At 43.5% G+C, this 406,641-nt stretch overlaps 3 protein-coding genes, 1 long non-coding RNA gene and 1 pseudogene across 10 annotated transcripts in view; 2 read left to right on the forward strand and 3 right to left on the reverse strand.

Annotated features, from left to right (window-relative positions):
* Positions 1-2,133, forward strand: part of JKAMP (JNK1/MAPK8 associated membrane protein) — a 27,702-nt gene extending 25,569 nt beyond the window's left edge. For both annotated transcript variants that reach the window (XM_056545817.1, XM_056545818.1), the window contains one exon: positions 1,529-2,133. In XM_056545817.1, the coding sequence (XP_056401792.1) occupies positions 1,529-1,747 (219 nt within the window). In that variant the 3' untranslated portion in view covers positions 1,748-2,133. The remainder of the gene's footprint in view (positions 1-1,528) is intronic.
* Positions 2,134-2,791: 658 nt separating this feature from the next.
* Positions 2,792-82,570, reverse strand: LOC130295512 (titin homolog). 3 transcript variants are annotated; one of them, XR_008848861.1, is made up of 21 exons: positions 81,882-82,079; positions 75,312-75,397; positions 73,493-73,604; positions 72,179-72,314; positions 63,818-64,046; positions 61,837-61,959; positions 56,179-56,288; positions 55,432-55,513; positions 47,274-47,410; positions 46,243-46,353; positions 43,082-43,153; positions 42,830-42,965; positions 40,603-40,734; positions 40,174-40,312; positions 38,098-38,177; positions 30,429-30,581; positions 19,765-19,867; positions 18,953-18,996; positions 17,767-17,914; positions 4,673-4,739; positions 2,792-3,427 (listed from the first exon to the last, which is right to left on the reverse strand). XR_008848861.1 is itself a non-coding variant. In XM_056546347.1 (20 exons), exons 2-20 carry the CDS (start codon positions 75,339-75,341, stop codon positions 3,399-3,401), a joined length of 2,106 nt encoding a protein of 701 aa, XP_056402322.1. In that variant the 5' UTR covers positions 75,342-75,397; positions 82,522-82,570; the 3' UTR covers positions 2,792-3,398. The 3 variants fall into 3 exon arrangements, 2 of the variants coding, with proteins under 2 accessions (XP_056402322.1, XP_056402321.1); XM_056546347.1 differs by lacking the exons at positions 4,673-4,739; positions 81,882-82,079 and adding an exon at positions 82,522-82,570; XM_056546346.1 differs by lacking the exon at positions 4,673-4,739.
* Positions 82,571-88,211: 5,641 nt separating this feature from the next.
* Positions 88,212-338,305, reverse strand: RTN1 (reticulon 1). Of its 3 annotated transcripts, none has more exons than XM_056545300.1 (9): positions 337,986-338,305; positions 211,759-212,496; positions 195,916-196,689; positions 94,701-94,908; positions 93,245-93,383; positions 92,168-92,237; positions 90,950-90,996; positions 90,816-90,874; positions 88,212-89,215 (listed from the first exon to the last, which is right to left on the reverse strand). In XM_056545300.1, exons 1-9 carry the CDS (start codon positions 338,167-338,169, stop codon positions 89,176-89,178), a joined length of 2,259 nt encoding a protein of 752 aa, XP_056401275.1. In that variant the 5' UTR covers positions 338,170-338,305; the 3' UTR covers positions 88,212-89,175. The 3 variants fall into 3 exon arrangements, with proteins under 3 accessions (XP_056401275.1, XP_056401276.1, XP_056401277.1); XM_056545301.1 differs by lacking the exon at positions 337,986-338,305 and adding an exon at positions 307,279-307,421; XM_056545302.1 differs by lacking the exons at positions 195,916-196,689; positions 211,759-212,496; positions 337,986-338,305 and adding an exon at positions 110,132-110,344.
* LOC130296068 (U2 spliceosomal RNA) lies at positions 104,608-104,771 on the reverse strand (annotated as a pseudogene).
* On the forward strand, positions 156,217-221,872 carry LOC130295055 (uncharacterized). 2 transcript variants are annotated; one of them, XR_008848688.1, is made up of 4 exons: positions 156,217-156,396; positions 157,271-157,381; positions 183,055-183,121; positions 221,798-221,872. It is a non-coding gene; the product is annotated as an uncharacterized LOC130295055 (long non-coding RNA). The 2 variants fall into 2 exon arrangements; XR_008848689.1 differs by lacking the exons at positions 183,055-183,121; positions 221,798-221,872 and adding an exon at positions 161,103-161,297.
* Positions 338,306-406,641: the final 68,336 nt, after the last annotated feature.

Genomic DNA, 406,641 nt, shown 5'->3' on the forward strand with positions numbered 1-406,641 from the left:
GAATGAATAAGAAGCAAGTGAGGTTGTGTTTGTGATAATAAAGAACAGCAATCTGATAATCTGTATTGAAAGAATTTAGATTTTTTTTTATTTATTAATAATTTCATTGAATATAGGTTCTCTAAAATTTCTTATTGGTTCTAAAAAAATAATAATAATAATACATTTGCTTCTCTATTATGTTTACATACATAAAAGCTTCAGAAGCCTAGCGAGTAAAAAAAATTAAAATAAAGGATAGCATTTCTAAATGTCAATCTGGGTGAGGAAATTAATCAGATGGCCACATGGTACATACATAGAAAGCCCATTATACTTGTTCTACCATTTAGAAAAATTATAGCAAAATATTATGCATAATACCCCTTTAAAATTGTGCAGTGTTACACAGTGGCTGGCAAAAACATATGCTGCATCGTAATATCTGGGTGTAAATCTAGTCACTAACATTTTTATATACCGTACCTTGTTTTAGAATGTATAACAATAGCAACAACCTGTTTGTGTTTTTTTTTTATTACTTGAAAACTCTGTTAGAAAACTGCAGAAAAGAACTGTCCCTTTAGTCGTACAGGCTCACGTACCAGAAATGCTATGTGAGGCTGTACACCAGTAAAAAAAAAAAAAAAAAAAAATTCTGCATCATTTCCACACTAAAATCAGTAGCTAAAAATACCCAGAAGATATTTTTCTCTGTGGATTTAGGTGAAGGTTATGCACATGAAAAGAAAGAATCAATATGTTAATAATCTGTTCTGCACCAAAATCTGCTACACTGCAGGTATTTTTGTGGATTCTGACTTCCTAGTTAAGTCAATGGGGAAAATCTGCAATAAATCTGCTGCAGTTTCACAACCAAAACTGAAAGGTTGCGGATTCTAAATAAATCCGCACTGCAGGTCAATTTCTGTATAAATTGTGTGTGTTTTTTTCTATAATGTGGTTGAGATAACATTGCTCCTACTGTAAATGCTGCATATTTTCCACGTAGAAATTTTGTGCAGAAATTCCTCAGCAAATTATCTTCATGTGGCCCCGCCCAACCCTAAAAGCAAACATCCTGAGTTTTAGGCATGCACAATCCAACTCCAGCATTGGGCGATGCAAGCCATGCTGGGTGGTACAATTGCCAAAGCAGCCATACAACATCCAGAAAGTTCCATGCACTAGCCCTATTAATTAGGTTCATATGGCTACCTTGGCAACTATAACAACCAGCATAGCCTGTGTCCCCCCACACTAGGGCTCAAGACCTGAATCACGTAATCCTATAGCAAAGCAGGCTGTAGCATGACAACTTGTGTCTGATGTGTCAAACAGTAGTCTGTATTCTGTGGAAGGACCTAATAATTGAATTTTCTACTTCTGCTTGTAAAAGGTATTAATTCTAATAGGTATATTAGGGACTTGTTATACTGTATATGATCATCCTAATCCTAAAATACTTATATACTAAGCACCAACTATATTTTAGTTCCTTGCTATAGTAGTTTGATATCCTGATTTTATTTATTTATTTTCTTTATAGACTTTTAAGGATCTCCTTGTGAGGAAGAAACGTCTGGTTGTTCTCTTTAGTCACTGGTTAATTCATGCCTACGGGATAATCTCCATTTCTAGAATGGATAAACTAGAACGAGACTTGCCTCTCCTTGCACTGGTTCCGGGGCCTACACTCTTTTACTTGCTTACTGCTAAATTTACAGACCCATCAAGGATACGTCTGGAAGAAGGTAGTGGACATTAACCTGGGTGTAAACATGGCTAAATAAACTGAACTCAGATACCATGAAGCTGGATGACTGAGATGCATCAGCATTCCTGGATATATGTGCAAAGGCACCAAAGGCAATACAATGGAGACAGCCATTATGTTGGAACACAATGACTTCCCAAGCAGCCAATGAAAATTCATTTTACCTGTTGCCTTCACAGGATTGGAGCATTTAATTTGCAAATCAGCATTCACCCGATGCATAGGGTTTCTATGCCTTGAAGGGCCGCACTCTCATTAAAGGGCTTCCCCTTTGTTTATACTGTTTTTTTGTTATTATGTTTGTGTGTTATGTGTGTATAAGTATGTGTTTTTTTATGTGTGTTGTGATTATATATACAGTATATGTATTTTCTTACCTTTTGTGAAGATCCGGAAGCTGGCCCCTTTTTCTTCCAGTAGCTTGCTGTGTACCTCGGCCTCCGCCATGTTGTGTTCGGTAAGTGGGATGTCGGGGGTTGTGTTCTTGCTTCTATCCTTCCTATCTTCTGACATCTGAGGCAAATCTTTTCTTCCTGTTTCTTCCGTGGCTCAGCGACAAATCTGCGGCCTCTTCCGGCGCATGCGCAGTTTTTTTTTTTTTTTTTAAACCAATAAAGTTATTTTTTGTCTAATTGACAAACTGTCTGCGCGTGGGCGAGTACGCAAGTGCTGCGCTAACAGCGTAGCGTACGTTAGGTCTACGCTAATAGCGTAGCTTCGCGCAGACAGTTTGTCAATTAGACAAAAAAAACTTTATTGGTATAAAAAAAATAACTACCTGCGCATGCGCCAGAAGAGGCCGCAGATTTGTCGCTGAGCCACAGAAGAAACAGGAAGAAAAGATTCGCCTCGGACGTCAGAAGATAGGAAGGACAGAAGCAAGAACACACACCCCGACATCCCACTTACCGGACACAACATGGCGGAGGCCGAGGTGCACTGCAAGCCACTGGTAGAAAAAGGGGCCAGCTTCCGGATCTTCACAAAAGGTAAGAAAATACATATATACATAGTCACAACACACATAAAAAACCACATACTTATACACACATAACTCACAAACATAATAACAAAAAACAGTATAAACAAGGGAGAACCCCTTTAATATAACTGGCTATTTCTGATAAGTAACCAGCAAACATTATTAAAGCCTTTGTCTTCACCATGAAGCTTTATTCCTATAGATTACAAAACCTTCCATCATTGAATGAACCTGCACCCTGATATCACAATCTTGCTATAGCACCTAAAGTATTAGGGGACAAGGTACTGCCTGGTAGAGCATGCTGGAACTTCACAGTGAACTAGAACACTACAGGATTCACCAGTCTGCTTAGTAAAGTTTAGAAGTCTAATAAATGTCTGCAGAGCTTTGACCTAAGAGCAACGCATTGAAAATAACCTCATAACACACAGCCTTCCTCAGGAGTTATGGGCAGAGGCTGATTCTCTTACTGTGTCTTCTGATCCTTTGTAAATTGATTCTATTTATTTTTGAATTCTGTTTTGTGGTTATATATGAAGGTAAGTAAATGGAATTTTATTTGTTTCTTTTATACATTGATTTCTGTAATATACTATTTTGTTTGATGTTCCGAAAGAAAAATATCCTGCTTTAAGGAGTGGATGTACTGCTTCCAGGTCATTTGGAAGGAATTCTTGGCTTTTTTCCTGAAATTATAAGAGAATACATTTTATTTAAAACAATAAAATATTAAAGCAACTGAAACATTGTGTGTGCATTATATAATGAGTATAGTTAATAATTTGTCTCAGGGAGTACAGTGTGTTCTAGAGAGGTGGTCTTCTCAAAGAATACATAATGAGGGACTGAAAACGGTTACATAAGCACTGGAGCGGAGTGGGATTTTTATTTTGTAATGGAAAGCCCACAGCCTATTACGGTAGCCACAATGTGGATTAGAATTGTAGAAATCCGGTCCTCAAAAATGTTTAAAAATCTGCAGAAAATCCATGAATTAATTTATCTGCGGTGCGTATCGTAAAGCCAAAGCATGCCAATTTATGGTGCAGACACACTGCAATTTCCCTATTGACTTCAATGGGGTCTGCGCTCCCCATTCAAACTCGCAGCCTTTTTGCAATAATATCCGCCCATGTGAACTAGCCCTTAGGGTATGTTCCCACATGTGTATTCAGCTGCAGATTATCTGCTGGTAAATCAGTGATAAAATAAGCAGCAGAAAATCTGCTGCAAAATAGGCATGTGTGGACAGAATGTACCCTAATTATTTTAATTAAAAAAACTAAGGTAGGTAAAGAAAAAAAAACTACGCCCTGTGCCCGCTCCCCTTCTATGACGCAGGCTCAGGAGCTGACCTCGCGTCATAGCCCCGGGACCTGTGTCTAATTCCAGATATCACTGAGTTGATGCCCGGCATTAACCCCTTAACTTTGATTGCGGTGTCTAAATTAAATAAATAATTCCCGGCAGCTTACCGGAGCTGATCGGGTCCACCGTGGTGAAACTGCAGTGTCCCGATCAGCTGAGGGAACAGCGGGAGGGCCCTTACCTGCCTCCTCGACGTTCGTTTGGTGCTCTGATGCTCCAGGAAGCCTCAGCAGCCTAGAGCAATAGAGCACCGATAACACTGATCAACAATGGCATAGCACTGAACAGTGTATGCAATCCAAGGATTGAATGTAATAGTCCCCTATGGACTAAAAAAAATGGTGTAAAAAGTAAAAAATAAATAAAAAGTTAATGTGAATTAACCCCTTCCCTAATAAAAGTTTGAATCACCCCCTTTTCCCAATAAAAATGATGTAAACAAAAGCAAAACGTAATATCGCCAAGTGTGTAAATGTCCAAACTATAAAAATATAACGTTAATCAAACTGCACGGTCAATGGCATATGTGTAAAAAATTGCATATTTTTGGTAGTTTTGTATACCTTTAAAAAATGTATCGATAAAAACTACAGATCACACCACAGAAAATGAGCCCTCATATAGATAGCCCTGTATACGGAAAAATAAAAAAGTTATAGGAATCACAAGATGACAATTTTAAATGTACTAATTTTTAACAGAAGTAAAACAAAATCGCACATATATCAGCTGGGTATTATTTTAATCATATAGATCTACAGAATTAAGATAAGGTTTCATTTTACCGGAAAGTTCACTGAGTAGAAAGGGAAACTGCTAAAAATTACAAAATGACATGTGTTTTTTTTTTCTTCGATTTTGTCCCACAAATAAAAATGTATTTTTTTTTGTTTCGCCGTAGATTTTGTGGTGAAATTACTGATGTCATTACAAAGTAAAATTGGTGGCGCGTAAAACAAGCCCTCATATAGGTCTGCTGGTGGAAAACTGAAAGCGTTACGAAAAATGGAAAAACCCAGGGGTTAAGGTCATGTTCACATCTACCCAACAGAGGCTAAAAGTGTTACAGCACCTGAACAGAGGCCAAAGTATGTTGGGGGTTTACGTTTATTGGGTGCACTATTCTGTACACCAAATAAATGTCAACCACCAACATACAGCACCTAAATAGAGGCCAAAGTAACACTATTTTAGCCTCTGTTGGGTAATAGGGCTCTATGGGCATGTTGTTTTTATTAGGGATGTAAGAAAAAATCGATTCTCGCGATAATCGCGATTTATTCATTTGCAGATACTGAATCGATTCAAAATATTTTTGAATCAATTCTTTTAGGGATGTGGAATTTGTATCTCCTGACGCCCGGCACAGCATTTCCTGGGCATCAGGAGATAAAAGTTCCACATTTGTGGAGCCGGGCAGGCCGGATCTGACACGGTGGCGCTCTGGGTGTATGGAGCGGGCTCCGACTCGTGCCCGCTCCGTACTATGCGACCCCCGGCTGATTTCAGTAGCCGGGGGCCGCCGCTAATAGCCAGCATGCGGTGATCGCCGCGGCTGGCTATTAAAGGAGTATCCAGTGCGCACTTTTCTCATGTTATCCCGTCCGGGCTGCAAAAATTAAAAAAAACGCACTTTATCTTACCTGCCAACGAGCCCGCGGAGCTCCGGTACAGGTGTTGGGTCCCCGGGCTGTATTCTTCTTACTTCCTGTTAGCCCGGCACGTCACACGGAGCTTCAGCCTATCACCGGCCACAGTGATGTCCCGCCTCTGCTGGTGATAGGCTGAAGCTCCGTGTAACGTGCCGGGCTAACAAGAAGTAAGAAGAATACAGCCCGGGGACCCAACACCTGTACCGGAGCTCCGCGGGCTCGTTGGCAGGTAAGAGAAAGTGCGTTTTTTTTTACATTTTGCAGCCCGGACGGGATAAAATGAGAAAAGTGCGCACCGGAGTACTAGATCGCCGCTGTCAAAGCTGACAGCGGTGTCTATTGGGATCTATGGATGCTCCCAGGTGGGCGATGTATCGGGATATATCGCGATGTATCGTCACCTAGACGGTATCACGATATATCGGGATATATCGAATCGCCACACTGGTATCGCGAATCGAATCGCCAAATTCTTGACGATTCACACCCCTAGTTTTTATACACTGGAAGCTTTCTTGCACACTGTAAACCTACACTACAAATATATGTGAAAGAGGCCTAAGGCTATGTTCACAAGCCAGAATTTCTGCATGATTTTATAGCCAATACACTTCAATGGGATTCCGCTGTCCCATTCACACAGCAGAATTTCATGCAAAATTCTGTGCAGAAATTCTGCCGTGTGAGCATAGCCTTAAGCTATACTATAAAATGTATTAGCAGTCATAGATGACATGTTATAGATGACATTTTCTAATATTTGGTACATGAGTTTACCATCACACATATTTTCAGCATGTAAGGCGTAACAATGGCCCTAGGTTAGAGTGGAGTTTAGTTTTCATTGTGGGTTTATTTTCCCGACCGTTTTTTCCATGTTATTTACTAATGTTGCGCTTCTCCCTAATGTTTTGCTTCTTTTTTATTTTATTTCATTTATTTATTTTTTTACACCTGCTCTGAGCTGTCGGGTTTTCCAGAGCTCAAATCCACCTAATTTAATGTGAAAACATTAGTAAATATATATATATTTTTAAATGTCAGCAATATGCCCCTTTTCCCCCGGCAACCACTCCCCTGAGTTACCGTATTTATCGGCGTATAACACGCACTTTTTAGGCTAAATTTTTTAGCCTAAAGTCTATGTGCGTGTTATACCCCGATACACCCCCAGGAAAGGCAGGGGGAGAGAGGCCGTCGCTGACCGCTTCTCTCCCCCTGCCTTTCCTGGGGTCTAGAGCGCTGCTGCCAGCCCTTCTCTCCCCCTGGCTATCGGCGCCGCTGCCCGTTCTGTCCCCCTGACTATCGGTGCCGGCACCGATAGCCAGGGGGAGAGAAGCGGCGCCGACAGCCAGGGGGACAGAAAGGGCAGCGGCACCCATTGCCGGCACCGCTGCCCCGTTGCCTCCCCTCATCCCCGGTGGCATAATTACCTGGGTCGGCTCCGCCCTGCTGCAGGCCTCCGGCGCGCATCCCCGGCGTCGTTGCTATGCGCTGCACGGCGCGGTGCATGACGTCAGTGCGCCGCGCCGTGCATAGCAACGACGCAGGGGACGCGCGCCGGAGGCCTGCAGCAGTGCGGACCCTACCCAGGTAATTATGCCACCGGGGATGGGGGGAGGCAGCGGCGCCGGCAATGGGTGCCGCTGCCCTTTCTCTCCCCCTGGCTGTCGGCGCCGCTTCTCTCCCCCTGGCTATCGGCGCCGGCACCGATACTCAGGGGGAAAGAACGGGCAGTGGCGCCGATAGCCAGGGGGAGAGAAGGGCCGGCAGCAGCGCTCTAGACCCCAGGAAAGGCAGGGGGAGAGAAGCGGGCAGCGACGGCCTCTCTCCCCCTGCCTTTCCTGGGGGTGTATCGGGGTATACACGCGCACACACGCACCCTCATTTTACCATGGATATTTGGGTAAAAAACTTTTTTTACCCAAATATCCTTAGTAAAATGAGGGTGCGTGTTATAGGCCGGTGCGTGGTATACCCCGATAAATACGGTAAGTGTAGAGTTAGCAGGGTTTTTTTTTTTTTTCACAAATTCTGGTGCACGGCACAAGCGACACAAAACCTATGAAAAGCCTTAATAAATGAGGCCCAATCTGTATGTGTGGATTTAGTATTGTAATGTTCTATTATGTTCATAAAGGTAAAACCATCAATATAATGACTACTTATTTTTGCTAAAATATTATAAAATCTTTCTTAAATAGTCACATATTTACCATGTAGGGCAGGGATACTCAACTGGCGGACCGTGGTCGCCAGTTATGCGAACCACCTGCCGCTCTCCCCTCATTCATTTGTATAGGTGTCTTAAGCCGCGGCTGGAGCGAGGGAACACTGTGCTCCTTGCCCGGCACTTTTCCTGTGATGCAGGCGGCGCGATTAGCACTTCCTGCATCATCTGCTCTGGCCAGGCCTGACTAGAAGAGGCCAGAGCAGCGGAGCAGCACGGGACCTGGGGCGGGGAGAGCCTACGCTGTCATGTGAGCAGTCATTCCCCCACCTGTAACTCTCCAGTTGTTACAGAACTCTCCAGTTGTAATTTGCAGCAGCTGAAGAGTCACAGACACAGTTTATGTGGTGGCACAGTGATTTCATTTATTCTGGGAGCGCAGTGACTTCATTTATTCTGTGGGCGCAGTGACTTCGTTTATTCTGGGGGCACAGTGACTTCATTTATACTGGGGGCGCAGTGACTTCATTTATTCTGGGGGCGCAGTGACTTCATTTATTCTGGGGGCGCAGTGACTTCATTTATTCTGGGGGCGCAGTGACTTCATTTATACTGGGGGCGCAGTGACTTCATTTATTCTGGGGGCACAGTGACTTCATTTATTCTGGGGGCGCAGTGACTTCATTTATTCTGGGGGCGCAGTGACTTCATTTATTCTGGGGGTGCAGTGACTTCATTTATTCTGGGGGCGCAGTGACTTCATTTATTCTGGGGGCGCAGTGACTTCATTTATTGTGGGGGCGCAGTGACTTTATTATGAGGGAGCAGTGACATAATTTATTCTGAGGGTGCAGTGACTTCATATATTCTGGGGGGCACAGTGACTTCATTTATTCTGGGGGCACAGTGACTTCATTTATTCTGGGGGCACAGTGACTTTATTATGAGGGCGCATTGACAATTTATTCTGGGGGGGCACGGTTGCATCATTTATTCTGGGGGGGCACGGTTGCATCATTCATTGTTTTATGGTACAATTAGTCGGTACATGGCACAGTGTTTGTTAAAATTATATTTGGGGCATATTGTGTGGCAGTAATATACCTGGAGCACAGCATGTGGCTTTAATATATTAGGGGCATAGCATGTGGCAGCACTATACCAGGAGCATAGCGTGTGGCAGTAATATATTTAGGGGCACAGCGTGTGGCATTATATATTCGGGGGCACAGCATGCTGCAGTAATATATTCGGGGGCACACCGTGCTTCAGTAATATATTCAGGGGTACAGCATGTGGCAGTATTATATTCAGGGGTACAGTGTGCTGCAGTAATATATTCAGGGGCATAGCGTGCTTCAGTAATATATACAGGGGTACAGCGTGCAGCAGTATTATATTCAGGGGCACAGCGTGCGGCAGTATTATATTCAGGGGCACAGCGTGCGGCAGTATTATATTCAGGGGTACAGCGTGCGGCAGTATTATATTCAGGGGCACAGCGTGCGGCAGTATTATATTCAAGGGTACAGCGTGCGGCAGTATTATATTCAGGGGCACAGCGTGCGGCAGTATTATATTCAGGGGCACAGCGTGCGGCAGTATTATATTCAGGGGCATAAGGAGGAGATTTATCAAACCCTGTGCAGAGGCGGAGTTGCCCATAGCAACCAATCAAATTGCTTCTTACATTTTGCAGATGCCTTGTTAAGAATGAAAGAGGCAATCTGATTGGTTGCTATGGGCAACTTTTCCTCTAGACAGGTTTCAATAAATATCCTCCATAGTCTCTGGCAGTATTCAGAAAATACAGGTAACTGTAGATTTACATTCTCCAGACTTCAGTCGTTTTACCTATTTCCTTCATGTCATTGCGACCACTAGGTGTGAACCAGGCCTCAGTGCTTTGCTCGGACCTTTACCAGTGGCAGACCACGATAAGCGGACCCTCACTAAGAATAGTTGAGTACCCCTGATGTAGGGCATGCCTACAACTTTGGGTATGTAAAAGTTGTAAATATATCCATCCCCTAATTAGAACCGCCCAATATTAGCTAAAGTGAAGAACACAATAAAAGTGAATCTGTCTGCTCATACAGATTGGTGACGGGACAACAATATCAAACATACATGTGTTAGTGTTGATGGGTTTGCCGCAAATTATAAAACTATAGATAGTGAGGAGGCACAGAAGGAAGCACAATCAGATATCCTGCAGCAACTACAGGCAGCCAAGGCACAGGTCTTTGGCATATATTAATCATGCGCTACAGGATGTTCAATATCCAGAAAAATATAGTAGCAGTCTTTTAATCCCAAAAAAGCAGAAAATGGAGATGCACCCACCAATCTTCATGCAGAAAAACACTTTATTTTATATGTAGATAAAATAGCTAAGCTACGGTTTAAACACTGCTCCCATCAGCGTGGTAGCGTCTGAATCCATCCATGCACGCAGGGCTGTGGAGTCGGTAGATAAATGTTCAGACTCTGCAGTTTTTTGTACTTTCGACTCTGACTCCTCTGTATTAATATGTGAATGTATTTTATACATTCCTTGAAGGAAAGAAAGGTAACATACATGTCATTACCACAGGACTACTGGCTGGGAAGCCAACAGTCTACTGTATTGTGTGCTGATCTGCTGCTGAAGATAGGGCAGTGGGAGGATCCAGGAAGGGGCATTTATTTGAAAACATGATTTCCCTGATAGAATCCCATAGTCATGTTTAATGTTTAAAGGGGTACTCCGCCCCTAGACATCTTATCCCCTATCCAAAGGATAGGTGATAAGATGTCAGATTGCTGGGGTCCTGCTGCGGCACCGCGCTATCATTACTGCACAGAGCGAGTTCGCTCTGTGCGTAATGATGGGCGGTACAGGGGACAGAGCATTGTGACGTAATGGCTCAGCCCTTCGTGACATAACGATGCTCTGGCCTCTGTATTGCCCGTCATTACGCGCAGAGCGAACTCGCTCTGTGCAGTAATAGTGCGGTGCCGCAGCGGCGATCCCGGGGGTCCCCAGCAGTGGGACCCCCGCGATCTGACATCTTATCCCCTATCCTTTGGATAGGGGATAAGATGTCTAGGGGCGGAGTACCCCTTTAAGCTAACAATCGAGTTTACAAGTTTTTATAGCCTTAGCTGAATGGCAGCAGTTTTTCCAATGGTTTACAGCTTCAGTCTTGAACTATTGACCCTCCATTCCCTTCACTTATACAAGTGTCTCTAGTCCTGCAAAAAACATTGTCAGTGAGAGGCTAGGTTACCCATGGGTTCCCTGTAACAGCAGAACACAACACTATGGAAAGTGTAAGTATTGCCGCTCCTAATTGTGCGTTGCGTGCCATATAGTGAAGCACTTGAAAAGCATGCTTCTTCACGGTCACTTAACGTGTTCGTTTTGCGGTTACATGAGGCACTGCATGCATTGGTCTTTATAACTTTTTGTGAATTGGGACTAGGGATCGACCGATTATCGGTTTGGCCGATATTATCGGCCAATAATCGCGATTTTGGACATTATTGGTATCAGCAATTACCTTGCCGATAATGCCCCGCCCCCCGCCTCCCCCCATCCCCGGTGTTAAAATTACCTGTTCCCGGGGGTCCACGATCCTTCTGGCTCCTGCGCTGTTGCTGTGCGCTGCGTAATTACGAGTGACGTCCCCAACACGACGTCACTGTCAGTACGCACAGTGACAGCGCAGGACGCCGACGGAGCCAGAAGGATCGCGGACCCCCGGGAACAGGTAATTATAACACCGGGGATGGGGGAGGCGATGGGGCAGCAGTGGCGGTGGTATGTGGGCAGAGGCTGGGGGGAGGCAATGGGGCAGCGGTATGTTGGCAGAGGATGGAGGGGGAGGCGATGGGGCAACTGTGGTGGTTAGACTCAGGACAGGCAGAAGCAGAGAAGCGGGCAGCGGCGGCGGTCTCTGGCACCGCAAAAGCCACTGTAGTTCATTAATTTAAAGCGCCCGCTTTAAATTATTGATCTGCAACGGCTTCTGCCCCACCGGGGGGTTGAAATAGCCGATAACTTATACCGAAGTGTCAAGGAGGGGAGCAGAGTTGCTTAAAGGGGTTATCCAGGAGTAGAAACAAAAGAGCTTATTTCTTCCAAAAACAGCACCACTCTTGTCCTCCGGTTGTGTGAGGTATTACAACTTGGCTCCATTTACCTCCATTGAACAGAGCTGCAATACCACACACAACCTAAAGACAGAGGTAGTGCTGTTTTTGGAAGAAACTAGCTGTATGTTTCTATCCTAATTAACCCCATTTAGTGGCTCAGTATCACATGGGATATGGAGGCTGGGCATTGGCCCTATCGGATGGTGTCTACAACTTGTATCATAAATTAAACTAACAGATATACTTTAAAGACTAAGCTTATCCCTGGAGGATTCAATAAGACCAAATATTATACTCAGGGTTTATCCGTTTTTGCACTTTCGTTTTTTCCTCCTCACCTTTTAAAAATTATAACCCTTTCAATTTTGCACCTACAGACACATATGATGGCTTTTTTTTGCGCCACCAATTCTACTTTGTAATGACATCAGTCATTTTACCCAAAAATCTACAGCGAAACAAAAAAAAAAAATCATTGTGTGACAAAATTGAAAAGAAAATAAAATTTTGTAAATTTTGGGGGCTTGCATTTCTACGCAGTGCATTTTTCGGTAAAAAGGACACCTTCTTTATTCTGTAGGTCCATACAATTAAAATAATACCCTACTTATATGGGTTTGATTTTGTCGTACTTCTGGAAAAAAATCATAACTACATGCCGGAAAATTTATACGTTTAAAAATTTAATCTTCTGACCCCTATAACTTTTTTATTTTTCCACATACCGGGATTATCTCAGGTTTTTATTGGTACCATTTTTGTTTTTGATCTGACTTTTAGATAGCTTTTTATTAATTTTGTTATGGTATAAAAAGTGACCAAAAATACGCTATTTTGGACTTTGGGATTTTTTTTTTTACGTGTACGCCATTGACCGTGCGGTTTAATTAACGATATATTTTTATAGTTTGGATATTTAACGCACGCGGCGATACCACATATGTTTATATTTATTTACACAGTTTATTTTTTTAAATGGGAAAAGGGGGGTGATTCAAACTTTTATTAGGAAAGGGGTTAAATCATCTTTATTAACTTTTTTTTTTGCAATGTTATAGCCCCCATAGGGACTATAACATGCAGTACATTGATTGCAGACACTGATCAATGCTTTGCCATAGCATTGCATTGATCAGTGTATTCGGCAGTCGATTGCTTGAGCCTGGATCTCAGGCTTGGAGCATTCAATCGCTGATCACACGCCGAAGAGGAAGGTAGGGCCCCTCCTCGTGTGTCCTCAGCGTTGGTCCCGATCAGCTGAGCTGCCGGGATGTATTGTTTTCCATTTTAGATGCAGCAATCAACTTTGATCGCCGCGTCTAAAGGGTTAATTCCGGACATTCTGGGACTGACCCGATATGACGCGGAAGCGGGATATATCACGGGCGCAGAGCGTACAGGTACGCCCTCCATCCCCATGAGGTTAAAGGGGTACTCCAGTGGGATTTTTTTTTTATCAACTGGTGTGAGAAAGTTAAACAGATTTGTAAATTACTTCTATTAAAAAATCTTAATCCTATCAGTACTTATCAGCTGCTGGATGCTACAGAGGATGTTGAGTTCTTTTTTTCTGTCTGACCACAGACCTCTCTGCTGACACCTCTGTACGTGTCAGGAACTGTCCGGAGCAGGAGAGGTATGGTATGGGGATTTGCTGCTACTCTGGACAGTTCCTAACATGGACAGAGGTGTCAGCAGAGAGAACTGTTGTCAGACAGAAAAGAAGAACTCAAGATCCTCTGTAGCATACAGCAGCTGATAAGTACTGGAATGATTAAGATTTTTTTAATAGAAGTAATTTACAAATCTGTTTAACTTTCTGGAGCCAGTTGATCTGAAAAATAAAATAGTTTTCCACCGGAGTGCCCCTTTAATGACACAAAACGTAAATGTACCTCCTGGTACTTAACGCACCAGGACATACATTTAAGTCCTGTACGTGCACAGAAGGTCCCGGCTGCTATCAGCAGCCAGGGACTCGCCGGTAATTGCAGACATCAGCGATTGCGCTGATGTGCGCTATTAACCCCTCAGATGCCATGATCAATCCATAATGGCGGACGAGGTCCCCTCACCTGCCTCCGTCTGTCTCCAGGGGTCTTCTGATCTGGTCTGAGATCGAGCAGAACAGAGCAAAAGATCGCCGATAATACTGATCAGTGCAATGCCCTATGCATAGCACTGAACAGTATTAGCAATCAAATGATTGCTATAAATAGTAAAAAAAAATAAAAATTTGAAAAATCCCCTCCCCCAATAAAAATTTAAATCATCCCATTTAACCCCCAGAAAGTGTTTAAAAAAAAATTAATTAATAGACATATTTGGTATTGCCATGTGCGTAAATGTCCGAACTATCAAAATATAATGTTATTGATCCCATACGTAAACGTTAAAAAAAAAAATTTAAATACACAATTGCTGCTTTTTTTGTCACATAATATTCGAAAAATAATTATTAAAAGTTTCATGTATGCAAATGTGGTATCAATAAAAAGTACAGATCACAGCGCAAAAAATGAGCCCTCATATCGCCGCTTATATGGAAAAATGAAAAAGTTATAGGTCGTCAAAATAGAGGGATTTTAAACGCAGTAATTTGGTTAAAAAGTTTGAGATTTTTTTTAAGTGGTACAATAATAGAGAAGTATGTTATCATGGGTATCATTTTAATCGTATTGTACAGTGTGAAAAAGAAACCTTCCAAAATTACCGTATATACTCGAGTATAGGCCGAGTTTTTCAGCACGATTTTTCGTGCTGAAAACACCCCCCTCGGCTTATACTCGAGTGAACTCCCCCACCCCCAGTGGTCTTCAACCTGCGGACCTCCAGAGGTTTCAAAACTACAACTCCCAGCAAGCCCGGGCAGCCATCGGCTGTCCGGGCTTGCTGGGAGTTGTAGTTTTGAAACCTCCGGAGGTCCGCAGGTTGAAGACCACTGCGGCCTTCAACATCATCCAGCCCCCTCTCACCCCCTTTAGTTCTGAGTACTCACCTCCGCTCGGCGCTGGTCCGGTCCTGCAGGGCTGTCCGGTAAGGAGGTGGTCCGGTGAGGAGGTGGTCCGGGCTGCTATCTTCACCGGGGAGGCCTCTTCTAAGCGCTTCGGGCCCGGCCTCAGAATAGTCACGTTGCCTTGACAACGACGCAGATACGTCGTTGTCAAGGCAACGGCTCTATTCCGGGCCGGAAGCGCGGAGAAGAGGCGCCCCCGGTGAAGATAGCAGCCCGGACCACCTCCTCACCGGACCACCTCCTCACCGGACAGCCCTGCAGGACCGGACCAGCGCCGAGCGGAGGTGAGTACTCAGAACTAAAGGGGGTGAGAGGGGGCTGGATGATGTTGAAGGCCGCAGTGGTCTTCAACCTGCGGACCTCCGGAGGTTTCAAAACTACAACTCCCAGCAAGCCCGGACAGCCGATGGCTGCCCGGGCTTGCTGGGAGTTGTAGTTTTGAAACCTCTGGAGGTCCGCATGTTGAAGGCCGCAGTGGTCTTCAACCTGCGGACCTCCGGAGGTTTCAAAACTACAACTCCCAGCAAGCCCGGACAGCCGATGGCTGCCCGGGCTTCCTGGGAGTTGTAGTTTTGAAACCTCTGGAGGTCCGCATGTTGAAGGCCGCAGTGGTCTTCAACCTGCGGACCTCCGGAGGTTTCAAAACTACAACTCCCAGCAAGCCCGGACAGCCGATGGCTGCCCGGGCTTGCTGGGAGTTGTAGTTTTGAAACCTCTGGAGGTCCGCAGGTTGAAGACCACTGAGGGCGAATGATGAGAAGAGGATGATGAAGGGGGGGGGTGTGGGGATGATGAAGGGGGGTGGGGATGATGAAGGGGGGGTGTGTGGGATGATGACAAGGGGATGATGAAGGGGGGATGTGTGGGATGATGACAAGGGGATGATGAAGGGGGGATGTGTGGGATGATAAGGGGATGTGTGGGATGATGACAAGGGGATGATGAAGGGGGGATGTGTGGGATAAGGGGATGTGTGGGATGATGACAAGGGGATGATGAAGGGGGGATGTGTGGGATAAGGGGATGTGTGGGATGATGACAAGGGGATGATGAAGGGGGGATGTGTGGGATGATGACAAGGGGATGATGAAGGGGGATGTGTGGGATGATAAGGGGATGTGTGGGATGATGACAAGGGGATGATGAAGGGGGGATGTGTGGGATGATAAGGGGATGTGTGGGATGATGACAAGGGGATGATGAAGGGGGGATGTGTGGGATGATGACAAGGGGATGATGAGGATGTTAATGACGGGTCTGGATGATGACAGGGGGGGATGAGGTATTTCCCACCCTAGGCTTATACTCGAGTCAATAACTTTTCCTGGGATTTTGGGTTGAAATTAGGGGTCTCGGCTTATACTCGGGTCGGCTTATACTCGAGTATATACGGTAGCAAAATTGCTATTTTCTTTTGAATTTCCCCACACAAATAGTTATTTTGCCATACATGGTCCGCCATTTTATGGTAAAATGAGTGATGTTATTACAAAGGACAACTGGTCGCGCAAAAAACAAGCCCTCATACTCGTCTGTGGATGGAAATATAAAAGTTATGATTTTTAGAAGGTTAGGAGGAAAAAACAAAATTGCTAAAATAAAATTGGCTGCATCCTTAAAGGGGTACTCCGCTGCCCTGTGTCGGAAGCTCTGCTCCCCAGCGTCTGGAAGTTTATTGTTCCGGACGCTGTTTGCGGGCTTCCGTGTTCAGGGCTGCCCCTCGTGACATCACGCCCGCCCCCTCAACGAAAGTCTATGGGAAGGCCATCACGTCCCCTTCCCATAGACTTTCGCTGAGGGGGGGGGCGTGATGTCACGAGGGGCGGCCCTGAACACGGAAGCCCGCACACAGCGTCCGGAACAATAAACTTCAGGACGCTGGGGAGCGGAGCTTCTGACACAGGGCAGCGGAGTACCTCTTTAAAGCGTACCCGTCAGATCCAACGGAATTTTCTTTTTTAATATATCACTCAGTACCTAATCCTGACCATGTACATCTAATTTTTATGTGTCTAGCACCTTTATTTATTTTCTTATTACACTTTTAATTTAGCTCCCTAGTCTGAATTCCTTTCAAAGGGAGGGGGCGTGGCCTCACAATGCAGGTCTCCGCCCCCTCCCTCAGTATGCTGTCTGCTCACATCTCCCCTAGCATTAGCAAAACTACAACTCCCAGCTTGTCCTCACTGACAGTAGCGGGACACAAGCGGACAGTGGGAGGATTTTTCCTCCAGTTGTGAGCCATGCACTCACAGCTGTCAATCAAGGAAGTGTGTCCATGACGTAGGTGATGACACATGGACACAGCAGGACTAGTGTGTGTCCAAGCAGACAGGGGGGTAGTTGTTTGACTGGCTTTTTCAGTACGAAATACTGAACATTTTCTAATGAAAGCAACTGCGAAACCTATTGGTTATACATGCTTTACAACATATCAAGTTTTTGTATTTGACAGTGCCCGTTTAATTTATATTTTGCCCTGAAATGTGTACATGGCAACAGTTTTTCTCAGTAATTCAGTGGTAAGGCCATGGTATACGTCAGCATATCTTTATGACACACTGACAACGTATATCACTGACTTACTGGGAAACAATATAGCCTTATAAATTACTAACTGGTTTATTCTGCTGAGTGTAGGTAACAAACACTGCCATCCAGAATCCTAACGTTTTGTACCTGCTTTGCACTCTAAAATAGAAGAGAGTCCAATATACTTCTCATGTAGTACATTATTCAGGTGTCCGACCTTCTCCTCTCTCTTGCTAATCTTTTTTAAAAGCTCAACAATTGAATCCAGGATCTCATGGTCTCTCTCAGAAAAGTCCTGTAATGAAAGTAAAATTATTAACTATTCATCTGTATATGAACTAACGTAATTTAAAGTAGGTTTAACCCTTACATGGCCAGAGGTTTGTGAATGACCACAGTAAGCAATCCCTAGCAAACATATAAAGGAAGATTTGTCAAAACCTGTCCAGAGGAAAAGTTGCCCATAGCAACCAATCAGCTTGCTTCTTTAATTTTTTAAACAAGGCCCTTTCAAAAATGAAAGCAGCGATCTGATTGGTTGCTATGGGCAAATGGGCAAGTTTTCCTCTGGACAGGTTTTGATAAATCTCCCCCATAGTGACTGGCAGTGTTCTTGTATGACAGTAGGAGCTGTCAATCACACTGTATGGGTGGAAGAAACAGGACTATAAAAGTGGCCAATTCAGTCTAATTTTGCAAGACTGGTCAACCATCTAATGTGTATGATAGCAGATGTCAAGAATAGAAGAGTTAGACGGGTTGGATTTCCATATGCTCAATCCTTTGTTCTTTATAGAGATAACCTCCTGCAGAGGTGTCTGGCAGTGGCTTATTATCTTTTAACCTGTACTAACCTGTCTGTACAGTCAGGTAGTGCAGGTGACACTGATCCTTCTAATTCCCCTGTTTATGCAGCTTACACTGCATGCAGTTCACTGAGGAGGAAACACTCCCTTACTTTCCCTCACATCTCATGTAAGAACTTCCTCCCTCACTGATAACTGGCTGTGCTGTACACTGAGGCTCTATGACACGCCACTGGCTTACACATCTACTTTATACAAATTTATTTTGCAAATGACAGTGCCCATTTCATTGTTTTGTCTCTTAACAAGACACACAGAGATGATAGGTGATAAATATTAGATCTGCACACTTTTAATCACTAGGACCCCCATGATCACTAGAAGTCAATAACTTATAACACATATATAAATTGAAGTTTCCTATAAACCTACAAATTTTAATTAAAGCAATGCAAATGTGTCTGTAATATTTATTTAGTAACATATTATTGCAATTAACATTTAGTATATAGAAATTAAATACTTACATTACAAACAAAGTTGTCTTGGTCCCAACCTTCATGCAGATGCTCTGAAACAATAAACACATTCAGACAGGCTTACTTATTTCCTCTTTTTCCTACTATTTGTTACACTGGATGTTTCCTGATCTTAAAGGGGTACTCTGGTGGAATTTTTTTTTATTTTTTTAAATGAACTGGTGCCAGAAAGTTTAACAGATTTGTAAATTACTTCTATTAAAAAATCTTAATCCTCTCAGTACTTTTTAGCAGCTGTTTGCTACAGAGGAAAATCTTTATTTTTTTAATTTCTTTTTTTGTGTTGTCCACAGTGCTCTCTGCTGACACCTGATGCCCGTATCAGGAACTGTCCAGAGCAGGAGAAAATCCCCATTGCAAACCTATGCTACTCTGGACAGTTCCTGACATGGACAGAGGTGTCAGCAGAGAGCACTGTGGACAACACAAAAAAGAAATTCAAAAAGTAAAGAATTTCCTCTGTAGCATACAGCTGCTAAAAAGTACTAAAAGGGTTAAGATTTTTTTTTTTTATAGAAGTAATTTACAAATCTGTTTAACAGTTCATTAAAAAAAAAAAGTTTTCCACCGGAGTACCCCTTTAAACACAATGTAACATTGCAGACATTTTTCTTATTTATAAAGCGAAGGATTTATGTTTTTACAGTTTCCATCCTTTTCTAAAAAATTTCTAAGAAAAGGTAAAAAAATTTCTTGCAGGTGCATTCATTGATATACTTTTATTTAGTCCATAATAAATTATGTGTGTGTTTGCAAAAAGATTACATACCTGCTATGTAAACACATTCCTTTGCACTTACCAATGAGAGATGCTTGATCTTTCTCTACATGACTTGTAGCTGATATATGTAGTTGCGATTCGTTTATGATGGTACTGATGTCTTCTTTATATTGTGCATTTTGCTGTAAAAAAATCATCAAAACAATTACTAACATGCTGAATGTTATACAGAGAACACAGTGGTTACATATGAAAAGATGCAAGAGGGCACCTCTTTGAGTAGTAAAACCCTCTTTATGAAGATCATCAAAAAAATGTATTAAAAATGTTCTTTTATCACGGTGGTCATCTCAAAGAAAATCTAAGATAAAAAGCAGGAGTGCTCCATAGTGGGAATGGAGAAGCAGAAGTTTTGCATTATGACCCTTCTGAAAAACTATTGTCCCTGCTGCACCTGTCATAACATTTAGGAGAGCACAGAATGTATGAGGATTATTGGCCCCTAGTAGGCTCAGAAATACGGCAGAGAAAATGAGTGACAAGATAAAAACAAGCCCTTTCTCATTGCTCTTCATTGGGGGACACCTATACTGATGGGTATATGCTCTTGCCACTAAGGGGTGCTGACACTAGGAAAAAAAGTCAGCTCCTCCCTGGCAGGATATACCCACCCACTGGAAGTGAGGGAATCAGTTTTAGCTACTGTCAGTAGGAGGCAAGACACAGGTCTGAGAGCTCCCCAGACCGGGTCTTTTTTTAAAATTATTTTCTAGTAAGGGCTGTTTAGTTAGTTTTTTTTTCTCCTTTTTGTTTCCCTTTTTCAGGTGGGGTTCAGGAGCATAGCGCTACCTGTTTCTCCATATGCGACAAAGGGGCACAGACATAGAGTATGTACTGTTAACCCCTTCTCGCCAACGGCCAGCGCTTGGAGGTTGTACCCTGGGTCCGGGTCCCCCACTGCCCTTGCTCGCCCTGCTATCTTAGCCTGGTATGATGCAGCATGGCCATAAGCTGGTTGAAGATGCCAGGGTGAGTATAAGAAGATGAAGTCCGTGGGTGAGTATGTTTAACAGCCTCCCAGCCCCCTCCCCCTCTTCTGTACCCAGCTAGGTTTTCTCTCCTGGCTGTCCGGGGGTCCCTTCTCCTTATAGTGCCAGCTCCTCAGCCACCATTACATGTGGCTGTGCTGGAACAGACCCCTCGTGGCCTCCGGGTCACGCTACCAGCGGCGCCATGCCAGCAACCCCCCCCCCCCCCCCCCCTTTTTTCAGCTTTTTTCCCTTTCTCTTCTGCCATGATGTCAATTCCCCCCTCTTTTCTTTTCTATTCTACCATGAGGTAAATCCTCATGTTTATTGGAGGATTTAGTCTGGGGATATCTCTGTCATTTTGTATTGGGGCTCTCGGGTGTGGGGGCTCTGTGGGCTGTGCGGCAGCTCATTCTCTTGCCGCACAGCAGTATGTTAGTTCTATAGACAACCGACTCTGTGCTTCTGCCGGCCACCCTTATAGCTGCCGCAGCTTCCCCGCACTTTCTTCAGTGCCTCACACAATTTTTTGCTCCGCCCCTCTTCCTCACCTTGAGGCGCCCGGACTGCGGGACCTGCCTGTCGGCTCCGGCATCTCCCAGCAGCTCCCTGCTCTATGGTGACTGTGCATGGGTGACTCTGGGTCAGTGCGCAGCACACTGCTTCGTGGACTCTGCTTTATTTTAAAAAAAATAATAAAATGTGTAGTTCTCAGCCCAGATTCTTATCCCCCTCTTGTGGTCATTCAGTAGATTGCAGCCTCTGCTTTCTGGTCCTTTGTGTGCTCCCCCTTGTGGCGGCAGTTAACTATTACAGCCCTTTGTTGTAATGTCTGTTTTTTAGCTGTTTTGATCTTGCTGGTTTTCCTGTCGGAGGCCATATATTAAATGTTATTTTTGGGGGCCACTTTACCATTTGCTTCCGCCACCCTGTTGGATGACTCCCACAGGTCTTTGAAGGTCTGCCACATCTGTGGCTAGTGTGCTGGACCCCCACTTCTAGTACGAGGTATTCGAGCACGTGTCCCTATGTGGACATAGACTGGACCCAATACCACAGACCGCCGCCAGTCACTCATCTCAGGGCTGCCGCATCCATGACTGGATTTCCGGCTCCCCACTGCTAACGAGTGGCGTCCGAAGGAGTGACCCGGTGTGTACAATGGATCTTGTGCAGGGCGACGGGTATACTATCCATGGCTCCTACACCTCCTCGCCCTTCCATATCCGACAAAGGGGCACAGTGTTTTTTCATCTGGGCTATTGTCCCCTTATCACCACCGGCCAGTACCTGGGGGTGTATTCTATCAATGAGCCAGACTGTTGTTTGCACAATTTCCGCCGCCACTGGTCTCCCATCAGGGGCTGCCGGGTGATTGGCTGGAGTTCCTGCTCCCCTTTTATAGTGTGAGAGTCAGAAGAGTGTCCCTACAGGTACAAGGGACCCTGTGCCAGTAAGCCAGACAGTGGTCTTCTTGTTCTTCTACACCTCTGGGTCGCCCTTCTGGAGTTACAGTACTACACTGCTAAGGCGCCTCCCTGACTCCCAGGGTGACGGGGATTCTAGTCATTTCTGTGCACCTTTGCCCTGCTCCAGTGTCCAGGATTCCGATCGCTCTGGGGAAACACATTGGCTCCTCAATATGTTCTCGTAGAGTTCCTGGGGGCTATGACCACCCAGTAGTTTGTCCCTTTGCTGTAAGGCAGCATTTCCCTGCACCTACAGTACCTGGTGCACTTTGGCAATCCCCCTTCCATGGTAGTATGGGGATCAGGGGCTTGACATGGTCAGTGCCTCAGTTTCATCTCGGCCACCATGGCTGGGCGCTTTCTACTGCCGAGATGGAGCCATCTCTCTCTCTTCCCACTATATAGGTGGGGTATCTGACTGGCCCTTGTTTTTCGCTGAGAGCATTCCGAAGGGCTTTTCGTTTCCCGGGTGTTTCGCCTCCCGGGTGTTCACGGCGGGCTCCTGGATAGGGGTTTTTGGGTCTGCAGATGTTCAGATCATCGATCTCCTGCACCAGGCCTCTCTAGAGCAGATTTCAGTCTTTCTTTTTTTCCGGTGGTTTTTTGTCTCCACCTTCTGTGTTCGTCTTCTGCTCAGGCGTACACTGCTCTCCCTGGCTTTTTTCCGCCATGTTCTCTTGTCGTGCCCTTTTCCATTCTTGTTTTCCAGTCAGGCTGGTCCTCTGTCTGCTTCTTTGTTCCTTCGAGTTGGTTTCTTACCCCCTTCCGGGATGGTTCCGGACAGTTTAGCTTTTTGGTCGACCTTTCTTGTCTCTCTTTCAGGACCGTGGGTTTAGAGTCTCTGCGAAGGACGGTCCCTTCCTTGGCGTCCTAGTCAATCTCCATGACCAGGGGATCTTCTGGGAGCTCTGTTTCTTGGCCTCGGTTGTCTCTGGTCTGGGGACGAGTGGGTTCAGTCTTGGGACTGATTCCCTTTCGCTGGGACAGGATTAAGGGACTGCTTTGGTACGTCCCATCAGTATAAGTGTTCCCCAATGAAGAGCGACCGAGAAAAGCAGATTTTTTTGTACTCACCGTAAAATCTCTTTCTCGTAGCCTTCATTGGGGGGACACCGCACCCACCCATTTCTTCATTTTTTGTCAGGATATTCTTTTCCGGTTATTGTTTTTTTTTGTCCATGATTCTTTCTGGGGTCCTTCGGACATATTTCTTTGTTGGCTTCTCCTACTGCTTTGTTACAAAAGTAATTCCCTCACTTCCAGTGGGCGGGTATATCCTGCCAGGTAGGAGCCGAACTTTTTCCTAGTGTCAGCGCCTCCTAGTGGCAAGAGCATCAGTATAGGTGTCCCCCAACAGTATAGGTGTCCACCAATGAAGGCTACGAGAAAGAGATTTTATGGTGAGTACAAAAAAATCTGCTTTTTTGTTGTAAAAAGCCAATGTGTCTATGCTGTCACATAATATGAGATGAGGTAATTTTTTTAATTTCCTTTCAAACACAAGAAAGGTTTGAAATTAAAAGTATGGTAGCACCACGCCTAATAGAACACATGGCTACTGTCCATAATAATGATGTGTCAACACAAAAATTTGCTGGAATTGAACGTATTGGATCTGGAGATAGGGGGTTAGATCGAGATACATATCTCCTGAGAAGAGAAAAACTTTGGATTAGTCGACTTGACGCGTTGAGGCCATTGGGCGTCAACAATCGTAACGATCTTTCCCCCTACCTGTAGACCCAGGTTTTGAGCAGGATTACTCTTTTTGGTGTAATATATTATGCTATTTTAACTGTCACTACTATTTTTGCATAAGTACACACCCCTCTTGCACGTTATGTATAAGAGACATAGAGCACCTGTGCTAGACAGAGAACAGAAGAAGCACTGCTTACCTACCTGTGGATCTGTGCCCCAAGAGCTTGGTGGGTGTCCAGCTTTAGCAGTAATATATATTTTTTCCATATATGCTCTTTATCTTGTATTATATGTATTGTATTTTTGTACCGGCAAATTGATGGTTAATAAACTACCTATTTTATAATTTTTTTATTCGTTTTTATTGAACAGTGAAAAAAAAAATAACAAGAAAACCATACATCGTAACTTACAATGTGACAAGTTCCCACACAGGGGAGTAGCAATAGAACATGAAATAGCGCATCAACCAGCCAAGGCCGGGACCACAAAACAGAACAGTATCCCACACTGTCATGGGTACGTACATGCAGTAAGCCTGAATCTGCAGCAAAAAGAAACACCAAGGAATAAAGCCGGGGGGGGGGGGGGGGGGGAGGAGATAAAAATGAAATCAAAGAAACTATGAATAAAGCGGACACACTGCAACCAAGGAAGAGACACATAGGAACAAGGTCACGAACTAAGAAGGAGATTTATCAAGCTATGTAGTAGATTTTTTTTGCATAAAAAAGTTGCACGTACTTGCGCACGTGCGACTTTCCTATACATGTTGCGACTTTTTGATTTTTCCCAACGCACATTTCTGAAATCTTCTCACGTAGTAAATTATTTTTTTTGTACTTTGCAGTGGTCATATATTTATCAAATGCGAAAGTCGCTATTTATGAAGAAAAAAAGTTGCATATGTATTCCAGGTCCAACCTGGCTTACAGAAAGTGCATATGTCCGCCGAAAATGAAATTAATACCCACTTTAACACTCCCCGCTGCGCTACCTATATATATTGCCCCCCCCTGCTACGCTACCTATACATATTGTCCCCAGCAGTGCTTATATGTGTCGCCCCCAGCGAACGCATACATATGTCCCTTGCATCGGTAAAGTATACTTTCAGCAGCGTATCATGCTGCTGGCCGGGGAAGGGGGCCGGGCAACTTACACTAAATAAATGGAGCTGACGAAGAGAGGATTCCCCTCTAGAAATGTGTTGACCTGCACCTGTGTAACTTATATTGCTCTTGTTACCACTGTACATTGAGAAATAAAAAGTTTACACAGCATCTCTGCCGAAATCGCCTGTTTAATCCCGGAGAAGTGCCACACACAAGTTGGTTTTTGGGTCTGGCCCTCTGCCCACTATCAGCCATTTAGCTGTGTGGGCATCAAGCAATGCTACTGATAATAAAGGGTTGATAAAGAACGTCAGCTATTAACATAAGGGAAAACTTTTCTGCTTTAAAGAATGCTTTTGTAAGCGGGTTTCCCGGTTTTTGCTTATGTGTGATTTATTTATCAAGGTCATACATAACCAAATGTAAGTTAAAAAAAAATGTCACATAAAAGCCATACGTGTGAAAAGAATGATAAATCTCCTTCTATATGTTTTAAGATGGAAACTGTGCCAAGATATATCTCTGTTAGCACGGTAAGTTGAGACTGAGTATTGGGTAGCCGTAGAAGCACACCAGATGCCCCAAACCTTCTCAAATTTCCCAGGGCACTTCCTATGTTTGATCACTAATTGTTCAAAGGGTACTACAGTGTTTACCAAGCGCTTCCATGTGGACAGAGTCGGCGGTCTCGGGTCCATCCATCTCAAGGCTATAGCCTTCCGAGCCATGAACAGAGTCTCACTCAGCAGAACCCTAGTGTGGCCAGACCTCTTCATCAAGCAACCCAAGGAGACAGGGGAGTGGCTCCAATGGCACTGGTCTACATAGCAGGGAGGTTAAAAAGGCAACCACATCTTCCCAGAATGAATGCACATGCGAACAGCCCCATATGAGGTGCCAAAAGTCGGCCCTTGGGGCATTACACCTGACATGTGTCAACTGGGAGTCTACCCATGCGATATAGTCAGACAGGGGTAAGGTAACAACCATGTATAATGAATAATTGCGTGATTTTATTGTTAGCAGCTGGGGATACAGTGGTATGAGAAGATTGCGCTTCCTGCCAAGCTTCCTCTGTGAGAGTCGGGATGTGACTCTTCCAGAATGCCTCAGCAGCTATGGGTACCATAGAGTGTTTAGTCACGATAATGTGTGTGTATATAAAGGCAGATATCAATCCCCTAGGACCCTGGAAACGTAGAACACCAATTAAGGGGTAATTAGAGATCTGAGTATCCGGATCTGGAAATTGAGAGGACAGAGCGTGGCGCAACTGCAAGTATTTGTAAAAAGCAGTACTAGGTAGTTCAAACGTCTCCTGCATCTGGGCAAAAGATCAGACAACGTTATCAGACTATATATGTCCTAATTCGATCACTCCATGCTCCTTCCAGAAAGAAGGGTCCAAGTCATCTGTGATATGAGATAGGTGGACAGCATCCCATAAAGATAAGTCGGCCATAATATCAGTGAATGCATGTATCAGCCTAACAGCCCTCCAGACCTGTAAAGCGAGTCAGTGCAGTGGAAGAAGATGTCTCCCACAAGTAGAGGGCGCCTCCAGCCAAGCCCGTAAATTAGTTGAATATAATGGGCAAGATGGTTCTCCGAGTTAGGAAGTGGCTTCAACATGACCCAAGTTCTAAGCAGTATGAGCTGCCCTGCCAAATAATAAACATGAAAATCCGGGAGAGCATAGCCTGCTTGATTCTTCAGTCTTTGCAGTGTCGCCAATTTAAGCTTAGCCCTAAAGTTCCCCCATATAAATGCTGGCAAAAGGGAATGTAAGGACTTAAAAAATGATGTGGGAACAGGAGTAGCAGCATGCTCCAGTATATAAAGGTACTTTGGTAGCGCCCGACACTGACAAAGGAAGGGCACCCCATATATGAAACTTATCTTTGACTAAAGCAAGAAGTCAGAGAGCATTAAGAGTGGAATCTTTAGTCATACCTCTATGTATCATTATGCCAAGATATTTGAACTGTTCGACCACCTTGAGGCCGAAAAAAGGAAGCAGGCCACCCAGACATCCGAAAAGGAAGGAAAGAGGACTTGGTCCAATTTATTCGGAGTCCAGAAAAAGACCCGAAGCTATCAATCACTGAGATCACTCGAGGCAAGAAGGAACGTGGCTCATTCTCGCAGTTGCCAAAATATGGAGAAAAACAGAAAAGGGATACATATTTTATAGTACCTGGTTCCTGCAGTATGTTTTACAGCCACCAGGGCCCTTTTCTGTTACTTACATAAGCGGTGCGGTTCATCACGTTATTGCATGGGAATTAAAGTTACCTAAAACAGCAAAACGCTGACTCAGTATACAACTCCTACACATCCCAGGTCAGTGAGCATTCACAATGCCTGTAATAGGATACTGACATGCCGCCTGGATGTCTGAATCCTATTCTACGCTCCTGCAGTGGCTGGACACTGGGTACAGGATGCCTGGGATGGCGGGTAGTTCGCACACCGGCATCCATCTAATGTAGCCAGCCCACTTTCGGGGAAACCCCCAGTCCGCCCGCTCATGCGTCATGAGGGGGCAGAGCCAGGTCACGCGTCATATGATGCTCCTTCATGACGTGAATGGCCAGTGGGCAGGTACTAATAATATAGTAAGAGCTAGTCTCTATGTTCAGTATTTGTGGTTGCTGTAATCAGTGTCGGCAGTCCGCAGCGAGGAGTGGATCACTACACGGCCTATATACAACAGTAACATCCACTCCTCGCTGCGGACTGCCGACACTGATTACCTGATCGCTGATGTGTAGGAGTTGTATACTGAGTCAGCGTTTTGCTGTTTTAGTTAACTTTAATTCCCATGCAATAACGTGATGAACCGCACTGCTTATGTAAGTAACAGAAAAGGGCCCGGGTGGCTGTAAATCGTACTGCAGGAACCAGATACTATGTATCCCTTTTCTGTTTTTCTCCACAGGTTGGCAACTGCGGGAATGAACCTGTCATCTTGCATGTGGTATTGTCTGTAATGGCTGATCACTAACCCACATATTTAACATACTGTATACTTTTGTTATGGATATTGTTGGCATACTGCTCACTGAATATTATCATTTATATCAATGTGCATTTGGTTCCCCTGAGGACAGAAACATACATTGGGAATGGCACCTCGGGGTCCCCAAAATCATTGTGTGATCTAATGAATACCTACAATTGGTTTGGTATCCTATCTACTGGGTCAAAAAGCTGCAGCCAAAATGGGTGTACTTTCCACCGCCTAGTCATAGATGCAGAGGTCACAGCCGTTGTCAGAAGTAATGGGGAGTGGTCAGAGATTGCTCGGGTCTGATAGGAGATCTCGGACACCGCAGAGTGCAGAGTGCAGAGCCGTATGAGAGATCTATTCTAGACAGGGAATTACGACCTAGGGAGTAACATGAATAAACTTGTGAAATTGGGTACCTGCCAAAACACTCCCAACTGCCAAAAACATAAAGTACTGAGGGGATCATCAGTAATAAAACATAAGCTCAGCAACCATGTCATACATTACCAACAGACCAGGTAAGTTGTAATGCACAGGAACAGGCTGAAACAGAAGGGTAATGAAGGCAGACTACCGTAGGAAGACCATCAGCCGACCTAGAAGGTCATAATAAGGAAACAGGAGCAATGTTTGCAGGTGAGTATTCCAAGCAGTAGAATATGAGCATCAATACTCAAGTTCCTAAGCATGGGGAAGCTCTTGTCTGCGACTCCAGTCGTCTACTTCTGAAGGGTGGTTGAAGAAAATGGCACAGTCTCCATCAATCACACGCAAGTGTGCAGGGAAGGCCATGGAATATGAGATTTGCAGGTCCCGAAATCTCACCTACACAGCTGTGAATGTCGCCCTGCATTTTTTAAATTCAGCTGAAAAATCCGGGAAAAACGACACCTTTGCGTTGTCATAAGTGATTTCTCTGAGTTGCCGTGCCTGGCAGAGGATGAGGTCCCGATCGTTGCAATTCAGGATGCGTGCCAGCAAAGGTCTCGGTGGGGCACCCAGTGGCGGGGCCAGAGCCAGCACCAGGTGAGCCCTCTCCACCGTAAACGCCACAGAGAAAGGCGCATTAGGGACAGTTCACAGAACCACTTTTCCACAAACATGGCCAGCGTCTGGCCCTCAGCTCTTTCAAGCAGGCCTTTATGCGAACGTTGTTTTGCCGCAGTCTATTTACCAGGTCGTCGTTTTTCTGGCGACATAGCAATAATTGCGATTCCAATGACGAGACCGCATTCGGTATAGGGGAGACCGTATCCTCCAACGTTGACATGCGATCCTCTGCCTGAACAAGTCTCCCCCTGACAGTCTGCAGATCCTGCCTCAGCAGTCCCACATCAATCTTAACTTCCTACAGCTTCCCGGTGAGAAGGGTCTGACAAGAAGTAATCACCTGTAGCAATTGAGCCGTGATCTGTTTTAAGGTAGGTTCAGGGTCTGCATCCTGAGCATCTGCTGGGGGAGAGAGGCCCACTGCTTCATCCTCCATCTTCCGTTCCTGGCGCACAGCACCGCTGGCACCATCTTGTGCAGGAGCTCTAGTGAAGCCTTGAAGCCTTTCCACAGCTGATCGGTCCTGTTGCTTCTCCCCATGAGGTAGGTAAGAAGTATCGGGCAGTTTAGAGGTCAGGATACTGGTCAGGGTGATTAAAATCACAGGTTCAGAGCGGGAGCTACTGCTGCATGCGACCGCTCAGTCCACTGTCCAAGCCACGCCCCCATGAACTACCTATTTAAATGGTGTCCATGCTATCACCTGTTATGCCTGACGAAGCGGCCTACAAGCTGGAACACCCGTTGCATGCTGGTCCATTAAAGATTTCTTTGTTCATCTAACCTGCTCGATTCCTTACAGCACCATCACTCTGCCTTATCTTCTCTGAAGCTGTTCACATTTGTATCTCAAAGAAAATGGTTGCTATACATAATGTATAGTGGACTAAAAATTTGTCGCATGAAATCTGGCCTGGGTAAAGGTGTGGTCTTTTAAAAGAGGTTTCACTGTACATGATGGGGAAGATTTATCAAAACCTGTCCAGAGGAAAAGTTGCTGAGCTTCCCATAGCAACTAATCAGAATGCTTCATTAATTTTTCAGAGGCCTTTTCAACACTGAAAGAAGCGATCTGATTGATTGCTATTGACAACTCAGGTTTTGATAAATGTCCCCTGATATGCTCAGCAGCTATTCTGTCCCTCTTTGAAGTTTATTATGCAGCTCTGCTGTTCTGTTGGGCTGTTGTGTATAAGCACAGGTCCAACACAAGATGGATAATTTTTTTTAATATCAGAGCAAGGATAGGTTGAATATAATCTACACAAAATAAGATCAGTGAAAGGTAATTACCATACAAATTTGGTGGAAGTGAGACAGAAAAGTGGGGGATCCTGGAACTCCTCTTACCTACCACTACCACTCACCAATTTCAGCCTGCAGTTCTCCATGATGACAAGTTCAAGCCTTCTGTTTGTTTCATACATTTCTTTGTCTGTTAGCTTTAAAGTTGCAAGATCAGTCTGAAGCTTGTCAAAAGCTGATTTTCTAATCGCTTTTAAAGAAGCATTGTTCATGTCCTGATGAAGTAATTTTAAAGATAACCTGTTAGTTTTCATGATATGTGACTTTTTTTTTTTTTTTAAATCAGATCGTTTTTATTAAACAATTTTTATCCTGCTTCACAGGTCGAGAAAAAAACACAACACAAACAAAAAAGATATTGGAGAAACCTCAAGCAAGCAGCCTAGTTCCAGAATATCAAACCTTAAACCATCAGGAAGCCAGAGGCTGCTGAACACAGGAGCTGTGTAATATACATTCTTGTAATCACATATCCGCAGTGTTGAGGCATCATAAAATAAAATTAAAAAATAATGTATACATAAAAAATAAAAAAAATAAACTGTAAACCACAACAAACATTTGTGTGCAGCGACACACAAGGGTAAGGGTAAATCAGATACAGCAAGAATTCTATCTACAAGATATACCAAAGGTTATACAGAATTGAGATGCCCTGGGGAGACACCTAGTCATCAAAAAGAAAAGGAGATAAACACAAAAAAGGGGGAAGCAGAAAAGTCCAGCCGATGAAGGAGCAAGGAGGAAGGGAGGTAGGAAAGACCTAGCATCAAATGGGGACAAAGGAGAGGTACAAGAGTGAAACATCAAAATACATAGAAACTCTTTCCCATCCCACAAGTAGTGATATAACTAAGTAGAGCCAGCAGAAAAGAAGGCATGCATAGGACCCCTGCTCAAATTAAGCCAGTGCATTACGTTTCAAATACACCCCTCTCTCCAACCTGATAATGGCATTCATCCTAATTATAAATTCCTGTATCGTCAGAGGAGCCACATGGGTCCAGTGCGAAGCAATGCCAGGTATAGAATGCGCTGGATGCCAAGGACAGCACCGCCGTCCTCCTGATTTCCATCCAAATAATCCAGCACACACGATACAGGCGTCAGTGGGATAGTAATGGAAAATACCCTTTGAATCAGGGCCACAATCTCACGACAGAACTCCCCCAATTCCCTACAACCCCAAAACATGTGTAGTAAGTCAGCATCGTCCATTGAACATCTGGGGCACGTAGAGTCGAAGTGCCATCCAATTTTATACAAAAATGCCGGTGTACGATACACCCTATGGATAAGATACAATTGAGATAAACGGTTAGGTTCACTAAGCGAAAGCAAAGGCACAGTCTCCAGAATGTCCGTCCACTGATCATAAGTAAGGGGTCCCACCTCCACTACCCATTTGTCCCTCACTACGATGGGGAATGCTGCCAAGTGTTTATCTAACAAGGTACGATAAGACAACGAAATGGCCCCCCGCTGACCACCCACCCCGCCTATATCTTCAAGGAGACTATGGGTAGAGACAGTTAGAGGCGTCACTGCACGTTGTCTATCCAAGGCATGTCGTAGCTGAAGGTATTGATAAAAGGACCTATGAGGGAGGTCAAATTTCATCTGCAGGTCCAAAAAGGAAAGAACAACACCATCAACCACAACATCAGACAAGGTACGTATGCCGGCAGCCAACCACGGAGAGAACCCCTCAAGAGGAAAGGTCTCTGTGAGCTGGGGATTTTGCCATAGGGGAGTAAAGGGAGTAAAACCCGACACCTGAAGAAGGGACTTAACTATCCCACACCCGTACCATCAGGGAGAGCGTGGGAAGGGAGTAAACAGGACTGGCCCGAGGGCCCAACTCAAGAGCACTCAGCGGAGGGGATTGTCCAGAGATCCACTCCACCAGTATGATATGTGACTTTTAGTTAACACCTATATTCACCATAAAAAATATTCTGGAGCAGATTATCTTAGAACTCTGGGTTGGGGAATGTGAGAATAAATTGACACCTGGGTGTCACACAATGTGTGTGTGTGTGTGTCAGGAGAGCCGCCATGTCTTTTTTTTAAAATAAAATCACTAAAGGGGTACTCTGGTGGAAAAAAAAAAAATTCTAATCAACTGGTGGCAGAAAGTTATAAAAATCTTAACCCTTCCAGTAATAATAAGCTGCTCTCTGCTGACACCTCTGACCGTGTCAGGATCTGTCCAGATCAAGAGAGGTTTGCCATGGGGATTTGCTTCTAGCCTGGACAGTTCCTGGCACGGACAGACCAGTTCCTGACACTGGAGTACCCCTTTAAACATTACAAAACATAAACCCAAAATGTTTCCCACTACAGTAAAACATTTCACCTTCAATAGAGAATAATGCAGAATTAATGGAACTGCCTGCATCTACAAGACTTCAGCATCTTAGTGACAAAAATACAGCAGTATTAAAGGGGTACTCAGTACCTGGACATGTTATTCCCTATCCAAAGGATAGAGGATAAGGAGATTTTTATGCTTACCGTAAAATCTCTTTCTCGAAAGATCCATTGGGGGACACAGACCATGGGTATATGCTGCTGTCTCTAGGAGGCTTGATACTATGGCAACAAGAAAAGTCGGCTCCTCCCAGCAGGGTATACCCGCCCACAGGCACCTGAGGTAATCAGTTTTAGTCCCAGAGCAATAGGAGAAGACCGACAGGTCAAAAGAAAGACCATAAACTGTCCGAGAACCAGAAGAAAAAGGTAACTGAACACACCCTCGGACAGATAACTGAAATAGGAACACCAGAAAAAGGGTGGGAGCTGTGTCCCCAAATGTTTTACAGTAAGCCTAAAAATCTCCTTTTCTCTATTGGCTCCATTGGGGGACACAGACCATGGGACGTACCAAAGTCGTCCCTTGGGTGGGTAAGGAAATCAGTCAGGTGGACAGCTGAACCACCGCCGTCTGCAACGCCTTACGGCCCAGAGGAGCATCAGCTGATGCAAAGGTATGAATCTGGTAGGATCTTGTGAAAGTGTGCAAAGACGACCACGTGGACTCTTTACAGAACTGCGAGGCCGAAGCCACGTAGCGGAGTGCCCAGGATGCCCCGAAAAACGGGTGGAATGAGCCAAAACCCTGAAGGGTGGGATCTTCCCCTTGCAGCGGTAAAAAAGGAGCTGGAGCGCGCCCCGAATTGCCTTTGCTAGAGAGGGGAACCGGAGGGTCCAGGAAAGAAAAAAGGCAATCCCATGGAAGGGAAGCAAATTCGATCCTGTATCCGTTGACTACCACATCCCTGACCCAGGTATGGTCCAGGCATCCCAGAAGAGTAAGAGGCGACCAACCACCCGAAAAAGGTCGGCGGGTGGGGGCGATCCTTCAGACCGAGGAAAGCCTACGGGTGCCTGATGGGGCCGCAAAACGGCTGGAACGGATAGCCGACCTCCGGGAGGACAGGTCCAGAAGGAAGGAGCCCTCTTCCCGAGTTGTTATCCTTTGTTGGTACCAAAGGTCCGCAGAACCGGAAGGAGGACTTACGACGGAAAGCGGTTCTGTGAACCTTATCCAGAGGTAATAAAGAACTCTTTTACACCCATCACCTCACTTCCTGAAGGCAGCGTCCACATTCCAGGCTTTAAGCCACATGGAGGGACGGTGGCTACCAGGTAGCTTGTGGCAAAGGCAGCACAGTGGCTGCGCATGGAAGCAGAACACAGAAAATCTCCAGCTGCGGAGCAGAGGAATCTTGAAGACTACCCTACAGACTACAGAGATGGGAGACCATACTGAAAGGGCCCTTGACACCCAGGCCTAAGCAAAAGCAGGAAGAACCTGCTGTCTCAAAGGCAAAGTTTGCCAAAGTCTCCACCTTCATGTCCGCTGGATACTTGAAGGCAGCTGCATCAGCCAACGGCCGGGTAGGCGCCTTAGAGAGGCGGGAGACCGGCAGATCCACAGTTGGAGAGGAGGTCCACCAAGCAATGAGGTCCTTGGCGAAGGGATACCGCACTTGAACCTTCTTCGCTTCCTGAAACTTCTTATCAGGGTGCCTCCAGGTGGATACAAGCAGGGCGTAAAATTCAGCGTGAGAGCTGAAAGTCTTGGGTGCCGGTCGGGCACGAAGAAAGGAGACTTCTGGAGCCACGTCCGAAGTTCCTGGGTCCTTTAGATGGAAGGTGTCTCTTATGGCCGAAACCAATGAGTACACCACATCAGGCATATCCGTGCGGTCCTCTGAGTCAGAGGCCGAATCAGAAACCTCATCCACAAGTTCTCCAGGTGAATGGGAACGAGTGAGGTGGCCCTGGAAGAGAGGGAGACGGACTTGGTACGCGGGTCTTGAGAGCCATAGCGGCGACCATGGGAGCGTCCTCTAGGGGAGCGACGCTTGCTACAGGTCGGAGTAACGGTGCGATGCCTGCGAGGGGAGCGCCCGTGCCTGTCAGAAGACTCGGGGAATGAGTCAGATGAAACACCCCTATGATGCTGCGAGAGTGTCAGTATAAGGGGAGAGCGGGTCCCTCCGGAGGGCCGGTGTAGGAGGATCTCTCCAAGGCAGTCACCCCAGAATGGGAGACCTGAGCCAAGTCAGATATAGACTGGGAGAGGGAGGAACCCCAGGTTGAAGGGGTGGCCGAACCCACCGGGTCTAAAGAGCAACCGGGGTAGAAATAGCAGGGGGGGGGGGGGGGGCAGTGGTGCAGGCAGAACAAGTGGGTTCAGCAGAACCAGACATTTTTGAGTTACAGCCTTACAAGTGTAATAGATAACTAAGGAGCTAGTTATCTGTGTGGAGGGAGGAACAGTACTGGGCACGGACTATAGCCAAAACTGAACAGTCACACCCAAGCTGTGTCCCTAAGGCAGCTGTGATTAGCATGTTGCAATGCCCATGAGAACTGCTGAGGAGATGAGAAAACCTCTGAACCAATGGCCAGAGGGGGCTGTGATAAACGCAAGGGCTCTGTGATTGGCCCTGTAATAACCCTATATGCTGATTGGGGCTTAGTTCGTGCCCTTATGCAGGCTTTGGCAGCCTGGGTGGGCGGAGCCAAAGCGCACCGGGCCAACAAAGTAAAATACAGCCCGGCCCGGGCGAGACACTGTCGGCAGCCGCGCTGCTGAAATGAAAGTAAGAACGGGCGCCGAGCGCACGCAAGCAAAGACAAGCGCCGTTGCTGCCTTCTGTAGCCGTGGTAAAAAGGCAAACACCACACACACACATGAATACTGTGAAACACCACACACTGCTCAGCTCCAGATATAATAAAAGTCCCCCCATAAAGGAAAGGAGGGAAATCCCTCCTGGCCAGCCCCAACAGTCCCCATATAGAAGAGTGGGCCAAAAACTGGGGGTCTCCAGATGTTGAAAGTCCACACCTAAAGAAAAAAGGGGGGATATTCACCTTAGTCAGAAGAACTTACATCATGAAGTCTTCCTATGAAGTCTTCAGCCAGCTTTTGTCACCTGCATCATGCCGGGCTGCCATGTACGAGCGAGGTGAGCAGGGAGGTAGGGGGACCCGGACCCATGAGGTACAACCCCAGGCGCTGACCGTTGGCGAGAGGGGGTTGACAGTACATCCACTATGCCTGTGCCCCCTCAATCGCAAATGGGGAAACAGTGAACGCTATGTTCCTGAGTCCCCACTTGAAAACAGGAAAGAAAAAGGAATAAAAAAACGAACACTTCCCTAACCTAGGAAAATAAAAAATATGAGACCTGGTCTGGGGAGAATTCCAGACCAGTGTCTACCTCCTTAAACGGGTACTCCGGTGAAAACCTTTTTTCTTTTAAATCAACTGGTGCCAAAAAGTTAAAACAGATTTGTAAATTACTTCTATTAAAAAATCTTAATCCTTCCTGTACTTATTAGCTGCTGAATACTACAGAGGAAATTCTTTTCTTTTTGGAATTCTCTCTGATGACATCATGAGCACAGTGCTCTTTGCTGACGTCATTATAATAATAATAACTCTTTGTTTATTGTTGTCCTTAGTGGGATTTGAACCCAAGGCCCCAGCACTGCAAGGCAGCAGTGCTAACCATGCTGCCCTTAGCATACATCTGCTATGCACGGTTGCTAAAATGGACAGAGATGTCAGCAGAGAGCACTGTGCTCGTGATGTCATCAGTGTTCCAAAAAGAAAGGAATTTCCTCTCTAGCATTCAGCAGCTAATAAGTACTGGAAGGATTAAGATTTTTTAATAGAAGTAATTAACAAATATGTTTAACTTTCTGGCACCAGTTGATTTAAAAGAAAAAAGGTTTTCACCGGAGTACCCCTTTAAGACACTAAGCTAAAACTGATTACCTCAGGTGGTTGTGGGCGGGTATACCCTGCTGGGAGGAGCAGACTTTTCTTGTTGCCATAGTGTCAGGCCTCCTAGAGACAGCAGCATATACCCATGGTCTGTGTCCACCAATGGAGCCGATAGAGAAAAGATGTCTACTCGTGGGGGGGGGTTTGTCTGTGGTTGCTCGTCATGCCACCTCCCATATCACAACCACAGCTGACTGAACAAATAGAATAGAGGTGGTCGGCACTTCGGTTCCTCACCCGGTGCACGAAGAAAAAGAATATGCAGTTGAAGAAGTCTCGGCACTCGGGATTTCTTTTCAAGGTTTATTCAAGTACTTCCAGCGTACTGCTGCACGCGCCTCGGCTCACACCTGAGCCTTTCAAACAGCTAGTGAAATCTCCGGACATGACATCATTTAAATCATACAAAGGTAGGCGTAACATAGATATGTAAATTTCAGGAAAATATAACATAGATATCACCTCTATTATTAACAAAGCAATATTCGCAAGGCTAGCGAGTATATAGCTAAATAAAGAGTAACAATATATAATTTGAACAGAGCATACTTCTGACAGTGTTCACATTCAAGCGTTTTTTTGCTGTGTCTGTGAGAAAGAGATAAAAAAAAAGAGATAAAAAAAAAAAAAAAAAACCACAGCTGACTGAACCCAGCATGCCGGAGTGCCACCCGGAGATCGCAAGGGTTCCCAGCAGCCGAACCTCCCGTGATCAAACATCTTATCCCCTATTCTTTGGATAGAGGATAAGACGTGCAGGGGTGGAGTACCCCTTTATCTGTAATGCATTGAGAACTGTAGTGCAGGTGATCTGGAAATCCACAGCGAATCCACAGCAAAAACAAAAACGTGTTAAATTTGTACTGAGCTCTAAACTCACTGCAGGTTTCACCCTTACTACACTGAAAGTGGAAAATTCCATGGTGAAAATTTGTAGCATTTTCACATGAAGAGCATGCTACGGATTTCCTTGTTTTGTAATGTACAACACTCCTGGCAAAACTGATATACTGGCCCTCATTTACTAAGTTAAAACCCACTAGTTTTTGTCGGGTTTTTCCAAGTTATTTTGGTGCACAGTGTATGATACTGTACAACAGAAAAATCCAACTTACCAGACATTGTGAAAAGCCATAAAAGGGGGTTGGGGGGGGGGGGGGGGGGATCTGTCGCAAAGGGAGTGTGGCTTGGGTGTGGTTTCACAACCCAACCTATTTACTATTGAGTTCACTGAAAATCCTGTGAATAAATGGCTGGAAATTTACACCTAGAAAAAGCTGGTCAGAAAATGTTCCCAACTTGTAAATCTGTGATCCCCATAGTTAATAGGGTGGAATCCTACAAGTCTGAAACAATATTTCACACTAGTAAAAACCCTTACTCATACTATATGAGGCTAAACTATGTGGTTCCTATCTTACCTTTGTCTTTACACTGTCTTCAATATCCTTTGCAATTCTGTTGATGGATCCCTCCAAAGATTTTTGCTTGCTTTTCATGGCTGTATTTTAAAAGATGTTTTTATGATTCAGTAAATAATAATTGTTGATGTATGTTTAGATGTAGTACAATAATAATTGTAGATGGAAGTTTAGATGTAGAATGTAAGTCAGTTTTCCCATAGTAAGCAGCACAGCTTGTGTGGAAATACTTTGTCCTGTGAGCTGATAGAACAGGTGGAAATTTTAATAGACACCTAAACACAATATAAGGTGTCCCAAACTCCACCTCCTTTGTGTATTTTAAAGGAAATCTGTATTAACATGTAGTACAGACTTCTAGTGCGGGTGATACTGATGACAATTATACTTACTGTTCCCGCTTTGTGCCTCCGTAATTCACCTGCTTGGTGCATGGGGGGCCCTTCCCAAGCTCCCCTTGCATTGTGTTTTCTCGCCGGCAATCCCTAGAATAACACATACTAACCTGTGCGAAAGCCTCCACTCTGCAGAGGCTCAGGACAGGTGAGCAGGCATTACTTTATGGATTGCCAGCTGGATGTCACCATGCACGGGGAGCTTGTGAACGCCCTTCATGCACCAAGCAGGTCATTTGCATGTACGGAAGAATCTGGATTGAAGATGAGTAAGTATCATTGTCATCAGTGTCACCCGCACTACATGCCTGTAACAACATGTGGGTAATACTGATGACAGATATCTTTTAATCTTTATTAGCAGACTGATAAAGAACATTATAAGGAGGGAGACACGTGCTCCTGACTGGACACCATCCCTCAGCAGCAACTATGGAGATGTACCAAGTAAATCACAATGCAGTCTCTTCTGTAGATCTCTCACAAAGTTTTATACTGACTAATAAATAACATAAGAAGTGTCCAAGAGGCCACACACACTAGCTGCACTGGCACAAGGAGCACCCATCAACTCTAATGAACAAGGCTTTAGACCTACAGAGCTATACTGATCTGTGGAACAAAATGTATACATTTTTATCCAAATTAGAAAGTTAGGGGCACAGGTATTGCACCACATTGAAGAAAAGGCCACTGAGAATTTTCTTCAGATCTGCTATAAACAGGAGATAATGCTCAATTGCCCTCTTGTAGAGGTTTGGCTAATAGCCAAAATGAGGACAACAGAATATTTGATCTTCATGGAACTGAAATCACATCCACTAGCAGACTGCCTTTTCTATATAGGAAACACCTACTGATGGTTCACAACTTTATCTTCTCCCTAGAGAATGGGATACGTCAATTCCTGAAAGTTGGAAGACATATCCATTGTTGGAAAAATTGTAGCTCTGAGTAGTCTATTGTCATATCAAAGGAAAACATGGACTATGTGCTACCTACAGCTGTGCAAGGGCCCAGTACATATGAGGCCCACTACTATCTTAACGGTAACCTAATATATAGAAGAAATTTACTCTTATGGACTGACCCTATTGGTTTTTACTTTAAAAAACTTTTGACATGTCGTAGGGAGTTCACCATTATTTTCTATTAGTGGTACCAGCCAGTTGAAAACAGAGACAATAGCTGACTGCAGATTCAGATGTCTGCCCACAAGTTGCTATATCTAGAAACCCTGCTAAAACACAAGGCATAGAAATGCATAGTGGAGAAACATAGTCCAAAAGCAAGATGGTTGCCAGAAGTGGCTAAATATGTTTGAATTACATAATATATATATATATATGTATATATGAATAATCTAAGAGTCCTGCGAGCACAGCAGAATAGAAGCATAATTTCTGTTAACAATAAAACAACGAAGATTACAATCTTAGCAGAAGCATTTGTGGATTTGCAAGCACCTGCTAACATAAATGCAATAATAGTAATTATGGCATGGTGAGTAATCCTGTGTAAACCATGTTAGAAAGCAGTAAGACCTGCAAAAGGTCAGTCTGGTCAACACCTGTTCTATCAGCTCCCAGGGCAGAAAATGTACCCATATGTTGTGCTGCTGGGGGACACAAGTACATGTGTTCTCCTAACAGTCCACATATGTCCTGGTCTTCTTTCTTACCACTAGATTTCTTTTTCAGGTCTTCATAGTTGGTGTGCTCCTTGTTGTATGTGTCCTCTGCTGCATTCATGATGGGAATTTTCATGGCCAGTTTCTCTTGTTCATTTTCTAGACTTGAAATTGAATTCTTTATTTTCTCCTAGAAATAACACTTCCATTTAGAAAAATAACACTTCCATTTAGAAGAATATTGATATCATAGAAATGGTCACCAACCTGTGACTCTCCATCTGTTGCAAAACTACAATGCCAAGCTACAACCTACATGCTTGCCTGCAGCTATCAGAATATGATAGAAGCTTTTCAGCAGATAGAGGGCTACAAGTTGGAGACGACTGCACTTCTTTTATTTTCTGTACCAAAATAAGTACAGATACAATCTGATTTGTTGTTGGTTGGTGTATGCAAGTTTTATACATTTCATCTTACCTCCAGATTTTTTATTTGATCCTTAAGATTTTGTACTTGACTAGAATATTCTCTGCTTGCTTTAGCATGTTCTTCATTTATGCTGCAGATCTCGTTGCCCCATTTCTCAATGTCTCTCTGGAGATGGCTGCCCTAGAAACAAAAGACTATTATATTTATGCATCTTTATCCATTATATATCTGTGAAACTTTGAATTTGCCATATGCAGTGAAACGTCTTTGAGCCAATCACCCAACTGTGCGCAAGAAAGTGGTATTGTAATGGGGTGATCCTCTCAAAAAGATAATGCGTGTGAAAGTGTCTAATGGATTTAGCAAGCATATACAGTGTATTAATATACACAAATCATGATAAAAAAGCCAACAAATTATGTCTTTTTATCATGTCTTCTTTGTCCCCAGTTTCTGATTCATGATTCCCAGCAAGGCTCTATCTGTCTCATCTCTGTGTGCTGGGAGTCTTGGCCTAGGCCAAAATACATCATGTGAAAGGAAAACAGCAACAGCATCACAGCAAGGTAAGGTTTACAACATATAAGCAGTTCTGGTCCAGACAGGGAAGGGGAGAGGAGATTACAGCAAGGAAGGGGTTACCTCACAAAAGTTCCTTGGTGTTTCTGTTACCAGAGATGGACTGAATCTCTCAACAGGAATTGAGTTGGAAATTCAGTGGTAGTGAGAGACCTAGTGGCTGAAACTTTTGACACATTTTTGGGGGTAAAAAAGCAATCTATTTTCTTATAGGGAGAGATCTATCAACCAAGGCCAGTGGGGCTGGGAGAAGCAGCTGGTTCCCAGCTGCTGTTATAACAATAATTACTTTGAAATGCCCTAGGGTTTCAGAGTAAATCATACGTCGCAGGAATAAGAGAGCCTGTTCCATCAGTTTCAGGCAGCATGTTTCAGGAAGCAGTTAAAGGGGTTATCCAGGAAAAAACTTTTTTTTATAAATATCAACTGGCTCCAGAAAGTTAAACAGATTTTTAAATTACTTCTATTAAAAAATCTTAATCCTTTCAGTACTTATGAGCTTCTGAAGTTAAGGTTGTTCTTTTCTGTCTAAGTGCTCTCTGATGACACATGTCTCGGGAAATGCCCAGTTTAGAAGCAAATCCTGAATAGCGAACCTCTTCTAAACTGGGCGTTTCCCGAGACACATGTCATCAGAGAGCACTTAGACAGAAAAGAACAACCTTAAAGGGTAGCTCCCACCATCCCTTTTTTTTCCCTCTCTGTCCCTGCCTATTTCCCATCTATCCCTAACCTCCTCCCTGCCTAATTTTTTTTTACTATATAAAAAATGCAGTTTTGTCTGCCTGGTAGCGTGCTCACTACCGGGCAGACTTCCCCAGCAGGCACCACGTCACTGATGCCTGCTGGAGGGGACTTCCGCCCTTAGTTCATCTACACAGGGTGCCTCCAGCTGTTTTACCACTACAACTCCCAGCTTGCCCTGACATCTATTGGCTGTCAGGGCATGCTGGGAGTTGTAGTGGGGAAAACTGGAGGCACCCTGTGTTAAAAACAATACATGGCCGCGGCGCAACCCGAACCCCGCTACCCCTCCCCTGAAACCCGCTACCCAAACATCCCCCCCCCCCCCCCCAGACATACCAGGACAGTGGGGCGACGGACAGCAGTGACGGGATGCTGGGAGCCGGGGCCGGCGTGCAAGGCCAGGGAGCAGGGGAGCCAATGCGCGCTTCTTCTGTTCTCAGCGCTCGCTCCCGCCTGTTTGATTGACAGGCGGGAGCGAGCACCGCAGTGAATGAATTCCGACTCATTGCCAGGCTTCAATGAGTCGAAATTCACTAGTGACGTCACTGCCGAATGCATTCGGCCACTAGGAGGGTGACCCCTAGTGGCCGAACTTAAAAGTGATTTTAAACTGTTTTAAAATCACTTTTTTTTATTAAAGTATATTAGAGATATGTTGTAGTACTTAAGTACAAGTAATTTACAAATCTGTTTAACTTTCTGGAGCCAGTTGATATATATATATATATATAAAAAAATTTTTTTTTCCTGGAATACCCCTTTAAAAACATTCATGTAATGGATAAAACCATCATAATCAAGCAGTTCATTACTGTACATGATGATGGACCATGGTTTCTAGTTACTTGCCCGTTTAGCCATATGTGTTATATTCTGAGTATAAGAACAATGCTATTTGCATAGTTGCAGTGACTAAATCGGACTATATGACTATTGGGTTTAGCCTCACCTCCTTTGTTAGAAAACCTTTCTTATCTTCTCCATTTTTAATTCTTTTCTTCATTTCATTTATAAATGCTTCCTCTGACAGTTTCCAAAGCTCCATGTCATTGGTCATTTCATCTTTTTTAATCTGGATACTCAATCTGTGTTAAAAAAAAATCTAGAATGAGGCACATGATTAAAATACTGAAAAAATCCCTAAAATAATAAAGAAAAGTGACTGAAGATCTCAAGAACATATTACTAAGAATCTGCAAACCTTTTTTGATGTTCTATTGCCAGATTCTCCTTGAATTCATCCACGTGAATGGCAAGCTGTTCTGAGGTCATTCTGTGCAAAAGAGTAATACGTGTCATTTGTTAAGGTTAGAATAAGGGTTCATTCATAACATAACTTCCTGTTTGTGCCACATTAGTATATGTGAGGGGGGGAAACTATTAAAGATGGGTAGTGACTATGGCAGCCATTTTGAAGTCGGCCATTTTGAATCCAACTTTTGTTTTTTCAATAGGAAGAGGGTCATGTGACACATCAAACTTATTGGGAATTTCACAAGAAAAACAATGATGTGCTTGGTTTTAATGTAACTTTATTCTTTCATGAGTTATTTACAAGTTTCTGACTACTTATAAAATGTGTTCAATGTGCTGCCCATTGTGTTGGATTGTCAATGCAAAACTCTTCTCCCACTCTTCACACACTGATAGCAACACCGCAGGAGAAATGCTAGCACAGGCTTCCAGTATCCATAGTTTCAGGTGCTGCACATCTCGTATCATCACAGCATAGACAATAGCCTTCAGATGACCCCAAAGATAAAAGTCTAAGGGGGTCAGATCGGGAGACCTTGGGGGCCATTCAAGTGGCCCACGACAACCAATCCACTTTCCAGGAAACTGTTCATCTAGGAATGCTCGGACCTGACACCCATAATGTGGTGGTGCACCATCTTGCTGGAAAAACTCAGGGAACGTGCCAGCTTCAGTGCATAAAGAGGGAAACACATCATCATGTAGGCCACTGGATATGCGAAATTGCTACATGATGATGTGTTTCCCTCTTTATGCACTGAAGCTGGCACGTTCCCTGAGTTTTTCCTTCAAGATGGTGCACCACCACATTATGGGTGTCAGGTCCGAGCCTTCCTAGATGAACAGTTTCCTGGAAAGTGGATTGGTCGTCGTGGGACAGTTGAATGGCCCCCAAGGTCTCCCGATCTGACCCCCTTAGACTTTTATCTTTGGGGTCATCTGAAGGCAATTGTCTATGCTGTGAAGATTCGAGATGTGCAGCAACTGAAACTACGGATACTGGAAGCCTGTGCTAGCATTTCTCCTGCGGTGTTGCTATCAGTGTGTGAAGAGTGGGAGAAGAGGGTTGCATTGACAATCCAACACAATGGGCAGCACATTGAACACATTTTATAAGTAGTCAGAAACTTGTAAATAACTCATGAAAGAAAAAAGTTACCGTATATACTCGAGTATAAGCCGAGTTTTTCAGCACGATTTTTCGTGCTGAAAACACCCCCCTCGGCTTATACTCGAGTGAACTCCCCCACCCGCAGTGGTCTTCAACCTGCGGACTTCCAGAGGTTTCAAAACTACAACTCCCAGCAAGCCAGGGCAGCCATCGGCTGTCCGGGCTTGCTGGGAGTTGTAGTTTTGAAACCTCCGGAGGTCCGCAGGTTGAAGACCACTGCGGCCTTCAACATCATCCAGCCCCCTCTCACCCCCTTTAGTTCTGAGTACTCACCTCCGCTCGGCGCTGGTCCGGTCCTGCAGGGCTGTCCGGTAAGGAGGTGGTCCGGTGAGGAGGTGGTCCGGGCTGCTATCTTCACCGGGGAGGCCTCTTCTAAGCGCTTCGGGCCCGGCCTCAGAATAGTCACGTTGCCTTGACAACGACGCAGATGCGTCGTTGTTAAGGCAACGGCTCTATTCCGGGCCGGAAGCGCGGAGAAGAGGCGCCCCCGGTGAAGATAGCAGCCCGGACCACCTCCTCACCGCACCACCTCCTTACCGGACAGCCCTGCAGGACCGGACCAGCGCCGAGCGGAGGTGAGTACTCAGAACTAAAGGGGGTGAGAGGGGGCTGGATGATGTTGAAGGCCGCAGTGGTCTTCAACCTGCGGACCTCCGGAGGTTTCAAAACTACAACTCCCAGCAAGCCCGGACAGCCGATGGCTGCCCGGGCTTGCTGGGAGTTGTAGTTTTGAAACCTCTGGAGGTCCGCATGTTGAAGGCCGCAGTGGTCTTCAACCTGCGGACCTCCGGAGGTTTCAAAACTACAACTCCCAGCAAGCCCGGACAGCCGATGGCTGCCCGGGCTTGCTGGGAGTTGTAGTTTTGAAACCTCTGGAGGTCCGCAGGTTGAAGACCACTGAGGGCGAATGATGAGAAGAGGATGATGAAGGGGGGGGGTGTGGGGATGATGAAGGGGGGTGGGGATGATGAAGGGGGGGGTGTGGGATGATTACAAGGGGATGATGAAGGGGGGATGTGTGGGATGTGTGGGATGATGACAAGGGGATGATGAAGGGGGGATGTGTGGGATGATGAAGGGGGGATGTGTGGGATGATGACAAGGGGATGATGAAGGGGGGATGTGTGGGATGATAAGGGGATGTGTGGGATGATGACAAGGGGATGATGAAGGGGGGATGTGTGGGATAAGGGGATGTGTGGGATGATGACAAGGGGATGATGAAGGGGGGATGTGTGGGATGATGACAAGGGGATGTGTGGGATGATGACAAGGGGATGATGAAGGGGGGATGTGTGGGATGATAAGGGGATGTATGGGATGATGACAAGGGGATGATGAAGGGGGGATGTGTGGGATGATGACAAGGGGATGATGAGGATGTTAATGACGGGTCTGGATGATGACAGGGGGGGATGAGGTATTTCCCACCCTAGGCTTATACTCGAGTCAATAACTTTTCCTGGGATTTTGGGTTGAAATTAGGGGTCTCGGCTTATACTCGGGTCGGCTTATACTAGAGTATATACGGTACGTTAAAACCAAGCACATCATTGTTTTTCTTGTGAAATTCCCAATAAGTTTGATGTGTCACATGACCCTCTTCCTATTGAAAAAACAAAAGTTGGATTCAAAATGTCCGACTTCAAAATGGCCGCCATGGTCACCACCCATCTTGAAAAGTTTCCCCCCTCACATATACTAATGTGCTACAAACAGGAAGTTAATATCACCAACCATTCCCATTTTATTAAGGTGTATCCATATAAATGGCCCATCCTGTATATGTATATATATATATATATATATATATATATATGACAGCAAAGACCTGTGGATATGTTTGTTGCATGCATTGGGAGCTTCCTGGCACATAATAGATACTGCAAACACAGTGTTTGTAGCTAAATGCAGATGTAATGTTAATAGTAATGTACCTCATACTTTCCAAAAGCTTTTCAGTGTCGTGCTCCATTTCTTTGAGCTCCATCTTCAACTTTCCTAAAAGTTCCTGTTTTTCGTCAAGGGCAGATCTTGAAAGCTCAAGTCTAAAAATAATATAACATAACACACATAGTATGTCTTACCTATACCTTTTAATATCATTTTTACACTCTATATAAATGTCTAATTATTTATGGAGATTCCCCATTATAGTTATTTATTATAATATGTCTTACCTATACCTTTTAATATCATTTTTACACTCTATATAAATGTCTAATTATTTATGGAGTTTCCCCATTATAGTTATTTATTATAATATGTCTTACCTATACCTTTTAATATCATTTTTACACTCTATATACTTTTCTAATTACTTATGGAGTTTCCCCATTATAGTTATTTATTAGGCAACCTTTAATAAGCTCTGACAGTCCCATGACTTTTTAAGATTTGAAGCCAACAACGTCTTAAAAATTTATAATGTAGCTGTTTCTAAAAGTTTTGTAAAATTATCATTATGCATTAGCAAATCCCTTCAAAACTGCTGTATCAGAGCTTTGAGAGAATCAATTTTGGAATAACATGCGTCTGGCTGAACTGCAGCTGGAGGTGACAACCAGCCGGTCATCCATCCAGTGTTTTTTCTGCTTTTATATTGATTTGCGTAAATACAATTCACTTTGTTTCTGTGCAGTTTTGACTGCTATGTCATTGCCATTTCATGATAACATATTGTAAAAAAAAAACTCCTCTGCATGAGTGGAGAACATTCAGGTGGAAGACCTAAAACGAAATGTTAACTCAAAATCTACTACTACCTCAGAGGAATTTATAAAATAATTGTAAAATGTCACATTTTATTATATGTATTATGGACATAATTCCTTAGGGCTTATACACATGGTCATACTACGGATCCATGTGATAGTGTCTATGGCCAGTGACAGGCCCATAATATAACACCAGGTGGTTCTTGGTATTAAACACATAGATGTGTGGTATGAAACAAATACAATCATACTGTTTAGTCATGTCTCTCTTTATCGCATGCTGCCTGTCTTCCTCCTCGGTTGCTGTCTGGTATTTCTGCTTCAAATCTTTATACTTCTTTGTCAGAGACTCATGTAATATTTCAGCTGTGTTCATTTGCAAATCTATCTAGAAGTAAAAAGAAAATAAATATTTAAATTATAAAACCGAATGTAAAGATAAGATTATTTCTTATGCGCAATAAGAGTGGTGTGTATATAAAAAAAACATCATATGTAATGTATAAGACGCAAGAAGGTTTATACTGCCTGAGATGTGTCAGTGCATAGAATGCAGCTTGTTGTAATATGTTTGTAATACATCTACTAATCATGTACAGCTAATAGTCGGGAGAAGAGGGTCAACTCTTGACAAGACACGTAAAGCTTCTGTTCACATATGTCATCCTACCAGCATATTTTTCCATACAGGTGGATTTCAGTTGGCACAGATGTAAATACATGAACAGATAATACTCCAAGCAAAAAAAAAAAAATTGAAATAAGGAGATTTTTTAACACTTACCGTAAAATCTCTTTCTCGAAGGATTCATTGGGGGACACAGACCGTGGGTGTATCTTGCTGTCTCTAGGAGGTGTGACACTATGGTAATAAAAAAAGTCAGCTCCTCCCAGCAGGATATACCCGCCTTCAGGCTCTGAGCTAGTAAGTTTAAGTTCTAGAGCAATAGGAGGAGACCAATAGGTCAAGGAAAACCCCAAAACTGTCCAAGAAGCAGAAGGAAAAACATAACTGAACACACCCTCGGACAGAGAACCAACGGGAAACAAACCCAAACAAAGGGCGGGAGCTGTGTCCCCCAATGGATCCTTCGAGAAAGAGATTTTACGGTAAGTGTTAAAAAATCTCGGCTCCATTGGGGGACACAGACCGTGGGACGTACCAAAGCCGTTCCTTGGGTGGGCAGATAAGTAATCAGGCAGACGGCCGATCCACTGCCGCCTGCAACACTTTACGCCCCAGACTAGCATCAGCCGATGCGAAAGTATGAACTCGGTAGAACCTCGAGAAAGTGTGTAAAGACGACCACGTAGCCACCTTGCAAATCTGCGAGGCCGAGGCTCTATTCTGGAGAGCCCAGGATGCCCCGACAGAACGAGTGGAATGAGCCACAACCCTGAAAGGAGGAATCTTCCCCTTGCAGCGATAGGCTTCCGAAATGGCGGACCTAATCCACCTAGAAATGGTGGCCTTGGAAGTAGGTTGTCCCTTGCGACGACCTTCCGTAAGGACAAAAAAGGAATCACACTGACGAAACAAAGAAGTGATGGAGAGATAAGCCCGAACAGCCCGGACGTAGTCCAGCATGTGTAGTAAGCGCTCCCTAGGATGAGAGGGAGTAGGACAAAAGGACGGGAGGACAATGTCCTCATTGAGATGAAAGGCCGAGACCACCTTGGGCAAAAAGGAAGGATCTGGCCGGAAACTACCTTGTCCTGATGGATCACCAGAAACGGAGAACGGCAGGAAAGAGCTGCCAATTCAGACACCCTCCGGATGGAGGTGATAGCTACAAGGAACGCCACTTTCCAAGAAAGGAGGCGGAGAGACACCTCTCTAAGGGGTTCAAAGGGTGCACCCTGGAGGGCACTCAGAACCAAATTTAAGTCCCAAGGGGGAGAAGGAGACCAATAAGGAGGAACAGCGTGAGCCACTCCTTGCAGGAAAGTTTGGACAAGAGAATTAGAAGCCAGGGGCCGCTGGAAAAGAACAGTAAGGGCCGAAACCTGACCTTTAAGGGAACTGAGAGACAATCCCAGTTCCAGCCCTGACTGTAAAAAGGAGAGAAGACGGGGAACTGAGAAGGTCACCGGGGAGAAGTCCTGAGCTTCACACCAACTAAAATAAAACCGCCAAGTACGGTGGTAAATTCTTGCGGTGGAGGGCTTACCAGCCTTGAGCATGGTGTGAATGACTTGTGAGGAGAACCCGCGGGCCCTCCAAACCGCGGTCTCAACCGCCACCCTGTCAAATGCAGCGACTGTAAATTGGGGTGGCAAAGAGGACCCTGAGAGAGTAGATCCGGGCGGAGCAGAAGGCGCAGAGGAACGTCGTCCAGGAGCCTGACTACGTCGGCGTACCACGACCTTCAGGGCCAATCTGGAGCTACCAGAATGGCAGGAACGACCTCTGCCTTGAGCTTCCTCAGCACCCTGGGAAGGAGCGGAAGAGGAGGGAACAGATAAGGCAGGGCGAACCCCGTCCAAGGAATCCCGTCAGGAAGGCCTGAGGGTCCCGGGACTTGGACACAAACGGAAGAATTTTCCAATTGTGCCGGGACGCGAAGAGGTCCCCGTCCGGAACGCCCTAGAGGTCGCAGAGACCACTAGCCGGGGTCGGTAGAGGACCGACTGAGGAAGTCCGCTTCCCAGTTGAGCACTCCCAGAAAGTGGATTGCCGAGATGGCCGGAACCTGGCTCTCCACCCAGGAAAGAATTTTGGTCACCTCGGCCATGGCTGCCGAGGTGCGGGTGCCGCCCTGTCGATTTATGTACGCCACGGCCGTGGCGTTGTCTGACTGAACGCAGACAGGACGGGACTGAAGACAGGGCTCCCAATGAAGAAGACAAAGAAGAATCGCCCTTAATTCCAATATGTTTATCGGAAGAAGGGTCTCCTGGGGAGACCAGAGACCCTGAACCGTCCAATCCCTGAACATGCGGCCCCAGCCTGACAGGCTGGCATCTGTAGTAACCACTTGCCAATGAAGGGGAAGGAAGGACCGCCCCTGGATAAGAAGGGGTGAGCGGAGCCACCAGAGCAGAGACTGACGGACCCTGGGAGGTAGAATAATCTGACGACCGAGGGACAGGGGCGACCTGTTCCATTGAGAGACAATCACCAGCTGGAGAGGGCGGAATGGAACAGAGCAAAGGGCACGTCCTCCAAAGCTGCCACCATCCGACCCAGGACATCCATACAAGTGCGGATGGAGACTGATACCTGAGTCCGCAGGGAGCGGACCCCCTCCCGGAGCGCCAGACGTTTATCCGGCGGAAGATAAATTCGGGCAGAGGCCGTGTCGAATCGAAACTCCAGAAAGGTTAGAGACTGGGTAGGCTGGAGGACCAACTTTTCCAGATTGACCAGCCAGCCGAAACGAGTCAGAGTGTGGAGAATGACGTCCAGATTCTCCCGAGTCTGGGCTCTGGTTGGAGCCTTGATGAGAAGGTCGTCCAGATAGGGTATCATCGAGATGCCTCTAGACCGTAACAGGCCCATCACTGGCGCAAGGACCTTCGTAAAGACCCGAGGAGCTGTGGCTAGACCGAAGGGGAGAGCTACAAATTGAAAGTGCCCCTCCGGAACCACAAAGCGGAGGTACCGATGATGGCCCGGAAATATTGGCACATGGAGGTAGGCATCCTTGATGTCCACTGAGGAAAGGAACTCCCCCTGTTCCAGGGACGCCACCACCGAGCGGAGAGATTCCATCCGGAAGTGGCGGATGAGAAGATGACGGTTGAGACGCTTGAGGTCTAGGATTGGTCGAACAGAACCGTCCTTCTTGGGGACCACAAAGAGATTTGAATAGAAACACCGAAAAAGTTCCTCTAGGGGGACGGGAACAATCACCCCCTGGAGAAGCAGGGACTGGAGAGCCTCACGAAATTGCTTCACCAGGGGAGGAGACCGGGGGGCCCGGGATCGAAAAAAGCGATCCCTCTGGAGGGAGGCAAATTCGATTCGGTAACCGTTGGACACCACGTCTCTGACCCAAGAGTCCTGAATGTGTGAGGTCCAGATGTCTCGGAAACACAAAAGACGACCTCCCACCCGCAAAGAAACCGCGGGTGGAGGTCTTACTTCATGCAGAAGTGGGTTTGCGGTTGCCCGATTTGGGCGCAAAATGGCCAGAGCGGTTGGAGTCCGTTGGAGACGGGCGAGCCCGGAATAAGGGAGCCTTTTTGTCCCTCGAGGGCGCCTGGCCTGACCCTTTGTTGGAGCCAGCGGCCCGAAGGACCGAAAGGAAAAAGACTTCCTTTGGGAAGTAGGGCGAGCCTTATTTTGAGGTAACAAGGAACTCTCACCTCCCGTTGCCTCGGAGATAATTTCAATTCGGCGTTTGCCAAAAAGATGGCCACCCGGAAAGGGAAGCTCAGTGAGAGACCTTTTTGGAAGCGGCATCCGCATTTCAAGCTTTAAGCCACAGAGCGGCGGAGGGCTGCTAGGTGACCCACAGCAAAGGCAGAACAACGGGCTGCCTGCATGGAAGCTGCGCACAGAAAGTCCCCGGCCTTAGCGCAACGGAGAGCCAGAGCAGATAGATCCTCTGGAGGGGATCCCGCTAAAATATCCTGATGGAGCTGTCAACACCACTCCGACAGGGCCTTGGACACCCATGTCGAGGTGAAGATGGGAAGAAGAGAAGAGCCAGCTGCTTCAGTAGCGAACTTTGCTAAAGAATCTACCTTTTTGTCCACGGGATCCTTGAAGGCAGCGGCATCTTCCAGAGGCAGTGTAGTCGCCTTTGAGATCTGGGAGATTGGTGGGTCCACAGAGGGAGGGGAAGCCACCTTAGCAACAAAGTCCTTGTCAAATGGATAACGTTCTTGAATTGTCTTGACTCCCAGGAATCTCTTGTCCGGATGCTTCCATGCGGATTCCAGAATGTCGTTAAAGTCAGCGTGAGAGCTGAACCTTTGAGGTGCTGGCTTAGTACGATGAAAGGATACTCCCGGATTGACATCCGAAGATCCTGGGTCCTCCAAGTGAAAGGTGTCTCTTATGGCTGTCACCAATGAGTTCACCATAGCAATTGAGTCCGAGCGGTCCTCTGGGTCAGATGCCGGTTCGGAAGCCTCGACCACTAGTTCACCGGGGGAATGTGAAAGAGTAGAGGCGATCCAGACCGGGTACATGGCTCTGGCGTGGCAGAGCGGCTACTCCAAGAACGTCCTCTGGAGGAGTGACGTTTGTGGCCAGATGATAGGGGGGGACGGGACCCGCGAGGGGAACGCCCACGTCTATCCGAAGACTCAATGGAAGAGTCAGACGAGGCACCCCTAGCACACTTGTGAGAGCGTGAAGTATGAGGAGACGAAGAGCGGGCCCTCTCAGAGGTCCTGCGCAGGGATGACCCCTTCAAAGCGGACACCATTTCGCGGGAGGCATCAGCCACCGAACGGGAGACTTGGGTCAAGTCAGCCATATACTGGGTCAGGGAAGAAACCCAGGCTGGAGAAGCGGCAGAACCCACCGGGACCGAAGGGGCATCAGGGGGCACCAGAGAGTCTGGGGGAGCAGAGGAGCAGGCAGAGCAAGCGGGCTCGGCGGAGCCAGGCATCTTGGTATTGCAGTGCATACAGGCATAGTAAGTCACTGAATTCCCAGGTTTCTGTTTTGAGGGATGAACAGCCCTGGGTGCGGACATAATGGGGTACAAAAAAGAGAAGACAGGCACTTTCTCACTCAGAAAGAGTGTCCCCCGTCAGCTGCAGAGAGGAGACTTGCTCCGTGCAGCCAGCTAGACTGAAAAGGCCAGCCAATAGGGAGGAAGTGGTGTGCCTGAAACAAGGCATGTAGTAACTGACCCCTACACACAGAAAATCACGCCCACAGTGCTGATTGGGTGCTGCTTCGCGCCCCCAAGAGCTCCCCCGCCGAGTGGGCGGAGCTACAGTCGCCGAGGAAGAACTGTCATGGCGCCCGCTCCTTGTCCCGAGCGCACCACCTAGCTGTATATGCGCTCGGGGAAACGGAGCGGGCGGCCAGAGCGCAGGCAGAGGCTGCCGGCGAAGTGAAAGTAAAAAGAAAGCCGGCGCTGAATCACCCGGCTCATAACAGTGCCGCGGCTGCAGCCACGTATAAGGCGCTGTAGAATGTGACATAAGCCGGCGCTGAGAGCGCTCGAGCCGAAAAGCGCCGCGGCTGACAGCCGCATATAAGGAGCTGAGTAGTGGCTAAAACACACACAAACACGATAAAGGATTTCATAACACATGCCTTATAAAAACATGCCCCCTTAGTGTAATTGCTCCCCCAGTATAGTGCAGCCCCTGTAAAACAAGCCCCAAAAAATGAGGGTGGGCCAAAACAGGGGGTCTCCAGAGGTTGCAAGGCTGTACCTGTGGAAAAAGTACTTACCTCAGTCAGAAGAACTTACATAATGAAGTCTTCAGTGAAGTCTTCAGTCAGCTTATGGTCCCTGCATCACGCCTGGCTGCTATGCGCGAGTGAGGCGAGCAGAGACATAGGGGGACCCGGACCCATGAGGTACCACCCAGGTGCTGACCGTTGGCGAGAAGGGGTTAACAGCGCATATACGCAATGTCTGTGCCCCCTTACTCGCAATGGCGAAACAGTGAACCGCAGTTCCTGAGTCCCCACCTGAAAACAGAAAGAAAAGGGAATTTAAAAAAACTAACACGTCCCTATACTAGGAAAATAAAAAACAGAAGACCTGGTCTGGGCAATGCAGACCAGTCCACCTCCTTCAGACACTAAGCTTAAACTGACTAGCTCAGAGCCTGAAGGCGGGTATATCCTGCTGGGAGGAGCTGACTTTTTTTATTACCATAGTGTCACACCTCCTAGAGACAGCAAGATACACCCACGGTCTGTGTCCCCAATGGAGCCGATAGAGAAATGTGAACTTTTATGCATTTGTATCGCCTGACAGGCATATTAAGGAAGCAAATTTATTAGTATCTGTACTCCATAAACCAACATCCAAATTTTTTAGATCTATTTTGTGTCATTGAAATAGAAAATTCATACAAATGAAAAAAGAAGTTCTTGAAGACCTGTACTGCTATATAATAAAAATCAATAAGATAAAAGCTTTCTATAAGAACACAATGTAATATTCTGTCTATAAAGTGGAAATGTCACTGCAATTCAGGTTCCAGTTGTTACGCCGAGCGCTCCGGGTCCCTGCTCCTCCCCGGAGCGCTCGCGGCGTCTCTCTCTCTGCAGCGCCCCGGTCAGACCCGCTGACCGGGAGCGCTGCACTGACCGGCGGGGATGCGATTCGCATAGCGGGACGCGCCCGCTCGCGAATCGCATCCCAACTCACTTACCCGTCCCGGTCCCCGGCTGTCATGTTCTGGCACGCGCGGCTCCGCTCTCTAGGGCGCGCGCGCGCCAGCTCTCTATGATTTAAAGGGCCAGTGCACCAATGATTGGTGCCTGGCCCAATCAGCCTAATTAGCTTCCACCTGATCCCTGTTCATATTACCTCACTTCCCCTGCACTTCTTGTTGCCTTGTGCCAGTGAAAGCGTTTAGTGTTGTCCAAAGCCTGTGTTCCAGATCTCCTGCTATCCTCATTGACTACGAACCTTGCCGCCTGCCCCGACCTTCTGCTACGTCTGACCTTGCCTCTGCCTAGTCCTTCTGTCCCACGCCTTCTCAGCAGTCAGCGAGGTTGAGCCGTTGCCGGTGGATACGACCTGGTTGCTACCGCCGCAGCAAGACCATCCCGCTTTGCGGCGGGCTCTGGTGAAAAGCAGTAGCAACCCTAGAACCGGTCCACCGACACGGTCCACGCCAATGCCTCGCTGACACAGAGGATCCACATCCAGCCTGCCGAATCGTAACACCAGTTTTGCCTTGTAAAATATTAATCAGTGACATTTCATAAAGCTAATTTCTTTATCTATCATTATCTTAAAGCTAGACCCAACCTGGACTATTGCCAAGCCATAAGAAGTCACCAGGGACCCTTTAAGAGGTTTGTGCAATGAAAGGTCAGTCTTTTGCGGGCTCATTATAATAAAAGATCTTTGACATGTAAGCGACTACTTAAAATAGGGATCCTATGGGACAATATATATATAAAGGGATCCTATGGGACTATATATAAAGACAAATAAATAAAAGGAAAATACACAACACAATATACAGCTACAGCTCCCTGTTCTACTGTAAGTTTCAACACTATTCATGGCATAAGGATGTGAATACAGCTAAAAGTGAGTACCCCCTCCTCTGGAATCCAGGCTACTGAGCCGAAAGTCCAGTGCCCCAGATTCCCATGGGTAATCTCCTTGAGGAAGGGGGTTTATGTACAACTATAAATGGTTTAATATTTTAAGATATTGATGAAGGTGATGGTGGTCTAGTCAGGATAATGAAGAAAAAAATAATAAAAATAATAATTGCAATAATAATTTTGAAGCTTTTTACCTTTGATATTTCATCCTTTGAAGAGTTGCTTTGTTTATAAAAATTCTCTCTCTCATTTATCATGTGCAGCTCGAGAATGTCTCTAAGAAGTTTTAAAAGAGAACTGGTAAACTCAAGACATGGCAAACCTTGAAGTTTCTGTCACAGATTTTTTATATTTATGTTGATATGTGAGTTTGCTTTGCTCAGCAGGCTTTTACATGCCTATATGAAAGATTATACCATGCTATAATATGAAATGGGCAATAGTTCATTAGAATGCACTCCTTATTTTATACTGTGCACTGCTATATTGTCTGTAAAGATTGAGGAAACCATGAGTATTTCAAATATAAAATACATTTAGTATGCTGGTCAATTTTTGGCAAAGTGTTCTCATTTCGTCTTTCTCACTACAGACGATAAAATGTTTTATGCAAGGAATCAAGTACAGTATTCTCCCACCAGTTGATTGCCACATTGTCACTGTTGTGTTAAAGTGTCCCTGTCAACTGTTTTGATCAGTCTGGGTCTGCGTGTTTAGATCCTAACGATCATTAGAACAAGTGGGAGAAAGAATAGAGCTGTGCGCTTCCCTTCCCGGCTTACGATCTCTGTCCAGGTGCACCAGACTGGCTCTATAGACTTAGAATGGGGCCCATCTAATGCGAATGGACGGAGATCACAGTCAGCCAGGGACATGTCAAAAGTGTTGTTCAATGACAGGGACACTTTAAAGCCAATGTGCTCTTTTAACATACAACTCACATTTTGTTTGAGGTATCCATTGACTGTTTCATTTGTACGTCTAGTTTATTTGTCAGTCTTCCATGTGAAGCTTGCAAAAGTAAAATTTTGCCCCTTATAGAAGATATGTTCTGAAAAAAAAAAGAAGAAACAACTGGTACAATATTCCCTGTAATTGATCACATACAATGTCTACAAAACTTCTGTGGTTGCCAGATTCATCCCTTAACCTTTTGGGGACGGAGGGCGTACTTAAGGACGGAGGGCGTACCTAAAGGATAGAAGCGAGGTGGCAGGATGCCACCTCCTCCTATCCCCTGCCATTGGTCGCTCAGGACTGACTGACCAATGGCAGTTGGGGGCAGGGGGGGATAAAATCAATTTCCCCAGCTCTGCCCACCGAACGAAGTCCGTCAGAGCGGGGGTAATTACCGAAGCAGCAGCGGTACGGACATCGATCAGCGGCAGCAGAGACATCATGCAGCGCCAGCTGCAGGAGCAGTGCGAACGGAAAATAGCCTTCTTAATGTTGCAAAACTACAACTCCCAGCATGCCCACACAGCCAAAGGCTGTCTGGGCATGCTGGGAGTTGTAGTTTTGCAACATCTGGAGGGCCACAGTTTGGAGACCACTGTGTAGTGGTCTCCAAACTGTGGTCCTCCAGATGTTACAAAACTACAACTTTCAGCATGCACTGACTCTACAGGCATGCTGGGAGTTGTAGTTCTGCAACATCTGAAGGGCCAGATATTGCAGAACTACACTACCCAGCATCCCTGATTGTCTGGGCATGCTGGGAGTTGTAGTTTTGCAACATCTGAGGTGGCACAGTTTGGAGACCACTATATGGTGGTCTCCAAGCTGTAGCCCTCCAGATGTTGCAAAGCTACAATTCTCCCGCCCGTGTGAATGTACTCTAAAAACACTACACTAACACAAAATAAAAAAGTAAAACGCTACATACATACCCTTACACACCTTACATACCCCCCCCCCCCCCCAATAAAAATGAAAATCGTCTCATACGGCAGTGTTTCCAAAACTGAGCCTCCAGCTGCTGCAAAACAACAACTCCCAGTATTGCCAGACGGCTATTGACTGTCCTGGCATATTGGGAGTTTTGCAACAGCTGGAGGCACCCTGCTTGGGAAACACTGCCGTCCGGGTCCGCCCCTATTGCATGGCGCTCTCTCAATTCGGAGCCCTGTCGTATTTCAAGAAAACAGTTTAGGGCCACATATGGGGTATTTCCGTACTCAGGAGAAATTGCATTACAAATTTTGGGGGGATTTTTCTCCTTTTTCCCCTTATGAAAAGGAAAAGTTAGGGGCAATACCAGTATGTTAGTGTCAAAAAATAAAAACATTTACACTAACATGCTGGTGTTGCCCCATACTTTTAATTTTCACAAGAGGTAAAAGGAGAAAAAGACCCCCAAAATTTGTAATGCAATTTCTCCTGAGTATGGAAATACCCCATATGTGGACGTAAAATGCTCTGCAGGTGCACAACAGGGATCAGGAGCGAGAGCGTCATGTACATTTGAGGCCTAAATTGGTGATTTGCACAGGGGTCACCGGCATCACCGGCAGAGCATTTTATGTCCACATATGGGGTATTTCCGTACGCAGGAAAAATTGCATTACAAATTTTGGGGGTCTTTTTCTCCTTTTACCTCTTGTAAAAATTAAAAGTATGGGGCAACACCAGCATGTTAGTGTAAATTTTTTTTAATTTTCTTACACTAACATACTGGTGTAGCCCCCAACTTTTCCTTTTCCTTTTCATAAGGGCAAAATTTGTAACGCAATTTCTCCTGAGTACGGAAATGGCTGATTTGTCCCCATTTTGGAAACTACACCCCTTAAGGAATGTAACAAGGGGTATAGTGAGCCTTAACACCCCACAGGTCTTTGACAAATTTTCGTTAAAGTTGGACGTAAAAATAAAAAATTTGTGTTTTTTCCCCCCTGAAATGCTGGTGTTACCCATTTTCACAAGGGGTAATAGGAAAAAAGACCCCCAAAATTTGTAACACCATGTCTTCTGAGTATATAAATACCCCATAAGTGGACATAAAGTGCTCTGCTGGCAAACTACAATGCTCAGAAGAGAAGGAGCGTCATTGGCCTTTTGGAGAGAGAATTAGACCGGAATTGAAGGCCATGTGCGTTTACAAAGCCCCCATGGTGCCAGAACAGTGGACCCCCCACATGTGACCCCATTTTGGAAACTACACCCCGCATGTAATGTAATAAGGGGTACAGTGAGCATTTACACCCTACAGGTGTCTGATAGATTTTTTGAACAGTCGTACGTAAAAATTAAAAAAATTTAAACTTTCATTTGCACAGCCCACTGTTCCAAAGATTTGTCAAACGCCAGTAGGGTGTAAATGCTCACTGCACCCCTTATTAAATTCTGTGAGGGGTGTAGTTTCCAAAATATGGTCACATGTGGGGGCGGTCCACTGTTCTGGCACCATGGGGGCTTTGGAAACACACATGGCCCCCGACTTCAATTCCAACCAAATTCTCTCTCCAAAAGCCATTTGGCGCTCCTTCTCTTCTGAGCATTGTAGTTCGCACGCAGAGCACTTTATATCCACATATGAGGTATTTCCATACTCATGAAAGAAAGCCCCAAAAAATTTGTAACACCATTTCTTCTATTACCCCTTGTGAAAATGAAAAATTTGGGGTAACACCAGCATTTTATTGAATTTTTTTTTTTTTTTTATATATTTTCAAGTCCCACTTTAACGAAAGTTCGTCAATCACCTGTGGGGTGTAAAGGCTCACTTTACCCAATGTTAGGTTCCTTGAGGGGTGTAGTTTCCAAAATAGTGTGTCATGTGGGAGTTTTTTACTGTCCTGGCATCATGGGTCTTCCTAAATGCGACATGCCCCCAAAAACCATTTCAGCAAAATTCGCTCTCCAAAAGCCCAATGTCGCTCCTTCCCTTCTGAGCCCTCTACCGTGTTTCTCCAAAAATAGGACCGGGTCTTATATAAATTTTAGCCCCAAAAAACACACTAGGGCTAATTTTCAGGGTAGGGCTTATTTATTTATGGTACATTGAACAACATGGCGGTTCCACGGTATTTACCCCCCCCCCCCCCCATTATCATCATGTGATATGCGCGAGCTGCGCATATCACATGATGATAAGGGGGGGGTGTAAATGCACCCCAACGTCCCTAACCCCCCCACCCCTGCCAGTTTATCAGCCCAGCGCTGCACCCCATAATCCCCACATCGGGGTACTGATCATTTGTCACCCGCGAGCGCAGCTTCTCTCCCCCCCTGCCAAATAATTATTAGCCGCTGCGCTGTATCTATTCCTGTGCCCGGGCTGCAAATATTAAAAAGCAATCTTTAACTTACCTTCGTCCTCCGTTCCCCCGTTGCTAAGGCACCGGCCTCATGGTCCCTCCACTGTTCTGGCTGCTTCCTGGTGTTGTGACATCTCAGAGCCTTCAGCCTATCACCGGCCGCAGCGATGTCCCACCTCGGCCGATGATAGGCTGAGCCGACTGTCATGTAAGAAGCCGGCCGGCAAGCGAGAACAGCGGAGGACAGCGAGGCCGGTTCCTTAGCAACGGGGGACGAAGGTAAGTTAAAGATTGCTTTTTAATATTTGCAGCCCGGGCATTGTCTAGGTCAGTGGTCTTCAACCTGCGGACCTCCAGATGTTGCAAATATTTGCAACATCTGGAGGTCCACAGGTTGGAGACCACTGGTCTAGATCTTATTATCGGGGTAGGGCTTATATTGCAGTCCACCCCGATAATCCGGCTAGGGCCTATTTTCGGGTAGGTACTATTTTTGGGGAAACACAGAGCACTTTACATCCACCTATGAGGTATTTCCTTTCTCGAGAGAAATGGGGTTACAAATTTTGGGGGCATTTTCTCCTATTACTCCTTGTGAAAATGAAAAGTTTGGGGTAATACCAGCATTTTAGTGTTAAAAATCAAATTTTTCGTTTTCACGTCTCATTTTAACGAAAGTTTGTCAATCACCTGTGGGGTATAAAGACTCAATTTACCCCTTGTTACTTTCATTGAGGGGTGTAGTTTCCAAAATAGTGTGCTATGTGTTTATTTTTACTGTTCAGGCATCATGGGGGTTCCTAAATGCAACATGTCCCCCAAAAACCATTTCAGCAAAATTCGCTCTCCAAAATGTTATTGTCACTCCTTCCCTTCTGAGCACTCTACTGCACCCACAGAGCACTTTACATCCACATATGAAGTATTTCCTTACTCAAGAGAAAATGAATTACAAGTTTTTGGGGGCCTTTTTAACTTTTACCCCTTGTAAAAATGAAAAAACTGGGGCTACAATAACATGTTAGTGTAAAAAATTGATATTTAGATTTTTCTGCTCCATTTTGCTGCTATTCCTGTGAAACACCTAAAGGGTTAACAAACTCTTTGAATGTCATTTTGAATGCTTTGAGGGGTTCGGTTTTTATAATGGGGCCATTATAGGGGATTTCCAACATAAAGACCCTCATTAGAGATGAGCGAACTTACAGTAAATTCGATTTGTCACAAACTTCTCGGCTCGGCAGTTGATGTCTTTTCCTGCATAAATAAGTTCAGCTTTCAGGTGCTCCGGTGGGCTGGAAAAGGTGGATACAGTCCTAGGAGACTCTTTCCTAGTAATGTATCCACCTTTTCCAGCCCACCGGAGCACCTGAAGGCTGAACTAATTTACGCAGGATAAGTCATCAACTGCCGAGCCGAGAAGTTCGTGACGAATTGAATTTACTGTAAGTTTGCTCATCTCTAACCCTCATATTCACTTCAAAACTTAACTGGTCCCTGAAAAATTCAGATTTTGAAATTTTCGGGAAAAATTGAAAAATTGCTGCTATACTTTGAAGCCCTCTGATGTCTTCAAAAAGTAAAAACATGTTAACTTTATGATACCAACATAAAGTTAACATATTGTATATATGAATCAATGTGTAATTTATTTGACATGTCCTTTTTCCTTACAAACAGAGTGCTTCAAAGTAAAAAAAAATGCATAATTTTCTATTTTTTCCAGAAATTTTGGAATTTTTCACCAAGAAATGATGCAAGTATCGACGAAAATTTACCACTAACATAAAGTAGAATATGTCACAAAAAGACAATCTCAGAATCAAATTTATAAGTAAAAGCATTCCAGAATTATTAATGCTTAAAGTGACAGTGGTCAGATTTGAAAATGCTCCCGTCCTTAGGGTCATAATGGGCTCCTTCCCCAAGGGGTTAATCATTGACTGTGCAGTGCTAAAGACAGAAAAAGAACAGCTCTCACAACTTCACAGGACAACCAGAAAACCAATACTATTTCCTTAAATTATATGTTTTATTAATGACATGAGGCCACTGCTGCTGCATTTAAATATGCAGTACCACATGTTGCTGCTGATCCACTAGGAAAATTTCTGTTAGGCCTTACACAACATGGGAACTACTATGGGGATGATAAGTCACAAATCATTTTAATTTGGAAACAAAGGTAAGCAAACACTTAATATGCAACACAGATTTTAAGGAATAACATGCTGGGTCTCACTGCTGTTTAAAACTGAGAAGTGGACCAGCCCAATGTATCTGACGGTCCAAAGTAGATTTTAGATATTATGCTTGTATCCCTATCTGTTTTTCACATCTTACCTCCTTCTCCATGGTTATTTTCTCTTCCACATCAAACAGCACTGACCTCCTCTGACTGAGATATACTTTCTTTTCTGCATTTCTGGCATTTTGTATTTCAGTTTTTCTTTGTGTTTCTGCAATCTAGACAACCAAAAATAACCATATATTATATACCAGGTATTTATGCTTATTTTACTCACATTTTGTTCACTAGGGTTTTTTTACGTGCCTTCACAGCATATATTTTAGGCTATGTTCACATCTTTGCTATAAAATTCAGTCAGGATTAATTTTATCACTGTTAAACAGCTTAGAATACAGCACTATTCTTACCAAAGGAAGCACTAAAAAGTGCATAGACATATTTTATTACAACTCAATGTGGTCATTGAGTTGCCATTTAGATTAACACAATATTGGAATTTTCTTAGGAATCCTTGTTATAGCAAATCTAAGTAGCTAGCTGTTTATTATAGATGCCTATAACAGTTTGCATGGACAAACCACCATGAAAAAGCTATAGTGCTGTAGCTAGATATCAAGACTTTATAGTATTCTAAACATCCCTGACCTAATTTACAGTTTTACTTCCAAGAAAAAAGTTTGGGGCTTGCACACTTTCTTATTAACCTCTTCCCGCAAAATTAGGTACATGTATGTGGCGATTAAGGCTGACTTGCCGCATCACCATGTACATATACTTGATGTGTGGCATGTACCGCCGGGCACTGAGACAGTTTAGTGAGCTTAGCTGTGCAGCACAATCCTGAAGCTGGCCAGAGACCAATCGCAGTGGTCCCCAGCAATCGCTCCTATTGGTCCATTAGTACTGACAGACCAATAGGAGTGACACTTGTGGGGTCTCCTCCCCCCCTCTTCATTGCTTCGGACAGTGAAGCAATCGGAGGAGAGAAGAGGCTTTGCCAGGGAAGGTCAGTTGCGCTCCAATCGTGAGTTTACTCTATAGATGCTGTCATCGGTGTGACATCAGCGTCTATTAGGGTTACACAAGGAGGGAGCTCCCTCTGTTCCTAGTTAGCGCTCTGCAAAGTGATAGCAGAGTGCCGATGATTGTCAGGCCTCCGTTGTCACAGGTACGGAAGCCGATCAGCCTCTACCTAAGGTTTAGTCTGATCTGCTATTCTATGCCTGTCAGTGTATCACTGGCAGCCATGGGCATAATATAGTGGAGTACAGATGTGTACTCCACTGTATTATGTGTATGATCAGTAATAGAAAGAGTCATGTGTAAAAAAAATAGCAAAATACAATAAAAATGTTTACATTTATATATATATATATATATATATATATATATTGTAAGTATATTACACACCCAAAAATAGTCCCACTGCAAAGGTCCCAGCCACCTAAAACGAGTCCGCACACAATTGCATCGGTGAAAAAATAAAAAGTTACGGCTCTCAGAATAAGGCCCCTTACAAACTTTTTTTTTTTTTTTAAACAAAAATTGTTTTTATGGTATCAATGTAATAAAATATAAAAATATAAGAATACTGACTGTATTTCAAGCTGAAACAGAAAATAATATGGGTACACTAAGAGTACAGCCACATATGGCATATGTGCTGCAAATTTTTACATGGAATTTTAAGTGAGGAAAACCCAAAGCATTTACAGTACCAGCAATGCAGATGAGATTTCAAGGAATATCATTCACATGGTGCTGAATAAATTAAAAATGTCCACATTAAAATTGATTTGCAGTGTGTACCATATGTTAAATTAGTATGTGAAATTTTAAAAGGGAAAGTCAAAACCAGCAATAAATTGTCAGTGTTGAGGATTTTCCTTCACACAACTTCAAATTTTTGGTACATTGATATATATATATTTTTACTTTGCGTCATCCCAAAATCCACACAATTTGCTGTAGATTTTCCACTGTGAGACTTGGTGCTTAAAATATATATAAAGCTAGTTTTAATAATCTACAAAAAGTTGACCAAAAAAAGTTACATCTTATGAATATGTGTACCTCAGCCATTAATTTTTCTTTCTCCTCAATGAACTGCTGTCTTTCTATTGCTAAATCCTCTTCTAGGTCTTCAGTTCGGTTCTGATATTCAATTACGGCTTCTTCGGCTTCTTTACGTTTGTTGTGGGTCTCGTTCACAAGAATGCTTTGATAGGCTTTGCCTGCCATCTGCTGGTTTAGTAAATCAACAGCTTCTTGATGTTTGTCCCATAACATTTCTCCCTGTTGACTACCAAAAATTAAAGTCATCATATACAGACACAGCAAAAGTTTGGTACCTTTCTGTTAAAGACAGAACAAACCCACAATGCTCACTGAAATATCTTAAAACTGACAAAGGTAATAGACAAAAATGTACTGAAAATTAACTGATAAAAATCAGACATTACTTTTGAAACATGGTTCAACAGAATCCTTTTAAAAAACAAAATAGTAGAAATGTTCTGGCCAAAAATGATGGTCCTTGAACTAAATATTTTGTTGCACAACCTTTTGAGGCAGTTATTGCTATAAAGAAATTTTTACAACTCTCAATGAGACTTCTGCACTTGTTTACAGGCATCTTGGCCCACTTCTCAAAAGATACTGCTCCAGTGGTCTCATCTGTGAAGGTGTCTTCCACAGATGTTCAATAGGATTCAGATCAGGGTTCATAAAAGCCAATTCAGAATAGTCCAATGTTTTGCTATTAGCCATTATTGTGTGTTTTTAGCTGTGTGTTTTCGGTCATTATCCTGTTGAAGGACATGTTACCTGCTACTGAGACCAAGCATCCTGACACTGGGTAGCACTGCTTACTGAGTAAGCTGTCAATAATTGAGTATGACTTCCCACCGGACTCCTAACGCCAGAGAAAGCAGGCATTGATATTTTCAGTTACTAGGTATACATATTGTATTTATGGTAAATACAGAGACCACTCGCTGGGGTTGGCCGAGGAGCGACTGAGAAAGTCCGCCTCCCAACTTTTCACTCTTGGTATGTGAATCGCTGAGATGGAGGAAACTCTGAGCTCTGCCCAGAGAAGAATCTTAGAGACCTCGGCCATCGCTGCTGAGCTGGCGATTGATATACGCCACAGCTGTGAAGTTGAACAATTGGACACAAACAGGAGAGTCCTGGAGAAGGTGCTCCCAATGGCACAGGCAAAGATAGATTGCCCAGAGTTCCAGGGTGTTGATCGAGAGAAGGGCTTCTAGGGAGGACCAAAGGCCCTGGACTGTCCGGTCCCTGAAGACTCCTCCCCATCCACTGAGGCTGGCATCCGTTGTGATGACTTGCCAGTGGAGGGGCAGAAAGGATTGCCCTTGATGCAGAAGAGGGGACCGAAGCCACCACAGGAGGGACTGGCGAGTCCTGGGAGGAAGGATGAGCCTGCGATCGAGGGATAGCGGAGACTTGTCCCACCAAGACAGGAGAGAAATTTGAAGAGGTCAATAGTGAAACTGGGCAAAAGGAACAGCTTCCATGCCACCACCATCTGACCCAGGACCTCCATGCAGAACCGAATGGGGACTGGAACAGGGCGTCGGAGAATCCGAACTCCTCATAATAGAGCAAGATGTTTGTCCGGTGGAAGCCAAATCCGGACGGACGCAGTGTCGAACTGGAGTCCCAGGAAGATTAGAGACTAGGTGGGAGTCAGGTTGGACTTGTCCTGATTGATCACCCAGCCGAAACGGGACAAGGTCTGAAGAGTGAGACGGAGACTCTCTTGATTCTGGGCCTTTGTTGGAGCCTTGACCAAGAGGTCGTCCAGGTAGGGAATCACTGATACACGCGGTGCACGCAGGAGGGCAATCACTGCCTCCAGGACCTTGGTGAAGACCCTCGGAGCAGTGGCCAGTCCAAAAGGAGGGGCCACAAACTGAAAATGGCCCTCTGGAACTGCAAAGTGAAGATATCACTGATGTGCTGGAAAAATGGGGATGTGGAGGTAGGCATCTCGGATGTCCACCAAGGAAAGAAACTCCCCTTGATCCATGGATGCCACTACAGAATGGAGAGACTCCATACGGAAATGACTGAGGAATAGGTGGCGGTTGAGGCGCTTCAGATCCAAGATAGGGCAGACGGAACCCCTTCTCTTGGGGACCACAAACAGGTTGGAATAGAAACCGGAAAAATGCTCCTTTGGAGGAACTTTGAACCATCACTCCCTGAGCGAGAAGGGTCAGAAGTGCACCCCAAAAGGCCCCTGCCAAAGAAGGGGAATGGGGGGGTCGGGAAAGAAAAAAGCGAGAAGCAAACTCGATTCAATAGCCGTTGGAAAAGACATGTCGGACCCAGGAGTCCTGCACATGGGCAGACCAAACGTCCCAGAAGAGTGACAAACGCCCTCCCACCCGAGAAGAATCTTCGAGTGGGGGCGTCCCTTCAGGCAGAGGGAGGTTTACCGGTGTCTGATTTGGCCGTGAAACAGCCGGAACGGTTACCCGATTTCCAGGAAGGACGGGCCTTGAAAGAAAGAGCCTTCTTGTCCTGTGAGGGTGTCGGTCTGGTCGCCCTACTGGAGCCATAGGACCGAAAAGACCAAAAGGAGGTCGATTTCCATCTGGAGACAGTACTGCTAGACTTATTCTGTGGTAATAAGGAACACTTACTTACAGTCGCCTCTGAGATAATCTCATCCAGGCGTTTTCCAAACAGCCGAGACCCAGTAAAGGGAAGCTCCGTGAGAGACTTGGAAGCGGCATCAGCGTTCCAGGCTTTGAGCCACATGGAAAGACGAAGTGCCACCAGACTACCTGTGGCAAAAGCCATACAACGGGCCGACTGCATAGAAGCAGAGCACAAATAGTCTCCAGCATTGGAGAGTTGAAGTGCCAGATCCGCCATATCCTCTGCAGGGACCCCTGATAGAATACCCTGGCGGAATTGAGAAGCCCAGACAGAAAGGGCTTTTGACACCCAAGCAGAAGCAAAGGCAGAGAGTAAAGAGGAACCTGCTGCTTCAAAGGCAAATTTTGACAGGTTTTCAATCCTCTTGTCTGCCGGATCCTTAAAGGAAGCTACATCTGCCAAAGGCAGAGTAGTCGCTTTTGACATGCAGGATACAGGAGGATCCACGGTTGGTGGAGATGTTCATCTTGCAATGAGGTCCTGGGCAAAAGGAAATTGTGCCTGAACCTTCTTAGTCCCTTGAAAACTCTAGTCTGGATGCTTCCAGGCTGTTTCCAGTAAGGTGTCAAACTCAGCATGAGAGCTGAAAACCTTAGGCGAGGGACGGGAGCGGTGAAAGGAAACTTCTGGAGCTGTGTCCGAAGTTCCTGGGTCCTCTTGGTGAAAGGTGTCCCTAATGGCCGAGACCAAGTTGTCTACCATGTCGAAAGTGCCGGTTCGGTCCTCTGAGTCAGAGGCAGATCCTGAAGCTTCATCTTCCAGTTCCCCAGGAGAGTGGGAGCGGGTGGAGGCAGCCTTGAAAGAACGCGAAACGGACCTGGTACAGAGATCTGGAGACCTAGAATGGCGACCAGGAGAAGGGCCCTTAGAAGAGTTTTGGGATGCCTGGGAAGAGGGGCGATACCTATGAGGAGAGCGCCTATTCCTGCTTTCAGACTCTGGAGACGAGCCAGAGGACAAATCCCTAGGGCGCTTGTGAGAGCGCCTAAGATAAGGAAAAGGCGAGCGAGCCTTCCTGGAGGGCTGGTGTAAGGCAGACTTCTCCAATGGAGTCACCACGGAACTGGAGACCTGCGCCAAGTCAGAAATAGACTGGTAGAGGGAAGACATCCACTCCGGAGGGAGAGCAGAGCCCACAGGTTCTAGTGGAATGTCCTGGAAACATATACCAGGAGGGCCGGGGGGGGGGGGGGGGGGGGCGCAGTGGTGCAGGCAGGACAAATAGGTTCAGCTGAACCACAAGGCATTTTAATTTTGCAGCCTATGCAGGCATAATAGGTGACCAGGGCCCCAGGTAACTGTCTGGAGGGGGGGGGGGGGGCAGTTCTGGGTTCGGACATAGTGCAAGCAAAATAAAATTAAGCAGTCTCACCCCAGTGTCTGTGCCCCTCAGGAATAGAAGAAGCAGGCTGTGTGAGGGAATACCAGTCCTCAGCAGAGAGAGAGAGACAGGAGGGGGAGGAGGGCTAGTCCAATAGGAAGGAGGGGGCCAGACCAGTACCAGTCAGGCTCCCATTGGCTAAAAATCGACCCCTGCAGCGAGCGCACCTCGCTGATAGGCAGATAAGCTGGCCCTGAATATGCACGCAGAAACGCCATAGGCCGGAATCCCCGCTGGCTAAAAGTGGGCGGGGCTAAGCTCCGTGAAGCGAAGTGCCCTGAGCTCCAAAAAACTAAGGAGAGTGAGGCCAGGAGAAGGAGAACCATCAGCAGCACGCGAAACAGAGCTGCCGACAGGGTATAGAAAGCCTGGCGCTCCGGTCGCATCACATCAGATGTGGCCGAAGCAAAAATGCCAGTGCATGCTCACCAGGCAATGCTGAATACATACTGTGTAAAATGTCTATAAAAACAGTCTTGCACCACTGAATCGTCCCCAAAATTCAGAATAGCAGAGCAGAGGCTATCCATACAAAGAATAAAAAGGAGAAAAGGTAAGTCCGGCACTGCAATCCACAGATATAGTCTATGGGAGACTGGAGCAAGGTAATGACACCGGGGTGGCTATTCGGGGGTGCAATCCAGTGAGGAGCAACACAGCAAACAATCTTCAGAGTAAAGAAATAAGATGCACTCACCCAAGCCTATGTCGTTCGGCAAACTTTATTCTTAGTACATAAAAGGCACAGCGGGTAGATACCGGAGGAGCAACCTCGTAGCAAAGGCTGCGAGGTTGCTCCTCCTGTATCTACCCACTGTGCCTTTTATGTACTAAGAATAATGTTTGCCGAACGACATAGGCTTGGGTGAGTGCATCTTATTTCTTTACTCTGAAGATTGTTTAAGGAATAAAAAGGAGTGGTCTCCAAATAGGGGGGCTACAGAGGTTGAGAATCCTGAGAAACCTCAAAGAAAAGGGAAAAAATACTCACCTTTGTCCTTAGAAAACTTACCTAATGAAGTCTTCAGTCAGCTATTAAACCCCTGCATAATGCTGGGCTGAGACAGCGAGATGAGCAGGGAGGTAGGGGGACCCGGACCTAGAGGTACAACGGCGCTGACCGGTGGCGAGAAGGGGTTGACAGTACATGACTTGATGTCTGTGCCCCTTTTACGCAAATGGGGAAACAGTAAACGCTATGTGCCTGAGACCCCACTTGAAAAAAGAGAAACAAAAGGGAGAGAAAATTCTAACTATACATCCCTAATCTCAAAAACAAGAAAAAAACAAGCAACCAGGTCTGGAGCTCCAGACCTGTGTCTGCCTCCACAGACACTAAGCTAAAACTGATTAGATCAGGTGCCTGTAGGTGGGTATATCCTGCTGGGAGGGGCTAACTTTTCTTGTTGCCTAGTGTCAAGCCTCCTTGTGACAGCAGCATATACCCATGGTCTGTGTCCCCCCAATGGAGCTGATTGGGAAAAACATTTAAAAAAAAACATTGCCTTGGCAATAATATATACAAGTAGTTGATGGTTCAATCAAAAGAAAAATGCATATTTTTTAGAACACTACTTATATTTTAGTTTACTACTTATTTTTATTGATCTGCTGTTAGCTGCTGATATGGTAAACACTGAAAAGACCCAGCAGTTGTTTCTTAGACAGAACGGATTACCAAGTGCATACAAATACATAGTACTATAGCCATTATGTGGAAAATCTATTAATATATAAGGGTTATATACACTGCTCAAAAAATAAAGGGAACACTAAGATAACACATCCTAGATCTGAATGAATGAACTAATCATATGAAATACTTTCGTCTTTACATAGTTGAATGTGCTGACAACAAAATCACACAAAAATTATCAATGGAAATCAAATTTATCAACCCATGGAGGTCTGGATATGGAGTCACACTCAAAATCAAAGTGGAAAACCACACTACAGGCTGATCCAACTTTGATGTAATGTCCTTAAAACAAGTAAAAAATGGGGCTCAGTAGTGTGTGTGGCCTCCACGTGCCCGTATGACCTCCCAACAACGCCTGGGCATGATCCTGATGAGTCTGTGGTGCAACATGGCGTTGGTGGATGGAGCGAGACATGATGTCCCAGATGTGTTCAATCTGATTCAGGTCTGGGGAACGGGTGGGCCAGTCCATAGCATCAATGCCTTCCTCTTGCAGGAACTTCTGACACACTCCAGCCACATGAGGTCTAGCATTGTCTTGCATTAGGAGGAACCCATGGCCAACCACACCAGCATATGGTCTCACAAGGGGTCTGAGGATCTCATCTTTGGTACCTAATGGCAGTCAGGCTACCTCTGGCAAGCACATGAAGGGCCTTGCGGCCCCCAAAGAAATGCCACCCCATACCATTACTGACCCACCGCCAAACCGATCATGCTGGAGGATGTTGCAGGCAGCAAAACGTTCTCCACCGCGTCTACAGATTCTGTCACGTCTGTCCCATGTGCTCAGTGTGAACCTGCTTTAATCTGTGAAGAGCACAGGGCGCCAGTGGCGAATTTGCCAAACTTGGTGTTCTCTGGCAAATGCCAAACGTCCTGTACGGTGTTGGGCTGTAAGCACAACCCCCACCTGTGGACGTCGGGACCTCATACCACCCTCATTGAGTCTGTTTCTGACTGTTTGAGTGGACACATGCACATTTGTGGCTTGTTGGAGGTCATTTTGCAGGGCTCTGGCAGTGCTCCTCCTTGCACAAAGGCGTAGGTAGCTGTCCTGCTGCCGGGTTGTTGCCATCCTACGGCCTCCTCCACGTCTCCTGATGTACTGGCCTGCCTCCTGGTAGCGTCTCCATGCTCTGGACACTACGCTGACAGACACAGCAAACTTTCTTGCCACAACTCACATTGATGTGCCATCTTGGATGAGCCACTTGTGTGGGTTATAGACTCCGCCTTATGCTACCACTAGAGTGAAAGCACCGCCAGCATTCAAAAGTGACCAAAACATCAGCCAGGAAGCATAGGAACTGAGAAGTGGTCTGTGGTCACACCTGAAGAACCACTCCTTTATTGGGAGCGTCTTGCTAATTGCCTATAATTTCCACCTGCTGTCTGTTTTATTTGCACAACAGCATGTGAAATTGATTGTCAATCAGTGTTGCTTCCTGAGTGGACAGTGTGATTTCACAGAAGTGTGATTGACTTGGAGTTACATTGTGTTGTTTAAGTGTTCCCTTTATTTTTTTTTAGCAGTGATTTATTATTGCATATTTTTATGTTGCGGACATATGAAAGTATTCTGTACATACAGTTGAAACCAGAAGTTTACATACACTATATAAAAAGACACATATGCCTGTTTTTCTCACTATCTGACATGAAATCAGAATAAACCTTACTCGTTTTAGGTCAATTAGGATTAGCAAAATTATTTATATTTGCCAAATGCCAGAATAATGAGAGAGAAAAAATTTTAAGGCATTTTTATTAATTTCTACAAAGTCAAATGTTTACATACACTAGGATTACTATGCCTGTAAACAATTTGGGACAGCCCATATGATGTCATGTATTTGAAATGATATGATAGTTAATTAGAGACACACCTGTGGATGTATTTTAATGCACACCAGAAACACACTGCTTCTGTGCGTAACATAATGGGAAAGTCTAAAGAAATCAGCCAAGATATCATGAAGAGAATGGCTTAAAAATTCTCTCTCTCTCATTATTCTGGCATTTGGCAAATATAAATATTTTGGTAATCCTAATTGACCTAAAACAGGTAAGGTTTATTCTGATTTAAAGGAGATGTCCGGTGCAGACTTTTTCTATTTCATCCTGCCCGGGTGGCAAAAAAAGAGAAAACAAACTTTCACTTACCTTCCTACGTTCCCCCGGAGCTCTGCAACAGCTGATCGTTCGGCCGGGCTGTTTACTTCCTACTTCCATTAGCCCGGTACGTCACACGGCGCTTCAGCCTATCACCAGCCAAGGCGGGACATCGCGGCCGGTGATAGGCTGAAGTGCTGTGTGACATACTGGGCTAAGGGAAGTAGGAAGGAGACAGCCCGGCCGAACGATCAGCTGTTGCGAAGCTCCGGGGGAACGTAGGAAGGTAAGTGGAAGTTTGTTTTGTCTTTTTTTGCAGCCTGGGCAGGACGGAATAGAAAAAGTCTGCACTGGAGAACTCCTTTAATGTCAAATAGTGAGAAAAACATGCATAAGTGTATTTTTATATAGTGTATGCAAACTGCTGGTTTTAACTATACTTTACTGATAAAGCAGGTATATTTTATACCACTAAGACAGCGTCAATGACTCTTCATAGCCACTTACCTAAGCTATACAAAGAGTTCAAAGTCATTCAATTTACCTCATATATTCATTCATCTCTTCAAGTTCTTTTTGCTTTCTTTCAGTTTTTTCCAGCTGCTCCCTGATCTGTTTCAGTTCATTCTCTAAGTGAAGTCTCTCTGCAGCAATGGACTCACGAGCGCTTCTAACTGCATCTAGTAATAGTAAACCCATTCCCCTGTCACTCATCACACAATCACATATTAATGTGTTTCTGGTAAATACTGTATATCTTAGATTACACTGATCAGCCAGAACATTAAAACCACTGACAGGTGATGTGAATAACATAGATCACATGTGACAATAGTGGCTGTAAAGGGGAGAGATCAGGCATCCAGTACAGTCAGTTCTTAAAGTTGATCTGGTAGAAGTAGACTTAACGGGCCAGCGTAAGAATTAGTGCATGTCCAAAATGGCAGATCTTGTGTAGTGTTCCCAGTACAATAAGTGTAGCAAAAAAGGACAACTAGTGAGTCAGTAACAAGGTTATGGGTGTCCATGCCCATCAGGCATCTTGAGGGGGGCATATGCCTTCCCTGGCCAGTCCCCTAGCGTGTAGTTATGGCTGTGGGGATACCTCAAGATGCCCCAGTCCGAAAGGAGAACAAAAAGAAATGTGAATGACTCCGATCAGAGAAGATGTCGCTTGTTAGTCACTGGATGTAACTGTTATCACTTATACAGTCTGCAGCGCCTGTATACAGCTGGTATCTACCATTATATGGTCACTGTATGGTTGTCATGTGGCAGTGTATACCGGTATTATTGGTACTATTGGTCTTGGTATACTGGATTCACTTTCCAAACTACATTAGAAAAAGGCTTTTATTCTGTGTTGCAAAATGTTGTTCCCAAGCGCCTTAAGAGCTAAGGGCTGGAATGCCTGTTCACTCCCCCTTCTATCCCTGTCCAGCTTGATTGACAGTCAGCTGGAAGACAAACCCTGTTTCCAACCCTCGCACCTGTGAAAAACTTGTATGCCCAGAACAGGAACCAGATTTGAAAGCAGAGTTCAGCTTCCAGCTTACTGTCAGTGAAACAGGGAAGGGATGGGAGGAGGAGAAAAGATGCATTCCCGCCCTCAGCACTTCAGGGGCTTGAGAACTCCCCTTTGACATTTGGCACCAAAGGATAAGAGCATTTTTGTAACTTTTTGAAGCATAGACAGTTTATGAAATATACCATGTTGCCCTAACAGCTATAAAACAGTGTCAGCAGTTTGGAACAGGAATTGGCAGCTGACTGGTTTCCTTCAAAGTTAGGTGACTCCATGATACTGGTTCCTGATGTATGTAAAATCAATTAATAGATTGCAACTACTGGAAGTTACCTTCAATCTCTCTTGTGATGATTCTTGGCAGATGCACAGTTCGGTATCGTAATTTGCTGTTTTCTATAGTTGCCACTTCCAGAAGCTCCCGTGTATTCCTTCTTATGTCTTCCTAATTGGTGTAGAGAATAAAATTGCTCGCACATACCACATAAAAGGAAACTGCTCTATAGCTCTAGGGACTTGAATGTAATATATTGAAAGCACTTTTTTCTCATCCAGAAAGCATAAGCAACTTAATATAGGCCTTCCTTTTTCAATATGGCGGCCGCAATGTCGGAGTACACTGCGCATGCACGCGGCAACTCGCTCATCAATGTGTGGCTGTTCATAGCAACGGATTGCTGCTGCGACCAGGACACAGGGGGGGGAACAGCATACAACAGGGTCGGGTCACCAGTGGATCCGCAGAGTAATATACGCTGGGAATCCGTTACGTGTGACCCTACCCTTAAGGGGTATTTTAAGATTTTCTTCAGCCTTTGAGTCCATGATGCCAAGTTATAATACTGTGTAATATGCTTCTATTACCTTTGTGCACAGGACCCACATCCGGGAGTGCTGTAGTGCAAGTCTTTCTATTTTACTGTTGTCTCAACTATTCCCAGCATTCCATGTGACCAAAGACTATATGTCTGGGGCGCATGTCTATGCTGCAGGGAGTGGGTGGACAGAATTATTTAGTACTTAAAGTGGTACTGCGCCCCTAGACATCTTATCCCCTATCCAAAGGATAGGGGATAATATGTCTGATTGCGGGGGTCCCAGCGGCCCCGCAATCAGACATCTTATCCCCTATCCTTTGGATAGGGGATAAGATGTCTAGGGGCGGAGTACCACTTTATGTACTAAACTACTAACCCCCGCGATCTCTCCTGCAGCACCCTGTGTCATCTGCTGCATGGAGCAAACTTTGCTCCGTGCCTGATGACTGGCGATACAGAGGCCGGAGTATCATGATGTCATGCCCCCCCTTGTGACGTCACAGCCTGCCCCCTTAATGCAAGTCTATGGGAGGGTGCGTGGCGACCGTCTCGCCCACTCCCATAGACTTGTATTGAGGGGGCAGGCTGTGACATCACGAGGGGCCTGGGCCATGTCATCACAATACTCCGGCCCCTGTATCGCCAGTCATCAGGCACAAAGTGAAGTTTGCTTCATGAAGCAAATGACACAGGGTGCTGCAGGAGAGATCGCAGGGGTTCCCAGCGGCGATTAGACATCTTATCCCCAATCCTTTGGATAGGGGATAAGCTGTCTAGGGGCAGAGTACCCCTTTAATCCCTTCTACCCTGCTATCCACCCATCCACTGCAGCCTAGCAACACCCCCTGGAGACCATGTGACTTATAACATATAGTCTCTGGCAACATGGAATGCTGTAAAAGGTCAGAGACAACAGTAAAATAAAAAGACTTGCACTCCAGCACTTCCAGGTGAGAGTTCTATGCATGGAGGTAATAGAAGCATATTACACAGTATTATAACTTGGCATCATGCGCTCAAAGGCTGAAGAAATAAAGTCTTGGAATAGCCCTAGATTTGTCATCTAACAGTCCAGAATTTCTAAAACCCTAATGTTATTATTTGATGTAAAGCAGTCTACCATACGGGTTATTAAACTTTTCAATTCTAAGGTAGTTTTGTGATCTGTAATTTTTCATATTCCATTGCATCAGGTCCCGTTAACTCGAGATTATAGAATTTTTCTGTACATTCTACTACTGTTCATTTGAAGTGATTTACAAATATTAGATTTTCTGTTATACAGTACATGTCTTTAAATACTGTATATACACCATGTACTTGCCCATTCTTACCAGTTCCTTAACAGCATCTGCCACTGACATCAAGTGGTATGAAATGTCTTCGTCAAATCCTGGGTCTTTATCTTTTACGTGTTTCTCTAGATAAAACAAGCAGAATCTGAAACATTCAATCATGGTGGATTTGCTATAGATTTTCCTTTTACTACAAAGTGCTGTACATGGCTGGGCAATGGGGTTTTATAAAATCTCATTCAGGCTAGCTTTTAACCTGTTCTGTAATTGTTTTATTTTATTTTTTTTTATTTTTTTTTTAACGCCCAAAAATGCCACGACCAGATGTTAACTGAAAGTTAAAGGGGTACTCAGGGGAACTAAACCCATAACTAATAATTTCCCTCTCACTAACCTATTTAATTGTCTAAATATCATTCATTAGCTATATAAAGAGGTTTCTCCACTTTCAGGTGTCACTTACATGCAGTGAGTGAGAAAAATACGTAATCCAGCCATCCACCGTGTCTTGCTCCAAGTCTCTTTCTGAAAGAAGCCCCCACCTTCCTGGAAGACACAGACCATGTGGTCTTTGCCCTGCTCTGATAAGTCATGCTTCCTTTACCTGGAAGATGTGTGCAGCCTCAGCCAATCAGACACTGAATTTCTCTGCTCACAGAGCAGGAGCATGGAGGCTGCTCTCAGAGAGGGAGCTGGAGGACAGTGAGAACAGAACTGCAATGGCTGCTGGGAAATGTAGTATCCATGTTGAAGTGCAGGGAAGAATATCAAGCAGCCAGAGAAGACAAAAAGTTAGTGTGGTGGCTTTGCAGTTCTTTTTTAAATGTACTTCCCTGGAGTACCCCTTTAATAAGGATTTATGAAACACCAAATCCACCTGGTGTTTTTTTCTTTGGTGTTTTTATTTTTGGGCTCAGAGGCAGTTTTCCAAAATCACAGCAAGTGGTTTCCTATAATATTAGATATGGAATTATAATTTATGACTGTTCACACTGCTTAGCTGGTGCACACACAAGAATCGATTTGTACCCATGTGGTTAGTATGGGGCCCCATGTGGCTTTAATTAGGTTTTACCTATAGGCTGGAGGGGACTTCACAGGGAGGAGGAAACCAGATCAGGGGAGGCTCCCATAACCCCCTTTCTTGCACAGGGTAGTCAGGTCGATGAACAATCATTGGCCTCTTTTTACCTCAAATGGGAGAATGTGATGTACAGCCAACACACAGAGAGAATCCCATGGTAACAATTGTTATAGGGCCAGGATTATCTTCAATAGTTTCATTATAGTTCCTAATTTCCTTTTTTTAAAGGAGATATCCAGTGCTCAAAAACGTATCACTTATCCTAAGGATAGGGGATAAGTTTTAGATCACCGGGGGGTCCGACCGCTGGGGCCCCCCGCAATCTCCTGTACGGGACCTTCGGCAATCTCCGGCTCTGCCATAGCGATGTATTGAGGGGGCATGTCGGGCACCGCTTTGTGCGGTGGTCGACACCCGCTATCTGGCCAGCGAGCCGGGGCATCGTACAGCAGATCGCGGGGGGCCCCAGCGGTCGGACCCACCTGCAATCTGAAACTTATCCCCTATCCTTAGGATAGGGAATAAGTTTTTCAGCACTGGATATCTCCTTTTAATATATTTATTAATGACCTTGTAGAGGGGTTGAATAGTAAAGTAGCAATCTTTGCAGATGATACTAAACTCTATAAAGCGGTAAACACAATAGAGGACAGTGCACTGTTACAAATGGATCTGGATAGGTTGGAGGTTTAGGCTGGGAAATGGCAGATGAGGTTCAACACTGATAAATGTAAGGTAATGCACATGGGGAGGAAAAATCCGGGCTGGGATTATGTATTAAATGGGAGCACACTTGGGACAACTGACGTGGAAAAGGACTTGGCAGTCTTAGTTAATAGTAAATTTAGCTGTAGTGACTAGTGTCGGGCAGCTGCTGCCAAGGCAAATAAAATCATGGGGTGCATCAATAGGGGCATAGATGCCCACGACAAGGAAATAATTTTACCGCTGTACAAATCACTAGTCAGACCACACATTGAATACTGTGTACAGTACTGGGCACCAGTGTACAAGAAAGATACAGTGGAGCTGGAGAGGGTTCAAAGACGGGCAACCAGAGTAATACGGGGAATGGGAGGACTACAGTACCCAGAAAGATTATCAGAATTAGGGTTATTTAGTTTAGAAAAAAGAAGGCTTAGGGGAGACCTAATAACTATGTATAAATATATCAGGGGACCGTACAGAGATCTCTCCAATGATCTATTTATACCCAGGACTGTATCTATAACAAGGGGGATCCTCTACGTTTAGAGGAAAGAAGGTTTCTACACCAGCACAGACGGGGGTTCTTTACTGTAAGAGCAGTGAGACTGCGGAATTCTCTACCAGAGCAGGTGGTCATGGTTAACTCGATAAAATAATTGAAAAGGGGTCTGGATGCATTTTTGGAGAATGATAACATTTCATGTTATGAATTCTAGATCTATAGGGACAGAAGGTTGATCCAGGGATTTATTCTGGCGATTTTGTGCCTCTATGCGCAGTTTCTCTCAGTGCTCACCATGTGTGTCTTTTGCTATTGGTCTACGTGGGGGGGGGGGGATGTTTAGCTTGAGCTATTGTGATGGCAACATCAGTGACCTACAGGCTATGGTGCTGAGTACAGTGAGAAACATTGGCACTGTGCAGGGGCAGGTTAGCAGGAAAACTGCAGCATTGACATCACATCTGCTCCTTGTGTCACAGTCTCACACCCGGTGGTCTCCAGGTCTCCATTCCAAGTCTGCTTGTAGCCAGCTGCCACTGCCAGTAATTGTAAAGTAGCTAAGTAGCCAGACCTGCAGGTATACTAAGGGGGAAATTTATCAAAAACTGTCCAGAGGAAAAGTTGACCCATAGCAACCAATCAGATGGCTTCTTTCATTTTTAGAGACCTTTTCAAAAATGTATGAAGCGATCTGATTGGTTGCTATGGGCAACTCAGTAACTTTTCCTCTGGACAGGATTTGATAAATCTCCCCCTAAGTGTTAGACTCAGTATCATACTGTTCCAATGATAAATTATATGGAGCATTAATTGGTGTTAACATAAAAACAGATTAGAAATAGCAACAATCAAATCAGGTAATGTCAGCTTGCTTCTTCTATTAACCTCTTAAGAACACAGCCGATTTTGGCCTTAAAGGGGTACTCCGATGAAAACCTTTTTTCTTTTAAATCAACTGGCTCCGGAAAGTTAAACAGATTTGTAAATTACTTCTATTAAAAAATCTTAATCCTTCCTGTACTTATTAGCTGCTGAATACTACAGAGGAAATTCTTTTCTTTTTGGAATGCTCTCTGATGACATCACGAGCACAGTGCTCTCTGCTGACATTATTATAATAATAAGTCTTTATTTATTTATAGTTGTCCTTAGTGGGATTTGAACCCAAGGCCCCAGGACTGCAAGGCAGCAGTGCTAACGGCTGAGCCACCATGCTGCCCTTAGCATACATCTGCTATGCCCAGTTGCTAAAATGGACAAAGATGTCAGCAGAGAGCACTGTGCTCGTGATGTCATCAGTGTTCCAAAAAGAAAGGAATTTCCTCTGCAGCATTTAGCAGCTAATAAGTACTGGAAGGATTAAGATTTTTTTAATAGAAGTAATTTACAAATATGTTTAACTTTCTGGCACCAGTTGATATAAAAGAAAAAAGGTTTTCACCGGAATACCCCTTTAACCCCTTAAGGACTCAGCCAATTTTGGCCTTAAGGACTCAGACAATTTAATCATAACTCTTTTATATTTTCATCCACAGACTAGTGTGAGGGCTTGTTTTTTGCGTGACCAGTTGTCCTTTGTAATGACATAACTCATTATATAATAAAATGTATGGCGCAACCAAAAAACACTATTTTTGTGGGGAAATTAAAAAGAAAAACGCAATTTTGCTAATTTGGACACCCTCATTCTGCTGTGGGACTCATTAGTGTCCCAGGAGGTATGGGACCCCTCGAGGTGGGATTTTCAAAGGCAGATTTTTTTTTAAAGAAGTATATTAGAAAAATTATTGTTTTGCCAAGATATACAAAGATACACGGATATATAGAGATACAACATATAAAAAGTTTTTATTTCTGACAGTGTCCATTTAAGAACCATACTGTAACTCTTTTATTTTTCCATCCACAGACCCATAAGAGCACTTGTTTTTTGTGTGACCAATTGTACATTGTAATAACATCTTTCACCATAAAAAGTAAGGCCCAAGGAAAAAAAATTTTGTGGCGGAAATTTACAACTCTATAGCTGACACTCTGTATTAGACCACTCTATAGCAGGCACTCTGTATGGGGCACTCTATAGCTGACATGCTGTACGGGGGCACTCTATAGCTGACAGTCTGTTTGGTGCACTCTATAGCTGACACTGTATAGGGAACTTTGTAGGATGCACTTTATAGCTGACACTATATATGGGGCAACTTTATTGTTGGCACTTATATATAGGGCACTTTATAGCAGGCACTGTGTATGAGGTGCTCTGTGGCTAGCACTTTGTATAGGGGGCTATATAGCTGTCACTATGTATAGGTGCTCTATAGCTGAAACTGTTTATGGGGGCACTCTATAGCTGGCACTGTGTATGTGGGTGCTCTGTAGAAGGGCACTCCATAGCCGGCACTGTGTATGAGCACACTATATCTGACACTGTGTATGAGGCACTTTTGTAGCTGACATTGTGTATGAGGGGGGCTCTATTTCTGGAACTGTGTATGAGAGCACTCTGTGGGGGGCAATCTGTGTTTGGGAGCGCTCTATAATTGACACTGTGTAGGGGGCACTCTATAGCTGGGATTGTGTAGGAGGCCCTCTATAGCTGGGACTGTGTAGGGGGCACTCTATAGCTGGGACTGTGTAGGGGGCACTCTATCGCTGGGACTGTGTAGGAGGCACTCTATAGCTGGGGCTGTGTAGGAGGCACTCTATAGCTGGGGCTGTGTAGGGGGCACTCTATAGCTGGGGCTGTGTAGGAGGCACTCTATAGCTGGGGCTGTGTAGGGGGCACTCTATAGCTGGGACTGTGTAGGGGGCACTCTATAGGTGGGACTGTGTAGGGGGCACTCTATAGCTGGGACTGTGTAGGGGGCACTCTATAGCTGGGACTGTGTAGGGGGCACTCTATAGCTGGGACTGTGTAGGAGGCACTCTATAGCTGGGACTGTGTAGGAGGCACTCTATAGCTGGGACTGTGTAGGAGGCACTCTATAGCTGGGACTGTGTAGGAGGCACTATATAGCTGGGACTGTGTAGGAGGTACTCTATAGCTGGGACTGTGTAGGAGGCACTCTATAGCTGGGACTGTGTAGGAGGCACTCTATAGCTGGGACTGTGTAGGAGGTACTCTATAGCTGGGACTGTGTAGGAGGCACTCTATAGCTGGGACTGTGTTAGAGGCATTTTATATCTGGCACTGTGTAGGGGGGTACTCTATAGCTGGCACTGTGTAGGGGGCACTCTATAGCTGGCACTGTGTAGGAGGCACTCTATAGCTGAGACTGTGTAGGAGGCACTCTATAGCTGGGACTGTGTAGGAGGCACTCTATAGCTAGGACTGTGTAGGAGGCACTCTATAGCTAGGACTGTGTAGGGGGCACTCTATAGCTGGGGCTGTGTAGGGGCACTCTATAGCTGGGACTGTGTAGGAGGCACTCTATAGCTGGGACTGTGTAGGAGGCACTCTATAGCTGGGACTGTGTAGGGGGCACTCTATAGCTGGGACTATGTAGGAGGCACTCTATAGCTGGGACTGTGTAGGAGTCACTCTACAGCTGGGACTGTGTTAGAGGCATTTTATATCTGGCACTGTGTAGGGGGGGAACTCTATAGCTGGGACTGTGTAGGAGGCACTCTATAGCTGGGACTGTGTAGGAGGCACTCTATAGCTGGGACTGTGCAGGAGGCACTCTATAGCTGGGACTGTGTAGGAGGCACTCTATAGCTGGGACTGTGGAGGAGGCACTCTATAGCTGGGACTGTGGAGGAGGCACTCTATAGCTGGCACTGTGTAGGGGGCACTCTATAGCTGGGACTGTGTAGGAGGCACTCTATAGCTGGCACTGTGTAGGAGGCACTCTATAGCTGGCACTGTGTAGGAGGCACTCTATAGCTGGCACTGTGTAGGAGGCACTCTATAGCTGGCACTGTGTAGGAGGCACTCTATAGCTGGCACTGTGTAGGAGGCACTCTATAGCTGGCACTGTGTAGGAGGCACTCTATAGCTGGCACTGTGTAGGGGGGTACTCTATAGCTGGCACTGTGTAGGAGGCACTCTATGGCTGGCACTGTGTAGGAGGCACTCTATAGCTGGGACTGTGTAGGAGGCACTCTATAGCTGGTACATTCAGGCAGTGTCTAGGCGGGCAGCCCCTCTGTATACCGCACTATACATGACTATATCAGGTGCCGGCAGTATACCTCCTCCTGACTCTCCTCCCGTACAGCCTCCAGGGACGTGCAGTCTGAGTTGGACGCTTTACCTCACCGGTAAATCAGTGCGCGTCCCTCAGCTGGCAGACGACTACCTCCCGGCACTTACCCACTTCCATGAAGTGATTCAAGACCACTGACACCGCCTTGCAGTCCGGCACTGACAGAACCGACATCATCCTATGTCCTCCGGGCGCCCAAAAATCAGGGCCTACTACCTCGCAAGCATACAGGGTTACTATGGAAACCAGACGCCTCCATAAACATACACCCCTGCTGGAAGGCAGTGGAGCTATCTGGCAGCAAGTAATGTGAATAGAAGTAGACAGTACCAATTATTTTTAAGGGGTGAAGCACGCCTTCCCTTACATTTTTTTTTTTTAATCAATAATTTAGTTGGACAAATATGTCTAAATTGCTTCCAAACTAATCCTATGAATAATGCAAGATTGCCCCCTAAACACTGCTATACTTTGCTGGACTGGCATAGAGAAGATGCTCACAACTTGGTCACATGGTTAATCTAGACCAGTGTTTGCTAACTAAGGTGCATCCAGCTGTTGCAAAAGTACAACTCCCAGCATGCCCGGACAGCCAAATGCTGTCCGGGCATGCTGGAAGTTGTAGTTTTGCAACAGCTGGAGGCACCCTGGTTGGGAAACACTGATGTAGCCTATGATGGGAGTGCTGGCACTTGTACTTTCACATTCATTGTGCTTGTAGGTTATGAGGGGACTTTTAGTACATACAATAGCTCGTTGTTCCAGTGTGTATTTATTCTTTCATGTTCCCAGCTGCTTCTGCTGCATTCACTTATACTGCCCTGGCATCATATCCTTAGGTTACCACCTTCAACACTGCATAGTTGCAAATTTGCCAGGACTGGCCTGGATTTTTAAAGAAACCCTGGCAAACCTCACATAGTGGGCAGGGACGGTTTTAGGCTTAGCGTGGCCCTGGGCAAAATCAAAAGAGGGGCCCCAATAGTCGTAATAGTGCACTAACCAGATTTGCATATTTTTATTTACTTTTATATACCATAAAAAATAAAAAGCAATTGAAAAGTCCCATCAAAACAAAAGTGGTACCGATAAAAACTACAAATCACAGTACAAAAAAATGACCCTCATACATCCCCATATACAGAAAAATAAAAGAGTTATAGGGATCAGAATAGTACAATTTTATATTTTTGTGTAGTTCCCCTCACACTAGGTTGGCAGTATAGTTTCCCCACATTAGGTTGGTAGTCTAGTTCCCCCACATTAGGTTGGTAGTCTAGTCCCCCCACATTAGGTTGGTAGTATAGTTCCCCCCACATTAGGTTGGCAGTATAGTTCCCCCACATTAGGTTGGTAGTATAGTTTCCCCACATTAGGTGCAGTATAGTTCCCACACATTAGGTTGGCAGTATAGTTTCCCCACATTAGGTAGGCAGTATAGTTCCCCCACATTAGGTTGGCAGTATAGTTCCCCCCACATTAGGTTGTAGTTCCCCCACATTAGGTAGACAGTATAGTTTCCCCACATTAGGTGCAGTATAGTTCCCACACATTAGGTTGGCAGTATAGTTTCCCCACATTAGGTAGGCAGTATAGTTCCCCCACATTAGGTTGGCAGTATAGTTCCCCCCACATTAGGTTGGCAGTATAGTTCCCCCCACATTAGGTTGTAGTTCCCCCACATTAGGTTGTAGTTCCCCCACATTAGGTTGTAGTTCCCCCACATTAGGTTGGCAGTATAGTTCCCCCACATTAGGTTGTAGTTCACACACATTAGGTTGGCAGTATAGTTCACACACATTAGGTCCCCCTCTCCCCCTGCTTTTTCTATTTTTCATATTTCCTTACCTGGCCGCACTCGGCAGGCTCAGGTAATGCAGCGGGTCTTGTGGGCTGTGTGGATAATATGATGAGTGACGTCTCCTGGGGCTCCTCTGCGCGGTGTCAAGGACGTCACTCATCATTTCCTGCAGCCGGACTGCTTAACTTAAGCAGCCGGCACTGCAGGAAATGAGGAGTGACGTCCATGATGCCGTGCAGAGGAGCCCCAGGAGACGTCACTCATCATATTATCCACACAGCCCAGAAGACCCGCCACATTACCTGAGCCTGCCGAGTGCGGCCAGGTAAGGAAATATGAAAAATAGAAAAAGCAGGAGAAGTGTCCGGGCCCGCAGGACCCACCGCTGGTAACTGTTTTAAAGTGGCCGCGGCCGGGCTGCTGATGTTTAACAAGAAGTCGGCACTACGGCCACTTTAAAAGCAGCCGTCAGGGGGCCCCCTGGGGGATGGGGGCCCTAGGCAATTGCCTGGTTTGCCCCGCCCTAACACTGGCCCTGATAGTGGGATCAAAAAGGTTCTTACCTGTTCACCCGAATCGGTTGTTGAAATGGCATACTGTACAAAGAACAAGAAAGAAGAGGAATCCCCAACCTGGTTCCCCTGAATTTGATTGTAACCACATCCTTAGGACACGCTTAGGGCCCATGCACACTAAGGCTAAGTTCGCACTACGGAATTTCCAGCCGGAATTCCGTTTTCAAATTCTGCTCAGATGTTCTGGTGCAGCAATGAGTCCACACTACAGCAGCAATGAGTCCACACCTCCCCCAGCCAAAAGAATGATCTGGGTCAGGAAGGCAGACCTGAGAAGGAGACCCCTGGATGACTGCCGGAGGTAGGTGAAGGGACCTCCGTCCGCCATCTTAATTGATCAGATCCGATCAGTCATTACAATTGCCGCAGATTCCGTAATCTGTATTGATCTCGGCATCTGAGGGGTCAATGGCAGACATCAGCGATTGCTGATGTCCACCATTACCGATGGGTCCCTGGCTGCTGATAGCAGCTGGGACCTGCCGTACATGATGCGAGCATCGCTCTGGGCATTAAGTACCAGGACAACAGGACATACATTTATGTCGAAAGTCATTAAGGGGTTAAAAATCTTAATCCTTCCAGTACATATCAGCTGCTGTATGCCTCTGGAAGTTGTTTAGTTATTTCCACTTTGACCACAGTGCTCTCTGCTGACACCTCTGTCTGTATCAGGAACTGTCTAGAGCAGGAGCAAATCCGCATAGCAAACCTCTCCTGCTCCGGACAGTTCCTGACATGGGCAGAGGTGTCAGCAGAGAGCACTGTGGGTCACAATGGAAAGAACTACACAACTTCCTCTGTAGTATACAGCAGCTGATAATTACTGGAAGTACTAAGATTTTAAATAGAAGTAATTGACAAATCTGTTTAATTTTCTGACACCAGAGTACCCCTTTAATACAGTCTACAAAACAGTATTGACACATTTGTTCAGTAAAATTGTTTGGTGACTGAGTAAAATAAGGTAATATGACAAAATACTGATATTACATCTGCATTCCACTGATTTTTAATGATGAACATCTAAACAACCCACAGTGTGGTTCATTTTATATGGAAGGCAAAAAAAAAAAAAAAAAACTTTAGCCGTTCCGCAGTTTTAATTAACAAATGCATCCCAAGGCTTGTACAGAGTCACTATCCTGAGGGGGAGAAGACATCATTGTGTAGGTACCAGAAAAACATTATAATTGCATTTGTTTTGCCTAAGCTACAGCATTAATAATGTATTGCAATCCTCCCATAACCTTACATGAGGTCGGTATTTGGGGAACATTTGGGACTGTAATAAAGCCCTTTTGCAACTATGTATTATTGATTGCAGACATCATGGATAGTTAGGGTTAATAGTTTGCATGTGAATAGAAGCACAGCAGCATATATGAGGACATCTTTACAATGGTGCAGTCGTTTGCACAGATAATGCAAACATTTTTAGAGCTTAACCCCTTAAGGACCCGGGCTTTTTTCGTTTTTTCATTTTCAATTTTTCCTCCTTAACTTAAAAAAATCATAACTCTTAAAAATTTTCACCTAAAATTCTATATGATGGCTTATTTTTTGTGTCACTAATTCTACTTTGTAATGACATTAGTCATTTTACCAAAAAATGTACGGTGAAACGGGAAAAAAAAAATCAATGTGCGACAAAATTGATGAAAAAACACCATTTTGTAAGTTTTGGGGGCTTCCGTTTTTACGCAGTACATTTTTTCGGCAAAAATGACACCTTATTTTTATTCTGTAGGTCCTTACAGTTAAAATGATACCCTAGCTGTTTGGGTTTAATTTTGTATCACTTCCGAAAAAAATCATGAATACAAGCAGGAAAATTTATACATTTAAAATGGTCATTTTCTGACCCCTATAACTTTTTTATTTTTCTGTGTTCAGGGCGCTATGAGGGCTCATATTTTGCGCCGTGATCTTATGTTTTTAGCGGTACCATTTTTGTTCTGATTAGACTTTTTGATCACTTTTTTTTCTTTTTGTGGTATAAAAAGTTATCAAAAATGCGCTATTTTGGACTTTGGAATTTTTTTGCGCGTACGCCATTGAACGTGCGGTTTAAAAAGCAGTATATTTTTATAATTCCGACATTTCCGCACGCGGCGATACCACATGTGTTTATTTTTATTGATTTACATTGATTTAAGCTAACATTTACATTTTAGCTTAACTTCTCTTCTACAAGCTATGGGGGAAATTTATCAATACCTGTAGAGAGGAAAAGCCGCCCAGTTGCCCATAGCAACCAATCAGATCGCTTCTTTCATTTTTAACAAGGCCTCTGCAAAATGAAAGAAGTAATCTGATTGGTTGCTATGGGCAACTCAGCAACTTTTTCTCTGGACAGGTTTTGATAAATCTTCCCCTATGTGTTTTCACATATTCTGGAGGTTGATGTCTTATGCTAATTTATGTAAATACTTTTTGTTCTAGTCATACATGCATCAGCTTAGAAGATTCTTCAGGAGAGGAGAGATAAGGGCTGGAGCATGAGCCTGACAGGCTGAGACCGCAGCATTCACCACAAGGAGGCAAAACATTCTGAAATTTGTTTTCATAAAGACTTATGGAGAAAGCCTTAGATTTTGGTGCAGATATTGATGAACATTGGACATTTTTTTTCTCCTGAAAGTAGTTCAGTAAATAGATGAACCATAATGATGAAGAGAGAGATGAAAGTAGCAGCACTTACCACACTGATAAAATTATGACAGAGCAGAGTCTCAGACCATAATTCAATTTCTCCTGTTTAAAAAAATATGTTTTTTTTTTACATTCCACATTGGTCACTAGGAGAAGGAAACTGCACAGTTTTTGACATGGTTTATTCCCATGCACACATACCCTAAGGCTATGTTCACGCACGTCAGAATTTCCGACATGTCCATTCTTTCTGCAGACTCCACACGGAAATGCTTTGCCGTCTAAGGAGACAGTGCATTTACGATCGGTTTGCAGAATGTTTGCATGGAGATTTTCCATGCGCACATTCTGGCATCTGAGCATAGACTAAGGCTATGTTCACATAAAAATGAAGGCTGTAAAATTAATGTGTGTATGAACAAATGTGCTTATAAAAACACAAACACACATTTTTTCATTTGTTATATGGTTGTTATGGGGGGAAAGAATGCCCCCCCCCCCCCCCCCAATTAAAAAAAAAGCGGGACCATGGCTTGAAAAGTCAATAAGAATGGGGACACTGTTAGATAACACACAATTCTTTCTCTATTCCGTGCACTAATAGCAAATACTAATACAATTATAGCAATAGCCACTTCATAAGATCAGTCCTGTGATCCCGCAGAGTCTTTTCCAGTCAATGTGGCATATACGCTGTGGATCTGTGTATGGAAGAAAGGCAGAATTCTGTCCTGTGTGGCCTTACATTTATGTATTTTGTCAAAAAATATGGCTCATTCTGGCATTTAATTTACCTTTTTCCCCCCATGGTATAAGATGTTTCTCTTCTTGTATGCTCAGCGCCCATTGATGTGTAATACCAAACTGGTCTTAAAGGAGTACTTTAGTGCAGAGTATTCCTGCTCCATCCTGCCCGGGCTGCAAAATAAATGAAAATGAACCATCACTCACCTCCCTGGGTTCCCACGGAGTGCCACTACAGCTGATCGGTCCTCCGGTCCATCTCCTTCATACTTCCGGGAGTAACGAAGCGTCACATGGCGCTCAGCCTATCGCCGGCCGAGGCAGAAGATCGCGGCGGCCAGCGATAGGCTGAGCGCCATATGACGCTTCGTTACACCCAGAAGTATGAAGGAGATTGACCGGAGGACAGATCAGCTGTAGTGGCGCTCCGCGGGAACCCAGGGAGGTGGGTGATGGTTCATTTTCATTTATTTTGCAGCCCGGGCAGGACGGAGCAGGAATACTCTGCACTAGAGTACTCCTTTAAAAAAGAAATCTAGATATATAAATCTGATAGATATGAAATAGATAGATAGTACTAAGATTTGTGCTGGCAGCCCAATGAAACATAACACATCAGAATCCATTTACACAGTGAGATGGCAAATGTAAAACACAAAACCTTGGCAAGAATCAAATTTTATTCCCATTTGTAATGAATTATTTTGGTTAGGAAACCAGCACATTACAGTGAATATACAGTGAATATGTTTTCTGCGCCATTAATAATTGTTGTCACCATCACTAGGTTATTTCATCTGTTCGGACTGGTATGATGTGTTTTGGCAAAGTTTTACAAGCTCAACAAAAAAAGAACCTTATACATTTAGTGACATTTTATTTATGCATTCAGTGTCAAGTACATAATAAGTGCAAATATTCAGAGTCCATGAGTCCGCTAGAAACTACAGAGAATGGATTACAAATTGTAATAAACCGAACAAGCTGGACCTGTCTACCGTACATGTAAATCTGTTATCCCAATCCCTTACAACAGGAGTACTGCAAGTTGAATTCATACAAAAAAACGGAGAGAAGTACCGCACACTGATTTCACTTGTGCTGGAAAACACGAAACATTAGTCTACAGTTCTACGTATATATATATATTTATATAATTGAAATAACTCCAACCAGCGAGCCCAGAGACAATGAAGCAAGTCTGTTCTATTGCATCAATGCCCTAAGCATGAAGCCCTAGCCGCACGTCACATTAAGTTATAGAAGCGCTGCCGAGAATAGCAGAAAAAACACTAAAAAAATTATAATAAATAAGAAATGAAAAAAATATTTTACTTAGGCTTCCAACATCATGCACTTTTAAGCAACACAAAAAATAAACACATCTAGTACACTTTTTGTATCTCTTCACTATACTTTAGTGCTTGACACGGCTGATTGCAAGTATTCTAATAGCATAGAAGCAGGGTCAGGGCTGCTCCTAGATCTGTTTTTTTGGATGTTTTGATACACACAGAGTGTTGGAAAGAGAATGGTGCAATAAATCTGTAAGTAAAGTGTAGAACACAGCTGCTTCCACGTTAGACTCCACAATTTACCAAGAATTGACTGGATAAGATATAATATTTATTCCTTCTGCTTTGCACCAGGAATTTTAGCTTGAATTCTGAAAAAAAAAAAAAAAATAGTAAAAATACATTTTTAATTTGTTAAATCATATATACACAATAGACAAGTCTTACCAATGCTACCACTGGCATGCTTTAATCCTTTACCACCACCTAAGGGAGCCTTCTTGGCTAGAAAGCAGCACCTAGAGCAGAAGTACCCAACCTGTGGCTTTCCAGCATGGTAGGAGATGTGTTTTCACAAAAGTTGGAGAGCCACAGACTGGAGACCACTGAACTAGAAAAGTCACATGACTCAAGTAAAAAAAAAAAATACAATTAGGTCCTTTAGCATTTTGCATGTTCTTGCTCAGTGCTGATGAGTGGCAGTGAGGAGAACTCACTTTGGGGAGAGGTGCCCCCATATATTCATTTAGCATAATTGCCACACTTTAATTTGGCATCCAGAGGCATTGAAACCCCAATGCAAAATTTGTAACAGGGTTCCCTTCCTACCATGTGCCACTCGTGATACTGGTGACTTTGTATTCAGAAGAGGAGCCTTTGAACCACCTAAAGCCATAGAGCCAAAAAGTGACTGCTATCTCTGTAATCTCACTAGCTACACCAGGAAGTATCTGGGGGAAAGTAAAGGGGGGAGACTTTCGTTCCTTATTCATAGTGTTCGAACACCTTACATATGATAACATTTTAAGTCATATTTGGGGAAAATAGTAGATGCCAGGGGAGACAACAGTGTCCCAACATGCATGATCCCTTTGTTTTTGGGGAGATAAGCAGCCACAGCGGTTTTCTCCTCTCCCTATTTGAAGTACATGAATACTTTATTCTTATGTGTATGTGGTGTTTGGGAGACATAGCTGTACCATGTATGGTCAATCTGTATTAAAGGGGTACTCCGCTGGAAAAAAATTTTTTTTAACCAACTGGTGCCAGAAAGTTCAACAGATTTGTAAATTACTTCTATTTAAAAATCTTAATCCTTCCAGTGCTTATCAGATGCTGTATGCTCCACAGGAAGTTCTTTTCTTTTTGAATTTCCTTTCTGGCTGACCACAGTGCTCTCTGCTGACACCTCTGTTTATGTCTGGAGCAGTCCAGAGTAGGAGCAAATCCCCATAGCAAACCTCTCCTGCTCTGGACAGTTCCTGACATGGACAGAGATGTCAGCAGAGAGCACTGTGGTCAGACAGAAAGGAAATCCAAAAAGAAATGAACTTCCTGTGGAGCATACAGCAGCTGATAAGTAATGAAAGGATTAAGATTTTTAAATAGAAGTAATTTACAAATCTGTTTAACTTTCTGGCACCAGTTGATTTAAAAAAAATGTTTTCTAGGGGAGTCCCTCTTTTAAGTATAATTCAATCTGTATAGTATAAACAATCTGTATGAAGTATATGAATGGTTGCAGAATGCAACCTGTAAACTATAATAGTTACTGTTAAAAGGCAGACTTAGTCTTAATTCATTTTGGTGCACATTAGTGTATATGCGTGGAAACTCTCCACATATATATATATATATATATATATATATATATATACACACACCAATGTGCTCATTGACTATAATGGATAAACTTATGCCAAAATATTGTCCCTTTGCTTAAAAGAAAATAGGAATAGTAAATCTACTTACTTTGCCACAATTGTGTTCATATTTGTCCTTACCAGCCCCAAATACTGGTCAATTTGTGCCTAAAAGCGGAAAATTTCTTGTTAATATTTAGTTATAGATGCAACCTGATGCTGTCAACTCATAACAATTCTTACCTGGTACTTGTCATATACGGCAGGCAGAGAGAACATTGACACCACGGCTAAACAATAAAAAGAAAACATCAGTATAATGACTAAACATGGAAACAATATTAACCTCTTAACCACCAGTGTTCCAGTCCTAAATCACTTTTTAATGATTTTGTAAACATGGTGGTTTAATGGCCTGTTTTTATTTGTTGGGCTACCAATATAGATTTTGATGTAGGTGCTGCCTTTGGGACCAACACATATCTCAAAAATAGATATCCTGCTGACTGGTAAAACAGTCGCCAGTCACTGCATCCAGGCAGAGAATAAATAGAGAGGGGGTTATATGGGTGGTTCTATTCAGTAAACAAACAATAAATATCTAAAGTGGGAATACTTCTTTAAAAGAAATGTGTTGCAATACTAGACACAGCAACTAAACTGCTTGTTCCAAAGGTGCCAAAACAGCATGCAACTTTCTAAGATACTTGTATTATGCCATGTTCACATGTCGGAATGTCTGCATGGAAAATCTCAGTGTGGACATTCCTCAAACTGCGGGCACCGGCATAACATGCCGTCGCTAGGCCCGCACAGGAATGGGCCGTTTCATAGACAGATATGCATTCTGTGTGGTGTCCGCTGAAAGAATGAACAGGTTAATTTCTGCTGACACGGAAAACAGAATTTCTGTGCTGGAAACATCTGGAATGGAAATTCCACCGTGTGCACAGCTCAGCAAAATTCTGTTGAATTCATCGGGACTCTGCTGCTCCGGAATCTCTGTGCCGAATTCCAATGCGGAATTTGACACAGAAATTCTGACGTGTGACCATGACCTTAGGGTCTGATGGTATCTGGATCAAGCACAGTTTCTGGTGGTTCTTTGATGGACCCGTTTTAATACATTGAAATTGATTCCATTTATTTGGGATCCATCTGGTTTCTGGGCTTATCTATCTTTTTACTTTTTATACTGGGTAGAAAAGTGTTTCGTTCTGAACAATCCTGTGTACATAAATATGGAAACTTGACTGACTAGAGGTATTCTCCATCTGAACGATAACACTGAATGTAACAAGGACGTCAATGTTTTCCATAGAAAGGAGAATAAAATAGAAAAAATCCAAAATGTTCTTACATGATATTTCGTGCTATCAATATGCATAGATGCATTGACTTCCGAGAGAGATTTTAGAAAAATAAAATACTATGAAGTGTTATTGCAATCATTTAACTTACCCATGATGAGGAGTGTAAGTCCATTAAACAGAGCTCCGACATATGTCAGCAGCCACATTAGTACAGCAAACTGGAAGGGAAAAAAAACAAAGACATTATCAGACTGAATCCATGGTACACACTCTGGGACTCAGACTTTTATATATTCAGTATGAGTTTTCCTTCTAGTATGATCCCTATCCTACTCTTCTTGATTGGAGGATGGGTAATACATTGTCGCTCACATAATACTGTCTGTGAAGATATGGATGACATCTAAGGCATTGCAGATGGGTCTCCTGTTCTCCTAGGGCAACAAAAGGCTGGGATGGGCCCAATTCTTCATATGATCTGTTGCTAAGAGATGAGAGATTTTTGGGATGGCCAGCTCTAGGAAGAGTCCTGGTTGTTCCAAATTCCTTATTTTAATTCTTATCCCTATTCAACCACTGCAGCCCCCCATGATCCACTGCACAGAGCTCCAGCTCTTCTTGTGCACGAAGAAAGTTGGAGTGTCATGCAGGAGATCGCGGGGGGTCTCAGCAGTCATGCCTAGCAGCTCTTGTAGTAGCTCTGCTTGATAGCTGGGGACAAAGACAAATAGGAAGCCATGCTAGGGACAAGGAATGAGACATGGAGCCATGCTGGGGACAAGGAATAAGGTAGGAAGCCTTGCAGGGGATCAGGAATGAGATAGGGAGCCATGCTGGGGAGTAAGAACAAGACGGGAAAACATGCTTTGGACTAGGAATAAGATGGTAAGCCATGACGGAGACCAGGAATAAGAGGGTAGCCATGCTGTAGACTAGGAATTAGATTATTATTTGTGACAATTTCTCTAGACATTTTAACCAGCATTCTTTTTTCCGTTGAAAGGACCACTCTCATAAAAGACAACATTTTTGGGAAAATGTGGGTGTTCAGCTTAGAGAAGTTTCCCTATATTTTATAACACTTAGTCAACTTCATCTTCTAACCACTGAGGACAACCATTGTCATGCCCTGGGTTATGCCATCAATGCATAGGTTATATATTCACCATTAATCCAGTCTTGATAACTAGAACAGAAAATGATAGATAAGTTATATTACTCCTACCTTCAATGAATCCACAAGGTCCTGTACTAGGAAGAGTCTCCTGAGCTCTCTGACTATGCTGTTTGTGTACGCTTGAAGGCAGTCTGTGTACTTCTGGATCTGTTCTTGGGAAAGGGAAATCTCAATATCCAAATAGTTTCTGCAAAATACCAAATACTGTCTTTATTAGCATAGAAACCATAACTCTTCAAGATGTTAAATATAGGCGTTAGCGTAAAGTATCAACACAAAAATACACGCACAGTTGTGGCCATATTAATAGATACACACATTGGGCCACATTTACTTCATTTTTGAACGAAACCTACACATTTACTAATGGTTCCACATAAAATTTGGTTGATTCAAGCTCTGGAAAACCCGACAGCTCAGAGCATGAGTAAAAAGAGAACATTTTTGGGAAAATGGCCAATTACAAGATGCAATGTTAAATACCATGAACAAAATACCTGTTGGAAACAAAAACCCACAAAGAAAACTCCATTCCACTCTTAGTAAATGAAGCCCAATATCGGTGTATCAAAAATAGAATGTGGGCATTATTGTAATTTTTCAGTGACAATAATGTCTGTCTGTGCCAGGTATTGCAGCTTTACTTTAGTCATGTGAATGGAGTAAAGCTGCAATACCAGATACATTGAATAGACAACATGGGAGCTGAAAATGAAAGAGACTCCCATCTCACACAACCCATGTATAATAGACAAATGGAAAGATTTCATTTACCGTATGGTGATATTCTTGTCATAGTTCCTCTGACTCCCCACCAGGCACACACTTGGTGTGGGAGCCTTTTTTTAAAGCTAAACTTTGGTCCCTTTTGGTATTTATTAACACTATCATACCTATATCCACGCGGGACAGGAGGACTTCCCTTCATCTATTAAAGTAGATACTGTCTCTGAAAGCTTCTCTTAAGGCCCCCAAAAGTTGTCCAAGCCTGCTGATCTTGGCTGGATGTTTATAGTGGGAGCCCAACTTTTCGCTGACAATTCATGTTTAGGAATAGAAGATTTGGGCACGTTATATTTCAAAACTGAGAAAAGTCCCTAGAGGAGTCTGGCCAGGTTCTACCATAGATTACAGCAGACCATTGAGTGTCCCAATTACAGCTTATCATTTTGAAGACCCAGGGAGAATAGTGGGAGAAAAAATACAGCTAGCACTGTCTTTTTCTCCCTCTACTCCAGCTGAAAAACAGTGGCGCACGACGGGCCCCTTTGACTATAATGGGGTTCATAGGGACCCGCTGTTGCCCTTTACGCCCCCGTCAAAATGATAGTCGTTAAACTCCCCCCAAAAAAGAGAGAATTTGATGGCCGTTCTTGATGGGGTGCAACGGCATATTTATTCAATAATAGAAAACATTCTTGTACATAGTCTTGTTCACTTCTGTGTGCATTCACAATTGGAAATATCTTTTGGCTTGGCAGGTTGGTAAAAAAAAAACACTTACTTGAATGGATGTCCTTCATCAGTTTTCTGTACAGCTTGTAAAACTGATTTGTAGATTCTGAAGCTGATGGTGGCTGAGAGGGCAGCAAGGGCTAGGTAGGCAATTACACTGACCACACTGAATTGGGTCAGTGAGAAAAGCATCAAAAGGACACTTCCAAAGACAATCGCAGTCTGCTTCACATCTCGCCAGTATAATAAATCTATAGCTGTAAAAGAAAAGCAAAAAATCTGATTAATGATACAAAACACCCGGATTACAATTTAGCAGACATGTAGCAGTAGATCAGTATTTATGCATCCTGCTCTAATACTCATATATATAGACATATTTCACATATAGACTTAAATAAAGAAACAGACAGCGCTCTGTAGTGTGAAACCATTGTTAAACGGAGTTAGGGTAGTGGAAGTGGTGCTTACCACACAGAGTTACACTCCGCCAAGTGTAACAATGGAGAGAGGTACTGAAATAAGGTGCCTGCAGCCGCTCCACGTCCAAATAGATATAAGCAAATAGGTAACCTACAACATGTCGATTGGATTCAAAGGTGCTGGACACACAAATGCAGGGATCTCAAGTTAATTCACCCATGATGCAACGCGTTTCACAGGAAGACTGCTTCATCAGGCATGCCTGATGAAGCAGTCTTTCTGTGAAACGCATTGCATCATGGGTGAATTAACTTGAAATCCCTGCATTCATATTTAACGTATAGTTAGTCATCCTATGATATCATTAAGTAACCAGGCCTTAACAAACAAATGTGCACAACATGAATGGAAAAATCATGAACAATGCCAGCTACCTTAAATCAATTCTCCGATGGAATTTTACCACTGGGAATTAGGCGCACAAATAAAATAGGTAAAAATTTGGCAGCAGTGGTATGTTTACAAGAGTTTTTGAACCTAGACCTAACATTTATTCTTTCTTTCTGTCTCACCTACTATATGGAACATATCTAAAATCTTCTTAGGTTCTTTTCATTCTATGTCAGCTTAATGCATGTTTAATATTGATATACAAAAGGCAAGTGCTGATTACTATGCCACGGAAACTTATTTAAGCTGCCAAGATTCTCCAGAACCTTGTCTGAGTACCACCACCATAGCATGCCTTTTCCATAGAGATACATGGAGGGGGCGTGTTGGCCTGTTGCGGCCGACACACCTCCTGCATGGGCGAGCCACTCAGTGCAGGAGATTGCGGGGGGGGGGGGGGGGGGGTCCAGCATTCGGACCCGCCGTGATGAGACACTTCTCCCCTTTCCTGCGGATAAGGGATAAGTTGTTTTTGCCACATATTTTCTTTTAACAGCCGCACCGATCTTTACCAGTTAAGCATTATAAACAAAAAATAAAGGGGGTAATGAGCTTGGTCACATACCTGTTTATGGTACGTTGATCAGACCAATATTATAATTGGCATATGGGGCCCTGTTGCAAATCCAGGTCTTCTTCACAGCGCTATTTGGTGCTCTCTCCTGCTTTTGCACATAAAGGTGAAGGGAGCACTGCACACAGAGCAGAAGCAGAAGGAGACAATGCCACACAGCACTGTGAAGAAGATCCGGGGACAACAGGCAGACCCAGGGACCAGGTAGACTTGGGGACCGCAGAGTGCAGTGGACCAGGCAGACTAGGGACCGCACAGTGCAGTGGACCAGGCAGACCTGTGCTGTGAACGAAGAAAGACAGGAAGCCCCACAGCGTTAGCAGCGGAGAACAACTGTGCCCATATGGTATGATGCCGAGTCAGTAGGGGTTATTGAATGGGAGTGTTCCAACAGCTGCTCTGTGTACATGTATATGGTCTCAGTACAGGCCAAGCATGTGTGCTACAGTTCCATTCACTAGGGAGAAAACTAATATTTGTTTTCTCAATCTTGGAGGCCCTATTGGTCAGACCCACACCAATCAGTTAGTTATGCCCTATCCTGTTCATAGGGGATAACTTTTAATCTTGTGATCGCATTTGGCTCTCTCCACTTCATAGGAAGGATTAGACAGGGAGCACTAACAATAAGTGTCCTCTTAGACATGGCCAGTTGTAATGTTAGAAGCCAAATTGAAGTATATTCCATTTGGAAAAAATATTACGTATTATTAATAAAGAGCAGTGATCAATGAAGAAATAAAGGTGCATGCTATATAGGTTAATATGGATACATTTGCATATTTTCTTTCTAGCTCTTTGGTAATTGACTGAATGCATTAATAACAAAAAGAAACAAGGACAATGTCTGAGTAGCTGCTATGGTTGACCACAAATCTGCATATTGCCAGTAAATGGTTTTTATTGAGTTGAAGATGAAAATCTATTCAGGCACATACAAGTCTTATGTTTAAAAGGCAATTTTTCAAAGGCAAATCTGTTTTCCTGTAGGGAGAAAATGTATTTCTTATATGTAGGCGTTTTGTACCACAGACGATTTTCCTACTTTTACATACTGTAATATTCATGCAGAGATCATACACCTTGTATTTAGCGACTTTATATAGTGATCTGAAAATCCTTACAGCCCATATTATCTTAAAGGAGTACTGCAGCCTTAGACAACTTATCCCCTGTCTGCAGTGTCTGATCGCGGGGGGGGTTTGAATGCTGGGACCCCCCGCAACCTTCCGTACAGGGATTTAGCTAAAATATTTTAAAATGTATGACTAGACCTCATACATCTCAAAATATTTTGAAATGTTGAGACTTGTCTGTGTAGCACACTATACATTATCAGGCTGCCGGACTGTCGGACAAAGGGAGAGCGTGACTGACAGAGCTGGAGGGTGAAGTGACATCTTATGAGAGCAGGGAGAAAGGTTTCTCTTTAGTGCTCAGTGCTTGTGTCAGGCAAATTGACAGAGCAGGATGGGGAACAGGAAAACCAACTGAGCGTGCATTACCCAGACTTCTCAGGCATGCTGTGGGACATAATCAAGTAAAACAACATTCATAACAAGGCAGGCACATAGGCTACAGGTAGGGGAATAACTTGTGAACATGGCAATAGGAAACATTGAAAGGATTGTATAATATTGTTGTCTCAGCAAGCACTATATAATACATATATTACAATCGGTGAGACAACCCCCGTTGGAAAATGTACAAATGGCTGAAAACTTATGAATGTTTTCTTAGTTTTGTTTTCCTCTTTATGAATTAGCATGGAAAGTTATTAAAAAAAAAAGCCAAACAGAAAATGACCATAAATTGAATAGGTAGTAAGTACTCCCATGCAGGCCCTGGTGTTTGAGAGAACTTAAAGGGGTACTCCACCCCTAGAAATCTTATCCCCTATCCAAAGGATAGGGGATAAGATGTCAGATTGCCAGGGTCCCGCTGCTGGGGACCCCTGGGATCGCTGCTGCAGCACCCCGCTATCATTACTGCGCAGAGCGAGATCGCTCTGCACGTAATGACGGGCAATACAGGGGCCGGAGCATCGTTATGTCACGGCTCCACCCCTCGTGACGTCACGGCCCGCCCCCGTCAATATAAGTCTATGGGAGGGGGCGTGGCAGTAGTCGACTTGCATTAAGGGGACGGGCCGTGATGTCATGAAGGGCGGAGCCATGACGTCACGCTGCTCCGGCCCCTGTATCGCTCGTCATTACGCACAGAGCGAACTCGCTCTATGCAGTAATGATTGCAGGGTGCCGCATCGGTGATCCCCGGGGTCCCCAGCAGCGGGACCGCGGCGATCTAACATCTTATCCCCTACCCCTTTAAAGACTCCTCTACAACATAGGAAGACAGCAGTGCTAAAAAAAAAATGGCATCTGGTAGGTGGGTGGCCTGTTTCAGATTTTGCATTGCAGCTCAAGTTCTGACTGTGGCCCCCAAAAATGGCATTACTACAGCTCAGTTTCTATAAGGTGACAGCTATAAATTCTAGCTTTTTCCCTTTGGAGCGCTTTAATGCTGTAAAGCAGAGTAACATCAAAACCCGATACAATGTCCAAATTCTTATTTATGGGTGGTCCACTGATATATTCTTGTACGTCTTCATCACTTTGCCATAACCTGTAAATTATAGTTCAACTGTTTGGAAAATGCATACATACAAATTATATACTTATTTAGGAGTGATTGACCCTCTACATTTTTTACAGATTGACTTGCACAATTTACAAAAGTTGAACCTATTCCATTTTTGCCATATTAAATGATGTTTGAGATCATTGCCAATTCTTTCTGTTATTAACCGCTCTATATTATAGTTAAACTCAATTATATTACAGATTTCTTCCATTGATGGTAAAATAACGCTTTTCCATTGTTTGACTATCTGTGATCTCGACACCACTGGGACATGAGAGGTTAATGATCTCTCCAGAACCAGAATTGGTTTCATATTTAAATATAACAGAGCCATTGCTGATGACCATTTAAAAGAATAGTCAAATATCTTTGTTTAAATTTTATAAGCTGTTAGCCAAATATATAGAGCACCGTTCCTCTTTCCTTTCAGCATCTCTAACAAGTGGGGTCAACAGAGGGAAAGCATGTCCCTCAGTTTGGGGTGAAATTATGTGAAATGGCCCACACATTTATGCCATTAACTGTTACAGGAGTAACTTTCTGCCATTGGTTCTTATAGAGACCAGTCCAAAGGTATGTCCATGAATTAAATCATTTACATAAGATAATTTCCATTGAGAGCCACTATTTAAATAATAAATCTCTGATCCACCAAGATGGACATTGGTCTGTAATAGATGCCAAGTAGTTAGTGGAGATACATTCACACCACAGCCCTCCTCCATCTCTAAAAAGGTATAAAATGCTAAAGAATAATCTTGGCTGCTTGTTTGACCAGATGAAAGACTAGTGTTGCTCACGAATATTCGCAATTCGAATATTATTCGCGAATATCGCATATTCGCGAATTCGCGAATTTCGCGAATATAGCGCTATATATTCGTAATTACGAATATTCTTTTTTTTTTTTTTTTTTTTCACAGTACACATCACAGTGATCATCCCTCTCTGCTTCCAGCTTGTGTGGTGTAAAGAAGGCTCTAATACTACTGTGTGAGACTGGCGCGCGAAAATTCGCATATGCGAAAATTAGCATATGCGAAAATTAGCACATGCAAATTTTCATATATGCGAATTTTCGCGTATGTTAATTTTGTATATGCTAATATGCACATATGATAGTTTTCGCATGCGCGAATGTTCGCATATGCGAAAATAAAACGGGAATATAACGAATATGCGAATATTCGCGAATATATGACGAATATTCGTCCATATATTCGCGAATATTCGCGAATTCTAATATGGCCTATGCCGCTCAACACTATGAAAGACATTGATATTGACAACTTTGAATTGTCCGCAATTGTGTACTAGGTATATTTATTAATCATATTAAATATGTAATTGGATCATGTGTCCAAATAAAATGATACAAAGTTGGTAGAATTAACTTGATATTGGTAACTTCCAGGTTCAAAATTATTGATTATGATGCATTTATTTTATACTGTGAACCACCGTTGGAATAGAAGTCTGGTGCTCTTAGCACCAAGACTAAAGTTTTTTTTTTTAAATAAAGTTATTAAACGGCCAAAATGCATTAAAACAACATATCTCTGGTCCTTGGCCAATTCCCTATTTAAGCTTCAGTCAGCCCCCCCTAGTCAGCCCCCCCTGGCCTTTTGAAGCAGATGTCACATGACTGCTGGTGTCAATCAGCAACCTTAACGCTCACATGCTATACTCCTGGCATCATAGCCTCCACACACATTGATGATGCCAGGAGTATGACACAGTGATGACAGGTCTGTCAGGCTCTGTTCCACTAGCACCATTTTAGCATTGCTCTGCTTCAGTGAATAGAGCAGAAAAAAAAAATACAATGCAGTTGTGATGTGAACAAATCCTACATGGTTGACTTTCAATTTTGTTTTGTTTTAAAAACAATACTCCCAGTTTGTTAATCTAAAAAAAAAAAAAAACAACATTTGATTGTTTTACATTATATAGATATAATTTGTACAGAATGTTGAGTACATTTGTAAACACATTGCATTACTTGTTTTGCACTTCTCAGAAAATACAACCTATATAATAGTTCTGTTTGTTGTTAGAAACAATTGGAAACGTTGTAAAAATACCTCTATAGGGCCTAGTATAAAGACTATATTTCACGTAATGTAAATCACCAAAGGAGGATCTGTGCAGGCACTGAAGAAGTAGAGAATTCTGGGTGATTGTGGCTCTGAAGTCTGCAGAATAGGAAATGCATTCCTTGATTATACTAGAAGTTGTGACTTGAGATCCAAACTAAATGTAGTTACTTGAGTTACTTTTTTACAGAAATGGTAATATGGTGTTCAAAAGTAGGCACCAGCCTTAAGAAAAAAAAAACTAAGCAAAAAAAAAAAAAAAAGACCCCAAAACAATATTTATCCCTTATGCACTGCTGGGACACCCACCAATCACCAGAAAGGGTGACCCTGATCTCCCATTCATTCCTAGTCAAAAACAAGCATTGAGGCTGGGAGAAGTCTTAATGTTACACTGTGCTCAGCTGTTTCCTTCAGTGCCATAAATTTTAAATGGAGTGGCAAAGAGCGTGCTTGACTGCGGTTCCATTCACATTCCTCCAAGCCACAGTGGTCTCCTCCATTCTGGCGATTGGTTGTGGATCTCAAGGGTCAAGCCCCTGCCAGTCTAGCATTTACTAGCTATCCAGCTAATAGGTGATAAATAGCTGTGGCTGGAATACCCCTTTTAAATAGCTGTTTCTGTCTTCTCATGTTTTCCTAAAAGTCATCAATAAGTAAAAAAAATAATAATTGATAATTCAATCCTTTAAAATGTTTCAGCTTTCAAAAAGAGAGATCTCTTGTGAACAAGCAGCAAGCTGGCCATTGTGACATGATACATTTGTAAATAATTTTCCATATTGCTTACAGTAAAAAATAACCTCCAGATAAACATGATAGAAAAATGTTTACACAATAAAATCAAAAGAGCTACCAGAAAAATCCCCAAAATTTAAAAAAGTGGTACATTACACTTAGGAACCCCATGTAATCACTTCTTTTTCTACACACCCATAGCAGACACATGGCTGACATCCTTCCTGTTAACCAGTTTGGTGAATAAAAAAAGTAGTTTTTTTATTTTTTGCACGTATACACCAGAAACATTATTTCTTCTGTTTCATATATATAATGCTTACAAGGAAATGTGCACAAGTTACCATGTTGTAACTGTGTATAATTTATCAGTAATATGGAAGTATGTCCGAGCCCTAAAGCTGCCTTATCAGCCTCACATATTCATGTACACCCACTGTTAGCAATAGTTGATAGCTGGAATCACACAAAGTTTTTGATGCAGTTTTTGAGCCAAATTCAGAAGTGAATTCCGCAGGAGGGAGGAATGTAAGTCTCCTATTTCTACTGAATCCACCTTTGGCTTTGGTTAACAAAAACGGAATAAAAGTCTGCACCACAAACTGCCACGAAAACTGCATGTGTGATTCCAGCCGAAAAGATTTGTCTATTGCTTCCACCTTTACTGAGAAAGCGGTGGATTACCATGGTACAGAATAAAACAAACATTACCATGGTAATTCTGGTCTAATTTCCTTTGAAACAGACAGCTTTCTTACTAAAGACTCAATGGTTTCCTTATGCTTTTAAGCTTATAAAAAATATTTCTCTAGAAAGTATATTGCCGACTAAAGAATGGGAGGTTAAAGGGGTTCTCCACTGCCCTGCCTTCCGGAGCTCCGCTCGCAGCGTCCGGAAGTTTATTACTCCGAACGCTGTGTGCGGGCTTCCGTGTTCGAGGCCGCCCCCTCGTGACGTCACGCCCGCCCCCTCAACGAAAGTCTATGGGAAGGGGGCGCAACAGCGGTTGCGCCCCCTTCCCATAGACTTTCGTTGAGAGGGCGGGGGGTGACGTCAAGAGGGGGTGGGCGTGATGTCACGAGGGGGTGGGCGTGATGTCACAAGGGGGCGGGTGTGATGTCACGAGGGGCAGCCTCGAACACGGAAGCCCGCACACAGCGTTTGGAGTAATAAACTTCCGGACGCTGCGAGCAGAGCTCCGGAAGGCAGGGCAGTGGAGAACCCCTTTACACACTCTAAAAGCTGTGATGTCTTAAACTGGCCAGACAATGTCATATAGAATTAGTGCTCTAACTTGGTATTTTTAGAGGTGACACAGTTATCGGCGACAGGAAATGTAGCACTCTCTGGTGTACCTATAGGTGTTTATAAGCACGATCCATATGTGAAGTACACACATCAAGTTGGGTTGGGATTGGGTTTTCTGATGTTATGATAAATTCCTAGAGTATGCCAAAACTTTACGATCTTTGGGGGATCTGACCCCTGGGGCCCTCACCAATCCTAAGAATAAAAGGGGCTGCAAATTAGTGTAGCTCTCTGAACCATGGTGGTGCCCTGGCCACAGTTCAGAAAACCGTCACCATGTCAATTCACTTCAATGTGACTGCTTTGTAATGGTAAGTTAGTGAAGGAGATGCTGTGCTACACCAGCATAATGTCCCTTAGATTCTGTAATAGTGGGGCTCTCACAGGTTGGACCATCATTAATCATAAAGTGATGACATCGGTTACTAATACGTCAGCTCCTTAGAAGATGAGAAACCCCTTTAAAGGGGAGCAGCTACTACCTGGAGGACTCCGTATTACATTGATTATTTTAATGGACAGCATGTAATAATTAATTTGCTCAGTGGTTTCCACATTAATTACGATAGATTGTTCAGCGTCCCAGCACAAGGATACCTTAGGATCAGCTTATTTTTAGGAGACCCGGAATTGACCACAGCAGACAACCATTTTAATACAAACAAAATACTGAAATGAGCTTTTAACTTTTGAAAGTAAAAGGAGTCTGGAACTAACTCCACAACCACTGTCATTTGGCACATTGAAGGGGCTGTGGTGCTCCTGCAAGAAAAGTACCTAAGCCCATTGGTCCCCACTATTAAAATCATGGATTTTTTACACTTACATGCATTCTTATTCCGACTATTACTAAGGAATACCCTGTCAGCAGAAAAACTGGTGCAAATGAGCAGATGGCTAGATAGGACTATTCGTCATAATTTTGGGCATAACTATTCTATCTGCATAGTCCTTTAAATGGCTGAGATGTAAGAGTCTTTTTTGTTGTGTAAATAAAGCTTAAGTTCCCAGAAGGCATTTTTTTTAAGAGCCGAGGAACGTGCTTTCAAATCACCCAAAGTGCAAGAAAAAGTGCAAACGTGTTACACAAAAAAAAGTGCACAAAGGATGCGGTCTATCGCAAGCCCTTCTCCTATAGGAGAGAGGCCCCCCAACAAATCTTACCCTTCGCCTCCAGACGAAAAGGTACCTGTGAGGTTCCAGGTTCGATGTCCCTTTTCACCAAAGCTACTAAGAGACCACAAATGCTCCCTGCATCCCCCTTGGCGTTAGCCAAGGTATCTGCCCACAGAGCCGATAACAGTTGGTACCCTGCCCATGCAGGAGTACCCGGGGTTTTTGCAGGGAGGTGTGGAACCTAATGGCCACACACACCTCCCCTAGACCGCTAGGAGGGATGCCCAGAAGGGCTACTGCAGCCTAACAATCCTGCGGACACATAACACGCAAAAAGTGAAACAGTAAAAAAAAGGAAATAAATAAGTGAATGTGTGCAGATATACTGCCCTGACATCCAGCCAGATCTATAAAAATTTCTCTGATCCTAGCCAGAAGGCCAAGAATCAAGAGGTGAGTGCCACAAGGTGAAGAGTTCATGGTGCCAGTGCATCCACTCAGTGCGCCAATACTCCCAGTGAGTTTCAGCACCTCGGGGTCAACACTCCCCAAGGCACTAAAGTACCTCAGCTCTAGACCCTCTCAGCCTCATGGCAAGACCCTGAGGAAACAGGTCACATATGGGCAGCCGTCAAGCTGATTCCTCAGAACCAGCCCCGGAATGCCCTGGTACACCTGTCCCCTCCATGCAGCACCCATCCGGCTGGTCACCGGCTGAAACTGATAAGAACAGATACTACACTTGATCTTAGCCAAAAGGCTGAGAAGTTCCCAGGGGGCATTCCCCATCACAGCAGGAGCCCAGGTACATTCTGTCCTTGTCCTCTCTATCAATGGCCCACGGCCCTCTTGCCTCTGCCTATTTGACTTGCAGCCACTAGAAATGGAATATATGGACTGGACTTACCTGGGCTCTTGTTGTGCTGGGGAACACTCCCTGGGCACTTGCTCTTTAGTTGCATAATAACAAAAATATATCTTAAAGTGTACCCATCATCTCCCTCAAATAATAAAAAAAAAAAATGTTGTGTTACTCAGTACCTCACCCTGATCATGTGCATCTAAGTGTTATGTGTTTAGTCCTTATATTTCTAATAAAAACAGCTTACATCAGTTGCTGTCTGAATTCTCATCTTCTCAAAGGCAGGGGCATATCCCTCTATTGCCCTCACTCTACACGACTAAACTTCCGCCCTCACTGTGTGTCACTGAGTCTCAGGAGGGAGCCTGGCAGTCAGCCAGTCACTGCAGGCCACTCTGTAACACTTTCCTCTCTGGATCTCCTCATACTCTGATCCTCTTACATATTGCACAGCTGGCTGGGATTTATAGTCCCCTACACACAATATCTTATGCAATATGAAAGAGGAGCAGAGGATAATTATATATCTCATCTGCTCCTCTTACATATTGCATAATGGGACTACAAATCCCAACCAGTCGTGCAGTGACTCTGACTGGGATAGCGGTATATATATATATATATATATATATATATATATATATATATATATATAATATATATATATTATCCCCTTATCCTCTTACATATTGCATGACTGGCTGGCATTTGTAGTCCCCTACACACACAATATCTTATGCAATATGAAAGAGGAGCAGAGCATAATATATATAATGCTCTGTTCCTCTTACATATTGCATAATAAGGCTACAAATCACAGCCAGTCATGTACTCTGACTGGGATAGAGCTATAGCCCTAGACAGTACCTGTGACGGACGAGCAGCTGCAGCACGGCCCCCGGTGTGAGGTGGAAATTTGTGCCCCATGCAGACTTGCGTCCGCTCCTCCCCTTAGCTCTCCGAAGATTTCCGAAGCTAGAGCTGAGTGGAGGGCAGAGCAAAGGCAGAGCAGGGGGAGAGAGGAGGTACACATCCCACTCATCTCCCCTCCCCCTGCTCTGCCTTTGGAGGACGCAGGTCTGCATGGGAGAAAGAACACAAAGCAGGGGAGAAAGGACATACACGGCTCCTCATCTCCTTTCTCTTTAAGACTAGAATAGACTATGGGAATAAAATAGATATGCCTATTATCCTGAAAAGAAGGCCTAACTAACCATGAGCTTTTTACACCTTCGTGTTGCTACTGACAAGCCAGCCTTATGAGGATTTTAGTGATTTTATTAGGATAAGAAAAAAAAATTCAGGTTTGAACTTGACAAAAAAAAACATGCAAACCTTATCCCACCCCCCCCCTGAAAATGATATATCTTTCTCCTTTCATCTTTCTGCAGAATCCACTCAGAAATGCATTGCCATCTAGTGCATTTCCAGTCGGTCCTAGCACCCCTTGCACCCCAATGTTCTGCCAGCACCCTCTGACTGCGGAATGTCCGCCTGGAAATTTTCTAGGCATGTAAACATAACCTTATAAGTTTTGGGCCCCTGGTAAATCTAACATGGACATTAAAATGGACCGACCTTAGGAGAGATACATGCCTCTTGTATTTTAAATAACAACAGGAAGAGAAATATGGTGGCTAGAACATAGCCATACTGTGAATATTACTGGAGTTTATGCAGGTATTGTTTATAAAAGGTAAAGAAATGCACAACTTTTTATAGGATCTCCATTTTCTTAAATATAGTACACAATAGATTACTTCTTTTCGGGCAGTAATGAGTGGTGTTATTTGCAGGTGGTGACGGTACTCAGCCTTGTTAGTGAAGGGGGGGAATGATATCACATGGTATGACCTAGCTAATTTGTTACAATGTGAAAGCCTATATAATCAGATGTCACCTTTATGGGTGTGCTCCCACATTCAGGTTTTTAATTGCATTTACTGAATGTAAAGCAAGGAACGGCTGTAAAAATCAAAGTCTGAGTGTTTCCTTTACATGTGTCCTATTATAATCAGCTCCTGGCTTTATATTTAATAACTGTAACTAAAAACCTAAATGTGTGAACAAACCCTAAAAAGCAAGCCTCTAATATAGGATTCTGTTACATCAGTTACATCAACTGCTGTAAGTCTGAAGAAATCATTTGTCAACAAAAATGGATGTAACTTTGTGCAATGTTGTATATTATGAAGGTATGTACAGTACTCCATTTTTATTGACTTCTTTAATTATTCATGAAAGGCTGACTAATATATGTACTTTGCAATTTTATGTATTTTTCTAAAGAAATAAAGAATAATGTCACAAGTAGCGCTGCAGCCAGATGTGCTGGCTGCGAGCGCGCTCCGGCCCCATCCTCCCATGCTGCTTCTGCCTCCGTTCGCATCGCGGAACACGCCCGCATGCGAACGCCAGGCTCTCACTCTCCTCTCCGCATCTCTGTCCCCCTCCATTGTTTCCTGCTGCCAGCATGTGCGCCCTCGACGGCTTCCTCCGATTTAAAGGGCCAGCGCACCATTGATTGGTGCTTGTCTGGTCCTGTGTCTATTTAACCCCACACTTCCTTCCTGTCCTTGCTGGATGTTTGTGCTCACTAGCCACAGAGAAACCGTTCCAGTTGTGTGTTGGGGGAGTCCTAGGGGGGGGGGGGGGGTACTGTCACAAGTAGTGCTGCAGCCAGATGTGCTGGCTGCGAGCGCGCTCTTGCCCCATCCTTCCGTGCTGCTTCTGCCGCCATTCGCATCGCGAGACACGCCCGCATGCGAACGCCGGGCTCTCACTTTCCTATCCACATCTCTGTCCCCTCCACTGTTCCCTGTTGCCGGCACGTGCGCCCCGCCTCCTAGGGCGCACGGGCACTGGCTTCCTCAGATTTAAAGGGCCAGCGCACCATTGATTGGTGCTTGTCTGGTCCTGTGTCTATTTAAACCCACACTTATTTAACTTGCTCACTAGCCCTAGAGAAAGTGTTCCAGTTGTGTGTTGGCTAACAGTGTTCCTGACCTCTTGCTCTGTGACCTGATCTTGCTCCTGTGCTGCCTGCCCTCTGACCTCCTAGCTTTGTTCCTGACCACGCTCCTGTGCCACCTGCCCTGACCTTTTGCCTGTCCAGACTACGAGTTTGCCTCATCTTACCTGTGCCACGTAACACCTCAGCAGCCTGTGTGGACGAGTCGTATCAGGGGTAGTGACCTGGGTGCCGCCCGCCGCAGCAAGTCCATCCTGCTTTGCGGTGGGCTCTGGTGAAAACCAGCGGCACCTTAGACTCTGCTCCCCGGTTCAGCCCATGCCATCATCCACACAGGTTCAGCGGATTCACTGCTCCACTGCCGTTACAAATAATAAAAAATGACATAACTGGTAGTATCAGGCATTAGTAGTTGTCAATATGTGTTGTTTCCCCAGGAAATCCAGTGAAACCTCCTTGAGAAGACCACTCAAAATTGCATTGAAATTACACTTAAAATCCAAATTTGATGGTTGTAGTCTTCTCAAAGATGGCCAGGTGGCATAATGTATGGTAATAATGAGACCAAAAGCACATGCTGCTAGAACAAGGCCTAGATCTTTTGGCCCCAGATACACAAATGACTATAGTCAATTCTACTTCTTCATCGCAATGTACAAGCATTATAGGCACTGTGTATAATCATATGTAAAGGGCTGTCTCAAGATTAAAAATTATTAACTATCTACAGGTAGATTATATTCAAAGGGAATCTGTCAGCTGTATATTTAAATGGTATCTGTCAGCTGTATATAATGCTCAGCGCTCAAGTGTCAAGGAGGCGTTGACAAGCCACCCACTATACATGATCGTGAAACAACACAACTGTGAATATCATTACATGTACATGATGTGCATAATGACTCGATTTACCTGGTAAAATATTGTAAACTATATTACAGATTTGTATTTTAATCTGATTTAATAGAAGAAGATAATTTATTACAGATCATTTATATTTTATGTGGAAAAAGATGTGTTATAAGTCATGTGAATGCTATAAAGGCCCCAGTAGCGAAACTAGGTGTGGAGCACTAGTACATTCTAGAAAAGCAGAGGCTGAGTAATAAAAAAAAAAAAAAAATGGGTAGATACTCAAAAGTCAATGCAAATCATAATCAATATGGAAGGTAAAAAAAAATACAAATGTATACCACTACACCTTGCTTCTATAAATAGCTCACGGGGCCTTCCTGGCTAGAATTTTGCCTCGGGTTAGGCCTCTGCAGCATGTAAAGGGTAAATCTGCTTTATCACTACAGAACGGGGATGGGAATGAGTTTTGTAACCATGGTTACCAAAGACTTGTAACCTCCATTCCAAGCGGAAAAACACTATTTAGAATATTCTCAATTAAACTGTGTCTCTATTTTTTTTCCAATGTATACATACATAATGCTTGAATCTTTTAACAACCTATTTGACTCAGAAAATAACATTATTCTATTCATATACACGGGGTTAATACACAATTCTTGGTAGTCAATGATACATTCATTGGCAGCCAAGCTGCCAGCAGAGCTGGGCACTGATTCTCCAGGACAACAAAGGAGGCAGGCAAGACGTGAGTCTAAAAAAAAAATATGGCTGAATGGCAGACACAGATGGGGAATCTTCCCAAGCCACACCCAGATCTAATATTTAGAACTATATAAAATGTAATTCCCCATGTAAAATATTAATAGAATTCTCACCCGGCAGAGAACAGACCCATGTGTTATATCATTGTAATAGATTATTTTTCTCACTATTCTCATATGAGCACAGAATTACAATATCACACAATGCTATGCTATCTTTATATTTACCGTCACTACATCTATAGTCAGGGCTAAAACAGGTTTTCTTTGTGTAGCTGGCAGACTCGGATATTACAATGGGCGTGCCCCCCTCCCCAGAAGGGAGTCCCTTTAATATAAGCCTAGGCCATTGTTTCTACAAAAACATAAGGTTCAAAGCCTAGTATTTTCTAGACTGCTGCTAACATGACACTGAATGCATGCATCCATGCAATGAATGAATCCAGGAAGACAGATGTAGGACACATGATCAAAATCTATTCTGCCGACATGCTATAATAAAATGCATCATATTGTTAAAATGCATTAGAAATGACTGACTGGTTACAAAATCTTATCATGGATAAGGTAAGAGGGAAAAGATAAGAGATGAAGGCAACAAAATGGATGAGTATCTGGCTCAGACATGAGAGTGTGTCATTGTTTGTGCCATGCACGACTGATGATTCTGTCATCCTTACCCTGGCATTTCCAGTTGCTCCAAAAGCATTCCATCCTGGTGGAATCGGCGCTGGCCTGCATTGCTGTGGGGCTCGGAAGGATCACTAGGGCGTTCTTCAGAGGCACAGTATTGTCGCTACAGCATTCCAAAGCATGAAGAGGTGAGGGTATCAGAGTTGCTTACATGCACTAGCTACAGACTGATGCTCTAAGCAGAATGGAGAGAAGGGGGAGGGCAGACTGTAGACGCTGCAGTCTTCACTGCAGCAAATCAGCATGGTGATGTGATTGCCTTGGGGATGTATCATTAGAAAAGGGATGCACAGTTGCCTTTGAACTGAAAAGCATTTGCTCATAAGCTTTATGGCATCAAAAATCCATCATAGGCAGAGGTTTTACATCACGGATGGCACAAAATATACGTTCTGTCCAGTTATACAAATGATACTGATATGCTGTACAGCTGTAACAGCCCTGATGTAAAAGCTCTTTGTTTGCCATTTCCACCTCAATGGCCCTTAATTACTAAGAGTGGAGTTTAGGTTTCTTTGTGGGTTTTAATTCCCTACAATTTATTTTCCATGGTATTTACTAAGGTTTCCCTACATTTTCCACATTCCCTACACTTTGCTTTTTTTACACATGCTCTGATCTGCCTGGTTTTCCGCAGCTCAAATCCACCACATTTTATCTGGAAACCTTAGTAAATATGTTGTGTTTTTGTGAAAATGTCGGGACCACACCCCCTTTAACCGGAAGCCACACCCCTTTTTCGGGTTTTCTTAGCAAAATGGAGAGTTAGTCGGGGTTTTTTCAATTCTGGTGCAAATTCTGGCGCAGATTCTGGCGCAATGCGACAGAATCTGGCGCACAACCCGACAAAACATGTTGGGTTTGCAATAGTAAATGAGGACCAATGTGTTATTTTAGATCACTGAATCTTTTCTGTTCTCATCCAGTTATAAAAATATAACATTTCCTCTATCATTAGCTGTTTCTATTTTGATATCACTACTTGAAATGCTGTCATTATATCCTGTTATCTTTAAAAGAACACATTTGTACATTTATAATATTTCTGTCAACATTATGAGATAACAGAAATGATTTGTATCTTTTTAAAAGTTTATTTTTTTAACACATTGTCAAACAAGGATGTCTCAATAGTTCGATCTGGGGGGGTCCAACAGCAAGAACCCTCATTGCTTTTGAAAATAAATCCTGAGAACAAGTCTGAAGATCCTCAGCCACTCCAGCTGGAAAGGCCAGATGCAACAACCTGGATCAGTTGCACCCAACATCCAATAAGGAGCCCCATAGACTGAAACAAAACACATTGATAGACTCATGGACAAGCCGGCATAGTTTCTGGCTGTCATGTTTGCATTAGATCGAAAAACGCTAAATAATTTTTTTTTTATCCTATGCAACCCTACTGTATGCAACTATGGTAGATTGCTGGATATATGTAAACCTGCCAATAGAGAGGTGGCAGTGTAGATGGTTAGACTGATTCTCCAGAGTATCCCCCAGAGTAGCCCATGAGGGGACCTATCCTCAGGAAATAAAGGATAGCTGAACTTCAGTAACCTAGGACAACCACTATACAATATGTGAAGAAGTCTGCTCCCTGCCTGTTTATCTGTGTATACTGGAGCTATGGCGTGTACATACAGCTGATCAGTGGGGGTGCTGGGTGTGAGGACCTCACCAATCTGATATTGTTGACCTACATTCGCTGCAGTCCTACAGCAGAATTTGCAGCAGATAAATCCACTGTGTCTGGGCTTTAAAAAAGAACACCAGTAAATAAGTACCAGGGTAGGGAATAAGTGTCAGATCATGGGGAGGAGGGCTCTCCCTGTGCATCGGTCGACCTCTGCTCCGTGCATGGATTACTGTCGACCATGGCATGAAGCGGTGGTAGACACAGCCCCTCCATGTATCTCTATGTGAGAGCTGAAGATACACGACTGTTTCTTTGGCTCTCCCATATAGATAGGGTGCTGGGCAGGAGATCACCGGGGGCCCAACGGTCAGACCCGAATCTGCCCACTCCAACACCCCCCCATCCGCCCTCAAACACATATCCGCTATTCAAAGGATAGGGGATAAGATGTCTGATCACGGGGGTCCCTCCGCTGGGGACCCCTGCAATCTGTCATTCAGCACACACAGAGTTGTGACGTTACGATACTCTGGCCCCGTGCTCATCACGCTGCACACTCAGAGCCTTCAGCGTTGCAGAGAGCTCGCAAAGGGGGGTGCTGAATGACAGATTGCGGGGGTCCCCAGCGGCGGGACCCCCGTGATCAGACATCTTAACCCCTATCCTTTGGATAGGGGATTAGATGTATTAGGAGCAGAGTACCCCTTAATCTCTCCCACTGTGAAATACAGAAAAAAAATAAACATCTACTTACCTTCAGAGCTCCTGAGATACCTTGGGTGTCCTGCTGCAGTCCCCTCACAGCGATCATTTTTCTGAGCTGCAGCGTGACTGTTATCTATAGCACAAAGCACCCAAGCCCAATGTGTCATCTCAGCGAATCACTGGCCTAGGTGAGACATCACTGCGACCAGTGATTTGCCGAGCTGCAGTATGACACATTATACCCAGGTGCTTCCATAGACGACAGTTGCGCTGCAGCTCAGGAAATTGATCGCTGCGGGGATCGGAGCAGGACACCAGAGGCACCATGGGAGCGCTGGAGGTAAGTAGAGGTTCTTTTTTTTTTTTTACCCCACATAATGCCCATTGTAATTGTTCTATTCATATGAATGGGACTTGAAAAATATGAGTTTTCCACCAAAACAACTTCATTCTGATGAATGGAACTGAATTTTATCTGATTATCCCTTTATAAGCTTCTTGCAGACTCCCTTAAATAACTTAGACAATTTCATATTCTTTTGTGAATGGAATTCAAACATCCATGAAATCTGACGATGATCCTCTAAAAACTATGAGGAACTACACTGCTCAAAAAACTAAAGGGAACACTAAGATAACACATCCTAGATCTAAATGAATGAACTAATCATATGAAATACTTTTATCTTTACATAGTTGAATGTGCTGACAACAAAATCAAACAAAAATTATCAATGGAAATCTAATTTATTAACCCATGGAGGTTTGGATATGGAGTCACACTCAAAATCAAAGTGGAAAACCACACTACAGGCTGATCCAACTTTAAGTAATGTCCTTAAAACAAGTCAAAATGAGGCTCAGTAGTGTGTGTGTGGCCTCCACGTGCCCCTATGACCTCCCTACAATGCCTGGGCATGCTCCTGATGAGGTGGCGGATAGTCTCCTGAGGGATGCCCTACCAGACCTGGACTAGAGCATCCGCCAACTCCTGGACAGTCTGTGGTGCAAAGTGGCATTGGTGGATGGAGCGAGACATGATGTCCCAGATGTGCTCAATCAGATTCAGGTCTGGGGAACGGGGGGGGGGGGGGGGGCTAGGGGCCAGTCCATAGCATCAATGCCTTCCTCTTGCAGGAACTGCTGACACACTGAAGCCATATGAGGTCTAGCATTGTCTTGCATTAGGAGGAACCCAGGGCCAACCGCACCAGTATATGGTCTCAGAAGGTCTCTGAGGGTCTCTTCTCGGGACCTAATGGCAGTCAGGCTACCTCTGGCAAGCACATGGAGGGCTGTGCGGCCCCCCCCAAAGAAATGCCCCCCCCCCCCCACACCATTACTGACCCACCAACAAACCGGTCATGCTGGAGGATGTTGAAGGCAGCAGAACGTTCTCCATGGCGTCTCCAGACTCTGTCACATGTGCTCAGTGTGAACCTGCTTTCATCTGTGAAGAGCACAGGGCGCCAGTGGCGAATTTACCAATCTTGGTGTTCTCTGGCAAATGCCAAACCTGCCCAGTGTTGGGCTGTAAGCACAACCCCCACCTGTGGATGTCGGGCCCTCATACTACCCCCATGGAGTCTGTTTCTGACCGTTTGAGTGGACACATGCACATTTGTGGCCTGCTGGAGGTGATTTTGTGGGGCTCTGGCAGTGCTCCTCCTTGCACAAAACACGTAGGTTGCGGTTCTGCTGCTGGGTTGTTGCCCTCCTACAGCCTCCTCCATGTCTCCTGGTAGCACCTCCATGCTCTGGACACTACGCTGACAGATGCAGCAAACCTACTTGCCACAGCTTGCATTGATGTGCCATCCTAGATGAGCTGCACTACCTGAGCCACTTGTGTGGGTTATAGACTCTGTCTCATGCTACCACTAGAGTGAAAGCACCACCAGCATTCAAAACTGACCAAAACATCAGCCAGGAAGCATAGGAACTGATCAGTGGTCTGTGGTCACCACCTGCAGAACCACTCCTTTATTGCGGGTGCCTTGCTAATTGCCTATAATTTCCACCTGTTGTCTGTTCCATTTGCACAACAGCATGTGAAATTGATTGTCAATCAGTGTTGCTTCCTGAGTGGACAGTGTGATTTCACAGAAGTGTGATTGACTTGGATTACATTGTGTTGTTTAAGTATTCCCTTTATTTATTTTTGAGCAGTGTACAATGCTATAGTGTTAAATGTGAATGGACATTGACCACCAACAATATTGTCATGCACTGTCTGCTGTACGCTAGCTTAATTTGTCCTGTCTGCCGTGCTGTGACTGTGGCTTTGTTCTGTCTGTTCAGTTCAGCTCACCTGTCTTTGTCTGCCTGTATTGTGATATTTTCTTCCCTGCGTTGTTCTATTTCTGTAAAGACCTAGAGGCACCCAAAAAACTGATAAGCATATCAAGCTAAGAGGGCAAAGAGGGTGCTAAAGGTGAAGAGCAATCAGAGTCCTGAAATAGCGTCATGGGTGAGTAAGTTGATATTTATGCATGTGTCCAGCTATATACCTAAACATGACATGTACTGTATGGGGAACCTATTGCTAATACTTATTTCCTATTGATTTCCATCAACTTGTCCTTTTTCGCTCTTCTCCTAATGGACCAGAGCAATGATCAATGACTAGAGCTTAGCTGACTGTCTGATGGGAATCAGAGGGAGACTGAGACACAATTCACGTCTTCTTAGAATTTAACATTCTATACTTCCCCCAATGCTTTATACTGCAGGTCTGCTTGCTATGATTGGCATATATATATATATATATATATATATATATATATATATATATATATAAACACAAGGCTGAAAGTCATACACATAACATAGCTATCAGACGACATTTCACATACACATTACCGCTCGGCTCATCTAATCGCGCTTGTGTTCTGAACGTGGTAACGGGAGAAATTTGGTTCCAGACACCTTTACCAGAGTGCAAAAGAATCAGACAGCTTGATCTCTTCCAACATGCTTGATCTATTCATTTTTTGTCGGGAACAGTCAGTTGGCCACCATACAAATTGATCGGTCTGCCTGCCCTACCAAAATTGGCAGGGTCGGCTGACATATCTAATGTGTATGGTCAGCTTAACACAAACTCACAAAAAAGTCTGCGTATGAACTAATAATTCCATCTACTGCAATAATAATTAATGACAAAAAGAAGGTTACTGTTACTAATAGTATATATTAAAGGGGTACTTTTTTTTTTTTACATCTGATAAGGTTATATGAGGTATATAACTAGGATATGTTTTATAATTTTATAATATAATTTATGATCATTAGGGGTCTAAAGGAATTGTGAGAATGAAGGGGCCACAGTGTTGGTGTAAAGCTGTGTCCGCTGCTGAGTTTTTTACCCACACAACAGCGCTCCCAGCCGCCAAGCCTTAGGGCCCACGCACAATATGGATATTCTGCTTGGTATCAAGTGGAATAGGCTTGCTGCAGAATCTTATTGACTGTATTGCTCAGTACACACTACGGAAGTTCCATAATGTTACATCCGACGCAGATGCGGATTCTACCGAAAGAATGAACATGTCCATATTATGGGCGGAAAAACCCATTAGTCGAGGGAGCTCTAAATTGCAGGTGTTGATTTCTGAAGCAAATTCAATAAGAAATTATTCCCGGCGTGGATCCACTGATGGAATTCAGCCAGGGAATTCCCCGCTGAATTTCCGTAGTGTGCATGGGCCCTTAAAGTGTACCTAAACTTTGAGAAACTTCGGACATCTCATAGAAACATGTCAGAAGTGACCAGTGGGGGTTTGGCTGCTAAGATCGATCTCTAGAATGAAGGGACAGAAACACTTACTGGTGTACGGCCGTAGTGAAAGTCTCATAGATGGCGAGCATTCTACTTCATTCTACTGATTGGTGGGGGTCTCAGCAGCCAGACCCTCACTGATCACAACTTCTGTTGTGTCTCTTGTGAAACTTGTGAAACTTGTGTAGGTACACTATAAGATACAGCCCATGGACACGAGTGGCTGTTTATTGGAATACAAAAGCAGACATTTTTTTTTAATCAAATCTAACCCACCCCCAATATTGCTTCTAATGTAGTTGTATAAAGCTGTCAATACTAGCCATTAAGCGTAACGCTTGAACCATGTATTTCAGCGATTGTTCGCGTTTCTGTCCTGGCGTAATAGCCTTGTAATATGCTCAGTAAGTGAGAGCAGGTTGGGCAACCTAGTAGGCCAAAACATGTTAGGCTTCTTCCGTAAATATCCCACACCCCTGTCCATGGATTGTGTCTGGATAGGAGATACATTTCATACATTTTAGATCGCGGGGGGTCCCAGCGGTCAGACCCCCCCCCCCCCCCCCCCGCACGATCTAAAATTTATCCTCCTATCCAGCAGATAGGGAATAAGTTTTTCTCTATGAGACTTTTCCTTTAATACTAGACCCCTGTATTGGCTTTCCTCGGGAGCAGTGCATCACAACCCCCACTCAAAGATTGGACCGCGCCCCCTCCATATACCTCAAATTGAGAGACGAAGATAGTTGAATGACCCTCCCCATAGAGATATATGGAGGGAAGCGTGGCAGCCCACTTTGGGGGGGGGTGATGTCGTGACAAGCTGATCCCAGGGAGAGCCGGGGCCCATATAGGAGATCGCAGGGGGCCCCCCAGCAATCTAAAAGTTATCCTGCGGATAGGGGATATGTTTTTCACTATGAGATATCTCCTTTAAGCTCTCAGCCCTCTGCAGTCAGGGCATGATGAGAGTTGTAGTTTTGAAACAGCTGGAGAGCCAGGATATGGAGAACTTTACATGGTTTATACATTTATGAAGTTGTATTTGGTCATGTATATTTGTAATGAGACTTTTTTATATTTCTTAATCTCTGCATTATATATTATTGACTCGTGAACCTCTTTTCTATGTCTCCTGATAAACAAATATTTAGGATTCAGTAACACAGAGTTAGACATTGTCCCAGAATGCCGCACGTCTGACCTCATAGAAGAGATCAATCATGACTCATTTCTGCATGAGAGAATTTGTCAGTCCTGATCCTTTTACTAGAGAAAATAGCACATAGGGTGGCTGCTAGAATATAAATTCTTGTTAGAAGAGTAGAATCTAGTGCAGGACCATGGAGAAGGCAATATATTTGAATAGGGGCATGGCTGAGGGTCTGTTCAATTTCCTTCTTACTAGACATTTAATGTATGTGCCAGAATAGCTGCCGATGCAGGTGACTGTATCCATAGGCCACCATGCACAGTGTTTGATCCAAAAGCGTGTCCTTTTGGCATTAACTGGGCTGCTATGTGTAAGTATAACTTTCTGAATAGGAAATTATAGTATGGTAGGGGATGAGTGTCTTATTGGAAGGGGTCCAACTGTTGGGACCCTATCATTCATAAGAATGGAGGTCTTGTGTCCCCCTAGATTGAATACAGCAGTGGTTGAACATGCATGCTGCCATTCCATTTGAAAATATGGTTTGATAGGTAAGACCTGTAATCAGTTATCTTCGCATTAAATGAGCGGAAGCATGCATGCCTGTCTTCCATCCTTTTTAACTTGGGAGGGGGAGGGGCGGGGGCATGAGACCCTTGTTCTTGTGATCATGGGGATAGTAGTTGGATCCCTGCCTATCAGACTTTCTTCCTCTTTCCTGCAGATAGGGGATGGGTCTATTTAATGGGTGAACCCCTTTAATGTAATGACATTTCCATTAGCTCTATATTACTGTACGGGTCAGTCACTTATGACTACAGTTTGAGACTATCCAGAGGCAACAATAAAACGCTAGACCTGGGAACTCAAGTAACACAGCACTAAATTGAGATTTCAGGTGTGGTGTGGTTACATCTGTAAGTACAATCATAGTAGCTTTTTAAAAGCAGCAGCATCAACATCTAGAACAACGGGAAAAAAAAACTCTCTACAAGAAAGAGGGGCCACAGGCCCCTTAATGCTCCATGGTCCTTAAGAATCTACTACTACTGCCCCCACTATTGTTATGCCCCTGGATTATTTCCAGCAACTACAGTTCCTAGGATGAGAGCTGGGGGCCCATGTATCCACAGAGAGTATACGTCTATGTGAGTATAACAATAATTAAGTGTCTCTGAAAGCGACATAATAACAAAGTTAATGAAATGGATATTCTCTTATTCCTAGAGCACACATTGTTTACTGTAAGCTGGTTTGCTGTCTTTAGCCACAAGTATTAATATAAATTGCAGTCTATTTCTGAACAATATTCTGCGCTATGAACGGCTCTTTCAGAATAAGTAACTTTGTACAGGGTCAATTTTCAGTTAAACAAGTAGATTAGAAAAGCTACTGAGTCATATTCCCATGGGAAGGACTGAATGCATATTGCCAGTCAGATACAACCTGATGATCCTATGTATATGAGGACATTTACAAGCCTTGGTGACTACTGCTTAGAATTATATCACCACTCAATGAGGGTTATTTATCAATAATGGTCTTGGCTAGATCATTTTTCTTGTTTGTCTAGATGCGTTTTTTATTGGCAAAGCTGCTCCAAATGTATCATATTGTCGCAGTGACCATGATAAATTTCACACAGATCTGCACCAAGATCATTTTCTACCACCACTTTCAGATCATGTCTACCCTGCTTCTAAAGAGCTTGTTGGTCTGTGTGTTAGACTTTATTTGTTTTAGTTTTAATTGTAAGGCAAAATATTGTCTACAAGAAGGTCTACAAAGAGAGTCTCTCATTTGAATGGTGGCTTACCTTGCTGCAGGCCAGAAAAAAAAAAAAAAAACCTTTATTGTTCTAGTTGAACATCTATTTTTTTTTTTTTTTTTTAACCTTTCACTTTTTTTTATTTTGTTAACCTCTTCATGACCCAGCAAATTTTGATTTCTGGCTCATGTTTTTTTCCTCCTTACATTCTAAGACCCATAACTTGAACTTGGAGAGTGGAACTTTCCAACTATTCACTTTTTAAAAAATTTTTTTTTATCATATAACGTATTACAAAGCCAGAAAAAAATTCTATGCAGGGCAAAATTGAAAAAAATATATGGAATTGCACAAAGGATAGGGGATAAGATGCCTGATCTCGGGGGTCCCTTTAAAAAATATATCTGATTGTTTCTTATGGACAACTGCTTTACTTTTCCTTTGCACTTTTTTTTATTTTTTAACTTTTTACGTCTTTAAATGTTCTTATTCTCTACCTTATCTCTCTCTCTCTCTTTCACTCTGGCTGAGTTTTTTTTTTCTTTTTGGCAAACAGACAGGAGTAGTAATCTTTCTGTCAAACATTTATGGCATGTCTTATGGATATGCTACAAGTGTCAAGATTGGAGTACCTTTTAAGGGCAGAGTCACACAGGGTGTATCCGCAGTGTATTTCACACTGCAGATGCGCTGGGGGTAGCTCTGTGTGTCCACTTGTAGCGGCGGATTTCCTGCAGTAGAAATCCGCTGCTACGAGGAGACATGCAGAGCTTCCCAGCTGAAGCCAGGAGCTCAGCGCATCCGCAGCATAAAAAAGGCTGCGGATGCGCCCCGTGTGTCCCTGCCCTAAAGCAGAATTTTGTTAAACAAAAATAAGTTTAACATTAGTTGTTGTCTAGTTTAAAATTTAACCCCTTAAGGACACATGACGTATTGGAACGTCATGTGTCCGCTCCCAATCTATAGCGCTTCATAGCGGGTAGGGCCCAGCCTCTAACAACGGCCGGGACCCGTGGCTAATAGCGCGCGGCATTGATCGCGGTGCCGCCCGCTATTAACCCTTTAGACGCGGCGTTCAAAGTTGAACGCCGCGCCTAAAGTGAAAGTATGCCGGTTAGCTCAGGGAGCTGTTCGGGATAGCCGTGGTGAAATCGCGGCATCCCGAACAGATTACAGGACAGCCGGAGGATCCCTACCTGCCTCCGATCGCCGAATGACTGCTCAGTGCCTGAGATCCAGGCATGAGCAGTCAAGCGGCAGAATCATCGATCACTGGTTTCCTATGAGAAACCAGTGATCAATGTGTGCAGTGTTATAGGTCCTTATGGGAGCTAACATTGCAAAAAAAAAAAAGTGAAAAAAAAAAGTGAATAAAGATCATTTAACACTTCCCCTATTAAAAGTTTCAATCACCCCCCTTTTCCCCCCAAAAAAATCACAGTGTAAATAAAAATAAACATATATGGTATCACCGCGTGTGGAAATGTCCGAATTATAAAAAAATATATCGTTAATTAAACTGCACGGTCAATGGCGTACGTGCGAAAAAATTCAAAAATCCAAAATAGTGCATTTTTGGTCACTTTTTATATCATGAAAATATATTTTATATCGATCAATAAGTCCTATCAATGCAAAAATTGTACCGTTAAAAACTTCAGATCAGGGCGCAAAAAATTAGCCCCCATACCGCCCCATACGCGGAAAAATAAAAAAGTTATAGGGGTCAGAAAATTACAATTTTAAACGGATTAATTTTCCTGCATGAAGTTATGATTTTTTCCAGAAGTACGACAAAATCAAACCTATATAAGTAGGGTATCATTTTAATCGTATGAACCTACAGAATAAAGATAAGGTGTAATTTTTACCGAAATATGTACTACGTAGAAACGGAAGCCCCCAAAATGACAAAACTGCGGGTTTTTTTTTCAATTTTGTCTCACAATGATTTTTTTTCCCGTTTCACCGTAGATTTTTGGGCAAAATGACTGACGTCATTACAAAGTAGAATTGGTGGCGCAAAAAATAAGCCATCATATGGATTTTTAGGTGCAAAATTTTAAGAGAGTTATGATTTTTAAAAGGCAAGGAGCAAAAAACGAAAATGCAAAAATGGAAAAAACCCCGGTCCTTAAGGGGTTAAACTATAAAGTCATACAATTTTAAGGTTTCATTTTTCTATTTTATAAAGGGAAGGCATTATGCTGGATAAATGGATATGCCATCACTTTATGATCTGTGAGGGTCTGATGTCTGGGACCTCCAGCGATCCTCCAAATTAAATGAGGCTAGTTTATTGACGTCTTCCCTTCATCGTTTTTCTTTTGCATAGTGACCCCCTAGCCAATATTTAGGGAATTGCAGTGTGGTCCACTTAACTGAATGGGGCCTACTGCAGTTCCTTGCACAACTGGGTGGATGGGAGCGATGCTGTGCAAAGAAAACTTAGAAAGGGATGCATTTCTAAGCCAGCAGTTGGGCCCCTACTAATCATAAAGTGAAGGCATGTCAAAGCAATATGACATCACTTTATAAGATGGAAAAACCCATCTCTTTCTTTTATCCTTTTCTTCAGATGGGCTATCTTCATTTTGGAGGACATTCTGCTTTGACTGATAATCCTTAGTCGTGTTTCAAGGGGTTGAGCATTGACTTATAGAGAAGCTACCTCCAATAGGCTGTACAAGAGGGCTAGCTTTTTTTTTTCCTTCTGAAGGAAAGCTACTTCACATCCTAACCTTTTTGGAAGGTGACAGTATGGGTATGTTCAAGAGGAATTTCCTTGAGTAATTCTGCTAGATTTTTCAGCTTGAAATTATTCAGCAATTGATTTTCCATTCACTTCAATGTATTTTGCGCTTCTTAGTTCACACTGAGTAAGTTCTGCTCGCTGAATTCCGATGCTGAATTCAGTTCCGCTTGAAGAAAGAACATGTTCATTCTTCAAGTGGAATCCGCAAGCAGAATTCAATAGAAATCAATGGTAAAAAAAAAATTTAAATCCGCCCAACATCGTTTTCAAGCGGAATTCAGAAAAGTAGAATTAAATAGCTTCCTCCTTCATTCCTCTTCATTTCAGCGTGGAAATTCAGCTAAAATTCTGCTTGAATTCCGCTCAAATTCCGCTTGATGGATAAAATGACAGAAGGCAAAAATTTCCTGACCAAAATTATTCCTTGTGAATTCCTCAGTGTGAACATAGCCTATGACTGTTCTAGCTTCTCTAACCCCCACTGTTCATTTGTTCACCACAAGACCCTGGGTCTGTCAGAACAGCATGTATTGCATGGACAGGTAAGAACCACCATGGAAGAAGGGAACCCCATTTCCACATCTATTCTGTCCTTATACCCTAACAGGCCTGTTTGTTTTTGTTTTTTTAATAGAAACAAGCAGAACTGTCAATGTAATTCTGTTCTACAAAATTAGGCCCTAACTAAAGGTCCCTAAACACATTACAGAAAAGTCACATATTTGGGAGGACCGATCATTTGTCTACTGTGTATGGTGGCCTTCTGACCCTCCTTATAGCAGTGAAGATAAGGATCAAGCATGCTGGAATTTGTTAACCTTAATGATAAGCTGCTGCCAGATGCCTCTGACTGTGGCTCTCTCTTCTCTCTGCATTGAAAACTTATGCCAAGCATGCTGTTCATGTTTATAGGCTATTGAAGTCCAGGAAGTGAGGGCTGGACTAGCATTACTCTGTGCTCACTCCTGTCCTATCAGACTGCAGCATGAAGAGAGAAAGCAGGGGGTTACAGAGCAGACTGCAGTGATTGGATAAAGACACTGTACACAGCAAACTCTGGGAGGAAGTGAGTGCACGGTGAGGGAGAACAGGCCCAGTGCCTGCCATACCCCTTCTTGAGCATTGGATGTCAGAATGAGTGAGCAGCAGAACAGAGGGATTTGGGATCCAAATACAGAAGCTAGACACATAAAAAGTGCTGAACATATAAAAGTATTATTTTTTTCTGTGATATGACAGGTACGCTTTAATTATCAGTACAAGATAAGTAATACAGTGTATTTATGCTTTGTATATCAAATGTATCACTATACAACCTGCTTTTAGGTTTTGGGACAGAAGGATCCAAACTTGGTAAATATATTCATTAAGCTATTAATGTATTTTGTACAGCAGACTGTACTGAAATATATATTATTAATACTGACGGAAGTTTGTACCCAAAAGAAGTGGAGTTGTAATTACTGGAATTTCAGCTGCTGAAATGCATTCATGCCCTATCCTCCTCATTTAAGGGAAAAATGTATTATTGAGCAGGCAAAACTTCAAAAGGCTGAATGTCACATTGAAACTACTCGAGAGATGGCAGTTTTTTCAAAGATTCCAGACATAAAAGAAAGACTGCAATTAAACTGATATAGCTAGACTGTGTTTTCCTGAGGATGAGCTATGCTATGTTGAAAGCTAGTGCTAGAAATGCCTATGGAAATTATAAAGATTGTCTGAGTGTATAATAAAGTGTCTGCAGCAAATGTTATAAAATAAAAATCACTTCTCTTAACATATTAGGAGATAGAGATAAATATAGTGAGATAGAGTGCATGTAAAATGTATTTTGAACCTCTAGGGTTCTAATGAGGAACTCGGATAACTAAATATCTAGTACCTGTGTGAATTTAAATGGTCACTGTAATTTCAACAAACTTTGCATAAATCAATAGTATAAGCAAAAATAAGAAACAAAGAATATAGTTATATCAGAGAAAAATACTTATTTCTGCTTTATCAATCTAAATGTATTATTCAGAGAGAAAACACCTCTCTGATGGTTCAGGTTACAGCTGCCTATAAAAGTCTATAGAGGGAAAAGGGGTGGGAGTAGCTGAAGAGAGCCAGAAGGAAACAAAGTACGTATTAGATCAATCAGCTGGCAGCAGCAACAGGCATCGCTGGAGCCAAATACCCCTTTGGACTGCCATACAATTGGGTGAGAGGTACACAGTTCCACATTCCCTCCACAGGTCTGCTGAACAAGGAGTACATACATACAAGACTTTTTATTTCCCAATGGAGTAGAATCCTCCTCCACAACAGTAACTTTATGCACTGTTGGGGACTGTGAGATGTCTGCATTAAAGGAGTACTCCAGGATGTAAAAATTGTGTTTCAGACTGCCAGTTAAGATAAAAATAAATTAAAAGGGATACATACCTGCCGCCTCTGGTTACCCACTCTGACCTCTGCCACGATCCTTTTCCTGGCTGCCGATGGTCGGTGAGTCATACTGGATTCAGCCAAGTCCCGCCTCAGCCGGCGATAGGTTGAGTGGCATTTTCGGCCCCGCCACTGGTCTTCTTCCTGGTGCCGGGACCGAAAACGTCACACTGCCGCTGAGCTGCAGCTGGTGATTGGCTGAGTGCAGTATAACTCCTCGACCAACGGCAACCAGGAAGAGGATCGCGACAGAGGCCATAGAGCGAATTATATGAGGCACCAGGCGAGCGGTGACAGGTATGTATCCCTTTTTTTTTTTTTATTGCCGGCAGTCTGAAACACAATTTTTTACATCCCGGAGTACTCCTTTAAGGATAAAACCAAGTCATTTAAGATTTACATCTGCTGCTTTTCTTTCAGTTTGATATCATGCATATCTGGATATCATGCACTATATACAGTATCTCATATTGGGGAGTACACCCATCGTATTTTTGCAAATACTTTTATTATATATCTGATCATGAAGAAATTATAGATATGTACTATGTAAAATAGTGGGTGCACAGCCTGTATTTAATGTTGTTTCCCCTCTAAAAAAGAAATCAACAACACACCATTATGTCATCATGTCGAAAACTTGGCAACAAAGTGTCAATATTTTGTGTGGCCACCATTATTTCCCAGTACTGCCCTAACCCTCTTGGGCATGAAGTTCACCAGAACTTTTCAGGTTGCCACTGGAGTCCTCTCTCTGCTCTAGAACAACATTATGGAGCTGGTGGATGTTACAGAACTTGTGCTCCGCCTCCTTCCATTTGATGCTCAATTGGGTTCAGGTCTGGAGATACGCTTGACTAGTCCATTACCTTTTCCCCCAGCTTCTTTAGCAAGACAGTGGTCATCTTGGAGGTGTGTTTGGGGTTACTATCAAGTTGGAATACTGTCCTGAGGCTCAGTCTCCAAAGGGAGGGGATCATGCTCTGCTTTTTTTTCCAAATCATTTGGTGTCAGTGAACTAAACAGATTTGTATATTAGTAGATACAAAGAAAATCTTGACCCGATTCTTGATTGTGGGTACTTCATTGATGCATATCCATAAGAATGAAATCTTTAAAGGCGTATTCCGGGTAAAAACATCTTATCTCCTATCGAAAGAATAGGAGATAAGATGTCTGATGGTGGGGGGGCCCGCCGCTGGGACCCCCCCCCCCCGCAATCTCCCTGCAGCAGCCCGCATTCTATGCATAGCTGCATCTGAAGTTTCGGAAACCTCCAGGCTTCCAAGACAGGGACGTGACGTCACGCCACGCCCCATCCATTCATATCTATGGTAGGGGGCATTGCGGCGGAATGGATGGAGGGGGCGTGGTGTCACGTCCTCATCTCGGAAGCCCGGCCCTCGCAATCAGACATCTTATCCCCTATCCTTTCGATAGTGGATAAGATGTTTTTGCCCAGAATACCCCTTTAAAAGTACATGGGGAGGGGAGGCATTGGCGTGCACCGGGTGACGGAGTCCGTTTCATGCACAGAGGCGTGTCAGCAGGCCCATTGTTGATGTCAGTCTGCAGGTATTCCGGCTTTAAATATATGATCAGGTATGTACAAAACAGACAATCAAGACAGGTACAAAAAAAAAAAAAAAAAACACATAAACCACCCAAAGCACACATATTAAAAACAAAACACCAAGTGTGAAACTGAAGAAATGCAAGTATTCTAGAAAAAGATGTTAAGCTCATTCCACTCATCGAATCCTAGTGGACCCGTCGCATTGGTGTGTATGATCTACCATGCTTCTCTTTGCATTAATTTCAGGTGCCCGTCTCCACCAACTTTCATTGGCGGCACCCTTTCTACACCCACAAACTTAATATTCTTAATATTGCTGCTGTGGACATCCACTACTAAATTTAGTAGCTCCTGTCATGGTTTTGATATACCTCATGTGCTCTCTGATTCGTTCAAAAAGTCTCTTCTTTGTCTTGCCTACGTAAAAAAGCCCACACGGGCAAACCAAACAGTAGACAACGAAGTCAGTTTTACAGGTAATCAGTTCATTCACTGAAATAGAATTATTCCCCAATTTAAAATGCTTCATGTCCAAATTATGAGAACAAAAAGAACAATTATTACATTTATAGTTAGTGGTATATTCTTTTTTCTTTTCTAGCCTCTTCTTTTCTAGTTTTTTAATTTGGCTGCCTACAGTACCATTTCTTCTACGTAATAACTGGCTTACGTAGGGCTATATCTCTAACATCTGGGCTGTTTTCCAACATACACCAGAATTTCCATATTGCGTTCTTCACTATAGTATTCATAGAGGAATTCTGGAAAGCAAAAATTTATCTTTTCGCATCCTTCTTTTTCTTGTTTTTATGTTTCAAAAGTTGGGCTCTATTCACACTTTCACTTCTACTAAAGGGTTCATTGATTGTTTTTTCCGGGTAACCCTGTTCTAAAAAACGCTGTTTCAAATCATCAGCCTGCTGGAAGAACCGGTTATGATTGTTATTAATTCTTTTTTACCTAATAAACTGACTGTAGGGTATGCTAGTTTTAACATGATGCGAATGGGAGCTGTTAAAATGGAGAAGGCCATTTTTAGATATGTTTTTTCTCAATCCTGTTGTGATTAATTGATTTTGTGAAACTATCATTTCTACATCCAGGAACTCTAATCTGTCTCCTCCAAAATGTGTGTGAAGGTCATGTTAGATCTATTTTGAGAATTTAAATAGGAAACATTTTCAAAATCTTTTTCAGAACCCCCCAAACTATAAAAATATAATCAATAAATCTTAAAAATAATTTAATGAATGGAGCATAAATGTTACTGGTGGAAAAAATTTAATCCTGCTCCAGTACAGACAAAAACAGGTTTGCAATGGTGCAAGAGATGGGCATGCCCATAGCAGTGCCCTGTTTTTGTCTGTAAAATCTAAATGCATTGTTCTCCAAAATAAATCTAAGACTATCACTCACAAAAACAATGAAATCCTGAGATTTTTCTGCACTCCACAGACATTTACGGATTGCCTCTATACCCACATCATGAGGGATGCAGGTATAGAGGCTCTCCACATCTATAGATGCCAATTGAAATCCTTCTTGCCAACAAAATCCATTTAGAATATTAATAAGTTCCACAGTATCCTTCAAAAAAGAGGGTATTATGGTTAATAAGAGGGAAAGTAACTAATCTAAGTAACTGGAGAGGGCTTCAGTCATTGAGCTAGTCCCAGCCACTATAGGGCGGCCCGGGGGCTGGCTCAGTGATTTATGAACCTTGGGCAATATGTACCAGTATGGGTATTGTGGATGGTCAATGAAAAGTTTAGCAGCTGTCGATTCTGATATGACACCTCGATTTGTGTAACTTCTCAAAAGACAGCGTAATTTATTTTGTATTTTGAGTGTGGGATTAGCAATTAAGGGTTCATATACAATGATATTGGTTGGTGACCTCGGCATTGTGTATTCTACGATACCAAATCACCACTGCACCTCCTTTATCGGCTTTTGATACCTTAATCTCTGGGTGGTTAGCTGACCAAGTAAGAGCTTTTCTCTTTCTCAGAGATGTTGGGGTGTGCTTGTGGATAAACAAGGGCTTTTGTTTCTTGAAGAACTGATTGATGAAAAAGATCAATAGCACTCCCTATAGGGAATGGGGGGACAGAATTTGGATTTCTTTCCACCCATAAATGGTTCACTAATACACTCATCTTGATTAGTATTCTGCTCAACATCAGAAAATTTGTTTGCCAATAACTCTGTAATCTCCAATTCATACTCAGAAAACCCCTTAACTGCAGAAAAACCCAGCGGGTTAATTCTACATGGTTTATCACCCAAATAATTTTGCAAGGTTAATTTTATGAACTGCCTTAAACAGAACTATCTCGAAAGTCTCTCGACCAAAAGATTCAGTGAGTCCAAAATACAGTCCCTTGTTTAGAATGGCTATGCAGGAATCTAAAAGTTCCACATCAGTAAGGTTGATGACTAATGTAGTAGGTTCTGATCGTTCCAGGTGACTGATTTCCCCTTATTTGCTCTCATCCATGGGTTGTTTTTTTTTCATTTTGCTTTCTACCTCCTCTCCTAGTGTTCCACCTAAAGGGGCTGGTTTAACTCCTGCATGATCGGCTGTAGGTATGTTGCCATCATTAGACCCTTCCAATGTACTGGAATCAGATTCCGTGGTTAAGAAGTCTGACTGCATTTTTTATGTTTGGAATTAGATGTTTTAGAGTGCCCAGATCTATTAAAGGGGTACTCCACCCCTAGCATCTTATCCCCTATCCAAAGGATAGGGGATAAGATGTCAGATCGCGGGGGTCTTGCCGCTGGGGACCCCCCGCGATCTCCGCTGCAGCCCCCGCTGTCATTACTGCACAGAGCAAACTCATTCTGTGCGTAATGACTGGCGATACAGGAGCCAGAGCGTCATGACGTCACGGATCCGCCCCCTCATGATATCACAGCCCGCCCCCTCAATAAAAGTCTATGGGAAGGGGCGTGCCACGCCCCTTCCCATAGACTTGTATTGTGGGGGCGGGCCATGACGTCACAAGGGGGAGGAGCATATACATCACGATGCTCCGGTCCCTGTATCGCCGGTCATTACGCACAGAGCGAGTTTGCTCTGTGCAGTAATGATAGCGGGGTGCTGTAGCGGAAGGTCCCGCAATCTGACATCTTATCCCCTGGATGGGGATAAGATGCTAGGGGCAGAGTATTTCTTATTCCACGTGAACACCATATCTTGTTCGAAATCACGCTTGTTTCTAATATATTTATCTTTCTTTGTTTATTTTGCAAGAACATAGAAAATTGGGATTCAGAAAGACAAATTTCATGTTGGAATACTGTCCTGCGGCTCAGATCATGCTCTGCTTTTTTTTTTTTTCAAATCATCTGGTGTCAGAAAGCTAAACAGATTTGTAAATTACTTCTATTTAAAAATCTTAATTCTTCCAGTACTTATCAGCTGCTGTATACTACAGAGGAAGCTGAACAGTGCTCTCTGCTGACACCTCTGTCCATATCAGGAACTGTCTGGAGCAGGAGAGGTTTGCCATGGGGATTTGCTCCTACTCTGGACAGTTCCTGACACAGACAGAGGTGTCAGCAGAAAACACAATGGTCAGACTGAAAAGAACAACTCAACTTCCTCTGTAGTATACAGCACAGGGGTGTGGAAATTTAATAAAAAATTACTTGTCCAAGGGACTAAACAGAGCACAATCTACTTGTCCCTCGTGACAATCCACTTGTCCTGGTACACAAAATAATTTTAACCAAAATAGTCTGTAAATAAGGCCTTTATTAGTTTATTTAATTTTTGCACTTTCGTTTTTTCCTCCTCTCCCTATAATAGCCATAAGGGCTTGTTTTTTTTTACGGGACCAATTGTACGTTTTAATGACACCTTTTATTTTTCTATAACATATGCTCCGAAACAAAGAAAACATTATTTGTGAGGCGATATTGCAAATTTGGGGGGTTTATTTTTTACGCCATTCACCTAGTGGTCTGACTTACATGGTATTTTGATACTTTAGGTCACCCTGATTACAGCAATACCAAATTTGTTTTGTTTCCGTCATGTTTTACTAATTAAAAATTCAAAACTTTAAAAAAATGTTTACTTAAATTGCCATTTTCTGACACCTATAATATTTTTATTTTTCCGCATACTGGGCTGTATTTTTTGTGCCATAATCAGCTGATTTTATCTGTACAATTTTGCTATTGATCAGACTTTTTGATCGCTTTTTACTTTATTTTTTCTGGATATGATGTTATAAAAGACTCAATTCTGTGTTTTTTTTTTTTTTTTATGCTAATGCCAATGACCTAACAGGATATATAATGTAATGTTATATTTTTTAGTTGGGACAATTACGCACGTGCCAATACCAAATATCTTTATTTTCATTATGTTTATATGTTTTTGCATGGAAGGGGGGGGGGGGGGGGGTGATGTGAATTTATAATATGGAAGGGGTTAATGTGTGTTTCTTGAACTTTTATTAAACTTTTTTTTCTTCACTTTATTAGTCCCTTAGGGGACTTTTAGGAGGAATCATTGGCTTCCTCATACAGATCAATGTAGTTCTATTGAACTCCATGGATCTGTATGATCTTTGCTCATTTCATTGAGCCTACTCTAGGCAGGTTCAATCAAATACAGATCCACAGAAGCCAGAGAAGGAGAGGTAAGCCCTCTGGCTACTTCCACAGTGGATCGAGGTATTTTTCTCTTCAGTAAACTGTTTGTGGCAACACTCATATCTATTTTCTAAAGACAACCTCTGGATATGATGATGAGCATATGCACTCAACTTCTTTGGTCAACCATAGTGAGGCCTGCTCTAAGTGGAACCTGTCCTATGAAACCACTGTATGGTCCTATATAGTACAAAACATCTGCAGTGCCGAAGGTTGCCTATGCCAGGTCTCGGCCATCTCATGTTGAGTAACATTTCCTTTTTTCTTTAGATCCTCAGTTCTTTGCCATGAGGTGCCACGTTGAACTTCCAGTAACCAGTATTAGAGAGTGTGAGAGCGATAACACCAAATGTAAGACACCTGCTCCCCTTTCACACCTGAGATCTTGTAATGTCACATGATACAGGGAAAAATGATTAACTGGGCCCAATTTGGACATTTTCGCCGACGATTGTACTCACTTTTAATGCCATGGTTCAGACAGTAATGGCTGCACCCTGTAGAAAGCTTTAAAATAAATACATAAAAAAACAAGGATGCAGAGACATTAAATGCAAAATTTATCAAAACCTATGCAGAGGAAGAGTGGAGTAGTTGCCTATATTGCTAGTTTTATTTTTCAGAGGTCTTTTTAGAAATTTAAAAAAGCGATCTGATTGGTTGATATGGGCAACTGCTCCACTCTTCCTCTACGCAGATTTTGATAAATTTCCTCTTATGATTTTCCAAAAGATACAATGACCAGGAACACGGTAGAAGATGCCACAGAAAAAAAATATTATACGCCTGCTAAATCTTCATAGCATGTTTCCTTGAAGCCCTAGATTCTGGATTCCCAGCTTTTGCCACTATGAATTATTACACAGTAATAATGCACTTGCATATATCTGCCCTATTTCTTGTCTTATTGATCTGAGGCCTACGTCACACTGAGGATTGAGCCACATTGCCTATTAACAAAAGCAAATACCTGCCACCTTCATGCTCCTTTTTCTATGCAGTTTTAAAGTGCCAATGCTAAATTATCCACTACACACATAACAGCCAGATTCTGTACAATGGAATTTCTTTCATTGGGATTAATGGAAACATGGTGAAAAGTCTCCTCTGCATCAATTCTGCTCCATTAACTAGAAATGCTATGTTCGTTCAGGCTGCAAATTAATTTTAAAAGTATACATGTTGTTTACTCAGATCAAGGTGATACTACCTCTGTGTCTATGAGAGAACAGCTTACTGTATTTGTCTCACATCTTTATTATAAATAATTCCAAGCCCTGAGAGCACTTGGGTTTTGTAAAGATTTACTTCAGCCTACTATGCTACGATTACCTTTACAAGTTCCCCTCCTTCAAGCATCATAAGCTTGACGGGTAGTAAAATGATTTCAGTATGGCGTGGGTTAAGAGTGATAAGAGCACCCATATCAATTGCTACAGCTATGATACACTTGAATTTATTTGCCTGCCTTTACTTAAATTTAAATTAAATTGGTATTATTAAAGAAGTATCTAAATAAGGTATGACCTATATGCTGGCTAGGTGATAACTGCTAGATTGGTAGAAGTCCAACCACCAGCACCTAATCCGATTGCCAGAATCGGGGGTACCGTGTCACTAGTTTAAATGGAGTGTTGGTCAAATATGTAGGCTGCTACTTCCTTCAAAGTCTATGGGACTGAAGTAGACAGTGCTCAGCTATCTTTGTAAGTCCCATAGTCCTTGAATGAAGTGGCAGCACACTTGCTTTATCACAGCTCCATTTAAACTAGAGACACAGGACCCCCTTTCTGGCAATTGGTGGTGGGGAGGGGGTGGGCAGCACTCTGACCCTCACTGAACTAGCAATTAATACCTATTAAGGTATGGTAATAACTGAGATTATGATATAGAGTTCTTGAGACTTAAAACATGTATTGTGTCTGCTGTCCATGTCCATGGTTTAAGATTTAAACGGCTTCAAAAAACAGGTTTTCCATATTTCACTGTACTGGATTGGACTTGTTGCAGTCACATCTGAGGATTCCAGTCCGTGCACCTAAAGCATGCACAGGTGAGCTGAGCGCTCAAATTTCTTCATTCAGATTTTTTGCATGTTTTCTGTTAATTTTTTTCAATGTAGTTTTACTCTTTTTGCTTCTTGGAAACCATCCCCAAGTAGGCTAGTTGAAACAACACTTATTAAAGTATTATTTTTATTATAATTATGCAGCCGATGGGTTAATCCATTCATATCCACGGCAGGTGGGCACACAAATATATCCTAAAGCTCTTCATAGATACACCTGAAAAGAAGAACAGATCCACCAGCAGCACCCGAATAACAATTTCTCAGCTGCACATTGTACAAATGAACAATAAAATACATAGATATATAATAAAACAATGCTAGATTTTTCATTTGCAAACACTACATGCTAGGTGGATCATGGTGTGTTAAAAGCACAAAGCTAAATTTCCCAAATGGTTTGCAGTGTTGAGAGGCTTCACTAGAATATGAAGTAATACAGAGACTGTACAGTTACCATTGATTGTCTCTGAGAAGCTCTTACAGATGTATACTGCTGCCTTGTGGCCAAGTCCTGAATCCGTTCCTGTTGTCTGGGATATTGATGCCTTCACATAGACTCATATTACTATAGTTCTTAAGCATACATAGAAAGTAATTTATTTATTTTTTAGCAAGAAATAGTGTATTGCATGTATAAAGTACAGAAAATGCAATGACGAAGGTCAGTGACAAAGTGGGATACACAAAAGTGGAATCTTCTAGAACGAATGCCTCATTTTTCACATGTACTGTACATAGCTTAAAAGGTTAATCCATCTGGGACATTTATGGTATATCCACATGATGGCCCTCATTTACTAAGAAAATCGGGTTGTAAGTCTATGTTGCTTTCTTACCCGACTGCTTTTTTCCCCTGGTATTTATTATTATGTCGCATCCTGTTTGTCGCACGTGGGTTTTGTTGGTTTTTGTTTCCAACTCCTCTGAGCTGTCGGGAAAAAATCCACAACAATACAACAAATTCGGGTTGGAAACCTTTATAAATACGTGGGAAAGCTCAGAAATGTCGGGTTACGCCCCTTTTTCGGGTTTGGGAGAATCCACATCGGGTCCGTCGGGAAAAAATGTTGCATGGTGTCGCAGACTGGCGCACGATGTCTGCGACATGGCGCAGACAAAGATGCGACAAAAAAACCCGACAAAAGAGGTCGGGTTTAGAATAGTAAATGAGGGCCGATATGCCATAAATGTATGAGGGATGTGGGCCCCATTTCTCTATGGGAGTAAGGTAACCAGGCCAGAAGGGGTTGTGGAGGCCCTCAATCTTGAGGTTCAGGGCCCTAGAGGTGGGACCTAGATCTATCATACATTTATGGTATACACTAGGGATATGCCATAAATGTCCCCAATTGAAATACCACACCATGTTCTCCATGTTTGGGTTGCTCCCATTTACAGTTTAATGACGTGATGTTTTTAAACTCTTGATTTAGTGGGAAAACTGGTGAAAAAAAGACATATGTCCATCAAGTTCAGCCAAATAGGTAAAGGGAAGAGGTATGGGTGGCTAAATGGGAGGGGATGCTATATTTATGCATATGCTTTAATGTTATTTTGTTCTAGAAATGTATCTAACTCTGTTTTGAAGCCATCAACTGTTCCTGCTGTGACCAGTTTCTGAGGTAGACTGTTCCATAAATTCACAGTTCTTATGGTAAAGAAGGGTTGTCGCCCCTGGAGACTAAACCTATTTTTATCCAGATAGAGGGAGTGCCCTCTTGTCTTTTGAGGGGAGTTTTGTACGGGCCATTTATATAGTTGAATGTCTCTTCTCAAGACTAGACAAATGTAATTCTTTTAATTTTTCCTCACAGCTAAGATGGTTCATGCCCCAAGGGGTTAAAAGGAGTACTCCGGTGGAACACTTTTTTTTTTTTTTTTTTTTAACCCCTTAAGGACCAAGGACATACAGATACGTCCTTGGTCCTGCTCCCGTGATTTAACGCGGGGTTACACGGTAACCCCGCATCATATCACGACGGGCCCGGCGTCATAGTGAAGCCGGGACCCACCGCTAATAGCGCGCAGCACCGATCGCGGCGCCGCGCGCTATTAACCCTTTAGCCGCACGCTCAGAGCTGAGCCACGCGGCTAAAAATGAAAGTAAAAAGTGGCGGTTAACTCAATGGGCTGTTCGGGATAGCCGCAGCGAAATCGCGGCATCCCGAACAGCTGACAGGACAGCGGGAGGGCCCCTTCCTGCCTCCTCGCTGTCCGATCGCCGAATGACTGCTCAGTGCCTGAGATCCAGGCATGAGCAGTCAAGCGGCAGAATCATTGATCACTGGTTTACTATGAGAAACCAGTGATCAATGTGAAAGATCAGTGTGTGCAGTGTTATAGCCCCCTATGGGAGCTATAACATTGCAAAAAAAAAGTGGAAAAAAAAAAGTGAATGAATATCATTTAACCCCTCCCCTATTAAAAGTTAGAATCACCCCCCCTTTTCCCATAAAAAAACACAGTGTAAATAAAAATAAACATATATGGTATCACCGCATGCGGAAATGTCCGATTATAAAAATATATCGTTAATTAAACCGCTCGGTCAATGGCGTACGCGCAAAAAAATTCCAAAGTCCAAAATAGTGCATTTTTGCTCACTTTTTATATCATTTAAAAATGAATAAACAGCTATCAATGCAAAAATGGTACCGTTAAAAACTTCAGATCACGGCACAAAATATGAGCCCTCATACCGCCCCATACACGGAAAAATAAAAAAGTTATAGGGGTCAGAAGAAGATGACAATTTTAAACGTATTAATTTTCCTGCATGTAGTTATGATTTTTTCCAGAAGTATGACAAAATCAAACCTATATAAGTAGGGTATCATTTTAACCGTATGGACCTACAGAATAAATAACAGGTGTCATTTTTACCGAAAAAAGCCCCCAAAAGTTACAAAATGGCGTTTTTTTTTTCAATTTTGTCGCACAATGATATTTTTTTCCGTTTCACCGTAGATTTTTGGGCAAAATGACTGACGTCATTACAAAGTAGAATTGGTGGCGCAAAAAATAAGCAATTATATGGATTTTTAGGTGCAAAATTGAAAGAGTTATGATTTTTTAAATGCAAGGAGCAAAAAACGAAAATGCAAAAATGGAAAAACCCCTGGTCCTTAAGGGGTTAAATCAACTGGTGCCAGAAAGATAAACAGATTTGTAAATTACTTCTATTAAAAATTCTTAAAACTTCCAGTACTTTTTAACGGCTGTATACTTCAGAGGAAATTCTTTTCGTATTTAATTTCTTTCACGACCACAGTGCTCTCTGCTGACACCTCTGTCCATTTTAGGAACTGTCCAGAGCAGCATATGTTTGCAATGGGGATTTTCTCCTGCTCTGGACAGTTCCTTACATGGACAGAGGTGTCAGCAGAGAGCACTATGGTTGTGACAGAAAAGAAATCCAAAAAGAAAAGAATTTCCTCTGTAGTATACATCCGCTAATAAAATTCCTGCGCTGCCAGCTGCTTCCTACTTATAGTAGCACTGATCTCACCATGTACAGGGTGCCAGAGGGTGACATGAGTGTGACTGCAACAATCACACTCCTATAACTCTCAGGCAGGTTGTAGATTTTTATATGCTGGGCTGGCACTGCATTTTTCCTCCTCTTGCCCTTCACCACTGCGGATGACCATGCCCCTGTTACCTCTTCAAAAAAGAATCTCAAAAAACAATGAGGGGATTTAACAGGACACCAGGTTTTGAACAAACCTCATTTTGAACAATAAAGTTCAACTTTTCTCCTGTTTATTTTACTTATGCCATGTTTTAAAAAGAAAAAAAGAACATTCAAATCTCCCCCTCACCCCATGTCCCAATGAATTTACTATTATTTATGTCAAAATTTACACATACCAGATATCTACTACAACTTGTAATTACCCTTTAGCTTTTTATACATTTTCTCCAGTGCACTTTCCGTTTTGACTAGCCTATGAAATGCTTCTCATAATAAACTCCACTAGTACTATGGATACAGTCTCTTCCCATATACTGTATAATAGAATGCTAAAATGCATTAGAATATACATTAGGGGTGGTTCACTATTACCAATGATGTGTGCTGTGCAGCATAGCATAGCGATCAGTGAGCAGCATGAGCAGCCCTGCAGTTCCCAACACTGACACTGATGGCAGCAGAGAGCGCTGTGTTGGCTTTTGCTGCTGCAAGTCAACATCTAAATTAAAATGAAACAAAAAGTTGTTTTTTTTTAAAGTTAAATTACAAAGGTATAACTTTATTAAAACAATTATTTAAAAAAAAATACTCTCTGGAATACCCCTTTAATATCAAAACTGTTTCTCTTTAAAAAGTTTGTTTTGTTGCTTTGTTTTCAAGAAAAAAAAATGTTTGTTTGTTTTTTTTTTTCTCCACTCCATTTCAATCTCAGTTTTGTGACATACAGTCGTAGCCGTAAATGTTGGCACCCCTGAAATTTCTCAAGAAAAATAAGATTGTTTCAAGCATATGATGCTCCTTTAAACTCATTTGGGGCAAATAACAGGTGTGGGCAATATAAAAAAAATCACACCTGAAAGCAGATAAAAAGGAAAGAAGTTCCCTTAGTCTTTGCATTGTGTGTCTGTGTGTTCCACACTAAGCATGGACAACAGAAAGAGGAAAATAGAACTGTCTGAGGACTTGAGAACCAAAATTGTGGAAAAATATCAACAATCTCAAGGTTACAAGTCCATCTCCAGAGATCTAAATTTGCCTTTGTCCACAGTGAGCAACATTATCAAGAAGTTTTCAACCCATGGCACTGTAGCTAATCTCCCGGGTGTGGATGGAAGAGTAAAATTGATGAAAGGTGTCAACACCGGATAGTCCGGATGGTGGATAAGCAGCCGCAAATAAGTTCCAAAGATATTCAAGCTGTCCTGCAGGCTCAGGGAGCATCAATGTCAGTGCAAACTTTCCGTCAACATTTCAATGAAATGAAACGCTATGGCAGGAGACCCAGTAGGACCCCACTGCTGACACAAAGACATAAAAAACACAAGACTACATTTTGCCAAAATGAAATTGAGTAAGCAAAAATCCTTCTGGGAAAACATCTTGTGGACAGATGAGACCAACATTTTTGGTAAAGCACATCATTCTACTGTTTACCGAAAACAGAATGAGGCCTACAAAGAAAAGAACACAGTACCTAAAGTGAAATATGGTGGAGGTTCAATGATGTTTTGGGGTTGTTTTGCTGCCTCTGGCACTGGGTACCTTGAATGTGTGCAAGGCATCATGAAATCTGAGGATTACCAACGGATTTTGGGTCGCACTGTACAGAAATTTTCACCAATCTAGCCTGCTCATTTATGCACAGTATTGCATATAATAGATTGTAAAATAGGGTGTTTGATGCCCTGGGTGTTTCAGTCCCCCTGGACCCCTTGGTATAGCTTCTCCACCTTTCTCATCCTACTCTATCTAAGAAGCCTTTTAGGCTCTTTATGCACATGGTTATGGCCGCCAAGACCCTAATTGCTAAGTGTTGTAAGAGAACTTTTCCTCCCTATGAGACTGACCTGTTAACCAGTATTCGTGAAATCCGCTCCCTGGAATTCCTTAAAGCCTCTTTAAATAACTCTGTCCCCTCTTTCCTCTCTGTCTGGGAACCATGGGATCGCTTTTCTGACCGGCAACCACCTTGACCCCTTTTCCTTATCCTTTTACCCTCCTCTCTTCTCTTTCCTCTTCCCAAATGGTCTTGTGATTATTTGTCTGTCTTTGTGGTCCCCCTTAAGTTTCTCCTCCTCCTCCCTCCCCAGAGAAGAGTGGGAACTTATAGAATAGCCTCAGGTGTAACACATAATTATGGGCCTACTGGCCCTTTAACCCCTTAAGGACCAAGGACGTACTGGTACGTCCTTGGTCCTGCTCCCCTGATATAACGCCGGGTTACACGGTAACCCCGCATCATATCGCGGCGGGCCCAGCATCATAGTGAAGCCGGGACCCGCCGCTAATAGCGCGCAGTGCCGATCGCGGCGCCGCGCGCTATTAACCCTTTAGCCACGCACTCAGAGCTGAGCCGCGCGGCTAAAACCGAAAGTGAAAGCTGCCGGTTAACTCAGTGGGCTGTTCGGGATAACCGCGGCGATATCGCGGCATCCCGAACAGCTTACAGGACAGCGGGAGGGCCCCTACCTGCCTCCTCGCTGTCCGATCGCCGAATGACTGCTCAGTGCCTGAGATCCAGGCATGAGCAGTCAAGCGGCAGAATCATCGATCACTGGTTTCCTATTTTTTCCTATGAGAAACCAGAGATCAATGATGAAGATCAGTGTGTGCAGTGTTATAGGTCCCTATGGGACCTATAACACTGCAAAAAAAAGTAAAAAAAAAAAGTGAATGAATATCATTTAACCCCTCCCCTATTAAAAGTTTGAATCACCCCCCTTTTCCCATAAAAAAAACACAGTGTAAATAAATATAAAAATAAACATATGTGGTATCACCGCGTGCGGAAATGTCCAAATTATAAAAATATATAATTAATTAAACCACTCGGTCAATGGCGTGCGCGCAAAAAAATTCCAAAGTTCAAAATAGTGCATTTTTGGTCACTTTTTATAAAATAAGTCCTATCAATGCAAAAATGGTACCGTTAAAAACTTCAGATCACGGCGCAAAAAATGAGCCCTCATACCGCCCTATACACGGAAAAATTAAAAAGTTATAGGGGTCAGAAGATGACAATTTTAAACGTATTCATTTTCCTGCATGTAGTTATGATTTTTTCCAGAAGTACGACAAAATCAAACCTATATAAGTAGGGTATCATTTTAATCATATGGACCTACAGAATAAAGATAAGGTGTCATTTTTACCGAAAAATGTACTACGTAGAAACGGAAGCCCCCAAAAGTTACCAAACGGCGTTTTTTTTTCAATTTTGTCGCACAATGATTTTTTTTTTCCGTTTCACCGTAGATTTTTGGGCAAAATGACTGACGTCATTACATACTAGAATTGGTGGTGCAAAAAATAAGCCATCATATGGATTTTTAGGTGCAAAATTGAAAGAGTTATGATTTTTTAAAGGCAAGGAGCAAAAAACGAAAATTCAAAAACGGAAAAAACCCCGGTCCTTAAGGGGTTAAATTTCAGAGCTCCAGTGTGCGCGCCCTAAGAGACAAGGACATGCATGCCGCAGCTGAGAAGCAGAGGAGGAGGTGGCAGTAGAGGAGCATGGTAAGTGACGGGCTGGGATTCGCATGCGGTCTCATCCCGCAATGCGAATCCCAGTCTCGATGGCAGCAGGGGCGAGAGGGACAATGTGCTCGCGGAGCGCAAGGTGTTACAGCACCCCCCCTTTGGTCTCCCCCTCCTATTGCGGTTCAGTCCAGGATATTGTCCTGAGGCTCCCAAGACCTCTCCTCCAGACCGACTCCTTCCGTATCCACAAGAAAAAAGCATTTTCCTCTGATAAACTTGGAGTCCAAGATTTCTTTAACAACAAAAACATCAGAGGTACCAGAGATGGGAGTGGGCGAGATGTCCTTTTAAGAAAAGCGGTTGTAAATGGCTGGTTTCAAGAGGGAAACATGGAAGGAATTCGGGATACAGAGAGAGGAGGGCAGATGGAGAGAATAGGCCACGGAATTTAAGCGTTTCTTGATTTTATAAAGACCCAGATAGCGAGGACCCAGTTTATAACTGGGTACCTTAAAGTGGATATACTTGGATGATAACCAGACTTTGTCACCAGGAGAGAATTCGGGAGGAGAACGCCTTTTCTTGTCCGCTTGAGACTTCATACGAGACGTGGCAAGAAAAAGGGAGTGACGAGTCTTCTGCCAGATGGTGGAGAAATTTTGCACTTGCTCATCAACCATAGGAACTCCAGAGGAAGAAGACAAGAGAAGAGGAGCCCAAGCATGAATTCCATAAACCACAATGAAAGGTGACAGGTCCCAGGGCATTCGGAATCTCTATGATTGTACGAAAACTCTGCCCAGGGAAGTAAATCGACCCAGTCGTCTTAACTAGCAGAAATTAAATGGCGAAGATAGTCTCCTAAGACCTGGTTCACCCTTTCGACCCGTCCATTGGATTGTGGGTGATAAGATGAGGAAAAATCCAACTTAACTTGAAGACGAGAGCAGAGGGCCCACCAGAACTTAAAGACAAATAGGACTCCACGGTGGGGTACAATATGTAAAGGCAATCCGTGTAAGCGGAAGATGTGACATAAGAAAAGCTTAGCAAGCTGCAGTGCAGATGGAAGTCCAGTCAGTGGCACAAAATGAGCCATTTAAGAGAATCTGTCCACTACAACCCAGATGATCGTATTGCCGCCAGAAGAAGGAAGGTCAGTAATAAAGTCCATAGCAATATCGGTCCAGGGAAGCTCTGGAACTGGCAAAGGCTGTAGAAGACCCGCAGTTTTGGAGCGTCAGCTCGTAAATTCTTCTCTGCTGGATGGAAGTGAATGAAGAAATCAAATCTAGAGAAGAACAGAGACCAACAGGTCTGCCGAGGGTTGAGACGATGGGCAGTCTGTAGATAGAGCAAGTTCTTGTGGTCAGAATAAATAGTAACCGGATGTACAGAACCCTCCAAGAGATGACGCCATTCTTCCAAAGCCTGCTTAATTGCCAAGAGCTCGCGATCTCCAATGGTATAATTTTTCTCCGCAGAAGATAAGGTCTTAGAGAAAAAACGCAGGTTACAGTTCTTCCTTTAGAAGACTTTTGCGTTAAAACTGCACCATCTCCATCTCACACCCCCTGAGGAAGCACTTTAGAAGCGAAACGATCGTTGGGGTTGGTAGGTATGGTCTGGCATTCTTGATTAGGCATTGGGCTCTGTTTTCTTCCAATTGACTTATGTTTGTCATAGCCTTATATCGAGGTTCCCTTGCATTCATAACCCGTAGTGCCACCTATTTATGTTATTTTTCTGCTTTATGACTTATACCTACCCTTCCATGGTGATTCAGTGCCCTTTTTATGTATTCTGCACCTTTCTATGTATATTTTTAACTTTTTGTATTTAATAAAGTATATGAATTTATAATGATTTCATGTTTTTGTGTGCACTGTTTGGTACACATTTTCGGCGTTACCATCTCCAACTGAAGAAGCATCCACCTCCAAAATAAATGGCTTGCCTGGATCGGGTCTAGATAAAGCCGGAGCTGAAGCAAAGGCAGACTTTAACTGTTTGAAAGCTTCTTCAGCCTCTGGAGTCCAAACCTTAGAATTGGAAGTCTTCTTGGTTAGAGAGACAATTGGGGCTACCAAGGTGGAGTAGTGAGGAATAAATTGCAGATAATAATCGGCAAAGCCTAGAAAGCGCTGAATAGCTTGCAAGCCTGAAGGTCGTGGCAAGTCCAGTACAGCGAATAACTTGTTTGGGTCCATTTGAAGACCTTGACTGGTAACGATATAAGCCACCCTAGGTGCGAGAGTTTCCCTGAGGACGCAGAGGACAATCTTTAAGTAAATGAACTGCTCTGGTGCAGTAGATGCAAAGATTCTCAGCACGTCGGCGATTTCTTTCCTGCAGAGTCAAGCGAGACTGATCCTCCTGCATAGCCTCCACTGCGGAAGGCAACGTAGAAGGTTGTGGTGGTTGCTGGAAGACTGGTGCCAGGCGAGGGAAGCACCAAGGTCGTTCAGACTCCCTTTCTTGAAGTAGTTCCTCACGTCGTTCAGAGAAACTGATATCAATCCGAGAGGCCAACTGTATGAGTTCATTCAGGGCAGATGGCAATTCCCGGGCAGCAAGCAAATCCTTAATGTGGCTAGAAAGTCCCCTCTTGAAAGTGGCGCAAAGAGCTTTGTTATTCCAAGACAACTCTGATGCCAGGGTACGAAAACGGATGGCATATTCGCCCACAGAGGAATTGCCCTGAGAAAGACTCAGCCAGGCCACTTCAGCGGAAGAGGCTCGTGCAGGTTCTTCAAAGACAGTTAGAAATTCAGTCAGGAAAGCCTGGTTACCCAGGCCAGGGCCCTTCCAGTTAAGAGACTGACGACAAAGGCCACCTTCGCACGTCCTGTAGGGAACTGTTCCGCCATGAGTTCTATGTGCATGGCGAACTGTGTCACAAAACCACGGCAAGACTTAGGATCCCCTCATACTTCTCAGAAAGAGACAAACGAAGCTTGGATGCCGTGGCGACTGCAGGAGCGAGAGGCAAGACTGGAGCTGGAAGAGGCTGTGGCTGCTGCGGTTGTTTGGCAGAAAGCATATGCTGCATCATGGCGGACAATTGGTTTAACTGTTGCGCCTGCTGGGCCAAGTGCTCGACCATCACACAGGTAGGTAGGCAAAGACGTGGTACAGAAGGATGAGGCAGAGGCGAAGTCGGACTTAGCAGAAGGTCAAGACAGGCGGCAAAGATGCGTAGTCAAATAACATAGCAGAAGGGTCAATATACACGGGCAAGGCAACAGACAGTAAGGTACACTTAATCTCAGGCTAGAGGCACTGAAGATCTGGCAGGGAAGAGTGGGAGATGCAGAAATTTATAGAATAGCCTCAGGTGTAACACATAGTTATGGGTGTACTGGCCCTTCAAATTTCAGAGCTCTGGTGCGCGTGCGCCCTAGGAGATGGGGACATGTGTGCCGGAGCTGAGAAGCAGAGAAGGAGGTAGCAGAGGAGCGTGGTAAGCGACGGGCTGGGATTCGCATGCGGGCGTGTCCTGCAATGGGAATCCCAGTCCCGCCAGCAGCGGTCCACATACGGTATTCCACAAAATGATTTTTATAAATACCTCAGACTGAGGCACTTTGTTGCTTCCCTTAAGTGGCCTGCAAATGAGATTAAAACACCATAAGAGATTCATTTCTACAATGACAAATCGTTTAGGAGGGGCATAACTGTAGGATATACTCAGATACTGGACATTGGGAGGCCAGGGCGATACTCCTTCCAAACCAGGTGGGAGGAGGACTTGGCTCAGGAGTTTATGGATGAGCAATGGGAATTTGCCTTTTCGCTGCCCAAAAGATTTTCTAGATGCGCTAATCATTTTGAGGCGTCTCGTAAATTGTTATATAGATGGTATTATACCCCTATTAGGCTAGCTAAAATATACCCTGGTGCCCCCTCTGCCTGCTGGCGCTGCGGTGCCCCTGTGGGATCCTTATTACATATTTGGTGGGAGTGTCCGGTTATACAGCCCCTATGGTCTACAGTTAAGAGTTTTCAGGATACTCTGTGTATGGTTCTATACACCTGGGATCCGGGGGTGGCTTTATTGTCCTTACAGATGGAAATGCTTCCTTATAATGTGATTGTTATAACATTTCATGTTCTCACTGTGACACGTACCTCTATCGCACAACTTTTGAAGACTGCTGAGGTTCTGGATTTTTCTGTTATTAAAAATAAGGTGCGGTATAATCTCACCCTTGAACGATTAATTGCTCAGCATTTGGGACTGTCTAAAACGCGTATTGATCAGTGGAATACCTGGATTGATGCTCTTTAGGATTTTCTTACTATTGCTTTATCTCTTTACATATGTGCCTTACACTGAAATGCTGTGCCTATGGACTTTCCATGCTAGACATACCTTGTTGTTTACCCTATTGTTTTTGTACTTTGCTTTACTTTACTGTATACTTGCCTCCTGGTTGGAGTATGCATGTTGTTGTCTATATTGAAATTTAAATAAAGTTAAAAAAAATGCAAATCACCAGGGCAAATTCTGTACAGGCATTAAAGTGTTACTGTAATTTAAAACAAAATTAAAATATTAAGGAGACAAGTAAAAAAGTTTGATCGGTTGGGATCTGGTTGTTAAGATCCCATTGATCACCAGGACAAACAGGGAGAAGAGCTGAGCTTCTTGCTGCAGGAGACAGCTTCCATAGACTTTCTATAAAAATCTTCTGCAGTAAGGAAATGGTGGGGAGAGAAAACGCTCAGCTCAGCATCCAATAACACATTAAACCAGAAAGAAATACTGGAGCATTCTCGCTCTTATAGGTGTTGTCTCACTGTTAAATATCATAGTCATTGCCATTTACAGATGTAGCCAAAGTTAACATTATCCCTAGTGCGTTACTGTCACACCTGGGAACGTTAAAACGGCAAGGGAACGCTTCAAATGCTGTACTAAACCATTTCAACAGCAGGTGGCAGCACTGGTTCATGTACATTGGCCCTGATTTACTAAGAGTGCTGGGTTTTTATAAGTGTTCAATGTTGTTTAAGACTTGCATGTTTTCACTCTATTTACTACAGTGAGTCACAGGTCAGGAAAGTTCTGACCAGGTCAGTTTTACAATAGTAAAATAGGGCCATTTTGTACAATATGCAGAAAGGAGGAAGAGAGCATTTAAGCTTTCCCAGCCCTCTCTGCCAGTATACAGCACCCAGCAGTGGAGGCCGCCTGGTGTAATACTGTATGCTGTAATGTAATGTTTAATATACTGTTATTTGGCCTCTGCCAAAGGGATCCATGGGAGACCTGGCCAGTGGAGTCTTTGGAGCCATGTCCAGGCGCTTGTTGATTGCTTGCTAAGTGGTGCTCTGAGTGCCCAGTCGAGGCAGACCGGTTCAGCCCACTCCTGGTGTTGCCTTGGTTTCCATACTCACTCACCTAGCCTGTGTACTTAGAGCACCACTCAGCAGGTACCCTCACACCCCACCAGATGGCATGCTGTTTAAAAATAATCTAGTGAAGAGTTATGACAATAAATGATATAGTCTGAGGATACCTGGTGTAAAGAGTGTATAGCAGTGTACATGTCACCTACTGAGCACCTGCTTAGTCACCCTCCCAAGGTCTCTGCATAGTGATACAATTTACTGCAGAGGAAGTGATAGAAATCTCTTTTTGTCTTGCTTGTCTGGGAAGGAGCAGAAACTCTTCTCCAGCATGGCAGTATAGCTGAGAATAGGGAAGTGTAAAAGGGACTATACTGTTATCCATGCGGGCAGTTAGGGCTCGTTCACACAAGCAAATTTTGCTGCATATGTTAGTGCAGATTTTGTTGCGGATATTCAGCTGCTTATTTTATACAGCTTTTTTCTGCTGCTTATTTTTTGCTGGTAAGTCAGTGATAAAATAAGCAGCAGAAAATAAGCAGCAGAAAATAAAAAGCAGCAGATCAGCTGCCAAAAATCTGCACAAATATCTGCTTGTGTGAAGGAGCCCTTATATGATGAATCTGTAATTCCTGTAGAAGTGTTGGCAATGCTATGCAGTTTCTGTAAGTCCCATGGTATAACAGTGTACCTTACTGTATGTTCTGTCCTCCCTATGTGTGAGGGTACATAGATTGACAGGCAGTTTAAACCTGATTTCCTTCAATGCATTGACAAAGCAGCAACGTCCAACTTCAACTTTTATTGCAAGGAAATACGTGCATGTGTGTGGTAAAACTGTAGAACAGAAAAAAAGGATAAACTTACTAATGTACACTGACATGTGGCAATGCATATAAGACATTACTGTACATAGCAATGCAAATACAAGAAATGTGCACAACATGTAAGTTAAACAAGACATAGGTACAGGATGATGACAATGATAAGCATCCATAAGAGTATACACAGATATATACTAAGCAGCATACTATCCTATCTGCATGAGAAGCATGGTCCTTAGCTGCTAACTATAGACTGTAATAACAGAGCAACATGAAAATACATCACTATGCATAAAGATACAAAATACAACATCAGGTAATAATGTACACACCAGCTATGCGACCATAAACTAGAATGAAGAAAGATTTATTAGCCGTGTGTCACCTCTAGCTGAGCTTGCTGTAAAATGAGAGAGATGAAAGAAGATGGCTGCTATACTAGCTGATGATGTCACCAGAGTTCATAGGTGCAAGCTATGGTGGCTGAACTGGGACACACGTGTTCAAAGATAGATGTAAATGGCCACTAGATGGTGCTGGTACAACTTAAATTACACATTATGAATACAATCATGTGAATTACAAGGCACAAGATAATGTTGAAGGCATGACACTGTGCTATGCTGTTTCCACGATTCCCATATAGTTCTGAGGAAGTTATATAAAGTGTACAACAGCCGTTTTGGTTTTCTAATCATGGCCACATCTGCCTCTCACATCCATATAGTACAGGGTCTTAAAAGCGGGACCAAGAGGTGGACCTGTACCTGGACCTGTAGACATTTATGGCATATCCACAGGATGTCTGAGATGGGCATGTCCATTTAAGCTTTCTGCATTTTGAATGCAGATCTTGAGTATAATATGAGATGTACTGCTAAATCACTACAAGATAGGTAATGTAATGTACAGTCATGGCCGCAAATGTTGGCACCCCTGGAAAAATAACCATCAATAAGCTTCTTACACCTCTCAGCCGGAATGTTGGACCACTCTTGCTTTGTAAACTGCTCCAGGTCTCTCTTATTGGAAGGTCGCATTTTCCCAACAGCAATTTTAAGATCTCTCCACAGGTGTTCAATGGGATTTATATCTGGACTCATTGCTGGCCACTTCAGAACTCTCCAGTGCTTTGTTGCCATCCATTTCTGGGTGCTTTTTGACGTATGTTTGGGGTCATTGTCCTGCTGGAAGAACCAAGATCTCGGACGCAAACCTAGCTTTCTGACACACAGCTGTACAGTGTGACCCAAAATCCGTTGGTAATCCTCAGATTTCATGATGCCTTGCACACATTCAAGGCACCCAGTGCCAGAGGCTGCAAAAAAATAAATAAATAAACATCATTGAACTTCCACCATATATTTCACTGTAGGTACTGTGTTCTTTTCTTTGTAGGTCTTATTCCGTTTTCAGTAAACGGTGGAATGATGTGCTTTACCAAAAAGCTTTAGCTTGGTCTCATCTGTCCACAAGAAGTTTTCCCAGAAGGACTTTGGCTTACTCAAGTTCATTTTAGCAAAATGTAGTCTTGCTTTTTTTATGTCTGTGTCAGCAGTGGGGTCCTCCTGGGTCTCCTTCCATAGCATTTTATTTCATTTAAATGTCGACGGATAGTTTACGCTGACACTGATGCTCCCTGAGCCTGCAGGACAGCTTGAATATCTTTGGAACTTGTTTGGGGCTGCTTATCTACCATCCAGACTATCCTGCGTTGACACCTTTCATCAATTTTTCTCTTCCGTTCACGCCCAACTTCTTCATAATGTTGCGCACTGTGGACAAAGGCAAATCTAGATCTCTGGAGATGGACTTGTAACCTTGAAATTGTTGATATTTTCCACAATTTTGGTTCTCAAGTTCTCAGACAGTTCTCTTCTCTTTCTGTTGTCCATGCTTAGTGTGGCACACACAGACACACAATGCAAAGACTAAGTGAACTTCTCTTGTTTTTATCTGCTTTCAGGTGTGCTTTTTATATTGTCTACACCTGTTACTTGCCCCAGGTGAGTTTTAAGGAGCATCACATGCTTGAAATAATCTTAGTTTTCCACAATTTTGAAAGGGTGCCAATAATTTTGTCCAGCCCATTTTTGGAGTTTAGTGTGACATTAAGTCCACTTTGCTTTTTTTCCTCCCTCTTTTGGTTTAGTTCTAATACACACAAAGGGAATAAACATGTGTATAGCAAAACATGTGTTACTGCAATCCTTTTCAGGGGTGCCAACATTTACCGCCATGACTGTACATATATATTTGTTAACAAGATTAGCTATTCTTTACAGAAACATAGAGCAATGGTTAATAAATATAATCTTTAATTTAACTGGAGTGTTCTGCCAGCTCACAGCTTCTGCATTACCTTAATTAATTTGCATCCTCCATTTGTACTTATGTGATGCAGCTATCAGATGCACAGTTTTATTATGCCACGTTCTAATGTTTGGCTAGCACATACATATTTTGTGCAAAAACATAAGGACAGAGGGAAGGATTATTTTTAGCATTCGAGATCCAGGGCAAAGCAAAATTATTGATTTAGAGCAGGAGGAGACTGTCTCCATGGAAACAGAGGCATTTATCCGGCCTGAGGGAGAATTCCTACTAAGACGACTTTCTTATTAACACTTGCAGAGCTCTACCAAAGCAATAGGTTTGTTATCTTCTATATGGATATAGCACACAGTGACGCAGGGCACCATCAGATTGGAACAATTTAATGTACTGTGCAAATCTTCAAGGTAAAGCTCCCGATCAGAATCTAAAAAGTGGCAGCTAAAGGCTCAGGAAGAAAATAATCTATGGGTGGTGTGGAAACCCTGAATGCTTATAACCATTAACCATTGCTATCGCAAATATTTAGGGTAAATCCACTTTCTATAACTTCTGAGTGGCGTAATTGGCAAGCACCAATAAATACACGGCACAATTCTAAAATTGAACCTTTGCCTCAGGTGTGGCCTCCTCCTGTGCCTAATTTACTACAATTTACACCCACAAGCCGGTGTAAATTGTAATAGAAATATCTATGCCATCTTGTAACTGGCATATATTGCTGAGGCTGCAAAAAATCTGGTGCAGGTGAGACGGGTGGATACTTACTTAACTGCTGCATGAATACACCAGTCTTACTAAATTTCCCATAGTCAAGAAATGCACTACCTTTCTTAACAGGGTTGAAAAATATGGGGGACATTTATCATTGTTGTCTTTGGAAAGTGTGTTTTAAAATCTTTTTTTTTGCTTTGGTTTTGGTCTCCTCTGCAACTTTTCTGCAGTTGCGACTTTTTGTGAGAATTTTTAAGAGTGTTCTCCAAAGGTAGTTTTGTAAGTCATGTCTGACTAGGCTTAGGTTTGCGACTTTCTGGAGGGGCTTGCGACTTCTTTTAATGCCTATGTGCGATATTCCCACTCCATAAATTCGTGATCACTGCAAGTGAAAACTGAAAAGTTGCTTAAAATAAAAAATGCTTAGGTGCATGTGCAACATCTTGTGTGCCAAGTGGAAGAAAAAAAATAAAGGTCTAAATGCAATGAAAAATCGCCCCTATAAAGAAGTGATCTCCAACCTGTGGCTTGCCAGCTGTTGCAAACAGTCTGAGCTGTCAGGGCATGCTGGGTGTTGTAGTTTTGCAACCACTGGTGACCCACTGGTTTCAGGCATAGAGTAATAGAGCATCTCTATCCATACCCTATTATACTTACAGGATAGCTTTAAAATAGAGATCAGCACATTATAAAAAAAAAAATATAGCTTTAAATATGCATTAAAGGGATACTCCAGCACTAATTAATCTTATCCCCTATCCAAAGGATAGGGGATAAGATGTATGATCGCGGGGGGCCCGCCACTGGGGACCCCCCCAATCTGTCATTACGCACCCACTTTGTGAGCTCTCCGCTGCGCTGGAGGCTCCGAGTGTGTAGTGCTCCATCCCCTCAATGCAAGTCTATGGGAGGGGCCGTCACACCTCCTTCCATAGACTTGCATTGAGGGGGCGGGGCATGACATAACACGGGACGTAGTCATGATATCCCAATAATCTGGCCCCATGGTCGTCACGCTACACACTGGGAGCCTCCAGCGCCACACAAAGGTGGCAAATTGCGGGGGTCCCCAGCGTTGTGGCCCCAGCGATCATACATCTTATCCCCTATCCTTTGGATAGGGGATAAGATGTATTAGGGTCGGAGTACCCCGACACATCATGTATCAAACAGAACAGCAAAAAAGTAATAAAATAAGTGTGAGAGCTGATGTGACCAACATCTGGCAGGCATATTTAGTCTTGCACAGGGCCGTTTGAAGGAATTTGGGGGCCCCAAGCAAAATGGACATGGAGGTCCCCCCCCCCCACCTTTGATGTTCACGCACGTCACGCTCTAGGGCCGGCCCTTGAATTCTGGGAGCGCAACGTGAGTGAACGTCGATACGACGCATATTAGGTGCAGCAGTGTTCCCCCCACATTAGGTGCAGCAGAGTCCCCCCCACATTAGGTGCAGCAGAGTTCCCCCCACATTAGGTAGGCAGTGTTCCCCCCACATTAGGTGCGGCATAGTTCCCCCCACATTAGGTGCCTCAGAGTTACCCCCACATTAGGTGCGGCATAGTTCTCCCCACATTAGGTGCGGCATAGTTCTCCCCACATTAGGTTGGCAGTGTTCCCCCCCACATTAGGTGCAGCATAGTTCTCCCCACGTTAGGTGCAGCAGTGTTCCCTACCCATACCCCATGCCCAGACCCCCCAGGGCCATTTATTTGGTGGGGGTCTGACTGCTGAGACCCCCACCAATCACCTCGGTTGCAGTGGTTCTCCAACTGTTTGAAAGCTAAAACTCCCATCATGTCTGAAGAGCCTCTTGCAATGGGAGTTGTAGTTTTGTAACAGCTGGAGAGACACAGATTGGACACAGTTTTACCCATCATCACTGCAGAAATTACAAGTGACTACAGCTCTGATGGGACAGTCAGGAGAATACACAATGATATTAGTGACCTGAGTGACTTCTTCTGACTTGAGTGATATCTTCTCTGTTATCTTTTCTTCTTCATCAGGTCCAGAGACCAGGTCTTCCTCCAGCTCCATCGTCTCTGCAGAGTCTGACATCCAGACATCATTGGCTCCTCACGTAGTCAGCAGATCCTCATCCTCTGCATGAAGACAGTAATCATTATAACCCTGCAAGAAAGTGTACCCTATGTAAAATACTGCCCCACACTGTACTCTGAATATAATCCTGCCACACACTGTACCCACTGAATATAATACTGCCCCACACTGTAACCTAAATATAATACTGCCCCACACTGTACCCACTAAATATAATACTGCTATTCATTGTACCCACTAAATATAATACTGCCCCACACTGTACCCTAAATAAAATACTGCCCCACACTATACCCTGAATATAATACTGCCATACACTGTACCCTGAATAAAATATTGCTATACACTGTACCCACTAAATATAATACTGCCCACACTGTACCCTGAATATAATACTGCTATACACTGTGCCCACTAAATATAATACAGCCATACACTGTACCCACTAAATATAGTACTGCCCCACACTGTACCCTAAATATAATACTGCCACACACTGTACCCTGAATATAATACTGCCACACACTGTATCCACTGAATATAATACTGCCACACACTTTAACCTGAATACTGCCCCATGCTGTACCCACTAAATATAATCCTGCCACACACTGTACCCACTAAATATAATACTGCCACACACTGTACCCACTAAATATAATACTGCCACTCACTGTACCCCTGAATACTGCCCCACACTGTATCCACTGAATATAATACTGCCACACACTGTAACCTGAATATAATACTGCCACACACTGTATCCACTGAATATAATCCTGCCACACATGCATACAAATCATATATACATATACACCCCCTCTTATCTTCTGTGTCCTCATCACCCCCATAACCCCCGACCAAACCTCTCCTCATCACTACTATAACCAGGGGGGTTATGGGGGGGGGGCACCTCTCATCACCCCCATAACACCCCCCACTGCACCTCTCATCACCCCCATAACACCCCCCACTGCACCTCTCATCACCCCCATAACACCCCCCCTGCACCTCTCATCACCCCATAACACCCCCCATAACATTCCCCATAACACCCCTGCACCTCTTATCACCCCCATAACACCCCCCTGCACCTCTCATCACCCCCATAATACCCCCCCCCCAGCACCTCTCATCACCCCCATAACCCCCCTGCACCTCTCATCATCCCCATAACACCCCCCCATAACATTCCCCATAACACCCCTGCACCTCTCATCACCCCCATAACACCCCCCTGCACCTCTTATCCCCATAACATCCCCCCTACACCTCTCATCACCCCCATAACACCCCCCTGCACCTCTCATCACCCCCATAACACCCCCCTGCACCTCTCATCACCCCCATAACACCCCCCTGCACCTCTCATCACCCCTATAACACCCCCTGTACCTCTCATCACCCCATAACGCCCCCCTGCACCTCTCATCACCCCATAACACCCTCCCTGCACCTCTCATCACCCCCATAACACCCCCTTGCACCTCTCATCACCCCCATAACACCCCCATAACATTCTCCATAACACCCCTGCACCTCTCATCACCCCCATAAGACCCCCCATAACATTCTCCATTACACCCCTGCACCTCTTATCACCCCCATAACACCCCTGCACCTCTCATGACCCCCATAACCCCCCCCCCCCACACACACACACACACACACCTCTCATCACCATTGTAGTCCCCTGACCACCATACAATAACCCCCCCCCCCCCCCTGGGCCCCCCCACGTCAATTTACTTACCCTGCCAGGGATTGTTGCAGTGGCGTGAGTCTGCTGCTGCTCCTGTCACTGCACGTGGAGGATGCTGGAGGTACGTGTCGGGACGTAAGCAGGGACAGGTCAGGTGATTAGAGTGGACGTGCGTGCCTACGCGGGGCACGTGACGTCTCTACTCCCATCAGCCCCTGACCTGTCCGGCTCTGCTTTGTTTCTTAAGGGGCACGCGCCCTACAAAAAGGTAACTTAATTGAAATGTGCGGGCCCCCCGAAGTGCCCCGTCGCTACAGGACGGGCAAGCACCGGCTCTGCTCGGGGCCCCCAAGCCAGCTGGGGGCCTCAAGCAATTGCTTGGTTTGTCGGTCCGGTAGCGACGGGCCTGGTCTTGCATACTGTATACTGTGGTGCAGGGCAGATGTTGTTACCCTAGGGGCAGATGGCATTAAACCCTTGTATTCGTGATGCCAGGGTGTGGTTTAGCGTATAACCACCCGAAGGTATACAGCTAGATCCTAGGCAAGGCACGGGGGAAATAAAGACTCCGACGCCAAATTACGGACAACGATAGCTTTACTGAGGGTAGACAGTTGGTAAACTCTATACAGTTCAGCCCGGGTCCAAGGAGGTGACCAGTGATGCAGAGACCTTAAGGGCTTGCTGGGACTTGTAGTAGGACTGGACAATTGAATGCAGACCACGCTGACTTGACAGATGACAGGGAAGGACTAGACTCATAAAGCTGTGACTTTAGCTTACTTGACTTGATGGTGGCTGCAGGACTGGACTTTGAGGTCTCCGACACCCTGGACACACACACTAGGCAAGACTGCACTGGACCTCAGCTTAGCAGAAGAACAGAGCTCCTAGAGAGAGAAGCTAGCTCCACCCAGGGCTTATATGGGGGAGACTAGCAGGGAGCCCAAAGGTCACTTTTGGGATTACCTGGTCACTTGTACCTCCTAGCTAACAATCACATGACATACCACATGGTATAACTCTTAACACTTTACATGGTAAATATTTACAATGGGGAAACAAGTGCAGGGGGCCTTGTGAACACTGAAGGCGGCTGCCCGACAGGACAGCAGGAGCACAGGGTATCACCTCCCGCACTGGGCAACCACATGTACATGACACCTCATTGATCGTACTATAGATCCTGAATAGCTTTCATTTTATCCTTATTCATTGTTTGGATCAATTGCTCCCACTAGTGTGACCATATACACTAACAAATACCCATAGCAAGCGCAGCTTAAAATATAAGAGAAGTTTGAGAAATGAAATCTGAATGGAGATCAGTTGCAATGGGCAAGAAATACAATGTTTCTGCCCCAGTGTGTTTATAGTTGCTATGGGCCACAAAAACTGTGTTTCTCGCCAGAGTGTTTATTACCCAAGGTTGGTTGGTTGCTATTGACAACAAAGAGTTTTTCTTTCAGACAGTTTTCACAAACCGTCACGCCCCCTCCCATAGGCTTGCATAGTGGGGGCGGCGGGGGGGGGGGGGGGGGGCTGTTGGGTGACGTCACAGTACTCCGGTCCCGTGGTCACCACCAGGCTGTTTGCGAGCTGGCACCGTGGCCTGCAGCTCAGACAGGTGGGTGGCGAATACAAGATTGCAGGGTTCCCCAGTGGCGGGACCCCCGCGGTGAGACATCTTATTTCCTATAATTTGGCTAGGGGATAAGATGGCTCAGGGCCGGAGTACCCCTTACATTTATTAAAAGATTGCATATGTTGCCCATAGCAACCAATAAGAACTCAAGAGAAGTTTAAGACATAAGATCTGAGTTCTGATTAGTTCCTGTGGACAACCGTTCAAAATTTTCTCTCCTTTAGTTTGTATATGGTCTGAATGTGTAATATGAAACCAATGTCTTAAAGTACAGAAACAGCACAGCTTACTGTACGATCTGTTTATACAACATTCAGTAACCTATATGGAAGTTACCTAAACCGCATAAAACAGCCCCTTCAGCTTCTTGACCATCTATGGCTACCAGTGCCGGCTCTAGGCCCAAAATGAATTTGTTTTTCACAGAATGCACATAAAATATTTTTTCAAGCTGTTAATTTTGTCTGTGCAGAATTCCTTTTGAGTCACAAAACCTATCGAGTACAAAAAGTCATTTTGTCGTTCAAAATACAATTTTTATGTGTGGTGTCCTGATGCGGAACACACCTGTCTTCCTGACCTGTCAGGTGGATGTCACCTAGCTTGTCTACTCCGGGCCCACTACTCAGGTTTATATGTGTTATGTATTGTACTGTAATATGTATTGTCAAATGCACCTTTATGCTCTTTGTGTTCTTAAGTGTTAACTCTGTGCAAGGATGCTTAGGAAATCACATGACTGCTTTTATGCTTAGGAAATCACATGACTGCTTCAGCTAATCAGGGCTTCTGCCCTGCTCCCCTAAGTCTGTTTAGATGGGGAGGAGCTAGTTAGTTGTGTAGAGGAGAGGAGAGTGAGTGGAGGTAACCTTCATACCTCTGCTGTGGACCTGTACCTCACCACATGAGAACAGGCCTAAGGAAGCCAGTTGCTACACTAATCTGTTCCAGAGCAACAACACCCTTCACAGGATCCCACCGACCAGGTCGTCCTGCAAGTCAGAAACAAGTCCGCAGTGGGGAGAAGAGCCAAATGAGCCCACAGACCCCATTCACAAAAGAGGATGATAGCAGGAGAAAGAAAGCTTCAGGCAACTCCAGTCCATAAGGCTAAGTCCACCCTGGCGGTAAGCCCCGATACAGAATTCCTGAGTAAAAAGCCAGTGTTTGTTAGCTCCTCAGTTAATTCAAGCTACAAAGCGCAGTCTAAAATATAATTCAGCAAGCAAGAAGCTAGTCTGTAAGGACTTCAAGTCTCATAGTGCCTAGAAGCAACTGGGATCCCTAAAGCATTCTCCAGCGAATTTTGCACTAAACTGTTCCTGTTTACTCTACGACTTCCTGACTAAAATTGAAGTAGTTTCCGTGACTCTGCACCTGTACTATCATTGGAGTGTGGAGGTTAACACTACCCTGGCATTACAAAGTCCATTACGGTCACTAGACCCTGTCATTCACTACTCACACCTCCTCCCCAGTTAGCCTCCACATACCGTATGTCACAAAAATTGATTGTCACACAGAATTAATTTTGTCACACTAAATTTATTTTGTCAGCTGTAGCGTTGCTATGGGTGGGGGGCTGGCCGCACCAGGTGACACCCCCCAAGTGGGGTGACACCATCAAGTGGGAAGTAATCCCACGATGGTGTCACCCTGCTAAGCAAGCAAGTGTACTGGCTCTGGGAACACAGAGGCAGTACACTAGAGCTCCTGCTCCTCTATTCACTCACATGCTGCAGACACTTCTGGCTTGCAGCTTTGAGCCAAAGGGTCACGATCCCCGGAAGATGATGTGACATTATCGCGCCTGCCAGAGATCCCGTCCCTGCAGCTCACACGCTGCAAGCCAGAAGCAAGGGAGAGACCTGCTTGTGGAAACGTGGATTAGGTGAGTAATTATAGGTAATTTTTTTTTTCTTTTACTATGTTTGGGGCACTATGGGGGCATTATGCAGAGGGAATTATATCTGAGAGGCACATTACAGGGGCATTAAAACTGAGGGGCACATTACAGGGGGCATTATATCTGAGGGGCACATTACAGGGGGCATTATATCTGAGGGGGACATTAAGGGGAGCATTATATCTGAGGGGCACATTACAGGGGGCATTATATCTGAGGGGCAAAGGACAGGGCGCATTTAATGTAAGGGGCACAAAACAGGGGATATTTGTTCATGGCACAGAACAGGGGGCATTATAAGTAAGGGGCACATGATGGGGCAATATATGAGAGGGGCACATGGCAGGGATATTATAAGTGAGGGGCACATGACAGGGGCATTATAAGTGAGGGGCACATCACAGGGGGCATTATATAAGAGGGGCACATATGATGGGGCATTATATATGAGGGATACAGGACAGGGGGCATTACATGTGGCACATGACGGGGGAATTATGTGTGAGGGGCACGGGGGAATTATGTGTGGGGGGGACGAGAGCATTAGTATTATATATGGGGGCACAGGACAGAGGGAATTATGTGGGGGGAACAGGATGGGGCATAATTATTATGTGTGGACACAGGACAGGGGGCATTATTATTATGTCGGGGCACAGGACAGGGAATTAATATGATGAGGGCACAGGACAGTTTACAGTGTGTGGTAGTATTATATTCAGATGGTACAGTGTATGCCAGTATTATATTTAGAGTGTACATTGTGTGGTATTATATTCAGAGTGCACTGTGTGGTAGTATTTTATTCAGAGAGCACAGTGTGTTGCAGGGTTATAATAATTATTGCTTTCATATAAAGGATCAGAATGCGCTGACATAGTGAGGAGCCAATGCCATTCGGGCATCACGTTCTGCAGAGAGATTTTGCTGGATGAAGTCCTGGCGGTATGTACCATCTGAATTAGATAAGGTAAGACTATAGAGAAGATATCACCTGTAGTCACTGATATCATTGTGTATGCTGCCTGACTGGCCCATTAGAGCTGTAGTCACTTGTAAGTTCTGCAGTCATGATGGGGGCTCCTGTCGCTGCTACCTAAAAGGGGGCTCCTGCCGCTGCTACCTAAATGGGGCTCTTACTGCTATCTAAAGGAGGCTGCTGCTACCTGCTGCATGGGGGGGGCTGCAACTATATACAGGGGGCTACTATCAACAGGGGAACCTACCTACTGGGAGTAAGTCCAATTTATAGGGGCTGCTAGTGCCTACAGGGAGCACTACTTACGGGTGGCACCTACCTACTTGGGGCACTTGTGTAATGGGGGAAACAATGTGAAGGGACCTGTCTACCTACTTGAGCGACCTAACTACCTAATGGTGGGGGCTACCTATTCTTCCCCCAATCTACTTATTATCTACCCACTCTACTATGTAGGACACCCAGGGGGTTATTATTACTGTTTGGAGCGCTATAGGTGCTGGAAAAGTATGCAACCTAAAATGTTTGTCTGATGGGTTCTGTGGAGACGGGTTGTGCCTGGAAGAAATTGTCATCACGGTCTGAGCCGGATGGAGAAGAAAAAGGAAAGTTAACGACTCACCGGATGTAACTGTATGCAATCACTTATATGGTCTGCAGAGACTGTGTAGAGCAGAGGTCACTAATGTCTGTGTACAGTGGTTTATTCAGTATCACTAAGGGAGTATCATCCCGTTACTATGTGGGGGTAATGTGTAGTCATGGTGTGGTACAATAATTTATCCATTTTATAGTGGTGTTTTTGGTGATACTGGTGATGTTACTTATGCGCTCCGGCGCATAAGTAACATCATCATGCACTGGAGCACAGACCAGGGGAGAAGACCAGAAGAAAGGACAAGCTGCTGCTGACTACAGTAGTTAGGTGAGTGTGTGTATGTATATATATATATATATATATATATATATATATATATATATATATATATATATAAAACATTTTATTTTATTTTTTTCTATTTTCAAGAGGGGCTCCATTATTACTACCACTGCTACTGGGGGCTGCTACTGCTACCTAAAGGGGGCTGCTGCTGCTACCTAAATGGAGCTCCTGTTGCTGCTACCTAAAATGGGGCTCCTGCCACTGCTACTACTACCTAAAGGGGGCTTCTGATACTACTATACATTGGGGGTGGGCTGCAACTATATACAGGGGGCTACTATCAACTGAGGAACCTACCTACTGGGAGTAAGTCCTATTTATAGGGGGCTGCTAGTGCCTGCTGTGAGTACTACTTACAGGCGGCACCTACCTACTTGGGGCACCTGTGTAATGGGGAAACAATGTAAAGGGACCTGTCTACCTACTTGAGCGAGCTAACTACCTAATGGCGGGGGCTACCTATTCTTCCCCCAACCCACTTATCTACCCACTCTACTATGTAGGACACCCAGGGGGGTTGTTATTACTGTTGTAGCACTATAAGTGCTGGAAAAGTATATAGCCTAAAATGTTTGTCTGACAGGTTCTGTGGAGACGGGTTGTGCCTGGAAGAAATTGTCATCACGGTCTGAGCCGGATGGAGAAGAAAAAGGAAAGTTAACGACTCACCGGATGTAACTGTATGCAATCACTTATATGGTCTGCAGAGACTGTGTAGAGCAGAGGTCACTAATGTCTGTGTACAGTGGTTTATTCAGTATCACTAAGGGAGTATCATCCCGTTACTATGTGGGGGTAATGTGTAGTCATGGTGTGGTACAATAATTTATCCATTGTATAGTGGAGTGCAGTCATGATGGGGGCTCCTGTCGCTGCTACCTAAAAGGGGGCTCCTGCCGCTGCTACCTAAATGGGGCTCTTACTGCTATCTAAAGGAGGCTGCTGCTACCTGCTGCATGGGGGGGGGGCTGCAACTATATACAGGGGGCTACTATCAACAGGGGAACCTACCTACTGGGAGTAAGTCCAATTTATAGGGGCTGCTAGTGCCTACAGGGAGCACTACTTACGGGTGGCACCTACCTACTTCGGGCACTTGTGTAATGGGGGAAACAATGTGAAGGGACCTGTCTACCTACTTGAGCGACCTAACTACCTAATGGTGGGGGCTACCTATTCTTCCCCCAATCTACTTATTATCTACCCACTCTACTATGTAGGACACCCAGGGGGTTATTATTACTGTTTGGAGCGCTATAGGTGCTGGAAAAGTATGCAACCTAAAATGTTTGTCTGATGGGTTCTGTGGAGACGGGTTGTGCCTGGAAGAAATTGTCATCACGGTCTGAGCCGGATGGAGAAGAAAAAGGAAAGTTAACGACTCACCGGATGTAACTGTATGCAATCACTTATATAGTCTGCAGAGACTGTGTAGAGCAGAGGTCACTAATGTCTGTGTACAGTGGTTTATTCAGTATCACTAAGGGAGTATCATCCCGTTACTATGTGGGGGTAATGTGTAGTCATGGTGTGGTACAATAATTTATCCATTGTATAGTGGAGTGCAGTCATGATGGGGGCTCCTGTCGCTGCTACCTAAAAGGGGGCTCCTGCCGCTGCTACCTAAATGGGGCTCTTACTGCTATCTAAAGGAGGCTGCTGCTACCTGCTGCATGGGGGGGGGGGCTGCAACTATATACAGGGGGCTACTATCAACAGGGGAACCTACCTACTGGGAGTAAGTCCAATTTATAGGGGCTGCTAGTGCCTACAGGGAGCACTACTTACGGGTGGCACCTACCTACTTGGGGCACTTGTGTAATGGGGGAAACAATGTGAAGGGACCTGTCTACCTACTTGAGCGACCTAACTACCTAATGGTGGGGCCTACCTATTCTTCCCCCAATCTACTTATTATCTACCCACTCTACTATGTAGGACACCCAGGGGGTTATTATTACTGTTTGGAGCGCTATAGGTGCTGGAAAAGTATGCAACCTAAAATGTTTGTCTGATGGGTTCTGTGGAGACGGGTTGTGCCTGGAAGAAATTGTCATCACTGTCTGAGCCGGATGGAGAAGAAAAAATAAAGTGAACGACCAGAGAAGACGTCACCGGATGTAATCACTTATATGGTCTGCAGAACCTGTGTAGAGCCGAGGTCACTAATGTCCGTGTACAGTGGTTTATTCAGTATCACTATGGGAGTATCATCCCGTTACTATGTGGGGGTAATGTGTAGTCATGGTGTGGTACAATAATTTACCCCTTGTACAGTGGTGTTGTTGGTGATACTGGACTGTATATAGAGGTTTTATTCAGTATCAGAATGGCAGTATTATCCTGTCACTATATGGATAATGGTAGTGGTCATGATGCGGTGCAATTATTTGTCCCTTGAATAGTATTGTTATTGGTCTCCGCATAGTGGTTTTATATAATAACAGTATGATGGTACAGTATTAGCAGGAGTAATATGTCGTCCTGGTGTAGAGATATTTTTTTCTGTTTTTAAACCCCAACCTGTGACAAAACCATGCAAGCGCCACTGGTGACCGGCTATGAATACACTGTATACACAGCCATTCTCTTAAATTCGCAGGCTGGGGGCCTCATGGTTGAGTTTTGCCTTAGGCCTCACAAAGTCTATAGCTGTCTCTGCAGCCAAGTCAAACCAGTCTCAAGTCAAGTCAGTCTAAAGTCAAGTCTTAGGTTGTGGTCTAAAGTCTCAAGTGCCTAATCTAATACTGCAAGTGCATTGTTTTACAGGCCAGAAACGACCTCTGAGCCCAGCATGTACTACTAGGGGTAGAGAACCCATTTACTCAGGAGGACTGCAAGTCAAACAATTCCCAAGTCTATATTTTTCACATTGTTCAAGGACTGTGACAGTGACATACTACCAGCTATCACTACCAAATCTCCATCAAGCGTGATATTCCCAGTCTGTTTTAACATCACAGTTTTTTGTTATATTGGATCTGCAACTTTAGTAAAGAACAAGCTGTTATCCATAAATCCTGGCTTTTGAGGTATTTATTCCCAGGTCTTTAATATGAATAGCTGCTTTATTTGAACTAGTGGTAAGAAGAACTTTCAGTTAACTACAGGGTTGTCACCAGAGTGACCAGATACTATAACCCTCATCATCAGTCACACATAATAACTACAACCCTACTTCTGGCACCACGAACCTAACAACCTGCAAGCCAAGTGTCCAATTCTGTTTCACAGCATTTATGCGAGACTCCCGCTCACAACATTTACATTATAAATCCATCTTGGTCATGTGACACAGAGCCGCACTTCTCATGGCTCATTCACAAGTTCCTAAACACTCAGACCCAACTGATGGACATTTCAAAAGTTCCAGGACATGCTTCTAGAAAATTACCAAAGTTTTTTTTTTTTTTAGAATGACAGGTACACATTAAATTATACCTAACACCAGAATTACTTATATGGCTGTATTATCCTAAGCCCCTCTACTGCATGGTCATAGCAGGCAGATCCCTTATGCTAAGGGCCCCCAGCTCTGTGCTTCTCTGTCTCTATGACATATCAAAAAAACATATGACCGCGCCCATTGAGGGTAAGGTCACACATGCCGTATTTTGTTGCGTATTTGATGCTGCGTATTTCCCTACCCATTTAAATGAATAAGTATTAAAATCAGCTACAGAAAATACACAGCAAAATATGCAGCAAAATATGACATGTGATCCTATCCTGAAACTGGTGAATATAGCCATTTAATTTTTTAGCTGCCAAGTTTTTAGACAACTTGAGTGACCCCTAACTAATACACTGCTCAAAAAAATTAAGGGAACACTAAGATAACACATCCTAGATCTGAATGAATGAACTAATCGTATGAAATACTTTCGTCTTTACATACGGTAGTTAAATGTGCTGACAACAAAATCACACAAAAATTATCAATGGGAATCAAATTTATCAACCCATGGAGGTCTAGATATGGAGTCACACTCAAACTAAAAGTGGAAAACCACACTACAGGCTGATCCAACTTGAAAGTAATGTCCTTAAAAAAAGTCAAAATGAGACTCAGTAATGTGTGTGGCCTCCACGTGCCCTTATGACATCCTTACAATGCCTGGGCATGCTCCTGATGAGGTGGCGGATGGTTTCCTGAGGGATGTCCTCCCAGACCTAAATTAAGCATCCGCCATCTACTGGACAGTCTGTAGTGCAATGTGGCATTGGTGGATGGAGCGAGACATGATATCCCAGATATGCTCAATTGGATTCGGGTCAGGGGAACGGACAGGCCAGTCCATAGCATCAATGCCTTCCTCTTGCAGGAACTGCTGACACACTCCAGCCACATGAGGTCTAGCATTGTCTTGCATTAGGAGGAACCCAGGGCCAACCGCACCAGCATATGGTCTCACAACAAGGAGTCTGAAGATCTCATCTCGGTACCTAATGGCAGTCACGCAACTTCTGGCAAGCACATGGAGGGCTTGTGCGGCCGCCCAAAGAAATGCCACCCCACATCATTACTGACCCACTGCCAAACCGGTCATGCTGGAGGACGTTGCAGGCAGCAGAGCGTTCTTCACGGCATCTCCGGACTGTCACATCTGCTCAGTGTGAACCTGCTTTCATTTGTAAAGAGCACAGGGCGCCAATGGTGAATTTGCCAATGGTGTTCTCTGGCAAATACCAAATGTCCTGTACGGTGTTGGGCTGTAAGCACAACCCCCACCTGTGGATGTCGGGCTCTCATGCCACCCTCATGGAGTCTGTTTCTGACTGTTTGAGTGGACACATGCACATTTGTGGCCTGCTGGAGGTCATTTTGCAGGGCTCTGGCAGTGCTCCTCCTGCTCCTCCTTGCACAAAGGCGTAGGTAGCAGTCCTGCTGCTGGGTTGTTGCCCTCCTACGGCCTTCTCCACGTCTCCTGATGTACTGGCCTGTTTCCCGGTAGCATCTCCATGCTCTGGACACTTCGCTGACAGACACAGCAAACCTTCTTGCTACAGCTCACATTGATCTGCCATCCTGGATGAGCTGCACTACCTGAGCCACTTGTGTGGGTTGTAGACTCCGTCTCATGCTACCACTAGAGTGAAAGCACCGCCAGCATTCAAAAGGGACCAAAACATCAGCCAGGAAGCATAGGAACTGAGAAGTGGTCTGTGGTCACCACGTGCAGAACCACTCCTTTATTGGGGGTGTCTTGCCTATATTTCCAACTGTTGTCTGTTTCCTCAACAGCATGTGAAATTGATTGTCAATCAGTGTAGCTTCCTGAGTAGACAGTGTAATTACACAGAAGTGTCATTGACTTGGAGTTACATTGTGTTGTTTAAGTGTTCCCTTTATTTTTTTGAGCAGTGTATATATATATATATATATATATATATATATATATATATATATATATATATATATTTATGACAGTTTTGACTTAAAGTGGTACTCTGCCCCTAGACATGTTATCCCCTATCCTTTGGGAAACATGTCTGATCGGGTCCTCCAGACCAGCGCTGTGGCTTTCATGAACATGGAAGTCTGGGGCTTCTGTGTTCCTGACGTCACACCACACACCCTCTATTCATGTCTATGGGAGGGGGCGTGACGACTGTGCACTGTTTTTTTTTTAAATATTTTTTTTATTTGATATATTGTAAAGCATAGAAGTAAAGAATGTCTGGTCTTGTTCAAAATTTGGTTCATTTCTTAGCTTTAGGAGTGAGAAAATAGTGACATAGTGCAGGTTTCCAGCTTACACCTACTGTATTACAATAATGCATGTAAGTGTTAAACACTCTGCAAAAGATGTTTCCTCTGAAAATTAAATATTCCTAGATCTTCTGTGTTTATTCCTCCATCAATTACTGTGCCGTCAGATTCAGTAATATAAAATTACAGTTGTATTATTACCATTTGCCACTAGAGGGTGATAGTAATTTAGATTTATCACACCATTCCACTACAAGCATTGTGCTGAATAAGAAAAGTAATACTGCATAATAGGTCTTACAAATTACCTTCTCAATGATAGAATAAGCAAAAAGACTATTACAGAGAATATTTCCCCAGTGTCTCACAATGCTGCCTATTATAAAAAATTGCCACAATTGACAACATGTGCAAAGAAACCCTGCATAGTGAAGTCGGAGTATTTTACATGTATTTCTATTTATTATGCCATACAAAGTAACACCGAAGAGCAATTAAAGGGATTTTACAAAACTAGCATGAAACAATGTTTCAATAGCTGTGCTCACCCATAAACTTGCTGGCATTCCAACACCGCCATGGCTCCGGCTTCTCCCACTAGAGGTGCTGCAATGGTGGTGTCCAAAAACACTGTGCACATGATGCTGCAGCCAATCCCTAGTCTCACCATCACATGCAGTACATACAAGAGGAGACCGCTGAGGTCAGTCATATGCACAATATAAGGAATGTCATCATACTGGAGCAGCAGGGATCCTGGACCAGCAGCAAGTTCTTGGGTGAGTACAGTTTATATGCCCTTCGCAATCTGTTCCAAAATTTTGGAAATTGTCAGAAAGCCCCTTTAACTGTGTACATGCCTACATCACATGCATCCTATAATGGAGGAAACACCAGGGCTTTCAGTAAAAACTAAAGGGGGAGGGAGTTGGGACAGTGTTCACTACAAGCTATATGCCCTGGAAATGATCAAGTAAAATAATTCCACACCCTACAGACAGGTAGATCTGTTATTGGACTCATTAGTATCACTCTAGTATCATCATTTGTTTCTTTGTAATGAGTATGAGGGTGCCTGCAGGTCACACTCAGTACCATCTGGGCTCAGCACTATTGTTTAAAACCTCCTACTCTGCCCCCCTCGACATGTTTTGCTACCAAAGTAGCTTTATCAAGAGGCGGACCGCCACCTCTTGATAAAGCTACTTAGGTACTGAAACATATCGAGGGGGTCAGAGTAGGAGGTTTTAAACAATAGTGCTGAGCCCAGATGGTACTGAGTGTGACCTGCAATGATGACAGGGAGCCTGTCTGCTTCAATGGGTGGAAAGAGCAATCTGCAAGGAATGCAACAGCTGGAGGCACTCTGATTGAAAACCACAAGTCTGCAGCTCATTTATGTTTCAGTGGGTGGGGTAGCTAATGTGTGGGAAGGAGGAAAATGGTATCATGGGATTTGTAGGCAAACAAGAAAACAGGAAATACAAGTTCACAGAAAGCTAGACACATTGTTATGGTAATCTCACAGCATAGCCATTTAGCCCCAAGACCAAGCGCAGATCCTTCCTAAGCATGTCCATTGCTGTCCTCCAGGTATGTACTAAAATCACCTTATGCTGGATAACCCCTTTAAATCAGGATGCTGATATTACTACTTAAAGGAAGATGCTGCTAATAATACCAAAAGGGGGCTGCTGCTATTACTACCTACACGAGGCTACTGCTAAAAGTACCTAAAAGGAGGCTGCTGCAAATAGTACCTCTAGGGGGCTACTGCTAATAATGCCTAAAGGGGGCTGCTGATATTACTAGCTAAAGGGGGCTGCAACTAATAATACTTAAAGGGGGCTACTGCTATTACTACCTAAAGGGGTCTGCTGCTACTACTACTTAAAGGGGGCTGATACTACTACCTAAAAGGGGCTACTGCTACTACTACCTACTCTTCCTCAACCCACTTATCTACCCATCCTATTATTACTGTTTGAACACTATAGATGCTGGAAAAGTGCAGAGCATAAAATGTTTGTCTGGCAAGTTTTGTGGAGACAAGTTGTGAAAGGAAGAACTCGTCATGACGGTCTGTGCTTGATGGAGAAGAAAAAGGAATGTCAGGGCCCAGGCATTGAGCTGTGTAAGAGGCCCTAAAATTTCTGGCAGCCCTGCAGACATCTGTGAAAGAGGGATGTCTCTATTCCTTGCAATGCATGCTATGATAGTACCGTAACATTCTTTATTTGAGATGTTTAAGTTGGCGTAGACTATATCTGTATTTGCATAAAGTAGAATATACTTACATGATAATTTATTCCAGCATACTTAAAATTTGTTGTAGAACAGCATTAATCCCAACAGGACACAGGATGCACATTTACACCCCCTGGCTGCCCTGGTTCACCAGGAAGTACAGATATGTCCCGAGTCCCATCCGAACTATGAAGTGAGCGCAGGAGCTGATGCCCTCCATTAACCCTTTACATGCCCTGATCAATACTGAATACGGCATCTGAAGTATTACATGGGGCTTTGAGGGACTCATCAGTCCACTTGCTGCGAAATCGCAATCATGTTCTAGTCACCTACTCCAGGGCCGCTCCTCTTTCTCCACCATAAGGGTACATTCACACGCGCGTATTTTTTAGCGGGTTTTCCGCTGCGTATCTGAAAGTGGGTGGGCTCTTCTCGGCTGTCCGCAGCAGATTTTCCGCAGCAGAATTTACGTTGCGGAAAATCCGCCACAGTCCCTACTGACTTCAATGGGGCTTGCGGCGGATTTTCCGCAGTGTACATTCCGCTGCGGAAAATCGGCTGCGGACAGCCGAGAAGAGCCCACCCACTTTCAAATACGCAGCGGAAAACCCGCTAAAAAATCTGCGCGTGTGAACATACCCTAAAAGTAGATTGGGGATATCACTAATCAAGTGCTTTGCCTATGCATAGTACTAACCAGTAGTAGCAATCAAAAGAATAAGCCCCTGCCAAATAAAAGATTAAATCACCCCATTTTCTCATTTTACAAATAAAAAAAATGAAAGAGAAACCTAAATCCAAAATTGCAGATTTTTGGTCATATCACATCCCAGAAAATAAAAAAAAAAAAAAGACTAAAAAGTGATCAAAAAGTCACACACAGAACACAAAAAATGAGCCCTCATATATCCTTGTATATGGAATAATAAAGTTATAGGGGGTTAGAATAGGGCAATTTTAAAAAAGTTTGCCTTTTCTTAAAACCAGCACAATAATAAAAAGAGACCCATGGTAACATGCTTTTCTATTCATAATGACCCACAGAATAAAGATAACATAATTTACCGTAAAGTGCACTGCAGTAAATGGAAAACACCCCAAAAGTTGCTAAATTGCAGTTTTCTTTTCAATTTTTTGGGTTGTGCTGTACATTTTATGGTAAAATGAAAGATCTAATACAAATGTTCAGTGTCAGTTATGGCTTTTCAAAAAGGGGAGAAAGGGAAAAAAAACGCAAAAATAAAAATTGATTGTGTCCTTAAAGAGATGATACTTAAAATTACATAAAAAACTTATCCCTTATGCAAGGTATAGGTAATGTTTTTTTTTATTGATTCTGCAATAGTATTCCTCCTTGTATACTGGTATTATTGGTAATATTGGTCTCAGTATACAGGATTTGATCAGTGACATGATGGTAATATGTATAGTAATACTATTCCTCCTTGTATAATGTTATTATTGTCAGTATACTGATGTTATTTGGTAGTTGTACGAGTTATTTACAGGTATACAGTTTTATAATGTTTTGTAAAGGGGAGGACCTAATAATATACCCACAACCCTCCACCTACGGGGGCACCAAAAGAATTCCTGCCTAGGGTGCAAAATAGTCTAGCACCGGCCCTGCTTTGTACAATTCCTTTTATTTAAAAGCCATAAGCTGATCAAAGGGTATCTTACTTCCATGAGTCAGCTGGGTCAACCTGAAAACAAGTGTTCAATTTCTCTGCAGCGCCACCAAAGTTAAAATAACGAAGTACACTTTTCCACTAAAATTAATGGGTGGTCAGGGTGGTTCCTCCAGAGTAGGAATTATGTAGGTAGCAAAGGTAACCGCAAAGCATGGGTTACGTACATACTCCGGTTCACCTATTCAAAAGGAAATTTGTTTGTAGATTAGATTTGTACATTGAACCCTCAAGGACTAAGGGTGTACAGGTATAACCTTGCGTCCTGGTACTTAACCTCTTAAGGACGCAGGGCGTACCGGTACGCCCTGTGCCCGGTCATGGTATATAACGCCGTGACCCCGCGTCATATCGGGTCGATCAAGGTGGCTAATGATAGCCAGTACCCTGGGCTAACAGCCAGTACCCTTTAGAAGCGGCGATCAACTTTGAAAGTTGAAGCTTCCCGGCAGCTTAGTCAGGCTGATCAGGACCATCGCGATAAAATTGCGATGTCCCGATCAGCTGGGATGCAAGCGGAGGTCCCCTTACCTGCCTCCGCCGCGTCCAATCGGCAATTGATTGTTCCAAGCCTGAGATCCAGGCTTGAGCAATCGACCGCCTATAACACTGATCAATGCAAAGCTATGGCTTTGCAGGGATCAGTGTAAAAGATCAGTGTGTTCAGTGTTATACCCCCCTATGGGAGCGATAACACTGCAAAAAAAAAAAAGGGAAAAAAAAGTTAAGGTAATTTAACCCCTTCCCTAATAAAAGTTTGAATCACCCCCCCCCCCCCCTTTTCCCATAAAAAAGACAAAACAGTGTAAATAAAAATAAACATGTGTGGTATCGCCGCATGCGGAAATGTATGAATTATAAAAATATATTGTTAATTACACTGCACGGTCAATGGCATACATGCAAAAAAATTCCAAAGTCCAAAATAGTGTATTTTTGGTCACTTTTTATATCATGAAAAAATGAATAAAAAGCGATCAAAGTCCGATCAATACAAAAATGGTACCGATTAAATCTTCAGATCAAGGTGCAAAAAATGAGCTCTCCTACCGGCCCGTACGCAGACAAATAAAGACAGGAGATGATAATTTTTAAAGTATACATTTTCCTGCATGTAGTTATGATTTTTTTCCAGAAGTATATCAAAATCAAACCTATATAAGTAGGGTATCATTTTAACTGTATTAACTTACAGAATAAAGATAAGGTGTGATTATTACCGAAAAATGCACTGCGTAGAAACGGAAGCCCCCAAAAGTTACAAAATTGAATTTTTTCTTCAATTTTGTTGCACAATTGATTTTTTTCCGTTTCGCCGTGGATTTTTTGGTAAAATGACTAATGTCACTGCAAAGTAGAATTAGTGGCGCAAAAAATAAGCCAACATATGGAATTTTAGGTGCAAAATTGAAAGTGTTATGATTTTTAGAAGGTGATGAGGAAAAAAACGAAAATGCAAAAAACGGAAAAACCCTGCGTCCTAAAGGGGTTAAAAGGATACTCTGGTGTAAAAAATTTTTTTTTTAAATAAACTGGTGCCAGAAAGTTAAACAGAGTTGTAGATTACTTCTATTAAAAAAATCTTAATCCTTCCAGTAGTTATCAGCTGCTGTATGTATCACAGGACGATCTTTTCTTTTTGAATTTCTTCTGTTTGACCACAGTGGACATTTCCTGATACGGACAGCGGTGTCAGCAGAGAGCACTGTGGTCAAGCAGAAAAGAAATTCAAAAAAGAAAAGAACTTCCTCTGTAGTATACAGCAGCTGAGAAGAACTGGAAGGATTAAGATTTTTAAGTAAGATTTTTTTGGAAGTAATTTACAAATCTCTTTAACTTTCTGGCACCAGCTGATTAAAGGGAACCAATCATCAGATTTGACCCTATACATAACGCTTGGCAAAGCATCTTATAGTGTAAAATCTTTATCCTCACCATCCCCGGGGAACGCTCCTGCCCACAGGGATGCTGAGGATATGAACTTATAAACTAGTCACAGCTGCGCCCGTAAGTAGTCCCCTGGGCGGGGAGCTCCTCTCACCTAGTCCTGTTCTTCAGCCAGCAGCAACTCACCCTCCGCTTGATTGACAGGCCGTGTCATCGCTCTGCTCCATCTGTTCAGTGAGCAGAGTGATGACACAGCCCATCAATCAAGCGGATGGGACGTCGCTGCCGGCCGAAGAACGGGACCAAGTGAGGGGAGCTCCCGCCCAGGGGACTACTTACGGGCGCGGCGCTGACTAGTTTATAAGTTCATATCCTCACCATCACTGGGGGCAGGAGAGTCCCCCAGGGATGGTGAGGATAAAGATTTTACCCTATATAACACTTTGCCAAGCATTATATTGAGTCCTTAAGGGGTTATGGCTTGGTCCTTAAGGGGTTAAGGTAGACATTTTGTGTAATTCTCACCCGATGTTAAACATGTCTACACCTTATGCATTTGTTAAAATTGCTATTCTGCATTTATTTTAGAACTACAGAAGTCAATTCAGCATTCTATTAAATCAATGCTGTTTTTTTCCAGCTTGTGTTTACAGTGAACCCACACATTGCACCCTAATTTACAGATCATAATGCCAAGGCAGTCCCCTGCAGCCTACTCACGAGCATGGTGAAATCTGTTCAGCGTCTCGCCTGCTTCCACATGATACCAAAACAATTTACATTTATTCAAGTGTAATTAGATGCTTGTGATTTTCCAAGCAGCTCATGCTGAGCCTAGGATAAACACAGCGTATTGCTTGAAATTACACAAATGTAACAAAATCTATCTTGTCTCACCGTGTTCATACTGTATGGTTTACTTCTGTTATCCAGTCTGGACTAACCTCAAATATGCAAAGATTATGCTAAGATTATGCTAAAATTATTCTCAATGGTAGCTGTCAGATCTAAAGAAAGGAAGTAATCTTTTATTTGAAATGATAATTACAGAATGGCTATAGAAGTAGGAGAGACAAAAACAGCGCCATTCCTGTACTGTGGCTTTGTATGGTATTGCCAGCTGCAATACCAGGCACAGTTCAAGAACAAGAATGGTGAAGTTTCTGGGAAAAAAACAGACCTGTTTTTAAATCCCAATTTCCATTGATGATGTAGCAACAGATTTTTTTCTGTACTAAAAACCTGAACAATAAGTGTTAATAATATAGTTCATAAGGTTGAAAAAATACCATCAAGTAGTCCATCAAGTTCAACCTATAACCCTAATGAGTCCCTACTTAGTTGATATAGATCTAGAATCCATAACCAGTAATGTTATTATTCTCCAAAAATGCATCCAGACCCCTTTTAAATTCTTTTACAGCGTTCACCATGACCACCTCTTCTGGCAGAGAATTCCACAGTCTCGCTGCTCTTACAGTAAAGAATCCCTGTCTGTGCTGGTGTAGAAACCTTCTTTCCTCTAGATGTAGAGGATGCCCCCTTGTTATAGATACAGTCCTGGGTATAAATAGATCATGGAAGAGATCTCTGTACTGTCCCTGATATATTTATACATAGTTATTAGGTCTCCCCTAAGCCTTCTTTTTTCTAAACTAAATAACCCTAATTCTGATAATCTTTCTGGGTACTGTAGTCCTCCCATTCCCCGTATTACTCTGGTTGCCCGTCTTTGAACCCTCTCCAGCTCCACTATATCTTCCTTGTACACTGGTGCCCAGTACTGTACACAGTATTCTATGTGTGGTCTGACTAGTGATTTGTACAGCGGTAGAATTATTTCCTTGTAGTGGGCATTATGCCCCTAATGATGCACCCCATGATTTTATTTGCCTTGGCAGCAGCTGCCCGACACTGGTCACTAAAGCTAAATTTACTATTTACTAAGACTCCCAAGTCCTTTTCCACGTCAGTCGTCCCAAGTGTTATCCCATTTAATACATAATCCTGACCTTACATTTATCAGTGTTAAACCTCATCTGCCACTTCCCAGCCCAAACCTCCAACCTATCCAGATCCATTTGTAACTGTGCACTGTCCTCTACCATGTTTACCGCTTTACAGAGTTTAGTATTATCTGGAAAGATTGCTACTTTACTATTCAACCCCTCTACAAGGTCATTCATAAATTTATTAACCCCTTAAGGACCAATGCAAATAAACCTGTACACCCCTGAAAGACCAGGCCTGTTTTTTCAAATCGGGGATGTCTGTATTTATTAGAGAATAACTCTGGTAACGTTTTGCCAATCACGATAATTCTGACATTGTTTTTTTTTGTCACAAGTTGTCCTTCATGTACATAGTAAAAGTAAGCCGATATCATTTGTAGTTTTTTTTTACAATGCAAAAAATCATGAAATTTTTACAAAAAATACGATTTTTTGCTATTTTAACACTAATTGGTTGCATATATTTATACATACTGACCAAATAGTTTATGAAACTTATACTTTCAGATGTCTACTTTATTTTGACGTCATTTTTTAGTTTTTAATTAACATTTTAAATTAGGTAGAAGTCTAACAATTTAACTTGAAATTTAGAAAATTTAGAAAATTTGAAAAGTACATCTTTTTTTATGTGCTATGCAAGGTTTGCAGAAATTAAAAGGTAGTAGAACATAGGAACACCCCCCCCCCCCAAATGACCCCATTTTAAAAACTAGACCCCTCAAGGTATTCGCTAGGGGGTACAGTGAGTATTTTAACACCATAGTTTTTTAACAGGAATTATTACAAAGTCCGTGTTAAAAATTCGAAAATTGCAATTTTTCACAAATGCATCATTTGGGAGGCATATTTTTTGTACATCACTTCTGATATTGAAAGAAATGCACCCTATATTTTATTTAGCTGCTTGTCCCATGTTCGGAAATACCCCCGCTTTGGCCATATATGGTTCCTTGGCCGCGTGGTAGGACTCAGAAGGAGAGGAGCGCCATTTGGCTTTCAGGGCAGAACAGTACCCCCACCCCCACAAGTGACCCCATTTATATACCGCACCCCTACAAGTTATTGGCTGGACCAGGGACCTCTCTGATTGGTCCTTGGTCGGCTGGCAGTATAACGCGTCTGTCTGTGACAGTTAAGGCTCCTGATGGATATATCCGCCATGTTGTGGGAATAAGCACCCGCTCATGGTGAATATATCCATTACTGCTGCGGCTGGGTAGCTCAGTGTGTCCGCTCATGACTGCTGGCGGGAAATCCGCCGCTATGAGTGGACGCACAAAGCTACCCAGCCGCAGCAGCGAGCTCATTACCGTGACTGCTGCATAATGTGTAGGATCACGTGGCGGACATCCGCAGCATATTACATGCTGTGGATGTCCGCCAATGCAATCCTACACATTATGCATTTTTTTTATTAGATTAATTTAATAAATGTATTTTTAATATATATATTTTTTTTTACACTTTTATTACATTTTTATTTATTTTTACACTTTTATTTATTTATTTATTTTTACACTTTTTAATGCTTTGGAATACTTAGTATTCCAAAGCATTGCAGTTATATGCTGCCTGCCAGTTTTCACTAGCAGGCAGCATATTTCACTAGCAGGCAATACCCAGGGCAGACCTGGGGGTCTTTGTAGGACCCCCGGCTGCCCAGGTATGCAGCAGCACCCCGCGATGCTCCGGGGTGCTGCAGGAGAGACAGAGGGAGCCCCCTCCCTCTGTCAGAACTCCTTACAGTGCGCGGTCACTTCTGACCGCGGCTGTAGGGGTTAAACTGTCAGGAGTGAAGTGAACTTCACTCCCGGCAGTGCGGCCACACACAGCACCCCGCAATCGCGATGCGGGGTGCTGCAGAGGAGACAGAGGGAGCCCCCTCCCTCTGTCAGAAATCCTTACAGAGCGCGGTCACTTCTGACCGCGGCTGTAAGGGTTAAACTGTCGGGAGTGAAGTGAACTTCACTCCCGGCAGTGTGGCAGGCCCCGGCCAGCCGCGTATTACATGCAGCACCCCGCGATCGCAATGCGGGGTGCTGCAGAGGAGACAGAGGGAGCTCCCTCCCTCTGTCATAACACTTACAGCCCGCGGTCACTTCCGACCGCGGCTGTAAGGGTTAAAACTGCCGGTCCTGGCAGTGCAGCAGGGTCCCGGCTGTGTGATACAGCAGAGTCCCTGTCGCGATCTCGTGGGTGCACTGGGCAGCACCCACGAGAATAATGGACGAGTATAGACGTCCAGGTGCGGGAATGCCCGCCAACCTGGACGTGTATACTCGTCCATGGTCGTTATCGGGTTAAATAGAACAGGACCCAATACTGACCCCTGTGGTACCCCACTAGTAACACCCAATCAGAATAAGTACTGCGGTTTTAGGTCCGGTCCAAAACCGCATACGGGTCAAAACTGAGCTGACCGGAGTCACCGTTTGACTCCGGTCGGCTCAATAAAGTAAATGGAGTCATGGGCTGATCCGGCTGGGATACAGGAGCGCCCGGTTTGCCCCTCCCCCAGCCGGATCCGGCGCCCGTATGTAGCATCCTTTAGAAAACCCTCAAACAATTTACATACAACCGAGGTTAAACTAACAGGCCTATAATTCCCGGGTCACCTTTTGACCTCTTTTTAAATATTGGTTTTCTTTTATTTCTGACCCTTTTATTACAGTGGGAATTTAAGATATTTTTAAGTCTCCCATTTAATGTCAGTATTCTTGTTTTTGAGGAGATTATCCCAATTTATATAGTTAAGGGCTTCTCTGAGTTGATCAAACTTTGCCTTCCTAAAGTTCATTGTTTTTGCGGCCCCTCGAGAGATTCCCTTATTGAAGAACAAGCTATAATGTATTATATTATGATCACTATTTCCTAGGTGTCCTTCTTCTTGCACTTTAGTTACTCTGTCAGGTCTGTTGGTTAATATTAAGTCTAGTAGGGCGCCCCCTCTGGTTGGGCCCTGCACCATTTAGGACAGATAATTTTCTTTAGTTATAGTCAGAAACATGTTTCCTTTATGAGATTCACAGGTCTCAGTCTCCCAGTTTATATCAGGATAGTTACAGTCCCCCATTATTATCACATCATTCTGATTTGCTGCCTTGTTTATTTGCCTCAGTAATTGATCTTCCGGCTCTTCCATTATGTTTGGTGGCTCATAGCAAACCCCTATCAGAATTATTTTATTTTCATCTCCATATATTTATACCCATAATGCCTCCACATTATCATTTCCCTATATTACCTTGGAGGTCTTTGCCTTAAGCTTTTAAGGACACTCCACCTAACTCTTAGTTTGTCATTGGTGCCAATATGTACCATGACTGCTGGGTCCACTCCATCCCCACCCAGCAACCTGTCAACCCGATCTGCGATGTGCTGAACTTGAGCGCCAGGAAGACAATACACTGTTCGGCGATCCCGGTCTTTGTGACAGATCGCCCTGTCTGTCCCCCTAATAATTGAGTCCCCCACTACCAGTACCTGTCTGGCCTGCCCTGTACTCCTCCCTCCTTACTGGAGCAGACACCCCCCTGGCGGTCAGAGGCAGAGTCCTGCTGCTTTACTGCTAGCTCTGAAATGGCATCCACCCTCATCTGCCAACCAGGCAAACTTGGAGTGTGCCAGTTCAGGACTAGCCTCCCTGACACTTTTCCCTCTACCCCGTTCTAACTGTAACCCAGCTAACTGTCTGACTGTCCTACACCTCCGTCCCACTATCCTCCCCCACTTCTACCCCAGAGAGTACTTGCTCAGTGAGCAGGAGACTCCTCTCCAAGTTGTCAATGTGTCTCAGTGTTGCCAGTTGCTCCTCTAGATCCAGGATCTGGGCTTCCAAATGAACAACTCGCACACATCTCGCCCAACAATAAGCACCCTCAAACTTCTGTTCAAGGATTGCATACAATGTGCAAGTTATAAGTAAAGTAATAACCATATTATATAGGTTGTAGTTTCCACACTACTACAAAGCCAGGTTAACCAAAGGTGGAGCTTCACTTAAAAGAGATTGTGTCATTTAAAAAAATAATTTATTGTTTAACCCCTTAACGACCCAGGATTTTTCCGTTTTTGCATTTTAGTTTTTTCCTCATCCCCTTCTAAAAATCATAACGCTTTAAATTTTGCACCTACAGACCCATATGAGGGCTTATTTTTTGCGCAACCAATTGTACCTTATAATGACATCAATCATTTCACCACAAAATTTATGGTGAAACCAGAAAAAAAATATTTGAGGGGCAAAATTAAAAACACGCCATTTTGTAAATTTTGGGGGCTTCCGATTCTATGCAGTGCACTTTCCGGAAAAAATTACACCATATCTTTATTCTGTAGGTCCATACAATTACAAGGATACACAATTTATACATAGGTTTTATTTTATTTTACTACTTAAAAAAAATTATAACTACATGCACCCAAATTTGTACGTGTACAATTGTCATCTTCTGACCCCTATAACTTTTTTATTTTTCCATATACAGGGATGTATAAGGGTTAATTTTTTGCGACATGATCTGAAATTTTTACCAGTACCATTTTTGTTTTGATGTGACTTTTTGATCGCTTTCCATAATTTTTTAAAGTTACCACAAATACGCAGTTTTGGACATTGGAATTTTTTTTAACGTGAACGCCATTGACCGTGTGGTTTAATTAACATTATATTTTAATATTTCGGACATTTACGCACACGGTGATATCACATATGTTTATTTTTATTTCCATTTTTATTTTATTTTTTATGGGAAAAGGGGGGGGGGGTGAATGAAACTTATTAGGGAAGGGGTTAAATCCCTTTTATTAACAATTCTTTTACACTTTTTTTTTTTGCAATGTTATAGCCCCCATAGGGGACTATAACATGCAATACCTTGATTGCAGACACTGATCAATGCTATGCCATAGCATAGCATTGATCAGTGTTAATGGTGCTCTGCTGCTCCAGCCTGGATCTCGGACATTGAGCAGCACAGCGATGATCAGACGGCAGGAAGCAAGGTAAGAAGCCTCTCGCTGTCCTCTCAGCTGTTCGGGATGCCGGGATTTCACCGCAGCGGTCCCAAAAAGCCCACTAAGCTAACCGGCATCAGTTTTCACCCATTTTAGACGCTGCGATCAAAGGGTTAATCAGCCCGATAGGCGATGTCCGGTATTAGCCACGGGTCCTGGTTGCTGACAGCAACCGGGACCTGCCGGGTATGAAGCATGCTCAGCCCCTGAGCGTGCTTCACATATCGACAGCCGGTGCAGGACGTAAATATACGTCCTGTGTCATTAAGGGGTTAAAGGGAATCTGTCATCAGTATCACCAGCACTGACCTGTTGGTACTGGCTTGTAGTGTGGCTGGCACTTATGAAAATGATACCTCCCAATCTTTGTTCCGTGCCTCTGTTCTTCAGTAATCCTTATTCTCTGGTATATGCTAATGTAGATGCTTGGTGCAGGGCATTTCCAAGCCCCAGGTGCAAGGTTATGTGCAGTCGGCATCTTCATAGTAACACCCTTTTCCCCCGTGATGAACCTCCTCTGCTGCAAAATGGAGCTCCACTCTGCATCTAGACCCCTCTTCTCCACATGCGCAATAGCCGCGGCTACAGGTGTTGTGATGCAGAGTGGAGCTCCATTCAGTATAAACTGGGGCATTCATTTATGTAATAAAACTGCAACAATAGTTAGTGACCCTATAATGATAAAGGAAACCACAAGTTACTGCATTGCACCATGTACATATTACTACTATTGTTGATGTTATTATTGCTGTGCATATCTCTCTGAATTAGATTAGGTTTCGGTTTGGTCAAGTCATACAATTTATTTCACTAAAAACATTATAAAATGAGTAACAAACTTTGCTGGTCCTCTGATTTGCTAGAAAACATACACATCCTGGAAGTGAGCCACATGATTTTGTCAGCATGATAAAAATAAAGCCATTATCCTCAATCATGTCTAGCATGGGCGATGTATAGTTATACATGCAGACATTCATTCACTACAGCTAGCCAGAATGATACTTAACAGACTGGGCAATTATCACTTTATTTAAAAAAAAACTATCTGGGTAGTTCATGGACTCAGCATTTTAAGTTCATATGGGCAACCCTTAAAGGGGGTACTCTGCCCCTAAACATCTTATCCCCTATCCAAAGGATAGGGGATAAGATGTCTGATCGCATGGGTCTCACCGGCTGCGGCATCACAGATATCCGGTGTACGGAGTGAACTTCGCTCCATGCCAGATGACTGGCGAGGCAGAGAGGAGGCTTGTGACATCAAGGCCACGCCCTACTTGTGACGTCACAGCCAAGCCCCCTCAATGCAAGTCTATAGGAGGGGGCATGACGGCCGTCACGCCCCCTTCCAGAGACTTGCATTGAGTGGGTTTGGCCGTGACGTCACAAGCCTCCAGTGCTGCACCCAACGCTTTAAACGAACGCCGGGTGCTGGGAGATCGCCGGGATCCCCGGCGGCAGAATCCTCGTGATCAGACATCTTATCCTCTATCCTTTGGATAGGGGATAAGATGTCATGGGGCGGAGTACCCCTTTAAGCTTCCAATTATTTTTTGGGTAGTGCCCTGTTTTGGAACCAAATATCAATGTGCTTTCCAATACAGCGCATTTTATGCCTATGTGAATGCATTCTTATAGGCAAGGGTATGTTCACACGTATGGGATCTGCTGCATATTTTTGCTGCCTATTAACTTCAATAGGTTGTAAAATTAGCTGCAGAAAATATGCAGCGAAAATATGCAGCAGATCCTGTATGTGGGAACATACCCTAAGGGTATGTTTCCATGGAAGAAAATACATTTCACAGCAGCAGATTTAATTAATTTCAATGGGATTCTGATTCTGGTGTCTGTATTATGGTGGGGTCTGATTCTGGGGTCTGTATTATGGTGGGGTCTGATTCTGGGGTCTATACTATGGTGGGGTCTGATTCTGGGGTCTATATTATGGTGGGGACTGATTCTGGGGTCTATATTATGGTGAGGAATAATTCTGGGGTCTGTATTATGGTGGGTGGTGATTGGGGTCTGTATTATGGTGAGGACTGATTCTGGGGTCTGTATTATGAAGGGCGGTTATACTGGGGTCTGATTCTGGAGTCTGTATTATGGTGGGGTCTGATTCTGGGGTCTGTATTATGGCAGGTGGTGATTCTAGGGTCTGTATTATGGTGGGTGGTGATTCTGGGGTCTGTATTATGGTGGGGTCTGATTCTGGGGTCTGTATTATGGTGGGTGGTGATTCTGGGGTCTGTATTATGGTGGGGACTGATTCTGGGGTCTGTATTGTGGTGGGTGGTGATTCTGGGGTCTGTATTATGGTGGGTGGTGATTTTGGGGTCTGTATTATGGTGGGTGGTAATTCTGGGGTCTGTATTATGGTGAGTGGTGATTCTGGGGTCTGTATTATGGTGGGTGGTGATTCTGGGGTCTATATTATGGTGGAGTCTGATTCTGGGGTCTGTATTATGGTGGGTGGTGATTCTGGGGTCTGTATTATGGCGGATGGTGATTCTGGGGTCTGTATTACGGTGGGGTCTGATTCTGGGGTCGTCATGGTGGTCTGAGCCAGATGGAGAACAGAAGGAAAGAGGACGCCTCCGACCATAAAAGATGTGAATTGTGAGTCAGTTAATGTAACTGTATGTAGATTATTGCGCAACTCGTCTGGGGTCTGATCCTGGGGTCTGTATTATGTAAAGGGGGGAGGGGGGAGAGAGTCTGTATTGTAGTGGGGTCTGATTCTGGGGTCTGTATTATAGTGGGTGGTGATTCTGGAGTCTGTATTATGGTGGGGTCTGATTCTGGGGTCTGTATTATGGTGGGTGGTGATTCTGGGGTCCTGTATCATGGTGGGGGCTGATTCTGGGGGTCTGTATTGTGGTAGGTGGTGATTCTGGGGTATGTATTATGTTGGGTGGAGATTCTGGGGTCTGTATTACGGTGGAGTCTGATTCTGGGGTCTGTATTATGGTGGGTGGTGATTCTGGGGTCTGTATTATGGTGGGTGGTGATTCTGGGGTCTGTATTATGGCTGGTGGTGATTCTGGGGTCTGTATTATGGTGGGGACTGATTCTGGGGTCTGTATTATGGCTGGTGGTGATTCTGGGGTCTGTATTGTGGTGGGTGGTGATTCTGGGGTCTGTATTATGGTGGGTGGTGATTCTGGGGTCTGTATTATGGTGGGGACTGATTCTGGGGTCTGTATTGTGGTGGGTGGTGATTCTGGGGTCTGTATTATGGCTGGTGGTGATTCTGGGGTCTGTATAATGGCTGGTGGTGATTCTGGGGTCTGTATTATGGTGGAGTCTGATTCTGGGGTCTGTATTATGGTGGGGACTGATTCTGGGGTCTGTATTATGGTGGATGGTGATTCTGGGGTCTGTATTAAGGTGGGTGGTGATTCTGGGGTCTGTATTATGGTGGGTGGTGATTCTGGGGTCTGTATTATGGTGGACACTTTCTCAAATTCCCATTCAGGCTTGCACCTTCCTGGGACTAAGTTCCCAAAACTCGGGAACCCTACAAAATAACATTTAACTTTTATTTTCCTTATTAAAAATAATAAATTGGTGAGAAATCAAAATCAAAATGCTGCTGTTAAAATTGTACACACAACCCCCCCCCCCCCCTGACGTTTCGCCGGCTGTTACCGGCTTCATGAAGGGTCGAGGTGCTAATGGCATCCCTTGCCTCCGATTTCGTTTCGTAATGGTCATTTGATTCTCACTCACCAGGATAATCCCCAAGTGGTCAGATAAATAATTGTACATTTATTTAGCCAATAACATACTTACCTGTACATAGGTAATTTTGATTTCTCACCAATTTATAATTTTTAATAAGATAAATAAAAGTAACATTTTATTTTGTAGGGTTCCCGAGTTTTGGGAATTTTGTCCCAGGAAGGTGCAAGCCTGAATGGGAATTTGAGATAGTGTTATAAATCCCTGGGAGACACCTTATGGGTAACTTGGATCTGTATTATGGTGGAGTCTGGAGGGGTCTGATTCTGGGGTCTGTATTATGGCTGGTGGTTATTCTGGGGTCTGCATTATGGTTGGTGGTTATTCTGGGGTCTGTATTATGGTGGGTGGTGATTCTGGGGTCGGTATTATGGAGGGGTCTGATTCTGGGGTGGGTATATGGTGGGGTCTGATTCTGGGGTCTGTATTATGGTGGGTGGTGATTCTGGGGTCTGTATAATGGCGGGTGGTGATTCTTGGGTCTGTATTATGGCGGGTGGTGATTCTGGGGTCTGTATTAGGGTGGTTCTGATTCTGGGGTCTGTATTGCGGTGAGGACTGATTCCGGGGTCTGTATTATGGTAGGGTCTGATTCCGGGGTCTGTATTATGGTAGGGTCTGATTCTGGGGTCTGTATTATGGTGGGGTCTGATTCTGGAGTCTGTATTATGGTGGGGTCTGATTCTGGAGTCTGTATTATGGTGGGGTCTGATTCTGGAGTCTGTATTATGGTGGGGTCTGATTCTGGAGTCTGTATTATGGTGGGGTCTGATTCTGGAGTCTGTATTATGGTGGGGTCTGATTCTGGAGTCTGTATTATGGTGGGGTCTGATTCTGGGGTCTTTATTATGGTGGTGTCTTTATTATGGTGGGTGGTGATTCTGGGGTCTGTATTATGGTGGGTGGTGATTCTGGGGTCTGTATTATGGTGGGGTCTGATTCTGGGGTCTGTATTGTGGTGGAGTCTGATTCTGGGGTCTGTATTATGGTGGGGGGTGATTCTGGGGTCTGTATTGTGGTGGTGATTCTGGGGTCTGTTTTGTGGTGGTGGTGATTCTGGAGTCTGTATTGTGGTGGTGGTGATTCTGGAGTCTGTATTGTGGTGTGTGGTGATTCTGGGGTCTGCATTACGGTGGGTGGTGATTCTGGGGTCTGTGTTATGGTGGGTGGTGATTCTGGGGTCTGTATTATGGTGGGGTCTGATTCTGGGGTCTGTATTATGGTGGAGTATGATATTATGGTGGAGTCTGATATGGTTGTTCTCACTGTAAGGTCCTTGCAACAAGAACAAAATATATGGACTATTCTGGAAAAAACCTACCCTGTGACAAGCCCCACCCCAAAAGCCCCACCCACAGCAAGCCACACCCACAATAAGCGACTTCGGGAAAAAATTTGGGCACAGCACTAGCAAAAGGTTACCTACCCCTGCCCTAGGGTAATGTGTTCGTGATTCCAGGGCGTGGTTTAGCCTTAACTACCCGAAGGTATACCGCTGGATCCTGGGCTAGGCACAGGGGCAATGAAGACACCGATGCCAAGTTACGGACAACAGTAGCTTTACTGAGGGTAGACAGTTGTTACAGTCTATGCAGTACAGCCAGGGCCCCAGGAGGTGACCAGTGACACAGAGACATTGCAGGTTTGCTGGGACTTGTAGCAGACAGGAGAATTTAGTGCAGGCCACGCTGGATAGACAGACTTGACTTGACTGACAGGACTGTGACTTTAGCTTATTTTGCACTAGACTTGTGGCTGCAAGACTTTGACTTGAGTTTTCAGGACTTGACTTAAGGCTTCCAATGTTCTGGACACACAAACTAAGACAACTTGACTGCACTGGACCTCAGGAACAAGAGCAGAGCTCCAAGAGAGAGCAGAGCTCAAGGGAGAGTGAGGCATAGGAACCCGTAGGTCACCTTTGGGGTCAGCTGGTCACCAGTACCTCCTGGGTAACAATCACATGGTGCATTTTTTAAAGTCACAACACACAAAAAAATGCATAACATATTTACATGGGGGAAAACAACTTCAGGGGGCCCTGGTGACACTGAGCGACACTGCCTGACAGGGCAGGAGAGTACAGGGAAACACCATCTCATACTGGGCTACCACACATAGCCTAAGGGTGGTTTTCTGTAAAAATTAATTTGCAGTTTCTGATGCAGATTTTAAAACCAAAGCCAGAAAAGGAAGAGGCAATATAAAGGCTGAATATGCGTTTAAAGGAATGCTCCTTCCTGATAATTGGTCCTGATTATTGTGTATCTACGGCTTGTGTAAAAGGGCCTTAAAGTGAACGAGTAACTTAGATTTTCACTTAGATACTGAAACATGTTTTGTTTTCCTAATCGGTTTCTATTTTCTAATTGCATTTTTCTTTTTTCTTTTTGTTTTAGTACAATATTATGGGAGCAGCCATCTTGCCTTAGTTATTTAGAAGAGCATTTAGTGATATGCTTTACGGTAAGCCCCGTGGATATAGACTCAATGGCCAGCATTTATCATTGTAGGTGTAAGTGAAGCATTTTTCTGCACCTTTCTTTTGTGTGCTGGTAATGTGTAGGAACACCAAATTTATTAAATGGTCACAGAGCATTTGATACATTTTGTGCAGGTACACATTTTCTGAAATTTCTCTCTTCACATACACCAAAAAGCTAAGCTAAGTCTGGGCTGATGTAGTTTTAGAGACTTTTCATTGGCTTTGCGCCTTTTATGGGTCTTTTCACAAAAAGGCGCAGTTCGTAAAACCCTTCCATATCATGTGTATTGCCAAAATCAGTGGATTGCAACACAAAATCAGCAGAAATGTGTAAACCAAAAGGCGCAAAAATGGCGCAAATAAACCCTGCTTGCGCCTTTTTTGCGCCTTTTGTAGACACAAAAAACTGTCTAAAGACCATGATAAATGTGAGCCAATGAACTTCAATGGCCCAATTTGTTGTATATATCGTGGGTCGGCATAGCTGTACCAGTTGCCATGCTGAACTTAGTTCAGGTGGCTGAACTCTTACAAGGTTTGCTGGACAATTAAATGTATGCCTAGGAGTGCTGAGGCCTAGATTTATGTATTTTCTGTGTTTATATATGTTACATGCAGAGTGTTAAAGGTTAGCATTTGCCTTTCTAAAAGTCTAACGGATGTTCAAATGCAATATGTCACCTCTTAGGGTATTAGGGGAAAATAACAGCCTGTTCATCAGCACTAAACTCAAATAACATTATAGTGTGGGTGAACCTGAGTAAAATTATGTATAACTTACAAAAATTGGTCCAGCCCTTCTGAATTACAGACTTGCTAGTATGCAAACATGTCCATTTGCGTAATGGATGCAGGATCTGGCTGCATATGCATAAATCTTCACTTTCACATCCTAATAATGTCAGAGCCTGCGGCCCACGTGAACGCTCTGCTAGAACAGCAGACCGCAGGCACAGCTTCCTCCTCATAGCTCCTTACGGCCTTGTGACATGGATGTGGATGCTATGCCCACATTAGCCCTCTGCTATTCTAGATTTATTCAAATGCAGAAAATGGGAGGGCAAATGGGAGCAAGGAGGAAGGAGGCAGGGAAGCTTGAAAAGCTGTCTCCCACCTCCATTACGCATGGGGCATATTTGCATACTTGGAACAAAGCCTGTAACTCAGAAACAGCTAGACTGATTTTTGTAAGCAATAGATTATTTTACTCAGGTTTACTCGCACTATAACCCAGTGTATTGGGTTTAGTGCTGATGCACCGGCTGTCAGTTTCTCTTTAATGCTAAAAGTGATCCTGTTCCACCCCTTTCTCTAGAATAGCAGGTGCTTAAAGGGGTACTCCAGCCCTGAGACATCTTATCCCCTATCCAAAGGATAGGGGATAAGATGTCTCACCGCGGGGGTCCCGCCATGATGTCACGACTCTGCCCCCGAGTGACGTCACCCCCCGCTCCCGCTATGCAAGTCTATGAGAGGGGGCTTGATGGCCGTCACTCCCCCTCCCATAGACTTGCATAGCGGGGGCGAGGGGTGACGTCACACGGGGCGGAGTCGTGACATCACGATACTCAGGCCCCGTGATCACCACCCAGCTGTTTGTGAGCTGGCACCGCGGCGTGCAGCTCAAACAGGTGGGTGGCGAATACAAGATTGCGGGGGTCCCCAGCGGCGAGACATTTTATCCCCTATCCTTTGGATAGGGGATAAGATGTCTCAGGGCCGGAGTACCCCTTTAACGCAGATTCTTATTAGTCAGTGTGGGTTGTGGCTAAACCAGAGGATAGTGTGCATTCTTTCTAAGAGCAGAGGAACATGCTCTTGAATCACCTAAAGTGCATGAAAAAGTGCAAATGTGTCACACTGAAAAAACGTGCACAAAGGATGAAGTCTATCGCCCAACAAACGTTACCCTTCCCCTCCAGGCCAAAAGGCTCTTGCAAGGTTCCAGGTTCAATGTCCCTTTTATCTGAAGCTACTACTGGTGCTCATGTGAGCATAGGATCCATGTCACGAGGCCGTAAGGAGCGATGAGGAGGAAGCTGTGCCTACGGTCTGCTGTTCTAGCAGAGTGTTCATGTGGGCAGCAGACTGACATCATTACAAACGCTCCAATGCATCCAACTAGGCATTGACCAAGGTGTCTGCCCGCAGAGCTGAAAAAACGGTCGGTACCCGGGTTTTTGCAGGGAGTTGCGGAACCTAATGGCCACACACACCTCCCCTCGACCGCCATGAGGAACATCCAGAAGGGCTACCTCATCCTGACAATCCTGTGTACATACAACACGTAAAAAGTAACAAAGTAAAAAGGAAATAAGTGAATGTGTGCAGGTATACTGCCCTGATATCCGTACCGATCTATAAAAATTTCTCTGATCCTAGCCAGAAGGCCAGGAATCGAGAGGTGAGAGCCACAAGTGCAGAGATATGGTGCCAGTGCTTCCATTCAATGAGCTTTTCCTCTCAGTGAGTTTTGGCACCTCAGGGTGTGCATTCATGCTCTGCAGCTCTCTTACCTCATCAGACAGTTTGCACTAGTAAGCCTTTACCTAGAGAGGCAACAACATTACCAGCACTAGTCCAAGACTAGTTTCCTGCCTAGCAAGTTCCGTTACAAGGGAAAAGAAAGAGGTGGCACTAAGGAGAAAGAAATTCTTTAGCGTTCAACTGCTATGAAGAACTAGGTGCCTAATTCTATGACCAGGACTAGTTAGTGTCTAATAGAAAAGTAAAAGGATCACCTTCTGGATATTCCAGCAGAGTAAAGTCACAGCAAAGTCTATAAGGGATCCTTACACACATTTATCATGAAACACCCCCATGGAAATAATAATGCACTGAATTAAACTGCCTCAGTAAGAAAGTTTCCAGTTGTTTTGCAAAAACCATGGTTTCTGGAGTTGTATTTCCTGGGGCCTTGTGCAAGGTTAACAGCTACTTTGAAATAGAAGCCTGTGGAGATCTACATAGAAACACAGTTGTGCACGACTTAAGCCACACGATACAAAAGGGCAACCACCCTCATTGTCAACCTATATTGTACTCCTCATACACAACCCTATTTCTGGGGTCATAAACTTGACTTTTGCTCATCACAGCCTTAATACCAAATCTCACTAGTTCGCCATAGTTCTCCACATATGTAAGCATGCTCTAATGGAGGAAAGTGTACAAAAATGGGGGTTTCTTTAGAGCGCTACTGTATGCAGTGAATGAAAAAACTGGATAACAGGACAACGCATTTGGGCACACACTCGCACCTTCCTCCGGTCCACAACAATTAGGGTATGTAGTCCTGGCAGGGGCTTCCTGTGTTGTAGACCTTTGGAAGGCACAAGGGTGCGCCGAAATGCGTTGTCCTGTATTGCCTTTACTTTCGAATAAAAGCAAGTCCTGTGTACCTGTTGGTGTACTTTGAAGTTTTTTCATTCACTGCATACAGTAGCGCTCTAAACAACCTCCCATTTTTGTACACTTTCCTCCATTATTCTATTTCCCTACCTTTTGATGTCACGGACAATAGGGGTTCGAGCAGCAAACTGTTTTCCATTACTCGAACATACCTCCAACCTTGCGGCAACAGTTGTACTTGTTCTATTGTACAGTCACAAAAGGTCAGTACAACATTTTAGGTAGGTGTTGGTGGTGGGTATTTAAGCTGAACATTATTGTTTTTAATACTACACAAGAGAGCGCCCAATATGTTTTTCTTGTTTCTCCTTTTAGTAAGCATGCTCTGTAACTCCTGTGGAATGCGCTGATGTCACCAAAAATCTTATAAAATATGTTCACATAAAATTTTTTAATTAATAGGCCATTTTCTGATGAAACATCTCCTTATTATGTACTTCCTTTATTTTTCCTAGGCTTACAAAACTGAACAAAAAAACTTTGCAATCTCTAGGACCCCACAAAATGACACACTGTATAGAAAAACCATTGAATCCATAGGAACTCTGTAATACTTAGATTTCCTTTTTGTGGTTTCAGTGAATTAAAGGGGTATTCCAGTTATGAAACAGTTATTCCCTATCCACAGGACCATCATTGTATTGTAAGGTGGGGGCCGGAGTGCCCAGCTGTAAATAATCGGCCCCATTCTGGAGATTGTGGGGGGTCACAGAAGTCGGATTTTAATGACTTTAAAAGCACTTACTCTAGATGTCCCCTGCAGATTAAATCTGGTTGTAGCTTGCCTTGTGGCTTAAAGTAGGACATCATGTGATGATCTTTAGACAACCCTCTTTTCGGTGGATGTCCTGTCAATACTGTTTGTTTTAGTTCGTAATTTGGAGCCGACTGGAGATTATTTTATAAATGTCAGGAAGCCCTTTCAACAAAGTTACACCAAAACTAAGTTAATCAATTGCAAACCCATATGCTCTTTTGAGACACAAAGATTGTTGTTTTGGTTAGAAAAAATGCTAAAGGGTTCATAAATACAGGGCATAGCTTAGGGAGGGCCAGCAGGTACTGTGGCTAGCGGTGGCACAAAATAGCTACTCTGCCATAGCCAAGAGATTCAAATACCTTGATAGGCTCAAAAACTAGCGTAACTGAACTGATAAAACTGTCCCATAGTGCACTGCTGTCTTTTAATTTGATTAAAACTACCCCATAAATTCAATTAAACTAAATAGGACGATTTTAATACATAAGTAATGAATAAAACATAATGTAATGTAGCATCCCTGGCACAACAAATGCGCTAACCAAGAATAGCTTCACGTATTTGTATACTTTATATACTCACTGACAGTTTTACATGACAACTTTTGCCGAAGGTGTTTTCCTTTCCGCGGCACTTGAAATGTGATGTGGGTTTGAGCTGTGAATGTGTGCTCCATAATAATGATATGCAGCACATCCAGTTCTTTATTGCTTTATCTTCAAGCCATATTCACATGTCTTTCATGATTTATAGCAGAGACATAAGATAGGCACGAGGAATGGGAACAGAATTGATTGAGATTATATTACAATAGTGGATGTCATTCCTTGCCTCTGCTACCCGCTGAACACAGAGTAAGTCCATCTCTTAGGTATAGCCCTATTCTTATGAGATGGAATTGTTGGTGGACATGAAGAAGCCCGAAGTAAAACATTTTTTACCCCAACAATTTTATAATTGCACTAATAACTGCAGCAAATGAAGATCAGACTTTTGAGACACCAAGATTGTTGTTTGGGTTAGAAAAAATGCTAAGGGTTCATAAATACAGGGCATAGCTTAGGGAGGGCCTGCAGGGACTGTGGCTAGGGGTGGCACAAAAAAGCTACTCATAGCCAAGAGATTCAAATACCTTTATAGGCTCAAAAACTAGCACAACTGAACTGATAAAACTCTCCCCTAGTGCACTCCTGTCTTTTAATTTGATTAAAACTACCCCTCCATGAATTCAATTATACTAAATAGGACAACCTTAATAAACAAGTAATGAATAAAACATAATCTAATGTAGCATCCCTAGCACAACAAATGCGCTAACCAAGAATAGCTTCACCTTGCCTCTGCTACCCGCTGAACACACAATAAACACAAATAAGACTATCTCTTAGGTATAGTCCTATCCGTAAGAGATGGAATTGTTGGTGGACATGAAGAAGCCTGAAGTACAAATTTTTATAATTGCACCTATAACTGCAGAAAATGAAGAGTAGGCTAACCCCCCCCCCCCCCCCCCCCCCGAAAAAAAAAAAAAAGCTTTAAAAATATCCCTACCCCAATAAAAAAAATGTAACCACTACCCTTTTTCCTAATTCAGTAAAAAAAAATGAAATTCAGAGGGTCAGGAAAGGGTTCATCATTGGTAATTATCCTATTATCTTTGCCCACTTTAGTATATTGATCACCCTTTACTGCAGCACATTTACAAGTACTAAGGTCAGTACAAGCGAAATCCAGCCAAAACACTTAATTTTTAAAACTTTTTTGTGCATGATTCTTTGTATTTTTTGTCTGCATTCATCTTTTTGTCTATTCATAATTATACAATATTTTATACTTCATATGAAAGAATGACTTGCATATTGGGTACATTTAGCTGAAGTCTGTGTAGAAAATTAGAAATATCATATAAGACTAGGGGGCCAAAGGGCTTGAGGTAGGCTTGATCAAATGCATATGCAAGAAAAGTTATTGGTTATTTGCATTCATGAAAAGCCAGAAAGCTATCAGATGCATTAACATACAGTGGTTGAAACCATACATTGTGTTTTGAGTCTGTGTTTTTTGTCTATCACTGATTCCCTTACTCTGTTTCCTCCATCTAGTATTTTTATATGTATTTTGGGGTCCTAAAACTTCCAAGGCTTTCCTTACTATTTGGACTCTCAAGTTAAAGGGAACCTGTCATCAGATTTTACCATACATAATGTGTGGCAATGCATTATACAGAATATGATAAAATCTTCTTCCTCCCCATCCCTGGGAGATGTTCCTGCCGACAGGGATGGTGAGGATATGAAGTTTATAAGTGTCCCCTGCTGGCACTGTAAGTAGTCCCCTGAGCTATACTCACCTAGTCCCACTGCTCCGGCTGTAATCACGCCCCCTCAGTGTGATTGACAGCCTTCATCACCACTCTCTTCCCTAAGCAGACTGAGCAGAGTGATGATGCGGGCTGTGCCTGGGCTATCAATCATGGGACATGATTACAGCCGGAGCAGTGGGACTAGGTGAGTAAAGCTCCCCACCAAACGAGTTGGTCAAACGAGTTGGATGAGGACAATTACTATTTTGATTTTTACAAAAGATAAATTCAGCAACACTCTTAAAGGTGGAGCTACTCCAGGAGACTAAAAAGAATGGATACAAGCAAAAGTAAGAGTACAGTCCACAATCCGCTTGAAAAAGACTCTGTAGAGAGTCAAAATTTCGCCGTTCACTTTATGATGGAATAAAACATTTTTTTCACAGTTTTTTCACCATTATTGGAGTGCTGCATTCAACTTGATATTTTGGTTTTCTTCTGATTTTAAATATGTGTTTGGGCATTATAATTCCTTTATTTTTCAATGCTGTAAAACATTTTTTTTTTTTATTACTTTGTGGAAATTCTGGATGTCCCCAAGGTAATAAATATTTAGAGATGGAACATGGAAGACTACATCTTTCACGCATTGTTTGACATAGTTTTTTAGTAGGCATTGAAACATGTAGTCATGATAGAACATGATAAGTGGGCCTGGCATTATCAGAATGAGTAAAGCTAAATGTAACTTTTTTAAATGTAAATGATTGGTAGGTATTAGGAAAGGTGTTAAAGGTTCTGTTCATATCTAAGTTCATCAGTTGCCATGCTCTACTACATCATAGAAACAGAACAATTCAATTAGAAGACTGCAGGATCAGTTAGGCTTCATTCAGACCTTATGCTTAGGGATGGTTTCCCACTGGCCCATTGAGTCAGGCTGTTTGTCTGCATCCTATTTTGACAATATGTTGATGGACAACCCAACATAGACTTAGACTTGGTAAAATGTAAAAACTTAGTAAAATGTCAAAAATGGATGCTGGAGAACAGCCTGATGTTTTCCCACTGGGCCATTGTGACTACATTTAGTCAATTTCCTGAATGTTTTTAAGCCCTACACAGTGCATATGTTTGGAAACTGGACCGGAAAGTTACAATTAGACTACATTCATCCCACTGAATTTAATGGGCCTGCCTGTCAAACTGTCGGCATCTTATTTCGACAATATGGTGATGGACTACCCAACATAGACTTATAAACGTGGTTAGAATGAAACATTACACAATGGATTCCACTGGCAACAGATGGGCCCTAGTTACTCATAATGAGGTACAACTATTTAATTTTACCAGAAAAAATACAACAATGATGATGAAGCCTCCAAAGCATATATGTAGAGAGTCCTAAAGTGTTTTAGCTGATATATTTCCATTTTGGGTCTCCAGATAACCCTATAATATATTGACCTTAGTTTTGATATGTTCTGCCTATCCAATAAGAACAACAAAGGCACACGTATCACAACATATAGGCAGCCCATGAGGCTGCTGTGGGTCCCCTGGAAAGAGGAAACCCAGTTCAATTTGCTTTAATTCCTTTTGCTATTATAAGGCATTAGTTTATACAAGCCTTTCTTTCCAGAACTGCATTGTAAGCAAGCAAGGGGAGGGCAAGTGGCTCAAGGGGCATGGAAGTGGAAATAAACACCAAGCGCTTTTATCCTAGGTTTAAATGCCAAGCACCACAATAGGAGGGTCAGTTCAATCCATATTTAGGTCCTCTCTCTTTAGTGTACCACACCGTATATCAACATAGTTTAGGCAAATAACAGTGGACATGTTTTGTAGATCCACAGGTTTTTGCATAATGTACAGTATACCCCAAGGAGGACATACCATGGACTAGGTAGACTACTATGAAGTTAGCTTAATCATTCTCCTATCATAGGAACAGTTACAAAAATTAGATTTTGAAGTTTCAATGCCTGTAAATCCCAACAAGGCAAAACATATTTCTGTGCATAATAAAGAACAGTCAATGTTTATGTAAAGCAAAGTGAGAAAAATCTACTTTTTTAGCTAGCGGAGCCTGCACAGAATATACCTCAGATATAAATATCTCCAGAGCTATTTATAATACTTTCTTTTCAGAACCAAATGAAATGTATGACACAGGAAAGCACGCATTGCAGCAAAACATATTAATGGCTGTGACACAGAACACAGCGGAACAATAATAATGTAGACTTTGGGTAGACTTTGGGTCAGCATAAAGTGATGCCAGAAAGATTTATTAGCCAATTAGCAATTCTCTAGCCAAATCCACCGTCCCAATAAAGTGAGAGAAAAGGAAATCAACTGTAATTCCAGAAAAAAAGATACTTCTTAACATATATTCCAGCATGGAATCTACACAAAAATTCTTGCCAAATCCTTAATATGTGAACCTACCCTTAAATGATATACCTTATATAGCAGTGGTTCTCATCCTGTGGAACTAAAGCTGTAGGGAAACTACAACTCCCAGCATACTTTGACAGTCTGGGTTCACTGTCACATAGCAAAGTATGCTAACCAATATCCTAAAATAAAGTATTTGTAATAAGATATCCTTATTGGTCTACAAGCCAAATTTCCAAACATCAATTCTTTAAAAGAATGAAAAGTACATTGGCTTAAAGAGCTGTTTCCATTTCCTGATGGTATTTTTTTAACACTGTCACTTCTGTAGATGGATCAATAACTCTGTCTGGTTGTTGCCAGTACTATCAAGTTATCACTTAAAGGAATTATCCTATGCATCATTATCATCCAAAAGGCTGTTCAATGCTGTTTTAAAGTAATCTGCAGTGTCTCTGACATTTAAATATCTTTTCTTTTATATTTTGCTTCCTTGTGTCCCCTTGGTACTTCTGTATATCTGTGCTGTTGAGAACAGGAACTAGACAGAATTTGCCTCCTTCCCCCTCTGACAGCTAACTTAATAGTTTCTCCTTACCGGAGTTGTCTCAACTATACTGCCAAGCAGTGCAAAGGCTCTGTTAAGTCTCTGACAAGCAGAGCATAAAGCTGTTTCTATTGGCCGCTATGCAGTGAACAAGGATTTGCTATACAGAGACCTGGCTGTGGGTTGAAAAACTGAGCATGTGTGTCCTCCATTAGGTGAACATGCAAATTGCTATACACTCTGAACACCAGGTGGTGCCATACTATGAACGTAAATATCATAGCTCTTCACTGGATCTAATTTTAAATACCGGATTTGTTTGGTGAACTCATAAAATAATTTCCTGAGGTAATCCCCTTTTGTGTCAAATTTTGCCCTAAACTGAAACATTGTGTCAGGTGGTGCTGAGGGGGGAGCCACTGAAAAAAGTTTTCACTCTTAGGGAACTTCTGCCTATATTTCTACCCCAAGAAAGCTTGGTGTTAGAGAGTTAATGCATTTTATAGTTTTTGCCTAGTGCTACATTCTGACCTATATGTCTAATTTCAAAACACTAAAGCCCCAGAAAACAAAAAGATCCTATGCCAAAATCAATAATGCATAAATAAAAGAAAGGTGTATAAAGATCAAATCATGAAAATGGTTCCTTTATTAATACATAAATGCAAAATTAAACATACATTTGAAAGAATTAAAAAATGCATAAATACATCATGATGACAGAGATACAATTCTTTAGTGCAGAGACAGAACTGGGGATCCATGTAAGACTCAATGCTCTATAGCAGGGGTTCTCAACCGGTGGTACGTGTACCCCTAGGGGTACACCACCGGTTGTTCGGGGGGTTCGCCAAAGCGCTGACAAATACTGTCCATGCATTGGCCAGTATTAGTCAGCGCATAGCAGAGAATGGCTGCGGCAGCTCTCTGTTCAGTAACGTGGACGGAGCTGTGCCTACTGTAAGGGAGCTGCGTGGTGGCCAGGGAGACGTGTGACCTCCCCTGACGTTATGCGGAGGTGCCGCACAATGCAGGAGGATGCCACACGACAGCGCGGCCCCGCCGAACGGGATGCGCTGCATGCACGGACAGGCCACACGGGACCGCAGGAGGCTGGGTAAAGTAAAAAAAAAAAAAAGAAGAAAAATATGTGTATGGGACGGAGGGAGGGTTTTCGTATGTGTAAATGTATATATATTAGCCCAGGGGGGATCAGGGGGAGGTGGGGGGGGGGGGGGGCTGGGGGAGGGGGGAGTAATAATTGCACAAAAGATGGAGGGGGGAGGGAAAATGGAAAATGGCTAAAGGGGAATAATATGGGAGGGGGGTGATGCTTATCCCTCCCCCCTCCCTCTTAATCTCTTGTGCCATTATCCTGCCCTCACTCTGATTCCCTTTTGCCATATCCGATTCAAATAGCATGTAGCATATAGGATAGGGGATAAGATGTTAGATCGCCGCGGTCCAGCTGCTGGGGACCCCGGGGATCGCCACTGCGGCACCCCGCCATCATTACTGCACAGAGCGAGTTCGAACTGGGGCCGGAGCAGCGTGACGTCATGGCTCGCCCCTCATGACATCACGGCCCGTCCCCTTAATGCAAGTCTATGGCAGGGGGCGTGACGACCACCACGCCCCCTCCCATAGACTTGTATTGACGGGGGCGGGCTGTGACGTAGCGATGCTCCGGCCCCTGTATTGCCCGTCATTACGTGCAGAGCGATCTCGCTCTGTGCAGTAATGATAGCGGGATGCTGCAGCAGCGATCCCGGGGCCCCCCAGCAGCGGGACCCTGGCGATCTGACATCTTATCCCCTATCCTTTGGATAGGGGATAAGATGTCTAGGGGCGGAGTACCCCTTTAAGATGGAGGGGGGAAATATCAGAGGGGGGAATATTGGCACAAGGGGATTAATATGGAGGTTGGGGGGGGGGGGGAGTAATGATTAACCCTCCATTTTAATCTCTTGTGACATTATTCCTCCCTCCCTCTGATCCTCTTGCGCCATTCCCCCCCCCCCCCCCCCCATCTTAATTCCCTTGTGCGGATAATAATGGCACAAAGGAATTAAGATGGAGGGGGGGGGGGGGGGGAAATGGCACAAGGGGATTCAAATGGAGGGGGGAATAATGGCACAAGGGGATTATTATGGAGGGGGGAATAATGGCACAAGGGGATTAATCCCCTTTTGCCATTATCCCCCCCTCCATCTTAATCCCTTTGTGCTATTATTCCCCCTACATCTTAATCCCCTTGTGCCATCATTCCCCCCTCCCTCTGATTCCCATTTGCCATATTGGATAATAATGGCACAAGGGGATTAAGATGGAGGGGGGAATAATGGCACAAGGGGATAAAAGGGAGGGGGGAATAATTGCACAAGGAGATTAAGATGGAGGGAAGAATAATGGCACAAGGGGATTAAGTATCGCATTAGTATAAAGTTAAGCACACGTCTTTTGTCCGTGGGTACCCCTCGCGCGTAAATTCCGCGCGAGGGGTACCTGCGAACATACTTTCAGCCTTTGGGGGTACAGTCGCCAAAAATGTTGAGAACTACTGGTCTATAGGTATGAGCACTATACAATATAGTACTAAAAACAAATAAAAAAGAGACTACCTATTAGAAATCAAACAGTGAAAATAGTAAGGCGTCCCGGAAGAAGCCGTAGTAATGAAACGTTGGGTGACTGGGGCCTGGTTTTCTCTTGTCCACTTGGTAATTACTTTTCTTTGCTTGACACCGTGTTACTCTGCTCCTTGCTCCTGGCACTTACCTTTTTGTTACATCTTGTACTGCCTATTATTTGTTTTCATTTCTACTTGCTCTTGATTCCGTATTTTGGTCTTAATTCCTCCACTTTTCTCCCAGTTTGATTTCTAGTAGGTAGTCTCTTTTTAGTTTTTTTTTAGTAATATATTGTATAGTGCTCATACCTATAGAGCATTGAGTCTTACATGGACCACCAGTTCTGTCTCTGCACTACAGAGTTTTATCTTTGTCATCATGATGTATTTATGAATTTTTAAGTGCTTTTAAATGTATGTTTAATTTTGCATTTATGTATTAATAAAGGAACCTTTTTCATGATTTGATCTTTATATTCCTTTCTTTTGTCTAATTTGCCAAGCATTTTAGTATACTATTCACACTGTGCACGTTACAGCTCTTGTTGCTTCTGTGTTCTAAGGAACCCCTGACTAGGCTCCAAGGAATCCTAGATGGGAAACACTATAGGATCCATGAAGGCTCACAACAGCACTACATTACATACATCTGGTGAAATTCATTCATTATATCTAAATATTAGCTTATGGAAAATATGTTGCAGAAAAAATAATGTGAATTACCTTTCTTCTTACTTAGCAAGGTCACTGGACTTGTGGTTCCTGTGCTTGGTTTTGCAGAGACTCTACTTTGGTAAACTGTTGGTTCTGTCACCTTTCTCTGATGCAGTCCTTCATCTTTTTTGATCATTAACAAATCTGATCTTCCTTCAGTGTATGAGCTTTTCATATAGGCAGCAGATTCTGCCAGGTTCTCCATATTTAGTTTCCTTTCAGTAGAGCTATATGAGTCAAAGTCCGAGGCATCAAAACTTTCGGTTCTTGAACTGTTTTCTTCTTCGATAATGTCCATCATTGGTTTCATCATCGGGGAGTCTTGGTCTCTCTTTGGACTCTCTTCAGAAGTAGAGGAACCATCACATGACTCAATAATGAGCTCACTGTCCAGTTCGGCTTCACGTTCCTCCCGGAGTATGCTGTATTGTATGGATGGGGAGGCAGGTGATGGTGGTGGGCCACCAATGTGACTGAATGTCATGTAAGCAGACTGCATGGCCTCTTCTCCTGCCAGCTGGTCTTCGGAAACAAGCTCTATTTCAGAGTCACCAGATTCAGCGCTCGAAGCTTCGTTATCAAGCGAAGACAGGACAGCTGGTAGCACAGGCATGCCTTTATAATCTTGTTTTTCAGTGTAAACACTATGAGGTTTTTGCTCTTCAGCTGCTTCATATGGAAAGCCTTTTGTTGTCTCTTTTGCTTTCATGGCGTTGATCAGTTCATCTTCAGATATTCGGAATTTACTCTGTTTCTCTGAGCCAGATGGTTCTGTATATCCATCTGGATGCAAATGATAACAGAAAAAAACTTGGTGAGGAGAATAATTCCTTGGAGACTTTTATTACAAAGCATAAAATACTTTAACTTCATTAGATGGTTACAAAAACATGAAAATACCTTTCTTTACTATCCCGTTTCTAAAAACACTCAAAACCTTTTCGAGGTTCCATTGACTATCATAAAATAACCCATATGGATTACTATTGATGTCCATATTGTAGTGTACATAAACATTCACATACGCTCTGACATGCCAGAAGTGGTGATCGGTGGGGGTCTGGCTGCTGAGATCCCCACAGATTGCTAGAACGAAGGATCACAATCACTTTTCTGAAGGCTGGGTCACTTTGATTCTTTCTTTGAAAAGCAGGCTGATGAAGTATGAACTTCAGTAGTAGTAAATGTCTGTGAGGCCTTCATTTTTTCTGTACACCTTGCGCTCAGAAGCCGGATCTCTACTGATCACTATTACTACTGACGTGTCTGTGACATGCCAGAAAGTATGTAAACATTTAGTACACTTTAAGACAAGCCAGACAGCGATCTCATGTATATGACATGATGTTGGGTAAAAGAAGGATTAGGCATGATTAAAATGAATTCTTAATACTTTTGTTTTCTCTGTAGACGAACTGAAGATTAACCACGCACATTACTCAGCTACTGAAAGGGGCATTGAAATTCCACAACAGAAATTGACATGCTGCTGATCGTAAAATATCACCCACCTGTCAGCTACAGTATTCCGCTACGGATATTCGGAAATATATCTGGAAATCAGTTTTCACCTTCTTTCTTATCTAGTAACCCGAGTGGGTCTGATTTCATATATAAATATATATATATGCACGCAGCTGGTAAAGTGGTGGATAGCAAGTATGTATCACTGAGCCTTCTTACTTCAGTGACATAAGACTGAGCAGGAGAGGTTTACTATGGGGATTAGTTTCTGCTCTGGGCAGTTCCTGACATGGACAGAGGTGTCAGCAGAGAGCACTGTGGTCAGACAGAAAAGAACCATACACCTTCCTCTAGAGCATACAGCAGCTGATAAGTACTGGAAGGATTAAGATTTGTAAATAAAAGTAATTTACAAATCTGTTTAACTTTTTAGCACCAGTTGATTTAAAAAACAAAATTTCCACTAGAGTACCCCTTTAAGACAGTTCTTGAAAATAATGGTGGCCACACAAAATGTCCACTTAGGGGGCGTACTCATTGTTTTCCCAAGGTTTAGATATTTCTGGCTGTGTGTTAAGTTATTTTGAAGGGAAACAACATTAAACACTGTTATACAGGCTGGGCACTCACTACTTGACATTGGAGAAGAGTGTCATTTCTTCAGTGTTGTCACATGAAAAGTTCTAATTATTTTACAAAAATTTGAGGGTTGTACTCACTAATGAGATACTGTATATATAAGTTGTTCAAAATTTACATTACTATAATTCAGATAATAGTAAGTGACAAGCTGATGAAAGGTTCCTTTAACCCCTTAAGGACCAAGGGCGTACCTGTACGCCCGTGGGAATTTCGGTCCCTGCCCGGCGCGCGGCGACAGGACCGGGGTGACTGCTTATATCGATCAGCAGGCACCCTGCGCCAATGCCCATGGGGGTCATCAGACCCCCCCATGTAGGCGATCGTCGAAAATCGCAAGTGAATTCACATTTGCGATTGTCGGCTATTCCGGTGATGCGGGTCACGTGTGACCAGCTGACCAGGAGATCCAAGGATACACCCCCTATCACCCTCTGTATCTATGGGGAGGTGGCGATTTCATCACCCCCCCCCCCCGGATCGCTGCTATTGCCCGTCCGGCCAATAGCAGCCGGCAGGGGAGGGGTTAACGGCCCCTTCTCGCGGCTCTGCTTGCTCCCTGAGTTCATTCAGCGGCCAGAGCTGCGAGAAGGAGCCAGGGACCCCCCCTCTGTGAAGATCGGAGCCCCTCACAGAGGAAGACCCCCCTTAGAGCAGGGAGAGAGTACAGCCCCAGGGACAGGTAGGGTTAACCAGTAAAATAAAGTTAAAAAAAAAAGTGTAAAAAAAAAGTGTTAACATTCCCCCCCCCCCCCCGACCTAATAGGACCTAAAGGGTTTGCCACAATTTTTATAGTGTGACCCGGGCCCTATTAGGGATTCAGGGCGCTGCATTTGGCCATTTCTTTTATTTTTGGCCACAGCGCTTTTCCCCCCCCCCCCCCATACAGTTAGTTACACCAATCACACACACTACATACTTAGTGTAAACAAATCCAATTTTTCATTTTCACATCCCACTTCATGAATATTTATCAAACACCTGTGGGGTGTTAAGACTCACTGTACCCCTTGTTATGTTCCTTGAGGGATGTAGTTTCCAAAATAGTATGCCATGTGTTTTTTTTTTTGCTGTCCTGGCACCATAGGGGCTTCCTAAATGAGACATGCCCCCGAGCAAAATTTGCTCTCAAAAAGCCAAATATGACTCCTCCTCTTCTGAGCATTGTAGTTCCCCTGTAGTGCACTTCAGGTCAACTTATGGGGTACCTCCATACTCAGAAGAGATGGGGTTACAAATTTTGGGGGGTATTTTCTGCTATTAACCCTTGCAAAAATGTGAAATTTGGGGGGAAACACATTTTAGTGAAAAAAATAAAAAAAAAATTTTTACATATGCAAAATTCGTGAAACCTGTGGGGTATTAAGGCTCACTTTATTCCTTGTTACGTTCCTCAAGGGGTCTAGTTTCCAAAATGGTATGCCATGTGTTTTTTTTTTTGCTGTTCTGGCAGCATAAGGGCTTCCTAAATGTGACATGCCCCCCGAGCAAAATTTGCTCTTAAAAAGCCAAATATGACTCCTTCTCTTCTGAGCATTGTAGTTTGCCTGTAGTGCACTTCAGGTCAACTTATGGGGTACCTCCATACTCAGAAGAGATAGGGTTACAAATTTTGGGGGTATTGTCTGCTATTAACCCTTGCAAAAATGTGAAATTTGGGGGAAACACACATTTTAGAGAAATTTTTTTTTTTTTTAACATATGCAAAAGTCGTGAAACCCCTGTTGGGTATTAAGGCTCACTTTATTCCTTGTTACGTTCCTCAAGGGGTCTAGTTTCCAAAATGGTATGCCATGTGGTTTTTTTTTTTGCTGTTCTGGCACCATAGGGGCTTCCTAAATGCAACTTGCCCCCCAAAAACCATTTCAGAAAAACGAACTCTCCAAAATCCCCTTGTCCCTCCTTCCCTTCTGAGCCCTCTACTGTGCCCGCCGAACAATTTACATAGACATATGAGGTATGTGCTTACAAATCCAAGTATAAATTTTCTCCTTTTACCCCTTGTAAAAATTCAAAAATTGGGTCTACAAGAACATTCAAGTGTAAAAAATGAAGATTTTGAATTTTCTCCTTCACTTTGCTGCTATTCCTGTGAAACACATAGAGGGTTAAAACGCTGACTGAATGTCATTTTGAATACTTTGGGGGGTGCAGTTTTTATAATGGGGTCTTTTATGGGGTATTTCTAATATGAAGACCCTTCAAATCCACTTCAAACCTGAACTGGTCCCTGAAAAATAGTGAGTTTGAAAATTGTGTGAAAAATTTGAAAATTGCTGCTGAACTTTGAAGCTCTCTGGTGTCTTTGAAAAGTAAACACTTGTCAATTTTATGATTCAAACACAAAGTAGATATATTGGAAATGTGAAAAAATTTTGGAATATCCATTTTCCTTACAAGCAGAGAGCTTCAAAGTTAGAAAAATGCAAAATTTTCAATTTTTTCATCAAATTTTGCAAGTTACCACAAAAATTTACCACCATGTTAAAGTAGGATATGTCACGAAAAAACAGTCTCAGAATCAGAATGATAAGTAAAAGCATTCCAGAGTTATTAATGTTTAAAGTGACAGTGGTCAGATGTTCAAAAAACGCTCTGGTCCTAACGTGTAAAATGGCCTGGTCCTTAAGGGGTTAAAGGAAGACATGAAAGCCATTATATCATTATACTGCGCATGGTTCAATTTGTTCTTATTAACATTATTGGTTTGCAGAACATTGATGTATTTTTGCATATGTTATCATCAATTCTCTTTCATTTGGCAGTGGGTGTTCTATGCTATATGTGACAGCTTCATTAGCTGCTGGTAATTATATTGATCTATGTGCTCGCCTATATTAGTTTATCGTAATTACATTAGTGAGCAATTGGATTGTCATTATTAGCATTTTGTACACGTATGCTGTTGTCAGCATTGACAGAGGACTGCTGTGTTGACAGCATCATTGCTGCAATATGCAGTGAGTTGTTCCATAAATTATTCAATACGAACCATTTACAAATTGCAAATTATGCAGACCAAAAAGCCTTATTTATATGCAGTAGTATTTTTATTCCAGTCCAATGTTTTATGAAAAGATCCCATAAATAATAATAATGATAATCTGTGCAAAAGTCTACATATTGACTAATGCTCTGAAAATGTTCACTTATCACTAGACCATTCATCAATTTCCACATTTCAGTGTGCTTTCTACCATGTTTTATTTTGTTTTTTTTAAAACTAACCCAAAAGGTAGTATGTCAGGACAACCCCATTTAATGGGCACTGTTGAATGTAATTTCAATTTATTGTCAGTATGGGGGGACATTCTTTTTATGTACTCAAGAGAAGAAGCTGAAGCTGGAACTTTATTCCTAGTACTGTTATTGCCATTTGGCATGGTTTGAAAGTGACACCTTGAGGCTACAACTGCTGTGGTACTGGCTAAAGTCAGGTATGGAGTCTAAATGTTCATCTCAATCTTTACCAGGGAACCCAGCAAGAAAGTTTGGACATGACTGATTGGATGCACAGGTTCTTATTTAGACAAGTTACTGGTAGGGAAAAATTGCAGAATTGTAGAGTAGTAAGATGGAGCTGGGGTCAGAACCAAGGAGAGAATGTATGCATGCAAAGAAAGATTTTAGGCCTGGAGTCAAACCAAGAAATACACAGAAGAACGCCGATCCAAGTTGAAAAGCAGCAGGTAAAATCCCAAGAAGAGCAGGGGCAAAAACAGGTAGTCATTATAGGTATATATTAGGCTAGAGGCAGTGTCTGTATAGAAACTGATACTCAGACACATGAGTGAGAGATCTGCCTGGATTTACATAGTAGGCCATGCTGACCTAATCAAAAGGACAGTGGGAGTAAGCATTCTGTTGTATAGCAAATAATCACAGCATAATCAAAAGAAAACCATTATTTCAGTGCAGTAATAGAGTGTGGTTGTTCAGCTGAAAGAGAAAAATGTAAGCTTCTGGGTAGGTATGGAACTCTGCCCCCCCCCCCCCCCCCACACACACACAAGCATGGAGCATAGACATTCCTTTCAAGTACCCAGGATCTCTTCCCTGGTGCATTTTCTTTCCAGTAAAAAAGTGAAGTGTACCCTGAACATGCTTGGAATTTACAACATGAAGGACCTTAAATTCAGAAGGTGAGACAGTATCCGAACGTTTGAAATTATTGGAAGGCTTGAAAAATCAGTTCAAAGCCATGAGACAAAGCAGATAAATATGAAAGATGTTCGGGATATGTAGTTGGAGGTTGTAGACACTCAGATCTATATGTCTTAGGGTGGGTTCACACCACGATTTCACTCTATGGCTGCCGGATTCGGTTGGGGGGGGGGGGAGCGAAAACCGGGCACTGCCTTATCCCAGCTGGACCCGGCCCGTATCGAATTCATTTCATATGCCGTGGTTTTAGGTCTGGTCAGAAAATCAGATACTGGGCAAAAATGTGTCGACCGGAGTCACCATTTGACTCTAGTCGGCTCATTGAAATGAATTAGATAAGGACTGGGTCCGGCTGGGATACGGGAGCGCCCGGTTTCTGCTCCCCTCAACCGGATCCGGCAGATGTAGAGTGAAAAATTATTGTCAAAACAAGGTGCCAGCTTAAAGGTATTGTTAGCATCAGACTCCAGAAGTAATAGTGGAATGTATTACTTTAACCAACTAAGGAGAAGGTGGTAGACCCTGCAGAAATTCTGTTAACCACCAACCATATGAATTAACCCCTTAAGGACCAGGCCATTTTACACCTTAGGACCAGAGCGTATTTTGAACATCTGACCACTGCCACTTTAAACATTAATAACTCTGGGATGCTTTTACCGATCATTCTGATTCCGAGACAGTTTTTTCGTGACATATTCTACTTTATGTTATTGGTAAAATTTTGTCGATACTTGCATCGTTTTTTAGTGAAAAATTCCAAAATTTGATGAAAAAATAGAAAATTTTGAATTTTTCTAACTTTGAAGCTCTCTGCTTGTAAGGAAAATGGATATTCCAAATAAAAAAAAAATGTTATTCACATATACAATATGTCTACTTTATGTTCGCATCATCAAATTGACGTGATTTTACTTTTGGAAGACACCAGAGGGCTTCAAAGTTCAGCAGCAATTTTCCAATTTCTCACGAAATTTTCAAACTCACTATTTTTCAGGGACCAGTTCAGGTTTGAAGTGGATTTGAAGGGTCTTCATCTTAGAAATACCCCATAAATGACCCCATTATAAAAACTGCACCCCCCAAAGTATTCAAAATGACATTCAGTCAGCGTTTTAACCCTTTAGGTGTTTCACAGGAATAGCAGCAAAGTGAAGGAGAAAATTCACAATCTTCATTTTTTACACTCGCATGTTCTTGTAGACCCAATTTTTTAATTTTTACAAGGGGTATAAGGAGAAAATGTATACTTATATTTGTAGCCCAATTTCTCTCAAGTAAGCACATACCTTATCTGTCTATGTAAAGTGTTCGGCGAGCGCAGTAGAGGGCTCAGAAGCGAAGGAGCGACAAGGGGATTTTGGAGAGTACGTTTTTCTGAAATGGTTTTTGGGGGGCATGTTGCATTTAGGAAGCCCCTATGGTGCCAGAACAGCAAAAAAAAAACACATGGCATACCATTTTGGAAACTAGACCCCTTGGGGAACGTAACAAGGGGTAAAGTGAACCTTAATACCCCACAGGTGTTTCACGACTTTTGCATATGTAAAAAAAATTTCATTAAAATGTGTGTTTCCCCCCAAATTTCAAATTTTTGCAAGGGTTAATAGCAGAAAATACCCCCCAAAATGTGTAACCCCATCTCTTCTGAGTATGGAGGTACCCCATAAGTTGACCTGAAGTGCACTACGGGCGAACTACAATGCTCAGAAGAGAAGGAGTCATATTTGGCTTTTTGAGAGCAAATTTTGGTCAGGGGGCATGTCGCATTTAGGAAGCCCCTATGGTGCCAGGACAGCAAAATAACCCCCACATGGCATACCATTTTGGAAACTAGACCCCTTGAGGAATGTAACAAGGGGTACAGTGAGCATTTACCCCCCACTGGTGTCTGTAAGATCTTTGGAACAGTGGGCTGTACAACATTTTTAATTTGCACAGCCCACTGTTCCAAAGATCTGTCAGACACCAGTGGGGCGTAAATTATCACTGCACCCCTCATTACATTCTGTGAGGGGTGAAGTTTCCAAAATGGGGTCACGTGTTTTTTTTGCGTTTGTCAAAACCGCTGTAACAATCAGCCACTCCTGTGCAAATCACCTCAAATGTACATGGTGCACTCTCCCTTCTGGGCCTTGTTGTGCACCCCCAGAGCACTTTGCACCCACATATGGGGTATCTCCGTAGTCGGGAGAAGTTGCATTACAAATTTTGGGGGGCCTTTTACCTCTTGTCAAAATGAACAGTATAGGGCAACACCAGCGTGTTAGTGTAAATTTTTATTTTTTTGCACTAACATGCTGTTGTAGACCCCAACTTCACCTTTTCATAAGGGGTTAAAGGAGAAAAAGCCCCCCAAAATTTGTAACACAATTTCTCCCAAGTACGGCGATACCCCATATGTGACCCTAAACTGTTGCTTTGAAATACGACAGGGCTCCAAAGTGAGAGCACCATGTGCATTTGAGGCCTGAATTAGGGATTTGCATAGGGGTGGACATAGGGGTATTCTACGCCAGTGATTCCCAAACAGGGTGCCTCCAGCTGTTGCAAAACTCCCAGCATGCTTGGACAGTCAACGGCTGTCCGGCAATACTGGGAGTTGTTGTTTTGCAACAGCTGGAGGCTCCATTTTGGAAACAGTGGCGTACCAGATGTTTTTCATTTTTATTGGGGAGGGGAGGGGGGCTGTGTAGCGGTATGTGTATATGTAGTGTTTTTTACTTTTTATTTTATGTGGTGTTAGTATAGTGTAGTGATTTTAGGGTACAGTCACAAGGGCGGGAGTTTGAGCTGCCGCGCAAAATTTGCTGCATCGCAAACTTGCAGCCTGATACTCACTGTAAGCCCCTGTACATTCACAGGGGAGGGGGGGGGAACCTCCAGCTGTTGCAAAACTACAACTCCCAGCATGCACAGTCAATCAGTGCAATGTGGTAGTTATAGTTTTGCAACAGCTGGAGGCACACGGGTTGGGAAACACTGAGTTAGGAAACAGACAATGTTTCCCAACCAGTGTGCCTCCAGTTGTTGCAAAACCACAACTCCCAAACTCCCAAATGTAGTAGTTCGGCAACATCTTTAGAGCCAGATGTTGCCTAACTACAACTCCCAGCATGCTTGGAGTTGTAGTTTTGCAACATCTGGAGGACTACAGTTTGCAGACCACTAATACAGTGGTCCCCAATCTGTGCCCTTCCAGATGTTGCAAAACTACAACTCCCAGTATGCCAAAACTGTCCAGGCATGCTGGGAGTTGTAGTTCTGCAACATCTGAAGGGCCAGATGTTACAGAACTACAACTCCCAGCATGCCTGAACAGTAAGGGCATGCTGAGGATGTGTAGTTTTGCAACATCTGGAAGGGCACAGTGGTCTCCAAACTGTGGACCTCCAGATGTTGCAAAACTGCAACTCCCATCTTCCTCCCGTCCTCTCCGGACTTCCAGGGACCGGGCAGGGCGGGAGTAAGTAACCTCCCCCCCCCCTGCGATTGGTCGGTTAGCTAACCGACGGATCCCAGGGGATATACTCCAGCATGGTCCTGGCTGTTTGTGACAACCAGGATCATGCAAAATTACCGGGCGATCGGGTCCCAGAGACCCGATCAGCCCGGTATCGCCGCAGATCACAAGGGCGATTTCCCTTGCGATTTGCGGCGATCATGGCCCCCCTCGGCGTTTGCCCTGGATGCCTGCTGAAGGATTTCAGCAGGCATCCGCTTCCGATCTCTGCCCGGCGAGCGGCAGAGACCGGAAATACAACAGAACGTTCTCTAACGTCCTTGGGCATTAAAGCCCAGGTAGCGGGACGTTAGAGAACGTCCTATGTCCTTAAGAGGTTAATCAGCTTGAGCCACCAGTAAATTGACAATAAAATCTATTACATGTTGTGCCCATGTGTGTGTGTGATATTAGGTAGTTGCTGCCAAAGCCAGAGGTAGCCTGAGGTAAGAATTTACATTGAAAGTAAATAGAACTAAGAACATATCGGGGGAGATTTATCAAAACCTGTCCAGAGGAAAAGTTGCTGAGTTGCTCATAGCAAACAATAAGATCACTTCTTTCATTCTGCCTTGTATAAAAGGAAAAAAGAAGCGATCTGATTGGTTGCTATGGGCAACTCAGCAACTTTTCCTCTGGACAGGTTTTGATGAATCTCCCCCATCTTGCCTACAATGAAGCCATCAGCTGTGAGAAAAGATGCATAGTGCATTCCCTGCCATTGCCTGTGCCCAGTGGAAAACCTGGTGCTGCAGGGCAGGTGCCACAAAGTTCAGTCCATAAGGAACATGGTAAAGAGATACACCTACTTGAGTTCCCAATATGTGCAGGATTCTGAAGAGGAATCAAATGCATCACAGACAATGGTTCTTGAGTGCTAGTCTGTATGTGATCAGAAGACAAAGCATCCAAAGAACAGGGCACAACAGGTTGCCAGGCATTTAACCATTGGACAGTTTGAAGAAATTCCAGGTTTGTATAGATGACAGGATACTTAGCCCCCTCCAAGTGCTTCTGCCATTTCTTTAATGCTGAGTTGACAGCCAAAAGCTTGCGATCTTCAGTCAGGATAGAACTTCCCCAATAGCCTTAGAGTACCTGTCATCACACCATATTTTCTAAACTAACTCCGATTATATTACCTATCTACTCCTAACACCCCTCCTGCCATTAAGAAATTTTTCCGAGCTTTAAAAAGCTCTGTATCATACCTTTCCCCTTGCTCACATTGTATGAGAAAGTGGGCATTCCCCAGCAGGTGCAAGGTCACTAAAGCCTGCGAAAGCTGTGCCCCACCATGCCCAGCACGCACTTCCTGAGTTTGGTCTTCTGACAGGCCAGGAGGAGACCAAACTAACTGTTTGACTTGCGCAGGGAACAGAACAGAGCCACCTAGTGGCCGTTTTCTTGATCACATTAAATAGATAACAAGGTTGAGAATTTTAACAGCAAGTAAATAGCAAAGTGTATTATAATTACATAAGGAACAATATAGAAAACTTTTTTATTTTATTTTTTTATAAATCTTTTTATTGGTATGAAAGGGAGAATTTGAACATTTCCAACATGGACATGTTATATCTCAAAATTGTTTTGCAGTATACAATACCTCACATTATGATTACATACAACATGTTCCCCAAACATAGTCCATACTAAAAACCCCTCCCCTTCTCAATCCCCTACCCCCCTGCCATGCCTGGATGGAGAAGGGGAAAAAAATACACTGAAATAAACATCCTGACCAAGTTAGAGTATATTATAATGTCCTACCAGTATCTCCAAATCTTATCCCATTTCTTTCGTCCTCTTTCACCTTTTATCCACCTTTTTTCTTTGTTTTTAACCGCATTCCCCTCTTTCCTCCACTCCTCTATGTATGGTCCCTCGGTAATAAGTAAAGCGTGAGAATTCTGAAAAAAATTCTCTGTATTGGCGCTGCCTTAGTGGCTTCACATGCGGAGTAGAGTTTGGGTGCAAGTAGTGTGTATTTTATTCATACATGCAACAAGTACAGGGAAAAACAGCAAGACTCATTTCAAGGGTATGCTCCCTCTTTTTCAATTGGAAAAGTCTTCCCAATTGAAAAAGTGGAAGCATACCCTCGAAATGAGTCTTGCTGTTTTTTCCCTGTACTTGTTGCATGTATGAATAAAATACACGCTACTTGTACCCAAGCTCGACACCGCGTGTGAATCCACTAAGGCAGCGCCATTACTAATATTTTGACCTATGGTGACCCAAGTATTATCCTTTATGTGATCCGTGTAGTCTTTCCCTTTGTTCTTAACCCTTTCTACCCCATTTAGTCCTACACTCATATATAAAATGTTATATATTATTGACCCTCCTTTTTTTTTTCTACTATCTTGTGCTTCTCTACCTTAATCCATTCTTTGTGTTCCCCACGGCGTGACTAATTTGTAAATAGTATAACCAATCCTTATCCATCCCTTAATCCATATACTTCTCTTACGTAACTAAAACTGTGTAGTTGCCCATTTTCAAACAGCTGTTCAACTTTTTTAACTTTTTTTTCCCCAAAAAATTTCAATCACACATCAAAAATTCTGCTAATTTCTTATTATTCCATAGTGGTGTTAACCCCATACTATATTTAAATATAACATGCTCTTCAGCTTATTACACACTTTACTCACTATTATTGACGACAAACTTCTCATTATTAGCTGCTGTTTTTACCCCCAAATAAGTGAAGCATTCCAACCTACTAAAATTTTTTAGTTTTCCTCCCATATTTTCTAACTCCTCATCCAAAGGGAGCAGAGTGAATTTGCTCATTTATTTCCAGTCCAGATACACAGGTGTATTCCTCAAACATCTTCATTATGTATGGGACTCTTTTGGGGATACGTGACAAAAAGGAGGATATCATCTGCATATAATAGTATCCTATTTCTCCCCCCTTTCACTCCGAAGCCCTCAAACATATTGCTCTCTCCAATCCAAACTGCCAGGGGTTCTATACATATCGTAAATAATAAAGGTGAAAGTGGACACCCCTGTCTAGTGCCTCTCCCTAATTTGAATGATTTAGTTGGAACTCCCTCTAATATCACAATGGCCTCTGGGTTCTTATACAGTAATTGAATGAGACTCAAAAAAATGGGACCCAGCCTCATCTTCTTAAGGACTTCCCATAGATACCCTCACTCTACCCAGTCGAAGGCTTATATAGAAAACATTTGGTTTGGTGACAGATACTCTTTAAAGGCCCACTTGCTCTCTCAGAAGATGTATCCACCTTAATGAAGAATGGCTGATGTACATAGACATGTTAGAGGCCTGAAGCAGAAGTAAAGAATCTCTTCAGTAAAAGACACAGACTACAGCTTCAGTCCAAGAAGATCAGTTAGCTCCCTCGCCAGTGAGAGCAATAAGAGGAGTTCCTGAACAGAATATATTGTTAGTAGAAGTGAATCCGAGAAAGTACTGTAATGCCATTAGGCCCACAGGATGAGGCCAGAGTAGAATAGTGCAAACCTGTCTCTTGGTCCTCTTCAATCCTTGAGCGGAGATTATGTATACAACAAAGTGGAGCGCTGACCTCACAAAGCAGCATTTCTCCAGTTTTTCTTAAAGGGAGTCTGTCAGCTGTATTTGCTGCAGATACCATTGCATAGCTATTAGGCTATGAAAACAAACTACCTTTCCTGGAGCTGATAGTGGTTGTTGAACTTACAAAATCACCTTATTTTATTTCTTGGCCCTTTTATTTCGTGTTATGGAGGCTAAGCCCACCAAAGCATGGCACACCTCCTCGCTTGCTCTTACCTCCCAGACCCTTCTTGGCTGATATATAGGGCCCTGTACATCAATCAAAGAGGGGCTGGGATTTGATGTCAAGCAAGAAGCTGCAGCCATAATTAACTTATCCCCTATCCACAGAATAGGCAATAAGTAGCTGGTCGCAGGGGGGACTGTGATCTCTGGAACGCAATCCCGGCTCTCTCAGTGAGAAGCGCATGTTGTCTACCACCAGACCGCTAGTCTATCGGCTCCATTTATTCGCATGGGAGCACCGAAGATGCCAGAGTGCTAGACTTGGGTCTCTTCGGAGCTGCCATAAAATCAATGGATAGGCGTTAATTTTGGCTGCAGTACCCCTTTAAGGTTAGACTCTACTACATGGATTTTTGTGATTAGGCAAGAGGCTTATGGCACAGTTAATAGCCTCATGTTTAAAGAATAGATCAGCATATTTGTGGCATTTTGACTCAGGGGAATCACTAATAAAAATCAAGGCACTCCGGACTCCTGCTGACATTGTGGGGGTACCGAGGGGTACAAGGACACACATCTGGTGGGCCTGCCCTAAACTGGGGACCTTCTGGAAGACTGTTCTTAAGGTAATCTTCGAGGTGATAGGAGTCTCTATCCTCCACACCCCTGAAGCAACTCTTTTTTATATGTTCCCCTTAGCTCAGTCCAAATAGGAAAAAATCCTTAGCCAGATATCATCTTCAGGCGGCAAAATCTCTGGAGCCCCAACCATGGGGGACTGGCTTGTTGAGGTCACGCACATTCAACAAATGGAGGAATTGTTGTCCGTTTCTCCCGCTGATGTGGACCATTACACGCCAACTTGGCATCCCTGGTTGGAATTCTGTTCCTCACCGACTATTCGCTGTGATTGCCGTCCGGCAGTTCGTTTTTGTCTGGATTGCAACCCCTTCCATTGAGTTTTCCTAGTGGGGCGTCCCAGATCATTGGATCCTGGCCTCCTATATCCGCCTTATGGCCCCTTGTGGTTTGCATTACTACGGTCCTTGCTCTTCCTCTTTCCTACCCTCTTGTTCTTGACTTCTCCTTTGTATGTCTATTGTGTTGATTGTGTCTTGTGAGTTCTGTCTGGTCGAGTCTTTCATTTGTCCTTAATGTATCCCTTGCTTGCACAGCCAGAAATGTTAACCCTTTTAGGTTCCTGCTCTCGTATATTGTGCATTCTGTTCCCTATTATTTCTGGCTCTTATTTGCTAGCTGCAATTATGTATTTTGATTGATTTGTATTACTTGGGTCCTCCTTTAGGCCCGTTTGCTTATCATTCTTGACTTGTTTTTTTGTCATGTTGTCTATTCTCAATAAAATCTCTTTTGAATTGGAAAAAAAATTGAGTCACAATAATTGGAGGAGACATAACTTGTAGACATCTTTACTAGCAAGAGAGAATAAGAGGATTAATTGTTTATTGGTCCATTCCATGTTTGGGTTGTAAGATAGAGCCATAGTAAAGCCAACATGACAGAAAAGCTGGAAGATGGTAAAAAGGTAAAAAATTTGAATCAAAAGTTCATTGCTGATCCAGAATCACAGAAGGCTTCATTAGAAATGTTATATCCAGGTGCACAAAAAATAACTTGAAGAGGTACTCTTCAATAATAATAGGAAACAATAAAATAAAAGCTGCAGAATAAGTTGTAGTCATACAGTAGGGCCAGATAAATACGAAACCCTGTGCAGGTTTTTTTTATAACTTTATATTAGGCACAGTTACTGATCAAGATGGTGAGTTGAAAATAGTCTTAAAAATAGCAAAAAGATATTTTGCCATTAACCCTACTACCAAAAATAGAACATACCCTCTAAATCTTTTAAACACACCTTTTCAACCAATACAATGTACTGCAGTGTTTGCCAAGGACACTGAGAACTGTCGCTGCACAATATTTAATTGTCTGACATAGTTTACAGCTGCCATAATAGTTATCTGAAAGGAACTTGGCTTGGTTTGATATCATCGATCTGTGTGTACTATGAACATATTCCAGAAGACTGTCTGCCACCCCTTTGCCTGATCTGTGTTTGAATATTTTGAACAAAGCTATAGTAATAGTTTTAGGATAGCCACTCACTGCGTTTTTAAAATATACTGCTATTAGTTCATACTTCAAAGTATTATACCGTGACGGGGGGGGGGGGGGGGGGGTTAATCAGGCTAGTTGGGGGTTTGGATGGGATTCATAAAAAAGTTGAACTATACTGTAGACAAAGTCAATATAGCATTGATTGTGTAGCATTTAGAAACTGAAGACATAAAAGTATACAGAGTTATGGTCTTACCTGTTTCTACAGATGGTGGAGTTAGGGACTCTGGACTGTCATCCTCTGGCTCAGACACCATAACAGTTGGCACTATATCAGAACCCGGCTTTAGAGCTCCTTCAGGCAGATCCTGTCTGGTTTCATTAAAGTCATTATCGATAGAGGATTCGGTAAGCGTGATTTTTACAGGAGATGTTTTAGTATTCCTGGTTCCTGTGTCACTATACAATCCAGTGCTGTTACCAGGTTCTTCCATATAAGGTGCAAACGACAGATCTTCCCCTACTTTGTCACTAAATTGGTGTTTTTGCAAAGTTTTTGTTGCATTCTCATGTATACGCTCATCATCGGAAAAATCATATCCCATGGGGCTTGTCTTTTTCTCATCAACCTCTGGAGAATGCTTTGGGTTGCTGTCTGGGGACCTGCTGATGTCAATATACTTGTAAGCTTCTAATTTATCATCCTCCATGGGATCAGACAGTGTTCTGAACACATCTTTGCTTTCGGCTGGTGTCATTTCAATACCTGAATCTGAACTAAACAAACCTCGAGACTGAAACACAGGCATATCATGAGGAGACTGGGAACCAAAGCTAAGTTCTTCATAGTCTAAACATGTGCCACCGTCTCCCTTCCTAAGAATCCCAGTGAAGTAGTTGGAGTCTGGACGAGACACATAACGCTCATCTGATTTCAGAGATGTGTAAAAGGCTCCTTCATCTTCCATTGGTAATTTTTTGTTGTTTCTATAATCTGTAAGAATAAAATTAAAAGTGAACAAAATATAACTGAAATATACTTAACATACTTAAAGCCTAAATGGGCACTGTCATGAAAAAGACTTTTGATGTATTGTAGAAATATCAAAAGTTTTGAGCAACCACAAGAACAAGCCGGGAGAAGTGCATGCTTAGCACATTCTCTCCTATCTCTGTGTCAGCAGACAAGGATGGACACATAATGTAAGTCTATTGGGCCATCCTGGTCTCATAGGCACAGAGCAGGAAGAATTACACCACTGTGCATTTCTCTACTTGCTTGTTATCATCATGGGTCAGAGTCTGAACACTTAGCACAAAGAAAAGTTTTAACATGTCCCTAAGATTAAGAGTTGTGTGCCTCATAGATTGGGCACACCTTATCCTTATGAATTTAAGCCACACACCAAAGATATGCAGTCAGCACTGCTCACTGCTTAGGCCCCTTTCACACTATAAAAATTCATCCGTAATGAACGTCCGTCATAAAAATCTTGAAAATCGGCCGTTAAACGGCCGTTAGAAAATCCCTAGCGGCCGTTAGAACATCCAATTATAGTCTATGGGATTTTTCTAATAGCCGTTTAACCCGTTATTGCCCGTTATTAATAATGGCCGTTATTTTGTGATGGGCAAATGATCGGAAGAAATAGTGCATACACCATTTCTCCCGTTACTATCGCCCGTCACAAAATAATAGCCGTTATTAATAACGGGTTAAAGCGGGTATTAGAAAAATCCAATAGACTATATTGGGATTTTCTAATGGCCTTTAGGGATTTTCTAACGGCCATTTAATGGCCGATTTTCAAGGTTTTTATGAGGGATGTTCATTACGGATGAATTTTCATAGTGTGGAAAGGGGCCTTACACACACTTATTAGTTATTTAGGGGCTCAGTAGTAACAAATAGCAAGCCTCCAGGCCTAATATAATGTAAGAAAGTACTACGGCATTAACGTTCTGCAGGTAAAAATTCAGGTTCTTTATTCCATGGACACTGTCCGTTTCACAGCCTCTGCTGTTTCAACTGGTACCAGGACTACGTCCGTTTCGCAGCCTCTGCTGTTTCAACTAGTCAAGGGACCAGTTAAAGCAGCAGAGCCTGCGAAACGGATGAAGTAGTGTCATCTTGCTTCCCCTGATGTAACTTGCTGTTCTTGGAAAAAAGAATCCGGGTTTTTTTTAACTGCAGAACGTGAGCGGCGTGGTATTTTATATCTTATGGTTAAAGGAGTAGTGTGGCAGGACTTTTTATGCTTCTATTGTGCCCAGGGTGCAAAAAGTAAAAAAACAAACATGAACTCATCTTCTGCTGTTCCCCCGTTGCACCGCTATCTGTCTTTGGTCCTCCGGTCCCAGTCTCCTCCTTCCTACTACCATGTGACTGGTTAGTCACACTGCAGTCAGCGTATCGACGGGCGCAGCAAAGTTCCGCCAGTGATATGCTGAGCGTAGTGTCATGTTAGGGGCCCGGCAGGAGACAGGAACCGGAGGACTGAAGACCGATAGCATTGGAACTGGAGAATGGCAGAAGGTTAGTTAAAGGGGTTCTCCGGTCCAAAGGATAGGGGGTAAGATGCCTGATCGCAGGAGTCCCGCTGCTGGGGACCCCTGGGATCTTGTACGCGGCACCCCATTTGTAATCAGTCCCCGGAGCGTGTTCGCTCTGGGTCTGATTACTGTCGATCACGGGGCCGGTGGCGTGTGACGTCACGCCTTCACGTGACCTCACGCTCCACCCCTCAATGCAAGTCTATGGGAGGGGGCGTGACAGCTATCACGCCCCCTCCCGTAGGCTTGCATCGAGAGGCGGAGCGTGACGTCACACGGGAGCGGAGGCGTGACGTCACACGCCGTCGGCCCTGTGGTCGCCGGTAATCAGACCCAGAGCGAACACGCTCTGGGGACTGATTACAAACAGGGTGCCGTGTGCAAGATCATGGAGGTCCCCAGCAGCGGGACTCCTGCGATCAGGCATCTTATCCCCTATCCTTTGGATAGGGAATAAGATGTCTAAGCACCGGAGTACCCCTTTAATATTTTTGTTTTTTTACTTTTTGCAGCCTGGACACAATAGGAGTATGTACACACTACTACTTTAAGGCTGGCGTATGAAATGTCACTCTTAGTACATCTCCCTCCAAAAATATTTTAAGAAATGTTTTTATAAAGGCTGAACCCTTTAATGGATAAATATGTATGAAAAAGATTAAGGGATATTTATAATTTCCTCCCCTACCGCAGAATGGCAAAATTGTGCAAACTCAAAATCGCGCAAAGTGGGAGTTTGGGCAGCATTTTATGTGCAAAGATGGTGCTTGAGCAAAAGAAAATTGAGCAATTTTGCCACTCTGCGCTGGAGCAGGGAATAATTAAGCAAACAAGGTAGAACGTCCAGCACACAATGTCCGTTGCAATATGGTTTATTGGCATAAAAGCAGATACATGAACAGAACAGAGCGTAAGCCTACGCGTTTCGGGTGACAAGACCCTTAGTCATGGCATAAAACATACCAAAAAGTAAAACAATTTATAGTATAGCAGTTGGTCATCTGACTGCCTCCGCAGATGGAAGTAAGACCCAAATCTTTAAAATTACATACATAAAGGCAAAAAGTGAAAATAGACATAGCAGGACATACATACTAACTTTTCCAAATTAGTTATGTCATAAATGAATAAATAATATCACAATAAGATTAACCTATAACATTTTCTCCATATATGATTTAGTTTGCACCGTGCATCCAGGGCATAGAACTCCAATATACTGAACCCAATGCAACCCATATAATGACTATGCTAAATAATGTTGCAATTGGCATTGGAGCACCATGTCATGGGTGCACGGCGCGATAGGGGACATGGTATATTAATACGTAAGAATAAGGTCATGTCTTAAGTCCAGCTGGTTGCCGGGTGCCCAGTAAAAAAATCCAATAGGACTCCCGGTTTAGGAGAGATCTCCTCAAATCACCACCCCATGAAATCTTTTTGACACGTTCTATTCCCATCACTCTGAAGGACTCTGTATTACCCTGATGTACATCCCTAAAATGTTTGGATAGTGCTGAGATATTAAACTGTAGATTTGTACAGTCAGACAGATGTCGTCTAATTCTCACTATCAATGGTGTAGACGTACAACCTACATATTGACACATGCATGTCTCGCAGGAGGCCAAATATACCACGTATTTCGAATTACAATTAATGTATTCTTTAATACAGTATTGTTGGTTATTACTATATGACCTGAAATCCCTCGATACATGCATGTGTCTACAGGTGACACACGTGTTATGGCCAGATTTCCAATTGCCTGGACTGTGTAGCCAGGTCGGATTGCTAGAAGGTGCACTGGTGTCAAACATACTGGGTGACAGTCTGTTACTCAAAGAAGGGCCTCGTTTTGAGACCATTTTAAAACCTGCAAACGCAATTTTACCTAGGATCAGATCCTGATACAATATTGGAAGATATTTCCTCATGATCCGTCCTATCTGATTGTACTGTCTACTGTACTGGGTGATGAAAAAAGGAACAGATTCACCACTTTTTTGCGTCTCCTTGCGTTTGTCTGTGTGTACAATGAGTGACTCTCTGTTTAGTTTGTCTGCCCTGTCTTTGGCTAACTTTTCTGGGGAAAATCTGACATCTAGAAATGGAATACTCAGTCGTGAGAAAGATGCAGTAAATTTGAGATTCAGATGGTTCTCATTGATATAACACACAAATTCCCAAAATCTTGGCTCAGTGTCCCTCCATATTACAATGAGGTCATCAATATACCTTCCTATCCATTTTATGGAATTGTAGAAGGGGTTGGATATAGAGAAAATGTGCGTTTCTTCCCACTGGGACATATAAATATTCGCGAAGGAAGGCGAATATTTAGCGCCCATAGATGCTCCCCTGATCTGAAGAAAAAAACAGCCATGGAACATGAAAAAATTATTCTTTAACAAAAATTTGGTGGCTTCCAAAATAAAAAAAACTTCAGATCAGGGGAGTATCTGCTGTACAAGTCCATATGCCTGGAAAGTGCCCGTAAGCACTCACCCCAAGGGATAGATGGGTAGAGTGCAGTGACATCGCACGTTGCCCAGGAGAAATTATCCTGCCACTGCAATCCATCCATAATATGTAAGATGTGTTTAGTATCCCGAATATATGTGGGGGTGATGGAAACAAGAGGCTGTAAAAAAAACTGTCTACCCACTCTCCCAGTCTCTCTCCCAAGGATCCAATGCCAGCCACGATGGGGCGTAGGGGAGGAGGAAAAACCCCTTTATGGACCTTGGGGAGAGAGTGGAAGACTGGGGTGACAAGGATGCTGGACAAATAGATAATCTCTCATTTTCTCAGGGAATAATTAACTTCCCCCTAAGGGCTCGTTCACACTGCCATTGGGCTCCATTAGGTTTAGCTCTGTCAGCAGTTCTGTCAAGTTTAGCGAGAAAAGAATAGTGTAAGCAATATATTGTTCTTTGCTAAACTCTTGTAAAATAATCAGATCACCAACAGACCCCATGCAAGTGAATGGGGCCCATCAGGACCCAGAAGTAGCTTTTTAAATCTGACCTGTTTCAGGGTCCGCTCGGCTCAAGAAAAAAAAAAAGGGGGGGGGGGGCAGATCAGACTCTCAACGGGTCGGATGCAAACGGTAAAGTGAACCTAGCTTACGGCATTTAGACTACAAAGACTTGCAGACAAGTTATTTAAAGGGGCTACCTCATGAAGACATCTATTTTCCATATGTCCTATTAGTACATATTAATAAACATAGTGTAGGGTCCCACACTCAGGTCTTCCTTTTATGAACCAGAGCATAGAGCGACTAACAAAATAAGGTTCTTTCTGTGGCAGAACTGGCCATGTAAGGACCATGTAAGGTGTTGTATACCCCACCGTTCTCTCAGTAGTTACACAGAACAATGGAAATAAACTTTACTGAAGGAGCCATTACACCTCGGACACAAACAACACTCAAGGGATCCCATTGACTTTGATGGGGTCCTTTGAGTTTCTGACAGGGTGTCTGCAATTTTACCAGACAAAACAGAGCAGCATGCTGCACTATTTTGTCCTGTGCTTTTGATGATGGAACCTAAAGTTCAGGCTTCCAACAGAGCAGTTGTGAACCCAACATTACCTTTATTTTTAGATTAATTTATTATTGAGACATTAAGTGCTTTTTACCATTCAAGTTTGCCAGCACAGTTATAATGTGATAAATACAGCTCTCACAAAAATGTACAATACAGTACCAGGATTGTGTTATTTTTTAACACAGCAATTCCTTCTTAAGCTAATTCCAATTCCTTCTTAAAACAAATCTTTAGGCATGTCCGGTAAAAAGAAATTGCAGTAATATTTTCTGATAATTACCTCTGCAAAAAGAGCGGATGTGATTTTCAATAAACTCCAGTGCGGAAAAATATATATTAATATACATTATTTTGTTCACAGTCACTTATTACATGTCAACATTCCCTCAATGAAATGTACTACCCTTTCTTCTGCTAAGTAGAGCAAAGAGTCTAATAAAATAAGATATAGCTTTTGCTAGTCTAGCCTTGTAGTCTGCAGTAATATAGGCATCGAACACATTAGCCTACTAACCCTGTCCTTCAAAATGTGATCTGCAAATAACAAGATAAAGGTATAAAACAAAAAGGTATTAACCTTTAAAATAAAAGGAGAATCTTATTTGACATGTTGGTTAATAGAATATGAGGGTGGGCAAAGATGGATTTGAATAATCCCCAATATGGTGAATACAACTAAACCTGAAATATGTGATATTGAATTCTGTAAGAGGGATATTTGTGGATCATTGCATACTTACAATTATCAGAAGCATTTAATACTTCCCACCATAAAGTTGTATTCTTAGTTCAAGTGAATGAAAAGGAGCTTTTTGTTGGCTACTTAATAGGTTTGTACAAACATTTCTTAAAGGGCTACTCTGGTGGAAAACATTTTTTTTAATCAACTGGTGCCAGAAAGTTAAACAGATTTGTAAATTACTGTTATTAAAAAATCTTTATCCTTCCAGTACTTTTTAGCAGCTGTATGCTAGAGAGGAAATTGTTTTCTTTTATAATTTCTTTTTCGTCTTGTCCACAGTGCTCTCTGTTGACAGCTGATGCCCGTATCAGGAACTAGCCAGAGCAGGAGAAAATCCTCATAGCAAACCTATGCTACAGAGGTGTCAACAGAACTGTGGACAAGACAAAAAAGAAATTTAAAAAGCAAACAATTTCCTCTGTAGCATACAGCTGCTAATAAGTACTGGAAGGATAAAGATTTTTTTAATAGAAGTAATTTACAAATCTGTTTAACTTTTGGGCACCAGTTCATTTAAAAAAAAAAAAAAAAAAAAGTTTTCCACCGGAGTACCCCTTTAATCTCCATTTTTTACATTTATTTTTATTTTAGATGTTTGGGTTCAGGCCAATAAGCAACGTATAACCTTCTCCCCCCGATATATATGGCTGTGATTTACCAGCCAAACGGCTGTACCACCAGACACAGCACAAAGTGTAAATGTGCACTATATTAAATTACTGGTACAGACAATGGAGGGATGTGCTTTTTTGCACCAATCTGATTACTCCACGGGTTAAACACTTTGGCGTTCTCTGAGGAAATAAGTGGCAACTGCCCATTTTTCAACAGGAACCGACAGGGTAACTCCAGAAAAGGTAACAAACTGAGATTTCCAAAGATTTCAACATAAGCACCCATTGTTACATAGAAGAATGGAATTGGGTGAAGTGCTGGAGAACTGCTATAAAAAAAAAAAAATAATAATAAAAAAAAAAAAAGTTGTGCAGCAAAAAAAAAAAAAAAAAAAAAAAAAGGATACACATCAGTTGCTTAGCCTTCAGCAATTGCTTATCCATGCCCATCCATCACAGGGATGCCAATGGTACTATTATACACCAGGGATGACCAGCATTTCATGTTTAAATGCCGTGAGAACTGTTGATCACAGCATTTGACCAGTTAAATGATGGACATCGGAGCGATAAGGGCATCTGTCGATTGTGATGCGGATCCGACGTGCACGTATGCACTATATCCCACTTATGGGTCGGGAAGGTGTTAAAAACATGCCCAGCATGCCAAAAAAACACACTTTGCTTACCTCTCACTCAGTGATGCCTCCGGTCTCTGCTGCACTGCATCTCCTGGTGCTGGGGTTAAATACAAATGCTGCTCAGCCACTGGCTTAACCCCTTAAGGACCAAGGGATTTTCAATTTTTGCACTTTCGTTTTTTCCTCCTCACCTTTTAAAAATCATAACCCTTTAAATTTTGCACCTAAAAATCCATATGATGGCTTATTTTTTGCACCACCAATTACACTTTGCACTGACATCAGTCATTTTACCCAAAAATCTACGGCAAAACGGGAAAAAAAATAATTGTGTGACGAAATTGAAGAAAAAACGCCATTTTGTAACTTTTGGGGGCTTCTGTTTCTATGCAGTAAATTTTTTGGTAAAAATGACATCTTATCTTTATTCTGATTAAAATGATACCCTACTTATATAGGTTTGATTTTGTATTACTTCTGGAAAAAAATCATAACTACATGCAGGAAAATTTATATGTTTAAAATTGTCATCTTCTGACCCATATAACTTTTTTACCGTGTATGGGGCAGTATGAGGGCTCATTTTTTGCGCCGTGATCTGAAGTTTTTAGCGGTATTATTTTTGTATTAATCAGATTTTTTGATCGCTTTTTATTCATTTTTTCATGATATAAAAAGTGACCAAAAATACGTTATTTTGGACTTTGGAATTTTTTTGCGTGTACGCCATTGACCGTGCGTTTTAACTAATTATATATTTTTATAGTCCGGACATTTACGCACACGGCGATACCACAAATGTTTATATTAATTTTTATTAAAGGGGTATTCCAGGCCCAAACTTTTTTTATATATCAACTGGCTGTGGAAAGTTAAACAGATTTGTAAATTACTTCTAATAAAAAAATCTTAATCCTTCCAATAGTTATTAGCTTCTAAAGTTGAGTTGCTGTTTTCTGTCTAACTGCTTTCTGATGACTCATGTCCCGGGAGCTGTGCAGTTCCTATGGGGATATTCTCCCATCATGCACAGCTCCCGGGACGTGACATCATCATTGAGCAGTTAGACAGAAAACTTCAGAAGCTAATAACTATTGGAAGGATTAAGATTTTTTAATAGAAGTAATCTACAAATCTGTTTAACTTTCCGGAGCCAGTTGATATATATAAAAAAAAGTTTTTGCCTGGAATACCCCTTTAACATGTTTGTTTATATGGGAAAAGGGGGGTGATTTGGACTTTTATTAGGGAAAGGGTTAAATCACATTTATTAACTTTTTTTTTACACTGCACACACTGATCTTTTACACTGATCACTGCAAAGCCATAGTTTTGCATTGATCAGTGTTATCGGCGGTTGATTGCTCAAGCCTGCATCTCAGGCTTGGAGCAATCAATCGACGATCGGACGCGCCAGAGGAAGGTAAGAGGACCTCCGCTCGCATCCTAGCTGATCGGGACACCGCATTCACTGCGGTGGTCCTGATCAGCCCCACTGAGTAGCCGGGAAGCTTTTACTTTCTTTTTAGATGCGGCGTTCAACTTTGAACGCCGCGTCTAAAGGGTTAATATCACATGACAACCCAATCGTTGCCGCGCTATAAGCCCCGAGTCCTGGCTTCAATTACATGCCGGGACCAACCAAATATGACATGGGGTCACCGCGTGACCCCACGTTATATCGCGGGAACCAGCCAAGGACGGAAATATACGTCCTTGGCCGTTAAGGGGTTAAGCAGGACACCTCAGTGGGCAGTGATTTCCTAAAGGGCAAAGGGGCCCAGCACCAGGAAGTGAAGTTCATCAGAGACTGGGAGCTGGGGCCACATGACACATTGGCACACAGCCAATCACTGGTCACAGTGGTGATCTGCAGTGGTGTCCAGAAGGTGAAGTAGGGTGGAGATTGGAAGCAGCGATACCGGAAGCTACAGGGACTGAACAATAGGTAAGTATAGGTTTTTTTTGTTTGTTTTTTTTAAACTTTTTGCAGACTACCCCTTTAAGTCTCCAGTGGATAATGCTAAGTTTTGACATAGGTATTTGGACAGTGACACAATGCAAAGCCCTCAATGTGTGATTGAAGCGTATATCTTTAGCTTTAATTTAAGGGGTTTATTAAAAATTTTACATTATCTGTTCAAGAATTACAGCCATTTATTACATATTGCCTCTATTTTCACAGACATAAAAGAAACTGCCTCATGCTGTGAAGAAAGGGGGATGTCCCTCCTAAAAAGTAAGTTGTGTGACAAAAGATCATGCTGAGGTGACAGATTACGACTATACGGCTCTGTAAATAAGTATACCCTGCGGTGAAGCTGTAATTTAACTCTGGAATAAAGTAACAAGATGCACACACATCCATGAGAAACTACCAAGTGTGAGTAGTGACTGTTCATTTATATACCGCCGAGGTTCCGCAAGGCTGTTTGTATTATCATTTCATGACACATTTAAGAGATAAAAGGTCTGGAGATGATTTCAAGTGTTGAATGTTCATTTGACAGCTGTTTATGGGAACTCTCGCCCTAAGGGGCATCAATGCAAGTGAAGAAGGCCATCATTGTGCTGAGAAGAAACAAATCAGACAGGTAGCAGACATTTTATGAGTTGCCAAGACAACAACTTGGGACATTCCTAAGGAGAAACTGGCATCACTTTCATGCTGTCCTAACCATTAGTTATTGGCATGGCACTTGGTGGCTTCTCCCTGCCTGGCAGGCCTTGAGTTAGGTAGTGCTACCTATACCCAAAAAGGAGAGATCTATCAACCAAGACTCATGGGGTAGGGAAAAGCCTTTGTAGAGCACCCCAATGATCCGTGGTTTGAGTAGCATAAAGTAAAAAAAAAAAAAAAAAAAAAAAAAAACACCAATAGGAAGCACACCATGCAAAGTGAAAATGCAAATCAGATCTTTATTAAATTACACAAAAGAAAATACATACAAGTAACATAAAAGAGGGCAGAACCACAAACAAGGGCAGGTCACACTCAAAGCAAGTGCATGTAGCATAGCTATGCAACTAAAGCAAAGGTTAATAATAATATATAAAGTGTGGTACAGCTGAGGAGTAGTGGATCCGCTTACCTGTGTGGATGATGACGTGGGCCGTATCAGGAAGCGGAGTCTAAGGTGCCACTGGTTTTTACCAAAGCCCGCCGCAAAGCGGGATGGACTTGCTGTGGCAGGCAGCACCTAGTTCGGTACCTCTGATAGGACTCGTCCACACAGGCAGCCGAGATGTTACATGGTACTGGATGGATTAAGCAAATCATAGTCAGGACAGGCAGGCGGTCAAATCAGGCGGCACAGTAGCAAGGTCAGGTCACGAAGCAAGAGGTCAGAGGGAAGGCGGCACAGAAGCAAGGTCAGGGTACGTAGCAACAGGTTCTGGAACACGGAAGGCAAGGCACAAACAGAACGTTTCTCTTAGGCTGATAAGGCACAAAGATCCGGCAAGGGTCAAAAGAAAGTGCCTGCACTTATAGGGTCAAGGGAAAGCAAGAACCAAATAAAGGTGTACTGTCCCTTGAAATTTCACAGAGCCGGCGAGCAAGCAGGAATTGAATGGAAATGACGGGGAAGGTAAGAGGCGGTGGGCAGGCTGCGATCTCATGGCGGGATACGAACCGCAGAACGGGATAAGCCGGGCAGCGAAAGAGGATTGTGTCCGCTGCCAGCATGTCTGACCGCAGCGCAACTCCTAACAGTACCCCCCCCCCCTTAGGTCTCCCCCTCTTTTTAGGCCGGAGAAACAGGATGTTCTCCTCAGGCTCCCATGACCTCTCCTCAGGACCAATCAACCAGGCAGTACCGCTTACCCCTCATGGTCTTGGTGGAGAGTATCTCCTGGACTTCAAACACATCAGAGGACCCGGTGACAGGGGCAGGAGAGATATACTTCTGAGAGAAGCGATTAAGGACCAAAGGCTTGAGGAGGGAGAAATAGAAAAAGTTCAGGATGCGCAGAGAAGGAGGGAGATGTAACTTGTACGCAGCCGGATTAATGTGGCGAAGAACCTTAAAAGGACCCAAGAACCGCGGACCCAACTTGTAACTAGGTTGTTTCAGCCAGACATACTTTGCAGAGAGCCAAACCTTGTCTCCAAGGGAAAAGAAGGTGGAGACCTCCTCTTTTTGTCAGCCTGGGACTTCATGTAGGAGGAGGCGACAGCTAAAGAGCGCTGGGTTTCCTGCCAAATGGATTGAAAGTCCCGAATCAAGTCATCAGCTGCTGGTGCTCCAGAAGAAGTGGGTAGAGGAGGACGAAGGTGACGACCGTAAACAGCAAAGAACGGAGTGGTACCTGTAGAATCAGAGTCACGATGATTGTAGGAGAAATCCTACAATCCAAGGGCAAGTTATCCTGCCAGACTGAAACAAAATGGCGGAGATACTCTCTAAGGACTTCGTTCACATGATCCAAATTGAACCCCTCTCTCAGACACGATGTGAAGTGGAAGACCATGCAGGCGGAAAATGTTTCAGAAAAATTGATCTGCCAACTGAGGAGCAGAAGGAAGACATGGCAGGGGTACAAAATGAGCCATCTTGGAGAAAAGATCAACGACCACCCAAATGACCATGCAACTGGAGGAGGACGGCAGATCAGTAATGAAATCCATGGCAATATGGGTCCACAGAGACTCTGGGATGGGAAGAGGCTGTAAGAGACCAGCTTGTTTTCTACGAGGTGTCTTGTCACGAGCACAAATTGCGCAGGAACGGACATAGTCCGCAACATCGCGTTCCAGGTTCGGCCACCAGTAATGACTGTTGATGAGCAGAGTAGATTTCCGGATTCATGGGTGACCAGCCAATTTAGCACTTGATACAAAAGTCTTTCCCGGAGGAACTTGCTAAAGGTTGACCGGTGCTGCAATAACCAAATTGGATTCACAATATGACGGGGTAAAGGTTCCTGACCCACTACATCGGAAGCAGGAGAGAGGGCATCAGCTCTGATGTTCTTGTGTGCTGGTCGAAAATGAATGAGAAAATGAAACCGGAAAAAGAAAAGCGACCACCTGGCCTGCCGGGGGTTCAGACGTTGTGCTGACTGTAAATAAAGAAGATTTTTATGGTCCATATAGACTTTGATAGGATGTGTAGTCCCCTCTAACAAGTGACGCCATTCTTCCAGAGCAAGTTTAACCCCTTAAGGACTCAGTTTTTGCATTTTCGTTTTTTCCTCCTTACCATTTAAAAATCATAACCCTTTCAATTTTCCATCTAAAAAATCCATATTATGGCGTATTTTTTGCGCCACCAATTCTACTTTGCAGTAACATTAGTAATTTTACCCAAAAATCCACAGTGAAATGGAAAAAAAAAATCATTGTGCGACAAAATTTTAGAAAAAAGCCATTTTGTAACTTTTGGGGGCTTCCATTTCTACGCAGTGCATTTTTCGGTAAAAGGGGGGCGATTCAAACTTATTAGAGAAGGGGTTAAATCATATATATTAACACTTTTTTCTCACTTTTTTTTTTGCAGTGTTATAGCCCCCATAGAGGGCTATAACACTGCACACACTGATCTTTTACACTGATCACTGGCATGTATTAACATGCCATTGATCAGTGTTATCACTGGCACGGAGTAGTAATTTGCCAATCAGACACCGAGGACTCAGGTAGGGATAATAGAAACAGAATGTTTGTGCTCGAGACAAGATGCCTCGTAGCAAACCGGCGGGTCTCTTACAGCCTTTACCCGTTCCGGAGTCTCTGTGGACCCACATTGCCATGGATTTCATCACTGATTTGCCATCCTCTTCCAGTTGCACGGTCATTTGAGTGGTAGTTGATCGTTTCTCTAAGATGACTCATTTGTACCTCTACCTGGACTTCCTTCTGCTCCTCAGTTGGCAGATCAATTTTTCAGACATATTTTCCGACTGCATGTTCAGTTCCTTTCCAAGTTTTGGCGGGCCCTCTGCTCTCGCCTCAATGTCAAATTGGACTTTTCATCTGCGTACCATCCGCAAACCAACGGCCTGGTGGAGTGGGTGAACCAAGTACTGGGAGAGTATCTTCACCATTTTGTTTCTGTTTGGCAAGACGACTGGTTCGATCTGTTACCCTGGACTGAGTCCTCTTACAATCATTGTGACTCCGAGTCTACTAGTACCTCTCCATTCTTCATTGTTTACGGTCATCATCTTCATCCTCCTCTATCTGCTTCTTCTGGAGTACCAGCAGTTGATGTTTTGGTTCAAGACTTTCAATCTATTTGGCAGGAAACTCGGCGTTCTTTAGTTGTCACCTCCTCACGCATGAAGTTCCAGGCTGACAAGAAGGAGATCTCCACCAGTTTTTCCCCCGTAGACAAGGTTTGGCTCTCTGCGAAGTATGTCCGTTTGAAGCAACCTCGTTACAAATTGAGTCCGCTATTCTTGGGTCCTTTTAGAGTCCTAAGCCACATCAATCCGGTTGCATACAAGCTACATCTCCCTCCTTTCCCCAAACTCCTTCCACGTCTCCCTCCTCAAGCCGTGGTCCTTAACCACTTCTCTCAGAAGACTCTCTCTCCTACCCTTGTTACTGGGCCTCTGATGTGTTTGAAGTTCGGGAGATACTTGCCACCAAGACCATCAGGGGGAAATGGTACTTCCTGGTTAATTGGAAGGGTTTTGGTCCTGAGGAGAGGTTCTGGGAACCTGAGGAGAACATCTTAGACCGGAATCTGGAGCTTAGGTTTCCCCGGCCTAAAAAGAGGGGAGGCCTAAGGGGGGGTACTGTTAGGAGTGGAGCTGTGGTCAGACATGCTGGCCGTGGACGAACTCCTCCTCCACTGCCCCTGCTGCGATGCGCATCACGCGATGCAATCGCATTCAGCCATCCACTCCTCACTTTCCTCTTCATCCATGTGTGCTTCCTGCTTGCCGGCGCACGGCCTCCTAGGACACACGTGCGCCGGCTCTGTGAACTTTAAAGGGACAATACGTAATTAATTGGTTCTTGTAGTCCCATGACCCTATAAGTACAAGCACTTCCTTTTTACCTTTGCCGGATCTTTGTGCCTTATCAGCCTAAGAGAAAGCGTTCAGGATGTGTCTTGCCTTACTGTGTATCTGACCCTATTGCTATGTATCCTGACCTCACTCCTGTGTCACCTGCCCTCTGACCTCTTGCTACGTGACCTGTCCTTGCTACCGTGCTGCCTGCCCTGACCTCCTGCCTGTCCTGACTACTTGTTGCCTTTTCCTTCCAGTACCACGTTTCATCTCGGCCGCCTGTGTGGACGAGTCGTATCAGGGATAACGAGCCGGGTGCTGCCTGCCGCAGTAAGTCCATCCAGCTTTGCGGTGGGCTCTGGTGAAAACCAGCGGCACCTTAGACTCAACTCCCTGGTATGACCCACGTCATCATCCACACAGGTACAGTGGATTTACTTCACCTCAGCCGTAACAACCAGTATACAAGGAGGAATATTATCACCATACATATTACCGCCATACTGTTACTGACCAAATCCTGTATACTGAGACCAACATTACCAATAATACCAGTATACAAGGAGGAATATTATCACCATATATATTACCATCCTACTGCAATCCAAAGGGAAAGCCAGCAATATTAACCCCATCCTGTGTTGTGCAGTCCAGGGATCCAGTCTTTCAAATCAGGGCTGAAATTTTATTGCACCATGTAACAAACAGTGCAACGTTTCGGCATACGATGCCTTTATCAATGCTTGATAAAGGCATTGTATGCTGAAACGTCACACTGTTTGAAAACGCTGGTGTGAGGCCGGTAAAACGTTGTGTCTTTTACATGGGAGACAATAAACCACTTTGAACTGATCCTGGAGTGCTGCAGAACTTCTTATTTTGCATATAGATAGATATATAGATAAGGATAAAGCGGAGGGCAGCACACCATTCAAAAAATTCCTGGTGCAGGCAGCCAAATGGACCACTGGTTCCACAATGTAGATAGACAAAAAACTGTTGCAGCACTCAGTAAAGTGAAAAAAACTGTTGCTTTAATCCATTGAAAATACAAGGGCAACATTTCAGCTGCCAATGCAGCCTTTCTCAAGCATACAGAGTGATTAAACAAGGTAGTATATATATGGTATTAAATTACAATCAGTGTTATACAGTGTTAAAAGCCAATTAATACATAAACAATAAATTCAAAACATTTCAAAAGTGCAAGTGCTGTAAGGTGCAATACATAGGGACAATACATAAATTGTCATAATAATGCAGTGATTAATATTGCAGTGTTATTAAAAGCAATGGTAAAAACCAGAGAAATAGCTTGATTACAAAGATAGTAATATTCATAGCACCTGGAAGGCAAGAAGTAGCGGAGGGGCACTCACCAGTACCTGCTGTAAACATGGCGATTGCACGCCAGAACGGCGTGTATGCAACAGAGGCTGCGCAGCAACCAATCCAGGAGATAGGGGTTCACCAATCAGAACAGAGAGCAAGGTCACCTGGGTGGCATCGGAGTTACCGAGCCGCGCATGCGCATTGCGAATCTGTTGCATACATGCCGTTCTGGCATGCAATCGCCATGTTTACAGCAGGTACAGGTGAGCGCCCCTCCGCTACTTCTTGCCTTCCAGGTGCTATGAATATTGCTATATTTGTAATAAAGCCATCTCTCAGTTTTTACCATTGCTTTTAATAACACTGCAATATTAATCACTGCATTATTTTGACAATTTATGTATTGTCCCTATGTATTGCACCTTACAGCACTTGCACTTTGAAATGTTTTTAATTTATTGTTTATGTATTAATTGGCTTTTAACACTGTATAACACTGATTGTAATTGAATACCATATATATACTACCTTGTTTAGTCACTCTGTATGCTTGAGAAAGGCTGTATTGGCAGCTGAAACATTGCACTTGTATTTTTAATGTATTAAAGCTACCACATTTTGTTTTCACTTTACTGAGTGCTACAACTGTGTTTTGTCTATCTAGACATATAGATAGATATTAGATAGATAGATAATGAGATAGATAGTTAGATAATGAGATAGATAGATAGATAATGCGATAAATAGATAATGCAATAGACAGACAGAGACAAATAACAGTCCAGGGTGAGCGGCACATCAGTCAGAATAGAAGGTTGGTGCAAGCAGTATTGTAGCCCAGGTCAAGAGCCTTCAGGTATCCACAAAAACAGAGGTGAACTGCAGTACACAAAATGGGGTGGTCAAGAAGCTTTATTCCATTTCAAGATAGCAACGTTTCAGCTGCCCATGCGGCTTTATTCAGGCACAAAAACTGATTAGGGTAAATAGGCACTATCTCATTGTTTCTAAGCCAGGGTGCTTTCAGCTGTTGCATGAGATAGTGCCTATTTACCTTCTACTATTCCTCAAATTGCATCCCCCCTTCCTTCCCGAGAAAGTTAATCATCTTTGATGGGCAGGACCCAGCTGTGAGCATGGGAAGTCATTCTCAGCAGCCACTGGGTGTCAGGAAAGTTGGTGGAGAGCAGGAAACACACAGCATGTGCTCCAGCTCCACCAATAGGTTGAGGGGAGAGGGAGGGGCTTCCCTCTCTGCTCTCCTCCTACCAGTCAGCACAGCTGCAGCTTCTGCACTGATACTACAAGGCCTGCATGCCACAGATTTAAATAAAAAAATGTCTCTGGCTGTGGCGGGCCCCCTCTGTCCGCCCCTGGGAGCAGGAGACCACTTTAAACAGCGGTCTCCTGCTTCTGTGGTGGGGCTGCAGGGGGGTGCAGCTGGGGCTCGGTCCCCTGGGAGCTCGGTCCCCTTACTGGAGTACTGGCTGTACCCCCCTGATGGCGGCCCTGCTGGCGTGAGTCCGAAATCACTGAAACAGGGACTCCTAAGTCCTAGTGGCCAGAGTTTCAAAACGAAATTAGACATGAAATGAATCTTTTATTTTATTTTATAAAATCCAATTGCAAAGTTTACAATTGCAAAGTTGATCTATATAGATTTAGCTATAAAATATTTAAAATAAAAATTTGATGAGAGGTACTCTTTAACAAGAAGGAGTACTGGCTAGCTAAGCAACAACAAGGCATTGAGGAAATCAAAAAGGAACTCAAGTAGATGATCATAGAATCATAGACCTCTTCACGGTAACTAGCATCAAAACCAATTTCAAAGAGGTCAGCATATCATTGTCAGAGCCTAGAACCAAGAGAAACCTTTAGGACTGTAAATAAAGAGGTTTTATCTCAAGATGAATACTACTGGTAACACGCAACAAGGGAATTGGCAATACTATATAAATCTATATAAAAATGCCTGTAATTCCTAAATGCTTAATTTTGGTGAACTCCTTAAATTAAGGCCGAACGCTTTCATTTCAGTAACATATTAGATGCTGTGTTTTAGATCCATATTAATGGTGCACAAAGACTATAGCAGCGTTTACTTACCAGGGTGCCTATAGCTGTTGCAAAACTAAAACTCCTAGCATGCTCAAACAGCCAATGGCTGTCAGGGCATGCTGGGAGGTGTAGTTTTGCAACAGCTGGAGGCACCTCGGTTGGTACACACTTTGCGAAAGTATAAAAATGGTATCACTGTCCATATACTTCTAGAACCAATTACTTACTTCTAGAAACAGGAATTTTTATTACATGTGGGGGCACAGGACAGAGGGCATTATTTTTATTATGGGGGTACAGGACAAGGCCTTCTGTGGGGAGAACAGGACGGGGCATAATTATTATGTCGGGGGCACAGGACATTATTATCATTATGTTGGGGGCACAGGACAGGGTACAGTGTGTGGTAGCATTATATTTAGAGGGTACAGTGTGTGGAGTTATTATATTCAGAGAGTACAGTGTGCGGTAGTATTATATTTAGAGAATGCAGTGTGTGCCAGTTTTATATTCAGGGGGTACAGTGTCTGGCAGGGTTATATTATTACTGTTTTCGTATAAAGGATCAGAATGGGCTGACAAAGTGAGGAGCCATCTCGGTGTCAAGTTCTGCAGAGAGAAGATTTAGCTGGAACAAGTCCTGGTGGTATGTACCATCTGACTTAGGAAAGACGTCACCTGTATTCACTGATATCATTGTGTATTCTGCCTCCCTATATCCTATCAGATCTGTAGTCACTTGTGAGTTCTGCAGTTATGATGAGTGAAACAACCCAGCATACCCTTACCACTGCTAAGGTCATACTGGGAGCTGTAGTTTTAAATTGTAAAAACTTCTCTAGCACTGTCCCATTCTGTGGCAATTAGCAGAGCTGTAGCTTGCTGCTTTCATGCCCGAGGCAAGCCAAGAAAATTGCCCCCCCCCTCCCATTTTCCAACCCGGAGTACCTCTTTAAGGATTCAGTTATTAGTTAGGAAGGTGGCTGGGGTGGTGGTTAGGTAGGTGGGTTGGTTGGTTAGGTATGTGGGGGGTTGGCAGATGGGTTAGGCAAAGGGTTGCTGCTCTGGGGTATAATACAGGATATAACTCAGGATCAGTACAGGACAATTAATGTAATTACACATTTGTGTATGTATGATGTGTGACACATCTCACATACACATATACACACACACGCCGCTCCCCACCTTACATCATACATTACAAACATTCACACATACACATATCATACATACACCCGCCACTGCCTCCCCACATCATACATTACATGCATACACACATCACATGTAGACACCATACATATACACACATCATACATACACACATTGTACTGCCCCCCCCACATCATACATTACATACATACACACACATATGCATACACCTGCCGCTGCCCCCCACATGATACATTACATACACACGTACACATACATCATATATACACATCGTACATATACACACACCGTACATATACACACATATCATATATACACACACGCCGGTGCCCCCCACATCATACATTACATGCATACACACATCACACACCATACATATACACACACATCATACACACACATTATGCATACATATATCATACATACACCCGCCGTTGCCCCCCACATTATACATTACATGCATACACACATCACACATAATACACACACACCCGCCACTGCCCCCCCACATCATACATACACACATCACACATACACACAGCATACATATACACATGCACACACATCATGCATACACATATCATACATACACCCACCGCTGCCCCCCACATCATACATTACATACACACAAACATACATCATACATTTATACAAACACACATCATACATATACACACAGCATGCATACACATATCATACATACAACTGCCGCTGCCCCCCCCCCACATAATACATTACATACATAACACACATCATACATACATACGCATCATGCATAAACCCGTGGCTGCCCCCCCACATCATACATTACATGCATACACATATCACACATATACAACAACCAACAACCTCCCCCCATCACATCCACTCCCCCCTCTCCATCACACACACTCCCACCTCCATCACACCCCCCTCCATTACACCCACTCCCCACCCCTCAATCACACCCCCCAAGCATCTGACATCTTGGTCTTGCTGGAGGGAGGGGGGGGGGGGGGGAAGAGACTGTAGCTGTGCCCAAGGCCTCACAGTCGCCTCATGGCAGCTACAGCTCTGGCAATTGGTATTTTTGATTATTATACTGGAAATAATTATCCGCAACGAGCTACACCACTGGCGTCTGTCACAACAGGCTAAAACATTACTTGGGGGGCGTATGGGGTGACACAATTTTTTACCGCACCGGGTGACACCAACCCTAGCAACGCCACTGGACGATACATAACATTTCATTATTTTATACAACTTTATTAAACACACACAGCCAAGAAAGCTGTCCTGATGCCCAATGCTGGCATTTCAGAATGTACCATCAACACTGGGGGAGGAGAGAGAGAGAGGGGGGAGGAGAGAGAGGAGGAGAGAGAGAGGAGAGAGAGAGAGGGGGGGAGGAGAGGGGGGAGGAGAGGGGGGGAGGAGAGGGGGGAGGAGAGGGGGGGGGGGAGAGAGAGAGAGGGGGAGGAGAGAGAGAGGGGGGGGAGGAGAGGGGGGGAGGAGATGGGGGGGGAGAGAGAGAGGGGGGGAGAGAGAGAGGGGGGAGAGAGAGAGGGGGGGAGAGAGAGAGGGGGGGGAGAGAGAGAGGGGGGGAGAGAGAGAGGGGGGGAGAGAGAGAGAGGGGGGGAGAGAGAGAGGGGGAGAGAGAGAGAGAGACTGATTTTTGTTTTTCCTTTTCCATAGTGCTATACATTTACCAACCCCTACCAACCCCTGGGTTAGACAAAACTGGCTGAAAGGTTTAGAGGCTTCAGACAAATTAGGTGACACCTATTTAATGAGCATGCAATGGCATAGGTGCAGTAAACTATAGCTGAAGTTTGTCTGGAGGATTGAAATGAGTGGCATATATATATCCATGGCAGAAGGGCTGCTCTTGTTGGCAGTCTGCTGTCAATTAAAGTAGACGGTCATCGACTGTCTATTTTCCAAATGTCAGAAAGCACAGAAAATGCCCATGCAAACTTGACATAAAGGCCAGACCCCTGGAGATTTCAGCACTGTACACCAGTCCGGCTCTTAAACTTGTGTTGTGCTATGCTCATAGGCTGACACTAGCAAGGCTTACTGAATGCTCATCGTTATGATTGAAGTTATACTAGATGTTGTTAAATATACTTCACAGCTAGCACTGGATCTCGCAAATCAGCAAACCTTTCAACCTACAAACAATAAGAGATATAACAGGATTTACAATAAGGCTGCTTTCACATTATCAAGTTCACCCGTTAATAAACGCATGTTATTATGTATTATTAACAGATGTTTAATAATGGGTGAATTAAGGGATGTTACAAAACATCCGTCATGTACCGGACATTTTTACACCTCTGCAGACTCCCACAGAGACCTACAGACTCCCACAGCCAGGACTACTACTACTCCCATCATGAAAGACTTGTTTCCATGATGGGAGTAGTAAATCCCTAGCAGCGGGAGTCTACAGACAGCTGGGGAGGCTACATTAGTGTTTGTACTACTACTCCCATCATTGAACAGAGTCTGTTCCATGATGGGGGTTGTAGTACATGGGCTGAGGGATTGATCGCACCGGGTCTCACTTCTGACACCCGATGCGATCAGAAGTTATTAAGCAGGGGAGCAGGCGGCATGCTCCGCAACCCTGCGATCATGATGTATTTTTTACTTTCATTTTTAAATTCCCCACGGGGATCCCTAAATGGCCGGTACTGAGGAGCCAATCTGGGATCCCCCTAGGGTTTTAAAAATGGACAATGTGAGGGGACATATGTATAATAAAAGTGTTCACGGGGGGGGGGGGGGGCATAGAGCGCTATATACCTAGCCCCCACCAGTGCATTAATAAAAATATGACCCCACCAGCGCATTTATAAGAACATATCTAGCCCCCGCCAGCGCATACTGTGACCCCGCCAGAGCGTTTATAAGTATATATCTATACCCCCTGCCAGCGCATACTGTGACCCCGCCAGCGCATTTGTCCTAATTTTCTATTGCAGCTATATGTGACAACCATACCTATCAGAACGTATTCAGCAGCGGCCCGGCCAGATGATCCTGACAGATATACTATTCATTCATAGTGCCACCTGCATTGCCATAGAATGAGATTTGCCATAGAATGAGATGGTCCGCCTCCATCACATCCTATTGGCTCATCCTCTCCCTGTGATAGCCAAACTGACACTACTGTACGCATCGATGCGTGATGTTTAAATATGTCACGTGACAAGAGAGAGCCAATAGGATGTGATGGAGGCGGACCATCTCATTCTATGGCAAATCTCATTCCACGGCAATGCACCGGCAGCTGTATATGTATATAGATGTGCTGGGGGCAGACATATAGCGTTATCTGCCCCCCACAGCGCTTCCATATACATATACAGCTGCCGGCGATATGAATGAATAGTATATCTCTCAGGATCATCGGCCGGGCGGCTGCTGGATGCGCTCCTGACATATATACTTGTCATATATAGCGCATTTGTACAGCGCTATATATGACAAGTATATATGTCAGGAGCGCATCCAGCAGCCGCCCGGCCGATGATCCTGACAGATATACTATTCATTCATAGAGCGTCAGCTGCATATCTGTCAGGATTATCTGGCCAGGCCGCTGCTGAATACGTTCTGATAGGTATGGTTGTCACATATAGCTGCAATAGAAAATTAGGACAAATGCGCTGGCGGCGTCACAGTATGCGCTGGCGGGGGGTATAGATATATACTTATAAATGTGCTGGCGGGGTCACAGTATGCGCTGGCGGGGGTATAGATATATACTTATAAATGCGCTAGCGGGGGTCATATTTTTATTAATGCCCTGGCGGGGGCTAGATATATAGCGCTCTATGCCCCCCAACATATGTCCCCTTACATTGTCCATTTTTAAAACCCCAGGGGATCCCCGATTGGCTCTTCAGTACCGGCCATTCAGGGATCCCTGCAGGGAATTTAAAAATGAAAGTAAAAAATACATTGTGATCGCAGGGTTGCGGAGCAGTCAGAAGTGAGACCCGTTGCGATCAATCCCTCAGCCCCTGTACTACAACCCCCATCATGGAACAGAGTATTTTCCATGATGGGGGTAGTAGTACAAACACTAATGTAACCTCCCCAGCCACTGGAAGACTCCTGCAGTGGGGAATTACTACTCCCAGCATGGAAACAAGTCTGTTCCATGATGGGAGTAGTAGTAGTCCCTCAGCACTGCAGGAGTCTACTGATGTCACCTCTTCTGAGCATGCTCAGTAAAAATAATGTCCGTTATAATAACGGGCATTAACGGGTGTATTTTCTAACATATGTCCGGCCATAGACTTCGAAGTTAAAAATAACATACGTTAATATACCCGTTTCTTGTGACGTGCGAAAAATTAGTGCATGTCACGTTATTTCTCCCGTCACAACTAACGTACGTCAGTCATGACGGGCTTTAACGTGTGATAAAGGGTAAATGAAAAAACCCATTGACTTGAATGGGGTTGTTTAACGTGTGTTAATAATTATGTTTCAAACGTACGTGTATTAACGGGAGAACCTCATAGTGTGAAAGCAGCCTAAGTCCCACTTGGAAGACAATCCTGTAATATTTCCACAAGAAAAACAAAATGTATTGTCAAGAATGCCCCTGCTTTTCATTGCGCTACTTGAAGGATGCATTTCTGATTTTAAAGTGGTACTCCGGTGGAAGACTTTTTTTTTTTAAATCAATTGAAAGTTAAACACATTATACATTACTTCTATTAAAAAAGCTTAATCCTCCCAGTACTTATTAGCAGGTGTATACTACAGAGGAAATTCTTTTCTTTTTGGATTTATTTTCTGTCACAACCACAGTGCTCTCTGCTGACACCTCTGTCCATGTCAGGAACTATTCAGCTCAGGAGAAAATCCCCCCCCAGCAAACATATGCTGCTCTGGACAGTTCCTAAAAATGGACAGAGGTGTCAGCAGAGAGCACTGTGGTCATGACAGAAAAGAAATCCCAAAAGAAAATAATTTCCTCTGTAGTATACAGCCACTAACAAGTACTGGAAGGATTAAGAATTTTTAATAGAAGTCATTTACAAATCTGTTTAACTTTCTGGCACCAGTTGATTTAAAAAAAAGTTTTCCACCGGAGTACTCCTTTTAATACATAGCTTCAGCTTTTATTACTGAAGTAAATTCATCCTGAAAGGAGATGGAATAAGAATTGTCAAAGAGTTCAAGATTCGGAGCTACGAATTGCTGCTGATAATAGTATAATAATAATTAAAAAAAACACAACAATGCTTTAACAAAAAAATATATATATATATATGTGTGTGTGTCTGTCTGTCTGTTTGTGACCTTGTCAGAGTTTGCAGTCTGAATTTGGGTTCACACATAGTATTTGGATCTAATTTTTATAGCGTAAAACCAATGGACGGGCAAATTATAAGGTGAAGTTTTGCACCTTTTTTTGTGTTTTGGATCCACTCCTGGGTTTGGCTAAAAATGAGCACCATGTACAGACCATAATACTGCATATAAACCCATCCTTACTATAAGACAACATAAGTAAATCTGCCCCTTTAAGTGTCTCCACATCGCCTGAGACCTGAAGTGGCTTTTGTACTTCTTCTGAAGTCCATTGACTACATGAAAACTATACTGTGAGACCCAGGTTTTATGATAGACCATAAAGGGACTGTAATATATCCATTACTGGGGCAGCACTCTATCAAATTACATTAAAATATTAGTCAACTGACACTGACAGACAAGTGTAAGGAGGGGATATCACAAGAGCTTGTTCAATGTGTCCCATTAAAAACATTGCACACTGACTTTCTTCCTCAAGTAAGAAGGATCTCATAGCTTTATGTTACATCCCCATATTCTTACCAGATGGTGCGACTATAATAAGGCAACTGGAGGCAGTAAGATTTACTGTTTGCAAAATAATGGAAATTCATTAACAAAATGTTAAATACCAGGATGCAAAACCTAATATAATTATTAATGTTTTATAATCATACTGTCTGCATCTGTTAACCTTACCTTATATTTTAGGAAGCTGTACTTACAGCATTTCTATAATATCTACCTATTATGTGAGAGCAGATAAGGAGGAATAAGATACTAACCAATAATCTATCTGGCATAGTAAACAGAATACAAAAGAGTCACAGAAATATCTTTCCTCGACCAAAAAGATGCTGCACTCTTCTTGATCGCACTTTGAGGGTCATTTCTGTTTAAATCTTATAAAGTGAGTAGGGTGGTTTCATCCTCTAGGACACCCTACTGACCCTGAGAATGAGGGGAACTGCCATACAAACCCATTTACTTGAATAATTCCCTACACAGTGAGTGGCTGGTGGTGCTGCTGTATATTTACTATAATAGTATGTCAAAAAACAATACACAGCAAAACCTAGTGTAATTTTGGATGACTTGGTTTTACTGCACTTACTACAATATTGTGCTATGTAAGTGTTTCACCACCCCAGATAAAGCCATTGGTGAAATCTACATCAGGCATAAAGGGTATTCCTGGTGTTTATTATCTATTTGTACTTGCCGACTACCGTATTTTTCACCGTATAAAACACACTTTTTCTTCCCCTGGGGGGGGGGGGGGGGGGAGTTGGTGCGTCTTATATGGCGAATACACACGCCTATCGCGGCGGTACCTGCGGGCATCAACGGCTGGGACCCGCGGCTAATACAAGACATCACCGATCGCGGTGATGCCCTGTATTAACCCTTCAGACGCAGCGATCAAAGCTGACCGCCGCGTCTGAAGGGAAAGTGACACTAACCCAGCTCAGTCGGGCTGTTCGCGACCGCCACGGTGAAATCGCGGTGTCCCGAACAGCTTACAGGACACCGGGAGGGACCTTACCTGCCTCCTCGGTGTATGCTCCGTGCCGGGATCCCCTGCATGGCCGGTGCTCTCCTTCAACGTCATCACGTCGTCGCGCACGCCGTCCCATCATCCAATAGGAGCGGCGTGCGTAGCGACGTGATGACGGCGACGGAGAGCGTGGATCCTGGGGAAGAAGACGTCCGGAGCGTCGGGGACACCACGGGGATGCGGCGACAGCGATGGAGCGACATCCAGGGCAGCGGTCACGGGTCCGGAGCAGCAGGGACACGTGAGTACTACCTCCTATCCAGTGGTCTTCAACCTGCGGACCTCCAGATGTTGCAAAACTACAACTCCCAGCATGCCCGGACAGCCAACGGCTGTCCGGGCATGCTGGGAGTTGTAGTTTTGCAACATCTGGAGGTCAGCAGGTTGAAGATCTCTTTTTTTCTAGATTTTGCACCTTTAAAATTGGGTGCGTCTTATATGCCGGTGCGTCCTATAGGGCGAAAAATACGGTACTTCTTAATTTTATTAGTGTTGTCTGGTATTTGTACAATTCTATCCTCTGTCATGGCTACTCGTTGTTACTGTTTTTGTCATATTTTGTGCTACAGTTTTTAAAGGGTTATTAGACATGTTAGAAATGCTTGAGGAAATACTCCTTAAATTTTTAGGCATCATATGGGATGCCACCTGCTGTCACATCTGGGCAGGGAAGGAGTGCAAACTATTCTCGCCCACTCCCCTGACCCTGCCTACTTACGTACCTGCCCTAGATGACAGTCCCTTCCTAAATAAGTGAGGGAAAGTCAAATAGACATAGGAACAATTGAGTGTGAAGACTCAAGCTCCAAGATTCTGGACAACAACCTCGATTCAGCTGCTCCTGATGTTCAAGCTTCTCAATCAAGTCCTGGTTTATTCTAGACTGAGATTGAGACGACATTTGCTGCTGTACCTTCTCAGCTAAATCCTAGACCAACTGAGTTAGAGAGTTAGATTCTGCATCTGACCAACAAGAGCTGTCATGGGGTCCATGACTAACAACAAAACAGATGCAGTAGTTGGGCTTGTGATAATGTCACATCTGGGCAGGGAAGGAGTGCACACTATTCTCGCCCACTCCCCTGTCCCTGCCTACTTACGTACCTGCCCTAGACAACAGGTCCATAACCACGGTGACAGTCCCTTCCTAAATAAGTGAGGGACAGTCAAAAAGTCAAAACAATAAACTATAAAACTGACAAAAGGTCGGGAAAGGCTGGAGGTACACGACTAACAGAAAACAAACCTAAACCTGCACTCACAAAAATACGTAGTTAGAGGGCCGGGTCTAAACCAGGAGACACGAAGTACAGTAACAGAGTATCAAAGGGAAGTCAAAAGCCAAGCCAAAAGTCACAAAACCAGAATAAACAGAATGAACACCAAGATCGCTAGGTAAGATACTAAGAACTATCACAAGCAGAGAATGACTGAAAAGGGCCTCCTTATATATGCCTAAGCTTCAACCAGGAGGACTCTAATTGGCTCAGCAAGCTTAACCACATCCAGGAGCACAGAGGCGTCTGCCCAGCAATCAAAACAAACAACAGGGCTAGAAATCATTAACCCTATGGGATTGGGAATTGGGATTCTAAACAAATCTGACAAGTCAGATTCACTAAACTGTACCTGAAACAAATCTCGGGACATTTGCTCATCTCTAGTCACAGGTCTTGGATGGCAGTCCATCTGTGGTGCCCCCTTCGGCAAAAATGGATATTGTGCAGTCTGTGACCACAGAAGTTGCACATTTCTAAAGCCAGTAAAGATGGCCATACCATAGTGGAATATTTTATGACTCCACACAGGTTTGTAATAGGTTTGAGCATAAGGCAATGTTAGACATTACTATGCATTTTACATCTTATGTGTCTAATTTCTCAAAATAAATAAAATAAAAACAATAACCTTTTTATTCCAAAAACTGCCTGTGTATGGACAGTCTTACCCTCTTTATCCTTTCAGGCCATCTGCATTATAAGCCTCAGGAGCTCAAAGTTAACGACAGTGAAAGCTTATTGGATCAATACACTCTGAATTGATCAGACCAGCCAATGCAGCACAAGTTGGACAAAGCAGCTAAATATGATGAACTGTAAACTGCTGTCAAATGAATGACTTTTATAAAGAACATGTATTGTGTTGGATTTGGTAACACAGGTTACAGCTATTAATCAGTTAGGTTTGGCTAGTAATAATGGTGTCATGAACTGCGTGTCAATCACACTGGAAATCGGCTAGGTGATCTGGAAAAGATAAATCTTGCACAACTCCATCCTGACCTGATTACGAGTGAGGAATAATTCATAAGTCAGCTGAGCTTTCAAAGTCCCACACTTCACATCTTCACTGTCCAAAAATATGCTGCTCACATCTGTGCATAAAGAACACCCCGTCCTCTTCTGATAAAAGAAATAACCCTGCACGGTGCAACCTCTCAGCAACAACACTAATAAGTGTCTTGTTCCTGACAGTGAATCCACATATTCCATCTGCATACTGCAGATTTGAAACCATAAAATGCTCATTATGTTGTGGATTTATTATTACATTTATGTTCTGTGTATAGGGGAGATCCCTGGTGAATCTGCAAAAAAAAATAAAAAATCCACATGTAATGCATGTGTTCTTCTCTGCATATCTGCAGGTCTGCACAAAATCATCCAAGCGGGGTGTATTCAGTGCAAGTGCCTAGGGCAGCACAAGCTGTAAATATGGCCCTGTTTACGGCAGCAGGTTTTCATCCTTCACACGAGTGTCAGGCCATCTATGATGTTGTGCACAAAATACAATAATAACAGCTAAGCACTTTACACCTGCTTCCATTCACAGTTAATATCCTCTGTAGCGCTCTGAAGTATCTGAGCAGATGACCCTTGCGGATATTACATGCTATTTGCTGTATTGTTGTACTAGAGGACATAGCTCAATGACAATGCAGTGTCATGTACAACCTGGAAAAGAAACATTTGCAATGCACAAACTTGCAGCGGGGTCACCCACACTAACATAAATACACTAATTGTATGACCCTGTTTCTAATGCTTCGTACCTGGTAAGAATCAGTGCAGCGGTTCAGGAGATATCCATCTTATTCCAAGTATGGTATTTTCTTCTTAAGTGCACTGGAGGCTGGCTGCTGCTGTATGAGCAATGCTTTCTCCTGCCCACTCTGATGATCTGCCCATTCTGTATGTAACTACATTCTGGATATAACCACATGAATATTCATTCCTTTTCTTTAGCAGGTCAGTGATAGGGGTGGAGTTATTAGCAGAAAAGGGTGAGGTTATTGACAAAGCAGGTGGGAGAAATCATTGCACAAACAGCACCAGCCCGCCTCCAGTGCAGATAAGAAGAAAATACCATACTGGCAACAAGATGAATATCTCCTGAACGGCTGCACTGATTTTCACCCGGTAAGAAGTGTTAAAAAAAGGATCACCCGCACTATCTACCTGTATATTTTTTTTCTTATTAAAAGTTTTATCAGTTTTTAAGTAGAAGTAGTAACATACAGAAACGAAAAAAGGAAACCACAGCATAAAAGCGGTTCGCACACTGCACAAGTAATGCTCAACAGGATACAATTTGAGTAATGCAAGAACAACATCAAAATACAATGAAAACTGGCCAAGGAAGGTATTCAGGGCAGGAACAGATATATAGACAGGTGTATAAGCTAACAGAAGAAAGCCTAGAAAAGGAGAGGAAAAGCATATTTTGATTAAAAGAAAACACAGAAGGGGACAAAGAAAGGGACAAACAAAACAGTAGACAACACAGACTAAAGACAGAGACATAGGGGGATACACCTTTGGGGGGGGGGGGGGGAGTGACATCGTGACCTTACAAGGCTCTCAGGGTCCGAGAGAGAATGGTATGCTGAGGATCACTGGAAGAGCTGCCACTCCAGCCACGTCTTATGATAACAGTCCATTTCTTCAGTTCCTCCATGCGTTGGAGATGAGCGATCTTAGACAACCAGCGATTTCCACTTTTGTGGGATAACCGTCTTGGCCGCCTGCAGCAAGTGATGTACCAGTGACTTCTTGTAGGGGGCTGAAGAAATATCAAACATGTACAGCAGGGCTGCCTCAGGGAATCGGGAACTGCAATTCCTGTCACTGATCTGATAGTGTTCAAGACAGTGGTCCACCAGGGCATAGAGACAGGCAAGCCCACCACACATGGGTCATAGTGCCCACAGATTGCCCACACCGCCAACAGGCCTCCGGGACAGAGGGGTACCAGCGGTGGAGCTGAGCTGGGACTCGGTACCATCGTAGCAACACTTTAAAATTGGTCTCCTGCGCTTTGCAGGCTATTACTGACTTGTGGGTAAGGTAGAAGCATTTCTGTCATTGGGCGGAAGTGAATTGTTTTCCCAGTTCCATCTCCCAAGACAGAAATGAGGCCTATCAGCAGAGAAGCCAGAGAGCAGGAATCAGTAAAGAAGACCAATGGGGTGGGGGGTGGTGAGAGAGGCAAAGAAGTTCGTATGTGGACAGGTTACGGAATAATTTATGGCTCTGTTTGACCATTGCATAAAAGTGTTGTGGTTGAGTATATTCATACAAACCCCTAGCACGTGAGATCCTGTCAGTTGATAGAGGTACAAAAGATTTTGCTTATGAGCAGCAAGGACATGGACGAATAGGAGAGGCTTGACTTTAGTACCTCCCAGAAAATGTGACATAAAAAACGTTGTTTCCATATATAACCAGAACCTTGCGAGGATACAGTTGGACCCTATAATATTCTACAAGTGTCCTATTGCAGTACCATATAACGATGTACAATGGGCAAGTGCACACAGCCTTAAAGCTAGACATACAAAGTTACACAGAAAACTCAATAATGTTATATAAATAACAGCGGACATACGCGATTCTGAATACAACTTGATCTTGAAGATGTGCCCTTAAAGCTAATGCTGTAATGTCATGTAATGTGCCATAAAAACACCAAGCCTAGAGAATATGGAGTCTCATGCAAACAAAATGAATGCAACTTGTGAATCCACAGGAGGTTTCCAGGTACATAAAGTCACACGCAACATCTAACAATGCAGTGTATTCCTCTTGCAATGTTGCTGCCCTTGACATCTTTTGATGCTGATAACCATTAATCTAGCTGTCATTCTGCTCATCTGTGCTGCAATGAAGTCTTCACCCTCAGACCAGGGATTAATTTATATCCAAGCCGTTATTCCCAGACTCTTCCCTAAAACTCATTAATCTGTAATATGTATCATAGCCTACAAGTAGAAGTAGGTCAGCCAGAGCAGAAGGAGGCTTCCTCTTTGTATAAATATTGTATCTATAAACAGAGAATAGCATGGCACTCCTAAGTCCTTACAGCCTAAAAAACGGACTCTGGATAGCCGGATCACTGCTTCTTGATAAGAGTGGTGGTACTCTGACTATTTAGAATCCATAAAACACGATAGGAACAGAAGAAAGCAAAGTCGGCAACTCACCAGGATCTCTTCAGCACTTCTTTATTGTATACTCACATAATACATACAGAGGGAGACGGACATGCAGCAGGGGGGGGGGGGGGGGGGGGGGGAGGGGTTACAGCTTGCCGGCAACAGCAGCCGTCTCACACGATACTTGTGCCTCTTCTGTCCTCACCATAGCAGGTATGGATGGCGGTACATATAAACAGGTGAAAAATCAATTCCATCCAATCACCAATAGTTAACGAATACACCACGTGACTAATGACGTCAAGGAAGGGAGGTACCTTATTCACTATACCTGTGCATATGGATAAGAACATATATATATATATATATATATATATATATACATATACCTATTGTATTTCTCACCTGTTTATATGCATCATCGTCCATACCTGCTATGAGGCCAGAAGAAGTATCGTGTGAAACAGCTGCTATTACCACCTAGCTGTAGCCCCCCACATGTCCGTCTCCATCTGTATGTATTATGTGAGTATACAATAAAGAAGAAGTGCTGCAGAGATCCTGGTGAGTTGCCGACTTTGCTTTCTTCTGGTCGTGTTTTATGGATTCTATAGTTTTAGTGAGAGCGCCACCACTCTTATCAAGAAGCAGTGATCCGGCTATCATGAGTTCGTTATTAAGGCTGTAAGAACTTAGTAGTGCCGAGCTATTCTTTGTTTCTATCTACCAATCGATCTCGCCATACTTCCATTAGCTCAGAGCACGCCAGTATGTCTCAGCAAACGCCACAAAACACGGACATGGATGGGATCCTAGCCAGTATGGACACTGCTATACTCACAGGGAGGGAGGACTCAGAGGGGTATTTTATGGATTGCAATGTTAAAGACTATCTAGAAGTCATCAGCATTAAAACATTAGAACACCATAATAATAATAATAACCTATCAGACCACAAAATATCGGGTCTTTTGGACTATCAATTCTCTCCAATCATACGCTAAGTGTGAACGAGTCCCTAGAGGTCTAAGATCGTACAAGTTACCTGCTCAGTTCCAAGATGACCCAGTTTTCGCGGACATGTTGAAGCAAGCTCATCATGAGCATTCCATAAACTGCTTCATACTGTGTTGACTAGAAGCAGGATTGAATATGATAAAATATCAGAAAACAGTCGTGTGTTTTTTGCCAAATTACAATCAAAATGAGTCTCTTTACAGGAGGACACTAAAAATAAAAAAAGAGACAAGTTCGTAAGAGACAAAAAAACTATGACACTGACCAAGTTTTCACCTGGCATAATAAGTCCCAACCTACGGGTCCACAGCGATTCAACAAGAACATGTGATTTGTTAAAGACAAAATATGAAAACGCACACCAAATATACCTTACTCAGTGGCTAATAAAGATTCACAGGATAATTATTTTCTACAAGGAAATGTTACAGCTACAGCCCCTTTAGGAAAGCCCACAGAAGACAGAGCTGGAGGAAAAGATGTAAATGTGAGAGAACCGAAGAAAAGAAAGAGAAAGCGACTCCCTGGAGACCCCCAGAATTAAAGTCCAATGTCATTAACCTTACTGATGACCCACTGGATGAAGCTACCATCTCTCTGCTGTCTAAGGGACTGAATTATGGACTTATGGAAAACTTATAGGGGTATTCCAGGAAAAAAACTTTTTTATATATATCAACTGGCTCCAGAAAGTAACAGATTTGTAAATTACTTCTATTAAAAAAATCTTAATCCTTTCAGTACTTATGAGCTTCTGAAGTTAAGGTTGTTCTTTTCTGTCTAAGTGCTCTCTGATGACACCTGTCTCAGGAAATGCCCAGTTTAGAAGAGATTTGCTATGGGGATTTGCTTCTAAACTGGGCGTTTCCTGAGACAGGTGTCATCAGAGAGGACTTAGACAGGAAAGAACAAACTTATCTTCAGAAGCTCATAAGTACTGAAAGGATTAAGATTTTTTAATAGAAGTAATTTACAAATCTGTTACTTTCTGGAGCCAGTTGATATATATAAAAAAAAATTTTCCTGGAATATCCCTTTAAACAACGTCCAATTTGAAATTAATCTAGCAAAAGCCATAAGAGACATGAGTCTGTATAAATTTTACCAGAATAAACTACCTGATGAGCATGATATATGTGAAGGAGATATGTCAGTATAGGTACCTTAGGTTTTTTTTCCCTTAGGAAAGTTCAGAAGTTGAGAAAGCTTGTATAGAAATGTTAGCCTCTGAGTTCGATGATCCTAGCTCAGTGGTAGATGCAAGTGTGAATAGGTTCAACAAAGGAAAAAAATCACCTAGACCTATTTCATAAGGCAGTGCTTTAAGACGTCAGGTCCATACTGTATCGACAGGAAACAATTAATTTACCCTCCTCTAAACTACAGGCTCTGAATGTGCTAAAAATTAAAGAGGACATTCTTGTTACTAGGACTGATAAAGGGGGAAGTGTTGTCTTGATGCCGAAGGATATGTATCATAACGAAGCCGAGAGGCAATTAATGGACGAAGAGACAAACTCCCCTATTCAGTGACCAGATGTTTAAAATTCTAAATAATTTGAAATCGCATCTTTACAAGTACGTAGCTAATGTGATAATCTCTAAAAAGAATCCAGAGAAATGGATACCAGAATTCCCAAACCGGCAAAATGGTATCACTTCCTAAAGTGCATAAGGCCGAACATGGGGGACTCCGGTGTCCTGTACATATGATAATATTTTTCTGGCAATGTTTGAAAGTAATTATGTGTACTCCAGTAAAAATCCCTTCATCCAATACATTAAAGCATATGCAAGATTCGTGGACGACATACTGATAGTATGGTCAGGTACCCAGACTTAGTTCACTGAGTTTGTGTTATACCTTAACACGAGTAATGCTGTTAATATGTCGTTCACACATCAATATGGGGGAGAGTCACTGGAGTTCCTCGATGTTAGATTGATTATGCAGGAAAGTACAGTTATCAGCGAGGGTTATCGGAAAGAAGTCACAAAAAATACACTTTTACATTTCAATAGTTCCCACCCAAATTCAGTTAAAAAAGGGATTCCATATGGCCAATTTGTTCGATTAAAAAGAAATAATATGTCAAAACTAATCACCATGCACAAGCAGATCAACTAGCAAATCGCTTGAGGGAAAGAAAGCATCCAGAAACTCTAATAAAATCTAGCAGAAAAAGAGCAGATCAGAAAGCGAGAAATGAACTACTATATAGCCGCAAATAAAAGTCCCAAGAAAGAAGGTTTACTTTTATGTTTGAAAAAATTCCCCTAGTAACAATACCAAAGAACAATGTATACGTAGAAATTGGAATATTGTTGAAGCTGATGAGGACCTAAAAAATATAGCCAATAAGAAACCGCTTATAGCATATAAAAAGAACAAGACAATAGGAGATCTATTAAAGAATAACAAAAAAAACAGCAACAAAAAGAAAAAACACATGGCTGGATAATTATGTACCCCAAGGAAACCATCAGTGTAAAAGCTGTAACTTTTTTGAGTTTAACCTAGGTTCTAGACATTTGCACATGGGTCAAGTAAATCCTGCTGTAACAGAATTAATTACATGCCGGTCCAAATACGTAGTTTACGTGTTTTTTTTTGTCCATGTGACTTCAACTAGGTAGGTAAAATTATCAAGCAACTTTTGTATGCATCCGTGAACATTTTTATTCACTCTATACTTTGAAGGGTGCTCCTTGCCTGATTTCCCACGTAGTAGAGGCCCACGGAGGTAACGCGGCAACACTGCGCTTTCAGTGTATAAAAAGAGTACATTCTGAACTGTGAAGACCACTTAGGTAAATACTATGTTTCACTGTTTAACTTCTATGTAGTGATGACACAATGTGTGGACATTCCACTGAACAAGATGCTATGTATCACATTGGAAGTACAGTTTGTTGTGTTTCTCACCAGTCCAGAAATCCCTTGGCTCTCTCACACTTACCCTCTATAGCTTCCAGCATGGCCGCCTAGTGGACATTGCAAATCGTCAGCACCACCGAGCTTGGGGAGGGAGAGATCTATTGCCAGCTTGTGTGTAAGTGAAGCTGTCTACGTCCTCCTCCAAATGTATATATTCATGTGAATTCAAATATATATTTTTTTTACTATGCATTTATGCATTATATATACACACACACACATATATATATTAGGGATCAACCGATTATCGGTTTGGCCGATATTATCGGCCGATAATCACGATTTTGGGCATTATCAGTATCGGCAATTACCTTGCCGATAAGCCGATAATGCTATGCCCCCCGCACCACCCCCACCACACTGCGACCGCCCCCCCGCTGCACCGCAACCGCCCCCCTGACCTGCCGCACCGCGTCGCACCGCCCCAGCCCCATTGCCACCGGAGCCAGATGTAGAGTGGACCCCAGGCCCAGGTAATTATAAAACCAGGGATGGGGGAGGCAATGGGGCCGGGGCGGTGGGGGGTGCTGTATATACATACAGTGACCCCCCGACCTACGATGGCCCCGACATATGATGAAATCGACATACGATGGCCTCTCAGAGGCCATCGCATGTCGATGTCAGCATCGACATACAATGCTTTTTTATGTCGGGGCCATCGCATTAAGTGCTATCTGGCAGCGCCAAATGCTTAAGCTGCTGCCGGATAGCAGCTTAATGTTCCCCGTGTGGTGCGGTAAGTATTACTTACCCCTCCACGATGCTCCGGGGTGCCCTCCAGGATGCTCCGGGGTGCCCTCCAGGTCCAGCACTGGTCTTCCGGTGTCTTCTCGGCCCTCTCCGATGACGTCAATATGCTGCTGCGCACACCATCCAATAGGAATGGCGTACGCAGCGGCATAATGACGTCGCTACGCAGGCCCAGTAAGGCCTTGCAGAAGACAGAAGAGGACAGGAGAAGACAGAAGAGGACCGGAGAGGACAGCGGAGAGCCCAGTGGAGGCCCGGGATCACCATCGGGAGCGGCGGGGACACCATCTCGAGCGGCGGGGACAGGTGAGTACAGCTTCCTATACTTTACATTGCACGAATCCCTCAACATACGATGGATTCGACAAACGATGGCTCGTTTGGAACGAATTACCATCGTATGTTGAGGGACCACTGTATTATTATTATTTTTTTCCTTGTATACCTCTAGTGAAATGTAATAATAATCCCAATGTATTTCTATATGTTTGCCCCTTCTATATTATACCTATTTTTTTGATTTTATGTATCATATTTAAAAAAAGAAAAACAATCCTGATCCAGTATGTATAGAAATCTAGTCCATTATGGTTCCGGCACATCCCCATCCAGTCCAATCAAAAATCCAATCTGAAGCAAGTACATAAAAGTATCACAGACATGGCAGCCTGTAAAAAAGATCGAGCAGATCTTGAAACACGTCAAGCTATATTCATATACAGCTAACAGCATCATTAAACTAGATCATTCAATATCTCCAATCCTGCTAATCACAAACAGTAACTGTAACTTGGCACGCGCAGCGCACAAGGAGGACGCCAACAGCTTCACTTACACACAAGTCGGCAATAGATCTCTCCCTCCCCCGGCTCGTTGGTGCTGACGACTCACAATCCCAGGAGCGACTAGGCGGCCATGCTGGAAGTAATAGAGGGTAAGTGTGAGAGCGCCGAGGGACTTCTGGACTGGTGAGAAACACAACAAACTGTGCTACCAATGTGATACATAGCATCTTGTTCAGCGGAATGTCCACACATTGTGTCATCACTTCATAGAAGTTAAACAGTGATACTTAGTATTTACCTAAGGCTGCTTTCACACTATAAAAATACTTCCGTTATAAACGCCCGTCATAAAAATCTTGAAAATCGGCCGTTAGAAAATCCCAGTATAGTCTATGGGATTTTTCTAAAAGCCGTTTTAACCCTATTGCATGCACTATTTCTCCCGTTATTATCGCCAGTCACAAAATAACGTCCGTTATTAATGACGGACGTTATTTTGTGATGGGCGATAGTAACGGGAGAAATAGTGCATGCAATAGGGTTAAAATGGCTATTAGAAAAATCCCATAGACTATAATGGGATTTTCTAACGGCCGTTTATGACGGGCGTTTATAACGGAGGTATTTTTTATAGTGTGAAAGCAGCCTAAGTATTATTTTGACAACCTTTTTATCTAAATCAATGACAGAGCTATTATAAAATCATAATTTATCTGCCATCAAGACTATTGCATATTGCATAGTATACCATAAGAGCGATCTATCTAAAAATTTGTATGTAATCTTTTATTCATGTATTATTACTTGATTTATTTTTATGAAAACCATCTGCAGTTAGTTAAAGCAAATAGGAGAACGGAGATAAGGCACTCACCGCAGATAACGATGCACTAAGTTCAAGCTTTATTCTTGGAAGAAGACAAAGACTTCCATTCACAGGACAGATACACAGGGAGCTCTAGGTGATTCAGGTGAGGCGCGGGCGTAAAACAGGGGCGGCAACAAGTTTGGCGCTCAGGGGCGCTTCCTCTGGCCTGTACTGACGTAAAGACGTCAAGGTGGAGTTTTTATGTAATAACCTGACTGGAGTTACTATAGAAACATAACATTAGTGCAACATGTATAGTGCAAAAAACTGCTGAGTATAAAAACAACACCTAATTAACCCCTTCAGAACTGAGCCGTTTTTCGCCTTAAAAACTGAACCCTTTTTTGCAGATCCGACCACTGTCAGTTTATGCATTAATAACTCTGGGTTGCTTTTACTGATTATTCTGATTCTTCGTGACATATTCTACTTTAATATAGTGGTAAATTTTCGTCGTTACTTGCATCCTTTCTTGGTGAAAAATCCCCAAATTTCGTGAAAATTTGCAAAATTTAGCATTTTTCTAACTTTGAAACTCTCTGCTTGTAAGAAAAATGGATATTCCAAATACATTTTATATTGATTCACAAATGCAATATGTCTACTTTATGTTGTTATCAGAAAGTTGACATGTTTTTACTTTTTGAAGACATTAGAGGGCTTCAAAGTACAGCAGGAATGTTCAAAATTTTCACGAAAATTTCAAAATCTGAATTTTTCACGGACAAGTTTGAAGTGGATTTGAGGGGCCCTTCTGTGAAAAATACCCCATAAAGGACGACATTATAGAAACTACACCCCTCAAAGTATTCAAAAGGACATTCAGAAAGTTTGTTAACCCTTTAGGTGTTTCACAAGAATAGCAGCAAAGTGGAGGAGAAAAATCTAAATCTGCATTTTTACACTAACATGTTCTTGTAACCCCATTTTTTTTCATTTTTAAAAGTGGTATTAGGTGAAAAAGCCCCCAAAATTTGTAGCCCAATTTCTCTCGAGTATGGAAATGCCATATATGTTGACAAAGTGCTCTGCGTGCTCACAACATGGCTCAAGAGGGAAAGAGCAACTGTGGGATTTTTGAAAACGAATTTTGCTGTCATGGTTTTTGGGGGCCATGTTGCATTTAGGAAGCCCCCATGGTGCTAGAACAGCAAAATACCCCCCCCCCCCCATGGCATACTACTTTGGAAACTACCATCCCTCAAGGAACGTAACAAGGGGTATAGTGAACCTTACCACCTCACAAGTGTTTGACGACTTTGCGTTGAAGTTGGACGGGAAAATGGAAAACTTGATTTTTAACACTAAAATTATGGTGTTACCCCAATTTTTTCTTTTGAACAAGGGGTAATAGGTGAAAATGGAGCCAAAAAGTTTAAGTCAAATTTCTCTTGATTAAGAAAACGCCCCACATGTGGACATTAAGTGCTCTGCACTACAATGCTCAGAAGAGAAGGAGCAAAATTTGGCTTTTTGAAAGAGAATTTTGCTGAAATGGTTTTTGGGGGGCATGTTGCATTTAAAAAAAGTCCCCAGGGTGCCAGAACAGCAAAAAAAACAAAAAAACACATGGCATACTATTTTGGAAACTACACCCCTCAAAGAACCTAACAAGGGGTATAGTGAACCTTAACACTTCACAGGTGTTTGATGACGTTGCGTTGAAGTTGGATGTGAAATTGGAAAATTTTATTTTTAACACTAAAATGATGGTGTTACCCCAAATTTTCTATTTTCACATGGTGTAATAGGAGAAAATGGACCCCAAAATTTGAAGCCCAATTTCTCCCGATTAAGAAAATGCCCCATATGTGGATGTTAAGTGCTCTGCTGGCGCACTACAGGTCCCAGAACAGAAGGAGCACCATTGGTCTTTTGTAGAGAGAATTTTGCTGAAATTGAAGTCGGGGACCATGTGCATTTTCAAACCTCTAATGATGCCAGAACAGCAGAAACCCCTCACATGTGACACCATTTTGGAAACTAGACCCCTTCAGGAACGTAACAAGGGTTACAGTGAGTACTTACACCTGACAGGTTTTTTGAACAGTGGGCTGTAAAAGTAAAAAACTAGACTTTTATTACTAAATTGCTGGTATTAACCAAAAATTTTTTTGTTTCACAAGTAGTGAGAAAAAGCTCCACAAAATTTGCAGCCCAATTTCTCCAGCATAAGGATATACCCCATATATGTTGGTAAAGCACTATGTGGGTGCAAAACAGGGCTTAGGAGAGAGACAGCACCAATGAGATTTTAGGCCTAAAGTGGTGCTTTGCACTGCAATGGTTGAGGTTCTGACATAAAATCTAAAAAAAAAAAAAAAAAAAAACGGCAAGTGACCACAATTTTTAAACTACACCCCTCAAGGAAGGTAACAAGGGGTACAGTGAGTACCTCACAGGTTTTTTGAACAGTGGGTCATAAAATGAAAAATTAGATTTTTTTTTATACACAAAAATGCTGGGGTTACCCAATTTTTTACATTTTCACAAGGGGTAATTGGAGGTATTGGGTTACAAATTTACTATGGAAACACATTCACATATGGGGTAACGTGCTGGGCGGGCGCACAACAAGGCTCAGAAGTCATAGAGGTCTGTTTGCATTTGAAGCCCATGGCATATCAGTAGCTGACTGTTACATACATTCAGAGGAAAATACAAAAATGAAACACCCACATGTGACACCATTACAGAAAATACCCACCCTGAGAAATGGGTATAGGGGTAAAGAGGACATTTTGAACGCACGGGTGTTTCCTAAATTTATTTTCCAGGAATGGATGAAGGGTAGCTTTTGAAAATTGCAATTTTCAACCTATACTCTGCTTCATCTTTCTGGGAACAACTAATATGTGACTTCGTATTGTCGCCTGGAAATACAACAGAGCTCATGAGCGAGAACTCTTTGCATTTGAGGCCGATGTGTCTTACGGACCTAACAGTTACATACATTCAGAAGAAAATACAAGAAAGGAACACCCACATGTGAGCCTATTACAAACAGTACATCCCCTAGGGAAGGTGTATAGGGGTGAAGTGGACATTTGGAACAGACGGGTGTTCCCTAAATTTATTTTCCAGGAATGGATGAAGTGTACTATGGGGGGGGGGGGGATGAAAATTGCAATTTTAATACTGATATGCCTGGGGACAGACCGCAGCGACCCTGTAGGGACAGACTGTACGCAAAAAAAGGATTTTTAACCCCTAACTGCCCCCACCTAATCTAATGCTTTCCCTGACTGCTTTCTGTGGGGAGATGGCAGTACGGGGCTCCGTCCTGCCCACCAGATCTCTAGGAAATGGTGGGCAGAACAGAGCAGCATGCTCCTGATCCCACCTCCCCCTCCCCATACTGCAGCGATTGGTACGGTCACTACGGCCACCCAATCACTGCTGTACTGGGGGGTGGCAACAGTGCCGCCCCCCAATACTGTATGGATGATGATTGGTGGTGTATATTACACCACCGATCATCATCATTATCTGGGTCATCAGGTCACACGTGACCTAGATGACCCGGAACAGACGCAGACCGCCGGTTAGTATTTACCAGCGATCACCGACATGGGGGATCCTCAGGATGCCTGCCGGCGAGCAGCGGGGAACGGAATCGCCCAAAATCGCCGGTCTGAATTTGCCGGGATGTCTGCTGAATGATTTCAGCAGGCATCCCGGTCCGGTCCCCGACTGGCTAGCGGTAGGGACTGGAATTCCCATGGGCGTTCCCATATGCCCTCGGTCCTTAAGGACTTTAAAACAGGGGGTATGGATACGCCCGCGTCCTTAGGCTTAGTGGAGAAATGCACCCATCTCATTTTTGTCATTTAAATTCAGTGGACCAAGCGCATTGACTCGGATTATGCAGCAGGCTTCTCTCTCCATGAGTAGCAGGTGCCTATCTCCACCTCTAGGGGGAGTCTCAACTTTCTGGATCCCAGAAAATTTTATGTAGGACACATCACTATTATGTTCCAATTTCCGTGCGTACAGAACGAAAATGTTCTTTAGTGCGCACAAGGAGTTTCCCAACCTGGAACAACTTTTCACCAGATTTTGGCTATAAATGGTACAGTTATGACACTTATAATTTCCTATTGGAGCACTGTAAACTAACTAATTTAGTTTTTTTCATTTAGTTTTGTTTTTCAAAGTTTTTAGAAAGGAGCCTAAAGTTTGGTTCTTTTTATGAGTTATATTTTCGGTTTAATGGCAGTCAAGGATTTTAGATGATTATCTTCCTGTAAAATGAACCAATTTTTCTTTATAACATTACTGATTCTTTGAATCATTGGGGAGTTTCTGAAAGAAAACATAAACCTTTTTTCCCTACTGTCACTGCTAAGATTGGTTTTGGATTTAAGTAGTTCAAAAGTGTTTTCTTTTCTACTTTATCAAATGCATTGGAGACTATTTTTTTCAGGACAACCTTGTGCTATTAATTGGTTCCATAGTTCTTTTGCTTCTTCTAGAAATCCATTATTGTCGTTGTTGATGCGTTTAATTTCGGACAAATTTACTGTATAGTATACTTTTTTTTTGGTATGTAACAGGTGGGAGCTCTGAAAGTGACGGGACGTCTCTTTACGGAAAGGTTTGGTAATAAGAGCATCATCAGTTGCTATAATTTGCACATTAAGGAACTCCAATTGTTTCCCCCCAAACTGGTAAGTAAAAAGCATGTTTACATCATTAATATCATTCAAATAATGAACAAAATTGGCAAATTCATCTTCACCTCCATCCCATACCACAAAAACATCATCTACAAATCTAAGAAATAATCTGATGTATTTAACAAAGAGATTAATGGAAGTGAAGATGAATTTGCTCTCTAAAATGCCCAAAAATACATTAGCATAAACGCAGGAGACTGGGGTCCCCATTGCGGTCCCTTGTCGTTGTATGAACCATTTACTGTCATATTGAAAAGCTTTGTTTGTCAAAACAAATTCAAGTGCTTCACAGAAAAAAGAAATTAAATCCTCAATCTTATTAGTGTACCGCAAACACTCCTCCATAGCCTGTATACCCGCACAGTGAGGGATGCAGGTATACAGGCTTTCAACATCAATAGAAGCCAGGGAGTAGTAATTTCTCCACCCAAATTCTTCTAGGAAATTGTGCCATTCTCTTTATTTTGTCTACATATTTTCTAGGTTGCATAGGATACACAACTTCATCTGCACTAGTACTCATCTAGCACCATACATATTCTTAAGGGGTATTCCAGGAATTTTTTTTATTTGACTATGCTACAGGGGCTGTAAAATTAGTGTAGTTCATAATATAGTGTCTGTAGCTGTGTGTGATGGTTTTCTCACAATTATTATGTGATTTTCACCCCAATATTTATTTACAGCATATAAAATGACTGTTGTCTCAGATTTTTCCCAGGTTGCAGTGCGTCCGAGACCTGACTCACTAGTCAGCTGATGACAGGGAGCCTGTCTCCTTCAATCGGTGGAGGGATCGCTTGGTGGGAAAGAGATCAATCTGCAACTTATGCAACAGCTGTAGGCACACTGATTGAAAACCACAGGTCTTTTGAATGGATGCAGCTCATTTATGTTTCAATGGGTGAGGTGGCTGATGTGTGGGAGGGAGGAAAATGGAATTATGGGATTTGTAGGCAAAGAAGAAAATTCAAACAGGAAATGCCAGTTCATACAAAGCTAGTCACAGTATTATGGTAATCTCACAACAGACATTTAGCCACAAGACAAGCACAGATCCTTCCTAAGCATGTCCATTACTGTCTGCCAGGTATATACTAAAATCCCCTTATGGTGGATAACCCCTTTAATACCTTTTTTTGGTTGAGCCACCTATTCCTTATATTTTCCTTGCATATATGTATATGTTAAAAATAGTAACGCACATTTGAAATGTACTTGTTGGTAAAATTATATTTTGATATCTATGTTCCTTGTATTCGTATATATATATATATATATATATATATATATATATATATATATAGTCTAAAGATGGTGTTGGCTGTTTTTTTCCCCAGTTTCAGTTAACCATTATCTTAGTTCTGGCCAGAGCCCAGTGATCCAACTGACCTTGGTAGAATAATGAAGCTTTTGTAGCATAATGAACTTTTTGCTACATTAAGAAAATATTGTAAAAGGGACACTGTGATTGGTAATAAAGCTATGCATCATGAGCCACCAGTGTTCCTTAGCCAATCAGCTCACACTCTGACTATTGCCATATAAAAGGGCTGTAATCTAACTTTGGGTATGATTTGTTTCTGTGGAGCTGTTTTTCCTGTATGTAAGAGAACATCCACCTGTATCAATACATTTGTCTGCTAATCAACACGGCTGGAGTTGACTGATCACAGGGAGAAATAGATCATAACAGTACTATTCCCATAAAGGGACAAAAAATAAATATATATATATATATATATATATATATATATATATATATATATATTTATATTATTAATAATAATGATAATAATTAATAATAATAATTATTATTATTATATATATATATATATATATATCTATCTATAATATACACACACAGACACACACACAATATACATATATGTGTGTGTATTTTGTATGGGGACAGCCATAATAACAGCTATTCCATAGATGTGCCTTACAGCAGATATATAGACATACTAAAGTGAAGTATAAAAAACAGCTCATTGACTCTTTGGATATTGCTGTGGTCATGCTCTATGATGTGTAGTAGCAAAACTGTTTATTATAATTTTAATAATTATCTTCTATTGTCACTGGGCACAAGCTGACACTGTACTTTCAAATACTATATTTCAATGTCGTAAATGACAGTGAATGGATGAGCAGCTGGATAATGGCACTGCCCAGAAAATAACAACCTTCAATGTGTGATGTTCATTAGGCTGTACACAATCTGCCATATATGTATTTTGTACATATAGTATTCTTTTTTTAAGTGTACTTATTGGCTACAAACTGTTGCCAAAGCCATATTAGGGAGCATTTTAAGAGTAAGCTTAAATGTGACTGATATTTTCAAGTCGATTTTGCTACAGATTTGAAGTGAATTCACTGTTTGCATTGCAAAGGGAAAATGCACTATACAATTCATAGCAAACATAAAATACATGCCATAGGTCTGAAAATCTGCAGCATGCCCTCAAATCCACAGGGCAGAAGTGCAGTTTGTACTATACTTTAAAGACAACTCATTGCCTTCTATTGTTGTGGTCAAGCAATCCCTTGGCATGGCTAAAATGCACGCTGATTTTGACGTGGAATCCATGGAGATTTTCACATCCATACCAACTCATTTTTTTGGCATGGAAAACCATCTCCCATTGACATCAATGGGGAATTACACTCCATGCTGAGGAATCTGTGCAGTTTAAAAAAATCACAATGCCATGGAAAAAAAGTGATCACTTTTTCTGCAAGAATTCTCCCATTGAAATCAATGGCAGCTTTAAAATAAAAAAACAAAGCCAACATGTAAATCTGGATCAAAATTTACATACGGTAGATTGAGGTAAGAATTTTTCTTTGTAATCCTGCTACTGATAATGATATGACTGCTGAAAGCCTTATTATATTTTGTGATAATGGAATATTATAAATATTAAAAATAAATAGCTCATTTAAAAATATAGGTGTAGTGTAAGTGACATTTTCGTTTTCAATGTGAAGGTTTTTTAATCTGGATTATTTTATGTATTTATGTATGTATCTATATATAGTGCCCTGCGAGATATTAAGAATCAATGAACTCTTTCTGAAGTGCTGCCAAAACTGCCTTTATGAGGCTTAAAATGGATTGCATTACTTGGAAAATCAATTGGATGAAGATGGCTGGAAATCAAGTTCATAGTAATGCTACAGATTTTAAGAGCCTTTCTATAATTGCTTGAAGGAAGGAATATAAGGAATATGCAGTAGTAGCAAACTGTAAATTATAATTATAAAGATTGTTTAAAATTTTCACAGAGCACACCACTAAATTATCATACTACAATGGTGTAGAGCAAACTCGCGGCCCATGGGCCAATTGAGGCCTGCGGGACGATATTTTGTGCCCCCTACTTGAAAACAAAGTTTAGTGTCAATGCGGCCCGTGCCAGGGGTGGACTAACAGATCAAGCACTCAGGGACTCAGACACTGCTAATCTGCTAATGACAATGTGCATCAGTTGGCATTGGTTGTTTAGCATCTGGTGGTCAATAACCATTTGGGGACACAGGTCATACCTGTAACCTCTGGCTGCCTGGTACTTGGCGCACCAGGACGTATATGTATTTTATTGACCCTTCAGAAGCCGTGATCAATACAGGAACCCAGTGCAAAATCTGAAACAGGGCCCCTACTTACTATCTGCCATTTATCATACTGGTGCCTTCCTTTGGGCCCCTTTCAGGAACAAGGTCACGGGTGCAAGTGGAATCTTTACACATCTACAGCTACACCCCTGTCAGGCTTAGTTGCAAAATTAAAATGCACAGTGAATGTAAATTGTATGGTATTTGAGTAGTGATCACGGGACGCCTATTAAGTCAGATTAGATATTACATATAGATCAATGCAGTTGATCTACGTGCTCTGCACTTGACTGATAAAGCCTGCTCCAGGCAAGCTCTATTAATTGCAGAGCCATGGCTGTGACTGAAAGAGAGGTAAGCACTCCAGCTGCCTCAATGGTGGATCAACTACTGCAGGTCCAGCTTTAGAGACCCATGATCATCAGTTGCTACTAAGGAGGAAATCTGAAGCCAGCCATACATCTTAGCAGCTAAGTAGCATATTAGTTTATACATGGGTGTCATCTAGCCATATAAACTGTACACACTGAAAGATGCATCAGACCAACCGTTACCTGGCCCACGAGTAACTACAGGAAACCAAACCTAGAATTAATAAAAGCCATAGTTGGTTATTTAATGCAGAAGATGAGAACAAAGAATAGGTATTCACAAACCCCAAAACTTGGACAGCTTTGACCTTGGTGCATTAAAACCCCTTAACGACGCAGGACGTATAATTACGTCCTGCGCCGGCTCCCGCGATATGAACGGCCGGGACCCAAGGCTAATACCACACATCGCCGATCGCGGCGATGTGCGGTATTAACCCTTTAGAAGCAGCGGTCAAAGCTGACCACCGCTTCTAAAGTGAAAGTGACCCGGCTGCTCAGTCGGGCTGTTCGGGACTGCCGCGGTGAAATCGCGGCATCCCAAACAGCTGACAGGACACCGGGAGGGCCCTTACCTGCCTCCTCGGTGTCCGATCGGCGAATGACTGCTCCGTGCCTGAGATCCAGGCAGGAGCAGTCAAGCGCCGATAACACTGATCACAGGCGTCTTAATACACGCCTGTGATCTGTGTAAAAGATCAGTGTGTGCAGTGTTATAGGTCCCTATGGGACCTATAACACTGCAAAAAAAATGTAAAAAAAAAGTGTTAATAAAGGTCATTTAACCCCTTCCCTAATAAAAGTTTGAATCACCCCCCTTTTCCCATAAAAAAAATAAAACAGTGTAAAAAAATAAATAAATAAACATATGTGGTATCGCCGCGTGCGTAAATGTCCGAACTATAAAAATATATAATTAATTAAACCGCGCGGTCAATGGCGTACGCGCAAAAAAAAAAGCGCATTTTTGGTCACTTTTTATACCATTAAAAAATTAATAAAAAGTGATCAAAAAGTCCGATCAAAACAAAAATCATACCGATAAAAACTTCAGATCACGGCGCAAAAAATTAGTCCTCATACTGCCCTGTACGTGGAAAAATAAAAAAAAGTTATAGGGGTCAGAAGATGACATTTTTAAACGTATAAATTTTCCTGCATGTAGTTATGATTTTTTCCAGAAGTACGACAAAATCAAACCTATATAAGTAGGGTATCATTTTAACCGTATGGACCTACAGAATAATGATAAGGTGTAATTTTTACCGAAATATGCACTGCGTAGAAACGGAAGCCCCCAAAAGTTACAAAATGGGTTTTTTTCTTCGATTTTGTCGCACAATGATTTTTTTTTCTGTTTCGCCGTGCATTTTTGGGTAAAATGACTAATGTCACTGCAAAGTAGAATTCGTGATGCAAAAAATAAGCCATAATATGGATTTTTAGGTGGAAAATTGAAAGGGTTATGATTTTTAAAAGGTAAGGATGAAAAAACGAAAGTGCAAAAATGGAAAAACCCTGAGTCCTAAAGGGGTTAAAAAAACATCTTAAAGGGGTTCTCCGGTGCTTAGACATCTTATAAGATGCCTGATCGCGGGAGTCCCGCCGCTGGGGACCCCCGGGATCTTGCACGTGGCACCCCGTTTATAATCAGTCCCCGAAGCGTGTTCGCTCCGGGTCTGATTATCGGCGACCACAGGGCCGACGGCGTGTGACGTCATGCCACCGCCCCTGTGTGATGTTGCGCTCTGCCCCTCAATGCAAGCCTATGGGAGGGGGCGTGACAGCTATCACGCCCCCTCCCATAGGCTTGCATTGAGAGGCGGAGCATGATGTCACACGGGGCAGAGGCGTGACGTCACACGCCGTCGGCCCTGTGGTCGTCGGTAATCAGACCCGGAGCGAACAAGCTCCGGGGACGGATTATAAACGGATGTCTAAGCACCGGAGAACTCCTTTAAAGGGTTTTTCTAGGAATAGAAAAACAGGGCTATTTTCTTCCATAAACAGCACCATACCTGTCCTCAGGTTGTGGCAGGAATTATTACTTTGCTTGATCCACTTCAATAGAACTGAGCTGCTATAACACACACAGCCTGAGGACTGCTGCGGTGCTGTTTTTAGGAGGAATCAGCTCTGTTTGAAATCAGTCAAGCCTTTGTCTAAATAAAATCATTGCTTAAACACCAAATGTGTTACACTTAGAAGTAAATATTAAATCCAGCCTACAAGACAAAACTTAGTAATAAGCGTTGAAGGAAATCTTTACACAGAAGGCAAACAAGGCTAACAGCCTTGTCTGAGAAAACAACCAGAATTGATGCTTTTGTAAAATTAAACATTTTTTCAGTAACGTAAAACGTAACCAGGGGAACAAACAAAAACTTAATGCAAGTTTGCTTTACTAGATTGAGTGAGTTCTCTGGTAACCTAGGCTGCGAACGGTTATGTCACAATGCAGTTTACATGTGATATCAGTGTTCTTTAACTCATGGCTTTCTAATTGTTACAAAACGTCAATAGTTTTGCCAGGATCAGTTTTCATATTTCATATAAAAGCAGTAGGGCCCAAAAAAATACAATTTAGAAATCTCTGAAAGATGGTGAACTAACACTGCAGGAGCACTAAAAGCAGCTGTGTTGGATATCACTCAGAAACTGAACTAAGAAACCAAGTTGAATCTTTAAAGGGGTACATCTTATCCCCTATCCAAAGGAATATGACTGATCGCAGTGGGTCTGGCCACTGCGTTCTGAAAATTGTTGTTCAGAACGCTGGGTTTGGTCAGCCGTGGTCGTGACATCATGCTACATCCCCTCCATTCATGTCTATGGAAGGGGGCGTGATGGCCGTGGTTGCTTGTCACGCCCCCTCCCATAGACATGAATGGAGGGGGCATGGCATGACTTCACAATCACTGCAGCCCAGACCCAGTGTTCTGAACAAAAATCTACAAAATGGTGGGGTGTCACCCGGAGATCGTGGGGGCTCCCAGCGGCCAGACCCCCGCTATCCTTTGGATAGGGGAAAAGATGTAAAGGGGTGGAGTTCCCCTTGAACAACTTGCCTAAAGATGAGCAAAGCAATTCTAAACCAACCAAATTCTCTCCCACACACACAATTTTTTAAATCAAAAACATTTAATTCAAATGTGTATACAAGAATAGGGACACCTGTGAAAAGCAGTAGTTCCTGTTCCTATACACTGAGCGGAGAAGCATTGTGTTAATACTGGGCAGGGTGCAGAGCTCCTAGCCCAGCATATATGTGTGTGGCCACCCTGAGGTAAGCAGCAATGCTGTATGCATTGCTGCTTACTCACTACATTGTTACCCTTTTTGCACCTGGCCAGAGTGGCGAGTCATAAAGTGTATGCTTTGCTGCTCAGTGCCCAGGAGCATTTGATAGGAGTCCCTGTTTCTGTACTCACAATTTCGAATCGGATACAGAATTTGGGCAAATCAGACCCAAAATGACATGCGCATGCGCCCCATCTCCACAATCATGTGTTAGGGTAAGGAAAGTGATAAGTGAATGGAAACCAGTGAAAACGTGAAACAGTGCCACAGCAAATGTGAAAGTGATACTTACCCAATACAAAATGAAAAATAAAATAGCATAAATAGTAATATTATAATCAATAAGTGTAGAAATGCAAAAAATAGAATCCAGAAATTATACATACATATATATATATATATATATAAGAACTATAACAACAATTTATATTTAATATGCGAGTATAAATATTATAATAATGAAAGAATGTAAATAAATAAATTAAATATTAAATATACATTTTTGTTATAGTTCATTATATATATATATATATATATATATATATATATATATATATATACACACTTTCTGGATTCTATTTTGCATTTAGAAACATAGAATGTGTCGGCAGATAAAAACCCTTTGGCCCATCTAGTCCGCCCAATATCCTATCCTATCAATAGTCCATGGCCCTATCTTATATGAAGGATAGCCTTATGCTTATCCCATGCATGTTTAAAGGGGTACTCCGGTGCTTAGGCATCTTATCCCCTATCCAGCAGCGGGACTTCCACGATCTGGCATAGGGGGATAGGGGGGTAAGATGTCTCAGGGTTGGAGTACCCCTTTAAAACACTAAGGATCAGTAATCATGAACATACTAGACTCCCCACTCCAAACATAGAGGGTCATCAATACCAAAGCCAAATAGACTCCTTGCCAGCGGGAACTCTCACCCGAGTGATAAAGATACTGGCCTAGGAGAAAACAGAAATACTAAATACAAGCAAACATGGGTACAGGCACAAGATTCACTCACTCCTAGATAGACGCATAAGCACTAGGCTCAGGAATTCTATCCTAGGAGTAGCAGGATATCAAGGTCAAAACAGGCCTGACAAAACGCACAGTGTGAATACTAAGAATACAAAGACTAAGGCAACACAAAGCAGATGCAGGACGAACTTACACAATACTAAAACATGACAAATGTACTAAAACAAAGCAGGCTAACAAATAATATATATCATACAGGACATGTAACCATGGTTAAACTCAGGATAAGAGCACAAACAGCCAAAGTGAACATAATAAACCAGACATGGTCAGAGTACAGATCTAATTACCAACAGCGAGTTCCAGCAGAGCTAGGGTCTAAATAACCCCACCCGGGATCTCATAGGCTGGAAGCATTAACTCTTCCCAAACCAGGGAGAAGTATCACGGAAACTGTTCAGACAAAAACAATGTCTGAACAGGACCTAAATCTGAAAATACAGAAAAACGGACATTACACAAACAGATTGGTTTTGGGACTGAGATTAAGTCTATCAACGTGTCCATTTATTTCTTGGGTCCACCTTTGTCATCAAAACTTGTTGTTAACAAGAAAGACGGCAATATATAGATGAATATTAAAGATGCAAGCAGGACTATTTTCTCATAATTATAAACCATCGAACAGCTTTCTGCTAGCTTTCTTAGTCATCCATTTCTTGTGTATGTCTAAGACAGTGAAAGGATGCTCTGATGATCCCTTTATGTGCTTCTAAATAGCTTAAAAGCATCAGGGACACAAAGTTGACAATCATTCACAAACCTGACTTTCCCTTAGTAGATCTCTTAACAAAATTACATATGCTCCTTAGAGTAAAGTCAGGGCTGGTGCAAGAATTTTTGCCACCCTAGGCAAAAGGTCATTTTGCGGGCCCCCTTTACTTTGCCAATTGGCTCCGCCCTTTTATACACCCCACCTACTACTGGGTTGACACAATGTAACAACCCCCCCCCCCTTCCTCGTGTAATCTCCTTACTACTGGGGTGAAACACTGTAACAAAGCTCCTCCTTATGTTATCTCCATACTACTAGGGTGACACACTGTAACAAATCTCCTCCATATGTTATCTCCTTATTACCAGGATGACACACTGCAACAAACCTCCCCCTTATATAATTGCCTTACTACTGGGGTGACATGTGACCTCCACTCCAGCTCACCCCCACCTCCACCACAGCATCGCAAAGGTCCTTTAGCCACCATTTCTCCTATGCTGCATTGCTCAGCTCCCTCACCAACATATTACCGGTCACATAATGGTGAAATCATTACAGGTCCTATACCTCCAGCATCTAAAAGGCAGGGCAAGGGTAGGAGGTGGAGGGAGGTGGTATGCATAATTTTAAGTTCATATAGGCTTGCTCAGGAGAAGTGTGCAGTGGTGGTGTGAATGCTGGGCGCCCACAGCAGCACTGCGCTCCTCTTCCAGGCCGTGTCATGAAAATGAGGGGAGGGGGAGATGAGCAATGAGTAGTTGCTGTCAGGAACTGTGTGGAGACAGTGAGCAGTACCATTCTTTCCATGAAAAGGGCGCCCTAGGCAGCTGCCTATTTTACCTATAGGTGGAGCCAGCCCAGAGTAAAGTATGTTTATGTTGGCTCTAAACTGAAGTCAGCTATGTAGAATTTGTATTATATATAGTGAAGCTAAATAATGTAGGATCGAGGATTTGAAAGTTCCATCAAAGCTTGCAACACTATGCTGAACGGGTTTATACGGTAACATTTGGCTACCATATCAAATACTCCATTAGTCAATGAGGTCTGTCGGGTGACTGGTGTATGGTATGAAACAGACCTACTGGCACCATTTTCATCATTGTTTTGCCACAATGTCAGAGCAGAACAATGGAAAAGACGACACCAATGTGAACCCAGACTAATGTATAAAGCAGTGTAACCCATCTGAAGCCCATACAATAAAATGAAATCAATTACCTTCACATAAAGTGATGACTAGGTGACATTTAAAGTCCGCCGGACATATCAGTCGCTTCATAAACTCTTTTAAATAGAAGCAATTTCTCCTTGAAAAGGAATTAAATGTAGGCGTCAAAAGACATATTTGATTTGTCTTTTTTGAGATCTGTATTGCACTCAAACACAATACACACAGTACAATAACAGTTGTCTGATATTTCAGCTTGAAAAGGGAACAGACTTTGAAGATAAAAAAAAAAAAATTGTGAATCACATCATAAGAAACATAATAGCTTTTCCTCATCTAAGTGATACAGATAAAAATATGCAATGGTAGAGTGTAGATATTGAACTGTGCCAAATGTCACCTAAGATTGTAAACTGCAAATGACTTATGTTCTTCATTTACCGCAGAGTGTGGAGAAAACAACCTTGGCTCTGTGACATAATACCATCTGTAGACTTAATGTAAGATACAAAAAACTCTTAAAGGGAACACAACCCTTTGCTTATGAACAGCATGATTTACACAAGGTGGTTCAGATCATGCCATGAGTGTTACTTACCAAAGTTACGATAGTACATGGTCTCTGGTATCAATTATACAGTATAATACAGTTCTACTAGATGGCACAACTTTACCTAACAAATGCTCAGGTTAGGGGCTGCCGGGGGAAAAAAAAAAAAAGGAAGTATACCTACCTGTCCCATTCCACCCCACTTGCAGTTTTCCCAAATGTCCAGTTCTCGTAGTGGTCCTATTCTTCTTGGTTCCTCTGATATGATGTGCGGACAGGAGTTTCCCCACTTAGCCAATCACATTGCTGAGCAGGCAGTTCCTGTACATATGACACTTTACATAAATTATAAAGAACAACACAGCAGCCGAGACTGGAAGTTCAGGAAAATGGTTAAGTCAGTGTTTCCCAACCAGGGTGTCTCCAGTTGTTGCAAAACTGCAAATCCCAGCATGCCAGACAGCCTTTACAGAGGAAGATCAAACAAATATAGTAACATCTGGCCCAGTTATCATTTATCCATCTATATAGATCTCTATTCACACTCCACTACTGATAGCTACTAGTTACCCATCCCCATACATTTCTATTCACACTAATTGCATATATAATTAGTTACCATTTTAATCATTCCACCTTGATAATTTTTCCAACTTATTTATGTAATATTATGGACAGTGGTTGGTACTATATAATAGTTATATCTCTTCATTCGTACTGGCAACTTCAATTTATGGTATCTTGTCATATTATGGCTATTTATCTTATGACATGACATAAGTACTTGTTCAAATAAAAATGTTGTACTAATGAACAGTTGCACTTTTAATAGTGTTTTTATATCTATAGTTTTAAAAATCTTTCACTCTAAGTTAACCCTCTTCCCGATGGCTGTCCGGGCATGCTGGGAGTTGTAGTTTTGGAACATCTGGAGGTCTGCAGGTTGAAGACCACTGTTAAATCAGACATTGACAAGCGGTGATGATGAAGGGGGTGGTGTGGGATGATGACAGGGTAATGATGATGAAGGGGGGGATGATGACAGGGTAAGGATGATGAAGGGGGGGATGATGACAGGGTAAGGATGATGAAGGGGGGGATGATGACAGGGTAATGATGATGAAGGGGGGGATGATGACAGGGTAATGATGATGAAGGGGGGGGATGATGACAGGGTAATGATGATGAAGGGGGGGATGATGACAGGGTAATGATGAAGGGGGGGGAGATGATGACAGGGTAATGATGAAGGGGGGATGATGACAGGGTAATGATGATGAAGGGGGGATGATGACAGGGTAATGATGATGAAGGGGGGATGATGACAAGGTAATGATGAAGGGGGGATGATGGCAGGGTAATAATGATGAAGGGGGGGATGATGACAGGGTAATGATGATGAAGGGGGGGATGATGACAGGGTAATGATGAAGGGGGGGATGACGACAGGGTAATGATGATGAAGGGGGATGATGACAGGGTAATGATGATGAAGGAGGGGATGGTGACAGGGTAATGATGAAGGGGGGGATGATGACAGGGTAATGATGAAGGGGGGGGATGATGACTGGGTGGTGATGATGATGAGGGTGTTAATGACAGGGGTCTGGATGATGACGGGGGGGATGATGTATTTCCCACTCTAGGCTTTTACTCGAGTCAATAACTTTTCCTGGGTTTTTGGGGTGAAATTAGGGGCCTCTGCTTATATTCGGGTCGGCTTATACTCTAGTATATACGGTATTTGTAACATTGTTCAGAGGCTTCAATGACAAGCACAAACACTTTCCCACCATGGAGGATGATGGGAAACAAAATGTTGCAGCATGACGATGTGGCAATATACGGATTGCTTTAATGCAGTAAAGTACAATAATAACAGAAGGGTCACATTCTCCATTCATCTTTATTTTGATTTATAATGGCGTCCTTCCATGAGCTAGCATTGGAAATAAAAGTTACTTATCCTCCTAGATAATGCATTTTGACAGTAATGGCTCTTTCAATGTGGAGCAAGCCAACCATTCCATGTGACACAATGCATTACAGAAATTAAATACCTCTGGCTTAAATAGATCTTTATATAGTAAGATCACAAAAAGATGAATTGCAAGAACCCAGGGTTTAGATGGACTGTAAGAAAACAAAACACTAAAAGCAATCTAAAAGTTGTTTGACTGCACTATGCAAGTTCTTAACCCATTCTTTTTTGTAGTAGAATATTTCCTAACATACATTCATTATTGGAACTTCACAAAAGAGGGGCTTATGTTAATAATACATCAGGGAACCATAAAGAATTTCAACCCCATATGTTTTCTGAGGCCCTGAAAGCTTAACCCCTTCCCGACCCATGGCATACATGTATGCCATGGGTCGGCTCCCATTCTATAACGTGGGGCCGGGCCCGGCACCTAGCAACGGCCAGGACCCGTGGCTAATAGCGCGCGACAGTGATCGCGGTACCGCGCGCTATTAACCCTTTAGACGTGGCGTTCAAAGTTGAATGCCGCGTCTAAAGTGAAAGTAAACTAATGCTGGTTAGCTCAGGGGAGCTGCTCGTGATCGCCGCGGCAAAATCGCGGCATCCCGAACAGCTTTTATGACAGTCGGAGGATCCCTACCTGCCTCCATGCTGTCCGATCGCCGAATGACTGCTCCGTGACTGAGATCCAGGCAATAGCAGTCAAGCGGCAGAATCATTGATCACTGGTTTCCTATGAGAAACCAGTGATCAATGTAAAAGATCAGTGTTTGCCGTGTTATAGGTCCCTATGGGAGTTATAACATTGCAAAAAAAAAAGTGAAAAAAAAAGGGAATAAAGATCATTTAACCCCTTCCCTAATAAAAGTTTGAATCACCCCCCTTTTCCTATTTAAAAAAAAAAAACAGTGTAAATAAAAATAAAAATAAACATATGTGGTATCTTCGCGTGCGGAAATGTCCGAATTATAAAAATATATTATTAATTAAACCATACGGTCAATGGCGTATGCGCAAAAAAATTCCAAAGTCCAAAAAAACGTATCTTTGGTCACTTTTTATATCATGAAAAAATAAATGAAAAGCGATCAAAAAGTCCAATCATTGCAAAAATGGTACCGCTAAAAACTTCAGATCACGACGCAAAATATTAGCCCTCATACCACCCCATACACGGAAAAATAAAAAAGTTATAGGGGTCAGAAGATGACAATTTTAAACATATAAATTTTCCTGCATGTAGTTATGATTTTTTCCAGAAGTACAATAAAATCAAACCTATATAAGTAGGGTATCATTTTAACCGTATGGACCTACAGAATAAAGAGAAAGTGTAATTTTTACCGAAAAATGTACTGCGTAGAAACGGAAGCCCCCAAAATTTACAAAATAGTGTTTTTTCTTCAATTTTGTTGCACAATGAATTTTTTTTCCGTTTCTCTGTAGATATTTGGGTAAAATGACTGATGTCATTACAAAGTAGAATTGGTGGCGCAAAAAATAAGCCATCATATGGATTTTTAGGTGCAAAACTGAAAGAGTTATGGTTTTTTAAAGGTAAGGAGGAAAAAACGAAAGTGCAAAAATGGAAAAACCCTGGGTCATGAAGGGGTTAAAGTTGTATTCCAGGGAAAAACTTTATTTTTTTATATCAACTGGTGCCAGAAAGTTAAACAGATTTGTAGATTACTTCTAATAAAAAATCTTAATCCTTTCAATAATTATAAGCTGCCGAAGTTGAGTTTTTGTTTTCTGTCTGGCAACAGTGCTCTCTGCTGACATCTCTGCTTGTCTCGGGAACTGCACAGAGTAGAAGAGGTTTGCTATGGGGATTTGCTTCTTAACTGGGCGGTTTAAAAAAGTTTTTTTCCTGGATAACCTCTTTAAGTAACTAAACATTGATTCTACCAGTTTTAATAGACATTGTCAAGCCCTGTAAAATTTTGCTTTAAAAGGAATGTGTCATCAGAAAATGACCTATTGTTCAGGAAGGTAGGGACGGTAGTAAACCTTCCCTGCCATCGCTAACAGCCGGCTCTCCTCTTCCGGAGGTGCTCAGAAATCGAAAAAGGATATTTAGTAGTGTCCTTGCAGAGTCAATTGTGAACCTGAGGGACAGTGGCCACAACTGGTTAAGCACATAGGGCATACTCTTGTCATGTAATAATCTTACACATTTGTTTTCAATGAAATTTTCAACAATGTATCTGAATCAGCAAGTGATGCAAAGCCATGGATTTAGCCACTGCTGGGACCCAATAAAGTATATACAGATATAGCAAACTTCAACTTGACATTTAACATGTTAGACACCATGATTCAGTAAACTTGATGCTGACATCTAACACATAATATGCGGTTGAAATTTCAAGTGAAAATTTGCAACATCATGGACTGTTATCTGTATCTTGTACTGTAGCCAATCCCTGGTAACTCTGGGTATAAGTGCAATTACTGTAAACATGCCATTGTAAGGTTCTGTGTTGCCCCTGTTCCTTTGTGAGCCATGTGTAAAGAAAGTAAATCCTTTTACTAGTTTCATCAATTACACTATGGGGAACATGAAGACCGTTACGGCAGCTGATATTAGCATTTACAGGAGGAGTCTTTCTATGCAAGTAGATTTAAAACATGTGCAATACTTATCCCAAAGGAAGTGTTTTTTGACAAAATAATGGATGATAATAATAATAATGATGATAATACATACAATTACAATGTAACCTGATTATATAAGCCTCATAGATTATTAAAGATTAATTTAGTGATAAACCATTTAAAAAAAGGTTCTTGCAGTGAACAAGAAAATATCAAATGTAAACCACCTGTACATTATTTGTGCAGTTCTTTTCCTTGCAATTATCTTATTAAACATATAAAATAATTTCCCACCAGAAACTTTGAGATAAAACCTTTTTACGCTTGTAACAATTACATAACGTGAGTCAGTCTACTTCCCAGAGCAGTTTCTATAGAGATTCTGAAATATTCTGTCTGTATCACATGCCTTGGACCATGCAAAATAATTTATAATTTATTATAAAGTTCTCTCAATAGTTTATAAATATGATTAATGTTTATGCAGTAATTCAATTATTTTATGAGCAAAAAAGAAGCAAAACACATATTTAACCCCTTCAAGGGGTATTTTCACCTTAAAGGGGTATTCCAGGATTTTTTTTATTTGACTATGCTACAGGGGCTGTAAAGTTAGTGTAGTTCATAATATAGTGTCTGTACCTGTGTGTATTTTTATCAGCATACAAAATGACTGTTGTTCCCAGCTTACAATGCGGCCGAGACCTGACTCACTAGTCAGCTGATGACAGGGAGACTGTCTGCTTCAATGGGTGAAGGGATCAATCTGCACAATCTGCAACTAATGCAACAGCTGTAGGCACCCTGATTGAAAACCACAGGTCTTTTGAATGGGTGCAGCTCCTTTATGTTTCAATGGGTGGGGCGGCTGATGTGTGGGAGGGAGGAAAATTGAATTGTGGGATTTGTAGTAAAAAAAAAAAAGGAAAAGTCAAACAGGAAATACTAGTTCACAAAAAGCTAGCCACAGTGTTATGGTAATCTCATGACATAGCCATTTAGCCCCAAGACAAGCGCAGATCCTTCCTAAGCATGTCCATTACTGCCTGCCAGGTAAGTACTAAAATCACCTTATGGTGGAGAACCCCTTTAAGGACCAGAGCATTTTTTGCACATCTGACCACTGTCACTTTAAGCATTAATAACTCTGGGATGCTTTTACTTATGAATTTGATTCAGAGATTATTTTTTCATGACATATTCTATTCTACTTTAACATAGTGGTAAATTTTCGTCGATACTTGCATAATTTCTTGGTCAAAAATTCAAAAATGTCATGAAAAATTTGAAAATTTAGTATTTCTCTTACTTTGAAGCTCTCTGCTTGTAAGAAAAATGGACATACCAAATACATTGTAGATGGATTCACATATACAATACGTCTACTTTATGTTTGCATCATAAAATTGACAAGTTTTTACTGTTGGAAGACAGCAGAGGGCTTCAAATCAGCAGCAATTTTCAAATTTTTCACAAAACTTTCAAAATCAGAATTTTTCAGGGACCAGTTCAGTTTTGAAGTGGATTTGAAGGGCCTTCATATTAGAAATATCCCATAATTGACCACATTTTAGAAACTACACCCTTCAAAGTATTCAAAATGACATTAAGAAAGTTTGTTAACCCTTCAGGTGTTTCACAGGAATAGCAGCAAAGTGAAGGAGAAAATTCAAAATCTTCATTTTTTACACTCGCACATTCTTGTAGATCCAGTTTCTGAATTTTTACAAGGGGTAATAGGAGAAAAAGCCCCTCCCCCCCCCCCAAGAAACCCTAACTTCTCTTGAATAAGGAAATACTTCATATGTGTATGTAAAGTGTTCGGTGGGTGCAGTAGAGGGCTCAGAAGGGAAGGAGCGACAATGGGATTTTGCTGAAATGGTTTATGGGGGCATGTCACATTTAGGAAGCCCCTATTGTGCCAGAACAGCAAAAAAAAAAAAAAAAAAAAACACATGGCAAAATATTTTGGAAACTACACCCCTCAAGGAATGTAACAAGGGGTCCTGTGAGCCTAAACACCCCACAGGTGTTTGATGACTTTTCTTTAAAGTCGGAAGTGTAAGTAAAAAATATATTTTTTCACTAAAGTGCATTTTTTCCCCTCATATTTACAATTTTTACAAAAGGGTAATGGGAGAAAATGACCCCCAAATTTTGTAACACCATCTTTGTAACATTCCATCTGAGTATGGAAATACCCAAGTTAGGACATAAAATGCTCTGCTGGCGCACTACAATGCTCAGAAGAGAAGGAGGAACATTTGGCTTTTGGAAAGCAAATTTTCTGAAATGGTTTTTGGGGGGCATGTTACATTTAGGAAGCCCCTATGGTGCAAGAACAGCAAAAAAAAAAAACACATGGCATACTATTTTGAGGATGGAGGAGAGCTGCTGTAATTTGAATGCCACAGAAAACCGATATTTTATTTTACTTTATTTAACTAAGATTTTAATTGTAATGCTCTTCTATAGGCACCAAGAGGGAGATTTAGGAAAACCTGTCCAGAGGAAAAGTTGCCCTGTTGCCCATAGCAACCAGATTGCTTCTTTAATTTTTAGCAAGGCCTCTGCAAAATGAATGATGCAATCTGATTGGTTACTATGGGCAACTGGGCAATTTTTCCTTTGTACATAAATTTTATATATATAGATGCAAATCATAAAATGTCGCAGTATCTTGTAATACCTTTTTTATTGGACTAACATCATTTTGTAGAGAAGCTTTCGGGATTCCTCCCTTTATTAGGTCCAAAGCAAATTTAAGCTCACAAGCAGAAGACACAGGTTACATCTCACAAATATGCAGGGGTTAAGACAATAGATGGAGAATTCACACTAAGATGGCCCAGAAAATTGTCCTGCTATGTGAGAATGGCCCATCTTAGTGGGAATTCTACACATCTATTGTCTTAACCCCTGCATATTTGTGAGATGTAACCTGTGTCTTCTGCTTGTGGAAATCTGAAAAAAGCAAAAGAGGGAAGACCGGCGGGAAGGCGCCTAGTGTGATACCGTTGATGACAGGTGAGGGGTTAGTAGGAGAGTAGGTAATGGATGCTCACCTTGAGTGAGCAAAAAACTCGCATATAGACCCACAGTGGGGTTAGTGGTATAGATGATAGTCCACCGGATGCAGCTGCTAAGCCCAGGGTACAGGACAGGACTAGCCAGTCCTGGAGAGATATGCAGTGGAGAGGAAGAAAAAACCCTTTCAAAGGGCGCTGCTGTTGTCCTGGTGAGAGGAAGATAAGAAGCCCAAGGCAGAAATATTTTGCAAGGTATAGCTTCTTTATTGGTGCAAAATCATAGCAAGCAGGGATACAGACAGGATCTGTCTGTATCCCTGCTTGCTATGATTCTGCACCAATAAAGAAGCTATAACTTGCAAAATATTTCTGCCTTGGGCTTCTTATCTTCCTCTCACCAGGACAACAGCAGCGCCCTTTGAAAGGGTTTTTTCTTCCTCTCCAATGCATATTCTGCTTGTGAGTTTAGATTTGCTTTGGACTTGATAAAGGGAGGAATCCCGACATCTTGTCTCTACAAAATGCTGTTCGTCCAATAAAAAAGGTATTACAAGATACTGCAACATTTTATGATTTGCATCTGCATCACTGGACTAATACGGCTACTCAAATTTACTATTAATATATTATATATATATATATATATATATATATATATATATACACACACACACACACACACACACACAAATTATATGTGACCAGTTCTCAAAGGTATAGAAGATAAGAAGATAGATCCAGTGCTATGAAATATAGGTACTTATACTTAAAGAAAATGCAATGTATTACACAGAAAAACTGAAGTCTAGCTCAAGGCCCTTGCGCAGGCTCCACATAATTATTGTAGATATAGGTTCAGTAGAAAACAATAATAGCAAGCCCATATAATATATGCTCCTCACTATAAGTTTGGGGTATAATAAATAAGGCTAAATGATACAGGTGGAGATAAAATGATTAGGGATAAGATAGGTATAAAAATGGTATTAAAAAAAAAATTAAAAATAGTGCAAAGTCCGCTAGTGCAAAGGTTCACTATAGTTTTCTACAAAGTCCGTTGGTGCAAAGTTCGCTATAGTTCTCTATATTAGTTCCGCTGGAGTAACATCATTTTTCCTTTCACAGGTTTTGATAAATCTCCCACCGAGGTGAAGAGCCTAAAGGAGCTTGAGGGAGAAGGACATGACCATGTGAAATAAGCCAGCTATAACCAGTTGATCAGCTTTGGTGCCAGGAGTTTGACCTCAAGTGATTCAATATTGATGGCCTATCCTGGATAGGCAATCTATTTTAAAATCTCGGTTAACCCGTTAATGGACTAATTTGAACTGTACTCTATTCTCCCCATTTCTCGTACCAGTTGCAAAAGTCTAATAGAATTTCTGATCCCATCACTTTGTTTAATGCATCCTTCATAAACTTGTCTGTGTGCTACTCTATTTTATACATTTTAAATAAACTTCTATTTTAAGCACATATTCCGAAACACCAAACGCAAATTGCTAATGGCAAATGTGCCAAAGTAACTTCTGTCTAGCTGGATTTATTTATGTTAGGTCCCATGACAGCAGAAAGCTGTATCAAGGACAGTTATCCAATTACTGCATTCTCCTGAGTCATTTAGAAATCAGCTATGACATGGCAGCATGATACATGAAATTGCAGAAACTTTTCATTACAAGAGCCCTGTCTGAATAGTGACTTTTCGCTGGTCTTAAAACGGGACCTATCACCACCTTAAAAATTCCAGATACAATATTACTTCTGTCCCCGTTGTCCCCTTGTTTCTACTGAAGAGGGTGGAACCCTCAAAACTTTTGCTTGGAGGAATGAGATGGGGTGCCACTCTTTTTGCAAGATGTCTCCGATGGATGAACTGATGTCCTGCATCCTGGTGTGAGCGGGTGGATTTCAGGCAATTGTGAACTTATGGGTGATCACTTTTTTGTTATCTGAGAACTTGACATTGTGTTGTACAGTATGTAACATTATATGGACTTTAGAAAGTATAAAAGTTCTGAAAGCATACCATTGCTGCAGAGTGTTTATATGGAATTTAGTCCCTTGTTTCTTTAGCCACTTTTCTTTTTTTCAAGCACTGTCATTTTTTTCACAATTTCTTCCATCATTTTTGGCATCCGATATGCAAATTAGCTTTTTGGAATGTTATAGAACCAAGGTACATGCTCTCAATTCACCCAAGTGCAAGTAAAAAGTGCCAGTGTTCACACAAAAAAAACAGTCACGAGGATGTGGTCCATCGCAAGCCCTCCTCCGAAAGGAGAGAGGCCCCGAAATAAACCAAACCCTTCACCTCAGGGCCAAACGGCACCAGCAAGGCTCTAGGTACCATGTCCCCTTCGCCAAAGCTACTCAGGAACCGAATGTTATAGAATGAATAAATTGAGAACTGGGAGTTCCTAGCTGTCCAGTGTGATTTTGGCATTGACATTACATGGGGACAGTGTCAGAGCAACTTGAGTAGTGAGATCCTGTGATATCTGTAAGAAACCTTGTGTTTTACTTCTCTTCACATATCAGTTGGTCCTACTGTTTCAAGACAGCACTGTGAGATAATCTCTATCACTTGTGAGGTCACTTGAGAAATGTTACAAGATCTAGCCACTCAAGCTGCTTGGATACTGTCCTCTGCTTCTCCTGTTAATACATGCCAAGTCTACGCCCAGATCGCACTGATCCACTTGGATCAACCCAGATATCAATGTATTAACCAATTAGCATAACAAAAGGATAATTCACATATTTGGCACCATGGGCTGAGAGCGAATAGAGGGATAAATAATAGTTGTTTCTTAGTGGATAGCTGTTTGCAAAGTTGTAAAATCATTGTTTTCCTTTTAAGCTCAATGTAGAGGCCCTGCAGAACTGCAACATGAAAGCCTCCTTCAATCCCATTCCCTACCTCCCTGCCCTAGATGACTGATTCACAGGGTTTGGCTTCCAGCACTGAGACTTTGACATCAATAATGCAGGGCAGGAAGGGTGAGGGAGAGAGGAAGCATACATGCTGCAGCTCAGCCTGGTCTCTTCGACTGTTGAGAAGGAAAATAATTTTATAACATTGGAAACAGCCATCAACTGTTAACGTGAAAAGTGTTATCGCAAGACTGAAGATTGAAAATAACTATCAGACTGATGAGAGTCCATCTGTTGGGAGCTTTACTGATCACAAGAACAAAGGAGAGTCCCCTTAGTGAATGGAGTGGCAGCACGCATGATCAGCCAACATTCAAAACCTTAATATAAATCTTGTGGTTATAGGCTATTTAATACAGAAAAGAAAAAAGAGGGCTCCCCATTATGATTAACAGTTTTGTCACTGCAGACAGAAAGGCCTGGGACCTCTAAATGCCCTTAGAGTCAATTTCCCAATCCCTTGTTTGGTAACAACACAGTTACTCTGGAGAGGGGTTTCCTGCATAGTTGTGTGCTACCCAAGAGCAAATTGGATGGAATAACCAGGGGTGGGTTCATTCTTTTCATGGGCCCAATTGACGCTTCGTGGTCTGCCTTTATGATAAATACAATCTGGATGTATAAAACTGATGTATCTTAGGTCCACCATAGGAAATAATTTTGAGGTCCCTCCCTATAGTTATACCGGACTGTGTATGTTTCCTTTTAAGGCAAAGTAAACTCTGATCATATCCATAAAAAAAGCCAGACAATCAATAAGAATGAATAGCTTATAGAGTACTTGTCACCAAATAAACTGTTCTAAACTAACTAAGGCTATGTTCCCAAACTACTCCTAACACCCCTCCAGCCCTTAATTTTTTTTTAGAGCTTTAAAAAGCTCTGTATCTTCCCAGCAGGAGTAAGTGGGCGTTTCCCAGCAGTCATGACATCACTGAAGCCTGCTGGGCGACCACTTCTGCCCCCACATCGTTGCAGTGCTGTGATGACTAGAAGACCTCAGGCTCTGTATGCATGTTTCAGTCTGTGTTGCTATCAGTGAGGCTTTCCCGCAGATATCAGTCTGTGCAGCTTTCTGTGAGAATCTGTGGAGCTTTCACTTTCTGTGCAGCTGTCAAAGCTCAGTGCAGAGAAGCACTTCATGAGTTTGATCTCCTGCCAGGCCAGGAGGAGACCAAACTCACTGTATTAATTGTGGCAGGGAACAGAACACAGCCACCTAGTGGCCATTTTTTCTATTACATTTTAAACATACCGTATATCCTGGCGTATCACACGACTTTTTAACCCCGAATTTTCTTCTGAAAAGTCTGGGGTCGTCTTATACGCTGGGTATTGAGGTCTGGGATAGGAAAACTTCTGGTTATCTGCCCGGGCCGGCTCCGGTGTGTGGCTGCAGGCGGGGGCCGGCCAGAGCAAGTAAAAACTAATACTGTATACTAAAAACCAGGGTGCCTCCAGCTGTTGTGAAACTATAACTCCCAGCACGGCAAAGGCTGTCCTGGTTTTTAGTATACAGTATTAGTTTTTACCTGCTCTGGCTGGCCCCCGCCTGCAGCCACACACGGGAGCCGGCCTGGGCAGATAATCATAAGTATTCCTATGCCGGACATCCCTGTGTCCTGAAAAATCTTTTCGGGACATAAGGATGTCCGCCGGTCACTTACCATTCCCCGGCGGCGCGTGTCCTCCTGCAATCCTCCTTCGGTCCTGCTGCAGTCCGGTCCTCCGTCTCTATGGTTGTACGCACGGGACGTCAGTGACGTCACGTGCCTACAACCATAGAGGCAGAGGAGCGCAGGACCAGGAGGACCGCAGGAGGATGCGCCCGCCGGGGCCTGGTGAGTGACTGGCCGTGCTATCTTAAGTGATCCAGTCACCGCTCCCCGGTCCCAGGACCTACTGCTATGGTCCATAGGCCATAGCAGTAGATGGTGACCCAGGCCGGAGGAGCGGTGATCGGAACACTGTGGGGGCAGACCAGTACAGACATACAGCCTGCAGCCATACACTGTATATGGCTGGAAGCTGTATGTCTGTTGGGGTGAGCTGCTTACTATTGTGGGGGAACTGCTGACCTAAAGTGGGGGGAGCTGCCTACAAATGTGGGGGGAGCTGCCTACTATTGTGGGGGAACTGCTACTAATGTGGGGTAACTGCTGACCTAATGTGGGGTAACTCCCGACCTATTGTGGGGGAGCTGCCTACTATTGTGGGGGAACTGCCAACCTAGTGTGGGGGAATTGCCAACCTAATAAGGGGGAACTGCCGACCTAATGTGGAGGAACTGCCAACTTAATGTGGGGGGAACTATACTGCCTACCTAATGTGGGGGAACTATTTTGCCTACCTAATGTGGGGGGAACTATTTTGCCTACCTAATGTGGGGGGAACTATTTTGCCTACCTAATGTGGGGGGAACTATACTGCCTACCTAATGTGGGGGAACATGATGCCTACCTAATGTGGGGGGAACTACAAGGTACCGTACATCGTGGTAGGAGGGGTAGTCTTATATGGAGAGTATATCCCAAACTCTATATTTTAACTGTAAAAGTTGGGGGTCGTCTTATACGCCGGCATATACGGTATTTATGTTGATCATTTTAAAAGCAAGTGAATGGGAAAGTATCTGCTAATTACACAAGGAACACTATATTAAAAGTTTTATTTGGTGACAGGTGCTCTTTAATTGTGAGAGTGGCAAGTGCTCTAAATACAATAGAGTTCATCAACAGATCTCTCTCCCCATTCCTCCCATACACATGAACACTTAAACCCCAATGACAATGATTTATCTAACTGAGAACAAAGGGTTAGGCCAACTTTTTCTATTGTACATGAGGGCCTTTAAAGGGGTACTCCCATGGAAAACTTTTTTTTTAAATCAACTGGTGCCAGAAAGTTAAACAGATTTGTAAATTACTTCTATTTAAAAATATTAATCCTTCCAGTACTTATTAGCTGCTAAACACTACAGAGGGAATTGTTTTCTTTTTGGAACACAGAGATCTCTGCTGACATCATGACCACAGTGCTGACATCTCTGCCCATTTTAGGAAGTGTCCAGAGCTGAAGAAAATCCCCATAGAAAACATATGCTGCTCTGGACAGATCCTAAAATGGACAGAGATGTCAGCAGAGAGCACTGTGGTCATGATGTCAGCAGAGAGCTCTGTGTTCCAAAAAGAAAACCATTTCCTCTGTAGTATACAGACCTAAAGAAGTACTGGAAAGATTAAGATTTTTTAAAAGAAGTAATTTACAAATCTGTTTAACTTTCTGGCACCAGTTGATTTAAAAAAAAAAAAAAAAAAAAAGGTTTCCACGGGAGTAGCCCTTTAAGTCAGATTGTCTTCTACAGGACTTGAGAACATCAGAGTCCATCAATAGTGGGTCTGACTTATATTGTTAAACTTGCTAATAAAGTTCATTTTGTATAGTGCCACTTTACTCAATCTTGTGGCTGACAGACATGAATTACTAAGGATAAATACACAAAGCCATACCAGAACAAATTTCTTCTATGGTGACTGTAGGGACATTCACTCTTTAGTAAGGGTTACTAGGTTACCAAAACTCATTAATCATGTTTAGCAAGTCCTGTTCAGTCCAGAAATGGAAAAATCAACAATCACACTCTGGCCAGCAAAGGTGTTATGGGGAGATTTATCAAAACCTGTACAGAGGAAAAGTTGTGCTGAGTTGCCAATAGCAACCAGATTGCTTCTTTAATTTTTAAGGAGGCCTGTGAAAAATGAAAGAATCTATCTGATTGGTTGCTATGGGCAACTCAGCAACTTTTTCCCTGGACAGGTTTTGATAACTCTCCCCCTTAGTGTTTACTGACAGAGAACAATCAATCTTTGGCGTTACTTACAGTCCTATGTCTTTGATCGAAATAAATGCTGCTACAGTCAATGGAAAGAATCTAAAGCAAACTGTAGTCACTTTGTACTATTCAAAATTACTTGACTGGAGGAATTTTACACATGTTTCCCATTAAAATACTACCAGACCCCTAACCTTACCCTAAAATGGGCCACTCTGCCTGTTTTTTATTTATTTATTTAACAGAAATATAAATGAAACAAATTAAATAACATTATTTTTAGAATCACATGTACGTAGCATGACCACATGTGACAGAAAAAGTCCCTGGAGGGCTCTAACATACAAATATATTAATTCCAACAATACCCTTATGCATTACTAATATCTTATCCTTAGCTGCAGCCACCTGATCCAAGGGCACCCATATAACATACTACCTCAAAGGAACCTTTTACCTGCCACAGATAAAAGTGAGCAAAGCCTTTCATACTGCCAAACCCAAATCGCTGTTTTGATGCCCTCCAGCAAGGCCAAACACCACAGGTCTATCCCAATGGCATTTACGTGAATGTCAACGCGTCTCCCATGTCGCCCTCCAGCTCCCAATGGCAAACCACAATGCAAAAATTGTCCCCACAGCATACCATCAATGCTGATCCACTACAGGAACACGAGCTGAAAAACACAAAACAGACCCACAAAACTAGTTCCAGCAGCCCTGTTTACAACAGGTGGGGATGCCCATTAATACAATACCGATCTAACTCCCAATGACTAATCTGCTCAATGCACTCCTCCCCCAGACCCCAACAGGTGGCTTCCTTAGCTACCCCAATGCAGAGCAAATAGGAACTATACTGCCCTGGAGTCAGCCCACGCGCCAAGCACCGACGAAAGACAGCAACAAGCTTATACCGAGACAAGGAGGAACCATCCGCGTGCATCATCAGCCTGGACCACAAGGGCAAACCATCAAATACTCCTGCAAACACTGACCAGAACAAACAAACAACCAAACTGGGCAACGGACCCAAGATGATCCAACATTCCTTTCCCACCTGATCTGTTTTATGAATCCTACAATGTACTTCTCCTGGCTGCAAAACAACATCTGCCAAAAGCAAATCCCCAGAGACTGAATGACACTATGCCACCAGTTTTGACGAAAGCCCCATCCCCCGCCCCCCCCCCCCCCCCCCCTCAAAAATGCCAGGGAAAACACCAGATTAAACAAGAACACCTTTTATGCATGAAAACAATTCAACTGTACCTGGCCTGCCAAGAACATGAAAAGATCAAAATGCACAGGACCACGCTGATCAGCCCAAACACCCTCTTCTTTGATAACCTCAAAAAACCCACCAAACAAAAAATGCTTAGTAACATGAGCCAAACCCTACAAATTTATCCAGAACACCAATGCAAACACCGGACTATTAACACCTTAAACAGACCTCTCTGTCTTGTATAACATACCCACAAAATACAGCAGCACAGTCACCCAATAGTCCGCACACTCACAGACGCTTACTCAAAGCAACAATTTTTCCCACTCAAAGATCTCCAGATCAATTCAGATGTCAACCCCAAACCATGCTCCACAGCTTCTCGGGATGCATCACTCTGCATCCACTGCCAATACATGAAACATGTCCTAGTGCATGCGAGAAAGCAACAAAATCAGCAACAAAATTTAACACCACAAGCACATGAACCGCTACAAACTAAGCATTCAAAACCAAATCGGCAACACTAAATGCCACAGCAAGTGCAACACCGATGACAAACTGAAAGTTTGATGATTACTCACTTGCACCATCCCCATGTTATCACGCCGAACTCAAACCCTCCTGTTCCGTTAATGTCCTCACCAGATCTCAGCCCCCAAGAGGATTAGAAAGAACGATATAGTCATCTATAACCCCGCATGCCGCCATGATTCCGTCCACTCACCAGCACTCCACTTTCCCTGTAAGAATGCCCCAAAACGGACATAGCCCGATGCATCCGTAAACAGCTCCAATGCAGTATCATCAACAACCTCCGCCATCCAAAGAGACCAACCATTATACATTGCCAAAAACAAATCCCATGTAATGAAGCACCAAATACTAGCTGGACTGCTGCTTTACCACCCATTCCAAAAAACAACTGAACATCTTAAAATACATGCACAAAATTAAACAACCCATCAGCAAACAACAATCCACTTAAACCCCCTCCACCCCCCCAAGAATCCGCAGAACTGGAAACGTATCTAGATGTACTGGCAACAAACAAAACACTGATTTAACACTTGTTTTCCCCAACAGAGTCCCCTGTCCAAACTTAAAGGGGTATTCCAGGCCAAAACTTTTTTTTATATATCAACTGGCTCTGGAAAGTTAAAACAGATTTGTAAATTACTTCTATAAAAAAATCTTAATTCTTCCAATAGTTATTAGCTTCTGAAGTTGAGTTGCTGTTTTCTGTCTAACTGCTTTCTGATGACTCACGTCCCGGGAGCTGTCCAGCTCCTATGGGGATATTCTCCCATCATGCACAGCTCCCAGGACGTGACATCATCATTGAGCAGTTAGACAGAAAACTTCAGAAGCTAATAACTATTGGAAGGATTAAGATTTTTTTATAGAAGTAATTTACAAATCTGGACGTGGTTATGTGTAGCTCAACCACAAAAAATGAGCGAAGTTAACTAAAACTCCCCAACAGAGAGGTGGAATAAAGAAGTAAAATAAAAGTTATTAGTCCTCAGCTCAATATAAAAAAAAATTATTAAATGGTGGATGTCTGGAGTTAGATAGAAAAAAACACAACAGTAACGCTAATAGCTAATTTAATATTGAAAATAAAACTAAAAATAAAATTAAATGCGTGTCCCACAGGGCCCTACAGTAGCGCAATGATAAAAATCACAATATAGAATGCATAAAATGGTTAAGCAATACACTCCAGCAATGAATTCAGCATACACTACAGAATAGAAAAGGATAAAAATTCTCAATCCTCAAAATAGTCACTTGTGACTAGTAGTGGTTAGAACATGGAAAAATGATATTATATCTATGTTGTGGAAGATTTGGCTAAAAAGATTATTCCACCTGTAGAAATCAAAAGAAATGTCCTGTAAATGTGAACAATCCTATGAATAAAATAATGGAATAAGTGATGACTTGTAGCAGGTGATGTCCTGAAAGAATAGATATAGTCCTGAGAATTGTCTCAATACAGGAAACGTTAAGTTATTTAAAAAACCAAAAAGGTATACTGTAGACTTTAACCCCTTAAGGGCATAGGATGAAAATGTTCTTTCTGATATGCTGGTACTTTGCACAGTACTTACATCCTGTACATGAAGGAAGCACAGGAGCTGTTCTCTCTTCATGCATTGCGGTTCTGCTGGTGCATTGCCGGGGACCAGTTGGCAACGGCAGACATCAGCGATCGCACTGATGCCCACCATTAATCCTTTAGATTCCATGATCAATTTTGGTCAAGGCATCTGCTGAAATACACCACCTCTGTATGGCTCATCAGATCAGCTGTGGCATGACCTTGGAGATTCAATGAGCCAAGATGGCGCCGAAGATCCCCTCACCTGCCTTTGGCCGCTCTCATGGGTTCTTCTTTTCTGGTCTGCCTTCTTGCAGTAGTAGTAGATTGCCAATTATACCGATTAGTGCTATGCCTATGCATACAACTGAACAGTATTAGCAATCTAATGACAGCTATAAATAGTCCCCAGTGGAGACATACATTTTTTTTTAAATGGTAACAAATTGGAGCCCTTCCTCCAATCAAAATTTTAATCACCCCTGGAAAGAGTTGAGTGGGATGGGCACCAAGGGTCCCGACTGCCAACTACATGAACCAATAAGTACTGACGACTGTGGGGTGGTATACCCTCATAGTACATAACTTATGTATCCAATTCAAATATATAGAGAGTAGGTATGAACTCACAGCATCAGACGTCTAACTGTGCAGGATACCGGATCCATGGGAAAAGGGGGGAGGGGGCAAAACCAGATGATACGGAGCGCTCAGAGGAGACTGCCGGCCGATTCACATGACTGGCCAGAAGAAGCACGCACAGTCCCCTTCGTGGATCCGGTATCCTGCAGAGTTTGACGTCTGACGCGGTGAATGCATACTCACCTACTCTCTATATTGTTGTATTAAAATGAATAAACATATTGGTATCGGCATGTGCGTAAGTTTCTGAACTATAAAAATATAATGTTAATGATCCTGTACGGTGAACGGTGTAAACATGGTGAACCCAGCCTTAAATTGAAACACAATCCTGGGTGGTTCCTTCAAACTTCAGCAGGTAATATGTTGATATTTAATAATTTATAACTTTTTTGAGTTTTGAAATCTTTTTACAATTTACTTTCAAATGCTTTCTGTTACGCCGAGCGCTCCGGGTCCCCGTTCCTCCCCGGAGCGCTCGCCTCATCTTCGTTGTTGCAGCGCCCCGGTCAGATCCACTGACCGGGTGCGCTGCGGGTCCGCCTTCAGCCGGGATGCGATTCGCGATGCGGATAGCGCCCGCTCGCGATGCGCACCCCGGCCCCCGTACCTGACTCGCTCTCCCTCGGTCCTGTCCCGGCGCGCGCGGCCCCGCTCCCTAGGGCGCGCGCGCGCCGGGTCTCTGCGATTTAAAGGGCCAGTGCACCAATGATGGTGCCTGGCCCAATCTTCCCAATTAGCTTAATTGGCTCCCACCTGTGCACTTCCCTATATCACCTCACTTCCCCTGCACTCCCTTGCCGGATCTTGTTGCACTTGTGCCTAGTGAAAGCGTTCCCTTGTCTGTTCCTAGTCCGTGTTCCTGACCTCCTGCCGTTGCCCCTGACTACGATCCTTGCCGCCTGCCCCCGACCTTCTGCTACGTCCGACCTTGCTTCTGCCTACTCCCTTGTACCACGCCTATCTTCAGCATCTTCAGCAGCCAGAGAGGTGAGCCGTTGCTAGTGGATACGACCTGGTCACTACCGCCGCAGCAAGACCATCCCGCTTTGCGGCGGGCTCTGGTGAAAACCAGTAGTGGCTTAGAACCGGTCCACTAGCACGGTCCACGCCAATCCCTCTCTGGCACAGAGGATCCACTACCTGCCAGCCGGCATCGTGACAGTAGATCCGGCCATGGATTCCGCTGAGGTGCCGCTGTCAAGTCTTGCCGACATTTTCACGATGATCACCCAACAAAATCACCAGCTGGCATACTTGTCCTCCGTGGAACAGCAACTGAACTCACAGTTACAGCAGCTGCTGCCACTGACACTGCAGCTGCAACTGCAACAACCACCTCCTCCGCCGTCTCCTGCAACTCCTCCGCAGCGTCCGGCCATGGATTCCGCTGAGGTGCCGCTGTCAAGTCTTGCCGACATTTCCACGATGATCACCCAACAAAATCACCAGCTGGCATACTTGTCCACCGTGACACAGCAACTGGAGTCACAGTTACAGCAGCTGCAACTGCAACAACCATCTCCTCCGCCGGCTCCTGCAACTCCTCCGCAGCAACCGGCCGCTCCTAACCCCTGCTTGTCTCTGCCGGACAAATTTGATGAGGACTCTAGACTCTGCCGTGGTCTCCTTTCTGGAAAGGCCTTGTCTGGGGCCACACCACTCTGGGACCGCAATGATCCTGCCACAGCCACAGTCCAGTCCTTCTTCGCTGAGGTCCGTGGTGTCTTCGAGGAGCCTGCCCGAGCTTCTTCTGCCGAGACTGCCCTGCTGAACCTGGCCCAGGGTGTTTCTTCCGTTGGCGAGTACGCCATTCAGTTCCGTGCTCTTGCTTCCGAGTTGTCCTGGAATAGTGAGGCTCTCTGCGCGACCTTTAAAAAAGGCCTATCCAGCAACATTATAGATGTTCTGGCCGCACGAGAGACTCCTGCTAACCTACATGAACTCATTCATCTTGCCACTCGCATTGACATGCGTTTTTCCGGATGGCGTCTGGAGCTCCGCCTGGATATGGACTTTGTTCGCACGAGGCGTTTTTTCTCCCCGGCTCCTCTCTCCTCTGGTCCTCTGCAAACCGTTCCTGTGCCTCCCGCCGTGGAGGCTATGCAAGTTGACCGGTCTCGCTTGACACCTCAAGAGAGGACACGACGCCGCATGGAGAATCTTTGCCTGTACTATGCCGGTACCGAACACTTCCTGAAGGATTGTCCTATCCGTCCTCCCCGCCTGGAAAGACGTACGCTGACTCCGCACAAAGGTGACACAGTTCTTGATGTCAACTCTGCTTCTCCACGCCTTACTGTGCCTGTGCGGATATCTGCCTCTACCTTCTCCTTCTCTACTATGCTCTTCTTGGATTCCGGATCTGCAGGAAAATTTTTTTTGGCCTCTCTCATCAACAGGTTCTACGTTCCTGTGACCAGTCTCGCCAGACCCCTCTACATCTATTGTTTTTACAATAAAAGATTGGACTGTCTCGTACGTTTCCACACAAAACCCCTCCTAATTTGCATCGGACCTCATCACGGAAAAATTGAGTTTTTTTTCCTCAGGTTCTTTGGCCCCAAGAAGAGGGGGAGACCCAAGGGGGGGGGTACTGTTACGCCGAGCGCTCCGGGTCCCCGTTCCTCCCCGGAGCGCTCGCCTCATCTTCGTTGTTGCAGCGCCCCGGTCAGATCCACTGACCGGGTGCGCTGCGGGTCCGCCTTCAGCCGGGATGCGATTCGCGATGCGGATAGCGCCCGCTCGCGATGCGCACCCCGGCCCCCGTACCTGACTCGCTCTCCCTCGGTCCTGTCCCGGCGCGCGCGGCCCCGCTCCCTAGGGCGCGCGCGCGCCGGGTCTCTGCGATTTAAAGGGCCAGTGCACCAATGATGGTGCCTGGCCCAATCTTCCCAATTAGCTTAATTGGCTCCCACCTGTGCACTTCCCTATATCACCTCACTTCCCCTGCACTCCCTTGCCGGATCTTGTTGCACTTGTGCCTAGTGAAAGCGTTCCCTTGTCTGTTCCTAGTCCGTGTTCCTGACCTCCTGCCGTTGCCCCTGACTACGATCCTTGCCGCCTGCCCCCGACCTTCTGCTACGTCCGACCTTGCTTCTGCCTACTCCCTTGTACCACGCCTATCTTCAGCATCTTCAGCAGCCAGAGAGGTGAGCCGTTGCTAGTGGATACGACCTGGTCACTACCGCCGCAGCAAGACCATCCCGCTTTGCGGCGGGCTCTGGTGAAAACCAGTAGTGGCTTAGAACCGGTCCACTAGCACGGTCCACGCCAATCCCTCTCTGGCACAGAGGATCCACTACCTGCCAGCCGGCATCGTGACACTTTCAGCCTTTAAAAACAGGATACCCCCTCGTAGACATCACAAGAAATTTTAAATCGCATCATTTGACCCATTCCTTGCATGAGTCAGGAATGCAACAGATGCCCCAGGTTGGTCATTCCTCATCAACTATGCAAGATCTATCCAACAGAACCTTGCAAGGCATTGGTGTATATTTGAACCCAAGAATTTCTTTTATCCTATACAATACAAAAAAAAAAAATACATTGTTTCGGCTCATAGTAAGCCTTTCTCAAGCCTTCCTCTTTAACCCCTTAAGGACCAGGCCATTTTTCACCTTAAGGACCAGAGCATTTTTTGCACTTCTGACCACTGTCACTTTAAATATTAATAACTCTGGAATGCTTTTACTTATCATTCTGATTCTGAGATTGTTTTTTCGTGACATATTCTACTTTAACATAGTGGTAAATTTTTGTGGTACCTTGCATCCTTTCTTGGTGAAAAATCCCCAAATTTGATGAAAAAAATGAAAATTTTGCATTTTTCTAACTTTGAAGCTCTCTGCTTCTAAGGAAAATGGATATTCAAAATAAATATTTTTTTGGTTCACATATACAATATGTCTACTTTATGTCTGCATCATAAAATTTATGAGTTTTTACTTTTGGAAGAACCAGAGGGCTTCAAAGTTCAGCAACAATTTTTACATTTTTCACAAAATTTTCAAACTCACTATTTTTCAGGGACCAGTTCAGGTTTGAAGTGGATTTGAAGGGTCTTCATCTTAGAAATACCCCACAAATGACTCCATTATAAAAACTGCACCCTCAAAGTATTCAAAATGACATTTAGTAAGTGTTTTAACCCTTTAGGTGTTTCACAGGAATAGCAGCAAAGTGAAGGAGAAAATTAAAAAATCTTCATTTTTTACACTCGCATGTTCTTGTAGACCCAATTTTTGAATTTTTACAAGGGGTAAAAAAGGAGAAAATTTTTACTTGTATTTGAAACCCAATTTCTCTCGAGTAAGCACATACCTCATGTCTATGTAAAGTGTTCGGCGAGCGCAGTAGAGGGCTTAGAAGGGAAGGAGCGACAAATGGGTTTTGGGGGGCATTTCACCTTTAGGAAGCACCTATGGTGCCAGAACAGCAAAAAAAAAAAAACACATGGCATACCATTTGGAAACTAGACCCCTCGGGGAACATAAGGGGTAAAGTGAACCTTAATACCCCACAGGTGATTCACGACTTCTGCATATGTAAAAAAAAAAAAAAAAAATTTTTTACCTAAAATGCTTGGTTTCCCCAAAATTTTACATTTTTAAAAGGGTAATAGCAGAAAATACCCCCAAAATTTGAAGCCCAATTTCTCCTGATTCAGAAAACACCCCATATGGGGGTGAAAAGTGCTCTGCTGGCGCACGACAGGTCTCAGAAGCGAAGGAGTCACATTTGGCTTTTTGAAAGCAAATTTTGCTCTGGGGGCATGCCGCATTTAGGAAGCCCCTATGGTGCCAGAACAGCAAAAAAAAGCTCACATGGCATACTGTTTTGGAAACTAGACCCCCTGGGGAACGTAACAAGGGGTAATGTGAACATTTATATCCCACAGGTGTTTCACGGATTTTGCATATGTAAAAAAATATATATTTTTTTACCTAAAATGCTTGGTTTCACAAAAAAATTACATTTTTAAAAAGGGTAATAGCAGAAAATACCCCCCAAAATTTGTAACACAATTTCTCCCGAGTACGGCGATACCCCATATGTGACCCTAAACTGTTGCCTTGAAATACGACAGGGCTCCAAAGCGAAAGAGCACCATGCGCATTTGAGGCCTAAATTAGGGACTTGCATAGGGGTGGACATAGGGGTATTCTACGCCAGTGATTCCCAAACAGGGTGCCTCCAGCTGTTGTAAAACTCCCAGCATGCCTGGACAGTCAGAGGCTATCTGGCAATACTGGGATTAGTTGTTTTACAACAGCTGGAGGCTCCGTTTTGGAAACAGTGGCGTACCAGACGTTTGTCATTTTTATTGGGGAGGGGGCTGTGTAGAGGTATGTGTATATGTAGTGTTTTTTACTTTTTTTATTTTGTGTTAGTGTAGTGTTTTTTGGGTACAGTCGCACGGGCGGGGGTTCACAGTAGTTTCTCGCTGGCAGTTTGAGCTGCGGCAGAAAATTTGCCGCAGCTCAAACTTGCAGCCGGATACTTACTGTAAACCTCCGCCCATGTGAGTGTACCCTGTACGTTCACATAGGGGGGGGGGGGGGGGGAGAAACACCCAGCTGTTGCAAAACTACAACTCCTAGCATGTACGGTCTATCAGTGCATGCTGGGAGTTGTAGTTTTGCAACAGCTGGAGGCACACTGGTTGCGAAACACCGAGTTTGGTAACAAACTCAGTCTTTTGCAACCAGTGTGCCATCAGCTGTTGCAAAAGCTACAACCCCCAGCATGTACAGACAGTGGGAGGGCATGCTGGGACTTGTAGTTATGCAACAGCTGGAGGCATACTACTTTGGCTGGGGATTGTAGTTATGCAACAGCTGGAGACACACTGGTTTGCTACTTTACTCAGTGTTTCACAACGAGTGTGCCTTCAGCTGTTGCAAAACTACAACTCTCAGCAGTCACCGACAGCCAACGGGCATGCTGGGAGTTGTAGTTATGCAACCAGCAGATGCACCACTACAACTCCCAGCATGGACTTTAGCTGATTGTGCAAGCTGGGAGTTGTAGTTATACAACAGCTGAAGGTACACTTTTCCATAGAAAAAATGTGCCTCCAGCTGTTGCAAAACTATAAGTCCCAGCATGCCCATAAGGGACTGCTGGGAGTTGTGGTGGTCTGCCTCCTGCTGTTGCATAACTACAGCAAAAAGGGCATGCTGGGAGCTGTTGCTAAGCAACAGCTGGAGGCTGTCACTCACGTCCAACTGCTGATCCACGCTGCAGGTCAGTCCCTCGCCGCTGCTCCTGGGGCCCCGATCCCAACAGGGACGCCGAGGATCGGGGTCCCAAGCTGCTGGGGTCAACTTCCCGCACCCGCTCACGTCCTCCGAATCGTCCTCCGAAACCGTCCGACGAATCAGGGCGATCGTGAGGTGGCACCAGTGCCACCTCACCCCTGCTGGCTATGGCTGTTCGGGGGCCTTCAGAGACGGCCCCGATCAGCCAGTAATTCCGGGTCACTGGAGACCCGATTGACCCGGAATCCGCCGCAGATCGTTGGGCTGAATTGTTCAGCGATCTGCGGCCATCGCCGATATGGGGGGTCAGCATGACCCCCCTGGGCGATATGCCGCGATGCCTGCTGATCGATATCAGCAGGCATCGGGTACCGGCTCCGCTCGGAAAAATGAAGATTTCAGGTGAACGGGCGGATCCGGGCACAGTAGGCATCAAACTGATCAGCCAGTACCGCTTGTTAGTGCTGACAGTTTTCCTTTAACATCTTGATGCACTACCACTACAGGGGTGTGTAAATTTCAACATAAACTACTACTCCAACCAAAATAAGATGTGAATAAGGTATTTAACAATGTTTAATCTTTATTCTGTATGTCCATATGATTACAACAATACCCACTTTGTATATATGCTTTATTTTATTTTTCTACCTAAATTTTTTTTATAACTTTATGCACAAAAATAAATATGCTTAAATTGTCCTTTTCTGATCCCTATAACTTTTTTATTTTTCCATATATTACATACATTATATTTGTATTTTTTATCAGTACCATTGTGGTATTGATCAGCCTTTTTGCCTGCTTTTAGTTAACCCCTTAAGGACTCCGGGTTTTTCAGTTTTTGCACTTTCGTTTTTTCCTCCTTACCTTTTAAAAATCATAACCTTTTCAATTTTCCACCTAAAAATCCATATTATGGCTTATTTTTTGCGTCACCAATTCTACTTTGCAGTGACATTAGTCATTTTACCGAAAAATTCACGGCGAAACGGAAAAAAAAAATAATTGTGCGACAAAATCAAAGAAAAAATGCCATTTTGTAACTTTTGGGGGCTTCCGTTTCTACGCAGTGCATATTTCGGTAAAAATTACACCTTATTATTCTGTAGGTCCATACAGTTAAAATGATACCCTACTTATATAGGTTTGATTTTGTCGCACTTCTGGAAAAAATCATAACTACATGCAGGAAAATGTATGCGTTTAAAAATGTCATCTTCTGACCCCTATAACTTTTTTATTTTTCCACATACAGGGCGGTATGAGGACTCATTTTTTGCGCCGTGATCTGAAGTTTTTATCGGTATGATTTTTGTTTTTATCGGACTTATTGATCAGTTTTTATTCATTTTTTAATGGTATAAAAAGTGACCAAAATACGCTTTTTTGGACTTTGGAATTTTTTTGCGCGTACGCCATTGACCGTGCAGTTTAATTAATGATATATTTTTATAGTTCGGACATTTACGCACGCAGCGATACCACATATGTTTATTTTTTTATTTACACCGTTTAATTTTTTTTATGGGAAAAGGGGGGTGATTCAAACTTTTATTAGGGAAGGGGTTAAATGACCTTTATTAACATAGGGACCTATAACACTGCACACACTGATCTCTCATCCTGATCACAGGCGTGTATTAACACGCCTGTGATCAGTGTTATCGGCGCTTGACTGCTCCTGCCTGGATCTCAGGCACGGAGCAGTCATTCGTCGATCGGACACCGAGGAGGCAGGTAAGGGCCCTCCCGGTGTCTGGTCAGCTGTTCGGGACGCCGCGATTTCACCGCGGCGGTCCCGAACAGCCCGACTGAGCAGCCGGGTCACTTTCACTTTAGAAGCGGCGGTCAGCTTTGACCGCCGCTTCTAAAGGGTTAATACCGCACATCGCCGCGATCGGCGATGTGTGGTATTAGCCGCGGGTCCCGGCCGTTGATGAGCGCCGGGACCGACGCGATATGATGCAGGATCGCGGCGCGTCGTCGTTAAGGAGTTAAAGGGGTTATCCAGGAAAAAACTTTTTTTATAAATTATATATATATATATATATATCTCAACTGGCTCCAGAAAGTTAAACAGATTTGTAAATTACTTCTATTAAAAAATCTTAATCCTTTCAGTACTTATAAGCTTCTGATGTTATGGTTGTTCTTTTCTGGCTAAGTGCTCTCTGATGACACGTGTCTCGGGAACCGCCCAGTTTAGAAACAAATCCCCATAGCAAACCTCTTCTAAACTTAATTTTTTTCTGAAAATGTATGTGGGTTATGCCGTTATTAAAATTTTTGAATCCCCTTAGGAGACGTTTAAAAGGAATCAATATATTCCTCATACAGATCAATGTAATTCCATAGAACAGCATTGATCTGTGTGCTCTGAGCTCTACTGATAGAGCCTACTGCAGAGAGGCTCTATCAATCCCAGAGCAACAGACTGGACTGCAGGAGAGGTATCCTCCAGCTACCTCAACAGTGGATCGTCCCTCTGTGATTGCGGCTATCTAAAGGGTTAATAGCTGGCAGGGGTGTTTTCCAGTGGCCACCCAGGGTGGAGTGGGCTCGAGTCAGGAGCCTGTGTCATACATTCTTAAGGCTATGTTTACGTGCTAGGACTACTCGGGAATGCACCGTCTCGTATACAGCAGAACATTTTGTGCATTGTCCCCAGAAAAAAATAGGCATGTCTATTGTTTCTGTGGACACCGGAATTTGAATTTCCGCGCCAGATGTTTCTGGCACAGAAATTCTGCTATGTGAACAGCAGAGCTGAAACCCATTGAAATCAATTATACTGCCGAATCTCCGTGAGGAATTCCAATGCAGAATTTCGCACGTAAATTATGCTGTGTGAACAGTCCTGGATCCCCAAGCAGCACCCTGGCTCTGCTTGCCCAAAGCAGGGCTAAATGTCTGAACAATTCACATGCCCGCCACCCGGAACTGCATGTCCTGGGCATCGGGCAATACGATCTCCACACCTCTGCACCACTTTCTTCTAAACATCCTACGGACATCTTTTCTAACTGTATATAAGGATTATAGGTAAAACATTGGGAGATATTGGTTTCCTATATTCCAATGGAGACTTCAATAAACAGAAACACATTTGTTCTCCACTATGCTATGAAAATATGTTTTATCTGTCCTTCGGGAAAAAAATATTTCAGAAGTTTCATTGATGGACTAAAAATATTCTTGCTGGCTATGACTCACAAGGCTTGATGCTGATAGCAAGTGACACATGGAAAAAGCATTAGATACCATTAAGGAGTTAAGTCACATTGTGATTGATGAGAGATGTATAGTTCTGTGCTACACAGGTCAGGTAAGATTTCATCTAACAGCAATCAGGCAGCGCTAGACCGAAGAGAAAAAAAAAACACAACTTCACTGGTATAGGCTTCTTTCTAGTCAAGAAGTCTGCTGGGAATGAGTCAGTGAATGTGAAAAAAGGGAAGAAAATAAGAAGCACACGCTCATTGCTAGGAGAATCAGAAAATAATTTATGCATAAAAAATACAGTGTTTCCTGAGTAATATCTGTGTAGATTGCTGGATTCTGCAGTTAGTAAAATTAGGAATAAAAACAATGGTGCCAGTAAGCACCTGCTAGGAGTCACTACAACTGTAGGGGGACCTGGTCAGAAACTGAGATGTCACCTTGAGAAGATGGGATGTAGTAATATATGGGGAGATGGTTGCAGACAGTCTTTGGAATTCATGCTGAAGAAAGGATGTTTGATGGGAAAGGAGCCCTATAACAGAACTGGTCAACATTCCATATGTATCCTTATGCTGGCACTTATAGTGGCACATATGTTATTTACACACTTTTGTCTATGATAATCACCTTCATCCAGTACTCAAGGTCACACATGGAATTACTCACTATCTCCAATGCATTTCAGTTAGTAATGTGGAAGGTACCTGGGGTAGGAAGGGGCTAAGAGCAAGGGAGAAACATTGAGCTTTTATATGGGTCACATGTTTCTAATATAACAGTCTGATTAAAAACACTGTGAAAAAAAATATCAAAATGAAAGGTTAGGCAAGGTACGCATCTGCGTCAGAGGCTCTGTTGGGACCCTCCACTAAAGATTGCATATAAAAGACCGGACAAAAAAATTCAGAATTCTTTTGTCCAGTCCAGACACCATGCCAGAAATCCTAGGGACCACATTATGCAGTGGTGCATACAGCTGCACCACTAGACTATTAGAACCTTCTAGAAGTACCGGTATATCACTCACTGCCATAAATATACAAGGAGCATATTAGGAGTAATCCGTGTTCGGCGTGCAACAGATCCTCCTGCTGTTTTTTTTTTGTTTTTTTGTCTTTTGTTCTTCTGCTCCAATGGTGGATGAATGGAAAACAAAAACAACACAGAAGTGAACATATCCTTACACTGTTGTTAATCACAAGGCTTAAAGGGGTTATCCAGGAAAAACCTTTTTAAATATATATATATCTATCTATCTATCTATCTATCTATCTATCTCAACTGGCTCCAGAAAGTTAAACAGATTTGTAAATTACTTCTATTAAAAAATCTTAATCCTTTCAGTACTCGGGAACTGTCCAAAGTAGAAGCAAATCCCCATAGCAAACCTCTTCTACTCTGTGCAGTTCCCGAGACAGGCAGACATGTCAGCAAAGAGCACTATGGCCAGACAGAAAAGAACAAGTCAACTTCAGCAGCTGATAATTATTGGAAGGATTAAGATTTTTTAATAGAAGTAATTTACAAATCTGTTTAACTTTCTGGAGCCATTTGATATATATAAGAAAGTTTTTTTCCTGGAATACCCCTTTAAGTAAGTGTACTGGAAACCATTTAGAACTTGTACACACTACACAGGGTTTGATAGTAGTCTGTTACAATGGAAACAGAACAGTCTTTATTAGAAATGAGCTAACTAATTTGGGCTAAATCAAATCCATTCTGAATTTCAAATATATCTTAATATTTAAACCTTTTGGGATTGGTTTGGGGCAAATTGCCCAAAATGTAGCCCATACATTTTATTAATCAGATGAATGTCTAGGGGCTAGGGACATCAACCCTACTAACCCTAAGTTAAGGTAAGGCTTGCACTGTCTTGTCAGCTTCAATAGGGTTTGGATACAGTCCTAGGAGACCTCTGGCTATGTTCATGCAACTTTTTTGAATCTTTTGTAAAAGACTGACAGGAAGTGAGATGTGACTTGAAGGAGGAGAGTGAATGTGTGTTCTTCGATAGTTGGCTACATAACCAGTAGGTCCAACCTGGTTATAATCATATATAGCCACTCACCTGTCCTCTCTTCCCTTGTTTATCATTGCTCTCACCATGTTTCCCACTCTAGTGTATGGTTCTTTCATAGCCTTGACCTATGTATCTCATTCAATTAATACACAAGGGAGTATCACTCCAACACTTAAGTTGAAGTGCTAGTATGAAAGCTCACATGCCTGCCCTTAGAGCTAGCAATGCAATCTCCTTCCCTTAGGGTTTCTATTCATTTTGGTGGTGGGCATAGCGAGTGCGGAGACAGCTATAAAATATGTCAAGGAATGTCATTTTAATCTATTAATGTAAAAAAGGTTAATGTATTTTTAGCTTATAATTCCCAGAAGTATCCATTGATATCTAATGTGTCACACAAAAAAATGCTTCAAAAATCCATTTATAATATAATGCATTTCAGCAATAGACTGCAGAAAGAATTTAGTAAAATGCAATCAAATAAAAGCATTTTACAAATATGCTGTTGTCCAGGATCTAATGGAAAACATACAGGTCATATTTCAAGTAAGCTTGTAAAAGAGAATGCAGTAGTGCTGCTTATTGCTTATACAGCCACAGCTCAGCAAAGACATCTGATCAATCTTACACTGTATTTCTATCTTCCTAATGCTATTATTATAATTATCATTATTTTTATTAACAACTAGCTGAGTACCCGGTGTTGTACGGTTTTTCTACCAAATCCTTGTGGGGGAAGGAAAAGCAACATAGGAAGAAGTACTTGTCCTCATATCCCATCCTCAGATTCTCACCTTATATCCCATCCTCATATCCTTTCCTCATTTCTCAACATCTTATCCCATCTTCATCTCCCGCCCTCATCTCTCATCCTCATATCCCGTCCTCAGGTGGGGCTGAACTGTGATGAAGAAATTGTAGGCCGGAAATAGAATAGTGTTATTTTTGGAATTAGGTATGATTTGCAAGCCGGACCAATGCACAAAAAGGGTAGAAAATAAAAGAAGTGTGGCTTAATAGTGGGTGTGGCTTTGCCAGATGGGATGTGGCATCCGGGAGGGGTGTGGCCGGACAGACGCACTCACCAGAAGATGCAGAACAGAGCTTGGAGTAAGGTACTGGAAGTCCTGTATACTTGAATGGGACGCAAAACAAAAACCCCATCCTTCTGGTAAGTGGGTAGGTTAGGGTTAATTTAACTAATTAAATTTTTAATTTTACATAAAATTAACATGTGTTCTAATATCTCCAGCCATTTGGAAGTTATGCTGGAACATACATTTCCCATTGACTTGAATGGGACTTAAAACAAAAACCCTGACCCTCGCAAATGGGTGTGGGTTAGGGTTAATCTACCTATCCTATGTTTGTAGATGACAAATAAGTAACATGTGTACCAAGTTTTATCGAAATATCTTCAGCCGTTTGAAAGTGATGCTGGAACATACACACACATTGATTATACATATGTATATATTTATATATATATACTAGCTGAGTACCCGGCGTTGCCAGGTTTCTCCTTCCTAATTCTTTTTGGGGAGGAAAAGCAACAAAGGAGGAAGCTTTTGACCTCATATCCTGTCCTCATATCTGGTCCTCATACCCCGTCCTCATATGCCGACATCATATACCGACATCATATCCCGACCTCAGATCTTGTCCTTATATCCCGTCCATATATCTTATCCTTCTATCCTGTCCCTCATACACACATACATACACTCACACACACATATTGGGGGAGATTTATCATTAGGTGTCTATTGTAGACACTAATTTACACTTTTGCACAAAATTTACTAAAAATGCGCATCCTTTGATAGATTTTGCACAAATATAGAACCCCCCCTCGCTCTTCTGTCCACTCCTCCTCTACCTCACACTTCACAGAGCTGCTCTTCACAGACGGGTGGCATTTCCCCGTGGTGGGCCCACAGAATTCGGACTTCCCTCCAATCCTCCCAGGTTAGTGCCTTCTTATATTTCCAAGTTGCCTTATGCTAAAAAAATTTAACATGTTTCTAGGCTAATTTTCTTTCTTTCCTATTGCTTTCCTACCCAGGATAATAAAGTGTTCCCCATAATAAAGTCTTCCCCATCCTTACCTCCTTCCCCCCCCCCCAGATATCTGGTGATGAAAAACATAGCCCCTATCCTAAGGATAGGGGCTAAGTTTGAGATCGCGGGGGTCCGACCGCTGGGGCCCCCCGCGATCTCCTGTACGAGGCCCGGCAGCCCGCAAGAAAGGGGGCGTGTTGACCACTGCGCGAAGCGGCAGCTGACACGCCCCCTCAATACACCTCTATGGCAGAGCCAGAGCTGTAGAGTTGTATTGAGGGGGCGTGCCAACCGCCGCTTCATGTGGTGATCAACACGCGCTATCTGGCCAGTGAGACGGAGTCCCGTACAGGAGATCGCGGGGGGCCCCAGCAGTCGGACCTCCCGCAATCTGAAATGTATCCCCTATCCTTAGAATGGGGATAAGTTTTTTACCACTGGACTACCCCTTTAATAATTTGTCGTGTAGTATAATAGTCAGTCTATGGCAAAAAGATTAAATAATTGGAGGCGGTTCTAAATCTGAATTACAGATTGCCGGACAGGTTCTGACAGCTTTTTTTTTACGTATCCTCCTAGATGGTGTATATTTGCGCAATTTAATAAAGACTTGCGCAAAGTTTGTGCATGTAAACATTAAAGTTGCAGTTGATAAATTGATTTACACTGCATAATACGCTCTAACATACACAGTCACATAGAATTCCACATTAAATCTCAACCAAAAAGTACACAGAAAAACACGCAAAAAACAGAATTGTGCAAAAAATTACGCAATATAGACAGTGAAAACGGTGTACATATAATAATAAATGGCCCCCATTGAGATATATATATATATATATATATATATATATATATATATATAAAGATTGTATTTCCAGAAGGCCCTAAACCAGAGATTGATAAAGATGGTAAAAGGCAGAACTGCACTTCTTACAACAAATGGTGTATTAAGAAGAGGTTGATATAGTGCCCTTTGTAATAGGGCCAGCGATCAGCCGGCAACTGAGGAAACGCTCGGCTGACGTGCAGTCGATAGAAGATGTAAACAGGGGGCTGCATGGACAATTAAATGTTTGTGTGTTCCTGGGGGTTCTTTAAACCAGTGTCGATCTGGTAGTTTAAACTGTACCTCGGCCCATGTAATACAGTAGATAGGGCCCTAAGGAACATTTGTACAGTGCCTTGTATACGTTTTCACCCCTTTGGACTTTGGAATTTTTTTGCGCGTACGCAATTGAATGTGCGGTTTAAAAAGCAGTATATTTTTATAATTCGGACATTTCCTCACGCGGCGATACCACATATGTTTATTTTTATTTACACTGTTTTTTTTATTCTTGGAAATGCCGGGTGATTCAAACTTTTATTAGGGGAAGGGATAATTGAAAGGGTTAATTATTTTTTTACACTTTTCTTATGCAATATTATAGCTCTCATAAGGGGCTATAACATTGCATTAACTGATCTTTTACACTGATTGATCCATCTCCATAGGAATGGATCAATCAGTGTTTTCGGCGATTGAATGCTCAAGTCTGGATCTCAGGCTTGAAGCATTCATTCGGCGATCAGACAGCGCAGGAGAAGGTAAGAAGACCTCCTCCTGTGCTACAGCTGTTCCGGATGCCGTGATTATACCGTGGCGATCCCGAACAGCTCCCTGAGCTAGCCGGGCACTTTGGTTTTTAGCCTAAAGGGTTAATAGCGAGTGGCACCGCGATCAGTGCCGCACGCTATTAGAGGCGGGTGCCGGCTTCACTATGACACCGGGCCCGCCGTGATATGATGCGGGGTCACCGTGTGACCCCGCGTTATATCGCAGGACCGGGACCCAGGACGTACCCATACGTCCTGGGTCCTTAAGAGGTTAAAGGGGTACTCCGGTGGAAAACAATGTTTTTTTTAAATCAACTGGTGCCAGGAAATTTAATATATTTGTAAATTACATCTACTTAAAAATCTTCATCCTTCTAGTACTGATACTGTTGACACCTCTGTCCGTATCAGGAACCGTCCAAAGCAGGATAGGTTTGCTATGGGGATTTGCTTGTACTCTGGACAGTTCCTGACATGGAAAGAGGTGTCAGCAGAGAGCCAGTGTGGTCAGACAGAAAATAAATTCAAAAAGAAAATAACTTCCTCTGGAGCATACAGCAGCTGATAAGTACCGGAAGGATTAAGATTTTTATACAGAAGTCATTTCCAAATCTGTTTAACTTTCTGGCACCAGTTGATTTTAAACATTTAAAGATTACCCTGCATTTGACTCAACGCAACTTTCCATCAATTTTGATCAGTTTCTATGCAACTGCCACCATGTTTCACTGTGGGAATAGTGTGCTCAGGGTGATGGGCAGTAGTGGGTTTTTGTCACACATAGGGGGAGATTTATCAAAACCAGTCCAGAGGATCAGATTGCTTCTTTCATTTTGCAGAGGCCTTTTCAAAAATGAAAGAAGCGATGCTAAGGGCAACTCAGCAAATTATCCTCTGCACAGGTTTTGATAAATCTCCCCCATAGTGTTTTGCACTGAGGCCAAAAAGTATTGTATGTTCTGACCATTGCACCTTCTTCCACGCTGTGTCTCCCACATGGCGTGTGGCAAACTCCAAACATGATTTATAGACTTTCACTTTCAACAACGGATTTCTTCTTGCTACTCTATCATAAAGGCCAGATTTGTGGAGTACACAACTAATTGTTGTCCTGTGGACAGGTTCTCCTACCTCAGCTGTTGATCTTTGCAGCTCCTTCATAGTTACCATGGGCCACTTGGTTGCTTCTCTGTAGATTCGTAATTGTGCCATAATTTTTCTATATTCTAATGATGCATTTTATGGTACTTCGTCACAACTTTATTCCTGACCTGTTTGGTGAGCTCCTTGGTCTTTGTGCTGCTGCTTGTTCAGTAATGCTCTCTAACAAACTCTGAGGCCTTCACAGAGGTAAATTTGTACTGAGATTAACCTGTTAAGACTCAAAGGCATACGGGAATGTTTTTCTGTCCTGGTACTTAAGGAACCACGGGCGTACCGGTACACTCTGAATCCTTAAGTGGCTTTGAAGCGAGGGAAGGAGCCGCTCACTGCTAATGACAGGCAGATGCCGTAATCAATGCCGATCACGGCGTCTGAAGTGAAAGTAAAACATCTGGGGTAACTCAGAGGGGCTCAGAGAACCCACTCGACATGATGGGAGGAGGGTCCCCTTACCTGCCGCCGATCGCTGTTTCACTGATGTATCCTGGCTTAGCCAGGCTAGATCAGAGGCTAGCCGGTCACACTGTATAATGTGATGGCATAGGCATAGCATTATACAGTAAATGAAATCTAATGATTGCAGAAAAGACATGGATGGGACAAAAACAGGAACAGAAACCCCCCCACACAGTAATAACAAGGAAACGTAGAACATAATCGTCAGCGAAGTACTCCTTTAAGGCCAAAATGGGCCATGTCCTAAGGCTAATTTTCCACTTTTTTTTTCTGGCAGTTTTTGGAATACTGCCACTGCAGTTTTTGAGCCAAAGCCAGAAGTGTATTCAAAAGGAATAGGGCATATAAAGGAAGGACTTATAGTTCTCCTCCCTTATGGATCCACTTCTGACTTTGGCTCAAAAACTGCAGTGGCAGTTTTCCAAAAACAAGTGGAAACTTAGCCGTAAGGGGCTAAATTGCAGACAGGTGGACCATATTCACTAATTATGTCACTCACAAATGTGACTTGTGAAGACTACCGGTCGCACCAGATCTTTGTTAGAAGTTTCACAGTAAAGAGGGTGAATATATATGTACTTTGCACATTTGTGTAATGGGCCAACATAAAGTAGTCCATTATTTGGAAGTTGGTGTAAATATTTAACGGATTTCAAAAGTATTACAAATAAAAATATAAAAAGTGCTAAGAAATAAACTTAAAGGAGTACTCTGGTGCAGAGTATTCCTGCTCCGTCCTGCCCGGGCTGCAAAATGAACCATCTCTCACCTTCCTGGGTTCCCGCGGAGCACCACTACAGCTGATCGGTCCTCCGGTCCATCTTCTTCATACTTCCATGTGTAACGAAGCGTCACATGGCGCTCAGCCTATCGCCGGCCGAGGCAGAACATTGCTGCAGCCGGCGATAGGCTGAACGCCATGTGACGCTTTGTTACACACATAAGTATGAAGAGGATGGACCGGAGGACCGATCAGCTGTAGTGGCGCTGTGCGGGAACACAGGAAGGTGAGAGATGGTTCATTTTCATTTTTTTTGCAGCCCTGGCAGGACGGAGAAGGAATACTCTGCTCCAGAGTACTCCTTTAAATCTGTGGTTATACCATGACAAAATGTAGAGAATTCCAAGGGGATGAATACATATGCAGGGCACAGTATATAGGAAATCACCTGTGAGTAATTGGTTGTGGAACAGAATTTGGGTACCCACGCTAGCCCTTAAAGTTTGATCTGGCCTGACCATAGTAGTAACAGATGGTCCGAAGGTTGCATCTGCAGGCCAACAGAGACGAATCACTGGCTTTACACTAGCATCACAACCCAACCTGTTTCCGGTGTAAATACTCCCTATGCTAGATCTGTGGCCAGGCTGCAAATTAAAATGTTTGCCACAGCTGGACATCCAAATATTGGAGAAATTTCTGATATTAAAGAGACTAAAAAGGGAATATGTATACTGTACAATGCACTGGGCAGTTCACCACTGCATGGCAACCCCTAGATTTTAATCATTTGTAGGAACTTGGCCAAGAGAAAAGCAGCAGTTCTCAAGGGAGCCATGTGCCTAAAGGAAAGGACAATTTAAGGGGTACTCCGGTGGAATTTTATTTTTATTTTTTTATCAACATGTGCCAGAAAGTTAATCAGATTTGTAAATTACTTCTATTAAAAAATCTTAATCCGTCCAGTACTTATTAGCTGCTGAATACTACAGAGGAAATTCTTTTCTTTTTGGAACACAGAGCTCTCTGCTGACATCATGAGCACAGTGCTCTCTGCTGACATCTCTGTCCATTTTAGGAACTGTCCAGAGCAGCATTTTTGCTATGGGGATTTTCTCCTACTCTGGACAGTTCTTATAATTGACAGAGATGTCAGCAGAGAGCACTGTGCTCGTAATGAAAGCAGACCGCTCTGTGTTCCAAAAAGAAAATAATTTCCTCTGTAGTATTCAGCATCTAATAAGTACTGGAAGGATTAAGATATTTTAATAGAAGTAATTTACAAATCGGTTTAACTTTCTGGCACCAGTTGATTTAAAAAAATAAAATAAAAGTTTTCCACCGGAGTACCCCTCTAAAAAAAGAATTCTTGACTTAGATTTTTTATCTTACATTCAGCATAGTACAAATGCTGTTCTAGTGAATGTTCATCTCTAGTTTATATACAGGAATATACTATTTTTGATAATGACTACTGTAAAATTAACAGGTGTGGCTCTTGAATCTCAAGCACTTACATGTAATGATAAATGGAGCTAAGCATCATTCCCAGAACCAAAGAATGAGACATAATTACAGGTAAAAAGAGATGACTGTTTCAAACATCAAAAAGAAAAATTAACATGGAGAACATTAAAGGGTTACTCCGGTGGAAAACTTTTTTTTCTTAAATCAACTGGTGCCAGAAAAATAAACAGATTTGTAAATTACTTCTATTAAAAAAATCTTAATCCTTCCAGTACTTTTTAGGGGCTATATACTACAGAAGAAATGCTTTTATTTTTGGATTTCTCTTCTGTCACGACCACAGTGCTCTCTGCTGACCTCTGCTGTCTATTTTTGGAACTGTCCAGAGCAGGAGAAAATCCCCATAGCAAACATATGCTGCTCTGGAGAGTTCCTAAAATCTACAGAAGAGGTCAGCAGAGAGCATTGTGGTCGTGACATCAGAGAAATCCAAAAAGAAAAGCATTTCCTCTGTAGTATACAGCCCATAAAATGTATAGGAAGGATTAAGATTTTTTAATAGAAGTAATTTACAATTCTGTTTAACTTTCTGGCACCAGTTGATTTAAAAAAAAAAAAAAAAAAAGTTTTCCACGGGAGTACCCCTTTAACCCCTTAAGGACTCAGGGTTTTTCAGTTTTTGCACTTTCGTTTTTTCCTCCTTACCTGTTAAAAATCATAACCCTTTCAATTTTCCACCTAAAAATCCATATTATGGCTTATTTTATGCGTCGCCAATTCTACTTTGCAGTGACATTAGTCATTTTACCCAAAAATGCACGGCGAAACGAAAAAAAAATCATTGTGCGACAAAATCGAAGAAAAAACGCCATTTTGTAACTTTTGGGGGCTTCCATTTCTACGCAGTGCATATTTCGGTAAAAATTACACCTTATTATTCTGTAGGTCCATACGGTTAAAATGATACCCTACTTATATAGGTTTGATTTTGTCGCACTTCTGGAAAAAATCATAACTACATGCAGGAAAATTTATACGTTTAAAAAGGTCATCTTCTGACCCCTATAACTTTTTTATTTTTCCACGTACAGGGCGGTATGAGGACTCATTTTTTGCGCCGTGATCTGAAGTTTTTATCGGTATGATTTTTGTTTTGATCGGACTTTTTGATCACTTTTTATTCATTTTTTAATGGTATAAAAAGTGACCAAAATACGCTTTTTTGGACTTTGGAATATTTTTGCGCGTACGCCATTGACCGTGCGGTTTAATTAATGATATATTTTTATAGTTCGGACATTTACGCACGCGGCGATACCACATATGTTTATTTATTTATTTTTTTACACTGTTTTATTATGGGAAAAGGGGTGATTCAAACTTATTAGGGAAGGGGTTAAATGACCTTTATTAACACTTTTTTTTTTTTTTACTTTTTTTTTTGCAGTGTTATAGGTCCCATAGGGACCTATAACACTGCACACACTGATCTCCTATGCTGATCACTGGCGTGTATTAACACGCCTGTGATCAGTGTTATCGGCGCTTGACTGCTCCTGCCTGGATCTCAGGCACGGAGCAGTCATTCGCCGATCGGACACCGAGGAGGCAGGTAAGGGCCCTCCCGGTGTCCTGTCAGCTGTTCGGGATGCCGCGATTTCACCGCGGCGGTCCCGAACAGCCCGACTGAGCAGCCGGGTCACTTTCACTTTAGAAGCGGCGGTCAGCTTTGACCGCCGCTTCTAAAGGGTTAATACCGCACATCGCCGCGATCGGCGATGTGTGGTAATAGCCGCGGGTCCCGGCTGTTGATGAGCGCCGGGACCGACGCGATATGATGCGGGATCGCGGCGCGATCCCACTTCATATCGCGGGAGCTGGCGCAGGATGTAAATATACGTCCTGCGTCGTTAAGGGGTTAAAGGGTAACTACCACTTGCAATAATTTGTATTATAATTCAATGAAGATAACATGAAGGGGTTGTCCAATATAGATTTTATATACACTACTAGCTGAACACCCGGCGTTGCCCGGTTTTTCCTTCCTCATCCTTGTTTGGGAGGAAAATCAACAAAAGGAGGAAGCTTTTGACTTCAAATCCCATCCCCATATATTGTTGTCATATCCCAACCCCATATCCCGTCCTCCTATCCCGTCGTCCTATCTCCACCTCCTATCCCGTCCTCCTATCTCCACCTCCCGTCCTCCTATCCCGACCTCCTATCCCGACCTCCTATCCCGACCTCCCATCCCGTCCTCATATCCGGACCTGTAATATGTGTACCAGGTATTGAAATATCTCCAGCTGTACAGAAGTTATGTGAGATTTCCCATTGATTTGCATGGGACTTTAAACAAAAACCCTGACCCTCACAAATGGGGGTAGTAAAGGGTTAAATTAACTATCCTATATTTTAAGTGGACATATAAGTAACATGTAACCGAGTATTATCAAAATATCTCCAGCCTTTTGGAAGTTATGCAGTAACATATTTTCCATAGACTTGTATGGGACTTTAAACAAACTCCGCCCCTGGCAAATGGGGGTGAGTAAGGGTTAAATTACCTATCCTATGTTTGTTGTTGACATATAAGTAACATGTGTGCCAAGTTTCATGTTCATATCTTTAGCCGTTTGGAAGTTTTTGTGGAACATACATACACACACACACACACATGTTGAGTTTTATATATATATATATAGATAGATTAGGGAATCAATAGAGTGGGGTCTCCTCTTCAGGGTACTGTCTGGCATTACACAGGTACCCCACTGATTTAAAAGGACACTGTGTAATGCTTTATTCCCTTTGGGATGGCGCTGCAGGGAAATTAAACTCTGGGTATCCCCAGAAGTAATGGTTGATCATTGGGGGCCTATCAACTTATTGTAAAGGAACCCTTTTACTCACACGTATGGACTGTCCAAAGCAGAGAATCCCTTTTAAACTAAGGTTCAAGGATTCAGGAATGCAAGGGTCAAAGGTTCAATTATGTGCACACTGTATCTGTAATAGCGTAAATACCATTTAGATTGCCCAAGCCACAAACTCAAAACTAAACCCCATATTTATATATTTTGTCTAGTCATCTTTTTATAAACTGTCAATTTTGAAAGAATCTCTCCTTAAAGGGGTAGTCTGGGATAGAAGTAAAAAAAAAATTGCAGAATTCCAGCATTTAAAAATACAAACTGGACTTATCTACAGTTGCTCCCCCCCGGTATCCCACTCCCGTCCTCCGCTGTCGTCCTCTTAATACAATGCAAAAAGAATTACTAGCTAGTTGTCCAGTATAAACCCCCAACTGTAATATCTTCATACTATGTGAGTTATTATTATATTGACTGGAAAAAACTCATTTGTATAATAAAATAGCTCTATTTACAACTAAAATATTAATATGACACACAAACTTCCAGACCACTACTGCTAGTCTTATGTATAAAAGGGTTCTTTGGACTCCTTTAAAATGTGCTTTCTGTGCCAGGGGTGCAAACAAACCACTCTGCCTTGGACAGGGTATTTAGATACAAGGCTAGAGAAACAAGATTAACTTTTGTGTGAATTGGCCATCAATTAATTTAGAGCATGTTCCAACCATGGAAAATCAAGGCAGAATTTGCTACAATTTCTGGGTGGATCCACCTTGCATAACAATACGATTATATTCAATGAGATGCAAAGGATAGGGGGCATCCCCCGCTCGACACCCCGGAAGTCCCCAGGAAAGAGAACATGTCGACTCCAACACGAAGCGGTGGCCAACACGCCCCTCCATGTATCCCATAGAGAAACATTGAGGGGGAGTGTTCACTGCTGCTTTCTGTAGGGGTTGGAACTTCCCCTTCCTGGGGACTGCCGGGGTGTCGTCCAGGAGATCACAGGGATCCCAGTGGTCGGACGCCCAGCAATCTAAAACTTATCCCCTATCGTTTGGATAGGGGGTAACATTTATTGCACTGGAGTACTCCTTTAAGTCAACTCCTTTCTGCGCTAAATTCCACAGAAAATAAATGCTAATTCTATATCTTTTCTGATCCATTTTATATGTGAACTAGCCCTTAGTCTTGTAAATATCATTCTGTTTGTGTTCCAATTCCCTGGAGAAGTTTGAAATGAGGTAGTCCAGAGTTCCAGGTCCGGAAAATGTTACTGCGATTTATTGAACTTTAACCCGTACAGGACCTAGGGCATATGGATACGCCCTGTGTACCTGGGTCTTAAGGACCCAGGGCGTACCTGTACGCCTGTGGGAATTTCGGTCCCCGCCAAGCACCGGGCGGGGAAAGGGGTGACTACTGATGTCGATCAGCAGGCACCACGCGTAAATGCCCAGGGGGGTCATCAGACCCCCCCCATGTCGGCGATCGGCACAAATCGCAAGTGAATTCACACTTGCGATTTGCGCCGATTCCGGGTCATACGGGTCTATGGTGACCCGGAATATAAGGGGGATCGCGGTTGTCTAAGACACCCAAGATCCCCCTGAAGGGATAGGAGTGAGGTGGCAGGGGTGCCACCCATCCTATCCCTACTATTGGTGGTCTAGACGCGACCACCAATAGCAGATCGGGGCGGGGGGGGGGGGTTAACGTTAATTTTCCCCGTTCTGCCCACCCACAATAGGTGGGGCAGGACGTGGAAACGACGGAGGACCGGCGCCGAAGATCCACTTACCCGTCGGCAACAGCTGTGGGACGGGATCGGCTTCAGTGATCGGCAAGGGCAGCGATGTCGTGCGGCAGAAGAGGATGGCTCCCTGGATCCGACAGAAGCCGGTAAGTTGCCTAGCAACATCTGGAGGGTTACAGTCTGAGACTGTAGCCCTTGTGACGATCCGTCTTGGGGATTAGCTCTGGGATCGTCCTGGACCACGCTACAGGATGCGTTTCTTCTCAATAAACCAGCAAACAAACGCTTGTAATGCAAATCTGGCACCTTGCCAGTTTTATTAGACAGGTTGCAGGGAAAGAAATAAACAAAAAGCAGGAACAAAACAAAATCCTAGACCGTCTGGTCACTGCCTAAACAGATCAGCTTGTCCTGACTAACAACCGCTGAGCTTCCCTCAGCCAGTTAAACATATGTCCCCTGCAACCTTCTACTCACAATTCATGGCAGTCTCTTTGAACCTCTCATAGCTCGGGCTGTGTACTCCTCAGCAGGCTCTGTCTCTTCCCTACAGCCCACATGCTGTCTCCTAGGAAGAGCCTAGATTAGACTGAGTCTCCATCTCATATACACTTCCCTTCCTTCCTGCCTCATTACTTAAGAAGCAGGTGAGAGCTTCTGCAGGGTGAGCCAAGGAAATACACCCTTTCCTTGCCACACCCTCCAGATGTTGCAAAACTACAACTCCCAGCATGCCCAGACAGCTGTTTGGGCATGCTGGGACTTGCAGTTTTGCAACAGCTGGAGGTCTACAGTTTAGAGACCACAGCACAGTGATCCCTATACTGCCCTCTAGATCTTGCAAAACTACAACTCCTAGCATGTCCACACAGCAGTGTGCTGTCTGTGCATGCTGGGATTTGTAGTTTTGCAACATCTGGAGGTCCACAGATCACTGTGCACTGGTCTCTAACTGTAGCCCTCCAGATGTTGCAAAACTGCAAATCCCAGCATGCCCAAACAGGAAACAGCTGTCTCAGCATGCTGGAAGTTGTAGTTGCGTACCTCCAGCTATTGAATAACTACATCTCCCAGCATCAGTACATGCTGGGAGTTGTAGTTTTGCAACAGCTATAGGCACACTGGTTGGAAAATACTGAGTTAGGTAACAGAACCTAACTGAAGGTTTTCCAACCAGTGTGCCTCCAGCTGTGGCAAAACTACAACTCCCAGCATGCATGGTCTGTCAGTGCATGCTGGGAGTTGCAGTTTTGAAACAGCTGGAGGTTTGTCCCTCCATGTGAACGTACAGGGTACATTCACATGGGCAGGTTTACAGTAAATTTCCTGCTTCAAGTATGAGCTGCGCCAGTGTGAATGTATCCTAAAAACACTTCACTACACTAACACAAAATAAAGGGTAAAACACTACATATACACCCCTTACACTGTCCCCCCAATAAAAATGAAAAACCTATTGTACAGCAGTGTTTCCAAAACTGAGCATCCAGCTGTTGCAAAACAACAACTCCCAGAATTTACGGACAGCCACTGACTGTCCAGGCATGCTGGGAGTTTAGCAACAGCTGGAGGCACCCTGTTTGGGAATCACTGGTGTAGAATACCCCTATGTCCACCCCTATGCAACCCCTAATTTAGTCCTCAAATGCGCATGGCGCTCTCTCACTTCGGAGCCCTGTCACATTTCGAGGAAACAGTTTAGGGCCCCATATGGGGTATTTTCATACTCGGGAGAAATTTCACTACAAATTTTGGGGGGCTTTTTCTCCTTTTACCCCTTATGAAAAGGAAAAGTTGGGGGCTACACCAGCCTGTTAGTGTAAAAAAATTAAACATTTTACACTAACATGCTGGTGTTGCCCCATACTTTATTTTCACAATTGTTAAAAGGAAAAAAAGACCCCCAAAATTTGTAACGCAATTTCTCCTGCGTACGGAAATACCCCAGATGTGGGTAAAATGGTCTGCGGGCGCACAACATGGCTCAGGAGTGAGAGCACACCATTTACATTTGAAGCCTAAATTGGTGATTTGCACAGGGGTGGCTGATTGTACAGTGGTTCTGCCATAAACGCAAAAAAAGAAATACCCACATGTGACCCCATTTTGGAAACTACACCCCTCACGGAACGTAACAAGGGGTATAGTGAGCCTGAACACTCCACAGGTGTTTAATGAAAATTTTTCAAAGTTGGATGGAAAAATGAAAAAAAAATAAATAAAATTCACTAAAATGCTGGTGTTACCCTAAATTTTTCATTTTCACACGGAAAAATAGGAAAAAAGCCCCCCAAAATTTGTAACCCTATTTCTTCTGAGTAAGAACATACCCCATATGCGGATGTAAAGTACTCTGCTGGCGCACTACAATGCTCAGAAGAGAAGCAGCGCCATTGGGATTTTGAAGAGAAAATTAAAGGCCACGTGTGTTTACAAAGCCCCCATAGTGCCAGAACAATGTACCCCCCCCCCCCCACGTGACCCATTTTGGAAACTACACCCCTCACGTAATGTAATAAGGGGTAAAATTAGCATTTATGCCCCACAGGTGTCTGACAGATTTTTGGAACAGTGGTCCGTGAAAATGAAAAATTTAATTTTATGGCAGACAGGAGGCTCGTATCAAATGCAAAGTCTTTCTTTATTTAGCTCAATAGCAGAAAGAAATGTACTGTAAATTCAATACTGAAAGAAAAAAAGAGAGGGATGCAGGTCCCTTAGCAACTGACCGCATCCCTCCTCCCACAATTCCACCAATCACATCCGACCTGGCTCTGGCTCCACCTCCTCCTCTTTCTTTCTGCTCAATAGATCAGATAAGTAACAGTCCTTAATTACGGTGTATTTTTGTTCTCTTTTATTGTCTGGGATTGACTGAATTGTTCAGTTTTTCCCCTCTTTTATCCCTCATTCTTCTGTATGTAGCTTCCTATATATTTGTATATCCTATTGTGCAATATATATTCTTTGGTACCGGGGTAGATACTGTATACCTCGGTGCTGCTGTGTCCTCTGACTGGATCTGTTTGCATCTCGTCTCAATCGCAAACTTCGCCGGTTCTTCAGTTGGAGACCGGACCCGGAGGCTGTAGCGATGGATGCGTTCCGTCAGACGTGGCCCCAGGGCACGCTGTATGCGTTCCCATCGTTCGCCATGATACTCCGGGTTTTATGGCAGGCGGGGGCGCAGGAAGCCACAATGGTGTTGATTACGCCGTGGTGGCCGACCCAGTCGTGGTTCCCTCAGATTTTGGGGATGACCTTAGATTGTCCGCGGGTGTGTCCGCTGCTCTCCGATCTTCTTCTGAATCCGGCGGGGGATCCGCACCCGTTGGTATTATCGGGTCAGTTACCCTTAGTGGTCTGGTTAATATCGGGTCAGCAGGATCTGATACGGAGTTATCACGATCTGCTCGAGAACTCATGCGTGAGGCTTGGGCCCCGGGTACCAGATCGGCTTACCGATCTACCTGGGGATTATGGGTTCATTGGTGCTCACAACGGCAGATGGATCCCATTCAGGCCCCTGTATCCGGAGTACTGAACTATTTGTCTGAGGCATTTGAGGCTGGTAAAGCCTATAGAACCATTAATGTCTATAGGTCGGCGATTTCGTCTCAACACGTCCCATCGGACGGAGTGGCGATTGGGCAGCATCCGTTGGTTTGCCGCCTTTTAAAGGGTATCAAGTTTAGGCGCCCTCCAGCTCCTCGTTATATAGCCACCTGGGATGTCGTTGGTTCTGTGCTTGTTTTCCTCTTGGGAAGACAACGATGTGCTGTCACTTAAGTTGCTATCTTTCAAGCTGACAGTGCTGTTATGCCTGGTTTCCATTAAGCGCGTCTCTGATGTACATGCGTTGGACATCTCCAGGAGACAGTTTACTCCTCAAGGGGCCCAGTTTACGGTTGCTCGACGTACAAAGACGAATCTACGCAATGTGTTTTACCCGTTGTTTCCTTCGCACCCCAAACTGTGTGTGGTGCGCTGTTTACGGGAATACGAGAACAGGACGCAATCGTCTCGTTCTCCACGATGTTCATAATTGCTGATTTCTTTTTCGGCGCAGTTTTTGCCGGTTTCTTCTCCGACGCTTTCGCGTTGGGTACGAGAGACTATGGCTTTGGCAGGTGTGGATGTGTCGCTTTTTCAGGCACACTCTGCTAGATGAGCCATGGCCACTAAGGCGGGAGGTTCGTTGTCGGATATTTTGAAAGTGGCGGATTGGTCGTCTGAAGATACCTTCAGGACCTTTTATTTTAGACCTGAACCGCAAGTTGCGATGTCTATATTAGGAGATGTTGGTTTCATTGTTTTATGTTGTTGCTTTGAACTTGCATTTGATACGAGCCTCCTGTCTGCCATACAATTTAAGATTTTTCTAGTAAGATGACGGAAAATATAGATTTTATAAAGACAGGAGGCGAGTATCATCCCTGCCGATTTTTACTACCCACCCTGTCATGGTTTATGTTTCTGTGTTGCAGGATATTGAGAAGATTTGTCGTGGTGGTTGAATGGTTCGTGTTCTGATGGTTGACGACTTCCGTGTTCGTGGAAGAGATTCTTCGAGTTCAGTTGGGGTACTCCGGCCTTCTCAAGATGTGGAATGCGGTTTCTGTACTGAGGACTTATGCTTGGGCAGGTCTCTGTTCCGTGGGTTCTGGCAGCAAGAAAGAAGAGGAGGTGGAGCCAGAGCCAGGTTTTATGGAGCAAGGTCGGATGTGATTGGTGGAATTGTGGGAGGAGGGATGCGGTCAGTTGCTAAGGGACCTGCATCCCTCTCTTTTTTCTATCAGTATTGAATTTACAGTACATTTCTTTCTGCTATTGAGCTAAATAAAGAAAGACTTTGTATTTGATACTCGCCTCCTGTCTTTATAAAATCTATATTTTCCGTCATCATACTAGGAAAATCTTAAATTTTTCATTTGCACAGCCCACTGTTCCAAAGATCTGTTGAACGCCAGTGGGGTATAAATACCAACTGCACCCCTTATTAAATTCTGTGAGGGGTGTAGTTTCCAAAATGGGGTCACATGTGGGGGGGGGGGGGTTCGACTGTTCTGGCACCACGGGGGGCTTTGTAAACGCACATGGCCCCTGACTTCTATTCCAACCAAATTCTGTCTCCAAAAGATGAATGGCGCTCCTCCTCTTCTGAGCATTGTAGGCGCACAGCAGAGCACTTGACATCCACACATTGGGTATTTCCACACTCAAAAGAAATGGGGTTACAAATTTTGGGGGTCATTTTCTCCTATTACCCCTTCTAAAAATGTAAAATTTGGGGGAAAACCAGCATTTCAGTGAACATTTTTTTTTTTTCATTTACACATCCGAATTTAACAAAAAGTCGTCAAACACCTGTGAGGTGTTAAGGCTCACTGTACCCCTTGTTGCGTTCCTTGAGGGGTGTAGTTTCCAAAATATTATGCCATGTGGGTTTTTTTCTTCTGCTGTCCTGGCACCATAGGGGCTTCCTAAATGCAACATTCCCTCCAAAAACCATTTCAGCAAAATTCACTTTTCAAAAGCCAAATGTGACTCCTTCTCTTCTGAGCATTCTACTGCGCCACCAGAGCACTTGACGCCCACATATGGGGTATTTCCATACTCAGAAGAGATGGGGTTACAAATTTTGGGGGACATTTTGTCCTATTATCCCTTGTAAAAATTAAAAATTTGGGGGGAAACTAGCATTTTAGTGAAAAAAAAAATTATTTACACATACAACTTTAACAAAAAGTTGTAAAACACCTATGGGGTGTTAAGGCTCACTGGACCCCTTGTTACGTGCCTTGAGGGGTGTAGTTTCCAAAATAGTATGCCATGTGTTTTTTTTTTTGCCGTTTTGGCACCATAGGGGCTTCCTAAATGCGACATGCCCCACAAAAACCATTTCAGAAAAACTCACTCTCCAAAATCCCACTGTCGCTCCTTCCCTTCTGAGCCCTCTACTGCGCCCACCGAACACTTGACATACACATATGAGGTATTTCCTAACTCGAGAGAAATTGGGTTACACATTTTAGGAAGATTTCTCTCCTTTTACCCCTTGTAAAAATTCAAAAACTGGGTCTACAAGAACATGCGAGTGTAAAAAATGAAGATTTTGAATTTTCTCCTTCAATTTGCTGCTATTCCTGTGAAACACCTAAAGGGTTAACAAACCTTTTGAATGTCCTTTTGAATACTTTGAGGGGTGCAGTTTTTATAATGGGGTCATTTGTGGGGTATTTCTAATAAGAAGACCCTTCAAATCCCCTTCAAAACAGAACTGGCCCCTGAAAAATTTCGATTTTGATGTCTTCCAAAACTAAAAACATGTCAACTTTATGATGCAATTATAAAGTAAAGTAGACTTGTTGTATATGTGAATCATTATATAATTTATTTGGAATATTCATTTTCCTTGTAAGCAGAGAGCTTCAAAGTAAAAAAAACATGCAAAATGTTCAATTTTTTCATCAAATTTTGGAATTTTTCACCAAGAAACTATCGAAGTATCGACAAAATTTTACCACTAACATAAAGTAGAATATGTGACGAAAAATCAATCTCGGAATCAGAATGAAAGGTAAAAACATCCCAGAGTTATTAATGCTTAAAGTGACAGTGGTCAGATGTTCAAAAAATGGCTGGGTCCTACAGTGAAAATTGGCTGGGTCCTTAAGGGGTTAACTGCAACCTCTGAACCCCTTATAGCTTAACTACCACACCCAACATTATTCCAACTTCTTTATTTGTTACCTACACTCCTGAAGGTTCATGTTTGTATGTCATTTGGAAGATATATTGTCTGTAAATGATGGTGTAACACTACATCTGTAGACTAATAATGGGGCTGAAGCGAGAACATGGAGCTTTATACAATTAACGGCGCATGTAAATTTAGGTTATCTATCAAGCTTTAAATGACCAATTAGCACTAGAAGAATAAAACTCATCATCATTACTGCAAACAGGAAATAGTGCTGAGCGCACCAGCTTGGCACCTTACCTTAAAGGGGTACTCCAGTGAAAAACTTATTTTTTTTAAATCAACTGGTGCCAGAACATTAACCCCTACAGGACCCATGACGTAACGGTACGTCCCGACACCCTGGGTCTTAAAGACCAGGGACGTACATTTACGTCATGGGCAGTTCTAGTCCCCGCCGTGCGCCGGGCAGGGATCGGAGCGGGATGCCTGCTGAAATCATTCAGCAGGCATCCCGAGCAAATGCCCAGGGGGGGTTATCAGACCCCCCCCATGTCGGCGATCGCGGAAAATCGCAAGTGAAGTCTATAGTGACCCGGAATGTAAGGCGGATCGCGGGTGTCTAAGACACCCACGATCCCCCTGAAGGCATAGGAGTGAGGTGGCACGAGTGCCACCCCTCCTATCCCTGCTATTGGTGGTCTAGACGCGACCACCAATAGCAGATCGGGGGCGGGGGTTTACTTTCCTTTTCCCCGTCCTGCCCACCCACAATAGGCGCGGCAGGACGGGGAAACGACGGGGACCGGCGCCGAAGATCCACTTACCGATCCGGGCGGGCGACGGAGGCTGCGGGCGACAGAGATCGGCGGGCGGCGATGACGTGCGGCTGGATCCGACGGAAGCCGGTGAGTTGCCTAGCAACATCTGGAGGGTACAGTTTGAGACCATTATACAGTGGTCTCTAACTGTAACCCTCCAGATGTTGCAAAACTACAACTCCCAGCATGCCCAGACAGCTGTTTGGGCATGCTGGAATATGTAGTTTTGCAACAGCTGGAGGGCTACAGTTTGAGACCACTATATAGTGGTTCCTGAACTGTAGCCCTCCAGATCTTGCAAAACTACAACTCCTAGCATGCTCAAACAACTGTTTGCTGTCAGGGCATGCTGGGAATTGTAGTTTTGCAACAGCTGGAGGACCACAGTTTGGAGATCACTTTGCAGTGTTCTCTAAAACTGTAGCCCTCCAGATGCAAAACTGCAAATCCCAGCCTGTCCAAACAGCAATCAGCTGTCTTGGCATGCTGGGAGTTGTAGTTGCGTACCTCCAGCTATTGCATAACTACCCTTCGGCGATCAGTACATGCTGGGAGTTGTAGTTTTGCAACAGCTGGAGGCACACTGGTTAGAAAATACTGAGTTAGGTAACAGAACCTAACTGAAGGTTTTCCAACCAGTGTGCCTCCAGCTGTTGCAAAACTACAACTCCCAGCATGCACGGTCTGTCAGTACATGCTGGGAGTTGTAGTTTTGAAACCGCTGGAGGTTTGCCCCCCCATGTGAACGTACAGGGTACATTCACACGGGCGGGTTTACAGTAAGTTTCCTGCTTCAAGTTTGGGCTGCGGCAAATTTTTCGCCGCAGCTCAAACTTCTAGCGAGAAACTCACCGTAACCCGCCAGTGCGAATGTACCCTAAAAACACTACACTACCACATAATAAAGGGTAAAACACTACATATACACCCCCTTACACTGTCCCCCCCAATAAAAATGAAAAACATATTGTATGGCAGTGTTTCCAAAACGGAGCCTCCAGCTGTTGCAAAACATCAACTCCCAGCATTTCCGGACAGCCACTGACTGTCCAGGCATGCTGGGAATTTAGCAACAGCTGGAGGCACCCTGTTTGGGAATCACTGGCATAGAATACCCCTATGTCCACCCCTGTGCAATCCCTAATTTAGTCCTCAAATGCGCATGGCACTCTCACTTCAGAGCCCTGTCGTATTTCAAGGATACAGTTTAGGGCCACTTATGGGGTATCTCCGTACTCGGGAGAAATTGCACTACAAATTTTGGGGAGCTTTTTCTCCTTTTACCCCTTATGAAAAGGAAAAGTTGGGGCGACACCAACTTGTTCGTGTAAAAAAATTTAAAAAAATTACACTAACATGCCGGTGTTGCCCTTTACTTTTTATTTTCACAAGCGTTAAAAGGAAAAAAAGACCCCCAAAATTTGTAACAATTTCTCCTGAGTACAGAAATACCCCATATCTAGGCGTAAAATGCTCTGCGGGCGCACAACAAGGCTCAGGAGTGAGAGCGCACCATGTACATTTGAGGTCTAAATGATTTGCACAGGGGTGGCTGATTTTACAGCGGTTCTGACATAAACCCCCCCAAAAAAAAATACCCACATGTGACCCCATTTTGGAAACTACACCCCTCACGGAATGTAATAAGGGGTACAGTGAGCATTTACGCCCCACAGGTGTCTGACAGATTTTTGGAACAGTGGTCCGTGAAAATGAAAAATTTTATTTTTCATTTGCACAGCCCACTGTTTCAAAGATCTGTCAAATGCCAGTGGGGTGTAAATACTCACTGTACCCCTTATTAAATTCTGTGAGGGGTGTAGTTTCCAAAATAGGGTCACATGTGGGGGGTTCCACTGTTCTGGCACCACGGGGGGGCTTCGTAAACGCACATGGCCCCTGACTTCCATTCCAAACAATTTTTTTCCCAAAAGCTCAATGGCGCTCCTTCTCTTCTGAGCATTGTAGTGCGCCAGCAGAGCACTTGACGTCCACACATGGGGTATTTCCATACTCCGAAGAGATGGGGTTACAAATTTTGGGGGGTCTTTTCTGCTATTAACCCTTGCAAAAAATGTGAATTTTTTTTTTTTACATATGCAAAAGTCGTGAAACCCCTGTGGGGTATTAAGGCTCGCTTTATTCCTTGTTACATTCCTCAAGGGGTCTAGTTTCCAAAATGGTATGCCATGTGTTTTTTTTTTTTTTGCTGTTCTGGCACCATAGGGGCTTCCTAAATGAGACATGCCCCCCGAGCAAAATTTGCTCTCAAAAAGCCAAATATGACTCCTTCTCTTCTGAGCATTGTAGTTCACCTGTAGTGCACTTCAGGTCAACTTATGGGGTACCTCCATACTCAGAAGAGATGGGGTTACAAATTTTGGGGGGTCTTTTCTGCTATTAACCCTTGCAAAAATGTGAAATTTGGGGGGGAAACACATTTTAGTGAACATTTTTTTTTATTTTACATATGCAAAATTCGTGAAACACCTGTGGTGTATTAAGGCTCACTTAATTCCTTGTTACGTTCCTCAAGGGGTCTAGTTTCCAAAATGGTATGGCATGTGTTTATTTTTTTGCTGTTCTGGCACCATAGGGGCTTCCTAAATGCAACATGCCCCCCAAAAACCATTTCAGAAAAACGTACTCTCCAAAATCCCCTTGTCGCTCCTTCCCTTCTGAGCCCTCTACTGCACCCGCCGAACAATTTACATAGACATATGAGGTATGTGCTTACTCGAGAGAAATTGGGCTACAAATATAAGTATACATTTTCTCCTTTTACCCCTTGTAAAAATTCAAAAATTGGGTCTACAAGAACATACGAGTGTAAAAAATGAAGATTGTGAATTTTCTCCTTCACTTTGCTGCTATTCCTGTGAAGCAGAGAGCTTCAAAGTTAGAAAAATGCAAATTTTTTTTAATTTTTCATCAAATTTTGGGATTTTTCACCAAGAATGGATGCAAGTTACCAAAAATTTTTTACAACTATGTTAAAGTAGAATATGTCACGAAAAAAACAATCTCGGAATCAGAATGATAACTAAAAGCATTCCAAAGTTATTAATGTTTAAAGTGACAGTGGTCAGATGTGCAAAAAACGTTCTGGTCCTGAGGTGTAAAATGGCCTGGTCCTTAAGGGGTTAAACAGATTTGTAAATTACTTTTATTTAAAAATCTTAATCCTTCCAGTACTTATCAGCTGCTGTATGCTCTACAGGAAGTTTTTTTTCCTTTTGAATTCCCTCTCTGTCTGACACCTCTGCCCATGTCAGGAACTGTCCAGAGCAGGAGCAAATCCCCATGGCAAAACTATCCTGCTCTGGACAGTTCCTGAGACAGACAGAGGTGTCAGCAGAGAGCACTGTGGTCAGACACAAAAGAAATTAAAAAAGAAAATAACTTCCTCTGGAGCATACAGCAGCTGATAACTACTGGAAGGATTCAGATTTTTAAATAGAAGTAATTTAACTTTCTGGCACCAGTTAATCTAAAAAAATTGTTTTTCACCGGAGTACCCCTTTAATGCTAAGGAATACTATTAACACTGCTATGGGTGACACGAAGGGAATGTCTGTGACACAATCTTTCACGTTTACTATACTCTTAGTAAACTGGTATTATAAAAGTGTGTAGCAGATTAATTCATTTGCAATTACTGCTCCCACAGAACTCTATGGGGGCAGTTATCATCCGTGCACCTTGTAAAAATGCAAAAAAAATAGTTTTTGCACAACCACCCACTTTGTTAAAAAAAAAAAAAAGCAACTTTAATATTGTCTGCCACACTAGCTAGTTGGGCCAGGCTTGCAGAGGAGGGGGCATGGTGTAGCACAAAGCAGGTGTGCATAAATCCAGTTTGCCTGTGTGCTGGTAGGGGCCAAATTAGTGTGGTTGTGGCATACTGTTGTTGGGGCACATGTGATTGAAATGTGGGCATCTGAGGCAGGCACTTATAAAGCATTAATGGCTGACACACTGTGATAGTCAGTGTCTTTTTCCCAGACACAGTAGGCTCAGTATTTCTTCTTCCACACATCCAATTTGTTGGTGGCCTGCCTAACAAAAAGAACAGTGGGGCAAAAAAGTAGTCAGCCACCAATTGTGCAAGTTCTTCCACTTAAGATGAGAGAGGCCTGTAATTTTCATCATAGGTATACTTCAACTATGAGAGACATAATGAGAAAAAAAAATCCATAAAATCACATTGTCTGATTTTTAAAGACTTTATTTGCAAATTATGGTGGAAAATAAGTATTTGGTCAATAACAAAAGTTCATCTCAATACTTTGTTATATACCCTTTGTTGGAAATGACAGAGGTCAAATGTTTTCTGTAAGTCTTCACAAGGTTTTCACACACAGTTGCTGGTATTTTGGCCCATTCCTCCATGCAGATCTGTCGCTGGGCAACACAGACTTTCAACTCCCTCCAAAGATTTTCTATGGAGTTTGAGATATGGAGACTGGCTAGGCCACTCCAGGACCTTGAAATGCTTCTTACGAGGCCACTCCTTCATTGCCTGTGTGGTTTGTTTAAGATCGTTGTCATGTTGAAAGACCCAGCCACGTTTCATCTTCAATGCTCTTGCTGATGGAAGGAGGTTTTCACTCAAAATCTAACGATACATGGCCCCATACATTCTTTCCTTTACACATATCAGTTGCCCTGGATCCTTAGCAGAAAAACAATCCCAAAGCATGATGTTTCCACCCCCATGCTTCACAATAGGTATGGTGTTCTTTGGATGCAACTCCGCATTCTTTCTCCTCCAAACACGACGAGTTGAGTTTTTACCAAAAGGTTCTACTTTGGTTTCATCTGACCATGTGACATTCTTCCAATCCTCTTCTGTATCATCCAAATGCTCTCTAGCAAACTTCAGACAGTCCAGAACATGTGCTGGCTTAAGCAGGACGACACGTCTGGCACTACATGATTTGAGTCCCTGGCGGCGTAGTGTTTGTTACTGATGGTAGCCTTTGTTATGTTGGTCCCAGGTTATTCATTAGGTCCCCCCGTGTGGTTCTGGGATTTTGCTCACCGTTCTTGTGATCATTTTGACACCATGGGGTGAGATCTTGCATGGAGCCCCAGATCGAGGGAGATCAGTGGCCTTGTTTGTCTTCCATTTTCTAATAATTACTCTCTCAGTTGATTTCTTTACACCAAGCTGCTTGCCTATAGCAGACTCAGTCTTCCCAGCCTGGTGTAGGTCTACAATTTTGTTTCTGGTGTCCTTCGACAGCTCTTTGGTCTTGGCCATAGTGGAGTTTGGAGTGTGACAGTTTGAGGTTGTGGACAGGTGTCTTTTATACTGATAACAAGTTCAAACAGGTGCCATTAATACAGGTAATGAGTGGAGGACAGAAGTGACTTTAAAAAAAGAAGTTACAGGTCTGTGAGAGACAGAAATCTTGGTTGTTTGTAGGTGACCAAATACTTATTTTCCACCATAATTTGCAAATAAATTCTTTAAAAATCAGACAATGTGATTTTATGGATTTTCTTTTTCCTCATCATGTCTCTCATAGTTGAGGTATACTATGATGAAAATGACAGGCCTCTCATCTTTTTAAGTAGGAGAACTTGCACAATTGGTGACTGACTACTTTTTTGCCCAACTGTATCTCACGTATCAGAAGTCTGGCAACCTCTGTCCTCAATGTTGAAATCTCAGCCCATAGCTTATTAAATGAAATGTTCATCTGAAATAGTAGTTATTTAGTATTTTTTACTTAGTCCTAGAGAAACATGGGCACTTTAATAATGGGTATCAATATATTCTCCTTAAACCAGGGTTTGGGGCTGTCATTGACTGATTAAGGCATCTTGCTGAATTGGACAGCAAGGCAATGCAGCAGAAGAAGAGGCTGCCTGGCACTAGTCTAATCTACATTGCTGAAATTTCTCTCCTGCATTAATCTATCCTAATAATTTGGATACTGTGAAAAGCTGTTAGGTAATAAAATAGTGTCACATTTATGAATCAAATAAATAACCATAGGGCTGCAACTATTAATCGATGAAATAGATAAAGGGATTCATTGTCGACAAATCCAGTTATCGAATAATCGTCCGTTGTCTGGGGTGTCAGCGGTAATGAGGCTGCTGCAGTGCGGAAGTGGGCAGTCAAGCACTATACAGCACCGCCACAGCCAATTCCTAGTCCCACCACCACCTGTGCACTGACTCACTGACTTGTGCCTCCATTTTACGTGGAGCTGCAGTCTGCCCAGGAGGACCTCACCCGTACTGCTGCCGCCAGTAAACCAGGATACTACTGTATAATGGTGCTCAGGGCTCATGCAGCCACTGTTAATGCCGCATTCATATTGTCATAGGGGTATAGCGGTATGTGCAGAGCATTGCACCCTAGTGTCTGTAGTACATACACTAGGGTGCAATGCTCTGCACATACCCCCATGTGTATAGCAGTGTATATATACTACATACACACTGCTGTACACATAGGGGTATGTGCGTTGTAGTAATACACCAGCTCATGTATGTGTGTATATATAATATCAGGCTGAGATACCTCATACCTGCAAATGGTATCACACATGATGCTATGTTTAATAGGAAGTTGATTTAAAGGGATCTGTGCCAAATAGTGCTTATACTAAGGCTAGTAGTAGATAGCAAGTATATGCTAATGTATATGGCTCCAGGGCAAAAAAGAAGATTTTTTTCCCTTTTTTTGGGTACTAGAATACAGTGGTGAAGTTGTTTTCTGCTGCACCTCATGATCTAATTTCTAAGAGCGAGCAGCTCTGTCTGGACTTTTGCCTGCACATTTATAATTTTTCTCAGGTGTAAAAAAATTTTCTTTTCTAAATCTTGGGTCCAGCGCAGCGGAAATAATGACAGGATCATGGACTTGTTCTGGAAGGATATCACTGACTCCATCTGCTGTGAAGCTGATTGGTTGCAGTGGATTGGAAGCACCTCATGGCCAAATATTCAAAACATACAGACTCACCGGACCCCACAGTAGAAAGTGCCTCAAGAACACTCCATTTTTCTGGCTTTAGGTTCTGACAGGGTTGCAGTTACTGGCCATGTTTGTTCAAGGGGTCTGTCAACCATGTAGTAAGTGCTGTTCTGGTGCTGACATCTTGCAACGGTTTATGTTCCACTGGTTCCACTGTACCCATCTCCATCTGCTTCTCCTTCAAGATGCCTTTCCTTCTTCTAAAGTGTTCAACTAGTCCCTGCCACTGACAGCTATTTCTTTCAATTCTTGGATTCTTCAATGCACCATTATTACCAACTGCAACATGTGGCCAGGTGCAGAGGATACTGAACCATCCATGCTTCTCGTCCAGGATGTTTGCTAGTAGTGAATTGCTACGCTGCTCCATATGTCTGCAGTGATCCGCTGCTCTTATTAGCGCTAATGGTATCCTTAACATTCTGAAAAGCCTCCTCGTACTTCCTGCAGTCCTGCTGCCGCTGCATTGACTATATGGACAAAGGACTAATGTGGCACTGGCTTCTGCGTGGCTAACCAACAGGCACAAGGATTTGTCATGGGATATATAATGCTATTTCTACCAAACTTACTCACATGCACACATAAAATATATGAGTAGGTTTGACAGACATAGCTTTTTACCTGCATAATGCTTATGCATCACCGTAGTGCTTCCAGGCCGTGTAAGCTCTGCTTTGGACACTTTGTGAATGTCTACCTTGTTTGAAGTTAGTTTGTTTGTTCTGTTACTCATTAACTTTTTTTAATGATGTTTTTAACTTTTTTTATTTGCCTAATGTACATAGTTATTAAAGGGGTACTCTGGTGAAAACTTTTTTTTTTTTTTAATCAACTGGTGCCAAAAAGTTAAACGGATTTGTAAATTACTTCTATTAAAAAACCTTAATCCTTCCAGTACTTATTAGCTGCTGAATACTACAGAGGAAATTATTTTCTTTTTGGAACAGAGCTCTCTGCTGACATGACCACAGTTCTCTCTTATGACATCTCTGTCCATTTTAGGAACTGTCCAGAGCAGTATATGTTTGCTATGGGGATTTTCTCCTACTCTGGACAGTTCTTAAAATGGACAGAGATGTCAGCAGAGAGCATTGTGCTCGTGATGTCAGCAGAGAGCTCTGTGTTCCAAAAAGAAAAGAATTTCCTCTGTAGTATTCAGCAGCTAATAAGTATTGGAAGGATTAAGATTTTTTAATAGAAGTAATTTACAAAATCGGTTTAACTTTTTGGCACCAGTTGATTAAAAAAAAAAAAAGTTTTCCACTGGAGTACCCCTTTAAAGGTAAACACCAAAAAAACCTTTTTGTGTCATTTTGCTGTTTTATCCGATTAATTGAACAAATAATCGACCAACTAAACTATTTAAAAATAATCATTAGCTGCAGTCCAGAAAAACGAGGCTTATAACCACAGTATTTGCGGAAAGGAGCCAACAACATCAGCTGAAATATCAGCAGAACACTTGTAACGTCCATGAAGCAGAGGAGATATAAATTGTTAGTAAGGGGTTAACCCGACTTTAAAACTTCATGGCCTATCTTAAAGTGTACCCATCAGATCCAACAAAAAAACGTTTTCTTAATATATGACTTAGTACCTAATCCTGACCATGTACATATAATTTTTATGTGTCTAGCACCTTTATTTTTTTTATTACACTTTTAATTTAGCGCACTAGTCTGAATTCCTCTCAAAGGGAGGGGGCGTGGCCTCACAATGCAGGTCTCCGCCCCCTCCCTCAGTATGCTGTCTGCTCACATCTCCCCTAGTATTAGCAAAACTATAACTCCCAGCTTGTCCTCACTGACAGTAGCAGGACACAAGCTGACAGTGGGAGGATTTTTCCTCCAGCTGTGAGCCCTGTGCTCACAGCTGTCAATCAAGAAAATGTGTCCATGACATAGGTGATGACGCATGGACACAGCAGGACTAGTATGTGTCCAAGCAGGCAGATGGGGGCAGTTCTTTGACTGGCTTTTTAAGTATTAAATACTGAAAATTTTCTAATGAAAGCAATTGCAAAACCTATTGGTTATACATGCTTTACAACATATCAAACGTTTTTGCATCTGACAGTGCCCGTTTAAGGATAGGTCATCAATGTTGGATTGGCAAGGTCTGCCTTACGGTACCTGTGCCAACCAGCTGTTTGAAGGGGCACTTGTGAGCAATGCAGCCTATTCAATGCTTACAAGTGCTCTTACTTGCAATTGTTATTCTATTTGGAACTGTGGTACAAATTAATACAGCATTGTCCCATTCACCTGATGCTACTAACAATACAGAAACTGCAAGTACAAGCTGGATTGTAGAGGCTGCATTGCTCACAAAAGCATCATGGCCCCTTCAAACATCTGATTGGTGTGGTGTGCTAGGGGTCAGACTCCCACCAATCTAATATTGATGAACTATTCTGAGGACAACCCTACATAATAACCACTTTTCCTTCTGAATTGCCATCCAAAACCAAACAGTATTTCTACAGATTAAGACACTCTTGATAATATAATAGCTTTATAAAAATCGTGCAACACCTCTGTAAAAACAAATGCTTTATAAAAATGCATGTATTATTTCTTACTAAAAATTCATACATTGAATATAGCATTTAGAGATGGTGTGAATAAAGCATTCCCCTCCCCTTCAAATACCGGCAAAAAATGTACTTTATGGTGGACTAACGATGGTGGAAATATTAATCTACACTAAATGACAAAATACTATATAATTGAAAGGAGGCTCTAGTACCCTGTTGGGCTTGTGCAGCCTGATACCATATAAAATGCGGTTGGGAATGGAGGCAAACAGGTTTTGTATGGAATCTCACAGATAGGTTGCTGAAGCTGGTGTCCCAGTTGGTCCCATAAATGCTGAATTGATGATAAATCTGGTGAACTGGCAGGTGTAAGAAGTGTTGCAATCTGAGACATTCCTGAAAAGCCCTTACTGTGTGTGCATTATCCTGCTAAAAATTGCCAATTGGAAGCCATAAGAGGCAACACATGAGGCTGAAGGATGTCCTGCACATATCAATTGAGCTGTACGTGTCCTTCATATAACTACTAGAGGTGACTGGCTGTTGTATGTTGGGACAGCAGTAAAGGCAGAATAAAATGGGAACTCCAGTGGAAAACAAGTGGAAAACAAATATTTTTAAATCAACTAGTGCTAGAAATTTTAAACAGATTTAAATTACCGTCCTTCTATTTAAAAATCTTACCCCTCCCAGTACTTATCAGCTGCTGTAATACTACAGAGAAAGTTGTGTAGTTCTTTCCAGTTTGACCACAGTGCTCTCTGCTGACACGTCTGTGTGTTAGGAACTGTCCAGAGCAGAATAGGTTTGTTATGGGAATTTGCTCCTACTCTGGACAGTTCCTGACACAGACAGAGGTGTCAGCTGAGAGCACTTCCTGTGGAACACAGCAGCTGTTGGGTGTGTCTGACTTCCAGAGAGAGAGGATTGAAGCAGTGTTTCCTACAGCCTTTTCCCCAGGAGGGTGGCAGCTTCCTTGGGAGAGCCTCCTGCTATGGAGCCCCAGACTTCCACCCCTCGAACTAGGCCGGAGGGGGGTGGGAGTGAGAGAGCTACGGCCGATTCCAAGGACAGGGTGAGAAGATCCAGCAGGCTCCGCAGTAATGTGGAGCCCACTCCCCCGTCCTTCGCTGGAAACCGCAAGGCGTCCGGTAAGAAGCTTATGGTTATGTCTTCGGGGACTGTGTCTGATACTATGGAACCCCAGCAATGGGGGGTGAAGGGTCCCAGGGAGTCGCTAGCTACTTTCGGTTCCCGCATGCAGGCAAATCTTGTAGAATATGAGCAGCTGGGGAAAAAGCTGAAAATCATAAGGGAAGACCTGAAGTTTGCTCGCTACCAAACAGATAACTCTGCCAAGGCTATGAGGGCTAAGTTTGCTGCCAGGGTGTGTGAGCTGAAGGCAGAGGAGCAGGAGGTGGTGAGAGCCCGAATGCTGATTGTAGAGGGAGCAGGCATGTTTAAAGAAAAATTAAAGAATGAAGACCGCTATAAAACCATGCGGACCCCTGTGAAGGAGGAAGAGGATAGTCAGGGGGAGGAAGAGTGCTTGTGTGTCACGGAGGAGAAGATGGAGGAAGGTGGTGAGGGAGATGGCGGCAGTGAGGGTGATGAGAGTGAGGGGGATGTGTGTGATACCCCGTGTACCCCTAAGACCTCTGTCACCCCGAGTGCGGATTACATCAACCCTGCCCAAGTCGCCCTACCAGCCACCTCTGAGGAAAGTGACAGTAATGATGGCGGTGACAGTGGACTGGTCTGTGGGGGGCTCCTGCGGGCCATAGTGATGCAGGAGTCACCCACCCGTCTGGAAAATTTCAGTTTTGGCCAGGACCTGGGCCCTGAGGAGAGGAAGAGGAAGAAGAAGAAGAAGAAGAAAAAGGCTGAGGAGCAGATAAAGTTTGTTTTCTCTCCTATCCAGCAGTCTGGGCCACCTGAAAAGTTGGTTCAGGCTGCTGGGCCCCCCACCCTGCCAGATCCCGCTTCTGCTGTGGAACGGGACCAGCACGGGGGGTACAGTGCTGCATCCAACATGGCTGCGGGTGCTACAGTCACGCGTCCTGCTGGTAGGGAAGAGCAGGACAGGCTAATAGTGGGCAATAGTTATGCGGCAGTTTGCAAGGGGAGCGGTTCCCCGAGTATTGTGGGCAATGTTACTAGCCCTGCGGGGCACTTCCCTGAGAGGGGGGGGGAGTGTCCAGGCGCCTGAGGTGTGTGGTGAGATCTTCTGCTTGGGGGGCGGTCCCCTGGGCACTGCTAGTAGTGTCGGTGCTGCGGGGCACTCCCCTGAGAGGGGGGGGGAGCGTCCAGGTGTCAGAACCTGCTGCTGAGCCTGTGCGGTTGGGCACAGTGTGTGGCGCAGGCACTGCAGGGATCTCCCCTGTGAGAGAGGGGAGTCCCTGCACATCAGTGGCAGGAGGAGTGGTGGAGGTGCGCCTGGAGGGGCAGCCTCAGCTTCGGGAGGTGATGTCGGCGGTGACATCTCGAATGGAGGAGGAGTCAGCGTCGCCGACAATGGCAGCCGCCGGCGACCTGAGAATGTACAAAAAGGCCAAGCTAAAGCATGTCCAGGCCAGCCCAGAGGTAGTGGGTGAAGCAGCTGCTGATCCCAAAAAAAATACTGTCAATAAAAGCAATGTTAAAACAAGGTGTGTGAAAGATGGGAGTGGTAGTGCTGTGGATGAGAGGGGTGTATGTGGCAGTGGTAGTGGTGCAGATGGGAGGAGTGGTAGTGGTGCAGATGGGAGGAGTGGTAGTGGTGTGAATGAGAGTGGTGATAGTGGAGTGAATGAGAGGAGTGGTAGTGGTGCAGATGGGAGGAGTGGTAGTGGTGCAGATGGGAGGAGTGGTAGTGGTGTGAATGAGAGTGGTGATAGTGGAGTGAATGAGAGGAGTGGTAGTGGTGCAGATGGGAGGAGTGGTAGTGGAGTGATCGGGAGGAGTGGCAGTGAAGTGATTAAGAGTGGTGATAGTGGAGTGAATAGGAGGGGTGGTAGTGGTGTAAATGAGAGGAGTGGTAGTGGTGCAGATGGGAGGAGTAGTTGTGTGAATGAGAGTAGTAGTAGTAGTGGTGTGGATGGTAGGAATAAGAGTGGCTTTTGTGGCAGTACAGGTGGCCTAGGCGGGGATGTAGGGACGGTGTCTGGTCCGGCTGCCCCCCCGGTCGTCAGGAGTTATGCAAGTGTGGCGGCTGGGGGTTCAGTAGGATCTTTACCTCCTGCATCTGGTGAAGGTCAGTTGCAACGGCGTCTCCTGGAGGCACTAAAGAGAGGAGAAAGGACGCTCCAGGTAGAGGGAAAGGAGATGGACCTGTCTTTTTGGGTGGAGAGACATGGTCTGGGAGCGTTCCGAGAGAGGAATGGGGAGACCGTATGGTCCCTCCAGACACACGGGCAGGAGGTAGGTCGCAGGAATGTGGCCCGTTTGGTCTGGAAAGGCGAAGATGCGTGCCCCCAAAGGGGCAAGGTGGTGGAGCTTCTTTTCCAGATGGGTTTCAGGGCTGGGGACATCTTTGCCCTGATTCACCCCTTCGGCTCCTCCGAGTTTGACGTCAGCTTTGTTAGGCCGGAAGGACTAGATCTCTTTTGGTCTAATTATGAGCTGATGAAAAACGAGCCCGGATGGCGAGATTTCGCTGTAAAAGCGGTATCTCGCCAAAGTATGGTAAAGAAAGTGACCGTTTTGACCTGTAACGAGTCACTTTCTTGTTATGACATTATGACCTGGCTGGGCAGGTACGGGGAGGTGACGGACGTCCCCCGGAAGAACTTTGACGAGCACAATATATGGTCTGGGGCCTGGACGTTTTCCGTTCGTCTCAGGCGTTCAGGGAACACGGTCACCCACATCCCTTCGGCCGCCTTTCTGGGACGCGACAGGATTCAGATCTTCTACCAGGGGCAGCCGAGGCTGTGTCACAGGTGTGGTGACCCAAACCACTTTAGTGCCAACTGCACTCAGCAGATATGCGCCCTCTGCTGTGGGGTGGGTCATCTGGCGGCCACCTGTGGGCAGATTCGGTGTAACTTGTGTGGTGACTTAGGTCACCCGTTCAGCCGGTGTCCACGCTCGTTCTCCAACACTGTGACCGCCCCAGCTGGGGAGAGCCTAACGGTTGCCCCAGCGGGGGAGGGGACTAGTGGAGGAGAGGGGGCACCAAAGCCAGTGAAGGAAAAACATAAGACCCCCTCTATGCGGAGGCGAGAGGAGAAGCGCAGGTTGGAGAGGGCCCTTGAGAATGCCCAGGTGCCAGGGGTGGCTCGGGGTCCCACTCCAGACACTGGCTCAGAAGGAGGTCAGAATAACTCTGAGGCTTTGGGTGGGGCCGAACTGGATGAGGAGATAGGGAGACTGCGTAGGGAAGAATGTCAAGATGCTCCTTCCTCCAGTCATGCCTCTGAATCCGAAACTGTGGATGAGGAGGAGAAGGAGGGGCAGACAGTAAATGGTGGCCAGGAAAAGAAGAAGAGGAGGAAGAAGGGTAAGAGTAAGGCAGCGCCGTCCTCCTCTTCAGTTGTAGCCTCAGACCATAGAAGGAACAACTCAGTCTCTGACCCTCTGATCGTCCTTTCAAATCGATATGAGGCCCTTGGGGATACCATCTCCCCTCCTCTTCTCGAGGGTCCGGAGGCAGTGCGGCCTCCAGGAGGTGCCGAGCCTCCTTCCTCTGGGGCAGTTTCCTCAGGGGGAGAGGTAACACCAGATGCTGGAGGTAAAGATCCTGGGATGGATATATCCCTGAGTTTAAAAAGAGGCAAAGGGTCTTCCTCCGATTCAGATGGGGGTGGAGGGAAGGAGAGGAAGAAGGTTTAAAGGGTGAGGCCATCTAACTCAATCACCCAGGATGGCGGCACTCACCCCACTGACACTGGCATCTATTAACTGTGCCAGCATAAAGTCTGATACGGCTAGATTCGCAGCCTTTGATTTTCTTGGCCGTGTTGAAGCCGACATTTTGTATCTGCAAGAGACCAGGTTGTCAGATTTAGCCTCCCTGGTAAAAGCCAGAAGAGAGTGGAGGCGCGGTCCCTCCCACTGGTCTCTTGCGGCTGAGCCGTATAGTGGGGTGGTGGTCCTTTTTACCGCTCCTGTTGAATGCAGACGGGTTATTGAGTTAGAAATGGGGAGGTGCCTGATCTTAGATGTCTTCATGAAGGGACAAGAGCTCCGGCTCATTAACATCTACGCCCCACAAACTAAGCGGGGCCGTAAAGATCTCTTTATGAGGATTAAGCCCTTTCTTTTTACGAGTCGGCAAGTGATCTTTGGAGGGGACTTCAATAATGTCACGAGGTCCCAAGATAGGAGAGGCTCCAATGGTCCGCTGACTTGCGATAGTGTGGCACTGATTAGCATAGCTAGAGAAGCTCGCCTAGAGGACGCCCACATCCGGAGCCCCTCAGGCCACACGGGTTTCACCTATCATCAAGGTAGTCGCAGGTCTAGGATAGATAGGTTTTATTTAAAGGAGGAAGCCGTCTCTTCCGCAGTGTCCGTGGTTGAGGTGGAGTTCTCCGACCACTGTATGATTTTGTTTTCCCTGAATGTTTCAGGGACCCCCCGGATGGGAAAAGGTTATTGGAAGCTGAATTCGTCCCTCCTGGAGGAAGCGGAGATAAGACAGTCCTTTGAGGATTTTCTTCAGAGTCAGGTACCTTTACTGGGCCTATGTAGTAGTAAGTCAGAGTGGTGGGAGATATTCAAGAAGCGGGTTGCGGGGTTCTTCCGCCAGCTCTCGAGCCTCAGGTCCCTGAACAGGTATCGCCTGTATCAGGGTCTGAGGAGGAAACTCGAGCTTCTCGTCTCGACTGGAGGTAGCCGAGAGGATATCTCCAGAGTGAAATCCTTGCTGATGAGGTGTCAGTACGATAGGCACGCATCTTTGGTTTTTGAGAGGGATTTCGGGAAGTACCGCTCGCCCGACCCTTACAGAAACTGTAAGATGTCAGTGAGTAGTAAAGTCATTTCAGGACTGATTGATAGTACAGGATCTCTGAATCGGTCCAGATCAGGGATCTTGGAGGTCGTCAGATCCTTCTACTCGCACCTCTTGGGGAGGAAGGATCTAGATCGAGACAAGATGTCGGCTTTCCTGGCTGAAACCATTCCTGAGCCAGGGGTAGACCCCTCTCTTGATGTTTTGGCAGAAGGAATCAGGGAAGAGGAAGTGAGACTGGCGATCGAGGGGCTCGCCCCTAAGAAGTCGCCGGGTCCGGATGGCTTAACATCCGAGTGGTACAGGACCTTTAAGGAGTCTTTAGCTCCCCTCTTGACTGAGGTATTCAATGAGTGTCTCTCCTCGGGCACTCTGCCGAAGTCAATGAGGAGGTCAGCCCTGATTCTTCTATCAAAGGGTAAAGATCCCAGCCGTATTGAGAATTGGAGGCCCATAGCTCTTCTCAATACGGACAGGAAGCTTCTGGCCAAGATACTGTTTAATCGGCTGGTGAAGTTTGCACCCCGGCTCCTTTCAGGAGCTCAGCACTGCTCTGTTCCAGGCCGAAGCACCTTAAGTGCGGTCCTTAGTGTCAGGGAGGCAGTGGAGAGGAGTAGTGCGGGTTTCTGGAAGGGGTACTTGCTGTCCCTGGATCAGGCCAAAGCGTTTGATCGGGTGAACCACGAGTACCTCTGGTCCGTCCTCCTGAGATATGGCTTACCGAGTACTTTTGTGAATTGGCTTAAGATCTTGTATGCAGGGGCAGAGAGTTTCCCACTGGTGAACGGTTGGTCTGGCCGCTCTTTTGAGGTGGGGTCCGGAGTCCGTCAGGGTTGTCCTTTGAGCCCGCTATTATACGTGTTCGCAATCGATCCCTTCGTCCGGAGGGTAGATTGTGGGCCGTTGGCGGGAGTCGGGATGAACCTGGCGGAGCTGGATGTCGCCCAGAGAGTGGTGGCGTACGCTGACGATGTCACCATTTTCGTGTCCTCGCGAGAGGAGGTCGATGTGGTGATGTCGGAAGTGGACCGCTACTCGGAGGCATCCGGGTCTAAGATCAACCGGGATAAGTGTGAGAGTCTCTGGCTGGGAGGGGGAGATCCCACGTTTGATCTCCCGGACACCCTTCCAGGGCCCCAAGAGTCAGCAAAAGTGTTGGGCATCATATTCGGCCAGGATGATTATCCCACCAAAAACTGGGATGGTAAGCTCCAGGATGCCACTCAGAAGGTGGACCAGTGGAAGGGTTGGTCTATGACCCTCAGGGAAAGGGTACACCTGATCAAATCGTACCTGCTCCCCTTGTTTATCTATCTGGGCAGCGTATGTATCCTGCCAGAGGCTTACTACACTAGGGTCTACAGCCTGTTTTTCCAACTGTTATGGGGGAACAGGATGAACCTAGTCAAGAGGGAGGTTACGTACCGCACGAGGAGACTAGGGGGTTTATCTATGGTAAACCCTGTGGTGTTCTTAACCAACACCTTCTTGAAAGCTAACATCTCAAACCTCTGGTCAGAGAGGGCTTCTCCGTGGGTACTCTCCTGTAGGGAATGGTTTCGGCCTTTCTTCCAGGAATGGGAGACAGGAGGGCAAGTGAAGGACCTCCGTACGCCCCATGGATATCTTCCGGCTTACGCTACCCCGACTCTGAAGGCGATACGTCGGTGGGGTCTGGGAGTGTGGGAGATCAGGACCCAGTCAAGGCAGTTCCTTGACAAACGGGTTCTGTTGACCCACTTCCAGAAGCCTCTGGCGCTCAGGGACTGCCCAGGTCGGGATCTGAGGGTGGGGTTGTACCTTTTAAACATGAAAAGGATCCCCCAGAAGTTTTGGGACTTGGCCTGGCGCTGCTTTCAGGGGAAGCTATATGTGAGGGACAATTTGAAGTGTAGGAACTCTGATGACCGGGGATGTCCCCGAGAAGAGTGTGGGGACACGCTGGAAAGCATGGACCATTTCCTGCTTCATTGTCCCTTTAATATAGGAGTTTACAACAGGGTGGGCGCTTCCATCGGCTGGAGTCAACTTGCCGGCCTTACCTATCAGGAGTGGGCTTATGGGGCATTCAGGAACCTGGGTGGCCGAGATCGGGGCACTTTATTCTTAGTCAGTTTAGTGGTTAGGTACTACACGTGGAATGCACGGTGTTTAGTGTCGACCCAACAGAAAATCCTCTCCGAGGTGGAGGTCTGTAGGAACATCACCGGTGACCTTGGGAAGATCAGGTCTTTGGAGTATGGCAGTCTTGGTACCAGTAGGGCTTCTCTCCTATGGAGAGGGTTTTCCTTTGATGTGCCCTAGGTACTAGACCTTTTGGGTAGAGTACCTTTATTTTGGTTGGGGACAGTGTCAGAGGGACAGAGATAGGATGAGAACAGGGTTAGTTTGAATGAAGGGATAGGATTAGGGAGAATTGTAGGGGGAGTTAGGGAAAGAGTGTAAAATTATTTTGAATGTATCAAGTCTGCCATCCTTCTCCCTGGTGGTGGGCTGATGCATGTGCACGCTAGTTTTTTGTTTTGTTTTTAAGCTGATATGGTATGAAGGGCTTACAGGCGACGAAACTTGGGCCTAAAGTGGGTTGTGGTTCAGTTTGTATAAGTTTGTGTATAAGTTGGTTGGGAGGAGTGCTAGGTGGGGAGGGTGTGCTTGTGGGTGGTGGTGTTCATCTTTGGGGGACCTGACATGGGTCAGTTAAGGACTGGACTTTGTGAACTGTAAGAACGGTATGGACTCTGACCCATGTACAGGAGGGGTGGTGTGGGTGAGGGTACAGTTTTAGTGTAGGGTTTTTCCTAGGGTTTTCTATTGATTTTGTAGGGGTTTTCTGTAGTGCATATATTTTGTTTATATTATATTTTATTTATATAGTATATTTAGTAATTTTGTACCTATATTGTGTTATATCTATATTGTTTCATATTGTTTCAGCGTTATGGTAGCCGGACCAGTTGCTGTGTTGATATGTGGTTTATTTAGTTTATTTCAGTTATTTGGTCTGTTTTATGTTTTCTTTGGTATTTTCATTAGTCCCGGATAGAGGATCCAGTTAATTTGGACGTTTTGTAAGTGAATGTATGTGTGATATGATTATTTTGATGATTATTATTATTATTACTATTATAGTTTTTGTTTGTATGTATGTATATGTACAAAAAATATAATAATTTTTTTTTTTTTTTTTTTTTTTGAGGTGTGCTTGCTACGTTTCTGTTTAGTTTTCTTGTTGCGTGTTCCCAAGTATGGATGGTTTTGAGTTATAGTCGGATAATGATAACTTTTATGTTTATATTTTGACAAGCCAAGTTGTGCTATTTTATTTATTTATTTTTCTTATGTTCATTTTCGGTAAGTGTGTGAGTGTTTGATTAGATATTTTGGGCATACTTTAATATCTTAGTATTTTAGTATCTCAGTAAAGCTGGGCTGGCCGGTTAGGCAGGGTTTTGTTTATGAGGTTTTGTTTTTGGTTCTAGAGTATTTATTTATGTTATAGCTGGTTAAGCTTGCTTTGTGTTTTGTATTTGATAAGTTTTGTATTTTTCTAATAAAAAGAGTGTCAGCAGAGAGCACTGTGGCCAGACTGTAAAGTAATTTACAAATCTATATAATTTTCTGGCACCAGTTGATTTGAAAAAAAAAATTTCCCCACCGGAGTACCCCTTTAAAGACCTCACTATGAGGCCTCCATACTTGAACACAACCATCATTGGATCCAAAACAGAACCTGGATTTCATGTGCTACAGTTTCAATGTGTAGTAGTCCATGTTTCTAATTCTCAAAAACTCTGTAAACAAAGACGATGGTGGCTGTCTATCAATGACAGTACATGTAATGGGCATGACACCAAATTTCCTTCAGCTAAGCGCTAGGAAATGGTCAATGCAGAGACAAGAGTGTGTAATGAAGGTGCCAACTGTGTATGCATGGTGGACAAGGAAACTGTAGGAGCTGCTTGTGCATGTCAGTGGATCAATTAATCCTCTTTATTGGAGGTCTGTCTGAGCTGCCCAAAGCCTATTCACTGTGTGCCCATGCTCTTTATGTAACCACTTCACAACATCTATCAGCTTGGTCAGAACAGCCTAAATGGCGGTCAATTAATTGAAATGACCATCCTACTTCTCTTAGTCCAGTGATGCGCCACCTCTCAATGTCTGTCAACTGGGCAAATATCTTTGAGCGCGCCATACAGGCATGTCTAGCAGTCAGAGATATCTCACCGATAGGTACACTACTCAAAAGTAGCCTCAGAGAGCCTTTTTATAGGGCAAAGCCAAACACTTTAGCGCCGTCTTGTGGCAAGACCCAATGTCTAATCAGACCACCCCTGAAATCATTATCATAACTAGATGTTGAGTTTTGCAGCAATCCAACATTTCTACCTGGGTGCATAAATATTTTTTCAATGAGTGTACAGTATAAGAATTACATTGTAAGTATAAATTAAAAACATTTACAGTAGATTGCTGCAACTCCCACTGCATCAATATGACACTGTCCCTGCCCATATCAGGGGTGTAGCTACCAGGGGGGTTAGTATTATGGTACACTGTAGGTGTTGAGGAGGCCGATATAAAATATAAAGCCTCTTGTACAGTATGGCTTGACTTTGCAAAAGGCACAATTGTGCAAAACAGTCATGTGAGCTATTGATCCAACAAAGACACAAAATATAAAGTAAATGCAGAGTTTGCATTAGGCTTGCTGTACTCCAACATGCACCGAATGCATCGTACAGTATATGTGGCACATACCATAAAGCAATGTTTCCAAACAGTGTGCCTCCAGCTGTTGCAAAACTACAGCTTTCAACATGCCAGGACAGCCTTTGGCATGTTTATCTGACCATGAAAGCTTTTTTGCTCTGTGCAGCAGATACTTGTGATTTCCGGGGCATGCTGAATCCTTGCAGTTTTTGCTTATTTTTATATTGTCCCACATCAGCAGTTTCACAGAATTTCTTTTTATAAAGAAAAAAACATACTGCCAATTGTAGAAACACAACAGCAAAACTGGGTTATGTATTGTTATTGTATTAAATTATTTTAAACACTTTTTAGAGATAGTAGTAGCCTGTCTTACAGCTAGGCAGTACCTGAGGATGTGAACTCATACATAAAGGGGTTGGAGCTGCAGCTCGGCAAACAGTTGATCGGCAGGGGGGCCTGTGCTAGAGCCCTGCGTAGGACTGTTTTAACCCTGCTCCCACTGGATTTCTGACCTTTACTACCTACTTTACTACCACCGCAAGATGTGTGTTCCGCTCCCACCCGCTCCCGCAACATGTGTTTAATCCCGCTCGCTCTAGCAAAAGTTTTTGACAGCTTTCAGACATAGTGCTCCATCCCCCCACTACACCCCCCGATTTCACAGTTTCATTAGTCCCTGTGCCATTTAATCGTCCCCAGGTGCCGTTTCATCAGCCTCCTGTGGCCTTTCATAGGTTTGCTGGACCCGCTGTACGTTCTGTAGCTGCCAGTTCCCATCCACTTACGTCAAAAAACCTCTTGTTCCAAAGTTTTATATCGGGTCCTACAGAATCCCAATCCCATTGCTGTCCTCTAGCCAGTACCTCTTACATTGATGACCTATCCTGAGGATAAGTCATCCATAAGTTTTGACCAGAAAACCCCTTTAAATCCCCCACTGATTTAATGCTAATATTCTGGCAGTGCTTTATGGACTTTGTTTACTTTGCAGCAGCCATGACCTCACGTACACCAGTGTGACCACTGCAGCCAATCACAGGCTTCAGCATTCTTGTGCCAGTGATTAGCTGCAGCAGTCACATGGATGTATTTGATGTCAGCAAAGTTCAGCAAAACCATTGGGGAGATTTACCAAGACCTGTGCATAGGAAAATTTGACCAGTTGCCTATAGCAACCAATTGGATTGCTTGTTCAATAAAAAAAAAAAAGTCTTCTAAAAAAACAAAGTAAGCAATCTGATTGGTTGCTATGTGCAACTACACAACTCTTCCTCTATACAGGTTTCCATATAATGGAAATGTACTGATCCTGGTAGGCTCTGTTTCTGGATCCCCTGGCGATCAGCTGTTACTGCAGGTTGATGCAGCAAGCCATTTCTAATTTCCTTTGCTGGAAATGAGGCATAAATAGGCCATCCAAGTATTGCTGCTCACTCTGGCTTCTTTCCACTCCAGTTACTAGAGAAGGGTCTGGGTCAAGGGACTCTTTACTACTATATGGATACAGTTTGTTTCAAGTTACTTTGATAATACACTCCACCAATACTTTCAACACTGTGCCCTCTCAGTAACAATACAGACCAGGCTATATAGTACCCTGTTCTAATCATTTGTATTTTTCTTGCACACTAATATCTAAATGCTTCTTGTAGCCAAATTACTGAAATTATCTGCGTTATGGGAGTGACACTTCAAAGACAATGACTGTGACAGTTTGACAGGCAGTGTTTTGCAGTAACTGATGTATACGCTGAGATTTTTGGCAGTCAATGCTCCAAAGTAAAAAGTCGATTTAAAGGGCCACTAAACCTAAATTCCTTGGTTCTGTTCACATCTGCATTAGGAGCCTTCATCATCAAATCCACTACTTTTGACAGCAAGAACACTGCAGTCTGAATCGCTATCCAGGCCATTAAAACAACCCCATAAAGACTTTATTAAAGTTCTTCTGCCTTAGTTTAGATCCTTTTGCAAACAGATCAGTCATTGCATCATGGTTTCCAAAAATAAAAGCCACAATACCAGCGTGAACAGGGCCTGTGATATCTCAAAATGTCAATAATATGTTGGTCCCCGTTCTCTGCCAATTCAGGAAAAAGAAAGGATAAATACAGTGTTAGAACTGCTGATTATTACCCCTTGTACTATATTCAACATCACAACCTAAAAAGAACACTGAGTGATAATGCAATAATTGCAAATCCAGCAGTACCAAACACACTTTTTTTTGCATCTCCATGTTGCATGCTACATTACCACTCTATATCCTAACAGAAGAATTGCAACCTATTTTCAAGTGCAGTTGTGCATAAAAGGGGTAAATACAGTAGATATTTTCATCTCAAAATATCTCATTACGTACTTTTATAAACAATAGGTTGTGATGCCTGAAGATGTAATGTAACAATTCCAAGGTGATATTTTCTATATATAAATTGCAAATGTGTATAGTAACTACTTTCCAAATGCATTTACTGTGTGCAGAATGGGGGTAACACAACATGTATCACATCTGCTCCTCATCTAACAGTTTATGAACTTGCATTAAAGCACTTGGAGAACTCTTGTAGCAACAATTGCAAGCATCATACTTGTTAAAACTGCAGATACAGTATTCGCTACAATATGCTCTCACATTGTATGGCATAATACAAAATGTTGTTACCAACCACTATTCAAGCTTAACTATTGTAGATTTTCTTAGGGTGTCGGGGGAAAGCTATAAATGACTTCACATTTCCTAACTATTGAGTACTATTAGGTAATATTGTCTACTGCATTTGTTATTTTATATTGCATACAATTTGATATATTTATAAAGAGTGACTATGGAGGATGGACGAGAGGAAAGGGGGGTGGGTCACATTATCTATTGAAAAAGGGTTGTGGCAACTGTTTCATAAACAGGATCTTTTGCAAATATTTTGATAAATGTTTACAAACAGGTAAGTATTGTAGGAGCAATCATTAATGCACTTATTTTCTACCTGTATACAATGCAGGAGAGGGGGGGGGGGGGTCTGGTGTGATACCTTGCTTACCTGTGGATGTGGTCCCCATGGCAACAGGGGGATGCTCTGCCTGCTGAGCTCTGCTGGTCCCCCCTTTCTGGTCCAGAGAGCCCCAAGCACTGTTTCTTGCAGAATCTCCCTCCTCCTGTGGAAACATCTGAGCAGCCACATCACCTTCCAGCCATCTGCTTACATTCCCGGGATTAGCAGCCATGGTGGACTGGATCTGTTGCAGTGGTCTCTACTGGAAGCTGCTGGGAACAGGGGAAGAGGGAGGGAGGGGATGGGTCAGTGCTGCAGTGTCTCCTGGAAGATGCCACAAACACTGGAGCGTTACGCAGGTGCAAATGGCTTGTGTAGTTTCCACTAGTTCCACCTCAACATCACTGCCTGGGCTGACCAATCACAGGCTGGGGATTAGCATAGAACGTCTACCGCCCAGCAACCCTTTCATTGCTGAAGCACTGAGTATGAGATGTGTCTGCATGCACTTTGATAATGATTTCTCAATGGTTCAGACATTAAAGGGTTGTCAGCTTGGTGTCTGCAGCATGCATACATGTAAAATATTGTTTCATGATCTAGGAAATGGTCCATGTCTGTGTATGTCAACATTCTAGAGACAAACAATCTAATAACATATCCCGCAGTGTACGATCACTGTAAAATAACTGAGTGTTCCATTAATGAAATGATAAGTCCTAACACACATTTAACACAAATAGGATAGTCTGCTTTAATGTGCTTTACACATCTGCATGTATGCTGACAATTTAATTACAATTACTCGCCAACAAAGTGTTTAAAATATATTTCAGATAGATCCACAAGTATTATTATTATGGTGTTTTAACACAGGAAGGGTACACTGTGAATTTTCCATAGAAAATCCAGAGGAAATCTGCACCGTATCTGCATATAATTCCACTGTGGAAAATTGTGTGGATTTACAGCTGCAGAGTGTAGAACTCTGGAATATGTAAATGTAAAAGAAAAAAATTATATACTGTGTGTGTGTGTGCGTGTGTGTGTATATTTTTATATTTACACACATATATAAACACATATCTACAGTGTATCAGCTTTAAAAGGAGATGTCCGGTGCGGACTATTCCATGCTGCCCAGGCTGCAAAAAAAGAGAAAACAAACTTTCACTTACCTTCCTACATTCCTCCGAAGCTCCGTAACAGCTGATCGGTCGGCCGGGCTGTCTACTTCCTACTTCCCTTAGCCTGGGACGTCACACGGCGCTTCAGCCTATCATCGGCTGAGGCGGGACATCGCTGTGGCCGGTGATAGGCTGAAGCGCCGTGTGACATTCCGGGCTAAGGGAAGTAGGAAGAAGACAGCCCGGCCGGCCGATCAGCTGTTGTGGAGCTCCGGAGGAACGTAGGAAGGTAAGTGAAAGTTTGTTCTCTATTTTTTTGCAGCTCGGGCAGGATGGAATAGTAATAGTCCGTAACAGACATCTCCTTTAATGGCCAGGTAGCACTTTGCAGGTATAACTCCCCGATCATAAAGTGATGGCATATTTTAGCATTGGTAATACTCCAATACAGTCATTGGGAATTTACTTAGCAATAAGAGACAGAATTATATCAAAAATTTCTCCCAAAAAATGTTTGGGGGGTTTCCTTATGTTTTAAACTTTTTTTTTACCATTGGTAGGCATAAAAGTACACAAGCCATTAGGTAGTCTAAGCAATAACATTGTCTAACATGCATGGCGAGTTGCATTTAACCTCTCATTTGATACAGTAAGTGAGGGACATTTGTGGCATATTTACAGGAGATGCCATATATATTGATAGATATGGGTAAGTCTGGGACCCATACCTATCTCAAATTCGAAGGCACCAGACCACAAATGTCCTAAATACAACCACCAGAAGTAGTCAGGAAGCTGAAAACATGATTTTTTTTTTTTTACATAGTTTATGTAACTCCCACAGAGGTTGATCAGAGTGGCATAAACAGTGCAGCACTGCAAGCTATGTTGTTTTCATAGCTTGGGATGGAAATAGAGTAGCTTACGGTATTATTCTGTTTATGCAACTCCCATTAAAATTTATGTAAATTATGCAAACTGCTCTATTGTTTTTGATGACCATAACCAAGCTGGAGAGGGCCAAGGGGATTTCGATATCCTCTTAGATTCAGGTCCCAGAAGTGGGGCCCTCATCTATTAGTTATTAACGGCATATCCTGCCCAAATGGGAATACTGCCTTACATTGATACATCCTGAAACTCAATCAATCTCAACTTTTATGTTGTGCATAGTTCAGGCCCTGAAGGTGGCGCATAATACAGTCTATGGTCTGTGGACTTTAGGACCTGCACTAAACATAACACAAATTTCCCCTTGTGTGTTACATGTTCCTTTAACTACTACCTTTTAATAGATAAGATTCACAATACAGCTGGCAATAATAGTGTTGTTTCACTCAGAGACCAGATTACTTTGGACTATACATTTTTCACCTCATCTCTAATACTAATGATCATCTATACAGCTCTAGACAATCTTTTATAATATGCTCTATTAGGCCAAGTATAGGCAATAAAAGGAATCCTTGATAGGCATCCCATCTTTGAGCCACAACGGGATAACTATTGCATAGTGTCACATCCAAGATAGAAATCAGTGCAGACTAATGCGCACTCTCTAGCCACTGTCCCTGAAGGGAGACTAAGTACAAATGGGCAGACTAAGTAGAAAATCAGCAGACAAGGAGTTAAACAAAAAACTAGCCAGAAAGTAAAAACCTATTGCGGAGCATTGTACAAAATGAGACAGAGCAATCAGAGTCAGTACAAATCAGGTTAATTAAAGGGGTACTCTGGTGGAAAACTTTTTTTTTTTTTTTTTTTTATCAATTGGTCTCAGAAAGATAAACAGATTTGTAAATTACTTCTATTAAAAAATCTTAGTCCTTCCAGTATTTATTAGCTGCTGAATACTACAGAGGAAATTCTTTTCTTTTTGAAACACTGAGCTCTCTGCTGAATCACGAGCACAGTGCTCTCTGCTGACATCTCTGTCCATTTTAAGAACTGTCCATAGTAAACAAATGCTGCTCTGGACAGTTCCTAAAATGGACAGAGATGTCAGCAGAGAGCATTGTGCTCGTGATGTCAGCAGAGAGCTCTGTGCTCCAAAAAGAAAATAATTTCCTCTGTAGTATTCAGCAGCTAATAAGTACTGGAAGGATTAAGATTTTTTTAATAGAAGTCATTTACAAATCTGTTTAACTTTCTGGCACCAGTTGATTTAGAAAAAAAAGTTTTCTACCGGAGTACCCCTTTAAGTCAAAAGACAAAGGAAGAATGATAAACAGGGGAGGGTCAAACTAGGAGTGTGCATCAAGTGAAAATCAGAAGGCAAAAACCAAGTAAGAGAACAGGCAAATGGTCAGAATCCAGGAAAAGCTGAGTAGTATACAAATTGATGGTGAAGTCTTACAGGAAGACCAATCATGGGCAACTGCAAGTTTAAATATCCCTCCCTCAGGAGGTTTAAGCACCAGCACTAAGCTGATCAGCTGGTTGTTAGGGCTGTCAGTAATGTGGCACGTGGCTCTGCACCAAATAGAGCTAATCAGCATAGAAACCCGGGGATGCTACCGGCAATGCTCTACACGGAACGGACGCAGAGTAAGGACATAGATTGTCTTTTGATTTGGGGGATGGCTGTTGTGCTTGCATGACAAAGCATGTAATGCTTTGCTTTCCTTGCAGTTTTTTATGGAAAAAAAGTGTTAAAGGGAATCAGCTGTAGACCACTCTTAAAACTGAAGTGTCAAGGAGGTCCTGCTGAGCCTAATCCCTCTCCCATCCCTTCCTGCCTTGAGTGACTGATGTGCACTGCAGCTCAGCACAACCTCTTGACACTTCAGCTCTGAATGTGATCTACGGATGACAGAATCCCTTCAAAACATGCATTCATTCTACTGATTAAGATAAATTTAGTTGATAATATATAATTAACGAGAAAACCTTTATTTAATCACTTAAAAAGACATAGGGCGTACAGGTATGCCCTCGTCCCCGGGTACTTAAGGACGCAGGGCGTACCTGTAAGTGGCTTTGAAGTGAGCACAGGAGCTGTGCTCCCTTCAGAAAAGTAAAAGTCTACGGTAGCTCAAAAGGAGCTTAACGGACCCCCAAGAGGTGATTGCGGGAATTCAGTAAGCTAAAATGGCAGAGGAAGGTCCCGTTACCTGCCTCCGAATCCCTGATGATTCAGTGGATTGCCAATCACACTGTGTAATGCTATGCCTTAGGCATAGCATTATAAGGTGAATGCAATCTAATGACTGCATTTAAAAGTACCCTATGGCCCTTTTTTCTTGTTTTCTTTTATTATTATTATTTTGAGTTAAGGCTGTTGTGGCCTCTGTTACTGGTTATACTAAACTGATATATTTGTACTTTGACTTCGTGCAACAATAAAGCTTCATGGTTTGATTATTAAAAGTACCCTATGGGTGTGTAAAACAAAAAAGTCTCTAAAATTATATAAAACCCCCTCCCCTAAGAAAAAAAATAAAAGAATGTTTCCTGGCTGATGTTTTGGTCACTTTTGAATGCTGGCGGTGCTTTCACTCTAGTGGTAGCATGAGACTGAGTCTACAACCCACACAAGTGGCTCAGGTAGTGCAGCTCATCCAGAATGGCACATCAATGAGAGCTGTGGCAAGAAGGTTTGCTGTGTCTGTCAGCGTAGTGTCCAGAGCATGTAAGCGCTACCAGAAGACAGGCCAGTACATCAGGAGACATGGAGGAGGCCATAGATGGGCAACAACCCAGCAGCAGGACCGCTACCTCCGCCTTTGTGCAAGGAGGAGCAGGAGGAGCACTGCCAGAGCCCTGCAAAATGACCTCCAGCAGGCCACAAATGTGCATGTGTCCACTCAAACGGTGAGAGACAGACTCCATGATGATGGTATGATGAGGGCCCGATGTCCACAGGTGGGGGTTATACTTACAGCCAAACACTGTGCAGGACATTTGCCAGAGAACACCAAGATTGGCAAATTCGCCACTGGTGCACTGTGCTCTTCACAGATGAAAGCAGGTTTACACTGAGCACATGTGACAGACGTGACAGAGTCTGGAGACGCCATGGAGAATGTTCTGCTGCCTGCAACATCCTCCAGCATGACCGGCTTGGCAGTGGGTCCGTAATGGTGTGGGGTGGCATTTTTTTAGGGGGCTGCACAGCCCTCCATGTGCTTGCCAGAGGAAGCCTGACTGCCATTAGGTACTGAGATGTGAGACCATATGCTGATGTGGTTGGCCCTGGGTTCCTCCTAATGCTAGACCTCATGTGGCTGGAGTGCGTCAGCCGTTTCTGCAAACGGAAGGCATGATGCTATGGACTGGCCTGCCCGTTCCCCAGACCTGAATCCGATTGAGCACATCTGGGACATCATGTCTTGTTCCATCCACACTACTGACTACAGACTGTTCAGGAGTTGGCGAATGCTTTAGTCCAGGTCTGGGAGGACATCCCTCAGGAGACCATCCACCACCTCATCAGGAGCATGCCCAGGCATTGAAGGGAGGTCATACGGGCACGTGGAGGCCACACACACACACACACACTACTGAGCCTCATTTTGACTTGTTTTAAGGACATTACATCAAAGTTGGATCAGCCTGTAATGTAGTTTTCCACTTTCATTTTGAGTGTGACTCCATATCCAGACCTCCATGAGTTGATAAATTTGATTTCCATTGATAATTTTTGTGTGATTTTGTTGTCAGCACATTCAAGTATGTAAAGACGAAAGTATTTTATACGATTAGTTCATTCATAGAGATCTAATGTGTGTTATCTTAGGGTTCCCTTTATTTTTTTGAGCAGTGTATAATGTTTATCAACCTGCACGGTAAACTGCGTAAACGTAAAAAAACACCAACACAAAAAAATAAAATTTATTGAATCCTTAAAGGGGTATTCCGGAAATATTTTTTATTTGACTATGCTACAGGGGCTGTAAAGTTAGTGTAGTTCATAATATAGTGTCTGTACCTGTGTGTGACGTTTTTCTCACAATTCTTCTGTGATTTTCCCCCCAATATTTATTTTTAACAGCATACAAAATGACTGTTGTCTCAGATTTTTCCCAGGTTGCAATGCGGCCGAGGCCTGACTCACTAGTCAGCTGATGACAGGGAGCCTGTCTGCTTTAATTGGTGGAGGGATCGCTTAGTGGGAGAGGAATCAAACTGCAACTAGCTGTAGGCATCCTGATTGAAAACCACATGTCTTTTGAATGGATGCAGCTCATTTATGTTTCAATGGTTGATGTGTGGGAGGGAGGAAAATGGAATTGTGGGATTTGTAGTAAAAAAATAAAAGAAAAGTCAAACAGGAAATACCAGTTCACAAAAAGCTAGCCACAGTGTTATGGTAAACTCACAACACAGCCATTTAGCCCCAAGACAAGCGCAGATCCTTCCTAAGCATGTCCATTACTGTATGCCAGGTATGTTCTAAAATCACCTTATGGTAGATAACCCCTTTAAGGCCAAAATGGGCCATGTTTTTAAGGCTTTAAAGGCTATGGACCTTTTGGCACTGATTTATCTTTTTTTATTCATTTGTGTCATGAACACACAAACAACTTTCTAGATAGTTATAAGAAATGTCCTACCATTTAGCTTCTACAAAGTGTGAGGAAGGCTAATGTGTCTTTCTAAGAGTGAGCAAATTCCCTCTGAGAGGACTTCTGTACCAGGGCAGCTGTATGCAGCAGCTAAGAGTGGTCAATGGAGACAGCATACTTAAAGGGCAGATCAAACAGGCTGTAGATGGAGAGGAGAGGACACAAAAGGCAGTTTTCAATAAAGAATCACATGAGCTGTGTACTAGTGCAGATAGACAACAGAGCACCCACAGCAGACTCCAGAACATACAGACCTCACATCCAGCATGTATTACAGAAGGGCACATCTTCATGAGAAGAATCTGTACCTAGAATAAGACTACAGAATGTATATCAGAGGGTTTGAAATGGATAAAGGTGTTAAACTGAAAGGGGTACTCCAGGAAATTAAAACCCTAGTCCATCATTTTCCTCCAACCAACCTATTTGTCTACATATCATTCATTAGCTACAGTCATGGCCGTAAATGTTGGCACCCTTGAAATTTTTCAAGAAAATGAAGTATTTCTCACAGAAAAGGATTGCAGTAACACATGTTTTGCTATACACATTTTTATTCCCTTTGTGTGTATTGGAATTAAACAAAAAAAAAGGGAGGGAAAAAAAGCTAATTGGACATAATGTCACACCAAACTCCAAAAATGGGCTGGACAAAATTATTAGCACCCTTAACTTAATTATTGGTTGCAAACCCTTTGGAAAAAAATACTGAAATCAGTGGCTTCCTATAACCATCAATAAGCTTCTTACACCCCTCAGCCAGAATGTTGGACCACTCTTCCTTTGTAAACGGCTCCAGGTCTCTCTTATTGGAAGGGCGCCTTTTCCCAACAGCAATTTTAAGATCTCTCCACAGGTGTTCAATGGGATTTAGATCTGGACTCATTGCTGGCCACTTCAGAACTCTCCAGCGCTTTGTTGCCATCCATTTCTGGGTGCTTTTTGACGTACGTTTGTGGTCATTGTCCTGCTGGAAGACAAAAGATCTTGGATACAAACCCAGCTTTCTGACACTGGCTGTACAGTGCGACCCAAAATCTGTTGGTAATCCTCAGATTTCATGATGCCCTGCACACATTCAAGACACCCAGTGCCAGAGGCAGCAAAACGACCCCAAAACATCATTGAACCTCCACCATATTTCACTGTACGTACTGTGTTTTTTTTCTTTGTAGGCCTCATTCCGTTTTCGGTAAACTGTAGAATCTTGGTCTCATCTGTCCACAAGATGTTTTTCTCTGAAGGATTTTGGCTTACTCATGTTCATTTTGGCAAAATGTAGTCTTGCTTTTTATTTGTTTTTGTGTCAGCAGTGGGGTCCTCCTGGGTCTCCTGCCATAGCATTTCATTTCATTTAAATGTCATCAGATAGTTCGCACTGACACTGATGCTCCCTGAGCCTGCAGGACCACTTGCATATCTTTGGAACTTGTTTGGGGCTGCTTATCCACCATCCGGACTATCCTGCATTGACACCTTTCATCAGTTTTTCTCTTCCATCCACGCCCAGGAAAATTAGCTACAGTGCCATGGGTTGCAAACCTCTAGATAATATTGCGCACTGTGGACAAAGGCAAATCTAGATCTCTGGAGATGGACTTGTAACCTTGAGATTGTTGATATTTTTCCACAATTTTGGTTCTCAAGTCCTCAGACAGTTCTCTTCTCTTTCTGTTGTCCATGCTTAGGCTGGAATTCCACTTTTTTGGGGGGGAAAACGCCAAGAAAAAACCCAATTCTGCCACATGTCGTTTTTTCCGCCAAAATGTTAGCTGTAAATCATTGAGAAATCGCAAAAAATTCTTATTCCACTTGCCTTTTTTCACTTTGGCGTTTTTTCACTCTTTTTTGGCATTTTTCAGATAGTTGGTAATCGCAGCATGTTGAGCCACTGGCGATTTTTTAGTCAAAATCGTGGCGTTTTTCTCCCATAGAAGTCTATGGGAGTGAAAAAACTTCAAGAAAAACGATATGTCGGTTTCAAATTTGGCGTTTTTGCAGGCGGCTTTTATTCTTTTTTGGACTTTAGCGATCCAAAAAAGTGATACCTTTTTCAATAAAATTTCGTAGCGTACCATTAAAAAAATAAAATAGAAAAGATACAGTAGTGAAGGAAAAAATTATATCTAACGAAATGTATCTTTTTTTATTGCAAAATTTTTATTAATTTTTACACAGGGATCAATTGGTTCCAGATGGTTCCAGCCAATAACAGCTCTCTGTGGGAAATAGGAATGTGTATACATATACGGCAGTGCAGGGGACAATAGGAGAGCGGCCGCCCGCATCTATACATTATACAAGAGTATCACAGTGGGTGTCAGTAGTGACACCCGCTGTGATCTTTCCTTAACTGCAGGTACTACTACTCCCAACATGGAGCACACTCTGCTCAATGCTGGGAGCTGTAGTACCTGCATTAATAGACAGATCTCAGCAAGTTTCAGAAGTTACACTCGCTGCGATCTGTCTATTAATGCAGATACTACAACTCCCAGCATGGAGCAGTGTGCGCTCCATGTTGGGCGTAGTAGTACTTGCAGTTAAGGACACCTCACAGTGAATGTCACTATTGACACCAGCTGTGATCGTCCTGTCTATAGCAGAGATGGAGTGGCTGTATACAGCGCTCGCATCTCTGCACTATACTCCGGCCACTCACTCATTGATATTTCCCTCAGAGCTGTGATTGGCTGCAACTATCCGGCCACTCATCACTCTGGGTGGGAAATATAATGAGTGATGTTCTATTCACATCACATGGTCGGAGTACAGAGCAGAGATGCGAGCGCTGTATAGAGCCGCATCTCTGCTATATAATGAACGATCGCATCAGGTGTCAGGACTGAGACCCGGGGTGATATGTCTATTACTACTCCCATCATGGAACAGTCTGTTCCATGCTGGGAGTAGTAGTACTACCTAAAAAATGCAAAATATAGAGAAAAAAAAGGGAAACACACACACACACACACACACACTTTATTAAACATTAATTAAAATTTTGTTGATTTCATTAAACATTAATTAAAATTTTTTTGATTTCATTAAATAAATTGTATTCCCTCACTACAGCATCTTTTTTTTTGGTACCCAACAAATTTTGGGTACCAAAAAAAAACACCAAAAGGTGCCACAAATGCAATTTCCACACAAATGAAAAAACGCCAGACGCAGGACACTGCACTGGCGTTTTTTCAGGCGTTTTTTTCTACCCAAAAAACGCAGGACAAAAAAACAAGGAGAAAATTTGCCTTAGTATGGCACACAGACTCACAATGCAAAGACTAAGTGAACTTCTGGCCTTTTTATTTGCTTTCAGGTGTGATTTTTATATTGCCCACATCTGTTACTTGCCCAAGGTGAGTTTAACCCCTTAAGGACCAACACAAGTAAACCTGTACTCCCCTGAAAGACCAGGCCTGTTTTTTCAAATCGGGGATGTCTGTCTTTATTAGAGAATAACTCTTGTAACGTTTTGCTAATCACGATAATTCTGATGTTTTTTTGTCACAAGTTGTCCTTCATGTACATAGTAAAAGTAAGCCGATATCATTTGTAGTTTTTTTTTTTTTTACAATGCAAAATATCATGAAATTAAAAAAAAATTACGATTTTTTTTGCTATTTTAACACTAATAGGTTGCATAAATTTATACTTCCTGACCAAATAGTTTATGTATACTTTCAGATGTCTACTTTATTTTGACAGCATTTTTTAATTCACATTTTAAATTAATTAGAAGCCTAACAATTTAACTTGAAATTTTGAAAATATGAAAAGTACACCTTTTTTTATGTGCTATGCAAGGTTTGCAGAAATTTGAAGGTGGTAGGACCCAGAAGGAGAGGGCATCATTTTAGGCCGAATGGATTGTAGGCTGCACTTCATGCCTGCAAAGGGTTTTAGCTGCCAGAACCATACAGAAGCCCCACAAGTGACCCCATTTTGGAAACTACACCCCCTAAAGTATTCACCTAGACTAAAAGTGAGTACTTTGAGTCCTTTTTGTGTGGCTGGAATGGATACAAAATCAGTGGAAAAAATTAAAATTTTCTTTTTTTTCACAATTGCATCATTTGTGGGACATATTTTTTGTACATTGCATCTGAAAAATAGAAAATACGCCCTATATTTTATTACGCTGTTCTTCCCGTGATCGGTAATACCCCCGCTTAGACAATATTTGGTTGAATGCCACATGGTGGGACCCAAACGGAGAGGAGACTTATTTGGCTTTCAGGATATCATTATACAAATTATGGGCCGCACTTCAACTTGCAAAGCATTCTAGCTGTCAGAACAATACCGCACCCCCAGATGTGACCCCATTTTCGAAACTACGCCCCCTAAAGTATTCACCTAGGGCAAAATCGAGTACGTTGTGCCTTTATTGTGTGGCTAGAATTATTTCAAAGTCAGTGGAAAAAATTGAAATTTGCTTTTTTTCCCACAAATTCTTTATTTGTGGGACATCATTTTGGTAAGTCGCTTTGAAATGGAGGAAATACGCCCAATATTTTATCACGCTGTTCGTCCCGGGCTGGGCAGTACCCCTACTTAGGCTATATCTTGTTGCTTGACCGCCTGGTAGGACCAAGGAGAGGAGCCCCCTTTGGCTTTCAGGGCATCATTATATGAATAGTCCCCATTCATACTGCATTTCTGCAGTATAGGTGTCCGTTGTCATGTCAAAAAAGGGAGGCCAATGTATACTGTAGCAGTCTCATTCAGAAATAAATGGAGCTGCTACAGTATACGACAGCATCACTCTTTTTGATGTGATGCTGACGGATACCTCTAACACTGCACAAACACAAACACAAACGGAAGCGGATGCCTGCTGAAATGCTTCAGCAGGCATCCAGGGCAAACACCGAGGGGGGCCATGTTGGCCCCCCATGTCGGCGTTCGTCGCAAATCGCAAGGGAAATCGCCCCTGCGATCTGCGGCGTTACTGGGCTGATCGGGTCTCTGGGACCTGACCGCCCGGTAATTTTGCATGATCCCGGCTGTCACAGAGAGCCAGGACCATGCTGAAGTATAGGAGCGAGTTCCTCCCGCACTGCCCGGCCCCTGGAAGTCCGGAGAGAATGGGAGGAAGACCAGAGGACGCGGCAGGGGACGGGGGAGTGCTGGGGCCCGGCCCCTGTAATTACCTCGTCCCTGAAGACCCGGATCCTGGCGGCGGAGACGGCGGCAGTGGCGAAAGGTGAGTGGATCTTCGGCGGCGGCGCGGGACCTTTGCAGCAGTCCAGACCGCCGTAAAGCGATCTGGACTGCTCCATCTGGTCCCCTTACACTACAACTCCCAGCATGCCCAGACAGCCCTTGGCGTCTGGGCATGCTGGGAGTTGCAGTTTTGCAACATCTGGAGGTCCGCAGTTTTGGGACCACTGTGCCCTTCCAGATGTTGCAAATCTACAACTCCCAGTATGCCAAAACTGTCCAGGCATGCTGGAAGTTGTAGTTCTGTAACATCTGGCCCTTCAGATGTTGCAGAACTACAAATCCCAGCATGCCTGGACAGTTTTGGCATACTGGGAGTTGTAGTTTTGCAACATCTGGAAGGGCACAGATTGGGAACCACTGTATTAGTGGTTTGCAAACTGTAGTTCTCCAGATATTGCAAGCATGCTGGGAGTTGTAGTTCGTCAAAATCTGGCTCTATAGATGTTGCCGAACTACTACTTCCAGCATGCCTGAGAATGTTTGGGAGTAGTGGTTTTGCAACAACTGGAGGCACACTGGTTGGGAAACATTGTCTGTTTCCTAACTCAGTGTTTCCCTACCCGTGTGCCTCCAGCTGTTGCAAAACTATAACTACCAGCATGCACTGATAGACTGTACAGGGTACATTCACATGGGCAGGGGGCTTACAGTGAGTATCAGGCTGCAACTTTGCGATGCAGCAAATTTTGTGCGGCAGCTCAAACTCGCAGCGGGAAACTCGCTGTAATCCCCCGCCCATGTGACTGTACCCTAAAAACTACACTAACTACACTAACACAAAATAAAATAAAAAGTAAAAAACACTACATATACACATACCCCTACATAGCCCCCCTCCCCAATAAAAATGAAAAACGTCTGGTACGCCACTGTTTCCAAAATGGGGCTTCCAGCTGTTGCAAAACAACAACTCCCAGTATTGCCGGACAGCCGTTGACTGTCCAAGCATGCTGGGAGTTGTGCAACAGCTGGAGGCACGCTGTTTGGGAATCACTGGCGTAGAATACCCCTATGTCCACCCCTATGCAAATCCCTAATTCAGGCCTCAAATGTGCATGGCGCTCTCTCTTTTCTGTCGTATTTCAAGGCAACAGTTTAGGGCCACATATGGGGTATCGCCTTACTCGGGAGAAATTGCCTAACAAATTTTGGGGGGCTTTTTCTCCTTTCACCCGTTATGAAAAGGTGAAGTTGGGGTCTACACCAGCATGTTAGGGTAAAAAAAAAAATTTTTTTACACTAACATGCTGGTGTTGCCCTATACTTTTCATTTTGACAAGAGGTAAAAGGGAAAAAAAGCCCCCCAAAATTTGTAATGCAATTTCTCCCGACTACGGTGATACCCCATATGTGGGCGCAAAGTGCTCTGGGGACGCACAACAAGGCCCAGAAGGGAGAGAGCACCATGTACATTTGAGGTGATTTGCACAGGGGTGGCTGATTGTTACAGACAAACGCAAAAAAAAAAAAAAAAAAAACACGTGACCTCATTTCGGAAACTACACCCCTCATAGAATGTAATGAGGGGTGCAGTGAGAATTTACACCCCACAGTGGGCTGTGCAAATTAAAAATTTTGTACAGCCCACTGTTCCAAAGATCTGACAGACACCAGTGGGGGGTAAATGCTCACTGTACCCCTTGTTACATTCCTCAAGGGGTCTAGTTTCCAAAATGGTATGCCATTGGGGGGGGGGTTATTTTGCTGTCCTGGCACCATAGGGGCTTCCTAAATGCGAAATGCCCCCCCCCCCCGAGCAAAATTTGCTCTCAAAATGCCAAATATGACTCCTTCTCTTCTGAGCATTGTAGTTCGCCCATAGTGCACTTCAGGTCAACTTATGGGGTACCTCCATACTCACAAGAGATGGGCTTACAAATTTTGGGGGGTATTTTCTGCTATTAACCCTTGCAAAAATGTGAAATTTGGGGGGAAACACATTTTAGTGAATTTTTTAAAAACATTTTTACATATGCAAAAGTCGTGAAACACCTGTGGGGTATTAAGGCTTACTTTATTCCTTGTTACGTTCCTCAGGGGGTCTAGTTTCCAAAATAGTATGCCATGTGGGTTTTTCTTTGCTTTTCTGGCACCATAGGGGCTTCCTAAATGCAACATGCCCCCCAAAAACCATTTCAGAACAACGTACTCTCCAAAATCCCCTTGTTGCTCCTTCGCTTCTGAGCCCTCTACTGCGCCCGCCGAACACTTTACATAGACATATGAGGTATGTGCTTACTCAAGAGAAATTGGGCTACAAATATAAGTATAAATTTTCTCCTTTTACCCCTTGTAAAAATTCAAAAATTGGGTCTACAAGAACATGCGATTGTAAAAAATAAAGATTGTGAATTTTCTCCTTCACTTTGCTGTTATTCCTGTGAAACACCTAAAGGGTTAAAACGCTGACTGAATGTAATTTTGAATACTTTGGGGGTGCAGTTTTTATATTGGGGTCATTTGTGGGGTATTTCTAAGATGAAGACCCTTCAAATCCACTTCAAACCTGAACTGGTCCCTGAAAAATAGTGAGTTTGGAAATTTTGTGAAAAATTGGAAAATTGCTGCTGAACTTTGAAGCCCTCTGATGTCTTCCAAAAGTAAAAACATGTCAACTTTATGATGCAAACATAAAGTGGACATATTATATATGTGAATAAAACATTTTTTTTTGGGAATATCCATTTTCCTTACAAGCAGAGAGCTTCAAAGTTAGAAAAATGCAACATTTTCAAATTTTTCACCAAATTTTGGGATTTTTCACCAAGAAAGGATGCAAGTTACCCCAAAATTTTACCACTATGTTAAAGTAGAATATGTCACGAAAAAACAATCTTGGAATCAGAATGATAACTAAAAGTATTCCAGAGTTATTAATGTTTAAAGTGACAGTGGTCAGATGTTCAAAAAATGGCCGGGTCCTAAGGTGTAAAATGGCTGGGTCCTTAAGGGGTTAAAGGAGTATCACATGCTTGAAACAATCTCATTTTTGGAGTTTGGTGACATTATGTCCAATTTGCTTTTTTCCCTCCATTATTTGGTTTAGTTCCAATACACACAACGGGAATAAACTACAATCCTTTTCTGTGAGAAATACTTAATTTTCTAGAAATTTTTAGGGGTGCCAACATTTACAGCCATGACTGTGTATAGAGAAGTTTTTACTCTTTCAGCTGTCACTTACATTCAGGAGTGAGAGAAAGATGTCATTATCAGATCCACCTTGTCTTTGTGCACCTTCTGAAAGACATAACGCTGCTCTTTGCCTGCTGTAGATCTAATCACTGACTGCTGCCATTCAGAGCATAGCATAATTTATTGCTACGGGGGTGGGGGTGGGGAGGACAGTTTGAAAGAAAAGACATGTTCAGTGTGTGCTGCTGACTGTTTACAACAACTCAGCATGCACACAGATAGTAAAAGCAATTGGCTGGCAGCCATTACACAGAGCCACACTGACTGCTGAGCGTTGTAGTCTGGGCTGAAAGCAAGAGAAAATAATATTCAGAAGACAACAGGGGCCACATGAGCTGGTAAAATCACAAGGATAACTATAGGGGACACAGAACAGGATAATGTGGTAGTCTGGGGCATTTTTATTTTTCTTAACTTCCCCAGAGCACCCCTTTAAGGTAATCACTAACATATGTAAAATGTATTTTTTCCGCATCAAAAGGTGTCCATAGCTTTTAAAGTATAATTCTCTACATCCATTAAAGGTGCCATTGTATACGGATTTATATCAGATTTTTTAAAGAGCTATGCAGTGAACTCCTCTAGTGGCAATAGCCCCAAAAAAGCCGGTCATTTAACTGGACCATTTTGTGCAGGAAAGAAAAGAATTTTAATAACTGTATCTGAAATGCAAAAAGTGTGTATAAAAAAAAAAAAATAAAAAAAAAGTAAAAAAATGCTTTTAGAAATATAAAAAATCCCTCCCCTTATAAAAATTCTAATCACCTATTTTTACCCAAATCACCCAAAATTTCCCATTTTTTAAATAAAACACTGTAGAAACAAAAAAAAATACACATATTTGGTATCGCCGCGTGCGTAATTGTACAAACTAATAAATTATGCTTCTGTTCCTGCACAGTGAACTGCCTAAGCGCAAAAAAATTCCAAACGCCAAAATTGCTTATTTTTGGTTACATTACATCCCAAAAAAATCGTAATGAAAGTGATCAACAGGACTACACAAAAGTGGTATCGTTAAAAACTACTGCTCATGGAGCAAAAAACAAACCCCACATCCGGAGGTGAAAAAATTAAAAAGTTATAGGGGTGAGAACATGGTTTTTCAAGGTTTACATTTTTTTGGTTCAAGTTTGGTATCATTGTAATTGCACTGACCCATAGAATAAAGATGGAATGTCAGATTTACAGTATTGTGAACTCCGAAAAAATGATTGCCCTACAAATTTGTGCAATTCCATATTTTTTTCAATTTTGCCCTAAGTATAATTTTTTCTGGCTTTGTAATACATTGCTTGATAAAAAAAAAAAAAAAAAAAATTAATCAGTGATAACTGCAACTCATCATGCAGAAAATAAGCCCTAATACGACTTTGTCAGTTGAAAAATAAAAAAGTTATGGGTCTTCGAGGGTAAGAGGAAAAAACGAGCCTTTATGTCATCCGTTTGCACACAGTTTATTATATCCGTTATTACTTCTGAGCATGCTCAGAAGAGGTGACATCAGCAGACTCCTGCAGTGCTGAGGGAGGACTACTACTCCCATCATGGAACAGACTTGTTTCCATGATGGGAATAGTAATTCCCCGGCTGCGGGAGTCTGCAGACAGCTGGGGAGGCTAGATTAGTGTTTGTACTACAACCCCCATCATGGAACAGAGTCTGTTCCATGATGGGGGTTGTAGTACAGGGGCTGAGGGATTGATCACACCGGGTTTCACTTCTAAGACCCGATGCGATCAAAAGTTATTAAGCAGGGGAGCAGGCGGCATGCTCCGCAACCCTGCGATGTATCAGTGTGTTTTAACTTTCATTTTTGAATCCCCTGCGGGGAGCCTGAATGTCCGATCAGGGCTCTCAGCGAGAGATTGAAAAATGAACTTTGAGAGTAGCAGGGGCCAAAGAGCACTGTGGGGGGCAAGATATATAGCGATGCAAGGGGGGCAGACACATAGCCTTTATATCTAGCCCCCCCAGCAGCTCATTAGATATGACCCCCGCCTGCGCATTAAATATACCCCCGCAGCGCATGTATACGTGCCTTTGCAGCTCTTCTATATACATATGCCCCTACCGCCGCATGAATGAAAAGTATTTCTATTAGCAGCGCATAGTGCAGGCTCCCGGCACTGTGCGCTGCTAATAGAAATAACTTTCATTCATATGGCAGCAGAGGTATATGTATATAGAAGCACTGGGGGGGCAGATAACGCTATATGTCTGCCCCCCACAGCTCTTCTATATACACATGCCCCTGCCGCCGTATGAATGAAAAGTATTTCTATTAGCAGCGTATAGAGCCGGCTCCCGGCACTATGCGCTGCTAATAGAAATACCTTTCATTCATATGGCAGCAGGGGTATAAGTATGTAGAAGCACTGGGGGGGGCAGTTAACGCTATATGTCTGCCCCCCACAGCTCTTCTATATACACATGCCCCTGCCGCCGTATGAATGAAAAGTATTTCTATTAGCAGCGTATAGTGCCGGCTCCCAGCACTATGCGCTGCTAATAGAAATACTTTTCATTCATACAGAGGCAGAGGTATATGTATGTAGAAGAGCTGTGGGGGGCAGACATATAGCGTTATCTGCCCCCCCACCCCAGTGCTTCTACATACATATACCCCTGCTGCCATATGAATGAAAGGTATTTCTATTAGCAGCGCATAGTGCCGGGAGCCAACACTATGCGCTGCTAATAGAAATACTTTTCATTCATACGGCGGTAGGGGCATATGTATATAGAAGAGCTGCGAGGGCACACATACATGCGCTTGCGGGGGTATATATTTAATGCGCCGGCTGGGGGGTATATATTTAATGCGCTGGGGGGTATATATTTAATGCGCCAGCAGGTATATATTTAACGCGCAGGCAGGGGTCATATCTCATGCGCTGCTGGGCGGCTAGATATATAGGCTATATGTCTGCCCCCCTCTGCAGTGCTATATTTCTTGCCCCCCACAGTGCTCTTTGGCCCCTGCTACTCTCAAAGTTCATTTTTCAATCTCTGGCTGAGAGCCCTGATCGGCCATTCAGGGCTCCCCGCAGGGGATTCAAAAATGAAAGTTAAAACACACTGATACATCGCAGGGTTGTGGAGCATGCCGCCTGCTCCCCTGCTTAATAACTTTTGATCGCATTGGGTCTCAGAAGTGAAACCCGGTGCGATCAATCCCTCAGCCCCTGTACTACAACCCCCATCATGGAACAGAGTCTGTTCCATGATGGGGGTAGTCGTACAAGCACTAATGTAGCCTCCCCAGCTGTCTGCAGGCTCCCGCAGCCAAGGAATTGCTACTCCCATCATGGAAATAAGTCTGTTATGAGCCGACCGGAGTGAACCTCCGCCTCCGGTCGGCTGCGTTTTCGGCCGTATGCGGTTTCCCGACCGCAGGCAAAAACGTGGTCAACCGCGTTTTTGCCTACGGTCGGGAAACAGCATACGGCCGAAAACGCAGCCGACCGGAGACTGCGGTTCACTACGGTCGGCTCATAGACATGCATTAAATACGGTTCTTCTATATGGCTGAGTGCGAACGCCGCTATAAAGCCCCGCCCCCCTCCTCCCAGCCGTATACGGGAACTGTAAGTACAAAACGTAGTGTGAACCCAGCCTGTTACAGCCAGGGTGTGTATACAGAGCCCTGGACACAATGTATCATTATGTGTCTATTGTAGACACAGTTCTACCCCTTTACACTCTTGTCTATTGTACACTCTTGCTCAGAATTTACTAAGGTTGTGCACTCCTTTGATAAATCTTGTGCAAATATAGAAACGGCCCCCCTCGCTCTACCGTACACTCCTTCTCTACCTCACAGGAAAAGTGAATGTAGGGATTTTGTTCTATTGCTTTGAGGCTAGGATTCCATTGAGGTTTTTTATCCATCAGCAAAAATGCCAGAAAAACTGTCCCAGCTTTTTCCTGTGTTTTGTCAGTTTTTCTTGCGTTTTTTACTTGCGTTTTTGCTGGTGTGTGGAAACAAAAAAAAAGTACTAAACTTTTTGTTGTTTTTTTTCTTCGTAAATTTAGATACGTGAATGCGGAGGGCTATGTCAGATTTTGTGGACTTTTTTTTAAATGTCAATGAAAGAGTTAACAAGGGCTGTGGGGGAGTGTTTTAAAAAAAATTTTTCAATGTGTTGTGTTTTTTATAATTTAATTTTCAGGCTTAGTAGTGGAAGCTGTCTTATAGACTGAATCCAATACTATGCCAGGGCTTAGCGTTAGCACCAAAAACAGCTAGCGCTAACCTCCAATTATTACTCAGGAGTGCTGGGAAGAGCCGGTACCAACAGGCCGGGAGCATCTAAAATGGCGCTCCTGGGCCTAGGTGGTAACAGGCTGGCGTTATTTAGGCTGGAGAGGGCCAGCAACAATGGTCCTCGTCCACTCTGGTAACATTAGGCTGTTGCTGCTTGGTTGGTATCTGGCTGATACTGAAAAAATGAGGGAAATATTATATATATATATATATATATATATATATACACACATACATACATATATATATATATATATATATATATATACATATAAAATGCATAGGGTTCCCCCTATGTTCAGTATCAGTCAGATACCAACCAAGCAGCAACAGCCTGATGTTACCTGGGTGGGCGAGGACCATTGTTGCTGGCCCTCTCCAGCCTAAATAACGCCAGCCTGTTACCGCCTAGGTGCCATTTTTGACGCTCCGGGCCTGTTGGTACCGGCTCTTCCCGGCACCCCTGTGGCGGTGGGTACCGGGGTAATAATTGGAGGTTAGCGCTAGCTGATTTTGGGGCTAACACTAAGCCCTGGCTTAGTAATGGATTCCATCTATAAGATGGCTTCCACTACTAAGCCTGAAAATTCAATTATAAAAAACACGACACATTAATTCAAAGAAAATTAAAAAAAAATCCCTCCCCCACAGCCCTCATTAACCATTTTATTGAAATAAAAAAAAAAAACGCTGGTCTTCGTCGCAGTCCACCGAATCTGACGTAGTCCTCCGCATTCACGTATCTGAAATTAGAAGAAAAGAAAAAGAAATATGGGTTAGTATTTTTTTTGCGCTCTCCCCTGAGAATAGAGCACATAATGCAGCGTGTTCCTAAACAGAGAACGTCCAGTTGTTGCTCAACTACTGCCCCCCATGATGGGAGTTGTAGTTTAGCAACAGCTGGAGTCTCCCTGTTTGGGAACACACTGCTCTGTTTCCATTATGCAAAACGCATAATGTGAACAGAGATCTGTCCCTCTGCCCTTGGACTACTACTCCTATCATGGGACAGAGTCTGTCCCATGATGGGAGTAGTTGTAGTACCGCAGCGCTGCTGAGGGATGGCACTTGCACATCCCCCGGTTGCGGGACTTTTAGGACTACTACTCCCATCATGAACATACTCTGTCCATGATGGGAGTTGTAGTCCAGGGGCTGAGGTGCAGATCGCACCGGGTCATTCTGCAGAGACCCGCTGCGATCCGCATTTAAGTTAGGAAGCCGGGCAGTACATGCGTCTACACTGCGCTGCCCGCGGCTTCTATATACACACTAACATAATTCATAATCCCCGCCGGGAGAGGGGAGCTCTGATTGGTCAATAGCTATTCTCCAATCAGAGCTCCCGTGTTCCGGCAGCGGGGATTATGAATTATGTCAGTGTATAAGTGTATATAGAAGCCGCGGGCAGCGCGATGTAGACGCATGTAACGCCCGGCTTGTTAACTTAAATGCGGATCGCAGCAGATCATTCTCTGGAGATCCGCTGCGATTCACATTTATTAACTATACAAATCGGCGGTACATGCGTCTACATTGCGGCTTCTATATACAGCTGTCATAATTCATAATCGCCGCCGCCGGAACACGGGAGCTCTGATTGGAGAACAGCTATTGACCAATCAGAGCTCCCCTCTCCCGGCGATTATGAAAGTGTATATAGAAGCCGCAATGTAGACGCATGTACCGCCTTTTTATATAGTTAATAAATGCGGATCACAGCGGATCTTCAGAGAATGATCTGCTGCGATCCGCATTTATTAAGCGGTACATGCGTCTATATTGCGGCTTCTATATACACTGTCATAATTCATAATCGCCGCTGAAGAAACACGGGAGCTCCGATTGGAGAATACCTATTGACCAATAAGAGCTCCCCTCTCCCGGCGGGGATTATTCATTATGTCAGTGTATATAGAAGCCGCGGGCAGCGCCATGTAGACGCATGTACCACCCGGCTTCCTAACTTACATGCGGATCGCAGCGGGTCTCTGGAGAATGACCTGGTACGATCTGCTCCTCAGCCCCTGGACTACAACTCCCATCATGGGCAGTCTTTCCAGAATGGAGTAGTCCTATAAAGTCCCGCAGACAGGGTGTGTGCAAGTGCCATCCCTCAGCGCTGTGGTACTACAACTACTCCCATCATGGGACAGACTTGACAGACCTGCTGCGATCTGCATTTATACAAAGGGGCACTGTCATGAAATAAAAAAATTGATGTAGAACTTAAGTACTACAACATATCTCTAATATACTTTCATTTAAAAAAGTGATTTTAAACCAGTTTAAAATCACTTTTAAATTCGGCCACTAGGGGTCGCCCTCCTAGTGGCCGAATGCATTCTGCAGTGACGTCACTACAGAATTTCGACTCATTGAAGCCTGGCAACGAGTTGAAATTCAGTCACTGCGGTGCTCGCTCCCGCCTGTCAATCAGACAGGCTGGAGCAAGCGCTTTGCAGGAAGTGGATGCGTGCAGGCTCCCAGGGACAAGGTAAAGTGTTATGCAGGGGGGGGGGGGGGGTTCACCTACACAGTATGCCTCCAGTTTCCCCACTACAACTCCCAGCATGCCCTGACAGCCAATAGATGTCAGTGCAAGCTGGGAGTTGTAGTGGGGAAACAGCTGGAGGGACACTGAATAGGTGAACTAAGGGGGGTGGGGAGGGGGAGTGGGTTGAGCAGAGCGGCGGGGCCGGGGGGTTGCGGGCTGCGCGGCGGGGAGGGCGTACTCTGAATGGGTGAACTAAGGGGGAGTGAGTCGAGAGGCACGACGGGGCGGGGGGGTTGCGGGCTGCTGTCACTGTTCTTTTGCCAGGGGGGGGGGTGTTATGGGCTGCTGTGACTGTTCTTCTGTCGGGGAGTGGGTTGAGCAGCGCGATGGGCGGTATGTGTGGCCATCACAGATCCGGTGTTCACCTATACAGGGTGCCTCCAGTTGTTTCCCCACTACAACTTCCAGCATGCCGTGACAGCCAATAGATGTCAGGGCAAGCTGGGAGTTGCAGTGGGGAAACAGCTGGAGGCACCCTGTATAGGTGAACTAGGGGGGGAAGTGTCAGCCCCAGCAGGCATCAGTGACGTGGTGCCTGCTGGGGAAGTCTGCCTGGTAGTGAACACACTGCCAGGCAGACAAAAGGCATTTTTAATATGTGTAAAAAAAATAAAAATTTAAGGCAGGGAAGGGGTTAGGGATAGATGGGTAATAGGCAGGGACAGAAAAAAGAAAAAAGTGATGGTGGGAGCTACCCTTTAACTATACAAGCCAGCGGTACATGCTGCTACACTGCACTGCCCACCAGCTTCTATATACAGTGCTTATAATTCATAATCCCCGCCGGGAGACAGGAGCTCTGATTGGTGGATAGCTATTGACCAATCAGAGCTCCTGTATCCCGGCGGCGGGGATTGTGAATTATGACAGTGTATACAGGACCCGCGGGCAGCGCAGTGTAGCCGCATGTGCCGCCGGCTTTTTAAGTTAATAAATGTGGATTGCAGCGGGTCTCTGCAGAATGACCTGCTGCGATCTGCACCTCAGCCCCTGGACTACAACACATTCTCCTGCACTCATCAAGAACAGCGGGGAGTTTGAATTTTACACAGTGTGAAGTCTGAACTGTGTCGGGAAGTATTTCACCCGCACTATAACCCGGTGTATTATCGGGTGTATGGGGTTAGACCGCGGGTGAAAGGGTGATCACAAGTGTCCATAATCATTACATTGTTATTAAAAGATACATGGAAAGATTTTAAGTATCACAGAGATAATCTGACTAGAGGCAGAAGCAGAGTAATCTCCTCAATCCACTTTGAAAAATGACATGGATGATTTAGAGCATCTCGCTAAGTGCAGTCCAAGACGGCTTATATTTGCGTTAAAAAAAAAAGGTACTTGCGGAAAATTTTGGGGTGTAAAGGAAAAGTACGCAGTTAATAAATCCGTGCCTACTATAGATGTCACTCCAAGGTACCCCATATTGCGCCATGAGGAGGAAATGCTCTATCAGAATGTATGCAAAAAAAAAAAAAAAGACGTAAAAAACAGCTTGCTTAAATTCTTTGATACATGTCCCCCATTGTGTGTATTGTTAGTTGGGAAGGGAGGCAGGGGCCAAAATCAGAGACTACATTTACTAGGCCTCATGAGAATTTTGGCTCCACATGACCCATAATTGTATCCAAATGCAAAAAAAGTCAGCACTCAACCATTCTCCGTCTATGCAAGTGACCTGCCAGTCTGCCAAATTAGAACATCCATCCAAACAATGCGTCTTGTGATCACAGCACAACTTCAGAAACTCTGTATGGGTTAAATAGGCTTCAGAATTAATTGCACCATAAAACAGACAAAGATGCTACATTTAGGCTTGAGAAAGGCACTTTTGCTGAAACATTGCATCTTTGTCTGTCTTATGGTGCAATAATTTAGTGTTAGGCGCCAGAATTTGGGGGCAGTACCTTTGCCTGAAAGAAGCCAACACCCCACATAAGTTAAGTGCATGCTTTCTGTACTTGTATATACAGTACGTGAGCATCAAAACTTCCTGCAAGTAAAGTAATTATAGGTTTTGCATTTGACCCCTTAAGGACCAAGCCCATTTTTACCTTAAGGACCAGGACAATTTTATTTTTGCATTTTCGTTTTTTCCTCCTCGTCTTCTAAAAGTCATAACTCTTATATTTTCATCCACAGACTAGTATGAGGGCTTGTTTTTTGCGCAACCAGTTGTCCTGTGTAATGACATTAGTCATTTTACCATAACATGTATGGCACAACCAAAAAAATGCTATTTGTTTGGGGAAATTAAAAAGAAAACCACAATTTTGCTAATTTTGGAAGGTTTCGTTTTCACGCTGTACAATTTACAGTAAAAATGACGTGTGTTCTTTATTCTGTGGGTCAATACAAGTAAAATGATACCCATAATTATATACTTTATTATTTTGCACTTAAAAAAAAAAATCGCAAACTTTTTAACCAAATTAGTATGCTTAAAATCCCCCTATTTTGACGACCTATAACTTTTTCATTTTTCCGTATAAGCGGCAGTATGAGGGCTCATTTTTTGAGCCATGATCTGTACTTTTTATTGATACCACATTTGTGTATATAAAACATTTACAAATGTTATATTTTTGAATAAAATTTGACAAAAAAAACACAGCAATTTAGCTTTTTTTTTTTACGTTCACCGTACGGGATCAGTAACATTATATTTTAATAGTTTGGACATTTACGCATGCGACGATACCAAATAGGTGTTTAATTTTTTTATTTCTTTTTTTTTTTTTTTTTTTTTACACTTTATGGGGGGAAAATGGGAAAAAAGGACATTTTACATTTTTATTGGGGGATGGGATTTTTCAAATTTTTTAAAACTTTTTTCTTTACTTTTTTTACTTTCATTTTTACACTTTAATAGTCCCCATAGGGGACTATCTATAGCTATCCTTTGATTGCGAATACTGTTCAGTGCTATGCATAGGGCATAGCACTGATCAGTGTTATCAGTGATCTTCTGCACTGGTCTGCTCAATCACAGACCAGAGCAGAAGACCCTGGAAGACGGCCGGAGCCAGGTGAGCGGTCCAGTGCTTGCGGTCATGTCAGAGTGTAAATGTACACCATAGTGTGTTAAGTACCACGGCACCATGACGTACATTTACGTCCTTTGTCGTTAAGGGGTTAAAGGACTGGGTTTACCCATTTATTCCTGCACCATGTTATCCACCAAAGCAGTCACCACTAGGCCCCTTGCTATACCATCACAAGCCCATAGGGGTGCACCCCACTTTACATACCTACCCTGGGCACATGGGCATCAGAATTGGACCATGGAACTATGGAGGAAGGAGACATGGTCTGATAAATCATATTTTCATGTGAATTGCTGGCTCTGTGTGTCTCACTAACCTGGAGAAGAAATGGTGCCAGGATGAACTATTTGAAGAAGCAGAGGCAGTATAGTTACAGTATAGAGTATTTCTAGACATTTCTGTAAAAAAAATAAAAAAAAAAAAAAAAAAAGTGTGATCCATTGAGACTGCACCTAAAAACTCACATACTTGAACAGCTGCTAACGTCTTGGTGCCAGATGCCATCAGAGGTCTTGTGGAGCCCATGCCTTGCTGTGTCAGAGTTGTTTCAGAATTAAAAATGTGACTTAATTATAATACTATACACAATGTTATAGCTAATTGGTATAGGTTATATTTGATGTCATAATATTAGCAAATACATCAAAACAGAGCAGAAATAAAAAGTTTTTTTTTATTTACATGTGCCCTTAGAAAACAACGCAGAAGATTACCCCCATAATAAGAATGTACAGTAATAGGCTTAGGTGCCATAATCTCATTTGTGACATATGAATGATCCTCGTGTTCAGTAACTGCAAAAAATATGCAAGGCAGCATAATGAAAATGATAATTGTTCAATCATACTCCAACAGACTATGTTTTTTTTTTTGCAAATAAGTGTTCTGTAGATTATGAAAATTATGCAGCATAACAAGGCAGTATAAAGGTTTGTTACTTGTGGGATGGGTTGTGTTTTCTTGTAAAAAAATTGCATTTGAGAAGCTGCTTGGATTTAATATTTTTAGGTTTAATTTTAGGTTTCAAGTGATAACCATTCAGTTCAAATTACATGTTAACCGCTTAAGGACACAACCCATTTTGTTCGTAAGGACACAGACAATTTTATTTTTGCATTTTTGTTTTTTCCTCCTCGCCTTCTAAAAATCATAACTTTTTTATATTTCCATCCTTAGACCCATATGAAGGCTTGTTTTTGCATGACGAATTGTACTTTGTAATGACATCACTCATTATACCATAAAATGTATGGCGCAACCCCAAAAATACTATTTGTATTAAAAAGAAAACCACAATTTTGCTAATTTTGGAAGGGTTTTGTTTTCACGCTGTACACTTTAGGGTAAAAATGACATTTTCTTTATTCGGTCAATACGATTAAAATGATTCCTGAACTTTAACAACAATACTATGTTTAAAATCACTCTAATTTGATGACCTATAACTTCCTAATTTTTTCCATATACAGGGCTATATGAGGGCTCAGTTTTTGCACCGTGATCTGTAGTTTTTATCAGTACCACTTTTGCCTATAATTAAACTTTTTAATAACTTTTATCAATTTTTTTTGGGAATGGGATTTTTTAAATTTACGTTTACACTGTTCACTGTACAGAATCATTAAAGGGGTTATCCAGCATCAGGTGATTTTAGTACGTACCTGGCAGACAGTAATGGACATGCTTGGGAAGGATCTGCGCTTGTCTTGGGCTAAATGGCTATGCTGTTGTTACGCCGAGCGCTCCGGGTCCCTGCTCCTCCCCGGAGCGCTCGCATGGTTTACCTCCGTGCAGTAGTGCACTAGTGTCACCGGCGGGGATGCGACCCGCATAGCGGGAGGCGCCCGCCCGCGGCTCGCATCCCAATCTCCTCACCTGCCCCGTCCTCCATCGGCTCAGTCCTGGCGCGCGCGGCCCCGCTCCCTAGGGCGTGCGCACGCCGGCTCTCTGAGATTTAAAGGGCCAGTGCGCCATTGATTGGCGCCTGGCCCAATCTGTACCTGCACCTGTGTCCTCCTTATAAAAACCCACTTCCCCTTCCTGGTATCGCCGGATCTTGTTGCCTAGGGCCAGTGAAAGCGTTTAGTGTATGTTCCAAGCCAGTGTTCCAGACCCTCTGCTGTTGCCCCTGACTACGACCCTTGCTGCTTCCCTGACCTTCTGCTACGTCTGACCTTGCTCTTGCCTTGGCCTTTGTACCGCGCCTGTCTCAGCCGTCAGCTGGGGTTGAGTCGTTATCGGGTGGAATGACCTGGGGGTTACCTGCCGCTGCAAGTCCATCCCGCTTTGCGGCGGGCTCTGGTGAAAACCAGTAACCCCTTAGACTCCGTTCCCCTGGTACGGCCCACTTCATCATCCCACTGACACAGAGTATCAACCACCAGTGTCCTCTCTGCATACCTATCCGGATCCTGACAGCTGTGAGATTACCAGAACACTGTGGCTAGCTTTCTGTGAACTTGTATTTCCTGTTTTCAGTTTTCTTGTTTGCCTACAAATCCCATGATACCATTTTCCTCCTTCCCACACATCAGCCACACCACCCATTGAAACATAAATGAGCTGCACACCTGTGGTTTTCAATCAGGGTGCCTTCAGCTGTTGCATTACTTGCAGATTGCTCTCTCCACCCATTGAAGCAGGCAGGCTCTCTGTCATCAGCTGACTAGTGAGTCAGGTCTCGACCGCATTGCAAGCTGGGAAAAATCCGAGACAGCAGTCATTTTGTTTGCTGTTAAAAATAAATATTGGAATGAAAATCACATAAGAATTGAGAGAAAACCATCACACAAAAGGTAAAGACACTATATTATGAACTACACTAACTTTACAGCCCCTGTAGCATAGTCAAATAAAATTCCTGGAATATCCCTTTAACATATCTTGATAGTTCGGACATTTATGCACGTTCGGATATTTGGCAATATCAAATATGTTTATTCATTTTTTTTTTACACTTTTGGGGATAAAATGGGAAAAAGGGGCCATTAAAATTTTTATTGAGGGAGGGGCTTTTCCCCATATATTTTAAAACTTGAAAAAAATTTTTTACACTTTTTATGTCCCCATAGGGGACTATTTATAGCAATCAACAGATTGCAGACACATAGCACTGATCAGTATTATCGGCGATCTTCTTCTCTGGTCTGCTCGATGTCAGACCAGAGGTGAAGACCCCAGGATAACGGGCAGAGAAGGTAATGGGACCATCCATTCAAATCACCGGATTGCCGCAGATTCCATGATCTGTATTGATCACAACATATGAGGGTTTAATGTCGGACATCAGCGCGATCACTGATGTCAGCCATTATCGGCGGGTCCCTGGCTGCTGATAGCAGCCGGGACCTGCCATGCTTGATGCGAGCACCGCTCCGGTGCTCGCGTCATTTACAGGACGTAAATGTATGTCCTTGTGAGTTAAGTACCAGGACTCCAGAATGTACATTTATGTCCTGTGTCGTTATGGGGTTAATCTTATTCTTCAGGTCATTAAATTTATAAAGTTGTTATGTCTTGTGACTTTTGCACAAGAAGAACTAGAGGCAGGAGAAGTACATCTTCACGTTTGAGTACACAATGATGACAAAGTATTTAAATCTGGTATTCCTACATGATATGGATTCTTACCAAAGGGATACACTGCTACTACCAGCCAGGCCTATGCATAGACAACCGGCCATGATCCCAAAAAAAAAGAAAAGGAAGTACATGTTCTTCAACATCCTGTTGCAACACCCAAAAAGGGAGAATCTTGTATTTTTTTTTTTTTCAAAATTTACAAAAGCTTTTTCTTCACCGAGTACAGATTCTTCAATATTCTTTTGCAACTCCCAAAAGGGAGAATTTTGTGTATTTTTTTTTTTAATTTTCAAAATTTTAAAAAGTACTTTCTTCACTGTGTACAGGTTTATCATCTTCAATATCTTGTCGGAACTCCCAAAAAGGGAGAATTTTGTATAATTGTGTTAAATTTTCAAAATTTACAAAAAGAGATTTCTTCACATTCTTCACTATTTTGGAGACACTGTCACCAATCCTGTTGCAACTCCCAAAAAGGGATACATTTTGGAAAGCATGGAAAAAGTCAGTGCAATACCTCTGCATACCAGTCTTACTTTATGCACCTTTGTTTCATTGTTACAAAGCATGCAATATATGCTAGTGCAGTGTGTTTTTAAAGGAGTAGTCCGGCGCACACTTTTCTCATTTTATCCCGTCCGGGCTGCAAAATAAAATAAAAACAAACTCTCTCTTACCCGGATCTCCGGTGCACTCCGGTACAGGTGTTCGGTCCCTGGGCTGTATTCTTCATACTTCCTGTCAGCCAGGCACATCACACAGAGCTTCAGCCTATCACGGGCCGCAGCGATGTCCCACCTCGGCTGGTGATAGGCTGAAGCTCCGTGTGACGTGCCAGGCTAACAGGAAGTATGAAGAATACAGCCCGGAGACCGAACACCTGTACCGGAGCTCCGGGGGCTCGTTGGCAGGTAAGAGAAAGTTTGTCTTCTTTTATTTTGCAGCCCGGACGGGATAAAAGGAGAAAAGTGCGCGCCGGACTACTCCTTTAAACATAAGTAACCGCATGTCACCATAACTGACTTTAACTTAGTCTTAAAACCCCTTTAAAACAACTTAAAGGGGTTTTACGGAATCTAACATTTTATCCCCTATCCAAAGGAGAGGGGATAAGATGTCTGATCGTGGGGGGCCCACCGCTAGAACCCTTCGCAATCTCGCTGCAGCACCCGCAATGTATGCAGAGCTGCGTCTCCATACAATGCGGGTCCAGCAGCGATCAGCATCTTATCCCCTATTCTTTGGATTGGGGATAAAATGTTAGATCCCAGAATACCCCTTTAAATAAAAGTGTTACACGGGGCTTTAGAGCTCATGGGCAGCATTATACACTTTTTGAGGCTTATTTCATTGCAGGTTTGCAGAGAACCTGCTCGTCGCGAACCAAAGATTTTCCAAAAGTTTGGCAAGCCCGCTGAACTGAACTTTTGAAAAGTTCACTAATCACTAATAAAAACAATATATTCTGAGATCTGTAAGTTTTAAAATTTTCTGTCAGTGGGGCTGTGTGATGGCTTGTTTTTTTTAGCTGGATGAGCTTATTTTAATCTTTACTACGGAATGCATACTCCTTTGTGATCACATTTTATATTAATAATAATTATTAATTAATAGTTTGGCCAGGGCTACACAGAGCATGTCTGCTTTCTTTCTGTGGGATACAAGGATTTATCAAAAACAGTCATGTCAGTCCATCCCTGTATAAATCCAGTGACAATTTCTCTGGACCATTGCAAAGTTTGAAGCTAAGACATCTTTAGCCCATACCCTCTGTAGCGACACATATTCAGACCTCAGATCAGATCTCTAAAAAAAATGCAGACTCAAATCAATACCACCAGGGCCAGTGTAAAGATTTTTGTCTACACAGGCAAAGGTGCATTTGGTGCCCCCCTTCTCATTTCTCAAGGGTTAGGGTTTAGAAGCATAGAAACATAAAAGATAGTATTTCCGCTCCATGACATACTAAATAATTATATAATACCATTATATTGTTATGAAATAAAAACCACTATACATAGACCAATATCACCAATAACACCACTATGCAACCATCATACTATATTACAACCACATAGTGACTGGATAATACCACCATCCTAACACTGACTAAAAACCACAGCCCAATATCTCACCGTAGAGGGACCATGTAGGGTAACCACAGCTGTACACAGGCGCTGTAGGCAGTTTAAGTGATTACAGTGTAGTTACATCCACAAACTCACAGGAGGTTGCCTTCTTGGAGTTGTTTTCTTTATTTTTCTTCTCTGTCTTGTTCAGACCACCATGAATTCTTCTTCCTTCCATGATTCGTCTCCACAAAATCTGCAAAAAAATATTATTTTTTGATACCAATTGACTTTAATGGGTAGGAAAATACGCAGCAGCAAAATATGGTACGTGTGACCCTACCCTGACACACCATTTTACAGCCCCTACTAGATAGATAGATGGATGGATAGCTAGGGAAGCCCCCCAGTAGTTAGTTAGATAGAGAATCCTTTAGTACTTCGATAGGTAAGGATGACCGCAGTAGTTAGATGGGTAAGGAAGCCCCCGATATAGATAGATAGGGAAGCCCCTATTAGTTATAAAGGTAGGAATGCCCCCAGTACTTAGGTAGTGAAAAGGAAGCACCCAGTAGATTGATAAATAGATAGGTGAATAGAGTGCACATTTGTTTTGTTTTTTTACAATACTTGGAGTGCTCCGGACCCGTTTTTGCATTGTGGCTAGATAGACGGATAGGGAAGCCACCAGTACTTAAGTAGGCATGCCCCGTAGTTAGATAGGTAGGGAAAGGGAAGCCCCCAGTAGTTAGATAGATAGGCAAGTAAGCCCCCAGTAGCTTTCAGTACTTAGGGAAGCCCCAGAACTAAGGTAGGGAAAGGAAAGCCCGCAGTATTTAAGATAGGTAGGGAAAGGGAAGCCCCCAGTACTTAAAAATGGAAGCCCCCAGTAGTTGGATAGGTAGGGAAGCCCTCAGGTCTTTGGTAGGGAAGCCCCCTGTATTTAGGTAAGTAGGTAGGGAAGTCCCTAGTAATTTTACAGGCCCGTACTTAATATAAATAATACAACTTTAAATCACCTTTCCTTCGGTCTTGCGCTACACTTCTCTGGTCCTGGCTCTGGACTTCTCTAGGCAGCCTGACACAATGAGATGACATCATTGGTGTAAGTGCTGCGCTGCTATGAAGTACAGATTACTGGTGTCCCCTGCTCCTGTACAGTACTGTGAGTGATGATGCTTCTGATCCAAATTTTCTGCCAGTGGCTGGGATTCAGATTTTTACGCCCTGAGCCCTAAGGCAGCTGTCTAAGCTGCCTTATGGTAGCACCGACCCTGCATTTCCTGAAAGCAGAAATACCCCATACTTGGACATAAAGTGCTCTGCGGGAGCACAACATGGCTCAGGAGTGAGAAAGCAAATGTACATTTGAGGCCTAAATTGGTGATTTGCAATGGAATGGCTGTTAGTTACAGCGGTTCTGACAATCTAAAAAAAGAAAACACCCACATGTGACCCCATTTTGGAAACTACACCTCACAAGGAATGTTACAAGGGGTGCAGTTAGCATTTACACCCCACCCCACAGGTGTCTGAAAGATTTTTGGAACAGTGGTCCATGAAAATGAAAAATGTTCATGCACAGCCCATTGTTCCAACAATTTGTCAAACGCGAGTGGGGTGTAAAAGCTCACTGCACCCCTTGTTACATTCCTTTAGGAGTGTAATTTGCAAAATGGGTTCACATGTGGGGGCGTTCACTGTTCTGGCACCATGAGGGCTTTGTAAATTAACATGGCCCCCAACTTCAATTCCAGCCAAATTCTCTCTCCAAAAGCCCAACGGTGCTCCTTCTCTTATGAGCCCTGATGTGCGCTTGCACAGCACTTAACGTCCACATATGGGGTATTTCCATACTTAGAAGAAAAGGGTTAAATATCTTAGGGTTTTTTTCTCCTATTACCGCTTGTGAAAATGAAAAGTTTGGAAGAGTGCGTGATGCCACGTAGATGCAGCACAGCCCCAATGCTGGTGCCGTTATTAGCGATCACACTTCCCAATCTCAGATTATGAGTAGCGAGCCAGTGTAAAATGTCCTGCTGCAGACATGGCAACAAGTACTCCACTGCATGGCTTTTCTGGCTCAGGTTTACCAAATGTAATACAGCGTGGGAGAGCTTGATCTTGCACTGATGAAAAGGATGAGTAGGAGGGTAAGCTATGCTCTGCCCTGTGGGGACTGCAAGATGTCCATGGAGGAGGACCTGAAAGAGGAGGAGGTAGGTGTCTGAAGTTGAACTGGATTCATAAAGCTGTCATTGCTTTTTTTGGCTTTGTTACCGTAGCGCTTTGAACTGCAAGGTGTTGACCCTGTGTGCTGTGAAAGACATGTATTGGTATTGGTCATAGCTACTACTCCCAATATCTACTGTGGCATACACTGTGCTGCATACCCACAACTGCATGGAGTGGTCCACCCTCTCCACCACATGATTGTGCAAAGTGGGGATGGCTCGTTTGTAGAAATATTGGCGACTGGATTTGTGCCATTTGAGCTGGGCACGCCCCATTAGTTGCCTTGAGGAGGAGGAGTCAACAAAATGTTACAGCAGTGCCTGCATAAACAACAACTCAGAACAACAGGGTGACTTGATGAATACTGTTTTTTTTGCAGGATATAGATTCCGTAACATGACTGACGTGATAGAGGAGGAGGAACACTACATGACAGTGATGAGAATAAGACAGAGACTGCAATGCCTGCTAGACACACACAGTAGGGATTTGAAGTTGCAGCAGCAGGGGCAAGATTTTCTTCACATTATTGAACATCTTAATTGTCCCATGCAGCCGTGCGATGTTGCTCCATGTGCTTTAGTAGAGTCGCAGTTCTTAAACACGGACTCTGGTTATGTCTTACTCTATGTTTGAAGAGACGGCACTGTGCCTGGTTTTCTCCATCTGTTAAGATAGAGAAGAATTTTCACACAGCAGAATACGGTACAACACCACCGGACCGTGCCCCTCCTCTGAAAGGCTTTTTTTCTGGAGCCTACACATGCAGCAGCAGTGTCTTTATCACCTGCTGCTGAGCTGATCGCCAGACCTACGTTTGGTATGCTTGACAGATGCTCTGTCCCTATCTCAGCTCCACTTCTAATCGCTGATCCAAAACTACATCATCATCTTCAAACACCTTATCGTCCCCATCAATCCTCTGAACTTATGACCTTGCTCCCTCTAATATCATCCAATTACACTGCGTTCACATGGCAGAATTTCTGCACTGAATTCTGCATGAAAATTCTGCATGAATTTATAGCCAATTCACTTCAAAGAAATTCCTGCAGCAGAAATTCTGCAGAAGAGCAGGGACAGCGGAACCCCATTAAAGTGTATTGGCTGTAAATTCATGCAGAATTTTCATGCAGAATTCAGTGCAGAAATTCTGCCATGTAAACCCCGCCTTACAATGCTACCACACCTACCATCACCAGTCCTACAAGTGCTATGCTTGGCCGCTGATTCTGCCACCAAAACCTCTGCAACACACTCCAAAGGATGATTGACCTCACACAACTCCTCCTCAAGGCTATCATTTTCCTTAGCACTAGGGGGAAAGAAAATATGGAGATGATGAAACAGACCATAAAGAAAGGCCTCGTGTACTTTGCCACCTAACAGTAGAGGATGAAGAATTCACGGACACCTGGCTCATCATCATATCGTCAGACTCTTCCTCTTCGGAGAACAAGCCAACCAGTCCACAATGGTCATATTATTCTCCGAAACAACTCATGGAGGCAATGGACAACCTTGGGTTGCTGATGCTGCTACTTGTACTGTGCGTGGGTAATTGAGTGGTGCCCACAGTGCTGGTACTGTCACCAGCATGCTTACTGGCAGAGGACATGGCATGGGTGCTATTTCCTCTACCCTGTCCTTATCCAAGCATTCCTTAATTATGCATTTTTTAGGGTGCCAGTCAAATTTCACTCTCACAGCAAAAAATGCATAGTTTTTTTGTTTAACTCCCAAAATACATATTTTGTGGGGTGATTTGTCCCCAAATAGTCAAATGTAGCAGAAACAAACAGTCAAGTTTTCCTCTCACAGCAAGATATGCAATGTTTTTCAACAAAATATATTTTTTTATTGAATTGCACAGTTACTAGTGCAGTGGGGCTGGCTTTTGTAGTGCACACACACTGCCTGAATGAACTGCAAACTGGGATGTTAAATACATCCCACAGCACAATTCAGAGGCTAGAATGTTTTGCTATCTGTTGGATTGCATAGTTACTAGTGCAGTGCAGTGCAGTCTTTGTAGCGCACACACTGACCTACTGAACCGTAAACTGGGACTTCAAATACAGCCCACAGCACAATTCAGATGCTAAATTGCTTTGTGTGCTAAATTGCTTTGCTTTCTGTTGGATTGCACAGGTACTAAAAGCAGTTTGGCTGTTCTTTGTAGTGCGCACACACTGACTGACTGAACACTGAACTGGGATGTCAAATACAACCCACAGCACAATTCAGATGCTAGAATTTTTTGTATACCGTTGTATTTCACGGGTATTAGTGCAGTGGGGTTGGTTCTTGTAGTGCACACACACAGACTGACCCACTGGATCCTAAACTGACAGCAACTACAGCCCACAGAACACTTCAAATGCTAGAATGCTTTGCTTTCTCTTGGAATTGCAATGTTTCTCTGGCTGGTCTCTGTAGTGTGCACAATGGCCCTCATTTACTATTGCGAACCTGACATGTTCTGTCAGGTTGTGTGCCAGATTCTGGCACATTGCGCCAAAAAGTCTGTCTGCGCCAGAATGTGCGCCAGAATTTGCACCAGAATTGAAAAAAAACCCGACTAACTCCATTTTAATTAGAAAACCTGACAAAGGGGTGTGGCCGTCAGGGAAGGGGGGCGTGGTCACCTAAAAGGGGCATGTTCCCAACATTTTCACAAAAAACAATATACACTGCTTAAAGAAATAAAGGCAACACTAAGATAACACATCCTAGATCTGAATGAACGAACTAATCGTATGAAATACTTTTGTCTTTACATAGTTAAATGTGCTGACAACAAAATCACACAAAAATTATCAATGGATATCAAATTTATCAACCCAATGAGGTCTGGATATGGAGTCACACTCAAAATCAAAGTGGAAAACCACACTACAGGCTGATCCAACTTTGATGTAATGTCCTTAAAACAAGTCAAAATGAGGCTAAGTAGTGTGTGTGGCCTCCATGTGCCTGTATGACCTCCCTACAATGCCTGGGCATGCTCCTGATGAGGTGGCGGATGGTCTCCTGAGAGATGTCCTCCCAGACCTGGACAAAAGCATCAGCCAACTCCTGGACAGTCTGTGGTGCTTGATGGAGCGAGACATGATGTCCCAGATTTGCTTAATCGGATTCAGGTCTGGGGAATGGGCAGGCCAGTCCACAGCATCAATGCCTTCCTCTTGCAGAAACTGTTGACTTACTCCAGCCACATGAGGTCTAGCATTGTCTTGCATTAGGATGAACCCAGGGACAACCGCACCAGCATTTGGTCTCACAAGGGGTCTGAGGATCTCATCTCAGTACCTAATGGCAGTCAGGCTAGTTCTGGGAAGCACAAGGAGGGCTGTGTGGCCCCCCCAAAGAAATGCCAGCCCCCACCATTACTGACCCACCACCAAACCGGTCATGCTGGAGGATGTTGCAGGCAGCAGAACGGTGCCTCGTCTGTCACATGTGCTCAGTGTGAACCTGCTTTCATCTGCAAAGAGCTCTGGGAGCCAGTGGCGAATTAGCCAATCTTGGTGTTCTAAGGCAATTTGCCAATCTTGAGTGGACACATGCACATTTGTGGCCTGCTGGAGGTCATTTTGTAGGGATCTGGCAGTGCTCCTCCTGCTCCTCCCTGCACAAAGGCGGAGGTAGCGGTCCTGCTGCTGGGTTGTTGCCCTCCTACGGCCTCCTTCACGTCTCATGATGTACTGGTCTGTCTCCTGGTATCACCTCCATGCTGTGGACACTACGCCGATCGACACAGCAAACCTTTTTGCCACAGCTCGCATTGATGTGCCATCCTGGATGAGCTGCACTACCTGAGCCTTTGTGTAGGTTGTAGCATCCGTCTCATACGGGGGCGGGGGCGTGACGTCACATGCCGCCTGCCCTGTAGTCGCCGGTAATCAGTCCTGGAGCGAACACGCTCCGGGGACTGTTTACAAACGGGGTGCCGCGTGCAAGATCCCGGGGGTCCCCAGCAGCAGGACTCCCGCGATCAGGCATCTTATCCCCTATCCTTTGGATAGGGGATAAGATGTGTAAGCACCGGAGAACCCCTTTAAGTGTTCCCTTTATTTTTTTGAGCAGTGTATTTACTAAGGTTTCCACAGAAAATGTAGTGGATTTCAGCTAAGAAAAACCCTACAGATTAGAGCATGTGTAAAGAAAGCAAAATGTAGGGAAAGTGCAAAATGTAGAGAAACCTTAGTAAATACCGTGGGAAAAAAATTGTAGGGAATTAAAACCCACAAAGAATCCTGCACTCCACTTTTAGTAAATCAGGGCCAATGAGATGTTTTCCAATCCGCTCCGCTCTCCAAGATGAAAGCTGCAATGCTGTGCATAGGCTATTATTCTGTCTTAAGACTCACACATAAACTGTCTTCTAGTTGGCCTGGGAGCTGTATGCAAGCAATTATTAGTCAACCTGAGGTCATATAATCTTGCTAGCTAGCTGAAAAGTATTTTGGGCTACTTTGATGTCATCTATGTGTTTCTACTTCCTCATCCTATGCTAAAATGGCACCTATGCTACGTGTATCTCATTCCTTCTTCTATTCTGGCACCATTACCTTGTTCACCTGAAGTGAACCTGGCAAAGTTCTAATGTACGTCAAACATGATTTTTGATCGAAACCGGGTTATATAGGTTCAGTTCTCCCAACTGTAGTGAGGAGCAGGGTCTGGTTTTCTCCAGACATGACACTTGGAATTGAGGCCAGAAAAGTAGATTTTTCTATGCATAACATAAAATCTCTCTCGGAGGATCCATTGGGGAACACAGAAAGAGTGGGTATATGCTCTTGTCATCTAAGAGACGCTGACACTAGGCATACTAAGAAAAGTCGGCCCCTCCTGGCAGGATATACCCGGTCTGACCCCGAGTCAGCTGACGCGAAAGTGTGCACTTGGTAAAATTTTGTGAAAGTGTGCAAGGACGACCAGGTGGCCGCCTTACAGACTTGCATGGCCAAAGCCCTATTGCGGAGAGCCCAAGAAGCCCCAACGGAACGCGTGGAATGCACAGTGACTCGTAAAGGTGGGACCTTTCTTTTGCAACGGTACTATTCCGATATGGCAGAACGGATCCACTGCGAAATGGTCGCCATTGGAAGCTGGAAGACCTTGGGACTATCCTCTGGAATCACGAAGAAGGAATCACCCTGCTGAAAGGAGGTGACTGAAAGATATATCCGGACAGCCCGAACAACGTCTAGACTATGTAGGACTTAGCATTTGAAAAGAGTCGGACAAAAAGAAGGAAGAATCTTCGTTCACGTGAAATAGGGAAACCACTTCGGGCAAGAAGGAGGGAGGTGGCAAAAAAAAAACACCCTGTCCTGATGAAGGACCAAAAGAGGGGAGCAACAGGAAAGAGATGCCAACTCAAAGACCCTCCTATTGGAAGTGATTGCGATGGGAAAGGCGACCTTCCACGAAAGTAAGCGAAGAGAGGCGTCCCGAAGAGGTTCGAACGGAGCCTCCCTCAAAACACCAAGTACCAGGTTGAGGTCCCAAGGAGGAGTGGGAGACCTGAAAAGCGGCGCCTTATGGGCCATGCCCTGCAGAAAGGTAAACTGCTGTTGAAACAAAATAGAAAGCAGACACTTGACCCTTAAGAGAGCTGAGGGTCAAATGTTGATCTTAACCAGGATTGTAGAAAATCAAGAGGGCGCGGAAAGGAAAAAAAAACACAACCAGGGAAATGGACAGCCTCGCACCACCTGAAATAAGCCTTCCAAGTGGGTGGTAAATCCTAGCGGAGGAAGGCTTCCTTGCTCGAAGCATGGTGCGAATCACCCCGGACGAAAACCCCCAAGCTCTCATAACCACGGTTTCAACTGCCACGCCATCAAATGCAGCAACAGTAAACTGGGGTGGCAGAGAGGACCCTGGGAGAGGAGATCGGGGTGAAGTGGAAGACGCAGCGGTATGTTGGTGATCAGCCAAATTATGTTGGAGTACCATGCGCGCCTGGGCCAGTCTGGAGCCACCAGAATGGCGGGAATGCCCTCCGCTTTGAGTTTCTGCAGAAGCCTGGGCAGGAGAGGGAGAGGCAGAAAGAGGTAAGGGAAACAGAAGGACGACCACGGAATGACCAGAGAGAGCGTCCACCGCCAGAGCCGGAGGGTATCGCGACTTCGGGACAAAGTGGGGAACCTGCCTATTTTAGCAAGACGCGAAGAGATCCACATCAGGGGTCCCCCAGAGATCTGTGCAAACACCTCCGGATGGAGAGACCACTCCCCCGGATCTGCCGAAGAGCGGCTGAGAAAGTAGGATGTGGATAATGGAGAGAGCAGGAACTAGATTTTGGGCCCAGATCAAAATCTTGGAGACCTCCATCTGCGCATGCCGCCTTGGCGACTGATGTATGCCACAGCCGTGACGTTGTCTGACTGAACGTGGACCGGCCGATCCTGAAGGAGGATCTCCCATGTCGAAAGGGAGACCCAGAAATATTAGAGACTGGGAGGGGGACAGGTGGACAGTCTGTAAGGTGAGATAAAGGTTCTCCAGATTTTGGGACCGGGACGGGGCTTTGATCAAAAGGTCATCCAGGTGGGGGAGAACAGAGATACCCCGGCTCCGAAGAATGGCAATCACCACCACCATAACCTTGGTGAAAACCCTGGGAGCCATAGATAAGCCAAAAGGAAGGGCCACGAATTGGAAGTGGCCCGCAGGGACAGCAAAGCGGAGGAAACGCTGATGGGCAGGGAAAATAGGGATGTGGAGATAGGTTTCCCAAATGTCCACCGATGACAGAAACTCCCATGGTCCATGGAAGCCACCACGGAGTGAAGAGACTCCATGCGAAAGTGACGGAGCTGCAAATATTGGTTTAGTAACTTGAGGTCCAGAATGGGACGGACAGAGCCCTCCTTCTTGGGAACGACGAAGAGGTTTGAGTAAAACCCTGAAAAACGCTCCTCTGGCATGACTGGCACTATTACTCCCTGAGAGAGGAGTGTACCTGAAGGGACCTGAAAAACTGCTGCCAAAGAAGGGGATCGAGGAGGACGGGATCGGAAGTAACGATCCCTGGGGATAGAAGCGAAATCTATCCGATAACCATCTGAAAGAGACAGACAACCTCCCATCCAAGAATAAGATGCGGGTGGGGGTGCCCCTTCAGGAAAAGGAAGGCTTACGGGTACCAGACTTGGCTGTAAAACCACCAGAGCGGTTGTCCGACTTCCAGGGAGGACTTGCCTTGAACGCAGGGGCTTTCCGAGATTGGGAGTGCGCCAACTTGGGAGGGCGACCTGATGTAAAATACCAAAAGGGCCGAAAGAAAGTTGCCTTCTGACGGGGATCGGAGAGGATTGTTCTGCGGCAGCAGAAAACTCTTAACCCCCCGTAGCTTCGGAAATAATGTCATCTAGACGCTTCCCAAAGAGACAGGAACTGGAGAAAAGTAACTCTGTTAGAGATTTCTTCGAAGCAGCATCTGAATCCCTGAATCATCTGAAGCAAAAGCCATGCAACGAGTGGACTCCAAGACCGCTGAGCAGAGAAAGTCACCTGCCTGAGAGAGCTGGAAATGTAAAGTGTATGTTCACAAATGCCAGAAGCCTAGCAAATAAAATGGGGGAGCTTGAGGCCTTGATCCTGGAGGAACATATTGATATAGTTGGGGTCACTGAGACATGGCTGGACTCCTCGCATGACTGGGCTGTTAATCTGCAGGGGTTTACATTGTTTCGCAAGGATAGATTGAACAGAAAAGGTGGTGGAGTCTGTATGTAAGAAGTGGTATGAAAGTCAGTGGGAACGATGCCATAGTGTGTGATGATTCTGAGGATGTGGAATCATTGTGGGTAGAATTACAAAAGGAGGGAAATATTGAAAAAATAGTATTTGGTGTAATCTACAGACCCCCTAATATCACTGAAGAGATAGAAGGTCAGCTGTATAAACAAATAGAGAGGGCCGCCCGGGCAGGTACAGTGGTAATAATGGGAGATTTTAACTATCCAGATATAGATTGGGGCCGGGGGCTGGCTAAAACTACAAAGGGGAGAAAATTCCTAAATTTATTGCAGGATAAATTTTATGGGCCAGTTTGTGGAGGACCCAACAAGAAGTGATGCCTTGTTGGATCTAATAATTTCCAACAGCGCAGAGCTGGTTGGTAATGTAACTGTGCGGGAAAACCTTGGTAATAGCGACCACAATATAGCTACTTTTTACTTAAAATGTAGAAAACAAAGACACACGGGGAAGGCAAAAACATATAACTTTAAAAAGACAAATTTCCCTGGGCTGAGATCTGCACTACAGGACATAGACTGGGGGGAGGTGTTCTCAAATACTGATACAGAAGGTAAATGGGACATCTTTAAATCAACTCTAAATAACTATACAGCTAAATATATACCAAAGGGGAACAAATATAAACAATTAAAACTAAATCCTACATGGCTGACAAATTATGTTAAAAGAGCAACAAACAACAAAAAAATTGCCTTCAAAAAATTCAAATCTGATGGGTCAGCTATAACATTTAAAACAGTACAAGGAGCTTAATAAAATCAAAAAATGTAATTAAAACAGCAAAAATTCAAAATGAGAGACAGGTGGCCAAAGAATGCAAAACTAATCCTAAATATTTTTTTAGATATATAAATACAAAAAAAAACAAGGACAGAGCATGTAGGACCCCTTAATAATGATAATGGGGAGGTTGACACGGGCGATCAAGAGAAAGCGGAGCGACTGAATGGGTTCTTTAGTTCTGTATACACTATGGAAAAAAGAGCTGACATTGGCCAGGTCAGTGCTGGTAACACATCATGTAATGTACTGAACTGGCTTAATGTAGAGATGGTACAAGGTAAGTTAAGTAATTTAAATGTAAGCAAATCTCCAGGGCCAGATGGATTGCACCCAAGAGTTCTTAGAGAGGTAAGTTCAGTAATATCTGTACCCTTGTTCATGATATTTAGAGATTCTCTGGTGTCTGGTATTGTGCCAAGGGACTGGCGCAAGGCTAATGTGGTACCAATCTTCAAGAAGGGCTCGAGGTCTTCGCCAGGCAATTATAGACCGGTAAGTCGAACGTGCATTGTGGGTAAATTGTTTGAAGGACTTATAATACTATTATCCCCTATGTATTCCTGTATGTAATCCCTTATAAGTGATAGCCAGCATGGGTTTACTAAGGATAGAAGTTGTCAAACCAATCTAATTTGCTTTTATGAAGAGGTGAGTAGAAGCCTTGACAGAGGAATGGCTGTGGATATAGTGTTTCTGGATTTTGCCAAAGCTTTGATACTGTCCCTCACAGACGTCTGACAGGTAAGTTAAGGTCTTTGGGCTTGGAAACTTTAGTTTGTAACTGGATTGAACACTGGCTCATGGATCGTACCCAGAGAGTGGTGGTCAATGATTCGTACTCTGATTGGTCCCCGGTAATTAGTGGTGTACCCCAAGGTTCAGTACTGGGCCCGCTGTTTAATTTATTTATCAATGATAGAGGATGGTATTAACAGCTCTGTTTCTATCTTTGCAGATGACATCAAGCTTTGTAGCACGGTACAGTCTATAGAGGATGTGCATAAGTTACAAGATGACTTGGATAGACTAAGTGTCTGGGCATCCACTTGGCAAATGAGGTTCAATGTGGATAAATGTAAAGTTATGCATCTGGGTACTAATAACATGCATGCATCGTCACTGGTAGAGAACGATCTGGGTGTACTTGTAGATCACAGACTACAGAATAGCATGCAATGTCAGGCTGCAGCATCCAAAGCCGGCAGGATATTGTCATGTAAAAAAAGAGGCATGGACTCCAGGGACAGGGACATAATACTCCCCCTTTATAAAGCATTGGTACGGCCTCACCTGGAATATGCTGTTCAGTTTTGGTCGCCTGTTCATAAAAGGGACACTGCGGAGTTGGAAAGGGTGCAGAGACGCACGACTAAACTAATATGGGGCATGGAACATCTTAGCTATGAGGAGCGATTAAAGGAGTTACAATTGTTTAGTCTTGAGAAGAGACGTTTAAGGGGGATATGATAAACGTATATAAGTATATAAATGGCCCATACAAAAAATATGGAGAAAAACTGTTCCAGGTTAAACCCCCCCAAAGGACAAGGGGGCACTCCCTCCGTCTGGAGAAGAAAAGGTTTAGTCTAAAGGGGCGACACGGCTTCTTTACCGTGAGGACTGTGAATTTATGGAACGGTCTACCTCAGGAACTGGTCACAGCAGGAACAATTAACAGCTTTAAAACAGGGTTAGATACATTCCTGGAACAAAATAACATTAATGCTTATGAAGAATTATAAAACTACATCCCTTTCCCTTATCCCCTTACACCCTTCACTTCAATTCCCTGGTTGGACTTGATGGACGTATGTCTTTTTTCAACCATACTATGTAACTATGTAATATCCGCCAAGTCCTCCCGGGGACCCCCCCCCTGACAGGATGCCCTGGCATAGTTGAGAAGCCCAAACCGAAACAGCCTTGGTCACCCAAGCGGATGCAAAGGTGGGAAGCAGGGACAAACCTGCCCCTTCAAAAGGCAAATTTCTCCAAGTTCACAATCTTTTTGTCCGCAGGATCCTTCAGTGATGCTGCGTCCGCTAGAGGCAGAGTTGTAGATTTGGACAGGTGAGAGACTGGAGGATCAACAGTAGGTGGCACTGTCCACTTGAAAACAAGATCCAGAGGACAGGACACTGAGCTTGAATCTTCTTGGTTCCCTGAAATAGTTTGTCCGGATGCTTCCAAGCCGCATAAAACAAAGGGTCAAATTCTGCATGAGGACTGAAAGCCTTGGGAGAACACAGAGAGTGGCGAAAAGAAACTTCCAGATCAGGATCCGAAGTTCTTGGGTCTTCACCAATCTGTCCACCATTTCAGACACTGCAGAGTGGTCCTCATGATCCGAGATGGATTCCGACCCTTCATCCGCTACTTCCCCTGGAAAGTGGGAACCTGCGGAGTTAGCCCTAGACTGAGGCATGTGAGACCTGGAACAAGGAGTCGGAGACCTGGGATGATTAACCGGAGAACAGCCTCTGTAGTGGCGGTAGGTGCCGGCGAGCTGGGGAAGAGGAGCTAAACCTACAGGAAGAGTGTCTATCCCGAGTATGAGACTCTGGAGAAGAGCCAGAGGCAATATCCTTAGAGCACTTGCGGACGCGTTGGAATAGAGGGTTAGGAGATACGGAACGAGACTCCCTGGGAGAAGTACATAGGGAAGTCCTCTCCAAGGCGGAAGGCACCGATTTGGAGACCCTAGCCAGTTCGAAAATCGACTGGGTAAGGGAAGAAACCCACTCTGGGGCAGGGACGGATCCCATGCATTCAAGGGAAACATCCTGAAATACCGGACAGACGTCATGGCAGGCGGAACAGGTGGACTCAGCGGAACTACCGGGCAATTTAGTTTTGCAGCCCATACAAGCATAGTAGGTGACTAGGGCCCCGGTCGCCTGTCTGGGGTCGGACATAGTTGCTAGAAACAGTAGTCAGCAAAAAGAAAATGGAGCAATCTCAACAAAGATCTGTGTCCCGCCGCTGGAGCTGAGAAGCAGGCAGTAGATGCCCTGATGCCGGAGCTGAGGAGACCAGGAGCAGCTGCAACTATATGTCCACGGAGCAGGAGAGAAGAGAGGAGGAGCTTGCAATCTGTACCAGAGGATGTACCAGGGTACCATTAGTGAAAAATGACCCTCAAACACACGCAAAGAAAGTATTGGCCAGCAGCAGAAGTGAGCGGAGAGAAGTCCAGGACCCAGCCGCGGTCTAAATTAATGACCCTTGCACGTCTGCCGAGTGCAGGCGAAAATGAAAAGTACAAAGACGCTGGCCACGCGGTCGCAGTGCAGCTGCAGGAGCTGCGGCCGGTGTCTTTGATAGAGAAAGCGCTGTGCCAGTAAGCAGTGCTGGGGAGGGAAAAGGGAAGGGGGAGAAAACTTCCCAGCAATCCCTGGAGCCCCAGCACTGTAAGAAAACACCTCACACTCTAATAAAATCCCCCCCCCCCCAACAGAAGACCCAAGGGATAAGGGGCTCCCTAGTAAGGATACTAGAAAATGAGCAGTGGTGGGAGAGTGGAGAGGGAGAGAAAGGGGGAGGGATATATGCACCCTGTACACCGCCATACTTACCTAAGGCATCTTCAGCCAGCTATAGTCACCTGCATTACGTCAGGCTGAGACAGCGGGACGAGCAGGGAAGATAGGGGACCTGGACCCAAGGTGCAACCACAGGCACTGACCGTTGGCCGGAAGGGGTTAACAGTGCATACTCTATGCCCTGTACCCCTAAGCCGCATATGGGGGAACAGGAAACACCATGCTCCTGAACTCCCACCTAAAAACAAGAAAATAAAAAGGAGAAAAGAACCAAAAACAGGCCCTAACTATAAAATAGACCAGCTTTGGAGAGCTCCAGACTTGTGTCTGCCTCCTACTGACACCAAGATAAAACTGATTAGCTCAGGGTCAGTAGGCGGGGTATATCCTGCCAGGATGGGTCGACTTTTCTTTGTATGACCAGGGTCAGCGCCTCCTAGTGGCAAGAGCATATATATACCCATGGTTTCTGTGTCCCCCAATGATACTGACCGAGAACGGTTCATCAGACCAGAATTATATATTTTTTTTTTACAGTCTGAGGCTGTTCACACATGCAGAATTGATTTCAATAGGATTCTGCTGCGCTGTGCACATGGTAGAATTCCCACGGAGGCATTTCTGCTGCGCAAATTCCGATTACGGCATCCTTTTGCTGCAGATTCCACTCGGAAATGCATTGCCATCTATAAGATGACGCATTTCCGAGCTGTCCTATCTACTGCTGGATCATTCATATTCCAGGCAGAGATGCTGCACATAACCTGAGAGTCCTTTTGTTAGTTTTTTAGCTGTTTTCATGTGTCTTTTACTGAGAAGAGGCTTCTTTTTCGCCACTTTGCCATAAAGCCCAAATTGGTGAAGTGCTGCAGTGATGGTTGACCTTCTGGAAGTTTTACCTATCTGCGCATATGAGCTACGGGGCTCAGTCAGAGGGACTATTGGGTTTATGATCACCACTCATACCAAGGCCCTTCTCACTTGATAATTTACTTTAGTGAGGCAGCCAACTCTAGAAAGAGTCCTGGTTGTTTAAAATGTCTTCCATTTAAGAAATATGGAGGTCACTATGCTCTTGGGAACTTGCAGTGCAGTAGACAGTTTTTGTACCCTTCTCCAGATCTGTGCCTCCACATAATCCTTTCTCTGAGCTCTATGGACAGTTCTTTCCTGCTCATTGCTTGTTTTCTCCCTAATATACATTGTCGGCAGGTTAACCTTTGCCCCACCCCGCCAAGTTGTATGCCTTACAATGCCACCACACCTACCACCACCAGTCCTACAACTGCTTTGCTTGGCTTCTGCCTTCTCTACCTCCAAACTCAAAAGGCTGATTGACCTCATACAACTCCTCCATGTTGCTATCATTTTCCTTAGCACTAGGGGAACAGCAAATACGGAGATGATGAAACAGACCATCTAGAAAGGCCTCTTGCACTTTGCTATGTAAATGTAGAAGATGAGGAACTCACTGACACCTGGTTCAACGTCATATCGTCAGACTTTTCCTCTTCCGAGAATGAGCCGACCAGTCCCCAATGGCCATATTACTATCCAAAAGAACTCAGAAAATGGACAACCTTGGCTTGCTGATATTGCTACTACTAGCAGGCACATGGCTGCTGCTACTCGTACTGGGCCTGGGCAAATGGGTGGTGCCCATGGTAATGGTACTATATCCTATATCCTGTCCTCATCAAACCATTCCTTAACCATGCATTCTTTGCTGCAATACTTAGTTGTATGCTTAGATTTCCCTGTGATGGGGAGGAAGGGGGGGGGGGGGACGGGACAGGAGTAGTGGTCTCTCAGGGCCGGGGTGTGTGTGGAAAGGGGTGGGAGGACAGTCTACTCTTTTCTGGCTTCTCTAGTTTCTCCTCATCAGTGACTTAGCAGCAGAAGGTTTAACCCTAACACTGCCTTCCCTCGGGTAATTAAAGTTATTCTGCAGGCACTGAAAAGGTTAAAGGGGTACTCTGCCCCTATACATCTTATCCCTAATCCAAAGGATAGTTGATAAGATGTCTGATTGCGGGGTTCCTGCCGCTGGGAACCCCCGCAATCTCTACTGCAGCACTCTGTGTAATCTGCTGCATTGAGCAAACTTCACTCCGTGCCTGATAAGGGGCGATACAGGGGCCGAAGTATCATGACGTCACGGCCCCGCCCCCACAGGAGTTACGCCTACTCCCATAGACTTGTATTAATGGGGTGGGGTGTGACATCACGAGGGGGCAGGGGCAAAAGTCACGATACTACGGCCCCTGTATTGCCCCTCATCAAGCAGCAGATTACACAGGGTGCTGCAGAAGACTGTGGGGGTTCCCAGCGGCAGCAACCCCGCGATCAAACATCTCATCCCCTATTCTATGTCTAGGGGAGGAGTACCCCTTTAAACTTGTCTCTTTGGTGAACTAAAACAGTATATTATAAGGGGAAACAGAAGAAAATGTCTGCATGTGGGTTTACCCTACGTTAGTGCTCCTGTGAATCGTATTTGTCAGCATCCCACCTAAAACAGGAGGCCGACATATACTGTTAACAGGGGCAGTGGACCTCACCGATTTCTATGATTGAATGGAGTCACCTAGTAACTCTATTTGGGACCTATGCGCTATTTTAGGTGGACTCAAAAGTGCTTTTGAAATAGCGCACTAATTGCCTGTTTTTTTTATTATTAAAGGGGTTGTCCCACCTCCCTGTTTGTTTTCCAGCCAGCTTCTGCCTATCTGCCTCCATAAGAGGTGGTCAGAAAAGCCAAAAACAGCCAAAGTGGGGAAGTTAAGTAAACTTTCTAAGTCTCTTTGATTACAATGGGAGTTATGCAAATGGATTTCTCTGTGAGCTCCATAAAGTCAATATGAGTTGGCAAATTGTGTAACTTCGACGGTCAATATTTCCATTCATTAAAAGCAGCATTTTTTTGTCTGAAAATACAATGTGAACATAGCTTGGTTCACACTACGTTAATCTGGTACTTTATAGGTATACGTCAGCATCCTGTCAAGAGAGCAGCAGCACAATTAATTTTAATAGCCTGAAAGTAGTAAAATTTGGCTACATTCAGGTCATTAAAGGGGTACTCCTCACACTCCCTCCCATAGACTTGCATTGAGGGGGCAGGGCGTGACATCACAAGGGAGCGGGACTATGATGTCACGAGCTCCCGGCGCCGGCTCCAGCATTCGGAACAGTTTGTTTCAAACGCTAAGCAGCGGAGTACCCCTTTAAACTGAATGTCAGTGGGGGGCGTGGCTTGCTCATGGCGGCGTGAAGATGCACTTCTCCTCGGCTCCGTCCCATGACTCCCTGCATCCAGACCCATCTGATGCCTAACAAGCGGCGGCTCCATCGCTCAATATTTCGGCAGCCAGCGGTCAGACAGAAGCGGCTCTCCGAGGCCTAAGATGGCGGCGGCTGCAGGCGCGCAGTCTTCACAGCGCTCGACTGCGCGCGCGTGTCCCCCTTCGTCTGCTCTCTCCCATGTCTCCCGCGGCTCCCACTCTGACCGAACAGATGAGGAGGGTGAGTGGGACCTCAAATCTTATTTAAAAGCTTTACCTACTAAAAAGGACTTTGATAAATGTGTGCATAGATTGGAGGCCAGCTATAAGAGGGAAATGGACTCCCTTAAAAGGGGACATGCGGCAGCTGGTACAGCATATTGAAGACATTGAGAAACACCAGGAGGCCCTTGGTGACAGAATGGACTATCACCAGCAGGTCCTGCAAGACCATGCTGCTAAGATCTCGGACTTTATGTATCAACAGGAGGACATTGAAAACCGCCATAGGCGGAATAATATTAGACTACGGGGCATACCTGAGACTGTATTACCGCCTGATTTAGACAGCACAGCTCAGAAGGTATTTGGCATGTTGTTGGGCCTGGATGCACCCTCCTCCATTGAACTGGACCGTATCCATCGCTCTCTGGGTGCAAAACCCCCTGAAAATGCGCCCCCCTCGGGACGTGATCTGTCGGGTCCATTTTTACAAAGAAAAGGATAGGATCATGTCCGCAGTGCGATCGCATGGACCAATTGAGCTGGATGGTGCAACTGTGACTCACCTGCCGGATTTAGCTAGACGCACTCTGCAGCTTCGCCTCGCCCTGAAACCCATCTTAGACCTGTTGCGGGAGAAGGAGATCCCCTATAGATGGGGCTTCCCATTTCAACTGATCGTTCGATACCAAGGCCAGACGGCAATCTTCCGCCATTTGGGCGACCTACCAAAGTTCTTGGCGACACTTGAACTCCCCATGGTCTCCTTGCCGGACTGGCCGACTGTCATGTGTCCCCTGGGTAATTGGGGTGATTTATTGTTTCTGACTGCTTGTTCGGTCATACCTTGGATTGCCTTTACTTTGGGCTGAGATGGGCTGGCATTGCCCTGCCAAGAACCCGGCGGTGGGTGGGATACCGCCTTATGCTGCTCTCCTAGTGGCTAGTATACTGTTCACTGTTAGTGCCGTTGCCAAAACTTTTGTTTTTTCGTATATGTTTCTTCCTCTTGTTTCTGTCCTTTCTTTTTTTCTCTCTTATCTTCTCTCTTGGTTTGTCTCTTCTCTTTCTCCTCTTCCCTTCTCCTACACTTTGCCTTTAACCCCTTTTCTGCCCCTCCCCATCCCCCTGACCCTTGGTGAACCACCATGGATACATTATCTGTCTGTTCGTTTAATGTGAAGGGTCTGAATGTCCCTGAAAAGCTACGCCAAATATCTAGGTACCTACATAAACAAAAGGTGTTAATTGCCGGTTATATCTGGTTTGGTTTCACTCAATGTCTACTGATTCAAAATCTAAAGGGGTATCTATAGCCTTTCATATGTCCTTCCAGCTTACTGTATTGAAATAATCATGTGACCCTCATGGTCGCTATGTGTTTATACAATTCTCTCATTCCTCCCATGTATTCACAGTTGCCTCTGTTTATTTTCCTAACCAGGGACAAGTTTCCTTTGCCTCTAAGGTCCTCCGTCTTCTGGATGAATTTGCTGGCTTCTCGCAGATAATCTTGGGGGGTGATTTCAACTGGATATGGGATTCTCTCTTGGACACATCCACTGGTAAGTCCTCTTTGTCCTTTGCAGCTTTGCGTAGACTGAGGAAAGAACTCCTTGATCGCCGGCTGGTGGACGTGTGCCGCACAACTCACCCCGGGGTTAGGGACTTCACCTTTTTTCACCTGCCCATAAATCCTATAGTCGCCTAGATATGGTGTTCCTTAGCCATCCTCTCCTTTCTCTTTCCCCACGCGCAACTTATTGCCCCGATAGTATGGTCGGACCATGCCCCGGTCCTTGTCCGCATACAATTCTCTCCTAGTGCTCCCCGTGCGTTCTCCTGGAGGCTAAATGATCATCTTCTTAAGGATGTTTTATGTCTGCAGGAAGTTAAAAGAGTGATCTACCTATTTGAAATCCATGCCTCCGACGCTACCTTCGCGCCTACTAATGAGAAGCGTTGAAGTGTACGGTCCGTGGCATATTTATAGCTCATGGCTCCCATCTCAAAAAGGAACATGCTCGCCAATTGTGTACTCTGACTCCCTAGCCTCCTTGGAAGCATCGAATAAGAGATCTTATAATGGTGCCACTAGAGCACAAATTTCCTCTGTTCGACAACAGATACTCACTTGCCTAGATAGGAGATCATTTTGCTTAAGGGAAAGGGCGCATAGGGGATACTACGAGTATGCTGACAAGGCTGGCTCCTAGCTCTCCAGGGCTTTACACCCACGATTGTCCAACCCTTACATCTTATCCCTGACATCTCCCACGTCAGGCAAATTACATTCAACACCGCAGATTGTTGAGGAGTTCCGAATTTATTATCAATCCTTATATAATATCAAGGGTAGATATTCGGATCTCCCGGTTTCTGCTTTTCGTGATAAAATTCATTCCTACTTAGACCGCCATAGTCTTCCTGCTCTGTCCTCCTCCTCTTGGGAGCATCTGGAGCGGCCGCTGGAGCTTGGGGAGGTGACCGACGCCATCAAAGTTTAGAAAAACGGTAAGAGTCCGGGACCCGATGGGTTTACGGCTCGATTTTACAAACTGTTGTCTGACATGGTAGCTCCTCCTTTATTACAATCCTTTAATTCTATAAGCGATGGTGCTCGCTTCCCTCAGGCTCTAGCTGCCCATATTACGGTGCTCCCAAAACCCAATAAAGACCCCTCTAGCTGTAGTAATTATCGACCCATTTCGCTTCTTAATATAGATCTCAAATTGTACTCTAAGATCTTGGCCTCACGTTTAGGCCCCTTACTACCCTCACTTATACATGCTGATCAAGTGGGCTTTGTCATGGGCCGCGAAGCTAGGGATAATACCTTGAAGTCGTTCTCTCTCATTGCCGCAGCCAAATCCAAAGGCCTTCCCCTTTGTCTTCTTTCTATAGACACTGAAAAGGCTTTTGATAGAGTAGGTTGGGAGTTTCTGGATCTGGCTTTGGCCCATATGGGGATGGGACCTAGGTTTCACAACCATATTATGGCCCTTTACAGAGGTGCAACAGCCCAAGTTAAGGTGAATGGTGTGCTGTCGGCCCCGTTTGATGTTAGAAATGGGACACGGCAGGGTTGCCCCCTGTCCCCGCTTCTTTGTGATTGCGATGGAATATTTGGCTGTGGCATTGAGAGAACGACTCCATCAGGGGTCTCTCCTTTCGTTCCTCCACTTATAAGTTGTCGCTTTTTGCTGACGACTTACTGTTATATGTTTCCTCCCCTCGTATTTCCATTGCTGTTATTTTTCCCTACGGTACCGGCGACGTGCTGGCGTTGTTGCCAGGGAGTGGGTTCTTACCTTCATACCTGGTGGGATTGCCCTCTAATCCACTCCTTCTGGGAGGAGGTGTTTGATTTGTACAATAGGGTTTCCTCGGGTTCAATCTCTCCTGACCCCGCCATAGCTCTTCTCTCTCTATTGCCTGGCTCATTGTCCAGGGCAAAGAAGGGTCTCCTGAGGCACTTTCTTGGTGCTGCAAGAGCGGTTATCCCTCGCTACTGGAAGACTATGGTGACGCCCACGAGAGTCGAGCTTGTAGAAACAATAAATAGGATTCGTAGGATGGAGGAGATGGTAGCTACTGACAAATTGGATGTCTTTACGGCAGTCTGGGCCTCCTGGGACAATTATAGGGAATCGGCAGAATTTCTAACTTGGTTATGCTAGTTCATATGTCCTTTCCATGGTGGCTTCTCTTCACTCCCTCCCTTCCTTACCCGTTCCCCCACCTCCTCTCCTCCTGACTTTCTTATTCCTTTTTTTTTCTTCTTCTTTTCTTCCCCTTGTCTTACTTTCCCTACATGTTTGTCCTACTGCACTCCTCTCTTAGTGTGTCCTTCGACTTTGCTTCTTTCTTTTGTCTTGTATTCCTTTTGCTGTGCGTCTATTTGGTGTTATTGTGACCGGCATGATTGGGTACTAAGGGGATATTTTGAGCTGGTGTTTAAATTAGTGCAGTGGGGGCTAGGCCTTCCCTCTCTATTAATGCATCCCTTTGATGGTTGTGGCTGTTGCGAGCATTGTTATGGCATTTATGGGGACGTGCTGGTAGCGGCTTCCTTATGGAGGTTGCGATTTATTCTTTAGGGACAGCTGGCCACTCCTGCATGGTATTGTGTACCCCTACTCATTCAGGTCTTCTGTGTAAGCAATTGTTTTCAACTGTCTTGTTATATTTTTATTGTTAAACTCCAATAAAAACTTATTTGCCATAAACTGAATGTCAGTATGTCATGGTATATGCCAGCATCTTTTTTGCCTGGATGCCGAATTGTGTATTCTGCCTCACTGTGTCCAATCAGTGCTGGAACATAAAAATATCTGGCACTCAAGAAGCCTCATATAGAGTCCAAAGGGTTAACAATTTCTACCCAAAGTATTTCAATTTGAGAGCATTAGTAATCTGTCACATGTCCAGTCAATGAGTGCTAAAAACTGTCCATCTCCACCCCTATTCCCAGGATAGCATTTTCATTGTCACGTGTCCTTCTTTGCTGAGCCTGCTATGCTGCAGAATGAAGCTACACTTCACAGCACAACGATTGTGACCACGGCATGTGGAGGAGAGGGGTCTACATGCAGAGAGGAGCTTCATTCTGCAGCATAGCAGGCCCCGAACAGAGGGAGGAGGTGTGACAAAGAAGGCAGTGCGCACAGATATTTAGAACACTGCACTATAGCCATCCGGGTGTGGGTCCTGTGCATGAAAATAAGACAAAGCAGCGCCGTGAGGCAATAGAAGTAAAATAATTTTAAACCTTGGCATCATGGGCTAAAGAAATAAAATCTGAAATACCCCTTTAATGGTCTATTCACACTTACAGTATTCTGTGCAGATTTGATGCGCAGGATTTTCTGCTGCAGGTTTCAATGTAAACTGAATGACTGAACACAGCTTGAAATCCTGCGCATCAAATCTGCGTGTGAATAGACCTTAAATGTTAGTAAAAAGAGATGAAATGGCACTCGCCATATATGGATACAAGAGAAAGTTTCTTTAAGTGTTCCAAGACGATGCCATAACCTCAAAAAAAAAAAAAGATGTGCGTGTGCCAGTAAAGTAGTATACATGCACCACAGTAACCTACCACTACAGATGTGCATTTCATGCAGGTCTAAGTATACAGACTTATTATCCGCCAGTATTCCTATCAATGTTTTCCATCTGTGTAGCTCTAATCAATATATATGTTGTGTTTTAGGCTGCATTAAGAGGCAAATGTACGTCCTGCTCCCGGTCTATGAAGCATGCTTAGGAGCTGAGCGTGTTTCATATCGGGTTGGTCCCAGGCCTATGTCTGGCATTACCCCTTCTGATGCTGTGATCATATTTGATTGCGGTATCTAAAAGTGCTGAAACTAGGTTTCCAGTAGCTCAGGGTTGCTGATAGTGACCACCGATGCAAATTTGCAGGGCCTTATCAGCGCAGTTGAAAGACAGAGGGTCCCTACCTGCCTCCTTCCCGTCCGATCGGTGCTCCAACACTGCAGGCCGCCTGTAGTAATGGAGCGCTGATAACACTGATCAATGCTGTGCTATGGCACAGCATTGATCAGTGTATTCAAACGTTGGCATAAATGAAAATTTTGCATTCGATCAGTTTGAGATTGATTTACACAAAGCATTACATGAAATTTACTTACAAATTTTTCATTGAAGGGGTACTCCAGTGAAAAACTTTTTTTTTTTTAAATCAACTGGTGCCAGAAAGTTAAACAGATTTGTAAATTACTTCTATTAAAAAATATTAATCCTTCCTGTACTTTTTAGCTGCTGAATACTACAGTGTAAATTCTTTTCCGTTTGAAACACAGAGCTGTCTGCTGACATGAGCACAGTGCTCTCTGCTGATATCTCTGTCCATTTTAGGAACTGTACAGAGTAGGAGAAAATCCCCATAGCAAACATATGCTGCTCTGGAAAGTTCCTAAAATGGACAGAGATGTCAGCAGAGAGCACTGTGCTCATGATGTCAGCAGAAAGCTCTGTGTTTCAAAAAGAAAATAATTTCTGCTGTAGTATTCAGCAGCTAATAAGTACTGGAAGGGGTAAGATTTTTTAATAGAAGTAATTTCTCCAGGTTTTCGTCCTGTTCAGGAACTCACACCACAAAAAGATGACTGCCTGTCTATTTTAAATGAACTGCTCACTGAGAAAGACTTTGTGCCTCCTTTAGATACTGGTCACAAGCCTTTCACTGGAGGTAATTCCCTCCAAATTCAACCCCCTTATTGTATCAGGAGGCACTATAGATCTTTTTCAGCGGGCAGTGATTTGAGATGTGAAGGCTCTCCTATATCCTAAAGCTCACCTTAATATCACCAATGCTGAACAGCAAGTGTTACAATGTTTTAGCTGATCACAAAGAGCTTTTAGTACTAAAATCTGACAAAAGCAGCGCAATAGTTGTATGAACCCAACATGAATATGAATTTGAGGTTAATAAGCAACTTACTAATGCCACAGTGTATGAAAAACTTAAAGATAACCAACTTCTAAAATTATGAACCAACTTAAATCCCTTTTACAAGTATACTTGAATAAAGGTGTAGTTACAGAAAAAAAAAAAACAATTAGTCTTATTCCCACAGGGCCGATTCCTGCAAAGTGGTATATTCTACCAAAAATTCACAAATCACTGTTTGCCCCTCCTGGGCGCCCCATTGAGGCAGGAATCGGCTCTGTTACAGAATATTTATCTAGCTATATCGAGTGGTTAGTATCCCCCTTGCTGTCCGGTATTCCCTCCTTTTAAAAAAATACTGAAGAATTAATATCTGCACTAGATGGTTTTCTATGGCAAGATCATTTCCATTTGGCTTCCATAGATGTCGAAAGCCTCTATACCCGCATCCCTCACGAGGCGGGTATAGAGGTTATGTGCAACTTTTTTTTTTACAAGTGAAAAGACTCCTGACTTTACTGCATTTGTATCTGATGCTCTTCGTTTGTGCTCTCCCATAATATTTTTTTCATGGTGATTATTGGTATAGACAGGTGCAGGGGAAGGCTATGGGCACCCCCGTCTCCTGCACCTATGCTAATATTTTTTTTAGCCATTTTTGAAAGCCGCTTTATTTTTTCTTCTCAAAATTCTTTTTTTGAGCTATGTCGAATACGCTATGTCGAATACATCTTTATTATTTGAGAGGGCAAAGAAAATCAGTTCAACAATTTTGTCAGCTATCTTAACATGTTTTTTACCTCTAGATATGGAGACCAATCCTTAGACTTTCTGGATGTGCGTATCAATAATAACGAAATAGTCACTACTGTCTTTTGTAAAGAAATAGCAAAGAATTCTTTATTATGATAGTTCACTTCATTATGATAGTTCACTTCATTATGATAGTTCCCATCCCCGCCATATGCGTGATGGAATCCCGTACAGTCAATTTGTAAGATTGAAGCATGTAAACAATAACCCTGAATTGTATGAACAACAAGCTTCTGAACAAAAATCTAGGTTCTACTATCGAAATTATCCTAAAACTGTCGGTAGAACAGGCATATAAGAGAGCTTGAAAAATTTGTCGTTCTCAGTTATTGAAACCAAAATTTAAACCCATGAGTGAAAACAACAAAAGATTCATCTTTTCTTTTAATAACACTCCAATGAATAAAATTATCCATAATGCCATACACAAGAACTGGTACATTATGGAACAACACAGACTTACATGAAGTAGCAAGAAGAAAATCAATCATTACACATAAGAAAAATATCAGTGATCCTCTTAAGCGCAGAAAAAATAAAAAACACTTGGCTTAATTCCCTTCAGGGAATTTTCCTTGTAAAAACTGTTCCTACTGTATTAAGCTTGCTAAATCTTCGTTCAGACTAGGGCAGAAGACAATCCATATGAAACAATTTACCGTATTACTTGCCGCAGTCATTTTGTAGTTTATTGCATGTTATGCCCTTGTGGCTTTTATTATATTGGGAAGAATAAGCATCACCTTTTCAAACCTTTCCGAGAACACCTATACTCACTAAAAAACGGCAAAGGTGCTAATCGTTTTATACTGCACATGCAGGAAAATCACGGTGCTAATCCATCATTCTTAAAATTTGCAGGTATAGAGAGGCTTGAAAATATGAAAGGCACTTTGTCACCAGACTTTAGTTTGCTCCAACAGGAGTATAAATGGATCAGCAGATGTAACACTCAGTCCTTTGAGATTAAACGAACGTAATGATTTAAGTGCTTTTTCATGAAAAGTTGCAAAATTGTACCTTGTTTTTATGTACATATTTCTGACAGTATTTATGTCAATCTTCACTTACCTGATTTGTTGGTGTCTGTAGCCCCTCCTCCCTTCCCCCACGTCACTCAGGTATTTAGAAGCACCAAGAACAAGGTGAAGTTGAGGCCAGAAGAAGCGTTGTGTGACGTGAAACGGACGTTGCCTTGCCCCCGCTCCCATTCCACTCTCCCGCAGCATGTCAGCATGATTCCTTGATGTCTGTGTAAGGGTGCGTTCCCACAGGGCGTATACGCAGCGTATTTGACGCTGCGCAAAATGTATGGCAGCAGCGGGAAATACGCTGCGTATCCCTTGCTCACTATACACACAGGGCTTTCCGGCGGCAGCCCTATGTGTGTAGTGAGTTTTGGAGGCGGGGCCGTGTGCCGGCGTATCTGTGACGCGCGGCCCCGCCTCCAAAACTCACTACACACATAGGGCTGCCGCCGGAAAGCACTGTGTGTATAGTGAGCAAGGGATACGCAGCGTATTTCCCGCTGCTGCCATACATTTTGCGCAGCGTCAAATACGCTGCGTATACGCCCTGTGGGAACGCACCCTTAAGCACCTTCCTAATAAACATCATTATCATGACGTCAGTTGGTGAGTTGCCATGTCTTTTTTTTGTATTCAAATGAAAGATTGCATGTAATAGTTACCTATGGGGAATAAAAATTAATGAACAACATTTAAAAATTTAAATATTTAAATGTGAATAAGCCCCTTGCCTAATAAAAGTTTGAATCACCCCTCTTTTCCCAAAAAAAAAAAAAAAAAAAAAAAAATGTAAACAAAAATAATCATATACATATGTGGCAAAAATGTCAGAACTATTAACCCCTTAAGGACTCAGCCCATTTGGACCTTAACGACGCAGGACGTATATTTACATCCTGCACCGGCTCCCGCGATATGAAGCGGGATCGCGCCGCGTTCCCGCATCATATCGCGTCGGTCCCGGCGCTCAAAGGCCGGGACCCGCGGCTAATACCGCACATCGCCGATCGCGGCGATGTGCGGTATTAACCCTTTAGAAGCTTCTAAAGTGAAAGTGACCCGGCTGCTCAGTCGGGCTGTTCGGGACCGCCGCGGTGAAATCGCGGCGTCCCGAACAGCTTACAGGACACCGGGAGGGCCCTTACCTGCCTCCTCGGTGTCCGATCGGTGAATGACTACTCCATGCCTGAGATCCAGGCAGGAGCAGTCAAGAGCCGATAACACTGATCACAGGCGTGTTAATACACGCCTGTGATCAGGATGAGAGATCAGTGTGTGCAGTGTTATAGGTCCCTATGGGACCTATAACACTGCAAAAAAAAAAAAAAAGAAAAAAAAGCGTTAATAAAGGTAATTTAACCCCTTCCCTAATAAAAGTTTGAATCACCCCCCTTTTCCCATAAAAAAAAAAGAAAACAGTGTAAAAAAAATAAAAATAAACATATGTGGTATCTCCGCGTGCGTAAATGTCCGAACTATAAAAAAAATATATCATTAATTAAACCGCACTGTCGATGGCGTACGCGCAAAAAAATCCAAAGTCAAAAAAAGCGCATTTTTGCTCACTTTTTATACCATTAAAAAATGAATAAAAAGTGATCAAAAAGTTCGATCAAAACAAAAAATCATACCGATAAAAACTTCAGATCACGGCGCAAAAAATTAGTCCTCATACCGCCCTGTACGTGGAATAAAAAAAAAGTTATAGGGGTCAGAAGATGACATTTTTAAACGTATAAATTTTCCTGCATGTAGTTATGATTTTTTTCCAGAAGTGCGACAAAATCAAACCTATATAAGTAGGGTATCATTTTAACTGTATGGACCTACAGAATAATGATAAGTTGTAATTTTTACAGAAATATGCACTGCGTAGAAACGGAAGCCCCCAAAATTTACAAAATGGCGTTTTTTCTTCGATTTTGTCGCACAATGATTTTTTTTTCCGTTTCGCCGTGCCTTTTTGGGTAAAATGACTAATGTCATTGCAAAGTAGAATTGGCGACGCAAAAAATAAGCCATAATATGGATATTAGGTGGAAAATTGAAAGGGTTATGATTTTTAAAAGGTAAGGAGGAAAAAACGAAAGTGCAAAAACTGAAAAACCCTGAGTCCTTAAGGGGTTAAGGACTCAGACAATTTTATTTTTACATTTTTTGTTTTTTCCTCCTTGCCTTCTAAAAAAAAAATCACAACTCTCATATTTACATCCACAGACTAGTATAAGGGCTTGTTTTTTTGCACGACCAGTTGTCCGTTGTAATGCCATCACTCACGTTTTCATGCTGTACCCTTTCGGTAAAATAGACCTGTTCTCTTTATTCTGTGGGTCAATACGATTAAAATAATACCCATGATTACATACTTTATTATTATACAGCTTAAAAAAAAATCACAAACTTTTTAACCAAATGAGTGCGTTTAAAATCCCTCTATTTTGCTGGCCTATAACTTTTTCATTTTTCCGTATAAGCGGCGGTATGAGGGCTCAATTTTTGCGCCGTGATCTGTATTTTTTTATACCACATTTGCATGTATACAACTTTAAATACATTTTTTATCAATTTTATTTGGAATAAAATGTTATAAAAGAAGCAATTTTTGACTTTTTTACGTTTACGCCGTTCACTGTATGGGATAATTAACATTATATTTGAATAGTTTGGATATTTACACACGCGGTGATACCAAATATGTTTATTTAAAAAATGTTTTTACACTCTGGGGGTAAAATGGGGAAAATGGACAATTTACATTTTTATTGGGGAGGGGATTTTTCACATTTTTTTTTACTTTTATTTTACACTTTAATAGTCCCCATAGGGGACTATTTATAGCAATCATTCGTCTGCTAAAACTGTTCAGTGCTATGCATAGGGCATAGCACTGATCAGTGTTATCGGTCATCTTCTGCTCTGGTCTGCTCGATCTCAGACCAGAGCAGAAGACCCATGGAAGGCAGCGGAGGCAGGTGAGGGGACCTCCGTATGCCGATCATCCATTTTAGAGACTGCAGATGCCGTGATCTGTATTGCGGATGTCCGCCATTACCGGTGGGTCCCTGGCTGCCATCAGCAGCCAGGATCTGCCACGCATGACCCGAGCATCGCTCCAATGCTCGCGGTTATGTATAGGACGTAAATGTACGTCCTGGTGCGTTAAGTACCACCGCACCAGGACGTACATTTACGTCCTGTGTCGTTAAGGGGTTAAATTGTAATTTTAACCCCTTAAGGATGCAGGGATTTTTTGTGTTTGCACTTTCATTTTTTCCTCCTCGCCTTCTAAGAGTTATAACGCTTTGAATTTTCTACCTACAGACCCATATGAGGTTTTTTGCGCCACCAATTGTACTTGTTTATGAAGAAAAAAAAGGTCACATCTCCATTTAAAAGTCGCATATGCATTTTCTGTAAGCCAGGTTGGACCTGGAATACATATGTCAGCAGAAAAGGAAACTATCACCCACTTTAACCCCTTAAGGACCATGGACGTACGCGTACGTCTAAGCATCCTGGTAGTAAAGGACCACGGACATACGCGTACGTCCGTCGGAATTTCGGTCCCCGCCGCCCGGGGTGACTGCTGATATCGATCAGCAGGCACCCCGCGCAAATGCCCAGGGGGGGTCATCAGACACCCCCCCCCCCATGTCGGCGATCGCAATTTGTGCAATTCCGGGTCATTACGGGTCTATGGTGACCCGGAATATAAGGGGGATTGCGGTTGTTTAAGACACCCACGTTCCCCCTGAAGGCATAGGAGTGAGGTGGCAGGGGTGCCACCTCTCCTAACCCTGCTATTGGTGGTCTAGACGCGACCACCTATTGCAGATTGGGGGCGGGGGGGGTTAACTTTCGTCTTCCCCATCCTGCCCACCCACAATAGGCGGGGCAGAACGGGGAAACGACGAGGACCGGCGCCGGAGTCCACTTACCGATCTGCGGAGGCTGCGGGCAACGATCGGTGTCGGAGATCGGCGGGCGGCGATGTCGCGCAGCAGGCTCCCTGGATAGCCGGTAGCCTGGAAGCCGGTAAGTTGCCTAGCAACATCTGGAGGGCTGCAGTCCAAGACCATTATACAGTTGTCTCTATACTGTAGTCCTCCAGATCTTGCAAAACTACAACTCCTAGCATGCCCCACACAACTGTTTGCTGTCTGGGCATGCTGGGATTTGTTGTTTTGCAGCATCTGGAGGGCCACAGTTTGCAGTGGTCTCTATACTGTAGCTCTCCAGATGTTGCAAAACTGCAAATCTCAGCATGCTGGGAGTTGTAGTTGCAATCCCTCCAGCTGTTGCATAACTACATCTCCCAGCATGCCCTTCGGTGATCAGTACATGCTGGGAGTTGTAGTTTTGCAACAGCTGGAGGCACACTGGTTGGAAAATATTGAGTTAGATAACAGAACCTAACGTTTCATGTCAACGTACAGGGTACATTCACACGGGCAGGCTTACAGTAAGTTTTCTGCTTCAAGTATGAGCTGCAGCAAATTTTTCGCCGCAGCGCAAACTCCTAGCAGGGAACTCACTGTAAAACGCTGCCAGTGTGAATGTACCCTAAAAACACTACACTACAATACACTAACACAGAATACAGGGTAAAACACTATATATACACCCCCTTACACTGTTCCCCTCAATAAAAATTAAAAACGTATTGTACGGCAGTGTTTCCAAAACGGAGCCTCCAGCTGTTGCAAAACAACAACTCCCAGCATTTCTGGACAGCCACACCCCGTTTGGGAATCACTGACCTAGAATTCCCCTATGTCCACCCCTATGCAATCCCTAATTTAGTCCTCAAATGCGCATGGCGCTCTCTCACTTCAGAGCCCAGTCGTATTTCAAGGAAACAGTTTAGGGCAACATATGGGGTATCTCTGTAATCGGGAGAAATTACACTACAAATTTTGGGGGGCTTTTTCTCCTTTTACCCCTTATGAAAAGGAAAAGTTGGGGTCTACACCAGCCTGTTAGTGTAAAAAAAAAAACAATTTTTACACTAACATGCTGGTGTTGCCCTTTACTTTTTATTTTCACAAGAGGTAAAAGGAAAAAAAGACCCCCAAAATTTGTAACGCAATTTCTCCTGAGTACGGAAGTACCCCATATGTTGGCGTAAAATGCTCTGCGGGCGCATAACAAGGCTCAGGAGTGAGAGTGCACAATGTACATTTGAGGCCTAAATTGGTGATTTGCACAGGGGTGGCTAATTTTACAGCGGTTCTGACATAAACGCATAAAATACCGACATGTGACCCCATTTTGGAAACTACACCCCTCACGGAATGTAACAAGGGGTATAGTGAGCGTTAACACCCCACAGGTGTTTGACAAATTTTTTGTTAAAGTTGGATGGGAAAATGAAAAAAATTATGCTTTTCCACTAAAATGCTGGTGTTACCCTAAATTTTTCATTTTCACAAGGGAAAATAGGAAAAAAAGCCCCCTAAAATTTGTAACCCCATTTCTTCTCAGTAAGACCATACCCCATATGTGGATGTAAAGTGCTCGGCGGGCGAACTACAATGCTCAGAAGAGAAGGAGCGCCATTGGGATTTTGAAGACAAAATGTGCCCGGAATTGAAGGCCACGTGTGTTTACAAAGCCCCCATAGTGCCAGAACAGTGGACCCCCAACATGTGATCCCATTTTGGAAACTACACCCTTCATGTAATGTAATAAGGGGTACAGTGAGCATTTACGCCCCACAGGTGTCTGACAGATTTTTGGAACAGTGGTCAGTGAAAATGAAAATTTAATTTTTCATTTGCTCAGCCCACTGTTCCAAAGATCTGTCAAACGCCAGTGGGTTGTAAATGCTCACTGCACCCCTTATTAAATTCTGTGAGGGGTATTGTTTCCAAAATGGGGTCACATGTGGGGGGGGATTCCACTGTTCTGGCACCACGGGGGGCCTTGTAAACGCACATGGCCCCTGACTTCCATTCCAAACAAATTCCCTCTTCAAAAGCTCAATGGCACTCCTTTTCTGAGCATTGTAGTTCGACCGCAGGGCACTTGACGTCCACACATGGGGTATTTCCATACTCAGAAGAAATGGGGTTACAAATTTGGGGGGTAATTTTCTCCTATTACCCCTTGTAAAAATGTAAAATTTGGGGAAAAACCATCATTTTAGTGAAATTTTTTTTTTTCCATTTACACATCCAACTTTAACAAAAAGTTGTGAAATACCTGTGAGGTGTTAAGGCTCACTGTACCCCTTGTTACGTTCCTTGAGGGGTGTAGTTTCCAAAATAGTATGCCATGTGGGTATTTTTGCTGTTCTGGCACCATAGGGGCTTCCTAAAGGCAACATGCCCCCAAAAAAACATTTCAGCAAAATTTGCTTTCCAAAAGCCAAATGTGACACCTTCTCTTCTAAGCATTGTAGTTCGCCCGCAGAGCATTTTACGTCCTAACATGGGGTATTTCCATACTCAGAAGAGATGGGGTTACAAATTTTGGGGGGCATTTTCTCCCATTACCCTTTATAAAAATGGTAAATTTGGGGGAAAAAACTGCACTTTAGTGAAAAAATTTTTTTTTTCATTTACACAACCGACTAACAAAAAGTCGTCAAACACCTGTGGGGTATTAAGGCTCAATGGACCCCTTGTTATGTGCCTTGAGGGGTGTAGTTTCCAAAATGGTATGCCAAGTGGGGGGTTTTCTGCTGTTCTGGCACCATAGGGGCTTCCTAAATGTGACATGCCCCCAAAAACCATTTCAGAAAAACTCCCTCTCCAAAATCCCACTGTCGCTCCTTCCCTTCTGAGCCCTCTACTGCGCCCGCCGAACACTTGACATACACATGAGGTATTTCCTTACTCGGAGAAATTGGGTTACAAATTTTGAGAGGATCTTTCTCCTTTTACCCCTTGTAAAAATTCAAAAACTGGGTCTACAAGAACATGCAAGTGTAAAAAATGAAGATTTTGAATTTTCTCCTTCACTTTGCTGCTATTCCTGTGAAACACCTAAAGGGTTAACACACTTACTGAATGTCATTTTGAATACTTTGAGGGGTGCAGTTTTTATAATGGGGTCATTTGTGGGGTATTTCTAATAAGAAAGCCCCTCATATCCACTTCAAACCTGAACTGGTCCCTGAAAAATTCAGATTTTGAAAATTTTGTGAAAAATTGGAAAAGTGCTGCTGAACTTTGAAGCCCTCTGATGTCTTCCAAAAGTAAAAACATGTCAACTTTATGATGCAAACATAAAGTAGACATATTGTATTTGTGAATCAATATATACCGTATTTATCGGGGTATACCACGCACCGGCCTATAACACGCACCCTCATTTTACCAAGGATATTTGGGTAAAAAAAGTTTTTTACCCAAATATCCATGAAAAAATGAGGGTGCATGTGTGCGCGTGTATACCCCGATATACCCCCAGGAAAGGCAGGGGGAGAGAGGCCGTCGCTGCCCGCTTCTCTCCCCCTGCCTTTCCTGGGGTCTAGAGCGCTGCTGTCGGCCCTTTTCACCCCCTGGTTATCTGCGCCGCTGCCCGTTCTGTCCCCCTGACTATCGGTGCCGGCGCCGATTGCCAGGGAGAGAGAAGCGGCGCCGACAGCCAGGGGGAGAGAAGGGGCAGCGGCACCCATTGCCGGCGCCGCTGCCCCGTTGCCTCCCCCCATCCCCGGTGGCATAATTACCTGAGTCCGGTCCGCGCTGCTCCAGGCCTCCGTCGTGCGTCCCCAGCATCGTTGCTATGCACGGTGCGGCGCTCTGACGTCATGCGCCGCGCCGTTCAGCGCATAGCAATGACGCCGGGGACACACGACGGAGGCCTGGAGCAGCGCGGACCGGACTCAGGTAATTATGCCACCGGGGATGGGGGGAGGCAACGGGGCAGCGGCGCCGGTAACCAGGGGGTGAAAAGGGCCGACAGCAGCGCTCTAGACCCCAGGAAAGGCAGGGGGAGAGAAGCGGGCAGCGACGGCCTCTCTCCCCCTGCCTTTCCTGGGGGTGTATCGGCGTATAACACGCACACAGACTTTAGGCAAAAAATTTTAGCCTAAAAAGTGCGTGTTATACGCCGATAAATACGGTAATTTATTTGGAATGTCTATTTTCCTTACAAGCAGAGAGCTTCAAAGTTAGAAAAATGCAAAATTTTCTATTTTTTAATCAAATTTGGGAATTTTTCACCAAGAAATTATGCGAGTATCGACAAAATTTTACCACTAACATAAAGTAGAATATGTCACGAAAAACAATCTTGGAATCAGAATGAAAGATAAAAGCATCCCAGAGTTATTAATGCTTAAAGTGAAAGTGGTCAGATGTGCAAAAAACACTCTGGTCCTACAGTGAAAAATGGCCTGGTCCTTAAGGGGGTTAACAACTGTTTTTGTTCTGCATCATGAAACAAAGCTACTATATTAACGTTAATTACAGAAACAATTACATAACTAATAACTTAATTTTAAGGTTGAAAATACACACTGCACACCTTGTTAATTTTAGGACACCTACATGCTGGCGTACCCACTAAATTAAAAAATTGATGTTGTGTTAAAATAGAATAAGGCACAAAATAATTGTGTAAAAATTTTTACAGACTACGTAAATAACACAGACCATGGGTATATGCTGCTGTCACTAGGAGCCTTGACACTATGGCAACAAGAAAAGTTGTCCCCTCCCAGCAGGATATACCCGCCTACAGGCACCTGAGCTAATCAGTTTTAGTCCCAGAGCAGTAGGAGAAGACCGACAGGTAAGGAAAAACCCAAGAACTGTCCGAGAAACCAGAATAAAAACGAACTGAACACACCCTCGGACAGGTAACTGAACCAGGAACACCAGAGAAAAGAATGGCGGTTGCTGTGTCCCCCAATGGATCATCCGAGAAAGAGATTTTACGGTAAGCATAAAAAAAAATCTCCTTTTCTCTGCTCCATTGGGGGACACAGAACATGGGACGTACCAAAGCAGTCCCTAGGGTGGGCAAAGGAAAATCAGTCAGGTGGACGGCTGGACCACTGCCACCTGCAACACCTTACGGCCCAGACTAGCATCAGCGGATGCAAAGGTATGAACCTGGTAGAACCTTGTGAAAGTGTGTAAAGACGACCATGTGGCCGCTCTACAGATCTGCGAGGCCGAAGCCTTGTTGCGGAGAGCCCAGGATGCCCCGACAGAACAAGTGGAATGAGCAGAAACCCTGAAGGGTGGGGTCTTCCCCTTGCAGCGGTAAGCTTCCGAAATAGCAGATCGGATCCACCGAGAAATGGTGGCCTTTGAAGCAGGTTAAGCAAATAATGTAGAAATAAACCTTTACAGAGGGCGCTGTTAGGAGCTTCAGAAGAATCCAAGTGGACACCAAGTTACGGATAAAAGTGCAGGGAAGCACTATTTTTATTAGATACCAAAAGACGCGTTTCGGAGGCAATCCTCCTTCCTCAGTAATTTGCCATTACTGAGGAAGGAGGATTGCATCCGAAACGCGTCTTTTAGTATCTAATAAAAATAGTGCTTACCTGCACTTTTATCCGTAACTTGGTGTCCACTTAGATTATTCTGAAGCTCCTAACAGTGCTTGTTCTGTATGGGAGAAGGTTACCTTCAACCCAGATGTACCTTAGGCTCAGCAGTTTGGACTGAAATAATCTCTTCCAACCCCCTAAAGGGGTGATATGTGCTAATTCACTAGTCTGGTAAGCGGCCACTCTATAGAACTTACGTTTCCCTGCCACCAACAGGGACTACGTTACCTGGGGTAATACACGAGGCGCTGTCCTGTTTTTCTTTTTAGCTTTTGAAGCAGGTTGTCCTTTACGACAACCTTCCGTAAGAACAAAAAAGGAGTCACACTGTCGAAAAGAAGTGACTGAGAGATAGGTCCGAACAGCCCTCACCACATCAAGTTTTTGGAGCAAACGCTCCTTGGGATGAGAGGGAGCCGGACAAAAGGACGGCAGGACGATGTCCACATTGAGATGAAAAACAAAAAACTTTGAGGGAGAGAGAATGTAACAGGATAAAAGGAGTGAGATTCACACCAACGAAAATAAGTACGGTGGTAAATCTTCCCAGAAGAGGGCTTTCGCGCCCACCTGGGGAGAGAAACCCAAAGCCCTCAGAACCGCGGTCTCAACCGCCACGCCATCAAATGCAGCGGAACGTCGTCCAGAAGCCAGATCACGTCGGGGTACCACGCCCTCCTGGGCCAGTCTGGAGCCACGAGAATGGCGGGAATGCCCTCTGTTTCATCTGAGAAGGAGAGGAAGAGGAGGGAAAAGATATGGAATGACAAAGCCCGACCCTGGAATCACCAAGGCATCCACGGCAAGAGCCAAGGGATCCCGGGACTTCGCCACAAATTAAGGAACCGTCAGGTTGTGGCGGGAAGCGAATAAGTCCATGTTCGGAGTGCCCCAGAGGTTGCAGATCTCTGCAAACACCTCCGGATGAAGGGACCACTCGCCGGTGTTGGATGAGGATCGACTGAGAAAGTCCGCTTCCCAGTTGGTCACTCTCAGAATGTGAATCGCCGAGATGGCCGGCACTCTGAGCTCCACCCAGAGAAGAATCTTGGACATCTCGGACATCGCCGCCGAGCTGCGGGTGCCGCCCTGATGACTGATATACACCACAGCAGTAGAGTTGTCCGACTGGATACGAACAAGACGGTCCCGAAGAAGGATCTCCCAATGGCATAGGCAGAGATAGATTGCCCTCAGTTCCAATATGTTGATGGGGAGAAGGGCTTCCGGGGAGGGACCAAAGGCCTTGGACCGTCCGGTCTCTGAAGACACCTCCCCAACCCGAAAGACTGGCATCCGTCATGACGACTTGCCAACAGAGGGGCAGAAATTAGTGCCCATGCAAAAGAAGGAGGGAACGAAGCCACCACCGAAGGGACTGGCTAGCCCTCTGAGGAAGAATGATCCTGCAATCGAGGGACAACAGAGATCGGTCCCACCGGGATAGGAGCGCAAGTTGAAGAGGCCGGTAATGAAATTGGGCAAAATGGAATGGCCTCCATGGCCGCCACCATTCGACCCAGAACCTCCATGCAGAAGCGAATGGAGACTTGAACCGGGGTTTGGAGTATCCGAACCCCCGACAGAAGAGTCAGCCGCTTGTCCGACGAGAGCTAAATCCGGGGGCGTCCCAGAAATATTAGAGACTGAGTGGGAGTCAGGTTGGACTTGTCCCGATTGACCATCCAGCCGAAACAGGACAAGGTCTGAAGGGTAAGATGTAGACTCTCCAGATTCTGGGTCCTGGTTGGAGCCTTGATCAGTAGGTCGTCCAGATACGGAATCACTGAGGCACCCCTCGACCATAAGGGGGCGATCACAGGTGCCAGGACCTTGGAGCAGTGGCCAGACCGAAGAGAAGGGCCACAAACTGAAAATGGCCTTCCGAAACTGCAAAGCCGAGATACCGCTGATGCCCCGGAAAAATTGGGATGTGGAGGTAGGCATCCCGGATGTCCACAGAGGAAAGAAACTCCCATTGATCCATGGACGCCACAACCGAACGGAGAGATTCTTGTGAAAGTGGAGAAGATGGAGAAGATGTTGGTTGAGGCGCTTTAGGTCCAGGATCGGGCGAACAGAACCCCCTTTCTTGGGAACCACGAAGAGTTTGGAATAAAAGCCCAAAAAACGCTTCTCGGGAGGAGGAGCTGGAGCACGCCCCAAAAGGCCCTTGCCAGAGAGGGGGACCTGGGGGCCCCAGGAACGAAAAAAAGCGATCCCTCGGAAGGGAGGCAAACTTGATCCGGTATCCATTGGATACCTCATCCCTGACCCAGGAGTCTTGCACGTGCACTGATCAGACGTTACGGAAGAGTAACAGACGACCTCACACCCGAGGAAAATCCACGGGTGGGGGCGTCCCTTCAGACAGAGGTAGGCTTGCGGGTGCCCGCTTTGGCCACGAAACGACCGGAACGGTTATCCGATTTCCAGGAGG

This window comes from Hyla sarda, chromosome 11 (assembly GCF_029499605.1).
Source record: "Hyla sarda isolate aHylSar1 chromosome 11, aHylSar1.hap1, whole genome shotgun sequence".
In the NCBI taxonomy this organism is placed as follows: domain Eukaryota; kingdom Metazoa; phylum Chordata; class Amphibia; order Anura; family Hylidae; genus Hyla; species Hyla sarda.

Bases quoted from the DNA above. Each gene is read 5' to 3' on its own strand.
- LOC130295512 (XM_056546346.1), bottom strand. From the start codon at position 81,951: ATGATGTCGGTTCTGTCAGTGCCGGACTGCAAGGCGGTGTCAGTGGTC. The intron at 75,398-81,881 runs GTAAGTGCCGGG...TGTTTTATCTAG, and splicing joins GAATCACTTCATGGAAGTGG to AGAAACACGTAAAAGATAAA. The intron at 30,582-38,097 runs GTAAGATAGGAA...TTACTTCATCAG, and splicing joins AAGACAGTGTAAAGACAAAG to GACATGAACAATGCTTCTTT.
- RTN1 (XM_056545300.1), bottom strand. From the start codon at position 338,169: ATGGCTGCTAATCCCGGGAATGTAAGCAGATGGCTGGAAGGTGATGTG. The intron at 212,497-337,985 runs GTAAGCAAGGTA...TTATTCTTACAG, and splicing joins CATGGGGACCACATCCACAG to ATTATAGAAACAACAAAAAA. The intron at 196,690-211,758 runs GTAAGACCATAA...ATTTGCATCCAG, and splicing joins TCCACCATCTGTAGAAACAG to ATGGATATACAGAACCATCT.